The sequence below is a fragment of the Astatotilapia calliptera genome, chromosome 22, assembly GCF_964374335.1.
Source record: "Astatotilapia calliptera chromosome 22, fAstCal68.1, whole genome shotgun sequence".
In the NCBI taxonomy this organism is placed as follows: Eukaryota; Metazoa; Chordata; class Actinopteri; order Cichliformes; family Cichlidae; genus Astatotilapia; species Astatotilapia calliptera.
The window spans coordinates 24,320,151-24,828,858 of NC_137442.1; the positions used below are offsets into that span (position 1 = coordinate 24,320,151).

General features: G+C 41.7%; 18 protein-coding genes and 7 long non-coding RNA genes across 33 annotated transcripts; 11 read left to right on the forward strand and 14 right to left on the reverse strand.

Annotated features, from left to right (window-relative positions):
• Positions 1-71,323: 71,323 nt before the first annotated feature.
• Positions 71,324-74,574, reverse strand: LOC113020723 (uncharacterized). Its single transcript, XM_080296348.1, has 8 exons — positions 74,128-74,574; positions 73,824-73,942; positions 73,336-73,728; positions 73,037-73,256; positions 72,702-72,913; positions 72,442-72,589; positions 72,254-72,363; positions 71,324-71,923 (listed from the first exon to the last, which is right to left on the reverse strand). Exons 1-8 carry the CDS (start codon positions 74,165-74,167, stop codon positions 71,612-71,614), a joined length of 1,554 nt encoding a protein of 517 aa, XP_080152474.1. The 5' UTR covers positions 74,168-74,574; the 3' UTR covers positions 71,324-71,611.
• Positions 74,575-76,794: 2,220 nt separating this feature from the next.
• On the forward strand, positions 76,795-79,451 carry LOC113015261 (uncharacterized). Its single transcript, XR_013904708.1, has 2 exons — positions 76,795-77,211; positions 77,832-79,451. It is a non-coding gene; the product is annotated as an uncharacterized LOC113015261 (long non-coding RNA).
• Positions 79,452-103,469: 24,018 nt separating this feature from the next.
• LOC113018438 (uncharacterized) lies at positions 103,470-112,001 on the forward strand. 3 transcript variants are annotated; one of them, XM_080296351.1, is made up of 6 exons: positions 103,470-103,792; positions 104,466-104,538; positions 107,361-108,421; positions 108,504-108,659; positions 109,682-109,774; positions 110,783-112,001. In XM_080296351.1, exons 3-6 carry the CDS (start codon positions 107,390-107,392, stop codon positions 111,098-111,100), a joined length of 1,599 nt encoding a protein of 532 aa, XP_080152477.1. In that variant the 5' UTR covers positions 103,470-103,792; positions 104,466-104,538; positions 107,361-107,389; the 3' UTR covers positions 111,101-112,001. The 3 variants fall into 3 exon arrangements, with proteins under 3 accessions (XP_080152477.1, XP_080152480.1, XP_080152478.1); XM_080296354.1 differs by lacking the exon at positions 110,783-112,001 and having other exon boundaries at positions 109,682-110,561; XM_080296352.1 differs by lacking the exons at positions 103,470-103,792; positions 104,466-104,538 and adding an exon at positions 105,133-107,126.
• A 40,564-nt stretch (positions 112,002-152,565) lies between these two features.
• Positions 152,566-158,943, forward strand: LOC113014542 (gap junction beta-7 protein-like). Its single transcript, XM_026156143.2, has 3 exons — positions 152,566-152,630; positions 155,040-155,524; positions 156,273-158,943. The coding sequence occupies exons 2-3, from the start codon at positions 155,135-155,137 to the stop codon at positions 156,711-156,713; spliced, it is 831 nt and encodes a 276-aa protein (XP_026011928.2). The 5' UTR covers positions 152,566-152,630; positions 155,040-155,134; the 3' UTR covers positions 156,714-158,943.
• On the reverse strand, positions 157,139-159,955 carry LOC113014546 (uncharacterized). The gene is made up of 2 exons (XR_013904709.1): positions 159,346-159,955; positions 157,139-159,242 (listed from the first exon to the last, which is right to left on the reverse strand). It is a non-coding gene; the product is annotated as an uncharacterized LOC113014546 (long non-coding RNA).
• Positions 159,956-181,296: 21,341 nt separating this feature from the next.
• Positions 181,297-186,753, forward strand: LOC113014545 (gap junction beta-5 protein-like). The gene is made up of 4 exons (XM_026156145.2): positions 181,297-181,391; positions 182,406-182,536; positions 184,642-185,119; positions 185,869-186,753. The coding sequence occupies exons 3-4, from the start codon at positions 184,730-184,732 to the stop codon at positions 186,274-186,276; spliced, it is 798 nt and encodes a 265-aa protein (XP_026011930.1). The 5' UTR covers positions 181,297-181,391; positions 182,406-182,536; positions 184,642-184,729; the 3' UTR covers positions 186,277-186,753.
• Positions 186,754-186,959: 206 nt separating this feature from the next.
• Positions 186,960-195,601, forward strand: pef1 (penta-EF-hand domain containing 1). Of its 2 annotated transcripts, XM_080296355.1 has the most exons (6): positions 186,960-187,116; positions 188,925-189,171; positions 192,235-192,390; positions 193,060-193,203; positions 193,307-193,584; positions 195,356-195,601. In XM_080296355.1, the coding sequence occupies exons 1-5, from the start codon at positions 187,096-187,098 to the stop codon at positions 193,534-193,536; spliced, it is 798 nt and encodes a 265-aa protein (XP_080152481.1). In that variant the 5' UTR covers positions 186,960-187,095; the 3' UTR covers positions 193,537-193,584; positions 195,356-195,601. The 2 variants fall into 2 exon arrangements, with proteins under 2 accessions (XP_080152481.1, XP_026011929.1); XM_026156144.2 differs by lacking the exon at positions 195,356-195,601 and having other exon boundaries at positions 193,307-194,715.
• A 985-nt stretch (positions 195,602-196,586) lies between these two features.
• Positions 196,587-199,881, forward strand: smim12 (small integral membrane protein 12). Of its 2 annotated transcripts, none has more exons than XM_026157221.2 (2): positions 196,587-196,716; positions 198,226-199,881. In XM_026157221.2, exon 2 carries the CDS (start codon positions 198,255-198,257, stop codon positions 198,528-198,530), a length of 276 nt encoding a protein of 91 aa, XP_026013006.1. In that variant the 5' UTR covers positions 196,587-196,716; positions 198,226-198,254; the 3' UTR covers positions 198,531-199,881. The 2 variants fall into 2 exon arrangements, with proteins under 2 accessions (XP_026013006.1, XP_026013007.1); XM_026157222.2 differs by lacking the exon at positions 196,587-196,716 and adding an exon at positions 196,755-196,896.
• A 5,845-nt stretch (positions 199,882-205,726) lies between these two features.
• gja4 (gap junction protein alpha 4) lies at positions 205,727-209,553 on the reverse strand. 2 transcript variants are annotated; one of them, XM_026157216.2, is made up of 2 exons: positions 209,413-209,553; positions 205,727-207,726 (listed from the first exon to the last, which is right to left on the reverse strand). In XM_026157216.2, the coding sequence occupies exon 2, from the start codon at positions 207,721-207,723 to the stop codon at positions 206,596-206,598; it is 1,128 nt and encodes a 375-aa protein (XP_026013001.2). In that variant the 5' UTR covers positions 207,724-207,726; positions 209,413-209,553; the 3' UTR covers positions 205,727-206,595. The 2 variants fall into 2 exon arrangements, with proteins under 2 accessions (XP_026013001.2, XP_026013000.2); XM_026157215.2 differs by having other exon boundaries at positions 205,727-207,732; positions 209,413-209,550.
• A 15,910-nt stretch (positions 209,554-225,463) lies between these two features.
• dlgap3 (discs, large (Drosophila) homolog-associated protein 3) lies at positions 225,464-391,286 on the forward strand. The gene is made up of 13 exons (XM_026157071.2): positions 225,464-225,597; positions 315,875-315,949; positions 364,011-365,167; positions 373,004-373,218; positions 375,959-376,061; positions 376,965-377,181; positions 378,816-379,354; positions 381,111-381,205; positions 382,182-382,401; positions 383,473-383,767; positions 383,856-383,947; positions 384,123-384,269; positions 384,887-391,286. The coding sequence occupies exons 3-13, from the start codon at positions 364,085-364,087 to the stop codon at positions 385,202-385,204; spliced, it is 3,324 nt and encodes a 1,107-aa protein (XP_026012856.2). The 5' UTR covers positions 225,464-225,597; positions 315,875-315,949; positions 364,011-364,084; the 3' UTR covers positions 385,205-391,286.
• Positions 262,814-263,466, reverse strand: LOC145423517 (uncharacterized). The gene is made up of 2 exons (XR_013904573.1): positions 263,303-263,466; positions 262,814-263,199 (listed from the first exon to the last, which is right to left on the reverse strand). It is a non-coding gene; the product is annotated as an uncharacterized LOC145423517 (long non-coding RNA).
• LOC145423516 (uncharacterized) lies at positions 268,778-269,430 on the reverse strand. The gene is made up of 2 exons (XR_013904572.1): positions 269,267-269,430; positions 268,778-269,163 (listed from the first exon to the last, which is right to left on the reverse strand). It is a non-coding gene; the product is annotated as an uncharacterized LOC145423516 (long non-coding RNA).
• A 4,211-nt stretch (positions 391,287-395,497) lies between the features above and the next one.
• LOC113014604 (tissue alpha-L-fucosidase) lies at positions 395,498-399,746 on the reverse strand. The gene is made up of 8 exons (XM_026156261.2): positions 398,815-399,746; positions 398,533-398,667; positions 397,999-398,136; positions 397,799-397,904; positions 397,429-397,629; positions 396,952-397,142; positions 396,450-396,549; positions 395,498-396,363 (listed from the first exon to the last, which is right to left on the reverse strand). Exons 1-8 carry the CDS (start codon positions 399,153-399,155, stop codon positions 396,229-396,231), a joined length of 1,347 nt encoding a protein of 448 aa, XP_026012046.1. The 5' UTR covers positions 399,156-399,746; the 3' UTR covers positions 395,498-396,228.
• Positions 399,747-400,018: 272 nt separating this feature from the next.
• LOC145423648 (uncharacterized) lies at positions 400,019-401,060 on the reverse strand. The gene has a single exon (XM_080296356.1). The coding sequence runs from the start codon at positions 400,954-400,956 to the stop codon at positions 400,381-400,383; it is 576 nt and encodes a 191-aa protein (XP_080152482.1). The 5' UTR covers positions 400,957-401,060; the 3' UTR covers positions 400,019-400,380.
• Positions 401,061-402,380: 1,320 nt separating this feature from the next.
• On the reverse strand, positions 402,381-404,835 carry LOC113014605 (uncharacterized). Its single transcript, XM_026156262.2, has one exon. The coding sequence runs from the start codon at positions 404,687-404,689 to the stop codon at positions 404,012-404,014; it is 678 nt and encodes a 225-aa protein (XP_026012047.1). The 5' UTR covers positions 404,690-404,835; the 3' UTR covers positions 402,381-404,011.
• A 5,611-nt stretch (positions 404,836-410,446) lies between these two features.
• On the reverse strand, positions 410,447-422,607 carry zbtb8b (zinc finger and BTB domain containing 8B). Of its 2 annotated transcripts, none has more exons than XM_026156533.2 (6): positions 422,451-422,607; positions 421,762-421,954; positions 416,258-417,173; positions 415,955-416,133; positions 413,540-414,921; positions 410,447-412,418 (listed from the first exon to the last, which is right to left on the reverse strand). In XM_026156533.2, exons 2-5 carry the CDS (start codon positions 421,933-421,935, stop codon positions 414,607-414,609), a joined length of 1,584 nt encoding a protein of 527 aa, XP_026012318.2. In that variant the 5' UTR covers positions 421,936-421,954; positions 422,451-422,607; the 3' UTR covers positions 410,447-412,418; positions 413,540-414,606. The 2 variants fall into 2 exon arrangements, with proteins under 2 accessions (XP_026012318.2, XP_080152018.1); XM_080295892.1 differs by lacking the exon at positions 422,451-422,607 and adding an exon at positions 417,467-417,521 and having other exon boundaries at positions 421,762-421,865.
• On the forward strand, positions 421,847-438,698 carry heyl (hes related family bHLH transcription factor with YRPW motif like). Of its 2 annotated transcripts, none has more exons than XM_026156536.2 (5): positions 421,847-421,988; positions 436,994-437,060; positions 437,151-437,234; positions 437,353-437,434; positions 437,607-438,698. In XM_026156536.2, the coding sequence occupies exons 1-5, from the start codon at positions 421,963-421,965 to the stop codon at positions 438,287-438,289; spliced, it is 942 nt and encodes a 313-aa protein (XP_026012321.2). In that variant the 5' UTR covers positions 421,847-421,962; the 3' UTR covers positions 438,290-438,698. The 2 variants fall into 2 exon arrangements, with proteins under 2 accessions (XP_026012321.2, XP_026012319.2); XM_026156534.2 differs by lacking the exon at positions 421,847-421,988 and adding an exon at positions 434,250-434,882.
• Positions 438,699-442,532: 3,834 nt separating this feature from the next.
• Positions 442,533-446,377, reverse strand: LOC113014558 (coagulation factor XI-like). Its single transcript, XM_080295902.1, has 9 exons — positions 446,220-446,377; positions 445,889-446,045; positions 445,149-445,258; positions 444,883-445,042; positions 444,538-444,656; positions 444,222-444,354; positions 443,906-444,009; positions 442,898-443,057; positions 442,533-442,735 (listed from the first exon to the last, which is right to left on the reverse strand). Exons 1-9 carry the CDS (start codon positions 446,278-446,280, stop codon positions 442,633-442,635), a joined length of 1,107 nt encoding a protein of 368 aa, XP_080152028.1. The 5' UTR covers positions 446,281-446,377; the 3' UTR covers positions 442,533-442,632.
• A 253-nt stretch (positions 446,378-446,630) lies between these two features.
• Positions 446,631-448,086, reverse strand: LOC113014278 (uncharacterized). Its single transcript, XR_003270948.2, has 3 exons — positions 447,793-448,086; positions 447,139-447,255; positions 446,631-446,823 (listed from the first exon to the last, which is right to left on the reverse strand). It is a non-coding gene; the product is annotated as an uncharacterized LOC113014278 (long non-coding RNA).
• A 4,175-nt stretch (positions 448,087-452,261) lies between these two features.
• Positions 452,262-454,833, reverse strand: LOC113014797 (glutathione S-transferase A-like). Its single transcript, XM_026156530.2, has 6 exons — positions 454,484-454,833; positions 454,263-454,328; positions 453,991-454,096; positions 453,258-453,376; positions 452,664-452,749; positions 452,262-452,559 (listed from the first exon to the last, which is right to left on the reverse strand). Exons 1-6 carry the CDS (start codon positions 454,649-454,651, stop codon positions 452,430-452,432), a joined length of 675 nt encoding a protein of 224 aa, XP_026012315.1. The 5' UTR covers positions 454,652-454,833; the 3' UTR covers positions 452,262-452,429.
• Positions 454,834-458,111: 3,278 nt separating this feature from the next.
• Positions 458,112-462,731, forward strand: LOC145423438 (uncharacterized). 2 transcript variants are annotated; one of them, XR_013904475.1, is made up of 3 exons: positions 458,112-458,227; positions 460,422-460,533; positions 462,530-462,731. It is a non-coding gene; the product is annotated as an uncharacterized LOC145423438 (long non-coding RNA). The 2 variants fall into 2 exon arrangements; XR_013904476.1 differs by having other exon boundaries at positions 458,113-458,227; positions 460,419-460,533.
• A 7,353-nt stretch (positions 462,732-470,084) lies between these two features.
• On the reverse strand, positions 470,085-472,924 carry LOC113014798 (glutathione S-transferase A-like). Its single transcript, XM_026156531.2, has 6 exons — positions 472,599-472,924; positions 472,408-472,473; positions 472,129-472,234; positions 471,660-471,775; positions 470,440-470,525; positions 470,085-470,356 (listed from the first exon to the last, which is right to left on the reverse strand). Exons 1-6 carry the CDS (start codon positions 472,764-472,766, stop codon positions 470,227-470,229), a joined length of 672 nt encoding a protein of 223 aa, XP_026012316.1. The 5' UTR covers positions 472,767-472,924; the 3' UTR covers positions 470,085-470,226.
• Positions 472,925-474,577: 1,653 nt separating this feature from the next.
• Positions 474,578-478,207, forward strand: LOC113018196 (uncharacterized). The gene is made up of 2 exons (XM_080295893.1): positions 474,578-475,492; positions 475,523-478,207. The coding sequence occupies exons 1-2, from the start codon at positions 475,052-475,054 to the stop codon at positions 477,410-477,412; spliced, it is 2,331 nt and encodes a 776-aa protein (XP_080152019.1). The 5' UTR covers positions 474,578-475,051; the 3' UTR covers positions 477,413-478,207.
• A 2,075-nt stretch (positions 478,208-480,282) lies between these two features.
• Positions 480,283-482,403, reverse strand: LOC113014519 (glutathione S-transferase A-like). The gene is made up of 6 exons (XM_026156103.2): positions 482,127-482,403; positions 481,936-482,001; positions 481,646-481,751; positions 481,178-481,293; positions 480,638-480,723; positions 480,283-480,554 (listed from the first exon to the last, which is right to left on the reverse strand). The coding sequence occupies exons 1-6, from the start codon at positions 482,292-482,294 to the stop codon at positions 480,425-480,427; spliced, it is 672 nt and encodes a 223-aa protein (XP_026011888.2). The 5' UTR covers positions 482,295-482,403; the 3' UTR covers positions 480,283-480,424.
• Positions 482,404-493,106: 10,703 nt separating this feature from the next.
• LOC113019108 (uncharacterized) lies at positions 493,107-494,171 on the forward strand. The gene is made up of 3 exons (XR_013904663.1): positions 493,107-493,246; positions 493,325-493,400; positions 493,806-494,171. It is a non-coding gene; the product is annotated as an uncharacterized LOC113019108 (long non-coding RNA).
• Positions 494,172-508,708: the final 14,537 nt, after the last annotated feature.

Below are 508,708 nucleotides of genomic sequence, written 5' to 3' on the forward strand. Positions count from 1 at the left end.
AATCACACACACACACACACACACACACACACACACACACACACACACACACACACACACACACACGTGCAGACACCCACATGCTAATGCAATTTTGTTAAATGAGCTACAACTAGCTTCAAGTGGTATCTCTCAGCATTGCATGGTTACTCCATATTAAGGTTAGATTTGGATGTCACCAAATGTTTAAAGTTTCACATTTGCAGTAATAAAAATAAATATGTCTACTGCCCAATTTTATTTTATATTTTTTGTCTTTTGATTAGCAAGACAGTTAAAGTTGAAAAATAATTCCCACTATGAATGGAGGTCAGAGAAACAAGCGTCTACACGTCTGTTTCTAAATTACTTGTAAATCATTTAAACCATATGGAAACTGCTAGAGACAGTACAAAAGCAAATTAATAAGATGTGCTCTATTTAAATATGATGCCCATAATTATGAAGACAGTGAGGACCACTGAACTTGTAGATTTCATCATTTACAGTGTCATTTAAAAAAAAGGAGAGAAAATCTCTGGGAGAGACAGAACAGACAACAAGGCCGAAAGGCTATTTGAACGTTCATTATAGTCCAGATGGCATTATTGCATCAAATTTTGTGGCTGCATTTACAAACAATACATTAAACTCTAATCCCATGTAAAGTGAAGAATAAATTTAAATAAATAAACACGCAGATGTTCAAAAAACAACACCAACTAGGCTCACTTAGGATTATCATTTGATCAAATGATACCTTACCTGTCTCCCTTTAAACACTGAATATTTGGTATTTAGCACAAAACACAAACAGCATTCAGAACCAAAAGAAGTGATGGAGGGAAAACTAAAGGGGTCACCCAAGTCCTGGGTTTAATAATTAGCCATATGAGACTGACATAAGCGACAGATCACCTAGTTCACCTAAATGTCATCTCTGCAGGAATGTCACTAATTTGGCTACTAATCTGCACGCAGGTTGCCATAGGGATTAGACATATTTTAACTTGCAAAGATCAATTAGTTTGACAGAGCCTGGTGAAATCTGCACGCCATCAGAGTACCTCTGAACCAACATTTTTACATTCATGTAGTCATCAAAACACATCTATCCTATCATTTATAGAATCACGTGGTCAGAATAGATGTTGCCAGCATTGCTGAGTCAACCAGCCTACTCTTTCACTTCTTCTTTTTCTTGGCACATGGATGTGCTTTACAACTATTTTGGATACCTAGCCCACATAGGTATGTTGTGTATCTGTGTATTTGTATGCGAGCATGGAATCACATTAGAGAGTAGCTGATAGCTTAAACCCTCCAAATACTTTTTTTGACACCACATGAAAAATCATCCAAACCACTTACACAGATGGAAGACAAAAATTAGGCAAGTGTGACAAATACCAAAGCAAACCAAACACTTGTGCTAAGAATAATATGAACTCAATCTTAATGATGCTCAAAGCAAGTAAAACTAGAAGGAAGAGGTGAATTAACAAAGTTCATTTTTTAAGCCAAAACAGTGGCTCACTGATAGTATCTGAGAAAGATAATCGCATTCCTGTTAAAGTTATCTTCATGCCAAAATAAACCATGCATTCTAATTCTGTCTTGAAACATGGTCACGCTATCCTCTAAAATAGAATCTCATGTGAAATGTTTTGTAATTTTATAATGACTGTGAAGAGCTGACTCAGCTCCAACTGGCCTTTTTCTACAATTTTAGGGCACAGAAAGCAATTTGGTAGGTTAACAGGTTTAAAATAACGGGCTCTGCTTAATAGTCTGCTTAATCAGTCACTGATGGTTTGAACCACCATCAACACACAGCTTGCCTGCATCATTTTAAACCTGGGAAATACAGTATAAATAGCCACGGTAAAAAGTACATTTTTCAATTTTATGGTGTTATGTATCAGTAGATTATAAAAGAAATCCACCTGATTCTCATCAGGGTCATAGAACATATTGTAACATAGTGTGATATATTGCACCATGTTATTATTTAATTAATAAAAATTTAATGCAAATGCAGGAGCAGTGTCAGGAGCTGTTATTTCAGTGATTTTAAGGCCTGATAAGACCCAGATGATTTTTGTCTGTCCCAATCAAGTTTGGGTAATCATATTATGTCATTGACGTTACAAAGATTCTTCAGTTATCTGCATGCCTGGTGGATAGAGAACAGCTGCCCTGGGGCGCCTCTGTCAGTGCGCCCCAGGGCAGCTGTGGCTACAATGTAGCTTGCTATCGCCAGTGTGTGAATGTGTGTGTGGATGGGTGGATGACTGAATGTACTGTAAAGCGCTTTGGGGTCCTATGGACTAGAAAAGCGCTATACAAATGCAGGCCATTTACCAAAACACACCAAACAAGCTTTTTCCTTGCTATGCACTCAAACTACAGTCAGCTGGTTTCTTTTCCTGTGTGGGTGTTTACAGGGGAGATATGGACATCATGTCACGATCCGGCTGTGTGCAGGTAGGAGAGGACCCATATGTAGACTCACAGAGACGAGACTTAAACTTAAAACACAGCTTTATTTGCTGAACAAATAAAAAATACAAAACGAGGGACGAGGGATGAGGGAACAGGAAACGCATGGGGAACACAACTGAGGCAAATTACACATAACCAGACACAGGATGCAAAGCTAAACATAACATGTGAGACGAGGTCCCTTCAAAGTAAGAGAAGCAAAGCGAAACATGGTGCACACAGACAGGAGACTACCAAAGTAAAACAGGACGTAAAGGGAACACACAAAAGGAGGCGCAGACAGACACAGAGATATGACTGACTAGGGCAGGGGTCGGCAACCTGCATGCGGCTCTTTAGTCCTTATAGTGCGGCTCCGCGTGGTTTGGGAAAATAAATTAGAAGTATTTAGCTGAAGCGTATTTTATTTATGTTAGTTTATCTGTGAAGGTTCTCAAAAAAAATGTGAACATTGGCATCCTCGAAAGAGTGTCCTTTATCCTTAAGATGCAGATGGACTGCTGCACATTTTGGACAGAGAGGACAGATGGTTTGAAAGAGGAGTGAAAGAAGCCATCTATGTCCACTGTGAGCGACCATCTTTGAACAGAGGCGGTGGTTTACGACACCAACTCTCTGCCATCTATAATCCAGTTTTGAGATCCCTTCCCAGACGCCTTAACTTCCTCTCACATCCTGGGCCATCTGATCCCAGGAATTCGCATGATAAGGTGGGGCCAGGTTTCACAATGAACTCACCCGAAACTCTGGCTGATTGGGACCCACACCCAGTTTCACACCTTGGCTCAGGCGATTAGAGGATCATCAGGGGGTCCGTTTGTCCCTCTGTGGGGGGTTACTCCCACTAGGTTTATATCTGGGACTCTCCACCATTTGACCTTAGAACTGAAGAAGCTTCTCGGATGAGAGGTGAAACGTCTTCAAGTAACTTAAAGAAGTCCAGACGCTTTTCTTTGCAAGCTCCTTTGACATTTATGTTAGTTCTTTTTTAACTTGTAGTCCAAAATTCGAAGATTATTTTGATATTGAAATATAAAAATAAAATTATATTCTATCATTTTTTCATCGCTCAAAATAAGTGTCACACTCGCGGAAGCCGGTGTACCCGCCAAAAGGCAGTGCATTTATTGAGACTTTCAACCCCAGGTAGGCCAATTATGGATCTTCGGATCAAGCAGCTACTCTCCACCGTGAACTATGTTAAAATCAAACACCGCTCACGCCTCACAGATGACAGCTTACAGTCCTGCTTAAAGATGAAAGTGACTTCGTACAGCCCCGATTTGCAGACGCTGTGCACAGAGGTTCAGGAGCAGAAGTCCCATTTTAAAGATATCACGGCAGACCCGACGATTTTTCCATGATGATGTTTCTTTATAGGCCACTTTTCACACACGGTTGCTGTACGCATACAGCCGGCTGTAGCTTTTCAACTCACAGCCCGACACATACCAACACAACAGCAGAGATGGCACAGATACAGATGCGTGATTGCGGGCGACGCGTGATTGCGGGCGACGCGTGATTGCGGGTGCCGCTCAGGTGCGTTCGCCTCCCCTGCACCGGTGCTGCAGACCCGCCACACACATTAACCAGCTAAAATACATATTTAGGCAGAATTTTGCAAATATATATTTTTCTTTCTTTTAGCGGCATAGTTCTTTTTTTCCCAGTTATTTTTTAAAAGTCACGTCAAGGCTCCAAAAGCACAAAGGCGATATGAGGGTGGCGGCTCACAACAGTTTTTGTTTGCTACATTTAGTTCAGCTGGGTGTCTTTCCTTTTGTTATATTTCTTTAAGAGTTCAAAATGTGTTAATTATATAAATAAAAAGTAATTTTCTTTGTAGCACTTCATGGATTTCATAAGCGACACACCTTAGTTGTTCACACAAGGCATAAAAATAAAAAACAATATATTCAGTGTTATCTTCATTTTAGATGTCAAAAAGTATTTGCGGCTCTCAGTGTTTTCTTTTGCGTGGAAACCGGGTCCAAATGGCTCTTTGGGTGTTAAAGGTTGCTGACCCCTGGACTAGGGAAACATGGATAAACGTGACATGCAGGGGGGAACAGAATGAAACACAAGGAGGAAAGCAGGACACAGCAACTCATGACAAATATAAACACAGACACACAGAAAGAGACAGAGGGTGAAGACACAAGAGGTAATCTAATAATCAAAAGTTAAACAGAACAACTTTGGCACTATAGAATAAACTCCAAACTAACCAAATGGACTTAAACATAAACCATAATACAAAATGACAAAAACACAAGAAAACTCAAACGCTGTGTCATGGTCCTGGGCCATGTGGGCCCAGTATTCTTAGTTTTCATGTATTTTTGTATTTTGTTCTTTATTTAGGCCATGCTTCCTGGGTTGATCTGTTACGTTGTTCCTTATGTGTTTTCCCTTCGTGACTCTTACCCCCTGTGTGCCCCTCTGTGTATTTATGAGCCCTCGTCTCTCTTTGTGTTTTATTCTATGTTTTCCCCAGCCCGTTATGTCTGCGTTCTCCCCGTGCTCTCTCTCCTCCTGTTTGAACCTCTGTGTACTTCCTGTTTTACTTTGCCCATCTCCCATCAGTGTTACGTTCACTCCTGCCGTGTCTTGTTATGATTATCAGTGTCACCTGTGTTCCCCGTGTGCATCCACTTCCCCTGATCATCCCTCATGTGTATTTAGTCTCTGTGTTTCATACAGTCTGTGTCGCGTCGTCTGTGTTCCCACCCCCTGTGTTCCGTATTTCCAGCCATAGCCTTTCCTTAGTTTGTCCATTTTAGGTTTCTGTTGAGCTACTACTCATATGCTGCCTTCACTCTGTTTTGTTCCTTTCATCAGCCATAATAAAAGGCTCGCTTTTGTTTAAATCCACTCCTGCATCCTCGCTTGTGTTCGCACCTGGGTCCACCATACACATTCCCGCACAGTCTGCCTCCGCAGACCGTGACAGTACGACGCGACCATGCCGGACCCAGCGACACACGAGAGGAAGATCATCCAGACGGTGGAGGCGCTTTGTACTAAATGGCTGCAGTGTTCCGGAGTGGAGGAACGGGAGGAGTTGGCCCGCCAAGTGGGAGTATGCGTGTCTGTATTTCCCTGGTTATGGGAGGCACTACACCCACTGATCGTTGACTTTCTCGTCACCACTCTCCAACTCCGTCCGCAGCCGCAGCGGCCCGGTGTGCGTGCGCCTTCGCCAGAGCCATGCTGTTGCGATGTTACCCCGCGGCCTTATGAGCCGGTAGCGGTCAGAGTCGGAACAGTGAGGCTCACCACCGACACACCATTGGCTCACACTTCATCAGCTTCCGCATCTTCGCCACCGCCTGCCTGCACGGAGATGCCCGAGGCTGTTGACTTCGGTGAGGAGGAGCGACAGCAGGTGTTGCGGGCGTATCGGGAGGACGAGCTACGCTGGAAGCCCTGGCTTATCTCCGAGGAGGAGCTTCCGCCAGCCGCCCCGCCTCGGACCGGCCGCCCATCCTCGCCGCCTCGATCGGACTACTCTTCTCCCGCTTCTTATCTGGCGCGGATGTGGTCGGAAGACGAGGAGCCGGTCGCCACAGAAATCCAAGTTACGTCCGCGTCCACTTCAAGACGGAAGCGGCGTTCTCGTCGCCGTCGCTCATCGCTACGGCATGTCTCGCCCTCCACTGAGCGACACGAGGAGGCTGTGGAGGTGATGAATTTCGACCTCGAGGAGCGGCAGTGCGCCGCATGCGCGCAACTGGAGGAGGAGCTACGGGGGAAGCCAGGGCTCGCTCCTCACTACGGTGAGATTTTCCGCGGGACACGCCTGGCCTTTGGGGGACCCTGGAGTTGCCAGGAGCTCCCGCCTGATGCTCCGCCAACCATGTTTGTTGGCGGCAACCACGCCAACTCCTCAGCCTCTGCGACGCCGCAAGAGGCACCACTTTCCACGTTAACGGGGCTCACGGCCAAGAGGAAACGGCGCTCGCGTCGCCACCGCATCGCGCGACGACCGGAGGTGAGTGAGTGCAACCTGTCATCACCAGCCTCCATTGAAGCCGTAGAAGATGAATTAGACTCAGAATTACAGAGCCACGGGTCAAAGTTAACACAGACACATAGTGTGGAAATGGCTGACTCTGGTACTGTGAATGGTGTGGTCTGTTCGTCTGGCTTCCACGAACAGGGAGTAAGACCCACTCAGACTGTGAGTTCCAACACTGGGGAGTCACAGCCGGTGTTCTTGTCACCGCCACCCGAACAGGTGTTTAACTGTCCAGCCTCTAAGCTGACCGGGGAATCCCCTATTTCTGTGTTTCTGTTTGTGAAAATAAAATCACTGTTTTGGAATTAGCCAGTGCTAACTTCAGGCTGAGTAATGCTCTGCTAACCAAGTCACAGCCAAGTGAATTTGTTTCAGAGAGGATCTTGGACAGGCCTAGTGATCTTGTAGGGGCCCCTGACACTACACTTGGATTGAAAGAGAGTTCCACAGGCCATGATGTTGCTTGTGTGGGGGGTGGGGTGGAAGTGTTTTCTTCTGTGTCATCTAATGTGCCTGGGGTTCCATCTAAGACTGAGTTACCTGTTGCTAATGCCTCCCTTCCCGAGCCCGCTCCGCTCACCAACGAGCTACTTAAAGTAGGCCCCTGTGCTTCCTTAGCACATAAGGATTGTTTAAAGGAGGGTCATGACGTAAAGTGTAAGAGTACTGAGTGTGAGATGATGTGTAATCCTGTTTTGCATGCTGCTCATATTCCCAATGAACTGAAAACTGAGAACGCTGATCATGAACTCACGTTGGAACTTAAAGATGACGACAGAGTCAAATCAGGGTAACATGAGCTGTGTAACATCACCCGTCTCAGCTAGGAATGCTAGCACAGCATTAGCCGTACCCATTTCACCATACACACTACATAACACCCTTGAGTTACAGTCCACCTCGCGCATGGTTCCTAGTCGCTATAACACTTACCGCCATCATGCTAGTCAGTTCTCATCGCCCAGATTCATTCCTGAACATTTCATGTTTGCCCAGGAGTTTATCCGCGAAGGCTTAAGTCGTGTTTTTCTGGGGAATGTTGTAGTCCTTGTTTTCCCTGTGGCTGACCCGGCTTATCTGGGCCGTCAAGCTCTGTCATTGCTCGAGACTGAAGGGAGGAATATTGAAGCAGGACTTTCTGTTTTAGAGCCTGTTATGTCAGCCTACATAAGTCTTGAAGTGAATGAGCTGGTCTTTGCCTCAGGACATCTGACATCTGTTTGCTTCTGGACTGTTAACTGTAAGATGTCAGGTGAACGCGTCCTGCCTCATGTCTCGTCCGCTGGAGGGTCCGAGGGGCCCGTTCAGCCTCATGTCTCGTCCGCTGGAGGGTCCGAGGGGCCCGTTCAGCCTCCTGTCTCGTCCGCTGGAGGGTCCGAGGGGCCCGTTCAGCCTCCTGTCTCCGCTGGAGGGCCCAAGGAGCCCATCCGGCCTCATGCCACGTCTGCTGGGGGGCCCGAGCCGCCCGTCCAGCACCATGCCACGTCTGCTGGGGGGCCCGAGCCGCCCATCCAGCCACCTTCTGCTTCTGCTCCTCCTGGTCCAGCTCCAGCCTGTGCTTCACCTGGTCCAGCTTCATCCGAGTCTTTATCCTCGCCTGGTCCAGCCTCAGCCTCTGCAGCGACGCCTGGTCCGGCCCCCGCATCGCCATCGTCTGGTCCTGCCTCGTCTGGTCCTGCCTCGACTGGTCCTGTGCCCACCAGGCCATGGCCAGCACGCCTGAGACTGGAGAGCCGCCGCTGCCTTCCGCGCGGTCGGCCCCCTGAACTGCTCCGTCGTCTCCTTCGCCACCGCCGCTGCCTTCCGCGCGGTCGGCCCCCTGAACTGCTCCGTCGTCTCCTTCGCCGCCGCCGCTGCCTTCCGCACGGCCGGCCTCCGGACCAGCTCTGTCACCTGTGCCACCCGCCTGGTCGGCCCCCCGACCGTGTGACCCGTGAACTCTTGTGCCTAAGGGCTCTGGGTCGGCCCCCTGAACCTTATTTGGACTATAGTCATGTGCTCCTGTGTTTTCTGTTGTTTGTTTTTGTTTCCCGTTCTGGTCCCTCCGTCCTGGTCCCCCGCCTCCCGCCCTGGGTGGGTTGTTTTCTGTTTTTGTTTTGTTTCTCGGGTTTGGGCTGTCGGGAGCCAGCCCTTTAGGGGGGGGGTGATGTCATGGTCCTGGGCCATGTGGGCCCAGTATTCTTAGTTTTCATGTATTTTTGTGTTTTGTTCTTTATTTAGGCCATGCTTCCTGGGTTGATCTGTTACGTTGTTCCTTATGTGTTTTCCCTTCGTGACTCTTACCCCCTGTGTGCCCCTCTGTGTATTTATGAGCCCTCGTCTCTCTTTGTGTTTTATTCTATGTTTTCCCCAGCCCGTTATGTCTGCGTTCTCCCCGTGCTCTCTCTCCTCCTGTTTGAACCTCTGTGTACTTCCTGTTTTACTTTGCCCATCTCCCATCAGTGTTAAGTTCACTCCTGCCGTGTCTTGTTATGATTATCAGTGTCACCTGTGTTCCCCGTGTGCATCCACTTCCCCTGATCATCCCTCATGTGTATTTAGTCTCTGTGTTTCATACAGTCTGTGTCGCGTCGTCTGTGTTCCCACCCCCTGTGTTCCGTATTTCCAGCCATAGCCTTTCCTTAGTTTGTCCATTTTAGGTTTCTGTTGAGCTACTACTCATATGCTGCCTTCACTCTGTTTTGTTCCTTTCATCAGCCATAATAAAAGGCTCGCTTTTGTTTAAATCCACTCCTGCATCCTCGCTTGTGTTCGCACCTGGGCCCACCATACACATTCCCGCACGGTCTGCCTCCGCAGACCGTGACACGCTGGGTCAAATGACCCAGGGCCATGACACATCAATTTTATTTTTATTGCACAAAATAACAAAAACGTGATGGTAAAGTGCAAACTGCATCCAGGTTAGAAACAACCCCATTACACTGCTAACACACTGCTAACACAACTGCAAGGATGTGCAAAGGCAGCATGCTAACACAAAGCTAGCCAAGAACCCAGAGTGATGATAAAGCTGAGTGTGTGCTGACCCCAGCCCAGCAGCCAGACCCTGAACATCAACAGGTAACAAAGTTATTTATGAGCAGCCTTCATGTCTGCTTATTCATGTTTCAGTAGAATCACTGTGGCCATTGCTTTATAGTCTCTATAGGTTGGTTTTCATCTTTGATCTTTGTGTTGTATGCTTTCTATCTATATACAAGAAAATTCCTGTGTATCCTCATTTGGATAGGGATTTTTGTTGGTGTGTTAAATACAAGACAAAGTGATAATTATCTTTCAGGTCAATTTACAGAGTAAAAAGAATCACTTTCTTAGACGAGTAATTAAGTAACATACTGCATTACCCTTAACAACATTAATGAATTTGAGTAACGAGCCCATCACTGGTCCTGACACATAAATGCTGTGTTTTTTTTTATTTGACTGTACAAAAAGTCTATGCTGAAACAATTCACCCATCAAGCACATATGGATAAGTAAAATATACCATTATTGATCCATTTGGTCATCGTCTCCTTTCATATTCATTGTCTGTAGTCAAAACAGGGGTTAACAGATCCCAAACTGTACCCCGGAAGATCAGAATGGCAATAAACTGTACAAAAGTACCCCTTCTGCTGCTTCGTCTCACACTCATTCTTTCACCCTGACGTAGTGCAATAAAGTTCAGATTACAGAGCATGTTATGATTTCATTACAGTGAAATCAGCGCAAGCCAGTGGAGGATGGTGTTTGAAGGGTTCTGTGAATACATCCCAGTCCTTTCCATTCTTGTGTGTCAGGATTTTTTTGTACTTCCAAGAATGGTGTATTTTCCATTTCATTTGTTCGACTGTTGATCTGTAAAGGCTGGTTAATGTGTCATGCAAGAACACTGGCCAGTGCGCTCATGATCAAAATTGAAAATTGTGGCTGTAATGCCTCCATCCAGGCTTAAATGAGCAAAAGGGGAGTGTTGGCTGGTTAATTCTGCAGGGGCTCTGTGACAGTTTTGGACCATTTGTTGCAGCCAGTTGATATTTTAAAGAGGCCAATTAAATTAGCCCTGAAATCAAAAGAGCTGTAATTTTAACCCTGGTAATTCTTGGGAAACATTGAAGAGGGCCAATTGGGAAAGGTCTTGAAAAAAATATAAACAAAGTTTATCTGTTTACACCTGAAGCACCGATACACCATCAGCATAGAATTATATTACAGTAGCCCAAGTCCTAGATGACATTTAGTTAGCGATTAGAGTGTAACATTTAGCTTATTAGAAGTACAGATCACACCAGCCCCTATAGCTATGAATATTAATTACATATTAACACAAAGTTTCATTGTTAGATCTTTGTTTTCTGCCTCTGTTGTCAATGTGTTGCTATATAAAAGAGGCAGTTTCAAGGAGCAGATTTTGACATGTGACAGTAGGAAAAGTCTGGATGCAACAACTAGAAGACAGAAATTCCCAATGCTTTAAGAAAATTGTTGCATGAACTTACTTTTGCGATTCATATGGGTAAGTTGCAGTCTAATGATTTAATTTGTCACCATAAATACAAAGAGTCCCAAGTTCTGCAATATTTGTACTAAATTTGATTTAATTTGTGTCTATTGATAATGACTGAATTATGATTTTTCTTATCTCTGGTTTTGTTTTCACTGCTGTTTTTGTTTTATTTCCTACTACTTCCTGGCTCAGGAAGTAGAGTGGGTCATGTACTGATCAGAAGGTTGGTGGGTAGATTCCCCAGCTACTGCATGTCAAAGTATCCTTGGAGGAGATACTGAACCCTGAGTTGCCCCTGATCCGTGTGAATGTGGGAGTGAATGTTAGAAAAGCACTTAAAAGAAGTGCTTATGAATGTCGACATGTATGTGAATGAGTAAAAAGGTCTCTGAGTGCTCAGTTAGAGTAGAGCGCTACACAAGTATATTTCAGTGACCTTGAGGTCGAGGTGTGAATTTCAAAATCCCACATCTCCTCATTCTGAAGTTCTCACATTCAAAAACTTGGGTGTCCACGCCATCCACCCTCCCTGTGGGACGACGACAATATCTCATCACCATTAAAATTATGTCTACAGTTTTTTTGTTATTTAAAGTGATTCATATTAAAGTTGAAGTTAAATCAAATTAAAAAATTTGTATATTGTAGGATTTTTTTTTTTATGGTAAATGGCCTGTATTTATATAGCGCTTTACTAGTCCCTAAGGACCCCAAAGCGCTTTACATATCCAGTCATCCACCCATTCACACACTGGTGATGGTAAGCTACATTGTAGCCACAGCCACCCTGGGGCACACTGACAGAGGCGAGGCTGCTGGACACTGGTGCCACCGGGCCCTCTGACCACCACCAGTAGGCAACGGATGTCTTGCCCAAGGACACAACGACCGAGACTGTCCAAGCCGGGGCTCGAATCGGCAACCTTCCGATTACAAGGCAAACTCCCAACTCTTGAGCCACGATCGCCCGATTTATGGTGGATAGCGGATCTATTCTATCATGTCCACTGTTTTTCTTTGCTTACATTTTGGAATTGTGCTGGGTATAAGTTAAAAAAAGAAAAAAATTGCTTACTTCAACACGTGTGTGTGTGTGTGTGTGTGTGTGTTACAAGTGAATTTCTTCATTAGAGCTGAAGGTGAATGTGACGCTCTGTGTAGTTTCTGTGTGCCTCCTTTGTTGTGACCTCACAGCATTTCACTAGAAGGGCACCAGTTACACACATTTACTACCCCTCCCCTCCTCATCGTACCACTGTTATTCCTAGTACGATGAGGTAGTATAGTATAATAAAATATTATAGTATAATAAAAATAACTACTCACCTCTGTAGCTGTACGTGTACAGATACTGCAAGAAGGCAGGAATGCTCTCAGGAATGCCACATACAGTATGGTATGTCTGATTCTGAAATTCCCATGGAAGGCCCATATTTACAAATATTTATCCTGTTTGCCAAGATTCAAGTTCACATGTACTGGTCAACAAGGCTACAATGACAAAGGACCTAGATCATAATGTATTTATTATGTGTTACTCTTCTGGTAAAAAAGCTGGAACGAATTTGTTTCTTTTGTTTGTCATTTCTTCTTTGCTCCACACTAACAAATTATTTGTGGGTACACCTTTCTCTACAAATAAGCCACAAAATAAAGCGTGAAGACCTCAGTGCCTCGAGGCATTGCTTGTGTTTTATTTGAAAACTTTTCCACTTGTAAGCAGCAAGTAATTGATTCACAGCTACAGGATGGCTGTGCAGGACACCATTCTTACACAGGATTCTAAAATACAGTGGTTCCGAAGGGCTCGTATTTTACATTGTGTTTGTTTAAACATTAACCCAATGCCCCATTCTTATCTTTGCCTTTTGGTACAGTCAAATACACACTCTTTTATTCTTGAACTCATTCTTCGGTCTGAAACAAGATATTTTAACTCATTTTTCCAGTCAATCGACTTTATTCTGATTGGTTGGGTCTCTCAAATCAGCCATATTAACACTATCTGCTCTGAGTTATATCAAACAGAGGCATAGCACAATAGGTCCACTTTCAAATTATCTGCTCTGAATTTCCCCTGAATTCATTGTGTGTTTAATCGCATGGAACTCTTTTGAAAACAAACAATCAACCAAAAAAACTAAAGAAAGATTTCTTTTTGTTTTATCACTTTGTTGCCTTTGTGAGACATAGTTAGCACCTTGAGGTAGAGCTTTGGTGCAGAGCTCATTTTGGCAGCTTTAAATTTGACATAAAGTGTAGAGGAAACGATGAACAAAGCGGAGGCACAATCAATGTGAACATTTTCCATTACCTTCATGCAGGGCTGAAAGTAACCAGCTTCGTGACTCCCCCGAAAATTCATGCAGTACTTTTAGTGAGGGCAAAGTCTGTACTGGCAAGGCTCCAGCATAAGTAAATCCCACACTTCTTGGCAACAAGAATCTCTGCATAGCTGAAATCTTGCCCACTCTGTAGATTTTTGTACCCTTGTTTTGTTATATCCTAGATTACTGGTTGTAAAATCCAGGCAGCCCCCATTTTTAGTAACCGAAGGAAAAATGCACAAAAAAAGAGCAACTTTGTTCTTCATAACCCTCATTAGTTGAACTGTTAGAGTGTAGCACAGGGGGGCTGATTGCCTGAACGATACTGTTTGTTAATCTGATCATGTTTGTGTTTGGAACCCAGCAAACAAGCTGCCATGAGCAAGCTGAAACAGTGAGCCAGACCGAGCTCTTGCTCCCCCTGCAACAAACCACACACACACACACACACACACACACACACACACACACACACACACACACACAGTGAGCGTCAGCCTCTTCTCCCAGGCTAAATAATGACGATCGGAGGCACATAGCTTAGGTGATTAATTATCCATGTCACCAGATGGGACGATGAGGAAAAAAAAGTCTGATTTTCTTTTTTCCCCCTAAATGCATTTCAGAGTGTGGATTCGATTGGGGTAATGACAGCCATATGTTGATAGATGACCAGAGGCTAGTATTAATCAGAAATACAGATATGGGATGTTACCAGGACAGACGACTGTATGTGTATATGTGTGTCTGTGTGTGTTTGCAACTCAGTAGTAGAGTATTTAGGTCTACAAACAATCAAAGAAAACAGATTTGGCTGTATATAGAACTGTATGTTTTTCCTTTGCAAATATATATTCAGATTTGTATAGTCTGGACTCTTTACTGAGATATTTTCAGTCTACCTACTAAAGTAATAGCCAATTTATCACATGCAGTAAACACTGTTGGAAATTATTCATGAAGGAACCAATAAAATTCACCCTTTTTAACATTTGAACACTTTCTTTTCCACCAAGGCTCGACTTATCAAACACACACCGTAACTCCATCTTTTTCTTAACCAATTCAGAGATAGCCTAAAGTGAAAAAATAATAATAATAGTAATAATAATAAATAAAATTCGGTGGAGAAAAAATAAAGCACTTAGGTAAGAAGGTGTGTCAGTTTTAATTAATTAATTGGCTCTTGTTGTCTCTCTGTTGTTGCAGTTGAAAAGAGTGAAATCAAAAGGACAGGATCTTGCCTGAGGGATCCTGGCTACGCATTGGGGATCACTTATGTAGTCCGGTCAAGCGGAGAGACTGGTTAGCGTCATTTTATCCCTCATTACATGGGTATACAAATATTTCCACCCTAGAGCCAAATCATTTTTCTTTCACAGCTTTTTCAGAAAATTCAGTCAAAATCTGAAAAACCTTCCCTGTAAGAATAAATGGGAGTAAAGGCAAAGTTAATGGAGACTGGAGTAGTATAAGCTTCCATTTCATTAGTAAAGGGCAAGTTTACTTTTTTGAAAATTATATGTTATAGTAGGAATTTAGCAGGAACAGACATTCTTGACAATTGTATCACAAGAGAGCTTAATATATTATAATATAATGCAATCATGAGCAGCGGCATCATTTACAATAATAATATAAAAGTAATAGTATAATAATCATCATGATTAATAGTAATAGTATGCATCCTGCAACTCTGCGGCAATATATTGGATGAAAAATTAGGGGAAATGGATAAAATCCCCACTTTTAAAAGAATTAGGCATAAAACATACACTACATACATACATCATTTCAAAACAAACCACTGCTTTAACCTGCATGGACTGAGGAAGGCCATTAGGAGCTACATGGTTAAAACTAGAGTGGGGAAGACTTAAAACACCCTCGTCAGATGAGCAGAGGCCAGCTGCTGGAATAAGGTCTCAGCAGTTCTGTTATATAAGCAGAGGCGAGGCGAGGGCTTTGTGTGTGATTAATAAATTCCTAAAACAAATTCTAAATGTCACTGGAAACCCATGAAGGGAGGCAAGAATAGGGCTTGCAAACAATTTTATGCTAGTAACTGTGTTTTGAACCAAATGCAGGGCTGGGGAGGGATGAGTGACGCAAGTGAAAAGTTGCAGTATATAATTTAACTAGCTAGGAAAACCTCATGTTATTGGCTGATAGTATAGATTTGATTTCTCTTTTTTTTCTTTCTGTTAGTTGAAAAAAAAACCCCAAACAAAACAGGAATGAATCAAAATTCAGTTTCTGGAAAAAAACGTAATATCAAGATTCATGTTTGATGATATTACGAGTTTATAAGTACTAATTTGCAGGAAAACTTTTAAATATTTTAATGAATCGTTTTAGATTAACCATGTGTGAGTGTTTGTAGTTATTCACAGATTTTTCAGAGATCAAGCAAAGGATTTCAAGTCTTTCTCCACAGGGCTGAGCTCATAAATCACAAGGTAGTTTGGCTGGTAAGTTCACAGTTTTCACTGGTTGCAGATTTTACTGATCCAGCCACAGGTAAGTTCTTATAGTATCTCATAAGTGAGGATAAGTGAGGTAGGAATTTATTGTTTCTCCACAGCTTTGTGTGCAAATCAAGCATCCTCAGCTTTCACAGGTTTTTATTCATGTGTGGGAGTGGGTTGAGCGGGTTTGGCCACAGGAAAGCTGGGCTGGCACACTAAGACAAAATCTGCGACAGATGAGGACAAATAACTATGTAACATTACTCAGCAACAAGAAAACAAGCTTTAATTTCTAAAAAGGCTTTAATCTCACTGCTACTCAACAATCTGACACTGGAAAGGAGGCCTGAGGTTATATCCTGCAGCTAAGCGCCAAGTAGTGGAAACTAGTCTGCTTATACCTTTCCATATCTGGGAAGAAGCAAGCACAGTTAACCCACATGTAAAACAGAAAGATGGCAAACAGGGGAGAGAAGGTGGTTTAGGATCTGAGAAGACCGTTGGAACCATGACAGATATGATGTTGAGGCCAACAAGTCAATGTGTAACGAACCTTCTCAGTGAAACTGTTGGTGCCTGGCACATGGAGCTTAGTTTTGATAGGGCTAAGATGGTGGAAAACCAGTTAGTAATGGTACTAAAGCTTTCACTGAGGTCGGTAAGGCACATGTGAGCCTTGTGAACATAGAAACAGTCCTGTATCCCCATGGATACAGTGCAATTAACTGTTGCCCTCAACACAAATACTGTTACACTCAAGGTTGCTACAAGGTTACTTCATAGCAGGAACACGTGGCAGATGCCCTTGCCTGCATTGTTGATATTAAGTGCTATATTTCAAAACACATGTCATGCAATTTAGGTTTGGTGAAGGCAGCGATGCCAAGCTTGGCAATCAGTGTTCAAAAGTAGACAAAAAAACCAAAAAAACAACAAGAATAACAACAGCAAAACATTAATTTAAATGGTTTTGAATATGAATGGCTTTAATCCTCGGACAAAAAGATCGTTATTCCATCCTTGCAGCTCAGAACCCTTTGTTCTCTTTAAACTGCCTGCTTTAAAGCTACAAGGCAATGAAGATTTTAATTCAATGTGTTTTGAAAGAAGCTCGTGTCAGTGGTTGTCTTACAGAAAACTGGTCGTTCATCTAAAAACTTGAAATAAAGTTTTGATCAGCAGTAGAGGCTTTGCTTTTAATGACACGGAGTGGCTAACGTGATATTTAAAACTGCAGCAATATTGGTTCACTGTATGCTAATGGAGGCTTAATGTTTGTGGCTGAAAATCAGTTGGGGTCTGAATGCAAAAAAGAAGAGGTTTTATGTATATGAGGCAGAAAATGAAATTCATTTGGGTGGCAGGAAGAGTGACCTCGTCACCTATTGATTCCAGTCTGTCTGAATGGCAGATCATCAGAATGTGAGAAGCACAGTAATTATGAAAAAGTATTAAGCCACCTTCTTTTGACAAACTTTTGACATACCCCGAACTTCCTGGGGCTTCAGATTATAGAGAGCAATATAAAGATTGTTTATCTTATTCGTATTTACTGCCAGGGGTATTCCAGGTATGTCTTTTAAATAGGGTGATACAGGAGGGACCAGGAACCAAACAGGGGATAGGGGGTTGATGTGAGATCAGAAAAAAAAAAAAAAGGGGGGGGGGAGTGCTAAAACAGGCTTAGAAAACATTAGACGTGATTTTGAGGCTTTTTGTGCAGTGTTTGTATTGAGTTGAATAACCCACGAGTATGTTTATGCTAACTGGCTCTGCTGAGCAAATCTGATTCATCATTAGATGAAAGCAAGACACTGAAAGTATCAAGGTTAATGCGGTCTTTCAAAATCGTAGCAGGCACTGGTAAAACGATTAAAACGCATTCTCAGGAATAGCTCGACATTTTCTAGAAAAAGAGAGCAGTAAAACCTCCTCTAACTCTCTCCAAGATAAAGTGAGCAATGCACAGCTTGTTAAAAAAATGGCAGGAAAAACAAACAAACATGTAATAGAGAAAAACAAAACAAAAAGAAATGTTTCCCAAACAACATGTGCCAAAAGGCAAGCTTTTGAAATCCTAAAAATTACAGCATTTTTACCAGTCATCATGTCTTCTGCTGTGGGGTTGAGATGTCATTATTTAGTTTGTTGTAAGTCCGTTCTGACAGCAATTTCATACACACACACACGCACACACACACGCACTCACACCTGAGATATTTATTACTTACTTTTAAGTGAGCCACTTGCCAGTGTAGAGTTCAGATTAAGGACGATTCCCACAGCACAAATCTGGTAACTTGGAAAGACAGTGACTAGACATCTCAACCAAGGCAGTGTAGGAGGGCGACTATAGATTTTTATTTTTAAACTTGCAATGGCTGCTAATTAATTCTTTATGTGCTGCACTGAGAGCCGTCATACTAATGGTGTTTATTTGGGTTTCAGTCAAGCAGCTGAAGGAATAGATAAATGTCTGAAAGAGGGATGGGTTTGCTGTCCCGAATTTCTGTCTGACAGCCACAACAATAACAGCTTTTGCTTGTTCCCCTGTCACTTACTGTAGCTGACAAGTTGTTCTGAAATCCAGCTCTAACAACGCAAGACTGCTGCTCACATTCAGCTCCTTTCACTTCAAGGCTTTTTCACATTCTTGACATCAAAATAACACAAACAAGTACACGTTTACTTGCTGTTTCATTAAAAGGCTGTACAGACAACTTGCGAGGAGAATAATCGCATTCAAACCTAACTAATAATATACATGTTCTGCTTTGAATATTCTTTTTTTTCTCTCTAGAGTGGGACAACACTGAGCCCTTTTACTCCAACACCAAATAGTAGTTTGAAAATAATAAAAGTCTTTAGTCATTCTATCAGCTTTGTGAGATTGCAGTTCAAAATAGAGCAACATGCAGCAAGCAGTGAGGTAAAAATTAATGTTATGGTACTAATAAGCTCTGAATGAAATGGTTAACACCTCAGTGCACTGATGTATAATCTATGATGAGTATGCTCATTTCTTGTTAATCCCATGGCCCAAATGGCTAAAATCTTTCTGCTGCGCTTTTCAACAAAAATGTGTAGCTTTTATTTTAGTTTTACAGTAAAGTAGTGTAATGTTTGCCACTGTTGCATCCCAGCAAGAAGCTCCTGGGCTTGAATTCACCTGTTGGATGTATGCATGTTGGATTCATTTATGATTCAAAAGTGGCTTTAGGTTTTAATCTGAATGTGAATGGTTGTCTGGTGACCTATCCAGGATGTACCCTGCTATTCACCTTGTGACAGCTGTGATAGGTTAAAGCACCTCTGTGACCCTGAATAGGATAAACTGAAGATTATATTTTAGGATATATCTGTAAAGGTTTGCAGGTTGCAGACTCAAATGGGAGCTTCAGAGACCAACAACTTCAGGAGCAAATAAACCTTTATTGGGGCAATGCAAGTGATCCAGGTGGTAGCAAAATAATATAACCTCACAAAGAGCACACGCTAGCAGAGCAATAAGGACACTGTATGCATCAACAAAGAACAGATGAAAACTGAGGCTTTAAATAGAATCAGAAAGATGTAGAGGAGATCTCCAACAGAGATGAACTCTTGACAAGAAGAATGAAGAAGACATAAGCAAGGCTACAGTCAACTAAAATACAAGAAATGTAATATATTGTACTCTAGACACTAAGGAAAACCAGATAACAAACATAGCAAGAACTAAAGACTAAACACAAACTAGCAAATAAGCACAACCATAAAATCCTTAATATAATTACAAAATTAAAAACTCATAGAAAACTCTAAAAAACCCAACATAACCAAAACATCGTGATGATATTAGAAGTGAAGGAATAAAATTGGCTGTCCTTTTTATTTTTCTTACACTTTCTGATGAAATGATATCATTCTGATAATGTATGCCGATTGGTTGTACAAGGATTTTGGACAGGGCGCTCGCCCTTAATGACACTGATTTCCAGATAATAACAACAGATGTTAGGAGGATAATTAAATCATAACCAAAACCTACATGTATTTAAAAAATTCAAAAGACCACGAATATTCAAACTGGGTATGGTGCTCAAAGCATGCCGCTTCATGGAGGCTTGTAGAAAAACTCTGCGGAAGCTTGTTTGATATGAGAATTACTAACATAAAGTGGCTTCATCAATGTGTATAGAAAGCCATTTTACAGCAATTAAATCCGTTTTAAAAAATCCCAAAATGGAGCTCCATGTCTCATCCACTTCAAACAAATGCCATAATTGCCAGTAAATATACTTTTTTAACCCAGTGAGCATTTGTTTTGATATAGCTACCTCAGGTTGTTTTCATTCTGGACTAATACATGAGCGCTCCCCATGAAAGAGTAAATTCCGAGAATAGAAGTTTACTTCATTTTAAATTTAATTTAAAAAAGAAAAAATATTAGCATAAAAGAGCTCCCATTTAACAAAAGAGACCTCCAGCAGAACCAGGGAGGGGTAGCCATCTGGCACAACCGGGTTGAGGGGAAAGAGATGACAAAAAGAATAGGCTTGAAAGACAACAAACAACAAAGGAGGCACTTTGATGTGAGTATTGTTCAAATTAAAATTTACAGAGTTTAGGGATCGCCAAAGTGATTGCATTTCATTGTCAGGGGGAAATCTTCAAATTGTCAATTAAAGGTCCTGAGATATGACATCCTGCTAGGACACAGTATATAACACCAGAGGCAGTGTCATTCTACAACAGAAATGTCATTGCCCCTCCATCTGTTGTTTCAGATCAAAGCAATGAAAAAAAAAAAATTCAGACAGTCCAACATCATCATTCCTACAGCCGTGCTGCTGCCACGGCTATAACATTTCTTCCATGTACATGTCAACAAGTGCATCCAGGATGTGATTCATACACCTGCATGAAACGTCTAATGCATCTCTGTGCCTCAGTCTGATTAGGTCTGAAGATGAACTGTATAGTTTCTTATGATCAGAGTGATATAGGGACTTGTGAAACCAAAAAGACTGCTCTGAGATGTGTAGAAGGGTAGGTGGGGAACACTGAAACAGAGAGAGACAGAGAAGAAAGAACAATTAAGAAGTCTGTGCGATGGCTGGAGGAGCAGTAAAAACACACTTTGTTCTATTTATATTGTTTCTGTTTTCTTCATTTGGATTCTAAGCAGATTTTTATTTGTCTTTAGCTCAACAGTCTCAAAATCCCAAACTAACCTCAAGAAATATCCTTTTCTTTTTTTTACTTTGCATAATTTTACTTTTATTTATTAGTTGTAGGTATTGTGCTGAACTTATCCATAGGCTGTGTTACTCAGTAAAATAATTTAATATGCATTAGCCTTTTCAGTTTTTACAAAAAGTAATACATCACTCCCCATAAACAAATCATTTTCTAAACTGTTGCAAGTGTTGCATTGCTTTTATGTTATTCTGTGTAGTTGCTGGCTACTGCTATATGTCCATTATCTGATATATTAAAATACCAAATGTCAGCTATTGTTTAGTAGCCTGTTTAAGCTGAGAGCAAGGTCAGTGAAAAACAGCCTCTAGAGCATTTCCCAGAAAAATGGTTGGCAGTGATTCCACTGTAGGAATGAGTACAGGCAAATGACCATACATAACATTCATTCCTGCATTTGTTATCTGTTGAAAATGGAGCTTTGGTGCTTGTTCATCATGCTTGGTCTGGGATTCTTTACTGCTATGATTTCATTATAGACTGTTGAGCACATGGTAGATAACTAAGTACTGTTTGCTCTTGGCACATTCTTTTCTCTCCTTTACACACAAAAAGACACCATCTACTCTTCATGAAAGTAATTAAAGACCATAAATAGAAAAAGTAGTTGTTATATTAGAAACTGCACTGTGATTGATGAAAGTAGTAAAATAATGTGTTATAGTCCTGCATTACATCTAACCTAGTCACGCACCGTTGGTTGACAATAAGTAACGGTAACACAAGACTTACCCCTCACAGTCTAAGCACCTGTGAGGGTACTTAGACTTCAGCTATATAGCATAGGTATGTGTTTTTGCCTATGTGTTTTAAGGTTATTATAGTATAGATGTCTAATGTTCTGGTGCCAATGCACAAAACTGTGGTTTATCTGTCAAGAAATCTGGAATCCAGCCCAGCAGAGAGTTTCCTTACCAGCTGCTGGTGGGAGATTGTATTAAAGGCTGAAATGAAATCGATGAATAGCATTCTGCGGTATGTGTGAATGCAGAGTGTAGAAGTTGGTGCTGTCAATGACGTGGTTGGGGGCCATATGCAAACTTTAGGGGGTCTAGTATGGTGATGACGGAGGAGAAACTATGTCTGACCAGTCGCTCAGTGTATTTCATACTCATTATCGAAGTCAGTGCTGCAGGGCATTAATCCAGTTCACCATTTACTTCTTTGGAACCAGGCTTGATGGTTAGATTTCTGAAATTCATGGAGACCATAGCCTGGCCCAGGGAGATGTTGTCAGGGAGGCAATTTGCTAGCTGGTCTGCACAGACTGAATACTCTCCCTGCTGTCTGTACTGCAGCTTTGCATGAGTCGAGTCTGGATAGAGTTCCTTAGTGTCACAGAAGTTGTTGTGCCCTCTCTATGCATATTGGTGTTTTGTTTTCCTGATGACCTGATCTAAGAAGCCCTTCATCTCCCAACTGGAAGACACAGGCCATGTAGTGTAGATGTCAGCAAGGCTTCTGGTTGGCATTTGTGGTTACAGCCTTTACTGCAGTTATGTCCCTGATGCACTATGAACCCAGTCACCGAGTCTGTGTAGTCCCCCATGCAGATGTGCTGGTCATAGGTGGCTTCTTCCCTGAAAACATTCCAGTCTGATCTCTCAAAGCAGTCTTGTAGGCCTGTGGTAAATCTTTTCAGCCCAACCCTGATCCTACTTTGTACTGGCTTGGAGCGTTTGAGCAGTGGTCTGTATGCTAAGAGAAGAAGGACACAAAGGTGCACTGACTAACCCAGCTGTGGGAGAGGGATGGCTTTGTGTGAGTCACCATTATCGGTGTAAAATAGGTCAAGCGTGTTTTCAACCCTTGTGGCAAGTTCACATGTTGGTAAAACTTTGGAGTCACTGTTTTCAGGCTGGCATGGTTGAAATCCACAGGCACAGTGAAACAGCAATCAAGATGGGCCATCATTAACAGTAGCACAGAGGGACATGCACCACAGTAGTTTCCTTAGTATACAAAATGGGCAGAATCTATCATTTAAAGAGTCAAACTGTGCTGAGCAAAGATTAACTCATGTTGGCACATCAACACAGCAATCTTTGTTAATAAAAAAAAAACAACCCCACAAAGTCTGTGAGTGTGGTGCTTACCTGGTGTTGCAGTGCCTCTATTGTAACTGTGCAGATTGGTGTTAGCCCCTGTAGCTGGAAGGCTGTATCAGAGATATTATTGTGCAGCCACTTTTCAGTGAAGATAAACACACAGCAGTTCTTTATTTCAGACTCTTTGGTCAGATGCATAAATCAGTACAAGAAAGCCTAAATATGTTTTCTGAAATTGATGCAGGTACAACCAGAAAAGTTCAGCATTCTGCTAAACACGTGCTTCAACACTGTCTCCCATCACCCCGATCACTTCCCCCAGTTGATATATGGCCGTGGGGAAAGAGAGTGGGCTTCCTACATCCATACAGACAGACAGACAAAAAAAAAAAAAAAAACACAGCAGAGGTGGTATGAGTAATGGGGGTACCTGAATGGGGTCAATCTGGTGTTGTCACACTGAACATAGCTACCATCAGCCAGTGCCACAGGGTCCTTTATAGCCCCCCGCACACTATTACCCACCTGCAGACCCACTAGGCTGAGAAAATGGAAAGTACTTTTTTCTGCAAAGCCTGTTATACTTACCTTTGCTGTTTTTTAATCTTTTCTCTTTCTTTTTTCTGGCAACTCAGATACAAAACATCACACACTCTTAGTACAAAACCCCATTGTTTTCTTGTCAGTGCTTTTTGACTATATTCCGATATAATATTACAACTTCCCCAATGTTGAACAAATGTTGAACTACAGTTTCCCTGTAGAGATTAATAAAGATTTTTTCCCCCCAATATCTGATTCTGATTTAACCCAAAGGAATTCCTCTGACTGTGTGTGAAGGCACAGTGCATGCTTGCGTGCTCATTCAGTACATCCATAAATATTCCGAGCCAGATAAATGAGACACTTTGCTAGTTTGGGCACATGTGCAAGTGCATGTGTGGTTATGTTTCCGTGTCAGTAGAGGAGTACTCTTGCTTGGAATGTGTTCATACATGCAGTCACGTGAATGAAGCTGAGATGTTGGAGTTGAACTGTGAAAGTGGCAGCTGTCAGCACTGTGGTGTGTGTGATGTATGAGTTCATCCGTCACTGCGAGACCCCTTTCCGAGGAGGGGGTGGAATAGCAATCCAAGATCATTTCCAATTCCTCCCTCGGCCAATTCTTGTCTTAAAATATGTTTGTTTGTTTTTTATTGTTTCTTGTGGAGTTTAATTTGCATTTCTTTCTCTTTTTTTTCCTTTTTGTTTATATGTTTGCAGAGATGAGTGAGACTGGGTAAATATTGGTAGTTTCTTCTCCGGCTTTCTCCATGTTTGGGTGTATTATGATGCAAATGTTTGTAGATGGGCTACACAAGTGAGAAAGTGGGCATGCAATCCCAAGATTAAACTGGAAAACGCATTATTTCAGATCCATTTTTAAAGCCATATGAATCATTGATGATGTTGCAGATGTGAGCAATAAATACATTTAAATATAAATATATACAGACTCACTGAGAGAGTCTCACTGATCTAAGTATGTTAAATGCAAAAAGCACTCGGTGTTTTAACATTTATGAATACATATTCAGATGCATACATTCCTTTACTCCTGTGTAGCTTCCTGGGACTGAATATCAGGGGATCCAGTGGTGCTGAGAGGCTGCTGGCTGGCCTCACTGGGGTCAAAGACCACAGAAGAAGAGAAAAGCTGCAGAGCTGCACTATGATACATATACGTAAAATGTAAGAATTTGTGGGAAAGAGAAGGAAAGTGGATGCAATATTGTTTGTTCAAAAGACTAAGATAAAGCTCATGAGACAGAATAAAATAAAAGAATGCTGACAAAAAGAGATCTCCAAAAAACCTCAACATAACAAAGTGTATTCCTTGCAGGGCAAAGTTGCTGATGCTCAGTGTACTATACTTTCTTCCGATCCATACCCTTATGTCTCGATTAATAGACAGTTAAAGGAGATTTGCATAACGGATGCTTAAACAAAAAAGTTTTTCACATGAGTCGCTACATTTGCTGACAACACTCTCCAAAGCCTCCCTTCTTCTCTGCGCAGGAAATATGGACAGCCTTGTGTACTGTATGTCTTTGAGATAAAGTGCAGCAACTGAAGGAGATATGTTACCTCATGTCCCTTTACTTACTCCCCACTGAGTAGTCATCACTAGGATCCCTTTACGGCTGTCCATTCTGTCCTCATGAATTACATCTCACATAATTTCCACCTTTGTTCATGTACGGTGGTGCCAAGAGCCCTATGTCTGACACATGCATAAATCAAAGAGCAATTCATCGTTTGGATTAAGCTTGTTGAATGCAAGCTATCTCTGGAGTCACGCTGTAAAGTATGGACCTGAGCCTTCTATACACACCATGCCAAGAGCCCATGCAGAGCCAATCACAATGCTTGACAAGTGCATATAAGCATGTTTTATATTGCTAGTTTTAGACATCACCGTGTTTACATCAGTCATGTTAGCAGAAGGGCAGATGCCCTTCAAAAACAATGCATCATGCACGCTGAGATAAAGACGTTGCACATTCCAGTTTTTCCTCATCTTAATACCCAAAGTGTTTTCTGGTTGAGTTCTCTTTTTATCATTTCTATTCCAGGGCATTACTTACTGCCATGTTGTTGGATGAAGCTAGCATTGCAGAGATAGTTACAAGGTGTCCTTTGGCAGATGCAACAATATTGGATGCCATCAGATAATAGCCCTGTTTTAAAAAGCAATAAAGTCCACATTAGGAAACTGAGGATTAACTCAGCATTCATGTGGTGAAAAAAAATTCAGAACAGAAAATCAGAAAATACAATTTTTTTTTTTTTGTGTCCCGTTTGGATCTTTAGCCATCAGAATTGTTGTCTTAAGGCCAAGAAAGATGCCAAGCGGATTTATTTTACCAAGTGGATCATCATGGCCTTGCCATATTGGTCCGTTTGATTGACCTTTATTATAATTATGAATTTATTTTATTTTCAGTTGCTACAAACGGGACAGACATGACTGGGGGATAGGACAGGGAGAAAGAATGAAAGAAAGAGAGGGAGAGAAAGAAAACCAAAGGGGAGAAGAGAAGGTGAGAAGGGGGGGAAGAAAGAAAACAAAACAAAACAAAAAAACAAAACACCTGGGTCACCTGTATAGAGAAAAAACAACAGAAGAGAAAGCAAACAACAAAGAGCAACATAATAAAAAAAAACGGCACCATCACAATAAACTAGCTAGCAGTAGATATCAGTACATACTAAGTAATAAACGATATTGTGCAGCACGCAAGATAGACAGCGCACAATGTGCTTTGAGGCAGCAGCCAAGAAAGCTGTAGTCCGTGTCTGTGAATACCCGTGTGTACACCTGTGTGCATACCTGTGTGGATCAGCATGCTTGCATTCCAAAGGTTTCTCCATGTAATGATCTGCTAGGGAGTGTGGGGAGCCATAGCCCCGTCCTCCAGGGTATGAAGCAGGTATGGAGGAGATCAAAACTCCAGACATCCAGAGGCCCCCAGAACACAAGAGACCAAGGAAGACCAACAGAGGGGCAGCTGCGCCACTGTCCCAGTAAGAGCTGAGGAGAGTCCCAGATGAGGGCTCACTCAGCAGCCGCGGAGCAGAAGCCAGGGGGAGTTGCAGTGACGCGCCCGTGAGCTCCGCCGGCAGCCAGCTGTGCCTGAGTGACCGAGCCCCAGGCCGAGAGGCCGGGGGCACCCCACCTCCGAAGTGGCCCTAGCGAGCCCCAGGCTTCAGGCCCCGATAAGCGGCCGCCAAGGAGTGAGCCGGTGTGTACCCGGACGCCCACCCCCAGACACAAAGAACCACCAACGCACCGACACCTGAGGGAGTCCGCCACTGACAGGGGAAGTGGTGGTAGGGGGAGATAGGCCTCCCAACCTTGGAGGGCCTGAGATGTCCCCAGAGAGGTGGCGCCTGACACCCAACCTGACATATAGACACAGACATACAGGCACACACAGACACAAACATCCATTCCCACCCTCATGCTCTCATATGCACTTACTCCACACTCAACCAACGTGGAGACAGACATAAAGAGACGCTGTACACACGATCACACTCCCCAAGCGTACTCTACGAACCGGGTCTAGGTACCCATGCCCCTGGAGGGGGGAACTGCACCCAGACCCAGGTGGTGTTACCCTTTTCCCTGCGGTGGGGAGAGGCAGACCGCCCCTACTCCGCAGCAGCAGGGAGGCCCCACACTCCAGACCGCAGTTGGACGGCCAACTCCTCCTCCTAGCCCCCCCGCTCCAGCAGGCCGCAGAGAATGGGGGTGAGAGAAGACTCCAAACCTCCCTCCACCCGCTCATTGTAGTGTTGATGCATGTGTGTTCTAAGGTGCAATTAAAACCCAGGAGGGCATGGAGCTACCTGCCAGAGAGCAGCAGGTAAGCGCATAGTCCCTCCTGCTAGCCCTCAATGTCTACGTGTATTCAAAATTGAGAGGTGGGCAACGACGCCAGGGGTGAGGTGTACACCCTGATGGTAATTTGGACTCCGTGTATCGTGCCCACCCCCAAGATCCTATATGTATGTGTAATGAGAGGGTGAGTAATGTGAATGTCTAAGTTGTGGGATAAAATTGAGGCAGAGGCAGCCAGAAGGGGACAGAGGGGGGGGGGGGGGGGGGGGTAGCCTCCTCTGCACCCTGGTGACATACCCCTACTCCAAGGCCCTACATGTGTGGGTGGTTGTGGTGGAGCGGGAAGAGGGAGGCAGCTGGAGATGGGGAGGGAAGGAAGGGAGGGGCAGGCGACCCCTCCCTGGGGCCAGCTCCCCCGCTGAGCCCAGTAGGCACTCCCATACTCCGCGACCCGCCAGGGAAAGGGGGCCCAGGCCCATCCAGACCGGGGCCCAGCGCAGCAGCGCCCCCCGGCCCCACAGAGCCCGGGACAGTCCACCCAACCCCACCACAGAGAAAACTGCACCCACCCCACCATCCACTCATCTTCCAGACTACATGAGACAATAGACGCCCAGGCAGAAAATACAACTTTTTTAAGCTGAGTTGGGGTGAGTTAGTCAGATGAAGGTTAATATTTGGTCAACTGTAAGAGAAGTTTGAGTAGATTAACACATTGCAAATACATTTTTTTAAACATTTTAAAGCAAGGATTTCCATTACTAGATTAGGCCTCAGTCACACAAGCTTTGAGACCTTGTGGGTGATCATCTGGTGACCAACAGATATGGGTGAAAAATATTTATTCCAATGTCACACAGGCTCAGAAATGGTCAGGAAAAATGTCCATTCTGCGACCAGTTGGAGAGTGGTTGCTGGAGATTGCTGGCAGTCTCAGAAACAGAATCAGCAACTAATCCCTAAGGAAATTATGTGGGTTGCAGTTGCTCCAATACAGTGACAGTAACAGACTAAACTATTTAAATAATACAATATGTTACAGATTTACAAATTCAAGAAATAGCACTAATATATACAAGTCACTCAATAATAAACATCAAGGCGCAATATTGGTGAACTGTGAAAAGTGTCACACGGACCAGAAATGGAGAGCATTAGCCTTTAAAGTAAATTTGACTTCAGCTCAGGGGCAACTTTTATTTTGAAGGCTAATTTTCTCTGTTACTCTGTTTGCGTTGCAGTTTCTCAAGTTTTATGGGGTAATGGTTAGTGTTTGCAGACAAGTCAGTGGCTTCCGTGTCAACAGCAGATGACCAAAGCAATCACAAGGTTTTTGGTGCAGCAAACACTTTATGACCGATTTCACCTGGCAACAGCCCGCAACCGACCGTTACAATTTTCTTCCTGGCAACTGGGCGTTGCCAAGCTGTAACCAACCAATCTCTATGCCTTTGTGACTGAAGCCTTAGTTAGAAAAGATTTTTTATCAGCAGTAATTATAATACCAATTCAAGAAAGGTAATTATTTGTTGAAAACACGAAGTTAACAAAGTCACTGGAATGATTAGCTGACTCAGGAAATCTGACCAGGAGGGCAGAACATGAATGCAGGGTAAGTTTGCCAGTCATAAGTGTACAGTATGTGTCTCATTTGGGAGATCTGTGTTTTGCCCGTTGTCAGCTAGTTTCATTTTCACCTCTTGCTGATTTGATTTAGACATGACTAACTTCTTAGTTTAAAGGAAAAGGCTATGACCTGGTTTAACAGTCCCTATTCATATTAGCTCAACACACTCAAAATTGACACTCAACAAGAATATTTAAAATGTTGAGTGTTGGGAGTTGTAATTATGTTATTATGTGTTATTATGTCCATAAACAAGGTCACAGAAGGACAGCTGGTGTGCCTATTCCAAGAACAGCAGTATTTGACGTATTTGAATGAGAATGGGTCCACTGTTATTCGCAGCAGCACAAATCCAGGCGTAAGAAATGACTAACAGAGGCAAATAAATCATCTATATTCAGTCTCTTCGCTTGTTGTCCAAAGCACTTCCATGGCACTAAATGACAAAGTTCTTTGTTTTGGCTACATTTGGAGAATGTGACTCGTGCAGCAAACACGTGTTTGCATATTTCAGAATAATTGCATGACATCTATCTCCAGTGTGGGGGGAAGAAGAAGATGAGCAAAAAAAGAAAACAATAAATTGCAGGACTCAACAGAGTTTCACATCGTGAAATGATATTAACAGCACTATCCAAATCACTTTGTGGCAATCAAGCTTACTGTGCACAACAACCAAGCCCCCCCCCCCCCCCCACCACCACCACCACCACCACCACACACCCCCACCCCCCAACACTTATTCTCGCCAAGAAAGAAATGGTAACCAAAGGCCAATATCTGTGGATGAGGCATAGAAGCCTGTGGGATTTGCACAATGTTGCAAGGCTGCCCCCTAATTAACTGTATTCCTCTGACAAATGCTGTTTGTTTGTGAAAGTTCTGCTTTCATTTCTTGAACTAGCTTTCTGCACATTATGGTCTTTGCTTCCGACCAGATTAATGGCCAGTAGAAGTGCGGTCGCTGTGATCCTACCTGACCTGTCTCTTCATCACCAACGTTTAATAGGATGTTGCCATTAGCAACACAAACAACCCTTTTGCATTCCAGGCAAAAGGAGGAGGAGAAAAGAAAATGCAAGTTATGGGCTAGCAAAATGGGAAGCGGCAGAGAGCGGAATGGAGGATGTGTTAAACCACTGAGCTCTTTGCCGCTGCTATCAAGTGTCCACAATTTTCTCTTGTCTTAAGCAACACATCTTGTTGAAGACAAAATCATAAAAATACTTTGATCCCAAAGGCCAAAAAAAAGTATATTACTGTCGTTCTCGGTTGGCTGAATTCATAATTTTTTTTGGTCCTCCAGGCTTCTTGGTGTCTCTATCACTCTGTCTTGTGTTTGTCTAATGGTTTCTGAGTGAGCAAAATTCAGTGTTAATGCATCACTACTGCTTGTCAGGTCTGCTGAAATGGACTTTGAAGAGCATGTGATAGGACACAAAGCTAGAGGAAATGAACAACCCAAAACCCACACCATGACTTTATTGACAGACTGTAAAAACTCTTGACAAAACACAAAAATGTTTTTCTCATTCTGCTAACTGTGAAAATATGTTGACTACTTTTAATGTAAAATCATTGTGTCACAGTATCATTATTCATTCTACACAAACGAGTACTGCAATTCAATCCAGATAAAGCGAAAAAGGTTGGAATTATTAACACACGCTGCTTTCTTTAGTCAGTTATGACATTCGGTTTTACCTGACACAACACAACACGACATCCTGCATGTTCACAGACCTCATATGCATGTGATCACATTCACATACACATCCAGACTTTAGATACAAGAGGATAGCAACTAATTTCATAACAAACCATTATAATATGACCTTTTGAAAATCATTAAGGCTAACAATTTGATTTGTTATGGATATATTATTGTCAATAGAGGACATTATGTCAGAAATTCATTTTAAAGACATTTCCCAACTGAGAAGACCACTATGTGCAAACGTCTTCTTCTGTGATCAAAATTTCCATTCCATTCTTTCTTTAGGTGTTCTTGTCTTCTTTTACTTGGCATGTTGTTATCTCGCCCTCTTTTCTTCCCACCTTTCACTGTTTTAATCCAGCACCATCCTCTCCTCATCTCTTTTTTCTGCAACAGCTTTGCTCTTCTATTCCTTTTCCATTTCACTTCTCACTGCATGCACTGTTCTTGAACTTCATTTCCACTTCCATTAAATCTATATACATTCATCTCCCTGTTTCTGCCCGTCCTTCGCTGTCCGTCCCATGTACCTCTTTGCTGTTTCTATTTCCATTTCTTGTCATCTTTCTGTCTTGCTATTGTTTACGCTGTGTGACTATGTGTAGCTCTGCTGGTACTGTGCAACTCTTTGTGGTCTGATGCCACCAGACAGATGTTTAAAATTTTGTGAGATGCATTCTAATATCAATATAGCCTGAAAAAGGGCTATATAAAGGACTGAAACTTTTTTTCAGATGTATTCCAACTTTCAGAAACAAAACGGAAACTTGTGAATGTATATCCTTAGTTTCCAGTTGAAATTAAACCTAATTGTAGCTTAATTTTGTATTCACCTCACCACTGCCCAGCCAAATGTGGCTGCTTCAATTCTGTTCACAAGAACACAAATCCACGATTTTTTCCTTTTTTCCTCTCTGTCCTGGAAATATCTAAACAGATTGTAACCAAATGTAAAATATAAAAAACCTGCTTAAGATAAAACTGTCATTTATTAGCACCTACATTTTGCTAGACAATGTCTGTAATTTTAGCCTAAAAGTATTAATATGTAGCTGCCTGTTGTAATTACTTAACATTACAGCACAGAGTTTTTGAACCTTTATTTATACAAGTAGTCCCAATGAGACTTCATACCTCATTTACAAACTAGACAAACATATGAAAATTACAATAAAAATTAATAAAAGAAACACTGAAATAGTTTACACAATCATATCATAAACAAGAATAAGTTCCCAGTAATAATTTCACAAAATCATTTATACATATTTTAAAGTCTCCAAATGAGAAGGCTGTAATTTTTACAGTAATTATCCATCCATTTATTTTTCTAACCAGTTGTTCAGTTCAGGGTTACAGAGGTGCTGGAGCCTGTCCTAGCTGTCACAGGGTGACAGAGAAGATACACCAATTTACGACCAGTGATAAACCTCTCGTGCATGTCTTTGCTGGAGGAAGCTAGAGTTCCCAGAGAGAATCCATGCTGTGCTTGCATGGGTTCTCTCTGGGCAGTGGCTCTGTTTTCTTTTTAACAGAATAAAAACATTCACAGCTGGCTGGGGCAGTGAGGGTGTAAATACAAAATTAAGTTACCATTCATTTCAATCTCAACTGGAAACTAATTACATATAACACAACCATGTTTCAAAAAGTTGGCATACATCTGAAACAAAGTTTCAGTCCTTTATTTGGCAAGCTACACGGATATAAAAAAAAAAACATGCTGGCAAAAAAATAAAAAAGCATTCCTGTCTGGTAGCATCAGACCACAAACCATGAAAACGCCACAAAAAGGGCCCAAGCTGGCTGGTTGTTTTGAACCCAGAACTTTCTTGCTGTGTGCTAACAACTGCACCACTGTGCTGCTCTTACCTGGAACTATTATTCGTTCATCACACTAATAACCATGCAGCAATGTCCAGTGTTTCAGTGAAGTGTTCCATTTTTGGTTACTGCTTAAAATCTCTGTTATAACCTCCAATAAATTTACATAGGTAAGATTTTCTCTTAAAAATCTAATGTTCTGTTTTGTTTGTTCCCATTCTTCTCCATATGTTTTTAATAAACTAGGCATACTAAAGGTATTATAGGGGCAGGGATAGCTCAGTAGGTAAAGTGGTCGCCCCATGATCGGAAGGTCGGCGGTTCGAATCCACTTAACGGCTACCCTGAGGTACCCCTGAGCAAGGTACCGTCCCTACACACTGCTCCCCGGGCACCTGCTTAGTGGGCTGCCCACTGCTTCACTGAGTGAATGGGTCAAATGCAGAGAAAAACAAGTAATTTCCCCATGGGGATCAATAAAGTATCCATTATTATTATAAAATAATGTGTTTAGTACCTAGTTTCACATTTCACTTAGTCATTTATAATTCTGGTTACTTTTTTGCTTGGTGAATCACGAACAACAATATGATTAATTTTTCAAAATGTCAAAGATTACATTAATGCCAGAAAAAATATTCTAATTAATTACAAAGTTAAATACCAGCTTGCCAGAAGAATTTTGTGCAAGTGCTTCAAGCAAAATCATCTCATGCATGATGTATTAGAATGTCATATGCCTCTTTGATTATAAGGGAAGTACCCATTTTCTTGTCACTTGTAAAAAAAAAAAAAAAATACTGATGGACAATAGTAAATGTTTAGTAAGCTTTTCCCTGGACAGAAAACTTTTCATAAATGCTTAAACTGTAGTCTTATCGGACAAGGGAGAAGACAGTAGTGTGATATATGAAAATGTTTTATTATTTCTTTACTATGAGAGCTTCATTTTACATTAGTGACACTTGATCATCAGTGCAAAAACTGAAGTACTTGAGTCAGCTCAGCTTTGGTGATAGAAGTCACCATCATTTACTGTAGCGTACCTACAACATCAAACAGCAGCTGTGTTTTGTTAGCATGTTGGGGGAAAAAAACAAAAGTATGGCTTTATGGCCTTTTTATATATGTGTGTTGCTATTGGTAGTTGCAAGCATGTGTGTGTGATGTGTATTGCAAAGATACAATCGTCCCTCTGTAAAACTCTCATTGCTGCTACAGTATCTGTGTGGTGGCACAGGGCATCAGTAAAATGCTAATTAGATGCTGCAGTGGAGCATGGGACAGAGCAAGTGGACAATCACCACAGTGAGAGATAATTTCACACTCTGTGCCCTGACAACTGTCTAACGGCTGCTCAAAGCACAACTGGCAAAGAGGGCCTGCTCAGCAGCCTCACTTCAAGCTTAACCACAGCAAAAACACATACTATACAAGCAGCACTGCTGGCAAGCATCCATTCCATCAGCAGTATAACAATCTAACAAAAGCTACTTTAACTCTTTGTTTTTACATTTGCAACACTAATATTCATAATATATTATGAATAATTTAAAAGTCTATATAAAAGTCTTCCCTTATTCTGAATCTAGGTTGAAAAGTAACATATCTTGACCTCATGTACCTGAATTTACTTTCCTATCTTTATACAGTAGTAAGATGTATAGCAACAGGGGTTCTTATATCTATCAAGACTATCTAATACAATATGCTGATGATACAATTTACTTTATTACAAAATAATACAAAGAAAATGCATTTAGGGAATATTCCAGAATATATACAGAATACACAATAAGTCATTAATATTTCTTAAATAAAAGCAACCCACAGCAATGCACTGTCATGGTTCAAGGTTTTGTTTGGGGTTTTTTGTTGTATTTTTTTGTGTTTTTATTATATTTGTTAGATTTGTTGCATTCCTAGCTTCTCCTGACTTCAGTATTCCCAAATACAATATAAAGATAGACCTAGCTACCAGGTCTGAAATGTGAAGCCAGTACAGAAGTCCTTTGAACTTTTTAATGGCCAACAGAGCAGACTGAGGCCTATCTACGGGAAAACAGCCCTTGCTTCTCTTTTTCTGCGACTTCAGTTAAACAACTTCCAGAGGATGTTAAGGACTCAATAACTGGTTTCAGATCAAACAGTAAACAACAAGATGTTTATTTTATAAACAATGATAATTATTATACAGAAAGGAGGATTATTCAGTATATGCTGTTGTTTTTAATTTTACTCTCAGCAAGTTTTAGTTCTTGCTTTTGTTCCTTTAACTCTCCTTTATGACAGAAGTCAATTCTGCTCATCTGAATGTTGCATTTTCAGTGAGAAAAAGTGTTTCATCAAGCGACTTCTTTGGTTGCCCACTGAAAACCAGTGATGGGAATAACAGCATTACAAGTAACGGCGTTACTTTTTTCAGTAACGAGTAATCTAACTAATTACTATTCCTATAGTTACAACGCTGTTACCGTTAGTAACAAGAAAATGTGGTGCAGTCGCGTTACTATTTTTCAACAAACAGACGGCTGAAGCTGTGTTCAGCTTACCGCACCTTATATCAGTTGCACGGAAGTAGCTGTCTACATAAGTACTCTGGGCGCTGCAGCTTTAGGCAGCTGCACGCACTCTTTCTGGCAAACAATCACTTTTTGGCACAACACCTGGAGCTAAGCGGGCAAAACAATGGCATGAGTGCTGCTGTTTGACTGAGGAATAACAAAGTAGTCCTGGTAAGCCTATCACACGACCACTTTAAGATGACAAAGCAACAAGGTGATTTATACCAATTTTTAAATTGTATTGATAGGCCACGTAAAACCAGAGTCATGATAAACAATATATACGCGTGTTTCTTCCTGAATAATTTCGTCACGTTTGCTGTCTAAGGACAGCGCTAGCAAGCACTCTCTGCTTATCACCAAAAAATACAAAAAAACAAAACAAAAAAAACAGCCCTTTTGTTTTGGTGGAAAAATGTAACATGTCGAACAATCAAAAAATGATTTGGCAACATGACATTTGGTTTGCTTAGGCTGCTGCCCCCGCGACCCGGCCCCGGACAAAGCGGATGAAGATGGATGGATGGACATTTGGTTATTTAGGAAAGGGGGGAAGTTTTAGGAGTGACGGCAAGAGCGAGAGAGAAAGAAAGACAGCAAAAAAGAGAGAGAGCGAGTTTAGAGATGTGAGAGATTTGTGACGTTTAGCGTGTTTGAAGTGTAGTTAATGTGTTGTCTTGTGTAGTTAGTGTGTAGTGTTGGGTGTCAGAACAATGAGGCCACTGTTGTCTCCAGGTAAAAAACAGGAGTGATACACCTGCTGCTGTCAGACCTGCCGGTATCAGACTGTGATGTTCTCCTTTATAGGGGACAGAAATTTTTGGAGTGGCACAAATAATTTGTGTGGCATCTTGTTGAAAGCAGAACAGCTGATTGTTCTGTAAATAGTTTGAAATGGTTATTTAAAAAAGGGTAAAAGGTAAATGGCTGCAAATAACTTTGTTGTTTGCAAAACTTGTGCATATGATTTTAAAATTGACAATTTACAGTATATTTGCATTAAAAGTTATGAAATATGATTCATTAAACATGTTTGTGGTTGTTACAGTAAAAAATACAACTTTTTCTACTCGGATTTTATGGTTTTTTTTTTGTCTGATTTTAGATCAATTGTGTTTAGGGATGGGTATCGGTTCCCACTGTTTCAGTTCCTTGGAATTGTTTGCCATTTTTGCAAACGATTCCCTTATCGGTTCCAGGCTCCCCCCAAATGACGTCACCATGTTGCGGAGCGTCATTTACCTGGCAGAAAACATGGCGGCTCAAACGCTCAAAAGTTTGATTATACTTTAGGAGAACGGATGACAACAGGGCAACTTGCAATACTTGCAAAGTAGATATTTCATTTAAGGGAGGAAACACTACGAATATGCAAAAGCATTTGCTCACAAAATATGCGATGACCTTAAATGAATGTCGTGTTTTTAATTCCTCGTGAATCTCAACCCAGCAGCAGCGGTAACGTTTGCATGTCCTCTCCCCTTAATGCGGCAGGTCAATAATCAATTAACAGTGCATATTATGTTAGTGCGATCTGCCTTATTACAAAACCTGCCATTACTGTGCATTTAGGTGACCATGATGAGAGAGTCTGGTAAGTGACAGAAGTGACGGGTAAGGTAAGCGACCCATGTTATAGGTGACATCAGACGCCGGAGATTTGGCGGAAAAAAAAAAAGCGAATGGTAGCATAGAATTTAACAAAGTTTTTTCAAGCTTCAGTATTACCAAATATACTAATCAATTGTCATATAACTAACAACATCTGTCCTATCATCTCTAACACCCTGGAGGACAACGGGGAGAGTTTAGACGCTCTCCAAGATTACATCGACCGCTGTTTTCAAGATTTAATAATGAAGAAGGCCCAGAGTGCATCTTCCAAAATTGAGACGCCGTCATCGACGAGATGTCGCCCGGCAGACTCCCCCGGCACAACATCGCCTGCCGGCAAAGACATCGTAGACATCCTGGAGTCAATCGACAAGCGATTGTCCAGTTTCGATGCGAGGCTGTCCCTGGTGGAGATTTTACACCGGGAATTTAAATCTCTGAGAGAATCCCTGGAGTTCAGCCAGCAGCAGGTGGAAACGCTTGCCGCTGAAAATGCCACGCTACGGGAGTCGGTCAAATCTCTCACCGATAACGTGACCCAGCTAAACATTGAAAATAAAAAAATAAAAGAGTCCGTTATCGATCTACAAGCCCGTAGCATGAGAGATAATCTTGTGTTTTCTGGTATTCCAGAATCTGCCGGAGAGGACGCAGAGGCAACGGTGAAAAGCTTCATTAAAATCCACCTGAAGCTGCCGGAGGACACCGTAAAGAACATCGACTTCGATAGAGTGCATCGCTTGGGGGGCGTGAGGTCGCAGACCGGGAGACCTCCTGGAAATTCGTCATCGCCGTGGACCGGCTCTACGTGGACGGACAGCTCTACCGCGACCCCGGCACCACACCGTGGTTATATATTGACTGCACTCCAGATAAGAACCCGCAACACTCTATTCTTATTCATTCACACTTTCTCCTTTAACATGGGTTTAACCTAGTAATATCAATATGATGTCATAGCAGATATAACACCGTCACCCTCCGTCATTGCTTTAATTGGAATGTTTCCGTTTCTTTTCTTTTTTTTGTTGTCGCTCACAGTTCATGTGGTTTCTTTCTTTCTCTTGTCTTTCACTGCTGTGATCACCTACTTCCCCACTCACCTACAAACAACACCCTCTATTTCTCCATATTTTCACATCACGATCACGCAAACACATCCGCTCCACGGCAGCATATTCACAACAGCCTCACAGCACGCACAGACTTGCAGGACACATACGCAAGCCACGCTTGTTCATATTAGTGAATATTCACACACATAGTCAGACTTATGGAGCCTCTCACCACACTTCTTTTTCTCTTTCTATTTACAAACAAGTGATGTTTCCACACACTCTCCACCTGTCTAAACGAAACACCCAGCGTACATCATTAGACATACACACACAATTATGGGCATGCTGAGGTTTGTCACATGGAATGTAAATGGAGCTGGCACCAGTGGAAAGATGTTAAAGATATTTAACCAGCTTAAAAAACTACAGGCAGATGTTGTTTTATTACAAGAAACTCACAGACTTGTCACAGGTTTAAACGAACTTAAAACACCTGAGTTTCCTAACGTGTTTGCAGCCTGTTATAATTCTAGACAAAGGGGAGTAGCAATTTTAATACATAAAAATATTAATTTTACAGTACTCGATACAGTTATAGATCCAGAGGGTAGATTTCTAATTATTAAACTATCAATATTGAACAAAAAACTATGTATTGTAAGTATATATGGTCCAAATGTTGATGAACCCTCATTCTTCCACTGATTTTTTAGTGCACTCTCTGAACACCTCGATTGCACACTCATTCTTGGCGGCGACCTCAACCTTGGACTAAATGAAGAAATGGATAGGCTCAACACAACAGGAACTCAGCGCAACTGGCAATCCACAAATATAATCAAACAGTATATGAGCGACTATGGCCTTTGCGATGCATGGCGCTCCCTTCACCCCAACAGTAAGGAATATACTCTTTTCTCACATGTTCATCACTCTTACTCTCGTCTGGATTATTTTCTGGTCAGCAGCTCTCTGCTGAGTGACATTTCAGACACTGAGATTCATCCTATAGCTGTCAGCGATCATGCTCCTGTATCTTTAACACTAATGCACAAGAATAATACTACGCCAAGTAAAAACTGGAGATTAAATACATCACTGCTTAAAGATGAAGACTTTATTAAATATTTTAAAAAGGAATGGACTTCATATTTAGACTTTAATGACACTCCCAGAATATCTGCTTCTGTTCTATGGGAAGCAGGGAAAGCTGTGATGAGAGGTAAAATAATTTCTTTCTCATCACACAAAAAGAAAGAAGAAAACAAAAATATTCAGGAATTAGAAAAAACCATCAAATCACTAGAAGAAGCCTACGCGTGCGACCAAGATCAGGAAACATTGAACAAAATACGCAAAACAAAACTAGAATTAAATGAAATCATTAATAAAAAAACACAATTCCTTGTACAAAGACTTCGCTTGCAAAATTTGGAAAACAGTAACAAATCAGGTCGATTTCTAGCAAACCAGTTAAAAATAAATAAAGAAAAAACAACTATATGTGCTGCTAAAGATTTATCGGGGAACACAATATATGACCCTGGAAGAATAAACAACATTTTTAGGGATTTCTATAAAACTTTATATTCACCACAAATAAACCCATCTAAAAATGAAATTGATTTGTTTCTTGACAACGTAACTCTTCCAAAATTACTAGACAGTCAAGCAATGGCACTGGATTCGCCACTGACGCCAGGTGAACTCCAGGAAGCCCTGATAAGTATGCCCAATAATAAGGCTCCAGGTCCAGACGGCTTCCCTGCAGAATTCTACAAAGAATTCTGGACAATTTTGGCACCAGTATACCACGGAATGTTGCAGGAAATCGAGGAAAATGGCAGACTACCACCAAATATGAATTCTGCCAACATTAGTCTCCTGCTAAAACCAGGCAAAGACCCTTTATTTCCCTCACGCTATCGTCCAATTTCTCTTTTAAATGTAGACCTTAAAATAATCTGCAAAGCTCTCTCAAAGAGATTAGAGAAAATAACCCCCCTCTTAATTCATCCTGACCAAACTGGTTTCATAAAATGTCGGCACTCCTCAACAAACACTCGTAGATTACTTAATTTAATAGACTACTCATACAATAAAAACATCGAAACCATAATATTATCTCTAGATGCAGAAAAAGCATTTGACAGAGTTAACTGGAAAGTTTTATTCGCAACTTTACACAAATTTGGTTTTGGAAACTCTTTCATAAACTGGATAAGAATATTATACAATTCCCTAACAGCTCGTATTAGAACAAATGACCAGACATCCTCCAGCTTCTGTCTCCTGAGGGGCACCAGACAGGGATGCCCACTCTCACCTTCACTTTTTGCAATTTTTATCGAACCTCTAGCAGCAGCATTTAGACAGGCTACAACAATTAAGGGCATAAAATGTAAGAACATAGAACATAAAATCAGTCTCTATGCGGATGATGTGTTGCTTTTTCTGCAAAACACACAAACCAACCTCTCTGAGGTAATTACTCTAATAAACTGGTTTTCAAGAGTTTCAGATTATTCAATTAACTGGCCAAAATCTACAGTTCTTCCCATTAACTGCTCCTTCCATAATTCTTCCTCTGCCCCACTACAATCTGGAAATATTAAATATTTAGGTATTAATGTTTCTCCTAAGCTTTCAGACTAAATTAAACCAAATCCCACTTCTAAAGAAAGTAGAAGGCGATCTGACTAGATGGAAATCTTTACCCATATCACTCATGGGAAGGGTCGCCACTATAAAAATGATGATCTTGCCAAAAATAAATTACTTATTTTTCATGATCCCTGACAAACCATCACAAGATTGGTTCAGATCTCTGGATTCATATATTTCTAAATTCCTTTGGAAAGATAAACCCCCGCGTATCAGCTTAAAAATGCTACAAAGAACCAAGGATAGAGGAGGATTAGATCTGCCTAATTTTCACCAATACTTCTTAGCCAACAGGCTTCAGTTCATCTCAGAATGGTTAAAACATACCTTCTTAGATGAGCCCTGGCTAGATGTTGAACAGGCACTATGCAAGGATCTAGAGATTTCAGACCTACCATTTATTAGCTCAAACATCAAAAGAAATGAATGCTTTAAAAGCATCAACATCAGCTTTTCCCTGACAGCATGGTGGGAGTTTCTAAAAATAGCGGAGTCTTCATTAATCCCATGCAAACGTACACCTATCTGAAATAACCCTGACATATTACAAAACAATAATATGATTAATTTCCCAGAATGGAGTTGTAAAGGAATTAAATACTTAGAACATATATTAGAGGGAACAGAATTTATTCCATTTGACAGACTAGTTGCACAATATGGGATCAACAAGAAAAGATTTTTAGAATATCAACAAATTAAATCCATAGAAAAAAGACATTTAACCTCAGTCAAGTTCAATTACAAACACCACCAAGTAAATTTTCTTACTCTCAAATCCCCCAAATTATTATCTAAAATATACAGAACACTTTCTCAATTAGATGAATCAATATCCCTTCCTATTGCAAAGTGGGAAGCAGATTTATCAGTCAGCTTAGACCAAAACTTCTGGTCTCAGGTATGCTTAAAAACCTTTAAATTGATTAAAAATCCCAGTCTGCAATTTATACAATACGAAATACTACATAGAGTGCACTACACAGGTCATCGGATGTTCAAGATGGGCTTTACATCTTCCAACAACTGCTCACACTGTCAAGGCAATACACCAGACAATTACATCCACACTCTTTGGTTCTGTCCACCAGTGCAGAAGTTTTGGCACGAGATATGTGAAGACTTATCAAAGTGTCTGAAATGTAACATTCCAGCCTCCCCTTTAGTATGCTTGTTGGGAAAATTGGATGAGGTCACTGCAGAAACTAATACAGTCCACATGGTTTTTACTGCCCTATGCATCGCCAAGAAAACGGTCCTCATGAGCTGGAAAAATAAAAATAATCTTAATTCTAGCCAATATAGAAACCATCTAATAGATCACATTAGTCTCGATATAGCCTCTGCCAACACATTAGATCAATCCCTCTGAGCTCCTTTGATCGGCTCCATCACCTAGCGGGGGTAGGGGGTCGTGGTTTGGTCCCGCCTTAGCTACTGTGGTTGATGTGGAGTTGGGACGGGCTTAGGGCACCTGGAGGACCCCTAGAGACGTTATCCCTGAAGGGCTTAACCCGGGGGTTGTGTTCATAACCTGGTTAGTGGCTCTGGTTGCTCTTAGAGGTTGTTCTCCTCATGGCTGCGTGCAGCGGGGCTAGAGGATGGTCTGTACTGGTGGACGTAGGTTACTGGCCTGGTGGCCTGGCTGCCCCTGAGTGGATCTGGGGCAGGCGCGGGGGTTTGGGGTGCTAACACCTGCTGCTCTCTGGCAGCAGCACCATGCTCTCCCTTGTTTTAAATGCACTTTAGAACAACATGCAGCAACACTACACATGAGCGGGAGGAGGGAGGTATGGGGTCTTCACACACCCCCGTTCTCTGCTATCCACCGGGGCGTGGGGGCTGGGAGGAGATGTTGGCTGTCCGATTGGCCTCCCTGCTGCTGCGGAGCCTGGGACGGTCTGCTGCCTCCACCCCGGGGGGAAGGGTAACATCTCTTGGGTCTGGGTTCTGTTTCCCCCTCTGGGGGTAAGGGTACCTGGACCCGGGGTATAGAGTATGTTTAGGGAGAGTGATTGTGTGTACATGTCCATTTATGTCAATCCTTACGTTGGGTGAGTGCTGAGTGTTTGTATATGTGTGCATGAGGGTGGGAATACATGTTTGTGTCTGTGTGTGCCTGTTTGTCTGTGTCTATATTTCAGGTCGGGTCTTACGCTCCACCTCTCTCGGAACTCCCAGGCCCTCCAAGGCCTATCTCCCCTCACCACACTCCCTGCCAGTGACTGTTGCCCTCAGGGGTCGGTGCATTGGTGGTTCTTGGTGTCCGGGGCTGGGTGCTCAGGTATGTACCAGATCACTCCCAGTGGCTACCTGGCGGGGCCTGGCACCTGTTGCTCGGTCAGGCCTCCTCCGGGGTGCGGGGGGCCCTCGGGCCTCCGGCCTCTGGGCCTGTGGCTCGGTTTACGCTGGCACAGCTGGCTGCCGGCAGAGCCGGCGGGCACGCCGGTGCAGCCCCCTCTAGCTTCTGCTCGGTGGCTACTGGGTAACGCCTCGTCTGGGGATCCTCAGCTCTTCCCATGAAGGTGGCACGGATGCCCCTCCGGTGGTCCTCTTTGGGCTCTCGTGCTCTGGGAGCCTCTGGATGTCTGGGGCCTGGATCTCCTCCATGCCTGCTTCATGCCCTGGGGGACGGGGCTATGGCTCGCTACATCCTCTTGCAGACCATTACATGTGGAAACCATTTGAATACAAGCGCGCTGATCCACACAGGTGTGCACACGGGTGTTCACTGTTCGTAGACCTTTCTTGGCTGCTACTTCAAAGCACATTGTGCGCTGTCTGTCCTGCGTGCTGCACAACAACATTGAATATTTAGTACTTACTGCTGTTTACACTTAGCTAGATTAATGCGATGGTGTTGTGTTTAGTATGTTGCTTTGGTTTTGTTGCTTGTTTTCTATTCTTTTTCTCTCAACAGGTGATCCAGGAGATTCCCCCCCCCCCCCCCTTTCTCACTGTCCCTCTCCCCTTCTGTTTTTCTTTTCCTTCTTCTTTCTTTCTCCCTTTCCTATCCCTCACTCATGTCTGTCCCGTCTGTAACAACTGAAAATAAAATAAAATAAATAATAAAAACAAAGGTCAATCAAATGGACCAATACGGCAATGCCACGATGATCCATTTGGCAAAATAAATCCATTGGGTATGTCACGGATTGCCGGGGCAAGCCGTGTGGAGGTGGAGAAAGGACCCAAAAGGCGGCAGCTCTGGTGCAGGTGAGTGTTTATTTACAGCAGTGGGTACAAACAGCAACGGGGTGTGAACATGAAACCGAAAACCTAAACTGGGTAAACTAACAACACAAACCAGGAATGACGGTGCAGGGAGATCCGGGGAAATACACATGAAGAGACGGAGGGAGACTGAGGGGAAACAACACAGACGAACCAGCAACTACCATGACAGAAGACACAACTTAAATACACTCAGAGAACACAGGGAGACTACACACAGGTGGGGAACACAGTTGGGAGTGATTACGTGACGAGAGTAGGGAGACAAACTGAAAACACTCACATAAGACGCAGACCTTCACAATAAAACAGGAACACATACACACAATGACATAACACACCAACGTAACACAGACTGGGGGACACAGAACATATGAACATGAACCATGAAACAGAAGAGTATAAACACCCAAGGTGACCAAAACCACAGAATACTAATAAACTAAACATAAACACGGAGTCGCAGACTCCGGATCATGACAGGGTATCCTTGTTGGTCTTCAGACAACAATTCTGACGGCTAAAGAACCAAATGGGACAGGCAAAAAAAAAAAAAAAAAGATGAGAGAGTCTGGCTGGCTCAGATGCTGGCAGTTCTCGCTGCAGTCTACCGGTAGCGTCTCCTTTCAGGCCAGGATAGACGAATGTCACCAAGCAGTGACTAAGTTTGTGGTAAAAGGTTTGCACCCATTTGCCACAGCAGATGCCCCCGATTTTCCGTAAATGAATGTCTTTAATTGTAGGCAGGGACATTACTGGATATTCTTGTGTAATTGCTACAGAATAATTTATGTTATACTTTGTTATTGCTACAGAAGAATATTTATTTTATTATTTTACATTTACAATTTTTTTCCCCGGGGACCCTGTGACACCCCATTAAAGAGCCGTAGGCTGGATCTCTTAAGATCTCACTGTTGGGTTTGTAAGGCCATGTTACTCCTAAATTTCTATCTTGTTCAAAGAGAAGATATAAAACAAAGTTCTAAGCTATTCGACCATAGTGTTCTCCTTTTTTAAAAAGAATCTATAAGAGAATCGATAAAGAATCGAATCGTTAAACAGAATCGAAAATGGAATCGGAATCGTGAAAATCTTATCAATACCCATCCCTAATTGTGTTAATACAATATGTCAAAATGAAAACATAACTGTAATTTCAGACACGTGAGGCTGTGCTGAAAAGGATGATACCAAACAAGGCAAAGTAAATAGTTTTTAAAGGTGAAATGTAGAGGTAACATCAAAAGTAGTTAAAAATGGCCAATTATACCCTGGACCCCAGAGGGTTAAACACTTTTTTTTTAAGTAACGCAATAGTTACTTTTCAAGTAATTAATTACTTTTAGAATCTTGTAACTCAGTTACTAACTCAGTTACTTTTTTGAAGTAGTAACTAGTAACTATAATTAATTACTTTTTCAAAGTAACTTGCCCAACACTGCTGAAAACACAACGTCCACATGAACAGAACCAACTTTCTGGAGTTTCCTTACATGGATGATTGAGCATGCATTAAGATTTTCACCTGTGCTTTTTCCCCACCTCTTTTTTTTGTTTTGTGACTACTCCTTTCTTTTTGAGGTCTTGTATTTCTTTTGTACTTTGTTAGATCATCTGTTTGTGTCCAGTCTCCTACCATATACATAAATGGCAGTTGGGTGGAATGCAATGTCCATCTTGGCCACAGTATTCATGATGGCAGAGCAACATGGTGGCTTCCACAAACTGGTGTTCATATATTTTTAATGGTTTAACTGGACTTTTATGAGAACACGTGAATTTGTTTGATGATGCAATTGCCTGCGAATGAAATGAGTCATATTTATGAGTACAAAATTCTTTTGTCTGTTACATAAATTCTAAAAAAAAAAAAAAAAAACCTTTTGTATTAAAAATGATTCAAAACTACAAAAATAGTCCAGATTTACTTTTGCTTGGCTGTTTCTCTTCAGTATTCATCAGCACAGGCAGTGACATGGTGCAGCAGGGACAGAGCAGAAAGTAATAGACAGTAAAAGAGATGACTGAGAAAGGAAAATATATTTTGGGTTCCATTGTACAGTCCTGTAATGGAGGCTTGCCTTGTTTGACTGATAGGCACTTGTTGGTTGTTTGGCCCTTTGGCAATTTACCAAATTACACCTACTGCTGCTTCACTTGCCTTGGCCCTCAATAGTCTTGCTAAAAATAACCCTTTGGTAGCAGTGTTCATGCACCCACACACACATAAAGCTCTGCTAAATGGTCTCCTACTTTTCTCCCAAGTGGCAGTACACTGCAGATGTTAGTGATTAGCTTTGTGATGATGATAACCTAAGTCTATTTTTCTGCTTTTCTTTTGCTCACTCTCCGCCTCCCTGTTTCCGTGTCGCTTCCCGTCATACACACAGTCACACATTAGGCAGGTCTAACCACACTGGTGTTGTTGCAATAGGTCACGTTATGTGTTAGAGTCCCTCTGGCCATGGTGTTCAGCTCACATTAGCTCTTCTCTACCAGAGGATGGGCTATTTACACATGTCGCCAGGCAATTAAGAGACTGTCTGACATTAGGGTTTCTGGAGAGAGCTGACAGCATTATCACATGTCAGGCAAGGGAAATGTGAAAGCACAAATTGTTGCAGTTGGACAAAGAAAAAAATGAGATATATTCAACATTGTCTTTGGAGGTTGATGACACATATTAGCAGTTTGGCTTTTGTCCAGTTGCAAAGTGAACAGATGAAGCATGTTCTGGTGGCCTGCAACATAGAGAAAAGGCATTTGCTAAACCTATCCGACAGCATACCTATTCACCAACTCATTCTTATTACTGTAAAAAAAAATAAAAATATATATATATATATATAGTACTGTGCTATTTAGTATTCGAACTTCAGAGTATAATACTATACTTAATTACTTCTGTAAATCTTTATCTATAAAAACACAGTTTCTTTTGCTGAACAGAGTCTGAATCTCCTAGTACATGCACCATTAATTTAGATCTTCTTGAACGACTGTGTGAAATCTTTTGACCCAATTCCTCTACTCCTTGCACTGCATAGTTGCAGCAATGCTGCTAGCCATTCTGAAGAGTGGCTGGCACATTTGACCAATAATGTCTTTTAACTTGACAAAGCTAAAGCCCATTAAGTCTCTTTAGCAATTATGATTGACTTAAGCTGGCAGCTACTTTTTGCCAGCATAAAAAGGGTTTGTTTGACAGCACCCATTGGACTGACCAATACTCAGAACAATGGGAAAGTCCAAGGTACACACAGTGAAGGTCTAAAAAGAAGAAATAATTCTTTACCTTTAAAAGTTTCTTGGAGCCATTTCTAAACAACGTTTGATTCCAAGAGCTCCATCAGTTTAAATTATTATATGTAAATACAAGTTATTTAGATGTGTCACCACTTTGCCACTTTACCATCACTTTATACTTTTGCGCTCACTGCCCAAATGAACTCATACTCACATCTATTATGATTCTTCTGAAACTAACCTGCTGCAGTTAGCTCAACAGTTTCTACCTCTGTGATGGGCTTGTTATTTGATAAATGACTTCTACAAATTCTCTGCTAGTGTTTTACTAACTTAATTTGAACCAAAAACCAAGTCACTCTGTTAACTGTTGGAACAGTCACCCATGCCCAATACTGGTTTAACTGTATGCCATAACTCAGTAACAGAAGAGTTCTCCTTTGTTCCTGGACTTCTAAAAGGACAAGTTTCAGATTTAAAAAAATGAGCCATTCGTTCAGCCCATAATTGTGGTTATGGTTCCTGTAGTATTGAGCAGGCTGTTCAAAGCTGGCAGAGATATCTGAGCTTAATGTAGTTAAAATCAATAGCAAGTTCAACTTATGAATGAGACAGCTAGGAACTACTTTAGGGGTGGAAACTGTCATTACAGTAAGCAATTATCGTTAGAAGGATTTGTTGCTGCCGCTATTTTGAAAGCCCGTGATTTACAACAGCCTGTTCATGGTTTAGATGACTGTAATTCTGGAATAAACAAGGACTTCAACATTAAAGCCCGTGTATCTGGAAAGAATTCATTCAATGGCAAAAAACACAATTTGATAGATCCCAGCAGAAATTTGAATAAATGTTTGCTAGCTTTGTATATTTTTTCTCCCTGATAGATTTGCCTTGCACAGCAAGTCTCAGGAGTAGTGTCGTGGATGAGAGAAGGAGGACCCAAACGCTGGACTCACAGGCAGGTAGGTGAAGGTGGATGTTTATTGCCGATGGAGTGAACAAACAGTACAGAGGTAGGAAATGGCTGGCTGGCTGGCTGAATGAATGAATGAATGAATGAATGAATGAATGAATGAACAAAGGACTGGCTGGCTGGCTGGCGAACTGAACATACAGACGACATTAACATCAATGACACGACAGTGAACGAGTAGAAACAGAGGGCTTAAATACACAGACTGATGAGGATGATAATGAGAGACTGGTGAGTACACAGCTGAACATAATCTGGCTAATGACACAAGACGAGCTGACACAGGAAAAGCAGTGAGCACATGGAAGTGGCAAAATAAACTGAACATGAACAAAACTGAAAACACTGGGTCACCGACCCAGGAACCCTGACAGTACCCCCCCCCCCCTCCAATGGCTGGCACCCGACGGCCAAAAGAGAAAAAAAAACAGAACAGGGCGGGCGGAGGGACGGAGTCCACACCGAGACAGCATCGGTGGGCGGCCACGTGGTCCGCGGCCGAGGCGAGACAGTTCAGGTGGGCGGCCACGTGGTCCGTGGCCGAGACGAGACACTTCAGGTGGGCGGCCACGTGGAAGGCGGCGGCGACCACTGAGCCGGTCCGGTGGGCGGCCGCGGCGGTCGAGATGAGACGGTTCCGGTGGGCGGCCGCGAGGAAGGCGGAGGCGGCGGCCACTGAGCAGGTCCGGTGGGCGGCCGCGAGGAAGACACCAGCAATGATGTCCAGAACATGGCTGGCGCGACGACACGGCAGCCGCAGGACCAGGCAAAGCAGAAGCAGAGGCCGAGGCCTGACCAGTGGGCCTCATTACACCTTGTTCATATACACAATTGCCCTCTTGTCATGTGTTTAACAAGTAATCCAATTTTTCCAGAAAAACCAACCGTTTGTCTTGGCTACTCAACAGTTACCAGCATTACATGGCTGTCATGTGTCTTTGAGAGAGTGTGAGTGTGTGTGTGAGAGAGGGAGAGAGAGAGAAAGAGAGTCATAGAAAGAAAGCATGAAAGAGAAAACGCCACAGTACAAATTTGACGTTTCATTTGCTTTCAGTACCATTTTGATTACCCTGTCCCTCTCTTCTTCTTCTACACGCACACTTTCTTTTGCGCGCAAAAATACACACTCGCATGTCACCACGCATGACTGGCAGACCCCATGCCTGCTCCCCCGGGCACCGTGGTCCTTTTATTAGAAATGTATTCTATCAGTCCTTTTAATGTAAAAACGCAATAAAGTCATTTCACGCCATGTTGAGCAACTTTGCCACATTATTGTTAGGTCTCTGTGGCTTTCCATGGTGGGACACAAAGACCCACATCTTCGCACACACACACACACACATGCACAAATACACTGATCAACCTCATGCACCACCTCTGTGACAGTTGGAGCAATAGAAATGAACAGATGAATAGCTTGGAAAATCACTGTGTACACGAATGCAGCAGTGGCACCAGCAGTTAGGGAATAGGCTAAGCATCGTTGAGCCTCTGAAAGGTCTGTAGCATATGGATTTAGCTGGAATGTCACAACATACAGTGTGATGATAACGCACTGATTGGGTTCATAGTCAAACTGAGTATCGGTTTGCCTCTGCTGCCTACACTAAACAATGAAATCATCAAACAATCTTACTGGTGGGAAATACTCCTGCTGGAAAATAACTGCTTCGTTTAGCTTGCATGTCGTATGCTGTATCTGTTCTTTATCCAACCTTCCGCCCATTCAGCTGTGATCAAATATTGCTTCATCACTCTGTCATCCAATAAACCCCTTGCTGCTACTCTTGTCAAGACACATTCAGACATGACAGATGATAATCGGCAAACTCTATTTTTCTCTCTCAGACCTCCAGGATTGAGGCAACAGCCCACAAAACAACCAAACTTCTACTTCTATAAACTTTGCGCAGCGAGTACTCCAGGGAGAGGGCTAAAAAGACAGTGGTGAAAAGCTGATAAGTTATGCAATCAAACCAGTCAGGGGAATGCTCATTATTGTGTGTAGTTTTTTTATGCTTGTTTGTTTAGTTTTTCCCATTCTTTCTCTCCTGTTTATCCCTCAATGGCAAACTGCGTTGGCTCATCTGAGGACTGCATCTCTGGATAATATTGCACTCTTCTCCATTTGATATGCATCCCCATCTTGCTGGTTGAAAATTTTGCTTTTACAGTGTGCCAGGACTGACACGGCAACTTTTAAATGAGGGTTCAAATCACTGAGGCTTTATCCTTTCTTCCATTCATGTGGCTGCTTTGTCAAAAGCCAATTTTGTAGTGAGAAAGATTCGGTGGCAGGAATGAAAGGCAGTTTTGGATAGAGGTCTGGAAAATGCATAAAAAGAAACGTGAAGCTTATAACATAATTTGTTTACAGAGAACGATCAATTAGTGTCTTGAGAACTGATGGTTAATTTTTTTTCTGCATGGCGCTATTTGGCTGACAAACCCATTACTGTTAATCAGCAGGAGCTCTTTGACCACTTTGGTACTAATTTGGGATAATAGCAGCCTCTTTGTTCTGTAAACAAACCTCTCTGCCTCCCTCAGAGGCAAGGTACTCCTCTGAATGATCTGCAGATCTTACTGTGTCTGCCCATGATTCTGCTGTCTCTAGAATCTAATTTTTTGATTATATGATTACCAGCACAACCGCGACGCAACAAGACGAGTTTTTTTATGGAACATCATGCAGATCAAGGAATGCAAATTAACATTTTTTTATTAGTATTATTGCTTAGAGAGCTTAAGTACATCTGCAACAATTTGCAAATCCTTCTGGCTTTTTACTGATGAGCATTTCAAACCTTTACTCATTTTTCAAGCAGAAATGCTGAATATTTCCACATTTTCAAGGGCTTTGAAACCAGGATTTGGTTTTATTTTGTATCATTGAATATTTCAGTTAATTAAAAATTATTTTGGTTGCATTGTTGCCATTCTTTATTTTCTTGTATTTTAAAGACAGATATAACCAACAGCATTAGTGTAAGTAATTACTGTAGCCTTGAATCAAACATTGCCTATGCCACTAAGTCGCAACATTCAAATGACAAGCAAATAAAATGAACTACATAAATGATCCTATTATAATGTAATGGATAACTTATGGGACTGTTGCAGGGGGAAAAATCACAGTATATGCTCAGCTGATTTTGTGTTATTCTTTTTTTATTCCTTTTTCACACATCTCCACTGACACTCTTTGTTGTACAGACTCTGCTCTCACAGTAAATCGACTGGCTTGGCAGTGAGACAACTGCTATAATTTTATTCAGGCACATTTTTTACAGCTTTCTAATTATTTAACAATTTGTCAAGAAAACATCCAAATAATTGTTCTCCTTTCAAGTGAAAGGAAAAGCTTGAGTGCACTAATTTTAGAGACTAAAAAATTGTCTTTAACTTCCTGGTGAGGCCACAATTTGTACCTAAATTATAGGAAAAGCCATCATGTCTCCTTGAAAGCCAACAATACTTTTTGATGTCTATATACTTGACTGAGAGAAGCATCATGCAAGTACCCCAAAGAGACCCATTACAATTTGATCAAGGATTTTTGAAAAAACAAACAAACAAACCCAAAAACCTCTGTTTATCTTGCTGCAGTGACCATATTTGTAACACTGGAAACTCAAAAAAAACAAACACACGCACAGAAATCTGTAGAGCAATTTCTTGGGTCGATCACCTTTTTTAAATCAGGTGGATAGGAGTTGTGGCTTGGACTTTATAAGCTGTTTTGTCTGGGTGGTTATAGTCAGTAACACAGATTGCCATCACCTCAGTAAATTTACCTGCTGCTTCACTGTCAAAAAAGTAAGCAACTGACAGGTGACAAGCTAATTCATTTCAATATTATTATCTGATTTGTTGATTTAAAGCTGTGTGTGTGTGTGTGTGTGTGTGTGCGTGCGTGCGTGCGTGCGTGCGTGCGTGCGTGCGTGCGTGATTGCCTCTTACTTGTCATGTTTGTTCAGACCGCATTCTCTCTCCCACATAAATGGTTGAATCTGATTATGGTGCCCTGCCTGAAATGGACTCACAAACATTTCAACCTTAAAGGTTTTCAACCATCTGTCTGTCAGTGTCTCTGACTATCTGTGATTTTGAGTGTGATCATACACATACATTTTCAAGTAAATGATCTCAATCCAGCCCAGGTTGTACTGCAGTGAAGGCTTATCGCACAGGTGCCATTCACAATTTAAAGCTGCTCTTGTTTCCAACTTTTTACCCACCCGTACTTATGGAGAGCAGACAGCAGCCCCAGACCCTGACTGTGACTAGCAGGAGAGACCAGGCATGAAAAAAAGCTAGCTGTTACACATACAGTTACAGTTATTTGGTTGCAGACGGCTTTGTGTAATTTTTGAAATAAAATCCCTGGGATAGGAACTGAATGAGATACTAAAAATCTGTTTTTTTTAAATAAATAAAAGCCTCTAATTACTGTTTGTTATCAAGATGCCTTTGTTAGTTTTCAAAAATAACGCAGAAACATAACTTATTTTCAAAATAAAACCTTCCAGTTAGGTATTGAAATCTACGTGCATTCATCAATATGTCAGGCTTTCAAAATAAAAATAATCTTTTTAGCAGTATTCCTTTGTATTCTTTCAGAGCTCTTAATGTGACATATTAAAATATTTTTACAACATTTTGTGCAACTGTTTCATGCTGGCTGAAAATCAGACTCTCACATAATAGGCATACAAACAGAAGTTCAGAAAACATGTTGTTAAATTATTATTGTTCCGATATAGGATAAAATCAAACCATCTAGAAGTGAAAATTGAAATTATATATTTTTTCTAATTCTTCTCCATTTTCTTTATTCTAACATAGGCTCGTGTTGTTGTTGTGTGTGACAGGAGCGCTCATCACAGTTTTATTTACAGCTTGTCAAAAGTGTTTTTAATGCTTTAATGCTTATTTTTTTAAAGTAGTACTGTTCTTTGGGTGACCCTAATCCGCAATTTTGGGCTAAATCAATGTCTTAATATAGTTCATACAAACAAAAATCATTAATGAGTCACTTAAATATTGCTAAAACTGCTCTATTGACTTTGATAAAGCAATCAAGATCGTAGCCTATGAATTTTCATGTTCCCTACAGTAGTCATTGAAAGAATACACTGAAAAAAAGGGATTGGCCATCTCTTGGATTTATGTAAGCATTGCGTGTGTATTTAACACAAATGCTTTCAAGTTAAGTCTAACTATAGAAACTACAAATCTCAAACTCGCGGCACTGCACTTTGGATCGTGGTTTGAGGAAGGCATCCATCTCAGTCAAGTTGAGCAGCCACCTCTACTTTTTTTGGTATACTGAAAAAAGTAAATTGGGTGGTTGTTACATTACAAAAGTCTTCCTTGTAATTTGAACACAAAAATTTCATGTTTCTATCTTGAATGTAATTGAATCATGTATGATCTGTATGAAATTCAACAACTTAATTTTTTCTTGGTGAGATGACATGATACAATCCAGAGTCCTGCAGCCAGGATAAAGATAGGAGGATGGTAGTTGTTAGAAAATATATATTCCACCTCAACCAGCTGTTTTGGTCCATGTGTATGAACAACAGAAGACATTTGCTTGAGTACACCCCTACTGACCTTGTAATGTTTTAAGCTGGTCGTTAGAATTGAGCTGTTTCTGTCTCTTCTAAAGGACTCAATCATGGGCTTAAAAGAAGTGGACAGGACAAATTGCTATGCACATCAAAGGCATTTTACCCTTTTTTCTGTGCATTTATACATTTGCGAATGCGTGTGGGCAGTACACAAACATGCTCACTTAAATGAGTGTGATTACTGTTGCCTGTGAGGATGCACTTCACCTCCGTGTGAGTTGTGTGGTGCTGCAGTGCTGTGATCGTCCTGACCTAGAAAAGCACCGAGACAGAGAGCTGAGACTCTCTGCATGGTGACAGAAGGAGGGGGAATCCAAGAGCTGGTGCTCAGCTTCACTGAGCCAGGCAGCAGTCTCACTCTGTCAGTAGCTCCCCCAACCACTAACCGAAGTGGTGCCGTGGAATGCTGCCGCTCCAAGATGAGGACAGGCATCAATCAAAAGTTCACCCTAACCCTCTGAGAAACAATTTTTGAATAATTTGACTGCTCGTATCACACTTGTCTGCTGCATCAAAGATGCTAGCTGTTCCTCAGCAGCAAATCAAGCATGATCATAGTCATCTTTCAGCTCGCCATGTTTCAACTTGCAATAACATGATATGCTTTGACAAGCAATATCTTCCAAGCATGTTTATGAAATCTTAATATCAATCATTATTACGCAACACACAGTTCTGACTCCACATGCTGTCAAATTCCACTGATGGATTATTATTTCTTACACTGCTACAGAGGACATTACTTAAGACCATTACCCTCTATCAGATTTGTGTAGCTTTGCGTATTTTTAGATGTCGTTATATTTTTGGGTAATTAAGCCTGTCACTTGCTAAAATGCTGTCAGGAGATAAGAGAGTTGAGGCAAAAAATAAAGCACATCTGTGGTGTTACATGGCAACTGAGGCAGGTGGGGAAGAGGAATGTCCTCGGAAGGCCATTCCCAGCTGCACGATAGATTAGTCACACACCCTGACAAAATACACGCTGGCACACATTATTCTACAACATCAATCAGTCTAGAAGCATATTGTCTTTCCGATTAAAAGATCCTGTGCTCCATACGAAGAGTCAAATTAATTTTCTTTAATTACAGCCCAGGCTTCCCACTGTGCACCACAAAGACATGTGGCTTGTCCCACAAGCATCCCCTGCTCGCATTATTCACTGGCTGATAATGACCCTGACTTATATTCAGTAGAAGTAATGTGATGCACAGGGCTCAGGTGGATATCCTGTATGAAGGAGCATCCAATCAGTCATGGCAATCAAAGCTAACAACATCTAACTGCAACAACCCCTCACTGACTCACTCACTTGTGGTAATGTCAAGTGTTTCACGTGGTTGGACCTTGTTTTGAGCTACAGAGTGTTCGAATGAGGTGAGATTCACCAAAGAAGTGGAAAAAGTCATTTGCAGTCATACGTCCAGAAAAGCAGCTCATAACGTGCCATTTGTAATTTTGAGTTTGCAATAGTGGAAAATAAGTGCAGATCTGTTTTTATAGATACAGTATTTAAATTGTGCTGGTTTGATTCAAGCTGGAGGCACAAATCTCTTTGGGGTTACGACAGAAAGGGCATCTGGAATAAAATTATGCTGAATAAAATCACATGGAGCTACTCAGTGCAGTGACTGGTTGTGGTAAGCAGCCCAACATAGCCTTTGTAGGGGCAGGGATAGCTCACCCCCATGATTGGAAGGACACTGCTCCCCGGTTGCTGGATTGGTAGCTACAAACTGCTTCACTGGGTGAATGGGTTAAATAAAAAGGACAAAGCAATTTCCTATGGGATTAATATAGTAGACATTACGTTATTATTAGCAGCTTTTTTCCCCTTTCTTTGAAGAAGTGCCTTGAAATTTTGTTGGCACTGTTACAACTCAGTAATAATGTAATTATAGTGGGGTAAGATGTTGGAAACAACTTTATAATAATATGAATATTTCAAGTTATGACCACTTAATCACCAAAGTAATATCCAAGTATATATCTCGTATCAACAGTGGTAACAAGCTGAGTTATGTTACATTGAAATTTATGTTATTGGGTAACAAAACATGGGTAATAATGTGAAAACAAATTTATGCCTGTTTATTAAAAATTTTATAATGATCTACTGGTAACAACATGATACTCTGTTAGTAATAAAGTTCTAATAACATTACATTAGAATTTTTATAGACAGACTTCTGGTAGCAATGAAGGGAAACATAAAAAATAAACTAAATAAAAACCTTATTTTATCGTCACAGTTCAGCTTACTTATCTTTACCTGGCATTTATTTAAAGCTTAATAGCAAATTTAACAGCAAATAAAAATAATAATAATAATAATAAGAATAATAATTTAAAAAATCATGAAAAATATAATTATAATAATAAAAATAATAAGTTACCTTTAGTTAAGGGATATTTGACTTAACATGAAATAATGAAACAAATACAATTAATGTTACAAAAAAATAATCAGGGCCTAATCACACGTGAACGTGTTTGGAGTGTTAAAATTAAGTAGAAAGGAACTATATAAGTACCGCTTGCCATTTTCCATTTAAGTGTGGGTTTAACTTGGATTAAAGGATGGGTTTAAGGATGTTTAAACTTCTTCTTTCTATAACACACTTTAACAACTGTGTCTTCCTTCTATCCTTAAAGAATAACTCACCCACAGAATGCTAACTATGTTAGGCATAGCACATAGGCACAGACATGTGCTGGCATATTTACAAGCTTACAGTCCCAGTTAAAAACTGAAAATTTATATTTATTTAATAATGTCATTAAGTATTGTTCACAATGTGAAAAAAATAATAACCAACCATGGGCCCAGATTAGCCATGTGCTAATAAGACAAAAAAATACTTAACTTTTCCTTGGTTTACAACTATGACATTTAACCTTTCAAAATAAAGGCACTGGCTTTCACAACAAACTAATAGGATAAGAATTACTCGATATGATAAAAGAGAATATACATGATCTTTCTTACCTGCTACCATGCTTGAAAAGTTTGTCATTTGTTTGTTTGAATGATTCCTTTTTGTTTGAAGTCTGATGACTTTATTTTGAAAGAGGAAAGTGGAAGTCTGTCTGTGAAGTAATCCAGTGGAAGTCAAAGTGGAAGCATAAGTGGAAGTCAAAAATCATCAAACAGTATTACTTTATAATTTTGAGATCACCACCAAAAGTACAAATATATACAAATATTACCATTTTATTGCTAGCAGGTTATTATATTGTTACCAATATGTGACTATTCTATTACTGCTTTTGTATCATAAATTGTTTTTCACATTATTATCCCACCATTACCACATTATTACTGGCTGTTACAGGAAGTGCTACTGATAGTCTTTTAGTCTTTACAATATTTTAAACACATAGTGAAAAACAGATCAGTAACGTGATGGGGTTCTCTTTGTGGTTGAAGTGTATAGTGTCTTCATGACAAGATCTAAGGACCTCTGGGCATCCGTTAGCATAAAAGGTCTGCATGACAGACTGGCAAGGGATTTACAAGACTTTTGTAAATAAATAATTTAACTGTAAGGCCAATAATCTACAAGTGGGGCAAAAGACCAGGACCGAATGCCCCAGCAAATTCAACCTGACAGCAAAGTGCTGGATGCCAAAAAGAAAAGCCAGGTTGCTATGAGTATGTCGCTGGTAGAAGGCCTTTTTGGAGTAACGTGCTTTGGGTTGAAGAATGAAAGTTATTTTGGTTGCAGCAGTAAGAAACTTTTCAGGAGAGGAACCTTACCCATCAGCACGGTGGGCAAAATGCTAAGGTTTGGAGTTTGCTTAGGGACTAGACAGCTGGCAGTTATTGAGACAGTCTATAGAATATTTGAATCTATCTTAAATCTCTAGTTGAACAAGACATAGACGTTTGAACATAATTACACCTAAAGCCAAATAATCAAGTAGAGGTTCATGGAATGGACTTGTTACAGTCAAGATTTTAGTTCCAGCTGCAAAACTAAAACACGCAGTACTAAAAATAATAAATAGCTTCTGAGACAAAGGTATTATTACTATTTCTACATGAGACTATAATATGTGATTTTCATAAGCTATAAACTGTAATCCTCAAAGGTAAAACAAAAAAATTGAAATATTATTGATTTAAAAAACTGAATATATGAAAGCTCACAGTAGTTTGGACGTTTCTTGGACGGTATTCCAATTTTCTCAGATGTACTAATATCATATATTGTGGAAAAATAAATTAGCATAAAAACAAAATATCCTTCTGATGTCGAATATACCACCTTTATTCATAGACACTGTTTCAGAGAAGATCAAATAATTGTTTTTTGTTTTAAAAAAGCCACATTGGGACTGTTATTTTTAACTTGACTGTGTATGAAATGGAAAAATGTATTATTCTAGCTGATATAAACCAGCCTAGCTTTAACTTCTTTGGTCCCTCCAGGCATTTAAAACTCCGTTCTTTGGAGATCAAACAGCTGGCCTAACTGCAGTTCTGTCCAACCAATTAACATACTCTATGTCCACAAAGGGATGAAAGTTGGCATCCTGGTTATACTTGGTTTTGGGGTAAGATTGTTGTTCTATTGAACCACTTATGCACCCTTTGGCAAAGCTACCAGCCATGAACCAAAGCACAACGAATAAACCAAAGGGAACAAAAGAAACTGAGATGTGATAGCAGTTGATTTGTCAGAGGGATCACTGCTCCCTCCTTACACAGTCATGCACACACAGACATAAACACATAAGTGCGCCATATATATATATATATATATATATATATATATATCTCATCACGCTTTTTAATTCAGAAAGCGTGATGACCCTAATTAATCCTTTCTTTTTGACAGCGCTCAACAAGTTTACCTTTCATCAAATAACTAAGCACGCACAAGCTGGTTTCCTTATTTCTCTGGAAGGAGGATATTCTGAGTTTGAAGGTCTAAAATGGGAATATGTCATAGATGCACATTAAATATCCTCACTACACTAAGTACTGAAGGTCAGCCTTTGCACTGTACTTATATTGCATGCCAGTAGGTCACTTCTTAACTGAAATAACTTTAAAATACTTCTCCTAACAAGTAAATGTGTTTCAAGCAAATAGATTTCCTCTCTTGGAACAGAAGAATTACATTCATACAGAATATTTGTGGAAAACAGCATCCTGGATTTTACTGCTATCTGGCATCATGTTGTATAACATATATTTTTCTAACGGTGTTAACTCTGTGAGGTTGGGTCAATTATAAAATCTTACCCTTTCATGACTGAGAAACAAATCAGACTTGCACATTGCTCTCCAGGTAATCATGCTTCATCGCGGTGAGTGTGATGTTGTCTGAATGGAAAGGCTATCAGGAGTTTTTCAGGAAAAGCTACACCGATGATTTCACTTCTCTTTTGATTCGTGGTATTTAGTTATACACAGATTAGCAGATTAGCGGTTTTTGTCACTGCTACCACTTTAGGAAGAAACTTTAAAAGCATCTCCAAGGCAAACTTGTTAAAAAAATAACTTTTAATAAGGCTGAGTATGACAAAAAAAACTGCTGATAGGAAAACAAACCATAGATTCAAAATCTTCCACAGAACACGGAAGGTTAACAGACTCCGGTACTGAAAAATGGAAACAACACTTTGGACATATAATCGGGGAACGATAACAAGCCACAGCTGAAACTAATAAGGAAAATATAAAACGAAACAAGACACATGACAAAAGTAGCTCACAAGACATTAAGTAACTCAGTGGGGAAACACTGAACACAGAAATGAAGACTTAACCACATTATAGAAGATGGCACTGAGGAAGCTGAAACCAAAAGATCACAAGTAAACTGCACTAAACACGAACAAAAAACCGATTATGAAAATAAAAAGAATCAAACATAGTGATAACTTAACGTATTTGTGGTTTTGGCACCTCTAAACCTTTCAGATTGCCATATATCATATTTTCTTAATCTGTACAAAAAAAGCTCAAAAGCAAAAACAAACAAACAAGTGGGTCGATCTCCAGTTCCCTTAGTTTGCATACTGAAGTACCTTTGGGTAAGATATCAAACCCCAAGTTGCCCCCTGTGCATCCATCATTGTGGGTTTGTGTGTCTGTGTGTAGTAAGAAAGTGCTGCTCAAATTAAGCAGAAAAGTGCAATGTAAGTAGAGTCCATTTAAATAACTAACTCTGCTTTTTCCCCAGAGTGAAGTGCTGAACTCCTCCTTAAACATGCCTGACGTCCCCTGGTTTTCAAAATGCTGACTTTACACATGTCAAACTATTGACACAAAAGTCAAAAAACAGTGGCTTGGCCAAGCAATCTCTTCAATAAAAAGTATCAGTAAATGATATAAACACATTATCAGTCATGACTACAAGCAGCAGTCTAAGCTGTAGAAAATATACCTCAGTAGTTTAGATGTAATTATGACAGGAAAAATAATAAACCAGCCTAGTATTGATATATATTGCCTCAAGTTTTTAATGCATAAAATTGAAACAGCACAACCACAGCCTGAAATATGTGATAAAACTCTACGTGAATACCTATGCTACGTGCAACACAATCTCCTGGTGAGTTCCTGTGAAGTTAGTATCACAAGGAAATATGAATGAGCTCTAAATAAAAGCTGTTTTAACAACCTAAAGCCAGAGTTTCTATTAAGTTAACCACCCCTTCAAACAACAACAAAGATCTACTAAACGTGACTTGGAAATATGTAGTCATTAAGACTCACACATGAATATTCATACTGCACTTTTACATAAATTACAGACATAAAAAGAATTATCCATGTACCAACCAAAACCAAAGCAAAGTTCACAGGCGGCACCAGTAACATCACAACAGAAGTTAGTAGCTAGCAGACATCATTACGTGACAAAAATACCTGTGAACAGTTCTAGCAGCCTTGCGGGACATCACCAAACAGGAACTCCAAGTAAACACATTATGACATGACGGTAAGGGGCACACTGAAACAATAACCGAGGCCATGAATTTGACTCTTTCATGGGCCGCTCTGTTCAAACAAGGCAACGGGCACTTAAATCTGTTGGCTATGTCTAGGCACTGAAGTTACAATATTGCATTTCTGAGACTTCAAATGCACTGCAGCTTAAGAAAACACCAGCAAATAGGAAAACACTGCAAAAGCACATAAAACACAATGCTGAAAAAGAACGAAATGAAAATAAAAATAGAATACACGCAGTAAAATAGGAAAGAAAAAAAACACGTAAAAAAATGGAACTGTTTTTGGGGACACAATAATATGACCGAACACCTGCAGAATTGACAATCTAACAATAAACAGCTGATAGCAAATGTGTATTTATAGTTATTAAAACACATATTAACTTGCATATTTTTCTTCCTCACAACACTGATGGACCCTTTGCTTCCTGTAAGCATGTTTCAGTGCACTATTTCACATGTTTTGGTTACTTACGTTGTGTTTTATCCAACTTCTATTGTGTTTTGTGTGCTTTTGCAGCATTTTTCTATTTGCTGGCAATTTCTTAAGTTGCAATCCATTTTGACCTCTTGGGGCCACCGTACCCAAATCTCCATTTTGACTAAAGTTCACGAATGTTAGGCAACATTTATGGAATTACATGTGTGTCAGAAGGGCAGCGCAAGATAAAACATAATCACAAGCAAATCATTTCACATACTACTACTACCATACTACTGCTGTAGCTAACATGCTAAGTTAGTATTCAACATAATATTAGCTAATGTTACTTAGGGGTATTGTGGAGGTAAGCATCAACGACACAGAGCTCTCAGTTCACACTCCTTCTTTATTCATCTCCAACATCAACTGCGCATATTGCGCCACAAAGCACAGGAACACACTTCCTATACACTGGGTGTGAGTGGAGCCCTCTAGTGGTCCACCACACATGCGTTGATTTTGGGTCGCTCCTGGGGGAAAAAAGAGAATCCATCAGCCTGGTGGCAGGTGGGCGGCTGCGGCGAGGGGCCTGGGCCGGGACCACCTGATCCTCTTGCATAACATGTGCAGGCTTAAGGCTTAAGTCTGTCAACAGAGACAACCTCCTGCCGACCGCCAAAGTCCAAAATGAAATGTTTGTTGCCTGGTTTAAGAACCCTGTATGGCCCGTCATATGGTGGACGCAGCGGAGTCCTATGGGCATCGTGCCTGACGAAAACGAAACGAGCAGAGTCCAACAAACTCGGAACAAAAGTGTCAGGCAGACAGTGGTGCACAGGACCAGGAACAGGAAGTGAGTTACTTGGGAGGCGAAAAGGCAACAAAGAGGTATCGAAACATGGGGGAGGGCTCTCAGGTAAGAATTCCCCGGGGACCCGGAGAGGCTGGCCGAGGACCAGTTCAGCCGGGGAAACCCCAGCAATCCCAGCAAAACCCACGGAAGACGGTCGACCCAGTCGCCACTTGTTAAGGAAGCCCGGAGCACGGCCTTAAGTGACCGGTGAAACCGTTCGCACATCCCGTTAGCTTGCGGGTGGTATGCTGTGGTGCAGTGGACCTTGGCCCCCAGGCCGTCAGCCATAGCAGACCAAAGCTCAGAAACAAACTGGGGGCCCCTGTCCGAGGTAATGTCAGCAGGGGGACCGCAACGTGAAACCCACGTTGACAAAAATGCCCTGGCCACCATCACCGCTGTTGTGGACGCCAGGGGTACCGCCTCCGGCCACCTGGTCGTGCGGTCCACCACAGTCAAAAGGTGCGTGAAACCCTTTGACTGCGGCAAGGGACCAACCAGGTCCACATGAACGTGATCGAAACGCCTACCCGGGACACGGAAAGGTTCGAGGGGTGCCTGTGTGTGCCGGTGGATTTTCGAGCGTTGGCATGGGATACAAACCGCCACCCATTCTTTCACCGCCTTGCGAAGGCCCGGCCAAACAAACCTGGCGCTGACCAGCTTGACCGAGACCCGGACACCGGGATGAGAGAGGGCATGCACCGAGTCAAAAACACAACGACGCCACGAAAGGGGAACCACCGGGCGGGGGCGGCCGGTGGAAATGTCCCAAAGAAGGCGCGGACCGCCGTGCCACACCGAGGTGTCCTCCAGCACGAGGCCCGTTTTTGTAGACTGAAGGGCAAGGACGTCCGGGTCAGCACGTTGCTCGGCGGCCATGGCAGCGTAGTCGACGCCGACATACACCGGAGAAACCAACACACGTGAGAGACAGTCAGCATGTGGACTTACCAGCCACATGCTGAATGTCTGTGGTAAACTCTGAAATGGCTGCCAACTGGCGCTGCTGGCGTGCGCTCCATGGGTCAGAGACCTTGGACATCGCAAACGTCAAAGGTTTGTGGTCAACGTACGCAGTAAAGTTGCGACCCTCGAGGAAAAAACGAAAATGTCGTGTCGCAAGGTGCAGGGCCAGCAACTCCCTGTCGAAAACACTGTACTTGCATTCAGCATCCCGGAGCGTACGACTGAAAAAGGCGAGCGGTTGCCAGAGACCTGAAACCTGCTGTTCCAATGCCCCACCCACTGCCACGTCGGACGCGTCGGTGGTCAATGCGATCTCCGCTGATGGAAGCGGGTGGGCCAGCAGGGCGGCATCAGCCAGCGCAGACTTGGCTGCGGAAAACGCATGGACGCGTTCTGGCAGCCAGTCAACCGGATCTTTGGCTGTTTTACCTTTTAAGGCAGCATAGAGTGGCTGTAGCAGGTGGGCAGCTCTGGGGAGAAAGCGGTTGTAAAAATTTATCATCCCCAAGAACTCCTGCAACGCTTTAACCGACGTGGGACGCAGAAAAGCCGAAACGGCCTGGACTCTGTCGGGCAACGGAACCACACCTTCAGCGGAAATGCGGTGCCCGAGGAAATCCAGAACAGGCAACCCAAACTGGCACTTGGAAGGGTTGATGATCAGGCCATGCGCTGCCAAACGCTGGAAAACCTGGCGCAGATGGGACTCGTGCTGGCTCGCTGAGCAGCTGGCCACCAATATATCGTCCAGATAAGCAAAAACGAACGACAGCCCACGCAAAACGGAGTCCATCAGCCGCTGAAAGGTCTGGGCGGCACCTTTCAGGCCAAACGGCATGCGCAAAAACTCGAACAAGCCGAAGGGGGTAATGACAGCGGTTTTAGGAACGTCTTCGGCGTGCACGGGAACTTGGTGATACCCCCGCACCAAGTAAATTTTAGAAAAAAATCGACGTTCCGGCGAGATTGGCAGAAAAATCCTGAATGTGGGGGATGGGGTAACGGTCATTCTCCGTGGCATTATTTAAACGGCGGAAATCTCCGCATGGCCGCCACCGACTGTCCGATTTGGACACCATGTGAAGCGGAGAGGCCCATGCACTGTTCGAACGCTGCACAATGCCAAGGCGCTCCATGGCTGCAAACTCTTCCTGAGCGACGGACAGTTTCGCGGGGTCGAGGCGGTGCGCGCGCGCGAACACCGGGGGCCTGACCATGGGAATATAATGCTCAACCCCATGCTTCGTTACCGTGCTAGAGAAATTAGGGACAGACAGCGACGGAAACTCTAAAAGCAAACGCTGAAAAGCATCCCCGGAGGTCACTACATTAGCCGAATCAGTAATCAGTATTTTATTAGAATTAGAATGATTTTTATTAGAATGAAAATGGCAAATGCCAAAGTATCTTTCCTGATAAGGCTTAGTTATCCAAACACATCATCAAATTTAATGTGTACCACCTGTGATCATGGGCAAAGTAATGTCTTTGAGAACATTATTTTTGAAATAGCTCTTTTTCTTAAAGGATCTGTTTATTTTGACATACTGGTATTTTTCACCAAGCTTTTCTTTATATGAGAAAGAAATATAGGAATCAGGAAGCATCATAGTCAGTGAGGCCACCTGCCTCCACGCCCGGAAAAATTTATGACTAGTCAAACCTGAGCAATGGGGGGGCACTTAAAGGTAAAGTGTGAGCACAGGCTAACAGCTGCACACATATTTATCCAGCAGCAGCAATTTACGAGGAAGAAGGCCTGTCGCCAGATGTGACTTGATGGGTTGTGGTTTCAGGTGGGGAAGGGGCAGGGGGAGGATAAATGGTAGCAGAAATAGCAGCGGTCAGACTACGGCTGTATATGAACGCGAATAAGAAGTGGATTATGCATGAAGTGTTAAGAAAGAACTGCCCTTTTTTTTCCACAGTCTTTATCTTTTTGTCTTTCTCTGACTTGCCAAGGCTTACACACAGTACTGAAATGCACATGGGCCGTTTCACTGAAGGGTCAGACTGAGAGGAAGACAAAAGAAGGGAGGGGATGGTGGTGGGGTGGGCAAGCAGTAAAAAATCGTGATAATGAATCCATGCAACAGAATGATAAATGATCGCAATGAAATCAGAACTGGTTTTAATGACAGCATAATGAAGACGGGTGAAATTGAGGGTGCGAGGAAAGAACATGAAAGTCAAAGCAGAGAAGAAAGTGCCAAATGTAATGAAAGTGGCAGAAGGGAAAATCTATACAAGACAGAGCAAGGGAGAGATGGAATGTTAGTCCTCTCTGCTGCAATAAGCCTCCAGCAGCGAGGGTAAGAGGCAGAGAGGCCGGGATTCCTGACAGAGCCTTATCTCATCTTCAGCCTGGAATAAAACCCATTTTCCAGCCCTGAGACAATAAAGCACAAGGTTACCAAACCTCACACCCATGACACCCCTATTTAGAGAGAGGCCTCGGCTCAACATAAAAATGCATAACGCCACCACGGCACTGAGAGATAGTGGATGGCACAAGGGGCCAGTTTCGTTTTGTCTGTGTATGCATATGTGCTTTACGATTATACAACCAATGGTTGTTAAACTTTAATGGGTAGTGCACCTGAACTATTGGAGCATAGATGCTTCCTGCAACCTTTTCTTTTTGATTGGGGTTAATATAATTGCAATTTTAATAACCTTGAAGAATAGGATTGAAATAGTGTGAACTCTAGGGTTGTATGAGTGTTCCTGCATGCATTTAAACAATGGAATGGATTGACACAACTGCCTCGCGCATGTTTGTCTGTTTTCTTTGGGATTCCTCTCCCCTACACTTTCATATGGATGCGACAAGTTGCCCCGCATCATCTCTAAGTGGATTGAGTTGTGTGATAGGCATATCAGGCAAAAATGCCAGACAAATTGTATCATGCGATTCTCGTCTGTCGTAATGGAGGACAAGTGTTTACTGTCTGTCCACCTACCATCTATCCATCTGTCCATCCATCCACCCATCTGAGAGCACTGCCTGTCTCCCTAAGCGTCACCTGAGGAGAAATAGAAACAAAGATGATAAGAAGATGGAGAGAGAGCAAGGACAAGCATGAGAAGGATGAGGGGAAAAGACAAGAAGCCTTGGTGGATTGCTTGGAGCTAGGAAATGCCCACGTCTTCAAGTTTCTTGTCTCATTTGCTCACAAAAGGAAGGCAGAAAAGTGAAATGTCTGCTGTGACAGAGAAATACACTCTGGCAAAGGGAGATGCAAACACAGGGTGGCTTAGGCTAACATTTGCCCAAAGCTAACGCCCGCTTGACTTAACTATTTTTAATATCTCTTTGTCTTTGTTTGCACAGACACACACGCGCATGCATAAAAAAGGCTTTACCCCAACACTTATGAATAATATAAAAACAAACCACCATGTAGAACAAAATAAGCATGTTTTATATGCTAATTAGGCAAATTAATCCAATGCACGTTTGGCATCACGGGGCAGTTGGGGTAGTTCACAAAGCATTAACAGCAATGTCAAGCTAATTGCAAGCGTGTAGCAAATTTATGCTCATTTGGCTCAGATATGACCACAGCTACCTCCCCTGCATGGCCTTACCTTTTTCATCAGAGGGAGACATGCAAAACTGGCCCAGGACCAGCCACTATCCATTTGAGGGAAAGTCTTCTCTGCCTTGCTCATTTAAATGAAATAGCTGTACCGTGCCAGGCGTTGGCATTCACCAACTCTTTTAATTGCCTGAAACACTATAAAGCAGGAAAAAAGAGCTATTTGTCTGGAAAGTACACTTATCTAATCTCTCTTGAACTATTTCGCTTAGAAATACAGCTCTGGGGAAGTCAAGACAATTAGCACCTTTTAGAACATATTAGGATAGATCTTGGGCAAATTTCCAAAGGCATTTGGGGATGATGTGATCATTTGAGGATTTTAGGTTGGAACTTGGCACTACTGTTAAATTTAGTGAAATCTTTCACTACTATCCTTTCATTCAAGGTCCTTAAATTTTGTTCCAGTCTGAATATCATTACATAGATATTGTAAAGGCCATGTAGTGGCTATTAAAGCTAAATTCATTCAAAGTAATGGACAAACCAATATGCACACATACTGGACTTATACAGTTAGCCAATAGCAATATACTTTTACGGTAATACTGACTGTTAGGTGGCCAGGCAATGTTTTGCCTGGCCATGTTTCTGTTACTAGCATTTTGCATATGTATATTTAAAATATATATAACCACTATAATGTGGTTAAGTACAGAAGTTATCCAGATGCAATGTTTAGCTCTTACAATATCACAAACAATATCACATACTTGCTATGCAAGATTTGTAAGGTTGGGTCATATGGTTAAGCATGCAAGGTGGTTAGCATTCCATTACTTTGGAGTAATTTCTACAAAATGGGACGAAAACCATATGAAACCACACAGAAAAATTATTGCGAAAGTGTTTCGGAATTTGCTAAATTTTAGATGAGGTAATATTGCAAATTTAGTGAAAATTTTCTTATCGCATCCCATCTTTACTTTTTGCCCCTATCCCAACTTTTTGAGATGTGTTGCTGCCATCAAATTCAAAATGAGATATTTTGCATTCATGATCAGGAGGTGACTCCTCCAGTCTGCATGTCAATGTATCCTTGGGCAAGATATTGATCGTCGAGTGTGACAGTAAAGTGCTATATGAATATTATGTGTGATCGGGTGAGTGATCTGCTTTTAGTAAAAAGCGCTTGTGTTCAATTAGAGTAGTAAAGTCATATAAGAACCAGTCCTGGTGCAACAATTTCAAGCCAAATTCTGTCTTAAAAGAACATGTCTGCAATTAAAAAAAATAGTTGCTTAAACGGCCTGTCACCGAAAAACACAGCACATTATGAAACTGTGGAGTATAAATGAGGTCCTAAACTATTTAGCAGCTGAAAAACATTTTACTTTTAAAACAAAATCAAGCTTGTGGACACTGAGCAGCTTCAGTGTTTGAGATTTTTATCTTTATTCATATTATATTTCATTTGTAAGTTGTAAATCAGTATAGTCATTTTGCCCTGACTTTTTTGGAAATGGGGACACAGAGCTGTCGACACTTTTGTTCATTTGATGTGAATACAAATTAAATGTTTTTGTTTATAATTGCATAAAAGCCATCAACAAAATCTTATAATCCACCTTTCTTTCACAGTCGACAAGAAAACAGCGTCACAGGCCAATCTCCACAATATTACAACTTCCATTAAGATTGTCTGCTATTATTGCAGAAGGCATTTTCTTGTAATTGCCGACAAAACAGCACTTGAATGCATGATAGACTTCCGTTCCCATCATCTGTATTCTGAAGTAGGAGATTACAAAGCGTACTTGAAGGCAACACCACCACAAGGCAATTTGCAGTGTGAAAAATAGCTATACTCAGCTAGCATTATTTGACAATGATGAAATGTGAGCTCTACATTTTCCTTCAGGTGCTTGAGACAGAAAACTGTAAAAGTGTGATGGAGGCTTAACTCCTTGGCCAGCATTAGGGAGTAAGCTCAGCGACTTGGTGTTTTTCTTTGGTAGTGCACATGAGTAAGTGTGTGTGTTTGTGTGTGTATGTGTGTGTGTGCACAGAAGCCCTTTATCAGATGCTGGCAGAGTGCACCACAGGAGGATCGATAGAGCTTTGGCCTGAAACAGGGAGACAGTACCTGGATCTCGGCCGGCCTCCACCTTTCCTCTCATTGATCTTCATTACCGCAACAGACTGGAGCTCGAGCAAGAAGGAGATGGACGCAGTGCCCAGTACACACAGCAGCATATACCATATACATTCTCAGAAATGTATGCATACACTCGTGCCTATACAGACATTAACCTTACAGGGGCAGTAACTTTCCCATAACTTTCCCATGCAAGTTAAAACTAAATAACATAATAAATGAAAGTAAACTAGGCAACATCCAACATCAAAACTCCAAATATTGTATATCTATATTTTAAGTGTTTAGATTGTGTTATGTAATCATGTTTTTTATCAATTGTGGCTAAAAATAGACAAATAATAAAATAAACAGATCTTCAGCTGATTTTTCAAACTTTATGGTTTGCATAGAAATATAAATAAACCACAAAAAGGGAGAAATAGCAACAGACTAAGAAGAAGACTAGGGCAAACTCTGTCTGAAGTGTGATAGTAAGTTCCCCTTGAGTTATGTTTGCTGAAAATAGTTAATCAAGGTCAACTTTGAAAGCTGGGTGATTCTGAAGGCTTGTTCTTCAGAATGGGGTGCTTCTATTGTCTACTTTAGATCAAGTCACTTTTATTTTTATAGCCCATTATCAGCTACAGAGGGCTTCACAAACACAGGGACACACACTCTTTATTTTCATCACTATTTACATTGTAGATTCTCACTGAAGGCATCAAAACTATGAATGAACACATATGGAATTATCCAGTAAACAAAAAAGGGTGAAATAACTCAAAACATGTTATATATTTTAGATTATTCAAAATAGCCATTCTTTGCTTTGATTACTGCTTTGCTCACTCTTGGCATTCTCTCAATGACCTTCATGAGGTCTTCACCTGAAATGGTTTTCCAACAGTCTTGAAGGAGTTCCCAGAGATGCTGAGCAGTTATTGGCTCTTTTGCCTTCACTCTGAGGTCCATTTCATCCCAAACCATCTCCACTGGGTTTAGCTCAGGTGACTGTGGAGGCCAGGCCATCTGGCGCAGCACCCCATCACTCTCCTTCTTGGTCAAATAGCCCCAACACAGCCTGGAGGTGTGTTTGGGGTCATTGTCCCGTTAAAAAATAAATGATGGTTCAACTGAATGCAAACCAGATGGAATGACTTGTCGCTGCAGGATGCTGTGGTAGCCATGCTGGTTCAGTGTGCCTTCAGTTTTGAATAAATCCCCAACAGCGTCCCAGCAAAGCACCTCTGCACCATCACACCTCCTGCACCATGCTTCACGGTGGGAACCATGCATGTAGAGACCACAATCAGAATCAGAATACTTTATTAATCCCAAAGGAAATTATAGGTTACAGCAGGCAGCTGTGGCGCATGCGCACTTACAAAGGAACCTTCTGACCAAACTTTACACAAACATCACATTGAGAAGACATGTCAGTGTCATGATCCGGCTGTGTGGTAGGCAGGAGTTGGACCCAAACGCAAACTCACGGGGACAGAACTTGAACTCAAAAGCACAGCTTTATTGCTGGAAAACAGGTCACAAACAATACAAAACTAAACTGTGAAAAGCTAATTATAATGTATACCAGGAGACACGGGGAGAATCACACACAGCATGAGTGAGATCGCGACACTGACACAGAGAAACACAGGGCTTTAAATACACTGGGAAATAACAAGGGGAATGAGACATAGAAGGGGAGCACAGCTGGGAGAAATCGGACATAACGAGACCCAAGGGAAGCGAAACTCAATACATTCACGTAGGACACAGACCTTCAAAGTAAAACATGTAACATAGACTTGACTAGGGGAGACAGAGCAACTAAGAAACACAGAGAACAATAACAGGGAGACACAGAGGGCGGCTAACTAAATACTCAGAAAACTAAAGAGAATACAAGAAAGCCAAACTAAGACACTAGACTAAAAAATAAACTGGGGCAACAAAGAGAACTAAGATCGTAATACAAAAACTCAGAGATACAAGAAACTCAAAACACTGGGTCACCGACCCAGGACCGTGACAGTCAGAGAGGTAGGCTGATAGGAAAAAACAACAAAAATACATAACATGAGGTGAGAGGAGGAGAAAAAACTCCACTCACACTGCAAAAACCCACCTCCTTAATACTAGAAAAATACACTTATTTTTGGTGAAGATTTGCTTAAAACAAGTGAAATTATCTGCCCATGGGGTAAGTGTTTTTTTCTTAATAAGATTTCTTGAAATAAGAACAATATCTAGATTTAAATAAGGCTAAAAATAAGTATTTTACACTCATTCCAGGGAACAAATCAGAACATTGAAAGTTAAAATAAGCTTTAACCACTTATTGTAGGCCACAAATAAGATAATAAAGCTAAAAATAAGTCTTTTACACTTATTACAGGCAACAAATTAGAACAATTGAAACTTAAAATAAGCTTTAACCACTGATTGTAGGCCACAAATAAAGATAATAAAGCTAAAAATAAGTCTTTTACACTTATTCCAGGCAACCAATCATGGCTTGAAACCTAAAATAAGCTTTAACCACTTGTTCTAAGTAAAATGTTGAAGAAATTAAATCTGAAAATAGGCATAAAACACTTATTCTAACAAACAAATCAAGGCAAATAATCTAAAAACTAGTACATTAAATCATTTTTAAGAAATTTCTTCTTTTTAAATTTAGCTAAACACTACTTTAAGATTATATTGCTGATTAAGGACAAAACAAAACTGAAACAGAGTAAAAGTGTCCATCTTTATTTGTCCACTTTAACAATAACCTGCAGATAATAAAGATCCAATTGAACAGTACAGGTCCAACATTATGAGTTTGTTTAAGTGGTTTCAACATTTCAACAGCCTTAGAGGTTTCGCCATTGCCCCATTAAAATTGACGAGTGACATAGGAAGACCACAAAGATTCAAATTTCTTCCGAATGACACCAAATACCACAAAACTTGTCTGGGTGAGTAAATGAACATTTTCCATTTTAGAAATAAGACCCAGATTGAAAAAACAAACAAAAACAAAACAGAAGTGCCCTCTCCTAATCTTATCTGAAATTTACACACTACTTTCCAATAAATGCATGCCATTCTGCCAGGGCTTTTCTGTAAGATGATGTAGTGTCATGCTCATGAATGGCATCCTGGAGAACTTCTGTCTGAATGACAGACAGCAGGGTTGCCACGCATTTGGGGTAAGTCAGATGGAGTGCATAAAAGTATGCCATCACATATATCATAGCCTCACCAATTTTTTCTTTGTCAAATGTTGTAACTGGTAAATTACCAACAGCAATGACACACTTGCAGCCATCGAACATCACTACTGGACATGACAAGCTTCGTTTCTGGAGGACAGCATCTGGATCTTCTGTAGGCTGCAAGACACAAAAGACATGACAGTCAACATCTTATGTTAATTGTATGTTTTTTTGCTGGGAATTGGTCATAACGTTGGAGATGTCATTATCTTGTTCTTTGTTGGTTACACACATTTTATAGTAGTTTTGACTTATGGTTTATCAAGCGACTCCTTATGTGACCACACTCGTGTACATTAAATACGTTATAAATTAATGAAAACAATAAATTATAGATTTAAGTCTTTCGGCTGAAACTGAAAAAGCATTTTTGAGTCATGTTTGACCGAAATATTTTGTTTGCCAAATTTTCTGTAGATCTTTATAAGCAAATTTTATAAAACTTACCTTCAGGACATGTAGAAATGCTTCAGAAGCATTCCCCATCTTTTTTGGTGGATGGGCAGGTGTGGGAAAGAGGGTTGGAAGAGCCTTCATCAGTGCAAGGTGGGCTTCAGCTGGACAAAGCAGAAACAAACCTTCATAAACATAAATTTTAAAGGATGAGAACTTTGTATTCAAATGGTAAAACTTACTTTTGTCCATGGTCATTGGTGGATTCATTGCCTTCTTTGACACACCGTAGAACTCTACCCTGGAGCAGAATTCTTCCCATCTCAGTTTTACTTGACTGATGAACTTGTTGTTGTGGGGATCCAAAATTCTGCGAAGCTCACCCAACGCCTACAATAGGTTTAAAAAAATAAGTAGACAAATAAAATCAAAATAACTTTACTACCACACCAAATATATTTGAAATTAAAGTGATTATTTATTAACTCTTCCAAAAACTTACATGATGCAATTCTTTAAAGCATGGATATGCATCCAAGATGAGGCAAGCTCTGTTCTCCTCTTTCATGGTGTCTGAGTCAATGAAGGATCTTCTGGCTTCAAACTCGAGGTCTAATAGCTGGGACACATCTTCTTGGTTTGGTTTTGCCTTCTTACACATTTCTTGTAATGTTTTGTAATGTCTTGCTTGTATTTGCCGACTATCCTTGTCAGCTAAGATAGAGAGAAGTACAAGAGCATTTTGGTTTTTCATTGTTACTGAAGTAGACTTCCACAAAACATTAGCTACTACTGGCTGTGTGTTGATAACCATTTTACAAAATTACTAGTACTCACATGAAGTGGAGGCATTGTCAGAATTTCTGACAGGTGATAACAGAGTAGATGCACCACTGGAAGAACTGCGATCAGCATCTTCATCATCAGCTTCTTCATCCCTTGGGTAGAGGTCAGTGAGCCTTCTCTTGGGCCGTCCCCTCTCCGGTGTTGGTCCTTGCCTTTTTACTGGGGTTTTCATATTTTGCAGCCTTTTTTGTAACTTGGCATTAATGCTCTCCTGGTGAAAATACATATATATCATGCCCCCTGAACAAAACAAAATGATTTATATATGAGACACAAATACAAGAACTTACGTGTTTTACGCTTGCATCATTATCCTGCAGCATAGGATAATATTCCACAACTTTTTTAGCCATTGCAGTGATTTCGGTCTTAGAGGGGTATCGCTCCATTTGGCCTTGGCTTGCTCTCAAAAGGGACACCATACTTGTGATTGTATTTCTCACCAATCTGCATCTCAGTTCTTTTGACATGACGCATGCCTGTTCCCTGCCGGAGCAGGCCAACTCCAGGTAACTCTTTCGGCATTGCTCCAACTTACTGTCGGTGTACAGAACATATTCCGGAGGACTGGGGAGCTGCAAGGTTTTCAGCTGGCTTACATTAGCATCAGCAGTTGGAGGGCCTGTTGCAACTACCCTGGGTGAAGAAGTTGTTTCAGGTTTCTGTGGTAGCGGATGGTCTTCCTGGTTTAGGGTGAGAAAATAAAAATGTCAAGTACTGCTAAAATAAAAGCATACTTTCTGGAGATTAGTTGAACTAAATATTTTTTACATAATACCTCAGGATGAATTATTGACCACACATGTTTTCTTCTGAGAAAGTGCTCAGGCCCAGAAAAAAGGTCCCTCAGATCATCACGGGTCAATGTTAAAAGCATGCGCTCGTCAATGCTTGCAGCTAACAAAAAGACAAACACCAGTTAAACTGTGCAAGCACATAACTGCACAAACATAACTGTTTTTTTAATATATATATATATATATATATATATATATATATATATATATATATATATATATATATATATATATACATATATACACACACACACACACACACACAAATATATTATCAAATATAACCTTTAAGGACAGATACTGTTACATCATCCAGCTTCTCCATTGCTCAGTCACCTGCAAGACAAATGTTTACAATTAGTGTTATGTTAAAAACATTTGAAAAGTTGAATCTTAATTGAGTCCCATGAGAATCAAATTGATTCACGTCAAAGAATCGTTTTGATTGTTCAACATTTTTACCCTTTTTAAAGCTATTATAGAAAAGAAATGTCCAGACAGCCCGGCTGAGGTCTGAAAGGGTTATACAATATTGCCCGGTGAACTTTTACTCACCCAGATTTGTGTCATTGAATTTCATCAATAAGATTATGCTGACTAGGGCTGCCAGATCATGCATCCATTGGACGTAAAATGTACAGCTTATTGCACCAGCAGTATCTGCTCTTACATAACGATCATTAGCTTATAGCTTTAAGTGTTTAAGGTATGTGCTAACTAAAAATAAAGGCAAGATGATAGTTTATTACATTTTAAAGAAATTTACAGATTGCTCATTGCTATCTAAAATATAAAAGGACACCGGAGTATATTCTCCAGCATCTCACACTTCTGATAATCAGTTGTCTGCTTGACGTTTATTCAGCTGTGTAAAAACTATAACTTTAATCTCAGCCAAACCGATTTACTCAGGAACAAATAAAATACTGAAAAAAGCCAAACAATAACATTTTTAAGTTATTTAAGTGACTTATATATCATGTTCACCTGAGTAGTGAAAGACGGCGGTGGTTTTGAAAATGGCTATCGAGCTAGTGGGTAACAGACGTCTCCGAAAACGTCGGAGCGCTTTTGAAAATATGTGGTGTCTTGATAAACTGTCCAGATATTTGAAGTTTACACGGCTACATTCTCGCCTGAAAATATGTTAAACGTTTATTTTGTGACCTAGAAAGAGTAATAAGAGAAATTTTAAAACTAACTAGCTGCCGCCATTTTTGGAAACTGAGCTAGGCCGCGCTATGAATTCTGGGATACAGCTTCTTCTTCTTCTTCGGGGTTTAACGGCAGCTGGCATCCTTGCACATACAGTGCTGCCATCTTCTGTTTCAATTTTGAATCGATACACAGCGCTACTTGTTTTACCAACCAGCCTGATTCCTGAATAACACTGTTTTGAGCCCACTTTAATAAATCCAATTAATATCAAAATATTAATTTAAACCCACACCTTGTGAGGGAATTCAAGCAGCTAGTAAATCAGTCAAAGACAATTGGAAAACCCTGAATGTGGTTAATTAGCTCTCTTGCTAATTGAAAGAAATTCTCAGTGTGCCTATTAACTTAAGTTAATACAAACGGCTAATACTGCCCCTTATAAATAGCATAGCTAGGAATTCTCACAACATTACAGTAGATACTTCACTAAATAATGTTCTCTGAACCACATGCGAGGGCTGCTAAGCTAACGCTAGCATCCGTTAGCATGCTACATTACTCCTTCCCGCGCTCAAATTAAATTTATTATTCTGTCCGCTTGACTTTAAAACAGTGATTAGACTACACACTACTTACATTCGAAAAATTAAAATTGCTTACCTCTCTTTCTTGACGAAGTTTTCTCTCACAGTTTTTCTTTCAATGCTCAGGTGCAGAAGATTCCTGTGACTCCAAATTCAAATGGAGTTGGGTAACAACTAACATGGAACACGAAGGGGGGTGCACATCTCAATTTTTGCTTCTATATACAATTTAGTGGTTTGTACGTTCATAAAACACAGTCAGTATGATAGGTAAATTTCTTCTTCATTGATTTAAAATAAACTCTTATAGGTGTTATTTCATTTTACCTTATTTGTGACCATTTTTTGTTTTTACAGCTCCAGTTTGTAATACCCCCCTCCCCCCATGAACTTGGTATTTCCCAAACTAGCGCGGCAACAGCTCCACACTGCAACATATTTTTTGCTTGACTTTAGTCTAATACAATGGCCTGTTGGAGGTGTGTGATTTGCTTCGTCTTTGTGGCGTTAACATTGAAGTCTCTCTTAAGTCACATTAATACTGCACACAGTCGCAGTCCAGATTTCCGTGTCATTTGTGGAGTCGATGGATGCGCCGAGGATTACCGTGTTTTCAACTCGTTTTACCACCATCTCAGACGCACACATCCACAATACATCTCCACTGGGAACCCGCCTACAGGATGGCTGACAGCTTCATCCGATGCAAATGTATTAGGAGGCGAAAATTTTGGTACAGCCATTTTTGCCGACTATACTGCCGAACCCAGACAAACTGTTAGCAATGGCAATGGCACTGAAGTAGAGCCACCACCACTAGACCCCCCAGTAACATCGGAGGTGTTGGAGGAGGAGCGACAGGAAAGTCAGAACGTGATGGAGCAAGACGCGGCTGAGCTTCAAACACCTCGTCAGAATCAGGTAATGTACTTTGTGTTTCTGTGTGTACGCGCGCGAATTTTTAATTGTATGTGTGTTGTTTAACCTTAACCAAGCACAGTTACCCCAATTCAGCTTTAGTAAAACCGTAGTAAAGCCTAACTAGAGAAAATGTACTCAGTTCAAGTGAAAATTATAGTTTTAAAGTTATGTGTTTTCTAAGATAAACTACTTGATTAGAATATTTTAATAGGTATGAAGGCCAGTGCTGAATTTCAAATGCATGAATCCGCTGAAATTCAGGCTTGTACAACAATGTAGGCTTAGTTACCATACTTAAACATAATAAATAAACTTATTTACCAGTGTTGTGTACCTGCCTTGGTTGTTGTTAGATGCTCCATGAACCAAGCAGCTTTCAAATTTTTCTTTCAGTTAACTTCAGAGTAGATTCCATAAAGATTGGTTAAGTTTCATTAAATAACTCTTAAATTGTTCATAACATTTGCAGCTTCATTAGCTATCCATTGTAGTATGAATCTTTTAATAGCAAAAATGTACAACAGTTTGGAATATTTCTTTGTTTTGTTTTGCATCTGGTGGAATTTGAAACACATTCTGAGTGAGTCATTTTTCTTACACAATTGTTTTTCTTTTTGTCCTGTAGGGTAAAAGAGAAACTGTTGATCTTGCCAGATGTGCAGCTGCATTTGCTATTGGTGTGCGGGAGCAATGCCACCTATCACAGGTACTGCTTCATCTGATATTATGGGCGTGTCATTGTTAACTTGTTAATAAGTCTGGTTCAATGTAAGGCTGCAACTAATGATTTTTTTTTCATAATCTGTCCACTATCTTTGCAATTAATTGATTGTTTTTCATCGCTGGTTTTATTCAGCTATTACTTTCACCTATATAAGTTATTAAGAACAAATGTACATTACGAAGAAGTTAAGCACAAGAGTTGTGCAGTTCACTGCAATGTATGTAACTCTGGGCACACTCAACAGTTTAAAATAGGCTTTACAGTGTAAAATGTGTTCACTTTTAGGCATAAAAGACAAATGAAGTAGAATTACATAAAAAAAATAAATGAGGTAATCATTTGTTCACTTTTTCTGTTGTAACCTTTCATGCTCCTCCATCTTGCTCGGTGCAATGTGTTTGTGCCACGTGAGTCATGCATGTGGCATGTCATGCAAAACAATGCCAATTATTGGCTGATTTCTTCTTCTACTGCTCCACTGGTAAATTACAACATTCAGTGGCTCATTAATTTGAGCTAAAGAAATAGAGTTGCATTTTGCTTCTGTTATATTTTCTATTTACGCTTTCATGTCTCTGATGTGTTTTTTTTTCCCCCATCAGAGGAGTGTCAACAACATTGTCCTTGGTGTCCAACAGTATCAAACAGCTCTTCTGACGTCCTTGAGGGGAAAAATAAAGACCATCCTTGAAAGGCAACCTGACAGCAATGGACCTTTACAACAAGAAGTTCTTTCAACACTGGACAACTTTCAGGATCCCTTTCCCATATGTGCAGCTTCAAACCTACAGGACCGTGTAACACAGATGCATTTCAACCCTGTCACACCTGAGGAGATCATCATTTCCAATTATGCCTGTAGAGTTAAAAAGGGAGAATCGAGAGTTCTTGCAATCAAAAACAAGTCTTTCTACTACATTCCTTTGATTGAAAGTTTGAAACAGCTATTATCCAATTCAAGACTATTTGACATGCTCAGTGCTGGACCTCAGAGTTGCCCCAACGCCAGTTTTTTGTATGACATTAATGATGGAATTATTTTCAAAACCCACCCACTGTTTTCAAAGAAGAACTCAGCTTTACAACTGATACTCTATTCTGATGAGATAGAAATGTGTAACCCCCTAGGGTCACGTGCGAGTGTAAATAAACTACTAATGTTTTATTACACCTTAGGCAACATAGACCCTAAGTTTAGATCAAAGTTGGCTTCCATCAGACTTCTCGCAATCGCAAAGTCTAGGGACATAGATGAGTGGGGGGTAGATATAATACTGCGGAGAATCAATGAGGACTTGAAGTTACTGTACGATGGTGTTATGATTAACACTGTCAATGGGGAATTTTATTTAAACGGAGCAGTTGTTGCTGTGTGTGGAGACACTCTTGCCCAGCATGAGCTTGCAGGATTTAAGGAAGGAGTTGGTTTTGCGTATAGCAAATGTCGTCATTGTGAGTGTACTTTTGATGAAATGCAAGAAAATTTCAATGAACATAGTTTCACCAGACGGACATTGGACGGACACATTAGGCAGTGCATTGAAATAGAAAGGGCAACTACCGAATTTTTGAAATCCTCGCTCAAAACGACTTTTGGCATAAATAGACAAAGCAAATTAGTTGATTTCCCAGGTTTTAATCTCATAGAGCAGATGCCACAGGATATTATGCATGTAATTCTTGAAGGAGTGGCACCAATGGAAATTAAGTGTGTGTTGAAATACCTTGTTTTATCTGGAAATTTGGATTTGGACTTGTTTAATTCTGCCATGCAGAACTTTCCTTTTTCATCAGTGGACATACGTGACAAGCCTTCACCAATTAGTATTGCTACTTTAGCTTCAAGTGACAACAGACTCAAACAATCCTCTGGACAAATGCTTATATTGATCAAGATTTTGCCATTCTTATTGTACAGTGTTGTAGAGAAAAATCCCTTTATCCAGTTTATTTTGGATTTAATTGAAATTGTTAAAATACTTTTTGCCCCAGTTGTGTCTTTACAAACTGTGTCCAAACTAAAAAAAATGATAGAAGATCATCTTAAACAATTCAGGCAACTATTCCCAGAAAAAAATGTAATACCAAAGCAACATTACATGCTGCATCTTCCCTCTCAAATTATTGCCCTGGGACCTGTAATACGTCATATGTGCATGAGATTCGAGTCTAAACACAGTTTTTTTAAACAATGGTCATCCAAATTAAACTTTAAGAATGTGTGCAAGTCTCTTGTAAACCACAATCAGCTGCTGGAGTGTTGCCAAAGTGAAGCAGGAACTGAGCATCCGATATTTGTAAATGAGAAAGAACTAGGTCCTGTATCAGAGGTTGCTAATATGGACCATTTGCAATCAAAGGTTGTAGAGTTTTTGGGGATTGAAGATGCTATACATCATGCCGTTAGAGTAAAGTGGCTTATTTTACATGGAAACAAATACATCTGTGACAGGTCTCTTATACTCATTTCAGCAAATGGTTTAAACCAGTGGTTCTTAACCTTGTTGGAGGTACCGAACCCCACCAGTTTCATATGCGCATTCACCGAACCCCTCTTTAGTGAATTTTTTTTTTTTTTCAAATTCAAGACATAGATATGTTTTTTTACTGGTGCACAAAATGAGCCGTACATGAACATCACCTTGTTCAAAGAACAAAACCAACACAATGCATGAACTTACAACAAATTACATACCTGCAAATCAGTGTGACTTCTGCTGTTGCCTTTGAGAGACCAGTTCAGATATGCGTGGCTTCACCTTGGCAAGTGCCAGTCTCATGTCATTTTCACAGAAAAGTCTGTTCCTTTTCTTCGTTTTTATGTCCAGCATCGTCGAAAAGGATTGCTCGCAAAGATATGTTGTAACAAATGGTATAAAAAAATCCAGGGCTTTCTTAGCAATAATTGGATACTTGTCCATTTGTCGACACCAAAACGTTGAGAGTGTTGTTGTTCTGAAGAGTTGCTGTTGAACCTGGCTCTGCTGAATTTCAATGATTTCGTCAAGGTATTCATCATTGACATCTGCTGTCTCAACAGCAAACGTGAACGGCTGTCTCACCCATGCTGGATATGACTCTCTTGTAGGGAAATATCTGTCGAGAGACTTTGCAAGCTCATCTAAGTGCGTTGCAATTGTTTGCTTCAGTTCCGTGGATACAGAAACATCTCCGATTCCAGACACATCTTTGACCTTACTTACACAGTTGTCCAGAAGGGGGAAGTTTGCAAAGTTGTTGTTCTCTGTTCGTCGTTTCCATAACGTTAGCTTTTTTTGAAAAGCCTTCAGGTGTTCTTCCGCTTCTATGATATTGACTCCACCACCCTGCATCTGCTGATTGAGATGATTGAGAGCTGCGAATATATCAGCCATGTATGCTAAAATGAGAATGAACTCAGGATTTTTGAAGCAATCTGCATGACAGTGTTGGTGCTCTTGCAAAAACAGGGCTAATTCCATACGCATGGCAAAAACACGATTCAGCACCTGTCCCCGGGATAACCACTGAACATTAGAATGGTACAGAAGTACCTCGAATTCAGAGCCCATTTCTTTACACAGCTCACTGAAGATGCGGTGCCTCAGAGCACTATTTCGCACATAGTTCACACATTCCACCACGGTTTTTAATACTTCTGCCATTTTTGGAGGCAAGGTTTTTGTTGCCAATGCATGCCTGTGCAAAATACAATGAGTCACAATGATGTGTGGTGCATCGGCTTTTACTAGCGCACCAAAACCAGAGTTCCTTCCCAGCATGACGGGAGCTCCGTCTGTACAAACTGCAGAAACCATGTCCCATGAAAGATTGTTGTCTCCGAAGAAGTCATCCACAAGCTTCTTCACATCGGCTGCCTTAGTTGTTGTTGTAAGAGGCTTACAAAATAAAAAATCTTCTTTTATCATGTCATCTTTCACGTAGCGCACAAAAACAGTAAGCTGGCTTAGATTAGCAACGTCTGTGCTCTCATCGAGCTGAAGGCTGAATTTTGCCGGGCTTGAAATCAGATCGGCGACTACTTGAGCCAAGATGTCTTTACTCATGTCTTCTATTCTGTCGCTGACGGTGTCATTTGAAAGAGGAATTTGTGATAATTTACCTTCGGCCGCTGTTCCGAGTATCAGATTTGCCATCTTTAACGCGGCTGGTTTCACGAGTGTTTCACCAATGGTGTGTGGCTTGCCCTGCTTTGCGATCAGGTAAGCAACTTCGTACGATGCTGTGAGGATCGGTTTGTTAACGGGTACAAATCCAAGAGCAGGCAGAGTGGGCCTTTCATCGAATCTGGCTCTCTTCACCTTGAATTCAGCAAGTGTTGTGTTCTTGTATTCCCCGTCTCCATGCAGCTTCAAGAAGCGTTCCTTTAGTTTTGCCGGTGCGAGACTAGAGTTGCTCAACTTGGCGTTGCAAATCATGCAGATAGGACGCTCACTCCCATCACGTTCCGTGATACATGTAAATCCATATTGTACATATTCGTCCAACCACTTTCTTTTTTTGCCCGACATAGTTAGTATGGATTAAAATGTTAAAAAAAAAATCACGCGAAGTACTACCACGACATTCACATGTTGACTACTGCGCGCGCTACATTCCCCGCAGCCCTGATTGGGAGCTCAATCTGCAGATTGAGCTCCTAATTGGAGAACAGAAAAAACACCCCAGCACAAAAAGCACATGACTGTCAAGACACCATAGAAACACAAGACAGGCAACAGGGGTGGGTAAGGGTAAGAGAGAGCCGGTGTAGACAGCGCATCCAGTCCTGCAGCATGTCTGCGCTGATCCAGTCGACCCGCCATCTGCCCCGGGAGGGAACAAGCATCAAAGGCGTTTGGAAAGGGAGGGGGGATGAGTGTGTATCAGTGTATGTGTATGCGTGTGTGTGTCCTGAGTTAGCTGATAGAGTGTCCTTCACCCTGCCAGGCTAAGTAAACAGTCTTCCAGCCGACCCAGGTGGCCTTGTGTAGTGGAGGAACAGTCTAAACACAGTCTGTTATCAGGGTGAATTTGTTTTGTTCATATTCAGCCTTGAGACCACAGCTGGCGCCCAAATGGTAGCCGCATGAAATGATGGTGGTTTTTTCTTTAGTCCGAACAACTCATGTGAATTTCAAAGCTGTTCTAGCAGTCCGACACTGGTCTCTCAGTCTTCCGTTGGAGAGCTGTGAGTTTCTCCGAGATGTTATCAATCTTGCGCTCAAAGAGCAAATTCTGAGAACTTACGACCACCGTGAGCTTTTCCAAGATGTTATCCAATTTTCGCTCAGAGGTCTTAGTCTGAGTGTTCACGGCAGCCTCAAGGTTCTCCAAGATCTTATCCATGCTGCGTTCAATGAGCCCATTTTGAGAAGTCACAACCTGTCCCATCGCTTCAATCACAGCGGGCAGCCTTGTGGGGTTTTGAACAGCCTATTCCGCTTTCTTTAATCTTCGATAAGCCAGGGCCAAGCCAGCTCCGATCAGCAAGAACCCTGTTATCATGGTTCCGAAAAGGTAGATATCTTCAATGTCCTCAATCGACAGTCTCGCCAGTTATGCCTCCAGTTATGCCACCCGTTCATGGTGTATCCGGCAGGGAACGTCCCTCCAGGACACTCAGGCTCCCCCGAGCCCAGGCTTCTCGTTGAGAAGAGGGTGTCAATTGCATTCAGGGACCAGTTGATCAAATCCATAATTCCTCTTTTAGGTTTTAGAGAACAGACTGTGAGAGAGTGTTCCAGGGCAAGAGTAGAAAATAGACGAGACTAGACAAGGACACAAGAAGCTAAGCAGGGAAGATAAGGAAAAGGGAGATGAGAGAAGTGCGACTGCCTTCGTCAAGAGCCAAAATTACTCCGGGTGGAACCAAAGAACTCAGATTTGAGCTCATCAGACCAAAGCACAGTTTTCCACTGGTCTAATGTCCATTCCTTGTTTTTTCTTAGCCCAAAAAATCTCTTCTGCTTGTTGCTTTTCCTTACTTGTTGTCTCTGATTCACACATGCTCCTCTGAACAGTTGATGTAGAGATGTGTCTGCTACTAGAGCTCTGTGTGGCATTTATCTGCACTCTAATCCAAGGCGCTGTTAACTTTTGATTTCTGAGCCTGGTGACTCGGATGAATTTATCCTCAGCAGTAGAGGTGACTCTTGGTCTTCCTTTCCTCATGTGAGCCAGTTTTTGTGACTGCACTTGTGGGCGATTCAAAGTTATAGCAATTTTCCAGACAGACTGACCTTCACTTCTTAAATTAATGGTGGACTGTCATTTCTCTTTACTTAGCTGATTGGTTCTTGCCGTAATATGAAGTCTAGCAGTTGTCAAATAGGGATGTCAGCTGTATACCAACCTCACTTCTGCACAAAACAACTGATGGTCCCAACCCCATTAAGAAGGCAAGAAATTCCACAAATGAACCCTGACAAGGCACATCTGTGAAGTGAAAACCATTTCAGGTGACTACATCATGAAGCTCATTGAGAGAAGGCCAAGGGTTTGCAGCGCAGCCAACAAAGCAAAGAGTGGCTACTTTCAGGACTCTAAACTATGAGACATGTCAAAGTTATTTATCATTTTTTTCTTTGCTACACAATTCCATATATCATGCTTCATATATCTGATGTCTTCAGTATGTCTCTAAAATGTAGAAAGTAGTAAAATAAAGAAATACCATTAAATAAGAAGGTGTGTCCAAACCTTTGACTGGTAGTATATAACTGACAAGCAAAAAAATAATAATAATTTGATACGTGTAAAAAACATACCCCTTGTGTCAGGTTTATATCATTGGATTGTCATTTATGCTTAGAAATATTTACTCATATATGCTTAGAGTTTTATAATCAATTGCATATTGATAGAGGTGTGATCCTTAGTAGTCTGCAAAGACTTTGTGTGCATTCCAGAGTGTTCTGGCATACACACTCAGATCCTAGGGTCATGGGAAGAGGTCGTATCTTTTCTTGCTGATATACGGTATAGCAAACACATATATCTGTCTTAGTCTAAGTGCCTTTGTTTAGATGAACTGCTGGACTTCCAGACCAGCAGGTTTAGGGAAGTCGTTTATGGGGTCACATCTTGACCCCCCCCCCCCCCCCACACACACACACACACACACACACACACACACACGGTACTCTTTGTTCACATGTGTACCTATGTTAATGAACCTATGCATATTCATGTAACCTCAATACAAGAGCAGTGTTACGAGGGAGCAGACGAGAGTGACTGGGGTCAGGCGAAGGAACGGCGCTTGTCATAGTTCTCTCCCTCGTGCACGAGATCAAAGAGCTCTGCTTGGTGTTCAATGCTTTTGCTTTGTAGTTAAATTGTCTCGTTCCAGCAGTGGGCCTGTGCTAGACAGACCCATCACCTTGTATTTAACATGTGGGTAACATGACTGGGAGAGAGTGTGTGTGTGTGTGTGTCTGTGTGTGTGTGAGAGAGAGAGAGAGAGAGAGAGAGAGAGAGAGGCAGGGAGATATGAACAAACAAAACTTGGGAATCATCAGAAACCCAATATGATAGTGATGAAGAAAACGCACATCTGCCCTGTATCTGCGTATATATAAATAATTCTGCTGAATCTACCAGCTAGTACATGCATTTACAACAGTACAACAGTTAAATGCAAGCTAAAAGAAGTGTGACTTTAATAGTATATATATACACTAGGGGTGCAACGATACACAAAATTCACGGTTCGGTTCGGTTCGATACTTTGGTGTCACGGTTCGATATTTTTTCGATACAAAAAAAATGTTCATGCCTTTTTAATTTGTCATTTATTAAAATTATAAATATATATTTTAACTCAAAAGTACAGTTTTTAAATTTAACCCTAACCCTTGTGCGTGTTTTTTATTTTGACAGCGAATGCGCACCTGCGGACCACTTATGTGCAGCCCTGGTTATTTAGCTCGTCATATTGCAGCCACAGAAATTATTTTGTCCATGAAACCATAAAGCTGCACTTTCTTTTTGCCTTATAGTCTGATTTGTCATAACTTCTCCGTTTTGTGGTAAGCTTTTCTTTGGCTGTCACTTCTTCACCCTGACCTGTCTTATTTGGCTCAGCAGAACTAAAATATATATCTGTCTGTGAAGGTTCTCAGTCATCCAGGTCATCGTAGTCAAATATAAATCCTGCTGCTTTTACACACGGACTCACATAAGCTCAGCGATTCTCTGCGCGATCAACCTCTCACATGTTTAAGCTGCGGGAGATTTCACTTGTCATGTTTGCATAGTAAGCTAACGATTAATAAGACGATGTCAGAGGAATTGGTGCACAAATTATCATCACTCACAGATCAGTGCTGTCGCTCTCTATACACAGTTCGCACGATTGGAAAGTGAAAGCAAAAAAACAAGCGCAAATTCAAACGCGATTTCAATATGTCACATATTGACAGTGGCTCACCGATGCCAATGACATAATTACCCAGCTACATTTCTGAAAGAATGCAAAAGCATTGACATATATTTTTCCTTCTTACAATAGCCCGACGGGCAGGGAAGAGATAGATTTTGGTAGCCCGACTGAAAAAAATCGCTAGCCCCAGGACGTCAGGCTAGCGATATTGCAAGCCCTGTATCTGATTGAGGAATCACTCATCTTTGGAAAAGAGAGTTTATTACAGAGAAATGGCTCTTTCCAAAATAAAAGCTATACTATCCGCTTCTTCTGGGTTATATTCTCAGCAGCATAAGGAGAATCATGTGCTAACAGCTGTCTAAATGACTCGGCTAAAGTTAGTAGCATGCTTGTTGTTTTTGTCTTTGCACTAGGATCATGTCGGCGTAAATGTGCAGTCATATTCGTTGTGTTCCCACTAGTGCTTTCAGGTTAATCTCGTTGAAATGACCTTAACACCACAACATGGCAAATCTCCGTTAACGAGCTACCGCCGATCGCCCCGTGCATGGGGCTAGACGGCCAACACGTTAACGAGCTAACTGCGCTAACACACTAGTTCCCACCCATGTAATTGAGCATTGCATGGCACATCCAACATACTGTTTTACTTTAGTCCATGACTCGCTTACCTTCAGGGTCATACGTCACATGAAAACCAAAATAATTCCAAACGCCAGATCTGAATGAGGGTGGGGGAGGTGCCCTGCGCTCTTCCTTCTGACTATGCTGTCTGTGTTGAGCGCTCAGTGGATCTGCGCTCGACAGTGCAACCTAGGCGGAGTAGTCGAACGCAGATTCACTGAGCGCTCCACACAGACAGCATCGTCAGAAGGAAAGTTGATAAAATAAATTACAAATGTTGTATTGTTCGATACATACGCGTACCGAACCGAAAGCACTGTATCGAACGGTTCAATATCGATACGAATATCGTTGCACCCCTAATATACACAACTAGTATCACGGCAAATTGCTCCACCCTGTTCATCTGCATGAAATAGACATGCATGGAGAAATTGCAGTAAGCAGAGGGATTTTTAAAAAACAAAATTCAATCCAACATGAAAATAATCACAGGAATCTGTTAAACCGACAACTGCAATTTCTGCTTGCAGTAGTGTAACTAGTTTAGAACTCTTCTTAGATTTCTAACTACCTAATTTCACGTAGTCTTACAAATAAACTTGCAGCAATAAACTCTGTGTCTAGTCAAGATGAAGGCATGAACAAGTTTTTCATAGCTGTGGAGGATAGGTTGTATTAAGACCATATTTCTAAGATGAAAGAGGGCTGCATGTCTTTTAAATTAGTGTGGGATTTGAAGCTTAGTTCAAAGTCTAAAAGACTGAACTTCTGGTTTTATCCTGTCAGTTAACTTACGTAAATAGGAAAAATTTCCATTTTGTCTTCATTAATGTCTAAAAAATGCACTCATCCATTTGTTAAAGTCTGTTAAACACAAAGCCAGGGGAGCTCAGTACATCTTTGTCAAAAATCTGATCCAGGAATGCACTTCCCATAATGCAGCTCCTCACCTACACTCTATGTCACTGCCTTAGAAACTGGCTGAGAAATTTCTCTAGACGAGTAATATTTAGTATTTAGTATTTATTTATTTATTGTCATTGTCAAGAACAATGAAATTGCGTTTGGGGCTTCCATACAACCCAAAAAAAAGAAGAAAATAATAAATACCCCTTAAAACCCAAGTGTACATATTTAACCCAGTGTGACTCCAATGCAATAAGACAATCCTTAGCAATAATGTTCGTAGAAATTCAGACAAAGACCTGAGAAACATGACAAAATACAACAATGCAACCCATTCAATATTATTGTACTGTGAGATATGATATCAGATATGATAGTTATCTATTTAAGAAAGAGGGGGGGGGGGGGGGGGGGCAGGAGGGGGAAGAGAATAAAGATATGATGCACCAATGCAGACCAGTTCATTGCTATTAAGAAGTTGGATATGGTTATTGTCCGTGAGAGGGGGGCAGAGAGTTCAGGAGCCTCACAGCCTGTGGATACAGGCTGTTGGCCAGTCTGGATGTTCTGGCCTGTATAGACCTGTACCTTCTCCCTGAGGGCAGCAGATGGAAAAGGTGGCGCGCAGGGTGATGTTGGTCCCGCAGGATACTGTGCACCCTCCTCAGACAGCGAGTGGGGAAGATATTACTGATCTCTGGCAGACTTGTTCCAATAATTCTGCCAGCTTCTTTCACCACCCGCTGGAGTGCTTGCTGATCGGCCTTGGTGCAGCTGGGGAACCACACTAGAAATCCATACGTCAGAACGCTGCTGATGGCACAGTTGTAGAAGTTCAACATCAGAGATCTGGGAATGTGTGCGCTCCGCAGTCTCCTCAGGTAGTAGAGGCGCTGTTGGGCCTTCCGTGCAACTGAGGTGATATGGTTGCCCCAGGACAGGTCCTCGGTCACAGTTACCCCCAAGAATTTAAAACTGCTCACCCTCTCCACCGCCTCACTGCCAATGAAGAGAGGCAGATGGTTGTTATGACCCCTCTTCCGGAAATCTACAATGATCTCCTTGGTCTTTTTGGTGTTTAAGACCAAGTTATTGTCGTGGCACCATGACTCTAGTTGTTGCACCTCTGTCCTATAGTTTGTCTCATCATTGTTGGATATAAGTCCGAGCACTGTGGTGTCATCTGCAAACTTAACAATGAGATTGGACGCGCAGGAGGAAATACAGTCATGGGTGAAGAGAGTGTATAGCAGAGGGCTCAGAACACACCCCTGAGGGGCACCGGTGTTGACCACAAGGGTGGAAGAGGTGTTCTTACCCACTCTGACACTCTGTCTACGGTTAGTGAGGAAGTCCACAATCCAGTTGCACAGAGAGGAGTTAAGTCCCAGTTGGTGGAGTTTGGGACGGAGTTTGTATGGCCGGATGGTATTAAAAGCCGAGCTGTAGTCTACAAAGAGGAGCCGTGCATAGGTGTTCCTGTGTTCCAAGTGCTTCAGTAATGTGTGCAACACTGTGGCGATCGCATCCTCGGTTGACCGGTTCTCCCTGTATGCAAACTGGTGCGAGTCCAGGGATGGTGGAAAAGCAGCTCTGATGTGTTTAATGACCAGTCTCTCCAGGCATTTGGCGGGAATGGGGGTGAGTGCCACAGGTCTGAAATCGTTCAGACATGTGACATTTGACTGTTTTGGGATGGGAACGATGGTTGCTGCTTTGAAACAGGATGGTACCAGTGAACAGGACAGCGAGGTGTTATATATAGAGGTGAAGACGTCCGCCAGGTCCGCAGCACAGTCTTTTAGCACCCGGCCCAGCACTCCATCCGGCCCGGCCGCCTTCCTGGTGTTAATGCTCCGGAACACACGCCTCAGCTCATGAGTGCTCAGGACCGGAGCAGGGTCGGTTGAGGGGAGAGGGGACAGGACAGGGTCGGTGTTCTCCCTATCAAAACGGGCATAAAAGAGATTTAGATCTTCAGCCAGAGTAGAACTGTCGGCTGAGGGTGATGGTGTTCTTCTTTTGTAGTCCGTGATAGCCCTGATGCCCTCCCAGACCTGCCTTGGGTTTGTGTTGTTCTCAAACCTGGCCTCGATACGCCTCCTGTGCTGCTGCTTGGCAGTCTTGATGCCTCTTCTCAGGTTGGCCCTGGCAGCACTGTATGCCTCCTGGTCCCCGGATTTGAAAGCGTTGTTCCTTGTTCGAATAAGTTGTTGAACTCCGTGTGTCATCCAGGGTGGATTATTAGGGAACACACGGAATCGTTTCCAAGTTGTTACATTGTCCACACAGAAACAGATGTAGTCCAAGACAGTGGAGGTGTAACTGTCCAATGCGACACGATTGTCAGTGTCCTGCACCTTGAATACATCCCAGTCTGTGCAGTGGAAACAGTCCTGAAGCATCGGAATAGCATCCTGCGGCCATGTTCTCACGGTTTTGGTTGTAATCCCAGTGCTCTTGATCTTTTGTGTGTATATTGGGTGTAGCAGAAGGGAGAGATGGTCTGACAGACCCAGGTGGGGATAAGCCTGGGCTCTGTACGCATTCGCCATGTTGGTGTACACCTGGTCCAACGTTCTATCTCCTCTGGTAGCACACTTCACATTACGGTGGAAATTGTGAAGTACAGATTTCAGGTCCGCGTGGTTAAAATCCCCAGCCGCAATAAAGACACTGTCCGGGTGTGCTACCAGGCTGTTATTGATGCTGCTGCTCAATTGTGCTAACGCTAGCTTAGCATTAGCATCTGGTGGAATGTAAACAGCGCAGATGTAAACGGCAGAAAATTCCCGAGGAAGATAGAATGGACGGCACTTTAACACCAACAGTTCTACCTCTGTACTGCACAGTCTTTCCGTTACCGTGACGTTCGTGCACCAAAGGTTGTTAATATAGATGCACAGCCCCCCGCCAGTCTTCTTACCCGAGTCCGCAGACCTGTCGGCTCGATAGGCGGTGCGGCCTGCTAGATCGATAGCCGCATCGGGAATGGCGCTGTCCAGCCAGGTTTCAGTGAAAATCATGCACGAACAGTTATTAAAAGTCCGTCGAGTGGCGATCTGCAGTCGTATTTCATCCAGTTTGTAACGGATTGAACGGGCATTGGAGAGGAATATGATCGGGAGTGGTGGTTTAAACGGACTAGTCTTTAGCCGTGCCCACAGGCCTCCCCGCTTGCCTCTCTTCTGCCTCCGATCGCAACGTCTCCTCCTGCGGCTTGCTGTTGCTTAACGATCTCCGGGGGGATGAGATACTCGGATGTTAGTTGAAGATCTCCACGGCTTAGTTGTAGTAGATCATCTCTGTTGTATTGAAGTAACCCCAGACTGTGTGAAATAATACACAGTACCACCAAAAGTGCAAAAGTGTAGGAGCTCCGGGCCGCTGCGTCTGTGCGCGCCGCCATCTTAAGTTTTGCTGTGATAACATAATAGGGCAGGTTACCTGGAGCCACAGATGCAGAAATATTGAACGGAATAAGGAGTAATCATTTATTTTTCAAATCTGAACCCACCAGTTAGAAATGTCAATGTCATATTTACAAGAACATGTGGACTCAATAGCAAGACCCAAAGAGAGCAATGCAAGCTTAACTCTTTTATTTACACAAGCAGTGTTGCAGACGGGATTCAGGTAAGTAATCTCTGATAAGTATTTTGCAGTACAACGGATGGAACAGTGGAGTGCCAGAGGACTTCCAGAAAAGAAAGAACAGGTTAAAGGTGTTCCCAGTGAATCAGAGGAATGAACTGTGCTCAGAGTATTTTTGGACTCAGTTCTTACGTGGTTCTCTTTTTTGAGTTGCAGGTGAGGAAAGCAGGTGGAGAGTGGGCAGGCAGGTGAGTACTGACAAGGACTTACATCTCTTGGTTTGCAGGCAAATCCAACTCAAGGCAGGGAGACTACGGGGGACTACCGCTACAAGGGTGAGGACAATCTGGGAAAAAAGAGCAAAGGTTTCAGCTGGGCTTTTATTCCAGAGGAGTGATGAAAAAAATGAGAAGCAGGGATGTGCATCTGGATGAGAAAGTTGGGCAGCCCCGCCCAATATTGGAACAGGAAGACAGAGCAGTGCCCACACTCCACCTGAGTGCAGGGGAGAAAAAGAAATGAAAAGCTACTTAATACACACAAACTTAAGCTAATGTTTTTACAGGCAACATGGATTCGCAACAGTAAATATAGCTGTGCAATCACTATCATGTTTACCAAACTGTTTACAGTCAAGTGATTATAGTTCTCAGCATGGTTAATTAGGAAATGTGTTGTGTGCACTCTACTCTTTATTTATTATCTTCACAAGGAGCTCTAGTTTGTAGAAATAATTTCTAGATTTTCTTACATTCAGCTCCACCAATGTGGACTCACTGCATCGAGAGCTTTCTGAACATCTCAACAGGATATAAAGTAAATATTAAACAAGATGAGAATTATTAAAACATCTCAAAGATGATGTGTTTCTGGCGGATTGACTATCCACATAGTGTAACTGTATTTATTTACAGTATATCCCAAGTGGGTGCCTTTTCTGCTTTAATATTTCTACAACAACGACAACAGGAAAACTGGCTGTAAACACATTTTAGTCAAGCTCCAACTTTCAATTAAGCCGCTAAAGGTTCCTCGTAGCACAGAGTAGTATAATTACTTCATTTAGTTTAGTTATTGGACAGAATGTCCCCGACAATAGCAATAACAAACAAGCAAGCCAAAGCTGCTTTTTGGGGAAGGGAATTACTTGAAATACCCATGTAATCCTTTAAAGATTTTTAAGCACCCACAAGTCAAGACAATATGAGGTCAACAAAAGCAAATGCGCAAAATCAGCTGGTTATGAAGGCAAGTCTGGCACGTGGATTAGAGGCATTGTTTTCTCGCTGCTGTTGTGTCTCTTTCTTTACCTTGTCTTCAAGAAGCCAGGCATTTAATATGCGGACACCGGGGAGAGGGAGTTAAAAAAGAAAGAGGAAAAGCAAGAGAACAGAGCAAGTGAATGAAAGGCAGTTTATTGAATAACCAAAGCTCTCAGGTGCCATTCTCCCCTTGTGACTTAAGTTAATTCAATTCTCCCCCGTCCCATCAAGCCTCGTCTGGAAGTAGACGGCATCAAAGCTGAGCCGGAAAACACTAAATGATTGTAACTCAATTGTTGCCGGGCCATCATTGATTGTTTGCCCGGAAAGAAGTTGGAAGGGAGACAAGAGACTTATTTTCTCCACCTCTCTCACCCTCAGTAATCACGTTTGGGGTGGATGTGTGTGTATATGTGCATGTCTGCACCTGTTAGAAGGAAGAGGCTTCCGTGTACTCAGCTGTAATGCCTGCTTGCAATGTATATGCAGCACAAATTACGCAATTACGTAATTAGGGCGATAGAATTGCACTCTTTGGTCACACATGTAAGCAGATGGGCCTTTAATTTAAGTGCTTACAGCTCAGGTCATCTCGACTCTTCTTGCACAGTCCAACACCTTTACTGACACTGACAGGAAGGCGCATAAAAGTCAGAATCCTCAATTCACAACGGTTACGTTTTTCCTTCGATCAAGGGTTTTGTGTTATAGTCTTCAAAAAACACTTCTAATCAAGTCCAGCTGCATTACACTCAGTAAACAAGGGGAGCTCTGCTGATTTTATAGACATAAAGATAGACAAAAAGTTTAGTGTACCGACTAAAGGCAGGGATATTCAGACAGTATGATGTCCTCTAAAGTTGAAAAAAACCCCAACTGTTTATATTACAGCTGACGTCTTGGCAACTAGCCATTTTCTTCAGAAAGTCAGAGTTGCCCTTACTTGGTACAGAGGGTCTAAGAAAATATGCATTATGTGTAATGCAGGATCCAATATCTGGAGGACTGACCCTTTGGATGGATAGTTACATGCTGTGAACAGTAATAAATCACTCCAATTTCAGTGCATCCAAAATGTATGCACTGAAAGTCCTCCAGATTGTAATATAAGATGAAACCATCCCAACCAAATAAGATAAATTTTACAGGCAACGGGGGTTTGAAAACAAAACATTTTTATCTTTCTCAAGTTGGCTTGAGACCTGCCCAGCAGGACGGCAAGGAGGCAAATGCTATAAAAGGCATGACCTGAAATGATTTTTTTAAATGAAGGTAAAAAAAAAAAAAAGTAGCATTACAGAAGACAAAAGAGATGTCAGAGCCATGGGAGGGAGGCAGAGTAGTTCTTGGGTGTCATCCATAGATGGACAAATAGCAGCAGTTATTGACTAGACATCTTAGATTGGCATCATGCATGAAGGGAGTTTCTGAGACTGCAGCTCCATCAACCGCAGAGAGGAAGAGAATGAATGCCAACATACAGGGGACATAACGTAACACGAGCGTAATGTAACCTAATATAATGCCAAAAGTCTTGTTAAAACTAAATGTCTGCTCAACGCCTCGGCAAGCTGCAGCGTGGGGGCTACTGGTCCTTCGTGATTAAAGAAGCAAGATGAGATAATCAGGAGCACTCACCTGACTGACATACAGGGAAAGTGAAAGTTCTGCTGCTCTGCAAATGCTTTTTGATTTGAATGGTGTAAATCGTTTCAATATAGCAACGGCACAGCAGCAACAGCGGGAGCAGTGCCACCTTTCTTTGTAGCTAATAACAAAGCGTAAATGGCAGTGTAGTTGTTTCCTACCCTTTCTGTTGTTCTTCGCTCATTGAACTAAGGACAACAAAGGGTGTTAATGGTTTAAGGACAAAATAAAGGCTCTCCGCTTACAATTATAATTATAATTCCCAATTTGTATTATTATTATTATTATTATTATTAGAGTCATGCACTGGTTTTAAATAAGACCACAGCCGCGTTGGAAAAACATCAAGTACAAGTCAATAACTCCTTTAAAACATGCTCGACCTCAATCAGTCTTTATTGTAACTATGTTGACGATCAATATTCATTGTGTTGACAATGGTGTTTGAGGTGGAGAACCATCATTTTGGCACAGATGTGAATGAACACATGGTTAATGAACAAAACTGGCACTATCCATAGGACTAGACAGGGGTGACCTTGTTTTTCCTGGTGGGGTAAATCCCTGAGGAGTTGCTTTAATGAGCGCAGTTCTGTGTGCAAAGTAAATAAAAACAGAAAGCAGTGCATTGCAATTTCAATGCACTGCTGCATTGAATTTACAATGTTTAATGTTTAATTTTAAAAAGTCTAAAAACAGTATATGTTTTTAGACTACACTCCCAATCAGCTCTATCACACCACTCCTTCTCTTTATATGAAATCTTGAAGCTCAGAAGGTTTATTGTCTTTTTTTTTAAATAAAATATAGTAAAGAAAATTTAAAAACACGTTTGCAAACTGAGGAGCCCATTTGCTCCTTGATACGTGTCATCAAAGTTGGAAGAAAGTCTTCTAGATGTTGATTCATGTTATTCTCTATATTATTAGTGCTCATATTTTTAAATTCCAATTACTTTGGAGGTCACAACAACAAGTTTATTTTTAAGTAGTCTTCAAATCAAGGATTTCCTCTCAGTTCACTGTTTAAATCTGAAATTCTGAGCGCAATGATTAACTTGTAAGGTCATCACTTTGTATGATTCATTAATCAATTTAATAAGAAAGAAAATTGTCAATATGTGTCTTGAGGTAAATATTTTTTGAGATTAAACATTAAAAAAAAATTAAACAGTTTAAAAGAAAGCAAAGTGTTAAACCCTGTTACATTGAAGCAACAACAGCTCTTCAAGTGCTTTTCTAGCAGACACTGGTGGAAGTGGTCCAAGAGGGTGTGACAGACAACATATAAACATAAATTCTTAGCCCCCTTTGGCAAGTGTTTAGGCATATTTTACCATAACTAAAGCTAGTTTACGGTTCTTGGTTATCAGAAACTTCTGTTCATGCTGGGTTTATTTGTTCTCCTGACTATATTTCCTTCATGCGGCTTCGTTCCATGTGAAGCATCTTGCTGAGTCATTAGAGTCAAACAAAATAATGGCTAAAAGCTCATTACAAAAAAGACTGGGAACAAAGACAAGCTGCCAAAAGTTGTAAGCAGAGTGGCAGTGTTCATTAGCAGCAAAGTTTTAAAAGTCATAGCAAAGTTTAAGTAGCAAAGAAAAAAAGAAAAATGTCTTACTAGCTAAATTTATTCCAACTCCTTCCTGGCCAAAATTCACTTAAATTAAAGCTTAAAGCTTTTTCATTGTGTCATCTCAAATCTTGGGTAATAAGAGTACTGTATGAAGCCAAAACATTTAGGAATGTATCACAGTCCAAGTTCTGTTAACTGCTCACCAATCAGTTTAACTTTCACACCGCAGACCAGGGTGACGCTCACTCACAAGCCATTCGCACTACAATCTTTTGTAGAGGGTATAATCACCTAACTCCACCGAGCATGTCATTCCAATTGCTATGGTAATTAGAAGGCCTTGCTCTGACTGACAGGACCTGACTAACTGTAGTTTGCAGGCATGTCTGCATGCACACAGCACCCAAAGCTAGAACAAAGAAGGGTGGCAAAGTTTCTCCGTGTTATGTGCTGGTTTTAAAGATTATAAAAAAGAGTTCAAATTAAAGGCACATTATTTTTTAAGCTATATTTCTCCCTTTTTTTCCTTTTTAAGAGCTTTCAGCATTAGCAAAATCATCAAACTGCTTTTAGTGTGGTTGATTAAAAAAATAGCCTGGCATATTTTGACCAGTGAGCAGGAGTCTGCTGAGATAGAAACCTGGCTTTTGCCTCAGTGCATTATGGAATAATAATAAAAAATAACCACCCTTTGAGATTAAAGCCACAAACAAATGTTTAGACCATTTCCCACAACTGTCTCATGTAAATTTACCTGACATTTATTGAAAAGGATGACACTGGTGTAAAACAACTTGGGACTTTTTTCATGGATATGACAGAACCCATACGAGGCTGCATGATAATATGCATTCAAATGAAAAGTGTATTTTTGCTTAAAATATAAATAATAGAAAGAGCATTAGCATCAAACGTTGGCATTAACAAGACCAACAATTACACTGTGAGCATTCATAGCCCTTCAATTATTAACAGATAATACACATCACAGACTACTCACTGCTTAATCACCAAAGAGCGACATTTTCTGCTCTAGCAGACAACAAAACAACTTAGTGTAGTTTTAAATGCAGCTCACTGTTCACTCAAACACCACAATCACTGCCAGACTCAAATACGAAAAGTATCGGTCGCTCTCTGGAATTGCAAATGTTGACCTACGCAAAGTAGTGAATAAGACAATAAGCGACACCCACCTACCCTGCCTAACATAATAATTAAATTGCATTTCTAAAAGCAGATTTGTTTGGGGGGTTTTTTCAATAAAAGATAGCGCCACTTCACAACTGCAGCAGAGCTACCACTTGAAATTTTCAATGATTTATAAAGCAGTAGACCTTAGATTTTAAGCAGAAGTAAACAAAACCGGTTTGTCGAGTCTAGTCGACAGCTGCTTGAAAGCCGTTCACTGGGAAATTTTAGTGCTAAGCTCAAATTTGCATGTCCCGTGGCTCTTTCATTTAAAGGGTTTTACTGAGAATCTGTAAAATTTTAATGTGATAGACATGAATAACTAGATCCTTGATTATCCTTTTCAAAAGTATCCCTTAGATTCGCTGACATTTTGACAAACTTTTCTCTCTGCAGACCAGCATCCCGTGGAGTCAATCTTACGGACGGAGAAAGACAAAGCAAAAGAAAAAAAGATTGTGACCTCCTTCAGGGGGCATCCTGACATCATCCGCAGTGGCGGTGGAGACATGGTGCTGTCACAACACACTGCGTGTGAGGGCTGGCTCGGTGTCACAAGCTTTGACACATTGGGGAATGACCCAAGCTGGAGCAATGACTGTGACAGTAATGGAACAGGTCTCTGGCAAGAGGGTGTGGAGTTGGGCTGATGGCAGGATAAAAACAGGAGAAGCTCGAGGGTTGCACTGTGGGAGGGTGGTTTGTTGAGATGATCTGAGAGCTAAGGCATACGACTAGACAGGATCACTGAGGATAGCTACAGCGTTATTTAAAGCAAAGCACAGTTGAAACCCGACAGGTGACGAGCTCTGTGCAGCATTTGTAAACATCATAATATCACTGTCAAATTAATAGTGACAGTTTTGTTGAAAGGAATAATAAACTGACAGCTTTCACCCTGGAGAGTTCCGATTGAGTCCCATTTTTGGACTTGAGTTCTATTTGTTTTTTGTTTTGGCCCATTGTGATGAGTTGGGAGTGAGAATCCTCTCATTATTCCCATAAATCTAGGTTGTCACAGCATTGATGTGTCATATCTGTGTCGTGGAGCTTACCTGTGAGATGACAGCAGCTTTAGCAAATCAGCAACATTTGATGCCCTGGAAATGACAGGCGGGAGCTGTTGACGTCACAGAGTCACAAACAAGGCAAATGAAAATGTAATGGTAAAAAAAGCAAATCTTTTAGTTTAGTGCAAATTCACACACTGCATAATTCTTCTGCTAACATTTCATTTGTCATTTGTTATGTCGTAATCAATAATATTATTTAAATTATTAGAATAGGTATTTAACAAAGCTGTGTAAGTTCAATAAGGAAGATCCATTTTTTTACATCACTTCCAATTTTTCTCCAACGTCAAACTCAGTACTGAAATCATTAGTCCAATCATTTCCTTGCCCGCCTTCCATGAGCCAGACAGCATCTGTTGTGTACACTTTAAATTTCCGCACTTGTTATTCTGACTTTCACACACAATTTTTTGCATCTTGCTTTCTTTCCATCTCTGTCTCATAATGGTCTCTCAGAATCCAGTCCAAGCCTCCATCTTTGTCTTTACCACCACCAGTATTTAGACTTGTCAATAAATCCTGCCGTTGCTGGTTCACCATTTCACACTGAATTCTAATCATCCAATAGCTTGAATAAATCATGCTCATTTTTCTAAATGATGTATTTTTATTTGATCCTGATAACAAGTAAATTACAGAAAAAATTCTATCAAATATTTTTTGTGCAAGATATGGGTTAAGAGTATGGGCCTAAAACAAAATGCAATTTGATTGATGACTTGTTCGGGGTCATCTTCTCATGCACCTCCGGACTGATTTCACTCAGCGCCTTTACACTTGTGCAACTGAATGTCCTCCATTAAAAAGGATGATTGTTTACAACTTGATTTTAGTGTCTGTCAAATGGACAAAGTACCAAGGAGGCAAATCTGGCAAGCAGGGCAGATGCTGATATCGCAACCAACATACTCCCACATCTTCATGTTTCCTCTTCATGTTCTCACTCTATAAATCCATAGAGCAGGATAGCCTTAAAACAGGACTTGAGTGGTATTAGTGTAACTATAAGGTATTTGACTAAGGAGCTTGAAAAGAAAAGCATCTGGACCTCTTTACATTTCTCCCATCTGAGAAGTTTCTTCAGTTCTAAGAGTAATTGGTGGAGAGTCCCAGGTCTTAAAAATCTGGGACTTTCCACCAAGTGCTGGCAGGTATAAAATGTCCCTTAGAGGTGTTAACACAACTTAGGGTAAGAGGTTTTCTTCAGCTAATTGTGTCCTTAAGAAGCTACATGTTGTTTTTAATAAAATTCAACATATTTACTTTGTAGCATTCATGCTGTTTTTGTATTCCAACTTAAAATCCCAATTATGAAAAAGGTGGGACACTTTATTCTATTCACAACAGACTGTAAAAAATATGTCAAATGTTTTCGCTGAGAAAATGTTCCACTTTAAAACAAATGTTAGCTCATTTTGAATTTGATAGCGGAAACACCACTCAAATAAAGTTGGGACAGGCCCATGTTTATCAGTGTGTAGCATCCCCTCTTCTTTTAGCAATGGGCCTTAAACCTCTGCAAACTGAGTAGGCCAGTCGAAGGACTTTTGGGGAAGGAATGTTGTCCCTATTCCAATGTTTTTTCATGCATTCCTTAATGGGGCTTTGGCACTTATTTAGCAGCTCTGTCATTTTGAAAATATGCTTTCATATTCTCAGCCAGTTACTCATAATCTTTCAGTGCAGGGACATTAAGACTTTTCCATGCATCTATTGCTAGATGGTGTACAGACTATCCAGGGTGTAAGGATGTAAACTAACATTTCAGGATATACATATACACTGAAAAAAAGGACATGTTGGATTTACTTGATTCAATAGTGGACATTGGTTGCTCATAAATGTTTTGCTTTGGCAGAAACTTAAACAACTGAGTTAAATCAACACAACTTTTTCATATTCAATAAACCTGTGCATTTTGTGTTCATAAAACGCGATTGAAACATATTTAGATGAAGTAAGTTGTTTGTTTTTTTTGGTTTTGTTTGCCTGTCCCGTTTGGTTCTTTTGCCATCAGAATTATTGTCTAAAGGCAAAGAAAGATGCCCAACGGATTTACTTTACCAAATTGACCATCCCAGCCTTGCTGTAATGGTCTATTTGATTCACCTTTTATTGTTTATTTTATTTATTTATTTATTTTTCACTTGCTAGATACGGGACTTGAATGAGGAAAAGAAAAGGGAGAAAGGAAGAGGGGGAAAAACAGCGGAGAAGAGGGACGGGGATAAAGGGCAAAAAAACAAAAACCAACTAAATAAGCAGACAAAAAAATACATATATCAATCACCTGGATCACCTGTTGAGAAAGAAAAAAGAAAACAAGCAGAAGAAAATGAGAGCAATACAATAAACAACATCACGATGATATATGGGAATATAACAGTAAATACTAAATATTATCTTATATATATATATATTATATATATTATATATTATATATTATATATCGACAGCACACAGTGTGCTTTGAGGTAGGAGCCAAAAAGGGTGTAGTTTGTGGGTGTGATCACCTGTGTGTACACCTGTGAGCATGAGCGCGCTTGTTTTTAAAAGGTTCCTTCATGTAATGATCTGCTAGAGGGTGTGGGGGAGCCACAGCCCCGTCCTCCAGGGCATGAAGCTGGTACGGAGGAGATCAAAACTCCAGACATCCAGAGGCCCCCAGAACACAAGAGACCAAGGAAGACCAACAGAGGGGCAGCCGCGCCACTGTCCCAGAAAGAGCTGAGGAGAGTCCCAGATGAGGGCTCACTCAGCAGCCGCGGAGCAGAAGCCAGGGGGGGTTGCAGTGACGTGCCCGTGAGCTCCGCAGCAGCCAGCTATGCCAGAGTGACCGAGCCCCAGGCCGAGAGGCCGAGGGCACCCCACCCCCAAAGTGGCCCGAGCGAGCCCCAGGCTCCAGGCCCCAATAAGCAGCCACCAAGGAGTGAGCCGGTGTGTACCTGGACGCCCATCCCCGAACACAAAGAACCACCAAACGCACCGATGTCTGAGGACGTCTGCCACCAGCAGGGGAAGTGGTGGGGGGAGATAGGCCTCCAAACCTTGGAAGGCCTGAGATGTCCCCAGAGAGGTGGCGCCTGACACCCAACCTGACATATAGACACAGACATACAGGCACACACAGATACAAACATCCATTCCCACCCTCATGCTCTCATATGCAATTACTCAACACTCAACCAATGTGGAGACAGACATAGAGAGACACTGTACACTCGATCACACTCCCCAAGCGTACTCTAAGCCCCGGATCTAGGCCCCTGGAGGGGGAAACTGCACCCAGGTGGTGTTACCCTTTTCCCTGCGGTGGGGAGAAGCAGACCGCTCCGACTCCGCTGCAGCAGGGAGGCCCCACACTCCAGACCCCAGTCGGACGGCCAACTCCTCCTTCCTGTCCCCCCACTCCAGCAGGTCGCAGAGAACGGGGTGAGAGAAGACTCCAAACCTCCCTCCGCCCGCTCATATGTAGTGTTGATGCATGTGTGTTCTAAGGTGCATTTAAAACCCAGGAGGGCATGGAGCTACCTGCCAGAGATGAAGAGAGAGAGAGATGAAGTAAGTTGAGCTCTTGGAATAATTTAATCCTTCACAATTTTGGCATTTTATTTCAACACTATTCAATAACTTTTACCCCAATACTACTTGGTCACTCAAATACTACATGTTGTCTTGATATTACATAACGTTCAACAAAGTCTAGATCCTGGTTACCATAAAAATCGAATGGGTCTACAACAACTACCATCCTCCTATCTTTATCCTGGTTGCAGGGGGGCTGGGAAATAACCCGGAAGTGATAGGTTACGAGGCAGGGTACACCCTGGACAGCTCACCAGTCTATCACATAGAAGCAAACAACTAGGGATGGGTACAGGTATCCGGTGCCATGATGGCACCGGTTCTAGCATAAACGGTAGTAACCAGACCGAAAAGCAGCGCACATTTTGGTGCTTTATTTCGGTGCTTTTTTCCCCCTGAGCTGTGATACACTTTAGATTCTAGCCTATCATTTTACGTTTCCGAGGATAGTAGGCGGGTCCAGGTACGTACGTTCTTTTAGAACAGAGCTACAGATTAAAAATGCCCAAGGCGAAGCGGTCAAAAGTCTGGCTGTACTTCACAGCAAAATATGCAAACTCAGCAGCCTGCCACAAGTGCTTTAAGGTGATACTGTGCAAAGGAGGTAACTCCTCAAATCCGATGAAACACCTGGCGACGCATAGTGGGGTTTTTTTAAAGCCGAGAAATGCGCCGTATGTGATAGCTTGCTGCGAGACCTCACACCGAGCACATCTACTGCGGGTGTAGCTGTAGCCCTGCTAGTGTAGCAGAAATGATGAGGATGATGATGGCAGCAGCAGCCGTTCTTCTCTGCGTGAGTAGCTTAATGTTGTTCGTGTGTAATTTACGTTGAGTAGGCTAACCACGTTATTACATTAATGCACGTAAGGTGAACTAGCAAACATCATCATAGCTACATGCGGCTGTCTTCTTGTTTGATGGCAGATACTCCCTTCACCCTGGCCAAAAAGGCTAAAATGACCAAAGAAAATGTGGAAAACAGCTAAACATGAGAGGTTTTTGGACAACGTTTGTGTTTTTTCCATTGTTTAAGCACTGCTTCCAGCCAAGAGTGATACCATATATGCCCTATAGCTGCAGAAAAGGCTAACATTGTTATCTTTTTACAAAAAACAGCTGAACATGAGAGGTTTTTGGACAAAGTTTGTGTTCTCCATTCTTTAAGCACCGGTTCGAGCACCGGTTCGAGCACCGTTTAAGCACCGGCACCGTTTCAAAAGTACCGGTTTGGCACCAGTTAAAACCTAAACGATACCCATCCCTACCATTTGCACTTACATTGACAGGTAATTTAATTAGTTAACCCTAACTCTAATAACTGCACAGCTTTTAACTGTGGGAGGAAACCAGAATACCCAGAGAGAAACCACCTCAAACTAGCCAGAATGTGAATTTGAACCCAGGATCTTCTTATCGTGAAGCAACAGCACTAACCACCATGCCAACAATCTAGGAAATAGAGGAAAGCTATGATTTCCTGTATTTGATGCAGAATTTTTTTGTTTTTGTCCTTGACAGGTTAATCCACAATAAATAGTAATAGCATGCATGTGGTGTGTGTGTGGTTGTCTGCCTCTTATAACTCCAGTGATTTTCCTGCATTTTGAAATCTTGTGTGATCTTGTGAATTTCACGAGTTGAGCAACTAACCACTCTTACTAGATTGTATCATGTCATCTCAACAAGAACAAATTAAGTTGTTGAATTTCGTACAGATCCTTCATGATTTAATTACGTTCATAGAAACACGAAATTATTGTGTTCAAATTATAAGTTAGACTTTTTTAATGTAACAACCACCCAATTTACAGTTTTTTTACCAAAAAAAGTACAGGTGGCTGCTCGACTTGACTGAGATAGATGCCTTCCCGAAACCACGATCCAAAGAGCGCGAGGCTGAAACCTGTGCAGTGTTGCGGGATTTAACATTGCTATATTATTGACTTACTTCACTTGAACATGATATGAACAATTTAATCTAGCCTCTCTGCATATCATGTAGTTTCTACACTATATAGTTACATTAGACCTCAGTGCAGCATTCGATACTGTCAACCATAATATCCTATTAGAGCGATTAGAACATGCTGTAGGTGTTACAGGTACTGCACTGCAGTGGTTTGTATCATATCTATCTAATAGAATCTAATTTGTACATGTAAATGGAGAGTCCTCTTCACCCACTGAGGTCAATTATGGTGTTCCACAGGGTTCGGTGCTGGGGCATATTCTGTTTACATTATACATGCTTCCTCTAGGCAGCATCATTAGAAGAAATAGCATAAATTTTCACTGCTATGCAGATGACACTCAGCTCTATCTATCTATGAAGCCAGATAACACACACCAATTAGTTAAACTGCAGGAATGTCTTAAAGACATAAAGACCTGGATGGCCGCTACACTCAAAAAAATGAACTCAGCCTATCTCTGCTTTTACTAAAGTAGATTTTGTTGTTTGTTCTTAATAAACTCGATTTTGCAAAAATCCTTAAAGTGTTTGTGCAAATTTAATGAAATGTTGTTACTTTTTGTTGTTACACAAAGTCATTGAACTGTGTCAACGTAACATTGTTGAGTAAATTCACAGGTTTGTCCCTCTGCACATACTGCTGCGTGCAGAGCCCGCCTAAATAAGGGCCAATGCGCATGCGCACCACCCTCTTTCTCAAGCTTGCTATTTCTTCGCCATGTGGACTGGTTCAGCCGCATTTTTGTCCAAAAATCAGGTAAGAAGTCATTTTTCTTGTAAAGCCCGTCTACATATATATGTTCACACGTCAGTTAATGTCGCAAGTGCTACTAAGAAAAGAGTACAGGCAGGGTTTTGCCCGGTAAAGGTTTGCTAACGTGGACTTGCTGCACGTGAGTTTCCAAATGATTTTGGAGGGGACTCCATTGCAATAGCAAAGCTCTGTTTTCAGCCCAAATGTAGTGTAGCGCTAGCGTCGGTATGAGTCGGTACGCGTCGGTACAGGCAGCGCATTCGGTCCGGCACGCACTTTCGCGCCAAGTTTATACTCGGACGCCTGACTGCGTTGCACTTTAGCCAACAACAGTGGAGAAGCGCTCCTCGCTAGCAGACAGGTTAGGGTGTATTTTCTGTCTAATATTTCAGCTTACGTTTTGATGTAGCTTGCAGAAAGCATTTAGTAAGCTGGTGTAAGATGAACTGCATTAATGTTGTACAATGTCCATGGGATTTCTCACTCGACTTTTAATGTCAGATTACACACACATTTACACAATATGCAGTGGTGATGATGTAGATCAATAAATTCATTGTTGTAGCATACAATATTAAAAATAAAACTGATTAATATGAAACATTAACAATGTGCAAATTATTTAGTTTTTTTCAGGGACAGTGGAATGAAAATGTCTTTTGTGCTTCTCCCCCAGATACGTTGATGTGGCAGTGCAAATTGTGCAAAAAAGTGGTGTCATCACGAGCTCTGTTATTAAAACACTACAGGTTAGTTCATAGTAGACAGCAGTATCCATGTGCCTATTCTGATTGTGTCTGTGTTTTCAAAACATGGAATGCTCTACATAGCCACTTAAGCAGATCACATACCCAAAGAACTCTAGACAAGTCTGTGAGTTTGGCAACATTTAACTGCCATTTGTGTTCCTGCTGCAACATAGCTTCGGAGCAGGAGTATTTTTCTCACATTAACAACCATCTAAAATGTAACGAGACTGTGCATTGCATGTTTGAGGGTTGTTCTTTCAAAACAAATATCTATGGTACATTCAAGTCTCATCGAAATAGGAAACACAATCCTTATACCTTAAAAGACTTTAAAATCGGTATTGCTAACACTATTGTAGGCCAAACATCAGCTGATGACAGTACAGACACTATTGTAGAAGAGGACATAAGTGCAAATATTGATCACGATACAACTACAAGTGAGACTGAAGATTTGGCAAATGTAATAGAACTTAATTTTGCATCTCTTTTACTTAAGTTGGAAAACTATTTTCATGTTCCCAGCATAGCAATTGACGAGTTGCTTTCAGAAATACACTACCTGATAAGCTGTGCATCAGTGCCTTTGACAAATCAAGTAATTGTAGACATACTCAAGAATCATAACCTTTGTCTAGACCAGCCTGTTATTGAAGAACTGACAAAGGCAGTTTCTTTTAACCCTTTGTTAAAAGCCATAGAAAAGGACGGCACACTTGCCACTGCCTTCAAACGCAGACAGTATTACAGAAAACATTTTGAAGTAATTGATCCAATTGAATACATTCTCGACTCCCAAAGCAAGAGGACCTTTCAGTATATTCCTATTCTAAAATCATTACAGCAGATATTTAAACAAGAAAACATACTGAACAAATTTGTCACTAGCCACAATCAGAATCCTTTTGTAAATAAGGAAAAGTATACATCATATAAAGATGGTCTACATTTTCAAAATAATGAGTTTTTCTCAGGCGGTGAACTAAGAATCTCTATTTGTCTTTATGTTGATGATTTCGAAATTTGCAATCCATTGGGGACATCACGGAAAAAGCATAAACTTTGCTCAGTTTACTGGATTTTAGGTAACTTGCCACCAGGTAGTCATTCATCCCTCTCTTCTATTTATTTGGCTCTCTTGTGCAAAAGTGAGGACCTTAGGACCTTTGGCTATTCAAAAATATTTGAGCCACTTTTGCAAGACCTTGTCATTTTAGAGCAGCAGGGAGTGTTCATTGACAATTTAGGGGTCAACTTTAAAGGCACTGTCCAATATGTAGTGGCAGACAGCCTCGGAGCTCATGGATTGGCCGGTTTTGTGGAAAGTTTTTCTGGAGATTACTTTTGCAGGTTTTGTACTGCTACACGCTCAGAAATTGAATCAAAAGCTACAAATAGTGACTTTTCTCTGAGAACTGAGGAGCTCCATCGTGTACACATAGCAACTGCACGTGAGACAGGGGTAGCTTGTTGTGGTGTGAAAAGCTCGTGTGTCTTAGCAGACAGTCTGTCTTTCTTCAAGGTCACTACAGGATTCCCCCCTGATCTTGCACATGACCTTTTTGAAGGTATTGTGCCTTTTGAGATAGCTGAGTGCCTTCGAATACTAATAGGCAAGAAGTACATCACTTTTGAAAATCTAAATAGACTTGTTCAGTCATTTCCCTACAAAGGAGGGGATCAGACTAATCGCCCTCAGAAATTGCCTCACAATTTTCTTAGTAAAAAAACTGTTGGTGGCAATGCACATGAAAATTGGTGTTTACTAAGACTTCTGCCACTTATTATTGGACAACACATACCTGAAAACGAACCAGCTTGGGAACTTCTACTAGATTTGAAGGATATTGTTGAGCTTGTTGTGTGTCCTGTTCATAACAGTGACTCAGTTGCATACCTGGAGAGTAAGATTTTAGACCACCATCAAAGGTACAAAGAAGTATGCCCAGATAGAAGACCATTGCCAAAACATCACTTTCTGGCTCATTATCCCTCAATAATTCGCCATTTTGGTCCACTTGCCTTAGTATGGACAATCAGATTCGAGGCAAAGCACACATTTTTTAAAAAAGTTGCTAGACACACAAACTGCTTCAAAAACATAACCCTGTCTTTGTCAACCAAACACCAGCTCATGATTGGCCATTACATGCATTCATCAGGCTGTAGCAAAGCCACTTTTGAGGTTTCACGAGTCTCGGCAGTCCCAGTAGAACTTCTCAAACGTGAAATTGCACATTGTCTTGCTGAAAAGTACCCTGACACAGCTGTAGTTAGCCTTGCCCAGAGTGTGTCTGTTGCAGGCATCTACTACAGGAAGGGCATGTTAATAGTACATGGATCACTGGGGGGTCTGCCAGAGTTTGCTGAAATCCTGCAGATGTGTATTTTGGCAGATTCGTTGGTGTTTATAGTAAAAAAACTGAGCTCGTGGTACACTGAACACTATGGATCCTTCAAAATTGACCCATCTCCAAAGGAAATTTCTCTTGTTGCACATGAGGATCTGGTGGATTGTTATCCACTTTGTGACTACCAAGTCGGAGCTTCTCGCATGGTTACATTAAAGAGATACATACACTGTTCAGGTAATTTTAATGTCCATGTTGCCGATTTAATTTTTGTGCTGTATAGCAGTTCTTCTCAAAGTTTGGTTCTTAAAAATAGTTGGACCAGAACTTAAATCTACTCGGATATGTTTCAAGCCTTGTAAAAATACTAGAAAAAAAATTGTGCTGCAAAATTCTGAATACCACTAAAAAAATGTAACATGTACTGAAGTTTGGGAACCACCTGCTCATGTTCTTGCACTTATTTTTTAGAGTAACAGTTGGAGATTGGGACATCAGAAATGACAGCCCCAACAAAGCTTCTGATAATCCTGGGGGAGAACAACGCACTCAAGTTAACCCTTCCTTTGGGGATACCAAAGAATGTTAACGAGCTCAAAGCGGAGATTGAAAATCAGTGCGGAGTTTCTGAACAGTTCAGATTGCAGTACATGGACACAGATTTTAATCAGTTCCTTAACATGACATCCACATTTGATCTAAAAGACATGGACAAAATAAAAGTGATTAAAACAGGTGTTCCAGAAACATCCACTGGTAGTAATGAAAGCAGTGTGTCCTCATTTAACTTGGGTAGCCCCTGCTCTGGCCACAACCCTGATTATGACACAGATATACTGTCATCGCCAGAATCCAGGTCATCAAGCTCCTCGAGCTCAGCAAACTCCACGCTGCGATCAGAAGCCTGGCCACTGGACTTTCGCATACCTGAGTTTAGCTTCGATGTAGAGCTGCAATTGACAAAAGGCAACCAGGAATTCCAAGCCAATGGAACACTTTTAACCCTAAAACCAAAGCTCAAGTCTGACATTTTAGAGAGCTTGTCTTCAGAAATTATGAAGTACAAAGCTTACCCTTCAGACAGCAATCTTAGTGATGTTTGCCAAGCTTTGGTTGTAAAGCATCCATGCTTGAAAGAGAAGGGTTCAGAAACTGGATTTTCTGCATGGAAGATCAGTTTGAAGTATAAAATGTCAAACTATCGTGGAAAACTGAAGAACTTAGGGTGTAGTGAGTTGGTCATCAATTCTCTCAAAAGAAGAGGGAACAGTAATGTGCATCCCAACCAAGTCAAGAAACCCAGGAGAGCAGAGGTGAATTTCTGCCCTGATTATCCAGCTGGAGAAACCCGAGAGAGTCAGGAAGAAGAAAGGTTGGTGCTGCTTTCAGAGTTCAAGAAGAAGAACAACAATGAAACCATCAAAGCAAAAATGGCCCAAACCTTTCCTCACCGGAGGCAAGAAATTCTTCAGGACATGCCCTTCGTAGCTGACTTTAAAAGCCGATGGCCAGCTCTTTTTTCTCCACGTGAGGTAACTGAATCAGTTGATCTGCAAATGCACTCCACATGCAATATTTTAAACCCATCACGCTAAACATTTGTTTATTTTACAGATAAATGCTGAATTCCAGCGCATCACTACGATCCCGCTAACATCCACATTTATGGCACAGCTGGACAACAACACAACCAAACTGACCAAAGTCTTCAGAAACAAGGGAGGAACATCTGGACGCAAGATCACAGAAATCATGGCTGCAATTGATGAGGTTTGGAATTAATTTTTTTCAATGCTTCATTCCCTCTTTTAATACATATGATTTTGTTGTCTCCTTCTATTGTAAGGTAAAGTTTAATGTTGGTATTATGGGATTGTTTATTCTTTGTCCTTTTCATGATAGTGTTGTCACAGTAATAAAGTTTTAAGTTGATTTGGATACTTTATAAAAAAAAATTGCCAGAATTAAAAGCTGTTTTTACAGGACAGTAGCGTTTCCAAAACGGGATTTGCCGCGGCTCCCTGGGGAGAATTTTGGCATTTACAGTAGAAAAGCTGAAGCTAGAATAAACTGCCATCAGGCACCTTTCAAACCAAGACGGGATAAAGGGAGGTCTCTGAGCTTAGTACTACAACTGTTTTTTCATTTGTCCTTGCAAAACCTCCTGTTCAAGTCCTCCAAACACACCCACGTCACCCCGCTTCTCTTCCAGCGTCACTGGCTGCTGGTCAACTTCAAGGTTCATTTCAAGATCCTGGTTCTGGTCCTTAGGGCCTTACATGGACAAGCACCATCATACAATGGAGATCTTCTCAGTCCCAACACCCCCAGCAGGTCCCTGAGGTCCAGTGATCAAAGCCTGGTAGTGCACAACAGTCTAAAGACCAAAAGTGACAGATCATTGCTGCTGTGGCCCCCAAACTCTGGAACTCTCCTCCTAAGCCTTAGATCAGTGGACTCAGTGGTTTACTTTTAAAAAAAAATCCTCTGTTCAGGCTGGCTTTGGTGTGACCTCTTGTTCATCCTCTTCCTCACTGGATTCTTCATGCTGCTGTTTTTGGTCGGGTTTCTGTTTTTTTTGGGATCCTGTGGTTACCTTTTTTTGCTCGTCACATTTTTTCAAATGATAATGTTCCTTCTTTCCTTAATTTTTTTTATTTTAAATTTTGTTGTTCTTCTGTAGTGTGTCATGGACTTTTTTTCTCAAAGCATTATATACATTTATTTTGCTGAAGTTAACTGAAAATGTCTTTAAAGTTTAGCTAAGTAAAATTTGCTTTTATGTTTTACAGAACGACACAGTTGCAATGAGAAGAGTGTGTACGCTGAAAGGACTTGCAGTCTACCTCAATGAAGATCCGAACAGCTTGATCAAAGAATATCAGGCAAGTAATCAAATAGAAACAATTTCCAGTAATAAAAATTTAACTGACGGTAATTTTTCCTCACACACATTCATTAGATTATAACAAAAAGTTAAAATTAGAACATTATTGGAGATATAAAAGCACAAGCTTATGCGGGAGTGACCCTTGCCATTACAGTTGGGGTGTAATGTGGGCTGAGTGTACTGTCTTTCTGCTTTGTTGTTCTGCCGTGTAATCTAGATGATGGACCAACACCTCTCATCTCGCTCTGAGCTGTCTACTGTTTTGCAGCTTAAAGGGATATTCCACCCCAAAGTGAAAATTGGTCTATTACCATATTACCCAGAGTAAGATAAGTGAGAAAAAATAATTTTGTAACCAGTGCAATAATTCTCCTGATCCGGCAGCAGTCTATTTGCTTTTGCCTAGCATTTAAAAAATGGAGTGAATGGGAACTATAAGCATTTTGGTTGCAAATGACTCTTTAATGGTACGAATTATTCCTGGTGAGCTCAATAATCATGTCGACTTTAAATGAAAAGTAATAAGTAACTTGAAGGATTTGGAGGAGTAGATTTAGACTTGGGAATACATTATGGTTACCACATACAACACTGTAAGCCGCCGCTGCATGGTGCATGGATATTCGAATATGTGTTTATTTATGGAAACCAGAGGCTTTTTCAACCACTGTTGTTGTATCCAAGTGCTATGCCATGGCGGGTTACAGGGTGCTTTGGCGTAACCGTAATGTAGGCCCAAGTCTAAATCGCCTCCTCCTGCAAATCCGTCGTGTTACTTTTTACTTTTCATTTGCAGTCGACATGATTATTGAGCTCACCAGGAACAATGGGTATAAGATCAGAAATGTACTTTGCTGGTTACAAAATGCTTTTTTCTCACTTATCTAACTCTTGGCAATTTATGGTAATAGACAAATTTCCACTTTGGGTGGAATATCCCTTTAATTGATATGAAACCCTGCAACTTGTATTATTATGTTTATTTACTTATTAATTTTTTTAGGATGTGGACTTCCATGAGGCCGAAAGTGAAATGGAGAAGACGCTCATTGGCATCTACGTCATCAAACCAGAAGGAGAGCGTGACCTTGACCCGGCAGAAGACATTGGTATCATAATTGAGGGTGTCGCTGTGCTCAGAGATCTTCCTGATGTTGCCACTGCTGTTGTGTTGTTGTTCGGCCTGATCTACACTTTAAACATGAGCTACCCATCCAACCTCAGGTACACTTTTGAGTTTTTTCAGAAAGTACTGATGGGACTTGATGCTAAGAAGCTATCAAACAAAGTTCAAGTGCTCAGAAACAAACTCCTTGAATAAAGAGGAGGAAGCGGGAGGCCCTTATTGCTTAACTTAGTTTGAATGCTTTACGTTCAGGTATAGTTAAGTTGTTCATAAACACTTTTTTTCATTGTCAGTACTGTTTCTTGGGAACATTCACCAGTTTTAGAGAACAATAATGTTCATTTGCATTTTAGCAAAATACTGTTACTTAAAAAATTGGTGTTGCACTTCTTCTACTGCTACTTGACAACATACAGAAAATGACAGACATTTTAAAAAGTTCTAGCGGTTAGGCCGCTGTGATTTGATATTTCAAAGAATGTGACATTTGGCAGCTGTCTGCAACTTGGGATGTAACCATAACTTGAAAAACTGAGTAGCACTGTTTTACAGTACAGTTTTTGAACAAAACAGCCAATTTTCACTGTTTTAAATGAGTTTAGTTTGCTCTTTCATGCTTATCAGTGTTTGAAAATAATTCCTGAAACGTCCTGTAAAATGTAGGATTTTTTTTTGATAATTTGGATGCTTTCTGGACCAGTTGAAAGACAAGTTGGTTAGCACTTCACTGATCTTTGAAGTAAAATATTGTTTTATGCACAAAGTATTTAGTTAAAGTTGTAACAAGTTGTCTGCATTGATTGCACTTTGTGTTAAGCTACGGCTCTACAGTCTTTTCGGTCTGTCAACAAGTATTTAATATGCACTGAATGTGCTTAGTAAAGACAGGACTTTGTTGGATCATTTTTTTTAATCATTTTAGTTTGACGACAAGTTGGTTAGCACTTTATACTGATCTACATTTTCTGCACAAAATATTCACTTGGAATTTGTAACAAGTTGCATTGATTGCACTTTGTGTTAAGCTGTTGTGCTTGGAAAAAAGTATTTTATATGCACTGAATGTGCTTATTAAAGGCAGGATTGTGTTTGATAATTTGGGTGCTGTCTTCATTTCTTCCTAAAAGATCTCCCTAAGATTTACTTAAAAATGTTATGTCAAGTGGTTCCACATAACTGCTTTAAGTAACTTTTAAGAAACTTTGCTATTTTGTATGGAAGTAACCAGTGTAAATGATTTATTTGTAATTGTATTGAATAGAAATTACTTAACAATTTTATATAATTCAAAAGTAACAAAGTTATGTAGCAGCTACATAACAGTTTTACAAAGATACTACCTAACCAGGTTATGTCCTTCTAAAGCAGAAAAGTTATGTACCAGCTAAGTAACAGTATTACAAAGATATTGCCTAAACAAGTTATGTAGGCTTAAAGCAACAAAGATAAGTATCAGCTAAGCATTGCAATTAAGTTACATTTAGCCAATACACTTACGTAAATCTAACTTAACAGTATTGAGTTCAAACTAAGTAACAACATTTCTTAAAAGTTACTTAAAGCAGTTGTGTGGAACCACTTGACATAACTTTTTTAAGTAAATCTAATGTTTTATTTTTTTGAGTGTAACTTTCTGCTTCTTAATTCAGATAAAACTGAGGTTATTGTACTCGGCCCTGAAAATCTTAGAATTATGGTATCTAACCAGACTCTTACTCTGGATGGCATTACCTTGGCCTCCAGTAACACTGTGAGGAACCTTGGAGTCATTTTTGACCAGGATATGTCCTTCAACGCACATATTAAACAAATATGTAAGACTGCGTTCTTCCATTTGCGCAACATCTCTAAAATTAGAAATATCCTGTCTCAGAGTGACGCTGAAAAACTAGTTCATGCATTTATTACTTCCAGGCTGGACTACTGCAATTCATTATTATCAGGATGTCCAAAAAACTCGCTGAAAAGCCTTCAGCTAATCCAAAATGCTGCAGCAAGAGTCCTGACAGGGACTAGAAAGAGAGAGCATATTTCTCTTGTTTTGGCTTCCCTTCATTGGCTTCCTGTTAAATCCAGAATTAAATTCAAAATCCTGCTCATCACATACAAGGTTTTAAATAATCAGGCCCCATCTTATCTTAATGACTTTTAAGATTAGGCTTAAAATTTTCCTTTTTGCTAAAGCATATAGTTAGGGCTGGACCAGGTGACCCTGAATCCTCCCTTAGTTATGCTGCAATAGACGTAGGCTGCCGGGGATTCCCATGATGCATTGAGTTTTTCCTTTCCAGTCACCTTTCTCACTCACTATGTGTTAATAGACCTCTCTGCATTGAATCATATCTGTTATTAACCTCTGTCTCTCTTCCACAGCATGTCTTTTATCCTGTCTTCCTTCTCTCACCCCAACCGGTCGCAGCAGATGGCCCCGCCCCTTCCTGAGCCTGGTTCTGCCGGAGGTTTCTTCCTGTTAAAAGGGAGTTTTTCCTTCCCAGTGTCGCCAAAGTGCTTGCTCATAGGGGGTCATATGATTGTTGGGTTTTTCTCTGTATCTATGAAGCGCCTTGATGCGACTTTTGTTGTGATTTGGCGCTATATAAATAAAATTGAATTGAATTGAATTAAAGTATGAGGCACTTGTGTTAAATACACGCAAGATGCTTACGTAAATCCAAGAGCTGGCCAATCCCTTTTTTTTTCAGTGTAAATGTTGCTTTCCACTAACAGCAGTGTTCATCCAGTGATTTGCTCATTTGGCTCAACTGTCCCATTTCTACAAGACTTTCTGCAATTTTGTGTAAGGAGTTTGGAAACAGGTTTCTTTTTAGCAATCCTCACCTAAAATGTGTTCTGCCAGGTGTTCAGAAAGAAAACATCCAGTGATATATTCTACCGCAGAATGCATTTTCATTCTTGATACTCTTAAAACACTTGTGAGCCTGCATTTTTAGAAAAGCCTTTCTGAAATTTATGTCTTAAAGTCCGTCCTGCTGAATCACAGGATGAAGCAGTTTTTCCAGATTTATGATAATAATAATAAATAAAAAAAAGATTTCTGTCAGGTAAAATTTTAACTCCCTCTCCTAAACATTGAGAGTTGAGGAAATAGTTATTTACGCATCTCTATTCATACAAAACTGTTTTTAGAGGGTTTTTTATAGTGTTAAAATGAGCATAAAAGGTCCCCTTTACTTTTTACCTGGACGTCAGCAAGACACAGAAAATGGCTCTTTATGCTTTCCTTTCTTTTTTAAATACAGTAATAGCTCATCATAGTTTCCTTGGTGACAGGTAACATGGTCTTTGTTTACTTGGATGAGTACTTGGTAGTATTATGAGTAGTTGTGCATGGGCAGCATTAACATGCTCGTGTGCCATTAAAGAAGAAAACTGTCTTAAAGTTCAAGGGAATTAGCTAAAATGGCATGTTTCAGACATCGGAGGAAGTGAGGGATTGCACAAATGACTAGTGTAAGATAGAAAGGATCAAGCAAAGCTACTTTATTAGAGTCCACAAATACAGAATATAGAACTATAAATAAGCACCAAACCCACTTTAACTGAAAGTGGATGCCTGAAACTAACTAAACTTAAGTATTTACAGTTAAGGCTGACTTTGTAACACAAAATTAATTTAGGCCAATAATGTAAGATAAGATAATAAGATGAGATTTTGTAAACTTGACAGCCCACTGAGCACCCACCAAGTGCCCGAGTTCAACCTGAGCAAGATGTTTTGCAGGGAGCATTTCCTCCCAGATTTTCAGGATACTGTGTAATCACAGTGCAATCCCTACACCTGCTGACAAAAAAAAAATTAACATGCACATTAAATATCATTAGTTGCACAACTGCACTGTCACAGAAACTAAATTTAAAGCACACGTAAGAGGTAAATAAGGAGAGAGTTACGTTTCTAGCCCAATGTGACATGATGGTCAGTTTGTCTGTGAAAGCAGTAGACTTCTTTTGTGGCAAGCAACCAGCATCATTTCGAGGCAACAGCGGCAACCACCTGCACTGTGGTGATGAAAAATTTACACAAACATACCACAACAGCAGTGAAGGCAGGCCAGCAGGGTTGTAGAAACATGGAGCAAGTCAACTCATGTTCAGAAAAAAAAAGAAATACAATATTAAAAAAAATGTAACAGTGACCTTAGAGTGCTGTGACATTGCTCCAGGCAGCCATAAGTCAGCCAGCACTCATAGACTCACCTGCCAACATTTCCACATGTAATATTTATTCCAAGTTACATGATTAGACTGAGGAGACAAAGGGGTAGCTTCCACCTCATTTTGTGCAGAGTTAAATAGGCTAACCAAAATGCAGTTTGACCAAAATGTGGACTTGTATTTTAAATGTTAAAATCTATAAGTCGGTACAATTACATCCCATAATAGCTTGTTTTTATGTGATAATATCACTACTGACAACCACTTCTGTGGCTTCTTAAGTGCCGGCTGTAGATGATGTGGCTGCTAGGTTTTAATAAGAGAGATGAGAGTCTCTGTTCTCTGTCTACTTAACATTTCTTGCCTCTCTCTCTCATCCCCCACCCCACCCCCTTCCTCTTGCTTAACCAAAAAAAAAAAAGTGTAATAAAATGGTGGAGCATCAGCATTCTCTAGAGGCCAACAGAGGGCATAACATATTCTTTTTAGAAAGGCATTCATCTTTCTCTCTGTCTGATCTTCCTCTTGTCTGCGTCCTCGGTGCGAGATAGTATGTTTATTGCAGAATTCAGCCTTTTTGCAGACTGTACTATTTTTGACTGAGGTGTGATCTCTCATTTTCAAAGAAGGCTGGCTGGTTTTGTGTAAAAAAAAAAAAACAGAAACCAGGTGAAGGAAAACCTGCTTTGTGGCTTTTAAGGAAGTCTCATAAGCTCGTCTAATATTACTCTGGCACACCTTAACTGAACTTCATGATTGCACTGTTGCAACTCATTTCCATTGTACCTTTCACTTTTTTCCAAAAGAACGACAACATTGCAGGATAAAAACTAACTAACCAATGTTATTATGTTAGTTTCATGCTGCACGTAAAAACAGAAGCATTACAGCATCTGGCTTGTGCAGCTTTGTTGCCTCATTTACTCCAGTTTGTTACCTCGGTGGCTTTGTGGGTGTGTCTGCAAATCCCTTGGAAACTAAAGCAAAACAAAAGAACTAGCCAACTAACAATTAAACACAACAGTGAGTGAGAGAAATCTCTCCCTCCTGTGGAATGTGTGGGATTGTTTGCCATGAAGACATATGCATGATTTCCCATGGGGATTAACTGCCATGTGACAGTTCCTTTAGTTTCTGCAGTGTGAAAAGAATGAAAGGTGACTTGAAACTGTCACTCTGTTTGTTTTAATTATGATGTCAAGATGGGGGGGTACTTTTTCCATACATTGGTACGTCTATAAGTTTGTCCAGCAGCTTTGGTTTCCCCACTGCTTTTTAACTTCAAACTACTGTAACAGAGTTTCCTTTTGAGTGGGCGAAGAAAGTGCAGACTGGAATCCTCATTTGTTTTCTATTTACGCTGTAAAATCATCACTGTGCACAGCGGTAGGGCAGTGAATGCAAGTAACTAAGTGGGATTTAAAGGTTAAATGCCTGAAAACAGAGACCGGGTCCTTGCCCTGTCTCGCAGATCAGACACTCTGTATTGTAATGTGCTGATTTGCATCCGTTCTGCATCACATCCATTTCTCTGACATTGTCTCTCTGTCACTATCCTTTTTTTTCTTCAAAATGCCCTGGGGCAGTTTTTTTTTCATGCCCAACATGCAAACTGAAATCATTAGGTAAGAGAATGTAACTTTTTTTAAGCAATGCTCGGCCTATCCTCCTCTTGTTCCTTGTGTTTACCAGCAAGGCCACACCTCAAAGCTGGCCCCCCTCAAAAGGTCCAGGTGTAACCAAGGCTATGTCTACGCTAGCCCGGATAGATTTGAAAACGGCGTTTTCGTCTGAAAACGCTTCGTGACCACACTAGTGTTTTCAGTCGTTTTCACAGAGTTGTGCGTCTACATTAAAACGGCCGAAAACGCTTACGTTCATGTACTTCACATGTGTGAAATGCAAGACGATTTGACCTGCCTCATTTCTGTCTGCCATTTATTTACTTTCCGGCTCTTTGAAACATTGCGGCAGAATGTTGAGGAAGTTTTTTAAATGGACTAACAATGGACTAACGTGGAGTTGTTGCTGCGAGTAACACAAAGGTAGTTGCAAGTTGCAAAAGCGAGTGGGAGTTAAAGAATTTGAAGAAAAGCATGTACAGACTGATATCAATCTTTAATAGGGCTGTCAAAATTCAGAGCAAACAAAACGCACTCCACTATCTTAGTTTAACTGGTCACTTGACTGCATCATATGACTAACATGCGTCATTATTTTAGAAAGTCTACATTTTCACTGGTCACACTGCAACGTAAAAGCACTGTTTTCAAATGTATGCGTTTTCAAGAGTGTCGGTGTGGACGGTAGGCCAAAACAGAGAGAAAACGATGCATTTTCAAATGAAAACTTTAACAAATAAAGATGATGCCAGAAGATTTCCTTTAAGAATCATCCTGATGGCAGCTGAACGTCTGAGTCTTAGAAGCACCGGCTGAGGCGCACTGTGAGGTTAATGTTGCTCGTTGTATTGTCCGTTAGAAGGCGAGGTAAAGGGTAGAAAACTTCGGCAGCGATTGAATGTGTCTGGCCTTCAGTAGCCCATGTTGTGATTCTGAAGGCATTCATTGAATCAAGTCTTTTTATGCTGTGTAATTTAATAGTCAGGAATGCTGGATAAGAGAGAAAATAGCAACTGATTTGACAGCTCAATATGTCTATAGCCATGCTGAGGGAAAGTGTTTCTGAATTCAAATAGTCGGGATTAGACGTGACAGAACTGAAATGGAACAGTGGACAGCGAAGCTGTTATCCAACATGTTCCCTGTCAGGCTGTGTGCATTTACCAGAATGAGATGTAAATGTAAAAGAGAAGCTTTTGTTTCTTGTTGTTGAAACCTATTTGTAGCACAGCAGAACTTCTGTTGTCTATGCTTGCTTTAAAATCAAAACTTTCAAAATCCCAAACTGTGTAAGTTTCCCATAACAAATATAACTTTAAAGTCTGCACATGTCCATGTTTTACTAAAAAATTATGGGATAACAAGGATGTCAAAGAGTTTATAATGTTGCAGGTGTGGGCTGTTTTTTCCATCCGAAGTTCAGAACAGCTTTCTTTTTTGTGATTGTATGTGTTAATTCCGGGAAACAATAGTTTGTGTGAAAACAATACAACAGTGACTTCTGAGGCATTATGTCAGCTTGAACTAAGAGACTACTAAACTTAATACATCTATTGTTCTCGGCCTCAAAAATCTTTGAAATATGTGACTCTAACTAAAAGTAGATGCTTACTTTGGATGGCATTACCATGGCCTCCAGTAACACTGTGAGGAATCTTGGAGCCGTTTTCGAGAAGTCTTTCAATGCACATATTAAATAAATATGTAGTACTGTTTTCTTGCTTTTGCATAATATTTCCAAATTTAGAAACATCCAATGTCAAAGTGATGCTGAAAAACTAGTTCATGGATAAATTATGTCTAGGCTGGACTATTGTTATTCATTATTATCAGGCTGTCCTAAAAACTCCCTGAAAATTGCTGCAGCAAGATTACTGACAGGGACTGGAAAGAGAAAATATATTTCTCCCATACTTGCTTTGTTCCCTGGCTCCCTGTTAAATCCAGAAATAAATTTAAAATCCTGTTCCCCACATACAAGGTCTTGAATAATCAGGCCACATTTTATCTTAAAGATCTCATAGTACCATATCATGTCAAAAGAGGACTTCGCTCTCGGACTGCAGTGTTACTTGTGGTTTATCTGGTATTTAAAAGTAGAATGGGAGGGAGAGCCTTCAGTTTTCAGGCCCCTCTTCTGTGGAGCCAGCTCCCAAACTTGGGAGACATTTGCAATATCTATTGTTAAGATTAGGGTTAAGACTTTGTTTTTGATAAAACGTATGCCAAGGGCTACATCAGGTTTCCCATGATGCACTGACTGTTTCTTCTTCAATCACCTTTTTCACTCTCTATGTGTTTATACATCTGCATTTAGTCATTAGTCATTTTTACTCTCTGGCTCTCTTCCACAGCTTGTCTTTATCATGTCTTCCTCCCATTACCCCAACCAGTAATGGCAGATGGCTGCCCCTCTGGTTCTGCTGGAGGTTTCGTCCTGTTAAAACTGAGTTATTCCTTCTCCCTGTTGCCAAAGCAGTTGTTCAAACGGGTCATATGGTTGTTGGAGTTTGCTCTGTATTATTGTAGGGTTTTTACCTTTACTAGGCAACTGTTGTTGTGATCTGGCACAAGATAAACAAAACTGAATTTAACTGAATATCATAGCGATTCCTCTCCATGAATCGCTACTTTATCGTGGTGGAGGGGTTTGTGTGTCCCAGGGATCCCAGGGACTATGTTGTCCGGGGGCTTTTGCCCCCTGGTAGGGTCTCCCATGGCAAATTAGTCCTGGGTGAGGGACCAGACAAAGAGCGATTCAGAAGACCCTTATGAGGAAAACATCGAGGGAACAGTTTACCCTGCCTGGGATAGGGTTACCGGGGCCCCAACTTGGAGCCAGGCCCCAGGTGGGCGCCCGACGGCGAGTGTCTGGTGCCCGGGCCTTAGTCCATTGGGCCCAACCGGGCCCAGAACGAAAAGGGGACATAGGCCCATCCTCCCGCAGGCCCACCACCCGCAGGAGGCACCGTAGGGGTCGGGTGCATTGTGTGCCGGGCGGCGGCCAGGAGCGGAGGCCCTGGCGGACTGATCCCCAGCTACCAAGATTGGCAATTGGGACATGGAATGTCACCTCTCTGGTGGGGAAGGAGCCTGAGTTAGTGCGTGAGGTTGAGAGGTACCGGCTAGATATAGTCGGGCTCATCTCTACGCATGGCTTGGGCTCTGGAACCAGTCTCCTGTAGAGGGGCTGGACTCACGTGGGTAACGACAGCGAGACCTTGAGGGGCGTGATTGGGAGGATGATCTGAACCTGAGCGGTGCTTTGTTATTGGACTTCTGTGCTAATCACAGTTTGGCCATAACGAACACCCTGTTCGAACATAAGAGTGTCCATAAGTGCACGTTGCACCAGGACGCTCTAGGCCGTAGGTCGATGATCGATTTTGTAATCGTATCACCAGACCTGCGACCATATGTTCTGGACACTCGGGTAAAGAGAGGGGCTAAGCTGTCAACTGATCACCACCTGGTGGTGAGTTGGATCAGGTGGCGGGGGAGGACGCTGGACAGACCTGGTGCACCTAAACGCGTAGTGAGGGTGTGCTGGGAATGTCTAGCAGAGGCCCCAGTCCGCGAGATCTTCAACGAACACCTCCGACAGAGCTTCAACAGCATTCCGAGGGAGACTGGGGACATTGAGTCCGAATGGACCATGTTCAGCGTCTCCATTGCCGAAGCTGCTGCATTGAGCTGCGGCCGCAAGGTGGTTGGTGCCTGCCGTGGTGGTAATCCCCGAACCAAATGGTGGACACCAGAGATGAAGGGAGCCACCAGGCTGAAGAAGGAGTCCTATCGGGCTTGGTTAGCCTGTGGGACTCCGGACGCAGCCGACAGGTATCGACAGGCCAAGCGGAATGCGACTCCAGGAAGCTCTGATAAGTATGCCCAATAATAAGGCTCCAGGTCCAGACGGCTTTCCTGCAGAATTCTACAAAGAATTCTGGTCGATTCTAGCACCAGTTTTCTACAGAACGTTGTTGGAAATTAAAGAAAAGGGCAGACTTCCATCAAATATGAATTCTGCAAACATTAATCTCCTGCTAAAACCAGGCAAAGACCCTGTATATCCCTCAAGCTATCGTCCAATATCCCTTATAAACGTAGACCTTAAAATAATCTGCAAAGCTCTCTCAAAGAGACTGGAGAAAATAACCCCCCTCTTAATTCATCCTGACCAAACTGGTTTCATAAAAGGTAGGCACTCATCAACAAATACACGTAGATTACTTAATTTGATAGACTACTCATACAGTAAAAACCTAGAAACTACAATATTCTCTTTAGATGCAGAAAAAGCATTTGACAGAGTTAACTGGAAATTTCTATTTGCAACTTTACACAAATTTGGTTTTGGATCCTCTTTCATAAACTGGTTAAAAATATTATATAATTCCCCAACAGCTTGTGTTAGAACAAATGACCAGACATCCTCCAGCTTCTGTCTCTTGAGGGGCACCAGGCAGGGATGCCCACTCTCCCCTTCACTGTTTGCAATTTTTATTGAACCACTAGCAGCAGCAATTAGACAGAATTCAGTAATTAAGGGCATAAAATGCAAGAACGTGGAACATAAAATCAGCCTTTATGCGGATGATGTGTTACTCTTTCTCCAAAATTCACAAACCAATATCTCTGGGGTGATTGAATTGATAAACTCTTTTGCAAGAATATCAGATTACTCAATTAACTGGTCAAAATCTACAGTTCTACCGATTAATTGCTCCCTCCATAATTCCTCTTCTACACCACTGCAATCGGGAAATATAAAATATTTAGGTATTAATGTTTCTCCCAAGCTTGCAGATCTAACTAAATTAAACCATATCCCACTTTTAAAGAAGGTAGAAGATGATCTGGCTAGATGGAAATGTCTACCCATATCACTCATGGGAAGGGTTGCCGCTATAAAAATGATGGTCTTACCAAAAATAAATTATTTATTCTCAATGATCCCAACTAAACCGCCACAAGATTGGTTCAGATCTCTAGATTCATGTATGTCCAAATTCCTTTGGAAAAATAAACCCCCACGTATAAGCTTAAAAACATTACAAAAGACCAAGGATAAAGGAGGACTAGAACTGCCTAACTTTCAGCACTACTTCTTAGCCAACAGACTAGTTACACAATATGGGATCAACAAGAAAAGATTTTTAGAATATCAACAAATTAAATCCATAGTAAAAAAGAAATTTAAACCGGGTCAAGCTGAACTACAAACACCACCAAGTGTGGTTCAATTTCTTACTCTTAAAACCCCCAAATTACTATCCAAAATATACAGAATGCTTTCTAAAACAGATGAATCAATATCACTTCCTATTGCAAAATGGGAAGCGGATTTATCAGTTAACTTAGACCTAAACTTCTGGTCTCAGATTTGCTTAAAAACCTTTCATCTAATTAGAAATCCCAGTCTTCAATTAATTCAATACAAAATATTACATAGAGTGCACTATACAGGTCATCGGATGTTCAAGATGGGCTTTACGTCTACCAACAACTGCTCACACTGCCAAACCAATTCACCGGACAATTATATCCACGCTCTTTGGTTCTGTCCACCAGTTCAGAAGTTTTGGCGCGAGATATGTGAAGACTTATCAAAGTGTCTGAAATGTAACATTCCAACTTCCCCCTTAGTGTGTTTGTTGGGCAGCTTAGATAATGTCACTTCAGAAAAGAATATCGCCCATATGGTTTTCACTGCCCTATGCATAGCCAAGAAAACAGTCCTCATGAACTGGAAAAATAAAAATAATCTTAATTCTAACCAATATAGAAATTATCTATTAGATTACATTAGTCTTGATACAGCCTCTGCCACCACATCAGATCAATTGCTCTGGGCTCCTTTGATCAGCTCCATTACCTAGTGGGGGTGGGGGGTCATAGTTCGGTCCCGCCTTCACTGTTGTGATTGGTGTGGGGGTAGGGACAGGCTTAGGGCGTCGGGGGGTTCCCCGGAGGCATTTTCCTTGGGGGGCTCAACCCGGGGTAGCGGTCATGTCCGGTTAGGGGCTCTGTTGGCTCTCAGGTGACTGTTTCCTCGCGGCTGCGTGCAGCGGGACTAGGGGAGGGTCTGTGCTGACGGACGTGGGTTACTGACCTGGTAGCCTGGCTGCCCCTGGGTAGGTCCGGGATGGGCGTGAGGTTCTGGGGGCGCTCCGTCTCTGGGCTGGGGCCCGGGCCGGGCCTCGGGGGCTTGGGTCCTGGTTGGTGTGTTGCCGGGGTTGTGGGCGGGTGGGTGCATGGGGGCCCAGCCCTGGAGCAGGGTGCCGCCGGTTTATCGAGCCACCTGGGGGGCTCTTCAACTGGTGGGGAAGATTGTCACATCTTGCAGGAGCTTTCCTCTCCTCAGGGGCTCTCTCTACAGGAGGGGGAGATACAGGAGAGGTGGAGGAAGATCTCAGCCTGGGTGTTTATTGTCTTATGTATTCTGGAAGAAGAGTGGATGGTGGGGTGGGTGCAGTTTTCTCTGTGGTGGGGTTGGGTAGACTGTCCTGGGCTCTGTGGGGCCGGGAGGCGCTGCTGCGCTGGGCCCCGGTCTGGATGGGCCTGGGCCCCCTTTCCCTGGTGGGTCGCGGAGTATGGGGGTACCTACTGGGGTCAGCGGGGGAGCTGGCCCCAGGGAGGGGTCACTTGCCCCTCCCTTCCTTCCCTCCCCATCTCCAGCTGCCTCCCTCTTCCCGCTCCATCACAACCACCCACACATGCAGGACCTTGGAGTAGGGGTATGTCACCAGGGTGCAGAGGAGGCCACCCCCCTGTCCCCTTCTGGCTGCCTCTGCCTCAATTTTATCCCACAACTTAGACATTCACATTACTCACACTCTCATTACACATACATATAGGATCTTGGGGGTGGGCACGATACACGGAATCCAAAGTACCATCAGGGTGTACACCCCACCCCTGGCGTCGTTGCCCACCTCTCAATGTTAAATACACGTAGACATTGAGGGCCAGCAGGAGGGACCATGCGCTTACCTGCTGCTCTCTGGCAGGTAGCTCCATGCCCTCCTGGGTTTTAAATGCACCTTAGAACACACATGCATCAACACTACAATGAGCGGGTGGAGGGAGGTTTGGAGTCTTCTCTCACCCCCATTCTCTGCGACCTGCTGGAGCGGGGGCGCTAGGAGGAGGAGTTGGCCGTCCGACTGCGGTCTGGAGTGTGGGGCCTCCTTGCTGCTGCGGAGTCGGGGCGGTCTGCCTCCCCCCACCGCAGGGAAAAGGGTAACACCACCTGGGTCTGGGTGCAGTTCCCCCCCCTCCAGGGGCAAGGGTACCTAGACCCGGTTTGTAGAGTACGCTTGGGGAGTGTGATCGTGTGTACAGCCCTCAGACATCGGTGCGTTGGTGGTTCTTTGTGTCCGGGGATGGGCGTCCAGGTACACACCGGCTCACTCCTTGGCGGCCGCTTATCGGGGCCTGGAGCCTGGGGCTCGCTCGGGCCACTTCGGAGGTGGGGTGCCCCCGGCCTCTCGGCCTGGGGCTCGGTCACTCAGGCATAGCTGGCTGCCGGCGGAGCTCACGGGCGCGTCACTGCAACTCCCCCTGGCTTCTGCTCCGCGGCTGCTGAGTGAGCCCTCATCTGGGACTCTCCTCAGCTCTTTCTGGGACAGTGGCGCGGCTGCCCCTCTGTTGGTCTTCCTTGGTCTCTTGTGTTCTGGGGGCCTCTGGATGTCTGGAGTTTTGATCTCCTCCATACCTGCTTCATGCCCTGGAGGACGGGGCTGTGGCCCCCCACACCCTCTAGCAGATCATTACATGAAGGAACCTTTTAAAAACAAGCGCGTCCATGCTCACAGGTGTACACACGGGTGATCACACCCACAAACTACACCCTTTTTGGCTCCTACCTCAAAGCACACTGTGTTCTGTTGATCTTATGTGCTGCACAATAATGTTTAATATTTAGTATTTACTGTCATATTCCCATATATCATTGTGATGCTGGTTATTCTATTACTCTTGTTCTCTTCTGCTTGTTTTCTTTTTTCTTTCTCAGCAGGTGATCCAGGTGATTGATATATGCATTTTTTATTTCTTTTTTTTCTTTTTTTCTGCTCATTCTGTTTGTTTTTGTTTTTTGCCCTTCTCCCCCATCCCCCTTCTCAGCTGTTTCTCTTTCCCTCTTTCTTTCTCCCCTTCTTTCCCCCAGTCAAGTCTGTCCCGTATTCAGTAAGTGAAAATAAAATAAACAATAAAAGGTGAATCAAATGGACCATTACGGCAAGGCTGGGATGGTCAATTTGGTAAAGTAAATCCGTTGGGCATCTTTCTTTGCCTTTAGACAACAATTCTGATGGCAAAAGAGCCAAACGGGACAGGCCAAAAAAAAAAAAAAACAAAAAAAAAAAAGGAATGCGGCTCCGGCAGTGGCTGAAGCAAAAACTCGGGTGTGGGAGGAGTTCGGAGAGGCCATGGAAAAAGACTTTCGGAGTGCCTCGAAGAGATTCTGGCAAACCGTCAGGCGTCTCAGGAGGGGAAAGCGGTGCTCTACCTGCACTCTGTACATTCGATAATCTTTAATCCTACAACTGTTTACAACTTGCATAGTTCCCATTTCTGTATAGCTGTATATCTCAGATTCTGTAAAGTTTTTATTTCATATTCTGTATAGTTTTTCATATTTATATCCTGTTCATATCCTGTACATAGCTTGTACTCACTACAGCCTGTACATACTTATAGTTATAGAATATTCACAACATACTTCATACCGTGTACATTATAACATTCCATAATAGACCCATTTCTGTAATATACTCACATATCTATATTATTGCTAATATATATTGTAATATATCTATATCACTAAAGCACTTCTGGATGGATGCAAACTGCATTTCGTTGCCCTGTACCTGTGCATGTGCAATGAGAATAAAGTTGAATTCTATTCTATTCTATTCTATTCTACTGTGTATAGTGCTGGTGGAGCACTACTGACGACGACTGAGAAAATTGTCAGGCGGTGGAAGGAATACTTTGAGGACCTCCTTAATCCCATTGACACGTCTTCCGAGGAGGAAGCAGAGTCTGGGGATGAGGGGAATGACCCGCCAATTTCCGGGGGCGAGGTCACTGAGGCAGTTAAACAACTCCTTGGTGGCAGAGCCCCTGGTGTTGATGAGGTCCGCCCCGAGTTCCTGAAGGCTCTGGACGTTGTAGGGCTGTCCTGGTTGACACGCCTCTGCAATGTTGCGTGGAGATCAGGGGCAGTACCTGTGGACTGGCAGACCGGGGTGGTGGTCCCCATCTTTAAGAAGGGGGACCGGAGGGTGTGTTCCAACTACAAGGGGATCACACTCCTCAGCCTCCCTGGGAAAGTCTATGCCAGGGTGCTGGAAAGGAGAGTTTGTCCGCTAGTCGAACCTCGGATACAGGAGGAACAATGCGGTTTTCGTCCTGGTCGCGGAACACTGGACCAGCTCTTTATCCTCTCGAGGATACTTGAGGGTGCATGGGAGTTTGCCCAACCAGTCTACATGTGTTTTGTGGACTTGGAGAAGGCATTCGACCGTGTCCCTCGGGGTGTCCTGTGGGAGGTGTTGCGGGAGTATGGGGTGTCTGGCCCATTGCTACGGGCCATTCGATCCCTATACAACCGTTGCAAGAGCTTGGTTCGCATTGCCGGCAATAAGTCGGACTCGTTCCCGGTGGGTGATGGGCTCCGCCAGGGCTGCCCTTTGTCTCCGGTTCTGTTCATAATTTCAGGATTTCTAGGTGCAGCCAAGTGGCGGAGGGCTTTCGCTTTGGTGGCCTTAGAATCTCATCTCTGATTTTTGCGGATGATGTGGTTCTGTTGGCTTCATCGGGTGAGGGCCTCCAGCTCGCACTGGAACAGTTCACAGCCAAGTGTGAAGCAGCGGGAATGAGGATCAGCACCTCCAAATCTGAGGCCATGGTTCTCAGCCGGAAAAGAGTGGAGTGCCCACTGTGGGTCGGGGATGAGTTCCTGCCCCAAGTGGAGGAGTTCAAGTATCTCGGGGTCTTGTTCGCAAGTGATGGGAGAAGGGAGCCGGAGATCGACAGACGGATTGGGGCTGCAGCTGCAGTAATGCAGACGCTGCACCGGTCCGTCGTGGTGAAGAGGGAGCTGAGTGTAAAAGTGAAGCTCTCAATTTACCGGTCGATCTACGTCCCTACCCTCACCTATGGCCACGAGCTGTGGGTAGTGACCGAAAGAACGAGATCGCGGATACAAGCGGCAGAAATGAGCTTCCTCCGAAGGGTGGCTGGCCTCTCCCTTAGAGATAGGGTGAGAAGTTCGGCCATCCGGGAGGGGCTTAGAGTAGAGCAGCTGCTGCTCCACATCGAAAGGAGCCAGCTGAGGTGGTTCGGGCATCTGACAAGGATGCCCCCTGGGCGCCTCCTGGGTGAGGTGTTCCAGGCATGTCCCACCGGGAGGAGGCCCGGGGCAGACCCAGGACACGCTGGAGAGATTATATCTCTCGGCTGGCCTGGGAACGCCTTGGTTTTCCCCCGGATAAGCTGGAGGAGGCGGCTGGGGAGAGGGAGGTCTGGGCCTCTTTGCTTAGGCTGCTGCCCCCGCAACCCAGCCTTGGATAAAGCAGATGAAGATGGATGGATGGGATTAGTTATGGGTTTTATAATAAAATTGAACCCAATCTGGTTGATTTCAGGATGTCGCCTTTTCAATTATATCCTTTTAGTATAAATAGCTTTATTTATTTTTTATTTTTTTATACCAGAACCCTTTATTTCATTTTTAAATGAAAATCACAGAAAACGTATTTATAAACCACACCGTGATAATGTCACATGAAGATGCAAACACAAAAAGGTAGGTTTGTATACTAACGTTTGTTCCCATCATTACTGAAAAATAAAGAGGTTTTTTTTTCACAAACAAACAAACAAAAACCCCCCAAACCCCCCCCCCCCCCCCCCCCCCTCATCCCACATTACCACCTTCAACAAATCTCTCTCATTTCCTCCAGTTTTTATGAAATTGGTCCATTTTAAGGTTAAAAAAAAAGTAAGTTTCTATATATTTCCTCCATTATTCTATCCAATCTTTCTTTGTTGGGGGCTCTTTCTCCAGCCACCTCCTGGTAAGCGCTTTTTTGCCAGCTCCCAACAGGATGTTTATCAAGTATTTGTCCTTTAAGGAGGCTGCTGATGGAATATCGCCCAAGTACACAGTACAAAAATCCAAATTTAGTTTGAGACCGGTCACCAGGTAAATTGATTCGACCAATTCACTCCAGTATGACAGGATTATTGGGCATTTCCAAAACATATGGAAATGATCTGCCATGTTTTCCCCACAGTTTCTCCAGCAGTGTCCATCTGTCAGTTGACCTTTTTGTTTGTATTTTATTTTGGGTGTTATAAAAAACCTAATAAAATTTTTCCACGTGAATTCCCTCCAATAACCAGAACTAGTAGTTTCCATCTGTGTCCTGCATATATTTAACCAACTGTCCTCTGATATGTTGATTTTAGCCTCCATTTCCCATTTAATTTTGATATAATTGGTTGATTGATCCTTAAGTGATTGTAAGTTCTGATAAAGTTAAGCAATCAATTTGTTTTTAATCTGACCTTTATAAGCTTCTTTTATAACGGGGACTAGGCCTTCATTACGTTGTTCTTCTATAGTTTTTATATTACTATTGAAATAGGACCTAACTTGGAGATATCTGAAAAAATCTTGGTTTTCCAAACTATAGGTGTCTCCTAATTTTTCAAAACTTTGTAATCCTTCTTTTCCTAACAATGAGCAAAATGGTCCGATCCCCCAAGTTGTATAACATCTATCTATTTGTGCAGGGATAAATTCCTTATCATGTGTGACCCATCTGAGTTGTTTCAGACCAGCTCCTAATTTAAGACTTTCACATTCATCAAACCATATCTGTACAGCTGCTGTTATTGTGTATATATTTATTTATATTTCTTCATACATTCTTATATAGTTCTATATTGTGTATTTTGTTGTACAGTTATTTTATTTTCAACTTTAATTTATATATTTTATCTTATTCTTTCCCAGTTAAATTTACCCTTCATTCTAATTTGTGTTGTACAGTTATTTCATTTTTAACCTTAATTTATATTTTATTCCTTCCTAGTTAAATTTACCCTTTTTAATTTTTCATATTTATTTCCTATCTTATTCATAGCCTTTTCCTTTTTTGTTTTCTTTAGGTCACGAGCAGTTGTCCAAGCATTTCACTACATATCGTACTGTGTATGACTGTGTACGTGACAAATAAAATTAGAATTTGAATTTGAATTTGAATTTAAAGGAGTTTTAGTCCATTCATTTAGATTATTTTTCTGTTCCAAATATAATTTTTTATCTCCTAATATTGTCTGTAGTGGTAATTTTAATTGTGTCACATCTAAATATTTCCATTTTGCTTCATACGTTGGATCACACCAATGAATTAAATATCTTAATTGTGCTGCTTTAAAATAACTTTCTACGTTTGGGAGGGAAAGTCCACCTCTTTCCTTAGGTAGTTGCAATGTTATATATCTAACTCTTGGTTTGCGGCCTTTCCATATAAATCCCGAAATCATTCTGTTCCATAACGCAAATTGTTTGGGTGGTACGTGTACCGGTATAGATTGAAAAAGGAAAAGCAGTGGTGGAAGTATATTCATTTTGATCAGGTCAATCCTATTATACAGATCAAGTGGTAGTAGGTTCCACCTTTGAATGTTTTCTTTCAATTCCCTTGTAATTGGTGAATAGTTTATTTCATAGATTTCTGTCAGTGTTTTAGGAATCTTAATACCTAGATATTTAATTATTTTATTATTCCAATTAAATTTAGACATACTTTTGATCTTTGTTGTGGGTGCGTAATTGTATGTGATCACCTGTGTTTTTTGTATGTTTATTTTATATCCAGAAAGTTCTCCAAACATTTCCATCTTTAACCATAACTTAGGTAAGCTTCTTTCTGGGTCTGTGAGGGTCAGCAAAACATCATCTGCATATAATCCCATTTTGTATTCCGTATTCCGTATCCATATCCCTTTAATTAGTTCATCCTCTCTAATAGCTTGCGCCAGTGGTTCAATAAATAAAGCAAACAGGGCTGGGCTAAGCGGACATCCCTGCCGACATCTCCTCTGCAAGTCCACTACTCCAGTTAAGCTCCCATTTATTTTTATTCTTGCTGAAGGTAAATATAAATTTTTAATCAGTTGAATAAAAGGGTCTCCGAAACCAAACCGCTCCATAACCAAAAATAAATAATCCCACTGGACGGAGTCAAACGCCTTTTCTGCATCAAGGCTTAATGCAATTGATTCCGTTTGGGATTTATTCATATAATCCATTAAATGTAAGGCACGTCTTATACTGTCTTGTATCTGTCTGTTTTTGAGAAATCCTGTCTGATCTTCGTCAATAATTTCTGGTATAGTATTTTTAAGCCTTTCTGCTATTATTGAGGTGAATAATCTATAATCCATATTTGTGTGGATGCTTTAAGCATCCACACTATTGAGTTCCTGTTTCTCTTTATTCTTTATTATTATTATTCTTAGGACTTCCGTACACTTTTCGCCGTAGAACTACTTCCACAATTTTCAGCCGATTTTCACCGTTCAAACTTTAAACTATTCAGCTATTTTTGCTAATGCCGGCTATGACTTTTGCTATTTTTAACTATTATACTTTTTAAAATATTCCACTTTTTTCCTTTAATTTGTCCCATTGAAATGAATGGGAAACTTCAGCAATTCTGCTAAAATTTGCTTGTTTTTGAAACTTAACTACTTCCTCATATTTTCAGCTAGAACAACCATTCAAACTTTAAAATGTTCACAAATTATTGGGCTATTCAGGTATGATTCAGCTTTTTCAAATCTTTTACTGTTTTACTTTTATGCCTCTTAAAGTTTTGAGTTGCAAAATTGTGATTTTTCACAAAATACATGTGTTGTTATGGTTGCTATGCTCTTGGCTTCCAGTGTGCCACTGAAGGTTTTGCAATTTTCACTTCATGTCCGAACAACTTCCTGCTACTTGCTCAATTTTCACTCAACTTCCACAAATTATACATCAAAACGTAGGTATTTTTGCTGGCTTTCAGAAAATGTCACCATCATTGTTGTGGGATTTATAGAATTTTTGCAAATCTCCTCAGACTAACACAAGGTCAGAAAACTCTCCATATAAAGTGAATGGAGAGCTTGTTCAAAATCACCGCTGGATTTCTGTAATGAGAGGCATATTCGAATCGTCATATCTCCTTAACGAAGCAAAGTTAAGACATGAGGCTTGTCCCCGAATATCTCCAGACACCCCTGACGCTCACAATTCAAGAATTTCTTTCTCACCTATTACCGTTCTGAAATGAGTTGGACTTGTTTGAGGGTAGGAAATTCGTCCTTCGCTCAGATTTCTTCAGATTTCAAACTGTGGAAATGAACCACTTTTTTCTCTCGTCATAACTTTTTGTTGGATTTCCACAGAGACCTGAAAATTTCCATGATTGTTCACCAAAGCCTGCTGTCTCTTACGGTGAAAGAATGATATTGATACTCCAAATAGATTTCAAGTTACAAAGCGTTGTTTGAGGGCAAGTCAAGGCAGTTTTTGCTTCGCTCTACTCAGTTATGGTGCATTAGAAGTCAAATATCTTTAATAATTCATATTTTAATGATAGATTGTAAACACTGGAAGATTCCCCCATGTCTTCTGAACAAAACGGTGTAAGAATGACCGTTCTAGCCCCTACAGTTAGGAAATTATGGTCATTTGTTTGAGGGGAGTCGTCACTATGAGAAATAGACTGCAACTAGAAAAATTTGCATTTCCTGCGAAAATGCAGTGTGGATGCCTTAACGCTGAAGATGTCTGCTGAAAAAAGCTGAAAAAGTTGAAAAAAAAAAAAAAAAAAAGCTGCCCTGAGCAGGATTCGAACCTGGCCCTCCTGGTCAAAGGGCAGCTATTTAACTCACTGAGCCAAACACTTTCTCACAAAGAAAAGGTGGAGAGATTGACAATTGTGCTGAAATGAGCAGAAGCTGCTGAGAATTGTGCTGATAAGAGGTGGAAAGGCTGAAAATGTTTCAGAAGAGGTGAATAAGCAGAATTTGGGCAATAAAAGAGGTGAAAATTCTGCTGAAAAGAGTTCAATCAGCAGAATTTCTGCTGAAAAGAGGTGAATGAGCAGAATTCTGCTGAAAAGAGTTTTTTTCTGAAAACAGCAGAAAAAACTGAAAATTTTGCTGAAAAGAGTTGAATGAGCAGAATTCTGCTGAAAAGAGGTTTTTGCTGAAAAAGAGCTGAAAAAGTTTGGATTTGTGCTGAAAAGGGGTTAAAAAAACTGAAATTTTTGCTGAAAAGGGGTGAAAAAGATGAAATTTGTGTTGAAAAAAGTTTAAAAAAAGTTTAACTGTTAAGTGAAAGAAATGTTGCCATAAGCTGGATTTGAACCCAGGCCTCCCAGTCTGAGAACGGATGCTTATCTCACTGAGCTAAAACACAGCTCAGCCCATCATGCAAAATCAGTGACCACATTGATAATGTGTTCCATTCATTTCAATGGTCAAAAGTCATAACACACATCAGCAGAAATAGCAGAATTTTTTAAAGTTTAAACATAGTATTTCTGCTAAAACTTAGTATTTATACTAAATAATATTTTTTTCCTGCCAAATCATAGCATTTGTGCTGGAACACAGAAAGTTCTGCCAAATCATACAATTTGTACTAAAACATTATTTATGATTTAGCAGAAACACTGGGACTTGGTAGAAATACTATGATTTACATGAAATACTTTGACTTAGTAGAAGTACTACAATCTAGGAAAAAAGTACTACAGCATAGCAGAAATTCTATCATTGAGCAGAATTACTAGGATTTAGAAGAAATACTAAGATTTGGCACAAACACTGATGTGGCTCAAGAACCTTTATTGTGCAGTTATACTATGATTTGGAAGAAATACTATACTTTGGCACAAATACTATGATTTGGAAGAAATACTATGTTTTAGCACAAATACTATGATTTGGCTCAAATACTATAACTATCCTCGGTCAGAAGGAGAGGCTGACATCCAGGGATTAGATTACCACAGGTGGAGTTTATTGCGGTCAGATGGATGGTACAGGGAGGTATGGCATACAGTAGGAGGATGTGGAGAGGTGATATGGTGTGGTTTCTATGATTAAGAACAGGGTATGCATTACAACATGCATACAGATTAAAGATTAAGAAAACTGGCAACAAATTCCTCCACTACAAATCAGTCTGATGCCACTTTTTACAGGGTTCCCATTTACTAAGGCACTACCCAAAAGGCACCACAAGAGGGCACTCCAACACAAGAGATGACCTATTTGCACTGATGCACTTAGTAAACAGCCCCTACTTAGCCACTACATAATACAGTGATATTACAGTATACAAATTCACACAAATACTATGATTTGGCAGAAATACTATACCTTAGTAGTAATACTATAACATAAGAGATATACTATGGTTTTGTAGACATACTATGTTTTTGCACAAATACCATGATTTTGCACAAATGCTGTGATTTAGCAGAAATACTATGATTGGGTACAAATACTATGATTTGGCAATAATACTGCGTTTTAACAACTACTGAGATTTGATTGAAATACTATGATTTAGAAGAAATACTATGACTCCATACAATACGGTGCTTTGGCACAAATACTATGATTTGGCACAAATACTATGATTTAGTACAAATACTATGATGGTGCAGAAGTACTATGTTTCAGTACAAATACTATGATTTGGCAGGAATACTATGTTTTTACCAGTAATACTATGTTTTGGTACAAATACTATAATTGAGTACAAGTACTATAAGATTATAGAAATACTATGATTTAGCAGAAATGCAATGTTTTTGCAGAAACACTGTAATTTCGCTTAAATATTATGAAATAGCAGTAATTCTATGACTTGGCAGAGATACTACGTTTTAGCACAAATACTACAACAACGCAGAAATACTATGACTGAGTAGTAATACTATAACATAACAGTTCAATGTTCTTGCACAAATACCACAATATGGCAGAAATACTATGTTTTAGCACAAATACTGTGATTTGGTATAAATACTACGATTTGGCACACATACTATATTCCACAGATACACTATAACATAACAGATATTCTACGACTTAGTAGTAATACTATAACATAACAGAATTATTAATTGGGCACAAATACCACGATTTGGCAAAAATACCATGATTCAGCACAAATACGATGACATGGCAAAAATACTATGATTGGGTACAAATACTATGATTTGGCAATAAAACTGCATTTTAACACAACTACTGAGATTTGATTGAAATACTATGATTTAGAAGAAATACTATTACTCCATACAAATACGATGCTTTGGGACAAATACTATGTTTTGGTTCCAATACTATGATGTGCAACAAATACTATGATTTGGCACAAGTACTATGATTTAGTACAAATACTATGATTTGGCACAAGTACTAAGATGTAGTAGAAGTACTTTGCTTTAGCAGAAATACTATGATTGAGGAGTAATACTTAAACATAGCAGAAATACTGATACACAGACACACATACACAGACAGTAAAGGGAACAGGAGCTGTTGAGTCTGGGCTTGGTATATGTAGGTCAGTTAAATTAGCTGCACCTGCTGTAGTCAGCCCTTACACACACAGACACAGAGAGAGGTGTGAGTTTTCTTCAGTGTATTTCTGACATTCAGGATTCCCCTCGAACAAATGGCCATAATTTCCTAACCGTAGAGGCTAGAACGGTCATTCAGACATCGTTTTGTTCAGAAGAGATGGGGGAATCTTCAGGTCTTCTTAATTCAGAGATAAAATATAAATTATTAAAGATATATGACTTGTAATACACTGTAACTGTGTAGAGGCGAAGCAAAAACTGCCTTGACTTGCTCTCAAACAACCTTTGGTAACTCTAAATCTATATGGAGCATTAAAATCATTCTTTCACCGTAAGAAACAGCAGGCTTTGGTGAACAGTCATGGAAATTTTCAGGGCTCTGTGGAAATCCATCGAAAAGATATGATGAGAGAAAAAAGTGCCTCATTTCCAGAATTTGAAATCTGATGAAATCTGAGCGAGGGACAAATTTCCACCCCTCAATCAAGTCTAACTCATCTCAGAACGGTAATAGGTGAGAAAATAATTCTTGAATTGTGAGCATCAGGAGTGTCTGAAGATATACAGGGACAAGCCTTATGTCTTAACTTCGCTTCGTTAAGGAGATATGACAATTTGAAAATGCCTCTCATTACAGAAATCCAGCGGTGATTTTGAACAAACTCTCCATTGAGTTTATATGGAGAGTTTTCACACTTTGTGTTACTCTGAGGAGATTTGCAAAATATCTATGAGTCCCACAACAATGATAGGGGCATTTTCTGAAAGCCAGCAAAAATACCTACGTTTTGATGTATAATTTGTGGGGCTTGAGTGGAAATTGAGCGAGTAGCAAGAAGTTGTTTGGACATGAAGAGAAAATTCAAACAGTTTCACTGTCCCCTCTGAGTTAATTGCATAGCAACCATAGCAACGCATGTATTTTCTGAAAAATCACAATTTTGCCACTGAAGACTTAAAGAGAGATAAGATAAAAACGGTAGAAGATCTGAAAAAGCTGAATCACACAGGAATAGCCCAATAATTTGAGAACGTTTTAAAGTTTGAATGGAGTTTCTAGGTGAAAGTATGAGGCAGTAGTTAAGTTTCAAAGACAAGAAAGTTTTAGCAGAATTGTGGAAGTTTCCCATTCATTTCAATGGGACAAATTAAAGGAAAAAAGTGTAATATTTTAAAAAGTATAATAGTAATAAACACCAAAAGTCATAGCCGGCATTAGCAGAAAGAGCAGAACAGTTTAGAGTTTGAACGGTGAAAATAGCACAAAAATTGTGGAAGTAGATCCACGGCGAAAAGTGTACGGAAACACCCGGAATAATAAAGAATAAAGAGAAACAGGAACTCAATAGTGTGGATGCCTATTAAGGCATCCACACAATAATCCTGTGCCTCTCTCTGCTGCGTGTGTAAAAAGATGCACCTTTTTTGGCGGGAAAACGTAAACAGCCACTCTGATTGGTGGATTTAAATTCGGCAGCTCTCTCCCTCTGTGTCTGTCTGTGTGTGTGTGTGTGTGTGTGTGTGTGTGTGTGTGTGTGTGTGTGTGTGTGTGTGTGTGTTTAGTGGGAGAGAGAGGACCCTGCCCTTATTTGGCAGCATGTCATTGTAGGATTTAAATTGAATATAGTTAGACTGATTGACTGGATTAGAGCCTGTGTTTGTGTGTCCCTCTCTGCATTTCTGTTTCAATATGCCTCCATATTTGTAATTTTGTAAGTTATTGCTATTCTGCTAAATCATAGTATTTCTGGTACTTTTTGCTACTTGTGCTAAATACAGTATTTCTGCTAAATTATAGTATTTCTGCTTTATTATACTATTTGTGCTAAAACATAGTATTTCTACTAAATGTAGTATTTCTGCTTTTTATACTATTTGTGCTAAATTATAATATTTCTGCTTTTTATACTATTTGTGCTAAATTATAATATTTCTGCTTTTTATACTATTTGTGCTAAATTATAATATTTCTGCTTTTTATACTATTTGTGCTAAATTATAATATTTCTGCTTTTTATACTATTTGTGCTAAATTATAATATTTCTGCTTTTTATACTATTTGTGCTAAATTATAATATTTCTGCTTTTTATACTATTTGTGCTAAATTATAATATTTCTGCTTTTTATACTATTTGTGCTAAATTACAATATTTCTGCTTTTTATACTATTTGTGCTAAAACATAGTATTTCTACTAAATGTAGTATTTCTGCTTTTTATACTATTTGTGCTAAATTATAATATTTCTGCTTTTTATACTATTTGTGCTAAATTATAATATTTCTGCTTTTTATACTATTTGTGCTAAATTATAATATTTCTGCTTTTTATACTATTTGTGCTAAAACATAGTATTTCTACTAAATGTAGTATTTCTGCTTTTTATACTATTTGTGCTAAATTATAATATTTCTGGTTTTTATACTATTTGTGCTAAATTATAATATTTCTGGTTTTTATACTATTTGTGCTAAATTATAATATTTCTGCTTTTTATACTATTTGTGCTAAATTATAATATTTCTGCTTTTTATAGTATTTGTGCTAAAACATAGTATTTCTACTAAATGTAGTATTTATGCTTAATCATAGTATTTCTATATACTTCTGCCAGGTCCCCAGGCAGCCAATCCTCTGTGAGGACTGAGACATTCAAATTTTCAAATCAGGGCCTGCACAGTTTCCCAGCCAATCAAATAAGTGTCCTGAGGCATTCAAATTTGCATATTGGGGCCTTCGTGGCTTCTAAGCCAGCCAATCATATCTGAGGGCTGAGGAATTCAAATCCACAAATCAGGGCCTGCACGGCTTCCCAGGCAGCCAATCATATATGTGGCCTCAGGCATTCAAATTTGCATATTGGGGGAATTCGTGGCTTCTAAGTCAACAAGTCATCCATGTCGTATATCTCTAAAAATTCACATTTTAATGATAAATTGTTAACACTGGAAGATTCCCCCATCTCTTCTGAACAAAATGGTGTAAGAATGACCGCTCTAGCCCCTACGGTTTGGAAATTATGGTCATTTGTTTGAGGGGAGTCCTCACTATGAGAAATAGGCTGCAATAATCCTGTGCCTCTCTCTGCTGCGTGTGTAAAAAGATGCACCTGTTTTGGCGGGAAAAAGTACACAGGCTCTCTGATTGGTGGATTCAAATTCAGCAGCTCCCAGGCTGACCTAGAAACTTACTTCTCTCTCCCTGTGCATTTTTTTGCTGATTTTTTCATTTAACAAGTATATTTGAGGGACCCTCAGCATGTTCAGCATTTTTTCAGCTGTCCATTTTGCTTTTGCAATTTTTCTGTTTAACTTATTACTATTGTGCTAAATCATACTGTTTCTGCTATTTCATAAGATATTGTGCTTAATATAGTATTTCTGCTTTTAATAGGATTTGTGCTTAATATAGTATTTCTGCTTTTTATAGAATTTGTGCTTAATATAGTATTTCTGCTTTTTATAGAATTTGTGCTTAATATAGTATTTCTGCTTTTTATAGGATTTGTGCTTAATATAGTATTTCTGCTAAATTATAGTATTTCTGCTTTTTATAGTATTTGTGCTAAAACATAGTATTTCTACTAAATGTAGTATTTATGCTTAATCATAGTATTTCTATATATTTCTGCCAGGTCTCCAGGCAGCCAATCCTCTGTGAGGACTTAGACATTCAAATTTTCAAATCAGGTCCTGCACGGTTTCCCAGCCAATCATATATGTGTCCTGAGGCATTCAAATTTGCATATTGGGGACTTCATGGCTTCTAAGCCAGCCAATCATATCTGAGGGCTGAGGAATTCAAATCCACAAATCAGGGCCTGCACAGCTTCCCAGCCAGCCAATCATGTATGTGGGCTCCAGGCATTCAAATTTGCATATTGGGGAATTCGTGGCTTCTAAGTCAACAAGTCATCCGTGTCATATATCTCTAAAAATTCATATTTTAATGATAAATTGTCAACACTTGAAGATTCCCCCATCTCTTCTGAACAAAACGGTGTAAGAATGACCGTTCTAGCTCCTACGGTTAGGAAATTATGGTCATTTGTTTGAGGGGAGTCATCATTATGAGAAATAGACTGCAATGATCCTGTGCCTCTCTGTGCTGCGTGTGTAAAAAGGATGCACCTGTTTTGGAGGGAAAGAGTGCACAGGCTCTCTGATTGGTGGATTCAAATTCAGCAGCTCCCAGGCTGACCTAGAAACTCACTTTTCTCTCCCTGTGTGTGTGTGTGTGTGTGTGTGTGTGTGTGTGTGTGTGTGTGTGTGTGTGTGTGTGTGTGTGTGTGTGTGTGTGTGTGACAGAGAGAGAGAGAGAGAGAGAGAAAGGCTTTTAATGGGATGATCTCATTCTAAGATTTAAATTCAATATATTTAGACTGGTTGACTGAATTGGATCTTGTGTGTGTGTCTCTCTGTGCATGTGTGTTTTCTTATGTGTACATATTTGTGATTGTGTGGCTGTTATAGATTTTTTTGCTGATTTTTTTCATTTAACAAGTATAGTTGAGGGACGTTCAGCATGTTCATCATTTTTTCAGCTGTCCATTTTTGCTTTTCCAATTTTTCTGTTTAAGTTATTACTATTGTGCTAAATCATACCATTTCTGCTATTTTATAAGATTTGTGCCAAATACCGTATTTCTGCCAAATATAGTATTTCTGATTAATTATAGTTTTTTCTACCAAATCATAGTACAGTATTTCTGCTTTTTATAGGGTTTGTGCTTAATAAAGTATTTCTGCTAAATTATAGTATTTCTGCTTTTTATAGTATTTGTGCTAAATTATAGTATTTCTGCCAAATTATAATATTTGTGCTAAAACATAGTCTTAATTTAAAATGACAATATTCATAGTTCATCACAGTGTCTCTTGTCATGGTCCTGGGCCATGTTGGCACAGTGTTCTTAGTTTCCTTGTACGTTTGTATTTTGTTCCTTGCTTAGGCCATGTTTTCTGAGTTGCCCTGTTGTGTTGTTCCCTAAGTGTTTTCCCTTCATGGCTTTTACCCCCTGTGTGCCCCTCTGTGTATCTGTGAGCCCTCGTCTCTCCTTATGTTTTATCCCATGCTTCCCCTGCCCATTATGTCTAAGTTCTCCCCGTGCTCTCTCTTCCCCCTGTGTGCCCTCTATGTATTTATGAGCCCTCGTCTCCCTTTGTGGTTGTTTCATGTTTCCCCAGCCCGTTATGTCTGTGTTTTCCCCGTGCTCTCTCTCCTCCTGTCTGAACCTCTGTGCACTTCCTGTTTACCTTGTGACTCTCACGCCCGTACATGTCATGTTCAGTTCACCCCGCCCTGTCTCGTTATGATTATCAGTGTCACCTGTGTTCCCCGTGTGTTCCCACTTCCCTCGTTAACCCTCTGTGTATTTCTGTCTGCGTCTCCCTCTGTTCAGTGTGACGTCGTCCCTCATGCCGTGTGTGGATCTCCCTGTGTCTCTCTGTGAATTCTTAGTTTGTAGTTTTCCCAGTTTAGTTTTGTATTTCCTATGTTCTGCCTCTTCAGCAATAAAGCTGCCTTTTGAGTTTATTCCCTCGTGCCTGTGAGTCCTGCATTTTGGGTCCTACTCCTGCCTGCCGCACGGCGATTCATGACAGTCTCTGGTAAATCACAATATTTCTGCTCTGTTGTACTATTTTTCTAAATCATAGTGTTTCTGTAATGTTTAAGTATTTTTGGCTAAATATATTCTTTCTGTTATCTTATACTATTTCTCCTAAATTCTTGTATTTTTGAGAAGTTATCATGTTTCTGGTAAGTTACAATATTTCTGCTAAATTCTGCTATGCTATTGTATTTCTGCCAAGTATTATGTTTCCTCTAAGATATTGCAGTTCTACTAAGTTATTCCATTTTAGCAAACTTATTTTGCTTCTGCAAAGTTTTTACAATTTCTGCAACTTTTCAGCTTTTTCAGCTACTTTTTGCATACAGCTTCAGCTTTAAGCATCCACACTGCATTTTCGCAGGAAATGCAAATTTCTCTAGTCAGAATTGAAATTGGTCGATATGAACTGCATTCCCTTTTGTCCTTGCCCACCTTTGGAATTACTGAAATGATTGCCTGTCTCCAGGATGCTGGTGACTCCCCTCCCTCCAACACATAGTTAAAACATCTTAATAATAGTGGTGATAATAACTCTCTAAAGGTTTTATAATATTCTGATGTAAATCCGTCCATACCCGGCATCTTATTTGTTTTTGTTTTCGCAATGGCTTTATCCAGTTCTTGTTTAGTAATTTGTTGCATTAGTCTTTTGTTTTGTTCCCGTCCAATATTAGGTAAATCCAGAGAGTGCAAAAATTTCTGAATGTTTAGAGGGTCAGCCTTTTGTGTCTCTGAATATAAGTTTTTATAATAGTTTTCAAATGAGTTTTGTATTTCTTTAGCAGTGTAACACATTTTTTGTGTCTCATCATCTTTTATACTGTAAATTCCTCTTTCTTCTTGTTGTTTTTTAATTCTCCAGGCTAATAGTTTCTTTTCCCTAGGGCCGTAATCATAATACTTTTGCTTAACAAATCTGGCTTTTAGTTCTTCTTGTCTGTCATATATATCATTTAATTTACGTTTTGTTAAATTTATCTCTTCCAATGTTTGAGAGTCTTCAACAGTGGCGTGTTTAGTCTCTAAATTCTTTAATGTAAGTAGTAACTCATTAATTTGCCTTTGTTTCTCTTTCTTTTTGTACGAGGACCACATGATCAATTTTCCTCTCATTACCGCTTTGGATGCATCCCATGTAACACTTGGGGACACCTCTTGATTATCATTTTGTTCACAGTAGTTTTTATACTCATTTCTTACAAATTGTATACAATTGGTATCATTTAACAAACTCGTATTCAGCTTCCAGCTAGTCTGCTTTATTTCAGTCTCCAAATGTATAGACAAGTAAACACCTGCATGGTCTGATACATCTTTTACTCCTAGGTTACATCTAAGAATTCTATGTCTATCAGTGTTAAACATAAAAAAAATAATCCAACCTGGAGTGTACTTTATGGGGGTATGAGAAAAACGTATAGGCTCTTTCCTTGGGATGTAGCTCCCTCTATCATATTTCCTTCTACAATAAGCCTTTTAACTGTTTTGGTCTCCTGAGTCGTCCTTTTAGTTTTGTTGTTGGAATCTAAGTGGGGCTGTAGTTGTATATTCCAGTATAAATAGCTTTATAAAAGTAATATTGTTTTTCTTTTTTAATATTTTGACTGTGATATTTATGCAAAAAACAGGTGTTTGGTTCCCATCTAAAGAACACATTTGACACCTCTTTATTGATTGAAATTAAAACATTGAAGTAAATGCTTGAATACGCAAAATGTTTTAAAAATAAATCAGTAGAAAGACATGCACTGAAGAATCTCAACTTTTTGGCATTTCTAGTTATTCTATGACTGAATTTCTATTATATGTGATTTCTGTTTTAAGACTGTTGAAAAAACATTTTTTAAACTGCTGATCCTATACATTCTCATTCATGAAATATTGTTTTAAATTTTACGAAACACATTGTGCAACTGCTATTCACCCACGAACAGTTTCTTGTAAACTGGCAAATATAAAAATTCTGCATTATTTAACAATAAACAAACACTGTTAGATGTTAACCTCCCTTTTATTTGTGCCACATTGAGGAGACAGGTCAGAACAGGTAGCTTTGAAAAAAAAACAACAACAGTGAAATGTGCAACACAACAGGGGTGTGGAGGAAAAAAAAGAGAACTCTACTCAGACTGAGCTCCTAGTAGGGTATCATTATGAGGACAGAAAACAAAAACTCCTCAGCACACACATCAGATGAATCTTCACAGCTTAACACCATTGAAACACATGACAAGCAACAGGGGTGGATGGGGTGAGAGTAAGCTAGTGTAGAAGGCATCATCCAGTCCTGCAGCATGCTCTCCGGTGTCTGTGCGTGTCTGTGTACGTGTGTGCATGTGCATGTGTATGTGTATCCTGTATTCAACTGAGATAGTGTCCTTTCACTATCGAAAGTAAGTCCTCCAGCTGATGCAGGTGGCCTTGAAGGATGGGGGCAGAGAGTCAAAACACAGTCTCATTATCAGGGAGAAGAATTTGTTGTTCCAGAGCCGCATTAGTAAAGGAGATGGTTGTTTGGGTTAATGCGAACAACTGCTTTCCAATTTCGCAGTTGGTCTAATGTCCGTCACTGGTCACCACATCTATCAGAGCTGTGAGCTTCTGCAAGACTTTATCCATATTGCATTCAACAAACACAGTCTGAGTACTCACAGCCCTGCCTGTCGTCAATCATGTTGGCCAGTCTTGTAGGCACTAGCCGAGGGGTCGGCAACATGCGGCTCCAGAGCCGCATGCGACTCTGTAGTCCTTATAGTGCGGCTCTGCGTGGTTTGGGAAAATGAATTCGAAGTATTTAGCTGAAGTGTATTTTATTTATGTTAGTTATTTAGTTCTAAATTGGAAGATTATTGTGACAGTAAAGTACAGCCCCGATTTGCAGACGCTGTGCGCAGAGGTTCAGGAGCAGAAGTCCCATTGTAAACATATCAAGGCAGACCCGATGGTGTTTCTATGAATGTGCTTTTCAGCATCTCTTTTCAGCTCACAGCCCGACATATACTAACAACAGCATAGATAGCACAGACGTTAAGGCGGCGAGGCGTGATTGCGTGTGCCGCTCAGGTGCGTCCACCTCCCCTGCAGCCGTGCTGCAGACCGCACCCGGCCACACACATTAACCTGGTAAAATACATATTTAGGCAGTATTTTTCATTTTTTAGCAGGATAGTGCTTTTTTTTACAAGTTATTTTTTAAAAGTCAGGTCAAGGCTCCAAAAGCCCAAAGGCAATATAAGGGTGGCGTCTCACAACAGTTTTTGTTTGCTACATGGATCATTTTAGTTCAGCTGGGTGTCTTTCCTTTTGTTATATGGTTCAAAATGTGTTAATTACATAAATAAAATGTAATTTTCTCTTTAGCACTTCATGGATTTCATAAGCAACACACCTTAGTTGTTCACACAAAGCATAAAGGTAAAAAAAAAACCCAATACAGTATACAAACACTCAGCACTCACCCAACGTAAGGACTGACATAAATGGACATGTACACACAATCAGACTCCCCAAACATACTCTATACCCCGGGTCCAGGTCTCCCCTGCACCCTGGTGACGCACCCGCACCCCAAGGCCCTACCTGTGTGGGTGAGTGTGGTGGAGCGAGAAGAGGGAGGTAGCCGGGGATGGGGAGGAAAAAGAGGGAGGGGAGGATGCCCCTCCCTCGGGCCAGCTCCCCCGCTGACCCCAGTAGGCACCCCCGTCCTCTGGTACCCACCAAGGCAAGGGAGCCCAGGTCCATCCAGACCGGGGCCTACGGTAGCACTGCCAAGCCCCACAGGACCCGGGGCAGCCCACCCTACCCCACCGCAGAGGAAACTGTACCCACCCCAACATTCAATCATCTCCCAGACTACACAAGACAACAGACACCCAGGTTAAGTTTATTCTCCACCTCTCCTATGTCTCTCCCCCACCTGCAGAGTGGACTCCTGCAAGGATGTAACAACCTCCCCGCCAGTTGAAGAGCCCCCCAGTTAGGCCGATGCACAAGAGGCCCCCTGCGCCAGGGCTGAGCCCCCGTGCACCCACCCGCTCACAGCCTCGGTGACACTCCTCATAGTGTTAAAGTAAAGCACTATACAAATACGTGTGTTTGAAAGCTGGTGCTTAGAATAACAGTCCATCCCTTTTCAGTGCTCTGTGGCAGTGATTCTGTCATTTCTTCAGGCCCTGATTGATAAGGGCAAGGTGTATTTGGCAGCAATTTCAGCCTGCCATAGTGGTTTTGAGGGAGTTGTCTCCTTAACAGTTGTCTCTGGCAATCCAAGAGTCAGTATTTCTCCCATAGACTCAAGGTTATGTGTTCTCTGAGTAGCATGAGTGAGTATCTCACCAGACCACCCTCCTTGCTATGGAAGCGATGAAAAGATTTGCTTGTTTTGAATTATATCTGACGCTCAAATGCAATTATGCCAGCACTTACAGGCTGGCTAAGTGACGCCCATGTCAGGAGGGGCTAGTGCAGGGGTCAGCAACCTTTAAGACCCAAAGAGCCATAGACCCGGTTTCCACGCAAAAGAAAACACTGGGAGCCGCAAATACTTCTTGACTAAAATGAAGATAACACCGTATATACAGTGGGGCAAAAAAGTATTTAGTCAACCACCGATTGTGCAAGTTCCCCCACTTAAAATGATGACAGAGGTCAGTAATTTGCACCAGAGGTACACTTCAACTGTGAGAGACAGAATGTGAAAAAAAAATCCATGAATCCACATGGTAGGATTTGTAAAGAATTTATTTGTAAATTAGGGTGGAAAATAAGTATTTGGTCACCTCAAACAAGGAAAATCTCTGGCTCTCACAGACCTGTAACGTCTTCTGTAAGAAGCTTTTCTGTCCCCCACTCGTTACCTGTATGAATGGCACCTGTTTGAACTCATCATCTGTATAAAAGACACCTGTCCACAGCCTCAAACATTCAGACTCCAAACTCCGCCATGGCCAAGACCAAAGAGCTTTCGAAGGACACCAGGAAAAGTATTGTAGACCTGCACCAGACTGGGAAGAGTGAATCTACAATAGGCAAGCAGCTTGGTGTGAAAAAATCAACTGTGGGAGCAATCATCAGAAAATGGAAGACATACAAGACCACTGATAATCTCCCTCGATCTGGGGCTCCACGCAAGATCTCATCCCGTGGGGTCAAAATGATCATGAGAACGGTGAGCAAAGATCCCAGAACCACACGGGGGGACCTGGTGAATGACCTGCAGAGAGCTGGGACCAAAGTAACAAAGGTCACCATCAGTAACACACTACAACGGCAGGGAATCAAATCCCGCAGTGCCAGACGTGTTCCGCTGCTGAAGCCAGTGCATGTCCAGGCCCGTCTGAAGTTTGCCAGAGAGCACATGGATGATACAGCAGAGGATTGGGAGAATGTCATGTGGTCAGATGAAACCAAAGTAGAACTTTTTGGTATAAACTCAACTCGTCGTGTTTGGAGGAAGAAGAATACTGAGTTGCATCCCAAGAACACCATACCTACTGTGAAGCATGGGGGTGGAAACATCATGCTATGGGGCTGTTTTTCTGCCAAGGGGACAGGACGACTGATCCGTGTTAAGGACAGAATGAATGGGGCCATGTATCGTGAGATATTGAGCCAAAACCTCCTTCCATCAGTGAGAACTTTGAAGATGAAACGAGGCTGGGTCTTCCAACATGACAATGATCCAAAACACACCGCCCGGGCAACAAAGGAGTGGCTCCGTAAGAAGCATTTGAAAGTCCTGGAGTGGCCTAGCCAGTCTCCAGACCTCAACCCCATAGAAAATCTGTGGCGGGAGTTGAAAGTCCGTGTTGCTCGGCGACAGCCCCAAAACATCACTGCTCTCGAGAAGATCTGCATGGAGGAATGGGCCAAAATACCAGCTACTGTGTGTGCAAACCTGGTAAAGACCTATAGTAAACGTTTGACCTCTGTTATTGCCAACAAAGGTTATGTTACAAAGTATTGAGTTGTATTTTTGTTATTGACCAAATACTTATTTTCCACCCTGATTTACGAATAAATTCTTTACAAATCCTACCATGTGGATTCATGGATTTTTTTTTCACATTCTGTCTCTCACAGTTGAAGTGTACCTCTGGTGCAAATTACTGACCTCTGTCATCATTTTAGGTAGGGGAACTTGCACAATCGGTGGCTGACTAAATACTTTTTTGCCCCACTGTATGTGTGCATGAGGGTGGGAATGCATGTTTGTGTCTGTGTGTGCCTGTTTGTCTGTGTCTATATGTCAGGTCGGGTCTTAGACTCCACCTCTCTGGGAACTCCCAGGCCCTCCAAGGCCTATCTCCCCTCACCACACTCCCTGCTGGTGACTGATGCCCTCAGGGGTCGGTGCATTGGTGGTTCTTGGTGTCCGGGGCTGGGCGCTCAGGTATGTACCAGCTCACTCCCGGTGGCTACCTGGCGGGGCCTGGCGCCTGTTGCTCGGTCAGGCCTCCTCTGGGGTGCGGGGGGCCCTCGGGCCTCCAGCCTCTGGGCCTGCGGCTCGGTTCACTCTGGCACAGCTGGCTGCCGGCAGAGCCGGCGGGCACGCCGGTGCAGCCCCCTCTAGCTTCTGCTCGGTGGCTACTGGGTGACGCCTCGTCTGGGGATCCTCAGCCCTTCCCATGAGGGTGGCACGGATGCCCCTCCGGTGGTCCTCCTTGGGCTCTCACTCTGGGGCCTCTGGATGTCTGGGGCCTGGATCTCCTCCATGCCTGCTTCATGCCCTGGGGGACGGGGCTATGGCTCTCTACATCCTCTTGCAGACCATTACATGTGGAAACCATTTGAATACAAGCGCGCTGATCCACACAGGTGTGCACACGGGTGTTCACTGTTCATAAACTTAAATTATACCTTTCTTGGCTGCTACTTCAAAGCACATTGTGCGCTGTCTGTCCTGCGTGCTGCACAACAACATTGAATATTTAGTATTTACTGCTGTTTACACTTAGCTAGATTAATGCGATGGTGTTGTGTTTAGTATGTTGCTTTGGTTTTTTTGCTTGTTTTCTATTCTTTTTCTCTCAACAGGTGATCCAGAAGATTCCCCCCCCCCCCCTTTCTCACTGTCCCTCTCCCGTTCTGTTTTTCTTTTCCTTCTTCTTTCTTTCTCCCTTTCCTATCCCTCACTCATGTCTGTCCCGTCTGTAACAACTGAAAATAAAATAAAATAAATAATAAAAACAAAGGTCAATCAAATGGACCAATACGGCAATGCCACGATGATCCATTTGGCAAAATAAATCCATTGGGTATCCTTGTTGGTCTTCGGACAACAATTCTGATGGCTAAAGAACCAAATGGGACAGGCAAAAAAAAAAAAACCACTATGAGGGAGCCCCACTGTGTTCAGGTTAAACCACTCATGGGCCAAGCCTATAGAGCTAGTCTCTCTGGGTGGGGGTGGAATATTTCCCCCCGTGCCTGAGACAGGAGGTCTCTGCATAGTGGTAACGGCCAAAGTGGCTAAAAAATCTCTGCCAGCCAGTGCTTCCCTGGCCAGTGTGGGGCTATCAGGATCATAGAGTGACCTCTTTCTCTCACTCTGGCCAGAGTTGGAGAAATGAGGGCCACTGGGGGGAAAAGTATAGAGTAGGGTTATTGGCCACTCGTGAGCTAGAGCATCCACCCCCAGTGGAGCTTCCGGATTGTGCAGGGAGTAAAACAGGGGACAGTGAGCAGTCTCCCCAGATGCATAAATGTCCACGGTCGCCTGACTGAATCGCAGCCAGATCTTCTTCACCACCTCTGGGTAAAGCTTCCAGTCTCTGTACAGTGGGTTGCCCCTGGAGAGAAGATTCCCAGCATGTGAGTTGCTCTCACTGACAGCTGGTGAACACTGCTCCACACTATCAGTCTGTGTGCCAGTGTATGTAACTTGGGGGACCCCAGAACCCCCTGTCTGATGATGTAGGCCACAACCATGGAATTGTCCTCACTAAAACATGATGGCCCCCTCAGCCAAGGGAGAAACTGTTTTAGCGACCGGTGAACTGCCATGAGTTTCAGACAGTTTATGTGGGTAGAGCACATGTGAGGGCCCCATCCCCTGTTTACTGCTTTGCTTTTGTGGGCGGCCCCCCAGCACAAAAGAGAGGCATCTGTGGAGATCACCTTCTTGGCTGAAACTGCCCCTGAGACAGGAAACCTGGTTTCTTCTACTTGTGGAGAGCGTGTGACATGTATTTCCTTAAATGCTGGTTCAGGACACGGAATCCAATGTCCTCAACACCCATGCTGACTAAGTACAGGTAGCCCAGCTCTTTATTCGGAGAGACAGAAGGCTCACTGGCCACTTCACCGATGATAGCGTGTTGGCATCCCCTTGTGGTTGCCGCGCGAAATATACGCCATCCCAGTTTCCCATCACCTCCCTTACCTGTGACAGAGGTGATGGGCTCGTCTGCATTATCATAACCGTGGAAACCCGAGTTTCCATATGCTGTGTTATTGCAGACAGCATTGCTCTGTTTTTCAGCATGTTTGATTTTTTTCATGTGTTTACATCACTTGACAGCGCCCTTGGCAAACTGCCTGGATATGCGTGTCGGGAACTTTTTAATACAGAATGCATGAGAGAAACGCTTGTGAAACAACACTGCAAACTTTGGCTCTGTTTCCCTCTTGCGGGTCCAGTGACAGGAACGCTGGCCTGAGTTATGCACTCTGTGTCGAACATGTCTTGAACTTGCTCTGAAACAGAGCTGTGTGGAGGCAAAGCAGCCTGTGAAGGGGGGAAAGCTGGGCTAGCTCTCCCCTAGAGGAGAGGCCGTCAGGCAGGCCACTTCTTCTTCCTACTGGTCGCAACAGCATGAGGAGGAGGAGGGGCCACTTGAGGTCTGGCCTGGGGAGACTGCTTCCTAGTCCAAGGATTCTGTGATATCCTGAAACTAAGGAACCACAGAGACCATGTTGACCTCACAGTCACTTCTTTATTTATCAAACTGGGGCATGCGCAACAAATAAACTGGCACTGCTCTCCAACAACTGTTGCCCCGTGGAGGACAAATCCCTGCTACATCATAACATTCCTCCCACCTTAAACTGAAACTACCCTGTAGCTTTAATTACTACACAAAATACCCATTTAGAAAAACTTAACCTTTATTAAAATGTAACACAACCTCCTTCCCAGCCTTTACTTAAATTTCACTCACTAAATAATTAACCAATCCAACAGTCTTAGGTTATTCCTATAGTCTAATAGTCTATAACAGTTTAACATTACCACGTAGGAAACAGGCTCCATCATTTCCTGTCCTGGTATCCATTTGGGTCCCCCGCCATAGTTTCTGGTATATACTGTGTCTCCAATAACAAACATGCACTCCTTGGCATGTCTATGATGACACAGTCTTTGGCTATCCTGTTTTGTTGTCACTTTCTGTTTCAAGTCGAGGTGTTTGAGATCAAGTGTACACCTCAACTTCCTGCCCATCATCAACTCAGCGGGAGACTTCCCTGTTTTGGACGTTGGTGTGATTCAGTAACTATACAGAGCCCTGTTTAACTTGATTGCCACTGTGTCTCCAGTACTCTTTTTCATAAGTTCTTTGAAAGTTTGTGCCGCCCTTTCTGCTAACCCATTGAATGCTGGGTGATATGGAGCAGAGGTGACATGTGTGATGCCGTTCTTTGCCATGAACTCTTTAGTTTGTGCACTTACGAAACACTGGGCATTGTCTGAGACCATTATTTCAGGAAGGCCATGTCGTGTGTACTGAAACAGTTTTTCAAGCAGTCAATGGTTGCAGCTAATACAGCTGATGCCACTGAATACACATCTAACCATTTGGAGTGGGCATCCACTATTATTAAGAACATCTTACCCAAAAAAAGAGCCAGCATAATTTATATTTATTCTCCTCCATGGCTTCTCCGGCCACTCCCAGGGGTGTAGCGGTGCCTCTTGAGGGCTGTGTCTATGTTCTTGACGTACCGCAGGATTTCACCTTGTCTTCAAGTCAGTCTCCATCTGTGGCGACCATATGTAGCTTCTGACCAAGCCATTCATGTGGCTCATTCCCAGGTGTGGATGATGTAGCTGTTCCAACAGGGGGCATCGACCTCATTGTGGTATCACCACCCTAGCCCCCCACACCACACACCCATCCTACACACTCAGCTACTGTTGTCTCTGTCTGTAGGGCTTAAAATTAGGATGCTGTGTTATGGGCCATTCTCTCAGAACATTCTCATGCACTCGGGAGAGTATGGGATCTTTGGTTGTCCACCTTTGTAGCTGCTCAGATGTCATCACCACCCTGCTGCCAGCTCTTTAGGGGAGTTCTCTGGATGAGGAAGACTACTCAGTCCATCACGGCCGGGTAGGAGTGGCTGTGAAATTGAACAGCCTTCTAGCCGTCGTTCAAGTCCGCCCTTCTGCGTTTTTCTGGTCGCTGGCGCCACAGCACGAAAACTTTAAAATGGACACAGAAATGTTCCCCTGTTTTTTTGTACGTTTTTAATTTTCGAGAAGCTAGAAAAACTTTATCATTGTCGCTGGCACGTCTTGTACCTTAGGCTCATCAGACACGATCATACCCAGGTAAAATTATTTCCCTTCATCTACACACATTTAGGAATTACTTAGCTAGTTTCAATTATTACCAGTCATTCGTGCACATATATTGTATTATAAAAAATATATAAAGTAAATCTCTTTGAAACTTATGGAATTAATCTTTTGTTTTCTTTTTTTTACATGGCACTTTATCAAACTTTTGTCTGCTACAGAGTTACAAGTAATATAGTAGTAGTAATATAGCATATAGGAGAGAGGGAATTAGGACAGGAGGCCTAATAGATAGCCTCTGTCCTATCACCTCATCCATGGGGGCAAACCAGGGCCAAGTTGCAATCCCAATCACTCCCTCTCCTGACCCTGGATACTTGCAATCCTAAAGGCAGAGGAAATAAAAAAAAATACAGTAGGCAAATAAAAACAACACAAAAACTCTTAGTAATTGCACATTTATTAACTTGTGTTCTTAAGAATAATCTTCGTGATAACACACATACATACTTTGTATATTTTTTTAAGCTATCTCATTTCTTTCCGGCCTACAAGGGGGTCACTTTCTCCTGCAGGGCCACCTTCTCCAGAATTGTCCTGATCACATAACAAATAAGAGAAGAGAGTGAACCATGGCAACTTATTTTAATCCCTAAACATAGTTGTGGGCTCTTACAGTCAGAGCCGCTGCCTTGTAACACTTATCCGTAAGGCTAGAATGGAAGCGGTCTGCCTTGGAGGGGAGAGACGTCTTTGGGTGAAGATGGCTCGCTACAGCTCCACTTGTGGCATCTGGTGGAGGCCGATAAACTCCATCCCCTCAATCCGACAGCAGGGAGCTCCCTGCGATGCGGTGTTTCTCGCTGTAAGGTTTTGCTTTCCACGTCACTGCTATCTCATTGAGTAGCTCCGGGAAAACAGGCAAAATCTTACGAGATTTTACAACCTCGATTTGTACAGCGGGCCATGGGATGTTGAGCCTAGAAGCTGTGCGCTTGCACATGACCTGCATGTCGAGATCCAAGAGAGACTTCCTCCTCGTAGTCATACACCAGGAGCTCTGAGTCAGCCGACTCCTCATCTCCATCCTCGTTATCTTCTCCTCCCCAGGTGACTCCAGCATGGGGGAAAAGCTCACATTCTCCGATGGGCTGAGGGTCTGCTCCTGCCCAGCCTGGGCCTGGGGTTGCAGCCAAATCATCAGGCATCTCAATTTCTCCTTGCGCCGCAGCAGCCTCAAAAAACCGAAGGGTCGCCACGCAACAGGTTAGCCTGTCAGAGTAGTTTGCGTGAGAAAGCCACGCAGTGGATACAGTCTTGTGTGGATGTCAAGGCAGCCTGAGTGCCTTTGTCCATGTTACTTTATTTCCATACATTGGTATGTCCATAAGTTTGTCCAGCAGCTTTGGTTTCCCTGATACTTTTTAACTTCAAACTACTGTAACAGAGTTTCCTTTTGAGTGGGCGAAGAAAGTGCAGCCTGGAATCCACATTTTTTTTTCTATTTAGGCTATATAATCATCACTGTGCACAGTGGTGGGGCAGTCAATGCAAGTAACTAAAAAGTATTTTAAAGGTAAATGCCTGAAATCAGAGACCAGGTCCTCGCTCTTTCTCATAAATCAGACACTCTGTATTGTAATGTGCTTATTTGCATCCATTTTTGCATCACATGTCGGCATCAGACCTATGCAGATCGGTCTGGTTATCCACCTACATTTTCTGCTGAATATATTTGCTATCATTATGTATCATCAACCAACTTTTTGCATCATTTCTCTCTTTGCTGTGCTGCTATCTTTCTGCATCACGGTTTCCCTTCCATTTCCCTTCCATTTCTCTGACATTGTCTCTCTGTCACTTCTCGTTTTTCCTCAAAATACCCTGGGGCAGTTTTCTTCATGCCCAACATGCAAACTAAAACCGTCAGGTGAGAGAATGTAACTTTTTCTAAGCGACGCTCCGCCTATCTCCCTCTGGTTCCTTGTGTTTACCAGCAAGGCCACACCTCAAAGCCAGCCCCCTCTAAAGGTCTAGATGTAACCAAGTCAGTGAGCATTGAGGCAACAGCAGCTGACACATCACATTCATACATTTATGGTGCTCCCTGTGTCCAGGGTAAGGTGCTTTATATGTCTATATTTGTGCAAATTAATGGATCAAGGAAACAGGTGTTTCGTAGCCCATTTGCTGAGTTCTGTTTTAAATTCAGACTAATACAAGAAAGGATGAGGACAAAAATATAGTAGTAGGAAAGCAGTGGCCTTGCGAAATAAAAAGGGCACAAGTCTCACTCATTCGGTTCTTGTTGTATCATGTGCCAAGAGAACCACGTTATAATAAAATCAATTGGAAAAGAGAAATTAAAAAAGAATATTAACAGAAAAATGGATTAAATAAATGTTTTCAACCGCTTTCTAAAGGAGTCCACAGAGTGAGCGAAACAGAGTTAGAGTGGTAAAGTGGCAACTTGCTCAACCTGTAGAGCAAGTTGTATTCAAACATCTGTGGCAGTGCCAGAATAGTCTGAATTATATTGGTTCATGTGTCACACTGCAGCCATAGTGTAATCTTTGTTATGTTTATGGATGTTAATTTATCCTAGTCTCTTTAAGACATTTAATTAAGATAGGGACAACCTGAGAAAGCTGTCTGCATTGTCACGATGAAGTGAAAGAGAAACATATGCAAAAAGATAGATAGATAAGAGAGAGGGCAACATTGCATCTAAAGCAAACGGAAAAACAAGTTGTGGTCACCTCCCTTTAGGCAAGATATGCTCTTCTCTCTGAGGTTTTGTTTATTCACTGAGAATCACTGCAGTCTGTGTTTGTATTTTGTATGAACAAAAATCACATGCCTTTTACATTTGTGAATAGCAATGAATAGCAACTGCACGATGGTAGTAGGCTGTGTGTTTATAAATCCTTTAAGCATCTGTAGCTGTTTTTTTAAGATGATGCCAGAAGATTTCCTTTAAGAATCATAGACAGACAGAGACAGAGATTAAAAAAGAAAAGCAAAAGAATAATGAGCAATAACCATGACATATTTGACATAACAGCTGACATATTTGCAGTCGCAATGGCTTAATTCGTGAGACTTCATATTTAACTCATCAGTAATTAAGAATAGCTTACATGTTTGTAATTGTTAGTTTTGGGGAACATTACTAGAAAAAAACTGCAGTGGCTTCGTAGTTGCTGTTGTAGAAATACTCCAAGAAACGCACTCATACACAGTTTGGCACACACATGACAAACATCAGCCACTAAATGTACAGGATGAGTGCTGTGAGTTGACAAGATAAAAAAATTAAAATACTGAAATCTTTAAAGGCACACTCCATGTCAAGTTTTTTGTTTGCTATGACTTCTGAGCCATTATGTCAGCTTGAACTCACTACTAAGCTTAATACATCTATTATATTCATCCCAAAACATCTTTGAAATATGTATCTAACTAGATATAACCAGATACACTGGATGGCATTGCATTGGCCTCCAGAGACCCTGTCTCAGAGTGAAACTGAAAGTTCATGCTGGACTACTGCAAATCGTTATTATCAGGATGTTCAAAGAATTCCATGAAGAGTCATCAGTTGATTCAAAATGCTACAACAAGAACACTGACAGGGACTAAATGATAGCATATTTCTCTAACTTCGGCTTCTATTCATTGGCTCCCTGTTAAATCCAGAATTAAATTTAAGATCCTTCTCTTCACATACTAGGTCTTGAAAAATCAGGCCACGTCTTATCTGAAAGATCTCATACTACCATATCACCTCAATAGAATAGAGAAGTTCACTCTCAGACTGCAGGCTTACTTCTGGTTCCTTGGGTATTTAAAAGTAAAATGGGAAGTAGAGCCTTTAGCTATCAGGGCTCTTCTTCCCCTCTTCTGTGGAACCAGCTCCAAAACTCACAGACACTGCTGAAGAACTTCCCATGATGCTCTGAATTTTACTTCTTCACTCATCTACTTCACTCACCATGTGTTTATACACCTCTCTGCATTTAATCATTAGTTATTATTAATCACTGGCTCCCTTCCACATTGAGCATTTTATTTCTGGAGGGTTCGTCCTCTCCACTGTCGCCTAAGCAGTTGTTCAAATAGGTCATATGATTGTAGGGGTTTCCTCTGTATTATTGTAGGGTCTTTACCTTACTGTGCACCTGTTGTTGTTATTTAGCACTAAATGAATAAAACAGAATTGTGTGTGTGTGTGTGTGTGTGTGTGTGTGTGTGTGTGTGTGTGTGTGTGTGTGTGTGTGTGTGTGTGTGTGTGTGTGTGTCATGCATATGATCTCATTGTATATAGCTAAACACTACAGTCTCAGTCAGTACTTGAAGTTAATATTTTCTTTCTATCTTTATTTAGGACATTAACTTAAATTAGAGGCTTTTATTATATTTAACTTTTTGGACCAGGACTTTACAAACCACTGACTGGCATCATACTGCTTCAAGTATTTTAACTACAAAGATTCTTCTAACATATTTTCTTGTTTCATTGCTCAGGTTTGGATCAGGAACTTCATTCCACCTGATCTCTTCAGGAGGTCAAACATACTCCTCAAATTTCTGTCCCCTTGTCCCCCTCCAAGACAGCACTCATGAATTGGAATTGGCTGGAGGACCTCATCAGTGGGGTCAACAATTACTCCACAGTGTTTGGTCGGGTCTGGCTCTCAGTGGTCTTCATCTTCCGGGTGATGGTGTTTGTGGTGGCGGCTCAGCGAGTGTGGGGTGAAGAGAGCAAAGATTTTGAATGCAACACTAAACAGCCAGGCTGCACCAACGTGTGCTACGACCACTTCTTCCCCATCTCCCACATCCGCCTGTGGGCCCTGCAGCTCATCTTCGTCACATGCCCGTCGCTGATGGTTGTTGCCCATGTCAAATATCGAGAGATGAAGGACTTAAAGTACACCACCACCCATGAGGGTAAACACGTGTATGCCCGCCCTGGGAAGAAACGTGGAGGGCTGTGGTGGACATACCTGGTAAGAATGAAGGGTGCTAATGTTTAATTCCACTGTTATTGTGTATGCCACACATGGAAGGAGATTTGCAATTATAATGTATAAGCAACAAGCTCCACCAAACTGATGTGAAGTTGTGTGACTTTGCAAGAGTGGTCTACGATAATGCAAATTTTGGTATCTATCAATATCAAGTATTGCAAAGACATTCAGATATTTTTCACAGTGTATGTCTGATGTATTTTTTTATTTCTAAATATATATATACTGAACTTAGAGGATAGAAACAAAGTACAGATCATATCACCCTAGTATCGATCTGATACTGAAAGAAACTCTATTTTAAGTGGTTCTATGCTTTCAAGGCTTCCTTTAAACAGCCATATAATATATCCCTACAGTGGAATGTGGGACTATTATGTCTGTAACATGGTGTCTTTTTTCTTGTCTTTAATTTCACTTTCATTTGCTGTTTAGAAACGTCTCTACCAAGTGTTCACTTTTGTTTTGACTGATTTTGGTAAATATCAGGAATTTTCATTATATAGTTTATAGAAGGTTGAAGAATCCTCATTTATGTTCCAATTTTTTCATAGGGTCATTTATTTATTTATTTTTTTAAACTAATTAATCGTCATAACAAGAGCTTAGACAAATGGTTGGGATAAGTTACAGCAATTAGTGAACATTTAAAATTAATTCTGTCAAACACAGTCATTAGCAATCCATGAGATTTTTCCTACTTTAACACTCATTTGTCTTCTTATAGGTGAGCCTGATCTTAAAGGCAAGCTTTGATGCTGGTTTCCTGTACATCCTTTACCACATCTACGAAGGGTTCGACTTACCACGTTTGTTAAAGTGTTCAATGGATCCTTGCCCGAACATAGTGGACTGTTACGTATCCCGCCCCACAGAGAAGAAGATCTTCACTCTCTTCATGGTGGTGTCCTCTGCTGTCTGTATCTTGATGTGCATCTGTGAGATGTTTTACTTCATCTGCAAGAAAGTCAAGAAACAAATCAAGAGGAAAATAGATGCAGACAGGCAGGCGTCCGCAGAGACACACGAGCTGAAGCCACTGTCAGCAGCTTTTCCAAGGCACAAGTCTAGATCATCTTTGAGAGTGGATCCAACAGTGTCTAACCACACTCTAGAAATTGTGACTAGAGGTTACTTAAAAAAGTTATGGCAACAAAGTGACACTTGAAATAATTAAGTAGATTTTAATTTCAAAAGATTTATGTAAAATGTAGAGAAAATGTTAATTAAATTCAAATAGAAAACAAAAGTAGATATTAATAGAATTAAACTGTAAATATGTGTTGGATTTAGGGTCAAAATCTCAAACTGAAGGTTGAAATTGCCCAACTTTACCAAAAAAAATAATTGATATGAAATAAGTCTCTGAGAAAAATTACTTTGAATTTACTAACTATCTGGCAAAGGTTTAGTAAAAACTTCCTAAAATATCCATTACAAAGAAATGAAATCTTCTTGTTTTTTCAGTAAAACTCAAATTGGATTCAATAATTATCCAAATAAACCTTAAAAATAATGACTGAATAATAAGAGAAAATGAAATGAATTTTACTTATTTTCTGAGTAAAATGAATCGATTTCACAAAGAAAACATCAAAACAGTAATTTGTTTTATTGTGGAAAATAAAACACAGTAATTTATAATATAACATTTTTCTGCTCGTATACACTGAATTCTCATCAACAATCTCCTGATCTCCTAAATACATTCCTCTGCTGTAAATTTGTTTTAGTGTCATAAACAGTTTATCACACAGCTTTGTGTACAGAGCAACAGCAACATAAACTGCATGAATGTAAACCAGTTTTGTAAAAAAGAAATTAATCTTTAGACTGTAATATCAACATGAACCTGAAATTTGAATATCCTTTACCGTTTCCTTTATCTCTGTTACTTATTTATGATTGACTAACAAAAACTTTAGTTAGTCAATCTTTTGTTAAATTGAATCACTCAATATAACTGTAGAACAAAGGTTTTTCACTCATGTACATGGAATATCAATAATGTAAATCAACCTTTTATCCCAATTTGGATGTTTAACCTGAGAAAATCTAAGACACATGTAAGAGGAAGTAACATTTCTACAGCTACAGGACTGCACTTCTGTTAAATTTTAAAGTTGTTTTAAACTAATATTTTATTGTAACATACACTATAAACAAAGAAAAGCTTCACTAGTGATTCCTCCAATTTGCTGCCTTTCAAACAGAATATTCCTAAGAAACTTGTAGGTAATAAAAAACAAACATTAAAATGAAGAGCACAAATACAGCCTGACACATTGCAGGTCATTTGGGTAAGATATGAATAAGATGAAATTAACTTGAAAACTGAAAAGATAGCTGCATCTAACAAAGACAAAGGTTTTCAGTGAGCTTACTTCCCTTTCATTCTTTCAGAGTCCTCGTTTAAGCCAATAACTTGTTCTTGAGGCTGTTCACTTTTGGTGAGAGCTTAGCACAATCCAGTTCAAGGAAAAGTTTCTGGAATACTTCCAAGGTGTATTTTAGCTCTTTGGGATAGGCAAGATCGACTGCATATGTCAATCCAACCAGCATTGCGCATGCTCTTGGAAAATTGCCCAGAGCAGGCATAACTCTCACACCCTCCAGCACAATGCCAATGTCATCCTCCTCAGATCCAACAGCCTTGATTTTGTAGATTTTCATCCTCTGTTCAGAAAGATCTTGTGACACACCATCCTCATCAGCATCCTGAAACAACAAACACATGGGTTTTCTGACTGTAGTTGCACACATCCTGTAGCTGAATGACAAATAAAACATGATAATGCCTGAAATTATTTGAAACTTGACAAACACATATGAATAACAAAAACAGAATAATGTTTCTACTTCAACACTTACACTGTACTCTTTGATCAGTTGATCAATGGACTCCCCAAGGTACACCATCAAGCACTGAATAACCAGATTTCTGGTTATGTTATTGCTAGGATTGCTTGGTGACTGAAAATGAGCAAGAATTCCAAAAATTACCATCAGATAAGTGACCATTTATTAAGACAAAACTGTGAGAATTGGCAGTATTAAAAAAAAAAGTTAAATATCAAATTATCATCACATGGAGCATTATGTGCGATAATTAGCTGATGTTAATGCACATGCCTGGGTGCTGACAGTCAACACAAAGGTATTGTCAACATGCTTGTAAGCTTCAATCTTTAAATGTGTCGTTTTAGTAAATTACATTAATTTAGTCATTTAGTTTTTTATCTAATTTAGTTTATGTTTGTCAGAAAGGGTTTTTCCTTCTTGGGACAAAACAAAAACCCAGCAATATCTGTACTTGTGTTTTTTTGTTTGTTTTTTGTTTGTTTTTTTACTAAGAATAGACATGTATTTAAAATACAATTAAAACATGAAACCCATAATTGTGTTGTTAATTATATCAGTGACGTCCTGGCGTCCTCTTGCACTGACAAAAACATGCAAACAAATTAGTGGAGCTGTGCACCATGCAAATGAAATTTGACAAAAAAATTCTTTAAATAAAATTCCAAGCTGAAATGTCTGTGGAAAATACCTTGGCTATGATAGCCTGCAACTTCAATCCCATGGCTCCCCCCTTGGAATGGAAAAGGGCCAACAGTTTGGGAGTGTACTCATCCAGCATGGACATGAATTTGGGTTCAAGGTGTACCAGGGTGATCCTGTAGAACTCATCCTGCAGCTGAACGACAAAAAAAACCATGATGCAGCCTCAAATTATTTGAAGTTTGAAAGATTACATTAAAAAAAACCAAAAGCCTACCCAAAATGAATTTGGAACTCACATGAGATGCCTCAAACAATGCTGGCCATCTGGCTTTGATGTCTTCAATGCTGGGGGACAGGTTGACAATTTCATGTCGTCTATGTGCAAATGTTTTAGCCATTTTTTCTTTTATCACTTTGTTGTTGTCTCTTTTCTTGACTTCAGTAAGCAACTGAATTCTCTCTTCTTCTTGACTGTCCTCATCTTCACCTGCTGGATATGGCAGAAGGTAATTTACCTCTGCTTTCCGAGGCTTTTTCACTTTATTTGCAGACTTCTGGTCACCTGGACTCTTGTGTTTCATGGCATTGCATGTCAACTCAGGAACACCAAACCCTCTAAGTTTTGTACGATAATTGGCCATCTTGTATTTGATGCTTTGTTGCCAACCATAATAACCTGAGAAAGAGCCAGGTTCCTTGAGACAAGGGTATTTTGTCACAAGTGCCTCAGCAACATAACTAACCTGTGCACTTGAAGGATAGGCCGTAAATGTAAATATAGTTTCAGCCAACTTCTCAAGAATATCAGTCTTTACTTTGGAGGTGGGCAGAAGATTTCCATTCTTTTTATACTCCTCAGTGGCTCTTTCCAGGTACATCTCAGTTTCATATGCAAACTGTGGAATGGGAAACTGTTTTGGCCAGGGCTCACAACGTTCTGTGGTCTTCTGCCTTTTGAGAATAATGGTGTCCTGAGAAGAAGTAGTTGCAGCAGAGTCTGCATTGGATACAACTGACTCAGCATATGAGGAGTCATAGTCAGACAGTTGGCCAGAGGGGCCGCCAAAACTGTCAGCAACCGGAGTCAAGCTTATCATGACCGGGGTGATGCCAACAACCTTCACAGTGTCTTTGTCTTTTATCTGGTCAGCTCTGTGAAGAGTGAAGTAGTCCTGGAATTCTGGGTCAAAATACTGAAGACTGAAGTCATTTGAAATCCCAAAAGTATCCTTCACAACACTCTGCAGCTCCTCCAATGTTGGTGGGATCCCTGATGGAAGAACCAACTTCTCGATTTGGTCATCAATAATTACACGAAGCTTTGCCTCCATCTTGTTCAACCTAGAATAAAATGTAAATGGGCAGAGTTAAATTTCCCTTCAATTAAATAAAATTAGTTATTACTTTTCATTTATACAATAGTTGAGATATAAAACTATAAAACAAAAAGCACACTTCAACACACCAAATGTTGCAAATAACAAATACTTGGGAGATGTACATGTTATCAAGTTTTTGTTGTTGTCGTTTTGTTTTTTTTACCTATTATTCACAGCAGATGTAACGTTTCAGGGTTACCAAGCGTTTTCTTCCCACATTGTAAGAAGCCAAGGGCCACATGTCACCAAGTTTCTGCTGCTCCAAAAGACTGATCTTGCCAGTGTCCTCCAGTTGAAAAGATCTCAGATGCTCTACATACCATGCAGCAAGTAACTTCACAATGAAATATACACAATTGTCCAAAACGACTATCTGTATTATCTCAGCAAAGTCTGGTAGTCCACATGTTGAACCATTAGACAGGATCATCCCAGCAGTGTATCTTGTTCCACTGTAGGTGACAGTGGTGGCAAGCTGCACACAAGTCAGAGATGGTGATCTTGCTCTTAAATCTGCCTGTATGTCTGGATGCAGCACATCTACAGGCATTCTGGATATTTTTGTGACAAGCAGGGCAGGTTTCACCTCTTTTGATTGCATGTGGTATGCCATCATCATTTGATGCCTTGTAGAAAGGGTCAGCAACACATTTTTGAAATTGTTAGTGTGTCTCACAACTTGCTTGAAAAATCTGTGTTTCGCCTCAAAGCGCATTGTCCATACTCCAACCAATGGCCCATATTTTTCTATTACAGCAGGGTAGTGCTCCAAAAAATGGTGTTTTGGTGTGAGCCTTTGATCAGGAAAAACTTCCAAATATCTGACACGATGTTCAGATGTTTTAAATTCAAGGTAGGCAATACTTTGTGTTGTGTGAACAGGGGCAACCACTAACTCAACAATGTCCTTCAAAGTCAGAAGAAGTTGCCAAACAGGATCATCTTCAGGTACACGTAAACCAACAAGGAGAGGCAACAAACGTATTAGGGCCCAGTTTTCATGAGCATTTCCTCCTACAGTTTTGCGACCAGCAAAATTTGAAGGGATTGCTTGTGGACTGTTCAATTTGTCTGAGCCCTTATATGGAAAACATGTGATTATATTATTCAGTTCAGTCAAACTGAAGTAGTGCTTCTTCAAAAAAACTTGAAAACACAATGCTAACTCTCTTGGCACTATTCCCTCAAAAAGGTCATGAAGGACATCTGGTGGGTATCCAGACACAAAGTGAAAATTATTAAGTTGATCAGTTAATGGACATGACCGCTTTAAGCCAAAATGAGGCACTAAATTTGGATTTTCTTTGACAGCTTGTACGTGTAAATCATAGTCATCCTTTTTTCGAAGTGGGAAGACCCCAGACCGTACTTCATATGTCTGGTACTCTGAAGAATGTCCAAGGCAAAATCTACAAACATATGGCCCGTTAAAACTTTCAACAAGTCCACTAATTGCATGAGCACCAAGGTTATCAGCTACAACACAGTGTAGGGCGCCTTTAATATTTCTCCCTAAACATGAAATAAAAACCCCCTCCTGTTCAAGAGTGACAAGATCTTTCAAAAGTGGATCCAATACTACTTTGTATTCAAACTGTTTCACATCAACAGATTTGCAAAGTAAAGCTAGTTGTATTGATGTTAAGGCAGACTGTAATCTCAATGGCAAATTGGCCAAAACCTAATAAACTGCAGTTATTTTATGTTTTTTTCGAGAGGTTCCTAATGGGTTACACACCTCAAATTCATCAACATAAATTATTATAGAGAGTCTTGTTTCTTCTACAGCATAAAAGTCATTGTCCTTAAAACACGTACCATCAAAAATGGACTCAAAATGCCCAGTGCTACTTGAGCACCTCGAAAAGGCTTCCACTGCAATATCTTTGTTCTTCAGTACTTCTTGCAAAGTCTTTAGAACTGGTACATATTGAAAGCTCTTTTTTTGTTCAGCATCAAGAATATATTCAATAGGATCCACAAACTGGAAATGCTCCTTAAAATACTTATTTCTCTTAAAAGCTGAACCAAGTGGCCCGCCTGCTCCAAGAGCTCTGCTAATGGGATGAGAGCTGCACAACTGTTCAGCCAAGTCCTTTATGATAGTGTGGTCAACTGTGCATTTGTTAGATTTCAGTGCTGAATCAATTATATTTTTAACCGCCTCCACAGATGCTGAAGAAGAAATATAGAAGAGATCTTCAACCAAAGCATTAATGCACCTCACTGAAACATTGTAAGTGCTTTCTAACTTGAGTAGAAGTAAGCCAAGTCCTTGAAGAACAGTACAAGATGCACTTTCTGGCTCAACATCACTAGAGCATTCATCACTGTTGAGTTCAGGGACATCAGAATGGTCAGTGTTCTGACTAGGATGACTTTCCAAGACTTCTTTCTTAAAATCAGTTAAGGAACAACATGTATGTCTCCTGCCTTTGTGCTTTAGAAATGTATTGTATATGTTTGTGCGAAAGTCACATCCATTAAAAACGCAAAATACAGTTTCGTGTCTCTTCAAGTGATTTCCTATATGCTGAAAATAGTCCTTCTGAGTAGAGCAAAAAGCAGTGCAAGCCAAACACTTAAATGCAGTGATCACTCCAGGCCTTGGACTCTCTTCAGTGGTATGGTATCTGGACAAATGTGTGCGAAGGGCTCCTTGTGTTTTAAATGTGCAAGGACAACTGCCATACAGACATGGCTGGTGCTGTCCACGACCAAATGTTGCGTGTTGCAATCTGTAATGACGTAGAAGATTCCCCTTTGTAGTAGAAAAAGATTTGCATATCTTACACTGCCATCCCATTTGCCAGGTCCTAAAGTGATGGAAAAATATATATCTAAGAATCTAAATAGTTTTTCATGACAAATGTAAGAGCATGGGTATCTATACACATTTGATGTTGAGATTATAGAGAAGAAGAAAAAAATCCTACAAATAATAAGCAATTATTTTCTACTTATTGTTTTTACAAAAACAAATAAGTTAGATTAAGTGGGGTCAACTTGGTAATTTCATGCCGCTTCAATTTCAAAACCATTAGTTTAATTTAATATAACATGTTATCACAACTTACTTTATAATGCACAGTCTACCTGCTGATCAGGTGAATTTAAGTTGAGGGATCTTCCATTACCTGAAAGGAAAGCAACATTATCATTAATCTCAGCCAAACCGATTTACTCACGAACAAATAAAACACTGAAAAAAACCAAATGTGAGAGATACACATATCGACGGGGCCGGGTTATGTTAAAAAGTATAAATGGTGATACTTTGTTCATTGGTTCAAAGGTACCCCACACTTCTTTTTTGTTTGCTTGTTTGTTCTGGTACTCATATTTACAAGATGGCATTGAACGCCCCATTGGTGTGTTAGGAAAACTCTTTTATACATATGTTCCTTGAAGGGGTTTTGGAGTGGTTCTTTTTCCACCGCAGCAAAGGGCTAGGAGTCGGAGAGGAGCTGCTGTATGTTTTTGTTATGATCGGATTGTGAAATAAAGAATATGCAGTGAGAAAGCAACTCCAGGAGTCATCCCTGCCTTAAAGCTGCAACATATCATGGCGAGCCAGCCAGGAGGAAGGTTTGAAGAACTTCCCGCACGAGAGTGAAGCAGAAGCCTGGTTAGCGCCATTAGCGGCTAACGTTAGCGCTACCGCACGGCTGAAGAAAAACCTTTCTCCAAGCACCGGACCTGAAATCTGACGGACTAAAGACAAGCTTGTGAGTACCCACAATGGAGATAGAAGCCCTACGAGATAAGATCACCGCCACACTCTGCCAGCTAAGTCGTGATCAGCTCATAGAAGTGGGTTATAAGGTGAAAGGCTTTGCTACACCGCTAGATGAGCCTACAAAAGACACTTCCAGACGCCAACTGATGAAAGTTATAGAACATAAACTGGACGAGGTGGAAAACAGTTATACACCAGACGATGCTGTACAGTTTGTGAAAGAACTTTTATCGTTTTTGGGCGAATATAAAGCTAAAGACAATACGGCCGAGAGTGATTTTTCCCGCCCTTCAGACGCAAGAGACAAGTATGACGAGCTGCAGGAAGAAATTAGAGCGATAGGGCAGAAACTCAAGAGGGCGGACGCTGCCCCGAACCTGCTGTCTTCTAAAGTACCAGAGGTGACAATTCGCAGGGAGTTTCGCATCTGTGGCCAAATAGGTGAGGGAGGGCAGCGCGATCGGCTGTCCTATACCAACCTGCTGCATCAGATGGAAAATGGACTCCGCAAAGGCCACAGTGAGTCAGAAGTTATTGAAGCAGTGATAAGAGCCATCAATCCAGGTCTCAAACTGCGTGATATGCTTGAAATAAAGACTGATTTGACACTCACACAGTTAAAGACAATATTAAAAGGACATTACCGAGAAGATGACACTTCTGATTTGTACCAAAAACTGATAAATATTTCCCAAGATCCAAAAGAGTCAGCTCAAGACTTTTTATTCAGAGCCATTGAGCTTAAAGATCGCCTCCTGTACGCATCCAAGGACAAAGAAGCAGAACACTACAGTCGGGACCTGGTAAAAAGGAAGTTTTTGAGATCAGTGGGTACTGGGCTGCAAAATGACAACATAAAGTTCCAGATTAAAGCCCTTCTTGACAACCCAGATGTGACTGATGAAATGCTGATTGAGAAACTAAATGAAGCTGCCAATCTCGAGACAGAAAGACTGAACAAGTTAAAGAGGAACAATACAAAACCACCAAGAATCAATGAGCTACATACTAGGGATGAACCACGCAGTAGCTCACAGATCCCCGCCACCAAGGAAGACAAGAAAAATCATCCTCCACCCGAAATGCACGACCTGGTGAAAGAGCTGAGGAACGAGGTTGCAGAGGTGAGGCAGATGGTTCTTGCTTCCCTGAACGCTGGCAAGTCGCAGACTACAAAGAGGACATCAGATGCTGCCGCGGGTACCTGGAGGAAGAAAGGCTGCAGGACCTGCCAGAGCAACGGAGAGGGAGACAACTGCACCCACTGCTTTAAGTGTGGCCAGCCTGGCCACATCTCCAGAGGATGCCGAGCTCCACTTCAGCTGCAGGGAAACGCCAGAGGGCCACTGCCACGGGACCAGCAGTGACCCCACCGCCACATCAGGAGTCCCGCCGCTGTGGTTGCTGCCACCAGAGAGAGTCGGTCAGCACCCCACTCCAGAGGTGTGCAGGCTGCTCATCTGTCAGTTACTGTTCTAAAGCCTGTCAGGGACAACACTGGCACCATCACAAACATGTATGTAAAGCGGTGAGGCTAGTTGAACAACATTTGAGGGAAAGAGAGAAAAAGGGGTGGTTGTCATACATGGGATATTCTGACCTTCTATCAGATAAGCAAGGACAAAAATTAGTGAAGCTGATTGGTAGACGAAAAATGGTGAGATGCACCTTTGACAATGTACCAGTCACCGCATTGTGGGACACGGGTGCACAGGCTACCGTAATAAATGAGAACTGGAGAGTCGAGCACTTACCTCACACCACTATCAGGGGGATAGATGAACTCTTAGGTTCAGAACCATTAAATGGGCTCGCAGCTAATCAGACAGAGATACCATTTATGGGGTGGGTCCCTGTAGAGTTTAGACTGACGGGGGTGGAGACGACCAGCTCGAGTCTCCTAGTGCCCGTATTGGTCTCTAGTGACCCAAATGTAGCTCAGGATCCCATTATTGGATACAATGTTATAGAAGAAATCATCAACGAGCAACTTAAACAACAGGGTGTTAAAAACAGTGACTGTGCTGCAAATATTGTGAGTAGTGCTTTTGGTATTGACGTCGGATCTGCTAAGACTTTTATCCAGTTGATAGAGACACATCGAACAGCTGCGGAAGAGATCCAAGTCAAGACAGGGCGGAGTAAATTTGTTTTAGGCCCTAGTGAAGCTACTACCATTCGCTGTCGCACACGCATACAGGCTGACGAGGACACTGTAATGTTATTTTGTCCTGTTCTGAACCCCAGCCTGCCTGAGGGGCTTCATTTGCAGGAAGTATTGTTTAAAGTAAAAAGGGGCAACTCAGCCATGGTCCCAGTATCTGTCACAAATACCACATGCCATAATATTACTGTAGATCCGCGTGTGGTCCTGGGGCACATTGAGGGCGTAAAAGCAATATACCCAGCTGCCCTAAAACCTGTAGAAACTCCAACAACTAAAACAGCAGATGATGCAGGTGTCGAAGTCCCATTAGCCCCCACAGGTGAGACAAGTGGTGTTTGGGATCCCCCTGTAGTTCTAGACCATCTAACGAGTGGCCAACAGTCGGCGGTGAGGATGATGCTTAGGGAGGAATGCAAAGCTTTTGCAAAAGACGAAAATGATGTAGGCTGCATTCCTAGCCTTCGGATGCACATCACCCTCAACGACCAAACACCAGTTCAAAAGACTTACAATAGTGTGCCTAAACCTCTGCATCAGGAAGTAAAAGCTTACCTGCAAGACTTGATCAATAGGGGGTGGGTTACAAAATCCAAGTCGCCTTATTCGTCACCGATAGTCTGTGTTAGGAAAAAGTCCGGTGACCTCAGACTTTGTGTGGATTATCGAGAACTTAATCGCAAATCGGTGCCTGACAGACATCCTATTCCCAGGATACAGGACATGTTGGACAGCCTTACTGGTAGCTCCTGGTTTACAGTACTAGACCAGGGAAAGGCTTATCATCAAGGATTCCTAGACGAAGACAGTCAGCCACTCACTGCATTCATCACCCCCTGGGGTTTATACCAGTGGGTTAGAATCCCATTTGGACTCAGCTCCGCCCCAGCAGAGTTCCAGAGGAGCATGGAGGAGTGTCTTTGGGGTCTGCGTGATGATATCTGTCTACCGTACCTTGATGACAATTTGGTCCACAGTAAATCTTTTGAGGACCATGTTGAGCATGTAAGAGCCGTGCTACAAAGGTATCAGAGACATGGGGTCAAACTTACTGCTAAGAAATGTGAACTGTTCAAGCCTAAGGTCAGGTTTTTGGGTAGAGTGGTGTCAAAAGATGGCCATAGTATGGATCCAGCAGAAGTCGCCTCCGTGATGTCACTTAAAGAGAAACACCCTAGTACAGTGGGGGAAGTGAGACAGATTTTGGGCTTCCTATCTTATTATAGAGCCTATATACAGGACTTTTCACGTATCGCCAAACCTTTGTATGAACTGCTAGCAGCCCAAACAAATGCTAAAAGTAGCCCACAGGACTTAAAAACACAGAACAAGAGAAGGAAGGAGAAAAACAAACAGGCTAAAGGACAGTTGCCTTCATCAGCCCCTGTGAAATGGACAGAGTCACACCATCAGGTTTTGTCTTACTTAGTCAATAAACTGGCCAGTCCTCCGATCCTAGGCTACCCTGATCTAGACCAACCATTTGTGCTTCATACTGATGCTTCTCAAGCAGGGTTAGGAGCAGTGCTCTACCAGCGCAGTAATGGCAAGTTAAGAGTCATAGCTTATGGATCTAGAACGTTAACGCCGCCAGAAAAAAATTACCATATGCATGCTGGCAAACTGGAGTTTTTAGCTCTCAAATGGGCTGTCTGTGAGCGCTTCAGAGATTATTTGCTGCATGCGCCATCGTTTGTGGTTTATACAGATAATAATCCACTCACCTATGTGTTAACGACAGCAAAGTTGAATGCATCAGGTCAGCGTTGGGTGGCTGAGCTCGCAGATTTCAACTTTACGATAAAATACAGGCCAGGAAAAACAAATGCAGATGCAGATTTTTTATCCAGGATGCCCCTCGATTTTGAGGACTATATGAACTGCTGTACACAGACGGTTAGCCAGGACGTGGTTGTAGCCTCACAGCAGGGCATATTAGTGCAGCAAACAGAAGCTCTAATGTTTAACGCTGTCTCCTTCCACACCCTTCAGCATCAAACACAAGCAGAGGAACTGCTGGACATGATTCAGCCAATACCGAGAGAGGAAATCTGTGCAGCACAGCGGCAAGACCCCGTGATAGGTAAAATGTACGAGTCTGTAGTGCAAAACAAAAGGCCCACCACACAGGACATTAAGACTGAGAGCACTGAGTTTAAAGCATTGGCTAGAGAGTGGAGCAAACTGAAAATCAGAGAGGATGGAACTATGTTCAGAGAGACTCGACACAAAAAACAACTAGTTCTCCCCTCAGTTTACCACCCACTAGTGCTCAAAGAACTACACCAACAGATGGGCCACTTGGGATCAGAAAGGACCCTAAATTTAAGTAGGGATCGTTTCTTCTGGCCTAAGATGCAAAGAGACATTGAACACTTTGTCAGTAATGTTTGTGAGTGTCTCAAACAGAGGAAGCCAAACAGACAGGCACGGGCACCTATGTTGAGCATAGAGACCACTCATCCATTTCAGTTGGTTTCAGTTGACTTTTTGCACCTGGAGCAATGCAAGGGGGGGTGTGAATACATACTTGTAGTTATGGACCACTACACCCGCTTCGCTCAGGCCTACGCAACTACAAATAAGACAGCTAAGACTGTAGCAGAAAAACTATTCAATGATTATTGTCTCAGGTTTGGTTTTCCAGAAAAACTACACCACGATTTGGGGCGAGAGTTTGAGAATAGACTATTGCACCATTTAAAAGAACTGGCTGGTGTTAAAGGGTCACACACTACTCCTTATCACCCACAAGGAAATGGGCAGACCGAAAGATTCAACAGGACCTTGCTCTCGATGTTAAGAACACTAACAGAGGAACAGAAAAGAGACTGGAAAAGCCACCTCCATAAAGTTGTACATGCCTACAATTGTACTGTTAATGAGGCCACTGGCTACCCTCCTTTTCTCCTAATGTTTGGTAGGTCACCACGGTTACCAGTTGACCTTCTCTTTGGCATTGAGCAGGAGGACAGTTCAGGCTCCTACCAGGACTATGTGGACAGATGGAGAAGGAGAATGGCTGAAGCTTACACTGTCGCCTCCAAAAATGCAGCTAAGTCAGCTGACCGAGGTAAAAGGCAGTACAACAAAAGTGTGCATGGTCCACCACTTCAAATAGGGAGTCGTGTCCTTGTTAGAAATGTTGTGGAGAGGGGTGGGCCAGGGAAAATCCGCTCCTATTGGGAAGACAACATCTACATCATTAAAAGACAAAAGGGAGAGGACAGTCCTGTGTTTGAGTTAGAGCCAGAGAATGGTAAAGGCAGGACAAGGATTTTGCACAGGAATATGTTGTTGCCTTGCGATTTTCTTCCGCTCCCAGCAGATAAGGAGGCAACTGTAACTAGTACTAAAACAAGGAAAAGACATTATAACAAACGGAAACAAACATGCATGACTCCGACACAAGTGGGGAGTGAGGAGGAGGACGACACAGATGAGTTTTCTGATGCGGTTTTCACCTGGCCTTATCCTGAGCCTCAGTGTTCACCTACATTGGACCCCACAGCGGCAGAGTTTATGCCACTAAGGGACGGGGGTGAGCCAGATGAGCTTCCTCACATGTCAGGAGATGGCCAGGGGGACCCCAGCCAAGCTGATGAGGAGAAAATGGACAATAGGGAACCAGAGGATGTGGCTATTGTGGGGGCAGGGGAGGTGGACAGCAGCTCTGATGTCGAAGAGGCTTTGGAAACAGACCAGCCAAGTCCATACCCAAAGAGAGAAAGGAGGAGACCACAGACTTTGACCTATAGTAAACTTGGACAACCAAGTCTTGAAGAAAGAATAGTGGCCACCAAATGTGTGAGTATTCAAGGTTACTGGCGACCTTGGTAAAAGGGGAAGATATAATGTTTACACTTGGTACCCCTATTTCAGATTGTAACAAATGTACCTATGTTGATTGAAATATTGTGACACATGGATTGCAGGCCGAACATGTGTATGAGTAAAGGGAAGATGCTTAGTGTTCAGATGAGATGTGGACAAAGTTAATGCCTTTACAGGAGAGTACAAATAGCATGGTAATTTGATAGATTGAATTGTGGACAAAAAAAAAAAAAAGCTGAACTGATTATATCAGGAGCATACACAACTACAGTGCACGGTAGTTTGGGTAACTTAAAAAAAAAAAAAAAAAGGGTGTAATGTAACCTGGTACATAGTCCATGCCATTCTATTGTTCTCTGTGGATTGTCGATTATAAGGTACATTTATGTCGGGACGACATTTCTCGAGTGGGGGAGAGTGTGAGAGATACACATATCGACGGGGCCGGGTTATGTTAAAAAGTATAAATGGTGATACTTTGTTCATTGGTTCAAAGGTACCCCACACTTCTTTTTTGTTTGCTTGTTTGTTCTGGTACTCATATTTACAAGATGGCATTGAACGCCCCATTGGTGTGTTAGGAAAACTCTTTTATACATATGTTCCTTGAAGGGGTTTTGGAGTGGTTCTTTTTCCACCGCAGCAAAGGGCTAGGAGTCGGAGAGGAGCTGCTGTATGTTTTTGTTATGATCGGATTGTGAAATAAAGAATATGCAGTGAGAAAGCAACTCCAGGAGTCATCCCTGCCTTAAAGCTGCAACACAAACAATGACATTTTTAGGTTGTCTAAGTGACTTATACATTACGTTTAAACTGAGTAGCGAAACCCCGCGGTGATCTGAAAATGATGTGCCGGGAGTTGTGCCGTTCTCAGCGGCTTCAGTGACCCTCGAGCTCCCGGCTTGCTCGAGCTGGTGGGTAGCAGATGCTCCGAAAACGTCGAAGCACTTTTGCAAACATGCGATATCTTGATAAACCGAGCAGATATTTGATGTTTACACAGCTACTTTCTCGCCTGAAAATATGTTAAAAGTTTATTTTGTGACCCCGAAAGATTACTAAGAGTAATTTTAAAACTTAGTAGCGGCCGCCATTATTGGAAACTGGAGTTCGAAAAACTGACTGTGGCTGACAAAATCACTCACAACTGACCGCAAAACCTTTTCATGAACTTTTAAACGTGGATGAAAGACGTTAAAACTCATCGGAATATACCGTTGATATTTTTTAATACGGTAAAACATGTGGTTAGTTAAAGCTGTTCAGTAACACAGTCGTGAAGGCTTGGAAAGTGACCTTGTGCTAGCAGTCCACTAACTGCCATTTATGTAAAAATACGATACTATCATTACAGTGATGATTATTAATAAAATTTCGTATCATACTGTTTAAAACCTTTACTCAAAACCGATATACGTTATTGTTTAAACCATGTCTTATATTTGAACAAATTAAGAAGTCTTACCTCTGACAAAATGGAGATGTCCACTCATGAAGCGCGTGTGTCCTGCACGTGGCACAAAGGATTATGGGCGGAAGTGTACAATGATTAAAATGAAAATGCTTTCATCAGTTAAATCTATTAGATTTCTTAAATTTTTTTAGTACTCAAACATTTTTTTTAAATCTACTCAACAAACCATTGCTGAATTTACCCCAAACAAAACTGTGTAAATTTAAATAACTGAACATCTCAAAATTGTTGAATTTTGCTTAGATTTGATTAAAACTACTCATACACGTTTTTACTGAGTAATAATTACTATTACTCTCCTATTAGATTCTAATTAACCCCAATCACAGTTTTTACAGTGCAGAACCTGAATAACATCAAGACAGAGGAGACACCAACTATGAAATAAGAATCATCTTGCTCGGGCTACTCTGAAAAACTAAATGAATAACTCTAGGTGCTACTGGAAGCAAATGCATCCTTCCGACGGCTTGCAGAACTGTTACTCAACGGCAAAGAAATACCCAGTGATTTGTAAATAAAACTTTGTTATATGATATTCTGCATGGAAATCGACAGCAAAATTGCAGATGAAAAGGAAGCTATTTTTGAGTAATGATGCTTTATATGTGTATGATGTGTGTGTCTGTATTCATGTTTTTATGTAACCTTTTATGGTTACTGCCTGTCAGTTAGGAAAAGCACATGCTGTAAGTAAACCCTTTATTCACCAAAGCATTACACACTGAGTCACTCACAAGTACTTTACAGTAGAGATACCCATATGATCCCGCCATATTTGTTCTGGCGTCATCCGTTTTTTCACGCTACCGTCCAATCAGAAGCAGAGGACACGGGTGCGGTTTTGATAGATAGGACAATGCACCAATGGTGAGCGGAAACCGGACGTCGTCATTTTTGCCCTTACGGACGCTGTCAAAAAGTAACGGCTTTCAACTACGGACAAGTATTGAATTCCCACATTTTATATTTTGTTTTTGTCTTCATAATAACATAGTAATGTTGTTTATTGAGTTTCTCTTTTATTGACCAATGTGACGTAACTAACAGCACCACAACTAGTTTCGGTTATTCATTTGTCTGCTGTGGTTAGCTAAGTGTTACACTGTAAACTGTTGCTATTCTTTAGCAACATTTCGGTTGGAAATAGCGAGTTAGTCAGTGTTTATTATTTTAATGTGGTCTTGCGGCTCAGGAATCAGAGGTGGGACCAAGTCGCTGTTTTGCAAGTCTCAAGTAAGTCTCAAGTCTTTATCCTCAAGTCACAAGTCAAGTCTCAAGTAATGTCAGGCAAGTCAGAGTCGAGTCTCAAGTCACTGGTGTAAAAGTCCGAGTAAAGTCACAAGTCTGAAATTTTGAATTTCAAGTCCTTTCGAGTCTTAAAAAAAAAACGAAAAAAGAATGTTGCAGTTATATGCTAAACTGTAAATATTAGACCATGTAATTTTAAAATCTGTGTTTTTCTCAACACATGACGAAATAGTGAACTTAGAAAATATACACAAATTGTGAAATTGCACCTCTATAAAATGCAGCTCAATTAAACTTAGTTCCAAGAATAATTTTCACCGACAGTTCTGAGATAAGCTGAATGTTATTATTGGATGCGCTTGTAGGGCCGGCTTTAAAATCGCATGACAAAAATATCATACACATTTAAAAAAAACCTGTATCACCAACGGAGCATGGACAAGATTTGCTAGTTAGATGAAGTCAGCTATCTCATCATAGCAAAAGAGAAGCACCACCTACCGTTCTTTATGCAACTTCAACTGTCGGAGAAAGTTGAAGTTGTTCCATCTCTGTCTGTGATTCTCTTCTTGCATGTTTTGCATATTGCATTTCAGTTTTTTGTTGACTACTTCATAGTTTATGTACCTGAAAAAAATAACTCCTTGCAGTATTTTTGAGCGTTTTTTTTTTTTTTTTAATCTGGTTAATTTGATTGGCAGTGCTACAGCTCACGCACACATAGTACGGAGTGTGGTTTGAATAAATGAATCAATGAATTGAATTAATGGTGCACACTTTCTATATAATATGTATGTTAAATTTTATATTTGGGGTGAAATATCAATTCTTTTCAAGTAAACCGGTTCAAGTCCAATTCAAGTCTCAGGTCATTGGTGTAAAAGTCCAAGTCAAGTCACAATCTTAGAACATTTTTTCAAATCAAGTCTAAAGTCATTAAATTAATGACTCGAGTCCAAGTCATGTGACTCGAGTCCACACCTCTGTCAGGAATACGTAAATAGTATAGTTCACCTCGTTTGAAGTGATAGCAGTCATAGTGAGTTTCATCTGAAAGTAGAGGCAACTCATCACTGTTGCTAAAACACATAATTACAGCGTAAGTAAATTTTAACCTTAATTACCTACCATATAAAAGAAGTTGAGCTGTTTTATGTCAACAAACGAGGCAACACATTGTGTTGATCAACACATTGGAATACAATCTGGCTTATTTTGCTTGAATTGTGGCATTGTGAAGCTGCTGTACGTCCAGTTTTTACTTAATTCATGAATCTTTTTTCTTGTATTAATTGATTACATCATCAAAAGGCTGGAATAAGCCATTAAACAGCCGGGTGAGGCAGAGAGTTGGGGGGGGGGGGGGGATCCCACATGTTTGTGAACTCTCAGCTGTGTATCGTCTTTTGTTCTGTGGAAGGTATTTAAACCCAGGGCTGTGCCAGACTTGGGAGAGGCTCTGCTGGTCATTTGCCCTGTGATGGCTGTTCTCACCAAGCTTGGTTTTGTTCTGTTCTTTATTAAAGGATGGTGGCTACCGCTCGCCATTTAGGATTTATTAAATGAAAACTTCCACAAGAGCTGGCAAAATCTTAATTTGCATACTTGAATTAAGATTAATTAAGATTAATTAACAAATTTCACACAATTTGTGTCTGGGCCAACACCTAAAGACCACACTCTAGACTTTGTCTTGGGTTATGGACTGAATGTATCAATGACTGAAACTTGTGTTTTATCTATTTTAGACCATTTAGGAATTGTATTTGATATTTTAATTCCTAAATCTCCAGCAAAACTGGGAAATTTGGGCACATTACCCCATTACTGAAATCTCTTCACTGGTTGCCTTGTGAAGTTTGAGCAGGTTATAAGGTCTTGTTGCTCATCTACAAGGCTTTAAATGGTTTGGCACCTTTGTATCTCTCTGACCTTTGGCACCTCTGTTCCATCCCAAGCTCTCTGATCTCAGGACACTGGCCTTCTAAAAGTTCCTAAAGCCAGAAAATAGACTATTTGGGAGCATGCTTTTTCTTTTCGTGCCCCATTTTGTGGAAGAACCTTGCTCAAGATATTAGGTAGGCAGTATGCTCTGTGAAGGTTTTTAAAGTCAAATTAAAGACTCACTTGTTTACTCTATCTTATGTGTCTTAATTCTATGCCTATCAGTTTTTAAATGTTATCAGTTTTTAAGTTGTATTGTTTTTTCTGCACTACTTTTATTTATGTATTTGTCTTTTTATCTTCAAAAAACTGTTCAGCACTTTGTTTGAAAGTGCTTTATAAATAAAGTTGTTATTATTATTACTATTATTAAGAGCCCAGTTGAGGGACTTTTGGGGAAGGAATGTTGTTCCTATTCCAATGTTTTATTTCATGCATTCCCTAATGGGGCTTTGGCACTCAATTAGTAGCTTTGTCATTTTGAAAATATGCTTTCACATTCTCAGCCAATTACGCATAATCTTTCAGTGCAGGGACATTAAGACTTTTCCATGCATCTATTGCTAGATGGTATGCAGACTATCCAAGCTGTGAGGATGTAAACTAACATTTCAGGATATACATATAAATGGTGCTTTCCAGCAGTGTTTATCCAGTGATTTGCTCATTTGGTTCAACTGTCCCATTTCTACAAGACTTTTTGCACTTTCTTGTGAGGAGTTAGGAAACAGGTTTCTCTTTAGCCTAAAATGTGTTCTGCCAGGTGTTCAGGAAGAAAAACATGAAGTGATATATTCATCTACTGTCTCAGTGAGATACATTTTCATTCTTGATACTCTTCTGGGTGTTCACCTGAATAATAAACTAGACTGGAGCCACAACACTGATGAACTTTACAGGAAGGGTCAGAGCAGACTCGACCTGCTGAGGCGGCTGAGGTCATTTGGAGTCCAGGGAGCGCTTTTAAAGACCTATGACTCTGTGGTGGCATCCGTCATTTTTTACAGTGTGGTATGTTGGAGCAGCAGTTTATCGGCAGCTGAGAGGAAGAGGTTGGATAAACTCATCAGGAAGGTCAGCTCTGTTCTGGGATGCACCCTGGACCCAGTGCAGGTGGTGGGGGACAGAAGGACTCTGGCCAAAATAACATCTCTGATGGACAGTCTCCTACCCCATGCATGTAAATGTTGCTTAACTGCAGAGCTCCTTCAGTGACAGACTGCTGCATCCTCGATGCATGAAGGAGCGTTTCCGCAGGTCCTTCCTCCCTGCAGCTGTCAGACTATACAATCAAAACCGCTCCCAACAAACATAGATGTTTACATCTGTGCTGTAACTGCAATAATTTAATCAACCGATTTGCACTACAACCTGGTTTGCCTCTTATCTGTAGTTATTTTTATTTAATTTAATAACTGTACAGTACTCTGTTTATAGTAAACATTGTCCATATGTAAATATGTAAGAAAAATTGTGTATGTTTCTGTTCTGTGTCCTGTGTACTGTTTGTTTGTATATGTGTCTTTCTGGCTACTGTTACAACCAAATTTCCCCTTGTGGGACAATTACAGGATTATTCTATTCTATTCTAAAACACCTGCATTTTTAGCAAAACCTCTCTGAAATTGATGTTCACCCTGCTAAAATTTAATCTCCCTCTCCTAAACATTGAGAGTTTAGAAAACAGTTCTTTATGCATCTCTAATCATACAAAACTGTTTTTAGAGGTTTTTTCATAGTGTTTAAATGAGCATAAAATGTCCTCTTTACTTTTTACCAGGACGTCAGCAAGACAGAAAATGACTCTTTATGCTTTCCTTCTTCTTCTTTTTATACAGTAATAGCTCGTCATAGTTTCCTTGGTGACAAGTAACATGGTAACCTTGTATATTAGAATGAGTACTTGGTATTATGAGTAGTTGTGCATGGGCAGCATTAACATGCTCGTGTGCCATTAAAGGAGAAAACTGTCTTCAAATGTAAGGGAATTAGCTAAAATGGCACGTTTCAGACAGTGGAGGAAGTGAGGGATGCACAATTGACCAGTGTAAGAGAGAAAGGATCAAGGAAAGCTACTTTATTGGAGTCCACAAATACAGAATATAGAACTATAAATAAGCACACCAGACCCGCACTGAAATTGGATGCCTGAAACTATCTAAATTTAAGTATTTACAGTTAATGCTTATTTTGTAAAACAAAATTCATTTAGGCCAAGAATGTATTAGTCAAATGTCTTATGTAAAGAAATGGTGTATTTCCTCATACTGCATGGGTAGTTTATTTAATCCAAATCCAGGACCAGTTTTCCTAAAGGGTTTTGTAAACGACAACCCACCGAGCACCCACCAAGAGTCCCAAGTGTCCAAGTTCAACGTTTTGCGGGAAGCATTTCTTTCTGGATTTTCAGAATTGCGTGTAATCACAGTGCAGAGTTAAACAGGCAAACTCTGATTGGCTGAGCACCCGCAACGTTGAACTGGGCGGCTCAGCAGAAAACCCAGCAGGGAAGAACTGCAAGTGACCACAGAGCTTTAATTGCAGTTTGACCAAAATGTGCACTTGTATTTTAAATGTTAAAATCTATAAGTCAGTACAATTACATCCCATAATAGCTTGTTTTTATGCGGTAATATCACTACTGACAACCACTTCTGTGGCCTCTTAACCTAGCAAAACCTAGCAACCACATCATCTACAGCCGGCACGGCTGTAGATGATGTGGTTGCTAGGTTTTAATAAGAGAGATAAGAGTCTCTGTTCTCTGTCTACTTAACATTTCTTGCCTCTCTCTCATCCCCCACACCCCCACCCCTTCCTCTTGTTTAACTAAAAAAAGAAAGGAAAAAGTTTAATAAAATGGTGGAGCATCAGCATTCTCTAGGTTTACTTTATGTCCACACACTGGTATGTCCATAGGTTTGTCCAACAGCTTTGGTTTCCCTGGTGCTTTTTAACTTCAAAATACTGTAACAGAGTTTCTCTTTGAGTGGATGAAGAAAGTGCAGCCTGGACATTTGTTTTCTATTTACACTGTGCAATCATCACTGTGCACAGCAGTAGGGCAGTAAATGCAATTAAGTGGGATTTAAAGGTTAAACGCCTAAAAACAGAGACTGGGTCCTTGCGCTGTCGCAGATCAGACGCTCTGTATTATAATGTGCTGATTTGCATCCATTCTACATCACATGCAACATCATGTGGATCGGTCTGGTTATCCACCATCATTATAACTTTTCGCATTATTTCTTATTTTAGGGCTGCCACGATTAGTCAACTAGTAACAATTACTTCGACGACTAATTTAATCGTCGATGCCTTGTTTGAAGCTTTGTAAGGTCCTGAAAGACGCAGGAATAAGTAGTAGGATTTAGAGTGGGATGCAAAAGTTTGGGCAACCGTGTCAATAGTCATTATTTTCCTGTTTAAATCGTTGGTTGTTACAATAAAAAAAATGTCAGTTAAATATATCATATAGGAGACACACACAGTGATATTTGAGAAAGGAAATGAAGTTTATTAGATTTGCCAAAAGTGTGCAATAATTGTTTAAACAAAATCAAGAAGGTGCATAAAGTTGGGCATTGTTGTCATTTTATTGATTTCAAAACCTTTAGAACTAATTATTGGAACTCAAATTGGCTTGGTAAGCTCAGTGACCCCTGCCCCTACATACACAGGTGAATCCAATAATGAGAAAGAGTATTTAAGGGGGTCAGCAACATGGGGGTCTCAAAACAACTCTCAAATGACCTGAAGACAAAGATTGTTCACCATCATGGTTTAGGGGAAGGATACAGAAAGCTGTCTCAAAGAAAATGGAAGACCACTGGTTCAGTTCAAGTTAAGGCTCGAAGTGGCAGACCAAGAAAAATCTCGGATAGACAGAAGCAACGAATTGTGAGAACAGGCAGAGTTAACCCACAGACCAGCACCAAAGACCTACAACATCATCTTGCAGCAGATGGAGTCACTGTGCATCGTTCAACCATTCGGTGCACTTTACACAAGGAGATGCTGCATGCGAGAATGATGCAGAGGAAGCCTTTTCTCTGCCCACAGCACAAACAGAGCCGCTTGAGATACGCTAAAGCACATTTGGACAAGCCAGCTTCATTCTGGAATAAGGTGCTGTGGACTGATAAAACTAAAATTGAGTTATTTGGGCATAACAAGGGGCGTTATGCATGGAGGAAAAAGAACACAGCATTCCAAGAAAAACACCTGCTACCTACAATAAAATATGGTACTGGTTCCATCATGCTGTGGGGCTGTGTGGCCAGTGCAGGGACTGGGAATCTCGTCAAAGTTGAGGGACACATGGATTCCACTCAGTATCAGCAGATTCTGGAGACCAATGTCCAGGAATCAGTGACAAAGCTGAAGCTGCACCAGGGCTGGATCTTTCAACAAGACAATGACCCCAAACACTGCTGTCGCGGTTCGAATTTTGAGGAAGAGACATACGACTGAAAGTCCGTAGTGGGTCAACACAAATGATTTTATTAAAACACATATATGTGGTGAAGATGGGCTCTGCAAAACATCAGGCTCCATCTCCCGCCTGACAATAGGTGGGTGTGATATTTATACTTATGATGACCAGTAACTCCAGCGAGTACATATTCTAAAAAGGAACCGCTACTTCCTCTGTTCCTCCAGATGCTTCCTGTTATTCTACTTGTCTAGACTTAAACAACACTTGCAATTAGTTTACCCAGACAGGCTATGTGTCTGTGTCATTAATCTAAGTGCATGACCCCCCTCTACGTCATCTGTTACCAGGCAAACTCCAGTGCAGCCTGCTGAATGCACACAGGCAATATGTAGTAAATTATACTGTAAACATGTAGGCAACCTTTCAATAGCTGAACTTTGCTCCATTGATCGGCCAGACATCGCGCTGCCCGTAGCTTCAAACCATTAATTAACTTGACCGAGCTTCAACCCTTTAATTATGTAATATGTGTATAACATGATTACAGTTGCACCTGCAATGAAAGATTATGTGCTTATGCTAACACCTGAAATACAGACTTTAATATAACATCACCAGTTTCAATAAATGTGTCAATGAAATGACAACAATGATAAATCATAAATGATGCAACAGTAATAATAAGGATCATGAATAGTAACATAGATTATGAATGTAAAATAATATTTCATCTCGACACTGCTCAAATTCCACTAAGGCATTCATGCAGAGGAACAAGTACAACGTTCTGGAACGGCCATCTCAGTCCCCAGACCTGAATATTATTGAAAATCTGTGGTGTGAGTTAAAGAGAGCTGTCCATGCTCGGAAGCCATCAAACCTGAATGAACTAGAGAGGTTTTGTAAAGAGGAATGGTCCAAAATACCTTCAACCACAATCCAGACTCCCACCACCCCGTGGTCTTTTGCTACTCAGTCTAAATATGATATATAAGTCACTTAGATAACTTAAAAATGTTATTGTTTGGCTTTTTCAGTGTTTTATTTGTTCCTGAATAAATCCTCAGTTTAGCTGACATTAAAGTTATAGTTTTCACACAGCAGAATATGCGTCAAACAGAAAACTAATTAAACAGAAGTGTGAAATGGTCGAGAATTTACTCCAATGTCCTGTTATATTTTTGATAGACGGTTGCGTTTATTACATTCCACCGAGACAATCTGCAAATTTCATTAAAAGTTTAATAAACTATTATCTTGCCTTTATTTTTAGTTAGCACATACCTTAAACCTTTCAAGCTGTAAGCTATTGATAGTTATATAAGAGCAGATGTATGCTGGTGCAATAAGCTGTCCGTTTTACGTCCTTTACTTTACTTTACTTTACTTTATTGATTTATATAGCACTTTTCACAGGATAAAAACCACAAAGTGCTTCACAATAATATAAAACAGATAAACATAAAACAGCACAATCAAACATACAGCACAAATCTAGTTAAAAGCTAGTCTAAACAAATAAGACTTATTTAAAAAGACTCATTTAAAAGAATAAATAGAATCCAGGCAATTCAAAGATGGAGGGAAAGAATTCCACAACCTGGGGGCCAACGCTCTAAAAGAGCTATTACCTCTGGTTTAAAAACGCGTTTGGGGGAATACCTACAGCCTCTGATTAGACGACCCCAGGCTGCAAGAGGGAATATGAGGTTCTAAAAGATCAGAAATATAAAGACAATCTTTATATACATTCAATGGGGCATGATCTGAAAATAATCGGTGACTAGGCGAATATCAGAATAATCGTCTGTGGCAGCCCTATCTGACTTTGTGCTGCTATCTGGTTTCGCTTCCATTTCTCTGAAATTGTCTCTCTGTTATTTCCCTGGAGCAGAGTTTTTTTTTTTTCCATGCCTAACACGCATACTATCTACATCATTCATGTGAGCGATGCTCCACCTATCTTTCTCTTGCTCTTCATGTTTACCAGCAAGGCCACACCTTAAAGCCAGCCCCCTTTAAAAGATCAGGTGGGACAGAATCAGTGAGCATCGAGTCAAGAGCAGCTGATACATCACATTCACTCAGCACTCATGTAATGATGCTCCCTGCACCCAGGGTAAGGTGCTTTATACTTGTCTATATTTGCACAAATTAATTAATCAAGGAAAAAGGTGTGATTTAGACGAATTGCTGAGTTCTGTTTTAAGTTCAGACTAATACAGGAAAGGAAGAGGACAAAAGATAACTGTAAGGGGGCTGGCAATAAAAAAAGGGCACGGATGTCACTCAGTCTGTTCCTGTTGTATCATGTGCAAAGGGAAGAGCTCAGCCCTGATGCGTGCAAAAGAATACGATTTGTAAAGAGAGATAACTGGAAGCAGTGCAAAAAAAACTACACTAGGATTACTTGTGCTTTATTCCTCCAAATGATTCGTGCTATCTTGAAAAATGGAAGAAAGTCATGCTGAAAGTGGGTTTTTTTAAAGGCAAGATTTGTGAATTTCACGAAAACTAAGAAAGAGCTATGGTGGAATGAAAAGTGGAAAAGAAAAGACAAAAGCCACACAATGTAACCTCCACCTCACCTTGTTAGCTAGGAGCTTTGACTCATACAGACAATGTATTATTGATGTACTGAAACGTAATATAAGTATGTTTATTTATATAGCTCCTTTATCAGAGACATAAAAGGGCTGTATGACAATTAAAACACAATTAATATCAGTAGAACACCACGTTATAATAAAATCAATTGAAAAAGAGAAATTAAAAAAGAATATTAACAGAAAAATGGATTAAATAAATGTTTTTAACTGCTTTCTGAAGGAGTCCACAGAGTGAGCGCAGCAGAGTTAGAGTGGTAAGGTGGCAACTTGCTCAACCTGTAGAGCAAGTTGTATTCAAACTTCTGTGGCAGTGCCAGAATAGAGTCTGAATTATATTGGTTCATGCATCAAACTGCAGCCATAGTGTAATCTTTGTTATGTTTATGGATGTTAATTTACCCTAGTCTCTTTAAGACATTTAGTTACGACAGGGGCAAATTGAGAAAGCTGTCTGCATTGTCGCGATGAAGTGACAACGCTGTGTGTTTAAAAATCCTTTAAGCATCTGTAGCTCTTTTTTTAAGATGATGCCAGAAGATTTCCTTTAAGAATCATCCTGATGGCGGCCGAACATCTGCGTCTCGAGGCCCCGGCTGAGGCACACTGTGAGATTAATGTTGCTGGTTGTATTGTCCATCAGAAGGCGAGGTAAAAGGTAGGCAACTTTTGCAGTAATTGAATGTGTCTTGCCTTCAGTAGCCCATGTTGTGATTCTGAAGGCATTCATTGAGTCAAGTCTTTTTATGCTGTGTAATTTAATAGTCAGGAATGCTGGATAATAGAGAAAATAGCAACTGATTTGACAGCTCAATATCTCTATAGTGATGCTGAGATGAGAGAAAGTGTTTCTGAATTCAAATAGTCGGGATTAGATGTGACAGAACTGAAATAGAAAAGTGGACAGTGAAGCTATTATCCAACATGTTCCCTGTCAGGCTGTGTGCATTTACCAGAATGAGATGTAAATGTGAAAGAGAAGCTTTTGTTTCTTGTTTTTGAAACCTGTTTGTAGCACAGCAGAACTTCTTTATGTCTTGTATTAAAATGTTTCAAAACTTTCAAAAATCCTAAACTGTGTATGTTTCTCAGAATACATACAATTTTAAAGTTTGGACAGTTAAATGCACATGTTAATATTTTAACCAAAATTATGGGATAACAAAGATGTCCTTTCAAACAGCTCACTCATAATATTGCAGGTGTGGGTTTGGTTCTTTCCGCAAAGAGGAGCTTTGATGGTGACTCACTCACTGATGGCAGGTGGATTATAAACCAAAAGCAAAAGCAAAAGAATAACAAGGAATAACAAAATCGTATTTGTGGTCACAACAGCTTGATTCCTCAAACTTCATTTTTTGGCTTATCAGTTGTTCAGAACAGTTTTCTTGTTTGTGATTGTATGCGTTACTTTTGGGAAACAATACCAGAGAAAAATTGCAGTGGCTTCATAGTTACTGTTGTTGAATTACTCAGACAAACGCATTCATACACAGTGGCGCACCCACTGAAAGCATCGCAAAATTGACCTGAGGATTTAAATCAGCTTGAACTCAGAGACTAACCTTAATATGTCTATTGTATCAGCCCTAAAAACCTTTGAAATACATATCCAACTGGATACTTACCCTGGAAGGCATTACCTTGATTTCCAGTAACACTGTGAGAAATCTTGGAGACGTTTTTGATAAGATCTTCAGTGCGCATGTTAATTAATTATGTAGGACTGGTTTCTTGCTTTTGAGCAATATCTCTAAATTTAGAAACATCCAATGTCTCAGAGTGAAACTGAAAGTTCATGCATTTATTACTTCTAGGCTGGACTACTGTAATTCATTATTATGTTTATGATGTTTGAAAAACTCCATGAAAAGTCTTCAGTTGATTCAAAATGCAACAAGAATACTGACAGGGACTGAAAAGACTAGCATATTTCTCCCATATTGGCTTTTGTTCATTTGCTCATTAATAAATTCAAAAATAAATTTAAAATCCTTCTCTTAACACACAAGGTCTTGAATAATCAGGCTACATCTTATCTTAAAGATCCCATAGTACCACATCACCTCAATAGATCACTTTGCTCTCAGACTGAAGGGTTACTTGTGGTTCCCAGAGTATTTGAAAGTAGAATGGGAATTAGAGCCTTTAGCTTTCAGGCCCCTCTTCTATGGAACCGGGACCAAAACTCAGGAGACAGACACTGCTGGAGGAATTGCCATGATGCACTTACTGTTTTTTTCTTCACTCACCTTTTTCACTCTCCATATGTTTATACACCTCTTTACATTTAATCATTAGGTATTATTAATCTCTGGCTTCCACAGCTGGTGTTTATCATGTCTTCCTCCTATCACGCCCAACCAGTCATGGCAGATGGCTGCCCTTTCTAAGCCTGGTTCTGCTGGAGGTTTCTGCCTGTCAAAAGCAAGTTTTTCCTTCCCACTATCGCCAAACCAGTCTCTCAAACAGGTCATACGATTGTTGGGGGTTTTCTCTGTCTTATTGTAGAGAATTGACCTTGCTGTTCAATTATTGTTGTGATTTGGCAGTAAATAAATAAAACAGAATGTAATTGAATATCATAGAATGATATATTCTGGCTATTTGGAGCTTGAAAAAATTTGAGTATTTGAAGTAGCCTTTAAATGACTCCTAGCAAGTGTGTGTGTTTGTGTGTGTGTTACAAATCCCTGACTGAAACTGTTTCAATGTTTTAACCACAAAGATTCTTCTAATATATTTTCTTGTTTGACTGGTCAGGTTTGGATCAAGAACTTCATTCCACCTGATCTCTTGAGGAGATCAATCATACTCCTCAGATTTCACTTCCCCTTCTAGGGCATCTGTCATGAACTGGAACTGGCTGCAGGCCCTTATCAGTGGGGTCAGCAATTACTCCACAGTGTTCGGTCGGGTCTGGCTCTCAGTGGTCTTCATCTTCCGGGTGATGGTGTTTGTGGTGGCGGCTCAGCGGGTGTGGGCTGATGAAAGGAAAGACTTTGAATGCAACACTAGACAGCCAGGCTGCACCAACGTGTGCTATGACCACTTCTTCCCCATCTCCCACATCAGTCTGTGGGCCCTGCAGCTCATTTTCGTCACATGCCCGTCACTGATGGTTGTTGCCCATGTCAAATATCGACAGATGAAGGACTTAAAGTACACCACCACCCATGAGGGTAAACACATGTATGCCCGCCCTGGGAAGAAACGTGGAGGGCTGTGGTGGACATACCTGGTAAGAATGAAGGGTGCTAATGTTTAATTCCAGTTATGTTGTGTATGCCACACATGGAAGGAGATTAGCAATTATACTGCATGAGCAACAAGCTTCACCACACCTCCAAACTGATGTGAAGTTGTATGTGTGATGACTTTGCAAGAGTGGTGGTATTTTGGTATCTATCCAATATCAAGTATTGCAGATGCAGATACCAAGATACTAATATTACCTACCTAAACTAGACTATAGAAAAATAGATGTAACAGTCAGCACAAAAATGCTTCCAAACATTTCTACATATATACATATACTGAAATTAGAGGACAGAAAAAAAGTACAGATCATATCATCCTAGTATCAATCTGATACTGAGACTAGCCTTAATTATCGATATTTGGAGAGAGCCCATCTCTATTTGCAGTCATTCGATTCTTTCTTCCTTTAAACAGCCATATAATACCAAATGTTCAGTTTGTTTTAACTGATTTTGGTTATTTTGGTATTTGGTAATATCACGAATCTTCCTTTTCTAGATAATCAGGATGAAGAGTCCTCACTTAGGTTACAAATTTTACATAGGGTCACTTATCTTTTTTTTTTTTTTTGTAACTGGCTAAACATCATAATAAGAGCTTGAACAAGTGGCTGAGATAAGTTACAGTAATTACTGAACCTTTAAAATTTATCCTGCCAAACACAGCCATTATCAACTGAGAAATCACTTGGACTTTACTTTACTTTAACACTCATTTGTTTTCTCATAGGTTAGCCTGATTTTAAAGGCAAGTTTTGACGGTGCTTTCCTCTACATCCTGTATTACATCCACGAAGGGTTCGACTTACCCCGTTTGTTAAAGTGTTCAATGGATCCTTGCCCGAACATAGTGGACTGTTACGTATCCCGCCCCACAGAGAAGAAAATCTTCACTCTCTTCATGGTGGTGTCCTCTGCTGTCTGCATCTTGATGTGTATCTTTGAGATGTTTTACTTCATCTGCAAGAAAGTCAAGAAACGAATCATTGACAAAATAGATGAAGAGACTCGTGAGTTGAAGTCATCGTCAACACCTCATTCAAGGCACAAGTCTAGATCATCTTTGAGAGTGGATCCAACAGTGTCTAACCAGAACCTGAATAACATCAAGACTGAGGAGACACCAACCACGCAATAAGAACCATGTTGCTCGGGCTACTCTGAAAAGCTAATTGAATAACTCCAGGTGCCACTGGAAGCAAATGAATCCCTCCTACTGCTTGCAAAACTGTTGCTCATGGAAAACAAAAGAAGTACGCCGTGATTTGTAAATATTACCATGTTAAACGAAATTCAGCATGCATCGACAGCAAAATTGTGGGTCAAAGAGGAAGCTATTTTTTGTGCATGTATTCTGTGTCTGTATGAGTGTGTCTCTGTATTCATGCTTTTATGTAGCCTGTGCATCATTAGCCAATAGTAAATTGTGACTGGCCAAGCACAGCACGTTCTTGAACACAGTAAGTGGAGATGAAGAGATTTGAAGGAAATCTCTTTTATTCTTGCACAAGAACCATTGTCAACCATAATGAAGTAAGACTACAGCTATTATAGTTTGTTTTAAATGATGAGGGGGTGGGGTTGTTGCAATATATAAAGTTTTTTCACTGTTAAATGTTTGTGTATGTGTCTGTTTTCATGCATTTCACAATTATCAAGCGGTTACCAGGTCAGTTGGGAAGACTACATGCTGTAAGTGAACCTTATATTCACTTTAGGATTACACGCTGAGTCACTCACAAATTACTTCACAATCGGCTTCACACAAAGCTTTACATATGACCCCGCCTTACTTGTTCTGGCGTCATCCGAGTTTCCACACTACCGTCCAATCAGAAGCAGAGGACACGGGTGCGGTTTTGATAGATAGGACAATGCACCAATGGTAAGCGGAAACTGGACGTCGCCGTATCTGCCCTTACGGATGCTTCGTTGTAGGAAGTAAAGGCTGTCAAATATGAGTTTCCACTACGGACAGGTATTGAATTCCCGTATTTTATATTTTGTTTTTGTCTTCATAATAACATACTAATGTTGTTTATTGAGTTTCTCTTTTATTGACCAATGTGACGTAACTAACAGCACCGCAAGTAGTTTCGGTTATTCATTTGTCTGCTGTGGTTAGCTAAGTGTTACACGTAAACTGTTGCTATTCTTTAGCAACATTTCGGTTGGAAATAGCGGGTTACTCAGTGTTTATCTTTTAAATTTGGTCTTGTGGTTCAGCAAAACGTAACTACTCTAGTTTTCCTCGTTTGAATTGATAACAGTCATGGTGGGTTTCATCTGAAAGTAGAGGTAACTCATCGTTTTTGCTCAAACACATAATTATGGTGTAAGTAAGTTTTAACCTTAATTACCTACCATATAAAAGAAGTTGAGCCGTTTTATGTCAACAAACGAATCATTGATCAGCACAGTGGGATCCAATCTAGTTTATTTTGCTTGAATTATGGCATCGTTAAGCTTCTGTACGTCTAGTTTTTAGTTAATTCGTGAATCTTTTTTTCTTGTATTAATTGATTACATTATCGAAAGGCTAGAATAAGACTTTGTTTCACATGTTTAATGATCTTTGCCTGAAAAGTATTTAAAACCACTAATACACTACCAAAATACAGCTGTATTTTTTGTTGTTTTGTTTTAACCTATCACAAAAAATTACCCACCTCTGTGTCCTATAGGTAACTTCACATGAGCAGTCTCATAATTATAAACCAATTACATGTTTTGCTGGCAAAATCTTAATTTACAAGCTGATTGTAACTTTCAAATAAGTATGCAACATTTAACTTAATTAAACAAAAAATATTTTCCTCATATTGTGCAGCTCTCATTGGTGCCAAATAAACTGCTGTCTGTGGCATGGCCATGGGAACTCTAGGGTTGTAGGCTCTATGAGTTCTGAGTCCAGATCAAACCTTTATACTAAACCCACTTAAACATTGCTACAGACAACACAATCCTGCTTATGCCTTAACCTCCTAGGACCTGGCGTCCACATACGTGGACATCACATTTTGGGTTAATTAGACTAAAATACTCAATTTTGCTCTACATGGGCTTGATATCCACTTACGAGGGCATTATACTGCTACTGTTCTATCAAAATCCTTATATGTGGCTCTTATTTTTCTTAAAAACAAAAATAAGGTTGAAAAAAAATCTGGTAATTCTTTGTTTTACATTCATTGGGCCCCAATATGCCCAAATATCAAAGAGAAATTAAAAATGCATGTCGTGGAAGAGTTCGGGTCTTAGGAGGTTAAGGTATTACCAGTTAGTTGCATTCAACCCTAGAGGTGCAATGTACACTGCAAAAACTGCTGAATGAGAGGTACAAGAAAGAGTCCCCCAAATCAGTCTAGTTGATCATCCACTGGATGCTCCCAGGAACGATCACAATCTGTGGAGGCCGCAGCGGACAATCTACAGGACTCCAAGAATCCACTAGAGATCCTGTTTCCATGCCTCACTATGTCAGAGCTGTTTTGCAGGCACAGAGGGGGGCTATACAATATTGAGCAGCTGATTTTAGTATTGTGGCTAATGATTACATATTTTCCCCTGAAATGTTAAACAATTGGAGTACAAAGTAGCAGGATCCAAGGCAACGGAAAATACATGACCTTAAAACTAAACTTAAGTACAGAATTTGAGAAGATAGTCGAATAGCCATACCTGAAGTATCTTGTGTCTCTGTTGTCCTCAGACTCTTTTACTGCAGAAGCAGTAAGCCTGTTTATTATAGGGTTTAGTGACCCTTGCTTTTTTGTCCCTCTGCAGGGCTATCCAGTTGGAGTCAACCCGCCACAGGGTGCGCCATACGGTGCAGGCAGAGGTTCCTATGGGCCTCCACCATCAGCTCCTTACGGAGGTCCTGGAGGTCAACCAGGAGGCCCCTATGGTGGTTATGGAGTTCCAGGTCATGGAGGGCAATATGGGCCAGGGCCAGGTGGTGCCCCTGGTGGGCCTTATGGGGGTTATGGTGGACAACCATATGGGGGACCTAATGCAAACTATGGTCCTGCAGGTAATTATGAGACGAGAGCATATCTTTGTAAGCATCTGTGGTAGCTCTGCCTGTAGGATTTAAGCAGGCATACACTGAACACAAGGAGACTGCAGATAGACTCTGATTCTGCTTCCACATTGCTTCCCCCCTCACTCTCCGCTGGGATGATGGATAGAAAATGACTTGCGTTCCCAGACAGTCTTGTAGAGACAGGGTTCAGTTTGTGCCCCTCAGCAGGATTACACGGCTGGAGTGATGACTCCGGTAATACTGAGTGAGGGCTAAACAGAGTAAGAGACAGATGGGCAAAGAGTGTGTTTGTGTGATTACACTGTTTCCAGTAGTGGCTAAGCCTAAGTCAGAACCTGATAGCCTATGTTACGATCAGTCCCCACAGGGACAAAATCCATCAAGGGTCTGCCCTCAAGTGTCACCTGTCCCTCTCTCCCCATTCATTTTTCTGACAATCAGTCCCCCCTCTACTGCTTCCTTCAACTCACACCATATTTTTCTAACACCTCCTTTTTCCAGATAATGGCCTCTTCTCGAGACGGCTTTTTGTCAACCTTTGACCCTATCTGCACCTTCATTTTCACAGCCGCTATTTATGAAACCTGAACCTGTATAACTAAGGTTGGACATGTAGCCTTTAGAAGAATACAAACTGCCTTACTAACTGCAGGAAGGTTATTTGGATCCCTTCTTTGTTTTTTCCATATTGTAAAACAAATATGTATTTAAAGGGGCCCCGTCTAACTGTCAGATGAAATGCAATTCCTGTTCTGTTGCTCACATTTGCATGCAGCTTGTGGAAGCAGAACATCAGGCAAAATGGCAATGAGACTTACATGAGCTGTGTACGAGACTGTGTTGCAGTATCATACGTATGCTGCATTCACAGATGTACAACAGCTGAAATACCAGGGTACATACTCAGTATCAGTTTAATTGACTCATTATAGTTGACTCTGGTTATCAATGCCAGATATATGTTGCATAGCTAATTTATACCTACTCATCTATCGGCCCCTATTATTGGTAATGACTACATTTATATAAAATATTTTTACATTTTTATTTATTTTAAAATAAATATAAATTCTCAACACAAAGCCTGTTTAAACTGAAATGTTTTTGTTTGCTGCTTTTTAAAAGAATGAACAAGGTCAACTAAAATCAGTTGTGGTAGTAAACTGCTCCACAGGCGTAGTGGCACAGACTGAAAGGTTCTGTCCTTCCTATTCTGTTCCTGTTCCTTCCTATTAATCAGCCATGTAAATCACCCTCACCTAGCTGAACATGGACGCTTTAAAAAAGCTAAAGCTATCCAAACCTTAGAGCCAACCACAAGCTAGCAGCCTCGGTATGAGCAAAAGATCGAATCAGTTATGAAGAAAATTATGGAGATGAGTGAAAAAGAGAAAAGGATTGATGTCCTGTTATCTAGTTAATTTATAAACATACTGGAAAATGATCCAAGTAACTGAACTTTATTTTGTTAAATAAATCTGTAGCACCAGTTTTTTTGTTGTTGTTACTGTTTTTTGGGGGGTTTTTTTTAGTAAAGAAAATGTATTAGGTAAAGGTGGGTGTACAGTACCTCATTTTTAGTTAATTATTTGCACCTCTTTCCAGTACCAGAGCACTTCATTTTCAACTGTTTAAGTCAGAGAAGATCTTGTAACTTACTGCAGTGTAGTTATTTATTTTATTATGAAAATAATATTTTGCAAAGGTTGAAAGAAAAAGTTGTTTTATTGATTGCATATGCTTTTAATTAAACTTCTGTGGAAAAAAAACAAAAAAATCCAAATCAAATTGCCAAATATTGGTATTGGCAGGTTACACTTTAAAACAACAACAACTGGAATCAGCCAAGAAAATTCAATTTGGTGAATCTCTTGTTCTTTGGTGAAAATACATGAATTACAGTTTCATACAATTTAACAGCTGACAGCTCAATACATTAGTTTTTCTACTTCAGAAAGTACGTCCACTACCTGAGTGTTAATAAGGACACTACTGTTAGTTAATATTAACCAGATAACCGTTCAGGTTTCAGCACAGACTTGATCCCAAAAACCAGGTGACCAGCAAACCAAATTTCTGTTTGGCCGGGCGGACTCCAGTGGGCTCCCCTTCTAAGCTACCAAAAGCTTTTGTTGCTCGCTGTTGATACTGGCAGTGGAAGATGGATATTTATTTAAGGCACTCAGGAGTGAGCATGTGTGTCACATAGTTGAAGATGTGTACAGAGAATTTACTGAATAGTTCACATAGAAATCAGTCCACAGGCTATTAGAGCAAACAGAGAGTCACAAAAGGCCTCATATTTTAAAAATGTCACACTACTATCCATTCAGACATTAGCAATAAAAAGCTAGAGAAACAAATGTTGCACACTACATGTTTAATAAGTATAAATAATATCAGGCATAACAGTCATCACTAAGAGGTGTTATAGTTGGTATGCTCTCTTACCCACACAGCAAATAACATTTCAAAACTCAAAGTGCATATAGAATGTAATTAGCTGTAGGAGTTGTTTGGTGTGTCACTTGCATATGAAGTCGATTTTTTCTAACTAGTCATTTTATACACTGCTCTTTTCTAAATTGGTGCTTCTAAACACCAAAAGACTGAGCCAAGCATAGATGTATTATTTTTTATGATCAATTTTCTTCTTGACAGACTCAGCACAGTTTCAACTGTCAGACAGCCGAAGAGCGTTTCTTTATCTCCTGATAAATAAATGATTATTTGGCATTGGAGTGCGGTAGTCGCTTCATTTCCAAGAATATTTCTTCTTCTTTTCCTTTTTTTCCCCCACACTTGTTCACTACTCCTGAAAATCCTGAGAGGTTTAGTGAAATAATAACTGGTAGAAAATATGAGGAGGGGAAATAATAAAGAGAATAAATCATACTAGGTGGTTGAGACGGATTGGTGAAAAAGAGATGAACGGCAGTGGAAACAGCTTGGAAAACAAATTTGAAGCCATGGGAATCTTTAAAGTCAGTCAGAACGCATTTCTTTCCTTCTCTGTCTCATTACCGCACTTATTTTTTTGTCTTTGTGTAGGTAACATCCCTCCTGGTGTTAACCCAGAGGCGTACCAGTGGTTCCAGAGTGTTGACACTGATCGCAGTGGCTTCATCAACCTAAAGGAGCTCAAGCAGGCACTTGTCAACTCTAACTGGTCTTCCTTTAATGACGAGACTTGCCTCATGATGATCAGTAAGTCATCCAGCAGCAGCTAAATAAAATGCTCAACAGGCCGTGAGGTAGTGCTGTGTTGATGAATTGGTTGTGAATGCTCTTATAGTGTTGCTGAAGGCAGAATGACACACTATTTAACAATGTAAAATACTCTCAGTGACCTGAATGGCTACAGCAGAAGGAGGCAAAAGTTTATTTAGACAAACAAATGCATAGAGAAGTAGTGGGAAAAAGGAAGTAGGCTGGATTTATATAGGAGTACTCTACTCCCCACTCACTATACTTAGATTGTTGCCCTCTGGGACCCAGACCCAGATAAGTGGTAGAAAATAAATGGATGGATGGAAGTACCTCCCTAAATCTATCAAGCTTGTAAACAGAAATGTCTTGAGTTTCTAAAACAGGGAGAAATTTATGCCGCCAGGAGTCAGCCTAAATAATGACTGAGTCATGTTTGTCGCTGTTCCCATTGTTGTTGCACAACTATCCCTACATTCCAGTTGTGCTTACAGGCGGTGACTAATGTTTTCTATTACCATAATGAGAAGTGTGTGACTGCTTTGAAGTAGCACAAGGAGAAGATCCATGATGATGAAGGATGAGCTTAGTGGTTCTGCTTTACAAAAAAAAAAAAAAAAGCCTCTTTGTCTTGCTTGGCTGAGCCCGTGTGTTTGTGTTTTCTGTTAGACATGTTTGACAAGACGCGGTCTGGTCGAATGGACCTGTTTGGCTTCTCAGCACTGTGGGACTTTATGCAGCGGTGGAGAGCGATGTTTCAGCAGTATGACAGAGATCGCTCAGGATGTATCAGTGGCATGGAACTACAACAAGGTATCAGTGTTTGCACATTTGACAACATGTTGAGAAAAGTCTATGACTTAAATCATTTCATCCAATCATATAAATATGCACATATGTCACTTTCTCTTCTCAGCCCTCGCTCAGATGGGTTACAACCTCAGCCCCCAGTTTTCAGAGACGCTGGTCCAGCGCTTCACCGTGCGAGGTGCCCGACCCGGCATACAGCTGGACCGCTTCATCCACGTGTGCACGCAACTTCAGAGCATGACTCAAGTGTTTCGGGAGAGAGACACGAGCATGACGGGCAACATCCGCCTCAGCTATGAGGACTTTCTGTCCAGTGCTGTCACCAGGCTCATGTGAGCCCCGTTCCACCGACTGCCCCTCTGCACAGCCTCACTCCATGTTCAGGTCACAGTCGCTCCCTTTTTCGCCATAAGTGCCCCCACATGCTGCTATGTATACATCATGCCAGTCCATGTTGTTGCGTGGCTTATTGCTGTAAATAGACAAAGCTCAGCAACATATACCTGAATAAAGTCCACTGGCTCTTTTAAATGGAGCTAAAGGTTTCACAGGTTAGCTTATAGGATGGCGCTTCATCATATTTATACTGTTAAAATGTTGAAATATTGGATGTTCATATTAAAAATGGCCAAAGCTTAAAAAAAAAAAAAAAAAAAAAAAAAATAGGGTAACATATATGCAAGGAGACTCTGAGCCAAAGCCTCTGGCTTCAAAATGCTCTAATAACTTCATTTCAATCATTTCTTTAACATTTACCTGTGTGATGTCAATCAAAGTGAACACCCCTAACTAATATGGTCATCTCATGCACACAGAATGGTCACACACTTTGCCAATCAGAAGGAAGGTAGGAGTGAAGGGAGGTGAAGCAGCTTGTTTCAGCCAACGTATGAAGCAAGTTTCATTATAAAATAAATAAAGATTGGGTTACTTTGGAGTGACTGTGCATGAATCACACTTTAAAACAGAATCCAAGAATTAAAAAGTAGTACTGCAATGAGGATAATATCGCCCCTTTAAATTTTACTGGGAAGTCAGCAGGATGCCAAAACAGTTTACCTTGGTTGCCTTGGTGACATGTGAAAAGTATTTACTTGTACTTTTCCCTGTGAATTTGCACACAAGCAGCATTAATGTGTTCTTGTGCCATAAAACTGTTCAAATGCCTTTTAAATTTATGCACATCAAGGGTATTTCCAGAAGGTACTTACTTTCAGTAAATGTACATGATATTGCATATTACTTCAATATAAAGTCTGTTAGGAAATCTGTATAAGAACTTCTACTGAAAGTAAAATAGTTCAAATCTGTCACTATTTTTAACAGCTCGCAGTAAGATAAGATGGATAGAATTGTGCCTCACTGTATCCTTTGGTTTCTTCTTGTTTTTTTACTTCAGTACATTTATCTTTGATATATGAATAATACACTCCACTGAGGTATATATTCTTAGCTCATTAAACATGTCATGATGGTTTGTAATGCCAAAAGCAAATAAATTTTCATATGTATGAATGAGTTCGCCACCAGTTTTGAATGCATATTGCATGCATATTAATAGAATAATTAAGCACAGAGTGAATTCATTAATATTACAGTGAAATGCAGTCAATCAAGTACAGGTTGAGTTTGTAATATTTCTGTTAGTGAGCCCTGAATGTTTCGAGGTTGGATTTTCTTTAAAAGCACTTCTGATTAGCTGAAATTCAAACCCGACTCAGAGAAGTCTCTGTCTTTCCTTTCCACATTTGGCACTTCGTTTTACTCACCATCTGTTCCTCTGACAGCCTGTGCCACGAGTCCCCCAGCTTCATCCCAAATCAGAGGCAATCTATCAAATTCTCTTGTGCATCTTTTTTGGTCATATTCTACACCCATCTCCTGCTTAGCAGTCTCCCTGCATGTTAATCCAGGGCTAAATGTAGCTGTCACTGATCCCTTAGGGCACTTTGTGTCATATGTGTCACATCCCTGCCACCACCCCCTGCATTTGTTGACATATGTTTAGCATCTGGACTGTTTTCAAACCACTGAGTTCGGCAGATTTGGAGCCGTGGCCAAAAATGCACCGTGCTTGAGGAGCTGTGCCACACGCTTTTTCAGGCTTCCCTGATTCAGCAGTGATTTAACCAAAGTCTTGTCTGTCAATTTTCAGGTAATGAGAAAAATTTCCCACCGCTGACCATGCCTGACATCTGTAATTAACTTGGGGAGAGCAGGTCTACAGGGCTTCAGTCAGCCACTCTGTCAGTCTCCCTTTGTGATTTGGATTGATAAGGTGGTTGTATTTTTACATTGAAATTTTGGCTAGTGCAACTCTAAATCTCATTTGCTAATAAACAGGAACTGATGAAATAATCCTGTCACTGCCAAGTTTGCTATTAAAGCAGAACTGGCACTAGTGATGTTGTTTTCCTTCAGGCGATGAGCACATTTCACTTTATTTGACAGGACTGATCAAATTCCAATTCTGGCAACTACAAGATGGACAGCACAGAGGGAGGAACTGCTTAAGAGAATAATTTTGAAGCATGAAGCGTAATCACCCACACAGTTCTAAGCAGCATTGCAAGTAATGATAACAAATTTTGATTTAGCTTTATAATCCCCTCTCTTTGCCTCTGCACAAACAGCCATGGAGTCAGAGATGGTCATTCCTTTATGACAGGCTGCATTCCAACTGCTATGGATCAGCTTTGTGCCCAGCATTGGTAAAGCTGGCCCAGGAGCTGAAATATCAGTATCATCAATCATATACCCTTTTACTACCCAGAAACAACAGTAGCATAGAGGAATATTTTTGCCTCGTGTAGCCAAGTCTGAACTGTATGGTTTCCTACTCTGTGACTAAAATGTATTATTTTCTCTGCATTCCTCACAGGCAGCCAAAAAAACCCTAAACTTTAAATTGCGATTTTATGCAACGCACTAAGCTTTTGAAAGTGCTTTTAAACTAAAAGAAAACTATCTTGTCACTTGATGGTTTTGTCATACAAGAGGGGGTAGCTCACGCCTTGTCAGTGTAGCACAATGCTGGTGACAGATCTGTCAGCCTTTTGTGAGGATTTCTTGAGAGTATTTGTGGGGAAAAATACCACCGAATTTTTAAACACAGAAAGAGGTGGCTGCTTTTTGTTTTTTGTTTTTTTAACTAGTGCTAAGAACTGGACAAATGTCTCGTGTATTTTAGGCTAGGTATGTTGATTAGATTATGAATTAATGGTGGTTTTTCATTATTTGCTTGTTTTTTTCTATTTTTATTTATTTCTTATATTATTATGTAATTTATGGGATGTCAGCAGTAAATGGTACTGATCATTCACAATGCACTTTCTCTACTCGGTACAAATGTCAAAGTAGTGTAGCGTATTATTTTTACCGCTAAGAGGCGCTAAAACACCGTGAGATATTGTTACGTCTACGCGAAGTTCGCCTGCCAATGACGATAAACCAGGAAGGATACAGACTTTGACACGGAAATTGCGTCACTACAGTACCAACGTGCTAGCGGTAAAGGTGAGTACTTACGACATTTGGGGCTTTTCCCCCTAAATATTTGAGTGTTTGTAGGCAGGCACAAAAGCTCGGTGAATGTATGTTGTGCTCTGAATTATCATTCCTCGAGCTGTCTTTTTGAAGTAAACAGAAAGCACACTAGCCGGTAGCAGCTCTGTTTTCTTACATGACTTTCGCACGGTAGGTTTGGTAACACTACGTTAGCGTTAATTCTTTTCATTGTTATCGTTTTAGACTTCTACGTTGTGCTAGATTTGGTCGAATCAAGTTCAGTCATTCATATCATATAGCGTGTAATGACTGGACTTATAATTTATACTGGCGTACTCCGTAGCGAATTTTATCATATAACTTTAAAGAGTCATGCAAAGCTGGGAAACGCAATATGTTTGAATGTAAACTGGTGAATTGTTGAGAATACCTCTTGAGTTCGGCTCTCATGAAACACCCAAACGAGTAAAAATTACCGGGATATTTCAACTTGTATTAAAGGTTAATCAGGCACGAAAGATCAGTAGCTAGCATGAATTGATGCTAGAAGTCGAAGGCTGTTACTGCTACTTGTGTTGCTGGTCGGGCTTAAGAGAAAGAGGGCATTGGAAGGACACAGACGTACTCATTATACTGTCTGGTGTTTGACGACGTCCTCATGTGCACTTTGGCCTCAGTTATTTCGCACATTAAGAAAGTATTTCAGAAATGGGTAGACACATTAAGTCATGTTAATTTTATCCAAAATAATTTCTCTTCAGTAAGCTCTATGCTGTGTTTTTAAATAGCACATAGCAGTCTGCGAGTGAGTCATTGATTTATCTAAGCAAAAAAACAGGGTTTTTATGCTGATCTGGGTTTGTTGGTAATTAGTTAGATCAGGGCTGCCCAATCCCAGTCCTCGAGAGCTACTATCCTGCAGCTTTTAGATGCATCCCTACTCCAACACAGCTGAATCAAATGGTTTGATTACCTCTCCAGCATGCCATCATGTTTGGCAAAGGCCTGATAACAAGCCATTCATTTGATTTGGGTGTGTGGGAACAAGGATGCATCTAAAAGCTGCAGGACGGTAGCTCTCGAGGACCGGGATTGGGCACCCCTGAGTTAGATGAATCCTATAAGTTACAAGATTTCTCCACTAATCAGAATTGAATTAAAGCCACAAGGGGTCAGTAGCTTAAACAAAAAGGGCAGCAATTTTGAAGTAGTAAAATCAGACCTAATAAGCTATAAATGTTCACGGCAAGTTACTAAAAGTGACCTATTATGTTTCTGTGCTATGAGCACAGACGCTCCATCCACTGCTGCTCAAATCAATCTAGGTATTTGCTTGTTTCTGACACTGAATGAAGTGAAGAGCTACACTAATAACACATATAGTGAATAAAAGTTACTTTGAGCTCAGAATTATGCAAACTTGTTCTAGTACACAGCAGGAAAATGCAGAGTTGGACGTGAGCAAATTAAGCGACAGACAACCAATAACATACCTTTTTTTCTCCTCCTCTCTTGAAGCACCTGGGATCCCAGAGCTGCATGCAGTCATGTGGCCTGTAGTGTGGACAGCGTTGCGGACCTATGCTCCGTATGTCACCTTCCCTGTGGCTTTTGTGGTCGGAGCAGTGGGCTATCACCTGGAATGGTTCATCAGGGGCACCCCCAAATCCAGAGAGGAAGAGAAAGGCATCCAGGAACTGAGGGAAGAAAGAAAGCTGCAGGAGCAAGTGGGCATGGACAGCACAAAGGTGCTGAGCCTCAAAGAGAAACTGGAGTTCACACCTAAAGCGGCTCTGAACAGGAACCGACCTGAAAAGAGCTAATCCCCTGTTTCTGTGATAGACTTGCGTTTGACCTTTTTTTTTCAGCTGGAGGACTGTGCACTGAGAGCAGAAGAGAGGGTGATCATTGAATCATACATTCTTCCTTATTCAGCTCAGCTCCACTCTCATGGAAATCCACAGCAAAAACTTGCCTGGGTGAACACTGGGAAACTTTTAGTAGCTTGAATATAATTATTTCTTCTACATAATCAAAGGCTGTACCAAATTCTCCAATCATCTACTTGATGGTGCATGTGCATGCTTTTTATCAATAACTTAAGCCATCCACTGTCATTAGAACACCTTATTGTAGAACCTTTGAGTGTTCAGTCTTTAATCTGACAAAGTTTTATGTGATTTGAAAACAGACTTGGATGGATTACATACATCTGGTTGTGCCAGTATGGTAAATGTATATAATTGCGACTTTGTTATTAAGTCACTCAAATGTCATTTGTCATTCCACGACCAGTTTTCATGTTACAGACCTGTCTGGGTTTTTGGGGGTTTTTACTCCTTTTGATCATTTCTGTTTATAGAGACAGGAAGTCCGGCTGTCATAAAAGAAGAGAAGAACGACAGGACTTTGCTGGAACCTTTGATGATATGTGACAGAACATAAGCCAGCATTGTGGGCGGTCTCCCAGGATGTTTAAGCTGCTTAGTTGTATTGTCTGGAACCATGTGCTCAATACTTTCATTTTAGAAAGTCTGGATTTGCACACTTTAAAAAAACAAAACAAAACAGTAATAATAATAGTCCTGCTGAAAAAATGTGATAAAGAAGTTTGTGTGCTCCAGGTGTTTCCTTGAGTGATGTTTCAGTAAATTTTTACAGCTTCTATTTGGGAATTATCAAAAAGGAGCTTTCATGAAGTTAGTTAATTCTTACTTTAAAAAAGAAGAAGAAAGAAAACACTTGAACTCTGTCTGTGTCAGGGCTGTTTCACGTTCAGTTCTGAGCAACTGTGTCGAACCTCTTTTTGTGAAACAATGCTTCTGCCAGTGGCGGAAAGTAACTTAAAAGTCAAAGGAAGGAAGTAATGACTCCACTCGTTCAGCTTCAAGGGGGAAATTATTATGCTGGGAAACCATTAACTGATTCACCTTTGGAATTTAGCCCTTGTGCTATTTGGCCATCTTAAATCGATTAAAGGAAAGAGCGATCCACTTGAAACAAGACTTTTTATTCTCTGGTTTAAAAACGTAAACTTTAACAAGTATTATGTTTCTAATACTGTAAATATATAAACAGCGTTTAGCAACTTTCTAGAGATAATTGCATGTAAAAATGTCAACTTCCCATTCATCAATTTTCTTCCACTTACCTGAATAAAGGTTGTGAAGGACATGGAGCCTATCCTGACTGTCACACGCCGAGAGGTTGGGTACACCCTGGAAAAATCACCACTTTGTCACATTTAATTGAACGCCAGTATTTTCTTTGCCATCTGAAGTTTTATGTATTTTCTAGCTTAATTTTTCTTTTTGCTCACAAATGTTTATTTTTGAGTCTTTTTATTTTCTCTAAGTGTGAAATTTGTGTGCAGCACACCAAAAATCACAATAATCCAAAAGAACCCGCAAATTGTTCCCTGGTTCCCTGTTGAGATGCTACCCAACACACCCAGCTCATTTAAATGTTTTCAGCCAGTCCTATGTGAGCTAATCATTGTTTCACTCCAGTCAAGCTCTTTATTTCAAAATAGGAGCACATCATTTTTCAAAAACCACATAAACAGCCGGACCTATATTTGTGCTCCACCAGATGGGATTAATAGGGTCCTTAAAGCCTTATAACAGTCGTCTGTGATAAAGCTGCCATTAATAGTGTGCCAGCTGATAATGCAGCAGTAACTGAGGAGGTGTACACATAGGTTTTACTTGCGGGTTTAGATCATGATGGCAGGTTAGTGGCATGCTGTTATCTCTGACATGTATCTGTGTAATGGCTACTGATATTTATGTGTAAACACTCCTCATGAGATATGCATCACTAAACAAACATAAGGCAAAAATGGCCTTTAAAGAGCATTTTTATTTCACATGTATTATGACTGTAAACATGTGACCAGGGGCTTGACCTCCCCTTTGTTGACTTGTTTACTCGGGTCCCTCAGCCATGAAACAGAGGAGCTTTCCTAATGGACGATAACCTTTTCAGTGCGCCAAGATAAGTTCCGCTATGTTGCCCTGCCAGCTAGTTAAATGGGAAAGATTATGGAGTCCAGATTTACATTGGCACCAGAGTGGTAAATACTGCTGTATCAGCAGCCATCTTTGAGCCCTGTACTCCCCTCTTAAGTTTGCCATCAGTGGAATGACCCGCTCCACTCCAGTGACACCGGTTGTGCGTGTTTAGAGTCGCAATTACTTCAAGCTGGTGGAAGTTTCCATTTGAAGCTAATGAAGATAGAGAGGTGGAGGTGAGGCTTGCAACTAAATGCACCAGAGTTAACAGAGAATTGTGTGTGTGTGTATCCTCATGGGAACAATCAGAGGACAGGTCGGCCTGCTAACAATGGCCCGGCTCCTCAGAACTCGATAGTACTGTGGGAACCAAGTGCTTGAGGCTCCTGGGAAAGGAGGAGGTTGTGGGGAGGTGTTCCATTGTTCTTGCTGGAAGATGGGGATAATGGGTGTGGGTGATGCTGGCTGGGCTTTTTTTTTTTTTTAAGGAGGTCCAAACCAACATCCTGAGTGGACAGGCTGGAGACATGCTCCCTCTGCTGCAGGAACAATAGAGCTGTCTGTCTGCTGGAAGGGCACTGCATCCCCCTATTAAACAACCACCACCTAGACACACACACACATTTGTGCAGAGAATACAAATCCAGCAGCACAGGTAGCTGTGTACCTAATGCAGTGTATACACTCGCAAAAGGCTAACCACAAACATACCAAGGGTCTCGTATTTGTGAAATCAGTGGAACATCTTGGCTCCCCTAAACACACTGCTTTCATTTTAGTGCAATGTGTTCAGGGAAATTAATCGCATTTCCCTTCATGGTATTTTTTTTGACATTTTGAGCACAGCAGGACAAACTTATCACACTGATTTATTATCACCTTAAAAACCTGTTATGAAAATCACATTAGGGAACACAAACAAACATTAATGTGCTCCAATTATTTTTGCTCACGCATCTGACAGACAGTAGTCAGTGCCAAGGCTTTTGCTGCGCAGTGTCCACCTTGTATGTATTTGCATTGGAGATTATTTATCTGAATTTCAGGAGCAGAACCACACTTCATGCACTACCTTCTGTTTCTCTTCCATTAACTACTAGAAATGCTGTCAAACCTAAAGGAGGCTCTGCCCCCAGCGAGCGAAATCTCTTTGCTAAACAGAACAATGTGCAGATTTTAATATGACACAATTAGAGAAGGAGTTTTTCTGTCATGATCAGTAGTGTTTATTGTCCCAGACATGATAATCACATTTTGAATGTTTGCATTCAGAATAATGAAAATAAGTAACTGCTCACTTTTTAAAACTGTGGGTATGGTAAAGAAAAACGAAAACAAAACCTCAGTGGAAAACGTGAGGTCAAGGAAAAGTGTGAAGGAGAATGTTTAAGGAAAGAGAAGCGTGATACACAGCAAGCGCACTTACACTGAACTCCTTAATAATGTTGCAGCTGAGGGCAGTGTAGCTCCCCGGGTTGAGGAGGTGACTCATATTTCTATATTCAAAGGACAATTCCCTGCATCCATCACTTATCTGAGACTGGCGCCAGGTAAAAATTAATTCACAAAATTAATTCAAAATGATCTTAAAGGTTGGTTATTCAGTAATGGACATTACTAAAGCAAACTTAATTCAAGTGAACTTTAAACTCATTAACACCGGTTAATATAGCTCATAAGAAGTAATGCTGTTGTAAATTTCAAAACAAAACGTTGTTGATTATTGAAATGGGAATGGAAAACACACTTATAATTAACATTTACACCATCGGAGTCACTTTGTCAGGTTTTTTGATTCTTTTCATGAAAGCAATCAAATCATGGATTCAGGGTTAATCATGGATGGTGCACCGCTCTAAATCATGTGGTGGAGTTTCCCCCTTTCCTTTCATAAAGGAAGTATGTATGCTTAAAGTGGTATTAAAGGAAGCATCCGGAGTGTTACTAATCAATATGACTATTTGACAGCCCCTTGTCTGTTTTGGTGTTCACCACACTGTACACCCGCCATCTACCCACAAACATAGCCCCAGGTTTGATTGATACTAAGGAGATTGTTTTAACAATATATATATATATATATATATATATATATATATATATATATATATATATATATGTTCATCACTACAAACAACCCATGTCACATAAGTTCACTTGGTCTTTTGAGGAAATGAAACATTGATCAGTGCAGATTTAAACACTGATGTGTAGCACAGCACGGCGTACACATATACACAGCTCTCTGTAAGATGTTTGTGAGGTATTGGCTCTCTTAATTGACTCCAGCCACACACACAGCAGGCGCTTTGCCCACTTTCCTCATCACCCTTTTATGGGGCAGCAGTGGCATAAGGTCAGCAAACACAGGGGAGTCCATTTAAAACAATGTAACAATGCCCACAGCGACTCCATTGTCAGGGTGAACAATCTTCAGCAACAAGTCCCCGGGGAGAAACAACACTGGAACGGGAAACAGATACAGGACCACTTCCTGTCGACAGTTTAAATTTAGGAACTGCTCAAAGTGTTTCTGTTGCATATTGTTGAGTAGCACAAATGCCCAAATTAAAGACGTGGTGCATGAACCGTGTGCATTGTTATGGATGCTGAGCGATTCGTGTGTCGGTATTGTTTGCATAGATTTCAAGAGAAACAAAGGGGGTTGGCACATGTAAGCTTTGCCTTTTCCACATTTAGATGAACCCCAGTATTGCTACTAAAATACTGCAGGAAACATTATTTCTAAACACATCCAGTTAAAGAAACATTGCACAGTTTTGGTGACCTCACCTAGCCTGTAGCTGCTGTTTTAAGGCCTGCTGTCTGAAAGCGTTTTGTGAAGTGAGGTAATGCTGGCCTTCTTAAGAGCGTGTTTGTGCATCTGAGTGCCTTGTTTGCCTTGTTCGGGGTCCTTTCCTTATAAACATGCAGGGCTTTCAGCAGTACAGCTGGCAGGAAGTATGACACTGGATCAGGCTGTTTTTGTCTAGCCTGGCACTCATTGCAGGTGAATCCTTTAAAGTCCTTCCAAAGGTTGGTGCTGGGCATGAGAGGTGGGCGGCACAACGGCTGACCTTTTATAATACCTGCTAGAGCTCGGCGGATATCTAAAGACCCTTCAAACTCCTTTATACTCCAAATGCTTCAGCATAGCTCTTTGCCCACGAGTATCCACGTACTGTATGCTCATTCACCAAACTAAAAGACTGTCTTTCTTTGTGTGATTAGCACCAGCACTGTGTGTGGCTTCACCAGCAGACTGAGGAAACGCATCAGCAGAGAATTCAACAATGTCAGGAAACACAGTAAGAATGGCATCTGATCCCAGGAGCTGCCTTTCTAACTACAAGTATAAGCCTCTCTCACTAATACAGCTCTTCCCATCTTATGGACTCCCTTCATGTTAGTTTCAGAGAGCAAGTATATTTAAACAAATGCAAATTCTATCAGATTATCTGGAAAGTGACTGGTTCCTTAGATCATTGGAAATAATCTAGACATGAATAATCTGTAATCAGACTAATAATAAATGTGAGAGTGTTTTATAAATGTTCAATTGCCCCATTAGAGAAACATGCGCTCGGATCACTTTCATTGTCGTCTAGGGAACTGAATTTCTCTGAAAAAAAAAATGGCTAAAGCAAAATAACCTACACTGTCTGTTGTTTTCATCCTCCTAGGTTTACATTTGCCTCGCTGAACAGGAGGTGAGAGTTGAGTCTGCAGATAGAGTAGAGCAGGACGTCGAGTCTCTGCACCTTGATGGGCTATTGAGGAAGACGGACGCAAAAGCTACTTCAGCTATTCGGTGTCTGGCTCCAGCAGGCGAGCGAGGGCTGATACGGGTCGCCCTGCGCAATCTGTTCCTTGGCCTTTTGGCTTTTTTGTGGAAACACAGACACAAACAATTACACGGACACATACACGCGAATGCAGACTGAGATTTAAAAAGAAACAGAATAAAAAAGGGCTTCACGGGAATGCCAGATGCTAGCCAAGTTCTCGTGAGCAGGCTTTAAAGTGGGCAGCTTCAGCAGGCTGTTTGGATTGTTTTCTCAACAGTATCTGCCAATATATCCTTGACATGCTCCTGCAATAAAAACACATTCCACTTTAAGCACACAGAAACAGGCTTCCTATTATTATTATTACACACTATAACATTTCTTTTTTTTTTGACAAACTGCTGTAAACTGAAAGTAAATGTCAGATTCTTCAGCTGCTTGTTGCAGATTTGACCTCTCAAACACACACACGCACACACGCACCTCACTTGAATTTCCCACCGACCACCTTTCCTGCCATAGATAACTGCTTATCATCATATCGACAGTCCAGTAAATTGCTGGAAATGAATGCTGTATTGCTGCAGAGCTACAAATCTAAAAAAGACGTATGAGTACATTCTTTCAGAGGCTGGGCGAGCACCTTTTGTCGAAGGTGCTGAGTTCTGTATTTTATCAATTGCTTTCATCAAAAAGAAAAAGAAAAAAAAAAAGCGTTGGCCATCAGTGCAGTGCACTCCAGGGGAAATTAAATAGAGCCTGAATAAAGTGCGATTCTTCCTCGTATGAACTTTTACTGGCATTTTGAGTGATGGCCTTGTTGCCTGTGCAGCCACAGTTACATATTTGAAAACAGCCATTAAGTCAAAAGTGTTTTCCCTCCATTTTCCCCCCGTTTTCTCCCCTCAGTTGGTTGTGCTCATAATAGCGTGTAAAACCCATCCTCTCCTCCACACCTCTCTCTTTCTATTATTTATTCTATTATCTTCCTCTTGAATGATTAATTTCCTGTAGCGGAGACAGTATTTGGATAGCAGCAAGTGAGCAGTCGCTTAAGAGAGATTTTCCCCCGTAGAAATCTCATCCCTGTGTTTGGGAAAGAAAGGGAATAAAACCATGATGAACACAAAGCAGGCTGAAAGGTTCTGAAAGTATATCTGTGATGCAGTTATTGATTTTTTTTCATATGTTCATTATACTTTAAACTTTATTTCTTCAAAAAAATAATAAATATTATCACTTTGCAATATCTCAAAAATAAACATTAAATACAGTTTTCACAGAACAACTCGTTTCCTTTCTTTGAATTTGTACATTTCTGTACCGCTTTCAGCCCCGGTCGCGGCGCAAGATCAACCTCTAACCGACTAAAGGTTTAGTTTTCATTCATTCAAATGGATGCCTGTCTGTGTGTTGTGCTTTCCTTCTCTCTGTTTTCTTTGTAGATATTATGCTGCGGTTATTGGCGATAATAAGTCCCATAGTTTGGTTTCCCCTTTCCCTCTGCTCCTGCTCTCCAAGCCCGCATCCTCAACTTGAGCGGCAAAATTATATTGTGTGTGTGCATGCATGCGTGCGTGCCTGCATCCACGCAGTCATTATCCTCCCGGGACCTGAGCGTGATCCAGAGACCAGTACATTCCACAGGGTGGACAGAGCCTTTGGGAGAGAACTGGCTTCAAAAAGAAGTTACAGTGCAAATCTCCAGGGAGTATATTTAAATTTAACTCTCCAGTAAACTCTCACACAACACCCTATCCAAAGCCCACTTTCACATTCAGCACTAAAAACCCATTAAATGTAACGTTAAGGCATCTTATGACTTTAATCTTCTCTCACTGTGGAGTCTCATTTTCTTTGCCTTGGGGAGTGCTCTTTAAATTTTTCATTTTGAATAGGTCCATTTATCTGATAAATCTCTGTTTGAGTGTCTGTCAGCCTCTGAGGCATTACGTTCACAGTACAGTAGCTGTTCTTCTGTATCTTACTGTGCACTCCTGATAGTCAAGTGTGCAGGAAAATATTTATAAAAAAAAATCTGAAGCCCAAAAAACACTCCCATAGAAACATCAGTCTGACTGACTACATCATACATAATGCTTTTGTTTTGAGTGTCCCTTATGAGCACCCTTAGTAGTTTTTCCCGTGTGGTGTGCATGTTTCTTATAATGGACTCTAGGGGAATGTGTCTTTCTCATAGCACCCATACAGTTCACATAACTGGGAAGCGCGTCGCTCCCAGCATCTCCAGTTCCCCAGTTCACCTCTATGGGCATGTCCCCGTAGCGCTCACAGGGGTTTGGACAGCGTGGAGCCTCACTCTGCACGGCGAGCTCAATATGGCTCCCTGCTTTATAAGCCTGTGATGCCTCCGTTTGGAGTTCTGGAGTCTTTTGTCGCACCGGTTCCCGCTCGGGCCGAGGTAGGTAGTCCTGTTGCTGGCGTTTTTCCAGGCGGTAGGCGATGGCAAGCTGGAGCAGATGGAGGAGCTCGAGGAGGTTTAGTAACAGGGAGATGGCAGCAATCACCTGAGTATAGATGGTGAAAATAGTCTTTTCTGTGGGTCGAGACACAAAGCAGTCCACCGTGTGGGGACAAGGGTACTTTTTACACTCAAACTTTGGTGCAATGAAGAAGCCATCGTAAAGGAACCAAAGCCCAACAATAAAGCCGACCTCTAAGAGGACTTTCAATAAGATGCTGAATGCGTATGCTCCCAGCAGCCTGCCTTTCAGTTTGGGCACCTCGGGAGACTTCTCTAGCCTTCTGCCTTTCATGCCACTCTTTTCTTTCTCTGTCTCTTCATTTTTTGTGATATTGCCTCTTTCTGTGTGAACTAGCCCATTTTTTCTTCCACCAGCACCTCCTTCTTCAGCTTGCTTCTCATCATCTTTTCTCCTGTCCTTCCCAGCCCTTATAGCCACATATCCAAAGTAAAAGATGGTCGGCGTGGAGACGAAGATGACCTGGAGGACAAAGTAGCGGAAGTGGGATATAGGGAAGGCTTTATCGTAGCAAACAGCAGTGCAGCCAGGCTGGATGGTATTGCAAACAAAGTCTGCTTGCTCGTCATCCCAGGCAGACTCAGCAGCAGTTCCCAGTACCAGCATGCGAAACAGAAAGAGTACGGTAAGCCAGACCCGGCCAATAGCTGTTGAATACTCCTGGCCCTCCTCCAGCAGGTGCTCCAGGAAGGACCAGTCAGCTCTGGACATCCTCTGCTCCTAACATGGAGACAACAGGTCATTAAAGTTACCCACAAAAGGTGCATAAGTTTTGGTAGGATTTTGTAGCATATATAAGTAATAACCTATCACAATCTACACCTTTTTCACCTCAAACTCTAATCTCAAGTGAAAGCTGTTCAGTCAGGTAGCATGGACCCATTAAACTTGTCTACAGGTCTAGTTTTTAATATGGGTCATATGGCCTCGTTTTCTTGACTGCTCAGTCGCTAAACAGGCTGAACCATTGTTACACTTAATCACGTACCTGGCACATTGTTATTACCATTACAAAATTGTAAGTGCTTTTCAAAACTCATAGCCAGAGCATAAACATTTAATCACACCTATAAGCAGCAAATGAGCTAAGTTTCTCCAACCTTTTCAGCATAATGGTGTCTCTATTTGCTGAGGAACGTATATCTGGCTGAAGCCCCCCTATTAGTTCTTCCATGAGCTCACACTCTTGTTAAGGTGGGGCCCCAACTCCTCATCATGGAGACGTGAAAAAGTGAGCCCCCCACTAAAATGAACTAAAACAAAAACATATGCTGCCAAAGTTAGCTTTTAGAATGAATGGGAAGGGGTGTACACTTTGTCTGTTCGCAGCAAACCGGGGTGAACAAGTCCAAATGAAGCAACGTTTACATAATGCAGGCACAAAGAATATATTCTATTCTGGGCTGGATGAATCAGTTCATTTATGCACACTTTAATTATACAGTTTAATTGATTTCATTTTAAAAAATAAAATGTGGTCAGTAATGGAAATGGAAGCCGTGGAAATCGTTAACGAGAAATGACACAGTCGGTGGCTTGTCGGGAAACTCAGCGCGCGCGCGCGCGCACACACACACAACTGAATAAACATCCTGTGTGAGTGAGTTCAGGCTCTGCTGTGACACTTGTCTATTTGTTTATTCTATTAATATTTGTCTGTTATTTTCTCCCCCGTGAGAAGGAAAAACGTCTCAGACAGGGAAACTAAAAACTCTTCTGACAGCACGAAGAGTTTCAATGAACTGTCAGGGATACTGGCCCCAGCTGAACAGGCACAGAAATCGCTAACTTGACTGATCCTCTTTCGGGGGTATTGTCTCGAGGATGGCTGTTATCTCTACAAAACATACCACAGAATATCAGCAGACTAGTTGGAGGTCACTGTCGGAGATGGGAAAAGCATAGCATTGAGTTGATAAAGCAGACCATCCATATTAAGTATCAAAGCAACAACACAAAAGAAAAAAATAATCAACAAGTCAAATTAAGGTGAAGCAGGTCTCCCTTTTAAAGTAGTTTTAAAGCCGCCCGGCTTATTACTGTCCGACTTTATCAACACAGAAGGAAAAGAATAAGAAGCAGACTCGTTGTAAGATCTACCAAAGTTCAAGAACAACTTTAACAAGCCATCAAAAAGAATAAATTCTCCATTGAAAATAGATTTTATTCTAGGACTAGCCTATCATCCATCTCTGAAAAGATGGTTTTAAGGTTTCAGCCCAAGTGTAAATCGCTTTAAAAATATTACTAAGTTAATATTAATTACAAAAAAAAGGAATCCAATAAATAAAAATATGTCAAACAACGTAGAGTATAATTCGGTCACTGACAACTAATCAGAACTGTATAGAGTGTATATGCCCGCCTTTTTTTTTTTTTTTTCACGGAAAACCTTCTCACCTTTCTCTCTCTAGAAGCCGGGTTTGTCTCCTTACAGCCTCACGGGTCCCAGCAAACAGTGCGTCTTTAATGTCACCTCCGCTCTATCCAGTAGTGGACTGCACTGCTGCTCCGGTCGGGTTATGTTTTGCCTTCTTTAAAAAGAATCGATGTAATCGGAAAAAGTGGGGAGAACTTTCCCATGCTTGCTCAAACCGGCCCTCCCTCAGGAACTTGGTCCAGGAAATGGGATGGATGAACTCACAGCGGTTCTGGTTAACTGCGCTCTGGTCTTAGCTTTGTTTAAAGACCGCAGATTTGCATTAATTGCATGGGAATGTCGCCTGCCTTCGGCAATTTAAAGGTTAGAGGTGCAAGAGTTTGGGGGGAAAAGTAATAGTATGGCCTTTGTAGAGAAGGGAGTGACAAAAAATGTTTTAACGCGTTGCTGTGGAGTACAAATGAACATAAATAAACGTATTTTGTAAGTCGATCACTTTGTGCACATTATTGGGGCAGACTGAGTTATAATTGTTTTTCTAGCGTATAAAAACGAATAACCATCAATTAATAAGCATTTTAAATACCAGTGACGTTTATCTGATTTCGCTCCTAAGAGTGCAGGATAAACCATCTATATCTGTCCATATCTGTGCAGCCTTATGAACCTTATATTCTCGCCTACTGTGATTGTTGATAGTAGACTCCTGTAATTTTACATCATGCCACATAATGGCGCCAGTCCCCTTATTTCCAAGAAGCAAATCTCTTCAATAAAGGCCCGTAATTGGCTGTAATGTGAATATTGTTTAACTTACGTAAATCGGTTTTTGACTGAATTCCATCTTTATTTATAACTTCCTGTTTTTTTTTAATTTGTTTGAATCCCTAAGGGCTTGTATTTTGTTATCATCATTCTATAATTTAATTTTTTAAAAGAATTTACTTTGTATTGTGTATAGCTGTGTGTGTACACGTGACTTATTAAGGTACCATCTAATCTAGAATAAGTCGCATTGCTGTACTGCTTTGCTGCACAGCACATGAGGACAAACTCTTGCTGCAAAAGAGTTTGTCTTGTTGTTGTGCTTCTTGGAAGTCTGCAGTCAGACCATGTATGCTTTTACTTCTTTTTTTTCATTCAAGGCCCAGACAATAGGCTAGTTGAGCACAGGTTTGGTTGCAGATGTTTGGCTATAGTCAATGTATATGATATAAATCACATATTCTATCCCTATTTAAGATCGGAATAATACAAAACCTTGAGGTCATAGACTGAATTAAGAAAAAAACCCTTTCTTTTTTTAGACTACGAATACAGACTGCAAAAGAAGATGCTGAATGTTTAATTGAATATGTTAAACCACTTCTGTGAGAATTAAACCCTTCTCAAGTCACCAAGAATTTAAAATAGTGATTCCTTTTAAGTGAAAATTTTACTCACAATTACACAAAAAACAGCCTTGTTAGTCACAACGCTGTACAACACCAGATTGCGTGTCACAACATAGTCTGTCCCAGTTGAGCCACTTATCACCAGTGCACTTATAACTGTCTGATGGCACACTCGGGCCAATTAAAGCTTTTCCTGAAAAATCATCTCCTCTCAACCGCTCAAAATCATCACTGTGCTATTATAAAGTGTCAGTATGTAGATTTTGAGAAGAATTAGGAGGCCGGGTTCATCACACCGGCTGCTGCACAAAGCGGACCAGGATAGAAAGCCCAGTAAATTGACAGTGAATCACTCTGACAGATCATCGTCTTGCTCTTTTCTTTGGTCATTACATCTGCAGATGAATGGCGAGGAGAGAAGTGAGGACACCCGACAGAGAGTAATAGAACTGTTTCCATTCAGGAGATGCACTATGTCTTCCTGTGTTCGGTGTGTTCTTCCCTACCTGTACAGTTATCAATGAAACTAATTGCCTGCCTCAACTTCAATCAATTCCTCACTGCTGGATACATTTTATCATTCGCTATTGTATTTTATGAGTGATCCGGTCCTGAGTGTGCATCGGCTAGCTCAATAATGCAGATATGAATATAGAGTGGGAGAAGTAATTCAAAGAACATCCCATTATGAGTTTTGGTGGGGGACGAGAGAGAAGGATTTTGAGGTTCTCTTTGTTGGCTTGCATCTGGTAAAACTACAAGGCTTAAACGATACAGACAGGTGTATTCCCGCAGGTTAAAATGAAGCAACAATGCCCTCATCCATTCACTTGACAGCTTCAGTCCCCTTAGAAAAAAAAGAAAGTAGTGACAGCAAACAAATCATGGCTATGTTTGTGTGCTTTTCTTCTTTAACATTAATAAATAAAGGACGGGGTGCTAAATCACCCTCACCTTGCTTTGCTAAATGATTAACTGCAAACACTGCCTGCAGTAAAACAAGCCACAACACCTCATATCCGATTGCTCTTTACCTTCTGACACAGTTCGCTGAGGTAAAAAACTATTTTTTACAAAAACTAAAGACATGCTGATCTTTCCAGCGTTTTCATCTACACTGAAAAAGTCCTAACAGTTATGTTGTGACATTACTGTGCAGATAATCCTTTTCTCTAATGGATATGAGACTTTGGTGGTCCCCGACTGTTTCTGCAATCAGCGGCAGGTCAGAATTTTCACTTATCCAGTAAAATATCTCGAAAGCAACCCTGAAACTTGCTGACATGCCAATTTTTAAGTTCACAGATAAAATATATCTGACATTTTGTCTGGTTCCATCATTATGTCAGAATTTCCATTTCTCCAATATACCCACCCCCACCCAACCCCGACTCCCGATATGTGTGGTAAGAGCAATACTATGAGTTCTGGACTGCAGTTTCTCGATTGGTTGCTTGAGGCTGGTGAGTGAATGAATTGATCTCTACGAGTAATGAGATGCATTTAACAGATTTGTAGCCTGGTGCAAAAACCTCTGTGCATAGTTTCTCCCTTTTGAAATAACTTTGTAATTTTGGATTCTTTGGGTTTTGTTAAGGTTTGACAAGGCTTTTGATACAGGCAGGGGTAACTGACAACCATCTGGTGAATCTCACAGTGTTTGCTCTGCAGGTGCCTTTTAAATAAATTACATGACAAACAGCATGACCTGCTGTGTGGTATGGCCTGTCTAAGCTTTTGCTCTGGTATTTGTGAATGAAATTCTAATATTTTATTGGTCTGCCTTTTGCACCAGTAAGCAGGTAGCTGTATCTATGCATTGCACCCATAAGGCTTATGGGCCAGTTTGCTGACCACCCGCTTGTCTAAATTTGGTCACATCTGGCTCCACAACTCAAGGCTATAGGAGTATAAGGCCATGTCCATCATCTATATACAGTTTATAGTTAGTCCTAACTAGCATATGAAAAACTGCTAAAAACTCTAAACTAACACAATGAGCATTTTACTTTATGTTATTGTAGCTGTGATGTTTTTTTGATGCCAGTATTATCTCATTACGTTCTCACGAAGATGCTAGGACAGCTGCTGAAAGCTTATTCTTGTTCATTATGTTGTTTTATCAGCACTATTTTTGCTCATGTGCCCACCTGCTTTCATCTTTTTTCAACACTGATTAATACATTTATGTGGGCCTTCATTTGCGGTGATTTACACTCTTGGATTTCTTGTTTTTGTTTTAACACTTTAAAGCCTGAACTGTGAAAAAATTGCTAAAATAATTCTCTTTTAAAAAAACTGGAGTGTTTATTGAACCATCTTACAATTAAAAAAAGAAATTAACTAACAATTTGTGCAATTTTTGCTACATTTGGCATTTTTGTGCAATTTTAATGTTTATTGTATACAAAGCAAACACTCAGAGATTGCACCTTCCCCTTGAAGGGCAAGGGCAATTCAAAAGATATTGATATTTTATGGTGTTTTTATTAAATAATAATAATAATAATGGATTGCATTTATATAGCGCTTTTCAAGACCCTCAAAGTGCTTTACGATTCCACAATTCATTCACTCTCACATTCACACACTGGTGGAGGCAAGCTACAGTTGTAGCCACAGCTGCCCTGGGGCAGACTGACAGAAGCGAGGCTGCCATATCGATCCATCGGCCCCTCTGGCCATCACCAGTAGGCGGTAGGTGAAGTGTCTTGCTCAAGGACACAACGACCGAGACTGTCCAAGCCAGGGCTCGAACCGGCAACCTTGCGATCACAAGATGAACTGACAACTCTTGAGCCACGATTGCCTCTAAAATGTGCTGATGTCAGCATTGTTAATGTGGAAATCTGGTGTAGTATAATCATTTTTATTTGTAACTTTGATGCCATATAATTTTGTACAAACAAAGAAAGTGCTTATGTCCCCCACTGACTAATACATTGCTTTAAAGTTAGGAAATACACCAATAGAAATTAAAGCTTTTTCCTGATTCATGTGACCTTGACCTTTGCCCTATGACCTTGAAGTATTACCTACTGAAATGGTGTATTTTATTATCTTTAAACATAGCTCTCTACATGACCTTTCATATGATATATTGTTTGATACAGTTTCTCAAAAATTTTCTTCATGGTCAGTTTTGACCTTAGGCACTAACAGGGAAGTTGATGGTGCCAGCACTTAGCCTGCTCATGACTGCCAAGGCATGCTATAAAGTTGTGATGTTTGAAGATGATCTATAGAAAATTGTGGGTAATATTCGTTTTTAACTGATTTTCACATGTGCATGAGCTTGACCCAATTAGTCACCAAAATGAAATTAGCTCAAGCTGTTACTGATATCTGTTATCACACAAAACTTTAACATGATATCTTGAAACCTGAGGATGCTAGGCTGCTAACAAACAGACAGACACACACACAAATGGAACATACTCCCTCCCTTCATATAAGGGGACATATAAGGGGGTTAGGGTTAAAAATAACACTGATGATGTATAGGTCCCCGAAACTCACGTATCAAATATGACATGTATGATGTTACAATGTTATGATCGAAAACGGATGCAGCTGCATTTCCCTAACATCACTGTGTCACAGCCGTCACACTCAGAGAGAAATGCAAAGACCTTTTGCCATGTTTTATTGTGCAAAAATTAAGTTTCAAGTCTTAATGTGAAAATCTTATTTCTTCCACTGGATGTGTTTTTCCAGGGGATAGCACAAGATTGACTCTATCAGTTGTGTTAACAGTAAATTTCCCGCACAGCAGGCACTGTGTGTCTATCACTGCTGTCTGGTTAGTAAAGATGTCAACACTACATCAGCTATGGATTCTGGGTTGCACAGCTTTGCGTATTTTTTTGATGAAATATGCATGACACAGGCAGAGCTGTAGTTCTTCTGAAGCGATAAAGATATACATAGATACACCGGCTGCGGGGAGAAGGGTTGTGACAGGGATTTCAACAGTGATAGCTGAAACTAAATACAGCTATATCCTGTATCTGGTTCTTTACGATTTATATTGTTCGATTATATCTTAAGAATTCAGAGTTCTCCTCTTTACTCTTACTCCCTCGTATGTCTCCCATGTGTCCCTGATGAAGTCAGGCCGCCTACCCATAGTGGTGTCTAGATCTCAGTGTGGTCCTCTTACAGTACACTGTGTCACCCAGTCTTGTTACACCTATGGACAGACACTATTGATTGGAGCCAGCTTGGAGCATTGCCATGAAAGTGCACATTGGCAGCTGCTGACATCTTTATTAGAAAAGCCGGACAAGGAGGATCAGCAAGTTTCCCCTTATCAAAAGCCCGAAGGGCATGAACCAGCTACAGCGCACATCACATTTGTTTGGGGATCAATTGACTGGCCGGACTTTTGTAGGGGATCAATTAGTTCTGTCCACTGGGCATAATACACTCTGGCGAAAAAAAAATCAAAGTCAAAGTTAAAGACATGACTGGGGGATAGGACAGGGAGAAAGAATGAAAGAAAGAGAGGGAGAGAAAGAAAACCAAAGGGGAGAAGAGACGGTGAGAAGGGGGGAAGAAAGAAAAAAACAAACAAACAAACAAAAACAAATCACCTGGGTCACCTGTATGGAAAAAAACAGAAGAGAAAGCAAACAACAAAGAGCAACATAATAAAAAAAACAGCACCATCACAATAAACTAGCTAGCAGTAGATATCAGTAGATACTAAATAATAAACGATATTGTGCAGCACGCAAGATAGACAGCGCACAATGTGCTTTGAGGCAGCAGCCAAGAAAGGTGTAGTCCGCGTCTGTGAATACCCGTGTGTACACCTGTGTGCATACCTGTGTGGATCAGCATGCTTGCATTCCAAAGGTTTCTCCATGTAACGATCTGCTAGGGAGTGTGGGGAGCCACAGCCCCGTCCTCCAGGGTATGAAGCAGGTATGGAGGAGATCAAAACTCCAGACATCCAGAGACAAGCCCTCTTACGAGTGATTATCTGATGCTTGGCATGAATTCAAAATGTCATGGTCCGTGGTCCTGTGTCTGTGGAATGCGTGATGCTCGGGTAGCCACACCCCCGGGCTGGGCCATCACCAGCACACCTGCTCTCCATCACGGTGATTACACGGAGATCCACTTAATCCGGCGCTGACGGATGCTCCACGCCAGTCCGTTAGTCATCCCCACAGTGGTAACCAGACTTCCACGAAAAGTGTGCATTCTCTTCTGCTTGGAACTTTGTTTAACCTGCCTACTTCTGTCCAGGTTTCTACTCGGCGTCTGCTACCTGCCTGTCCTCCGGCTCAACTGGATCTCGCGGTGCTCACCTGGCCCACGCGCCATTCCCACGGACTTCCTGCCCCCACGGACTGCCACACTTCCCTCCCGAGCACCCACGGTCCTGTTCTATCGTAAGCCCCTACTCTAACTCAGTCCTGATATGTTTTCCCCGCTTCCTGGCTCCCTAGTAATCATCTCCCCTTTCTATTGCAGCCCCCCGCCGTCTCGATCCCGGCTTCCTCGTGTCATTGTTTCTGTTTTGCTCTCTAATTTCCCCGGGTCGCCTTTCGTTGTTTCAATAAAGTGTCTTTCTGTTAGCTCGGAGTCTGCGCCTGGATCCTTTCGTGCCCGCGCACCACGGCCCATGACACAAAAACTGTTCTCACTGACTTAAATGTTCACTATAGTAGTTTTACACATGCACTGCAGACCTGAACTTTTCTAGTTAGTATCTGATGGATGCATGTAAAACTGTAAGTATCTGACTAGGTCTAAATGGACATTAAACAGTATTTATATTGCCAGCTTGTCTCGCAGATGTCCACATCGACACAGCTTCAGCTGGTCAGCATCCTCACCTATACCAAATATTACCAAGTATTACCAGCAGTAGAACTAACTCCTGCCCACTACATTATGTCTTAAAAGACTACAGCTGACTGTGTCCCGACCTGACTGAGGGAAAACAGTTTATGTAACTTGTACGCTGGGGTCTCTCAGTAAAATTATAATATAAGACTGAAGCTGCATTAACACTGTAAGCAATTCTCTCATCGCATGTTGCCTTAAAACCGGTGGTTGGTCATTTGCGAGATTATATGCTCCGGTTACTTAGGTAACGCTCTAATGTATTTTCTGTCAGGTCATATTGTCAATCAACTGTATCCTGCACTCTTATTGGTACTCCCTTCAATCGCTTGCGTCAAAGCTGACAGAAGGGATTGTTTTCACCCATTTTACTTGAAGTCCCCAAATGTCATTGACTTTGTGTGGTCTCTGGTCTCCACATCAAAGGAAAATTCATCCATACTGGGCACACCTTAAGTCTGGTAGTTCATCATTATTGCAGATAAAATATATACAATATGGCTCAACCAGTAATTGCGCTTTTAGATGAGGTACTGTACTCAAGTTTTATTCATATTGTTTCCTCATAACTTTAGCTAATGTTAGATTAGCTGTTAACTTACCAGTAGTTAGTTTATTTAGACTATCTACATAACAGCTGTAGCTAATGTTAGGTGTCAAATTCAGTAGTAGATGAGTACCATTATTCATCATTAAAACAACCATACATTCTTCTTCTTTTTCTTATATAGTTCAGGATTGGAGTCATCGGGCAACAGGCTGGGTAACAGAGGGCAGGGCTAACACAGACAGACAACCATTCACAGACTTTCACACCTTTGGACAATTTAGAATCACCAATAGACCTAACCTCACTAACTGCATGTCTTAACTCCGCCAAGGACCGTCCTAAGCCCGACTGCAAAAGGAGGAAGGTGGTCACCCTGCCGAAGTGACCAGAACCGGGAGACCGGGGAAAACAGGTACGAATCCGATGGACAGCTCTGAATTAAATTCTTCGTTTAATGCTACCGCATCCGGGGCAGCCGATGCACCAGTATTGGGGAACCAGGATGCTGGTGAGAAATGGGCTACTGGCCGAAGAAACCGAAAGATCATCACACTGAAAGTGGAAATACAAATCGCCGTGTGGAATGTTCGAACTGGTCACCACATCGGCCAAAAAGAAATAATTGCCAAGGAACTCCTGAGCTGCAAAATCGACATTCCAGCTTTATCCGCACGCAAAGCTACTGGTCCGGACGGGATTCCCGGCCGCGTCCTCAAGTCATGCGCGGCTCAGCTGGCTGGAGTGTTCACGCACATCTTCAACCTTTCCCTTTCTCTGTCTGTAGTCCCAGCCTGCTTCAAAATGGCCAACATCGTCCCTGTACCCAAATCCTCCACCATCTCCTCATTGAACGACTGGCGACCTGTAGCCCTGACCCCCATCGTAAGCAAATGCTTCGAGAAGCTGGTCAGGGACTTCATCTACTCTGCACTACCCGACTCACTGGACCCTCTACAGTTCACATACCGCCACAGCAGGTCCACTGATGATGCCATAGCCCTGACACTACACACTGCCCTGTCACACCTGGAGAAGAGAGATACGTATGTGAGGATGCTGTTTGTAGATTACAGCTCAGCATTCAATACCATCGTTCCCTCGAAGCTGGACAGGAAACTGCAGGATCTAGGACTGAGCAGCTCCCTCTGCAGCTGGATCCTTAGCTTCCTGTCTGACAGACGCCAAGTGGTCAGACTGGGCAGCATCACCTCATCCCCCATCACACTGAACACTGGTGCTCCACAGGGGTGTGTACTGAGCCCTCTCCTGTACTCACTCTACACCTACGACTGCACAGCCACTAACAACTCCAACATCATTGTGAAGTTTGCGGACGACACTACAGTGGTGGGTCTTATCACCAACGGTGATGAGACAGCTTACAGGGAGGAGGTCAGCGCCCTGACCCACTGGTGTCAAGACAACCATCTCACCCTCAACGTCGCAAAGACAAAGGAGTTGATAGTGGACTTCCGGAGGTGCAGAGAAGTACACACCCCCATCACCATCAACGGTGCTGCTGTGGAGAGAGTGAGCAGCTTCCGGTTCCTTGGTGTACATCTGGCTGAGGATCTTACGTGGTCAGTACACACAAACAAAACAGTGAAGAAGGCGCAGCAGCGCCTCTTCTTTCTCAGGAGACTGAAAAGATTCGGCATGAGCCCCCGCATCCTCAGGACCTTCTATCACTGTGCCATTGAGAGCATCCTCACTGGATGCATCACCACCTGGTATGGCAACAGCACCACCTACAACTGCAAAGCTCTCCAGCGAGTAGTTCGGTGCTCTGAACGGATAATTGGAGGTGAGCTTCCCTCCCTCCAAGACATCTACAGGAAGCGGTGCCTGAGGAAAGCGGGGAGGATCATCAAGGACTCCAGTCACCCCAGCCATAAACTGTTCAGACTGCTTCCCTCAGGAAGGAGGTTCTGCAGCATCCGGTCCCGTACCAGCAGACTGAGAGACAGCTTTTTCCATCAGGCCATCAGACTGCTGAACACTTCATAGACACCTCAGCTTCACTACTGGAACTTTAACATTATGCACTCCATACTGTACAGTAATGCCACTGTTTTGCACATGTCTCACTCTGTATATTTTATTTTATATATTTTATTTATTGTTTACTCTATTTAATTTGTAAAATATGTGTACACACACACACACACACACACACACACACACACACACACACACACACACACGTAGAAAAATATTTAGTATACACATCCAGAAATGCATATACTATTATATATTGTACATATATTTATTAGTTTCAGATGTAGCCATTCTTGTATTTTGCTTGTTTACATTATTGTATTTTGCACAACTCTGTTGCTTGTGAAGCTCGCACACAACAATTTCACTCACATGTGCTGTACCAATGTACCTGCACATGTGATGTGACAATAAAAGTGATTTGATTTGATTTGATTTGATTTGATCCGAACTATGACTCACAGCATCGGGAAAGATGGTCGTCGAACCACCGCTCACCGACAACCAGATGGCACTCTACTATTGGGGTGGAGAAAAACGAAAGGCAGGAGTCGGCTTCATAGTTGCCCGTCGTGCAACCAAGAGTGTCGTTGCATTCCAGCCGATCTCCGATTGCCTTGCAGTGCTCACCATCAGCGGTACCATCAAAACACACCTCGACACCATCTACGCACCAACTGAGACAAGTCCAGACCCAGCCAAGGATGATTTCTATAACCAACTACAACACATGTTGGATTCAGTCTCGCAGACCGAATTGATCATACTGGCTGGAGACTTCAACGCCCACACAGGCACCGATCGGACTGGGTGGGAAAGCACGATGAGCCGTTTTGGACATGGTGTAATGAATAACAATGGTTTGCGCCTTTTGTCCTTCACCAACACCTACAACTTCATCATCGGAAACACCCAATTTCAACATCCAAAGAAACATCAACTCACATGACGAAATCCAATGGGCGACGACTCGCCGATGTTGGACTACATCCTGATCAACTCCCGTTTCTGATCATCACTTAAGGATGTTTGTTCGATGTGCAGCCCAGATTGTGGATCAGACCACTATCTTGTGCGTGCAGTGATAAAACTTCAACTACAAAGAGCCAAACGCAAATAGCGCCCATCTGCAAAGCTCGACTGGAAATGCCTGTTAGATCCCACTCGCAAGGCGGAATTTCAAAAAGCATTATCCAACCGTTTTGCAACACTGGTGCCATCTCAAGGCGTCAACGTTGAAGAGCAACAAGTTTCGGACGCCATCATGGAAAGCGCCAAAGAACTGTGCCCTCCCATACGCCGCCAAACACAGCCATGGATATCCGATGAATGCCTCGATATGATAGATGAACAAAAATGTGTGAAGCTGGTCGACTTTGAGCGATATTGTTAGCTCAGCAATGACGTCCGATGCAGAATGAAGGAAGAACGTGAGGCTTACTGGAACCAAGTAGCGGCTGACTTGGAAGATGCAGCCTCAAAGCACGAATACCACACAATTTATCGAACGCTCCGACACCTGAGTGGAAAAACCAAATCAACAAACGACAACATCCGAAAGGCCAATGGCACCTTCGTACGATCATTGACTGAGCAGCTACAGCGTCGGAAGTAGTTCTTCGAGACACTGTACAATCACGCCCCGCCACAAGGACCACCAGCAGAACCGCCACCCATCGAGGCACCAGAGACCCCGATGTCCGATGATGAACTGACCCTGGCAGAGGTGAAGATGGCCATCCAGACTTTGAAGACTGGTAAAGCACCTGGTGTGGATGCAATCACTGCAGAATCAATTAAGGCTGGCGGTGATGTTCTTCTCCAATGAGTGCACCTTCTTCTGCAAAATATCTGGCGCACGGGGACGATTCCGAGACAACGGAAGAAAGCCATCATTATCCCAATCTTCAAAAAAGGTGACAACCGAGAATGCCAAAACTATTGTGGCATCGGTCTGCTCTCGATCGTTGGAAAAGTCTTCATGAAAGTAATACAATCACGCCTGCAGAAACATCATGAACAAATGAGCCGTGAGGAGCAAGCTGGCTTCAGATCTCACCGTGGATGCTGTGACCAGATATTCAGCATTCTCCAGGTGATGGAGGAGCAAATTCTATGTGGGAAATGGATGGTCATCATCTTTATTGACTTTCAATCCACATTGGACTGCATCGATTGGCCAGCACTTTGGATAGCGCTGGAGACCGAGCACATCCCACCAAAAGTCATTAAACTCCTGCAGGAAAATTTCAACGGATCATGCAGCCAAATACGCATCCGTAATGAGCTGTCGACTAAATTCACTAAATTCACCATCTGGAGTCTGCCAGGGAGACATCGCCTCACTGCTGCTCTTCAACATCGTAGTCAACACCATCATGAGGAAAGTCTTCAGGGGCAGACGCGGAGTCCAGTTTGATGAAAATGCCACCGTGACAGATCTTATGTTTGCAAATGACAGCAGTGTGTTGGCCGAGGATGACGCCTAAGCCACGGACGTTCAATATAAGATCGCAGGTGCTGCCGGGTCATATGGCTTGAAGATAAACACTGACAAGACGAAGGTGTTGACAACAGATGGGTTGCCTGCCAACGTCTACCTCAACGGTATCCAAATAGAGCAAGTCCAGCAGTTCAAATACCTGGGCTCACTGATCGAGCAAAGGAAGGTCGCGTCCACGGCAGAGAGCCACAGTAGAATAGGTCAAGCAACTGCAGCATTCACTTCTCTAAAGTGGTGCTTGTGGAAGTGAACCAATATTTCCATCTTGACCAAAATCCGCCTTTTCCGGACGCTGATCCTCCCGATACTACTCTATGGATCCGAAACGTGGACAGTGCTCAAAGTGGACCTCAACAAACTCGGAGTTTTCCAGATGCACTGCCTTTGACAGATATTACAAGTATCACTTCGAGACTGCCTTCGAAACGAGGACATCCGACGGAGATGCGACAACCAACTGCCAATCGATGGGCAAATTAAAAAACGCAGATACGCAGATTGCGATGGTTTGGTCATGTGTGTCGAATGGATGTGAGCAGACTACCACATCAACTCCTCTGGCGTAAACAACCCACCCAGTTGATAATCCACTGAACGGCACAGAAGAAAACATGGCTAAAACAGGTCAAAGATGACATCAAGGGCAGAATAAATCTCGACGAGGCCAGGACAATCGGCAACGATCGCCATGCATGGCAACGAGTTGTGAAGGAAATTCGACAACCATTGGCACCCACAGCAGTCGATCCAGACCCAACGCCAGCTAGGGAGAGAGAAGAGCTGCATGTCTTTGGACTGTGGGAGGAAGCCAGAGTACCCAGAGAGAACCCATGTAGACATGGGGAGAACATGTGAACTCCACACAGAAAGGCTGGATAGTGGATTTGAACCCAAGACCTTCTTGCTTTGAGGGAATTGCGCTAACCATCGCACCCCTGACATAAAAGCACTAAAGATAACTTTTATGTTCAATTTTACCTTTAAATATTCACATTTCATTTTGCCTTCAAGCTTGGCTACTAGGGAAAAAATAATCACATATTTTTCCATCTTGGTTCCAGTTTTCCAACAAATGCGTAAAACCTCCTCTTGTTTACTCCCACAATGGAAAATGCTTGATGCCTGCTATTCTCTGTGATGCATAGACGTACACTCAAATGTTGCTGGGATACATGGGAATGGTTGTACAAAGCTAATTTTAATCTGATATTTTGATCCTTAGAGAAGAAAGATTAGTATCTGCTTTTGCCGCTGACTTCGAATTTCTTTTCTGCAGATGGCAGAAATGAAGAATACCTGCATCGTCTACTCTCAGGCCCTTGGAAATACCTAAAGAGGGGCTTGGGTTTTTCCAAATAACAATCCAGCTGATGTTTCTGTTGCAGAAAATCACATTTCCAATTTCTTCTGTAATCATGCAATCCAGGGTTTCAATCACAAGAACTTCTTAAAGCAGCTGGTTTGCAAGAGAAAAATAAAGAATTCTTTTACAACGCCAACATGGAACCAGTTTGTTGTGAGCCAAGGTCAAGGTCTTCTGTCATCGGGCTTTAGCATAGTTCAGACAAGTGCTAATGAAGACACAAACAGATCTGCTGGGGGGCTGTGAAGCAGGTGGCGCAAGGCTGTACTCTAAACGATTCCGCCCTGATGATGAATGCCCGCAACATACATGAGTGGAAGAGGCGCATGTTGTGCCATGTTGAAAATGTAGATATTACTCCTTGACCCAATGAACCAATAAATATTCATTAGGCTGTCTTACATTGAGACAGCAAGGCTACTGACTCTTCACTGATATTGCTGTGCAGGAAAAACTGAAGCGCCATGACTGAGAATGCAACCGGCACGAGAAGAAGCGGAGGTCGCAAATATGTAAACACACTGAAGGGTGGATTTCTATACATTTTACATGAATGTTAAGGCATGCTTGTAGCAGAGCTTGGAGGCAAGTGCTGCGTGTTGAGTATTTGAGAATTTTTGCAACAGCTAGGCCCTTCTGTTGAAGCTGGTGTGTGTGGGAGCATATGTATGTATATTTAGAGAGTAATCAAAGGCAGATGTGAGCACATGTTTGGAGATTTAACATGGTTTAACACCAAGCAGAATAACCATCTCCGATCTTTACCCATCCTGACGCTTTCATCCTGACAGCCAGCACGTTTTCTGTTAAAAGTGCTCACATGCACATGCAGACAGTCTCACACAGTGGCCTGTGTCAGCGTCACTGACCATGGTGCTGAAACCAAAGGGCTTTCGGATGGAGCCGAGCTGCTCCACAAATGTCACTGCTATGGAGAACAAAAAGGGGGGTGTTACACGTCACACACACTTGTTACAAGTGCAGTTCTTCTGAAACTGTGTTTCCCCTGCTTGCTCCAGACGCTTAATTGTTGCTGAAAGTGCAGCAGCAGTAAAGCGCAACGTGGATATGGAACGCGTTGCTGATGCCTGTAGGTGAAAAGCAGCAGCAAGCTATGCAGTGAAACAGTTGACCTCAGTTCTTACTGTGTGCATCATAAATATTCATCAGGTAATAAAGAGAGAAAACTTTCTTATTCAAAAGAATGATGATGAGTAAAGAAGTTTGTCAACATAAAACGGTAGTGAGTGTGCTGCCGGAAATGTAATGGACACTGTCACATGTGTTTAAACTGTATTAAATGATGGCTGTAGAAGGGGGGGGGGGACAACTCACTGCTGTTAATGAACCCTGCAGGCGAGTTCTGATGAGCTTCTGCTCTCTCTTCATGTATGCAGGAGGAAGACTCTCCGACTTCTCTTTCCTAAACACACTGACAGTGCGTACACAGCCATTTCCAGCAGCTTAATTAATATAACAGCGCTTTACGTGGATGAGATTTAACATGAAATATTTCATCCCGTCACGCCACGTGTCTGATGAGGGCCCGATCCAGTGAAAACAATACGAGAAAGATACATTTAGGTCATTAAGTTTTCAGTCGTGCAATAAAACACTCGTGCAATCATGAAATGGCCCCGAGGCCTTTTTGAAAGTGAGTCTTTATTTCCACTGTTTTGCTCTCTCTCTCTCTCTCTCTCTCTCTCTCTCTCTCTCTCTCTCTCTCTCTCTCTGGCTCTGACCCATTTACAGTAGCTGCCGTCTAAGTTAAGTGTTCGGCGTGATGGCGTATCCAGAGTGGGTTTTTACACGCTGCTGGAAACGTCACAGGTTTCCAGCACACCTCTCTCACAGGTGTGATCTTGGCCACAGATTAAAACAAAGAGTGTTCTTAAGCAATATTTCTTACACAAGCTGTGTGAGCATGGGTGGCCCATTTTTAACTACTGCCCTTGTTGACATAACACTGTGTCTAATCGAAGAGATACAGCACTGTAAAGCCCCGCTATGCTTTTCAAATTACACCAAATGCAACGAAAGAAGTTGCCTGGAAAAAAGTCGCATATATGTAGTCTGAGTATATATATATATATATATATATATATATATATATATATATATATATATATATATATATATATATATATATATATATATGAGGAAAGAAGAAAGAGATCGGTGAACGGTTTGAGAGATTGATCAATCTGCAGTATTTTAGCCTAGTAGGATAGGCCGACAGTGGCTTTATTTGGCCCCTCCTAGAGCAGAGGAGAGGGGCCGCCAAGGAACCCTTGGACCAATCGGTTGCCGGTAACATTTCAGAGGGGAGAGAGAGGGACAGTGAGAGAAAGTGAGTGAGTGAGTGAGTGAGAGAGAGAGAGACAGACAGAGAGAGAGAGCTCTCGTCCTCCCTGCTGATTCTCCATCCTCACTCTCTCCTCCACACAGCGATCGGCGAGCTGTGGAATAGGCGTGCATTTGTGTTACTCAAACGCAGAAAACATTCAGTGAAAACGTCCACAGAAAACCCGCTTTAAGGTAAGGAGACTCCTGAAGCTGTTAGATGGGTTTTTTAAAAAAGACCTCAGATGGAGCAGGCGGTCCATTTTTATGTACTTTGAACGCTCACTATTGGTACACGCAGTGCAAGTAGGCTTTCATGTGGTTCTTGTGGTTGGACTGTATGATAGGGATAGCGGCTAAATGTTGGTTCCTACTGGCGCAGTCTTCCCTCAAACATCGACCACTGGCCTGTTTGCTGTCAGCGGGGCGCCCAGCTGTGTCAACTTGACAGGAAAAATGAGAAGTTGCGCCATTTACGATCGCAGGACGAACCCCCACCCCCACCCCACTCTCTCTCTCTCAAGCACACACACACGCGCACCAGTACACAAAAGCATTTAATTGTCTTTGGCTGGAAATGCAAAAACACATATGGAAAACACTCGGTGATGTTGGCTATCACCGAGTTTCATCCGTGCGTAAATGTTCGCTGACCGTGAAAGCGCGCCTCGTTTCTACATCGTGTGTATGTGTGTGTGTGTGTGTGTGTGTCCCGGAGAGGAATTCGCGCTTGGTGCAGAAGTGTTGCGTTTACACAGCAGAGCATAGATGCACAACGGACTAATTAATCAAACGGGAGTCGCGTACAACGAATGTGGCTCTTGGGACAGCGAGGAGAGGATTCCTCAGGACCACCCCGGTCCAGGAATCCCTCTGGGGGGGGGGTCGGGGGGTCGGGGGGGGTCTGATGGCGAGGTGGGGTCGCTTAGGATGCTGTGCTGCACATTTATTATTCTACCTAAGTGCATTTGAATGATTAAAAGAGGAGATCTTTTACAGCGAAGGCTGGTCGCTGTGATACACATTTGGCTCTGATTTGAAAGATGGTGTTTCTAGTTTTCACATGAATACAGTTACCGCCCCTTTTACCGCTGCAATACAGTCTCTCACTTTTGGGTTTGCTTCGCTAAATAGTGTAGTTAATTGGGCTGGATAACTGTCAAAAGATCAGTTAGATGAGGCACAGACTGTGGGTTGCTTGTTACTCCTTCTTGAGGCATGTGATTTGAATTTAGATGCCCATATAAGCAAGCGCTTTATAAAAGGAGTCCATATGAAGCTGTTTATTTATTTTTTTCTTCTAGTTACTGGGTTCAGGCCTTTGGTGTTTCTGTATGACTGTGTGCTGGTCCTTTGCTGTTTGCTGGGTTTATGGGGACTCAGTGTACATTGTAAATTTCTCTGCATCCAAAAAAGATCAATCCAGAATCTGATTACATGAAAGAAAATTTCTTTGGCTAACAAAGTGAAGCATTGACTCACTGACCCGACACTATGGATTTAATGTCAGTGTGATCAATTATTTAAGCTACAGCAGGGTATCAGACTCCCAGACTTTTTTTTTGATATGGCATACCATTTCATTCAGTTTTACAACAAAAGGTGCTGGTTTCCAGTGGCGGGTAAACCCTCGAGTCTATTGCACTTCTCTGCCTGGGATCTTTAAGATGTGAAAATGGTGTGTTAAAGCTTGTTGAGGTTTACAGCAAACTGTGTTCTCTGTAAATGGCAAAAGAGCCAGAGGTCACTTTGACAGTGCAGTGGGTAATTGCACAAAAAACAAACTTGATTCCTTTGCAGTGGAAGTTAAGGATATGTTTCTAGTTTGTTGCAAAATTAGTCACATAATAAAGCAGAAAGAAATTGCAGTATTCATTTCACATTACCACACTTGTGAAACTCTGAACAGCAAACAAAACAAAGGCACATTTTTAGAATCTGATTTTGGAACAATCCCAATTCTGCTCTGCCTAATCACAGTGTCTCCTTCATTCAGCAGAATAGACAGCCATTAAGAAAGCGAGATGCAATTAAAAAGACGGTTATCGTGTCTTGTTTAGCCTCAAAATTAATTTTCTTTTCTCGACATATACACACACACACACTTACACAACCCACACACAAAAGACTGGTGGGATAAGTGTTTCTTGCTGTTAGAAGGGTTGAATTTAACACAATTCATTTTGGGGCATCAGCACACATTGCACAAAAATCCTATTCTTTTTTTTTTCACCGGCACAGAAGAGGCTCCATCTTGATGGACGCGCGAGGATTAACTGTTCATTGTGGCGTCTGTTTGAGGTTCTTGTGTACTCTTTTCTCAGGGGGAACAAGTGATCTCGGTAAAGTGGGAATAGCAACACAGCCACCAAGAGGGATCAGCTCGTTAGCTCGCTGATAGCTTCAGAAACAAACTATTTCTGGCACAAAGTTGTGCAGCGTGACAGGATGTTATGGTTTACCAGTGTCAAACACCTTCCCAGGGCATGCTCAGCACTGACCAGTATGTGCTCCTTTAAGCCTTAATAACAAGCTAAGGCTTTGTTGTAACTTTGATGAGCTAACATGATTAAGTTAATATTTCAAATACATCCATCCATTCGCTTCCACTTATCCTTTTCAGGGTCGAGGGGGGTGCTATCCCATCTGTCATAGGGCGAGAGACAGGGTACACCCTGGACAGGTCGCCAGGCTGTCGCAGGGCCAACACACAGGGACAGAAAACCACTCACATTCACACCTATGGGCAATTTAGATTTTTCAATTCAATTAATCCCCACATGTCTTTGGACTGTGGGAGGAAGCCGGAGCACTCGGGGAGAACCCACACAAACACGGGGAGAACATGCAAACTCCACACAGAAAGACCCCAGCCTGATGGTGGAATTGAACTGAGAACCTTCTTGCTGTGAGGCAACAGTGCTAACCACTGTGGTGCCCTTATTTCAAATACATGTCAGTTAAAATGTCACATTACCTGTTCCTTTAGTTGTGATAAGAACAAAAAAAAACATCTGCATTTACTGCAGTTTTATCATATATATGTTAAAGTTAGCTTGTGAGTTCATGAAGAGGATAGCCCTCACACTGTAGAAGTAGAAGTAGAAGTAATGCATTATCTTGTGCCTGCTTTCTATCAGCTGTTTTGCTGACTTCACATGTTGAACATTACAAGCTAAGCTCAGCATTAACATTACTGGTGAGGCCCTGCTGAAGAGAAGAGTGATGCTGGTGCTACAGCTCCAACACCTCAACAATTAGCCTTTATCAGTGATATTAATGCAAGGGAGATTAACAAAAATGGTTGCTGTTTATGTGGTGGACGAGGGTGCTACCAATATCAACTTGCCATGCAAGGAGATAAAGTCAGTTCACTCAAAGGTCAATGTGCAGTAGGCTACACAACCTCTGGACAATGTAGCCAGCAAGCTAATTGCAAAGAAGTTTTCTTTTTTTGTTTGTTTTGATAATGTGAAAGTAGGCTATGGTAAGAAATTTGTTTTTCCAATGGCAAACGCTTTAATGTAAAAAGTTCCTTTTTATTGTTAGTTATCAGGTAATGCAACAGGATACTTTTATAAGTTACATTAACCAACGCTAGTGCTGGGCAGTATGTTGGAAGAACCATTCCAGCATTTTAAATATGTTTTTATTTTTTTGCTATTGTTATCAGAATTTGTAATGGCTGATGAATGAAAATGAAAAAAAGAAGACCCAGGAAAGACACCCTTCAACAAAGCTTTTAGTATTTATGTCCACTAGAGGGCACTCTGCAACTTCACGGCTGTTCAGAATGCAACAGAGTGGAAACAAGTAAATAAATAAATAAGCATAATAAATATTTATGGTTATTTGGCAGATGTTTTAACAAATCTGTTTATGTTTCAAGTGTCTGACAGACTTCAATATCAAATTTTGACTTCAATCAGTATTGGTCTTAAAAATCCTATATCCATCAGGCTTATGTTACTAGGTGTTACATTCAAGAACAGTAAAGACAGATGGAGGATGAAAGAGAGAGCTATGTCTACTGTTTGGAATTGTTTTTTTTTTCTAAGTAACTCATTTTGCTTTCTTCCAGCTTGCACTGTGTTGGACAATGATTACAGGCAGGGCTCAGGAAGCCCCTAATGGACTCAAATAATTTGGACCACAAAGTTTGAAAGAATAGGCTCAAACAGAGTTTGTTTCAAGCTTCACTTCACAGCTCCACTGTGGAAATATTAATGCTAACGAACCATATGTCAGCTTTGTTTAAAAAACAGCTTTAACAAGAAGGTGATTTACATCAAAACCATGACAGGCAGTCTGGTGAGAACTGACTATAGGCGTTTGCCTTGTCAACAGAGCCTAAATCTATATCCTTACAAATTATATATATTATGTGTAGTAGATGACCTCAAAGCATTGAGCATTACATGTACGTTACGTGTACATACATGTCCGTTGTGACATTACGTGTACGTTATGTGCATGCTGTTGTTTCTAAATTAATTTGGCTTAAAAGGCTTTTAGTGCAGTGGCAATTGGATTGTGTTATTATGCATATCTGTAAATAATTGTTCATCAGTCAGTGATGCTAACAATGCCTGTAATTTATTACTTTGTCTTACACAATGATTAGTTCACTTGCAAAGAAGAGGAAGAAGAAGTATATGTTTATGTATATGTGTGTCTACATACGTGTTAATATAAAGCAAGTGTGTATTTTTAGACCTATTACAATTACTGTCATAGCAACCAAGTCAACATTTTGGAATCAACAATAAGCACAAAATACAGATGAGGATGTGGATAGTTGTGGATATAGAGGAGGATGCACCTACATCATCAACTCCTGCACTAATTTGATATTTTAACTTGACTGTTGTGCAAGATGAAATACTGGAAATGTTAATTCATCTCAAGAGGAGTTTGAACATGCGTTGAAAATGTCACGACAGTCCATCCAGCAGCTGTCGAGGTGTTCCACTCAAAGCTACTAATATTAATCAACTAGAGACTGTGACTATGGAGTGGAGCTGACAGGCTTTTCTAGTTTTACTGGCTACTTAAAGTGCTGAGACTACAACACACATGTAACCATAGCATTAACCGCCTTTCATTCTATGCACTAAAAGTACTTTATTACATCAATGACCAATTTAGAATCATCTCACCTATCATCCATGTCTTTTCACTGTATATCTGAACCCAATTTTGTGCCAATCCATTCAGAATATTACTATAATGATCCTAGCATATGTATGTATACATGTCTGTATGTACTCTCTCCTTAGCAGGTGAGCCGATTCTCATCATCGCCTCTGCAAACACCAAAACGTTTGTTTCACATGTCACGTTCAGTGTACATCACTTATTTCTAACTTTACTGAATGAAAAATCGCTTCAGGCTAAAATTACTAATACAAAGAGAAGTCAGTGGTCCTTCATATTCATTAGGGTGCCTTTTTGGAAACGGTCACGGTCAAAGCAATTCATCCATTTGTTGTCCAATGGTGGTCCTACAACAAAAGCCAATTGATCACCAAGCCCAAGGATTTTTCACTGCATGGATTATGAATGCTCAACATTTCATTGCAAGCTATCTAATATTAATTGACACTTTATTCTGGACCAAAGATTTGAATGACTATTCCTAAAGCTGTGTGGCTACCGGTTCAGTGAGATATTTTTGGAAAATGGCCACCACTTCTAAACAAAAGGGAATCTGGGAAATAAATGAATACGTTTTTCTAATATCCCCTATAATACGTTTAAATAATTTCAGAATTTAATGGGATAACTTAATTTGTACTTGATACAAGGTTATCGCCTGTTAAATATGCTTAACATTAGTGAGTAATGTAATGGTTTGTGGACCTAGCGTAAAATATTAATCAATTGTACATATAATATTTCCTTGGCAGTAATAGCTGCTTAGAAATCAGACCTCCTCAGCTCCCCGTTACTCCATTTCCACAATATAAACTGGGACAAAAATATCACCGTTATCCACTCTACAGTATATCAAAGCTCAGAGCTTCAGTAGCTATAGTGGTCTGCGTCACCATGACTGAGTGCAGAGTGTTTTCAAATTGTTTGAGATGCCTTAAAAAGCTGAACCCTGCAATGAAAACTCAGATGATGTTATTTGAATGAAAAGATGGGTCTTGATATAGTGCATTCATTTAGAAGATACTTTAATGGATGCTGTCATCATAACATTTTTACCTCTCTGCTTCTCTTAGTTTGCATTTACTGGTCATCTCTTTTCCACCCCTCCCGGATGCTTACAGCCTTTGCTGAAGCCACTTTTGCATATTGCATATCAATATAAAGAATTCATCTCTAAAGCTGGAATTTTTTTACTGGGCTTCCATGGACACAATGGGCAGATTGGCAGGCGCGCGTGCACAGTATAAGCACATCAGGTGGGATTATCTGTGTTTTACCTCCTCAGTAATTTTTACAACTACAGCACTGGTTATTTTGAACTTATCAAACCCCTAATGTTAACTGGTACTAAGTAATAACTGTGACATGGGGGGTAAAGTGTTTACAGTTAGATCAGAAGTGAAGGGTAGTGACAAGAAGCACTGATGTGGGTCTTAAAGAATGCGGATACAAGATGCTGTCTTACTCTAGTGTAAGACAGTATCATTTTGTGAAGAGGCTGCCATCACTGATACATGGTCAAATTTACCCCCGTGGTAATTAACAGAATAACATTTACCTTTGAATTAATCAAAGGATGTAGTATTTGTCATTTAAAATGTCGCCCATCCCGCAGCTGCTTCTCACTCACAAAACCAAACAGAAGGAATACGGGAGATTACTGTGGCTGTGAAGTGCAGGCAGGCAGAGGTGAGGCAATTAGATGTTGAAGATATTGCTGATGCTAAAATAATCATGAACACTCATGGCTTCTCTCAAACACCGTGAAAAACAGATTGGATAAAACGCTGTTGCACTGGATGAAAAATCTGTCATCCTCGTAGAAAAACATTAGTCATGAATAGAGCCTATGTTTTGACAGAGGCAACTGGACTGCTTAGGTTATACTGGGTGAATAATGTGTCAGTTATGTCAGATTGAACTGAGTAACCCTCTTCTTAGTGGTGCTGTGATCTTCTTGGTTCCACTTTGGTTAGAAGAGAAAAGCTGAAAAAGGATATTTAAGATATTAATTTGGTTGACAAAGTGCAAATTGAAAAGGAAATCCACCAATGGTGCTCTTATTTTGTAACCTGGGTGCTTGGCAAGCTTTCTCATAGACTCTCTATGAAACAAGTTCTTTAGGCTTGAAGATTTCATACATTTAAAAGGGGGGAAAGCAGGTAAAGCCTAACAAAAATATGCTTTAGATTCTGAGAAGTAAATTGCTCATTTAAAAAAAAACGAGTATTTTGACTGATAAAATCAATACCACATAGCTGGTGAAGAAATGAACAACACTGAGCTTTGCTGAAAATCTAAATGGACTTTATCTGGATAGATTATTATATTTCTTCAGTGGAGAGCTGGGTCCTGTCAATCAGACATTAGAAGAACATCTGAAGAGGATCACAACCTAAACTCAACAAACAAGAAGAATGACTCACAGAAGTGTAGCAATATTTCATTGGTTAGCGCACAAAATGAAAAAGCCAGCTGTAATACTGTAGAAATTATTTATGTTATTTTCCCTTTGAAATACACTTTTATATTTTATGTTGCTTCTGTTTTTTTGTTGCTCTTCAACACAGTATTCCCCGAGGAGATTATGCTGTGGTCGCAGTTTTGTATTGTTTAAACATTGTTTCAGAAAAAATATATGCCTCCTGCTGTGGCTTTGTGAACCAGATAGTTGTATTGTAAGTATTTGGATCTTTTGCATTGTTGATGAGTTGAGTGGTTATGAAGAGCAAAAACCTGGGATAGGCTTTACTCACTCCAGCTGATATCCTGTTTTAAAAGGCAGTTAAGAAAATGACTGACTGGCAGGATCCTCTTACTTTTAGCAGCTTCTGTCTCTTTAGCAAAATAGCTAACCTTTCAGATTCATCGGCCTTGTTAATATATCAGTAAAGCTGTAATGCGGATGGACCAAAGACTTGTCAACCCCAAGATTAGCAGTCAGAGCCACCCTTTTATCTGTACTTCCTGTTTTAAAACACCAAGATGTCTGCGGCTTCAAGAAGAGGCTTCACTAACCAATGAATGACATCACTATGGCTATATTTATATTTCATTCTGTCTATGGGAAAACCACTCATAGTTTGAGAGTTAAATGTTACCACATTAGTCAGTGTAGCTAGCTAAGTTCATGTTTAAAAAGTGTTAGCTATCTTTGTAAGAAAAGCTATAGCTATATAGCTATATAGCGCGATCGTGGCTCAAGAGTTGGCAGTTCGTCTTGTAACTGGAAGGTTGCTGGGTCGAGCCCTGGCTCGGACAGTCTCAGTCGTTGTGTCCTTGGGCAAGACACTTCACCTACCCTACCACCTACTGGTGTTGGCCAGAGGGTAAATGGTAATGGCCTGTATTTATATAGCGCTTTTCTAGTCCCTAAGGACCCCAAAGCGCTTTACATATCCAGTCATCCACCCATTCACACACACATTCACACACTGGGTGATGGCAAGCTACGTTGTAGCCACAGCCACCCTGGGGCGCACTGACAGAGGCGAGGCTGCCGGACACTGGCGCCACCGGGCCCTCTGACCACCACCAGTAGGCAACGGGTGAAGTGTCTTGCCCAAGGACACACGACTGAGACTGTCCAAGCCGGGGCTCGAACCGGCAACCTTCCGATTACAAGGCGAACTCCCAACTCTTGAGCCATGATCGCCCCATGGGGCGATGGCACGATATGGCAGCCTCGCTTCTGTCAGTCTGCCCCAGGGCAGCTGTGGCTACAACTGTAGCTTGCCTCCATGAGTGTGTGAATGTGAGAGTGAATGAATAGTGGAATTGTAAAGCGCTATATAAATGCATTATTATTATCCATTATTATCACTATAAAAGCTAGCTATCACTTGCTTATTTAAACAACTTAGAGCAATGAACCATAGAAAGTAAAGAGTCCAGAAGAAGATGAACTAGCTGTAGTCTGAAGAGCTTTGAGATTTAACAAGCTATCAGTGCTAAGTAATTTCTAGTTTTATTAACAGTGTTAGATATCTTTGTAAGAAAAGATACAGCTATAAAAGCTAGCTATCACTTGCCAAGTTAAACCACTCAGAGCAATGAACCATATGAAGTAAAGAGTCCAGAAGAAAATGAACTAGCCGCAGTCTGAAGAGCTTTGAGCGTTAAAAAGTAATCAGGGTAGCTAGCTACGTGTACATGTTTTCAGAAGCTTGAAGACTGGCAAGATGCAGACTGTGGTTTTGCATCTTAAATCTCAGACTAACCAAATTTGCACCTTCACCAAGTTAATTTGCCCCCTTGATAACAGCTTCTTGATATAATTTCCTAAATAACAAAAATTACGTAACAACATACATTTTATGAACGGTTACATGCTGCTCACGCATAGCACATTATGAGAGATAAAACACCAAAAGCACAGAGGCCTGAGAATAATTGCTCTGAGCCCCAGGCAGTTGATTGAGTTGGAAATGACAATGGGAGCACAAAAGCACAAACACACCATATAAAGAGCATAATAATGAAATATAGCCCGCCTAATTTAAATGTTCCTAAGCTTTATTACCTCTAAAACTAAAGCATGGCCTTAATAGAAACATTGCCTTTTAGTGATACTTGTGTAATCTACATACATAAGTGATTAAGAAATACAATTAATGGTAGTTTGGTCAATATACTGTAATATTCTTAAACTCATCGCACTGAGGTTAAAACAGTTCCAGCTGTGTTTAATACCACTGTGACATTTTCTAAATGTGTTATAGTCATTTCAATGCAAATCTATACTCCTGTGTCAAAGGGGCTTTCTCCTCCTGTTATTGGCAGGCTCTCAGTGTTGGCGATGGAGCAAACTGTGATAAAATAACAAAGCAGGTTACTATTAATCTAGATTTTGTTGGGGAAGAGGCATACACACATGGATGCTATCTCATATCCTTCAGTCTTTCCTTTCAATAGTAACTCAACCCCCACACTGTGCCTACTGTTACTGGAGTGTTAGCACCTTGTTTTGACACATTTCTCCCCAGATGATGAGCATTTAATGACACCCGCTGTTTGTTATTACGGATCTACGGGGTCAAGCCAAACTCAGCGTTTTATCGTACAACACGTACTCGCAGCAGATCTAGAGACCGCTCATTATGATGTAACGCAGAGAAACATACCAACCCCTCCACTCAAACCCTGCGTTTGAATCGTGTCGGGGATGGGACCGAGCAAAAGACCTCGCAGGCGAGCGGCAAGGTTAAAGAGGCGAGGGTAATTGCTGTAACCTATCTGGGTGGAAAAATGTTTGCTCGTGTTCACAGTGTACTCTTGACTGATGCATTTGGGCATGAAATTGTTCCCCTTTCCACCCTAGCAAGCCCCAAGCCCAAGTCCATTGCCCATTCGTAGCCAGGCCAGTTGGCCTTTCTGCGTCTGTGTATCTTTGCACGCCAGGGTTTTCTGTTTGCCTTCAGTTGCCTGTTTACTTGAGTGTTTACTTGAGTGTTTGTTGATGAGTGTGTTTGTGGGGGGTGGGTGTGTGGAGTGGAGGGTGGGTGGGTGAATACTGGGTGTCAGCTGGCCCTCTCCGTTCCTTGCAGACTGACAGAATAAGCGAGCGGTGCAGTGATTATGGGCTGCTCTGAGAACTGTAGCATTTCACGCCAAAATCAAAGAGTATGGGAGAAGCTGATTTGAGGACCGTGGTTCAAGTGCATCTGGAGAGGCAAGATATTAGAATATGTTCACTTACATATGAATAGAGAAATGTGTGCTTCCGCGTGTGTTTTCTCTCATGACCTCTTTTATGTAATTGAATTTCATGACAGATGGCCACGATTTACAGCCCTTAATTATACGCTAAACATGAGTGTTATACAGGTTATAGTTAAAAACACAAACAAACATGTATGTGTCGTGGCTTTTGGTTATGTTTGTGAAAATACCTACCTTATGTTTTTTAACCCTCTCTTTAATGTGTTGCTTGTCTGTGAGATCTTCTCATTTCTCTGTTTTGTGCCACCTTGTCTTCTACCTCCTCTGTCCTCCTGTTCATAACCCTGAAAATCAGTCTCAGTGCACCGTGCTGTCCCAATTCCTCCAATTGATCTTACTGAGAGATGAGGTTTTCCAGAGCAGCTATGAACAGGAATTCCCAAGTGTATAAAAGCAAAACACCAGTGGAATATACAAACCATGATAAGGGCAGGATGACAAGTGAAAAGGCAGCTGGTCTGGATGACATGCGTGTGGAGCTTTCAAGATGGGTAAGAAAGAGGGAGGTGGGCTTTTTAACCAGACTGTTTAACATAATCTTGGAGAGCGAGAGAATGCCTGAGAAATGGAGAAAAAGTGTGCTGGTACAGATTTTCAAGAATAAGTGTGATGCTCAGAAGGATACAGTTGAGTAATTGTTAAGCTATGGGAAGGAGTTGCTGAAGCTAGGTTAAGAAGAAAGGTGATGATCAGTGAGCAGCAGTATGGCTTCGTGCTGTGAAAGAGCAAAACAGATCAATGTTTGTTTTGAGTGATTTGATGGAGGAGTGTAGAGAAGGTCAAAAAGAGCTGCACTGTGTCTTTGTGGATGCGGACAAAGCATATGATGGGGTGCCAGGAGAGGAACTGTGATTCTGCATGAGGAAGTCAGGACTGTCAGAGAAGTATGTGAGGGTGGTGCTGGACATTTATGAGGACAGTGAGATAGTGATGAGAGTGGTAGGAGTGATAGATGGGTTCAAGGTATGGGTGGGATTACATCAGGGATCGACTGTGAGCCCCTTCTTTTTTGCAGTGGAGATGGTGAGGTTGACGGATTAGGTTAGGCAGAAGTCTCTGTGGACTACGATGTTTGCAGATAAGATTATGACCGGCTGAGAGAGTAGAGAGCAGGTGGAAGAGAGCTCGGTGAGGTTGAGGTATGCTATGGAGAGAAGAGGAATGAAAGTTAGTAGGCACAAGACAGAGTACGTGTGTGTGAATGAGAGCAGCCAGGTGGAAAGTTAAAGCTTCAAGGAGTAGAGGTAGTAAAGTTGGATGACTTTAAATACCTGGGGTGAAGCATCCAAAGCAACGGACAGAGCACAAGAAAGGGGAAGAAGAGAGTGCAGGCAGGGTGGGTGAAGACAAGTGGTGATTTGTGTCAGAAGGATACCAGCAAGAGTGAAAGGGGAGATTCACAAGATGGTAGTCAGACCTGGTATCATATAAGGTTTGGGGGATGGTGTTGTTAAAAAAAGGGCCGGAGGGAGAGGTGGAGGTGGCAGAGCTAAGGATGTTAAGATTTTCATTGGAGGGACAGGATTAAAAATGAGAACATCAGAGGGATGGCTCATGTTGAGTGGTTCGGAGACAAAGTAGAGAAGCAAGGCTGAGATGGCTTGGACATGTGCAGGGGAGGGATAGTGGATATATTGGACAAAGGATATTGAATATGGAGCTGTCAGGCGGGAGGAAAAGAGGAAGACCACAGAGAAGATTGATGGATGTAGAAAATTAGGTCATGCAGAGGGCTGGTGTGACAGGGGAGGGTACTTAACGTGAGATGGAGGAAGATAATCTGCTGTGGTGACCACTAAAGGGAGAAGCTGAAAGAAGAAGAAGCGAGAAATGACAATTCCCTTTCTGCCGTTCACAGTTTGTATAATAATAGTGAAGGTAATTAAAAGTAAAGATATAAGTTGTCATTAACTCATTTGGAAGAGATTGTAAAATGCAGCAGTGGGCTATAATAAAAGAATGAACAGATGATGCATTTATGCCAAATGTCTTTTTTTTTTTTAAACTTGGCACTGCATTTAAATAACACGTCTAAATCGAGGGTGTGTGCTTTTATTAAACGCTCACTCCCTCGACTCCTCTCACATCCACCTTCCCTGATATCTCAGATTGATTCCTCACCTTGCCTCCTTTCCTTGCAATCTTATTCCCTTCCACCAGAGATGTGAGCTAAGGAGGTGAGGAGAGACACGAGGAGAGAAGAGACGAGGCGTTTAACAGCACAAGACATCGTCATTTCAGAGCCTCATTTTATAGCAGTATCAATAAAATATGACGTTTGGCGCAGCTGCACCATTTGTCAATTGTTTTGTTAAGCTCTACTGTGTTTTATGATCTCAGATGTCAGTTAAGCTTATCAGTGATCATAACAGCTTTTTTATTTTGAGCTACTTTTAATTAAATTCACTGCTTTTCACAATGTGACAACGTGTCATGCCTTTTTTTGTAATCACACACACTCACAAACCTTGAAGGACAGAAAATAACTAACTTTTTATGAGCACTCGTCTGTAGAGTCTTCTTTAAGGGTAAAAATACCTCTGGAAATGAGACACATGTCCTTGTTCTCACACTACAGGGACAAAAGTACCGGGCCACCTACGCATCACATGTACAGGAGCATAGAAACCCATCATGGGAAGCTCCCGGTGCACAGCTTTCTGTGCTGATGTTAATGTGAGAGGAGGTCTGGAACTTTGCAGTTACTGAGTGCACTATGCACCTCAGCACTCAGCGGCCTCACTCAGTAACTTCACATGGCCTTAACACCTTCACTTTGCAATAATATCACTTACAGCTGATCATGGAATATTCAGGTGGCAAGAAATTTTACAAATTGACTTCACTGTACCACCCTCAAATTCACTGAGCGCCTTAGACCAACCTATTCAATGAGACTAAGAACACCTGATTTCAAAGATTAACAGGTGCGACCCATTATTTTTTTGTGTATGCAGTGCACCTCCTCTGTCCTTGCTCACTCATTACAATACATTTCAGGAAGTGAAACATCCTTCAAGATATTTTAAAACTGAATTTCAGGCCACAACCACAATTCCCCTTCGGTTTTCTCCTCTCGGATTACATCTCAGATGGGATGGTCTAAGATGTAACGGCAGATAAGTGATAAACGAGAACCAATAAAGTTCTCCTCCATTATTCTGAGTCCTGCATTTGGTTTGCTTATCTGAGAATATGTGTTTAAAGTGCTGAACAACAAAAGAAACATAACGAAAATAATCCGACATGCCCCCAACTAAGTTATTTGTTTTCACTGCAATCCCCCCCTCCCCCCCCGTTATTATTCAGTAATTGTCAAGGGGGGGAAAGAAACATTCTGTACGGTGCTTCCCGTGACAGTCGTGTGCCAGAGAAATAATAGAGGCAGTTGGCACCAAGTTGTGAAAAACAAACTCTTTTTCTGCATGATTGCATTGATGGGGAGCATTGTTTCCATGAAAGTGCTACAAAATGGCTCTTATTCATCAGGACAGAAATTACACATCTTTATTGAGTTTGTGCCATTGATTAGCACAAAAAACAGTTGTTATTAAAATAAGCAAAATCAATCCCACGAGGACATCCAAATATCTTCTTTCTGTATTAAACTGATAGATCAATGCACCATTAGCTGCACACTGCACAATTCTGCCCGACGTCTATGTGATGTGCGCGTTTGTGGCTGAGACCAGCATCCGCAACAGTTCAAGACACACAAGACACACAGAAACACAGCAGCCCTATCGGGATATTGTACAAAAGAAGTACTGATTAAATGGGTAATCATCGACAGAAGAATTTGGGAATGGCTCTCATAAAGTGGGCATTAAAGTGAAAGTGTAGAATGTCCGTTGCTATCTTTAATGCCACCGAGTAACATAAGATACCAGGTTGTTGTGCACCAGAAAGCTCGTGTACTAACATTGGGAGCTTACTTTACTGCAGGTAAACACACTTTATTAATCAGTTCCCTTCAATTTGCTGTTTTATCCCCTCTATTGGGAAAGCTCAAAAGCAAGGAAATTGGAACTGATGTCATAAAAAATAAAAGAATAAGACAGATCACTCACTCCGGAGCATGTAGCTTGGTTCATGGAAAATCCTTGAAACAAGTTGATTGATTGGATGTGAAATTATCTCTCCCCAGTGGCAAGGAAATGGAAATGACACTAGAAGACTTGACGCTAGATTAAATGACTTGTTCCACTGGATGTTTTCTGTGGTGCAGGCCTGGCTTTGCCCTTAAGATGATCCCACGATGGAGAAGGGGATGGTGGGCGGAGAGATAGGTTGATAGCCTAATGGAGTGGATGAGCAATGGCGCAGATGACGCAGGATGAAGGGGTAGCAGTCATTTGATGAATAGGTGAGAGAGGAAGGGGTGCGGGGTGAAATGATAGAGAGGAGTAGTCTTTAAATGCTACATCATGGTGGATATTCATTTCATATAGCCCCTGTTCTCTTTCCAAGGTTCACATTTATTATTTGTCTTGTGCCCCCCCCCCCCCCCACCCCACCACCACCACCACCACCAGTTTATTCATCCCTTTCTTCGTCTCCCCTCTTTCTTCTTTTTTTCTGCTTTCAGCATCACCCTCCACATTTCCTGTCTTCTTTGGACTTTTAATTTTCACTTTCCGATTTCATGCCCCATCCTTCCTTCCTCATTCCTTCTCATTCTCTCCTCTCACAGCCCCATTTCTTCCACTCCTACCCCGTCTCATCTTCTGCCTATTTCCCTAATGCCTTCTTAATATCGTTTCTTACCCTGCCTTCATTTTCTCGACTTTGTCTCCTATTTTTATTTCATACATTTGTCTAATCTCCCCGGTTACCAGCTGTCATGCTTAATTTCTCCTCCTCTCCTTGTGACCTCTATCTCTACCTCTTGCCTGCCCATCACCCCACCCTCACAACAATGTTTGCACCACCCCATTACTTTCCCTCCTGTTTGTTTTCCTACCTCTTTTACATGGAGCAGTCCCTTGCCTCCTCTCCACAGCCCTCGCTGTGTCTTGTAAGCGGGACAGGTGGCAGTGCAACTACATGCTTTCAGTGGGACATGCCTGTGCTCAGATTTAAATAGATAATGGCAGAGCCTTAGTGCTTGTTGGGCCCTCTGAATAATGCAGGAGATCCTGAAGGCATTGTTGCCAGGCATCGCTCATGGTGACATGCATACGCCAGCCCACAGGCTTGCAATATTGATACCACGAGAGAGGAAGGGCAGTTATTTTATTTTTTTCCTCCTATAAGTCAGCTTTGCACCAAAGTTCACTCAGATACTTAAGCTGAAAGGAGTGTACTCAGAAGAAAAAAACAGCAAATGGTCAATAATGTCACATCCTGGTCACAAGGACCTTTGGCGGCAGTGGAAAATATGATTTCTGGAGAAAAGGAGAAAGCAGCATGTTGCTGTTAAAAGAGCCACAAAGCCAAGAAAAGCAAGAAGCTGAGATTGTGTGACAATTTCACGAAACAATAGACAACAGCTCATTTTCCTGTTTGTGCCATTTTGCTTTTTATAAGCAGGCATTTTTTATTTTGAACCCAGATAACTTGAATAGTGAGTGGCTGCTAACCTTATAAAGTAAACTGTAGGCTAACCCAGTTTTTAAACATTTTGTATTTCTTTTGAGATTTCTGATTCAAGTTACTCCAACTGGCCATTTTGATGACCCTGCTCTCTTCAGCAGATTCAGTAAGCTCAACATAAAAGATTAATTTCACAGTAAAGCTCATTAATATTGTATGATTACAGTTGTGGAGGCAACTTTGAATAATTACTTTAATACATCTGATGCCTTAATTTGTTCAGTATTGACAACTATCAAACTCTTTTTCTTTGAATTCCTGAACACAGTGCAGTTTTAAGGATATAACACTGATATTAAAACAGGTTTTCTCTATTAATCACAGGAGATGAGTCTTTCATTTTGGCAGGTTTTTACTCTGTAGCATGCACGGGGTGGACGTGCACTTTACTTACCTACCTATTAAATGACGGTGTCATTTGATCTCATGTCATGCTCTTATAAAACATAATTAGAGGGATGGCTGTTGAGCTGTGTCTCTTTCTCACAAGCCAGCACACTGATGGCTGGGAGTGTTATTCGTTCCGTCATGATCGTTAATTTTCTGGACTGTGACGCAGCTCATCTCATCTGAGCTTGGCTGGTCTATCAGAGCATTCACAGATGATTTGCAACGCCTCTTGTCAGTCAAGGAAATGAAAGGAACTCGACTTTAAAGGAAACAGAGGCTTTCCTCTGTTAAAGGGTAGAGTTATGATCTCATTAGCTGCCAGTTTTGAACAAAATGGGACTTTTGGGGAGTTTTTTGGCTGTTCAAGGTTTTAAGGTGGAGGGGGGAAAACAGGCAGGAACTGACAAGGTGAGGCAAATAATGAAGAGAGAAACAAGTGCAGCTGTCAAAATAAAAAAAAGGAGGGAAAAATATGCCCCATTGTCTCTTGGTATCCTTGCTGCCAGCTATGCACTGGTGCTTGAGGAAAGAAGGGGAAAAGAAGAGTGAGAGTGTTTGTGATCCTATCTTGTTATTTTCTCTCTGGCTTGTTATTCGCTATTTTTTGCTATAAAGCCTTCTCCTGGAGGCGCTTCTTGCTTTTCAAGAATTACAGGGCTGGTCCCCCGGGAGTTGGGGGTTGTGGGGGCATTTTAGGGAGCTATTTGTTTGCGGCTGCCTCCGACTGTCTGTTAAAGAGAAAAAGAGGAGGAAGAGGAGGTGCGAGGGAAAGGGAGATGGAAATGGAGGAGAGGAAGGACTAGTCAGTGTTTGATCAGTGGGGTGCTGAGTCACACTGGGATGTGACCGAGAGATTAGGTGTTTTGTGGCAGGGGAGAGAAAACACAAAGAAAGACAAAGAGACTCTCTAAATGAGAGTTTTGAGAAGTAAAGTCTCAGTGGATGCCTTCTGCCTTCGAGGTGTCTTTCACCTTTGCAGACACGTACGCTCCAAATATTGAATCTTTTTGCTGTTCCCATCTCCTCTGTCTCTCCTCTCTCCGTGGGGGGCTCTGTCTTTGAGTCTGTGTGTAATCTGTGAGGTAGATGAAGAAAAAAACATCCAGGGATATATTTTGCCATCCATCAGAGGTGTGATACAGTTATTGCAACAGTGTCGGCTGTCAGCGGTGTTCTCGGCGGGAGCTGGCAAATGAGAGCCTTAAAAGCTTCACTTTTACACCTCTGACAAAGATGAGCCTCCTCTAGGATGACGCTGGGTAGGTATTGTAATGGGATTCATTACTATGTCGCAAGTACTTGCTGTGCATGTGACTAGAAATACATCACGTTTATGTTCCTCGTCTTGAAGTTGCCCCAAGTGGTTTTGTCGTATAGTGGTATCAGAGTAAATGTTAAGGAAGTAAAGGAGTCTGCCTAGGAATGTGCTAACTCTAAAATTCTAGACCTAAACCCATGTTTGAAAATCTTCGGCCAATGGCTGGTTTCTGGTTTCAGAAATAAACAAATTTTTTAACATTTTGCATTTCACCAATGCCCACCAGCATTGGTGAAATGCATTTTATTTGCTCATTGCAATAGTCCAAAAAAGTAATTTCTTTGGCTATATTTGGCTAGCAAAATGGGAGAAATGGTGCAGCAATTTAAAAAAAAAAAAGAAAGAAATCAGGTACAAGGAGTGGATTGATAATGACTGGGGAAAGCAACCAATGTCCAGAGAAAGAGAACTATTGACCAAGAGCACTTTAAAGATGACAGAAAATCTTGGGAGGAAATGAGGAAGTGATGTGGGGTGGCTCAAAACTTTTGCACAGTACTGATGTAAGTCAGCAAAACCAATACTTACCAAATGCAGCTCCCGAAAAAAATGTAACATGAATTTTAGGAGAAGTATTATCACCTAAACAACAGGGTACCTTTGACATTTTACGCCACATGTTACCAAAGACAGTCTCACGCTTTATTCGACGCCATAGGCAAACATGGCCTTAGCTTACACTACATCACAACAGTCAATTAATTGCACTTAATTCATTTACCCACCATTATTCGATTTAGTTTCCAACTGTGAGAATCTATTTACCTTTCAATTAGAATTTGAAGGATAATTTGACAGTTGAATGGAGACAGTTTTTTTATAAACCCAGGAAAAATTGCATTTTTTTTTTTACTTATAACTGCCCAAAAGTAAAAACTTCATGTCATTACCCTAACCGCACTCGTGATTTCCACTAGGGGCCAGTTGGGGTTACATAGATCTCTTCTAGCTGAGGGACAGAGAGAGAAGCCAGAGCCAACAGGAAAGCAAGAAGGCAGTCACACAGCCCTGACCTGTCTGCATAAAAGGGATCAAAAGGTCCAGTGACCTGACATGATGCTGGAGGATCCCTGGCCTCTGTCTTGAATGTGAAGGGCACAGCTAATGAGGCAACACACTGCTTATAAATTCAGTGAGAAGGGATTAGAATTGAACACAGAAATTTTTTTATTACTGGATGATTTAAGCATCAGCAGTGGCAATAGCATCACTTTTTACCAGCAATAAACATCCACATTGTGGTTATTCAATATAGAACAAAAGTTGAGTGCCCCAAGTTTCGAGACTGTAGATGTGACTAGTTGCTGTGCAAACATTGATGGTAAAGGCAGGGAAACCAGCAGGCGCATAAATAGATAAGAGACTAGCTCCATGGGGGTGGGGGTGCACACTAGTGCACACACACACACACATACACACTCAACTAGAATGGCTGGATCACCGTAGGGTTGCGGGACTGAGCCCATTATAGAGACTGAGCATCAGCCAGAGTTCTGGTACCTACTATACCCACTAATGGAATACATTTCCCCATCCCTGTAAGTGTGTGTCTGCACATTTTAGTGTCTATGTTGAGCTACAGGAGAGCAAAACATTCAGAGTATGTTTGTTTATATGAATGTGCAGTAAATTAACCCAGTACTTTTAACAGCATGAATACGCATCGTCTCCTCTTCCTGTCAAGCTGCTTGCCTCAAGCTCATCCGGTGGCTGCTTATCTAACTCACCGATTTACTCTTTTTACTGTCTTTCAGTGTTCAATGTAGGAATGTTCACTCGACCTTCGGCGTTTTGCATACATAGACTTCTACTTGGCCGTGGTGGTTTTATGTCTAAGAGAAATGCAGATATATTAATGCAGTTAATGCAGCAGCTGACAAAAGCCTCACTCTTTTAATGAAAGTTTGCTGTAGGCGTTATATAAAAAATAAATGTAGCCACTGTGATTTTACCTATTGGTCTGTTATGTACATTCTGTTAGGAAAACTCAAGCTGGATGATGTTATTAAACCAGACATGATAAGATAGAGCTGGACAAGAGGTGGACAGTCTGAAATTTATGAAACAACCTTTAAATTGTATTCAGTAAGATTTCAGGATAGTGACTGAACCTTAAGACCTATGAAGAAAGTGTTCACTGGGGTCACAGACACAGGAGCTGAATGGCCCTTATCTTATAGACTGGAAGTCAACTGGAAGTCTTTTCGTAACCTGAGAAGTCACGCCCTTGCCAAAAGTATTCAGACATTCATCAGAAATTCATTGAATCAGGTGTTCCAATCACTGCCATGCCCACAGGTGTATAAAATCAATCACCCAGGATCACCTTCATGGAGACGTGTTCTCTGAGGCTCTTACCCTTCTCTGTCTCGCAATCCGATGAAGGAGTTTGGGTTCAGTATTCTGCCAAATGTAAAGTTTGGGGATTATGGTGTGGGGTTGTTTTGCAGGAGTTGGGCTTAGTTCCAGTGAAAGAAACACTTAATGCTTCAGCATACCAAGACATTTTGGACAATTTCATGCTGTTTCAACTTTGTGGAAACAGTTTGGGGATATCCCCTTCCTGTTCCAACATGACTGCACACCAGTGCACAAAGCAAGGACCATAAAGACATGGATGTGTGAATTTGGTATGGAAAATTTACTAGCCAGTCCAAAGTGAGGTCACCAATGCTGAAGAGCAGAACAAGAACTACCTAGCTTGACATTTTATGGATGATGTAATCAATCACTAGTGTTTGAATAAATGGATTATGCAAGAAAGTCCATCCTGTGCTGATAAGAAATTCTTTTGATCCAATTTTCAGAGTATCTGGTTGCTGGAACACTGATTGTGCTTTGGGTGACACGCTGAGAACACTTCATTATTTCATATCTGTAGACAGATATGATTTATGCACAAGAAACATCAAGGAAAACCTTTAATCACTAAGTTCAGTTTCAAAAAGCAATTAAAAGACCAGTCTTCGAATTGTCAGGTGTACAGAGGTTAAATGGTGTTTACTGTGCTGTATGTTGGATTTAGTTTTGAGCGAAAGCAACCGAGGAATTAATAGAAAGATTGGACTGAGGTTTGCTTTGTATGTGTGTGTATATGTGTGTGCATCTGAATTCACTGTGCTGCAACCTGGGCATCTAAGTGTGACCGTGGTATTTGACAGTTTTTGTGGAACAGTGTTCATGTTTGTGGGTGTGGGTGTATATCAGGAAGTGTTTAGATCCATTGAGCTAAAAATTGTTTGGTTTTATTCCCCTCATACACTTAGTTACCTATAACCCTCTCAGGCTCAAATTAAGTTTTTGTTGCTAATGCACAAAATAATACCTGCAGTGGTACTTCTGAGTAAAAAAACCCCTCATAAAATATGTATGTGGGGTAATCAGGTTGTTAGCTTTTACTTGTTGCAAATCTGCAACGCCTGCCTTGAGAGGGTAAATAAGAAATCGGAAACACAAATAACATTTTTTTGTAAGGTTAATAAAAAGGAAAAAAAAATATCAGATTGATTGCAGCCTTTACGCTTTCAGATTTGGGGATTTTCTGCCATCTCTTCAAATCCTCGAAAGCGCTGTCAGATTGGATGGGGACCACCCGTGGACAGCCATTCTGGCTTCTCCAGGGATACTCAATTGGATTCAAGTCATGACTCTGGCGGGGCCTTTTAAGGAGACTGACAGAGTTTTCCCTAAGCTACTCTCACGTTGTCTTGCTTTGAATGTGTTCTTGGCAGGGATGCACACATAAAATTCTTGACTGATATCTTTACCAGTGTTTAAAATAATACTTAGACTATTAGTCAGTATAACTTTTTGTTTGTTTGCATCTTTTTGCATCTCTAGTGCTAAGGTTGATTGTCCCTTTGCAAGGCAAACCTTTAACCCAGCTTTACGTTACACTTGAACCATGACTTCTTTCCTTAGTGTTTAAATGATTGCTAAGTTTAGCTAAGTGGCTAGCTCCAGGAAGAGTCCTCCTTGTTCCAATCTTTCACAAAGCTAGAACTGTGCTGTTGGGAACATTTAATTCAGGAGATTTTTAGCCTCCTCCAGATCTGTGCCTTATCTCTAAGCTCTGCGGGCAGTTCTTTCGACCTCATGGGTTGGCCAAAAACACTGCCATGCAAAATCATAAATCAAAATCATATTGATTGGACACATAACTCTGAATCTGAAATCTAATCAAGGTGTAACATCATCTAAATCTACTGGGCATTTTCCCAAGGGCCTACATGAGGAACTGGGACTGTTGTGGAGGTCAAGAAACTGGGGAGGCCAGTACAAAACTGATGGAGTCCCATTGTTTGTTTTTTCATCCAGGTATGCTGTCACTGCATTGATAGTGTGTTCGGGATCATTGTCATGCTAAAAAATTAAGCTTTTGCTGATCAGATAATTTTCAAATAGTGGATTAAAATCTTATCTTGAAAAGATCACTGACCGACATGCATTCCAAGCCATGACAGAGCCTCCACCGTGTTTTACAAACGGCTGTAGACACTTACTATTGTAACTCTCTTCTGACCTCCCTCATACATTTTGATGATGATCTGAATCAAAAATCTGGAGTCATCATTTTGTCAGATTTGTTTACACTGATTTTCAGTTCTTGTGCAATTTGGCATACCTCAGGCTTTTCTCCCTGTTTCCCTTTTTTTAAGGATGGCTTCCTGACAGCCACTCTTCCTCTGAAACCATATCTGATGAGGCTTTAGCAAACATAAACATCTCTCATGTCCTATGTCAGTTTTTCCCCTCCTATTCCTTAAAGACATGACTTTTAGATACTGTTTATCTGCTGGAGATGGTTTTTTTTATTTATTGTTTTTTATCAGGCCTGCATCTTCTTCTTTTTACTCATTTTTTTAAAAATGAAAAACGCCATGTTTGTGGCCAGTAGGGAGTTTGGGGATCACCTAGTTGGAGGTGAGATAACTGCATTATCTTTGCCATTTTTGATTTGATTTTTGATTCGACAAAAGCAACAAAGTGTCTAAACATACGATTAAAAATGACTTTTTGGGGAATTTTCTTTATTATGTATCAGAATCAGAATCAGAATCAGAATGGGGTTTATTGCCAAATGTTGAGCAGGTTTACAACATTAGGAAATTGCTGCGGTGCTTCAGTGCAAACATAGTGTCATAAATAGCACTTAAATAGACATGGAAAAAAATAAAAGTAGGGATAAGAATTAAAAGTGCTACGTGGAAAGATATGTGCATGAGATATACATGAGATATATACATGAGAATAAGAATTAAGAGTGCTACGTTGAAAGATATATACATGAGTGCAGGTGGTGATCAGTGCCAAACATAGAATGATGCAGTGACACAGCGTAGGGTCATGTGTTAGTGGCGGGTACAGTCATATGGTTATTGTTCATGTGTCCAACAGCAGAGGGGAAGAAACTGTTCTTATGGCGAGAGGTTCTGGTGCGAATGGACCGGAGCCTCCTGCCTGAGGGGAGCAGGTCAAACAGACTGTGTCCAGGGTGAGAAGGGTCAGCTGAGATCCGAGCTGCACGCCCCAGTGTCCTGGAGGTGTACAGGTCCTGCAAAGATGGGAGTCTGCAGCCAATCACCTTCTCAGCAGAGCGCACAACACGCTGCAGTCTCTGTTTGTCCCTGATAGTGGCTCCAGCGTACCACACGGTGATGGAGGAGGTGAGGATGGACTCGATGATTGCAGTGTAGAACTGCATCATCGTCCGTGTTGGCAGGTTGAATTTCTTCAGCTGCCTCAGGAAGTACATCCTCTGCTGGGCTTTCTTGATGACGGAGGTGATGGTGGGCTCCCACTTCAGGTCCTGGGTGATGGTGGTACCCAGGAAGCGGAATGAGTCCACAGAGGTGATGGGAGTGTCAGTCAGGATGATGGGGGGGAGTGGGGCTGTGTGCTTCCTGAAGTCCACAATAATCTCCACTGTCTTCTGGGCATTCAGCACCAGGTTGTTGTGGCTGCACCAGGACACCAGACATTCAACCTCCCTCCTGTAGGCAGACTCGTCCCCGTCCGAGATGAGTCCAATAACGGTGGTGTCATCTGCAAACTTGATTAGCTTGACAGACTGGTGGGTGGAGGTGCAGCAGTTGGTGTACAGGGAGAAGAGCAGAGGAGAAAGAACACAGCCCTGAGGGGAGCCGGTGCTGATGGTATGGACTTGGCACTGGATCATCCCTTGAGTTATGCACCTTTTCTGTACTTTCTATTGTTAAGCGACTTAAAAAACAGAAAAACACACAGAAATATTGCTCATGATCAGTTTAGAAGAAAGTTATACGAAAGTCTGGCTCCTTCGAATCAAAATACAAAGTAATGAGGGGCCACTCAAGACTTTTCTACAGCCTTACACTAATGAGATATTTTTGATGTTAGTTTTTAAATATACTTAAAAGATCAAAGATTTTAATATCTTACATAAACAAAATAATTTAAAAATGACTATATTACAATTGAAAATGCTTAACTCTCTGAAGTCTAAGTGATGATCCCAACCATATTCTATGCAATCAGAATATGCAAAAAACTAAATTCAAACAAACAAACAAACAAACAAAACAAAACATATTTTCCTTTCTCCACGATGTATTGATTAGGATTACTAATAATGGAGACCTCAGACAGTTATTATTGGTTACATAGGTTATTTTAAGCCTTTGTATTTGAACATTGATAAATTGTTCATTTTTAAAATGTAGGTGCAAGCTGTATTATAAATAAACTTGGATACTTTAAAAATGTACTTTAAGGTTTTCATCGTATCGTAACATCTATCTCACCATTTCTCTTAATCATACCAAGCGAGGAGTTTTTTGTGCCAGCCCAAGTCTGTGTTTCCTTGAAAATAAATCCCTCTGCTCATATCTATAGGTAGCTATCCTTCCAAGTAATGTGATTTCCCTTGTCACTCATTCTTGACATTTTCGTGACTCCTCTTCTCTCTAGCCCCTCAGCTCCTCTTCCGTTTTCTCATTTTCAGCCTCTGGTGTCAGGGTCAGTCTTTCAGTCCATCAGTCTTGGAGGGTCTGGAGGTAGATGGACAAGGTGATGGTCAATGTTAAACCAATGGGAGTTTAAAAGACTGTGAGGAGAGATAGGTATAGGACCACCAGTGATTGAAAGCTTTGAAGGGATGGGGGACAGGGTCAGCAGAAACAGGGCTGGATGAAGGAAGACAGGGAAAAGAGAAAATTAAACTTTAATTTGAGATAGTACGCTGTAGATCTCCAGCGTTGTACATGATGGGATCGAGGCTCCGACCTCGCTGATCCCCACATATGACAACACTGAGCTTAATGCGGCACAGAGTGGTGATTCGAATACCTTCCCTGTCTAGAGGAGGACAGACACAGGAGGGTGATGGAATAGAGAAGTAGCTTTTGAATGCTATATAAACAGTAGTAACAGCAGCAATAACAACACTCTTTTCACATTTTACCTTCTTATAACAGGAAGATCGTGGGTCTAGGTGAAATGTCTGACATTGATCTAGTCTACAAAAAATACACTATATTGCCTAAAGTATTCACACACCCATCCAAATCACTGGATTCAGATGTTTCAAATACTTCACAGGTGTATAAATTCAAGCACCTAGACATGCACTTTTTCTAAAAGCATTTATGAAAGAAGGAGTTGCTCTCAGGAGCTCAGTAAATTCCAGCATAGTACCGTGATAGGATACCTCCTGTGCAACAAGTCTAATTATGAAATTTCCTCATTACTAAATAATCCACAGTCAGCTCTTAGGGGTCAGCGGATGGTGAAGGGTATAGTGCGCAGGCCTTCAGGTTAGCTCAAGAACACCAGCCTTACATCACCAAGCACCATGCAAAGCATTGGACGACCTGGCGTAAAGCACGCTGCCACTGCAGCCACTGCAGCCACTGCTGCCACTGGACTCTAGGGCAGTGGCGTGTCCTCTGGAGTGACATTTGGGGCTGGCCACTTCCTGTTCCAACATGACTGCACACCAGGGCACAAAGCAAGGTCCATAAAGACATGGATGAGCAAGTTAGTTGTGGAAGAACCTGACTGGACTGACCTCAACCTGACAGAACACCTTAGAATTAGAGCAGCGACTGCGAGCCGGGCCTTGTCGTCCAACATAAGTGTCTGACCTCACAAATGTGTTTCTGGAAGAATGGTAAAAAATTCCCACAAACACACTGCTAAACCTTGTGGAACGCCAACCCAGAACTGTTATAGCTGCAAAGGGTGGGCCAACGTCATATAAAATCTATGGATTAAGATAGCAATGCCACTTAAGTTCATATACGTGTGCAGGCGAGGGAATACTTTTTGCAGTGTAGTGTAGTTGCTAGTGTGGTAGTCCACAGTGGGTCCACTTTTTGCATTTGTCCACTGCATATTTATACTAAGCTTTGCCAGAGTGGGATTTATAAAATCGTATGCAAATTAAATATAACAGCTGCGCAAATGTCACTCTGCTTTTATAAATGTGAAATGAACTGACAAAATAACTATACACATGAGTTAAGAGCTCTGATGCAGAGTAGTAGTGTCCATAGATATTTTACTAGGTGCTTTTTGCATGCTAAACAGATATGTTTGCTAAAATCTAGCACACTTGATTTGCGTGTTGATTCTAGTCTAGAACCCTACAGTGCATAGCTGGTTTTCCTCCCAATTTTGTGCTGTTTCTTTGAGAGTGGCAAGAATTCTGCAGAGTTTGACTGTCAGACATAATCATTTAGTTGTTATGACGAAAGTTAGATACCACAGGGTTGATTTATTCCCATTCTCTGATCCGTTACTTTTTGAGGTTCAGGTCATTTGTCCTTGTTTCCACTCTGCCCTTCTCCCTCGCTCTCTGTATCTTCATCGCTCTCATTCCATATTCAGTGCAGCCATTCAGGTCAGTTCTAATTACTGGGTTCCAATTGGAACTGGCTTTTCAATTTTTGACGCTGCAGTGGTGGAAATTCCAAGGTGCCAGTTCTAGCTTTCCCTCCAGTCTGCTGCTCAGCACCCTCCTAGTATGACTTAATATGCCTGATACATTCACCTCACTGCGCCAACGCTTTGCAATGCAGTGTGACTGTGTCAGTGGGAGCGAGAGAAAGAACGATGACGCTATTACTATAAGTCACTACAAGGCCAAATAGCATGTGTAGTGCGTGTTTACACAGCAAGCATTTGAATACTTTTGTGTGTCTGTGTGTGTGTGTTTTAGGATACGTGTATAGGTGAGAGAGAGAGAGAGAGAGAGAGAGAGAGAGAGAGAGAGAGAGGTAGAGAAAGTGCATGTATACGAAGAGAGAGAGAAAGAGGAAGAGGCATCTCTGGGAAGGATGGGAGTGGCACAGAGAGCCCGGTCTACTCTCTTCTGTCTTTCTTTGGGTCCGCAGTGCAGGAGAAGAGAAGATTAAAGTGAAGACGCAGCTTTTGAAGTTGGGCACTGTAGAAGAAGCAGCTACAGACAAGCATAGACACACATGCTCACACAGAAACACACACTCAGAGCTCTCCTTCCTTAAAGTGAGGGAATATCAATGCTACTCAGCCTGCCTTTGATTTAAACTTGACGTTATGTGATCTCGCATGACGTTTTAACATTCTCTCGACTAAACACCACCAACAACAACTGGGGCCAAAATTAAATCCCATCAGCTATTTAAATGAGAACAAGGTGATAAAGAAGGAATCTCATTAAGTCCTGACTGTTGCTGTTGTGGCCTGAGTCCACTTAGATACGCCAGGAGTGCCTAAAGCCCGCTCATTATCAAAGACAGGGGCTGGAAATTACAGCTGTAAATGTTTGCAGTGATGGAAAATAACAGGATTAATCTGCCATTTTCAACACACAGACACCGGCACACATACTCACCGTGTCCAGAGAAACAGGCCTGAATATGAGCCTAATGCAGAAATGTCAAGAGGTAATTGTAGGAGTAATACTGAGACTGGTGAAATGTCAGACTAACCTTCCTATTAGTGTGCAAGCTCCGACCTGCACCCTAATGCCATTCATTAGAGGCATATGGATGCTACCTAAACCATTGGTAAACAATGATCATTGACCACTTCGTGCTAATGACTGTGTGCCTGCTTTAGCAAGCATTACACATCTCAGTGTGCCTCGCAAACAGACGGATGTTTGTTCAGCAATACCTATGCACATTTCTGTGTCTGTGTTTTCTTTTTTTGCTGCATCAATTTTCAGCTTTTAAATCAATCCACATTTATGGACATCGACATGTGCTAAGCAGTCATGAAGAGTGATTACACTTATACTGTCACTGAGATCGCAGTCAAGTGCCTGGAGTGACAAATTCCTAATAATATTACTGATAATAAAGAAGAGCTGCCTTTACAAAGTGATGTCTGTGTGCATGCATATGTATATTTGTGTGTGTGTGTGTCGTACAGGGAGGAACTTGGGAAACACACAAGTCTCATAAAGTCAATATATTGGATTTTAATGTACTTGTCAAGTCAAATGGTTTCCCATTTGAAATTCTCCTGAGGCTGCAAGCGCACTCTATAGCTACTTTTTACATGACCCCAAATTCCCTTTGGTTGCAGGGGGGGAAAGTACCGATAGCCTCTCTTCTCTGATGACTTCATCCTTTTGCGTCATCCACTTCTTTTTTTCTTCTGCTACTTAATCAGGGTGCCTAAATTTATTAAATCTGCCAACATTATTCACACATCGGTTTAATCTGCTAAGTGCTCTGATGCTATTTCATTGTTTCAATTCTTATTTCTATGTCCAATAGTTTAGGGACTACAGAGCCACTTAAAAAGTTGAGCTGGTTATACCAACTTTATAAGAATTTGCACCACTCCAATTTTTAAAGTAAGCAGTAAGATTCAGATTCAAAGATTCAGAAGAGTCATTTTTTGTTACCTCTTTTAAAAATGTTTAATCTGTATGGCCCATTTCTAACACTTTGCAGCTGCTTCTTAAAGTTTTATTTGAATTGATGTCATCCCAGTGTGAAGTCAGTGAACCGAGACACACATAAGTACATGTGTACTGTGTCGCATGATGCTAACGCAAAGCTAAAATCTAGAAAAATCTTCAGTCTGATTGTTAAACAAATTAAAGTCAAGTGAGTGGTTGCTCATTTAAGTCCAGTTTCCAGCTTTCCTTAATAAAACAGTGCTTTGTGGCCTGGTAGGTAATGTAAGCTCTTTGTAGCTAACTGAGAAAAAGCTAATGTTAGCTTAGCCTATTCAACCTATTCAAAGAAAGAATTAAACAGATTGGTTTGTCAAAATATTATCTCTTCATACTGAAAAACCTCAAGAAAAAGACACTCTTTTGGGTTTAAACATTGGGAAATTTTATATTGTTAAGGTTTTATGGGTTTGGGGTTGTTTTTTAGCTAGCTATAACCAGTGTTGGTCAAGTTACTTGAAAAAAGTAATCAGTAACTAATTACTGATTACTTCCCCAAAAAGTAATTCCATTACTTTACTGATTACTTATTTTCAAAAGTAATTAATTACTTAGTTACTTAGTTACTTTTTAAAAACACGATTTACAACCTGAAGAGGTGATAAAGCGATAGATCTTTCAGCCCAATTCTACTTTTTCTGCATACTCCATCATACAAAATGTAATCAAATGGAAAAGTCTCTTTTTTTAACTTGTTTTATCAGTTTTAATCTTTTAACTTTATGCATCAAGCAAAAATGTAATTATCTGCAACATTCTCTGACTTGAATAAATTAGTTTAACATTTAAACCTATTTTCTGCACATTCCAGCACATAAAATAAAATATTTTTTGTGTTTACACTCACTCTTTCAAATAGATGCAAGTAAAACACAGCAGGAAATAAATAAAGTCAAAGACTCAGCGGTCCTGTTGCTCTATTTTCACCTGTAAAGCAGGACTGAGGTAGGCGGAGGTTTACCCTGGTGCAGGTGTGCCGCGGTCAGTTGATGAATCCGCGAGTTTCTCTGTGAGTTTCCCATTACGTCGTTGTGCACTCGGTGCTTGCTTGGAAGTTTAGGGGGGGTTTTTTCACTGTAAAAAGTTTTCTTCCTACGCACAACGGACACTAATGTTTTTGTCACTTTTTATGGAATCAAACTCAAAGTAAGGTCAGTACTTCCACCAGTGGCGGCTGGCCCATAGGGGGCGCTCGGGCTCCGCCCCCCCAAATGTGGAGGAGTAAAAATATATATTTTTAAAAAATTCATCAATGATAGTTTTACTATGTGTGTGCCCATATACAGCCAGGCGTATTTTAACATTTTCACCAGCTGACTCATTAAAGTTCAACCAACAAACGGTGTTTTTCTTCTTCTGGGGCGCTCGTCAAAGCGCCCTTGATATGCAGCGAAATAGCCTATCATTAAATGGTTGCCAGGGGAAAATAATAAATATTTGACCTATCAGCGTCGCTGAATTAAATGGTTTGGGGGCGCTTAAAATTGCGCCCCTGCAGAAAACGCGCGAAGATTTGCTGTTCTAGAATTTTACCTCAGTCAGTAGCCTAAGTGAGCTATAAGGTCAGAGAGAGACCATGGCAGCGGTATTGTTAACGGTTGAGGCACAGCCTCCCCCAAATTCGGTTAGATCGCTTCTAACCTACCCTTTTGCCAGAAGGACAATGGCAGAAAAACTGCAAGTTAAAGAGTTGGGACCTGACAAGCCCGAAATTCAACTAACCCAGGCAACGAAGGAGAAGTCAAAAGCATACAACAGGACTTTTTGTCGGAGTTGGTTCCAGCGCAAGTCGTGGCTGACAGGCTGTGGAACAGCTAATGCACTTTTTTGTTTCCCGTGCATACTGTTCAAAAGTGACAAGTGTGATTTGACGTGGACACAATCTGGACAAACCGACTTAAAGCACCTCTCCGAACGAATCAAGAAACATGAAAGCTCACGAGTTCATATGGACAACAGTGTAAGTTTACAGTTTACAGTTGTTGTTTTCAATAGTTATTTTTCATTCATTCAAAAAAAAAAAAAAAAATCTGTTCATGTTCATTTTTACAAATCTATACAAATGGCCAGAATATGGTTGTTCATTTTAAATTTAAATTAAAATTGTGTTGTTTGATGTACTCATTAAATGGGTCATTTTAGTCGATATCATAAAAATTGCCCCCCCTGAGATTTTTTTCAGGAGCCGCCACTGACTTCCACGCTTTAAACGCTGCACGCTCATACTCTCTCCTGCACTCATATATGATCCATTGTTGACCTGCACACAGCTGTTGTCACTAACGGCGCACTCGCTTAGTCACTGTCATGAGACATTCTCGCAAAAAAAATCACGGTTTTAGTAACGCAGTAACGCAGCGTTCCTACGGGAAAGTAACGGTAATCTAATTACCGTTTTTGCAATAGTAATCCCTTACTTTACTCGTTACTTGAAAAAAGTAATCAGATTACAGTAACGCGTTACTTGTAACGCGTTACTGCCCATCTCTGGCTATAACCATTCATTGAAAAACTATTTGTAAGTATATGAAAGACAGAGTTATTCCAACTGCAGGAAGTAAAAGAAAAAAAGTTGTTTAGTTGACCTGTCAAGTTATTTTCAAAATGATAGGTCAAATTATTCACACTGATCACACACAGCAAATGCAAGCATATGACATGCAATCCATTTCTTCATGTTTAAATACTCTGAAATAAAAACCCATAAGCACACGCTTCCATCAGCAATGCTCCAAAGCTTGCTGTCTGTGGCTCTGGGGGGACTTCTGCTTCATACACTGTACACCAAGAGAAAGGCTGCTTGAATTATTGAAGGCCAAAGAAGCAGGATGAAGATGGAGAGTGAACAGGGAACTTGTGCATGAAGGAATGAAACACAAAGGGGATGAGTAGAAATAGACAGAGATAGGAAGTGAGAGGTAGAAGGGGGAAAGCATGAAGACTGATTGGGAAGGAGCAGACAGAACAAAGAAAAGCGTGTGGAGATGCCTGAAGAAGCAGAGAAGAGACAGAGGCAGGAGAGTGGTGGAGGTAAGTAGAATGTGTAGTTTTCCCTGTGGCTTGTTTGCCTGCTGATGTAAAGAGGAAATGGCTAGATCAGCGGGCGCTTTTACCTAGTTTAACTAGTTGCGGAAGCATGCGTGCCACACACATACTATATGGAAGCACATGCCCTTGGGGACAGAAGGAGATGAAGGAAAAGAAAAACAGACACTGTGCACTAATGACCTCTTCATGCTCAAGTTACACTGCTCAATAGAGCTGCAGAGGCTGTTGGGCTTTTTACGCTTTATTGCTCACATCAGTGTTTATGTGTGCAAACTTTGGAGTACATGTGTGCGTGTAGTCTGTGCGAGTAGAGGGTATGTGTGTGTGTGGTGTATGTGTATCTGTGTGCTATAAACTGGCAAATCTAGTGGGGCTCTGACTTCCCTTGGTGCTGGCTTTGTAGCACCCAGCTGAACATGGCTGCGGATCAATGTTGTGAACAATACACACACACACTTGCATTCACACATACACACTTGAGCTTGTTTACGGTTTAAACAGCAGGTGGCACAGATAGCAGCCACTTAATCTGTAACCATTTGGACAAATTAACACGACACTATCTATCGATCCATCTATCTCTCGGTCTTAATTTTTTGTACAATACTTTTTATACTTTTTATATTTTTTCATACTAAAATAGTCTAGTTTGACAAATATGCAAAGTTATCTTTTTAAATTATGATGTTTTATTAAAGGTCAAAAAAAGTCATCCAAACCTATTTGACCCTGGTGAAAAAGTAATTGCCCTCTAAGCCTGATGACTGGTTGTGCAACCCTTAGCAGCAGAAACCGCAATCAACCATTTGCAGTAACTGGCAATGAGTCTTTTTAATTTGGTGTCTTTTCTTTGCAGAATTGTTTTGATTTGGCCACACTGGAGTTTTTTTGAGCGCAAACAGCCTGTTTTTAGCCAATCAGAGGTGGACTTGCTGGTGTGTTTTGAATCATTGTCCTGCTTCATAATCAAAAGTTTGCTTGAGCGTGGCATGAACTGATGGTCAGATATTGTCCTCCTGGACTTTCTGGTAGAGAACAGATTTGTCAGCAGTGGTTTGTAACTCTCCCATGGATACCATTTTTGCCCAGTCTCTTCCTTATGGTTGAATCATCAACACTGACCTTAACTGAGGCAAGTGAGGCCTGCAGGTCTTTAGATACTGTTCTCCATTCTTTTGTGACCTCCTGGATGAGTCATCAGTGCTCTCTTGGAGTAATTTTGCTTGGCCGGCCACCTCATCACTGTCCTAAGTTTTCTCTATCTCTAGATAATGGCACTCACCATGGTTTGCTGCAGTCCCAAATAACATTGTAATCGTTTCCAGGCTGATAGATGTCTATTTTGCTTTTTGAGATCTTTTAGCCTACTTCACTTTCTCATACAGGTTTAATTTAAGTGATTTCTTGATTCGACAGGCCTGGCAGTAATCAGGTCAAGGTGTGGTGAACAAAACTGTATTCAGCCTCTAAAAAAGTCGGATTAATCAAAGCTTATTCGAAGTTTACAAGAAGGGGTAATTACTTTTTTGAAGACGGCCAGGCTAGGTTTGGATAAATGAAATTATCATAAACAGCATTGCGTTAGATTGTTTACTTGCATTATCTTCATTTGATGTTAAAAAACTTGATGATTTGAAACATTTAAGTGTGACAAACATGCAAAAAATTGTAAGAAAAGGGGGCAAGGAATGCGGGAAAAGACCTTTTTACGGCACTGTAGCTGAACTGCAGTTTTTGAACCAAAATTTTCTTTTGAGGCTAGACGGTACCATAAGGTGTGCCACATCAAGTGCTGTTTCAAGGTCTGTACCAATGCAGGTTTACTAACTATACTCTGTGAATGAATAGCACCTGTTTTGTGGCTGATATGGTTTAAACTCCATGCACTTATTATTGTAAAGTACCACATGGATATTTCTGGACTTGCTCAATAATAGTTAAAATGGAATGGCTTTTAAGAAACTTTACACATATTTTCAGAAGTGCTTCATGATCTATTAATTATGTTAATTATTGTTTATAACAGACATACGACAGGGTAGCAAACACATTAGAGGGTTACCTAGGCAACCGGCGCTGGAATGTCTGAAAGCGACCAACCGTCAGCTTCAAAGTATCATACATGAGTGAAGCGCTCCCTGTGTGGAGGCAGCTTTAGTAGCTACTGTTACCTGTGTTGAGATCTACCCATAAGTCCAGAAAATGATCAATTTAAGCTTTAATCTAAACAGATGAGAACAAAAACACTTGTTATCATAATAGAAATTTGCTATGGTTTGAGCATTTCAACATGGGGATCACAGGGTCTTACTCCCTTTTTTGAGACAAGCTGAAGTGGCCGTTTGAGGAACAGCAGGTTTGACAATTGGCTTCATTTTTTGGCCCCATGGGTTGCCGCTTGACTAAAAGACATGACAGTACCAATGCCACTGTTTGATTGACAAGTGCCAAAACACCACAACAACGGCTGCTACTTAAAAAAGAAAAGAAAAAGAAACTGCATTGTTGGATATACCACTAGAAGGGGGTACTTGATTATCTGGCTATTATTTACTGCTCAGTTCCTGAGCACACTGTAATCACCCTCACCTTACTGATTAAAGTTGAAGTGTGGGAAAGTTTTCTGGCAGGTAATTTCTCTATGACTGACAACGTTGCCCTCTCATTGTGAAGGCTGTCAGCGGGCAACGCATTTACTGCCGGCCAGCTGCGATGATGCACACACACAGAAAACACTGCCTGGGCTGCCTTTCAATCCATGCTGTGGCACCACTGGCCAACACAGCAGAATTACTTTCAAAGCAGGGTGTGTGTGTGTGTGTGTGTGTATGCGTGCATCTGTGTGTGTGCGTCGGTGTCACATGCAGGTGTGTGTGTGTGCATGCGCACGCATTGATAGATGTAAAGTGTTTACTGGCAAGGCGTTCTCCTCCCACATCTGCAGATCACTCATCCTCTGGGAGGCCTCCCCTGCTTTCATCAGGCCACATGGAAAAGTGGGAAATCATTAGGGGGGGGGGGGGGGACATTGTGAAGTGGAAAAGTATAGATGAGGTAGGAAGTACAGTGGCACATGAAAGAGGAGGAGAGTGAGGAGATGGTGAACGATCGAGCTTTAGCGAAAGTCAGGAAAGCGAGCGAGGCATGTGGCGGTGAGGGCTCTACCGGTCACCATAGCAACCCTTTAAAGGCCGATCCCCAATGCAATTAGAGAGGCTTTGAGGCAGCAAGTCTGAAAATAATAATAAAAATAATGGCAAGAAAGAACAGGCAGATTTAAGGAAAACAACCCAGCTGCATGAATGAAAACCAGCTATTATGTGTCCAAGTGCGTCAGTAATTGCGCGAGCTAAATGCGGGGAAGGTGTCCATTCTTCTTCGCTAGTTGTGGGAATTTAATAATGAGGATGGCAATGGCAAGGCAGGTGTATGGGTTTGATCGCGCAGGCATCTTTGATGGAGAGAAAGAACACAACGCTATGGGCTATTTTTTTCCCCCCAAAAGCCCAGGCCACAGACTCCAAAATCAAAAGTAAACTTATACATGTGGGCAACACCTCGATGAGAGAAGACAGAAGAAAGAGGGAGAGAGAGGCAGCTGAGGTTTAATTCACAGCAGGCACAGGCTTAGGCTCAGGCCACCAAGGTGATATTATCAATGAAATTAAATCTTCAGAACTTGGAAGTATTATTGCTGGCAATCCTCTCCAGTCCTGTCAAAGCCCATTAAGAACAAAAGAGCACAACATATCCGGGGCACAATGTGTATCTTTTTTTTTTCTTTTGTGAACACAAGCTCATTTATCATCCTTGCATAAGAACATTGTTGTTCATAAACCGTGCATATGCAGCTTTTCCTATGCATAAAATTTATCGATTTAGATTTGTTTTTGAAAACCGGTGTGCCTCTCCTGATCTGGCAAATTCCCAGATGTGAATTGGTTTGCATGGAGACAAGCTGTTTCCTACGTTTCAGCTAGAAAACCCCTACCGCTGCTGTTCACCATCCTGTTAACTGGAAGTCTGCATTTGTCTTTTTAGACTGAAAACAGTGCAGTCACTTTCTCTCAGAGCAAAGCGTATCAATGGCGTTATTTTATCTTGTTTCTCCGGTCCGGTATCACTTAGCTGATGTGCTGTAATATCCAGCATATCAACCAGTGGCACGTAGGGTAATACATCTTGATTAAAAGTGAACAATTTTGCTTAGTAATTTAAAGTATATATGAAAAAAGTAATGTAAAAGCAGTTTATGTCTGAATGACAGAATATTGTCAGTTTAACAGATTGGTGGTTATTGCTTATTTCAGTACTTAATGATTTCAGTTCTTTGGCAGTTATTACAGCTTTGAGTCTTCTTTGGATAAGTCTCTACAGGTTTTTTAAAACCAAGATTAGGGCACTTTATCCCATTCTTTCTGGCACATCCTTTTAAGCTCCACTGCATGTAAACCGCCAGCTTCAGGTCTCTCCACAGATGATGTATGAGGATTAAGCGCAACCTTTGGCTGAGTCACTCAAGGACTCACCTCATGCATTGTAGAGGCTGTATGCTTAATAGGTGAAAAGTCAGCTGATATCTTCAAGGTATTTGGCTGCATTTATCTGATCCCCGTCTCTGCTGCTGAGAAGCACCCCCATAACACAATGCCTCCACCACCAAACTTCACCACAGGGATAGCATTAGTCAGGTGATGAGCAGTGCTTGGTGTTCCCTAGAAATGGTGCTTGGAGTTCTTCCCAGAGAGTTATAGATTTGTTTAATTAACAAGAGCATCTGTTTCTTTCTGCTGATGACTTTTAAATGCCATTAGGCGAACCCTATGCATGCTCTGCTTTTTAATCAAGAGTCTTTTCCGTGCTTTAGAATGCAGGACGATCAATGAAATGCTGATGGGATGGTCAGCCAGGTGACCAGAACCTGAAGCTCTTTTAGAATGACTGTCATGTTCTTGGTCACCTTTGTTCAAGCTTCAGTTTAGCCACTCAGCCAGCTTTATTGTGGTTTTGAACTGTTTACATTTCACATTAATAGAAACCTCTGTATGCCTGGAGATACTCAACTTTATAGAAATGGTTTACACCCTTGATCTTATCTGTGGCGATCACAACCGTAGATGTGCATGTAACGGCCACCTAGTGGTCTCCTAGTAATGTAGCCGCTAAACTGGTGGAACTAAGTCTTCACCACCACGCCTATACAAGCAGAAAGGGGAGTGAGTGGGTCAGCGCTCAGAGCACAGAAACTTAGCTGGCTTCAAACACACCATTTATTTTCAGGATAAAACACAATCTGAACCCCAAATACAAGCTAAAATCCCCGTATACAATAAAAAATAGTGTTTACAACCCGCTAAAAACCCTGCCGGCAGGAATGATTAAACGCTAAAAATACAAAGCTAAATGAATGTTTTTCCCTATACTAAAAACTCCCCCCAGGGTCCTAATTCTCCCAGTCCAGCAACACACGGGCAAATTCTCCTGAGCTGAGAGAGACAGGAGAGGAACTCCTCTTCCGGGATGTGGACTCTCGACAGCAGAAGACCAGGGAGGAGGCTCCTATCTCCACCTGACTGTGCGCAATCGTGCAGTCCAGCTACTCTCCACCTCCTCGCACGGCCTCCCTCGTAGCTCCGCCCTGAAACAACAGACACGGGCCAGCAACGTTGTCAGCGCAGCCGCTGTTACCCTTCCCCGGCAAAGCTACTCCTAGCGCCCAACAGTGGGAAAGCGATACTCACAGATGCAGGCAGAGGCGTACCCCTGCCCTACTGTGGATTTCACGCGTCGCCTCCCACGGTCGCTATTCTGTCCGTCGGGACTGGATCGCCGGGTTATGCTGGCCGATCGCCGAATGTCTCGTGGCGCCCCACAGTCAGGCCGGAGGTCCTTCTGTTCATATGCTGGCTTGCACACGTTTTGTTTTCCAGCTCTCCACTTTTCGTGTGTCTCTCTCTTTTTTTGTCTCTGCGCTTACCATCTCCCTTAAGTCAGTTTGGTGGCTGATAGGCCACCTCGGGGAACGCCCCCACCTCACAGGTGTCTAAAATTGTCCGCTTAATCCACAGTGGAATAATAAAAAACATATTGTTCAATCAACACTAAACACACACTATAAATATGGAGATAAAATCATGCAATAGGAATATCAATAAACAAACATGCAATATCACTATTACAATAAAATCATGCAAATAAAATCGACACCCTGTACCAACACAGTCTGATCCAAAACAAAATATAAAAACACAATTTTCCACTGTGTGACATCCCCCCACATTTTACCTGTGACAGTCCCTGTCACCCTAATCAAGCGACCTGTAACGGGCGGGTGGCTGACCAAAATTAGGCCTCATCGAGCGCCGTACCTCTGACAACTCTCCCGGCTGCTGGGCTGGAGCGCTGGGCACAAAACCATAAAATGGAGGCTCAACTAGCACCTCTCCCTCAAGGCTGACTTCTTGCCCCTCTGAGTGGTAGTCTGCTGCAGGGGTAACGCACAACTTCAGTGCATTCCGATGGAGGACCTTCTCCCCCCCCCCTTTCTCCGGACGCACCCTATATACTACACCGGTATTGCCAACTTCTTCCACTACCACATACGGCTCTGAGCTCCAACCTGGGTGCAACTTGCCTTGTCCCTGCCTATTCCTGTCCCTTATCCAAACTCTCTCGCCTGGCACCAACGGCAGGGCCCGCGCACTTCGGTCATAAGCCCTCTTGTTTTGGGTGGCTGCTGCCCTCATCTTCTTCCTAGCCATCTCATAGGCAAAAGATAGTTTCTGGTGATGGTCCTTAACCCACCCTCCCAGGTTGTGGCATGGGGAATCCCGCTCAACACCTAGGTTCAAATCCACTGGCTGCCTCAAATGCCGCCCAAACATCAGGTACGACGGCGCATACCCTGTGGCACTATGGACAGTATTATTGTATGCTTGTAAGAGCTCTGGGAGGTATTCTGGCCACCTCTGTTGTCTCTCTGACTCTAAGGACCGAAGCATGTGCAGCAACGTCTGGTTCATCCTCTCAACCCCACCATTTCCAGCCGGATGGTATGGGGTGGTCTTGCTTTTTGTAATGCCATAGCACTTACACAGCTGGTACATCAGGGCAGACTCAAAACTACCACCTCTATCTGAGTGTAGCCTGGTCGGGCAACCGAAGGTCTGAATCACGTGAGCCCAAAGAGCATGCACCGCAGTCTGAGCAGTCTGGTCTTTGGTAGGAACTGCCCAGGCGTACCGTGTGAAAAGATCAGTCATAACCAGAATATTCTGGTACCTGTCTGTGGGCCTCCCCAATGTAAGAAAGTCCAGGGCCACAACCTCAAGGGGATAGGACACAATAACGGGATGCAAGGGGGCTCTAGGCCTATTTCTATCTCGTAGGCCACACGCAGCGCACCCTAGCTGGAATTCGCGCACCTCCTCTTCCATGCTGGGCCAATAAAAGAAGCGACGTATCCTGGACAGTGTCTTTTCCGCTCCCGCATGCGCCGCTGCCTCGTGATACTTCTCCCACACCTCCTTGTGTCTCTCTGCAGGACATAGGATCTGAAGGTACATTTCGTTAGTGTTAGGGTCCCTTACCTCTCTGCACAGCGTACCCTCGCAAACCTGCAGCCTTCTCCATTGCCGTAATAACTTCTGTACAGGGCTAGGCAGGGATCTCCTCGTTGGTGCATCAGGCGGGATTCCCTGTTCCACATGCTCCCTCAGGATGCGCAGATCCATGTCCTTTTCTTGAGCCTCCTTCCAGTCATTCATCTGTGGCACCAGCCCCTGTGGCTCCCGACGTGGAGCACTCGTGATGTTTATGTAAGCTGTGTGACAGTCTGTGGGAAATCTAGAGAGAGCATCAGCATTAGCATTCTCTTTTCCAGCCCTGTACTTAACCTCGAAGTCAAAGGATGCCAGCTGTGCCACCCAGCGTTGCTCTGTTGCCCCAAGTCTAGCATTCTGTAAGTGGGCCACAGGATTGTTGTCGGTATACACGACAAACTTGGCACCTGTCAAGTAATCCTTAAACTTCTCAGTAATGGCCCATTTTAGAGCTAAAAGTTCCAGTTTGAAGGAGCTATAGTTTTTGTCATTTCGTTCGGTGGGGTGTAAGCTCCTGCTGGCATATGCAATCACCCGTTCCTTGCCATCTTGCACCTGAGCTAACACAGCACCTAAGCCTTGATTGCTGGCATCAGTATAAAGTGCAAAGGGCTCCAGGAAATCTGCATAAGCCAGAATAGGGGGCTCGGTCAGAGCACATTTCAAGCTGTCAAAGGCTTCCTGACATTCAGCAGACCACTGGATCTGCATGCTTGACCTGCTAGAAGTTCCCACGAGCAGAGCATTTAAAGGTCGAGCCAACCTAGCAAACCCTGGGACAAATCGCCTGTAATAACCTGCCAGGCCAAGGAAGGCTCTGACCTGCCGGGTGGTAGAGGGAACAGGCCAGTTCTGGACAGCTTGGATTTTCTCAGGGTCCGGTCTTACCCCTTGTCGGTCGACAAGATGCCCCAGGAACTTCACCTGACGGTGGAACAGCTTACATTTGTCCAGCCTCAGCTTCAGACCATGTTGCCACAGCTTCTGCAGGACATTCTCCAATTGCTGTAAATGAGTAGAGAAGTCAGGTGAGTAGATTATTATATCATCCAGATATACCAAAACCGATTCAGAAAGGTGGCTACTTAGACACCGCTGCATCAGGCGCTGGAAGGTGGCAGGGGCATTACAGAGTCCAAAAGGCATGCGATCAAACTCAAACAAACCCAGAGGAGTGGTAAATGCAGTTTTCTCCCGATCCTTAGGATCCATTTCCACTTGCCAGTATCCACTGGCAAGATCCAGTGTGGAAAACCACTCAGCTCTGGTCAGACATGTTAAAGTCTCTTCAATTCGGGGGAGTGGGAACGCATCTTTATGAGTTACTGCGTTTAATTTTCTGTAGTCTACACAAAATCGCCAACTGCCATCCTTTTTCCTCACCAACACAATGGGGGCTGCCCAGGGACTGCTACTCTCCCGAATGACACCTTTTTTCAGCATATCTGCTAGAAGTATCTTAATCTCTTTGTACATCAGTGGTGGTAAAGGACGATATTTTTGTTTAATGGGTGGTGTATCACCTGTGTGGATCTGGTGTTGGACCAAATCAGTTCTTCCGTAATCCTCCTCATTTACAGCAAACACCTTTCGCCACCTCTGCAGCAGGGTCTGGAGCTCGACCTTCTGCTGGGGGGTCAAGTCTATGCCATTAAGCAGTTGACTCACCTCCTCTTCGGGGATCGCAGGCTCTTCGGGCCCAGCTGCTTCAACTACGCCCACTTCGATCACACCATCGGATCCCATTGTCAGGCTAAGATCACTGTCCATCTCCACGTCCGACTCCTCCACCTGATACAACTGGCCCATTTTCTGGTAGCGTCCTATAGTCACTTCGTATGGATTAGGGTTACAGACCCGGATCGGGAGCCTCCCTCCTTTGACTACTGACAGGGTTCGAGCTACCCCCCAGGGTCCAGCATCAGGTAAGGCTTCCACTAGTGCCAAGCGTTCTGTCCCACCCTTACCTTTACACGTCTGGCCCCAGACCACCATTTCACAGTTCGGGGGCACCGTGACTCCTCTGCGGCTAGCAGGTCGAACATAGCCTAGAAAGCCATCAGTCTTGGTGGTAGCAGTCTGTTGACAGACGGCAAACGCCTCTTTCCATGCTCTACGGGACTTCAGCTTTTGAGGATGAAAAGCAGACTTGCCCTTGGCAAAAACATCATTCCAGCATGCACTAATAACATTCATACCAATAATTAAAGGGTGCGTGGAACAGTCATTTCTCACAACCACAACCCCTTTTTCTGGTATCTCCACCCCTTCTACCTCAAAATCCATAACCGCATAGCCTGAGTATGGTATCTCAAGTCCATTGGCTGCCTTTAAGGCGAACAACAGGGGTGTGTCAGTTTTATTCACTTCAGGGAAATGGAGATCCATTACCTGCTGTTGCACTAGTGTAACCTGAGAGCCTGTGTCTAATAATCCCGTCATCTTAACCCCTCCCATACACACCTCAATGAGTGGACATTCTCCCACAAAAGCTGTACTGGCCCCCTGATTATTTGAATAGTCCCTTGTCCCCACCGCCTGGGCCTCGGCAGCGGGGTTTATTAGTTTAAAGGTGGTTGCTGGTCTAGTGTGCTCGGACAGAATCTGGCAATATGCCCAGCTTGTTTACAACGATGGCAAATGGGTTCTCCCTCTCGGGTCCAGTTATTAGCATACCCAGAACGCTTTGGCTTAAACCTTGATTTATTAAAAGCTGAGCCGGCTGGGCTTTGCTGTGGCAAGAGCGGTTTAATTTCATTAACAACATCTTTAACAAGATCTCGCATTTGACCCTTGACATCCTCCATAATTTCTTTTTTAAATGTCTCTTTCCAGTCCGGTTCATAAGGTGGCTTAACACACCTGGACTCACCCACTGCCAAGCACGTAGTTTGCAATCCCTGGTGTCCCAACTGTTCCTCCTCTAGGAGCAACGCCTCCCGATGGACTGTTGCAAAATCCTCTTCTGGATGGTGACGCACGTAGGCTCGCAGGGTTTGTGACAACGGGCCCTCCCGCAGGCCCAACAGCATCTGTTCCTGTAAACACTTTTCAGTAGGTGCTTGATTTGGATTGCGCTGTTGTAGCCTGCAGTGCAACTCCCTCAACCTTAAGGTAAAAGATTTTACCGACTCATTTTGTTTTTGTATACAGCTAAAAAACTGCGACCTCAAAACCGCTAGGGAGGTATTGTCACCATATAGAGAGTCTAGATATGCGAATATTTTCCTAATCTGGTCTCTATCTTTTTCTTCTAACACGCTTACTTGACGCTTTGCCTCACCGCTTAAAGCCCCAATTAAAATTTCTACTTTCCGGGCCTCGGCTATTTCTTGAGCATTCAATAAACCTTGTATTTGTTCTTTCCAGTCACCATATGAAACATCTGTTTCAGGACCCTTATATTTTGGTACCCAAGGGGCACCCGGATACACTGGCATCATCATCTCTATATCTGCACTCCAGGTGCTGAACACTGCTCCCCAAACTTGTATCCTGTCGACAAACGCCAAAATTATGTAGCCGCTAAACTGGTGGAACTAAGTCTTCACCACCACGCCTATACAAGCAGAAAGGGGAGTGAGTGGGTCAGCGCTCAGAGCACAGAAACTTAGCTGGCTTCAAACACACCATTTATTTTCAGGATAAAACACAATCTGAACCCCAAATACAAGCTAAAATCCCCGTATACAATAAAAAATAGTGTTTACAACCCGCTAAAAACCCTGCCGGCAGGAATGATTAAACGCTAAAAATACAAAGCTAAATGAATGTTTTTCCCTATACTAAAAACTCCCCCCAGGGTCCTAATTCTCCCAGTCCAGCAACACACGGGCAAATTCTCCTGAGCTGAGAGAGACAGGAGAGGAACTCCTCTTCCGGGATGTGGACTCTCGACAGCAGAAGACCAGGGAGGAGGCTCCTATCTCCACCTGACTGTGCGCAATCGTGCAGTCCAGCTACTCTCCACCTCCTCGCACGGCCTCCCTCGTAGCTCCGCCCTGAAACAACAGACACGGGCCAGCAACGTTGTCAGCGCAGCCGCTGTTACCCTTCCCCGGCAAAGCTACTCCTAGCGCCCAACAGTGGGAAAGCGATACTCACAGATGCAGGCAGAGGCGTACCCCTGCCCTACTGTGGATTTCACGCGTCGCCTCCCACGGTCGCTATTCTGTCCGTCGGGACTGGATCGCCGGGTTATGCTGGCCGATCGCCGAATGTCTCGTGGCGCCCCACAGTCAGGCCGGAGGTCCTTCTGTTCATATGCTGGCTTGCACACGTTTTGTTTTCCAGCTCTCCACTTTTCGTGTGTCTCTCTCTTTTTTTGTCTCTGCGCTTACCATCTCCCTTAAGTCAGTTTGGTGGCTGATAGGCCACCTCGGGGAACGCCCCCACCTCACAGGTGTCTAAAATTGTCCGCTTAATCCACAGTGGAATAATAAAAAACATATTGTTCAATCAACACTAAACACACACTATAAATATGGAGATAAAATCATGCAATAGGAATATCAATAAACAAACATGCAATATCACTATTACAATAAAATCATGCAAATAAAATCGACACCCTGTACCAACACAGTCTGATCCAAAACAAAATATAAAAACACAATTTTCCACTGTGTGACAGTAAAGACTTAAAAGCTATCTTAGACTTGTGAAATATTTGTACAGGCAGGTTTCTTGTCTTTCATGTCTTTCAGTTCAGATTGCCAAAGATAGACAAGTTTTGAACATAATTCAAGAGTGATGCCGGGACTAAATGTGAATGAAAATGAATTTTTGTCATGATGGGATACTGAGTGCATTTTTTAGGGGTAAAATGACAATTTCATCCTTTTAAGGTGAACCTTACATCAGCATAAAGAGCGAAGTGCTATCCCCTAATGTGTGATTCAGCTCCTCTGTTAAAGCAGTCTTTTCAGAGTAGTTCTGCCATCTGTTAGATGCAGTCAGATGACTCAAGCCTACCCTTATCTGTCTCTGCACTTGTACAACATGACATGAACCAGAACAACAACAAAAAAAAAAACCCACAACCACACCTTTTAGATGGATGAACCTTTCTGACGTAAAACTGGCTTTGTAGGCAATAATGGTAAAAATGTCTCAATATAAAAGGCACTGGAAATGTTCTGGATGAGAAGCAGGATCTGCTGCCTGTGCATGCGGTGACTCAACAGCAACTTTGTTCGTATTGGAAATACGTAGAGAAGCAGTGAAAGGATTTTTCATTGCCCATCCATGACAAATCGTGTTGGGGTCGTATCCTACTGAGTGTTTATATTGTAGCATTTGCATTTCTCTGGCCCGTTCCTGCAACCCTCAAAGAGAATCGATTTCTTGCGCTCGCTGCCCTTTCACGTCTGTCATTTTCACATTCTCTCCTATTCCATACTTATTTCTCCTGGTTTCTCCCATTTTGTGCTCTTTCTTCTCTTTGTAGTTTCTTAAAGCCAGGATCTTTATAATTCTGCCCTCTCTTTATTTATTTATTTATTTATTTATTTTTGTCTTTCATTTCCTTCACTCTTTCCCCCACCCTTTGCTCCCCATGGCTCTCTTGTCATGCCCGCTTGTTTTATTGCTTCTTGCAGTATCTCGAAGCCCATAGCAAGGCTTTTCTTCCCGGTTCCTTCCTGCACGATTTGGTGCCGGTTTCATCTTTGGCCACCTTTTTCTCCAACCCCTTTCCCTGTCTCGTGTGTTTACACCCTCCATCTGCCTGATGACTCGATCGTCTCCTTTCAGTCTCCGTGTTTGTCTTTCTCCACATCTTTTTTTTTTTTTAATTTCTTATTTCCTACCCCTTCTCTCTGTTTGCACCTCCACCGCCAAGTGTTATCCCTTCCTCCTCTTCTCCGTCTGTCTCTGTGTACTGGGTCCTGTCCTCAGCCCACAGCTTAGTTTACAAATGGATTTTCTCTCCAAAGAAACACATAACCATCTCCAGACGTCTTTATTTAACCAGCAACAGCAAATTTATAGCTGTCATTTTTGCAGATTATTACTGGCGGGGTGACACCACATTGCAAACATATAGTATATGCGCATGTTTTACTGCATTTTGTTGCATTACCATGTTTCTCATCAGCACTCATTCATATCCTAAGTAATCAATGTGGTTTAGGGACATTTGTACCATTTTTTTTATACACAAGAGCATCACTACCTGCAGGGACCCCTCTCTTGATCGTCCTCTAAATCCTCTGCCCAGATCCAAATATTTATGAAAGAGAACCCGGTTGAGCCTCTTTGTTATTAATGATACATTAGCTTTAATGTAGCATAAAATGAAAGTTTATTGTTCAGTGTGGGCTAGCACCTGACCCCCACCCCCATTCAATATTGGGTAGGTTAGCTCAAGTGGTTAAGACTTTTCAAAACTGCCCTTTTGCGATGAATTATTTAGCATTTTCACAGTGGAAGAGTTCAGTAAAGGTTCAGGTCTGTCACACCTCGCCCGTATTTCTACTAAAAAAAAAAAAAGAAAGTTGTATCACTGCCGTGAACTTTAATCACAACACAATTTGACCTGACATTTCTCACAAGCAACACGGGAAGGTACATTAAAAACCTTTTTCAAAGTAATGAAATTAGAGAAGTGATCTATTTTCTTTCTTTCTTTCTTTCTTTCTTTCTTTCTTTCTTTCTTTCTTTCTTTCTTTCTTTCTTTCTTTCTTTCTTTCTTTCTTTCTTTGATATTGATATAGAAATCAGATGCTCAGCAACATCTTCAACAACTAAAGAGTCTGTCCAGAATATCTGAATGAATTTTCAAAGATTTGGCCACCAAAAATTGTTCCAGCTTGCTTTTCTCTTCAGTGTGAGTGGCTCATTACACATCTGTTTAATGCTTTTCACGTGTGAAGAATATTCTGGTACCAATTTGTGGTTTGTTGCCAATTGTGAAGAGAAGATGGGCATGCTGTGGAGATAATTGAAATATCAAGTCTTTGGCATACTCTTCTGCATAATTACATGTGAAAAGGTGGTTATTTGAGTTACTTTTGCCTTCCTATCAGCTGGCTATTGTACTCTACTCTCTGACATCAACAATGCACAGCTGCTCACTGGATATTTTCTGTCTTTCTGTACAGTTGTAACCCTAGAGGTGGCTGTGTGGGAAAATCCCAGAAGATCAACAGTTTCTGAAACACTTCTGGGACCAGCAACCAAGCCATGTTCAAACTCACTTAAAACGCCTTTCTTCCTCATTCTGATGATCGGTTTGAACATAAGGAATTCTTCTTGACCATTTTTGCATTCCTGAATAAATTATTAATGTAAAAATATTAATGAGCAGTTGAACCTGTTGTACCTAATGAAGTGGCTGGAGAGTGAATATCTGCATGTCTCTGATACACAGTTGTAAGAGCTGCCCTGTAGGCTGTGACTGTCCCCTGCATTCTTCTGCTGTTGTGTCATCATAAGGAGCAGGCCACAAAGGCCACAAAGATTTTGAGGTTTGTGACACTTTCCACCCCGATACAGCTTCTCAATAGGATTCAAGAATGAGGCATACAGTGAATGAAACTCCATCAGCATTCTTGGAGTAGCCCCAAACCATTTAGCGATGACAATACTATAGTGGAAGCTGACATTTCCCAGACAATGATAAAACTCAGAAAACCTGTGTCAGTCACAGGGATAAGATTTTTGTAAAGGTTGTCCAGGGTTTAGATGTCCACCATGCTACCCTAGCATATTATGGTCAAATCTTCTGACTTGTGCCAGTTTGACATATATAAATAGAATAGAATAGAATAGAATAGAATAGAATTCAACTTTATTGTCATTGCACATGCACAGGTACAGGGCAACGAAATGCAGTTTGCATCCATCCAGAAGTGCTTAGTGATATAGATATATTACAATATATATTAGCAATAATATAGATATGTAAGTATATTACAGAAATGGGTCTATTATGGTATGTTATAATGTACACGGTATGAAGTATGTTGTGAATATTCTATAACTATAAGTATGTACAGGCTGTAGTGAGTACAAGCTATGTACAGGATATGGACAGGATATAAATATGAAAAACTATACAGAATATGAAATAAATAACTTTACAGGAATCTGGGATATACAGCTATACAGAAATGGGAACTATGCAAGTTGTAAACAGTTGTAGGATTAAAAATTATTGAATGTACAGAATGATTATTTACACAGAGCTATACAGTAGTGCAGTTAAGGTAAGTGAGGGTGTGGATAATTTCTACAGAGGCTATATAAAGTGCTAGTGGTTGTGAGTGGTGGTTCACTCCATGTTATTATTGTGTGTTTGAGGGTACAGTTGTCCATTGTATGTGTGTGTGTATGTTCAGTCCATGAGTTAATGTGGGTCAGATGTCAGGAGGCAGAGTTCAGGAGTCTGACAGCTGTGGGGAAGAAGCTGTTCCGGTACCTGGTGGTCTTAGTCCGGAGGCTCCTGTAGCGCCTCCCAGAGGGCAGGAGGGTGAAGAGTCCATGTGATGGGTGACTGGGGTCTCTGATGATTTTCCCAGCCCTTTTCAGACACCGCTTCCTGTAGATGTCTTTTATGGCAGGAAGTGGTGCTCCGGCGATGCGCTGGGCAGTTTTCACGACCCTCTGCAACGCCTTCCGGTCCGAGGCAGAGCAGTTCCCGTACCAGACTGTTATACAGTTGGTCAGGATGCTCTCGATGGTGCAGCGATAGAAGTTCACCAGGATGTCTGAGGACAGGTGGTTCTTCCTCAGAGTCCTCAAGAAGAAGAGGCGCTGGTGAGCCTTCTTGACCAGCTTGGAGCAGTTGGTCGTCCAGGTGAGATCCTCGGAGATGTGGACTCCCAGGAACTTGAAGCTGCTCACACGCTCCACAGCCGTCCCCTTAATGTGGATGGGTGGATGTGGGTCAGCATTCCTCCTGTAGTCCACGATGAGCTCCTTGGTCTTCATATAAATATGAAATAGTGTCGGTAGGAAGTGCATCAACAAAAAGCACATAAGATATACAATATAACGTTTGGGCTGTTCTACAACTACTGCAAATATATAGACTGTAGTAAAAGGAAAATATATTGCACTACCAATATATAGTTGATAATGTGTCTAGTGATAAGCGTACAAAAACAAGATCTTCCTTCACTCTGTCACATTTCCTTTCAAATGGTGCTTTGTAGGCTCGCTGCATTATCACCTTGTGACTTTTCAGCACTCACTCCAAACCGCAGTAAATCAATCTTAATTTTATAGTACTGTTTGTGATGATCGTGTTGCAGATATCTTGTTACTGCTGGAGCCTAAAGAATTCTCTTCTGCCACCACCGTTGTTGCGTATCCCTAAACAAAAATAACACAAAGACAATAAAGAGTTACAGCTGAATGATTACGTACATACCCGTTTTACCTGTGTGGATGATTGATAATGATGAAATGGCTTTGTCTTTGACTGTATCTGGAGACCACACTCTGCCAACATCAGGTCATGTTTGATTATATGGTCCACAAGTACAGAAATTGCCAATATATTTGGAAATGTGTGTGTGCGTGTGTGTGTGTGCAAATAAAGCTTGTGCAGATTGTGCAGATCGCCTTGCAGCCTCTAAATGAATAATCGGGTAACACATGCTGATAAATGATCAGGGTTCACAGCTTGTGAACTGTGGCGGTGAAAAATTAGCATCATTCAGCTAGCTTACATAGCATTAGCTAGGGGATCATATGGTAGCTCAGATATTTCCAGACATAGAGGTGAAGACTTACAAACTGATGCTTTGCTCTACGTTATGAAATTCCAGGTCTCTATGCCCCTGCATGTGCTAGTTATACATCCCAGGAGTCTTTGTCACAGTCTTCCACCCTTCACTGTGGTTCAACACCACAGAGGGAAAAGACATGAGCTTTTGGTGCTTTAGAAGTTAATCATTTATCCATTTGAATTCTCAAGGATGCAGATCACAACAACTGCAAAGTATGGCTCCTTGGAAGCAAAATACAGTTAAATGACGGGTGGCTGAAGATTTTTGCACCGCAATATATTTTGAAGAGTAAAATTACATGTAACTCCTGTATTCAGTCTCACTTGCTCCAAAAATATTGTTTAAATTAAACTGGAACGTTTCAGTCCTTACATTTAACATTTTTGCCAAATGTGTTGAGAGACTTTCAAGTAGTTAGTCAGCAGAGAGTAATCGAACCTATTTGATCACAGAGTTGTTTAAACTCCATACATCATGCCTTAGTCATTTTTTTCTATAGGTGTGTTAAAATATTTGAAAATTGTTACAAAACTGTCATTTTAGACCAGAGCAAAGCAGCTGAGAAAAACTGTGAATGTTGATGTAATGACTTAAAGGGTTTAAGGTTAGGATTAAATGGATGTTTGAAAAGTAGTGGTAAGGTCAAAGGTTACAGTGATGAAACCATGACTTTGTGTTTTTGCGTGCTTCTGCAGTTTATTTTGATTTCTCTCAAGGTTAACAACGCCAATAATCTCTCACCTTCTTACCTCTACGTTTTGCATGGCAGTGATTTAATGAGCTTCGCCGACAAAGTTCTATTTCAAGAATGTTGTTGTGGGTTATTTTAATGCATTTCCCCAAATGTGTCTTCCAAAATGCATGAGTTTGTTTTCCACTTGATATACTTGATATATTTGATTGTTGCTCCATCTCTAGTATGCGCACAGTGCAATGCATATTAATACAGAAAACCAAATGTATAATTCAAAAGGAATATTTTCAAAGCTCTGAGACCTGGGGCCATAAACTTGCACCATGGATTTTTGATGTCGGGGTTGGGTTATCCATTCTGAGTGTACAGTATCTGTGAAAGTGCAATGTATACAAATCGTAGAGGGCTGAATTCTTACGTGGTGCAGCATCCACAAGTCCATGCAATCTGCATATCATTATTATTATTACTAAACAACACCTGCGCGGCTCGTGATTATTACATACTGCATAGATCAGAGGATGGATGACACGCAGGAGATTTACAGCTGAGGAAGCAGAAACCGCACAGAACGGGAGGAAGATGGATGGGGAAGTGTACTGATGGGACCAGGGTGGAACAGAGGGGGGTGGGGTGGGGTGGGGATAAAGATGTTGCAATGTTTTTGAAGGTGTGGGTGGGATACAGTTTGACAGAACATATAGCAAAGGCTAAACACACACATGTGGCCCAGGCAGGTGCTGTGGTCACAGCCGTAGCCTGAGTGAGAGAAAGAGGCAGTGTGAAAAATTGATGTGCCCTACTTACAGCAGCTGAGCAGAGACAGGAGCAGGAGGCAGGGGAGGCTGAAATGATGTTAGATTTTAGCAAGTAAACCGTGTTTGGGTTGTGTTTTTTTCCCTTTTTTCTTTTTTTGTGCATTACATCATGCCAATTTGTTCTGGGCGTGGGTGTGCGCCTGTAACTCGTTTAGCTCCATGTTCTGCTAACATGCAGTGTAGCTTTGTTCTTCTGTTTTTGTGTTCTTGTTTTTCTTTGTTTTGTCTTTTTTAAAACATGAACATGAGTGTTATTGGTTTTCAAGCTGAATGCTACTCCCCTATTAATTTAACACCCTCAGCTTCAATCTGGAAGAGAAATACAGAGACTTTCCTCCTTTTGCACACACCGTCCGCTCTGGAGGCCTGGGCCGCGCAGCTCTCATTAGCCCATCTCACGCTCTTCGGCACTGTTTGACCAAGTGAAGCCCTTTATCTGCTGTCCTCCTATTTAAACGAGGTGGGGAGAGTATCTGGTCCCTAAAGGAGTCAGCAGAATGGAAACCGCTGCACGTTAATCAACACACCCGAGCGCCACACAGGAACAACTAAGAAGCTGTGCTGCTTTAGCCCGTTTACTCCAAGGAATAACTTAATGACCGAAAAGGATTTATGAGGGTTTACGCTGCTGGCCACATAGAGTGTTGAGTATTTGAATTTATGCTGCGCTCAGCAGCCTGCTTAATGCACTGTAGTGACCATGACTCACCTGAGGGCTGAGATAACTATTAAAGAGAGCTAGCTCACAGCACTCAACTCGGATCTTTTTACTTGTTAGACGGGAATAAACTGCTGGTGCAATTTCAGGTGCTTCAGGCAGACTGTAACACTGGATTTCACTCGCAGATTACCTGTAAATCAGGCTTTCTTGTTTACATCTCCCAACTTTTATGTTTTCCTGTCATCCACCACCATTCATGAGTGACAGCATTTGTATTGGATTGACAGGACATCCTGCATCTGTTACCGGTGTCCTAATCTCATAGAGACGGCAGCATTTTATCATTCTTTCTAAAAGTATATACATACAGTGGGGCAAAAAAGTATTTAGTCAGCCACCGATTGTGCAAGTTCCCCCACTTAAAATGATGACAGAGGTCAGTAATTTGCACCAGAGGTACACTTCAACTGTGAGAGACAGAATGTGAAAAAAAAATCCATGAATTCACATGGTAGGATTTGTAAAGAAATTATTCGTAAATCAGGGTGGAAAATAAGTATTTGGTCACCTCAAACAAGGAAAATCTCTGGCTCTCACAGACCTGTAACGTCTTCTGTAAGACGCTTTTCTGTCCCCCACTCGTTACCTGTATGAATGGCACCTGTTTGAACTCATCATCTGTATAAAAGACACCTGTCCACAGCCTCAAACAGTCAGACTCCAAACTCCGCCATGGCCAAGACCAAAGAGCTTTTGAAGGACACCAGGAAAAGTATTGTAGACCTGCACCAGACTGGGAAGAGTGAATCTACAATAGGCAAGCAGCTTGGTGTGAAAAAAATCAACTGTGGGAGCAATCATCAGAAAATGGAAGACATACAAGACCACTGATAATCTCCCTCGATCTGGGGCTCCACGCAAGATCTCATCCCGTGGGGTCAAAATGATCATGAGAACGGTGAGCAAAGATCCCAGAACCACACGGGGGGACCTGGTGAATGACCTGCAGAGAGCTGGGACCAAAGTAACAAAGGTCACCATCAGTAACACACTACAAAGGCAGGGAATCAAATCCCGCAGTGCCAGACGTGTTCCGCTGCTGAAGCCAGTGCATGTCCAGGCCCGTCTGAAGTTTGCCAGAGAGCACATGGATGATACAGCAGAGGATTGGGAGAATGTCATGTGGTCAGATGAAACCAAAGTAGAACTTTTTGGTATAAACTCAACTCGTCGTGTTTGGAGGAAGAAGAATACTGAGTTGCATCCCAAGAACACCATACCTACTGTGAAGCATGGGGGTGGAAACATCATGCTATGGGACTGTTTTTCTGCCAAGGGGACAGGACGACTGATCCGTGTTAAGGACAGAATGAATGGGGCCATGTATCGTGAGATTTTGAGCCAAAACCTCCTTCCATCAGTGAGAACTTTGAAGATGAAACGAGGCTGGGTCTTCCAACATGACAATGATCCAAAACACACTGCCCGAGCAACAAAGGAGTGGCTCCGTAAGAAGCATTTGAAAGTCCTGGAGTGGCCTAGCCAGTCTCCAGACCTCAACCCCATAGAAAATCTGTGGCGGGAGTTGAAAGTCCGTGTTGCTCGGCGACAGCCCCAAAACATCACTGCTCTCGAGAAGATCTGCATGGAGGAATGGGCCAAAATACCAGCTACTGTGTGTGCAAACCTGGTAAAGACCTATAGTAAACGTTTGACCTCTGTTATTGCCAACAAAGGTTATGTTACAAAGTATTGAGTTGTATTTTTGTTATTGACCAAATACTTATTTTCCACCCTGATTTACGAATAAATTCTTTACAAATCCTACCATGTGGATTCATGGATTTTTTTTTTCACATTCTGTCTCTCACAGTTGAAGTGTACCTCTGGTGCAAATTACTGACCTCTGTCATCATTTTAGATGGGAGAACTTGCACAATCGGTGGCTGACTAAATACTTTTTTGCCCCACTGTAACATCGCTGTGGAAGCGCTGTAGCACAGAGAGAGACACACAGACTCAAAAATGCAGTAAGTCTCAGGTGACAAACTGGCTCAACCGAAACCTGCCGTCATAGAGAGTGACACATAATGAAAACACAGTCTTGATATAATGGGTAAGCATAGCTGTTTTGATGGAACTATTGTTTGAAATGACACAATACTTTTAAGTAGGCTTCTGCTAAGAGAACATGTTTTGATTATTATTATTTTTCATGTATTCTTACCTCCAACAGGCTCACCCCATCCAAACAAACAGAATATTAATGATGAAAGTGAATCAAATCTAGAACATCCTACCTATGCCTCCTGCTCCCATCCTCCTGCTGTTCAAGATAGCAAAGGCCACATTTAAAGATTAGCCAGTTTAGCTAGTTTACCAGAGACTGCATGATACAGCTAACATCACTCGGACATCTGGTTTGGATTAACAAGGTCCCCATAAGTATGGAGGTCTTCATCATAAGTGCGGGTTAACGTAGAGCAGGAGACTGACAGATGGAAAATGCAGCATCAGCATTGATGTAGTTTCTGTACTTTCTTCTGTTGGGGTGACGAGAAAGCAGAGCCTGAAAGTGAAGCATTTGATTTACTGGTCAATGTACATCCCTACCCGTATCTATGGCCACAAGCTCTGTGTAGTGACCAGAACAAAGAGATCACGATTGCAAGGAGTGAAATTGAGCTTCCTCGAAGGGTGTTTGAGATACAGTGACATCCTTTGTAATTTTGGATGTATTGAGAATAGAGCCACTACTCATCCTTATCGAAAAATGCCAGTTGAGGGGGTTTGGGCATCTGACTGGGATGCCCCGTGATCAGCTCTTAGGTAAGGTGTTTTGGGCATGTCCTACCAGGAGGAGGCCCTGGGACATACCCAGGTCATGCTGGAGAGATTGCATTTCTCTGCTGGTTTGGGATCCCCTTAGAGCTGGAAGAGGTGACCCAGGAAGGAAAGGTCTGGACTTCTCTGCACAGTATATGTGTCTCTGTTTAGACTTCTGCCCTACAAACCAGACCCAGATACATGGCAGAAAATGGATGGATGAGCTTGTTAAAAACAGTGGCAAAATGCTGCTTGACCTTCTTCAGTACAGTACCTATGACATCACTGTTTCAAAGTTCGGTTTAACTATCTTATGATGGAATATTTTACTTGTCGTTCAGTGACACACCATGATGGTAAAAGATGGTTCAAGCCTGCTCCTGCTGAAATATGCACAGGCAAAATGCTGAATCCCTACTGGGATTGTGGCCAAAGATTTTGACAGTGGCTGCATGGCTAAAATTAAATGGCACTTATTTGCCAATAAAAGTATTTGAAACTAAGAAATACTTATTATTGGTCTTCATAAAAACATGCAAAAAAAATCATCTAAATAAAATCTAAATCTGCAAAGTTTATGAAACAAAACGCACGAGAGTAAACCAGAAAATGTCTGGTCGAGCAGTTTAAACATAGTCATATGAAAGTCCATCATTTGGAGCAACCTTACAGTTAATTTTAGTTGAAGATAGGATTTAGGAGTGATGTAAGTCAATTTAAACGTGTTGTGTTGAGTTCAGCTGTGATGAACATAACACAGATTTCACTTCTTGACCAACAGCTGACTTTACCCTACGAGCAAAGTGAGTCCAAAATAGACAATACTATTGGCTACTGTTATGATAAAGGAATTTTTCCTTGGGAGGGCATTTTTCCAGCTGGATGGTGAGTTAGCACTCAGTTCAGCAATTGTAATGGTTCAGTAACCATGTTTCCAAATTCCTAGTGCCACCTTTTCTGTGGTGATAAACAGAATGCCTTCTGTTGCTACAGGACCTTTATTCTCTGCCATATGGGAAAAGTTTGTATTGTATATTTTATTATAAGACATTTTAGGCTCATTACGTGAAATTTCTACCCAACAAATAAACAGTATTTTCAAAGTGTCATTTCTTAGCTCCACGTATATAATTCCAGCACCTGTCGTCCCCTCCTAAAGTCTTTATCGGGATATTATGTTTGTCCATCTGCCTCTCCTTTAAAGCGTCCGTTGAACAGGCCTCGTTTCTCTGAGGATGCAAGACGTGCAGGGTAATTGAAATGGGGCAAGTCAAGCAGATGGAGATGTGTGTATGTCTGTGTGTGTCTGTGTGTGTGGTGAAGGGACCAGTGTCTGGCAGGAGTTAAATGGCTGGATATGTTAACTCCCCAATGAAAGCCAAAAAGAACGCTTGCCAGATCCCACTCTCTCCTGCACACGCACTCACAAGCATGCGCACACCTTGCCACGTGCCTTTCATAATTCCCTTTCCATTTTTCCTGCCATTCATCTGCGTTGAATGCTGGAGGATTGGTGTTTAATTGTTTCGTTCCCCATTTATTCTCCTATCCCACTGGAGTTTCTTGTATGTTCTCTGCATACTACCTGTGATTCTCATTCTCTGTGGCATTCTCCTCTCTCTTTCCTATCTATTTAGTTAGGTATGAGACTTTTCCTCATGACTTCAGGGCTTTGCTTCTGTTCATGGTTCAGACAGGCACTCACCACAGTGCTTGCAAGCACAGATTGTCACATTTTAACATCACAGTCAGCATGAATTAAAAATTAATGTTCTTTTCATACAAAGAATTTTCTGTGTTCATGAGAGCTTCCAAAAAACATTCAGATTTATATCAAGCGGTTTAATTGCCTAAATGTAACCAAACAGCAAATGAAAAGCTCAACAGTAAAAATGAACTCGTCCATGTAGGACTGTGAAATGACTTACCATCCTTTGAGTCTTTGGAATAACATCATCTCATGTAGAGACATGAATCAACATGGTGATACAAAAAATAATAAAAACAGTTATGTCTGTGTAAACAAAACAGCAGAAGAGTATATTTGTTTCTACGAACATGAAGACCAGCAGAGGGGTTTATTATGAAGGATATGAGTTTCACAACGGTGTCTTTTTCTATTAAGCTGGGTTTTCTGCTTCAGGCTCTGTGTATGCTCACATAATGTCACTTTGACTCTCCTTCTGCACAAAACTATCCCTATGAGCGTCACCTACTCCAATCAGAGACGACGATAAAATAATGATTTAAAAAATGTATTCATAATATTATTATTAAAAAATATTTAACAGTGAAATGCAACACTGTTGCAAGTCAATGCTGTAGAAAATTGTCAGTATTGATAATTAGTACACAAAGTGGTAAAATAAAGATTTTAATTTGAATTTAATTGTGAATGCGCTTTCAGTGCAGTAAAAGTTACTGTCCCACTGTCTAATAAATGGCCAATGGACGACTAGTACTTTTGTGGCGCGTTTCTATTCAGTTTGAGCACTCAAAGCCTCATTCACCCATTGATGCAGTCATCCATACAAGTCAATGGCTAAGCACTTTTAACCTATAACATTCACACACTAACACTCCAGTGGATGCATCCTGGATTTAAGGTATCTTGCCCAAGGATAGGTGCCACAGAGTGATTATTTAACCATCATCTCAGTGACAATTTGATTTTTTGCACAGTAAATTTAACCTCAGAATCTTATTCTTGAGAATGAAATAAGTCTGATCAAATTCAATCAAATAAAATAGCTGTGACAAGAAGAACGAAGGGCAACCTTAGTGTAGTGAGCAGGCTGTTAAACTACTGAGCAGTTTAATATGTTCTTACTGTGCCCCCATTTAAGCACTGTTAACAGTAAGAATTAAGCCTAAAGGGGTCTTTTTTCGAAATCAGAACTTTAATATCTCCAGCAAAAATCTACCAAACTGTGAATTTTGTGTGCTGTTGCATTTCTATTCTCCATCTCTCTTCATCTTTTTGCTCTTTCAATTTTTCCATTGGCATTCTCAGTTAGTGGCAGCTACTGGGCCAGAGGGAGATGGAAAGATGTTGAGAGAGAGGAAGAAGCGAGAGGGAGAGTCTTGATGTTTTGTTGCTCTTGTGTTCTAAAGGAAGGTTCCTCCTTTATCAACAGTCTAACAGGCTGCTGTGCTCACTCATCTGGATTTTACCTCGACTGTTTACTGCTGGGTGTCAGGGCCCACACAGTTGATGGCGCACACGCACACTTTCATATACGCACATCTTTCTTTTGTGTTTCAGCACGTGCACAAACCAACACTTTTACTCGACAAAAAAGCGCTGTCACCCAAAACAAATATTGACAAATATACCCAGTGGATTTGTGCATTTTTAACAGCTGATTGATTCCACAAAGCATCTCTTTTTTGGAAAACTAGAGGCCAGTTTTGTTGCCTCAGCATTAATAGAAAATCTAGCTTGAGAACAATTCCAAGGAAACCACTTCAATTCTTTGTGAGCTGCTGTCCTCTCCTTGACTGTTCATTTAAGGATTTAAAGGAGCTTCTTCAAGACGCACAGAAAATAATCCAGCATTTCTATAATCCTGCGTGAATGTGCGCACTCGAGCGGTCATTCTCACACGTGCACACACGCGTGCTCACATCACTGTAGCTGCAGACACGCTCACAGACATACACCTGCTGCAGATGCTCGGTGTGTTTCTGATAACCTACCGGAATGGTTTGCCAGTGCGTGTCAATCATTCGCCGTCTTTATTTCTTTGTGTCTCCCCCGTTTGCCAGGATTTGTCACATGTGAACCGAATTTTTGATGGTGTCCGTATTTCTGAAATACTCCTGGATCTTCTGGCCTTTTCATCCCCCTTCTGCTGTTTTCATCTGAGATGAAAATGAATAGACCTGTCAATCAGCCTTAGCTAGCCACCTGGAAGTCATAGGATTTTGTTTGAAATACTTTGTACGCCTGTACTTTGTAGTGCAAAATAATGATTACCATCATGAGTGTGTGCCCCCTGAAGGACGGACGGCATGTAAGAGCTAAAAATATATCCTTACATGATAATGGGGTGTCTGTGGCTCAAGAAGTCGAGGAGGGCATCTACAAATCAGAATGTTGGCGGCCTGATCTGGATATTCCAGTCTGCGTGGCATTCTAGGCCTCTCTACTTGTTGATCGGCGTGTTGGGTGCTTGTTTGAACATATGTTGAATGAAAAATATTGTATAGAGCACTTTGAGAGCTTGGGCAGAATAAAAAATGCTAATGGCAGCCAGTGCCTCCTAATAAGGCACCCATGGTATAAATTTGAAAATCCTTAAGTTATCGCATGACCTTGACCTTGAGGTCGAGATCACTGAGATATAAACTCATCTGAGATTTTTACTAGATGCAGCTATGATATTAATTTGAAAATCCTACTTTGCCTTATTCTCAAGTTATCATTTCGACAAACTTTGGTGTCAACGCCCGCCCTTACAACTCAGAGGTGAAAGTACTTTGTAAGAATTTATCCTTTTACCAATGAATACTGTCTTAATAGTCTTACCCAGGTGTAATTAGCATTAGCTACTTACTTTAAATACATCTAATTCTGTCATTAAGATTATTTCCTTCTGCTGAAATTTGTACAGTCTGTGGTGAGGTGATTCTGTTCTGGGACCTCCCCATCCTTCCTCACGCATAGATGAAAAGCACAAGCCTGGAGGTTTGTTACAAAGCAGCTTCTGGAAGCTTCCATAATGTGCCCTATATCAGCTGAGCCATCGTGGTTTGCCTTCACTCAATCAAAATTTTCAGGAAAATTAAAACCCTGGGACAGTTTCATGAGTGCAACATGTCTACTTATTCTCTTCGATAGAACAACAAATTTAGTGCATTACTTCAAAAAGCACATTTGTGGCGTCGGACCCCAACACACGCACACACACACCATGGTTATGGTGACACACACTTCTTTTATTATAACTGTGGTTTCGGCTTAAACGCACGGGACACAGACACTCCCGCTAAGTAGTCGCTCCGCTCGCTTCCTCGACTGTCACTGAAACATAAGAAAAGTCACAATCAGTCATCCGTCCCAAACACCTGTTCAGCTCCGCCTCCGCGCCGCCCCGGGAGCTCACTGTGCCACCCCTCCTTTGCAGTTGACCAGAGACCACACCCGCACCACAGCATTACTTTAAATGCATGTACCATTATCCAATTAAAAAGAGAAAAATATAAAAGATTTGTAGCCAAAGTGTCCGAAAATCTTTTCCTCTTATGTGATTTTATTTTTCCTAACCGATTTCACTGACAACTTGGATTCATTCTCCTTACTTAGCTGAAGATGACTTTGCTTTTCTTTCCTCCAACTTGATTGTGAGTGAGGATGAGCCATTTGGAATCACAACAACTGCTTTTATTTTCTCTCTGTAGATTGGCTGAGCTTCATGGATGGAGCTTGGTGCGCGGATAGCAAAAAGCTCAATATGTTTTAAAGTGACTCCAGAGAACACTGAAGAAAAAACAGGGGCTATGAAAAACCCTATTTTAAGTCTCTCTTTTGCCACACTGCACAGAAATTAAGTGAGGGAAAGAAAAGTGTGCTGTCTTTTGCTGTCTCATACCTTTTAAGGAGTCTGCAGCTGTAGAGTCAAACAGGACTCCATCTACTGCCTGACAGAAATGCCAGGATGTTAAATCCTGTGTGCGTGACAAACGCTGAAAAATACCCTAGGTCCTCTTAAAAGCAGGTAGTTTGAGTGTCAGAGTTTGGAAGCTTAATTGGCCAATGTGTCAGTAGTGGAACAAGGCGCGGACATCTGCAGAGCGCAAGTGCATCACCCTCCAAGGCCTCTCTGATTTACAAGGTGTTAAAGCTAAATGTGCGCTCCATTCTGATAGTCCCTGTGGTCAATTCTGCATCAAAACCCAACTGTGAAAGGTGCGTGCTGTCCTCGTGTTCTTTTAATGTGTGCCCTGAGTCCTAACCCCTGTACTTTTAACTTGTACATTTCTAACTTTAGGATGTTACTGACGAATTAGAAATATGATTGTCTGTAAATGTGATGTGGAGTTGGGCAGAACACTGCTGTGGTGGTTTGCAGTGGTGAAACACAGTAAGAAGGGCCTGGGTTGGAATCCAGATTTGAATGTAAGGTTGAATGGTTGTCTGTCCTTCTGTGTTAGCCCTGCTGTAGATGCATACGTAGAAGAGAATGGCTGGATGGATTATTTGGAGTTGCAGCTAGGACTATACTCAATTTTTGTAGTTTTGTCTCTGTGGATTTTTAACCTTTTTGCATTAGCTGTTTAGGAATTACAGCCATTTTCATACACAGTTCCCCATTTTCAGAGGCTCAACATTAATTGGGCAAACTAAAATAATTTTAAATATAAGGATTAGTTTTAACACTTGGATGAAAATCCTTGGCAGTAAATGACTGCCTGGAGTCTAGAGCCCATGGACATCATCAAATACTGTTTCCTCCCTGCTAAGCCTTTACTGCAGCCATCTCTAGCTGCTCCTTATTTGTGTTTCTCTCTTTGCATTTCTGTCTTCAGTAACTGAAAAGCATAATCTGTTTGGTTGCCTTTTGAAACTCTTGGGTTGATTTTGCAGTATGCTTTGGATTATTATGCATTTCACATGTAAAGCACCGTTTGATCGGTTTTGCAGCATTTAGCTGAATATTAGCAGAGTATAGCATCGTGCATTTCAGAATTAATTTCTGCTGCTTCTGTCAGTAGTCACTTCATCAGGAAACACTACTGATGATAAATATTAAGCACTGCGAGGATCAGACCTTTGGTCTTTAGTGTCACCTGATGCTGGTGGCTGTGGAAGGGTATATCGTGAGCCATGTGCAGAGGAGCTCAAGTGCAGCAAGAGGTCAGCTATGCCATTAATCTTCCACTTGCTTTGCTAAGAGCTTTGGCCATCTCCTTCCATAATTGCATTGAGTATTAGTTACATTGATTCAGGTATCTTGGGTTGGTTGCATTCAAGGGTATGGCACGTTAACATGCAACTTCAGTAAATATCTATACAGCTTAAAACATGCCTGTCAAGTCTTCACATATTGTTGCCAGTTATTTTTTAAAATCTTTGAAACCATTTTTAAACTACTTTAACATCTGCTAACTTGGCCAGGTCTCTCTTCTAAAAAAGACTCTGATCTCAGTGGGATTTCCTGGTAAAATAAAGGTAACAGTAATTGCACCTTCTAGTTGTGCATATTGTGAAGCTGGATGGCAGCAGTGGAAATGTCCAAACTATATTATTATAAGCCTTTTGTGTGGATGTGCTGATGTTTATTTTGTGTGTGAGCATTTTTGCACAGGCACAAAAGGGTAGGAGAGTTCCCTGAAGGAAAGACCTCATTCCAAGGCCGTGGCTGTCGATATTACAGCTACAAATCAGACCTCCCACACCGCTGAGAGCAGCAAATAGTACACACTCCCATGCACAGGCACACTCTCGCAGACTCCATCGAGTACGAGAAAGTTTTATTACCAATCTCTGCCGATACAGCTCCCATGCTACAGTTTAGACTGTGCGAAAGTAGTTTCAGGTCTTTCGCCTTGTACATCTAGTTTGTGCATTATACGCTTATGCATGCATGTGTGTTGATGTTTTTGTTTATCCGGCTCAATGTGTGTGGACATTTCTGGGCACATGTGTGTTTTACATGCACTGATTTGGCCTGTTTGCTCAGTTGGGAAAACAGACTGTGCTCTATCTGGACAGAGATGAGCGATGTAGCAACGGTGGAAATTGCTTATGATTTGACATATTTTGTCTCTGTTGCCATTTGCAGAGCATTTACAGAGGATCGCAAAAACCCATGATGCATTTCTTATGCTTTGTGTGACCTTTTGCTTCAGATTCGAGTGGTTTGACATGCTCATTTCAGTATTACATCACGGATTATCGAGCATATGTGCAAAAAACAGTCACATATTCTGTTAAATGTTTAGCGTGGTATTTGAATTAAAAGAAAACTTCTGAAAAGATTTTCCCTGTTCGTTTACATTATGCTTAAAGGAAATTCAAGCAATGAGCTGTGACTAGTTGGTTAAGACTGATCTTAGTGACATCTCCATCCCACCAGTAGATCACACTGAATTAGCAAAATATCCTCTGACAAACCTATGTGGCATAGAAGCTAACCATCTGTAATCATTATCCATCTCATGAAGATTTGCCATATCTATGCTTATAGATAGAGTAAATAGAAAAATTAGGAAGTAAAAAAAAAGGGGGGGGTCATGGGTGGCTGAGGGAGAAAGACCACAGAGACATTTCCAACCTGTTAATGCCAGTAGATGGAGGAGGTGTGAGACAGACTCATATCACAGTTGTGTCCCTCACATGCACTTTCCTCAAAGTTGTGAAGTTGTGATCTTGGACTCACAACCTAACCTCAGACATTAGCTTTTCAATGTGAAAACACAAGCAGATGAAAACAAAAAAACTCCTGAATATGTTAATTATTATAGAGAAATAATATCAAAATATTTCATAATAACCTGAATCTTTTTTCTTTTAATAAAGTAATGCTCTAGAAAAATAGAAGTGTTACTTCTTACTTCTAGTAATGTAGTGTTAAACCCAATCCAGATTCCAATTCCACTGCTCCTGATTCTAAATCTAGATCAGGCTTTAGTTACTTGTATGTGTTGTTTATGTGCTAACATAGGTGTGTGTTAAGGTTCAAAATTGAGGAAGGAGAGTACAAACCACCCATGGTCCAGAAGGTCTTGGTCAAACAATGATTTTAATGACTACACATGTGTGGGAAGAACACTCTGTACGCCGACAGCAAGTGATCTCCAACTTAATCAAAGCATGAACAGATATTTTATAGCATCAGGGTTTGATTTACTGACGCCCCTTCATGCCTCACAGATACATTTTATACATAGATCAGATCAACACCACAATGGCTTTTAACCCAGAAGATCATCTTCTATTTTCATGGCTGGTACTTTCCGTTCTTGTCTTAAAGTGAATTGTTCCTCTTTCACCGAGACATGACTAATCTCTCCTCTAAATAAATCTAACTCATGTGTGTGTGTGTGTGTTGACCTCACATGCTCTTTCTCAATTCACCTGTTGCACTTCTGACCTTTCACCAGACCAGAGGCTCACTGAGACTATGTGTATGTCTTCTACTAAATAAATGTTTTAACCAAGAACCTCTACTTAAAAGCTTAATATAAAATGATCTGATATATAAGTGTTTTGTAAGCATGTACTGCAATTCCTTCTATGGCTCCAAGTCACTTGCACAATAGATTGTCCGGACATCGCACCGAACAAAGCTTCCAACCCCCAATTAATTGACCGAGCTCCAACTCTTTAATAAGCACAGATATGCATTGTGTATAAAATAGTCATAACTGCACCTGAAATACAAGGTCAACATAATAACTGTATGCATAACATCTTAAGGCCTTCTTAAAGCTATCTGTTACATTGTTAAAGCCTCGTCTTAGCCTGCTGCTCAAAATAACTTTCACTTCTGCAAAACTCTCCAAGCCTGTTTCCTGTCCTGTTACTTTTAGCCTTTCTGAAAGACACACTGTTTAAACCTCTAAACGCAATATAAACTCCAGATTATATTATTAATGCAATGGTAATGATGACAATTATTTAACAATAGCAGTAAAATAATTTCCCTGCTCCACATGTGCTACGTGATTTGGTACATGCCACTTATTAATTTATCTGAAGTGTCACTGAACACATCTTTAACAAATAAAGATATTTAGTATTGATGGGTATAATGAAGCTTATGCATCAGTTCAATAAGGAAGATCTGCAGTCACTCATCAGTCTGCTTCCCAGGTGCTGGCAGCTAATCTAAGCTTTACATCACTTCCACTTTCCCACACTGTCAAGCTGACTGTGACATCACAGGTGTAGTCCAATCAGCTTTCTGCTGGTCTTCTTCGGGAAAATCAGACTTCATTCTGCGTACTTTAAATCTTCCTGTGCATTTGTCATTCTTCCTTGCAGTTGCCTTCCTGCAGCCCACCTCCTCCCCATCACTGCATCTCATCACTAAGGCTCCATTTAAGCCTCCATCTTAATCTCCACCTCCAGTGTCTAGACTCCAGGGGGTCCTGCCCTAATCCCTATTACCACTCGGATTCTGTTCTGATGTGCTGGGCCATCAGGGTCTAACCGCCAAATACCTCAAATTGAATTCTGTACATCAATAAATAATGTTGTCAGTCTAACCAAACCTGATCTTTAATCATTCACAAACTATCACAAGCCTTTCATAATTTAACACTGTTTCAGTTTTTTTCAAATTATATTAGTGGCCGCTGTCTTGTTGCAACATTCAGAAAAAACAGAATTCTCAAAACTAAACCACGGCTCATCTTCGAGCAAGACATGAAACATTACTCTGAACAAGGCTTTGTTCACAACCTGTTCCACTTTGATTGGGAAAGAATTGATTGCATAGCTGATATGAGATCAGAGGTGCACAAATCCCTCATACCTTTAGATACTAGAAATTCAGCAGGCTCTGATGATTTGGAGTCTCTCTTTTTAAAACTACCAGATGATAGTACTGCTTCTCCAGTTACTTATCTTTTTAATCTTTCTCTCGATACCAATGAAATTACAACCATATGGAAATGTGTTTTTCCTCATCCTCTGTTAAAAGGCCCCCCTCCAAATTATCTACTCTTGTTAACATCATAGAAACCCTTGTTATTGAACAACCGAAAGAGCTCCCTGTTTGTATTTACGATTTTAATTGACTTTTTGTCAGGAAAAAATACAGAACAGCTACTTTTATCGATTCAGTAGACATCAAACAAAACTGTATTGCCATTCTTTTTACTCTAGCCAAGGAATTTGACATAGTGGATCATCAATTTTTAAAGCAAAGGCTTGTTAGTGCAGCAGGATGGTCCAAAAAACAGAAAAGGAGTCCCCCAGGGATTATTTCTAGGACCACTATAAAGTACTTTGTTTTTACATAAAACAATCTCGATCATAATACCATTACAGCAAACTTTCATTTTTATGCATATTTTATGGTGACATACTGCTCTGTACCTACACGTAACTCTGTTCTCTATCAGCTATAATCAGCTTTTAATACCATACAATGCCTGTGTAACTGAAGACTTGTTTTGAATACCGACAAAACTAAACCACTGGAGCTCTCAAAGGCATAATCAAAATCTGCTTAGGAACTAATATTTATTTATTTTACACCTCACATCTAGCAAGTCATGAGAAAACTTCAGTTGAGACTTTGTTTTTACTTTAGAATCAAGCCTTGTTTCCACCTTAATGTCTGTGCTGAATGATGATTATTTATATCCATGTGTCGTCTCAACTCTTTTATATACCAGATTCTGGCTTTGATGGAACACTGAGATTTATTATGAACCTTTAATCCCAAAAGGTTGATTCTGTTCATCAGGACGTAGCGTTTTCAGTCTGAGAAACACTTTGTCACTCATCCAAGTGACTTCTTCAGTCTCAGTCTCTCTTTATAAGAGTGAGCTGACTGCAGGTTTCCCCAGACTAAAGAAGTCACTTGGATGAGTGACAAAACGTTTATTCCACTGAAAACGCTACATCCAGATGAACAGAATCAACCTTTTGGGATTTACATACCTGGATTATTAAGCATGCATCAAGACACGAACATTAAAGCTCTTACCCACCACTGTACATGGCTTGCTCGAGTCTGTCATTGGATAGACATAACAATTAATATATTCTTATCTATAAAACTGCTCTTGATCTGCTGCTATCTGGGGAAAATGGTTCAGCGGTGATATCTCGAGGGTAGCCAAGGCAGCTTCTGACTGCCTGTCTACCTGCTGGGAGTGTTTGTTGCCTCATAGAGGCAACATTTGGTGCATCAGCCTTTCACTGAGTAACTCTGAGTAAGTCCAACTGACTACAGCTACATTGATTTTCTTCGTTTGTTAAATAGATTAATGACATTTACCTAGTTACAGCAAAGCATATCTCGATGTTTCACTCTAGTGAAAATTAGGCTCTTTTAAAGGTTATATACTATATCTGAAATTCTCACTGTTTTCATGTTTTACTCTTGGGTGTTAAATCATGTATCTGACTATTAGTTTGCATACTTCAAACATACACTTAAAAAAATGCAGCCAACAACTACCTCGCCTCTGTCAGTGCGCCCCAGGGTGGCTGTGGCTACAATGTAGCTTGCCATCACCAGTGTGTGAATGTGTGTGTGAATGGGTGGATGACTGGATGTGTAAAGCGCTTTGGGGTCCTTAGGGACTAGTAAAGCGCTATACAAATACAGGCCATTTACCATTTACCATAAAAAGATACTGTGACAATTACCTCCCACATTATGTATCAACATCATCATCTTGATCTTGAGGGTTTGCCATCTTTTTTTTCTGAAAAATTTTGCATTAAATGTACAATGACCAATGGCATCCGATCTGAAATAATTCTATTTAATGTACTTCATATTTGTCTAACATACAATACAATGGGGAGTGTGAGTAACTTCCTGTTGACGCTGGTGAATATTATGAAAAAAGGATTTCATCTGTACAGAGAATTGCTTTGTCTCATTGTTCACTGTTTATTTTTTCTGGTACAGGTAATTCTAACACAGAAACCAGGCATGCTGCTTTTGTTCGGCATCTCTATTTTAAAACTGATTGAATGTTTTGTACTGCAACCTTGGTGTAGTTGAAACGCGCATATTTGCGCTTCTGGGTCATGCAGTGGCATGAATTGAAGCATTGTTAGAGTACTGCAGTTTGTTTGCTGACAGAAGCCTGTGATACTGTTCCTACAGCACCATGCAATATTTTTTGATGAATATATTATTGCTGTTTATGTGTGTGAGTGAGAGTGAGTCACCCACACAGTAATATCCAAGCCTTAGATCTCTGAATTAATAAATTTACATTTAAAAAAATCAAAACAAAGTTCTCCAGGAATCAAAAGAAGACATACCCCGAATCGTCACATAGGGAGAAGTCTGGGTCCAGGCAGCTGCTCTGTCAGGCTCCTGCTCCACAATAAAGTGATCCATGGGGAGAGAGCTGGACTTTGGTGGAGCAGCAGTCTTTTTCGAATTGATTTGGCTAAGTGGCCATTTATTGTAATTAGCTAATGAATAGACTGGTTAAATGGGACAGACGCAGGGTTGTTTGACTTAATCCAGTTTGGAAAAGAGTTTACTGGAGAGCAGTTCCCCTGTTGCAATGAATCAAACAATGTGCTTCATTGGTTTTCTGTTATAGAGATACATAGTGCTCACTTTGTCTTAAAATCTGCATTCATAAATCTAGATTTGCAATAGCCTAGAAGCTACAGCTGTTTGCCCAAAGCAGCCAAAAGGTTTGATTATGAGAGATTTTTTCCCATTAACACGCCTATACTGCGGGCAACTAGCATTTACTGTAAAAAAAAAAAAAAGGCTAAGCCAACGTAAACAGATTTCATTATCTATTTACATTCATTACATTACATTATCTGGAATTACCCATCATAACTGCAGAGTACAAGCACTCTTTAAATGATCATATCTCAGTTACTGTTTGTTCTTGAGAAAAAGAAGTGGTTCAAGTGGTTTCGGAGAAGAATAGATGAGCTTTATGGGGATATCACAGTAGCACAAAGCATTCATATTCAACACATTCACATGGCACTGCCCTCCGAACGCACAGAGAAAAATTAGCTCTGCCTAGATTTGACCATATGCGTGTCTCTTTACTTTAACTCCTCTACCATTTTGGGCTAGACAGAAAATTAAAATGGTTTCTGAAGGATGAGAATTGTTTTACAGCCAAAGTAGCAGGTATGATGCTCGGGTGATAAAGGGTTAATGGAAAATGCAAAAGGCATGACAGTCTTCAGAGACCCAAATGTTACAATGGCCAATGACATATTTACAGCCTGACACAAAAATGGCTTATTTGGGCTCTATGTCAACACATTTTATATTGTTGGCCATGTAGACTCCACTTTGATCCTAAGTGGACCAATACACTTCATATTCAGTTTAATTTATATAGCAGTAAATCACAACTATCACCTCTAGAGCCAAACAGTGTAAGAACTGCAACATTAATACTGGCAATATTTTAATGTAATATATAAAAAAGATGGATAAAACAGGTACGTTGTGTCATTTTTTTAGTCTAAAATGTATGCGCTCCTGTTCCAAAGCCAAGCAGTGGAACGGGCTGATTCGGGCCCCCAAACCATATGTTTGTCTGCTATAGCTAATTTCTCTCTGTAAAATCTTTCAGAGCAGGAAGTGTGGGAATTTGTTTTTAATTGAGCTTTTTGGGTTTGGTTGCACATTAACGTTAACATGGCCGTTTTAATTCATAACTGTGCCAACATGAACAGCTATCTGCTGTTGACCTCTCAGCCATGTTTGGTTGGTTTTGGAGCATTTTCAGTGGAGTGACATGTGAAATGGCTAGCTGTGAAGTACAGCCCATCCAAGAAGTTGGTGCTCCAGTTTTGGTGAGTGAAATTCTGAATTTTTTATTAGCTTGTTACTGAACACTAATTAGCAGGTGTCTGTATCTGTGGGCTGTAGCAGTAAATAAGATTATAAATTATAATCTTATATTTGACTCAAAAAATAATAAATGGCAGCTGTGAAAATAGCTACAAGCCACTGGGTGACATCAAAGTGGCTACATCTATCTCATAGATGCATTTTAAGATAGCAGCTCTAAGCTGTCAGGTTTAGCACCAAACACCTTGACTGGGGGTTGAGGCTGTTGGTCTGGAAATATAACAGGAAGCTGTCATGTAGCAGAGGCTGCTTGAAAAAGGTTTAAAAACACAGCAGGTGTAAAACCCAGACAGGCCTCTGTTACTGTTAGCATGAGCATTTAGCTAGCTTTTCTCTTTAGGCTGACAGAAGGTATGTGACATCAGAAGCTGGCAACATCTTGCGTGATTTCTTTCAGAAACTGATATTCAGATAACTGAGATCATTTAACGCAAGCCAGACTTTTGAGTTCACCACTACTTGCTACTGTAAGCAAACAGCCAAGAAAACAAAGGTTTGGCAGGGTTTGGGATGAATGATAAAGGGACAACATTTATCCTGTGAAAAATCTCCTTCATTAAAACCAGCAGAGCTTCAAAGCTATTTATTAAATTGAAACGTAACACTCAGCTAACATATTTTAATTAGAGGAAATGTTAATATGGCTTAATTTTTCTGATGACAATGTTTGAATTTCCATTTGTATTCGTGGTTAAGACAAAGCACAATTAGGCATTAGTGTAGCAAAGGGCTTCATGAAAGGGAAAGGGAAAAGAAAGGTGAAAATACCAAAGAGAGAGAGAGACGGAGAAGCAAAAGTGGAGTGGAGATGCAGACTTAGCAGAGCAGATGGTTTCAGCGTTTTTTGCCCGGGGCGCTCCAAACTCCCAGAAATGACTACAAGGAAAAAGAGAGAGACAGGGAGCGATGATGAGCAGGGACACTAACTACACATCTGCCCTTCCCTTCCTCCAGTGCTTCAGAAGGGCAGAGGGAGTAGACAGAATACTGGAGGAGTTTTGACAAGCATCAACAACACTGTGCCGCAGTGTTCACGGCAATCACAGTGGACACATGGCATCCATCATCCCACGATACGTTTAACTAACGCTCTTTGCAGAAAGACGTGATCTGCAACTATCGGTCGCGCTTATGTGTGTTTTGTAGGTGAGGCTGAGTGCTTACAGGAGCATTTTAAATAGGAAATGCAGCAGAGTTTCAGCTTGAGGACCCGTTTGACAGCCAGTAAACTCGGTATCACTTCACCTAAGAAATACAGTGTGGACAAACACAGACACACCTATGCACTGGCTGGCTAAGTGAACGGTGAATGATAGATGAGAGTGGGGCTTTGCGGTGTTGCCATCTGTTCAGACAGGAGATAGAAAGAGTTGAGAGCTTGCAGTTCGTTGAGCTTTAAGCCCATCGCAGCATCCAGCTCATCTACTGTATACGCTCCACTGATACCTGGTGTGTGTGTCTGTGTGTGTCTGTGTGTGTGGACCGGAGCCTACTGTAGAGAAGACTGATTGCGTCTTGCTCTGTAGTACTCTTGCTTGATATGGTAATCATTTACAGTATGGTAATATCTGGCAGCATTAGTCCATCATCTCTATGCAGAAGTTGATCTAAAGTCAATTCACTCTGTTTCTTTCTCATTGAAAATCGCTCACCATCGTACTGCCGCACAATCAATTTTCTCAGACTCTCCCTGGCCTCCTCGTCTACATGTGCATCCTAACTCCCTCTCCGTCTCCATTACACGCCTGCCATTCTCTCTCTTTACACACCAATGGCCCCTTTTAGACGCAATTGCTATCAATCGATCGTCTCATTTCACCTCTGAGTGCAGCACAGGTGAGAGGGAATGGTGGGATTTCGGTCAGGTGTCTCTGTCTGAAAGGGACAGAATTAAAGAAGGGGGAGGGGGTTGCTTATAAGAGTGAAAAGTGTGATGAAAGTGCTTTGTGAAAAGCGAAGAGTACGATTTTTTTATTTGGCTCTGAATTGTCCGACGTGTCTGGATCCCCTCGCAGAGATGACTCACGCAATATGACATGATGACACAGTGTGAACAGCCACAGTAAGACCAGCCAGTGAACAATATGACACACAGGCGCAGATGCATAGAAAAACAGCCTCGCGAAGTCAAATACAGCAAAACGCAACGCTCCATTCACTGCTGCAGTGTTTGTGGGTGTGATGCAATCACTCCATTCGTCACTCCCCCCCCCCAACGCTGATGAATGGAAGGTTATCGGAGGCATGTAATACCCGAAAGCCAGCAGACAGCTTTGCCCTTTACAGCAGAGTATCGTAGCTAATTAGAGACTATGAGTATGTCACTGGACTTCAGTGCGTGTCTGTGGCCATCCAGCCGTGGCTGCATGAGCCTCTTAAACACAGGAGTGCTTTCGTTCCACTCACCCTTTCAGTGGGACCTTTGAGATCTGATCCTAGGTTTTACTGTGAGGCCAGGCTGCCACACAGGGCCTGAGAAATCAAAGCTTTATGTTTTGAAAGACGATATTTATTTGTGTGTGTATTTTCTAATCCTGCTATACCACTCTAACTGACACAAAGACATTTTTGCCCATTTACTTCAGAGTTTATATCAGCTGCATAGCTGTAAAGCTCAATCAAACTGCTTTTCAAGGAATCACTAGGAATTGGCAGATACTTGAATAGTTTTCTCAACAACCAACTGACTATTCAGCTTCTTATACTGTTGCAACCACCTGTCAAGCTTTCCCTTCGCAAATGGCTTGTAGCCAGTGTGAGTGTGTGATATCAGTCACACGTTGACAGCTGAAAATCTGCAGTCATCTTTGACACATTGAGACCTTAATTTTTAGCGGATGAGTCAGATTGCTAGTTAAACTTGCAGCTGTAACTAGCATATTTTATTGCATCATCTAGTTAAAAACTGGCATGAGTTAGTTTTCACAACCTGACTAATATTTTTAAAAGAAGAATCTTATAATATTCCTGCTCCTTTATTTACATGGGGTCACTATAACAGGTTACTCCGTATGTTAGGTTTACCAGAATTTTACACTAGATGCCCTTCCTGACACGACCCCAAAGGGATATGTGTCTCCTCCCATGATCATTCTGGCACTGGTTCATGTTTTTGCAGCTGTTGGATGTGTAAAACGCTGCATTATGGATTACTATACAATACTACAGAGAGAGCGAGGGACACAGGGAGACAGTACGACAACCTGGACACAAAAGGAAAAGACCAAATAATTAAGCAAGCAAAAGAAACTAGATAACTAGATAATTAAACTAGGAAGCACAGAAGGAAATAACACTAAACATCAAAGAACTAGGCATAGAAGAACAAAAGTATAATCACAAATAAATCCAGATATAAATAAAGATGCAATATAATATAGTCCAAAAAAACCCCAAACACTGGTAGCAGACCCAAGTCCCTAAATAATACAGAGAAACCCCAACAATCAGACAACCTCCCTGCGTAAGCGATTTGGTGATAGTGGGAAGGAAAAACTCCCTTTTAACAAGAAGAAACCTCTGGCAGAACCAGGATTAGTGAGGGGCAGCTACCAGTTGGGGGTCGTGGCAGATGCACGTTTAGTGAACTGGTGATTCGTAATTGACTGCGGGTGTGAAAGCAAAATAGACAAAACAACTAAAGGTCAAGTGCTTTATATGAGTGTGTATGAAACAGAGAGGTGTTGCTTTGAGTGATCAGTGAAACTATGAAAGCGGTATTTATCAGTGTCACCCCACCTATATAGTTTAGCGGGTTACAGTTCAGGCAGGCCACAAAGTCAAGTTTAGTTACAACCCTGGCAGGTTAGTTGAATGCCCACCCACATCAAACGGTGGGTTAAAAGTACACTTCTGTCCCTCTAATCTCATAAAAGACACACACAATTTCAGCTTGCCGTACATCCCTGCAACCCACCCTCATCACAACACCAACATTTCATTTTGAAGCAGACTTAATCAGTTGTCTCGTTAATTTATTTTGACTTTAAGTTCATCGACTGAAATATATGTTCAATTTTTCAAGCTGCAGGCTTTATCAACCATAAAACAGTCTCAGGTGGTGCCGGCTAGGCTGTAAAATCCACCAAATCCAGACATGCTACATTAGGCAAACGACTACAGCATGTGCTACTCATGAACACAACCTTTAACCTGAACAAATTAATGCTGCTAATGATGCATAAGCCTTTTAGTATTTGCTCTTTTTAATTTTTTTTTAAATATTTTTTTTGCTCTTGGAGTCAGAATGTGCGCACTTCTCTGTAATTCCATTTACATCACCTAACTTATATATTAATCGCTTGAAATCCCCGCTGTGTATTACGGGAGGCTGCATATTCGTTACCAAGCCTAATTCAAGGTTGAACAGATGAAAGTACACATGCACAGCACTTTAAACTTGAAAGTGCACCAATACAAAACCCCGTAACACATTCAAAGTGTTGGAATGTACTTTGTGCTGCGCCCAATTTCACTGGAAGTGCATTCTCTATTTCAGCTTCACCTTTATTGAGTGATATGAGAGCTTTTCCAGCTTTGAGAGTCTCTAGGCTCAAAACAAAAGAATCTCTTGCGGCTACATCATTGCATGCTGTTGTGCAGAGGTTCCAGCCAAACATCTTTTTGTCTTTTGACTGTGCTTCAATATGCTGTAAACACAGGAAACTTTTTGGAGAGATGAAGGCACTAGACTAAACACTAAATGATATAAACAGTTCAGAGTTGAATCATTTTGAGGTGAACTTCTTTTAAAGACTGGGCTTAATTGATCCCATTATGCCAGGATTGTATCTAGGCATACAGACATAACTTGAAGCGACAGCCAGAGGCACCTCAAGTCGAGAACCATGTCATTGGATTCCAGTTCATAGTGTCTGATAGCATTCGCAGTTTCCAGCAAATGCTTCCTGGCTAAATGGTAACAATTCCCCTGGAAACAGTGTGATACCACACCCCCAAGCGAGGACTTTGGATGGCATCGTCTCGTTACTTCTCGAGGTAAACAGACCGAGACTGCGGGATATGCTTACCGAAAGTGAGGCAGGTTCTCATCCTGTCGTCCTCCTGCTCTTTAAAGGCTACTGCTGGGAAATTTTGTGTGAAGCCATTTCATCAGGAGCAACTTTGTCTCAGCTTGAAACTTGCACTTGTGAAGTACAGTACAGGAAATCGCTGATGCCAAGCTAGGAAAAAAAATCAAGATAAAAGGCTGCAGACAAGGGCAAGGGAGGGGGGACGGAGTTCACAATCTGGTGAGTCCACAGCGAGCTCTGATCTCAGGCATCAGCTTTTATGGGTATAGATTTAAGAGATGGGACTAATTAGATGAATGGCGCTCACGCTTGCTGCACTTTAATTCTTCTAGTTCTTTTAGTTCTAATCTTCTAGTTTATTTCAAAAGTGATTTCATGAACCTGTTCTCTGTCTGCAAAATCATATATGCTCAGGCTGACTGCATGCCATAAGCATATTTAACGGATTAGATTTTTTAAGAGTCAAGTTTACACACTCTGTTGGCACTCTGCCCATAACCTCAGGCCAGCAGAGAAGAGAAAGAAGCAGAAAGTGAAGAGAAGGTTAGCCCAAAGTGTGCAAGACAGAAATGTGGAGAAGTTTCATTTCTTTTTCTTTCTTTTTTTTATACTACTGTCTGGGAAATTGTGTAAGGCGGTACATGCTGTTTTTCTAATCCTCTGCTAACAGCTCACTCTTTCCTCTTCACTAGCTGGTAATAATTTGTTCCTCCTTCATTTAACCTCCATCTTCTGATAAGTGATGAACATCAGAGGCGCGCTGAGTTTAGGCAGTTTCTCTCGCTCTCTTTAGCTCTCCAGCTCTCCTCTCGTGTTTTCCCCAAAAAATGAAAAAAAGAAATCAAAAATAACTGAGCTGCAGGCTTTGCTGTTGTGAAGGACAGCAGGGAAATGTAACTCTATTCTAAGTTACGCTCCTGCTGCTAGCGCACTGCATAGCAAATTATGCTTTGTGCAGCTTGTGGAGCTCGCCTCCGATTCAATGAATTAATAAAACTACAAGAACAAAAGGATGCTCTCTTTGCAGCAGGCCTGAAATTATGAGCTCATACTTTATAATCAGCGCTGCAGCTTCAGTGCGTGCATTCTGTATCTGTTTTGGCTGCATTCATGACTGTGCATATGGATATATGCTTGTGTCAAGGGTTCCCACCCATATCCTCGTGCAAAATATATGTCACTTAGTGTTGTGAGTAGACTAGAAGCGAGTGTGTGGGGACGGGTAGTTGTGCAAGGCGGCGTCTTGTGTGAAACTCTTTTATAGTAAACGATTGGGGGGAAAACACGGACATTTTGGAAGTGAACAGCTCTGTAGAAGTTTGACCAGCGCATAAGAAATGCATGAATTTAAAAGAAGCAGCGACATGCTCCCATGAACACTGCAGGGTCTGGATGGAGATCAGGTCTGACAGCTTTCTCTGGCCAAACATACATATTGCATTTGTTTATGTTTTTGGGGGTGAAATTCTAATTCGTGTCCCAAACAGATTTTAAGCGGAACTAAAAACAGACTTTCATGAGCAGTGACTCAAAAACGTAACTGCACAGATACACACAAATACACAAGTGGTGACATGTCAGGCCAACATGAATCGCTGTGAAAATATTGGCCTTCGGCATGTTTATACAGACTGTCAAGTATGAAAAATTGATTAGCAAAATGCCACGTGCTATCATATTGGAAATATGAGGCGTTTCAGCGTGTGATTGAAGATGAAATGAGTCCGAGGCGCGGGCGACACACGCGTGGCGAGGGAATGAGAAATGCTTTTTTGTGTATGTGTGGCGCAGCGTCTTCGAGTGTGAATGCTTCCCAGTGTGTCAGCACTTTGTTCCCGTGGAGCTGCTGACAGTGTGTGGATGTTCTTGCTCTGTTTAATGAGCAGATCTCGGGATTAACACGGGAAGATAACGAGAAACAGCATTGCGGGGAGAGAGTGAGAGTGCCAAAACAGTTGTTCGAATTTTCAGCGCCCTGCTAGTTTGGCTGTGCGTCACAGTGGCTTGTGTTTCCGTGGTCCAGAAATCAAGGTGAGCTGATAGATTTGAGTCCAACTAGCTCCCTATACGTGTCGCCCATTTCAGCTGCTTATGGGAAAATCAAACCAACAGAAAAACCACAATTACTACTCATGGTCCACAAACACATACAGAGAAAGCAACAGCAACACTTCTATGTTACTAAGTAACAGGGTAGGAGCCAGCATTGCCGGACAGAAAATGTGCCCTCAGTCAGCTTCTCCATGATAACAGCAGATTATTATAGCTACAGGAAATGAATCAATATGAAATCATCCCCCTCAGATGTTATGGATACAGCCAATTGTGTTTTCTTATCGAGTTGTCAGGCATCATGAAGGTAACAGGAACTTTTTCCACTAATCCATTCTCCAAAAACTGAGAGGGTTCTAATGCCACGTCCTCATAGCATGAAAACTGTAGCAACTGGAGGCTTTTTTTTGTGTGTGTTTTTTAACAAAACACCTCAATTCTTTTTTTCTTTTTTCTTTTTTTACCTCCAACTTGCAGAGCTTTCCCTCGGGTCTTAATGCATTGAGATGGATCCCTTTAGATCACAGCCACGTAGTACAGCGGGAGCCTCACAGAACAAATTCTACTCTAATCCCTGTATTGCTTAGGGGCTACAAGCCAAGCAGTAAGGATGGCATAGCACATTTCCATGGTCCACAGATGAATCTCAGTGGGAGAGAAAAATGAGTTATCTCTCTTTTTACTTTGCTTCTTTTATCTGGGATCTGCCTCTGTGTGAAGCCGTGGTAACTTTCTGTTTTTGCCTTTTTGTGTCTTCTAAACTTTACCGCTCGTATGAGTGGACACAGAGGCATTTAGCTAATGCGCACAGACACTGACATTTCTTCCTTTCATTATCGCTTGGGTGGCATTTTTCACATCCATCTACTTTTTGCAGTTTCACAACCCCTGTTGTGCATGTTCAAGCATGGGTATAATGTGCAGGCCTGCAAAGTTCAGAAAGAGCCAGGTCATTAAAGGTTGTCGTTATGGCTTTTTTTCTAAATCACCAATACACGAACAAATTGCATCCAGATTGGGTTTTTTTTTTTAAAAAGAAAACAAAAAAAAAAACCAAGAATGTCACCAAGTCTTTCATTTTGCTTCTGTGAAACCACACTGTATGTGATTGCTGGATTGTGGGCTAATGTTACAAACTACCCAGTGGCAACTGGTGACTGAAAAACATGATGATGATGATGAGAGGAAAACAAACATATTGCTCATGTTAGTTCAATAAGGAGAGTTTATGTGAACGAAATCAACATGATTTATTGAAAAACAGACTTTAGGAATAAGCTTTTAAAAAACAGACTCCGTTGAAGCTACATAGCAGAGGCCAACAATGGAAGTGGGACAGGACCCCTGGAGATTTGGTTGAGGATCTCTAACTGGCCAGGATAAGGTGGAAATGTGTTAAGGGACGGGTCACACACATGCAAAAGTCAGAATGACAGAAGAGCACAGGGATTTAAAGCGTAACAGACGCTGATTTGCTCGCAGAAGAAGGAGATTTTGAGAGTGAGTTTGACAGCGTGGGAAAGCAGAAGCGATGTAAAGAATAGACTAGTAGCCCAAAAACCCGGGAATGAAGGCAGGGAGCGGAATCGCTTTCCTGACCTCAGCAGAGAGAACAGTCTGTTGTTGGGATGGCTGAGGTCCTTCACGATCTTCCTGGCCTTGGTCCAGCACCGCCTGCTGTAGATTGAGTGCAGGTCAGGGAGCTCGGAGCGGATGGTGCGCTCAGCTGATCGCACAACCCTCTGTAGAGCTCGTCTGTCCTGCATGGTGCTGTTCCCGAACCAGGTTAAGATGTTTCCCGTCAGGATGCTCTCTATGGTGCACGAGTAAAAGTTCCTGAGCACCTTGGAGGGCAGTTGGAAGTCTCTCAAGCGTCTGAGGTGGTAGAGACGCTGACGGGCCTTTTTCACCACGGTGTTGATGTGACAGGACCATGACAGGTCCTACGTGATGTGAACTCCGAGGTATTTGAAGCTGTCCACTCTCTCCACTGGGCATTCTATAATTACAAGCCTCATAGCATTCACATCGTAGTCAGCTTTGGTAATTTGGATAAACTGGCCTTTTAAATAACCCAGAGGGAGATATATAAACACATATATTTCACTTCTATGAAGCTGGACATTCAACAAGAGTAACAATACCACGAATTATGAATTATCAGGCTGCCTGTTGCCATGTTTTCTTCGTTACAATGACACCATAGCTACAGCAAATACTGACTTTGTATTTATTGGAGAGAAAGGGAAAAGCCAAACCAAACAATCAGTAGTTTTGCCTTTAATAAACAGATTAGATTGTTCAAATAAAAATAACCCGACAGCTGTCTAACTCAGTCTGAAGTCTGCTGCTGTGTAACAGATGATTTAGCTGTAAAACTCTTACTGTGTGACAGCTCAGGTGTCTGAGGTGCTCCTGACTTATCCTGTCGGTGTCATAACTAACTGATCGTTATGAATAATAAATGAAATTGCTACTCTTGTACCACAGGTAAAGCTCATATAATCTGGATTTGTTAAAAATGAAGTGTCATGAAGTGTTATGAGTTCTTTGTTATGAAAGAGCGTTAGATTCACTTTATATGTTTAAAGATTATCTTCATAACGGCTGTAGGTCCTGATGAATCTGGTATTCTGAAACCATTTCAGAATTAAAGGCTGTCTGTCTTTTTTGGATACTGTAAATATAGAAAAACCCACTCAGTAAGCTGTCCGCTCAAATAAAGACATCCTCCATGCTGGTAGCAGCACATTGTCCACACCAGGATATGATGCTAGGTGAGTAAAGCCATGGGTTTAGTCATGACAACTGATGCAGTGAGGACCAAAGCTGTGCCAGTAGGGCAGAGCCCTCCACTTCCATTAGTTTAACTGTTAAACAGGCCTTCAGAAATCCTACATCAGGCTAACTGTTGCATTGGCCAGTAGCTAGATACTGCTTGGTTAAAAACACGAGACTTTAACTACAAAGAACTGTTTCTGTGTCTTTGAAAGAGCCCATTAAATTGACATTTGTAGCTATGAAAGTGCACTAAATTGATATCAGAGGTACATAACTACCATGATGTCACCCATTTGTGTGACAGATTTATTTTATAAGTTGTACAGACATTTGGTAATTATTTTCTCTTGTTTCAAAAAGTAGACGAAGACCAAGATACCAGACCAGATAGGATTAGCTGGCTAGCCTTAGCTTTCCTGCTAATAGCATATGCCATCTATACTATTTATAGTATATGCTATTTATAATCATATTGATTTGACCAAACAATAAATGATGTAACCTTACAAAGCAAATGAGTAAAGGTCTAAATAATGGTTGCCTTCATTAGTACTAGCTGACAGGGATACAAGGCAGGGTTGATTTAGCCTGCTGTGACTTAGCTCAGCATATTTCAAAGGGTTAGTAGCTTTGGTCACTTTTTAGCCTTGTTGTCATTACAGAAATGCTTCACTATCACAGCATACATGGCACAAAGTAAAAACAAGCTGTTTGTTAATAACAACAATTTTCTGGATGTTATCCAGCAAATCATTAACAAAAATCGCCATTCCATCTATTTCGATACTCCTGAGATGGATTGAAATGGATGTGGAAGAAACGGGTAAAGAAAATCTTGAAGACAAAGCGAAATCTCTTCGTGCATGTGCTCTGGTCACCCGTGTTGTCATCATCACAGGAAATAAGGTAATCACCTCCCTCTAATGATGCGGTTGCTCATCGCTGGGGGGGCAACCATGGCCCCATGGTGGTCTGATGTTGACAATCACCACACGCGCCTGCAGCAGACATACATCAAGACGCTCATGAGCATGACAGCCAATTAATGAGAGGGATGGGATGGAAGGATGAAGGGGAGAAAAGAACGAGAGTAAGATTCAAATCTGCAACATTCCTCATTGTCAGAACTCTTCGCGCCACTTTGCTCCCATCCGCTAATTAGTGTTTGGTTGTCCCTCACTTTCTCTCTCTCTCTCTGTGTATCTTTCTCTGTGTGTGTGTGTGTCTCTCTCTCTGTGTCTCTCTGCGGGGTTTAGGTCTTTTTGACATTTACATTGCGATTCTGCTGTTTCCAGCCTTTTTCTTGCTAACTGGCATAATCTGAATTTACATGATATACAAATTCATGTATGGTTTCTAATTGGGATTTGTTGTGGTTCTGTTTTACATCAGAGGAAAAACACATTTATCCAGAAGCAAGCACATTATGTTGTGTTTATTTTCAATATATACATATGTTTAAAAAATAAAACACAATCATTGTTTCCATGACTTTATGCTTGCTGCAATTAATGTCCACACAAGTTATGTGTGGACGTGGGCGTATATATGTATGAAGCAAATAGGTGCAGCAGTTACCTAGAGACTGACGAAGCTGCTGTGACAGTGCTGGCCTTTAGCTGAGCACCATGTGATGGAGTATTTTACATCCTCCCCGATACGCCGTATCCATCTCCAAAAGCAATGCATTAACCCAATATGACACCAGGATGTGCGTACCTGGATTCCCCCTTTTTTTCTAATTCCACCTCTGCTTAAAGGTCACCGGATCACTTGTTTTTGCAAATAAAACTCAGATACATAGTTACGGGCATCTTCCAAATGGCTGTCCCTGAGCAGGAGAGGCACGCATGCAGCCAGTTTTGATGCTCGTTATACTGTAATTAGACACACAAACCTGTGCGCACAGTACAAACAGAAATATGCAAATTGCAGCTGTGGCAGCCAGTGCATGACGAGTGTTACGCCCAGCGGTTCCGCTGAAGACAACAACAGGTTGATGACGATTTAAAGATAATCACTTCCTCTCTTCTTTATTTATCTTCCTGTTTTCTACTCTCTTATTTATTGCTCGTTTTAATGAAAGAGATTGAAATATCCAAAGAGGGCGAAAGAGGGAGAAATACACCCTTACTCTGTTTTAATGCCCTTCCTCTCCATCTTACTCCCGTCTCCCTCGTCTGTAATGGGGCTGTTTGATGCTACACTTTTTTTTCTTTTCTTTTTTTTTGGGTGGCGTGTCCTTTTACATGAACAAAATCCGTCCATAAGTGCCGCGTGCCTCATCTTTGAGCAGCTGCATTTTAAACTCAATTAGCGCCCGGCAGACACAAACACACACAGGCACGCACGAGCACAGCAACACCTAATTCGCTCTTGCCACAAATTAGAGTGCAATACACACATGCATGCGCATGCACCTGAGTGGTGAGGCTAATTTGCCCGAGCGGACCTGTGTGAAAGGAATAATGAGGCTTTGATGACTTCACTTGAAGAGCCTCGCTCCTCGCTGACATCATCCACGACCCTGGTGTGACCCCTCAGACTTTGCTCTGATTCATTCCCCACCTCACATCACTGCCACCCCCAGAGGAAATTGTCTGTCTCCTGATTGGCTGAAGTTTAGCTGTGCCAGATAGAGTGAAAGGTGGAAAACTACCAAAAGTTCTCAAAGGCTGTGAATCGGATATGATAGAGAAGAGGAAACACTTTTTTTTGTAGCTGCTATTTGGATCCATTGAGAAGAAATCTTAAGCCACTGATGTTTTTCTTTTGTTTTTTTTATGTGAAATAAAAAATCCAAAGTGTACTCGAAAATTGGCTTGCTCACTGAAAAGTGAGCAGAAGAAGAAAAAAAAGGAAATCTAAATAGAGGAAAGAAGGTTGAAATAAATCAAACGTGATTCTGTGCACATGTCCTTTTTATCCAAGTGTTACAAATGCAGCCAACATCAACATCCCGCTTGTTCTCATGCAACAAGAAACCATTAGCGAAACATGAAAAAGGTTTTTGAAAAAACAAAAAATTCTGAAGAGAGCATCTCTTATGCTGAGAATCGCAGCAGGAATCGAGCTGCAAAATCTTTCCATGTGAACGTTTGAATGGGAGTGCTGGTTTTTACTCTTGAGTCAAAGTGACTTCTGAGAGGCGAAAAAGGGCCGAAAGCAAATGAAATCAGTAAAAGCGCCATCATCGAACAAATTTCATCTTTTTAGCCTCGACTGTTGCTTATTGGTGTGAAAACAAGAGCAGTTTAACTGCAGTTTAACTGATTTTACTGATTGCTCAGACAGCAATCAGTAAAATCAATGATTTTAAGTCCCTGAGATTGTTTGAGTGTATAAAGCAAATAATTGAACTGTAAATGGTTAAAGCAGCTGATGCGCGGGTTTCAGCTGTGAGCCAAAAGTCACAAATTTGTCAGTAATTTCTCATCGCAGGGTGCAATTTAATCCTGTTTTGTCAGATGGAGCTGCATGCACAGTGACCTGTGGAGTTGATGCCTTGATGTACTGGAAATAACAGGTTGATGGGATGGCTAATTCAATCTTTACTCACTGGTGACGTTTAGGCATTACAAACTACGTGTTTAGGTTTATGAAAACTGTGTAGTTTTCATAAACTAAAACTCACCTTTCACAGCAGTAACCCCGCTCGTTGACATATGTCACGTTGGGAGGGCTAGATCCCCATCTCTATTGCCATAACCTTTAACGTAACGGGCACACACACCAAAGTACACCTTCTCAGTAATAGAGTCACGGCAGCTGGTCTGAGGAAACCGTGCTACTCGACACCCCGGGGACGAGAACTGACTTTGTTGAAGGCTCAGTCGATGAATGCAGTTAGGATTTCCTTTAAAGCTGAAGAGAAAACTGAAGAGAGAGCTCATATTTGTGCACTGTAAAGAGCTGCAATGCCTGCTTTATGAACTTGACTCAGTCACCTCTTGTTTTGTGTCATCATACTTTTCATTCATTTTCATTTCTAGCTCATTTTTATTTCCTTGCGTTATTTTTTTATTTTTATTTTTTTTGCCTGTCATTAGTCATCATTTTTATTCTTCCTGTTTTTCCTGTTTCAGGTCATTTCCTCATGTATGGTCTTGTTTTAGCCTGTCCTCTTTGGATTTTCAATTAGTTTAGCCTTTCGGTCTGGCCCTTGCTCATTCTGTCTCCCTCACTGACTCCCTTGAAGCGTTTGACCTAAAAATTATTTATTTATTTATTTATTTATTTATTTTTTTTTTGGGGGGGGGTCAACTATCTTTAAAAACCCTGTGACTGTACCTGTGCAAATACCAAGATTTTCTCTCAGCACGATGCAGTGACGCCCTCTTGCTGTAACCTGTGTATCATATTACCAGTACTCTGTCTGAGGCTAATGGACATGCTATGCTATGTCTTCAGACTTTTTGTCTCGAGGCAAGTAAATAAATTGACACTTGCACAATGGAGCAAAACGGCATCATGCATCATTCATTTCTGTAATCAGCACGCTGTCAGTATATTTGTCTAATGATCCATAACGCATTAGCAAGCTTGGAATTGGGTCTCGGGTGAAGGGACAATGACAAAAAAAAGCATTTACGAATCACACGTGTTTGTGCACATTTTAAAGGAGTTGCAGCAATCAAACGTACACAAACTCTTTTCCCGGTCTGACTGACAATAATGAATGTGATTCGGATTGTTTGGGTGCTCTGGGGCATCATTGCCACCGATATACTCTCTAGCAGCGTTGAAATGAATTAATCATAACTTTAGCCATTCCCCAAACTGCTCACTTATGACTGGCAACAACAACAACAAAACGGAGGCAATATGGGGCCACTGTACTCAAACGCAAATCTGTTTTCTGGTTGTTTTATTTATTTATTTATTTTAAGGATAGTTGTCTCGGTTTCCTCTGCTGTTACTCGTCTTCCTCTCCTCATGTCCTGTGAGAAACGAACAGTTTTACAGCGATAAATGAAGTGGCCAAGCTTTGGCGAGGAAAGAGGGAGAGAGGAGAGAGAGGTTTAAGATGTGCAAGTGGAAGGTAGTGAGAGGCTAAGAGGAAAGAATAGGAGAGGGTGAAAGATTGATTAAGGAAGTGTGAAGGAAGAAGAAACACTCACTGTATCCACCTGCTGCCAAGGAATCGCCTAATGAGAACTGAGGGATCCTTAAGAGCGAAGGGAGAGAGAAGGAGGCACAGAGAGAGAGAGAGCGGTACAAAGGGTATGAAAAATGGTGAGCTGTCAGGTGAGTACTGGAGGGAGAACCGAGCTTTAAGCGTTTTGCCCTGACCACAGAGAATAGGTTTGTGTGAGTGCACCCATAAAGATACAAGATTGTGAAGCATTGCACAGCTGCATCTGCAGCTGCACCACAAGCATATTCAAAAATATTTGCAGTCCATGCGATCCTTAACAGACATACAAAGATGTAACAGTGGTGCACGGTTCACTTGCTTGAAACCCTCTAGAGCAAGAAAAACAGACTTTTACCCCATCTTTTACTTCTGCTTCAGCATTTCATTTCCCACGTCTCCTTGCCCTCACCCCTCCTTTTACATTGTTTTCGGCCTTTCCTCGCCATTCTTTTCTCTTCCTCTTCTGCTCACCGACCTCTGATTCATACATACTTTCTTAAAAGCATCACTGATGCCTCTCTCTAATGTGCAGCATGTCCCCGGGCGTGCCTTGAACTGGCACATTCATTTGATTTGTGTATAGTCAGAATATAGTCTCAAATCCATTAAGACAAGAGATGAGGGTACTTTTTAGGATCCAGGTGTTAGTGCGTGCGCCTGCATATTAGAGGAAAATGCAGAAAGATCGCAGTCATGTTGATAAAGTAAGGTATTACACACAAACTGTGTGAAGGCTTTGTTATATATAGAAACGTTTGAGCTGCTCGGATTTTTACAGTATCCATCAGCTCTGTATAGAGTTCACTTTTTATTCCAATATGTGCCTTTCTAGTGTCACAGTCACCTAAGAAATACGTTGTAACACTAACAGGGGCTTAACACATTCTCAGATGTTCCATGAACCCTCTGAGGTCAAAGTCATTATCAGCCATGACCTTAACCTTATCCTAATACATTCTAACTCACATCATTTGAAAACTATAATTTGCCTTTCTCCGAACATTAAATTCATCACCAGTGACTCCTTAGACATCACTTATCAGTAATCACTCCCAATATGATTCAGACTCAATTCAGATTTTGGTCAATGCTAAGCAGGTACTCAGATTATAAAGGGGACTTACGTCTGTAATGTCATTGTACTAGACTTATGTGTATTTTGAAGTGCTTCCATAAAGGGAAGAATGACCTTTTGGGTTAAATGGGACAGAAAAAATAAATCACCTAGCCATAGTGTGTAAGACTGAATGGTTTTCTGTCTCTCTGTCCAGGGTGTACTTTGGCTCTCGCTAGTATGGGCTCCAGCACTGTAACCCTAAAATGAATAAGTGGTTAAGAGGATGGATGGATGAATAGATGAATGGATAATAGTCATAGAAGGTGATGAAAATAGGTAGCACTTGCAGCTTGTGTGCATAATAACCCTTTTGTGGATGATACATTTTCTGCACCCATGAGTATGCAAGTATCCAGTCCATGTGAGGGGAACTTCATTGTTACTGGATGATCACAGGGCATGTGTGTGACATCCTGTTTGTTCAAACTTGGTGGATTTGTCCTTGAGACACACACCAAATGTGTACTTTAAGTGGACTCGGAAATAGTATAAACTATTCTTATTTCTTGTATTTTCTACTGCACTTTGTCTAGCTCTCGGTCATCTCAATCACAGCCTGATAGAACAACTTTTAAACTGTGCATTAATGTATACCTGATTTCTGTTTGTGCAATCTCCATTTTGTGGTTATCACAAAACTTCACGGCGCTGTGGGATAAAGATGATGAATGGCATATACCATAGAAAATGGATAGAACTGTTCAACTTTTTTCCTTCTTTTAAGCCAACAGAAATCCTCTATAGGGTATGTTTTCAGCGCTGAAGCCAGTGTTCTGTTAATAGGATCTAATTGGAAATGGCTGGTGTTAAGGAAGTTGCTTGGGTTGTCTGAACTTAATCCTGTGGAAATCCCTAAGAAGTTATTAAAAATCTATGTGCAGTGTCCTAAATGTAGGACACTGATTCGCAAATGGAACTAAGCTTCGAGACTCTTTGGGTTTAGCAGTTGCCCCAAAGTTGAAAATACAGTAATGCAATGGTTTTGACAAAGGCTCCTATGTTAGGGGAAAAAATAGCTTAAATATTTTATAACAGCATATTTGTGTTCATCAGAGCCATAAAGCAGCTGTGACATTGCACTAAAGGGAAGTTTTTCCCTAATGTCATAATATTAGCTTTGCCCGTATTACTCTTTAGAAGGTGAAGATGCTGATTTCATTCTATAGTGAGACATGGGCCACGAGCCTCGGTCCTTATACATCATATCAAATATGAAGCCACCGGCTGTGTATTGAAGACCTGTTTTCTTAGCTGAAACATTAAACTCACCTGGTTTGCCAACCATTCAATTGAGCCAGTGTGAATTTTTTTTATCTAGCAGGTAGCACTACTCTAATATGTTATTTCAGTCACAAAATCTTGGGCTAGAAATTAGACAAATGAAGAACAAATGGTGTAAACAGTATAAAAATAGTTACATACCACTCTCATTACTGCAAGAAAGGGAAACTTGTCCAGCTTAGTGTCCTTAACCACGTGTGTGGTGGTTAATTCACTCAGCTTACAAAACGCTGTTAAGCTTAAACAAATGGAAAGCCTTATATCACCTATATAATGCTTTTACGCTCTTTACCTGCACCGTCTATAGAAGGTGGTTTATTAGAGCCATTAAAGCAAAGCAGGCCTGCTGTAGATTGTTCTGCAGCAACCGCTGTCTCTGCAGTCTCTCGTTGCAGTGGCCAGACCAGACCTGTCCTCTGCTGACCCACTATGAACTGGCCGTGCTGCTCAGCCCTGTGGGAAATCCTTGGTGCATGTCTGGCCCTAATTAATACCCCTGCTGCAGTCTCTTATTAGACGGAGAGATGGAGAGAGCGAGTGAGAGGGAGAAAGAGAAGGAGAGAGAGAGAGAGGGAGACAATTAAGTATTGATTATATTTGCATAAATAGCTCCAGTTGTTTAAAGCCTGGTATGACCCCACGTGTTAGCACAGCACTCTCTGGGCACGCATTGGGAGCAAAAATAAAGAGACGTAGAGTGAGGGTAAAAAAGAATTGACCGGAGTCGAGAGAATGCATGGATCTCCTGCAATGCGACACAGCCAAGGCGCTTTAATCGAGTCATCCCAAAGGCTATGCCACTACGTGTTAACTTCGCAATTTGAACCAATTATTGCCCCATTAGCGAGTCCACTGTATTAGGCTGGCAGAAGATAATAATGTTTTTCTGTTGAGTTGGTCATCAATATAATAGCTCGAATAAAACACCTGAGGAGGTGCGCTAGTCACTTTAGTGGTACTCTCTATATCAGCGGTGGCACCTAATAAATGTGGCCTTTGTAATTGAGGGGAAACAGAGTGGAGTGCATGGAGAAAAGAAGAGAAAATAATTGCTGTTCTCCTCGCCCACGTTGCCCTTCTTCCTCCCTGCTGCTCGCATCATGCACCCCCCACTCGCGACCCTCAGTGAGGTCACTCCTGGTGACTAATTATTTAGGTGGAAGGACTACAAAAAGTTGTTGTGCAAGTACAAGTGCAGAGTCTGAGAGTGCAAACAGTGCAAGTGTGGATGCGAGTGAGTATATTATATGCCTCTTAAAAGCGTGTATGAGGATGTTGACATCTATTATTAAATAAGCTGAAGCCCACTGTGCAGTTTTAGGGGTTATGTAGAGAACAGTTGTTACCAAGGAGAGCATGCTCCAAATGGCTTGTCCAGTTTATGCAGACAGATAAAAGGAAATTGCAAAGTTCACATTAATGTTAGGATTTTTATGCGTTTAGCTTCTTTTTTTTTTTTTTTTTTTGCAACTCATGACAGTAATAAGTTTTTTGTTTGGTTGTTTTTTTGGGTTTTTTATTTTTATTTTCAATCAATCACTGTAATTTCATGCAACTATCCAGATGTTTTAAAACATTAACTGGAAAGTGTAATAAATCAGAATATATCTGAGAAAGTAACAACTCAACGTCTTATAAGCATAGTAGTGGCAGATGTTGTTTAGCTCCCAACATGTCTGTAACAGTGCCATATGCCATTTTGGCATATGGTTCAATGTGAAATAAAGGAGAAGGTGTAACCGTTGGGTTCCTACAAACACTGAGCTTAATGTCCAGGAATAATCCAGAATGGGCATGATATGATTGTGTGTATGTATTAGGCAGCAAAATCAGTAGCTAAGTACGGTGATCAGCTACAACCATGATGCCACCTGTCTAAATGCATTGCGTGGTTTGTCTTGTTCTGTGAGGCAGCAGCCATTGGGGAGTGCCATGTGTACTGAAAATGAAGCCTTTGGTTGTATATCCACATATATCCCAGGACATTAGTGCTCCTAGCAGAGTGCCGCGTTGTAATGAAATAATCAATGTTATTCACATCACCATCCACTGCCTATAAAGTTGAGGGCCCTGTTGAGTCAGTTACTCAGAACCAGATGCTTGTTTCTGTCGTATCTCCAATCTGTTACATACTTTTATCATTGTTTTTAAAAACACTGAAATATCTTTATATGCTGTTATGTTAATAAAGATTATGTCAGCAGGCTTGTCTCTTGCTGTGTCTAATTTTAATTTGATGTTTGTGCACTTGTGGGACGCTATTATAACCTAGTACTATAAATAATTACTGCAGTTTGCGCATCACTGAGTATTAGATATAAGCATGATCTGACAAAAAACAATTTCTAGTGTAGAATTCATTTCAAAGCAAATGAATGAATTTGCATTGAATATGTCTGGCAATGTTTTCTTTTGCTGTGAGAGAGCTGACTTGAAGTTTCTCATTTGCGCTCTCCAGTGTATTTATGAATCGAGCAGTTTGTGTTACTGGAAAACGACAACACAAAGCAGTGTGTGTGTGTGTGTGTGTTTCTTTCAGCACTGCTAGGAATTTTACCTGCTACATGTGCCGCGTGCCATGGACGTGCTTGCGCACGAGAGAGGATATCAGTCTGCGTGTTTGTGCATGAGTTTAACTTCATATTTTGCGTATGACAGTGCCAGCAGGGCTGATCAGTGTCCATGCTGAGGGCTTTGTCACAGCTGACCTATATTAGATGAAAGCAGCTGGATCAGTGGCCTACAGGGACAGCAAAAGAGTTGTGTTCTAATTATCTCTGCAGCTAGCTAGCGACACATCACACCCGCGCACACACCCATGTACAAACACACACACACACACTTTTTGCGACAAAATCAATGGAGGCTCGTGAGAGCATCTGCCATGCTCTGCTTGACGAGTGACAGCAGCACATCCTCCATGTAGGATTGGCAAAAATACACCGCCTCCTGTCACACAATGCATGTTAAAACCATTTTGTGATGACTTGGGTCTCTGAATGCAACACTGCATGACACTGCCATTCCACTGAGTAAAATATCATTACCAGGTGATCACAGCGAAAATGATTTCATACTGTTGCCGTGTCCTTTAGGGATTGTTAAAACACATCCAGTGCCTTGTTGATGATTTCTCTTATGGATTTAACTGTGTAAATGTTGTGTGTATATTAGCTGCTGTTGCCATGGAGCACCAAAGTAACACATGCCGAGGGTGTGCATTAGCTATAATGAGGCACAGAATAACAGGAAGGGGGAAAGAAAGTCCCAGAGAGGTATTGCTAACAGCTAGCAGTACTCACTGTACTCATGCTAATGCTAATGGATGGGTAATAAAGCATGCACAACCCTGTGGCATCCTGTAATACCACCACAGTTAGCTTGCTAGCATTTTATGTCACACAGACAAAGCATCCTATTTTCCTGTTGGCGTGTTATCACACACACAGCTACACACACATGTTCTCCCATCAGGTGACACAGTGTTACTTTGTGTAAGCCTCGGTGTATTTCTTTTCTGAAGTTCAATGATTTCACAGTTTCTGCTGCTTTTAGGAGGTAATTGGATGCAGCACACACTCAATTAAGTTGTTAGCCTCTGAGTCATCCCCTCCTCTTTCTTTCTCTCGTTATTGTCCGTATCTCTTTTCCATCCCTTTATTTCCATGGCTAATTTCACTCTCTCTGCTGTTATCTCGTTCTCCTCTTGTCATATCCTCCTATCATCCAACCATTCGTGGCTCCGGGGCCTGGCATTCCTAACAGGGGAGCTGAAGTGTTAGTTAGGCAGTCAGGGGAGGCTTCTTGTTTTGGGACCGGCAGGCACATCTTCCACCACATTGCAGGCACTCATTTACAGGTCGGAGCTTATGGGGAGGGGTGCTTTTCCCATAACGGGGAGAAGGATGTACTGCAGAGAAATGGAACTAAATGCTTCCATCCACATGTGATAAGTCTGGCGCAAATCTGCACGTGAGATTTTTATTTGAGCTTCCCTGATGTTGTCTTTGTCTCTCCCCCTGTCTGCAGAGTGACTGGGACCGAGTTATTTTTCCATCCTTTTCTGCCTATACCTATGGAGCACCATTTCCTGATGAGACTGTGGTAAGTAGAAGGCACAATCACACATGAATGTAACTCCTGCAGCTACACGTCACCTGTACCCACATACGAATTCCACTTCTGTCTTCTGCGTCCTTGAAATCCATCCCTCGGGGATTAACCCACGTCAGTGAAACAGCTCAGAGAAAGTGGGATTCTGAAGCATGCCGCTCACTCTCCTGCATGGCCTGCCTTGTATTTGATCTCACATTTGAAGCAATATTGACTAAGTCGCGTCTCTGGAGATGTTTGCTGCTGTCGACCGTCATGGCTGAACACTACATACAACAGTTTAAACTGTCACTACCCTGCGTGGGTTGGTTGAGAAACATCGACATGACAAAGTTGCCATACTGTTGGCCTTGCATTTTGGAAAGAGGCTAATGGCGAGAGGAAAATAGAAACAGTAGATGGAAAGATGTCAAGACAAGTACAGACTGGCACAGTAGTAAAGTAAAAAATAGCTGGCATGACTGACCGATTGTGCTGGCCCGAGGATGTACTACTATTCTTAGCTTCAGTCTCCTCCTTTTTCTCCATCTCCCCTCACTTTCTCTTCCCTCCTTTCTCTTGATTCGCTCTTGTGATGTCAGCACTCTACAGGATATCTGGTGTTTGGAGGAACCCTGGATCTATCTACTCTTTTTCTGTAATTGGCTAAAACCATTCAACGGACTTCCATCTATCTACCTCCCAAACATTTGTCATTTTATTTATTTATCCTCTCTGTTCACTTGTTTAGCCTTCGTCACCTCAGCTAATACAGTTACACTCCTCTCTTTTTGTCCATTGTTGGATTTACCATGTTAATGAAATGCTGAAGCTTTCACCTAATTACAGCTACAGAGAGGGCCACTTAGAGGCTAAGTGCCCTGTGTTTGTGCATTTTATCTGATGTAATACAAGGCCAGGATGTGATGGGATGTTCTATAGAAGTAAAATTACAGATGCATCACATTGTTGCTGTCAGAACCGGAAACTCTCTGCAACATGCCTAAAATGGCCTATTTCTGTCGCCAAGTAGCGTTATCATTCCTGTCATTGTCATCAGGGTACATATATATTCTGACAGATTCTGAGTGCTCTGCATGAAATAACACACATTAGAAAATAATACACAAGTTGGACACCAAAAGTAGTCTTCTCTGCTATGTCTAAGAATACAGATAGACTTCTATGGTCACTGAATGATCATTGTCATGGCATAGCCTCTTACCATAGGGTCTAGAACAGGCTCTATTCAGGTAATTCAGGAAGTCCTAAGATGGTTAAGATGGTTAGTCAATTAATCATAATCAAGAACACCCATTATAATGATGACTCTCTTTTAATTCTTAGTCTCTGCACAGGCGTTTTTACTTACGTGGTTTAGATTTTAGGAAAGTTGACTCTACCTAAAAATTGATTTAGTCACCTTGACGTCCCCCTTTGGTTTGCTTTCAAATTTTAAAGTGCATTTGATGTCTTGGTTTTCAAAACAACAATGATGGATCTTCTTATTAAGATCCCAAGGACTTTGATTGATACACTAGTGACTTGTCAAATATATCCACACCTCAGATCATACCCTGTTTATCATCTATCTAGGTCTTTACTTTGTCTGTTACAGTGGGTTCATCATGTAGATTATGTGTGCGCCTGAATTAGTCAACACTTGCATTTTTTTAAGAAGGCTTGGGGTCCATGGAGTGGAAATGCTTTATTACTATACTGTATTGCTACATGGTTTGGCAACCTTTCTGTTAAGCTCAGATCCCAAGTTCAAAATTAAAAGGGCTGGAAAGATAGTTGACGTGCTCCTTTCATTTCCCCATTCAGAGTCAGTGATACAGCAGGGTCTGAAAGTTACTGAGGACAAAAATCACATCTTTAATAAGTATCAGTTGACACCATCAGGCAAAAGCTTTAGGGCACCAAACTGTAAGTTAAATAGGTATAAATTTTCTATTACCAATATCGGCTAATTATTCAATTGTAATTAGGGTAAAAATATAAATAAGTGTTTGTATGTGTGTTTTATGTTTCCCTCTGTTGTCCAGTTTAAATTTCTCAGAAGTGACCCAATAAAGGCTAATCGAATCAAATCGAATCGAATCTATTTCAGTCTAAAAGAGACCAAATAAAGGAACTTTAGGAGTCACCCCCCTGCTGGTCATTCAAAGGAATGCAGGTTTGCAGCCCTCGGCACTGACTACACTTTTCAGTATGAGAGGATCCTTCCACCTTATAAATTCTGTTCCTTTCTGTGGCTTTACTAACACATCCATAACTGTCCTTGGAGTTTTCTTTCAACTTTTGCTGGATTCTCATTCAGGTGCCAACTGACAAAGTGGGGCTGGAATACATTAATAAAGCACAGCATCTGTGCTTTTCCTGCTGGTATAAGTCAAAATATCTACTGCAGAGAAAAGTCTAATTCACACAGTCAAAGTTAAATCGGAGACCATAAAGTACATTTAATAACACCAATTCCATGAATAGATAAGAGCACATTCGCAAAGTAGCATTTGAACACACTGATAGAGTTTGTGGCCATGTGTAAAATGAATTTTGTGGTGTGAATGAAAAACTTTTTCAAAGTTCTCTTTTTGGCCCAAGGCACTTTTTAGTGGCTGCCTGATGGGAGTAGCTGTAAGGAGTGGTGAAGGAGGTCTACAGGGCCCTTAGTAATGGAAGCTGTGAGGGTCTAAGAGTTGGGTTTAAGTGGTGCTGGTGATTTTGGTTGCATGCTTGATTATTCCTGTGAGCTTTTTCTTGATTTTCACTGTGAAGAAGTTGCAGCAGGATGCTGTTTCTTGTGCTGTACCCTAGGGACTAGGCTGGCTTTCAAGAACAGCTGGAAAAGCTGTTCCACCCCTACAGTTTATATAAAAGATGGATGTAGCCACTGTGATGTCAGCGATTGGTTAGTGAAGTCCCATTATGAGTCCCCGACATGAGTGTTTTTGCTTCCACATGTTGGTTTTGGGAAATGGGGAGTGACGAGTAAAGGCTGGACTTGGCTTTGGCAGAAATAAAAAATGCATGCTCATTGGCTACTAACTTGGGGTTGACAATTCATTAACCTTCAGTAGTGGTCAGAAATGGGAGGTTTGGGCATTTCTCTGTGTCAGCTGATGCAAACTCAAAACCTCTTGCATCTTTACTTCTTATCTTTTAAATTTATGTGCATTTCAGCAGCAGTAATTCTATCAGAGTCACGTCGGGCTTTCCTCCCTTAGTAATGATATGTTTTTGTAATTTGAATGCTATAACTAAGGACTTCCTCTTGACTTTTCACATTAAAAGTCTTGCTGCCTTTCATTTATGGGCATATTTAATGGGCGAAAGTGTTGAGTTTAGCTGGTTATGCCTTGACATCAATTACAATACAGCTTGTGACTACGTGTTTCACTGACAAGTCCACATGAAGCTTTTAACTGATGACTTGTGAGGAGTATTTTGCAGAGATGAGTCACTTTCCTCCATTTTTCTCCCTCACTCACGTCTCACTTCTGAATGGTTATAGGTGTGTGTGGCTACACAGGCTTTACTGCGTGCATGCGTGTGCCTGTGCGGCTCGTGGATCTGTGCCCAGTCTTCCCGCTGTGAGCATATGGTTTCTGGGAGAGTAACTTCAAACAGCAGCTCTTTGTAGCACTGAAGGACAGCATCTCATTAGGACGTGTGCAGTTTGGTGTGTGTAGCTGCAGACAGAAGCGAGCCTGCATTAGAGCAGGTTATCAATTTAGTTTTTTGATTATCTGCAGTGGAGCTTATCGGAAGGAGATAAGAGAATTAGGGCGAAAATCATTTTCCCTGAGCACTCCTTCATCCCAACGTTGTTCCCAGCAACAACATGCGAGAATAAAATCGTCCCATTTTATGTTCTAATTTCTATATTTCTCTCACAGGTGCATTTTTTCCTTTTATGTTCAAATAGGACTCTTTCTGCAGTTTTTGGATTATAAAAGTTTTTTATTATCGCTCTTCTTTATCCAACGTGCACAAGAAGGGACGTTCCTCAAAGGCAAAATTTTCTGTTTAATGTTATTCAAGGAAAATAAAATATACAGAACAAAAATAGAGTCTAGTGCAGAGCAATACTGCAAATCTTGGTATCGATCTGATGCCATGTAAATATTGCAGATACCCATACCAGAGTTTTTAACCTATAAAGGCAGTTTATGTACGAGAGAGCAGCGTGTTATGATTTATGAGCCGAATCATCATTAATTTGCAAATCTTGAACACATTTGAATAACTGCTAAATCACACCCTTCAGCTTTTCTTTTATTTTGAAACTGGGTGTTTTTGGAGACTGTAATGTAAATGTGCCTGTCTCTAAACATGCTGGGTCAGCTTCTGTCATTTAAATGTACTAAAGACTATAAATAAAATAGGCACATTTCATTTCCAAAACAATTATTAATCTAACACAGGTCAGTGGGATACATATTAAACTATAAGAATAAAAATAAAGCATCGATCGAAAGAATACCAATTCCAGCTTTGGTTTTGATATTATTGATATTTGGATCCAGGTCGAGATAAAAGACAACCAGAACCAGTGGCTGTATTCAGTCCAGAAGTCAATGAAAATTATAAACTGAACTATTATTTTCCATGTCTCGATCTATCCATCTTTTTTGCCTCCTGGTCTCATTCCCACCCTCATCACTCTCTTTTTCTCCCGCCGGATGATTTATGGATATCTTTCATCAATGCTAAAAGCAGCGCTCATCTGTTCTGAACTACTGAAGACCTGTATCATAAGATGAAAGAAAAAAACAGAGAGACTAGAGTTAAGGGCTTGCAGCCTATGTAATGCGTTTGTCTGCGTGCAAGTGTGTCACAGAAGAAGAAAAAGAGCGATGGAGTCGAGAGACGAGAGGCAAAGGGAGGCAGAAACTGTCTCAGCCGTCACATGATTTAATCAAAGCCATCCATCACATCAGGATAATTAGACAGCAGCATGGATCGCACGGCCAGAGCCCATCAGTTAGAACGCACGTACACACAAACGCGTTCACACCCATCTGTACTTCTATCCAGAAAACAAGAGAGGAGGGACCCAGCACAGTCAGCACTGGATCCATTCAGGACTGTCACAGCAAAAACATGTTTGTACAAAATTTAGACATAATAACTCAGCGACAGACAATGGGGAACGGTGTGAGCGAGTCGGCCTAAGTTGGTGTCCGTCAGTGGGGCTTTCAGTTCTTGATGGCTAATTAATTGCGCAGAATAAATGCTGGCAGTCAGAGAACTCCGCATAAAGCCAGATAATGACCAGAGTTCACGGCCTGACTGCAGAAAATGTCAACAAAAAAAGTCAGAAAGTGTCATTTATGCCTTAAGACCTGTCTTGCAATAAGAGGAAAAAAACTGAACAAAACTCTTACTCCTAATCTAGCTTTCCATTGTGTTTTAGATTTTATGATAAAATCTGTACACAAAAAAGGTTTAAAGCCGTACTAGTGGGAATTATATGATAACGTGTAATGCAAAGGGACTTGTATTAACCTCTTTTTAACAAACCCTCACATATTAATCTCCTGAATCTGTTTCGGACCTATTGCCCTTAACATTATATGCCGTAGTCGAGCCTCTGCACTTTAATCACATAATTTCGAGCAGCAGTAGGTAGCTGTTTTCACTAAATGGGTCTAAAAAATTAATCTACATTACCAAATATCAGGCAGACTAAACACAGAGGAGCCTTTGGCCTCTTAGAGATGGTGTTTTTTTTTTTGTGTGGGTTTTTTTTTTCAGATGGCAGTGAAGACTAAAAGGAAAATATGAACTGGGCCCCAAACAATGCTGAATTGCCCACATCAGCTTCATAAATCACATGGCCTCTAGCCAAAAAAATGCCTCGTGGCTTAAATAATTTCCTCTTTGCTGTGCTTTGAAATTTCCTTTTGTTAGTGACTTTTGGTTCGGTTTGATCCATGAAATACATTTCCTGAGCCTTGAAAATAGCCTTTGTGTTGCAAGGCAACATCTGCTGCTTAAATAGTGCGGGCCTCAAGGGTGTTTAAATTGTAGCAAGTATAAGTATTGTAGTTGAGAGAGAAAGATTAGTGCTGCTGTTGTTAACTATAACAGCTATTATTATCACTTCAAAAGACTTTTCTTTCATCCTCCAAACATTGCAGTTGAGCTTAAGGTGGATTTGGACTTTGGACTTTTTATTCAAACTCAAAAGAACAAAGCAGAACATGTTTGTCGTAGTATGGTCACACCAAAAAAACAACATACTTCAAAACTCTCCAGCTAAGCCTCAGCGGTCTTTACTTCCTGTTAAATGCTGCCACATTGATTTTGAACTGTGGACTTACCAAATGTGAATGTACACCTTACAGCCAGTTCACCTTTTTCATGTGACTTAACATCAGTATGGGAAAGGCAAAATGAGGCCTCACACAGTTATTTTTAGCAGTTTTGTTAAGCTAAAGGTCAGACAGTAGTCATATCGGATGGACTTGCGACTATCCAATCAGGTTTTCCCAACTGCTAGCAAAAAGTAGAGGAAAGCACTGCTTGAAAATAAACTCAAATAAAAAAATGGATCACCATTAAATGTGCTTATTAGTGCTTACCGTTGCTCTGGTGATGAATCCTTAATCTCCTCATGGCAGCGTTACTGACCCAGTCAAATCAAAACGCTTTCATTCTGGATTTTTGATGCAGTTCATCACCATGTGGAGCTCTGGTAGAAACATTAAGGCTTTCTGTATGTCTACTGCAAAATCCTAGAACTTGCATTAGAAATGTAATAAGGGAAGCAGAGTGATCCTAGCTTCTAGGTTGGCAAGCCTTGGTGTAGTCTATAATTTGCCACTGTTAATTTTGAAGCTTGATGTGCCTTCAGTGTAACGCCCCCCCCCCCCCCCCGCCAAAAAAAAAACAAAAACCTAAAATAAATGAAATCCTGATGGGCTGTTAGTCCTGTGATGGACTGGCGACCTGTACAGAGTGTACCCAGCCTTTCAACCTATGACAGCTGGGATAGGCTCCAGCTCCATCATGATCCTAATTGGATAAGCAGAAGAAAATGAATGGATGGATCTTGATGGCCAATTAAATCTGTTGTTTGATACAATCAGTGGAAATTTCCATGAAGTTTTGAGTGTCTGTGTAATATCTATACATTTATCTATATGGTAATCTGTAGATACAGTCAGTGCTATTGGAATCAACTTTCTAGTAATCCCCAAATGTGCATCAGACCAACAGATAAGACTTGGTGCTAATATGATTTCCCACTCACGTCCTTTGTTGCTGATGTGTTGCACCTTCACATCGCCTTTATTAAGCCTTGCTTCCTCCCTGCTTTCTGTCATGCCCTGATATTAAAATAATGAATAAGCGTTTCAATGAAAACTGTTGGAAACGCTTTCTGTCTTTACGCAGATTGTTTAATGATGCTCTTACTAAAGTGCTTTTTTTTGCATTTGTTAATTGTTGATTTTAATAAATCAAACATAAAGGAGCACCGATGCCTTAATCCTCCTGTCGAAAGAAAAAAAAATAATGATTTTGCCAATTACATGCAAGTCATGTGATAGGTATTGCAACTAGAGATTAGCACTAATCCCTTCAAGATGTATTTTTATTGTCTTAGCTCATAATCAACCAACAATGTGGCTTTAACGCTCTGAGTGATCCTGTTTTAATGGTAATTTTAGGTTTGCATTGATTTGTTGTGGGGGAGTGCAGTGGATTTATGGGCTCTCACAGGAATTTAAAAACAATATAGACTAATTAATGTGTGCTTACTCTAATAAATGCATGCCAGCGCCTGTAGAGTGGTGGCTTATCCTGCATGATGGCAGTAGGCTCTGCTCTTGCTGCGTGCACCGAGAGGTCGTGCCCTTTTTCTTTTTTCTTTCACATATTCTCATTGATCTCGTGACCAAGTTGCAAGAGTGCAGCACTCGGATTAGAGTTTTTCCTCTTGTTCTTTCTACCTCACCCCCCACCAAGCTGCGACAACCCTCATTTTCTCTCTCCCTTTTCTCTTCTCGAGCAAAAAGGCTGCGAAAAAATAAAAAGTATCACATCTTCATTTGCCATTATCACCCTATCTCTTCTTTGGATGCAGCCTTTCACGCTGCATTTCATTTTCGCTTGTGACCGAGTTGTCGGTGCAGGTAATAAGATGGTTTGAGCAGAAAACAGATTATTATTGTCACAGAAACCAGCTCGTAACAACAAATAGATGCAAGGGGAACTATTGGGGGATCTTGCTTTTTCACACAGCTTGTCGCATCTGTGTGTCCTCACATGCGCCTTGTGCAAGAGGGACATGAAGACAGGTCCAGCTTGTAGACGCTCACAGTGACCTGTCCTGTGAGTCACTGGTGAAGCAGCATACGCTTGCAATACACAGAGACACATGCAGAGCGTGAACGCTTCGTTGTGTGAGCATCAAGAGACTAAAGTGGGTGTTTTTATTTATCTATCTAAAAGAAGCTGAAGTCTGTTTCATTTCTGATTTCTTTTTTTTTTATCCTCACACGCATAAAACTCACTTGATCACCGGTTTACTCGAGTAAAAGAGTGGGTGGATTCTTGGATATCATTGGCATCGCAGCAGTGAGCAAGTGACTGGATCAACTTATGAGCAACACACACCTCGGCTTTTGAGGGCTTTCTTAAAGCTGAACATAACACTGTTTAATTTGGGTGTAACTCCTTGTCGCAACCTAGGTTTTAATATTTTCGTGTTTGCCACCACCACAAATGAAAGGCGGAGATGTGATATTGCAGCTGCACAGAAGAAACGTCCCAGAAGTTGCCAGGCAGAAAAAAATAAAGCTGAACAGCAAACTTATCATCTCTTTATCTCTTTTTGCCGACTCAAATAAGGAGCTAACACGACTCTAAAATAGCTCTCACAAATCCAGACTCTGACGAATGTCTGTCTCCTTGGACCATGTTTGCGTTTGAAATTTGAAACGTATGTTAAAATAACATACGTGCTCTATATCTGGAACAATACAGAGAGTGTGAATGATTGGCCGAGGTTAAAAATGGCACATTGCAGTTATGGTTACCATGGTGAAAGCAGCTTATAACTGACATAGATGAAACACACTGAGTTTGACGCACACACACATACACACTGAATGGTGGGTTTCAGCATTGTGCAGCATGTTGTATGTCACATTAACCCTCTCGAGGCAGGCGTTGCCAATTTGCAACAGTTAAAAACTAACAACCTGATTACCCCACATACATGTTTTATGAGTTTTTTTTACTCAGAAGTACCACTGCAGGACTTGGTTGTGCATTAGCAACAAAAAGTTTAATTTGAGCCTGAGAGGGTTAAACAGTTATGCAAATTTCAAAAGACAAGACCTGCGTTCAGGGATACTGTGTTAGCCAAAATGAAGTATCATACAGCCAGTCAGGTCCAGCCCACTGGATGGCTTTGAGTAGTGTGAAAATTGCTGAGAAGAGGAACATGATTTTTGGACTTTTCATTGAAGTGTAAAGAATGGATCACATCATGAGAGTGGTTATCTGAGCTGTTAATTTCAAGCAAAGGGGACCGTATCCATGTGCGTTTATGATTTCTTTGTTTGCAGTCTCACTGAATATTGGAAAACTAAGACATATTGCTTAAATTGCACTTATTTTTCTTGACATCGAATAAGCTGGTCATTATATAAGAATGTACTTTCAGTATGTGTTGTTTTACTTGTCTGGCCAACACGAGGTAATAATTTGATGTATAAAGCCCATTAACTATGCTGTAAACTATGAAAACAACAACCCACAGTCATAAAAAAACTAAGTACACCACCGCATTCAGTATCTTATAGAACCACATTTAGCAACAATAACTTCATTTTCTGTCTGACTGTATCAGTCTCTTATATTGTTTGGCAGGAATTTTGCACCAGTCTTCGGTACAATGTTGTTTTAGTTCACTGAAGTTTCTGGGCATTCGTTCATACACGGCTCCTGTAAAGTTCAATTTAGTTCAATTTTTCAATTCAGCTTTATTTATATAGCACCAAATCACAGAAAGAGTTGATTCAAGGCACTCATTTCAATGAGGTTGTGAAATATTTTGTAGTTTTCCTGTCATGCTTGGGATCATTGTCCTGTTGCATGACCCAATTCTGGCCAAGATTCAGCTGTCCAACAGCTACACATTTGACTCTAGATTCACAGTTGTCTTTAATGTTTTCCACTTGTGAATAATCTTTCTCACTGCAGAGATAACACTTATCTGGGATAACACTTCCCAGATTGATGGGCAGCAACTATTGCTTCTCTGATAATATTGCTGATTTTTTTCCTACGTAGCAATTAGTTAACACACACATGTTTACATGATCAAACGTATCTGCTCAGGTTCAAGTTGAGCATCAGAATTAAGAGGAAAGGTGATTTTAAAGACTTTGAATGTGACATGGTTTTTGGTTGCTAATGTGCTGGTTGCAATATTTCAAAAAATGCTGATCTGGTGGGATTTTTCCTCATAACCATCGCTAGGTTTTACAGAAAATAGTCCCAAAAAGAGAAAATTAACAGGGAGCAGCAGTTCTCTGGTTGAAAATGCCTTGTTGATGCCAGAGGTCAGAGTTGATAGAAAGTAAATAACCAGTCAATACAACCAAGGTATGCAGATGGGCATTTCTGAACCCACAACACATCCAACTGCAAAGCTGATGGGCCACTCCTGTCAGTTAACAACAAGAATCTGAAACCACAGTTCACAAAGGTTCCCCGAAATTGGACAATAGAAGATTGAAGAAACGTTGCCTTGTCTGATGAGTCTCGATTTCTTCTGCAGCATTCGGACGGTAGGGTCAGACTTTGCCATTAAAAAAATTAAAGCATGGATCCATCCTGCCTTGTATCTACAGTTGAGCTTGTTGTTGGTGTAATGGTGTGAGGGACATTTTATTACCACAACCTACCTAAGGGCTGTTTGCCAACTGTGTATTTAGAAAAAGATTGTTTCTGTCTTCTGATGCCTTCTTCCAGCAGGATAAAAACGCCACTGTAAGTTCACTGTATTCGAATGACTTCCAGTGTCACCAGATCTCAACCTAATCGAGCACCCTTGTGCAGCATCATGAATGTTGCGCTGACAAATCTGCAGCAAATGCATGATGCTGTCATGTCAGTATGGACCAAACTCTTTCAAGAGTTTTGAATCTATTCCATGAAGAACTAAGACAGTTGTGAGGGCAAAATGCAGCGCCTCTCAGGCCTAGCAAGGTGAAACTAATAAAGTATCGATTGGGTGTATATCAGGTGTGTATACGTCTCTGTATATATACTGAATTGTATTTTATACAGGCATTTAGTAGCTTCTAAGAGGTGGAACTGTATAACTCAGTCTTCAATTCCTTTCAATGAAGAAAAAAATGAAGAGAATATCAAAAAGAAGGGTTAGCATTTCTGTAAAGGCACGACACGTGACAGAGCACAGAGGGTAGGGTATGATACGTGAAATCCACAACTGAGCCACCTGCCAACCTGGCACTTGACTTTCACTTATTTTACATCCCATCACTTTCCACCACTGCCACATTTGTCCTCCCATATCCTCTTTTCTCTATCCTCATTTTTTTGTGTGCTCTTTGTTCCCTTGACTATGCTTTGACACTCCAAAGCTCTGCTCCCCTCATTAACTCTCTTTCATGAGGATGCAGATGACAATAATTGGTTTGAAAACAGGAGACAATGGGATACAAGGATTATCCCCGGCTCACACCCACCACCTCTAGCACCCCACGAGGACAGTGCAGCTCTGCATCCTCCCTTCGACTTTCTGTCCATGTCTCTCTCCTGCAGCTCTTTCCTTTTACACGTCTTTTGTTTCATCACTGTCCTAACTCCTTCCCCCTCATCCCTGCTTAACCCTTTTCAAACGTTTTTTCTTCACTCTCTGGATCTTTCCCACATCCTAATGTTGCCCTCTGAGAAGAAGCAAAACAAATATATTATGTATAGGAAAGTGTGTGACGCCTGAGTATTTGGATGTATGCTTGTATGTGAAGAAGTTCCTGCTTGTATTCCTCTGCGTCTGAATAGGGGCAGGAGGGGGTGGAAGAAAAGGAGGGAATGAAAGGTCAAAAAAAATCATACTGCTGTTATTACTATCGTCCTCGCCACCTCCATTACGTCCACTGCCCACGGCCACTGATAACGACGAAGGGACGGGGCTCCTGAACCACAAAGACGGCAGGGTTAGCTATTCTCAGTGACTGACATTTCAGTATTACTTGTCTTCATCTTATCTTGAAGATGAGTATAATTCCTGCGCTGTTAGGACTGTATTTCAGTTTAATCATATTATTCTGTCTGATTTTTCTCTTCAGGACTGTTTCCAAACCCTGAGACTGAGGTCAGTTTATTTGGGATTGACTTTGTTAGCATTTATTGGCTTTGTTAGGAGAGTGAAATACCTTTGCACACCAGCCTGTCCACCCCGGAAAGTTCCATCAGAGTCCCCTTGGTGGTGGAGGAAAGAGGGCAAATGCTGCATCACTGACTTTGGACACTGTATTGTAAAGGAGGTGGTGATGGAAAGGTGAACAACATGATTAAAAGAGAATTAAGAAGATTTGGGAGTGGGAATAGATGGGTTATTACTATTATTAATATTAAGACCATCACCACCTGCAGCACTCCCACTACAAAGTATCAGCAGCAGTGGTAGTTCAAACAAATAGCTGCATTAAAACAGATAATGAGTTGAGGAGTTATAATATTATAGTAAAATAATTACGCACCAGCAGTAATAAATATGAATAATAAATATGAGCGATATAAAGCCTGAATTAAATTAACATGGACTGGACTTGATTAATTTCAAAAGAAGCCTCCCTTTATTTTTCAAACTTCTTCTCCCCTCTTCCCTCTCTGTGTTTTCTCAGGGAAATAAATCATGCGTTCCTGCCAGAATTAGAAGTGACAATCACACAGCCATGCACACCGGCAAACAGAAAGAGTTCTGTGAAATGATAATGGCATCTGATTAAACGCTGTGACTAATGCGATGTCATCTTTCCAAGGAAGCCATGAACCTGTGACAAAGTGTTGGAGGGTGTGTGTGGGGGGCAGGGTGCGGAGGGTGGGGGTAAGGCAAAGAAAGTGAGAACGAGGGTGGTTGGGTTAAGAATACAATGGCTGGGGAAAGTAAAATATAAGAAAAAAGAAAGTAAAGGCACACCGTCATCCTCGACTCATGCAAAGTGGCAGAGAAATGTCAAGAGTGGTCGTCCCGCTCCTTCTCGACGCCCTCCATCACTGTCTTTTCCCCTGTAGTTCCGTCCCTGCGTCTCCTTCTCCCCATCTGTTCTCTCCTCATTTCTGCATCCTAAAGTCACTCTCACCGTAGCCGTGGTTTATCCCTCGCTCCATTTCTCCTCCCTGTATTCTCTCCATGCCTCCCTTCCGGTGAGGGCTCTCAGGTTTCAGCTGTAACTGCTTTAGTGCACGGGATAATGGTCTGTAATTCACTTCCAGCTCCTCTTTGCTGGTCAGAGGCCCACTCATGTACAAGCAGAGAGATGTAATCAGTAATCTGTGTGTGTGTGTTTATGTGTGTGAGAGAGTGTGCTTCTGGTTGTGTATATGAGGAGAGGGTCCTGTAGCGTTTGTATTACCTTTTCAGCCACACTGCTGTGAGTATGTGTGTGCTTCTTCTCCTCGATTGCATTGCATTCATACATGCACATTTATACATTTTCTGGATGAATGAAGCTGTGTGGGGATATGTTACGTAACCCCATGTAAAAATTAAATGCCCCTAGTGTGTAAATAATGAATGCACACACACACGCGCGCGCATGTGCGTTCTCACGGTTACGAAGAAGTACTAGGAAGCAACAGCCCCTCTGCCCCCCACATAACCCACTGTGGCACCACAGAGCGAGACTGCCCTGGACTATGAATAATAGAGGGATCCCATATGTAAAACTAGATCACCAACTGTGGGCCCAAGGAAGTTGGGTAGGCTCAGGGGTGCCCTAGGGCCTTTAGGGCCAGGGTTTAAGGCTAAGCAGGACCAGGCACAGTGTCCACTGTGTGTTGCTTGCCTTGGGGTGACACACAAAGTGGGGACTGAAAGAGCCTGGATGAACATGGCAGTAGCATCTACAACTACACTTTTATCTTTGCTTTAACTGCACTTTCTGACTCATGATTGCTGTTATACACTGGGACTACATGCGGGTTATATTGGGTGCATGTTCCTTGTATGTTGTTGCACACTTTCTGGAACTGAAAATAATTCAGTGAAGATTTGCCAACTTATTTTTATAGCTGCTATCAATAATATATTTGTATTAATGTGAAATATGACACTTGTAGAAATGAACCTGTAGAGACTAATTATGTAGTTTTTATGTCCCTCGCAGCTCTATGAGACTGCTAAATGCTTGAGACAGACTGTGACATCCCAACCACAAATTATGTATAGCCATACTTGCCAACCTTGAGACCTCAGTATTAGGGAGACATTCAAAAGGCCTGTTGGGGGGTCGTCATGTACATATACACAGAAAAAAAACCTGAATTCTACAGTGTTTATTTATCAGACAAAATAAGTTAAATTAGATAGCTGTCAAATCAAATTCTTTTTTCCAATCATTTTGAAACTTGCATGCATATTTCCTTCTCTTACTGGTTGTTGCCATTTCTCTTCTGCTTCCTCTTCCTTTGTTCTACTTCCCACGCTTGACTTCGAGGTGTCACCGTTATTATTGTCCCGCCGGAAATGGCAGCCCAGTTAAGGATGGTTTAGCAATTTTGTTGTCCAGGTGGAAATCGGGAGAAATTCGGGAGAATGGTGGCTCCGGGAGATTTTCGGGAGGGGCACTGAAATCCGGGATTCTCCCAGAAAAATCAGGAGGGTTGGCATGTATGTGTATAGCCCGAGTCACACAGGCCTAGAGACCGATCAGCAACACCCTGGCTAGCCGGTTACTGTGCATTCATTGACTGGTTGGTGAATAGTCGCAGGAAGTTGCAAAGCAAAATTGGTTGCAAATAGGGATACAGTGCTGCACAGAAGAACTCCTTGGGACTGCATTGCATGCTAGCAAACTGATTTAACAGATGGACAGAAGCACAACAATTCATATGAATATTAACATTATTTGGGTAGGTTTGTATACTAATATGTCATGTTCATGGTTGTGCTTTAGCTACCCTTAAGTGGCCAAAACATAAGACAAAAAACGGTAATAATACCATATGTAATGTTTTTTTATTTAAGACTTTTTCTACATAGTCTTGCTCTGTGGAGGTGCCAAGTAAAAGAAAAATGTCTAAAGGGACACATTTGTGCTACCATCGCTATTTCTATGCTGCACTCATTAAAATCAAACCGGCATATGTTCAAAACAGGCTGTCTGATAGCAAAAGTCCAGCGTCACTCAGTTTCATCTAAATGATTTCCACCGTACTGAAAAAGGTGCTGTCAGCCTGACAAAATTTAAATTCAGCTCATTTTTTTAAATGACTCTCACTCATGGCGGAAAAGGGCAAAAGTTCAACAATGAAGCCATGAAATGTTTCCATTCTAATTAACAGAAGCACCTTTATACAGGGAGTGCAGAATTATTAGGCAAGTTGTATTTTTGAGGAATAATGTTATTATTGAACAACAACCATGTTCTCAATGAACCCAAAAAACTCATTAATATCAAAGCTGAATGTTTTTGGAAGTAGTTTTTAGTTTGTTTTTAGTTTTAGCTATTTTAGGGGGATATCTGTGTGTGCAGGTGACTATTACTGTGCATAATTATTAGGCAACTTAACAAAAAACAAATATATACCCTGTAACGGTGGACCCAAGAAATACCAGCCGGAGCGACTTTTGACAGTGCAGAACTTTTTATTAAGCTCGGGTTGTAGTGGACACATATACTCCGCGCTCTCTTTCTCTGCTGTCACGTTCCTTCTCCGTCTGTCACTGCCAACACATAAAGAGACACAATCACTGTCAGATCCCAGCACACCTGTTCACCCCGCCCCTGCGCCGCCCCGGGAGCTCACTGCGTCACGCCTCCTCTGCAGCTGGCCAAGGACCACACCCACGCCACATACCCATTTCATTTATTTATTTTTACCAGTGAAACCAATATAACATCTCCACATTCACAAATATACATTTCTGACATTCAAAAACAAAACAAAAACAAATCAGCGACCAATATAGCCACCTTTCTTTGCAAGGACACTCAAAAGCCTGCCATCCATGGATTCTGTCAGTGTTTTGATCTGTTCACCATCAACATTGCGTGCAGCAGCAACCACAGCCTCCCAGACACTGTTCAGAGAGGTGTACTGTTTTCCCTCCTTGTAAATCTCACATTTGATGATGGACCACAGGTTCTCAATGGGGTTCAGATCAGGTGAACAAGGTGGCCATGTCATTAGTTTTTCTTCTTTTATACCCTTTCTTGCCAGCCACGCTGTGGAGTACTTGGACGCGTGTGATGGAGCATTGTCCTGCATGAAAATCATGTTTTTCTTGAAGGATGCAGACTTCTTCCTGTACCACTGCTTGAAGAAGGTGTCTTCCAGAAACTGGCAGTAGGACTGGGAGTTGAGTTTGACTCCATCCTCAACCCGAAAAGGCCCCACAAGCTCATCTTTGATGATACCAGCCCAAACCAGTACTCCACCTCCACCTTGCTGGCGTCTGAGTCGGACTGGAGCTCTCTGCCCTTTACCAATCCAGCCACGGGCCCATCCATCTGGCCCATCAAGACTCACTCTCATTTCATCAGTCCATAAAACCTTAGAAAAACCAGTCTTGAGATATTTCTTGGCCCAGTCTTGACGTTTCAGCTTGTGTGTCTTGTTCAGTGGTGGTCGTTTTTCAGCTTTTCTTACCTTGGCCGTGTCTCTGAGTATTGCACACCTTGTGCTTTTGGGCACTCCAGTGATGTTGCAGCTCTGAAATATGGCCAAACTGGTGGCAAGTGGCATCTTGGCAGCTGCACGCTTGACTTTTCTCAGTTCATGGGCAGTTATTTTGCGCCTTGGTTTTTCCACACGCTTCTTGCGACCCTGTTGACTATTTTGAATGAAACGCTTGATTGTTCGATGATCACGCTTCAGAAGCTTTGCAATTTTGAGACTGCTGCATCCCTCTGCAAGATATCTCACTATTTTTGACTTTTCTGAGCCTGTCAAGTCCTTCTTTTGACCCATTTTGCCAAAGGAAAGGAAGTTGCCTAATAATTATGCACACCTGATATAGGGTGTTGATGTCATTAGACCACACCCCTTCTCATTACAGAGATGCACATCACCTAATATGCTTAATTGGTAGTAGGCTTTCGAGCCTATACAGCTTGGAGTAAGACAACATGCATGAAGAGGATGATGTGGACAAAATACTCATTTGGCTAATAATTCTGCACTCCCTGTATAAAGGTATACAGGACTGATTTGTAGGCAAAATAAGTCAGAATGTCAAATTGTACTTTCAAGAAGATGACAAAATCATGTGGCCACATAAAATAATCCCGACTTTTCACATTTATGAATCTGAATTCATTGACATTTATCTACAAGCAGCAACAGAAACACCAGAAACTGTGTCAGAGGACAGAGCCATGACCATTCATACAGTGTGTCGATAGCTTCCACCCATCTGGTGCATTTAGTTGCTCCGGTGCCTTTTTTTTTTTTAATTTAAGCCTCCTTAGATTTGTTTTCTTTCCCACAGTTAGTAAACTTATCAGGTTTTGACATGGGAGTGTTGTCGCTGTCATGGCGCTGGTCCTTCCCTCCGTTGGCAGCAAGGTGTAGAGCTGCTTTGTTTGCCGAGATGTGCTCAGCAATTCAACTTCACAGCTCCGTCTCAGAGGAGAGCCGAAGAGCATAAGAGGAGAAGGGACAGTAATTGAAAGGCAGCAGAGCTCATCCTATGTCCCCTTCTTTGACATTTTCTTTCCTTTTTTGTGTAATTTTCTCTCATATGTATGCGCGTGCCATTGTTGGTCTGTTTTGGACAATTGACATCAAAATAAACTATCGTGAGCTGACTTGGTGTTCTCTCTTCCTTTGTCCGCGCTTTTATAGGCTACAGAAAGCTGGCCTGGATTTGTCCTAAGAATGTGTTTTGATCTCTGCCTCGCTTTGAATCAAAGCCCTTTACTTTAATCAATAATTAAATTACCTGCTCGACAGCAGAAATAATAATTTTGGCCACATAAAAGAGTTGAATTTCAATGAAAAGGTACATTGTTACATTTTAATCGAGTGTTTTTTCCCACTTCAGGTTAGATTTTAAAAACAGTTTTCTTGAAACTTTAAAAGAAGAGCGCCAAGATTGGAGTCTCCAGTATTTCAATAGCAATATTTTTTATTACTAATTTAATTGCTAATCTAAATTGTCTTACCATTTATGTGACTTTGTAAATATGCTCCAAAACCTCATTTTGAGTAGGAAATGCATGAAAATAATCCAAAAAACCAGATCCACTATGACAGACTTCATATTGAGTTTCTTGGATGTCTGGTCATCGGCGCTTTTTTCCCTCGTTGTGACTCTCGACTGCAAACAACAGGGTCTTTTACTCCATTGTAACTAGGTCTGAATGAATGTTTTGGCTGCGTTTTTGGCCAGAGAGGAAGAAACAGAGTCACGCTGCATAATTCACAGGGGGATGGGAGATTATGCGCCATCTGTGTCCATATCCCGGTGGCCCTGTCACAATTGATCCACAACCCTTGACCTTTTCGGAATATTTTCCACTCACCCTGTCATGCGCGCCATGTTGGTGTGTGTGTGTTTGTATTTTTGGCGTGTTTAGAGCGTGAGTCAGCCTGCTGCTCGATAACCTTTCCGCTGGATCGCAAAGTGCAGGTCAGATGCGCACCAAGAGTTTTTCTCTCTTTATTTTGTTGTCGCTGCAATCAAAGGTCAAGGAGTTGTTTTTGCTGTAAAGTACGATCAGGGAACAGACTGACGTTTTTTTTGGAAATATTCATCTTTTGCCAAGTTATAGTGAATGAAGACTGTGAGGATACCTGCAGGGCTGCAGGGCTGTCATTGTTTTCAATTTAGGCTGATTCATGAGCGCGGTGGTATTAGCTGCTCTCTACCCAGAAATCACCGTGAAATAATTTTTATGGTACTTGTTTTGCTTTTGTCTGAAACGGGTGTTGCAGACTACATGGTCCCTGTGTGAAGTTTGTTGTGTGAAGCTCAGCTTTTGGCTAAAACGGTGCCTCTCCTTTGCAGCGTGTTAGTAAACCTCATATCCATCGCAGTTTTATTTCAGGTCACAAAGTCATCAGCTGGTCTCTATGCCAGTCTACGTTAGCTGTTTTATCAGATGATACCTTCCTAAGAATACAAGTAGCAGCTCTCATATAGCCTATCCATAGCTGGTGCTGAACTTCAGGCGTCCTCCTTACAGTCCAACTCTTCCTTTCATGTGTGTGTCTGACAGAAAAGACCAAACAGTCTAATTTTGTGTGTTGAAGCTCCTGCAACAGAGAAGTGGTTCTCTTATGTAACAAATTTGTCCCTTTATAACTGTTTAGATCAAATGATGACTCCAGAATGAAGTCTGTGGCATTAAAATATATATATTATTGTAAATAAATATAAAAGTGCATCCACCTCTCTTCTTTGTCTTAACCAGTTTAGAGTTGTATCACGGCTAAAGCCTTTCCCAGCTGTTTTAGGGTACAAGGCAGGACCGCACCCCCGTGCTGTGATAAAATATTCTGTTTTTGTATATGTAATTCGTCCAATGACTCGAATAAGACACTAACCCCTTTTCAATACAATATTCTTGTAAGTAATGTAAGTTGGGACCCAGCTTGATGATGACATACGCCAGTGTTGCAGTCTGAAACCCTTAAACATAACTTGAGGACTGTGAACTGAAATCCCTTAGCTTAAAGATTCACTGAAAATCCCTTCACTCCTTTGTAGATATAAAGAATTTTTTTGTTGTGAATACCGGCAGCTATGGTGCACTCAGGGCACTGCAGAGGAGAATTAATAAACTGTAAAATTATATGATACCTAATACTTTCCATCTGCATGTTGATCTTGATCTTCTTTGTTGAAGTGGCCCTAGCCTTAACACGGCAAAGCGGGAATGCCTTTGAAGGAGCAAATCGGCTATGTGATGAGCTTGAACTAAATGACTATCTTACTGTAATTCTTGCCAGGGGTGGGATGCTCGAATACAAAGTATAACATGAAAGGGCCTAGAGTCTCGGCTCTCCCATGGAACACATCAAAGAGCAGACAGCCGAATGACATCAAGCTTCCCTCTGATCCTCAAGGAATCAAGAATGGGAACGAGTGGTTTACGGTGTTCCGTAAATCCAAACGCCGTCCTCGAGTGTCCCCACCCGAGCAGTTCTCTTGAATTTTCTCCAACGCTCACTCCCTCCTCTCCCTGATTCTTAGCTTCTGCAGTTGATTCACAACTCCTTTTCCCCCCACCCCTGTCACAGCTGGCTGGGAAGCTGAGGCCGTTAAGGGTTAGTATTGATTTGATGAACGAAATCGTTCCGCTTTCATGGCACCCTTGAAACTTAGTGAGGTCACACTCCAGATGCCTGCACACATACAAGTACAGTGGGAGGAAGAGAAAAAAAACTCTTGTGGCCAGCCAGACTGTTAGGTAAGGCCACCCTCTCTCTCTGTCTGTGTGTGTGTGTGTGTGTGTGAATTTGTGGGATGTCTAGGTAGCGCTAATATGTTGTAGATTCTTGTCTGATTGCGATTAATTAGATGATGAGAAGTGTGCGCTGACAAGCTGCTTATTCTGATTAGCGAGATCAGCTTCCTGTGAGATGCAGAACTAACGAGGCTCGTGAACCTCGACACCAAGCTTTCTTAGCGCATTTGCACCTTGTCTGCACTCCTCCTCCCACAGATTTACTTCAACCCTTTGGCTGCAGAACACTGTGGCTCTTTGCTATTCTACGTGCACGTCTGGTGCTGTACAACTAGTGTCCGGGCTATTTTGGAGGATCTTTTCTCTTGACGGGCATCACCACCTCTTGTTATCCCAACGTTGCAACTGTGCAGATTTGCATGGTAGATAAGGTAGAGACTTGCCAAACAGGCTTCATCTTGAAAACAGCTGGTATGCTCTACAACCCCAATAAATCCTGAAAGCAGCTAAACTGTCCCATAGACCTAAGGAGAACTATTGAGAACTAACTGACAGCAGTTCATTGGGCCGCGAGAGTTGAGGCTCGGATAGGAAATTCATGGTTTTCAGGGTTTTTATCATTTTTTAGTGTTATTTTTTTATATAATTTTCAGTTTCCCTGGGTCTATTCCTGTTTTTTATGAATAAATCTGCTTTTTTTGGGACCGGTGCTGGTTTTATTTTGGTGTATTTATCCGCAACACCTTAAAGGCTGGTCCGTGAAAATATTTTTGGACATAAACTGGTCCGTGGTGCAAAAAAGGTTGGGGACCACTGTTCTACCTTACAGATTGGACCCATCACAGCTGATATGATTATCGATTAGTGTGGTTACACAGTTACAGATTATTTTTTTTAAATTTAACTGAAATTTCACAACTTTACTGTGAGCCAAAGTTTCTCACCACTCCACCACCGTCTTGCCCTAGCATATGGCACTATTGAGTTTTGATTGTCCAGAAACACAGTTTATATGTAGATGGAGAAGTGATGTGTAGACAGATGTTGTGTCTTAATATTGCTGTACCTGGAGTCAGTGCACAAACAAATTGTCGCTTAAATGTCACATTAAAAAAAATCATTTCCTCATCATCAGTTTGGAAGTGAAATGTAAAGGCTTTTTCCCAAGTGAAAATAAGCTGAATTTCTTCGTGAATATATCTGCAGCAGATGGGTAAACTCCTTTGCAAATGTGTAAATTTGAGTTAAGGTGGATTTACCCATGACTACCTCGCTGAATATAGCTTTTCCCTCTGTGTAGAAGGCTTTCTCAGCTATAGCTGTGTAGCTCATCTGTTTTCCACAGATGGCTTGTCAGTCACGCAGTCTCCAACTCACAAGAGAGACAAAATTCCTCAAAGTTTTACTAACCATATCCCTCTAAGTCATCACAAAGCATTGTTGTTTCTCCCCGATTAAAGATATTCTCTGAGGGCTCATGGCCGTCTATTCCATTGTCTCCATTGATGAGTGATGGACAGATCAGTCTTGCTATCTCAGGGACACATGCAAACACACCAAAACACATTAATGTGCAGGTCTGTAAGGCCGTCCGGGATTAAAAGAGTGGAAAGCCACTTTGTTACATCTAACACAGTAAACAAAACAGTACGTATGTGCATTCACTCCCATATAGAATTCAATTTCACTGTTGGAAACACACAAATCACGGGCACATCGTCTTCCACTACTGCAAGTCAGACAGCTAATCAAGTGGTTGTTTCCATGAGTTCTTCCCTCATTAGCATTCATTAGTGTTTTCCTCTTCACTACTTCCATGATCCTGATTATCTGTGGATCTGCAGTTGGCTCTATAAGAACAGAGGCTTCCTCAAAAAGCAGGACAGATGCAACAGACCTCGTTAATCAAGAGCGCACGCAGCCAGATTTCATTATTAAACCTAGCCTACTTTTAGAGATAATTAGTTATCAATTAATGTTTGATTCTAGATGAGGTATCCTCTGAAATAAAATCTGTGACCCCCATGACCTTGAAATCTGATTTCATTCCAGTCGAGAGACTCTCGGGCACATTTAAAGGCGAGCTGCGAGTACAGTTTTATCACACTCGATTTTTTTGAAGACTGAGGGGGTTATCGCCTCTTGAGGCCTGTGATGTGAACTTCGACATGCAGTTTAAAAGTTTAAAAGTCACCACATGTAGGGGTTTAACAAAAAGATTGAGTTGCCCTATAAAGGCTTAAGATCAAGTCCTATTGTCAGCTGTATAATGCATAAAAGTACACCCCAACACCACCAGCACCAAAAAAAAAAAACCCCACACTCTGCTTTATGTGTGTTTGTGCAACTTTCCAAACTCTTCTTATTATAATTAGAAGACACTTAAATTCTTTAATGCATTCACTAACTTAACTTATAACTGAAAGCTAAGCTGTCTCATAAAGTACTGTGTTTAAAGTTATTTTTTTAAAATTCATTTTAAGTTTAATTTATTTGTAAAGTGCCAGTTTACACTAAGTTATCCGTCCTTGTATTGTCCTTACGAAGTCCTTACGAATTTAGAGAGAGAATCCCAATCTCTGATCAAGCCATCCTCTATGAGCAGCACTTGGTGACAGTGGGAAGAGAAGTGAATGGTGTGAAAAACCATACAGGAGTGTACAGAGAGACCAACAAGTGCCAAAAATAATAACAATAGGTGTGATCGTCATCATCAGATTGTTACGCCCCTCTGCAGCCCCTAACCTCTTTGCAAGAGTGCAGTGCAGAGTGTTCAACTATTGCTAATTGATCACACCTAGTGAGGTTTGGATAAAGGCATACCTGAGGCAGGCTTTCATGAAGGCTCACTAGTCTTTGTCTTAGAGGTACCAGCTTTTTTAGCCAACTTGTTATGTAAACAAAAATACAACCTCTTCTCTTTGAAATTCTGGTATTAGTCTCCATATTTATGTTGTTTTTGAGTCAGATCGTAACAGGATCATCTGATGTTTTTCAAAAACTTTATTTAAATCTGTGAGGGAAACACTGGCACAGCAGCTGTTTTTAAAGATGTGTGTGATTCCCAGAAGATGAAGTTTAATACATTTGGATCAGCTGTGTGTTTACTATAAGTTGGTGAGTGTTTATCTGACAAAGCTCTAAAATCTGAAGTCCTGACCTCTTCTAAGCATATTCTGGTTATAATAGTGATTTCCTAGATGTCCTGTAGTTTATGCTCATCATCTGTCCTACATCAGCATAGTTTTTTATTACAAAATACCTCTAATAACAGTAACAAGTTTGTTTCAATGTGCCACTTTCAGCTGAAATTCTATAAACCATTGATCAGATATCTGCAAACTAATTGGGTGGTTAAGCTGGACTTACATAATAACACAATTCTGGAATTATTATTGTTTCAGGCGTGATACTTATCGCTGGTGTTATATGTCAAAGTACGACAAACAGTGGAGCAACAGGCATTTGTAAAAGTGTGGTTTGTGTGTTTTTAGCTTATGTAATTCTATCCGGTCTAAAATAAATTACCAACCTTTTTAAGGTTACATAAACATTGACAGGAATCTTAGCATGCATAATTTAAGGGTAAGGTATTCCATGGAGGCCATAAATATATTTTTATATAACTACATGACTGCAGAAGAACATCTCAGACTCTCGCATCTTTTTTAGAAGCCCACCCAAAAACAAAATGAGCTTTCTTGCATTATTCATTCCAGATAAGCCGGCACAAACTCTACTGGTCTGTTTGATCTTTTCTTTGACAATTTTATTAGATCTGCAGACTCATTTTCATTTTATCTCACTAACATTTTATTGAACTGGCAGTTTTGATTGCTATAAAAAAAACAAAAAAAATCAAAGGCACAGTGAGCCACAAACAGCAGGGAGATCCTCTCGTTCCTTTCACCCCTGCACTGAGATCATCCCATTCTACTCTACTGAATTGATTGCAAATCTTCTATTTATAACACCTGTAAATTTAGACTTTTTTCTTTTGATTGCTTATGAGAGTTTTATAGATTATGTCAGTGCTACAGCAGGTGGAAAAGTTTCCACAATCAGGCGTTTCTTAAGGACATCTCAGCAGTTACATTTGTATTGGTTACAACAATGGCGTGATAAACGAAGGCTTGTATCAGCGCTGATTAATGAAGTCTTCATTATCTCCTGTTTTCCCTCTTCTCTTCGTTCTCGCTCTCGCCTGCTCTCATTGTTTTGCCCGGTTAGATTGCACTGATTTCCTGCTTCATAATGAGAGTGCGAACAATAGCAGGACTTTTTATTTTTTGTCTCTTCACTTCTCCTCCTTTGCAGTACTTCTCCCTTTGTCTGCGTCGTCAATGAATGACTTCTGAATGTCACTCTCTGTCTTTTTAAATCTCTCTGAATGTGAGCATTTTCATTGATTTTTAACCATGAATGGTGACTGTATGAATGAGGAACCATTTCTATTTATACTGCTGGTGACTTTTCACTGTGTGTTGTTTGGGGAGGATGGCTATAAACTGAAACAGCAGTTTATGAAATTCAAAAGCTGACATGACTAAATGTCAGATTTTTCAAGCGCTGGGTAACAATCTATCTTTTTCTTTGTATTCTTACATGGCAATGTGCGTATCCCATTAGATGGTATCTATTACAGAACTGAAATTACCCTCAGTTAATTTGATTTCGATAATATTCGGATAATAGAAATGCGTGCCTCTGTGATGAATATCAATTGAGCACACAGAATTATACGTTCATATGGCACACAGCTGCAACCTCTGGATGTTAGATGGACTGGATTTCAAGGATTTTTTTCTTCCCCCTTCATGTGCTTCCTATCTCTCGCTCTCTCTTTTCTTTCTCTGATGCACACTTGACACAAAAGAGTACCGTAATAACAAGAAGCAGCCACGTTTCAACAGGAACAAATTCATCTCTAAGTGAAACAGATTACGATTGTCTGGCAACGCTGCATGTAAGCAGCGGTGGAATTACATCGATCACTCATCTCTACCGGAAGCAAAAGTCTCTAATGCTGGAATATATTGGCACCTTTGTAAATGAGACCATTCTCAGGACCACTGTAATGTCCTAGAGGTGTTTTTATACCTGTGGATACCATTGTAGCTATTTTTTTCTCCACACCTGATGCAGGCTAATAAATGCTCACATGTGTTGCATGTAAAAACCAATCAGGACTGGGGGTTACCTGATCCAGCCCAAACTATAAGCCATATCAAAAAGAAAAGTTTTAAGCATAATCTTAAAAGTAGAGAGGGTGTCTGTCTCCCACGTTTGGGAGCTGGTTCCACAGAAGAGGGGCCTGAAAGCTGAAGGCTCTGCCTCCCATTCTACTTTTAAATACCCACAGTCTTAGAACAAAGTGCTATATTGGGATGATGATCTTGTCTTTAGGATACAATGGTGCCTGATTTTTCAAGACCTTGTATGTAGGGATGGGTATCGTTTAGGTTTTATCCAATACCGGTGCCAAACCGGTACTTTTGAAACGGTGCCGGTGCTTAAACGGTGCTCGAACCAGTGCTTAAAGAATGGAGAACACACACTTTGTCCAAAAACCTCTCATGTTTAGCTGTTTTTTTGTAAAAAGATAACAATGGTAGCCTTTTCTGCAGCTATAGGGCATATATGGTATCACTCTTGGCTGGAAGCAGTGCTTAAACAATGGAAAAAACACAAACTTTGTCAAAAAAACCTCTCATGTTTAGCTGTTTTCCACTTTTTCTTTGGTCCTTTTAGCCTTTTTGGCCAGGGTGAAGGGAGTATCTGCCATCAAACAAGAAGACAGCCGCATGTAACTATGACAGTGCTCACTAGTTCACCTTACATGAATTAATTTAATAACGTGGTTAGCCTACACAACGTAAATTACACACGAACAACATTAAGCTACTCACCCAGAGAAAAACGGCTGCTGCTGCCATCATCATCCGTCATCATTTCTGCTACACTGGCAGGGCTAGGGGCCAGGACTCTCCTCTTCGGGTTCTTGGGGGATGTTGCTAACTCTGGGTCCGACAACAGGCACCACACCCGCAGTAAATGTGCTCAGTGTGAGGTCTCGCAGCAAGCTATCAAATCCGGATACCGGTACTCATCCCTACTTGTATGTGAGGAGAAGTTTTTTAATTCAATTCTGAGAGCCAGTGAAGAGAAGCTAATATGGGAGAAACATGCTCTCTGTTTCTACTCCCTGTCAGCACACTATTAATGGTAACAGTGGTACTTTGTGTTTATTGCTAATGAGTAAATGACAGCATGCTCACTCGTGAATTAAGAAGCTCGACACATTTACCAAGACTATAAACATCAAATATGCAAACTAAATTTTACATGCTTGATTTGCAGACGCTCACAGACTTGTCCATCTGTAAGATGTTGTTAATGAGTCTCACGGATGAATTGTAACTGATCTGACAAAATATTAATGAGACCCAATGTTGGCTTGGTTGCTTCCAGCTGTTTGAGTTTATTAAGTTACTGCAGCTTCACGGGGTCCAGGGGTGCATCCCCAAAGTGGGATAGTTCATTTACCCTTATGGAACAGCATCATTAATCTCATTAGGTAATTCATTTAGTGACTAGTTATTACTGGCACATAAAGAGGAATAGTAAATCCTATTCTGCTTTTTTTTTTTTACGACAGAGGCATTTTGTATATTTTGTAAATATAACTCCATCCATCCATCTTCTTCTGCTTTATCCGGGGCCGGGGTGCGGGGGCAGCAGCCTAAGCAGAGAAGCCCAGACCTCCCTCTCCCCAGCCTCACCTCACCCAGGAGGCGCCCAGGAGGCATCCTTGTCAGATGCCTGAACCACCTCAGCTAGCTCCTTTCGATGTGGAGGAGCAGTGGCTCTACTCTGAGCCCCTCCCGGATGGCTGAACTTCTCATCTCTAAGGAAGAGGCCAGCCACCCTTCGGAGGAAGCTAATTTCTGTCGCTTGGATCCGCAATCTCGTTCTCGATCTCACACAGCTCGTGGTCATAGGTGAGGGTAGGGACGTAGTTCAACCGGTAAATTGAGAGCTTTGCTTTTACACTCAGCTCCCTCTTCACCACAACGGATTGGTGCAGTGTACGCATCACTGCAGCCGCAGCACCAATCCGTCTGTCTATCTCCAGCTCCCTTCTCCCATCACTCGCGAACAAGACCCCGAGATACTTGAACTCCTCCACTTGGGGCAGGAACTCATCCCTGACCCGGAGTGGGCACTCCACCCTTTTCCGGCTGAGAACCATGGCCTCAGATTTGCTGATCCTCATTCCTGCTGCTTCACACTCAGCTGTGAACCGTTCCAGTGCGGGCTGGAGGCCATCTCCCGATGAAGCCAACAGAACCACATCATCCGCGAAAAGCAGAGATGAGATTCTGAGGCCACCAAAGTGAGAGCCCTCCGCCACTTGGCTGCGCCTAGAAATCCTGTCCATAAAAATTGTGAACAGAAATGGTGACAAAGGGCAGCCCTGGCAGAGCCCATCACCCACCGGGAACGAGTCCGACTTATTCCCAGCAATGCGAACCAAGCTCTTGCAACGGTTGTATAGGGATCGAATGGCCTGTAGCAATGGGCCAGACACCCCATACTCCAACACCCAACCCAACACCTCCCACAGGACACCCCGAGGAACACGGTCGAATGCCTTCTCCAAGTACACAAAACACATGTAGACTGGTTGGGCAAACTCCCAAGTATCCTCGAGAGGATAAAGAGCTGGTCCAGTGTTCCGCGACCAGGACGAAAACCGCATTGTTCCTCCTGTATCTGAGGTTCGACTAGCGGACGAACTCTCCTTTCCAGCACCCTGGCATAGACTTTCCCAGGGAGGCTGAGGCTGATCCCCCTGTAGTTGGAACACACCCAACTACAGGGGGTTGGGTGTGTTCCAACTACAGGGGAACACACCCTGTAGTTGTGTGTTCTGGTGGACCTTCTTAAAGGTGGACCATCTTTAAGAAGGGGTGGTGGTCCCCTTCTTAAAGATGGGGACCACCACCCAGGTCTGCCAGTCCAGGGGTACTGCCCCTGATCTCCATGCAACATTGTAGAGGCGTGTCAACCAGGACAGCCCTACAACGTCCAGAACCTTCAGGAACTCGGGGCGGACCTGATCCACAGCAAGGAGTTGTTTAACTGCCTCAGTGACCTTGCCCCCGGAAATTGGCGGGTCATCCCCCTCATCCCCAGACTCAGTGGGATTAAGGAGGTCCTCGAAGTATTCCTTCCACCGCCCGACAATTTTCTCAGTCGAAGTCAGCAGCGCTTCGCCAGCACTATACACAGTGCAGGTAGAGCACCGCTTTCCCCTCCTGAGACGCCTGACGGTTTGCCAGAATCTCTTCGAGGCAGTCCGAAAGTCTTTTTCCATGGCCTCTCCAAACTCCTCCCACACCCAAGTTTTTGCTTCAGCCACTGCTCGAGCCGCATACCTATTGGTACCTGTCAGCTGCCTCCGAAGTCCCATAGGCTAATCAAGCCCGATAGGACTCCTTCTTCAGCCTAGTGGCTCCCTTCACCTCTGGTGTCCACCATTTGGTTTGGGGATTACCACCACGACAGGCACCAACCACCTTGCGGCCGCAACTCAATGCAGCAGCTTCGGCAATGGAGATGCTGAACATGGTCCATTCGGACTCAATGTCCCCAGTCTCCCTCGGAATGCTGTTGAAGCTCTGCCGGAGGTGTGCGTTGAAGATCTCATGGACTGGGGCCTCTGCTAGGCATTCCCAGCACACCCTCACTACGCGTTTAGGTGCACCAGGTCTGTCCAGCGTCCTCCCTCGCCACTTGACCCAACTCACCACCAGGTGGTGATCAGTTGACAGCTCAGCCCCTCTCTTGCTAGTAAAGGGTAGGACCTCCTTTTGCCTTCAGAACTGCTTTAGTTCTTTTTGGCAGAGATTCAATAAGGTGCTGGAAATGTTCCTCCGAGATTTTGGTCCACATTGACATGATAGTGTCAAAGAAATGCTACAGATTTGAGGAATACATATATATAATATGTATCTCAAATTCCACCACATCCCAAAAGTTGGACTGTGCAGGCCAGTTGAGTACAGCAAACTCAGTGACATATTTGTGAAACCAGTTTGAAATGATCTGAGCTTCGTGATGTGAAGCACTATCCTGCTAAAAGCAACCAGCAGAAGATCGGTACACTCTGATCATATAAGTGGACAGACATGCTTGGCAAAAATACTCAGGTAGGCGTTTAAGTGATGTTCATTTGGTACTAAGGAGACCTAGGTGTGCAAAGAAAATATCCACCACACTATTACAACACCATCAGCAGCCTGAACCATCGATAAAGGATACGTGGATCCATGCTTTCATGTTGGTTATGGCAAATTCTGACTCCACCATCTGCCCACCACAACACTTTCATGGGACCACAAAACTTTTTTCCAATCTTCTGTTGTCCAATTTTGTTGAACCCGTGTGAATAAAGCTTCAGTTTCGTGTTCTTAGCTCACAGGAGCTCTTCTGCTTCTGTATCCCATCTGCCTCAAGGAACCTGCTGCTTACCGGATATTTTCTCCTTTTTAGACCATTCTCTGTAAACCCGAGAGATCGACCCAGTTTATGAAATACTCACGGCAGACCGTCTGCTACCAGTAACTTTTACATGTTCAAGCTTGAAGTAAGTCTTTCCCTCCCCCATTCTGATGCTCAGTTTGAACTTAACCAGGTTGTCTTGACCAATCCTGACCAATCATAAAAAAACTGATAAACTATTATCCCCTTTCTTTTCTGGACTATTTAACGGGTCTTCTCATTGGTTTATTGCCCATGTCTAATCATTAAAGTGCTGAAAGAAGGGTTAGAAATGTTTGTATTACTGAGCATGCATGAAGACCAAAGAGCTCATTTAAAATTGGTCTTAATCCTGAGGAAAAGTTCTTTTTTTTGGTTTGGTTTTGATTTTTTGATTTTTTGTTTTTTTCCTTTTTCTTATTCTCTCTTTAGTCTAACTAGAAAGGCAAAGTAAGATATTCAGTCCTGTCTCCCAGTTGAAGCACCAGTGGTGTACACGTAGGTGTACATTTTTTAATTGTCAGTTTTCTTTGGTAAAACCTACTAATGTACTCACTACGGCATGATTGGAACTGCTCACATTGTATTTATATCCCACTTCTGAGTCATATCTGGGATGAGGATCATACAATGTTTATAATATGGCCCACAACCTCATATTTGTATGCCAAATGTCAATGCAGTTAAAAGCTAAATACCCCACATCCTTAAGCTAACAGCTTTGCTCTCGTCTCACATCAGGCATTTATTGTGTCAAGATATGAACTCAAAGCAGAGAAGTACAGCCTACCGCAGCACTTGTTTGGGTATTTTCTTTCAGTATTAGGATAAATGGCTAGATGTAAAACATGAGTGGGGCTTTTCAGTCATAAAAACCACTATAGTGTACACCCTGCAGAGCTCCACGTTCAGTCTTCCCTTTGTGTCATAACCATGTGTGTGTGTGTGTGTGTGTGTGTGTGTGTGTGTGTGTGTGTGTGTGTGTGTGTGTGTGTGTGTTGGTGGTATAGTGGCTTGATGGGGTACAACTAAAGCCATTAGTAGAAGGAAACAGACATGTACACACTATCTCTGCCTCAAAACACAATGCTTTCACTGCCTGCTATTTCTCACCTATTGCACAGCTGCGTCCCTATCGGCAGGAGTGACAGAACAATTCTCAACACAACACGGTTTTTATCTTTCTGTGTGTATCTGTACGTTGTGTGCTGTGTGCATGCGTGTGTGTGTGTTTTTTCCCAAATGTGTACGTGCACGTGTAAAAATCCATCTGACTACTGACACACGCAGCATGTGGCACAGCGGACACAGCCTGCCTTTTGACTAAATGATGTATACACATCCGATTTAGTGACCTCTAAACTATTTCTTTTGCACCTTAATGACATTAAGTGTTAATAAGCGTCCTCCGTATTTTCAATATTGGAACTCTTCAGACCGTGCACTACACTTTGAGCACTGATATTAGTTGGCTGTAATAAGGTAAGGGAGACTGGTGTGAAGGGAATGTGTGATGGGGATAATAAAGAATAAGAAAAAATGGAAGAGGGGAAGTAAAGGAGTGAAACAAATGAAAGGGAAGGAAAGCAGTGGAGTCAGCTCTGCCTCTGTATTAGCTTTACCCTCAAAGCTGCTGGATGAATGGATGGAATTTATTGAGCCCTCAAAAGAAAATTACTATGTTACAGCAGCAGCAGCATAAAGAATAGAAATAGCATAATGCACAAAATAAAAAATCTATTAATAGTAATAGTACCATATACAGAAAAAGTGATAAATAAATAAAATAATAAAAATTAAGTTGAAGAAAAATAGAAAGATAAGACTGAGATTTTTTTAGCATACAGTATTTTAAATGCCATTAATAAATAATATTTACACTATAAATAAATCAAGAAACAGCAAGAAAGTGTGATACAGAAATGTGTTATGTCCTGATAGGTGTGTTCATCTGTTACAAAAAGGAGGATTGTCGCAGAGTTTTACAGAGAACGATATGAACGATTTCCTGAAGGGTTCTATATGGTAGCAGGGTTGGATAAGTCAGAGGGAGAATGAGCTCTGCTGTGCCTGCAGTGTGGAACAGAGCGGGTACGATGGATGGTCCATGATGGAGAGTAGTTATCTCAGTGACTCAAACACCTCCACTCCCCCCAACCGACAGCAGCAAAGTAAATGGGATTTGCTACTACAGACTGGCAGAAGATGTCCAGTATCTTGCTAAAATGATTAACGGATCTGAGTCTCCTCAGAAAGTAGATTCTGCTCATATCCTTCTTGTACACAGCATCATTGTTGGTCCTCCAGTGTAGTCTGTCATTCAGGAGAGCACCCAAGTACCTGTGGCTGTCCAGTGTTTCAGTCTCTGGACTTAGTAGGTTTAAAATCAACCGCTCTCTCTTTGGTTTTGCTGACATTCAGGACTATGTGTATCTGCTCCACAAAGCTCTTCACCAGCACCAAAGCACTGCAGTGCCATCAGAGAACTTCTGCAGATAGCATGATTTACTGTTTTACTTAAAAATATGAGGTGCGTGAATAAACAGGATCATCCCCTGTGGTGCCCCAAATTGAGGCCTCTCTGGCACATAGTCAGTAATCCAGGAGACAGAGGAAGTGGTGATGCACTGAGCAGCTTCTCAGTCTGCAGAAGTGGTTGGATGGCATTAAAGGCACTGGAGAAAGAAAACATGCTTCTCACAATGCCACCTTTACTGTTCAGGGGAGAGTGAGCACATTGCACAATCCACACCAGCATGAGTTAGGTAAGCAAACTGAATAGGGTCGAGAACATATTTCACCTGCTAGCTAAACAACTAGTCTTTCTAGCACCTACATGATATGTGATATCTGAAGTTGTTAAGGCCAGAAGGGTCTTTTTTTCGATATATCCACTCTCCTCGTCCTGCACTTTCCTGCAGCAGACTAAGGCTGAAGAGATGCTGGGTAGCACAGAACTTCAAGACCCTTGGACTTATGCAGTCAGAGCCAGGAGCTTTGCTTTGGTGTAGTCTCTCCACCTGTCTCCTCAACTGACTAGCTGTCACAGTCATATGTACAGCCAGAGGAATCTGAGAACAGATAGGGTTGGGGGTTGGGGGCACAGGGGATGACTGGTGGAAGGTGGCATGGTCAGGTGGCTGAGGAGGTGGTAAGATTAGAACTGCGTGGAAAGGAGTGTTCAGTACTGAATCCACTGAAGAATGGCTTTAGCAGCAGGGCAACCCTGTCCAGGTTTCCCTGCTACTAATGGTCTCTTGAGTTCAGCTGGAGTTTGGTCTCCAGCTCCCACCAATTTTTACACTTAGACGGTCTTCTTTTCATTCATCTGGGTAATCCATGGCTTGTTATCAGGAAAATAGTTCACAGTCCTGGTTGGGATGGTGACATGTTTGCAAAACTGTATATAGTTTATATATTCTGTGATGTAGTCTATATAGTATGTTGATGTTGTCCTCAGTCTACAATGTTGAAGCAGGCCTTGCAGTTTTCCTGACGCTACAGCTGGAAGTGTTTGAACCACAGGGACAGGGATAGGTATTAACAGGACCAGGTTGTGGTCTTTTCTACCTAGTAGGATCAGAGCAGTGGTTTTGTATCTATCTCTGGTGTTTGGACAGAAGGTCCAGAGATTTACTGGCTCATGTTTTACAGTATACATCCTGCCTAAAAGTTGGCAGAGTGGAGTCCAGATTAACACGATTGCAATCACCAGGGATGGTGATTAAAGGCTCTGTGTGTGTTTATGCAGTAGGTCAGCAATAGTTGTGTATATGATGTCCCATGATGTAAACAAATCAAGATGGTGAAGTAGAATTACCATCATAACTAAAGCCTAAATTATGGTCCCACAAATCTGTCTGCAACAGCAAAGTTGCAAAGAACAGGACAAGTGCAAAAAATTAACCAGAACAGAGCAGGAAAAGTGCAGAGAGTAGCTGCAGTGGACACTCATCGTTATTTTTAACCTCGCAGTTTCTCTATTGTATGTTACAACTTTGCTCTTCTCTGTGGCTGACTGATAGATCAACAACAGCACCAGCAAGAATAGTCCACAGATCAGTTGTATCACATGTTTGTGATACTGCCTCTGTCTGACAACAAACACTCTGTAGGTAGACAGGCCGTCCGTGACTGTCCACAGACTGCCTTCGCACTGCACTGGCTCAAGCATAAAACATGAATAATATTAATGTACAGTATACTCACAGCTAAAAGTCTGGAGAGCAGACGTTCCTTCACTGCAACTAATGTGGCAGTCCTAGATCAAAGCACCAGCCTAAGCTGGCACACACATGCAGACATGCATGCATTATGCAAATACATCTAGACATTTTGCATGTATACTTCATTTGCATTTCAAACGTGCTGAAATTTGTACTTCAAATCAGTAAACGCACACATATTTGATTCCTGATCACAGATTTACACTTGGAAAATGAAGTAAGACTCATCAGCATTACTCTTCAAAGCATACTCTGCTCCACTGTTTCATGGTATACTGACAATTGTGTGACATTTATGCAAATTTATTCTACATGTAGTAGTCTAGTTCACCAAGTAACCTAGCAACACTAGAGTCAGCTGGTTAGAAGGCTGTTTGAATGTATGGATGTATGTGTGTGTTTGTATGTGTTCATCGCTCTTCTTGACCATCTTGGACATTGCTGCACTGAACATGCATGTGCAGAACATGGAGGATTTTAAAGTGTCTGGGAATCAAAACTACATTACTGTTAAAGTTGTAAATTGCCACCAGAGTGACTATGTGATGATTATTTGTGAGTTACTTCCTCTGATTTTGTCTTTACTCCTGTATGTCTTGCTGTGATTTTTTGCATCTCGGTGCTCAACTGTAGGAATGGGTACCGGTTCTGACATAAATGGTAGTAACCAGACTGAAAAGCAGCGCACATTTTGGTGCTTTATTTCGGTGCTTTTTTTCCTGAGACGTCATACACTTTGGATTCTAGCCAATCATTTTACCTTTCCGAGGATAGTAGGCGGGCCCAGGTATGTACGTTCTTTTAGAGCAGAGCTACAGAATAAAAAGGCTGGCTGTACTTCACAGCAAAATATGCAAACTCAGCAGCCTGCAACAAGTGCTTTAAGGTGATACTGTGATGCGGTCAAAGGATGTAACACCTCGAATCTGATGAAACACATGGCGGCGCATAGCGTTTTTTTAAAAGCCGAGAAATGCGCCATATTTGATAGCTTGCTGTGAGACCTCACACCGTGCACATCTACTGCGGGAGTGGTGCCTGTTATCGGACCCAGAGTTAGCAACATCTCCCAAGAACCCGAAGAGTACAGTCCTGGCCCCTAGCCCTGCCAGTGTAGCAGAAATGATGACGGATGATGATGGCAGCAGGCGTTCTTCTCTGGGCGAGTAGCTTAGTGTTGTTCGTGCTAACCACGTTATTACATTAATGCACGTAAGGTGAACTAGCAAACACCATCGTAGTTACATGTGGCTGTCTTCTTGTTTGATGGCAGATACTCCCTTCACCCTGGCCAAAAAGGCTAAAAGGACCAAAGAAAAAATGGAAAACAGTTAAACATGAGAGGTTTTTGGACAAACTTGGTGTTTTTTCCATTGATTAAGCACTGCTTCCAGCCAAGAGTGATACCATATATGCCCCATAGCTGCAGAAAAGGCTAAAATTGTTATCTTTTTACAAAAAAACAGCTAAACATGAGAGGTTTTTGGACAAAGTGTGTGTTCTCCATTCTTTAAGCACCGGTTCGAGCACCGTTTAAGCACTGGCACCGTTTCAAAAGTACCGGTACTGGTATCAGATAAAACCTAAACGATACCCATCCCTACTCACCTGTCAGTCAAATAAGCCCAGAACATCATAAGCAGTTGGATTTTTATTTGTATTTTTTCATATAATAACTTACATTTCTTTTTTTCTATCTCAGAAAATGTAGAACAAAGTGAGTGCAAGTTGCATGTAAAAGAATTTCTGGAGCATTTTGATCAGATCACGTAATCATCCAGAGCAGATGTTATTTTTGTCATTAGTCAGGGAAATGTAGATATTCAAAATTTGCATAAGAAGGACTTCTATGTGTCAGAAAACTGTGTTTATGTCTGTGCGTGTGAGATAAGGAGAGTGAGAAATGAAAGAGTTAATTTGTGTCAAAAAGCTGGGAAGAGCAAATTGTTCCTGCCAGTTTATAATGGCAGTTCAGAATTAAAGTTCATTCTTTACCTTGTTTCATAAGATGCTACAAAAGAGAGACATGGCACTCCACAAATCCCAAATTTAGGGGGGGAAAAACCCCCAAAATGAGTCAAACTTAAAATCTATTTTGGAGAAAAATCAGCAAACTTTTAAGAGGTTTTTTTTTATCAGATTTGACTGTTAGAATTTTATGATTGTTCATTGTATCCCAATAAACAATTAAGTTTAAGTTAGTTCTGGTATTATTATAAAAAGTGCCCAAATATGTATTCTGAGGCCGTTCACAAGGACTTGTGAAGATAGCTTCTTGAAGGACTTTTTGCTACGAAAGAAGTTAAATAACACACTCAAGATAAAAAAAAAACAAAAAAACAAACCGAAGATGTCTTTAAAAGGTTTAAAAAACAATTCAAAGGCTTTTGTTCTTTATGACACTGTGAAAACATAATAGCTGCCATTGGTGTGTGACTTAATTCATTTCTAAGCCTCGGTCTGTGCATCTACCTTTGATTTTTTGTCAAGAGAGTTTGTAAAACAACACAAGCGGCTCAAGGTACTCATGGGGGAAAAGAAAGAGAAGCAATCCATAGAGAGAGTGGCAGAAACAAAAAGTGAGGTGGAGGTAAAAAGAAAGAAAGATATTTGTAAAGTGACGAGGTAACAGCTGAGAAAAGGAGGTTAAAGACGCAGAGGAGAAATAAGGAGGAAACAAAAAAAGGAAAGGGGGGGAATGTAATAAGTAGGTGGGGGTGAAATATGAAATCCAATGTGGGAGCCCCTCATGTGGTCTCGTACCACACCCATCTTTCAACTTAAAAAAAATATTGATTTCAGGTACTCCCTTTTTATACCTTAAGGAAGGAGGGAGGGACACCTAAGCCTTGATTATACTCTGTTGTGGACAGATGGAGACACAATGACCGACTAGACATTCCTGTTATCTTCTTTGAAGACCACCTGAAGTCCGTCGCCTGGGGCTCATGCTCAGTTCTTGCACTATGATGTAAAGTCACAAAAATCTGGCAAGCACATGGATGTCCACACATTCTCTGTCTGATGACAAAATTTATGTCACTCTGACCCAGGCAGGCTGGCGGACATGGAAAGTATAATCATGGCCTTAGCCTCTAGCTACATCGCGTGCATGTCGGTATCGAAGGACTCACCATCAGAGGGTTAACCCCTGATGTCTGACGGCGGATTTTTGAACGAGCCTGTTACATTGTTCCTTCATCACCTGTGATCCCTGTTTATCCCCATCTAATACACCCATTCATGTCCTCACATGTTATCTGAGGCAGAGAGGGAAAATGAAGGCCAATTACAAGTGAGCAGCACTCTGCTAAGTGGTGTTGGTATTTTCCTTCTCATTAAGTCACAGTCAGAAGCTCTCTCGGGCTGTTTTCAGTGGCATAAACATACAGCTCAATGCTAAATGTGTGTTAGATGAGATGGTCAGAGGAGAGGAGTGCATTTTGACATTATCAATTTGATGTTTTTATATTTAAGGTTGAAAGGGTGGCGAGAAGAAAATGAAGAATAAGTTAGCTGGTGTTCAAATTCTCCAAAAGTCTTGACAGTCACAGAAAATTCAGGAAGTCCAACTGCATTAGGTTTTTAAAATAATTTGTACGTAAACAGGCAACCGATTGTCTTAAAGATGCATTAAATCATGAAGGATGTCCTCTCACACATACAGTTTTCATGAAGATTAAAGTGTTCATTAAAGAAAAAAATTACCATCAGTTAAATAAAAAACTAACTGTGTATTTATGAGAAGCACAGATGGAATTAGTGTGAAGTTATTTGTGTGCCCCTCAGTCTTTCAGCATACCAGGAGCTCTGACACTATGGGCCACTTTGGGTTACAGACTTCTGTCAACAGTCAACACTGGTCGGATGCAAGTGCTTATCAAAAGCATTGTATTGAGTTCTACATATTCTTCTTGCCTGCTCTAGATTCCATTGGTATTAATGTTAAAGTTTAAAAACATTTCTAAGCGTAGAAGATGCATTACAGCTAATAGTGGGATTTTCGTTACAGTGGATTTCAAGAGGCTGTTAAAGTAAGTGGGAAGTTCATTGCCTTATAATGGACAATTAAGGGCTAAGTGGGGCTAATTAGCATTGCATTGCAATCAAAAATAGCACAGATAGGAATGGAAGTTTTCCAGGTGATGCACTAACAATGTGCAAATGTAAGTACACAGACAGGCAGTTAAATTTACAAAAGACCGGCACGATCTGACCAAGAGCAAATTAGAGTGTCTAACTATGTAGATGGAATGAGGATATGAGTAACACAGTAATAGAGAAATAATACAGTATAAGTGTCTGTTTCATGCATGTGTCTCTCTCAGGAAATCTTCAGATCGTGAAGAGGAAGGGGAAGCAGAATCGATATGTTCTCATGGGGGTCTGCGATATAAGTCAATATAAATGATCTGTCAGATACTGAGACACTGAATTCCAAGATCTCAGCTGGAGAGCAGGATACATGCAAGAAAAGGGCTGCTAAACTACATAAAAACTCCAGAGTATAAACTTAAAATCTGTGTTTAACTGCTGAACTGTCAGTTGAGGAAAAGAACAGTGTTCACCGTCAGATCTGCACTGCTCTGCATACTCAAGTGCACAGTCTAAATTTTGTCTGCATTCTTTGTGATGCAGTGGGTGTTTAATATTAATAAGAAAAATCCAAACTCAACCTGCTTGCTAGCATGTTATGATGCAGTGTTTCCCATTTTTCTTAGGTTAAGAACCAATTTGAACATGATATGAATCTCCTGTTCCTCCAAATCCAAAAGGTGGTTTTTAAGATTAAGATCTGGTGATTGTTGAGGTCACCAGATCTGGGGACCTCAAGCCACAGCACTCCTCTGGATTGTAAAAGCTTAATCAATCTTAATCACCAGTTCAAGATGATTTCATGTTTTTGATACCAAAAGTTATCCTGCTGGAAGCAGACATCAGAGGATGGATATGTTGTGGTCAGAAAGGGATGAATATGGTCAATAACAATGCTCTGATGGTACTGAGGCACCTAAAGCATGCCAAGAAAATCTCCCCCACACCATCACACCGCCACTCTCAGCCTGTACCATTAATATAAGGCAGGATGGAGCCATGCTTTCATTTTGGTTACATCAAATGCTGCAGCAGAACTTGAGACTCATTAGACCAGGCTACATTTTTCTAAACTTCTATTTTCTAGTTTCGGTGAGCCTACACAAAGCCTGTTTCCTGCTGTTAGCTTACAGAGGTGCCACCTGGTGTGGTCTTCTGCTGCTGTAGCCCATATGCTTCAAGGCTCAATGTCCTGCACATTTACAGATGCTCTCCTGTATAATTTGGTTGTAATGAGTAGTTATGTGAGCCGCTATTGCCTTGGATATATTGATAAGGATACTTTCAACCTTCAATGAGAAGACCATTAAATATATAATAACTATTCAGCATGCTGTTCTTATATTTATTTGTAACCTTGCTTAGTCATGGACAGAGTATCTCCTTGTACCAAACTGTTTTGGTGCCTTGAATTGACAAAAGTGGACAGATTCATGCATGCAAAATAGCACAATCCTAATATGGGTCACTGGAGTGTGCAAAGGGCAATGAAAACTACCAATTGTGTCAGAACACTTGATGTTTTCATAGCACCATGTTGCATCCATGGAAAATTCAGATGATTGCATATCTCTTAGAATTGTCTTTGACTTCCAGAGATGTATATCTGTGATAATATATTCTAGACTTCCACCACAGAGACATCCCTCAGGTAGCTTTAAAAGAAAAATCGTGCTAACCCTGCACCTCCTTTAAACTAATGGTGTTGGTTTTGTTGAACATTTTCTGCCAACCTATTCTGAGAGACCGGAGTAGAAGAATAAAAGGAGAACACAGGTTTGTGCAAGGGAATATGGGAAAGACGAGAGATGGGAAAACAGGGCAAGAGGAGGAGGAGACGGAGAGAGCGCAATAGAGGAATTGCCCCCTAGGCACTCTTCAATTTTGCCCTTATGATGGGAGCATATTTCCCCTGTGTTGTGACCATCATCTCTCTGTCTTACGCACACACATCCACTGTCATATTCCCTCTGCCTCTCATTCTAGCATTACCCTTCTGTTTTTCTTGCTACATCTCTTCTCCCTTCTCACTCTTTATTGTCCCTCATAGGCATTTCCAGCACCACTCAATTGTCCGCTGCCTTCACCAACAACTATTTCAGCATCTAGAGTGTGTATGTGGGCACACATTCATGCGAATGTGCAACCTACCTTTATATATATTAGCTTCTGCCACTTCCCACTGAAAAGTCTACAGCGCCTTGCAAACTTGCAAATACAGCCATTATATACACATTTTTTTTCCTTATTTTTCTTAAAATTTCACACCCTTTTTACCCACCTGTGCTCTCCAGTCTGTATGCACAGAGATAATGAACTGCAGTAGCTCAACTTGGCTCTGTAGTTGTGTTTTTTTTATGGGTCCTCTTCTCCAGGTCATCCTTGAAATCTTCAATCTTTCCCATCATCCCTGATTCCTTCTGGATCATGATGGGTTAGCTACAGCAGTTACTCAGCTGCCAGAGAACAGTGTGTGTGTGTGTGTGTGAGCGAGTGTGTGGTGTGGTTGTGTGCATATCGGAGAAAGACAGTGGAAAAATGAAAATAGATCATTCATGGCTAAAAGCTGAGAAGAGCAAATCAGTCCTTCTGCCAGTTTCCCAGCATGCATGTCTCTGGCTTGAAAAAAAGGAAGTGCATGCCAACACATAGCTGAGCCAATCCTCTATTATTTCCTATTCCCATAGTCATACATTTCACTATTGTCTGTCCCACTTGCCATTATGGGCTTTCAGAGTGCCTGTGGTTAATAGTATCTTTGAAGTACCAGCACATATGGGCAGACACCAAACTAGCAAAAACTTTCCTATTGTTTGACTACAATTCTATAAGCATTCTATGCAAGTTCACCTCGTTTTCTTAAATGGGTCGACGTATCTGCCTCGGACCACGTTCTAGCTTGGTTCATTGTATCTGCATTCAAACAAAGCCAGTATTCAGGCACACAATACCCACTGCCTCACAGCGTTAGCCCATTTTAGTGAAAGCCAAGGTTGTGCCTGCCTTGTCCAAATGATTGTCTGCTATTGTCCCCCATTAAGCTACTGTCTGTAGAAAAACATATGGGGAGAAATATATAAAACTGTTAATTCATGATATATGCAGATGAGACTAAATGACTTTAAAATTTACATGTTTTTGCGTGTTGGGCAAGTTACTTTGAAAAAGTAATTAATTATAGTTACTAGTTACTTCTTCAAAACGTAACTGAGTTAGTAACTGAGTTACAAGACTCTAAAATTTATTAATTACTTGAAAAGTAACTATTGCATTACTTTAAAAAAAAGTGTTTAACCCTCTGGGGTCCAGGGTATAATTGGCAATTTTTAACTACTTTTGATGTTTCCTCTACATTTCACCTTTAAAAACTATTTACTTTGCCTTGTTTGGTATCATTCTTTTCAGCACAGCCTCACGTGTCTGAATTTACATTCATGTTTTCATTTTGACATACTGTATTAACACAATTGATCTAAATCTTCAATTTTAAAATCATATGCACGTGTTTTGCAAACAAAGTTATTTGCAGCCATTTACCTTTTACCCTTTGTTATAACCATTTCAAACTATTTACATAACAATCAGCTGTTCTGCATTAAATAAGATCCCACACAAATTATTTGTGTCACTCCAAACATTTCTGTCCACTATAAAGGAGAACATCACAGCCTGTGCACTCCTGTTCTCTACCTGGAGACAGCAGTCACCTCATTGCTCTGACACACAACACAAAACTATCCACAACACTACACACTAACTACAAAAGAAAACACATTAACTACACTCCAAACACGCTAAACGTCACAAATCTCTCACATCTCAAAACTCGCTCTCTCTCTCTCTTTTTCTGCTGTCTCTCTCTCTCTCGCCGCCACTCCTAAAACTCCCCCCTCTTCCTAAACAACCAAATGTCTTGTTGCCAACCTGCAAACAAGTAGCTGCACAATGGTAAAATGGCCCTGTCCCTTTTTTTTTTTTTAAATGCGTTGATGCCATTAAATTCAAAACTACTTTTTTTTTCCAAGCTTAACTATTTCATTTCTGAATAATATATTGGTTCATGGGATTTGCAGTTCATTGCATTTTGTCTTTATTTACATTTTACACAGCAGCCCAACTTTTTGGGGGATTTGTGATTGTATGTTGCTCTTAAGTGTTTTCTTCTTGTTCTCTCCCCCAGTTCCTCTGTTCCTCTGTACTTTGTGCATCCTGATTTCCTCTTTTTTCTTCTGTTTCCTCATGTGACACAGCCGTATTTTGCCATGATAACTCACATACAGACTCACAGTGGAAACAATTCCAGCCACGCTGTAGATGCTGATGACTGATTAGAAGTGGGCATATATCATGCAGCTATATTTTTTCCTGCCTACAACTGGTTTGCCATCTCAGTCTAAGGAAAGTCTTTTCTTTGAAACAAAATCTGTCTCCCCACTAATCTTGATGAAAATCTCTTATGATGTTTTTGAGCTACCTTGCCTTCAGACAAGCAATAAAAAATCATAGTTAAAAGAAAAAAAACATTTATCAATTAGACTTTTCCAGGTGTTAAATTTTACATTTCACTGATTTGAAACACCCTTTGACCTACTAGCTACGGACACAGTGGAGAGCGGGCAGACTCAGCTGTTAGCAAAGTGGGTCAGAGCAGCTGGCATGAGCGCATGAATATTTAAAATGAAACAGCTCCAGACTAAAGCCTCTGTAACAATCACTTCGATGCCAAGCAGTGTTAAACAATAGCAGCGTGTTGTACGGCTCCAACTGAGCAGTTACTGAATATTTCTGCCTACGCTGAAAGGAGGGGGAAGGTTACCAAACAGTAATAGAATTACTGAAGGAAAACACAAACTAGAAACCATCGCACCAGCTGCCCTGCCATCCGGTTCTACGATCCAATCCATCAGAGACTTAAAAAAAAAGAAAAGAAAACAGCTATAGGTCAAATTTAAAGTTACAAGTGTGAGACAAAAAGTTGGGAAAGGGTGCAATGGTCCCAGTGCCTGTCCCTATTTTCAAGTTCAACCTTTGTTTTCATCTGAAGTAGTCCCCTAAAAAGTTTTGGCGATCCTGCCCCAGTGACAAAAACAGTCCACAAACAGACAGAACAGCCGTCAAAAAAACCTTTATTTGCAGCCCTGGGTTGAGTCACTACCGTATTGACTTTGTTATTGTTTGCATTTCTGTGGTGTTGCTTTCAGTCCATCAGGAGTGAACCTGAGCTGATCATGTTCACTTTTACTTTTACTCAAAGACAGAAGATTTCATGTCAGACTGGAAACTATTCACTTGCTGTCAGGGATATAAAAACAAGAAACGTGGCAACTCTGACAGAATAGTAGCTATGGCATTGGCATTGTGGGCAATGTAGATGCAATTAGAGCCTTTTACAGTTTGTTTCAGCTAGGCGTTTTCCCTCTGCTAATCAATATACTGTGTTTACAAGGCATGCTTCTGTGAAGCAGATCAATCACAGCTGTTTAGCTCTGCGTGCTCGCAACATGTAGTTACATTTCAGGTAAAGTACACTCCAGGCTACACTGTAAGTTACAGCTATACTGTGGCTTAAACGTTGTGTCATCAAAACATACACGCATGCAAAAAAAGAAAATAAAAGCTATCATGATGTCTCAGCTGGTAAAGACGAACGGGGGGAAAAGGGGAAAGTGCATAGAATCACTTTAAATAGTGTTGAAAACACTTTGTAGAAATAATGGAGAACAAGGCTGCGATAGAACTAAAGAAGCACCTTGAAACTCTTTTGTATTTGTTGTGTAACATTTGTGTAAATAATGCTATAATACCTCAGTTATCTCAGAAGACATGCACAGAAGAGAACACTGATGGATGGCAGAGGCCATGAGATGAAGAATGGAAACAAACTTTGTAATTAACTCAACACATAGTGCTGGCATGCAGAGGGCCAGACATACTGACAAGTTTAAAAAATGAAGAAGAAAAAACAAGGAGCTGGGGAGGAGGAGACATGACTGGAGGATGGATGGAAGTAGGTCAGAAAGAGAGACTGAGAAGAGAGAGAGAAGAAGTGAAAGGGAAATGAAGAGAAAGTGACAGCCAAAGTTCAGATGTGTCTTTCATACCTTACTATCTTAGCGGTCTGTGTGTGCATATGTTTCCTTTTGGTGTGTGTGTGTGTGTGTGTGTGTGCACAGCCACATGTTCAGTGTGTGTGTGTGTCATTGTGATTGACAGCTCCCAGCCAGCAGCTTGCTCCAAAGCCAAAGACTTCATAATAAACAGAACAGGGTTTAATTTACTCCTTCAGGCAGAGTGGTGGTGCTCACTTTGCAGTCTGCTAGTACAACACACTGCATAAAATATCTTTCTCAATAAGTTATTTGATATTGAATTCAGATTCAACGTTGAATCGCTGTTAAAACATGAAATATCAACATTCATTTTTATATGTAAAACAGAATACACAAGAGATCCTTGATGTTATCTGACCTGTATACTTATGACAGAAGAAATTGATGTTTGTGTTCAAGCTCCAACAGCACTACCAATGCGTTTGCGTCTAAATGCTATGTTAGCCTCCATTTTATCACAGAGTGATGACATAGTAGATAATGATGGTGCTACCGTCATTCTCAAGGTTTTCACGATGGGATCGTTGATTGGTCTTTAGGCCTGTGTGACAGCTTAGCAATCGATTTCACAGCAGCTCTCAGCAATCACTCACAGTCGGTTAGGGAGACCAATGGTTGCTAACGAGTCTCCAAGCCTGTTTTACTGGGGCCTTACTAATACCCAATGCTAGCTGCTATATTATCCGAACATTGCTTCAATTGTTAATGTTCATTTAAACTTTTTGGTTTTCGGACCAGACCAAGAAGCTTAAGGTTAGTCTGCTTTCTGCATTTCAAACAAAAGGAGTATTGGCCAGTAGAGGCACCCAATTGTGTCCAGGTTTCAATCATCTAGCTGTTGACTTGAGGTGAGGTTGAAGAATTTGAAGAAGGAAGTCCTCTTTCTTCATTGTTCTTTCGTGCAATGTACAGGTACCACTGGCAGCTAAACAGCCCCAGCCCATGATCCTACTGCCGCCATGCTTGACTGTTGGTACAGTGTTCTTAGGTCTGAAAGCCTCCAAACATGCAAACAATCAGGGTAAACAGCTCCTGGGTTGTTCTTGAACATCCTAACCAATTTCCTCTCATTTGAGGGTGACAGTTTAGGTCTTCTTCCAGTCCTTGGCAGACTGGAGATATATCTGAATAACTTGTACCTACATAGAATTGCTTGTAATGATAATCCTGGAATCTGCAGTTGTTTTGAAATCACTCCAAGAGACCTTACAAGCTTATGTGAGTCTATCATTCTCCTTCTTAAATGTTCACTGAGATCCTTAGACCGTCCCATTGTTCAACCAAGATAGATACTATCTTGACTGTATGGTCGTATTAGTAGTTCTCCTTCTCGATTAATCTTTTTAACTGTGGTTATATAATGTTGAATAATCCAAACTATATCGGTTTGGACTGAAATGTTTGTGTTAATAATGGGATCCAAAACACCACTTTTTTTTATTACTAGTTTAGCTGAAAGACTAGAAATTAACATAACCAGAGTGCATTTTGTCAGCTCCATTACCTTGAGGTTAAATCTTGTGCTTCAGCATTACTACTGTGTTGTTATAGGGCAGTCCCATCTTCTAATTCATGTTTATGGAGACACAAGATCTACCCACTATCAAAATTTTCAAGTATTTTTAAGGGGTCACCATTTGCCACCTGATTTTTAAAAATCATCAAAACACACCTGCTGGAAGCAACACAAACACACAACCATGGAATGAGGGACAGAACGACAAAAGGAAGATGATAATAATTCATAATGTCACAGCTACTGACTTTACTGTCATTATTAGCTTCTGGGCTTTTGTTGTTTTCACTGCAACATGCAGAGTATTGCACAGTAATGGCAGCATTGTTACATTTCCCCGTAGGAATTGTGCACTGCTTATACCTTGTCAAAAAGGAAAATGCTTACAGGTTTTATTTTTTGGCAGTGAAATGATCATAAAGCCACAGAGTTAATGAGAGGTGGCTCGGTCCGCCCAGGTGGCACAACTGTCTAAAATCTGTCCATGGTTGGACGCTGACTTGGAGAGGCCCGTCGTCACGGCCACACCAATGACACGGCTAGATGTGGGTGAGCTTTCTGGGTGGCAGCTCTCATTCAGCCAATCAAGGCAAACAGGCCACGCTCTATTTAATGATTATCCCAGCATCTGTCCCCTATCTCTCATCTCAGCGTGAAAGCCAGCAAACACAAGTGCAAATACACTCGCAGGAGCTCAGTGAATCCCATCCAGCCGAGCAGCCCGATATTGGCTCGCATCGAGTAATTCAATCTCAATTTAATCAAATTTAGAAATGATGGCAAATGCTCGTGTGCATTATGAACAGGCTGTGTGCCCGTGATTCATTATATAGTTAGTGGAGAAGTGGTTAATAGAGGATGTGATTACACCAGCAGCAATTAATGCCAGTCCAATGAAATACATGATTACCACATTTGGAATGTAATCTCAGTTGTTATCCATGTCATGAGGAGAAAGGAAACCCAGAGATAGCCCTCATCCTGTTTACATTCTGTTTACTTTTACTTAGGTTTTACTGCTGCTTGACAAGGTACACTCGTTTCAGGTCCTGCATTAGCTTTGTGGAGAGGATCCCATCATCCACTACACTTTCATCCTCTCGAGGCAACAGTAGGGTTGGTTTTCACCTAGTCCCATTGATATCACGTTGCTGTTCATTTGGTAATCATCTGCCGAAATCCCTCTGCAGTATGCTTGGATGCTTGCAGCCACTCTCTAGCTCCTTTGCATTCGGATGCAGGTGATCAATATACAACCTGCTTTCCTCGGCTTTAAATCACAGGAATGCTCAAAGACTCCCTGCAGGCCTGGATGGAGAAAACGACAGATAACACGGAGCGCTGGGCAGATGAATAAAACGATAAATGTCAAAGAGGAGCAAAAGCTGTTAGATAGAGGGAGAAGAACAACTGAAGATACACACTGAGAGAGAAAGAAAGGCTAATATTCTTGATTTATCAGCCCTGCAGTCTTAGAGATGAATAAAAAGAGGAAAGCTGTCTCCGGCCGCTTATTGCAGCCGCGGGATGAATGTTCGCGTTTGCTCTGTTTTGTCTTTGGTTAGGTAAAAAATGAAGTGTAACATCAATAAAAATGTTAATCAGAAAAAAAACAATGCATTGTTTTCACTTTCAATTCACGCATTAAAAAGAAGAAAAGAAGAAAGAAAATAATCCTGACATCAATCATCAAAATCTACTTCCTACCACAAATGTCCTATCGCTGCACCTCCCATATGTGAGCCTCTAATCTTACCTTATACCTGTACTCAAAGTTTTATAAAAAAAACACCCCTTTGAGGTCTTAGTCCTTTCTGACAGGTATGAGAGGCCTAATTAGACAAAAAAAAATGACTCTCATCCAAACAGTCTACAACATTGCAATTGTTGTTCCTTTGCTACACTTAAATAAAATGTCTTCACATTATTTCTTGTTTTTCTCACCAGGTGAGTGAGGTGCAGCCCTGTCACGCCCACAGCGCCCCCTTTCGGCCCGGACGGCACACCATGCCCCGGCGCCTATGAAAGGGTACCATGTCAGCCGGAGCATGTCTCAGCATTCCTCGGGTGGTGGTGGAGGAGGTCCCTGCCACTGCACGCCTGATGACTGTGACGGTCCAGGCAGAGACTACTACCACGGTCACAGCGATGGCCACTTTTACCCTGGGGGAGGTCCCGTTGAGGCCCTGGCGCTGGAGAGGCACCACTCCCGCTCACACTCCCATAGTCACTCTGGAGGAGGCACCTTTCCCCGCTCCCACCCCAACCAGCACCCACCTCTCCAGTCATTTGACTCTTGTGAAGAGTGCCTATCCTCAGGCCACGGGGGGAAGATGCACCGCATGCCCTCAAACATGATGGACCAGTTTGAGAAGCAGGTGCCCTTCCATCATGATGGCTTCCACACACTGCAATACCAGCGCACTGCCAGTGGGGGTGCTGAGCAACGCAGTGAGAGCCCTTCGCGCATACGCCACTTGGTCAATTCGGTGCAGCGCCTCTTTGCCAAGTCCCATTCCCTGGAGGCGCCATCCAAACGGGAGTACAACGGTACGAGGGGAGGAGGGGACTACAGGAGCGAGAGAGGTGGGGGCCACAGGAGTGGAGGGGAGGAGGGCCACTACTCAGGCCACCAGTCTCGCTCCACCAGGAGGAACAAGTCTCGAGAACGTAGCAAGAGTGGAGACTCGCGGCATGAGTCAGGCAGACGCCACCGCAGCCGGACAGCGGGCTGGTGGAGCTCCGATGACAACCTCGACAGTGACAGCAGCTACTTGGTAGGTGGGGGTAGACCGGGGTATCCCAGAGGACATGAGAGCCTGGATGCTGCCATTCAGGAGCTCACCATGAAGAAGCCCAAGGAACGAGGCGGCGGACCGGGGTCTGGGGAGTGCATGGCCTGCACAACAATGGCTCTGGTGGGGAGTGAGGGAGGAGGAGGACAGCACGGGCATCACGGTCACTCCCTGAAGAGGAGCACCTGGTCAGCCATGACAGTGAGTCAGGCTAGAGAGGTGTATCCTTCTACCAGAGGAGGAGCCTATGACAAAGCCCTGGTGCCCATTGAGAGCAAGCTCAAGGAGAGGACCTTCCACTATCTCCAGGTGTGTCTGTCCCTACATATCAGCAAATGTGTAATCAAATATATATGTGGTTTGGTGTTAAGCAAAAAAAAACAAAACTTATTTTTAAGGAATGAAAAGATTGTCTTGAACTTTTGTTTTTCTGTTTCCACTGTCTCAGACCCTTGAAGATTAGGCTAATTAGTCCGCTGCCATAACGACAACTATCATTGTGTACGGGACTTTATAAAAACGTGTCGACCATCTCATATCTTCTGCCTCTGCTCTCAGTCTGTGTTGCATCTCCATGTGTATATTTGACAGCCAGTACAGACACACAGACGCAGGGCATCTAGACAAGATGAAGCCTGCTCTTCAGTTATAACACAAAATCTGTCAATGCAGTGCCTTCTCACAGGCTTGTGGGGAAGTATGGGCTTGTATAGCTGTGCTTTAGAACATAAGTGCTGTGAAACAATCAGAAAACAACAGATGTAGCACACACACATGTCAGTACTGGAAACACTTTGATTTCACTCGCTGTGAATTCATCAAAACTGCATAAACTACCTCCAGCTTTTCGTGTAAATTGTCTCAATTGGACTTCATACAGACTTTGTATTTGGAAGCTGGCAGGTTAAAGATGATTAGTGATCTGACAGCCTTGGACATTTACATTCTCCATGGATGGATTATCACGTCCACGAGATCAAGGCAACAATTTGCCACAGGCAAAGAATATACAGTACAAGTATACCCTGTATTCCTTTTGTTTTGTTTTTTTAATTGCTGCTTTATGCTTTATGCTTTATGCGTTATGTTCTAGACACCCCAATAGATATGATTTAAGGTATGAAACACATGCTTTAATATAAATAAATGGAAAACATGCTGCCATGATTGGCATCTCCCCATGGCATTCTTTGGAGTATTTGATGTCTTTAAAGTTAAAACTCAGTCTGCCAGAAGGTTCCAAGGTTCAGTGGTGATAAGTGACAAACGATTTCGTTTTCTCTGCATTTCTCTGGCGAACATCAAATAGCCTTAACTATAGGAAATTGTTAAATATAATACACACGTTTCTTCCACAAACAATGTCAGAGAGTGAAGCCAACTTCCAGATTTCCCAGGTCTAATAGTGTTAGCACTGCTACACCACAACCAAGATCTTCCCCAGGAGGCAGGACTGTAGGCTCTGTCAGATGCTGACAGTTTACACTTGCCGACATGCTAAGTTGACATTTCTCCTATAGGCTGCCTGTCTTCTGTCTTTCTCCTTATTGACCACCAGACTGAAATTTGACCTATAGGCTATCCAGTTATAGCTTATGCTTTAATGTACTAATTGGCTAAACGTTTAAAAAAAATAGGAAAAAGTGCAGACACTACCTCACCACCATGTGAGGAAGGTGCAGAGCTGAAAAAATATAACATAGAAATCTAGTAGTGAGTGCACAGTGTATGTGTGAAAGTAGTAACCAGCAATCTCTCTGGTACTCCTTAAAGTAAGATGTCTTTGTCATCTTTGTCTTTGTCAAAGACGACAAAGACAGACTGCTTTGTAGAGCTTTTCTGATTGCTCAAGTGGCCAATCAGAAAAGTTTAGGTCTACAAGCCCGTCCTTAAGTTTCTAAAGTTTTACCCACTGAGTGATGACTGCTGGGGAGGTAAAATACCCATTGATTTTAATTTAGGCTTTGTCCCTCCAAAGGTTAATTGTTTCAAGGAAAGAAAAGCAACCATTGTCCCTACAATTTTGGTTTAGACCCTGGTTTTTCCAGTTGAATACACAAGTAAAGGTATTCAGTTACTCAAAATGCCATCTTCCTGCTATAGAAACAAACCTTTAATAGCAACACAGCCAATTTTTGTTTCAAAAGCTCAAGAAAGCAAATTAGAAGAAGAAAATACAATCAAAGATGGGTAAGATCCTTGTGGTAAAGCCTTTGGATTAATGGGGAAATTAACAAGAATTTTTCAAAAGCATAAAAAACCCTTTTTCTTAAATAAAGGTTTCAAAAAAATCAAGTGAAAAGTATTTTTTCTTGGTTAAATGTCTGCCTAAGAGGCCAGATGGACTCTCCTGGCATTTTGCTGTGAGTCAGAAAACAATAATCATCTTCACCCACCGTGTTATTTACCTGTCCCTTACAACAGTCGCTTACCTGCCTCCTGTCAACACGCTGTAGCTTGAATCTGCCGCATGCAATTTTCAGAGAACCCGTTCACTCATTTTATCTCCTAAAATGGCAGAAAAGGTTAATTAAAGACTGTTATTGGCTGTTACAGTGGCATCTCAGAGAGCACACGCACGCACACAAACACACACACACAAGCACGAGCTCAGAAACCTCCAGCTGTGTTGAGGTAGAGCTGCCATGCAGGCTGTGTTTCTACGGAAACAGCAGGTAGCCACAGGAGTCCCTGGTGTTTTTCCAACTCTCATCCTTTAGACACAGCTGAGGTCTGCTGATAGAGGAGACAGCGAGAGCAGGGTCGTCTGTGTGTTCGTGCTTTTCTGAGGACAAACCCCACACAGTTTACCCTGTGCTTTAGGCTACCATCACATTCTCACCTTAGGACACGAAATGAACTTCCCCTGCTGCAGCTTTTCTCGTATCTCCAGGTGTCACCGGTGGTTTGGGGAGGCGCGGAGAGACAGTATGTTGAGTGAATTGTGCCCAGCTTAGATGTGCCAGGGCAGGCCAGATTGATCCACGGCTTCAGAGCAGACAGCTCACTGGAGCTGCAGATATAAAGCTGTTCAGGTCTGTTTCACCAGGATGAAATGTCAGGACTAACAGCAGCACAGGTGCAACAACTCCAAATTGAAACTGCCTGAGAAAGCAAGAGCAGATATCATACACCCAACAGCTGCCTTTAAACTCTATTACTTGTGTATTAAAGGTGGCACTTGTAATAAGAGACTGGCAAATAATTTATATTGTAAGGTAAAGACTCTGCAATATTAGTAAGAGAATAACAACCATCAGATGATCCCCTGTGAATGAGCACTTAGCCATGAAGAGAAGGAAGAACTGCTTTTTAACAGGAAGAGACCACCCACAGCTAAGGGAGGGCCAGCCATCTGCGTCCCCTCCCTGTGGGAGTGAGGGGGAAGAAGAGAGTAGACACAAAGTTATTGAAAATTCAGATGCAGGTGTTTCAGGATCAACCAATATAGTACCTTAAGTTTATCAAAATCAGAGAGTTTCAGGCCTAATCTTAAAAGTACCCAAAGTGGAAGCTGAATCAACAACAGAGGGGTCTGAGTCACCATATGCACAGAAGTGCTCTACTGAAGGAAGACATGCAGAGTGTTGGCATGAAGAAAGAGAGTGCAAGGGACAGGCCGAGATGGTGGGAGATGATCTGCTGTGGCGACATAAAAGAGAAGCCGAAAGAAGAAATCCCATTTCCACAGGTCTGGAAAACCAAGCACCCTGCCTTTACAAACATTTGTGAAAGAATCATTCATTCTAAAGTGCTAATTGAATTTGATTGTGGTGCTTCAACAGGATGCCAGCACTGTAATAAACCACTTTGTGAAATATCTTCCCTCCTAGGTATTCCACAATCAACTGTAATTAGTATATTTGTAGGTGAAAACATTTAGGAACCGCAGCAATTCAACCAAGTGAGTCAGACCAGAGCGCGGTCGACACAAAGTTTGCCAACGTTCTCCTGACTCACTAACTGCAGAGCTCCAGACTTCCTCTTACATGGACATCAGCACAAAAACAGTGTGTCGGGTGTTTCACAGCATGGGTTTCCATGGCTGAGCAGCTCTTATGGTGTGATATTTAGGTGGCACTGTACTTCTATCCATATAGTGTAGCTGATAGCTCAGCTGCACATTTCTACCCCTAAGCTTTAAAAGGCTGATGGGCTATTGTCGTCACCCTGCCGTGCAGGCAAGTGGCGTGGACACCCAATGTTGTGAATGCGATAACTCAAGAATGAGCTTTCGTAGGATTATGAAATTCGTACTATAGGTGCAACTACTAAAAATCTCTGACAAGTTCGATTCTCAATGACCTGATTTCTGAAAATCCCCCAGGAGGCTGAGGAGTAGTACTATTTCATATTTTGGAAACTCTAGGAACCACAAGTAAGCCTGAACTGTGACAGCAAAGTCCTCTATTGGGGTAATATTGTAATATGAGGTGTTTAAGATACGATGGGTGCTGATCTTTCAGAACTTTGGATGTGAAGAGAAGGATTTTAAATTCAGTTCTGCATTTAATTGCATTGAAATTGAGCAGCCGCAATGTGAAAAATATGATCTTTCTTTCTAGTCCAACTTGTTATTCTTTTGGTCACTACCTGTAGCTGTAGGTGAGGGTCAGGACCTAGGTCAGTCAATAAATCGACAGCCTCACTTTCATCCTCCTCTCTCCTCCACACAAGATTAAACTTTGAATTTCTCCATGTTACGACTGAGTATAAATTGGCTCTACATCTGCTGGATTTATGCAAACAGTCAAAAGTGAAGAGCTAAATGTAGTTTGGTTCACATTAAGAAAAACGCTCTACAAAGCGTTGACTAAGTAGTTTTTGTAGCACCTGGAAACATTTGATTTGATTTGATTTTATTGATTAGCATTCAAATATCTCAGTGAAGACAGAACAAAGATCTACCACAAAGCAAGAAAGCATGAGACAAGGCTAATCAAAAGGTATTAGCTGAAGCATTTGCTTATTACGCCAACCCTTTTAACAAAAGATCTTTTTGCATGCAGCTCCTGTACACAGGGCTCGAAGCAAATAATAAAACAAAGCAAAAACAAAACAAACAAACAAACAAACAAGAAAAAAAAACTTTCCACATGGTCAGTTTTAAAACATAAAACACATGGTCAGTTTTAAATCAGTTCAAGTATGCTACAGCAGTCCCTCTCTCGTTGCAGGGTCAGTCTACCTGCTGTATGTTATTTCCATGTGTAAAAAAAGGAAACATGTACATACAAGCTAATACTTACACAGGTTTCCTGCAAAGAGTCAGGACCGAGCAATAAATGCAAGTGAATCTTCGCAAGTCTACGGTCAGAGGCAAAGGGACATGTGCAAACTTTCCCCCATGGCGTCAATGCCAATCACAATGTGTGGCATCAGAACCTGATGCTCTCCGTTCCCTGAGCCTCTCACCTTCCCCTCAGCCTGTGTGTGATAGATATGAAATGATTAAAAAAGAAAAGAGGGCCGAGGGGAAAAAAAAGCTGAATATGGAGTAAAAGGAATGAAAAGAAGAGCAAAGCGGTGAGGTACAAAGAGTGTTAGAAAAGATGAATGCAGAGGGACCCAGAGACAGTAAAGCAAGCTCAGGGATAGAAAAGAGATAAAAGAGGTGATGGTAGCCAAGGGGCAAAGCAAGAAGAGGAGAGAAAGGGGCGTTTGAGGAAATGAGAGAGATAGTGGACGGCCACGGGGATCACGAGATTAGGCTGAATCATCTTTTAAGTGATGACCTTAAAAACACACACTCAGCTGGATGCCAAACCCCGGGGCCTTGGCTATGTGTGTGTGTGGGTGCAGGTGTTGGTCACATGCTCGTATATGAAGCTGCACCTGACAGCATTTACAAAAAAATGAAAACCAAAATGAAAGGCTGAGAGGTCCTTCGGCCAAAACAGCTGCTGTTAGTGTACGAGTGAACACACACATATATAAACACACATATCCAAGTGAGTGGTCCTCCACAATAGTAGCATGTTACATGCGAGGTTAATAGCTATACTCACGAGCTATGATGCTAATTAAAGCTGCGCTTGTCAACATAAGGGGTCACTCGTGGCGAGAAATACCCCTGTGACCTCATCACCTAATTCTGCATTTCTCATCAGCTCTACTGAGATTTTTCAGATCAGTTCTGGGTTTTGACTGTTACCGAACGCTGGTCCTACGCTGTCTACAGCACTGCGATCAGGAGTCCTGTAATTATATTTTTTATGTGTAAGGCAACATCAAGTTAGTCTTTAGACTTTCCTAACAAAGTAAATACATAATAGTCTATACATATAACGAGTTATTCATTAATTAGTATATTGAAGTATAATACTTGGACCATAAATATAAACTTTACTACATTGTGCTGTCTTTTATGGTCATGAAAATTTCTCCGAAGTGTTGAGCCGTTGTTGTTAGTTTCCTCCATCAACCTGTGCACAGCTCCTGACGGGCGCTAAAGGCTAAACAAAGATCAGCCCATTGTCACCAAAACTCTCTCTGTACTAGATATTTGGATATCCAAATGTCTGATTATCTGGCTATTTATTCACTTTATTTATATAGTGCCAAATCAAAACAGCAGTTGCCTCAAGAGGCTTTATATTGTAAGGTAAAGACGCTACAGTAATACGGAGAAAACAATCAGATGACTCACTGTGATCAAGAAAAAACTTGCTTGCAGAACCAGGCTTAGGCAGAAGCAGCCATTAGTGGCATTAGTGGGAGAGAGGAGGGAGATGGGACAAGAGAGGTACTGTGGAATAATGAATAATTTAATGTAGAGTGGTGTCTAAGCATATAGTGCCATTATTAGCCTCCTGTAGTTCTTTGTTTTAGGTTGTTGATCCAAAGACTGGCCAAATGCTACTTTAGCATTTAGCATTTGCCTCATTTCAGCACAACACACATTTAGAAATTAGCTGAGAAAATACCAGTCAAGACATCTTTCATGCTTTGTGTAATTTGAGACCAATAAAGCAGCTCCAGACTGAATCTCAATGCTAATCAGTTAGCTGAGGTTGTTTGATTAGAATTTTTTTAATGTGTTGTTTTATGTTGTCTTATTTCTTCAAAGTAAACAAAAGGTCATTTTCAAAGCGTTAAAGTAAAAAAAAAAAAACTCATGTGTTTCATGCTTGACTTCGCTTCCCAACTTTGGAGTAGTTCCACATGATACCCACTCACTGAAGGGTTGCCTGTAATTGCTGAATTTGCAAAACTTCACTGACACTGTGATCTCTTCCTGGGTGCGCTAACGCCTTCGTGTATTTTACATTAGGGCCACTGTGAGAACATGTCAGCGTAATTCTTGGGGTTAATTTCATTGATTCTCTATATTTCTCTTCGTGTTGTCTTTAGTTTCTTGTCTTGACTGCACTGCTGTGTTTGTTGTTTTCCCATCAGAATCATTTGCTCGTCTGTTAAATTGCGTCTTCTGTTTCGTGTTTTTGCCACCACGTTCATGTCTTTCTCCCACTCCGTGTCGCCACTCCTGTCTGCTGCCCTCTCTCTCTTGTCTACCTGTTTTTCTCTGTTTTTATTTATTTGCTCTCCGTCTGTCGGCTTTTGAGCTTACGTTGTTTTTCCTTCTCTGCGTCAGTGTTTTTCCAGCTGTCAGACTTTCTCTCTCTCTGTAAGTCCCTTCATCCTATTCTCTCTTTCTCTTGCATCATTACTCGTGTATGCATACATGTGCATGTGAGCGTGTGTGCACGAGTGCAGTTGACTTTTCGGTTGTGTCTGCCCTCCAACCCAACGCTGTGTGCACGTGGGCCAGAACTGTGCTGCTAAATAAACCTTTTACCATTCGAGGTGTGAAATATTTTTCGATTAATTAAGAAATATATTTCTGTTTTGAGAAGCCTTTGGATCTTGACATCAGATATTGAGAAGAAACTGCAAACAGTGCGGTGACAATATCTCGGTGTTGATTAATTCACATCATGACTAATTCCTTTTCCCTTAACAGTGGGTGTAGAAGAGGAATGCATACTTACTTTTAACGCATTTAACTGTTTGACCTACTAAAACCATGTTGGTCCCACATGGTTGTTACATTTTTACTCACTACCTGTTGCAATTTCAGATCAGTACAAGTTGGTCAGTTATGGTGACCGTGTGCATGTTTGGGTGGATGTGGATGTGCCTCAGGTCCCTTCAGAAGACTGGGGAGGTGGTTATGGTGGTGGCGGAGCAGCTGACAGCGGAGGGGAGATCCCTTGCCGTCGCATGCGGAGTGGCAGCTACATCAAAGCCATGGGCGATGATGACAGCGCCGACTCGGACACGAGTCCCAAAGCCTCGCCCAAGTCCACGCTGATTGCCCAGAGGGAAGCCTTCAGACGATCTATCAGCATGGATCAAAGGTCAGATGGCACAAATTCAGCTTTTATATTCATGCTGAAATACTTGTATTTACCCTCGACTCAACTCTCTGCTTTCAAAAACCGTAAAAAACACGTTTATTTGGTTTAGTTTGGTTGTCTTTTTTTTAAGCAGTGCAAAAGCAGCACAGGATATCAAATAGGAATTGCACAGATGTGACAGAAGTAAACAATAAAATACAGAAACAGACAGCAGTGGGATGACAAAGGGGAAAAAAACAACAACGTGGAACAAAATGCAGAAAAACAAAATAGCAAGTTAGTCCTAGTATGGACGGTTGCTGTTTATGCGAACATTTCCCCACAGGAGGATTTCTGCATTATGTTACTTTACAGCTTTTTTTGGTTTGCATTTAGAATTCATTCCTTTTCCATAACTTTATAAGAGGCTGCAGCTTAAATACACAACACTGTTTGATTGTGCCTTTAAGGCTCACTCTTTAAATGTGGACAACATTATTTTCCACAGTGTGGGTGAAAATACAAAACCATTGGATAATTTCTTCTCATAGCTTCATAATATCTTTTAGACAGTCTAAGTCTCCCTCCTTAGAAAAACCCTGCTCTCCAAAATCTTTATTTTCAGTTTGTAACATGATAAAAATCTGATGTTTACAAACACATTTTGGGATAACTATTAATTTCAGACTTTAAAAAGATCCTTTCAGACTCAGAAAATTCATGTCTGTTTAGTTAAAGTAAATAAAGGAGGTTTGATCCCTGTTCAATTTGTAAGTTTGTTCACGTACAAATAAACCAACAGTCTTTAATTTTATGGTGGTTTCATTTTAATGGAGAGAGACAGAATATCAGCCAAAAATCCAGAAAAAAACACGTTACATAAACTTTATGAACTGAAATGCATGTTATTGAGTCAAATAAATATTTGAAGTCTGTGTGTATGCTTGTGTCGAATAGATTACGATTAATCAATCATTACCGATATGCCTGTTCTCAGCTTGTTATATGTCTAAAACAAACCTCTCCGTAGAATCAATTTCTTAAATTCCAACTTCCCCACCACCATGGGGAAGACCAAGGAGCTGTCAAAGCACATCAGAGACAAGATTTTAGACCTGCTACGGGACCATCCACAATAAGCATGTCAGGATGGTGACAACTGCTGGTGCCATTATTTGGAAATGGAAGAAATCTAAAATGACCATCAATCAGATTCTGTCTGAAGCTCCATGTAAGAGCTTGCCTCATGGGGTGAGGATGATCATGAGAAAGGCTGTGGATCAGAACAAAACCACACAGGAGGAGCATGTTAATGGCGTGAAGGCAGCTGAGACCACAGTCACAAGGTGCCCCTGCTCGAGAAGGCAAAGGAACAGGCCCGTCTTAAATTTGCAAGTGAACATGACTCAGAGAAGACTTGGGAGAGAGTGCTGTGGTCAGCTGAAACCAAAATCAAACTCTTTGGCATCATCATCATTTGGCATCTGCTCATTGAGGGGGCAGTAGATTTATTTTTTTTACTTTATTTGGCCTTTATTTATACAGGTATTCCTATTGAGACTCAATGTATGGGGCCATGTACCATGAAATCTTGACAAGAACCTCCTTTCTTCAGCCAGAACACTAACGATAGGTCATGGATGGGTCTTCCAGCATGACAATGACCCAAAACAAAGGAGTGGCTAAAGAAGAAGCACATTAATGCCATGGAGTGGTCTCGCGACTCTTCAGACCTCAGTCGTATAGAAGATCTGCAGAGCTTTGATTTAGAGTTTCTTTAAAGACGAGTGAACCAAAATCCTGAGCTGTGTGCAAACCTGGTGACCAACTACAGCATCTCACTGCTGTGCTGGCCAACAAGCGTTTCTCCACCAAGTACTAAGTCATGTTTTGATTGGTGATCAAATACTTTTTGGTTGATGTTCTGTCTCTCTTCATTCAAATGAAGCAACCATAAAAATGAGAGACTGTTCATTTCTTTGTAAGTGAGCAGACTTACAAATTTAACAGGCGATCAAATCATTGTTTCCGCCCGTGTAAATACTCTGGAGATTATAGATAGAAACTCAGTGACCCAGCAATGCCCTAATAGCAAGCACTTAACAAGTGGGTGATTCAAAGAACACAGAGGAAAATAAACATCAGCTAGGACGAGGCACACTGTGTTCTGTACACATGATTTCACACTCTGTGTGAAACTGAGTGAGTAACCCTTTTAAGACATATATAAAGACGCATTTCAGTAACATTCAAGCACCATTTATTTAGACAAATTAAGATTTTAGACCATAAACTGAATTATTAAACTAAATTATTGCTTGGTGGTAAACATCAGTAAAAAGATAACACCAGCGGATTTCAGTTTATAGGGAAAGAAACTGAAAAAGGATGTTAATGTTCTTGCATTATGCAGTAAATACTTTCACATAGGCAGCCTTGGGAACCTTCTCACATTTAACTGTAGCTCTGCTTGAACATCATAATAGCTGCTGGAATGTCTGGATTTTATTTTTCATATAAAATGAACAAAAATGATGGTTCCCTAATTGGCATGGAAATGCACCGTCACAGCACGGAAAATGACTCCAGCTGGCTCAGTCATGACACATGATGCAGTGAATTGTTATTTGATGGTTCACCAAATGGTGAGCTGTTTGTGTTGCAAACATTTTTTTTGATAAAAATAGCAACGCGAATGGCGGACGTGTTTACAGCCACAACAAAGCATCAATACTAACATTTATGCTTGTGTTTATTCCAGGCACTCGTGTAAACAGTGTACAGATTCTTACCCTAACAGCAGAACCACACCCAAGACCCACACCCGCTCCCGTAGCTACACCCGCTCTTTGACCAGCACACAGGTAACAAACAGCAGGGTGAGGCTTTGAAGTGTGTAAACCGCTCCTAGAATTGCCTGTTTTTCTACATAGATATGACCTAGGAGATCTGTTTTGAGACCTTCCTGTCCTTCCGGGTGCAAACATGAAATACGTAAGCCAGCGAGGCTGCAGTGCAGAACAAAGCAGGCACAGATGACAATGGATTTGACGTTGATTACATCAGATACGGCATGAAAGGCATAGATGGGATGAAGGTGAATTGCAAGGCATCTTCAGATGTCTTCAACTGCGGGATGGCTGAAACAGTGCATATTTTATGAGATGTTAATGTTCAGAATGGCATCAGTGGAGGCATTAGCTGATGTGGGCTGGCATTGTGGATGCACCGAGCTAACGATAAGCTCGATTTGATCTGGTCATTCGTTTATTGAGGAAAACGATCCAATAGTGCATGTCTGTGAGGGCGTAAAGAGCATAATTTGAAGCTGAAATTAGATGAGGGATTTTCAGTCAATGATATGAAAATGGGATCAATCATGAATGGGACAAAGGTGATTTCTGAGAAGCTTTGCACATTAATGAATGCAGTCCACAATTCAAGACCACCGTTACCCTCCAAAGGAGAGGTCAACCTACAAGGTTAACTCGACTGTAAAGTATGTCACAGCAAAAATCTGACTTACATCAGGAAATTTATCATGAACGAAATTTCCTCAATGACTAGAATCTAAATTAAGTTTCTTTAGGACTTGTGTTAAGCTGCAATAACTTTATAGGTTATATTTGTGTAGAAAATGACAAAACTGGGTTCACAAGCTTTCAACAGACAGTTTCTTTGGGGATATAAATTGTGCATCTGACATGTGTAAGACAAGTACTGATGTAGGAACTCTCATCCCCTGCACCTTCCCGCTCATCCTCCAGCTCGGAGAGACGTTAAACCGTCAGTTCGAAGCCGTGTGTGGGACCATGTTCGGGGAGGTGGAGTCTCAAGCTGTCGAAGCCCTGGATCTTCCAGGAGTGTTCCGCACTCGCAGCCACAGCTACGTTCGCGCCATCCAGGCCGGATGTTCCCAGGATGACGACTGTCTCTCCGTCTTCTCCATGTCTGGCCCCCAGGGAAGCATCAAGGGCGGGGCCGGTGAGTGTGCGGTTTGAGTCCACCAGTATGCAAAAGTCTGGGGTGTCTCTGTGGAGCGTTTGGATGCGCGGCTGCCTTTTATGTGGCAGCAGCGCGGCAGGAGACACAGTGGGAGATGAAACTTTATGACAGGCTGTGTGCATTTACGTTGACAAAAGCAAATTCACGCACACACGTGCACACACACTCGTTGCACAGCTGCATCCATTTTTAATATACAGCCTTTTCTTGTCTTCGCTATTCTTTCAACCTCTAATGAGCTGTTTTTTACCCCTCTCCTCTGTGTTTGTGCCTACATATGCATGCTATAGGCTCAGCTGTGTGTGTGTGTGTGTGTGTGTGTGTGTGTGTATTACATTTGTGCATGCTCTTTGTTCTCTGCCATCTCTGCCTTGCCTTTGTATCTCATCTCTCTCCGATCACCCTCCCCTGTCTGATTGCAGGTTTCACAGGCTCAGAAATAGGTACAGGAACCCATGTGATTATGATGATAGCTCAGTGTCTCCAGCTTTTTGTCTCTGTCTTTTGGTTTCACTCTTGATGATGTTTGCTTTGACAAGTCTTCCCAATAATGCTTAAGCCTAATATTGGGCTGTTTTTATTTGCCACAAAATCCATCCAGTGTTTCCTAAAGCCTCTGTGAAGTGTTATCCACTTTCAGCACAGACCCCTCCCTGGTACACCAAGTCACACAGCAACACTGCGTATGCACACAGGGTGGGTTACAGCTTTGGAGTGAGCATCTCTGCACTCTGAAAATAAACTCTGTTCAAATATATATTTAAAGAAACTGTGAGTGATGTCTTTCTTAAATATTGCTCTCAGGAAAATGCTCTGTCTTCTTAACTCATTCACTGCAATTGACGTCTATAGACGTCAATTGAAAAACTTACGTTGACTGCCATTTACGTCTATAGACGTCAATTACGTTTTTCAATGGGAGGGGCTAGAATACAACCTCGGGCAGCTTGTCAGTGAACATCAGACTGCTTGAAATGTATTTTTCACAAAAAGCTCGTTTTCTCCCTTTTTGTGGTCAAAACAGGCATTTTTGGTGGAACCCACCTCTCTTCTACAGCTGATTACTAAAGAATGGAAAATGGTAGAAACAAGCTTTTTTTTTGGATGAAAGAAGAGAGTCTGTTCTTCATTTTGGTAGGTTCAGCGTTTATATGATCATAACACACAGTTTTCTGTGGCTCTTCAAAAATGAGTAAAAATGGCAGTGAATGAGTTAAGAGTTAAATTAGCTGCGGGGAAGAGGTTTTTGTTTCGCTATCATGTCTGTCTTTTCCAGCGCATCCCTCCCTGCCACTCACTGAAATTTATACTAAAAGCTGTTTATTAATGAAAAGAAGTTGGACTTTTGTGTGTTTCCTCTTCCATCTTACACTGGCTGTAATTCTTAATGGCTTTATCGTTGTTCTCTCCTCCTTTCCATGTTTGTTTGCCTCTTTATGTCAACCGCTTTCCTATTTTTTTCACTCCTTAACTTTCCTGTCACATTCTCCTTCCAGTCTGTCCCTTTTGTAAGTATCCACCTCCCCCGCTCCCTGTTGATATATTACCCATTTTGCTTTTAACAGCCCACTGTGCCTTTGTCTTCCTTTTCCCCTGCTCTTCTGACACTTCAGTCTTTCCTTATCGTAAAGGTGCTCCTCCTCCACTCCCACCCCGCATGTCAAAGTCTTCACTTTCGGTGCGAGCCCAGAGCAGCACAGAGTCCACCCAGGATGCCTACTTCCAGAGCAGCGGGCAGTTGGTCTCAAGCTCCGGTCCCGGACGCCCCAAGCAGCACAGCAACTCCGTGGACCTGGGTAACTCTGACGGGCCATCGGGCCGCACCTCCAGAGGAGGCTACTACACTGGCAGCGGACCCGGGCGTTCCCGACAGCACAGCAACTCCGCAGAGAGCCTGGACGGGGTTCGGGGCTCAAGAGAGCTGGTGCCCTATGGAGGGGGTCCTGGAGTCGGGGTGAGAGCCAAACACAGCAGCTCAGCTGACAGCCTTCTGGAGGGTCCGCCAAGGCCAGCAAGAGAGAGGGATGGCAGAGTGGGAGGCAGTCTGGGGAAATCAGCCTCTCTGCCTCAGAACAGCATCGTGCTGAGTAAAGCTGGAGGGCAGGACGAAGGGCGTGCTGTCAGAAAGTGGAGGCCATCCATAGCTGTGCAGGTGAGAGGAAAACAAAAAAATATGCCTTTTATTTTCATTTATTTAGATTAGGCTCTCTAAAAGATGATAGAAAATAATCAAAGGAGCTTGCAAAGAAAGCGTCTGGACTTCTTTAAGTTGCTTGAAGACGTTTCACCTCTCATCCGAGAAGCTTCTTCAGTTCTAAGGTCAAATGGTGGAGAGTACCAGATTTAAACCTAGTGGGAGTGACCCCCCACAGAGGGACAAAAGGACCCCCTGATGATCCTCTAATCGCCTGAGCCAAGGTGGGAAACTGGGCGTGGGTCCCAATCAGCCAGAGTTTCGGGTGTGTTCATTGTGAAACCTGGCTCCACCTTATCATGCGAATTCCTGAGGTCAGATGGCCCAGGATGTGAGTGGGCGTTAAGGCGTCTGGGAAGGGATCTCAAAACTGGATTATAGATGGCAGAGAGTTGGTGTCCTAAACCCCCGCCTCTGTTCAAAGATGGTCGCTCACAGTGGACATAGATGGATTCTTTGCAAGCTCCTTAGACTACGATGACCTGGATGACTGAGAACCTTCACAGACATATAGAAAAATAATGAAAACTGCAAGTCTTCAAATTGCTTGTTTTGGTTAAACTGTATCCTTTGTTCACAAATCCAAACTTGATTTGCAGTGATACGAACTTCAGAAAGCACCAAATCCTCACGTGTACCGAGCCCGAACAAGCAGATGCTTGGAATCTCTGATGAAGGCGCAGTAGTTTGCACAGTTAAAGGCTGTGAACTAATCACTGCACTCCAGCCCCCTCAGTTCTTCCCGAGGATGTTTGGTTTTTTGGCTTGGTGAATAACTTTACAGGCAAGCTTTACAGATGCTAATTTTCAACTCAGCTAAGCCAAGAGAAAAATGGTTTCAGCACCAATCGAAATACAGTCCATTTACACAAAGAACATGCATAATCCCTCAGCGTTAGTAGCTGCAAACCATTTTCTGCTCCATGTGAAGACTTTGTCGAGTTTTCCTGCGATCTAGGTGCAAAGCTTAGCTATTCAAAAGGCTATAGATCCATAATTAGCATACAAGCTTGGGAGTGGCATCAATATTCTGCTATAGAGCTATACTTTTATTAAATAGGGACATTCATCTCTGACATGTCTTCAGAGATGGTTAGTTATTTTTTAAGTCCCCTCTAAATGAATGAACAGAGCCTTAACACTAGTTGTCATACAGTAGTCACATGGACGTAAAAATGGCCTGAAAAGAATCACCAGTCAAACCTAATTAACCTCAAAAGTCAAATAGCTTAAGTACTATTTCTACTACACAGTAGTATCCCATTATTATGATGTCATTACTAGCTCAATCCAGGATTGTAACACGATCGGTGTGTCTGGTCATCCTGTCAGAGCTCTCAATAAATGCTCTTATAAACTCTCAGGCATGGAATTGTGTCCTCCTGAGAATCAGCCTATCTACCCTACTAAGTCATGATGTACTAAATAAAGGACATCCTGGACTTTCCATTGATATCTCATGTGTTTGGGTTGCCTCTTTTAACACCAAAGAGGAAGGAAATCACAAATAAAGTTCAATGGGAAGATTCTTTTTTCTTGGTTCTTAGGAGGATATGAATGCAGATGAAACGGTTTTGAACCTCTGCTGTTCACATGCATCCATGCAACACAATGACTGCATTATATAGTCCCTGTATGTTCAGCAGGGCAGGTGAGGTTTCCGATTTCATTCTCTCCACTCTGACTGTGGTGCTCGTGTCCTCCTCTGCTGCAGGTGGATAGCTCAGAGACCCTTTCAGATTCCGACACGGAGGGCAAAGCTCTGACCGAGGTCCACTCTGTAGGAGTCCAAGTGGAAGACGACAAAAGGTACCAGGAAAGTAAAAATCAAAGAAAAACTACTCATCTTTGAAATCCAGTCTAAACATGAGCTGTTTATTTTGCCTGACATTTAAGCTGCTTTCATTATAAAAAGAAACAAACTTGCAAAATAAGACGTGTTTGTTTATCTCGCTAATTTATCTTTGCTCCAAAATATGTAGCTTCATCAAGAACTTTTGGTCTTTGCACAGTAATTTATGTGAATAATTTTCATTTACAATTTGAAAAAAAAGCCTTCATCTCCTGAGCGCCCAACAGAGCAGCCACCTATGGTTGATTTCTAGGCTAGATCCTATTATTTCATTTAACATTTCATCAGAGATCACAGCTTGAACTCGGCAACACTTTCTTCCAAGAATGTCTTGTTTTTCAGCCATTAGTGAGTGTAACCATGACTACTGCAAATCATACACTCTACATGACTTTCGCACGTGACTCAACCCATCTCCTAATTATATCCAGCTTTGCCTGCAGGTCAGATTTGCACGCATGCATGCAAACACTCGTAGCATCGCATACTTCCAAACCCCCGAGCGGTTTGTGATCATGCATCCCTTAACAACGTCCCCCCCGTCCCCCCACGCCCGTCACACCTGCTCGTCGAGCGCGACAGCGTGACATCTCAGAAAACAGCAGACTGATAATGGAAATCTGAGTCACCCCTCATCAGACAGGAAAGAAGGGTGAGGAGGAGGTGGGGTATAAACTTGTAATAGAGTTAACGATCATCGCCCAGTCCACCGACGTGACATTTTGCCCACACTGGTGCGTCATATGCCAGAGGATTTAGCAGGTCTTATCATAACCAAGTGAGTAGTAGTGAGTGCAGTGACATGGCAGCCTTACTCAAAGAAGAACGTGCAGTTAACAGAAGCCAAAATAATAGCACAATAAGAAAGCATTTGCATATAGTTCTCTGTGTGACTCGATTTCTCTGGGACTGCATTGACTCCCTGTCCTGCAGGAGAGCTCGTTTCAAGCGCTCCAACAGCGTGACGGCGAGCGTGCAGGCCGACCTGGACCCCGAGGGCTTCCCGGGATTGAGCATCGCTGTGCCGATGCAGGACAAAAGTCTCCAGTTTGGCTGCTCCTTCCAAAGGCACTCGTCTGAGCCCGAGTCCGCCAGCCAGTATACAGAGTGCCATCGCACCGTCCACACACAGGGACAGTGGGCCTACAAAGAGGTAGCAGTGAGCAATTCTCCTGTAGGATCACAGGCAGCTGTTGAAGTTTTACAGAAACAATCAAATACAAAAACATTTTAGCTTCATTGATCTCTGAAGGAAAACTTTTGCCACTTTCACTTTAATGCTCCTCTGGGCTTCATTTAGACATAGTAAATGACAAAGTCCTTATATGTGCATGATTATTTTGATAGTGGCAACACTGACAGCAGAAGGTGGGGACACCCAACATGTTTGCATGTCCTCGGGTTAATGGATAGAAATTCATGGTGTAATCGGTGTTTAATTAACTTGCAATCTTACAATAAAAGACATTTTCTTCCTTATACAACATCTGAAAATCAACATTTTTTCTGAATATTTTGCAATCTGAACTACTCATTTGCTGGGAGACCTGACAGATCAGCCTTGGGGCTGAGAGTAATATAGACAGAAACAGCTGAAGACACCTGGAGGCAGGTTTTCTCTAGTCTTGTTAGATTTTATCTTGTCAAGGCTGAAATGTAATTTGCTCAAATACTGTATTTAGGTACAGCACTGAGGTATCAGTACTGCACTTTCATCATTTTTCCCCCTGTATAACACTTTATAGTTCCACTCATTTCTGAGGAAAGAGTTTGACAGCTTTAATTACTATGATTTATACATACAAAACATTAACATTAGTATATTAACATTAGCTGTCAGGTAACTTTCTTGGTTATTAGCTTGGCTAATGTTGCTGGAAGAGTACCCTGGGTCTTCTAGATTGCACTTGTCAGCTTCCCTGCCTTTAGGAGGATATCTTTTTCTCACTGGTACTGTCTGTAAAGTAAAAGCTTTAAATAGCAATGGAAGTGAAGCTGGCCGTGAGTGTGTCCTTGTGTATTTGCATGGCAGAAGGATTTGCTTAAAAACTAATTATTCAGTAGTGCTATTCATGATTAAATATAAAAATATCATTGGGTATATTTAAACTGGATCAAAAGTGGAGTCCACACTGCACATTTGTGGCATTAATACTAGTATAAATAGTGGCTGAGGTTCAGCAGTGGTTCGAAAACAGGCTTTTTTGTTCTTATGTTATCCCAGGACTTTATCCAGACTGGCTACACCACTGAGGCCTGTCAAGCTGACACACGGCCCCACCAGCAACCGCACCTGCCTCCACGTTCCCACTCTCCTCTCCCCATTACCTCTGAGCGAGCTTGGGCGGGGACACCGTCCCTAGAGGGTCCCCGGAGCCTGCCCGACTCGGGCCGAGCCTCTCCCTGCATGAGAGATGGAGAGTTCTTCTTACGCCTCCTGCAGACAGAGGTGGAGAGGATGGAGGGCTGGTGCCAGAACATGGAGAGAGAAGCAGAGGAGAACGAACTTCCGGAGGAGAGTGAGTGAGAGAGGACGACTCGAGATGAAGATTAACAATGAATAATTCTTGGGTTTCTCAAACTACGTGTGTGCTCTTTCCCACCTAGTTCTTGAACTGATTCGAAACACAGTTGGCAGTGCCCAGATGCTCATGTCTCAGAAAGTCCAGCAGTTCTTCCGCCTCTGCCAACAGAGTGTGGTGAGTATGTGTGATTGCATGCGAAATCATGACATTACATATGGCGCATGATTTTTGCCGTGATTCGCTAAAGGGCTAGATTTGCTCGGCTGCAAACACTTCACCGGTGAAATTAGTCTGTAAATCCCCATGTAATGCTTTACTTGTTAAGTCCTGTCTCCCCCCGCACACCCAGGACCCATCAGCCTACCCTCAGCCCACGTCTCAGGACCTGGCTGCCTTCTGGGACCTGCTCCAGCTCAATATAGAGGACGTCAGGGTCAAGTTTCAGGATCTCCAGAGGCTCAAGGACTCTGGTTGGAGGCTCCCGCCTGAAAAGAAGGTGAGAGACCCGGGGGTCCAAACCACCCTGGTTTCCCTTCAGCACTCCCCCAGAGCTAAGATGGCAGTGTGCAGGCGAGTAGCGCAGATGGTTGTGCCCTCCAAGCCTTTTCAGGCTGTGAAAATACAGAACAGCAAGAGGAACTGAGCTGAGCTGAGCTGCCCACAAGACTGTGAAATCCAAAATGTGCTAGACGTCTTTTGCATTTAATGCAGCGTATTACATTATTTTCTATATAGGTTTGGCTACTCACTGATCAACATTATTCAGTCAACAACAAACTAACAATTGTTTCTCTTTTCTTCTTTTTCTTTGTGCATTACCTCTGTTTACCTTCTCCCATTTCATTGCCTTTTACTTCACCCAATGCCAACGCATGCTGAGATGTTTTTTTGCTGATTTTATGTGCTTTGTCGTTATGTTTCGGTCCGTGATTCTTCCTCACTTGAATTTTTGCCCTTTATGTTGGATTTTCTTACCTTTTTGTTGGGTTTTCATCCTCCTATCTCCTCTTGTTTTTGCATGGGATTCCTTCTACACAACCATACAAAACCATATTTTTTCCCCCCTCTCGGTTAATCCACTGCCTGTTCACCTGATCACCACGACTGGGCTAGGAGGACAAGAAGCTTCCTCCACCCTTACCAAAGAAGCCAGCAGGTGGGGTGAGTGGCAGCCTCCGGGCTGATAGCGTTGGGGATGGGGTTGCTGGAGGTGGAGGAGGAGGTGGGTCAGGGGGCCTGGTGGTGCCTCGCGTCGGTGGGCACACCCTGCCCATCAGGGAGAAGTCAATGGACCTCGGGGACCGTCAGAGGACAGAAGCGAGGAGGCGGCTGCTGCAGACCCGGCGCACTGCCTCCTTCAGGCAGAACTCGGCAACAGAGAGCGCTGACAGTATCGAGATCTACATCCCCGAAGCCCAGACTCGACTCTGAACACCGAGCTGAGGTGTTTCCCTCCCACCTTCTCACCCACCCTCACCCCCTGCAAAGCTGGCCAATCTCAGTCTGTCTCCGAGCCCAGTTTTGGATCCGCACGCTGTTAATGCGCTACTCCCCTCTAGCATTTCCATCGAAATCAGTTATCATACTCATTAAACAAGCAATGACAGCCATCGTAGTGTCTTGAAATTTGGATATTTTACAGACACAGAGGCCTAAACGTGGAATGGTAGCTAGCTAGCAGACATTTTCAAGTCTTTTTTTTGTTTTGTTTTTGATTAATATTATGGCTGAAGACAAACAGCAGTCCACTTTTATAACCAACCGAGGTTCACGCAGTAGTAGCATGCCTGTGCGTGTTTACCGAGCACATCTCCATCACTGAAAAATCAAGGGCTTAACAGATACAAGAACTCATACAGAATCTCCCTGTATGGATGCCGTGTGCAGTAAAACCTCATCCTTCTTTGTGAGGTTTCTTAATCACATACAAGATGTGTCCATTCGCTTGACTGATGCTACCGGTGTGGATGAACAAACATGGATGAATTGAGCATCGGTTCTAATGCCCTTAAAGTCAGATGGCTGGCAAACCCCAAAGAACATCCCTCCCAGTCGTTGTCAGCCAACTACAGCTTGCACCTTTCACCCAGGTGCCATCTGTCCCCGGCAGCACTCAGCCAGAGAGTATGAAATCACTTTAAGTTTCTCTCTTTCGTTCCTCAAATCCCGTGTTTTCGTTTGACTACCCTCAGCATTCAGCAGTCAGGCTGTTTGAACGGGCAAGTGCTATTTGTACATAGAGTGCACAGTCATGTTTGCCAGAAGGAGCTTTTGCAGTGTAGCATCACAGCCTTGATGGCTAGAGAGCACTGCAAACATAAAATAAATAAAAAACTAGGGGAGAGAAGCTGTTTGCTTCTTATGTAGTCCTTCTGAAGTTTCAAGCGTTCAGGGGTGGGGTTTCTGTGAGCTTTTAGAGGAGAATATATTTTCCAAGGCTATACAGGACTCTGCTGAGAAAGCCCCCTTTTTCACTGTGAGACTATAGCACCACCAAGTGGTTAAATGAGGACCCAAACTAATAACAATGGTCTGTAGGAAGTTCTCGCCACTTCAGTCAGGAATTAACAGACACCCCAATGAAACAGCCATGACGGAAGATGGGGGGTTTTTGGGTGGGGTGGGGCTCTTTTTGTTGTTGTTTTTCGTGCTTTTTTGCACTTAATCAGTGCTTTCCCTGGCGCGCAGTGCATTTTCTCTTCTCTTAGAAATTGTTTCAGTGGATTTCCCCCTACTGCTTAATTAAGAGGGCAGCAGATCGCAAAATAAAAGAACCGTCAAAGTCTTCAGCAGAATCTGCTTGCCTAACTCGAAGTGCCGTCCTCTCAATCACACAGAGCCCTGATTACAAAGAAGGGATGATTTCTCTGAAGGGAAGTAAACAAAAAAGAGTGGTATTCAGTGAACAGCAGTGCCCTACGAAACCTCCCCAAAGAGACATCAAATACAGGAAACCGCCGAGCTGCCAGACAGAGTCTGGCAACTGTGGTGAAATTAGCTAATACTTGATTGAGTGGACGTGTGCGTGCTTTGTTTCTCGTTATTGACTTCCTGAAATTCTCTTCTCTGTGGTCTCCGCTCTGAAAAGTGTAGCACGATTTGAAGAGTTTTTGAAGGGGGCCTCATTTGCAAATCTACTTCATAACAGATATTTCTGATACAAGTGTTTTGTATGGATGTTGCACAGAAAAATGGCATGTGTGTGTGAATGCACTGGAATTAATGCTTACACAGGGCTGCGAGTCACAAGGGACATGTGACGAAGCCCGGCGAATACTAAAAAGTCCAAATCTGCCATTTTGACGATAGAAAAAAAAACAAACCCACACACACTTAAATTTGAAAAATCTTTTAGCATGACCTGTTTTTTCTTTTTTTCTAATATTTGGATGGAATGTGTTGGAAAAATGGGATATTTTATTGGGAGATGTATATTTTATAATATAATCCACATTTCTAGATTAGTAGAGATTATTGAGTACAGTATATGTACGAATTTAAAAAAAAGCATATATCAAATGTGAAATTCTACAGTATTATTATGATAGATTATAGCATTGTGTGATACTACAGTTGTGTGGCATATCCAGACTCAGTACATGTGAAAAAGAATCTCAAATGAATATTATTATCTTCAGTGTGTGAGTCAGGTTCACAGGGTATAACTGGCAAGAGTGTTAATTGCCAAGTGTGAGCCTCCTTAGGCCTACTGTATATCTTCTTCTGTGGTTCTAATGACATATACTGCTGTATCCCCTTCCTGTATTTCCTCTTTAGAGCCAACTACATGTGCCTAACCAGCTATATGTGGAGGTTTCCTTTGAACACAGTTTACAGTATATAAAGAAATGTAAATAGAAAAGTATAAAATATACAGAGAATATTGTTAAAGAAACTCTTTTTACTGTACTGACACACCATCTTTGATCTCCCCCACTTTCACTTGCAATACCCACACAAGACTGGCAAATTCTATTGATGTTAATACTGCATGCTTTATTACAGCTTCCTTTAGCAGAATCTAATGGGATTTGTTTTTTTGACCGATAAAAGGAAAGCACTTTTTGTAGCCTTTTTTTGTGATTTCAAACAAAAACAAATTGGTAGGATTTTACACTGTCTTTGTACAACGATCACATCCTCGGAGGACACTGATGTCGATGTCCTTGAAAACCGCAATCGATGTTTCGGTTCGACTCCGAGGCGATGCGCTTAACAGCCTCCATGTGAAACGGCCGATTTTATGTTTAATTCATTTGAAGGCGTGCGGTTCAGAGAGCGGCCTTTTTATCCCCATGATCCTCTCTCCCTGAAACTTGACAACATTTCAGCTGCGTTTTTGACCCAGCCCTCATGAAACAAAGCACAAAGACCTGCTTTATTACTGTAACTCCACTGTGAAGGACTCTTGACTCCACCCTCGCAATCCTCAAAGCTACATTCAGAGGGATGGCAAGGTCTTTCCATTATGAGTTGGCCTCGAGGGGCTCCAGGAATCTTTAAAGGCTTTGTTGGATATTTATCCACAGTAGCAACAACTACTCCTACTACTTTGTCTTCAGTTCTCGCTGACATTCTCCTCTATTGTTTATCATAATTTGAGGTGTTAGCCAGCCACCTTGCCTTGTGATAACAGGTCCACTGAAAACACACTTCTGGTGGTTGTGATTTCCACGGTTTGCGTTCTTTACTGTATCTATTCGTTGTTCGATATCTGCACAGTACACTGGAGTTGTACAAACATGACCTGACCACTCACCGACACAACAGACAGACTGCTATATGAACCTTTTCACCTCTTTCTGTAAGTGCAAAAACCCCACGTGGACAGCCAGATGGATAAGCCAACTCTCAGTACCTCAGTTTCTAGCAGCAGTGTCTCCAATCCCCAACCCAGGCCTCTGTCCTCAGGGGATTCTCAACCAACAGACCCTGAACATACAGCGTCAGACCAGCCCTGCAGGAATGTTGTTAATATTCTCTGAAAGTGTGGAAATCACACGTCATTTGAGCCCAGATTCTCTTTCAGCCATTCTCCGAGACTGGAAAGCGCAGCGCGGTAACGTGCAGGTGCTGGCGATGGAGGCGATCGTAGCCGATGTGCTACGTGTGTGCATTTGCTGTGTGCTGTGCATCTGCAACAGACTGAAGGTGTAGGGGTGTAGTAGCAGCAGATTTGAGTTTTAATTTTACATTTCTGTGAGACAGAGCTGCTCTGGAGGAAAAAGCTAAGTCACTGAATTAACCCTCATTACGAGAAGCAGAGGGGGCAATTTTCTAAAAACATTTCGTTTGTGTCATTATTCTCAGCAATATTTAAAGGTGATCAAATGTGTGAAAAAAAACTTTTTCAGACAATTATCAGCATTTGAATACTTTTAACCAACAGCAATAGGAAATATTTGCTTAGCATTAGCAGTGCTAGGATACAGGAGAGCGAATTGGAAACCATTGGAAAATAAGATCAGTGTGGAGAGATATGGAGGCTGTAACATTATTCAAACTCATACATCAAACTTAGCTTATTTAAAGAGGTGGGGGTTAATATATGTTTCCATGTTTTGGTCCTATATAAACTGTTACAGTGGTAAAAGGCTATACAAAACAAAAACTGGTTTCTGATGGTTTTTCTGTTCTTGGCTCCGTAGGATATAGAAGACATCAGGTATCAATATGGCCATCTCAGGTGCACAGCTCATGGCTGTGAGCACAGAAGCCCCACCCACCTTCAGTTCAACCCCTCTGTTTGCGAGAAAAGGCCAGTCAGAGGAAAGTTGGTTTATAGGAATTTGAAGCTGAAACAAATGAGCAGACAGGTTGTATCAAGACCCAATATATCATCAAAAGATCAAAGCTCTACTAGTAGAACTAAAATAAACACATTTATTACATACAGAATTGTTTTTCAAATGTATATGTGGATCCAGCCTACTGAGACTGCTAGCAGTTACATATAAGCGTGCTGGATTGCATCAATTCTTCTCACGTACTCGTGTTTAGCTGGAAATTTAAGTTCAGACTAAGGAATTAACAGAGGTGATTACAGTCTTAATACACTGAGTAACTATTCCTGAAAAGCTGAGTCCATATCTAATAAAAAAAAATGTTTGCACGCTTCCTTAAATGTTCTATGTTGCTTCCTTTCTGCCTCCAGAGCAGCTCAGCGCCAAGCAGATGTTTAACTGAAACTCCAATGTGCCTTTAGCACTGAGGTGTACTTCTGTATGTGTGCGTATTAGCACTGTAATGTCGCTTTACAGTAGACACGGTTAGCCATGCAGATCAGAGAAAACTGAGCAATTACTGTGTAATTAACAAAAATGATACCCTGCCACCGTCGTGTTTACAACAATGTAAATACCTGTTACCAACAGACGTTGCTCTTCTCAATATTGCACATATTGTTATTACGTCATGATTATTAGTATGATTGCTGTCATTAAAATGGTTAATAATTGCCATCCCTTCCATTATTACAAACGGTGTTGTTAGTCACAGCCATGGGGTAAACATTGTTCTATATTCAAGGATGAGTCTTGTGTACAATAACAAAACAAAAAGAAAAGGTTTAATATCTAACGAGAAAGTAAATAAATCGCTGCTACTAAGGAGATGGAGTAGAGGAAGAGGAAACTGAAAATAACTCTGGGAAGATATTTTTCTCTGGGATCACGGATGGACACTCCCATGCGGGGTGAGATCACTGAGAGAAAAGTAAGCACTGAACAGGTGGAGCGAATAGAAGACCCAGACCTAAGACCTTCTTTCTCCGTGTGCTTTTACTCCACTCTGAACTCTTAGTGCTGCCACAACAGAGACGAAACACAGACTTCAAACTGATAAGACGCTCCACTCTCTGTGTTCTACTCTATAATGTAGCAAAAAACACAATAGCCCCCTCTTCTCCTTCTCTTTCATGTCTCACCACGATTTCTAAATCAGACGGGTTTGACACATTAAGCTTTTCTGTCTTTAAGCTCAGCTTTATTGTCGTGCTTACTTGTTTTATACACGTTCGATTCAGTGCCAAGACAGTATATTGTACAGTTAAATCATTAAATGCTTTTGTTTTGCTTTATTTGGGGGTTTTGGGGGTTTTTTTCATCCTATAAAGAAAAAGAATTGACCGGAGCATATAGCAATAGAGATGCCATAAAATATGAACTTTCACATTGCCACCAGTGAGTACACAACGTGCATGAACACAGCGATCCGAAGACGTGCTGGACGGCGGTGGAGGACGATGCCCGGTGTACATCCTGATTCTGTTTCTTGTGTTGTGCTTCTCATTTTGTACATACAAATTGATTTTCTGGATTTCATAATGACTCATGGGTCTGGATGTGTCGAAAGGAGCACGCCTGACAGCGCTGAAAGCCCAGAGAGATGGCACACTGTGACGTGGTTTACCCCAACACAGAATGTAACACTGTCAACGTTGTCGAAACATTTTCTAATGGCTAATATTATTACTATTAATATGATTATTATAAAGCTATTTTAGCGAGGTAAATGAGTGGGTGCTGCGTCTTCTTTGTGTGTGTTGATTTTTCTGATTAATGACCAAATAAGTAGGTGAGAATATATAAAGTGCATGTCACCCTAATCATATTTCATCGGCCTCGGCCTCACCTGCTTCAAGCCAGCAATGAAAGACAGGAAACAGTCTTCTGACTTAAATGGATCTGCTAGGATTACAGGATAAGATTGATGCAACTCATCCAAAAAATCGAAATGTGAAAATGACATTGTGCCTTACGGGCAATTATGACATGGTCTTGACCTTCGCAGTTGCCATGCAACCAGGGGCGGATCTAGAGAAATTTTCTTATGGTGGCAAAGAAATCAAATGGGGTGGCAAAATCAAAGCCTTTTTTTTTTCAAACACATGTGCAGGTGGTTACATATGGTTAAAATAATTCAAATGCAGTAAGTATACACGTTTTTCATATAAATATAGTCTATAACTTAATTATTGTCTGTAGCCCACATAATTACACACTTTAGTTACATAAAACATGTGAGTTTTGATCTTATGTACTGTATAGCCTGTATAATAAATAAATATGTAGCCCAATAACTATAAAACCCAGAAAGCTACACAACATGGGGCGGTTCATTTACAAACACAAGTCTAACTTACATTTCACACAGTTTTTTGTTAGAAAACAATCACATTGTTACAGCTTAAATTACACAAAATGTCAGAAATCTGCACTGTTATGAACAAAAATTTAAATCTAATTTTTCACGATTTGTTGGATGAACCCTCTGAGGTCTGAAATACAACCGGCCATTTTTGACTCCTTTTGAGTTTACGTTTGTATTTCACCCTCAAATTGTTTCATTTTATTTTTTTCCCCTTGCCTCGTTTGGTATCTTTCTTTTCAGCTCAACTGAATTTAACTGTTTTTTTTCACTGACATACTGCATTAGTATTACTGATCTGAAATCACACAAAGAACTTAAAATCCTAGTAGTATTTCTTTACTGTAAAAAAAAACCACAGACATGTGGAGTAAATTTTTATAACTTGAAATGCAAATATAAATTGTACATTTTGTAAACATATACAACAATTTGCAGCCAATAGACCTGACGTTTTTTTTTTTCATTTTGTACAACCATTTAAAAATATTAACTAAAAAACTAAAATGAGAGAACAATCAGGTGTTGCAATAAGATGCCCCACAAATGATGTGTGCCAGTAAAAACAGGAGAACAGCACAGGGATAAACCTGCAGGCCTGACAACAGGAGGTGTATCACTCCGCTGGTTTTCTACTTAGTGACAGTGTTTACCTTGCAAATGTGCCTCTGTGACATTAATTAGTGCCCTCACTGACACACAAAACAAAACGACTACACAACAGAACAACTACACAACACAACACACTTATACACTCCACACTAAACGTCACAAATCTCCCACATCTAAAAACTCTCTCGTTCTCTCTGTCTCGCTCTGTCTCGCTGCGTGGCTGCAGCCTGTTTCTATGTCAGCTTACATCAGTCATGTGATTTGGAGGTGCAGCGTGTCCGTGGACCACAGAGGGTTAATAACACTCACCTTCCTTCCATTTCCAGACTGTAACATCCAACCACCCATGGTGTTGTTCAAAATGTGCTCTGGCACAATCATAAACATCACTTATGATGAAAAAAGCCGGTCCTGCTATGGGCTGAACCATTTGTTAATGATGGAGGGGGGAAACACTATGCAATATATTCAGTTTTAGCATTTATATTAACTGTTGATTGTAACTACGCTCAAACTGTTAATGCTATCTTATTTTAATAAACAAAACTGTCATATGGAAAACTGGGGTGGCACTTGGGGTGGCAAGGGATCATCTTAGGGTGGCACTTTCCACCCCATGCCACCCTTCTAGATCCGCCACTGCATGCAACCAGTGGAGACTCCAAGTCACAGGCTGGTTTTGACATAAATAGTCTTTGACTCTTGGGTTATTCTGAAAGTCAGATGTCAGGAAGAGATCTGAATTTTTTTACTGAATAAATTTGTGCATGGGTGGGGGTGTCTAACTTCTGAAAATGTGTGTCTTATATGGGAAAACTCCCAAAGAACTTTAGCAACAACTTTTAAAAGAATATGACATGAATACAAATGTGATAACAGGAGGATTAACCACCTAGGACCTGGCGTCCACATATGTGGACATCACATTTTGGGTTATTTAGACCAAAATACTCAATTTTGCTCTACAAGGGCCTGATATCCACTTACGAGGACAATATACTGCTACTGTTCTATCGAAATTTTTAACGAATATCCTCATATGTGGCTCTCGTTTTCTTAGAAACAAAAATCAGGTAAAAAAAAAAATCTGGTCATTCTTTGTTTTTACATTCATTGGGTCCCAATATGCCCAAATATCAAAGAGAAATCAAAAATGCATGACGTGGAAGAGTTCGGGTCTTAGGAGGATAAATTGCCACTAATATATTTATATTTATATATACTGTATGTAAAAGACAAACGAAGCCGAGTAGTTCTTGGATTTGATGCCCATCTTCGAAGCAACCACTGCAAGAGGAAGTTTACAAGTTCATTACCAGTGTTGGTCAAGTTACTTGAAAATAGTAATTAATTATTAGTTAGAAGTAATTACTGATTAATTATCCAAGAAAGTAATCTAGTTACTTTACTGATTACTTATTTTCAGAAGTAATTAGTTACTTTATTACTTAGTTACATGATAGACAACCTGAATACGTAATAAACAATAGACCTTTCAGCCCAATTCTATTTTTTCTGCATATTTGCAACTGCAACTTTATTCATCAAGCAAAAATTTAATTATATGCAACATTCTCTGACTTGAAGAAATTTGTTTAGCATTTAAACCTATTATCTGTATATTCCAGCATATAAAATAAAATGTTTTGTTTTTACATTCACTCTTTCAAATAGATGCAAGTAAAACACAGCAAAAAATAAATAAAATCAAAGATTCAGCGCCACTAAGTCCTATCGTTCTCAACAGGAGTGGGGCCCGGTGCCACAGCGGTCATGTCAGTGGGGGGATCCGGGGGTTTCTCTATGAATTTCACATTCCTGTGGTGGCTTGGTAGATGCTTGTTCAGATTTGAAGTTTAATTTTTTGCTCTAGAAAGAAGTGTACAGCGGACACTAATGTTTTTGTCACTTTTTATGGAATAAAACTCAAAGTAATGTCAGTACATCCACGCTCTAAACGCTGCATGGTCGTACTCTCTCTCCCACACTCCATATTATCCTTGTTGATCTGCACACGTCTGTTGCTGCCACAGGTGTCGCACGCTCTTACATCATTGTCATAAGAAACTCTCACAAACAAAATCACGGTTTAATAACGCAGTTACGCAGCGTGCTTATGGGAAAGTAACAGTAATCTAATTACTTTTTCGCAATATTAATCCCTTACTTTACTCGTTCCTTGAAAAAGTAATCTGATTACAGTAACACATTACTGCCCATCTCTGTTCATTACACACGGTCGCAATAGTCTCGGCAGTGATGTGATTTCCCTTTGTGGGATTAAGGTGAAGTGGAAATGGAATACATTCTGAGCTTTTTAGTAGTTTTAGATGTTTTAAAAAAACATTTTTTCATGATGAATATTTCAGATTAAACTCAAGAGTAAATCACTTTATAGATTCACATCTTTTTGCAGCATTGATGTATTAACCTCGACAGCACACAGCTAAAATGCAAAGTAGAGGTCAATGATAAGGATTCTCCAAACCGATTTTCCATTTTTCTCACGTCCGTCACAGCCTGAAAGCATTTATAATAGAAATTCTAAGTAGACCAGATAAACCTATTAAGAAAGCCTAAAGGAGAGGACAAAAACAATTTAACGCATTCTCTGTCAAATGCTCAGTCCCTGTGGCCATTCACTTCTCAGTTAAGTGCAAAGTCAGACTGACACATTCAGGGGACATTTTTGTCAATTCGGACAGCCTAGGAATTAAAAGCAGTCAGTGGTTACTTATATATGAATACGGACCTCCTGTGGCACTTCAGGGGTTAGAACATCAATGCAGTCATCCATTAGTACAGATGTCATAACATTATCATGCCCCGCAGGTTTGTTACTGTCAACTGAGGCACTGATGTATTAAAAAGATTGGAGGATAAAAGTACCATTTATGCTTTAGCAAATGCTAAAATACCTGCTTGCTGACTGACTGCATTGGAAGCTTAATAATAACAGAACAATTAGAAGATGAATCAAGTTGTCTTTTATTCCACCAATTTCAAAAGGAGGCAAGTAGAAAAAATAAGTGCTTTGTATATAATCTGCTCATTTTCAAAACAAACCGCAGGCATAATGAATCATTTCTGAAACGGCACTTAGCCGAGAAACTGCCAGAAAAGCTCCACAAGCTCAACAGCAGAATCCCGTTTTCATTCATAAACACTCTCTCATGACAAAACAAACACAACTGAGACAGTGACAGTAAATCTTTAAGCCTTCAGAGCGTCAAAGCGAAATCACACAAACTCATTACACCGGTATTTTCCCTTCAAGACAGACTGGAAGTTTCCCCATTAATCTAAAATCATTAAAACCTGAGTCGAGTCACTTGAAAATAATTCAACATTTTGGGCGTTTGTAGCTTACTGCAGCAGTCCAACCTTTTTTGCGCCACGGACCGGTTTATGCTCGACAATATTTTCACGGACTGGCCTTTAAGGTGTCACGGGAAAATACAACAAAATAAAACTAGTACCGGTACCGAAAAAAAGAAGATTTATTCATAACACACATGAAAAGACCCAGGAAAACAGAGTTAACCATAAAAACGATAACAAAATAACGCTGAAAACAGATAAAAACCCTGAAAACCATACATTTCACACCTGAGCCTCTACTCTCGCAGCCCGGTACCAAACGACTCACGGACCAGTACCGGTCTGAGGCCCGGTACTGGTCGGGGACCGCTGGCTTACTGCACTAAGTCCAGTTCAAGCGTCCATGCCTGAGCAGGAGTGTAAGGCAGCTCTGGCAAAAGGACAACAAGGCCACCACCGGGGTTGACTGGGGCCCAAGATAAAGGTGTGGGATTCCCCACCAAGAACACCTGGGCAAGAGATAAAAGCAGATCAATAAAAATTTGTTCATGTTTTTCAACTCTGAGTACAAACATGGACAGCATTGTTTCTTTACCTGTGTGATGGCTGAAGCTTTGGGTGCCAGCAGTTTCACTGTGCTCATCGGGGGTTTGGCTGTTAGGATGGCATAGACTGTCAACCCCTTAGATGTATACCTAGAACAGTGAAGAGCATTACAGTTTTTTTTCTGCATACAAAAATACCAGCACCAAACAAAGGAAAAATCACCAGGACCAAGCAAGGTAACACAGACTCATTGCCTAACTAGATCAATACAGGCGATCATAGCAAGCTTTATTATGCACTTTACTCTGAAAATTCTCAGCTTCCCCACATCGAAACAAACACCATGCTATTTAACATACGTGTTGCCAAGTACAACAGTACACATCCTGTCTGTATCTCCCCGTAACCTGCATTAATCCTCAGAGACGATTAGCTCTCCCACTGCACTAAAACTTTCATACAGTTGACAGATTGTCGATAGACTCATCTTGAGAGTCAAGAAAATACAGTGAAAGTGAAGTGATCTGAGTCACATCTCCCTTTTTTCTTACCAAACTGGTACAGTGGTGTTTTCTGACTGCACCCTCCAGGGTTTGGAAGAGTAAATGGCCTGCCCGTTGACCTCCAGCCAGTCTCCAAGACCTCTTAGCCTCTCCTCAAACAAAGGGGGGATCATCCCGTCAGGTGTGGGACCCACATTCAGAAGGTAGTTACCCCCAAAAGCCACAGTGCGGACCAGATCCTGCAACAAAGCAACAGCAGACACAAGAGGAAGCAGGCAATAAAACAGTGTTACATTCCAGATGAGCAAAAGATTACCATTATGGCCTAACCATCAGAAATAAACAGAACAAAAGGACAACACACTTGGCTTGGATTAATTGATTAAATACAGTCATTATGATTACAAAAGTATTTCCTGAAGGCTGCATGCACAAGCAAAGATTAAAGGTATTCTATAATAGCCATATACAAATAAAAACAACCTTAACTTTAAATGTAGAAGCTAATATCTGTGCTACTATCACCTCGATAATCGCAGCCAATGGCAAAAGTTCGTTCATCTTCATGTTTCGACGGTAACCCCAGGAAAGAGTATCCACAGATGTGCATTTCTCCCACTTGTGTGTGGGCAGCTGGCCCGGCGTGTACTTGTCCTCGCAGTTGTAGTAGCCGCCATGTTTACAGGCACAGCCAGCTCCCCATCGGTCATTAGTCACAACGGTATCCTAAGAAAAGGAAAGACAGGCAATCATGAGGACTACTTTTGCTACCTGCAGTTCAATACACCACAGCTAAAATCCAGGAAGCACAGGGGATGTCTGGTTTGCAGCATCTGAACTTTCAAAATAAAAGCAAGTGCACCATCTATGACTACCTTGTCATAAAGACACTCACTTTAACCGGGCTGTCGTTGTAGAGCCAGGCCAAGAATTCGGTAGAGTTCCAGTAGGTGTCAGGTGCTTCCCAGTCTCCGTCAGACCAGATGACTTCAGGTCGATACCTCCAAGGCAACAGTAGAGCAAAGGTTTAAATATACTGCTGGCATACATGTATAAAGTGCGACCAGCTGACGCAACATTTTAAGCACCACAGACCTTACAACCATGTTATAAAGCTCTGGAAGTAGTTTCTGCAGCACAAACTCCTGCGTTTTGAAGCCATTCTTCTTGTCAATGAGATAGAGAGGGTGGAACCACTCATACAAGGAATTGTAGAGTCCATAGTGCAGTGACCTAAAAGGGGAAATTACAGACATTTGTTTAAAAAGGCAATACGTGCAATTTAAATGACATTACTTGGGAACACATCTGATCTAACCAACTATTACAACTGATACACATGGCCGCAACATTATTAATGATTAATCTTGACCCAACAATCACCTGGTGGTAAAGAAGTTTATGACAAGCAAGTTCCACAAATATGAAGCTTTAAAGCTTTTCTGCATCGTTAATGACACTCGACTGACACGTGAAGAGCTCTGTACAGGCTGATCGATGTGAAAATACAGGAAGCTCTGTAGGAGGAAGGCAGTGGGTTAAAACTGACTGGCCTTTTCTGCATACCAGTGTCAGCCCATCTGTCAACAATAACCACCTTTTTTTAGCATCGTAACTTAAGTTTTTCACCTGTTGCGCACTGCCTCTGCCAGGTCTCCCACCAGGTCTCTGTGAGGACCAGTATCAACAGAATTCCAGTTCCATGAGTTTGGAGACTCCCAGTTAGTAAACCCTTCGTGGTGTTTGGCAGTCAGGACCACATACCTGCATTGACGAGGGTGTGCAAGTAACACAGGGTACATGTACTGTGCAATAATAATAATAATAATAATAATAATAATAATAATAATAAGTGTACTGAGAGAAGGTGAGGGTCAAAAAGACGATACAATGTTACAGAGAAACACTCACTTTGCACCAGAAGCTTTGAAAATATCCGCCCACTCATCCGGATTGAAGAACTGCGCGTGAAACTGACGAGCAAACTCTGGGTAGGTGAAGCCTGGTGGGTAGTTCTGGGACATGTAGTTCACATATTTCTGGTCCGGGGGCTGCTGGCCCTGCCAGTGCCACCAGAACCACTCGCTGCCAAAGCCGGGCACAGAAAACACGCCCCAGTGGATGAAAATTCCCAGTTTGGCTTCGTCGTACCATGAGGGCAACGGCCTGGCGTCCAGGCTCGTCCAGTCCGGGGTGTAGTGAGCCGCAGTTTGAGAAACAAGAGCAACGACAACAACAAACACGGTTAGCATGATGACAGACAGGTGAGCTTCCCCGCAAACTGCAGCTGCTCGAATGAGGATGTTGAAGGAGCGTCACATTTACAGTTCCCCTGACTGTGTCCAGAAACGGAACAACACAAAGTATCACTGCACAAAGTCCAAATGTCCCACAGGCAGCTCGGTAATACGACGACGTTTTATATCCTTTCCGTTAAACTGTGCCAGTTTCATTTCCGTCATATGACTCGGAGTCACTATCACGTGGTTGAGTTTTTCTTGGGTTTTTTTTGTTACAACTTTATTGAAACCGATGCCAGAACAAACAGACACCTGCACATGTAAGAATAAAGAAATACGTAATTATTATACCTTGTCTGCTTTATAATCAGATTACTGTTATTTTACTTGGGTATTTGTGCAGTATTTTTTCTTGGTAATATTAAATCTTTTTTTTTAAATTAAAGAAATCTAAGAATATCTTGATTTATTCTTAATCAGGAAATTACAGAAAGGCAATTCTTTTATTTTTGTGTTATTTTTCTTCAGTAATTTTAATTTAATGTAATGTGTGTATATGTATTCATGTATTAATTTATTTAATGTTTTCATAAAAGGTGCTTTAAAAATAACGTTCTGGGCGAAGAGTTTTCAGTGGTCACTCCTCCAAGTGACTTCAGTCTCTGTCTGCAGCAACAATAACGGCTCATAACCATCATTAATTATCTTCAAATTGTTTTTGACCAGTGTGTACTGAAACCAGCAAAATGAATCAGTCGTGATCCATCATTATTCCTGTGTTCTCGATATGAGTGGTGATATTGATGGCTCTAGTTTTGCAAAACACACACACACAAAAAAAAACAACAACAAATAAAAACAGGTCACGATCAAGATACCATTATAACCTGTATTTTATAGACAGAACACCTGACAGATGTTAAGGTAAGGGACAAATAAAAGTATCCAACATCTGGAGGCAGATTTCTTTCAATGGTTTTGAAGATGACTGAATTATCTGAGGAAGATGTTCTCTGCACATCTGATTACAAAGAAATAAAAATCCTGATCTGGCCCCAAAACAAAGTGTGTCGTTTTGCAAGTCATAAAAACTTAATAATAAACTCGAGGAAACATATTTCTAAGGCATATTTTCTTTAACTTTCTTTAATTAATAACGAACTGCTCTACAGTGGACAGTTTTCTTTTGGAATACTGGGATGTCGAATGGGAATATTCCAGTTCTTTACTACTACATTCATGTCTCCAAGTCATTCTCGTTACTGCGCGCAAGCTCCGTCGTGGAGGACTCGATCTTTGGCTCCTGTTGCACCTCACACTTCATGTCCGTCGAGGTGTCCGTGTGTTCTTGGCCGGATGTGTACTCGGCTAAAGCTTCCAGCCCTGCCGCGATGAGGACGTCCTTTCCCTGCGTCTTGCGGCTGTAACCCAGCCTCTTCAGGGTCCGCCGGGCAGTTGCGAGTGAGATGGGCTTCTCCACCCCGCTGCTGTTGTACATGGCATGGATCTCCTCAATCGTAGCCTCGCTGTTGGCTTCCACCAGCCTTTCCAGTCTCTTCTCTCCGTTGTCATCCACGAGCCGCTTCCTTCCACACGGTCCCCGCTGACTGAAGGTTTTCTGCCTCTGGCACCATTCCCTGTAAACTCGAGACACCGCAGTCTTTGAAAAACCCAACAGGTTCACTGTTTGCGAGATGCTGAGCCCGCCGTCTCGGGCTCCCACTATCATACCCCGCTGAAACTCACTTAAATCCCGAGACTTGCCCATCATGGTGCACAAACGGTGAGAAGCGCTGCAGATAGAAATACTCATTCTACTTCGGTGGTTTTCGGTACATTAGGCTGGAATGAAGGCTTATTGTCGCCCTCCTGAGTTGCATTGGTGATTTTTCGATTTTTGCTCTTAAAATATGCATAAAGTCCCCCGGAAAATCAGCTATGCAGCCATACTACCACCAGGCCCACCACTAAAACTAACTCATGTGTTCATACACACACACTTAAGCTAAATCAGCAGAACTTTAAAAAGCTCATCAGACTCGTCCTGAATTAATGAGAGACAGTGATCACAAATTAATCCACTAATTCACAGGATGATTTTGTGACAAATCATCTCTCCCATTCAACATTATCATCTTCGTCAGAAAGGTGATTTATACTAGCTGTGACCTAGAGGATTCTGCAAATCGTCATCATTTTATGTCTGTATGCATTACCCAGCAACTTTTGCTGTGTAAGAGTTGTCTTTAAAAGTTATCTATTATTTCAGTTGCAACTCTGTATTTTTGTAGTTGTTTTGAGAACAAACTACACGTGGATAGGTAAAAACAGATGGTAAATGGTAAATATTTGTATAGCGCTTTACTTAGTCCCTATGGACCCCAAAGTGCTTTACACTACATTCAGTCAGCGTGTGAATGGGTAAAAGTATTAAATAAAATCGTCATCCATACTTTTATTTTCCCTTCCAGTTTTTCCTAAATGAAGCCACGTAAAACACCCTGAAAACTTTCACATGCTTACTGGGTCTAATTCCCTGTTTATAGCCTGCACTCCTATACTGTCACAGGTCATACTGTCCCATTTCCAGCTTTCCATTTATCTCTGAGATTCTGGAGCATGCCTTGCAGCATCACAGGTCCAGGCTTACTTAATTAATAATAACTTTAAGAGCCATTCAGACACAGCAGGAAAATAGCTTTTGTTTCACCAGGGACCTCATCCTTGCATCACATGCATATCCTTGACCTCAGTTCTGCTTTCGATTCCATCTGTCATCTTCTGTTATTACGACTGGCCAGCACTGGAATCAAGGACACAGCACTAAAACGGTTTACATCATACATGGCTGACAGAAAGCAATTTGTTCAAGGCTAGACTCCCCACTAAATATCGAGTGGCCCCTTTATACCCAAAAAACTTTCAGTATGCAAATGTGCTTTTTTCTTCCTTTTGGACAAAGCAAAATGTTTAAGTAAACACTGTCTGTTCTCTGCAAGCTCAGGAATCCCACGCTGACAGTCATGTTTTTCTTATGTACAAAATACACAGAAAATCATTTTCCTTTATTTCAGCTGTGCAATTATAGAAAATTCAGGAAAGAAAAGGCTACAGTGATGATTTAAAGCAACCATTCCTAAAGTTAAGCGTGCTGTGGTCTAACTTAGAAAACAGAAGATCCCATGGGACCCACCTAATTTTAAATCTTCACTCTAATCAACATACAAGAGAAAGTGATGCATTTCCTTGAGAATTTTATTCCAAAAAGATAAACAACACAGGGGATTGGCTATAAATCTCTAATGCAACACAGTCATATGCAAACTTCAATACAACAGCTGTAAATTTAAGTCAAAGTAATGAATAATATCACAAACTAACAACCTCCTGTTTGAATTCATTTTTATATAAATAAATACATTTAGATAAAGATGTAACTGTACACACTTGTGTGTAATCACCCTGATGGGAACTGCAGCTGTAACACAAACAGATTTGTGACAGCATCTTGCATAAGGGTGACGAAACTGTTCACAGACAAACATGCAAACATACGCCAAAGTACAACCCCACGAGTGGATGACTCCAGATGGCAGGTTGGGGGGAAAAAGTGTTTAATGTTAAACTCCAGGTTGATTAACTTTTGTTTTCAGTTCCAGGGACAGTAATCAGAGTTAGCTCGATCAGCTGTGTGTAAGGACGGATTGAAGAGGTGCTGTGGTTGAGTTCTGTAAATTGTTATGAATGAAAAGCAAACAAACAAGAAAGACCACTTAAAATATTTTTATTATAGCAAACTTCCCTGATATGCTACCTCAGGGTGCTCACGTTACAGCTGCAGTGAACAAACTGGGTTGTGGATTACCTCAGTCCAAGTTTAATCTAAGTTAAGTAAGTTGAAATGCAATAAAGCACACGGCTCCTTCTGATTTATTAGACCTTTGAACGCTTTAAATAAATAGCACCACTTTAAATCATATTTGGCATTTGCAGAGACTTTTCCCATAAGCCACTGCTTACCGGTATATTAATTTTTACAGTTGACTGAAATGGTGTTTGCTCTAGTAATGACAGTGCAAACCCTGACAGCGATTGCCTTATTTCAAATGTGAAAATGTCCATGGTTCAGGAGAGTTAACGTGCTTGGTTGAGACTGCAATAACAATGATTGATTAGAGCGATTGTTATAGTCTTCAAATTGTTTGTTGACCAGTGGGTACTTAAACAAGCAGAGTGAGTCATTTGTGATCCTTCCCTCATCCTGTACTCTCAGTATGAGTTGTTACCGACAGCCAGGTAGTTTAGACTTTAACAGCAAGAATCAAAACTCCTTTGTTCCTCTGTGGAGACTTTTAAAGGTTAGCCTAAAATGAGCTGAGGCTACACGGCACCCTGAGCGATGCCTGCTGTTAATAAATGTGTCTGTACCTGCTGGTGCTGTGTTTATGGGTCTAGTTTTCTACAGTCCAGATCAAATTTCACCATGAGGAAAATAAAGGATCTATCTTTAATATATTAATGGTTATTTTGGCGTTTTGAATTTTAAATTTTTTATTATAACATCCACGTTTCTGTTCCGTATAGACAGAATATCTGACAGCTGTTAAGATAAGGGTCCAACATCTGGATGCATTTTTCTTGTTAATGGTTTTGAAAGTGACTAAATTGGCTGAGGAAGATGTTGTTTGCACATGATTACACTGAAATAAAACTCCTGATCTGGCGCGAAAAACAAAGGTGGATATTTTGTAAGACATCGGAATAAACTGGGGGGGGGGGGGGGGGGGGTTAAATAACAGCTCTACAGTGGGCAACTCTGGAAATATCGCGACATCAGAATGGTTTAATCCAGTTCTTTACTACTACATTCATGTCTCCAAGTCATTCTCGTTACTGCGCGCAAGCTCCGTCGTGGAGGACTCGATCTTTGGCTCCTGTTGCACCTCACACTTCATGTCCGTCGAGGTGTCCGTGTGTTCTTGGCCGGATGTGTACTCGGCTAAAGCTTCCAGCCCTGCCGCGATGAGGACGTCCTCTCCCTGCGTCTTGCGGCTGTAACCCAGCCTCTTCAGGGTCCGCTGGGCAGTCCTCAGTGAGATGGGTTTCTCCACCCCACTGCTGTTGTACAAGGCATGGATCTCCTCAATCGTAGCCTGGTTGTTAGCCTCCACGATCCTTTCCAGTCTCTTCTCTCCGTTCTCGTCGACGAGCCGCTTCCTCCCGCTAGCTCCGCGGTCGCTGGAGGTTTTCTGCTTCTGACACCATTCCCTGTGAACTCGGGACACCGCGGTCCTTGAACAGCCCAGCAGGTTCGCTGTCTGTGAGATGCTACACCCGGCGTTTCGGGCTCCCACTATCATACCCCGCTGAAACTCACTTAAATCGCGCGACTTGCCCATGAATCCCCGCTTCTTCACACTACCCAGGGGTAAATATGTGAAACCATGGATATTTCCGATGCTAAAAACCAAAACATCCTTCTTCTTTTGTCGTATATCCGGCAAACTAGATGCATTACAGTTGCATTGTTGCCCTCCAGAGGACATTTGAAGAATTGCAACGAAAAAACCCCTGAATCAAATGAAAGACTTGTTACCAGGCCTTTGCCAAACTTCATGGCATGCCAAAGAGATAATCAAACCATTTGATTCAGCTGTGTTGGAGTAGGGATGCATCTAAAAGCTGCAGGACAGTAGCTCTCGAGGACTGGGATTGGGCACCCCGTTGTACAGATTGGGTACTCAGAGGGACTGGGGAGCCGGATTTAAATGCAAGCGTGATAAATGGTAAATGGCCTGCATTTGTATAGCGCTTTACTCAGTCCCTAAGGACCCCAAAGCGCTTTACACTACAGTCAGTCATTCACCCATTCACACACACATTCACACACTGGTGATGGCAAGCTACATTGTAGCCACAGCTGCCCAGGGGCAGAGGCGAGGCTGCCGGACACTGGCGCCACCGGGCCCTCTGACCACCACCATAAAGCAAAGAAATACAAAATGAGCAACATTTGAGAACCATTTTTATTTTTAGGCGTTTTCCATTGTGGAGGACGAACGGTTTCAAACTTGTCCCGGCTATAAACCTCATGTGTCCTTCCTAGTACTAGCAAATGCATAAAAATACTGAAAAACACTGCATTTATGGTTCAGTATTGAATATTACATAAAATAAACTATATACAAACTGTCTTTGAATGGCAGAGATGCAGAAATGTGTGCATGTAGCACAGAGGCTCATGGCTCATTGTCTCAATGTCTAAATAAGTCTCACAGGCCTGAATGTATGCTTGAAGCCATTTATAATTCCTAAGTTGTTTGTCTTAAGTTGTCATCACAATGAAGCACAAGCAGAAATGTTGGATTTTTAGCTGCTTTTTACAGGTTTTCCTACTGATAAAAACCTTCCTTATGGCCATTCATACTACACAAAGTAACTAAACAATAAACAATTAACCCGTTGAACCCCAATGATCTCGGTGTCGGGGGCAAGAGGGAGAACATCTGATTTAATGGGATGTACCACCAGATCTGTTATTTAAATGCAGACGTGTGCTATCCACAGAAGTGTCAGAATCCTAGCTAAAAGCTCACAAAAAAAAATTCATCAACCAACAAACAGCTACAACAGCAAACGATCAAAGAGCAGGTAAAAAGATTCCACAAAAAGATATCTGCCTTATTCGCTTGCTTATTAAGCACCAGTCTGTGTGCAGTGTTGTCGGCTGCTGTTTTTTAATTAATTTTTTTTCCAAAATGACCTCTGACAAGAATGCCTCATTTGTGCAATTCAATGCTGAAGATTTTTAAGCTTTCGCAAATTATTCCAAATTGCAAACCGCTTAGCCGTGTCTCTAATAAAACCTCTGTAACGTTGTGAAAATAGGACAACTTTCTCTTTTTCACTTTCTAGTATAGTAATTTCTGGAGGGGGGGGGGGGGGGGGGGGGTTACAGTTAAGCGGGGGGGAAAACTGGAGATTTCTGTAAAAATGGAAGGGAAGTGGAGGTCAGCCAATGAGAAATCAAGACCAAGCGGTCTTCATCATGTCCACCATGGTGGATTCACAATCACAGAGAGCATGATAATTTTCTTTCAAAGTTTTGTTTAGTACATTAGCACTATGATTAATAAGGAAATCAACACAGACTGGGACTCATCATTCCCCAATGGGGACAGCAGCAAAAACCAGTGTGAACGACCATTTTAGCTAACGGTACTGATGTTAGCTAACTAGCAACCCAGCTTAAATAGCGGTAGAGTTGTCCCCTCCCTGTCTGCCACTGAGGGCTAAGAATGGGGTTCTCAAAATTGTGGTTTCTTTGCTTCTGTGTTTTAAGTAGGTTTCATTCTTTTCAAGTATCTTCTGACTAATACAATTTGGCATGTGGGGACATTGAGTCTACTTGCCAAATAGCATTATTGAATTCTGTTCATCAATAAATCATGTTTAGTCCCTTCTAAAGACCTCTCTGTAATAAAATATGCACCCTCTGTGCTCCCAGTTTCTGTTAAGTATATTATTAATAAATATATATTTCTCTTTAATCTGGGGAGTTGTAAATTTTTTATGTTTTTGCAAATTAAGTTTTAAGTTTTGCCTCTTTTCCTCGTTTCAGGAAAAGAGGCAACGATGAAAACCTCAGTTTACTGTGTACTTATATTTCTACTTTGCTTATCATGTGTGTTCCCATGACTTGCCAACTTTTTGTCTATCTTCCATGTTGAGTCCTTTTGTCTTGTTTTTTCTATATTTAGTTTTTCTTCCTCTCTCTGTTTTCCCCTTTTAAATCTGTTTCCACTCCCCCCATACCTTGTTGAGTATTTATTATCCTCCACCCTCTGTTCGTTGTCACTTCCTCCGTCACTGCTGTGTACTCAGCTGCTCCGTTTTAACAGAAGTTACTGTTAGTTTTCTGTGCTGTATGTCCCCTCGCCCTGTGCTTCCTGGGAGTTATTTTTACCCAGTCAGATTTTCAGTGGATTATTTAAAACGTGTCTCATCAGTCAGCACTAAAATTCCCAGCTAAACCTGTTTTGGTGATATTATTTTGGCAGTATTACACAGGAGTTAAAATGAATGGAATTGTAGTATCTGTAGATCTAATATCAACTACCGGTGTTACAATAAATACATGGGAGGGGGCCTACAATGGATCCCCTTTTATCTTTATTTTAATGTCAATTTAATTCAATGAGTGTGGAAAAACAGAGATAGTGCTGAAATTTAGCTTCTTCGTTTTAAGCCTGCTCACCTGTTTACAGAATGTACCACAATTTTAAAAAGCACCTGCCCAGGCAGAGGCAGTCCTCCTGTGTTATGGGAGTTGGGATAGTCGCCAGCACGGTTGGATCAATTTATAGACATTTAAAGATTTAAAGGTATGATCACAATTATTTTTGAAATATCTGGAACTTCTCTTGCTTTGTTTTTCTATTGGTGAAACTGGGCAGCGAAAGGTTTGCCTATTAAAATACAAAAGCACATCTTTACAAATTCTTGATTACATTATTCACATGTAATTGGATTTCTAATTGTTATTTATTTAACCCTGTACAACAAAACATTGCTCTTGGCAGTGGAAAGTTTTCTTGCATAGTTTATAGGAGTAGTACATTTGTATACCTCAGCCTTTTATGGCTTCTCAACTAAAAATCAACATAAATAAATATAATGTTTGTAAATGAAACACCCCATTTGTGTAGCTATCTAAATTTTATACTTATGGGGCTACATGCTTATTTATTACATTCCTTTACACTACATAAAATCAAAATTAAAATGTTTTATGAAACTGAAATGTTTAATTATGTTGGCCAAAGAAAATAAAGTTACAGACTATGTTTATATGAAATGCTTATGCTTACTGCTTTTTATATATGTTAACCATATATAATGATTATTACAGAATGCAACACCTGCATATGTGTAAGAGAGAAAAAAGGTTTTCATTTTGCCACCCCGTTTAATTTCCATGCCACCCTGAGAAAATTTCTCTAGATCCGCCCCTGGATCCACCTGAGGGCGACCTGCGTTGTACCAAGAACCATAGAAGAAGAATGATTACTAGCGGATATCCGCTGCTCTTCCCCATACACCTGTGTTAGTGTGAAGGAGGGGTGATTGATGGGCAAGTCGCGGGATTTCAGTGAGTTTGAGCGGGGTATGATAGTGGGAGCCCGAAACGCCGGGTGCAGCCTGTCGCAGACAGCGAACCTGCTGGGCTGTTCAAGGACCGCGGTGTCCCGAGTTCACAGGGAATGGTGTCATAAACAGAAAACCTCGAGCGACCGCGGAGCGAGCGGGAGGAAGCGGCTCGTCGATGAGAACGGAGAGAAGAGACTGGCAAGCATGTTGGAGGCTAACAGGGAGGCTACGGTCGAGGAGATCCATGCCTTGTACAACAGCAGTGGGGTGGAGAAGCCCATCTCACTGAGGACTGCCCGGCGGACCCTGAAGAGGCTGGGTTACAGCCGCAGCAATAGGACCACCGTGGCGGGGATGGAGGCTTTACTCGAAGAGACATCAAGGCCAGAACAGCTGGACACCTCGGGGTTACAGTCCGAGACGCAAAATGACTCAGAACAAAAGATCGAGTCCTCCACGACAGAGCTTGCGCGCAGTAACGAGAATAACCCGGAGACATGAATGTAGTTGTAAAGAACTGGATTATTCCAATTTGGCATCCCTGTATTCCCAAACATAGTTGTCTGTTGTAGAGGACACAAGCGTTTACATTTTTCTTTTCTTATTATTGTTATTCCAAATGGAGGCAGGTTTTCATTGAATGTAATCAGCTGTGCAGAGAATATCTTCCTAACTGAACTGAGTTGCCTTTAGTGTGGAAGGAGAGCTGCTGCTGTAATGCTTGCAGGGAAATTGTTCAACAGCCAGCTGAATAAGCACGACATAAACATTACAGTAAACATCGCACATTAAGCAGTGCAGTTTCAGGTGAATTCCTATGAGTTTTGAAGCAGTGTTGTCCCTTTGTTTTGCAAAATAAAGCTTTGATTTTTTTTCCCTCCCAAAAAGGGAAAAAGCACAGTTACGGCTTGTTAGTGCTGATAATATTGTAATCTGGAGACAAAGTCAGGCAAATTTCAGAGTTGTTGGACTTGTTTCGAGACACCGAATCCAAAAGTGGCCCATCATATGCTGCTCCTGGACTTGTATGCCAGTGCTGCAAGGGTCATCCTCTCTTTAACTTCTACCTCCCTGTCGAGTTTGCTCAGCATACATGAAGCGAGTTTATATGAGCCTTGGTCTGACTGCATGTATTCACATCTGCCAGGAGGGGGCACTAAAAGATCTGTATTTGCACTGCACACGATGAAGTTTCGAAGCCTTAAATGTTTACCGTGAGCGCTGAAGGTTTGTCTTCATGTGCATTAAACTCGAGGATGATGCTGTTCAAGTTACATTTGCAACAGTTTGATCACTTACTGTGAATAAAGCACAGGCTGTTTTGGATTTTTCTTAACGTTTAGTAAGACTCCTGTGTTCTTGCCCAACATGCACCTTCACTGTCTTTGCTAGATATTATTTTGACACGCCAAAATGTGATTCTGCAAGTGTGTTTTGACCTTTTTAAATCTCTCAGAAGTAGCTGATGTTGGGACTGCCTACTGCTACTTTAAATAGCTTGCAATGCAAAGGCAGGGAGTGCTTAATATCCATTTAAGTTCTAGCTGTTTTGACCTCGGCCTTTTATCACATATGATCTCAATAATGTAATGAGCCCCTGCTGAATTTGTGTATTTAGAAGTGCATGTCAGGTTACGTGGAAGGTTACAGTGTATGTCTCCAGTTACGATGTAGATTTCCCATAGAAGTATAAATCAGGCCTTACTATGCCAGGCTCATTAATCTGGTCGAAGGTTAAAAATCAAATGAACAGCAGTCTACCTTACTTGAAATACTCTTATATGCTTTTCTTTCCCCTTCCTAATTATCTAAGGAACTGGTTCTCAGTTCCTTTGTTTCACACAAAGAAATATTTCTGAAGTTATTACAGCGACACAGCAAACTGTCTTGCAATGGTATAGATGCTGTATCCAGAAGCTGGACTACCTGTGCAGCCTGATTGGGCTGTGGGTGTCTTTATGAGTAGTGACAAAGATACTAGCAACAAAAAATAGTCAGAAGGGATAAGAATAAGGCCATCACCCACAAAATGCTTCTTGATATTCTCCAAGTTTAACTATCTTTGTGTTATACTGTCACAGTCAAATGTTTCCTAATTCCTATGGGTATTTTTTTTCACCTTTATTCAAGAGTGGAGCATTGAAGACAGCACCTCAGTTATTGGAATATTTTATCTTGATTGAAAAAAATATAAGAATAGTTTAGTTGGAATTACAAAAGGTTAATCTACTAATTTCTGCTCTGTAAAAACACAATATGAGACAGGCATCAACTGGTATGGGAAAGTTAGGGACAAATAAAATAATACATCTAAACATTTTTTTAACAGTACTGCGCAAAAATCTAAAGGTAGAGGAGACAGACTTTCTTAAAATTTCCAAAGGAAAAGGGTTTTCCTTTGGAAATTGGCTGCTATATTTAACTTTTTTTTGGCTCAAATCATTGTCAGTACGTATGGAAGATATCAGGAGAGAGGTACAAAAGTAAGCATTTACAGCCATCTAACACAGAGCGGAGGCTCTGCCATGATTTGGGCAGCAGCAGTGGTATTGGGGATCTTTTCAAAATTGCTGGACCATCCAATTTTGGGCCACTATATATACACCATCTGGAAAGCATTTTCTCTATAATAATGATCCCAAATGCACTGCTAACATGGTAAGAGCTGTCTGGATGGAAAAAAACACACCTTCGAACACTATTAGTCACCGATTGGCCTCCCCAGATCTCGGACATCAACATTATTGAAGCAGTGCGGGATCATCTTGACAGAGAGAACAAAATGCAGCCAAGAGCCAAAGAAGAGCTTTAAATCTACCTCAAGAAGCCTAGAGAACTATTTCTGAAAACTACTGAAAGAAATAACAGGAAACCTTTCCTAATAGAGTTCAGGCTGCGTTGAAGAATAAAGGTAACAAATATTGACTTTCAAGCTTGTTAAAAATGTACAAACTCTGTTTTCACCTTACAATATTTCCATGCATGTGTGCACATTTCATTAAACTGATGCACTTATAGAGATGTTGTAAAAATGGGAAATAAGGTGAAAGAAAAATTAAAGATCATAAAGAATTACTCTACAATTGGCAAGTTCTAAATACAGGGGTGCGATATTGGAATAATCCAGTTTTTAATTACTACATTCATGTTTCCAGGTTAATCTTGTTACTGGATGCACGGTCCATCGTGGAAGGCTCAGTGTTTGGCTTGGAGTTGTTTAGCTTCTGTTATTGTAAGTCACTTGAAGTGTCCAGCTGTTCTAGGTCTGCCGCCATGAGGATATCTTGTCCATTCCCCTTGCACCTGCGGATCCTACCTCACCGGACACCCTGCATTCTTCTTCTGAACGACACGTGTCGCCACTGAGAGCGAAAAAGAACCCGCCAGTAAAGAATTTGCTTCAAACCTATTTTCAGAATTTTCTCCAGAAAGTCAGATTTTTGTCAAGCCGTCGCAGCACCCCCTTCTGTATAACCTGGGAATCTCTTGAGTTCCTCAGCTGATTACATCACCGAAATAGCGGTAAAGTCCAACCTGGCGGCAGCACGCGAGCAAACTGTTGTCATGTCACTTGTTGCTGGCTCCGCCCTCTGTGAGGGGGTCATCGACTGGCAGAAGGCACGTGTAACCCAGCCTCTTTAGGGTCCGTCGGGCAGTTCGGAGTGAGATGGGCTTCTCCACCCCGCTGCTGTTGTACATTGCATGTATCTCCTCAATCGTAACTTGGTTGTTAGCCTCCACCACACTCTCAATCCACTTCTCTCCGTTCTCGTCGACGAGCCGCTTCCTCCCGGTCGTCGCGCGGTCACTCGAGGTTTTCTTCTTCTCGCACCATTCATTGTAAACTCGAGACACCGCAGTCCTTGAGCAGCCCAGCAGGTTCGCTGTCTGTGAGATACTGCAACCGGCTCTTCGGGCTCCTACTATCATACCCCGCTCAAACTCACTTAAGTCCCGCGACTTGCCCATGTATCTCCACTTCGTCACACTTCTACGCGATACCTGTGGAAAACGTTGCGGATATATGGTTCTTCTTCTGTGGTGTTCGGTACCTCGGCCTCAACGACGTGTCGCCCTCTTCAGCGGCCTCGTTGATTTTTTTTTAATGTAATTATACATAACATCCTGAAAAAAACGAAATTAAAACAAAAATTATGAACATAAGATACACTGCAGAGCAATAGCAACAAACTCGGTGCATTGAGTGCTACAGTTTCAAATTAAAAGATGGGAAACGAAAGACTTATAAAAAGTTGTGTCATTCTCCAGTGAACCTTCATCGTGTAACATTACATGAGGGAGCCCTACTTTTGTCTTTATAGAAAACGACTTGAGTGCTTAGGTCCTATGGTTGGCCATAAAGTGTCTTGCTGTGCATATGATGTTTAGACATTCAAACCCTGTTGATAACTTCATTTACACCATTACTGAGCCCTGGATCTTAAACAGTGCGGCTTGTTAATCTTATTATGACAAATAGCGTTCTCCCTCAAGTTTCACTGAGTGGCCATTTGTAGGCGATATTTAAATAGTAGGCATAAAGTCACACATGACTGTGTATATTTGGTTAAGTAAAAGTGGATTTCATGATTATGATGAAGATATTATGAATTAAACCTATAAACTTGACTGTTTTGTAATTTGAAAAGGTTGCTTAAATGACAGACACTCCATTATTTTTATCAGTATACCTATCACAGGATTAAACATTAGCTACTAGGCTACTGTGAGAACCCATGTCCTCAATGATCCAGGTCCAAGAGCCTGGTAAGTGCCAGTTTGTAAAGTCTTCATGGTTTTTACATATTAAACCTGTATGGCATACCATAGTGTACAAGCATGTATGGAAGATGGCCAGGATTGGTTCTCAATTTATCTCGAATAATATAAATATGCATTCAAGTAGTCAGAACCTAAGTAAGACTACAGTTTACAACTGCATCCATATGAACTGAGTAACTACTAGTGTGCCACAGACTGATTTTAATTTGCAGAGCTGTACTGGAAGTCTGAGCTGTATCATGTGAACATTAACAAGGACAGCACACAACCCTGTGAAGCTTCTGTACTGCACATCATCAAACCAGACAAAATTCTGCCCAGTCTCTGATACTGTGGCCTGTCCAGTAGTTAATAATGCATGAGATATTAGTTATATTTTAGTGTCATTTCCTGTAGCTTCTCTCATTAACTTAAGTGTGTTAAATGCACTTGAGAAATAAAATATAAAATATAGTGATCCTCACCTGCAGGTACTATCCAGATCCAAGTAAGCTCACTGCAGAATGTTCTCTCTCTCTCTGTTACACACACACCTGTTTGCACTCCTCTGGATCACTAAATAAATGACTATTCTGCAAAGGACAAATGCAGCTGCTAATTTAATGCAGAAACGCGAGAAAACAGTTGCTGGCACGAATTTGTACTGAATAACCACTAGAGTGCGCCGCAGGCTAGTTTTGTATATGATCCAAAACTACATCAAGTACAAAGTTTACTTATACTTCAATAATAAAGAAGAAGTGACTCCGGGACTATTGAAAGAAAAAGATTAAAACAAAGAATGACAAAGCAATGACACAATGTCCACAGTTTGAGAACACATTTATTGCAGTGATAACTCCAGTGGCCCCTCTACATCAACAAGACTGTTTTTATACACAAAGTGTAATTTTCTGGACAAAGCAAAACATTTGAGAAGACGCTTTGCCTGTCCTCTGTATATTCAGAAATCCAGCTGGACGGGTGCATTCTTCTTACATACAAGACACACACACACACACACACACACACACACACACACACACACACACACACACACACACACACACACACACACACACACACACACACACACACACACACACACACACACACACACACACACACACACACACACACTTGGTTTTATCAGTTGTGCAAATATAGGAAAGGAAAGACTACAGTAATAATTAAAAGAAAGAAAAACACATACACACGCATACACAATCAATGAACCTAGTTCCAGTCAAGCAAGTCACTGGAGTAAAATATCTGAAAAACTTTAAATTTAAAATACAAATTAGTTAATAAATAAATCATCTTACAGTAAATAATACTAACTAGAGATCACCCTGATGGGAATCGCACCAGCCATGACACATAGCCTCTGACTAAAGATCTGTGACGCCATCCTGCACAAATGTGATGAAATCTGACAAACATACAGCCAAACTACAACCCCAACGTGTGCAGGACTACATTTTGGCATGACACACTAGCTCAGACAGCAAGTTCAGAGAAAGACTTTCTTCCTGGGTATAACTGACTGAATTCACAACGCGTGAACTACATCACTGCAGACAGCCAGCTGTCTTTCAAGCATCTGTTTCTCCACTAAGTCTTCCACTCTGCCGACCTCCACCTCGTCCACCTCATCTATAAAGCTGGACCAATCCGTACTGCCGTCTGCTCGTTCCACAGGCTCTGACTGGCTGGAAGGGTGAACAGGGGCTGTTTCATCATGAGTGGTGGTCACACAGTTGCAGCTATCACAGATGCCGAAGCGTCTGAGTCCGGGTGAAACGCTAGAACCAGTGAAGTTTCGTCTGCAGCTCTTGCATGACACTGGCCAGTAGTGTCTGTGGACCTGTGGATGATCAAGACATGGAGGATGTGAATTCATCTGTTTGGACAATACCAACTTTTCCATCAGTGTAGATGAGAATAACAGCACAATATTTTTTTTTTTTTTAAAGCCCAGCAGTGGATAGTGCTAAACCTCAGACTACTAACAGATGCACTTATGGTGCCAATTTGAAACTCTACTCCACTATGACGCTTCATTCTCAAGTTATCACATTCACAAACTTGGGTGTCCACTCCAGCCACCTGCCTGCCCGGCAGGGTAAGATCAGCTTTTTATGGCTGAGGGGTAAAAAATTTAAAAAAAATTAAAAAAAAAAATACTGCACTAATGAAACTTACGTCACACAACGGTGAACAGTGAATGCAATTTCAGTTTTCACTGAATTTCTTTAAGTCACTTAATGAAATTTACTTCAAAATGTCATACTTGCACCTAATATTAAAACAATGTTTAGCATCAAATGTCCTTAAAGTACCTAAAGAAAAAAAATACTCATTATGAATCTGATACATGAACATAATCTTTTACAGTATCACTTTAATGTCGCAGTTGGAGACTATTTTTAATATTCATGTGACTTTAAAATATTACATTGCACAATGTATTAGTGTGGAATGATGTTTTAAAGTGGAAAAGCTTTAAAATGAGTACTATGGAGCACAATGTAAAATATTTCCATCCATAATACGGTGCATTGTAAGTTGGAAGCAGCATGACACAGATACTTTAATGAAGTCTTAGCATACAGAAGCTGTATTCTAGTATTGTATCAGGTCTCTGTCATTGAGACTCCTGTAGTAATTACTGACACATGTTGCTGTAATTGTTCAGTGCAAGAGGCCACAGGAATGCAACAAAAACTGAGATGTGTCTCTTCTCAGATAATATAAATGTTGTGTACAGATACACTTAATAAAAGAAAATCTAACCTGTTCATGCTAATAGTTTGGGTTATTCGAAAATTTATGAACTAAAGTTGCATAAGGTTAACTCAGAATGAAGTCGACCTGCTTGCAGTGCATGAAATTCTTACACTAAGGGCGTGGCTGCGTAGGTGCTCCTGTCGTGTGAACCTCTTGCCACACATGGGGCAGGGGAATGGCCTCTCTCCTGTGTGGCAACGGATGTGCCTCTTCATGATCCCCTTCTGCTTGGCAGTGTATGGGCAGAAGGGGCACTTGTGGAGTTTTACTGGCACTACTAAGCCATCACCTGAAGGAGGAAAAACACAGCAACAATTCAAACCTACCCCTATCTATTCCGGTTGACAATTTACTAACATTGCTATATAGCTTTTTAATCGATTAAATGTCCTTGTATTTATTCTGCTAATTACCTGTGTCCTCTCCAAGCCAATCAGACTGGATCTCCATAATTGATGATCCTACAAATCCCAGACCTTCGTCCAGTCTGCTTCCTCCAGTGCTGCTACCCAGCCCTTGGGTGAAGCGCTGCCCTACTCTGTCCCCCAAAGAGTTGGGACCTTCACCTCTGGCCAGCGCCTCCATCAGCTGCCTAGCATTAAAGGATGAGCTGTATCCCAAGGGGGAGCGTTCGTTAGATGGAGAGGGACTTGGGGGAAGCAGCCTGCTATGATGAGTATTGTGCAGAGGAGGCCCAGGATAGGATGTGATGACTTTGGTGTCTGGTGACTCCATAAGCTCTTCATCAGGGTCATATTCTATCTTAGGGTTCACCAACTCTGGAGTCAGAGCAGAAGATGAGGATGATGAGAGATTAGTCTGATCCATATGTCCCTTCTGCCCTTCACTCCCAGGTGCAAACTCTTCCCGAGAGGGATAGGAGGTGTCCATATCCCTGGTAGCGCCTGGAGTGGTGGTGACAACAATGGACAAAGGTGTTCTACCTGATGTAACAGACTCCTGACCTAAACCTGACCCCCTATCTGCCTCTGAGACCTGTGAATGAGGCTCTGCAACCCCAGCACCACTGGAAATTGTTGCAGAAGGAGTGCCACTGTCTGCAGGACCCATTCCTCCATCCTCTGTCTGATTCTCTTTCTCCGTGTTTCTCTCCTTCTCCTTGCTGCAGATTTCCAAAGACGACCGGATGTACTCTTTGCAGAAGTTCACCAGATCCGTCATCTGCAGGTAGCTGGCTGCTGACATCACCTCGATGACATTGCTCCTGTTCAGAGCCAGGCGTCCAGAGTAGAGGAAGTCCAGAATAACAGAGAAGGCGTCAGCTGTCACAATGTCCAACGACGCTGTGCTGTAGCGCTGTCCGCTGTCCTGAAAAGAGATGTTTTCAAAAGATAGACAATGTTGAGCCAAATGTATCGGAAAACAAATGCTGGAACAGAAGATATTTAGAAAGTGGAACAGGGCTCCAGAGAAATACCGTTATATTTCAAATCATAGTTTTTACAAAACAGCTGAAGGTTTTCAAGATCTCCATTTTCCTGACTTCAAAAATGCTGTTACGCTACTTTCTAGGTCATAGAGCTACTCCCATATTACCCAACCAATGTCTCTTCACCGGCCCTCAGTAATGTTAAGTATCCAGTTAAAATTCTCATCCTTACCTATACAGCATTCACAGTCAGGCTCCCTTGTGGCCGACCTTCTTCATGTCATTCCCTTTAGTCAAAACAATTTAAAATTAATGTTTTTTGGGAGGTTTTCCCCCCACATCCACCGAAGGACACACTGTGACAGAGTACTTGAGGCTGTGACCTGACCTGTGTAACTCTGCCTGTATGCTGGGTGAGTTGTCATTTCTGTGGACTCTTAAAAATCTGTTTACGTGCGGATATTAGTAATATATTTATATCAGTTCTTCTTTTGTAAAATGCATAATTTGTCTTAATTTTTGTACTGCTTTTAACTAGGGCTGAACGATATATCGCATTTGCGATAATATCGCGACATGATCAAGTGCAATTTTCTAACCGCAAAGGCTGCGATTATACTCTGGACATGTCCAAATTCATGGGCTGCATCCTCCTGAGGCCGCATTTGTAGACCGATTACGTCACAGCGACGCGCCGAAGGCTGTCCAAATTACTACCATATCCCAGAATTCATAGCGCGGCCCAGCCAAACTCCAGTTTCCAGCAATGGCGGCCGCTACTAAGTTTTAAAATTACTCATACTAATCTTTCTGGGTCACAAAATAAACTTTTAACATATTTTCAGGCGAGAAAGTAGTTGTGTAAACATCAAATATCTGCTCGGTTTATCAAGATATCCCATATTTGCAAAAGTGCTTCGACGTTTTCAGAGGCGTCTGCTACCCACCAGCTCGACAGCTAGCCGGGAGCTCGAGGGTTACTGATGCGGCCGAGAACGGCACAACTCCCGGCACATCATTTTCAGATCACCGCGGAGTTTCGCTGCTCGGGTTAAACGTAATATATAAGTCACTTAGACAACCTAAAAATGTTATTGTTGGGCTTTTTTCAGTGTTTTGTTTGTTCGTGAGTAAATCGGTTTGGCTGAGATTAAAGTTATTAGATTAGATAAAATAAAACTTTATTAATCCCCCGGGTGGGTTCCTCCTTGGTTTTCACACAGCTGACTAAACGTCAAACAGAAAACTTATTAAACAGAAGTATGAGACAGTCGAGAATTTACGCCAGTGTCTGGTTATATTTTAGATAGCAAGAAGCAGACGGCCGAGTTTATTAAACTGCACCGAGACAGCAGTGACGCTAATCAGAACTAGCCTTCTGATTAGCTAATCAGAACTAGCCTTCTGATTAGCTAATCAGAAGGCTAGACCGTCCAATTTCACGCCTTTAAACTTTAAAGGCGTGTTTGTGTGTGTGTTTATACAATTGCTATTATGTTTGCACTTTATGTGTAATGTTACTGACTGCAGAGATCAGTAAGATGTGTGTATTTTTTATTTATTAGTTTTATTTATTTAATATTATTTTTTAATTGAATGACTGTCTAGTAGTTCACAGATGTCGAAAAACTGAGTGTGGTAAAGCCACTGATTTTTTTTATGTATATTTCTGCAATCTGCACATTGTACTGACTTTCATTTTAATGTTTACACCAGGGTTCCTTGTCACCACTTTATGCTCAGATGTTTGTAAGCTAAAAATAAACTATTGTGTATGTTCAAATATACTGTTGTGATTGAAGAAGTTAAATAAAAATGTCAGTCATCAATTCATGCATCACCTCATGTCATCATAACAGAGGTCTGTCTTCCAGGAAAGAACAGTTTAAAATTAATGTAATATAGTATTGGCCATACTATATGATGTATTGCTTGTCTTTGTTTAATAATACAGAAGACAAAGACCTTAAAAAACAATCGCATATCGCATCGCAATCGCAATATTGGGGCAAAAAAATCGCAATTAGATTATTTTCCATAATCGTTCAGCCCTACTTTTAACACAGATTTTTCTATTTGTAGCACTTAATGCATTATTTCTGTTGTTTAAATATGACCTCCCTTCATTTTGGAATTTTTACATTGCTTATGTTTGTTTTCTGTGAAGCACTCTCTGCCTCTTGTTTGAGAAAAGAACAATATAAAAAAATACTGCTTGTCTGCAGATTTTAGTTGTGACTTTGACAAAACACAGTGCTGTGGAAAAAGTATTTGCCCCCTTCCCAATTTCAAATCTCAATTAGATAAAAAGAGAGTAAATGCAAAATTGAGTTTTTTTTTAAATTATGATTTAATTTATATAAAAAGGAAACAAAAGTCTTCCAAACTTTTCTGCGGGAATTTTAGCCCCCAGAATTGTTTTAATTCAGCCACATTGGAAGGTTTTCAAACCTGAACCACCTGGTGAAGGTCATGCCCTAGTGCCTCAATTAGATCCAGACTTTGGCTAGGCCACTCCAAAACCTTAAGTTGTTCATTTATTTTATTTATTTATTTGTGAGCCAGTCAGGTTTGTTTTTGATCATTGTCCTGTGGCATAACTCAAAAGTGCTTGAGCTTTAGGCCATGAATTGATTGCTTCATGATTTTCTGATAGGGAGCAGGTGCCAGCTGACTGTTCCATAAACTGCAGCAAGTCATCCAAACATTCAAGCAGCAAAGTAGCAAAGCCCTAGACCATCAAAACACCAACATCTATGACTATTGGTATGATGATCTTTTCATGAAATATTGTGTTTTAGTTTTATGCTAGATTTAACACAATTCAAACATTCCAAAAAAGTTTATGTTTTTATCCCGTCCACAAACTATTTTCTTAAAAGTCATCACGATGTTTTTTTGGAAAATGTGAGACAAAACTGTGTTATTTTCGGTCAGCAATCTTTTTTTTCATTGGAACGCTCCCATGGATGGATAATGGCACTCACTGTGGTTCGTTGCGAGTCCCAAAGTCTTAGAAATGGCATCTGTTCTTGAGTTTCTCTAGATGATGTGTTGCTTTTTGAGAACTTTTAGCCTACTTCATTTTGTCAGACATCTTCTCTTTAAGTAATTTTTCAACTGAACAGGTCTGGCAGTAATCAGGCCTGGGTGTGAGCTTAATTTAACAAGTGGGGGCAATTACTTTTGTTTTTTTTAAAACACAGGGCCAGGTAGAATGGATATAAAAAGTGTAGACACCCCTGTTGAAATGCCAGGTTTTCTATGATGTTAAAAAGAATTACTACAATACATCATTTTAAAATGTTCCCACCTTTAATGTTACCTAAACCTGTACAATTTAATTGAAAAAACAAATCTGAAAAATATTAAAAGTTAAAAACACATAATAAGCTGGTTGTATAAGTGAGCACACCCTTAAATCACTACTTTGGTGAAGCAAATTTTGATTTAATCACAGCATTTAGTCTTCTACACACCTACTATCAATAAAAGAGACTCCTCTCCACTGCTGGAGGTTTCTTCCTGCTCATAGGGGATCATAAGATTGTTGGGGTTTTCTCTGTGTTGTTATTGTAGGGTCTACCTCACAATATAAAGCGCCTTGAGGTGACTGTTGTTGTGATTTGGCACTGTATAAATAAAACTGAATTGAACTGATTAAGCCCAAGTAAAGTTAAACTGTCCTAGTAGGAGTTTCCTGGTGGCATGGTGGTGGCAGTAACATGCTTTGGGGTTGCAGCTGGAACTGGGGCTTTAGTCAAGATGGAGGGCCCCAAATCTTCAGGCATCTACTAGAAAGCTGAAGATAAAGGGGAATTTCACCTTTCAACATGACAATGATCCCAAGCCAATTCAAATGAACAAAAGAATGACCTCACCTGAAGAAAATTAAAGTCTGTAATGGCCCAGCCAGACATAAATCCAATGGAAAAATCTGTGGTGTGATCTGAAGAGGGCTGTTCACAAGAGATACCCTAGCAATCTGACATATTTGAGTACTTTTAAAAAGAAAGGTGGGCAAATATTGCGAAGTCAAGATGTGCCATGCTAATAGTCTCCTACCCAAGGAGCCTGACTGCGTTCTTTAAAAAGTGCTTTGCCTAATTATTAGTGTAGGGGTGTGCCCACTTATGCAAAAAGCTTTTTGTACATTTTTTTAATCATTATTATTTATATTTTCCTCCAAGATTTTTTTTTTTGCTTTTCAGTTGAATTATGCAAGTTTAGGAAAAGGTTTAGGGAAAAGTGTAAGTCATTTATATCCACTGCAGGTTTGGAAAGCCTTTTCCCCCTTTCGACAAGCGGTATGTGAAAGAACACTCTGGGAAACAGCTGTCACAATAACACAACACACTAGACCTTGAAACTAAAGATGAAACTGACTGTAATATATGCCAGTCCAATAATAAATACATTATTCTTGACCAAATTGTTGAATTTACGTCCAAGAAGCCACCTTAGTTTAGTCAGCTCTCCTTAACAAACACTCAGAGAAAACAATGGAATCCGTGCTTATGTCCTTACCTGTAGATAGTGAACGAGAAGAGCTCGAAAATAACCGCTTCCTGCAAACAAGACATTCCGATGCGCCTTGAAGACACGGCCTTCAACAAGGATGCTGCAGTCACAGAAGAAGTCACGCTTCCGTTGCTCATTGAGCTCGAACAGTAGTTTGGACAGATAGCAAGGCACTTCCATGGCTGAACTCCTGGCGGCTCTGCCAGGATGAGGGAACAGACGGGTAAACGGAGGTAAACAAGCACTTGTGATCATTAACTGTTGGAGGTGTGTTATTTACAATCGTATTACCACTTAATAGTCAACTCCGACAGAGTTGTATTACAAGCTTGACTTATACATCGTTTAAAATCTCCAGGTAAACAAACGTTAATGATTATAGACTTTAGTCCTAACGGTGAACAGTTAACTCAGCTAACACACACTGGGTCTGACAAACTGTAACCACTGACGCTTGACACTTTAAAAACACAACAAGGATAACGGAGTTTAAACACGCAAACATTAACTCAGACACACCTGAACTAACAAAAGTGGAATCACTTTTCTCTGCTTGCTTGCTAGCTAGTGTGTGTTGCTAACGCTGGGTAGCTAGTTGGCAGTACTTTTCCTAAAATAGCCGACTGACGAGACCAGCTGCTTTTTACAAAACCTGTGAAAAAACTGAAATAAAAAGGCGTGAAATACCGACTCACTTGTTTAATTACGCTGACCGTAACAACTCTTTTACAGTAGCACCGCTAGAAGCGAGGCTCTTTTGTCCCATATCCACGTTAGCCAACAACTTCCGCTTTCGGCCAAAGAAAAAAAAAACAGTGACGTTTTTGTTTATCTGTCCAATCAGTGGCCAGTTCTGCGTCTGCTGTACTATTTTTACCTGGAGGAAGTTATGGTCAGATTGACAGATTTACATCTTGTTCTGTACATGTGCCTCTGACTTCTTTGTGTAAAGGAATAAAACAACATGACTTGCAAAAATACCAGGAATATGTTAAGTAGTGAGATCACCAACTATGGCAAGCTTGACCCCAAGAAAATGGATTTCTGTCTTCCATGTGCTCTTAATTCAGGATGCATATTTTACTTTATAGTAAATGATGATGCCATGCTTTTAACTATTAGAAAACGGATTTGTTAAGCTTCTGGACAAATACAGAAATAATCTAAAACGTTTTCGTAACACTGTCTGCACCAGAGATGGGCAGTAACGCGTTACTTGTAACGCGTTACTGTAATCTGATTACTTTTTTCAAGTAACGAGTAAAGTAAGGGATTACTATTGCAAAAACGGTAATTAGATTACCGTTACTTTCCCGTAGGAACGCTGCGTTACTGCGTTACTAAAACCGTGATTTTTTTTGCAAGAATGTCTCATGACAGTGACGTAAGCGAGTGCGCCGTTAGTGACAACAGCTGTGTGCAGGTCAACAATGGATCATATATGAGTGCAGGAGAGAGTATGAGCGTGCAGCGTTTAAAGCGTGGAAGTACTGACCTTACTTTGAGTTTGATTCCATAAAAAGTGACAAAAACATTAGTGTCCGTTGTGCGTAGGAAGAAAACTTTTTACAGTGAAAAAAACCCCCCTAAACTTCCAAGCAAGCACCGAGTGCACAACGACGTAATGGGAAACTCACAGAGAAACTCGCGGATTCATCAACTGACCGCGGCACACCTGCACCAGGGTAAACCTCCGCCTACCTCAGTCCTGCTTTACAGGTGAAAATAGAGCAACAGGACCGCTGAGTCTTTGACTTTATTTATTTCCTGCTGTGTTTTACTTGCATCTATTTGAAAGAGTGAGTGTAAACACAAAAAATATTTTATTTTATGTGCTGGAATGTGCAGAAAATAGGTTTAAATGTTAAACTAATTTATTCAAGTCAGAGAATGTTGCAGATAATTACATTTTTGCTTGATGCATAAAGTTAAAAGATTAAAACTGATAAAACAAGTTAAAAAAAGAGACTTTTCCATTTGATTACATTTTGTATGATGGAGTATGCAGAAAAAGTAGAATTGGGCTGAAAGATCTATCGCTTTATCACCTCTTCAGGTTGTAAATCGTGTTTTTAAAAAGTAACTAAGTAACTAAGTAATTAATTACTTTTGAAAATAAGTAATCAGTAAAGTAATGGAATTACTTTTTGAGGAAGTAATCAGTAATTAGTTACTGATTACTTTTTTCAAGTAACTTGACCAACACTGGTCTGCACTGAACTTTTTTTTCCTTACTATATGGCAGTATTCATTAAAAACCAAACCAGCTGATTAATGCTTACAATTCAATTCTAGATGTCTCCAGGAGAGACTGTATATCAAAGATGGATGTGACCATCATGAGCACACCGTTAGTGTCTGGATTCGGCATTTTGAAGTCTCAGTATATTTTGGCCACAGCTGGCTAAAATAGCTAAATAATCAGCTCACCATCAGGTTTGGCTAGAAAACTGCACTCACAGATGGGTGCAAGTAAGGTCCAGCTAAGTGATTTGAGTTAGAAGTCAGCTTTTGGCTACAGCTGCCTGCCAGTCAAAGTGGCCACACCCCTGACTTTAAGTTTTAACATAATCCATTGGAGAGCCGTTTAACAAATTCATCCAGCACACAGCTGTTACAAAGCAGGAAACTATCCATAAAGAGCAAAACCGTTTTTTGTGATGATGATGATGATGATGATGATGATGATGGTAATGATGTTTTGGAGGAAGAACCTCCAAGTGTCACCCTCCATCTCTTACCAAGTCCAGCATGCCGCTGTACAACCACAGGCGGCTCGCGCCTGCCCACATTGTCTGCTCAAGAATACTTGTTTATTTGCCTCCCATTTCGGAGAGAAAATAGATCCTTTTTTTATTTTATTTTCAGACATAGCAAGAGTAAACAAGTAGTTCCTTTAGCGCTGCACCACACCCTCTCAGCACAATCCACAGCTCTTAGAAGTGTTTTTTACACTGATGGGTGCCGACTGGGCAACTTATTTGTTTCAGATATTTTCCCATGGCAAACAGAGTGAATACAAAGGCTTCGTGGTGGCCTGTGGAAACCACAGGGTAGGCGTACATGAGCCTAAGCACTCACCCCTTTTCTTTTTTTTTGAAAATGAAATTTATAGCACCTCATAAAAACTCTATTCATGCTTATAAGCACTAAATATAAACCAGTATAAAGCAGAAGGCTTTCACTCAGCTCTTGTAAACTTGACCTGATGGAGCGTTGTGTCCGGCTGCAGGCAAGTCCAGCTGTCAGTTGACCCGACAGGCACAGCCCTAACACAAGTCCATCCCAAAACAAAGCTAAAATGGGCCGAACACTGATGTTGCTCTGCTTATTGACCTTCTTCTGGTTGTGACTCAGGGAAACACAAGGCCTTTGTTTTTGTCATTTGTTGACTTCAGGGCAGGAAACTCCCTCTCTGCAGATCGTAGCCAAGCAATCACACTGGACTTTCTACAATACTGCCCTATCTGTGTGGCAGTTTAGCGCCGGTTTACACCCAGCAACTTCTTAGGAACAAATAACATTCATGATTCATGATTGGGTTTCTTGCCTGTCCCTGTGATTACAACGTCGTATGATGATTTACTGATTGAAAACCCAGACAAAAAGTAAATAGATGAAGTGATGGCTGTTATGTAAGGTTACATCCAGACTTGGGACCTCACTCATTGTGTGTGTTAGCCACTCTGAGACCCACGGCTGGCACAGAGGGCTCCAGCAGCACCCCTCTGGGTCCCTGTGGTCTGCGCCTCAGCACATAACAGCCACTTAGGCCGGCATTTTCCCAGGCTGAGACAACACACCATGGTGGCAGCGTGAGCCACAGAGAGGGCCTGATTAAAGAGTAGGGACAATGGAGGGAGAAAGAGACAGGGACCGTGGTGGCATTTTCCATCTCTGCCGCTGTCTCCTGGGGGGACCAAGTATGTGCCGTGAAACGTTTGAATTATCCCAGAATCTCTGGAATTCAGACTGAGGCACCACGGAGAGGACCCTCGACCGGGGATCAAAGAGCTTTGAGAGGAGTGCGGTGGACTCGTGGTGAAGTCGAGTGCATAGCGGAGTATGAATGTGTGTGTGCACGCGTGCTTGTGTGTTTCAGGAAACTAACTTGAAAAAGATTAGGAAAATGTTTGAATTTGAATCCCATGTTCTTTTATGGCTTCATGTATAAAGAAAAAAAAACATGTTTGACTTCTGAGTGATCACTGAGCAATGAAATGCAGGCATGTGGTGTGTGTTTCAACCCTTATGAGATCAGATAATGCAATCATAGCCAATCATTCGAAGTCTAATAGAGTGGGCGCCCCTCTTAGTCTGTGGTGGCAGTAAAGGAGGAAGAGAAAAGCGAGAGGGGGAAACCTCGTCCCTTTCTTTCTATCTCTCTCTGTAATTATCACTTAATGTTCTTTGGTAATCTGGAGACGTCTGTCTCTTTGCTTTGTCCTTTCTTCCCTCGCTGGAGAGGAAATGTATAAGTCTGAAATAAATCTGCTAGCCTTTTTATTATTGTATATTTAGCACCAGAACAGAGTAGTAAATGGAGCCAGCCCAGACCACAAGCTTCCGGTATCGCAGGGCCGCAGCGCTGGCTGTCTTTGCCACAGCCAAGTCCAGAGATCAAAGCCTTCTGCACCATATACAGCTAGCAAGGCGCTCTCAAGCAATGACCTCAAGCAAGTTTTCATGTCTGAGATAGACAGTGTTTGTTTGTGCCCAAGATACACGTGGAGTGTGTAGAGTGAGTCTACTGTACAAGTATGCCTTTCAACATTTGTATGAGCATCTGTTACGGGCAGTTTTATGAATGTGTGCCTGTCCTTTGAATCCATATGTCTGTGTGGATGAGGAATTGTCTTGTGTTTGTTTGATTTCAAAGCAGGCAGCATTGCATTTACATACATATACACATTTACATATATTTACATATATATATTTACACACACAACACACACACACACATATACATATATATATATATATATATATATATATATATATATATATATATATATATATTTTATATATATATATATATATATATATATATATTTTATATATATATATATATATATATATATATATATTTTTTTTTTATATATATATATATATATATATATATTTTTTTTTAGGGGTGCAATGATACTTGTATCGATATTGAACCGTTCGATACAGTGCTTTCGGTTCGGTACGCATATGTATCGAACAATACAAAATTTTTAATTTATTTTATCAACTTTCCTTCTGACGATGCTGTCTGTGTTGAGCGCTCAGTGGATCTGCGCTCGACAGTGCAGCCTAGGCGGAGTAGTCGAACGCAGATCCACTGAGCGCAGCACAAGCTAGCAAGACAGAAGCTAAGCTCGTTGCAACATGGCAAATTGAACCTCCCCCACCCTCATTCAGATGATCTGGCGTTTGGAACTATTTTGGTCTTCATGTGAAGCATGACCCTGATGGTAAGCGCGTCATGGACAAAAGTAAAACAGTGTGGATGTGCCACGCAATGCTCAATTACATGGGTGGGAACTACTGCATTAGCGCAGTTAGCTCGTTAACGTGTTGGCCGTCCAGCCCCACGCACGGGGCGATCCGCGGTAGCTCGTTAACGGAGATTTGCCGTGTTGTGGCGTTAACGTCATTTCACCGAGATTAACGCTGACAGCACTAGTGGGAACAAAATGAATATGACTGCACATTTACTCCGACATCATCCTAGTGCAAAGACAAGTGGAAGCAGACAAAAACAACAAGCACGCATGCTACAAACTTTACCCGAGTCATTTAGACAGCCGTTAGCACATGATTCTCCTTATGGGGACCTGATATGTTTAATATGCTGCTGAGAATATAGCCCAGAAGAAGCGTATAGTATAGCTTTTATTTTGGAAAGAGCCATTTCTCTGTAATAAACTCTCTTTTCCAAAGATGAGTGATTTCTCAATCAGATAGATTTATTTTTTTTATTACTTTGTTGTTTCAGCAACGTTAAATTTAAAAACTGTACTTTTGAGTTAAAATATATATTTATAATTTTAATAAATGGCAAATTAAAAAGGCATGAACATTTTTTGTATCGAAAAAATATAGAACCGTGAATTTTGTGTATCGTTGCACCCCTAATATATATATCTATATATATAGATATACACACACACACACACACACACACACACACTGTGATTCTATTTTTAAGAGACACGTGAAAAATTTGTACAAAGGAGAAAAATGTGTTTAAAAAATGCCCGTTTGTAATAGATGAATTTGAAACATGTCTATAAGTGGTGCTTGAGCTGCCAGAAAGGTCAGGCGGTCACAACAGTTTTACTTGTGTTTATTTTTTAAAGTGAGATTATTTTTGTCTAATTTATTAGTTTTATGGAATGATGATTTGGCATCTGGAAAAAAAAGTGCTCAATCAAACCCACTTCAGTGTATCCTGTATTTCAGTTTTCTCAAAAAACAAAAAACAAAACACTACTGTACTGACACCAATAAAACCAACTCCCTCAAGGGGATGAGAATGATGGCTGTTATTGCCCACATCCTTCCTCCATCAGCGTCTTCTCTTCCTTTCGCGCACACTCACCATAATCCCCGTCTAAAAATGACCCAGCAGTGTGGTGGCGGTGAGTTCTTATGCTGGGTTTTCAGGGGTTTACGCTCGCTCTCCTGAGCTGCCATCGGAACAAGGTGTCGGCAGGTCGCCCCCCAGATAAGGCTGTAATCTGAGGTGTAAAGTTAAACGAGGGATTTGGGAAAGTGAGAGGCTGTCAAAGAGCAGCAGCACAGGGGTGTCTAACAGGGACGGGGAAAAGCGTGGCCTGGCTTTGTCTGAGAATCCAGTTTTATTTTCATCTCTGAGTGCAAAGCACAGCTTGGATTAATATACATATATGTAAATTCAATCAATCTCCTCCATAAATCTAAACGATGGGCAGCTTCCAAGTCAAAAGTCAGTAAAACTGAACTGAACTGAAGAAGCTTCTTGGATAAAAGTTTGAAACATCTCCAAGAAACTTAAAGAAGTCCAGTTGCTGTTCTTTCTAAGCTCCTTAGATTACCGTGACCTGGACATGACTGAGAACCTACGCAGATTTAGTCAAACTTGTTTTACAGTGGCTAATATTAGCTGAGTCCTAAACACCCCCCTCTCCACACATACACTCATCAAAATCAGGCACAGTCACATGCATGGCTGAGGGGCACTGCGGATTAGCCTCGAACTCTTTCATTTTTCACTCCCCCCCCACACTCCTTTTTTTCTCTCTTCTCCTCCTTTCTCTGTGGCTCGTTAAAGATTGTGTCCTGTGTGTGATGTGGCAGAGGAGAGCAGTCAGAGTGAACTGATTACGGACGAGGGCCAACGTGCCTTTGAGTCATGGCACCGAGCAGCATTCTTCACGTGCTTAAAAATAGTAACAGTCGAGCTTTTTCAGGTTTGTTTTTCCTCACTGGATGACTTTGGGGCATCCTCTGTCAGACTGTAATCATAGCCAGATTCTCTCAACCCCCCCAACCCCCCGCCTTCAATTTTCTTTCACGTCGTTATTGGTGAGCTTGTTTAATCTTATGAAGAAAATTGGCTTAGCGTGGGAAAGGCGAGATTGTTTTGGGGATAGGTTTTCTTGTTTTAGAGTTGTGCACATTTTTTCTTCTTCTTCTTTTTTTTCAGTGCAGGAGGAAGAAAAAGTGCCAGCTTGTGCCAAACCCTCACGAAGCACAGATAAAAAGGAGTTGAGTGAGAGGGAGGCCGCAACACCACGACAAAGATATGGGCTGTCTAAGCAAAGAGCTTTACAAATGACGATCTCCAGGGGGAAACAGAGTGGGTGGGGTGGGGACAACATAAGGGAGAAGAGGAGGCGAAGAGGAGAAACAAATGTGGATGAATTGGTGGGAGGGGAAGGAAGATGGGTATGGTTGGTGGGGGTAGGGGGTGGTGCAACACAGTGCAGTGTGGAGGGATGGGGGGGTGGGGGTGGAGGGTGGTAGATGAGAGGGGAAACATTCCCCTTGCCCACATTAAAGACATAAAAAAGAAAACAAACAGAAAAACATGTCTGACATAAAGAGGCTGGTTTCCGCGGCGACAGCACAATGGCTGCCTGTGGCTCTCGGGGCCCTCGCCGTCCCGTCTGGGGCCCGGCACCAGCGAAAGTCACCGCAGTCACAGGGCCCATCAGCGTGTGTGTGTGCCTGTGTGTGTGAAACATGGTGAATGTCATCACAGGCCCAGTGCTGTGGGAACCGTCATGAAAGGGACCCCACTCGGAAGCCACAAAAGCTCCTTTCTGCTTCTTCTCTTCGGCTTTTAGCCTCTTTATTTATCTTTGCAAAGGGGGAGCCAGATGAGGAGGGAGGACTCTCTCGCCCTCTCCCTGTTCTCTCTCTGTGTCTCTCGCTCTCCGATAGACGGCACGACCCGTAGCCGCAGCCATTTTGCCCTACTGACACCTTAAATCACGGCAGCTACTATTTCAGTCATTCGCTCTGGCTGCGTCTTGCTGCGTTCCTTTGGTAGTTTATTCACAGCTCATCTTAGCTCAATCAGATCATAAAAACACAATGGGTTTCTTTGGAGACACCCTGTGGGCACAAACCTGGCGTTCCCAGGAATGCCTCATATATTCAGGTTATTTGGAGTGAATTGTGAAGACAGCCAGACAGCAAGTGCATCAGGTCCCAGCATTCCTTATGTGTCTGAAAGGCAGATAAATCCCTCATGGGTCCGGCCCAGAGAGTGCCAAGCCAGTCTGATGCCAGTTCCCATGCCAATCCATTCCTGATCCCTGCGACAGAGCAGCCAGCCACAGTCGGACTATTATAAAGGCCTCATACCAATACGGAATCAACTGATTTTGAGGGCATGTGTCAATAGCGCTTGCATGCAGCAGGGCACCATGCAGGGCCCCTTTGACCACATTTGGCCTTTCACAGACTCACTACGGGGCTTCAAGACAGTGAATAAATATTTAACTTGCTTGATGGTTTGATGGTATATTAGCATTTTAAGGACCACCTTCAATTTAAATAACATATTTGGAAACATATTTGTTTTCTTGTTGTTTATTTTCTACTTTCTGTGAATAAGATGTTATATTATTATTATATTGTGAATGTGAAGGTGTCGTTTTTTTAGCTTGTTCTATTTGCAAGATTTACATTTTATTATTAATATTTTAACATAATAACACAGCACTCTTTTGATTTCCATACAGTTAATCAAATTTTCTAGAAAATCTGCATCGTTTCCAAATATTCACTTTTATTAGAAATTTAAAAAATGCGTTAAAAAGACCCTCCTTCAGATTTATGATACATAGGATTTTACTTTCATGTCTCTTTTTTCAGCAGGTTTAGGTCCCTTTTTTTGTTTTTAAACTGGTGCATGTACATTACATTTTGACAAAAACAATTTGTTGGTGTACTGTTAATGAAAGCAAACCATGCAGTGAGACGTATCAGTGATCAGTTATTTAGTTTCACTGAAAAATGCGGAGAAAAAAAGTCACAAACACAATACCCCGCTGAGCTTGTTCCATCTCACAGAGTTTCAAACAATAGCAGCAGTCATGCATCAGAAAGAATAATTGCAGCTGTTTGTGCCTTATAAATTGTGGGTATGTGCTGTCCACATTCGTGTCAGGGAGTTTCATGTGTGCGCTAGCTTGTATGAATCAGTGCGTGGCCTCCCGCGCGTGTGTGCGTGCGTGTCCTCATGTTCATATTTGAGTTGCGCATGTGTGCGTGTGTATGCAAATTGTAAAAGTATGAGCTTGTTAATTTCAATAAGGGACTTTGCCTTGTTGTGGTTTGGTGGGATGGGAGGGAGAGTACTTGAAGTGGCCGACCAAGATCGCCAGAAATCTCCCAGAATTCCATCCAACCACCCAGTGCCAGCTCTCGTCTCCCTCTTATGTTGGCTTTACCGTTCCTTCGCACACGCCCCCACCATGAAACCATTTTCATAATTAATATATCTATTTAATCATTTATCTCCTTAATTACTTTCCATTTCTTTTCCCTTTTTTTCTTTTCTTGTAACTTGCCTCATCTCGGAACAGCTGGGCGGTGTGGCCGGCAAACCAGAGCGATCTCTCTCTCTTGTTTTTAAAGAGACGTGCGATACAAATGGGAAAGTAAACCTTTGAAGAGAAGTAAAGAGTGGGTGATAAAAATAGCAATACGGAACACTGAAGGCTGACTTCATAGATGTCTTTTCATCTTTCTTTCCCCCCAGTTTTCTGATGCTGAAATGAAATCCAGATCTGAATTAGAGAATGATTAGTAATGAAAGGATATGTGAACTGGGTAGTGGGGGTTGTTTGCTGGGAGAGAAAAGGGATTTCTCCACTCTGTTAGTCCTGACTCATATCCACCACACTGCGAGCCCCCTGGTGATGGTCACACTGATTACTCACACTTGGCTATTGCAAACACACTCACTTGCACATGTTTTAAGTTATTCCACTACTTTACACATGCGACATGACAAAAATGATTGTAGGAAAGGCTCAATTGTCGTCACGCTGAGCAAGATGAAGCTGAAAAGAACATAAAGACTACTGGAAATCCATTTAAAAGACGACCAAATTAAAGTTTTAAAAACGACTTCACTTGCCCAACTAGTATACACAAAGACCTCGCACTCATTCATTGTCGCAGCCTATGTTTAAACTAACACACCCTTCCAGTCTGCCAGGCAGGAAGAGACACCCTCAGCTGGGCATTGTGTGCAAGAGGGCATGCCACTTGGCCTCTCTCAGTCTTTCACATACACATATGCGCACACTGCTGGGTCACTTAGGCATCGCTCCTAACAACCGGCGCCTGGGTCTCATGTTTCCATGGCAATCTGCACCAGCAATCTTCCCACGGTGGCAGAGGAAACAAGTGCCGCGAGTGAGCTCTGTGTGTGTGAGTGTATAGAGAGTGCTATCTTGTCCAGTGAAGAGCCCAGATGTTCAGACACTCAGTGGGGTGACTTCTCTCCTTGACCCTTCAGTACCTGCCCTCATCTCTGCACACACAGGCTGAATAAAAACGATTTGAATAAGCTGGGTTTATCTGTGCCTCACTTCTTATCTTGAAATACTTGAAGCTGTAATTTCAAAAAGATAGTGACAAATCTACATCTTGACATAGAATGCATATGAAAGATAGATGTATAATTAGTTGGATATTTAAATATATAAATGGTTACATATCCCAATATTTCTGGATAACTGTTTTAAAGCCTGTTTATGCTGTTCGACTGTTGCCAGAACCAATCATATTTAGATGAGAAAGTGGAATGCTGAGTCCTCAGATAGCGCTAGCAGCATCATTTGGCAAGATGGCATGTTTTTAGACCCACACATCTATATGTATAGTTTACATATACTGTATATAAATGATGGGCATAGCCTCTGGGTTCTGCAGTCTCTTTAATGGCCAGCAGGGGCAACTCTTTAAAAAGACTTCCAGTTACTCAATAATAGTTTCCTGGTAATTTTTGGGGTCCATTGCTAGTTTCAAGTCAGTGAAGGAAACATTATGTTTTTGGCATACATTACTGTCTTCATTAGAGTAAAAAAGGAAGATGGTACTCTGACCGTTGATTTCACAGTCGGATCCATCCAGTAACAGGATGGCAATACTAAAAAAACCTCAGCTAATGGGACACTAACTGATAGCTGATATCACAGTGGTTATGTCTATCTTTTTTATACAGTCTATGGTGGATTTCCACATTGAAAAAAAAAAAAATCACTCACTCACTCTCTGAAATTTACAGCTTGTTACCAAAACCCTTTCCCACCAGATCCTTTCTGTAGCCTACTATTGCCAATTTTTATCGTTTCATAGCAATTTTTCATAAACGTCAACTATGAGTGTTAACTGATAGCTGAGCTGTGTGGTCAGTTCTGGCTCCATAAAACAACCACAAAGCAATATGTCCATCTCTTCTACACAGTGATATGCTTTCTTTTAAAGTTTTCTAAAACTTTGTTGACATTATTTGTCACACTGGAGATTGATGCTTGATAAAAGTGTTATTTTCAAAGGTGAACATAAAATCTTTCTATACAAGTATAAAACTTTTCTATTTGTATCATTTATGGAGCTCAAAGGTCAGCGCTGGCTGCGTTTCATCTCTGCAGGCGTGTTTTCACTCTGTGCCGTTTCTCTCTCACAACACAAAATTGCTCAAGAACTCGAGTCAAAAGTGACTCGTGAGACTGTGCAAGTATCAGATGTTGTGCATCGCCTCTGTATGATGGAGTGCTTTCACAGTTCATAATTCCCACACTCCTCACCTCGCTCTCCCTCCTGTTGCCATTGTTCTATGGAACAGCATAATTAAAGGAGCAGAATGAGAAAGAAAGCAGGACAGAAGGAAGGAAGGAAGGAAAGCAGGATGAAATTGGAGGCTAATTGACAGAGGATGATTGAGCAAAGGGGTGGAAAGATGAGGCTGAGGGGGGTGCAGGAGAGAGGGAAGGAGGGTGAAAAGCCAGAGAAGGGCAGATTAAAGGGAGAGAGGAGGGACATGGAAAGGAGGCGGGGGAGCCAAAACTGGCAACCCTGCCCAAACTGCCAAAGTCCTGTTTTGTCATTGGGTGGCTGTGACAGAGCGAGCGAGCCAAGAGAGAAATAACAGTGAAAGAGAGAGAGAGACTATGATTGGATGCCAGTGATAGAGTACAAGACTAAAGCAGCTTGTGAATTTTCTTAGTTGTCATGGGCCCTTGGGGGTTGATCAAGTGGCACCACTGACTCACAGAGAGGGAGAGAAAAAAAGAAGACGCATGAAGAACCGACGACAGCGAAAACAACAAACACGAGTGACAAGAAGTAACTAAGGACAACAGAGCTCTTATAAGTAACCGTGCAAGAGAAGCAGAGAGTGACGGGCACGCAGGGTGAGTGCTTCATCCAGAGGGAGACTTCCTAAAGAGGCAGAGGCAGGAACCAACGAGATCATCCAGCCAGACCTGTCAGTCTCCTCGTCCTTCTGTCATCAGTCGTCATCGCTCCAGCCAGTGAGGAAGGGGCAGCGAAATGAAGAGACCTCACGATTACAGCTCTCCGGACTCGGACACCGACGAGTTCATTGACGTGGGCCAAGAAGATAGCTACTGGTGAGCCTCCTTCAGTCTCACCTGAGATTGTAACACGTTCCCTCCAGTCATGTTTGAAAAGAAAATTACATGGCGCGCGGCTGTATTTAGCAGACAAAGTTAAAGGCAAATTTGCCCCGAGCATGTTTTCCAGTCTGCTGCGCAGTAACGAGTTTAAAAGACTGTGGGAAAAGTTTGAGGTCCCACAAGGTTGTGTTTATAAAGCAATTACAGCAAAATAGAACTTCTTATTATTTAAAGATTCCTGCATTCAGGTACAAAGTTTTTTATTTTTATTTATTTTTTAAGTCTTGACACGGTTTAATTTGCATATTATAAATCTTTAAGCAAATTTAAAAACCACGTCAGTGATGTCAGTGTAAAAACTGACGTGTCAACGAAGTTTGAGGCTCAAATCAGCAAATTTCTCTTGTTCAGAAAAGCAGATTTATTATAGATTTATGTTAGATAGATAGGTAAGATATACAGTGTTCACTTTCTGTGTAAAACAGAAGCTTTACAGCGGTTGTTGCACATGTAAGTGTAGGGGTTAGTCGAAAAAGCTGCGTGCATGACCATCCATGTAAAACAAAAAAGGCCTGTCAACGCTGAAGTGTCAACACAGGAGATGAAAACATGAGCAGGAAGTCATTCACTCAGGAATATTAATTGTATATATGTATATTTATAAAAAATCTATTGATTTGAACCACAATGAGTGATTATAGTATTATGTCTTAAAATGAAATGTCTGCAGTTGATGTAGAAAATTTCTTCACATGAGAAACACAAGTGAAAGCTCATGAGTTGGTTTTAATAAACAACTCTAAAATAGTTTTAATATTTTACGTCACATTAAATATGAAAAAAGTGCATTTTCCCACATGAGTTTAGTGTTATTATTCCATGCAAACAGTGTGTTATTTAATTAGCAACTTTATGAAAGATCTCCTCGTCTATGTCAGACACACATTTTTGCTGCATTTCCAAGACTGCATTTTCAGGCATAGAAAAACTGCTTTTTCACAAACAAATGAGTTTTTCCATGCTTTTATTATAAAGTTATAATCCCAACACTGAAATCTTGCTTTTGCACTGGAAAACTCCGATAAAAAATGTGAACTACACAGTTAAAATGGCTGGTTAAACGCTAAAATACTTCTGGAAGAGGAAAAAAAAATCTTCTAACCTTTGAATGCAAACGCGGCCTGCAGTGCCAAGGTGATTAAGTGCAGTCCACTGCATGTAACTTGTTCCATTGTTGTGGAAAATGCCCGATAAACAGTAAAATTACTCTGAACGCTGCACACTCTATTTTAAAGTCATTAAAGCGTTTTGCTTCTTAGATAAATTTGTCAAATTCCTTGACTTAGCATTAAAAGACATTTTGATTCAAAGCGCCAGTCATTAAAGTGTATTTGTAACAGTATACAAAAACTCATTCCCAGCAGTGCTGCTTACATCACAGGCGCTGAGCGAGCCAGTAACGCTAAAGACGGTTTAGATAAATTAAATTGCCATGTGACATGCAAACAGAAGACAGCGCTGCTTTTTCAAGTCAACCCCATCAAAGATTAACCTAAACAAAAACACACAGCTAAACTGGCAGCCCTCATGTTAAAATCTAATAGAAATAAGTCTCTAGCGGGGCAGTTTGGAGGGAACTGTGAGGCTCGGAGTCTCTTTCAGGCCTGTAAGATGAGAGTTCACAAACAAACACAATCCATATTGGATGACTGTACTCGGAGGAGCTCATGCTCCCATTGCAGCGTGCTGGAGCCCCATGTGAGCGCAAGCATCGCCTCGAGGCTATATAATCATCTTTTCTAAAAGTGCTTTTGCTCAGACGGAAAGGAGAACAGCATGTCATTTCACTGAGACTAATGTCCAGAAATGCATTAAAGTGAAAACAATCTCATCTTCCCTCCTCTCCCGGGCACTGCTCTTCTTTTCTGTGCCCAAAAAACAAATTAGATTGAAGGGAGTTGGTGTGCCATCCTGCCTCTGTGTCATATTAAGGAGGGTAATAATAACAATATGCAGGAAAATCAAATGATTTTTTTTTCTTTCTCCCTCTGTGTCCCTTCTTACTCATCTTGCTCTCTTGCTTCAACACTATCTTCGCGGTACAGCCCAGTCACTGGGTCCATGTCTCCAGGCAGCGCCTCGCAGATTCTGGCTCGAAAGAAGAGAAGAGGGGTGAGTGGATTAGGTCATTGGATGTTAGTCGGTTCTGTCTCTTTTTCAGTTGAGTCTGCAACTCAGTTTGCTTTTTTTTTTCTTATGCAGATCATAGAGAAGAGGCGCAGAGACCGCATCAACCACAGCTTGTCAGAGCTCCGTAGACTGGTGCCCAGCGCTTTTGAAAAACAGGTAAGGAATGAATTTGAGATGATGATATTTTTTGTCATAGTTAGACAATAAAACTAAAAGACTAAGCAGCTTTCTGTCATCGTGCCACTGATCAGAATGTTGCTAATTTTCACTGCAGGGTTCATCAAAGTTAGAGAAAGCAGAGATTCTACAGATGACAGTGGACCACCTCAAACTGCTGCATGCCATGGGAGGAAAAGGTGACAATTTGGACTCTTGCTTGCTGCCCTATTCGGATTCTCCCAAACAGCCGTTCCACATAAAGCAGTGATTCATAATTATTTATTATCCTCCTCTTTAGAAAAGAGATTTTTACTGCCTCCCCCTGCATTTATTCAGCAAAGACTAAACTGAACTGTTTTTCCACCTCAGGATACTTTGATGCGAGGGCTCTGGCAGTCGACTACAGGACCCTGGGCTTCAGGGAATGCGTTGGAGAGGTGGTACGGTACCTCAGCTCACTTGAGGGGGACTCCCCAGACCCTATAGGAGCTCGTCTGGTCTCCCACCTCTCTCACTGCGCGAGTGAGCTAGACCCTCTTCTCCTGCAGTCACCCCCTGCTTCTGCCCTGCCCTTCGCTCCTTGGCCATGGGCATCCTTCCCTCAAATCTCCCCTAACTCCCCAGCCTCCTCCTCCCCTCCTTTCCCCAGTGGGCGAAGGGATCTGGCCCTGCTAGGGAGCTACCCATCGCCCGCCTCCCTACGCCTCACCCCCCTGGCCGGGTGCCAGCAGGGTGCACCACAGCTCCTTGCACCTACAGCTCTTGCCACCGTCCACAGGGTGCCCTCCCTCGCAGCGTCTCCAGTCCTAGCCCCCTCCAGACCGCCACAGCCGTCTCCTCACAGCTCCAGCAGGGCCTCACCTCTACCTCTCTCAACCCCTTCCTCTTCCTCTCCTTCAACCTCCTCCTCTTCCACTTCCTCATCCTCCGCCCCTCCACAAGTCTCTTTCAGGCCCTTTGCACCTATGGGGTCTCCCACAGTCCAGCGCAGGGGCTTGAGCGGATCAGCCAAGGCGGCCCAAGGATGGGGGACTGAGATCGGTGCTTTTTGAGGGTCAGCTCTTTATTTGAGCGGACATGGACCTCCCATGTGCTCTATGTAGCAAATATTGGTTCCTTTGGAGAAAGAAGTATTCAACCTTTGATGATTGTTTCTGCTTCTAAAAAGCCATATCCGGTGATGGGTAAAGTTTCAGACGATCACAATCATATGTTACGGAACAAAGAGGGAATGTGAATGAGTAGCTCTGAATAAAGTCGTATTGTTGATTTTGCTTGACAAATACACACAAAGAAGAGTGTCCACCAGAGCCATAATCACAGTAAAACACTCAACAGAGAGTGCGGTTGAGATTTTACTGATCCCAGAACTGTGATGTTTCTGTTTTTCCAAAACATTTATACTTTTGATCATGCTTTCTGAATGTTTGACAAAATTTCTATAAAGACCAAGTGCCTTTATCTCTTTGCTCAAGTTTTCTGTGTTTTTCTCCGATTATATCAGTAAACGCAAACATGTAACTGCAGATATGCCATCTGCTATCAATACAAATGGGAAAGGAATGGTTTAAAAAAAGAAAAGAAAAAAGACTGCATGTTAGGCGTTTATCCGTATATTAACTATGTCTGCAAACACTGCCTGCATGTTCCCCAGCCATAACCCACTTGGTATCTGAGCTGTTTCCAGTGATGGCTGATGGGAGCTGTGGTCTTGTGGCTGCAGAGGATAAACATGGTGGGAGATGGTGATGTTTTTGGGATGCCGCGGCGAGGCAAACAGGCCCATCACTTTGCCCTCTAATTGGCGGTCCCCTGTAATTAACTTTACCCTCGTATCAGTCGATGTATCTTCCTCTCCTCTGCTGTCTCTCTGCCATTCTTTCTCTCCAATCTTGCGGTACACCAGCGGATATCTTCTCTCCCTGTTTGTCTGCGCCACTGTCTCCTCAACAATGGAGAGACAGAAAAGACGAGGGCGAAAAGGGAGGGATGGAGAGAGAGGAGAGACAGACTGAGAGAGGGGAAAACAAAAGGAAAAGATCTGAAGGGCTGTGGTTGAGTGACTGATTTGGTGTAGACGTTCAATAACAGGGTGGGAGGGAGGCAGGAGACAGGGTTACGGGGACTGCGAGGGTTTAAAAGGACAGGAAAAGAAGCAGTGTGAATCACAGAGAGTGGGCCAGCGTGTACGGGGTGCACGAGAAGCACCCAAAAGCTGATGAATGACACTTGCAACAAGCTTGTTTCTCAAAAACATCAGCATAATTGTGCCATGCTTCACCAAAACTGCTCTGCGGGGATGAGAGGGCAGAGAAGAGCCTTGTGTGTGTTTACTGCTGGGGAACGCTTTGATCTACTTCAGGATGCAATGTCTGTGGTCTGTGGTCCAAAAATGTGTGTGTTCCGCAAAGTGCATATTGTTTATTTGAGTGAGTGTGCTTTTGTGGGCTCGAGCCAGTCTCTTGCGCTTTCTTCTTTGTGTGTGTGTGTGTGTGTTTTGTTGAGTGTTTTGTTTATGCAGTGTGCATGGTCGTGTGTGTGTATGTGTTTGTGTAATGTGAGTATTCAGGGCTGGCGTCAGGACTGAACCGCGGTGACGGCGTGGCTCTCGTGCGATGCCGGCCGGCGGTCGGACCGACGGACAGTGTGGTGGTGGAATGTTTGTGGAGGGTGTACGCACACACATACACATATACACACACAGATACGCACTCAGGCATACAGACAACACACAACACAGACACACATAGGCTGGCTGGCACTATTCTAGCCCCTGCGTGGAGGAGCCAGAGTCACCACCACAGCTTCCAGGAAGGACAACCACAGTCACACTGTGCTGGGTTTCCCACGGGGGAGGGGAGAGAGTGAGGGTGGAGGGATGTGCAAGGAAGGAGGGAAGGAAACTTTGGAGAAAGAAGGAGGGAAATGCTGTGTGTATGTGAGTGTGCATGTAGGGCAACAGGACACGGTGCAAACTCAGTGAAGAAAAGAGGAGGGTTCAGCAAGCAGGAAGGATGGCCGAAACAAATCGGAGAGAGAACAAAGTAAACTCAGCCACATCAATGCATCACAGCTGATTTTTTTTAATTACATGTCTATAGATATAATTTTCCGAGAATAGGAACATGGTTCATTTTTTGTTTGTCTGTGCCATAGACAGGGGAGTAAAAGCCAGTCTTTCTAATGGCCAGCCTGCAGATGACATGCATGCATCACTATTGATTTTTTAAATTTTTATATAATTTTATATATATATATAACTAAATATATGTGGCTAACATTAGCTTAGGCGACCCCAGCCCATTGTTACTTCTTAAGGATTTTGTGGGGCAGCTGTTGCACTCATTGAAATCAAATAAATCTGATTATCATGAACTCCAAGTGATAAATTCCTCCTGTCTCACCCCACATCTAATTTATCTGGGGTGAATAACTGCCTGTCAGCTAATGACGGACAAATACTATAAACAAAAGGCCCCAAAAACTCAACTTTAAATTTATCTAATGAACAGAAAATGAAAAAGCCATCAGTTCTTTATTTTTTGAAGGAAAATCAAACTGACAAGCGGACCGACTACAAACCAGCTGATAATGTAATAGCCATGTCCATCCTTACTATACAGTCTTTTTCCAGGCTAACCCTAACCCTCAAACCACTGCACCACCGTACTGTTCTCAGGCCCATGTTTTAAAGGTTTAAAGAAGCATTCGGATCCCCAGACGTTGTATAACACTTTTACCCAATAGGGTTTACTTATTAGATAATGGTAGTGCTAGCATATAAATCTAACGTTAAAAAGATCACTGAAAATTAAAGTGATTAGCACATCCACTGGCAAGTAAATGTCCAAAGTCTATACTGAACACAGTATGAGCACCAGTGGTTTATGCAGTTAATTTAGTGACCTCTGCTGTCAAAACTACAAAGGTGCAAAAGCAAAGGAAGAACATGTAGGGACAAAGATTCATTTCCTTCTATCAAAATGTAATAAAACAAATAAACTGCACAATGCAAAAATTGATCATTTATAAACATATAACAACAAACATTTGTAAACAGTTAAAATTCATTAAAACAATGTTCATCCAGAATTGCCACCTTGCACGTATATTCTCTGTTCACGTCACTGTTTGTTCAGGATAGTGGACATTATATTTGTTGCATGAACTTTAAAACCACAATTTTAGCTGATTTTATGTGAACATAGTGCTGTAGCCCCGACAGCAGTTTCCATTACACCTGTTACTGCAAAGTGGTTCAACTCCTGATGTTTAGAAGAAAGTCCTCCAAATTTAAAACAAGACGGGTACATTTACTAGAACACAGAGAAATGTGTGTATCTGGGAGTATTTGACTGTTAACGCTGTTAACGCTGAGTCCCGTCTGGACTACAAAGTTTCTCTTGAGATGTTAGGATGCCGATAAACATGTTCTTTCTTCGTCCATGGTGTAAAGTATTCACTTGAGGTTACAAACATCCGCCACAAGGTGGAAGCATTGCAAAGAGGAGTGGTTATTCTTTACAAATTTTGCCATCTTGGTCTATGGTTTGTGTCATGTTTATTTAAGCTGGAGGTGGGCTTGCTCTGCAATTTTCAGGCAATATTTTAAAGAGGCCGGTGTATATGTTTATGTAGCTGTTGGTGTTAGAGATCATGTGGCTAGAGACTGCCATGTCCTCACATGTGTAGAGATATCCCATTATGATTTGGTGGTCTGGGCTTGGCATTAATTTGCTTTGTTTCTCCTTTGTTTTCTCGTTTCTTTTGTAGCCAGAGCCACTGCCAAATGTCCTGTACATATTTTCCATAGTATGTTTTTGCTTTTTTCTCCTTTCTGAATGTTCTCTGTATGTCATTAAACTGCTGTAAGAACCCCTTTTATTGTGTCTTGTGTGGCAACTAATTACCCGGGCAGAAGTTTTGGGAGCTTGTTGGGGCTGGAGCATGTACATGTGTGTTAATACAAAACCATAATCCTCCCAGGAGCAGAGATTCCAGCAAATTCGCCCTAAACACAGAACGTGCAATCCTTTGAGAAAACCCAAACAAAACATAAAACCCAAGAGTTCATTTATAGATTGCAAAGGCCTCAGTTAACATTTTAAATGTTAAAGTTCATGTCAGCACAATCACAAAAAACTGAACAAGTGGCTAAAAAGAACATAGCAGCACATTTTAGGTTAGGTTAGCTGTGTTGCATCTAAACAAACAAAAATTTCTGGAACATTTTCCTTTTGGTCAGATGAGACTAAAGTGGACATATTTGTTTAATAAACATGTCAGACAGACAGCTCATGTTTGAAATGATTTATTTAGGTTCCACAAAAATCCCACTGAGAGCTGTGAAGTCTTCAAACTTAATTTCACACATGTTACAAGTAGATCCCTGAGTCTATGGGCAGTTTTTAAGGGAGAAACCCGACACAACATTGGTGACTTTGATGACTTTGGGAGGAGCAGGGATGGTGATGACACGCTTCAGGTAGCAGCGACGCCTACAGTACAAAACCCAACAGTTTAAATTAGAGACTGGAGATATAGTTGTCATCAGATTACAAAAAGTGTGAATACAACAGATTAATAAATGTGACGTGGTTTCTGGGTGCGACGTGAATTACTAGTTTAAAGTGTGCACAGAAGTATTCGTAATACTTCACCGATAACTGCGATCAAAGAAGGTTTCATCAGCGTAGGTGTAGAACTGGCAGTGAGGGTCCTCAGTGCATGTCTTCTGGCATGTGTCTGCATCATCCATCAACTCATAGCGAATGTCAGAACCATTGAAATCTACTCCTTCATAAGCCACTCTGGCCCAGTCTGTTAGCAGAAACACATGTCACTGTGCTGAAGGGATGGACACATAAAATATTCCTGTGCATAATTACAGTGTCTTTAACAATATTAGGCTACCTTTACAGAACAAAGCCCAAAAGATGATTGTCTCACATCCACATGTTGTATTAGAGGAAAATGACATAGATTTGGTTTGTCATCATGTCTGAAATACTAATTTTTACATTAACCCTCTCGAGGCAGGCGTTGCCGATTTGCAACAGTTAAAAACTAACAACCCGATTACCCCACATACATATTTCTGTTTTGTTTGAAGCTAAAGAAACACTTTCAAAACAAATCAGATTTCAGTGATGTCAGATCTATACTTGTATGACCTCAAAATCCTCCTTAGTAGTTTGTTTGGCCCCTAGACGTGCATGCCTAAGCCTGTTCTGAAGCGGCCTAACCACATCAGGGCATGCATGTCTAATCATACTTATGAGACAGTCGATGGTGTCCTGGGGTATCTCGTCCGGGATCTGGACCAGTGCAACCTGACAATGTGGGACTGAACCATAATGCCCTAGAGGTGGGGGAATCAATTACTTCATCCTCCAGGAACTGCCTGATTGAGTGTTTCTTAAGGTGTTCCAGGTTCCAATAAATTGAACATTTATGTAACAGTGATATAATTCAGTATTCACCCACATTTATTTGTCTACTTTTTAAATTTGTTTGATGATCTAAAACATGTAAGACTGTGAAATATTCAGAAAAATGAGAAATCAGGTAGGGGCCAAATACTTTTCACAACACTGTATGCTGTTCAGTAACTGTTCGCTCACAAACACGTTCATGCGGAGCATTACAGGTTGATTTGCGCTACTCACTGTCGTCAAGCTGACAGGAACGGTGTGGTAGCCCTGAAGTGCCTGTATCTGCCCTGGTGACTATTTCATGTGTGTTTTCCTTCAGGTAACAAACAAAGGTATTCCTAAAAAACAAACAAATAAAATCAAAAAGCCTTAAAATCAAAATGTGTAAGAGGGTCTAAATGTTTGCATATAATGTAGAGCTGTAGAGCTATAATTCTGCACTTAAGTACAGTTTTATTACACTGCCTGTTAGACATGAAAGAAAAAGAAAAACACATAAGATATTTGTTTCACTCTCAGATGAGACGTTGTCTGAAACACAAACAACTACCTGTTATAAGTGAAGTAGGTGCAGCGCGGATGAGTTGAGCACAGAGTCTGACAGTGTTCAGGAGAGGCAGCAGGCAGAGACTCAATGTCACTTCCTGGGATGTCAGTGTTTGGAAAAAGCTTTCTCTGACATACTGAATATAAAAGAGGAAAGACATTTGTTTTGTTTGATATGCTTTTATATTCCCATGTGAAGCACTTTGTAATAGATTCTAGTCTTAAAAGGCCCATATAAATACATTTTACTTACTTACATTAGGAAAACACACAGGCAACAAACAGGAAGTGGGCCGAAAGCTACAACTAGGTCTATGTACCTTTGTCAAAGTGCTGAGTTTGGTTTGTTTTTTGGGAGAATCCAGATGTTACACCAGCTTTTCTTTCAATAACAGGAGTCCTTGGTACAGTCCAACTGAATTTTAGGTAACACTTATACCTTAAACAGAACAAGAAATCATATTCTCCTTTGCTGTTAGAGTGCAAAATATCATGGACAAACATGGACATGCAGTTTAAAAAAACAAGATGTGACGCAATAAAATGCAATAAGATGAACTTTGGGAAATGCAGAGGTGTAGGACAAATCTTTTGTGGTTAAACAATAAATAAATATGGAAACATGTTTAAAATAAATACACTATCCTAACTCAAATTTACCTGACTTTACTTTATTTGAGAAATTCTGTTTTACAAAAGTGAAGAACTGACACGCAGGGTCCTGAGTGCACACTCGCTGGCACTCCTTGTGGTCACCTGTGAACAAGGACCTGTAGTCTCCCCCGATAAAGTCCATGTTTTGGTACAGCTCAGACAGGCAAGGTTCTGTTTCAAACAATAGAAACATGCATAGAGAAAGGTAAACTGGAGGTGAACATACTTCATGAATTGCTCAATTTTTAAAATGGTTTATTAATGGTTGTAAGCGTACGTGGGCCTGGGCTGCAGGATTTTAGAGAAAAACCAGAAGTGACACCCTGTACTGGAGTCTGAGCACTGGGCTCTCCTGAGGGAGTGGACTTTAGGTAGCAGTAGAAGTGCCTGCAGAGACCGACAAGTGGAAGGAGCCATAGTAAAACCAATATAACACATATATAACAGATCCTGAAATAACATGACATACTGTGCTTCCTATAGCTGGATATGGGTCTTTAGACTTTTGGCTGAACTCTGTGAAATCTTAAGTTGCCATCAGTGAGAGGCAGTAACCATGGGTGAGTATACTGGTATACAGTGTGGGACAGCTCTGTAACATCTCGTGGAAGTTGGGGAGAGTGCCTCTGGATTGGCAGACTGGAGGGATGGTGTGTTCAAACTTCAAGGGGATCAACCTCCTCACTCAAAAAAGTATATGCCATGGAACTGGAGAGCACAGTCTGTTGAATTTTGTGGTGAAAGAGAAACAAGCACAAAGGTGATTTTGATTTTTGTCAATCTAACTTCTCACTCTCACCCAGGACCAGGAGTAGATCACAGATACAAGAAGCAGAAATTAGTTCAGCTCAACTTTAGAGATACGGTGCAGAGAAAGGTCATTTGGAAGGAACTCGTCGCCTTGTTTGGGAACACTTTGGTGGTGTTGCTTAGACTGCTGCACCTTACAACCTGCCACTGCAAGATGGACCTGGATAAGTACGTGTATATATTGCAACTCATTTGTGCCAGTCATACCTGTCATCGTGGGTCCAATCAGCACGAATAAAGCTAAAGAAGAGGCAAGAGGGGTGCTGGGTGCACAGGAGCTGACAGTGGTTAACATCAGGGGAGTAGAGAAATGTTATGTCATTTCCCGGGAAATCCATGTTCAACAGAATATTTGGATTACATGCTGAAGAACAGAAAAGGGAAATATTTAAGGAAACATTTACATGTACAAAGACGTTGTTCATATATCACAAACATTTAACCACACAAAAGTGCCAAAAAAAGCATAATGGTACATGAACAGGTAGTTGCATACGTTTAGCCCTGTCATAACAATATATTGCATAGTGCATCATACCTTGACATAAAGAAGAGCTGAGGAGGGAGAGAAGACCAACGAAGATCAAATGTGTTATCATCTTTAACGTTTAACATCAGAGGAAATGAAACTCATCAAACACGACTACATTTAACGAAAAGGCTGTGCAAATAGAAAATGGTCCTTTGAGCCATCCAAAGGGCAATTTTGCAATCGGATCTATTTGCACAGCCAATCTCTGGCACAGTCAATAACCTGCCCTACAACTAGAGTTTAGATAATTTTATGTTGGCATTTACCAAAGTGAAAATTTATCATGTGCTTTGATTATTGTGTTTAGCTTTGGTTGTTGCCATATTCCATAAATGAAGCTGGCCTCCCATGTGTACAGGCTGATTTTGGGTTCATACTGAAAAGCGTGTATGAATGTTTAAGTAGCAAACTGCAGAATTTAGTTTATTGCTCTTTACTTTCAGACACTGACTTTTCCAAATGCAGAGAACAAACAACACACAAACTGAAATGCAATCACAGATACTAACAGGATCAGTGCCCGATGAATGAAGTGAATCCATCAGCAGAGGGCAGTGATGATGTACTCTTATCATTATATAATCCTGTTGAACGATACAAAGGACTCCAACTGTAGAAAGACAGACTGGTGTTATGTCTGGAGATTCCCACACAAAGAAATGTTAACATAGGTGGTTAATGTCATAGTCCTGCCCGCAAGAAACCTTGCATGTTTTGCTGTTATGTGTCTTGCACAGTTTAAGGTTTTTCTGCCTTTTCGTGTCAGAATTTAAACATCTTTATGTTTGATAACAGTTGATAACATTATCAGAAAGGAAACACTCAGGAAACAATGACATACAAGAGTATAACAGAATAACCAACAAAGCACTAAAATGAATTTAAAAGAGTTTTGACTCAGTAGCTTGGAGCACCACAGTCTCACCTCCTTTCCTATTTCTCAGTTTGCACACACTTGATTTGTCTCCTTGTCTTCTCTCCTTGGCTCTTAGTCCTTCCTACCTGGCATGTGAACGAAGGCCACTTGGGGAGCGTGGAACAGCTGCATCATAAATTGTTTCATTAAAGCCCAACTACTGCCGTGTAATGCTGTCAAATGTAACAGTGCTCCTCAGTTTTTCTTTGATATTCAGGGCTACATGTAATTACAATTGCAACATGGCTCATACAGTGATAAGATATTATTCCAATTTTGTTTTGTTTTGTTTTTTGATCCCCCACACACAGTGGGTCGAACATCTGGAATGAGTAAAACAGCTTGTGTACACAAAGGACTAGCTGCTTAGAAAAGCTAAAAAGAGAGGAAGGCTGCTTTGTGCAGAGGAATGCAGTGCACTAACTGAAACACAGCAAGTTATCAATGTGACCTCACAGCTAATCTGCAGCTGATTAGCTCTTCCTTTGATATTAATTTACCAACATTAATTTTTTTTGCATTATTTTTTTTTCCATCTGTATTCGACATCTTAGAATAGATTTTTGAACAGGTTTATGATTTAATCCTGTCACTGGTGGTTTTCTAGTGCGCCAGCTGGTAGTAGCCTTCCAGGTGTGGTCAGTGAAAGTTGCTCCCACTTACTTTACATGCGGATTTGATCCTTTGTTTGGTGTTTTGGTTTGTTGATGGTAATTGTTTGCCTCCTGTTGGTCCCATCTTTCTTTCTTGCCTTGGTTAGAATTTTGAAAACTCACATTTGCTTGCCACGGCTTTTTAGATAGAAATTGCCGCAGTGACATGTTAGAGGGAAACATTGGGATCATGTGTCCTTCCTTTATGTACAAATGATAACCCACTGGCGCCAGTGCCGACCTCTCAATGCATGTAGACATTAAGAGTTCTCGGGAGGGGCCATGCGGACACCTGCTGCTTTCTGGCAGGAAACACCATGCCCTCCCGTGTTTTAAATGCACTCTAGAACAACACGCGGCAAAACTACACATGAGCGGACGGAGGGAGGTATGGGGTCTTCCCACACCCCGTTCTCTGTTAGCCATCGGGGCAGAGGGGCTGGACGGAGGTGTTGGCCTCCAATTGGGATCTGGGATGCAGGGGGCGGCCTGCTTGTCTCCACCCCGGGGGAAAGGGTAGCATCTGGACCTGGACCTGAGGTAGAGAGTATGTTTGGGGAGCGTGATTGTGTGTACAATGTCCATTTGTGTCTGTCTTTACGTTGTGTGAGTGCTGAGTATTTGTATATGTGTGCATAAGGGTAGGAATGCACGTTTGTGTCTGCGTGTGCCTGTTTGTCTGTTTCTATATGTCAGGTCGGATCTCAGACTCCACCTCTCTGGCAACATCTCAGGACTATCTCCCCTCACCACACTCCCTGCTGGTGGCCAATGGCCTCAGGTGTCAGTGTGTTGGTGGCGCCCGTGGCTCGGTCGGGCCTCTTCGGGGATGTGGGGGGCCCTCAGGCCTTCGGCCTCTGGGCCTGTGGCTTTGGCACAGCTCGCTGCGGGCAGAGCCTGCGGGCACACCACTGCAGCCCCTTCTGGCTTCTGCTCAGTGGCTGCTGGGTGACCTCTCGTTTGGGACTCTCCTCAGCTCTTCCCAGGAGGGTGGCACAGTTGCCCCCCTGGTGGTCCTCCTTGGGCTCTCGCACTCTGGGGCCTCTGGATGTCTGGGGCCTAAGTCTCCTCCATACCTGCTTCATGCCCTGGGGGACGGGGCTATGGCTCCCCAGACCATCTAGCAGATCATTACGTGGAGAAACCTTTTGAATACAAGCACGCTGATACACACAGGTGTGCACACAGGTGTACACAGACACAAACGACACCTTTCTTGGCTGCTACCTCAAAGCACATTGTGCGCTGTCGGTCCTGCGTGCTGCATAACAACATTCAATATTTAGTATTTACTGTTATTTACTGTTAGCTAGATTAATGCGATAGTGCTGTGTTTATTATGTTGCTCCCTCTTTTTACTTGTTTTCTCTTTTTCTCTTTTCTTTCTCTCAACAGGTGATCTGTGAGATTTTTTTTCTTTTTAAGTGCCCTTTCTCACTGTCCCTCTTCCCCTCTGTGTTTTGTTCCTTCATCTTTCTTTCTCCCTTTCCTATCCCCCAGTCATGTCTGTCCCATCTGTGACAACTGAAAATAAAATAAAATAAAATAAAATAAATAATAACAGCAAAGGTCGATCAAATGGACCAAAACAGCAAGGCCGTGATGATCCACTTGGCAAAGTAAATCCATTAGGTATCTTTGTTGCCTTTCAGACATCAATTCTGACGGCTAAAAAACCATATGGGACAGGCAAAAAATAAATAAATAAATAAAATAAACGATAACCCATGCTGACCGTGTCTCAGTCATATATGTGCACACATATAGATACCTCCAAAAACAGTTTTTAACAGTGAAACTTGACAGAGCATTGGTGGCTTTGGTAACTTTAGGATGAGCAGGCAATATAACAACACAAAATTAACAACATTGCGAATTAGACACCGGAAGTACAGCTGTCATCAAATTACAAAAAGTGTGGCTTTAACAGATTAATAAACATAACATGTTTTCTGGATTTAACCTGAATTACTAGTTTTCTTTTAAAAATCAAAAATATATGTATTTAAACAATTGTGCATGTAAGCAACCACTTTTGAACATTATCTGTCCACACACTGCAAATTCTGAAATGTAATCCTTCACGAGCCACCGTAGCCTAGTCTGTTGTCAAACAGTTAAACTTACAGATCAGTTACACTATGCAGATTTTAAATGAAATTTCCAATGAAAATATGCTGAACTTTTCTTTACGAATTGTATACATTGTATCCAAATTATATCCATTTAAATGACAAAGTTTAAATGGAATGTAACTGAAAAAATGAAACCAATTATTTGGCTGAAACTAAACTTTATCAAACTTAAAATGTAACTCTAATAGTGTCACTTAAAATTACTTGTAATACTCAAATAATTTCCATGTGATGTTTCTCAACACAAAAAGGTGGAAGTGCACTTGATAAAAATTCTTCAAACGTTCTTTAGATTTAAAACGTATGTTTATGTCAGATCAACTGAATTTAATGTGACACTTATATGTTAGACAGAACAAGAAATTTATGTTATCAATCAGCTAATCACTCAATCAATCAGTCAATCTACCCAGACGATATACGAGATGATGATGAACACTGGAGGGAAACATAGGTATGGTGTTTAAAAAAATAGCCTCCACCACTCCATCAAAACTCCAAAGCTGAACTCTAGGAAGTCCAGAAAGTCCAGAAAGACGCAGTTTTGCCTGTTTATTCTTTCCTTTCCTTTCAAACCATTTGCATCAGTAATAGTGTAGAGCACTTTAAAAAGCACTGACTGACAAATCTAGACTTTTCTAATCAAAGTATAACTGCTTTTGTCTTTGAAACTCTCTTGTGTAAAATATAAAAACTAACATGCAATGTCCTTCTCTCAAAAGCACAGCCAGCTTTATGTACAGCTACCATGAACACAAACTTAGAGTTTAGATGATATTGTGTTGGTATTTTCTGAAGTAACTGGGGGGGAGGGGGGGGACGTAGAAGGCAACATACAAAACCAAGAGTATGAACTCAAGAACAGCATGCTCTAATTGAAGCATGGGCCACAACGTTTTCTTGATATACGAATCTATGGTTTGGGTGACAGTTGAAGCAAGCCACCACCTGCCCCTGTATCACTTTCAGACCTGCCCCTGTATCACTTTCAGTCACCATGGTCCTGGGACAATAGGAGAAACCAGATAGCTTTAACAGTGTCAAAAGCACGCTGACAAGATGACCACTCATATTTGATTTTAGCCTTCAGTTCTATGACAGCAACCAAACAGTGACAGCCAATGCAAACTGGGAGCTGGTTCCAGAGCAGGGCCCTGAAAGCTGAAGGTGCTGCCACCCGTTCTACTTTTGCATACTGTAGGAATGACAAGTAAACCAGGAGTCTGAAAAAAATGTTATGTTGGGATAGTATGAAACTATGAAATGATACGTGACTATCTAAGACCTTTTATGTAAGTTAAAGGATTTTAAAATTCATTCTCAATTTAACAGAAAACCAAGAGAAGCTGACGGAATAGATATATGTTCTCTTATTGTAGTCCCAGCTAATGTCTTCAAAACATTCTTGGAGTTTAACTAACTAACTGGACTGCATCATATGGCTTCATAGGTAAATAAAGCTGGTAAAATGTATATTATGCCATCTGACAATAGTGCCTAAATGAAGCCTGGATAATAGGAATAGAAATGGTCCTGGCATAGAACCCTGTGGAACCCCATAATCAGCCTCAGCGTGTGAAGAATACTCGCCATTATGGCAACACCCCAAAAAACACAGAAAGCTCATGAGCTCCTTCTTGTTTGGGGAAAACAAACATTGTTCAGGGGAAAAGGTTTTAAAACCGGTTCAACAGGTGAAACCACTCCAACCTCCCAGACAAACAGGGCAGTGGATAAGACATTTCACAGTTTTAGTGATCACATCCCTCTTTAACCAAGTCCAAAAGATGCACATCTGTAAATGGCTCTAAATGTTTTGGAACTCAAATGCCATAATTTGTGATGGGGGTCTCCTCTGTACCTGGTTTGAAACTTGCTGGCTCATAAGAGACACATTAAAAAGAGGAAAAGGAAACAACTCCCTTTTAGGTCAACCGAGTATTTATGGGCCCTGAATTTTCTGAACTACACCTTGATAGAATTGATAGTCTATAACCAAACCTGGAGAAAATACTCACTCTCCCAGTAAATAGTCTCTTTAGCAAAATCCCCATGGTGAACCCAATAAATCAAGTTGCTCTTAATTTGAGATCTTTGCTTGTTCTTTGCTTGAGTCCATTATGAAAAGAAATATTTACAATCTGAATAAAAATTGTTCAGAAACAATTATTTAGCTGAGTCTAGTGAGCTGTCTCTCTTTCTCTACAGAAGTTGCAGGAAGGATCATGTCAGTTTTCTTGAAAAGTGCATCCAAACATAAAATCTGCAGTGAAAGTTGTGAAAACCTAAAATAAACTCTAATAGGTCTTTTGTGGTCAATAATATGATATTAATAAAGCAGACAAAACTGAAACTTTTTTTATTGCTGTTTGTTCACATCACAATGAGAATCAGACAGTTTCAGAAACAAATGATGTTAAAAAATATGAAAGGATAGAGCAGTACAACAACTGGAAATACATGAAAAACACAACAGGAAACGTTAGCTGGTTAACCAAAGAGCATCTGAATCTCAGATGTCTTTAAGTATGTCCTGTCCTGGTGTCTCCTTCCAAGTAGGAGGCCAGGTGGCTTTGATGCTGGGTCTGTTCATCAGATTTTTATAGTATTCTGTCAGTTTTGGGTACCGCTCTTCAGAAAGCCTGCAGGAAAGAAAAAAGCTGGAGTGAGTTCATTGCTATTTTTATTACATCCAATCATCTAGCCAGGCTGCTAAGAGATGTTTCTGGTCATTTAGTCCACTTACCCAAAGCGGTAGAGATAAGCAATGGCTGGAAAAACAATCACATCGGCCAGGGAAAAGTTCTTTCCTGCCAGGAAACCGCCTGATGTCTAAAAAGAAAAGGAGAAGTAGTTATGTAAGAAAAAAATTGGAAAAAAAGCTAGAAAGCACACTAAGTAAAATAAAAATAGAAAAATAGCCATCACAGGGGGTTATAGCCTGGCTTAATAAATGTTCTGCATTGATTATGTTTCCTTAAAAACCAAGGCAAGATTGACTTTGATGAATAAGGCTTGCTTTATTCTACAGACATGAAGATTAGCACTGCAGACTGATTCAAACTACCAGCATGGCCTTGTTCAAGTAGAACTACATGGATGTCTAAAGATCAATAATTAACACATAGAATTTTGTGTAACACCCTTAAGGGCTAAAGTCTGAAGAGCTAAATTGTTCTTTTACAGCTTGCTGACCAGGTTAATGCTGTTAATGCACACCATTTCAAAACCTTTTGTTATTTTACCTCATTTTTAAAAATTGTTTTAGAAAAAACTGGTAGAAATATTCTGAGTTTTAGTTTAGCACGACAGACTGTAGGCATACACGTCATTCACATACCTTCTGCAGGTATCCCTCCCAAAGCTTGACCTCAGCGGTCAGAGCTTCTTTGTTTCTCTTAATGGCAGAGTCGTGTCTCTCTCCCTCTGGGACCTTCCAGTTGTAGTAGATAACATTTCCTAGAAAAATATAACACACAAAAAAAATAAACCAACAAAATTATTAAAGTGTATCTCTACAAAACCTAAATAAAATCTACCCACACACCAGCAGGGAATTTTACGAGTACCAAATCGCATGACAAACAAGTGACTTTACATGCAAAGCTAGTCTGAGCATGTGATCACTGGTGGGATTAACATGTCACCTGTTAACATCAGTGTCTGTTATGAGAGTTGCTCACCAGAGAAATGGACTAAGGGATTTCTTATGGCTTAATTATGTGAATGCACAGATCATTAGTGTCTGCAGTGTGTTTTGAACAACTAAAGGTCTCAAGGGGAAGCTGAGGAGGGTTGGTTGCTGAAGACAAGTGACAGTTGTTAGTGTGGTGTTGCCAAGTACAGCAGTTCAAAATCCCAGAGCACAGACCTCTGAATGGCAACATCAGCCAGGTCACACAGAAAGAGATTTAGCAGCCTTGATATATCCTTTACAGACTCACTAAATCCCTGTGGTTCTAATGTTGTTTGGGGTACACACACTGTGATGAAGGAAGTTCAGGTTTCAACAGTTATGTCACTGCACGGCAAAACAAAACTGAGACATATTCTGCATCTCCGAACTAACATACCCATTTTGTCTCCGAATGTGTTAACCTCAAACACACGCTGGAACATCAATGCTTGTTCCGCATCGCAGTCGGGGATCAGCTTGGTTCCCTGTGACTTGTACTTGGACTGTTGGGGGAAAAAAAACAGCAAGAAGCTCTCGTTCTTTACATCTGTGGTATAGTGTGTCTGTTTTTACAACGCACTGTTAAAAATATAATCACAAGCAGCTCTGCTACCTAGGAACTCCATGGCAACATAGCATTTCAAGTAGGGCCAGATTCAGAGTTCTCACCTCTAAGAAGAAGCATACACCGCAGGACTCATTGATGATTTTGTCCCCACATTTGAAGGCAGGAAGCTTTAAGAGACAGTGCAAGGAAAACCATAAACACTTTGTTTGGTTCAAGTCTTCTTATTTGTGAATGCCAAGTGAATACTCCATTTACTCCATTTCAGGAAGACAAATGCTGATTTCAGATATGAGAGTGTTTACATAGTGTGATATGAACCTACCTGACCCCTGGGGTTAATGTCCATGACTTCCTTTGACTTGTGCTCCCCCTTCTCAAAGGAGAGCAGTTTTTGGTTGTATCCTTGCAGGTTCTTCTCCTCCAGAGCGATCATTATCCTCCAGCAGGGAGGAGATCCGGAGCCCCACAGCAGAGTCATGTCCTTGGCCATGATTTCAGAGTGAAGCGCTTAACCTAACAGCTGAAGTTGAGGAAGGTTGAAGACTGGAGCTGCAGTCGATGAAAAGGCTGGCTTTATAGCTCCAGTCCTCTATGTCAGGTTTCCTGGAACAAAGCCCCATCCCATTTCTGTGCTCCAGCCAAAGAGCTGTCACACCAAGATAGCTAATGCCCGTAAATGTTAAACACGACATGACGTCAACCTGATCCTGATGAATATTTAAGATGTGTATTCAAAAAACAAGATAAAGTGAGATTTAGTAACCATTTCAGTGTCTTTAAAATAGAATGCAGCCACAAGTACTACAAAAGACGTGTGGAGGAGAGGTGACTTCTCTTGCTTTTTATAGAAACTCTTTGATCCGAAGGCGGCCAAAGAATGTGAGGGTACATGGGAAAGAGGAAACATGAAAAAACTCCAGCGAGTCAGGAAAACAAGGCTCTTAGGGCTCTTGCAGCTTTTTGCAGTTAAACATTTTATCGCTAATAACTGTTGCATATCAATAATTCAACGATTTCTGCAGTAGTTCGTTGTTTTGCTCCTGCTGTTGCTGGTGAACGACGCTCTGAGAAGTGAAACTCACGATGATACAGCACTTTGTATTCAAATCTGCACACAGTTCTGACATGACCGATAAATCACAATTACACTGAACGCATCTAATAGGACCGTGACAATGCAGATAAAATAAAGTAATAATATTTTATTGTTGGTGCATACTCGGCAGTTTGCTTCTCTGAATCTTTGACCTCTTTGCAGCGGGCACCTTAGCTGCTGTGAGTATCATTGTATCAGCAAGGCAATGACGCAAACTGTGTGTGCGCCTACATTACTGCAGTTGCTATGTCGGCATTTTAAGTCCGTTTCAAAGGGCAGTTTGTTCGTGCATGCAAAGAACAGTAGTGAATCCGGTTTGATAATAAATCGGTATTACAAAAATAACAAAGGCAGCATGTACAGAATGACAAATGCTTTCTCTCTCTCTCTCTCTCTCTCTCTCTCTCTCTTTTAAATGCTGTTGGTTTTGTCATGTTGAACCTGTTCCGCATGCATCAATCACCCTCGTGCATGTTTGTTCTCCCTTTCACTCCGAACATTCATTAATAACGGAACGTTATGTTTTTGTGTTTGGTGTTTAGAAAAGAAAAGTTTTTTTGAAGTATTTTGAAAAAAAAATCCCAATATTTTACTTTTATTTTTGGAATATCAAGCAAAACTACTCATAAGGTTATAAGAGAGTTCCTGTATTTAAGAATGTAAACTCAATGTATTCTAGTACACAGCTTAAACTAAATTCAGAACTTGTACATGACTGCGATACTCGCTCATGACTCCTCCCACTTTTGTTTTAGTGAGGCTTTTTCATGAAGTGACATTGCAACAATCATGTGGTCTGTGTTTGTATGAGAGAAATCTGTGCCATCAGAAAATGAATTTGAATAAGTTATATGAATTAGCCTAATTTGAAATTCAATTTATTGGTTTGAAAATGATCATCACTAAACTGAAATTGAATTTTATAGTTTGAAAATGAATTCATTTGCTTTGTAATTGTATTTTATCGTTTAAAAATTTAGCTCTCGAATAATTTCAGATTCACTTCTCACCATTCAGTTTCAGTTCTACAATTCAATTTCAGTTCCAAAATTCAGTTTTTTGGGGACTTACATCCGGTTCTGGTTCAAGAGTAATCGAGCGCAGATTAATAGAACTACGTTTTACTAGCGGACCGAAAGTGTTACTGACGGGAATCTACAGCGTCTTGAGCTGAATTAAGACTTCAGAAGTCATTCATCATGTCGATTGACCAGCGGATAAACTCTCAGGTTGGTAATAAATGTATTACATGTATAAGGGATGCTGTGTAAGACATAAATAAAGTTAAAATACAAAGGTTTGGACACCGTTTTGATGTTTCCCTACTGTAGGGGTCTCTGCAAGCATACAGGGCTCTGACAGGGTACAAGATGACAACTTTGGAATTCTACTAGAAACAGTCGATCATATTTGTTTGTCAAAGCTGAATTAAGGGCAAACTACGCTAAATTAGCGTTTTTAGCTAACAGCTACAATAAGCATAAAAGTTACTGTACGGCTATCATTTGTTAACATGACGCTTGTTAGGTATTTTAGTACCATGGTAGCATTTACTGGATATTGTTTTATAGTGACATTATGCAGGAAAACTCTGTCATTCAATAAGGCCCCTTTGTTTCAGTGTTTTTCTCTTTGACCCAAGAATTGATGTGTGAGAATCACAGGCTGGTACAAGGTTGAAATACCACAGAGATCACTCCCTCAGCTACATTAGTTTCTTAATCTTTTAGACGCCTGTTGAAGGCCAAATGGTTTGTTTCAGATTTCACTAATGTAAGAACTCTTCGTTTTGTGCCTTGAAAATATGTCGCTGAGATAATCACAATTGTAGCTGAACTAATAAACTACACAAAGGATGCTTCTTCACCCAAGGGCAGGAAGACGCTGCCTTATCTTGGTCTGTACTGGTTTAAACTGATAAATCTGCTGTCTCATGAATTTTACCCTCTATATAAACTGTTGTACTTGTGAATAAAGTTGAGTCACTTTGGGAAGACAATCTAAAGCAGTCTCTGTTTTCTTGTTCTCCCAAGCTGCTCCCGAGCTGCTCGTACTAACACGCTGAATGGCATGCTTGAATATTACTTGAGAATATATTTGACTGTGTTACAGACTAAGGGACATTCTCTGCTGATAGGTGAAGGTACATTCTCTGCTGATAGACGTCCACGCCTCGGAGGAAGCCGATCCACGGAGTAGGCCCTGGAAACAGTTTCCTTCAATTTTGGTGTCAGAAGTGGGATCCTGACGAAGGTAGGCACTTGTCTTTTTATTTTATAAGACTGTGTTATGCCTTTCTCAGTGATCCACATAGAAACGGGATACGCTGACGAGGCCTTCTTCAGTGGCCCACATAGTAACAAGTGGGATACGCTGAGGAGCCTTCTTTAGTGGCCCACATAGAAACACAGGAAGTTGCCTGTTGTTTTGTAAATAAAAGCAGAAAGGACACAGGAAGTTGCCTGCTGTCATAAACTAAGAAGTTGCTCACCAGCAGAAAGGACACAGGAAGTTGCCTGGGGTCATAAAACGAGAAGTTGCTCGTTAAAAAGTGAGAAGTTGCTCACTAAAAACATAAAATTGCTAGCAAAAAATCAAGTAACCTCAGGTGTGCCACAGCAAAAATAGATACTAACTTAAATCCTTCAAAGCGTCTAAACCCCTCTGGAAATCACTGACCATGGGTCAGAATAATTCAAAGACCTTAGACGGGTCCGATAAAAACTCAAAATTAACTGTAAAACCGAAAAAAATAAAATATAAAATCACAAATAGCGGCTCAGTACGACTCCCACTTCCGGTTACGTTTAACCCACGCTCGCGAATCAATGAAGACTTCCATGATTACGTATCCAGAACATGCGGAAGTGCTTACGTGACTGATTTCGTCTCGAACTTAAGAACTATAACTTTAATGCATCCTAATGTATTTCCGGAGCCCTATCCCGAACGATTATCGCCAGAAAACAGGTCAGTAGAAATGTTAAATACTATTTGTGATAAGAAAAGTAGGCTGATTAAAAAGTCCTGTAAAAAATATATGATAGAATGTCGTGATGTGACCAATCGCATGCTACCACTATGGAAAAAAGGACCCGAGCCAGACGTAAATGCTTTAAATCAAGCCAGTGTAGGCTCTAGTAAATCCACTGCAGAAAAAACTAGCCTTATATGCCCATCCGTTCAACCTACGGCTCCGCCGCCTTATGATGAAAAAACAGAATTAATAGCTGCTGCGGCGGCTGCACGTCATCAGCGCGTATATCCTGATTTAACAGCAGAATCCCAAAAGAGTGAGGAAGGCACTGAAATGACACCTAAATCAGAAGAAGATGACTGGTTTAACCTAGATCAAAGACAGGAACGAGAATACACTGAACGAGAAAGAGAGTTACAGGAACATAAAAAGCAAACAAAACAGTTAATGACAGAGTGTGAGGAAATCATGAAAGATCCTTTAACTGAACGTACGGAAGCCGAACTGCAGGAAGCCGTTTCCGTCATAGATAATCATGTTCAGCGCCACACTAGAGTAGCGAATGGTTTGACTGTGCCAAAAGCAATAACTAACACCAGAAATTTAATAAGGAACTACTTAAAGCAGAAAAAAGAGGAAAAAACTCAAGAGGGCCCCCACAAAAACACCCGTTATAAAGAAAAGCAGGGATCACAATTTAATGACGTCAGCCCCTCCCTCCCGTTCATGATAATAGGGGACATGTGTTGCATTCAACCCCCTAAAATTTCAGAGTTAGCAGCAACCATTAAAGAACTTCCCGATCCTCTAAAAAATCCTACAGCCTTTGTTTCTGCATTACAGAGAAGTACCAGATACCACCACTTGGGTGGGCCTGACTATAGATATATATTATGTCAACGAATCCCAGGTGTGACTGAATCTCAGCTTATTGAAGAAGTAGAGGAACTAGACCCTAAAAACGACCAAGCAGCCAACACCACCTCGTTTTTGTGGATAAACGATGACAAAATCACAGCCTTTTTTCAAAATCTAAAGAAATTTCTGCTCACAATGTCTAGAGATAAAATTGATTTAAATGCAGTAACCATGTGTAAGCAAAAGCCAGATGAATCTATTCTAGTTTTTATGAAACGTTTCACACACTGCTGGACTAATGAGGCATGCATGCCTGAAGGAGGAAATGATCAGATTTTCATAACAACATTCTTAAACAATATTCATCCAGAATGTTCACAACTATTGAAGCTGACTGCCACTGATAATCTCTATGACATGAAAATAAAGAACTTTATCACACTTGTCAAAACAAAAGCTGGTGCAGATCTTTTCCCCAACAGCACGAAGGCTAAAACTGTTAAGATGTTGTTGAACTTTGATGTTGAAGGCTCAGAGGAAAGTGAAAAAATGATGTATGCAGGGGCCCCGTCCCCTCAACAAGCGCAGCAGGGAGATTTCAGAAGGAGAGATAGGAGTGGAGACGTATGTTTTTATTGTGGAATAATAGGACACTGGAGGAGGGAATGCAAATCAGCAGCACGTAGGTCTCAACCACAAAACACAGGACCAGCTCCTGCCACTAGGCGTCAGCAGAGATCTTACAGACAAGGTAACTGGCAACGCAGACAGGAATCACATCAAAATAATGGCCCCTTTGCACTTAGGCAGCAACCTTATAATCCACATTTTAATCCCCACCCATATGATAACGAAAGACTGGACCGACAATAGGGAGGCCCAGGTGATGATGAGGGACAGTGTGAAGCACTACACACGATGCTGCATTTGCAATTGTCCCGTAACACAGAAAGCTTGCCCATGTTAGATATAGAGATAGGTGAAAAGACTTATTCCTTTTTAGTTGACAGTGGAGCCACTAAAAGTTCACTGTCTGGAAAATTCTATAGTGGGCCTGTTTCCTCTGTGTGCATCAACACCATGGGAATAAACGGAACTCTAGTGCAATGCCCCAAAACTCATTCTCTAAAAACACGCTGGGGCCCAAAACCAGATGAAATTACATATCATCCATTCATAATTATTCCAAACTCGCCTGTGAATCTATTAGGCAGAGATTTAATGGCAAAAATGAACTTGTGTATTTCATTTAACACAAAGGGTGAAATGTTTGCAGATACTGATAACAGCTATGTTTTCTCTGCCCTATGCACCGACACCATGGAGAAGGAACATCCTCTGTGTCAGCTGGACGCCTCAGCGGAGAATGAACTCAATATCCATCTGACTGGTATCCCACGTCACACTCTGTGTCAAAAACATGTGCAAACACCGTTACCAGGTAGCCCCATGCCTGGAAGCCACATATTTGTTTCTCTCACACTGTTCAACAACATGATAACTGCTCACACCAGTGAAGGCCACACAGTGATTTTGTCACATAACTCAGACATAGGCTATGACATCACTGCACCATGTCAACACATAGATCTAACCTACCCCATACACTGTACTATCTCTGCTGTCACATTGCCAGCTGAATATCAAAACATGACATTATGGTCAAAAGGTGAGAATGATGTAGGATTTATTGACTGTACACCTTATCATGCTCAGCTGAAAAACAACAAGCCGGTATATGTCAGGCAGTATCCCATTTCCGCTGAAAAAGCCGCAGCCTTAGACATCATCATAGGAGATTTATTGACAGCTGGAGTAATAAAGCCCACAGTATCTCCATATAACACTCCTGTCAATCCTGTGCCAAAGCCTAACAAACCTGGCGTATGGCGTTTCACACAAGACTTAAGGCAAGTTAATGCAGTCATCATGCCTCTGCCACCTCTGGTTCCAGATGTTCCCAGGATACTGACAGGTATTCCAGCAACAGCTACACATTTTACTGTGGTGGATTTGTGCTCCGCCTTTTTCTCAGTACCTGTGCATGAAGACACACAGCCGATATTTGCTTTTACACATAGAGATAAGCAGTACACATGGACTCGCTTACCCCAAGGCATGGTAGACAGCCCTGCGGCTTTCTCAATGGTAGTACGTGCTACCCTGGACGGCTTCACTCCTCCAGAGGGCTGTACTCTGATCCAGTATGTAGATGATCTCCTCCTCTGTGCTGAAAGTGAAAAACTATGTCAAACTGCCACACACATGCTACTCCAGCATCTCCAACAGACTGGCCACAAAGCATCAGCAAAGAAAATGCAGTACTGTCAGACTTCTGTTCAATATTTGGGATTTACACTGTCTCACGGACAACGTTCTATGACTACAGACAGGGTCAAAGCTGTGACCTCTGTCCCTAAGCCCACTACACAGAAGGAAATGCTGTCCTTCCTAGGCATGGTGAACTATTGCAGACAGTGGATACCAGACTGTTCTTTTCATGACCACATTCTGCGTGAATGCTGCAAAAAAGACAAGCCTCCTCGAATACTGTGGTCCACAGAAATGACTGCCTCTTTCAATGCATTACAGGGAGCGCTGACCTCCGCCCCTTGTTTGGGTCTGCCTGACTACCACTTACCGTTCCACCTGTACGTCACAGAGAACGGCACAACCTGCGCAGGTGTATTGGCCCAAGAGCATGGCTGTGGCTACCGTCCAGTAGCCTTCTACTCAAAGGTGCTGCCAGCAGTAGTTCAGGGGATGCCGGCCTGCCTGAGAGCAGTAGCAGCTTGCTCTATCATGATAAGGGACTGCGAGAAGCTCACACTCTCACATGACACTATTCTACACACCAATCACCAGGTCACGACCATTCTAGCAAACATAACTACACAACACATGACCGCACAACGTCGCTCAGGTTATGAAGCTACACTGACTTCAACAGCAAATCTCACTATAAAAGCAAGCAGCACACCCAATTCGCCAGCACACTTACTCATTCGTATGCTGTGTTCCTCTGACCGACAGGATGGTTCAGACGACCCTGACGATCATGATTGTATGACACGTATACAGGAATCCACAGCACCACGCCCAGACTTAGAGCAGACACCAATCCCAGACTCAGTCATTGTTTATGTGGACGGGTCCTGTTCAAAACCAAATGACAACTTATTTCTTTGTGGCTATTCGGTGGTGACATTGCCTGACATCATACTAGAGGCTCACTCATTACCATTTCACTCAGCACAAAAAGCAGAGCTCATGGCTTTAATACGCGCCTGTGAGTTACATGTGGATAAGCGGGTAACAATTTACACTGATAGCCGTTATGCATTCGGTGTGGTGCATGACTTTGGCACATTGTGGAGACAAAGAGGATTTAGATCTGCTGATGGAAAATCGATCGCTAATTCTGACCTTGTTCAAAGACTTTTGCAGGCTATACAGCTGCCATCGGCAATTGCAGTTGTTAAAACGAAGGGGCACAGCACGGCTGACACAGACGAAGCAGTGGGAAATGCTCTTGCAGACGTAACCGCGAAAGCAGCTGCTGCCTCACAGCAACCACCCAGAAGGGAAGTATTATCTTTGCCTTTACAGCTGCCACTTGTCACGCTCCCAGACTATTTAGAAACAAATGTTGACCTAAAATTCATACAAGAGCAAGCCTCTGCCTTAGATTACACTTACTGGGAAAGTAATGATTGTACCTTAGATAACAGAGACGGCTTATACAAAAACCTTGAGGGTTTGATTGCCCTCCCATCTTCACTACTGCCAATCCTTGTCCGCCATTTTCACGGTGTGAGTCATGTCGGACAAAGAGGGGTAATAGGAGCAATAAAATCAAGATTTGTAATCGAGAAAACATCACACGCAGTAAAACGCATATTAGCAACCTGTCTAACATGTGCACGAACTAATGTAGGAAAATCAAAAGCAAAACATCAGCATTTACCACAACCAGATTTTCCATTTCATACATTACAAATTGATTTTACACATATGCCAGCGCAAGGAAGCATCAAGTACTTACTGGTAATAGTGGATCAATTTAGTAAATGGGTAGAAGCTTACCCAACATCAAAAGAAACTGCAGAAGTAGTCTGTCAAAAGTTGTGCAATGAAATAATACCCAGATTTGGAATACCTCACCAAATTAACAGTGATAGAGGACCTTCATTCACATCAGAAGTAATTCAAAAGTGTGCTAAAACTCTAGCAATAGACTGGAAATATCATGTGCCATACCATCCTCAGAGTTCAGGAGTTGTAGAAAGAATGAATAGGACCATAAAAAACCGCCTGACTAAAGCAATGATAGAAACAGGAATGACCTGGATCAAATTACTTCCTCAAGTCCTCTGTGAGATTAGAATGACTCCATCCGCAGCAACCAAATTATCTCCATTTGAAATAATCATGGGAAGACCGTTTCCAACACCATGGTCAGCCTCCAGAGGGGCACCGCTATTGGAAGGGGACATAGACACTGCATTGTCTGACTATGTTCATAACCTGGTAGAAACACTGAATAATAACTATCAGAAAGTTTGTCTCTCTCAGCCTCTCCCTTCCATAGATCCAACCCATCCGTGGAAACCAGGAGATGCGGTATTGGTAAAGTCGCTAAAACCAAGGGCACTCGGGGAGGCCGCGTGTTCCAGCCCCCAGACTGTACTTGCAGTGACGAGAACCAGCATCCTAACAGACGGACAACCTCAGTGGATTCATGCCAGCAGGGTTAAGACCAGCCCCACCAAACCACCTAAGGCGTCGGATCAAGTAGATGACGTCTCCGGCGAGCCAGCGCCCGGATTCAATACACCTATAGATGACGACTCAGGCGAGCCAGCGCCCGGATCCAATCCACCTACACACACACAATCACTGATTAACACACAACGCCTGAAAGAGCCAAGACTCAGAAAGCCCTCTGATCCCCCGCCTGAACAACAACAAGGTACTCGAACATCCAGCAGGAACAGAAAGCCTAGAGTACCACACAATGTCTAACCTGATAAAGATAGACTCGTTTCATCCTGATAATGGAGAAAATGAAATGCCCATTGTCATCACACGACGCTTATACGATGTCTCTCGAACCTGGGACCAGGCCAGGAGACGACTAAAGAACTGTCTTTTTTATATATTTAGGTTATTAATCATATCTACTGCATTAACCTTAGGATTTTTATTTACTATTTCGTATTGTAAAGTGCAACCCTGTTCACATTTCTGCAAGCCACATTCTCAATGATAACCCGTATAGCTACTAGTACAGCTACTTCAATGTATTTGCAATTAGCACAAATTGATCCTGAGGATGTGCCAGATGTTACCAATGATGTTCCTGATGTGTATATTGAACATTAGGTTGTGAACTATTACATTTTATGATTTGCTTTTTATATTATGTTATTACATTTGTGATTTTTCCTTTCTATTTGAGTTATTATTTTTTTTAAAAATAATAATAAAAAAAGAGTGGAACTGTTAGGTATTTTAGTACCATGGTAGCATTTACTGGATATTGTTTTATAGTGACATTATGCAGGAAAACTCTGTCATTCAATAAGGCCCCTTTGTTTCAGTGTTTTTCTCTTTGACCCAAGAATTGATGTGTGAGAATCACAGGCTGGTACAAGGTTGAAATACCACAGAGATCACTCCCTCAGCTACATTAGTTTCTTAATCTTTTAGACGCCTGTTGAAGGCCAAATGGTTTGTTTCAGATTTCACTAATGTAAGAACTCTTCGTTTTGTGCCTTGAAAATATGTCGCTGAGATAATCACAATTGTAGCTGAACTAATAAACTACACAAAGGATGCTTCTTCACCCAAGGGCAGGAAGACGCTGCCTTATCTTGGTCTGTACTGGTTTAAACTGATAAATCTGCTGTCTCATGAATTTTACCCTCTATATAAACTGTTGTACTTGTGAATAAAGTTGAGTCACTTTGGGAAGACAATCTAAAGCAGTCTCTGTTTTCTTGTTCTCCCAAGCTGCTCCCGAGCTGCTCGTACTAACACGCTGAATGGCATGCTTGAATATTACTTGAGAATATATTTGACTGTGTTACAGACTAAGGGACATTCTCTGCTGATAGGTGAAGGTACATTCTCTGCTGATAGACGTCCACGCCTCGGAGGAAGCCGATCCACGGAGTAAGCCCTGGAAACAGTTTCCTTCAACGCTTGTTCTTATACATGCAATACATACATTCATTTTCAAACTATAAAATTCAATTTCAGTTCAGTGATGATCATTTTCAAACCAATAAATTGAATTTCAAATTAGGCTAATTCATATTCAGTTTTTAAAAGCATTTATTCAAGTTACAATTCACATTCAATCCGAGCAATTCAAATTCAAATTTAACTTATTCAAATTCAGTTGTTGATGGCACAGATTTCTTCCCATATGTTTGTGTCAGTATGCTGAGATGGCAGCAAAGTATTTAGAAGTTTTGTGTGTACTGATATTTATCTTTAGCCACAAGTTCACACATGTTTCAAGGCTTGTTCTAACCTGCAATGCAACTGTAGGCAGAGTAAAGTAGGACAAAGCACAGAGGTTAGCATGCCCAAGTAAACCACAGGCTGCTGGTTTAATTACTACGATCATAAATGTTTTAATTGCAGTTGCATTAAACCCCAAATAAACATAATGAGTAATACATTATCATCAGGTTGTTCTAAAAGTTTCCAGAACAGCCATCAGTTAATCCAAAGCTCTGTTGGGTTAGAGTGAGAGTGCTGACAGAGAACATGTAGATTTAACATTTAAAATTGTGTTTTAAATATAAAAAGTTACAAATATTTTACTAATTGTTGTAAAAAATGACTCGAAAAAAACATGTTTTTGTAAAGATTTGAGCTAAATGTGGAGAAATGTTGCCGTTAATTTCAGCGTGTTTCACTTTACAAACGGCACCACATAGTGAAAGGGACTGTGTTGTGAAAGGGCCGTCTGATTGTTGGGGTTGATTGTTTTCTCTGTGTTATTTCAGATCTTTACCTCACAGTATAAAGCCCCTTGAGGCAACTGTTGTGATTTGGTGCTATATAAATAAAGTTGAACTGAAGTGAATGTGCTTATGTCACTGAATAGCCACACCTGTAAGCTGCTATGTGACTCGACTATGTCTTTTTAAAAAAGCTTTTCTCCAACAGTGAAGTGGTTGAGCATAGTTTACATTTATAAACTGCTTGTATAACTGCACAGATAACCTTTCCTGTGCACTCTGCAGACACAGCTACTGGAAAATAATGGAAATGACTTTTTGTGATCCTTTTTTTCCCCATAGGACTTAAGCTGGCTCTCCCATTAAGAAAGAAAGAAAACACACACACAAACACACACGTAGAAGTTTGTTTGTGTCTGTAGACAGACTTCCTGATGTATTGTGAGTATGAATTGTGGGTGACAGGTTGATATTTCACATTAGAACATCAAAAGGGACATCTCAGCAGTAATCATAAAAACAAGAACATTTTCATTTAATGTCCCCTTCTGTCAAGACTGCACAGGTGCAGGATGAATGTAAGGTGGGTGTCTCAAATAACAAATGTGACAAAGTCACTGCAGAGCAGCGCAGACAGCAGGAAAAGTTAGCTCAGTCGAAGATGCCTTTAAAAGTCTCACTCCAACAGTGTCCTTCCTAGCAGGAGGCCAGCTGCTTGGGATGCTGGATCTGTATGTTTTTTGTACATAAATAAAGAGGAAATTTTAAATGAAATGAATTCAACTTCAAGGCTGGGCGTGTTGGGGAGTTCAAAGACGATCTTCTGCAAACCTTGGTTGTAACGTGTGGTTACATTAGTTGCTGTTCCTCTCAGATCAAATGTGTCAAGCTGTTCTTCTCTGAACTCTGGCCTCAATATGACTGTTCTGTCCTTGCAGTGAGTTTCCATTTTTTAAACTTGACAGATCACTTACACTATGAAGATTTTCAGTGGAAACAAGACTCACCTTGTCTTTACACCAACACACACGCACGCACACACACACACACACACACGCACACACACAGGTCACCGTGTTTTCTGTTTTCTCTCTAGGCTGAGTCCACATGGTGAAAAAAGAGAATCCAGCAGCAGAGGGCAGTGAGGTTTTATATTCAGCGGGAACAAATTGTTTTCCGTGTGTGCCACACTTCTTTTCAAAGATAAAACGATTTCGCAAAGGAAACAGCGTAGTATTCTCAATAATTTCTCCTCTGGCAATTCCCACATTTGTTTTAGGAATTAAAGCATCCTTAAAAATGGCATAGCCTTTCTGGATCACAGGCTGGAGGAAAGAGGACAGAAAAGTTGAGGAGGCACACATTAGAAAATAAATAAATAAAGCCTTGAGTAGATTTCTCCACAATACAGCAGGCGGAAATGCTGTAGTGACGTCAGAAACATGGCCTGTTCAGTTTCTTGCTCAGTTACCTGCTCAGGTTGCAGGTCATGCATTAGCTCAGCCATCAGTTCGGCTATTTACTCCACCACCTATTCAGCGATCACCTTCATCTGCTCCTCCTGTACAGCAAATTATGTCAATACAATCCGTAAAGGACTGTTTTGCAACCACTAATTCAAAGCAGAGAGACAAACCTGTTAAGACTATTTCGTTCCTCAAAAGGTGGCCTGCTTGGAGACAGTAACTCTCTCCAGGGCTTCCCCAGAGACTGAGTTTCAACCCTTAGCCGACTCTGGACCCCTGGAGGCTAAGAAGCCAGCTGAGGACTGCACCCTGCTGTCGTTGCCAGAGCAGAGTAAAAGCCCTGCGCAGCTCCAGCCTGCTTTGTGTTTGCCAGAGGTATCTCAGCCTGCTGGTTCCGTTCTGATCCTGCCGAAGGTCCCTTCACCTGCTGGTTCTGTCCTGTTCAGGAGGTCCCTTCACCTGCCAGTTTACGTTCCAGCTGGAAGGTCTGAGGGGCCTGTCCAGCCATCTGCCTCCACTGGAGGGTCCAAGGGGCCCTTCCAGTCGTCTGCCTTTGCTGGAGGGTCCGAGGGGCCCATTCAGCAGCCTATCTTCGCTGCTGAACGGTCCTGGTCCTGCCTCGTCTGGTCCTGCCTTGTCTGGTCCTGCGGCTGCCACGCCACCATCAGTTTCTGCTCAGTCTGCACGTCCATGTCCTTTGCCAGAACCTCGTCGGCACTGGCCACTTTCCAGGCCATCAGCTGGGCATCTTCGCCATCATGGGCGGCCTCCTGAACTGTTTTGCTGCCACCGCCTGCCGGGTAGGCCTGCTGATCTGCTCCGTAGCCTCCATTGACGTAGTGGTCAGTCTCCTGAACCGCTTCTATGCTGCCACTGCCTTTGGCACGGTTGGCTTCCAGAACTGTTCAGTGATGGACTGTTGTGCTGATTGGCCTCCGGGTTGCCCCTCTGAACTATGTTTTGGACTCTGTTTTTTCGAGCTCCACTGCCTTTGTGAACATTTTGTGTTTGGACTCCTGGGGGTTTCTGTTTTGTTTTGTGTCATTCGGCTGCTTTCCTGAGCAGCTGAATGAAATAAAGCCTTTGCTGGGCTTTTCTCACTGTTGCTGTGGTGTTGAGAGTCCAGCTCAGGTCTGATGCAACCTGCAGTCCCAGGAATCTGTGGCCGTTGGCCCTCTCCACCTCTGTCACTTTGACGATAAGAGGCTGCAGGGGAGGGGGGGTTCTTCCTGATGTCCAGTATTAATTCCTTGATCTTGTCCATATTGAAAATGAGGTCGTTTTCCTCACCATAGACAAGAAAGTTGTCCACAAGATGCTGCTCCTTTGAAGATGCTCCAGTCTGTGGTCTCTAAGCAGCCCTGCAGGCTGGCTTTTGCACTGTCAGTCCAGGTGTTAATAGTCCTGACTGTGACTGGGTTTGTCTTGAGCTTTTTGTTATAGGTGGGTTTTAGCCGGATTGCCAGGTGGTCAAACTTTCCGAAATTAGGTTTTGGTTGAGCTGAGAAGGCATTTCTGATATTGCTGTAGCAGTGATCCAGTATTTTATTTCCCCTGGTGGGGAAGGTAACAAACTGATGCAGTTTAGGCATAGTTTTCCTGAGATTACAATGAGTTTCCCATAAACAATTACAGCAGCGTTTGGGTGTTTATTTTCGTGCTCGTTGATCATGTCGTACATCTCCTTCAGTGCAGCCTCCTCCTTAGCAGAGGAGGGATATACACGACACTCACAATGATGCACTGCAGTTCTCTGGGCAAATAAAACGGCATTAGCCTTGGAGTCAGAAATTCCACATTTTCAGTAGTTTGAAATGATCTTACAGTCAGTACACCACGATTGCTTGACGAGGGCGTCCGTTCCTCCGCTGCGGATCTTGCCACTTTCCGTAGCGCTTCAGTCCGCTCTGAAGACCGTTTAGCCGTCTGGTGTTATTGTCACGCTCTTTGGTTCTGTCCATCAAAAGTTTTGGTGCCAGATATGTGAAGACTTATCAAAGTGTCTGAAATCTACAATTTTGGATAAACATAGTCCACATGGCTCTCGCCTCCTCATGCATTGCTAAGACTGTCAGTGTGAACTGCAAAAATAAAATCTGTCCGGGGCGACCTTATGGGCTGAGGTTTTGGTTGGCCTGTGGGACTTGGGTCCTGGCTGGTGTGCCACCGGGGTTGTGGGTTGGTGTATGCACTGAGGCCAGGCCCTTGCCCAGGAGCCTTTGGTGCATTGGGAGGTGTTCACACAAGTGTGCACACAGATACCCACAGACAAACCTTGTGCCACTGCCTTTCCCCAAGTTCACTTTCTTTCTTTCTTTTAATAAAAAAGGTAAAAGGTTCTGATAGCCCTTATGGTCTGAGAAGCTTTTTCATTTCCAAAACACAAAGATTTATAGCTGGGTGAAGTAACCTCTCTGCAAAGCTGATGGAAGGGTGTAACGCAGATTCTTAACTTGATATCCAAACATCAAACCTAAAGTTTGATTTTGGTTAACATTATATTAACAATAAATATCCCCACTGCAAAGAAACAAAACACAGATGAACTATAAAATATAAACTCAGTTTTTATTGCTTATTTTGGTCAAAGCACAGTAATAATCACACATTATTGTCACAAATTATATTTTAAAAAATGCATATGAATCACTAGTGCAGTGCAAGGAGTGGTAACAAATGAGCGCCTGAATCTCAGATGTCTTTCAGTGTTTCCTGTTTCGGTGCGTTCTTCCAAGTAGGAGGCCAGCTGGCTTTGATGCTGGGTCTGTTCATCAGACCTTTATAGTATTCTGCCAGTTTGGGGTAACGCTGTTCAGAAAGCCTACAGGAAAGAAGAAAGTCAGTGTGAATTCATTTCTACTATTATTCTATTCATTCATGTGTCTGGTCATTTAGTCCTCTTACCCGTAGTGGAAGAGATAGGCAACGGTTGGGTAAACAACCACGTCGGCCAAGGAAAAGTCCTTTCCTACAATGAAACCGCTCGAGGCCTAAAAATAAAAGAAGAAAAATGTTGTGGAGGGTAAAAACCTAGAAATCACATATAATATAGATCATTTAACTGTGATAGATGGTTAACATTTGACTTAATAAATATTCAATCTCAATTATATTCTTAAATTCAAAGGCAAGATTGATTTTGTGATATAAGCCTTATTGCTGTCATGCTACACTGCTAATCACCATGCAGCTGTTTTGCATCTACTTCTGCTGCTTTAATTATACCTCATATTTACATTTATGCTACTGTTTAAGGATTTTCTTAAAGGGAACTAAAATGAAGCCTCATCACTCCTATCCTGCAAAGATTAAATGTTTTTATTCAAAGAGAAAACACTACTTTTTCCAGAGCACCTATTTACTTTGTAATTCTGGAGCACATGTGTTATTTATTCCTCCAGATATAAGAATGAATCTTTTCTTATGGACTAAAACACGTTTTGCTGAAAAACTGAATATGGAACAAGCAAAGCTTAATACTAAACAATATATATATTAGCTGTATAATACCAGTAGGCCAGCTCTAATAGTAATTTGGTATGGCTTCGCGGGCCAAATGTAATTAGGCTGCGGGCCAAATTTGGCCCGCGGGCCAGAGTTTGACACCTATGCCTTAGGGCTATGCCTGTAACAATCTGCCTATTGCCATCATATAAAATCATTTTTATATTTTTGAACAATAATTTTTAAAAATATTTTGTCACGTCATTATGCGGGCTGCAAGTAGAAGTGACATGGGCCGCGAGATATAGACACAGGCATTTGAGCTTCTTAATGCGTTTTTTGTTTGGGTTTCCACTGGCGTGGAATTATCAAAAATAGAGAGGGCATAGCCTAACATATGAAACAGGAAAAGAAGGCCGTGTAATCCATTTATTTCAACAAAGTAACTGTATTCTGAATACTGCCTTTTTAATACAGTTACTCATAATTTGTATTTTAAATGTCATGTATTCCATTACTCCCCAACACTATGTGTGGCTAAAACAACAAAACCTAAAAAGAAATTTATGGACCAGCTTATTTCTGGCAAGGTTTAAAATCTACTCCTATGAATTTCCAACGTTTGTATTCTGGGTTTAGTTTAGTCGTTGAGATCGCGTGCACACAGGTCATTCACACACCTGCAGGTATCCCTCCCACAGCTTCAACTCAGCGGTCAGAGCCTCTTTGTTTCTCTTAACGGCAGAGTCGTGTCTCTCTCCCTCTGGGACCATCCAGTTGTAGTAGATAACGCTTGCTGGAAATGTGTAAAAAGCAAAAAACAGAATTTTATATTGTGCCAAGGTGCTAAAGTGCCAAATCTCATGACAAGTCAATTACTTTACATGCAAAAGCTTGGCTGAGCATGTGATCACTGGCAGGATTAACAAACATCAACATGGGTTTTTAGTGTTGCCAAGTTCCGCAGTTCAAAATCCCAGAGCACAGACCTCTGAATGACAACATCAACCAGGCCACACAGAAAGAGATTTAGCAGCCTTGATATATCCTTTACAGACTCACTAAATCCCTGTGGTTCTAACGTTGTTCGGGGTACACACACTGTGATGAAGAGAGTTCAGGATCAGAAGTGCGTCAGAACAAACTTACATGATTTCTCAACGAGCGCGTTAACCTCAAACACACGCTGCAATATCTGCGCTCTCCCAACCTCGCAGTCAGGGATCAGCTTGGTTCCCTGCGTCTTGTACTTGCACTGTTGGAGGAGACATTAATTATTCTTTTTAATTTCCTAGTTTTTTTACCTCTGTGGTGTTGGGTGTCTGTTTGTACAACGCATTGTTTAACATATAATCACAAGTAGTTCTCCAAACTAGAAACTCTGTGGAGACATAACATTCAGATTCAAGTCATCATTTGAGTTCTCACCTCCAGATGAAAGCATGCAGCACAGGACTCGTTGAGGGGTACATCCCCACATTTGAAGGCAGGAAGCTTTAAGAGACAGTGCAAACCATAAACACTTTGTGAATGCCAAGTGAATACTCCTTTTTCTCAATTTCAGGAAAACAAATGCAGATTTCAAATATGAGTGTTTACATAGTGTGATATGAACCTACCTGACCCCTGGGGTTGATCTCCATGACTTCCTTTGACTTGTGCTCCCCCTTCTCAAAGGAGAGCAGTTTTTGGTTGTATCCTTGCAGGTTCTTCTCCTCCAGAGCGATCATTATCCTCCAGCAGGGAGGAGATCCGGAGCCCCACAGCAGAGTCATGTCCTTGGCCATGATTTCAGAGTGAAGCGCTTGACAGGTAAAGTCGAGGAATGTTTAAGACTGAAGCTGGAGTGGGTGAAAGCCCTGGCTTTATAGCGCCAGTTGGCTTTGTCACGATTCCTGGAAACAAGCCAAAGATCTGTCAATCTTTGGCAGGCAAGATAAATGACAGTTTAAACTTGGTGTCATGTCAACCTTATGTGACACTTTTAAAAAAATCTGATTTATTAACCATTTCTGCGTGATTTGTCTTTAAATAGGACTCTAGTCCCAAATTTCACCAAAGGCATTTGGAGGAGAGGTGACTAGTCTTGCTTTTCTCAGAAAGTCTTTGATCTGAAGGCAGAAAAAAAATCTGAGGCTAGATGGGAAAAATGTGACTAAACATTAAACACTTAACTTTGTAGTGGGATATGAAAGTTTGAGTGTTACTGCCTTCTCCTGTGTGGTTAGGGATCGTGTCGCTATTTGGAGTTAATTCTCTGAACATTTTATTGCTAATAACTGTTGCATATCAGTAACGATTGATTAGAAAAAGGAAAAGAGTAAAAATGAATTGTGGTTATATTGAACTGATTCCTGCAGTAGTTCATTGTTTTGCTGCTGCTGCTGCTGGTGAACGACGCCCTGAGAAGTGAAACTCACTGTGATTCAGCACTTTTTATTCAAATCTGCACACAGTTCTGACATAACCGATAAATCACAATTACACTGAATGCATCTAATAGGACCGTGACAATGCAAATAAAATAAAGTAATAATATTTTATTGTTGGTGCATACTCGGCAGTTTGCTTCTCTGAATCTTTGACCTCTTTGCAGCGGGCACCTAAGCAGCTGTGAGTATCGTTGTATCAGTAAGGCAATGAGGCAAACTGTGTGTGCGCCTACATTACTGCAGTTGCTATGTCGGCATTTTGAGTCCGTTTCAAAGGGCAGTTTGCTCACACATGCAAAGAACGGCAGGTAATCTGGTTTGATAATAAATCAGTATTACACAAATCTAAAAGAGAGCAAGTACAGAATGACAATTTTTGTTTCTTTGTTTTTTTTTTAATTGCTGTTGGTTTTGTTGCGTTGTATTGCAACCTGCTCTGCATGCATCAATCTTCCTCGGGGAGGACATTCATTAATAACGGAGGGACTGCTCGGTGCACTGCTCAGTACAAACAGGGCTGGATTTATTGTATGCAGCCCATATATCTTGCAGCATTTTATGTTTTGTGTGTGCTTTTTAGAAGAGAAAAGTTAAGCCAAAGATAAGCTTAATCTTTACCTCACAGTATAAAGCACCTTGAAGCGACTGTTGTGATTTGGTGCTATATAAATAAACTTGAGCTGAAGTGAATGTGTTCATCCCATTGAATAGTCACATCTGTGAGCTGCTCTGTGACTCAATTTTTAAACTGCTTGTATAACTGCACCGAACTGAAAACACAGCTACTGGAAAGTAATGGAAATTACATTCTGTGATCCTTTTTTCCCCATAGGACTTAGCCTGGCTGTCCCATTAAGAAAGAACGAAAAGACACTGTTATGACCCAGTGATGTGTTTGTTGGTGTTGTGCCTCCCACCGGAGGATGGTGGCGGTATTTTCCCTTTTTTCTCTCCTAGGAGGTGGACACCTGGGCGTGGCTGCTAGGTATCTGGGTGGAGTCTCTACACACCTTCCGACTGGATAATTGATGGACCACCTCCAGTACTTAACGTCCGGATGACAGTCACCTGGGAGTGCTGTTTGGAACCCCGTTGACTCGGTCACAGAGTTGTGTGTTGTGTCATTGTAGTGCAGGCTGGAGTATTCACGTGTACCTCTAGCCTTGCCATGTAAATAATTGTAAATAAGTTAACCAGTGGCGGTCACTTTTTTGTTCCTTTGCTGTATAACTTTCACTGTCGCAGCCTAGTAGGCGTGAGAAGCCATTTTCTTTTGTTGAACAAGTTTTCTCCTGTTTTTCGTTAGATAGTTAGGTAAGTGACTTGTCTTTTGTTTTGGCTTCTTTTTATTTTGGTGTAGGGAAGACTAGGGATTGTTTTATAGGGAGTTTTGTTTATTGTTTTGGCATTGCTCACTGCTGATGAAAATAAATGGCTGCTTAAATACTTAAAAAAGGTGTCGTTGTTGGGGTTTGTGCGTGGGTGGGAAGTGAGTGGGGCAAACTATTTGTTACGTTTATTTACTTGCCGGGACCAGAACGTAACATATTGGGGGCTCGTCTCTTTTGTGTTCTTTTTGTGGCTTGTTTTCTTGGTTGGCGGTTTTTTCTTGTGTGGGGGGTGTGTGTGTGTGTGTTAGGATGGAGTTTAAGTTGGAGGACTTCACTCTGAGCCCGTCTGCGGAGAAGTTGGACAGGTGTAAAAAGGCTGACCTCTTGCTTGTTGCTGAATTCTTTGATGTGACTGTGCCGTTGACTGCGAAGAAGAAAGAGCTTAGGGAGCTCCTGTGTGTCCAGTTGACGGACAGGGGGTTGTTTGGTGAGCCGGGTCCTGCAGGGGGGGTTGAGCTGGGGGCTGTTGCTGGTGTTTCTGCCCCACTGAAAAATCTCCCTTTTCCACCTAGCCCTTCTGTGGAGGAGCTGCGGTTAACGCTGCGCATTAAGGAGGTGGAGCTAAAGAAACAGCAGTTGGAGGTGGACGCTATGCACTTGAGGATCAGGGCTCTGGAGGTAGAGAGGGGAGCCTCTGTGTCTGCCAGCCCTCCTGTACCTCGGTTAGCCCCGCAGTCACCATCCCCGCAGGTACCCTCCCCGGAGTCATCATCCCCGCAGGTACCCTCCCCGGAGTCATCATCCCCGCAGTCGCCATCTCCGCAGCCACCGGCCCCGATGCCAGGTGGTGGCTTTGATGTGAGTAAACACATCAAAATGGTGCCGGCGTTTCGGGAAACTGAGGTGGATTCGTATTTCACAGTGTTTGAACGTATCGCAGGTGCGCTGCACTGGCCAAAGGATGTGTGGTCTCTTTTACTCCAATGTAGATTGGTGGGGAAAGCTCAAGAGGTATGCACCGCTCTTTCTCTGGAGGACAGTTTTGACTATGATACGGTGAAGGCTGCTGTCCTGCGCGCTTACAAGCTTGTGCCAGAGGCTTACAGGCAGAGATTTAGGGATGGGAAAAAATCCGCCAACCAGACCTATGTGGAGTTTGCCAGAGAAAAGAAAACTCTGTTTGATAAGTGGTGTCATGCTACAGAAGTAAAAACCTTGGATGACCTGCGTGAGTTGGTGACGTTGGAAGAGTTCAAAAACCAACTACCAGACACTGTGGTAACCTACTTAAACGAACAGAAGGTTACGACTCTCACCGCTGCTGCTATACGGGCTGATGAGTTTGTGTTGACACACAAAGTGGTGTTTTCGGTTCCTGCTCACAGTTTTCCGTCTTCCAGTAGCCCGCCCAGATGGTCTCCAAGGGGCACCCGCCGTGCCATCCCCTCATCCATTGAGAACCGCGTGTGTTTTTTTTGCCATGAGCAGGGACACCTTATTGCGGTTTGCCCTGCTCTGAAGAGAAAAGAAATGACCAGGGAGGGTACATCTCCTTCCCCAATAAACCTTCTACAGACAAACTCTCCTACTTGGGGGGAGGTGATGGCACCCGAAAATGATAAAGTAGATAAGGAGTTTAAGCCGTTTGTGTCAAACGGCTTTGTTTCCTTGATAGGAGAAGATCGGCGGACTCCTGTCAGTATTTTGCGAGACACTGGTGCGAAACAGTCGCTCATTCGTGAGGGGGTCTTACCGTTTTCAGCTCAATCCTGTTGTGGGGCGGATGTGTTAGCCTGGGGAGTTAGGATGTGTGTAATACGGGTTCCTTTACACTTGGTGCAGCTTTCGTCTCAGTTTTTGTCTGGTGAGGTTAAGCTTGGGGTGCGACCCCAGTTACCGGTTGCAGGTATTGACATCATCTTGGGAAACGATCTAGCTGGCGGCACAGTTTTTCCGTCGCCAGAAGTAGTCGATATACCACTTATAGATAACAGTGGTTTCGATCGTGCCACATCAAAGGCTGTTCAAACCGTCAGTGTAAAGACATTTAGGCAGAGGAGAGGTGCGAGTGGATCCCAGCAACAGCAGCAGCAGAATAGGAGGCAGCCCAAGGGGACGAGAAGAACAAATATTCAAACCACAAGGGTCGCTGAAGCCACCATGCAATCAGACCCAAGTAGATTCACTTTTCAGGACAGTCAGCAGCAAAATGCTGAAACCAGGCCACCTGCTAGAAAAAGACAAGGACCTCGATGGCATAGGGACCGCAGAAGAGGCCAGCTGATGGTGGCTAATGCTCCATCTCCCACCCTTAAATTTGACACAGACTTTGATTTTGATTCCTCCAACGCGCAATTCATTAAGGAGGCGCTTGAGAAGAAGTTACAGGAGGGGCTGAATCTAAAAGATGGGAATTCTGAGGGAAGGGAAAAGGAGGGGTTGCAGCTGAGTTCAGGGGAGGATCATTTTGGTCCAAAGTGCTACTATGACAAAGCAAAGTTTTTCTTTGACAACATCTCATCTGATAATGGGCTCAGACTGACGTGGGCGGAGGAGCGAAAGCGCAATCTGGAGACTTTTGGTGTCCCTGGGCGGTTCCTGAGGGGCCAAGGATTCAGAGGTGGACGCCAGTGTTTTGGGGGCGGGTGCAGTGCTCGTGCAGGAGGATGAAAATGGCATTGACCACCCAGTCTGTTTCTTTTCTAGAACATTTCTAAAACAGCAACCAGCGCCTCATGCGTTGGTCCTTACTCCTACAGGATTTCAACATTGAGATCCGATATATAAGAGCTTAGAGAATGTTATGGCTGATGCCCTCTCTAGGTCGTAAATCAAACATCTTTGTGTGGGGTTGGATGTTTGATTTTTTTTGGGTGGGGGAAACTGTTATGACCCAGTGATGTGTTTGTTGGTGTTGTGCCTCCCACCGGAGGATGGTGGCGGTATTTTCCCTTTTTTCTCTCCTAGGAGGTGGACACCTGGGCGTGGCTGCTAGGTATCTGGGTGGAGTCTCTACACACCTTCCGACTGGATAATTGATGGACCACCTCCAGTACTTAACGTCCGGATGACAGTCACCTGGGAGTGCTGTTTGGAACCCCGTTGACTCGGTCACAGAGTTGTGTGTTGTGTCATTGTAGTGCAGGCTGGAGTATTCACGTGTACCTCTAGCCTTGCCATGTAAATAATTGTAAATAAGTTAACCAGTGGCGGTCACTTTTTTGTTCCTTTGCTGTATAACTTTCACTGTCGCAGCCTAGTAGGCGTGAGAAGCCGTTTTCTTTTGTTGAACAAGTTTTCTCCTGTTTTTCGTTAGATAGTTAGGTAAGTGACTTGTCTTTTGTTTTGGCTTCTTTTTATTTTGGTGTAGGGAAGACTAGGGATTGTTTTATAGGGAGTTTTGTTTATTGTTTTGGCATTGCTCACTGCTGATGAAAATAAATGGCTGCTTAAATACTTAAAAAAGGTGTCGTTGTTGGGGTTTGTGCGTGGGTGGGAAGTGAGTGGGGCAAACTATTTGTTACGTTTATTTACTTGCCGGGACCAGAACGTAACAACACACACACACACACACACACACACACACACACACACACACACACACACACACACACACACACAGAAGTTTATGTGTAGACAGACTTCTTAATGTATTTTGAGTATGAATTGCAGGTGGCAGGTTGACATTTCACATACAACATGTACCACATTATTATTATTATTTTTACCAAATCAAAAGACACGCCTTGATTACGTGATATTATGTTAAAATAAGTCTTATGTGAGATTTATGTATAAAACTTTAAAATCTACTGTTTTAGAGAACTGCGTTCTTTTCTGTTTGGGAGGGTGGATGACTATATCATAAGTGGCTTATAATAAAACATCTGTTGCTCATTTAGTTTCACTTTAAAATCTTTGCACTCAGTAATTGTAGTTACAGCCTCAACATGACTGTTCTGTCCTTGCAGTGAGTTTCCATCTTCAAAACTTGATAGATCACTTGCACTATGAAGATTTCCAATAAAAACAAGACTTATCTTTTTTTTTTTTTTGCAGACTGTAGGGCAAACAACAGTATTTGACATTATTGTATTCCCATTTGCTATAAAGTTGAAATGGAATGTAATAGAAAAGGCAAAACAAGTTATTTGGCTTAAACTAAAGGATCAAATTTTAAAAGTCTCCGTAAATGTTTAAAATACAGTCACTCAAAATACTGGCGAGCTGTCCAGAGTACCACAGCTGCTTGTCAATGAATTCAACCAAGACCACCAAGTCAGAGGATGTCTGGCCCCAAGTGTTTCCCCTTCCATTTACATCTATCTTCAGATGTCTCTCACACAACCGTGTGCACTGCAAAGCACTGAGTCTTTATAGTTTAGCCCGAGCTCAATCTTTCTCGCGAGTGTGTGACTTCCATCACTATGGTTGTTTCCTAAGTCTCACTACTGAGTTGAAAGTGCATGGACTGAAATGAAAAACGTTTGCAGGATCTCGCAAAAATGCATCTTCAATTATTTTCCCTCCAATTTCACTTAAGGGGCTCTGTAGAATCCTGTCACTACTTCTACTTTGCTGGGGAAGCATAAATGAAAAGGGTTCTTATATCTCCTATGTTATAGCAGCAGTGAGAACTTATATTGAAAAGAAATAAAAACAGTTTGATTAGTAATTATTCAGTTTCCCACACAGACACTTTTTAGCTTGGTCTCGTGACGTCTCCTGTCAAATCTGCAAAGCTGCAGGAAGGATGTAATGCAGATTCTTAAGCTGGGCAAACACTGTGCAATTTTTTCAGTCATGTTATTCAGCCCCTGCTCAAACTGTACAATTGAATCACAGGGGCTGAGTGCTCACACTGTGCGTCCATAACATGAAGTTTATAACACAAAACCTGTCTCTCGCTCTCCCTCTCTGTCTTTCACTCACACATACACGCACACCACCATCAACTTTCCTGAATTGCTAATGAAAAACATTGACCTGGCAGCTGCAATTGAGCAGCAATGTCCATCCAACTCTTTTCACGGTTGTTGTGGTCGTGATAATTTTGTGAGGCCATATTGAAAAGGCTCGGATGAATTTGTCAAAGTTCGACAAGGTGGGACTCCATCGCTTGTGTCCAGATCACACGCTGCACTGCCGTGCTGCTCCGTCTTTTTCACCGACATTTCTGTGTTTGCACATGTCTTTGCTCATGGCACTGCTTCAACAGTGCAATACCCTCACGAGGGGCGACCAGGATTTTAAACAGGTTTGATTTTCTTGCGACCGTACGATTGCTGATTGGGAGCAGGCTGTGAGGTGTTAATCGCTTCTCGTTACCCCATGTATACTACACGATGCACAACACACGATTAAGGCAAAACCCAGGCCAATCCCCAAAACGGTCGCACAACTGAAAAGTCGTCTCAAAATGGGGGAAAAAATCACACAGTTTTAGCCTGACATCCAAACATCAAATTTGCAGTGAGTGGTGTGGAAAACCGATGTTTGATTTTGGTTAACATTAAATGATATCAACTTAACAAAGTGAACAAAATTGAAACTCAGTTTTTATTGCTTATTTTGGTCACAGCACAGTAATAATCACACATTATTGTCACAAATTATATTTTAAAAAATGCATATGAATCACTAGTGCAGTGCAAGGAGTGGTAACAAATGAGCGCCTGAATCTCAGATGTCTTTCAGTGTTTCCTGTTTCGGTGCGTTCTTCCAAGTAGGAGGCCAGCTGGCTTTGATGCTGGGTCTGTTCATCAGACCTTTATAGTATTCTGCCAGTTTGGGGTAACGCTGTTCAGAAAGCCTACAGGAAAGAAGAAAGTCAGTGTGAATTCATTTCTACTATTATTCTATTCATTCATGTGTCTGGTCATTTAGTCCTCTTACCCGTAGTGGAAGAGATAGGCAACGTTTGGGTAAACAACCACGTCGGCCAAGGAAAAGTCCTTTCCTACGATGAAACCGCTCGAGGCCTAAAAATAAAAGATATATAAATTATATCCTTAAATTCAAAGGCAAGATTGATTTTGTGATATAAACCTTATTGCTGTGATGCTACACTGCTAACCACCATGCAGCTGTTTTGCATCTACTTCTGCTGCTTTAATTATACCTCATATTTACATTTATGCTACTGTTTAAGGATTTTCTTAAAGGGAACTAAAATGAAGCCTCATCACTCCTATCCTGCAAAGATTAAATGTTTTTATTCAAAGAGAAAACACTACTTTTTCCAGAGCACCTATTTACTTTGTAATTCTGGAGCACATACATATATGTGTGGCTAAAACAACAAAATCTAAAAAGCAATTTATGGACCAGCTTATTTCTGGCAAGGTTTACAATCTACTCCTGTGGCTTTCCAACGTTTGTATTCTGGGTTTAGTTTAGTCGTTGAGATCGCGTGCACACAGGTCATTCACACACCTGCAGGTATCCCTCCCACAGCTTCAACTCAGCGGTCAGAGCCTCTTTGTTTCTCTTAACGGCAGAGTCGTGTCTCTCTCCCTCTGGGACCCTCAAGTTGTAGTAGATAACGCTTGCTGGAAATGTGTAAAAAGCAAAAAACAGAATTTTATATTGTGCCAAGGTGCTAAAGTGCCAAATCTCAAGACAAACAAGTGACTTTGCATGCAAAACTAGTCTGAGCATGTGATCACTGGCGGGATTAACAAACATCAACATGGGTTTTTAGTGTTGCCAAGTTCAGCAGTTCAAAATCCCAGAGCACAGACCTCTGAATGGCAACATCAGCCAGGCCACACAGAAAGAGATTTAGCAGCCTTGATATATCCTTTACAGACTCACTAAATCCCTGTGGTTCTAACGTTGTTCGGGGTACACACACTGTGATGAAGAGAGTTCAGGATCAGAAGTGCGTCAGAACAAACTTACATGATTTCTCAACGAGCGCGTTAACCTCAAACACACGCTGCAATATCTGCGCTCTCCCAACCTCGCAGTCAGGGATCAGCTTGGTTCCCTGCGTCTTGTACTTGCACTGTTGGAGGAGACATGGAAATTTTTAACATGCAGTAAGAAGCACTGTTGTTGTTTTTACCTCTGTGGTGTGGGGTGTCTGTTTATGCAATGCATTGTTTAACATATAATCACAAGTAGTTCTCCAAACTAGAAACTCTGTGGAGACATAACATTCAGATTCAAGTCATCATTTGAGTTCTCACCTCCAGATGAAAGCATGCAGCACAGGACTCGTTGAGGGGTACATCCCCACATTTGAAGGCAGGAAGCTTTAAGAGACAGTGCAAACCATAAACACTTTGTGAATGCCAAGTGAATACTCCTTTTTCTCAATTTCAGGAAAACAAATGCAGATTTCAAATATGAGTGTTTACATAGTGTGATATGAACCTACCTGACCCCTGGGGTTGATCTCCATGACTTCCTTTGACTTGTGCTCCCCCTTCTCAAAGTAGAGTTGTTTTTGGTTGTATCCTTGCAGGTTCTTCTCCTCCAGAGCGAGCATTATCCTCCAGCAGGCATGCGATCCGGAAGCCCACAGCAGAGTCATGTCCTTGGCCATGATTTCAGAGTGAAGCGCTTAACCTGACAGGTGAAGTCGAGGAATGTTTAAGACTGAAGCTGGAGTGGGTGAAAGCCCTGGCTTTATAGCGCCAGTCGGCTTTGTCACGATTCCTGGAAATAAGCCTCATCCCATTTCTGTGCTCCTACCAAAGATCTGTCACACTAAGATAAATGACACTCGAGAACGTGATGTCATGTCAACCTGATGTACATTTTTAAAAAGAGGTGACTTGTCTTGATTTTTTTTAGAAACTCTTTGATCCAAAGGCAGACAAAGAATTTGAGGGTAGATGGGAAAAAAATCCGAGTCAAAGGGAAACATGAAAAAACTACAGCATGTCAGGACTAAACATTAGACACTGAATGTTAAATAGTGAAAAACTTTTCTAAAACATAATAAAAGACAATGAAGCCAGGGGGGAAACAGTGTATAAAGTAGCTAGAGTGGAAGTTAGAATGATAGTGCTGTGCTCCTGTGTGGTTAGGGATCTTGTCAGCTTTTGCAATTTGCATTTAGTCATACTTCAAACAAATGCTTATCGAGAAAGTGTGATTTATGCCTTTTTTCTTTTTCTTCTTCTCCTTTTTTTTTTTAATTATTATTTTACATCAAGGTATTTCCTGTGTCTGCATTACTTTCAGTATGCTGATTTTGCTTACGTTGCACGACATATCAAAAAAAGTTCATTCTGTTCATCTGGACGTAGCAGACACACTATTCGGTTTTCAGTGACTTCTTCAGACTCACTAGAAGTTTTGAATTTCCTTACCTGGATGATTCAGCATGCATCGAGACACTGCATACTATACTAATTTTCTGTTGAGAGATCATATATTAAAACAGAGCATGTGCTGAATGACAAATAGACAATGGTAGCTGGGGTTTTTGTACAGTTGTTCGTTATGTTGAATTAGAGCCTGCTCTGCATGCATTAATCCTCCTTTGCTGCCATTGTGGAGGTTTGTTCTGCCTTTCGCACTGGGCTTTCATTAATAAGGGAGCGACTGCTCAGTGCACCACCCTCTATAAACAAAGTCTGAATTAAAGGATGCCGGATTTTTGAAGAAGGTCTAAACCTTTCATATCGTTATATGTTTGGGTGTGGTGTTTTCAATGAAGCTTTGCATATGATGGACATGTTTTCTTTTACCTGGCTTTATTTTGAAATCTCATAAGCTGCTTCATGTCATAGTGATGACAGTGAACCTGTTAGACAGATTTGAGCAGTTTAATGATCGTTATTTTTTTACTTCTCTAATTAATATTACAGATGTTTCCCAAACTGGGCTGATGGGACAAAACATGAGAACCAACAAGTCCAAAATAAGCTTAGAAAAACTTCCAGAACATTCAGCAGATAGCACAGGTAAAAGGGCCAAGTCACAGGAAGTCACTTTCCACCAGTGCCTTAACTATGTCAGATAAGAAAATGTTCACAAAGCTCATTGTGGCCAAAATACAGTACACTCAGTGTTCCTTAAAGAGAGTGTGCATTTAATAAAGCAATGCAAATTCAGGCAAATGGCATAAAAAAAGATTCATTCAAAGTGCTTCATTTATGCAATGTCATGCTAACTCACGGCTTCTGAGTTACCTTTGTGTAGAGAAAAGTAGTTCCAGCACGCCCATTCAAATAAACTCTGAATACCTTTGTTAACACATAGATGAGGGTACATGAGATTGGACACCTGAAGCAAACATTGCTTTTCACATTTTCTGTAAGCTTCTGATGACACACTGCAGCACCTGTTCCAACTCCACTCTAAGCATTAGATTTTGTGCTTTCCTTCAGCACTAAAATGTCTGTTTTATTTGGTTAATGTTGACAACTGAGTTAAAATGCATTTAAACCTAATGCAAGTGCAACCTAGTAGGCAGTGGCCAGCTGGCTTTAACACTACGTGTCTCCTTCAGCAGATTGTAATACTCTCCTAGTTTAGGGTAAAGCTTTGCAGTAAGCCTACAGATCATACTGGAAAGTATTTATAAAGTGTTGTGCCTGTCGACACTTATTATACTGACAATACTGCAAGTAACGTCTCCATGTGCTCAACCAAACGTGAAAAGATAAACTGATGGATAACTGCTGAGAGAGCCAGTTCAGACAGGTGACAGTCTAAGACCTACAAAATGTACAGGCCAAAATCGAAGCAGGTTTAGTGAGTTTGAAGTTGTGTTTATGCTGTACATACATACATTTCTCTAAGTAAGCCTCCCAGAAAAACAAAACAATGACTTGAATAGTGTGTCTGATATACTCTGTGGACAAAATTTTAGGACCACACCTCTTAATCTTGGAATTCAGGCGTTTTCAGTCTCATTGCCACATGTGTATGAAATGAAGCATCTAGCCTTGCAGCCTGCCTTCACAAACATTTACAAAGGAACTCATTGTTCTATTTAGCTCATTTAATTCAGCTGTAGGTGGTATTATTGCAAACTGTACTTGGGCTAGAAGAAATACGGACAAAATGATCACATCTATTTTCCATTTTTCCTTCTGTGGCTATTTCACATAAGAACAGCTCTCAAATATGTAATCTACTTCATTTAAATAACTCAAATACGTTAACTCAGAATTGTGATGGTGTTGTTGTTTTTTTGTGTGGGGTTCTTTTTGTGTGTGTGTTTTTAGTGGGGAGGGCATGTTCAAGAAAATATTGTACATTTACCATGACGTGTAACTTTTCCATCCTTTAGTATAGTTTAGTTTTCAGGACTCTGCTTTATTTTGTTCATTTATCTTTTCTCTCCCTCTTTAAGTTATTCTTTCCTATATTATGTCTAAAATGCTTTGTTTTTACTCTACATATTTATGTGGTTACATTTTTACTTTTCTACATATCATGACCATGTAGTAACAAGTTTGGCAGGCCCTTAAACAAACAAACAGCTTTTTCTTCACTCCACAAGCAATTCCTCGAGCTACTGCAGCTAACTTATCCCACCCCACCTCAACAAAAAAACAAAAGAGAAAATAAGGACATCTGCTGAGACCTATGGCTTCTTCAACTAGTTACTAGCAGTGTAGGGACTAACGCGTTATTAAGTAACGCGTTACAGTAACGCGTTACAGTAACTACGTTATTATTGTGGTAACGAGCACGGTAATTAGTTATTATGCCAAAATCAGGAACGCGTTAATCATTACTGGGATTTAGGTAAGGTCATTATTCGTTACTTTGTGTGGTAGCTATCACGGAGCTTCCACAGATTCAGTAACATTAGCAAGTGGTGGAGGCCAGCAGGTGGATGAGGGAAAGGGGAGGCCGGAGGAGCAGAGACCTGAGGTGGCCGCCGGTACGAGTGTCAGGTGAACTGAACTTCAGGTAAGAAGTTATGACCTGCAGTCTATCTGGGTCAGATATGAACCAAGTTTAGGTGGAGTTTATTTTCGTTATGCTGACTTTTTTGTAATGGGTACTAGCTAGCATGACGGAGTTTCTATACAGCTGGGTGGGTGCTATGATGTTACTGATGTTGAATTTTATTTTGTTCATAAGGTTAATTATTAGAGTTGCCAACCGTCCCCTAAAAAACGGAATCGTCTCGTATTCAGAGAAAATATTACGCGTTTCGTATTGAGGTGAAAAGGAACGTAGTTTGTCCCGGACTTCAGCTACGATGAAAAAGACACAAAGCTGGAGTTATTCTGTGTCTTTGCTGCACAGCTGCCTCTTCTTCTCTCATTCTCTCACCCTCCCTCTCCTGTTTCTACTTCAATCATGAAACTGATCAATGGTCACTTGCCCCTCCCTTCCTTCCCTCCCCATCTCCAACTGCCTCCCTCTTCCCGCTCCACCACAATCACCCACACATGCAGGGCCTTGGGGTAAAGGTGTGTCACCCGGGTGCAGGGGAGGCATCCCCCCCTCTGTCCCCTTCTGGCTGCCTGTGCCTCAATTTTATCTCACAACTTAGACATTCACATTACTCACACTCTCATAACACATACATATAGGATCTTGGGGGTGGGCACAAAAGACCATCAGGGTGTATGCCTCACCCCTGGTGTCGTTGCCCACCTCTCAATTTTAAATACACGTAGACATTGAGGGCTATCAGGAGGGGCTATGCGCTTACCTGCTGCTCTCTGGCAGGTAGCTCCATGCCCTCCTGGGTTTTAAATGCATCTTAGAACACACATGCATCAACACTACATATGAGGGGGCGGAGGGAGGTTTGGAGTCTTCTCTCACCCCCGTTCTCTGTGGCCTGCTGGAGCGGGGGGCTAGGAGGAGGAGTTGGCCGTCCGACTGGGGTTTGGAATGTGGGGCCTCCCTGCTGCTGCGGAGTCGGAGCGGTCTGTTTCTCCCCACCGCAGGGAAAAGGGTAACACCACCTGGGTCTGGGTGCAGTTTCCCCCTCCAGGGGCAGGGGTACCTAGACCCGGGGCTTAGAGTACGCTTGGGGAGTGTGATTGTGTGTACAGTGTCTCTCTATGTCTGTCTCCACGTTGGGTGATGAGATGAGAGATGAGATAGCCTTTATTTGTCAGTTGCAGGTCTTTTGCCCACAACCGAGATGACAGACCTTGCCGACCGTACATACAATACACAAACATCACATTGGGGAGACAGGTCAGGCTAGGTAGCGAGGAAAAAAACATCGAAATGTGTAACACAAAAGGATAATACAGGAATGCACAGATATCAACACACCATAACACAATAAACACAGACAAGCAACATGGGAAAGAGTTCCAGTGTGTACATCTGATCTGGGACCGCTGCAATCTTCGACTGCGCCTCCAACTGACCCGATGTCCACATCAGAGGGGAGGTAAGCGTTGGAGGTGGCGTTGGATCCGGGGTAGGGAGGGTGATGCGTCAGTGAGTGCTTATCAGTATCAGTATATGTATGTGTGAGCGTGTCCAGAGTTCAGCTGAGACAGTGTCCTTCGCCCTGCCAGGCTAAGTAAACAGTCTTCCAGCCAACCCAGGTGGCCTTGCATGGAATGGGAAGGAACAGACTAAACACAGTTGTTATCAGGGTGTTTTGTTCAGCTCCGGCCTTGCAGCTGGCGCCGAAGGGGTATCCGCATAAGTGATGTTATTTTTTACTTTAGTGTGAACAGCTCATATGAATTTCAAAGCAGTTCTACAGTCCAACACTGGTCTCTCAATCTCCCGTTGGAGAGCCTCGAGCTTCGCCATACTTGTGTTCTGTGATGTTGTCATTTCTTGTGCTCAAGGAGCCAATTTCTGAGAACTCACGGCAGTGTGCCTCCCTGAGATGTCATCCAATTTTGCGCCCAGAGATGTTATTCCGGGCTAGCCCTTCCGAGATGTATCCAGTCTGCAGTCAGAGATCTTATTCTGAGTATTCACAGCAGCCGTAGCCTCTCCAAGATCTTATCCGTGCTGACTCAATGGGCCCATTTTGAGAAACTCACGCCTCTCCCATCGTTCCAATCCCAGCGGGCAGCCTTGTGGGGGTTTGAACAGCCGGTTCCGCTTTCTTAATTCTTCGATAAGTCAGGGCCAAGCCAGCTCCGATCAGCCAGAACCCTGTTACCATGGTTCTGAATAGATATCTTCAGCACTCAGGCCCAAACTTCTCGTTGAGAAAGGGGTGTCAATTGCATTTAGGGACCAGTTGATCCAATCCATAATTCCTCTTTTAGGTTATAGAGAACAGACTGTGAAAGAATTTTCCAGGGAAAATGCAAAAAAAACACGAGACTAGACAAGGACATAAGCAGGGAAGATAAGGGAGAAGCGAAAAAGTGCGTCCGCCTCCTCCGAGAGCCAAAGAAGCCAAGGGGGGGTTGCAGTGAGTTGCAGTGCTCTCATATGCAATTACTCAACAGTGAGTGTTGAGTAATTGCATATGAGAGCATGAGGGTGGGAATGGATGTCTGTATCTGTGTGTACCTGTATGTCTGTGTCCATATGTCAGGTCGGGTATCAGACGCCACCTCTCTAGGGACATCTCGGGCCCTCCAAGGTATGGAGGCCTATCTCCCCCCACCACTTCCCCTGCCAGTGGCGGACTCCCTCAGAGATCGGTGCGTTGGTGATTCTTTGTGTCCGGGGATGGGCGTCCAGGTACACACCGGCTCACTCCTTGGTGACTGCTTGTCGGGGCCTGGAGCCTGGGGCTCGCTTGGGCCACTTTGGGTGTGGGGTGCCCTCGGCCTCTCGGCCTGGGGCTCGGTCACTCTGGCACAGCTGGCTGCTGGCGGAGCTCACGGGCACGTCAATGCAACCCCCCCTGGCTTCTGCTCCGCGGCTGCTGAGTGAGCCCTCATCTGGGACTCTCCTCAGCTCTTTCTGCGATAGTGGCGCGCAGTGGCGGTCCCAGCCTGTTTGGCGCCCCGGGCGAACACCCCACCACCACCACCACACACACACACACAGAAGAATCAACAGTTGACAATGACTAATTAATATTAAAATCTGTAACATAATGTATTGTTTGGAGTTTAGTCTGTTACTGTTACTATTTTTACCATTTCTCTTTGGAGCAACTGTAACACACATTATTTCCTTGGGGATTAATAAAGTATTCTGATTCTGATTGTTTCAGGATACATGACCTGCCATTATCCAATGACACATCTGCTTACCTGTATCTTTTGCTCGTTTCTCCTCCTCTTCTTTTCTATTTTTTCTAAACTGAGCACCTGATGGCTTTGAACTTTTCTTGTCCATCTTCCATTGGTGTTCATTTTGCACTCCAGTATGAACACCCATCCCCCAACTCGAGGATCACCACAATATAACCTAATAGACCTACACCTTAGTTCACAGATTCACTTTGTCTAACGTGTATTTCTGGGATTTCACACAACCCAGGATTCAGATCAGGAATACATAATGGGCTTGGATTTACATCATTATGAATGAAATGCTCTCGCGCTCACTTTTCCCGTATGGAGACATAAAAGGTCACAATCTTCAACAATGCCCCGCGAGGGAAGCCGCATGTAGTTACTGTAAGAAAAAAAATGTTGCCAGGATGTGCAGAAACAAAAAACTGTGTGAAGTCAATGCTGCAACAGTTTCAGAGAACAGCGATACAGATGATGAGGTCACTTTCTTGGGTTCCCTCTCTGTGGACACCAAAGAGAGTCCATGGGTAACAGAGATACATGTGGACAAATGCAACACACTCTTTAAAATCGACACCGGAGCAGATGTCACAGCAGTCCCAGAGACTTTCTACACACAGCATCAGTTGAGGAGATTGGATAAGTCCAAAAGGGTTCTGCAGGGCCCAGGAGGAACACGTCTGAAGGTAAAAGGCATGTTCACAGCCACTCTCAGCAAGAACAACCTCAAAACCAAAGAAGACATTTATGTCGTACAGGGTTTATGCACAACGCTGCTGAGCGGGCATGCTGCAGTGGCACTACAGCTGGTTGCTAAAGTGAATCATATTAGCTTAGACTCTATTGACGCTGTCAAACAAGAATTCCCCAAGCTTTTCAGCGGCTTAGGCAAAATGGAGGGGGAGTACAATATTATTCTGAAACCAGAGGCACAGCCGTTTTCCCTCTCGACCCCTAGGCGAATCTCTCTTCCACTCTTACCAAAGGTTAAAGAAGAGCTGAACCGGATGGAGCAGCAGGGTGTCATTTCCAAGGTGGAGGAGCCCACTGATTGGTGCGCGCCTATGATGGTGGTTCCTAAGCGCACAGGCAAGGTGAGAATATGCAGCTATCTCACTGAACTAAACAAATATGTCATGAGAGAGAAACATCCACTCCCTTCAGTAGAACACACACTAGGACAGCTTGCAGGAGCAAAAGTGTTTTCAAAGCTGGATGCCAATGCAGGATTTCGACAGATTCCCTTATCCAGGGATTCTTCTTTGCTCACGACCTTTATTACACCTTTTGGTCAGTATTGTTATAATCGTCTGTGCTTTGGAATCTCATCAGCCCCAGAACACTCTTGAAACATTCTTGAGGGCTTAGAAGGAGTTCTCTGTCAGATGGATGATGTGCTCATCTGGGGGACGTCACAAGCAGAGCATGATGAGAGACTTCGAAAAGCACTGGTTCGACTACAGGAGGCTGGAGTAACATTGAACGACAAGTGTGAGTTCTCCAAGAACAGGATAAAGTTCCTGGGTCAGGTCATTGAGGCATCGGGGGTTAGCGCAGGTCCTGACAAGGTGCATGCCGTGAGTTCCATGGATGAGCCCAGCAACATAAGTGAGGACAGACAGTTCCTGGGCATGGTGAATCACCTAGGAAAGTTTCTTCCTCACCTGGCAGAAAAAACGCGCCCCCTAAGAGATCTGCTGAAGAAGTCCAACCTGTGGTCATGGGGGCCACAGCAGCAGCAGGTTTTCGACGGCATCAAAAAAGAACTGACAACACCCCCAGGGCTTGCTCTGTATGATCCAAGTGCTGAAATGTGTGTATCAGCTGACTCATCTTCGTATGGCTTGGGAGCAGTGCTTCTCCAGCGGCACGCTGATTTAGGGTGGAAACCAGTAGCATACGCTTCAAGAGCTCTCGGCGCGACAGAGCAGCGATATGCTCAAATTGAGAAAGAGGCTCGCTTCAACATGGGCCGGTGAGAGGTTTGCAGAGTTCCTAATTGGGAAAACATTCCACATTGAAACAGACCACAAACCTCTGGTTTCGTTGCTTGGCTCCAAGGGCCTGGACGAGCTTCCACCTCATATACAACGTCTACGCATGCGATTGATGAGGTTCTCTTATACCATATCTCATGTTCCTGGTAGAGACATTGCAACAGTAGATGTACTGTCCAGAGCTTCTGCATGTGACACAACTGAGGGTTTGCCGGAGGAAGAAATCAACTTGTATGTGGAGTCCGTCATAGCAAGTCTGCCAGCCACAGAGCCACGACTCAGAGAAATCCAGACACATCAGGACAATGACAGCAGTCTATGCCAACTGAAGAAGTTCTGTGTGGACGGATGGCCAGATAAGTACTCCATTGAAAGGGTTTTCCAGCTTTACCTGCCATTTTCAGGTGACCTCACAGTCCACAATGGTTTGCTTCTTTATGGGAGCAGAATAGTGATTCCCACATCGCTCAGAGCAGACATTCTGTCTAAACTACATGAGGGACACCTAGGAATAGCGAAATGCAGAGAGAGAGCTAAACAATCTGTTTGGTGGCCAGGCCTGAGCAGTGAGCTGATAAAAGTGATTGAGACCTGTGACACTTGCTGCCGTGAGCGGACTAACCACAAAGAAACCATGCTACCTACGGAGTTCCCACAAAGACCGTGGGCCATGGTTGGAACTGATCTGTTCCAGATAGAGAATAAACAGTACCTGGTCATTGTGGATTACTTTTCCAGATTCTTCGAAGTTGCCAAACTGACATCTACAACATCAGAGGCAGTGATCGAGCACTGTAAATCAATCTTTGCACGTCATGGCATACCAGAGCGGGTTCGCTCTGATAATGGACTTCAGTTTTCATCTGATTCCTTCAAAAGATTTGCACAAGAATGGGGTTTTAGCCATGAGACATCCAGTCCCCACTTCCCTCAGAGCAACGGGGAGGCCGAGAGGGCAGTCAGGACCATCAAAAGTCTTCTTAAAAAGTCTGGCGATCCCTATCTCGCCCTTATGGCATACCGGGTTACTCCATTGGCAAATGGCTACAGCCCGACTGAGCTTCTCATGGGTAGAAGGATAAGGACAACTATTCCTGTCATCCCATCACAGCTAAATCCAAGAGGTACGGACACAGACAAGCTTAAAGCTATAGAACAAACGTACAGACAAAAACAAAGACAAAACTTCAACCGCAGACACAGAGTACATGATATGCTACAGCTCAATCCTGGAGACAAAGTGTGGGTCTCAGACATGCATACTAGAGGGACAGTTGTGTCCATGGCAGGCTCACCAAGGTCCTACATTGTTGAGACCTGGGGCACCAGAGATTTCTGGCGATCCACCAGAGGCTTCACCTGAGAACTCTGTTCCAGTTGCACAGAGTGTGTCGTTTCCAGACACTATCTCACAGGAGGCCAGCCAGCAGACTCCTGAAGCTGGGAGCCAAATCCCACCCAGGTCTAGGAGGCCTCCAGCATATCTAAAAGACTATGTTTGCTCATAGGGCTAGGAACTGAGTGAGCAATGGGGCAGAATAATCCCCACACTCAGTTAGAGGGTTGGGTAGTCTACACCATCCCTCATAGAGACAATGAGAAATAAAGCAAATGGTTGCACTGTTTAAACATGTTGTTTGTAGCTGCACCAGATAGTTCAGAAATGTGCACTTATGCTTAGTGTTCAGAGTTGTATACTTTGAGAGTTTATTTTTGGACATTCTGAGTAGTCTGGGTTTAAACCAAACGAGTTCAGTAAACAAGCTGTTACCAGATAAAGCACAAGGAAATAGTATACTTTAACCCTTTAAGACCTACCATAGAACCAAGTCCGCCAGAGCTTATATTATATTTTTACATGCTGTGGAGCCATTTTTGGGAGCATTTCAAGTTGCTATACATCAATACAACCATTATAGCCCAGATTTTAATAATATGTATTCATTAAGTGCATAGTAATTACATAAATTGCAAAAAAGTGCAATAAACTACAAAAAAATTGAAAATCGTTTTTGATTTTTTAACATATATTTGTAGTTAGAGAAATTTAAGAGGCTTATCCCTCAAAACTGTAAATACAAAAAAGTTGCACAAAATAGTTTCCCACCACAGGAAATTTATTTTGAGTGTCTTCATAGTTTTATTTTTGAAATACACCAATTTTTATACACTGCAGGAAAAACGAAAATAAATATTATACTGCAAATTTGCAAAAAAGCAGCATATGTGTAACCCAGATCATTGTTTGAGTATGGGATTTCTGATTATTTGTGGTCACTGAACGCACCACTGTGCCGTGCGCATAGCCACTCTCTAGTCCAGCTACAGAGTTTTTCCTTCCGTTCGTCCGATGAGGCGCATGCTGCTCTCGTGCCCTCTACGAGCTGGAAATTCGGGTACAGTAGACATTTGAGTTGCTGTAAATAGTTTAAAAAACCTTTATATGTGAAGCTAATGATTTAATATGTTGTTAGGAAAAAGTCTTGTAGCAGTTACAAACGTGAAGCGGAGCTGAGTCCGACAGCATTCGCCATTACACGAACTCCTCTGGTGAGTTAGCGTGCAGCTCATGTTCGTATGAAATGTTTTGTGCCTTATTATATTGCAGCGAGGTATCAAATCTACCGCTGTCATGTTGTTAAGAAAGAGGCTAAATATTGTATAACGTGTGTTATTGGCTGACTGTTAGCAAGCTAGCCGTTAAGTGAGCCTAGCTAATGTCCTGAAATGGCGGCCGACACGAGGTCAGTTACAGTGTTATTATGTTATGCCTAAGAGAACAGCATTAATAAGCATTGTTAACAGCATTTATGTTCTGTTATATTTTTATTTTGACAAACCTGTATTATTATAATGGTAAGTCTGTTAAATAAGCCGTTAGTGACATGGACACTGAGTCAGTGGTACTGAGACTTATGAACATTTCAGTTAATTCTTCTGCACACTTGTGTGTAGGCTGGTTTGTTTGCCCTTTTGGTGCCCTGGATCCTACTGGATGAACTGCCTTGTGGAAGTCCTCATCTGATGACTCTGCCGAACCGTCCTGGCAAATAGATGGTCGTTGCTGCTTGCTGGATGCTATTATTGGATGCTACACCGTTCCAACAGAGCGGTAGGAACAATTCAAAGGGCCCCAACGATGCGCTTTATTTTTCCCTGAGCTCAGGTGATTTTCTTTTGGCCAAAGGACCTTAAAGGATACATATTTGTTTTTATTTATTTATTTTATTTTATTTTTCTTATGACACTGAGTGGAAAGACACTACAAAAAAAAGGGGGTTTATTATTTAAAATTGTGTCAAATAAATGTGTTTATGCTAAGTAAGTGTGGTGTCCATTGTGTGCTGGAAGCCTTATTGTTCCTGTGGTGGAGCAGCTACTACCAATCTCCTTTACGAAACTAGCTTCTGACAGGATATAGATATTTGGGATACATTTGATTTCTTGTAACCTATTTTTAGAGAAACTGTGATTCTGAGTTAAACATCGGGGTGAAATTGATGACACTGACACCTAGTGAACTGCCCAAGGTCAACAGTCCTGATTTCCACGCATTAAAGGTTTGGCGTAAGTACAGATTGCGTTACATATGCATCAAAATAAACTATTTCCAGCAGTGCAATATGAGTCCTAAGCATCCCAGAAACGACACAGAAAGTCATAAAGTCAAAGATAACTTTTAAAAAGAGCAGTATAGGCCCTGAGGCCCTGATCGCAAAAAAGACTACATTTCCGCGAAAATGACGTCACTTCCGGTTTCGGCCAGGTAATGGCGGAAATGCAAAAGTTCGTGCTGACGTCTATTCCAACGTAGGAAGTGTTTTGAACAGCTGATCGGACCGGCAAAGCGTGTTTCTGGAATATTATGTTTTTGTTCCTGCAAGCGCTTTTTATGCAGTTTTTGCAAAGCTTTATGTGGAAGGAAACCGTGACCTAGGACAAGCTGATGGCACAATATGTAAGTACAACTCCTCCGGTTTCATATGCAAAAAAAATTTTTGCGCTAGCTTACGTGGTTGCAGTGCTACCGGGATTTAAAAATAGTTACGCATAACAGAGCGTTCCCGCTCCGATCGGCTCTAAAGGGTTAAAGCGTGCGGGTCTAATCTGTTTTCTTGGTTATATCCCAGCATCACATCCTATTTAGTAGGGGGGATGTAGTATCAGGTAAATGTTAAGAGGTAGGAACGTTTCTGCTGGGCTGTTGTGTGGGGGGTGGATGAAAAATAATAAAGGACACTCATTGGAGTAATGGCGCATCTTGTGTGTCTGTGAGTTATGCCTCCAGTCAAATAACATCCATAACCTCAAATAATGGAACATAAACTACTAACTCTTTTATGCTACGTCCACACCTACACGGGTATTTTTGAAAATGCAGCTGTTTCGTTCACACGTAAACAGCATTTCAAATCACTGAAAACTGAGATTTTTTTTTAACTCCTTTTTTGCGTTTCCATGTGGATGAGGAATACAGAGTTCGTCACGCAACGTCAAAAAGAGAAGCTTATCCAAGATGGCGCCGAGTATGGCAGCCTCGTCGCGAGCTCCCCCAAGCAACAGCTTTTTTCTGTGTTTAATTTTACTTTTCCTTCATTTTTTCGCGAGTAGCACATGTCTCCTTGTGTACGACCGACAAACCTTACTGGACATAAAAGACGGTCTTTCTTATAACTTTCCGGAGTTCAAGTTTTGCAACACGGACGCTCCGTTTGCAGACCCCCCATTCATCTCACCTGAGACGCCTTTGTTCTCTGGCCCTGGAGGCCGCAAACGCCGACGCAGAGGGAGAAGATCTGGCGTTCTGGTTCGACTGAGACGGCGCACTAACAGACCACCATTACCCAGTTTATTACTGGCTAATGTGCAGTCTCTGGAGAAAAAGCTGTGCGAGCTTCGGGCACGGATCTCATTCCAGCGAGAGATGCGGGACTGCTGCGTGATCTGCCTCACAGAAACCTGGCTATCGGACAAGGTACCGGACTCCGCAATACAACTACCGGGGTTCTCCGTGCATCGCGCGGACAGGTCACAGGATCTTACTGGGAAAAGCAGAGGCGGTGGTGTATGTTTCATGATCAACAACAGCTGGTGTGATTATGCGAACGTGCACCCGGTCAAATCCTTCTGCTCACCGGACCTGGAGTACCTGATGATTAAGTGCCGGCCATTCTGGCTACCGAGGGAATTTACAGCAGTGATTATTACGGCTGTTTACATTCCCCCACAAGCCGACACTGACCGTGCACTCAGGGAACTGTACAGCGCGATCAGCAGCGAGGAAACCGCACACCCAGAGGCGGCGTTTATCACAGCCGGAGACTTTAATAAGTGAAACCTGAAGAAAGTCTCACCCAAACTCCACCAACACATCCATTTTAACACCCGTGGAGACCGGCTACTCGACCACTGCTACACCTCTTTCCGGGATGCGTACAAAGCCCTCCCCCGCGCCCCATTCGGCCAATCAGATCACCGCTCCATCCTGCTCCTGCCCGCCTACAGGCAGAAGCTGAAACAGGAAGCTCCAACCCGGAGGGCGGTGCACTGTTGGACGGACCAATCGGAGTCTGCGCTGCGGGACTGTTTTGATCACGCGGACTGGGAAATGTTTCACGTGGCTGCTAGGGACATTGACGAGTACACAGACTCAGTCTGCGGATTTATCAGGAAATGCGTGGAAGATGTCGTCCCATCCAGAACAGTTAAATCCTTCCCAAATCAAAAACCCTGGATTAACGGAGATGTTCGCGCGGCACTGGCGGCACGGAGCACCGCCTTTGCCTCCGCGAACACATCGGACTACAAACACGCACATTACCAACTCCGGAAGACGATCAAAGCAGCCAAACGTGAGTACAGGGACAGGGTGGAGCAACAGTTTGACAACCCTCGGAGTATGTGGCAGGGACTAAACACGATCGCAGACTTTAGAGGGAAAACCAGCACACCGCAGACCATGGCCTCTCTGTGTAAGGATCTAAACGTATTCTACGCTAGATTCGTCACAGCGAACACCATGAGACCGGACAGTGTGCGCACCGCGGATGACGTCAGTGCGCACACTGTGTCTGAGGAGGATGTGCGGAAGTGCTTCAGGAAGGTGAACGCACGCAAAGCTACTGGTCCGGACGGGATTCCCGGCCGCGTCCTCAAGTCATGCGCGGCTCAGCTGGCTGGAGTGTTCACACACATCTTCAAGGAGTTGATAGTGGACTTCCGGGGGTGCAGAGAAGTACACACCCCCATCACCATCAGCAGCGCTGCTGTGGAGAGAGTGAGCAGCTTCCGGTTCCTTGGCGTACACCTGGCTGAGGATCTTACGTGGTCAGTACACACAAACAAAACAGTGAAGAAGGCGCAGCAGCTTTCTCAAGAGACTGAAAAGATTTGGCATGAACCCTCGCATCCTCAGGACCTTCTATCACTGTGCCATTGAGAGCACCCTCACTGGATGCATCACCACCTGGTATGGCAACAGCACCGCCTACAACTGCAAAGCTCTCCAGCGAGTAGTGCGGTGCTCTGAACGGATAATTGGAGGTGAGCTTCCCTCCCTCCAAGACATCTACAGGAAGCGCTGCCTGAGGAAAGCGGGGAGGATTATCAAGGACTCCAGTCACCCCAGCCATAAACTGTTCAGACTACTTCCATCAGGAAGGAGGTTCTGCAGCATCCGGTCCCGTACCAGCAGACTGAGAGACAGCTTTTTCCATCAGGCCATCAGACTGCTGAACATGTCATAGACACCTCAGCTTCACTACTGGAACTTCAACATTATGCACTCCATACTGTACAGTAATGCCACTGTTCTGCACATGTCTCAACTCTGTATATTTTTATATATTTTATTTATTGTTTACTCTATTTAATTTGTAAAATATGTGTACACACACACACACACACACGTAGAAAAATATTTAGTATACACATCCAGAAATGCATATACTATTATATATTGTACATATATTTATTAGTTTCAGATGTAGCCATTCTTGTATTTTGCTTGTTTACATTATTGTATTTTGCACAACTCTGTTGCTTGTGAAGCTCGCACACAAGAATTTCACTCACATGTGCTGTACCAATGTACCTGCACATGTGATGTGACAATAAAAGTGATTTGATTTGATTTGATTTGAAATTTATGTGCCTTTTTTCACGTCACGCTGTGCGCCACGTTATTGTTTACATGAGATGAATTGCAGAATGGCAGATAGAGACAAAATACTGTTACTGTTAATCTGACTATCTTCAGGTTTTACACGCTTACATATATACACGCAGTCCATTTAGAAAGACAGAGGCGTCACAGTGTGATTACTTTAGGTGTAGTTGTGTTTTTTCCTGTGTAATAATATTCAACATTGCTGTCAATTCATTTTCCAAAAATGCCTCTCTGTGCAAAATGGGTTTAAAAACATAAACAACTGTGGGATACTGTTTGGCAGGATCAGCCTGACATTATTTGTATCCCACTGTAACTTTACTGTATAAAGAGCTAACATCTCCAAAATGTCAGGAGTAGTTAGTCATTATGAGAAGTGTTTGTGAACTAAAAATCAAGAATGTGGGATGCTGTTTGCCTGTGATTTGAAGAGCCCAGCGCATGCTCCCGATACAGGGAAAACTAATTCTGCAGGGAAGACCTACCTCGGCACTTGTGCAGGTGAAGCCAAAGGGCAGATATGCTTCACCATATTTTCTAGTCTTTGGCTTAGAATGAAGTTGGTTTGGAAACATATTCAGCTATGCTTCATCTCCTGCTTTGCGTTTGTGTGGGAGCCCCGTGCTAGCAGTGTCCAAGCGTTTTGTTTTTTTCCTCCCTTTTTATACCGCGCACCCCCTGCAATGGCTCTGCGCCACCCCCCCCCCCGGGGGCGGGCCCCACACTTTAGGAAGGTCTGTAAAATAAAATGGTAAATGGCCTGTATTTATATAGCGCTTTACTAGTCCCTAAGGACCCCAAAGCGCTTTACATATCCAGTCATCCACCCATTCACACACACATTCACACACTGGTGATGGCAAGCTACATTGTAGCCACAGCCACCCTGGGGCGCACTGACAGAGGCGAAGGCACTAGTAAGTGGTGAGGTAAGTGACGGAAGTGATGTTGTAGGTGACGTCAGACGCCGGAGATTTTGGCGGAGAAAAAGCAAATGGTAGCATAGAGTTTAACAAAGGTTTTCCAAGCTTCAGTATTACCAAATATACTAATCAATTGTCATATAACTAACAACATCTGTTTTATCATCTCTAACACCCTGGAGGACAACGGGGAGAGTTTAGACGCTCTCCAAGATTACATCGACCGCTGTTTTCAAGATTTAGTAATGCATAAGGCCCAGAGTGCATCTTCCCCGGCCAAAATCGAGACGCCGTCATCGAAGAGAAGTCGCCAGGCAGACTCCCCCGGTACAACATCGCCTGCCGGCAAAGACATCGCAGAAATCCTGGAGTCAATCGACAAGCGATTGTCCAGTTTCGATGCGAGGCTGTCCCTGGTGGAGATCTTACACCGGGAATTTAAATCTCTGAGAGAATCCCTGGAATTCAGCCAGCGGCAGGTGGAAACGCTTGCCGCTGAAAATGCCACGCTACGGGAGTCGGTTAAATCTCTCACCGATAACGTGACCCAGCTAAACATTGAAAATAAAAAAATAAAAGAGTCCGTTATCGATCTACAAGCCCGTAGCATGAGAGATAATCTTGTGTTTTCTGGTATTCCAGAAACTGCCGGAGAGGACGCAGAGGCAACGGTGAAAAGCTTCATTAAAATCCACCTGAAGCTGCCGGAGGACACCGTAAAGAACATCGACTTCGATAGAGTACATCGCTTGGGGGGCGCGCGGTCGCGGACCGGGAGACCACGGCCTATTGTGGCCAAATTCAGCCAATTCAAACAGAAGGAACAGGTGAAGAGTCGCGGCAGAGAGCTGAAAGGAACGGACTTCAGCGTGAACGACCAGTTCCCCAAAGAGATCCTGGAACGACGCAAGGTCCTGTTCCCAGTTCGACGTAGCTTTATCCAGAAAGGCTCCCGTGCTGTCATCGCTGTGGACCGGCTCTACGTGGACGGACAGCTGTACCGCGACCCCGGCACCACACCGTGGTTATACTGACAGCACTCCAGATAAGAACCCGCTACACTCTTTTCTTATTCATTCACACTTTCTCCTTTAAAATGTGTTTAACCTAGTAATATCAGTAGGATGTCATAGCAGATATAACACCGTCACCCTCCGTCATTGCTTTAATTGGAATGTTTCCGTTTCGTTTCTTTTTTTTTTTTTTTTGTTGTCGCTCACAGTTCATGTGGTTTCTTTCTTTCTCTTGTCTTTCACTGCTGTGGTCACCTACTTCCCCACTCACCTACAAACAACACCCTCTATTTCTCCATATTTTCACAACACGATCACGCAAACACATCAGCTCAACGGCAGCACATTCACAACAGCCTCACAGCACGCACAGACTTGCAGGACACATAAGCAAGCCACGCTTGTTCATATTAGTGAATATTCACACACATAGTCAGACTTATGGAGTCTCTCACCACACTTCTTTTTCTCTTTCTATTTACAAACAAGGGATGTTTCCATATTCTCTCCACCTGTCTAAACGAAACACCCAGCATACATCATTAAACATACACGCACAATTAAGGGCATGCTGAGGTTTGTCACATGGAATGTAAATGGAGCTGGCACCAGAGGAAAGAGGCTAAAAATATTTAACCAGCTTAAAAAACTACAGGCAGATGTTGTTTTATTACAAGAAACTCACAAACCTGTCACAGGTTTAAATGAACTTAAAACACCTGAGTTTCCTAACGTGTTTGCAGCCGGTTATAATTCTAGACAACGGGGAGTAGCAATTTTAATACATAAAAATGTTAATTTTACAGTACTCGATACAGTTATAGATCCAGAGGGTAGATTTCTAATTATTAAACTATCAATATTGAACAAAAAACTATGTATTGTTAGTATATATGGTCCAAATGTTGATGAACCCTCATTCTTCCACGGTTTTTTTAGTGCACTCTCTGAACACCTTGATTGCACACTCATTCTTGGCGGTGACCTCAACCTTGGACTAAATGAAGAAATGGATAGGCTCAACACAACAGGAACTCAGCGTAATTGGCAGTCCACAAATATAATCAAACAGTATATGAACGACTTTGGTCTTTGCGATGCATGGCGCTCTCTTCACCCCACCAGTAAGGAATATACTTTTTTCTCGCATGTTCATCACTCTTACTCTCGTCTGGATTATTTTTTGGTCAGCAGCTCACTGCTGTGTGACATTTCAGACACTGAGATTCATCCTATAGCTGTCAGCGATCATGCTCCTGTATCTTTAACACTAATGCACAAGAATAATACTACGCCAAGTAAAAACTGGAGATTTAATATATCACTACTTAAAGATGAAGACTTTATTAAATACTTTAAAAAGGAATGGACTTCATATTTAGACTTTAATGACACTCCCGGAATATCTGCTTCTGTTCTATGGGAAGCAGGGAAAGCTGTGATGAGAGGTAAAATAATTTCTTTCTCATCACACAAAAAGAAAGAAGAAAACAAAAATATTCAGGAATTAGAAAAAAACATCAAATCACTAGAAGAAGCCTACGCATCCCACCAAGATCAGGAAACATTGAACAAAATATGCAAAACAAAACTAGAATTAAATGAAACTATTAATAAAAAAACACAATTCCTTATACAAAGACTTCGCTTGCAGAATTTTGAACACAGTAACAAATCAGGTCGATTTCTAGCTAACCAGCTAAAAATAAATAAAGAAAAAACAACTATATGTGCTGCTAAAGATTTATCGGGGAACACAATATATGATCCTGGAAGAATAAACAACATTTTTAGGGATTTCTATGAAACTTTATACTCACCACAAATAAACCCATCTAAAAATGAAATTGATCTGTTTCTTGACAACGTAACTCTTCCAAAATTACTAGACAGTCAAGCAATGGAATTGGATTCGCCACTGACGCCAAGTGAACTCCAGGAAGCCCTGATAAGTATGCCCAATAATAAGGCTCCAGGTCCAGACGGCTTCCCTGCAGAATTCTACAAAGAATTCTGGACAATTTTGGCACCAGTATTCCACAGCATGTTGCAGGAAATCGAGGAAAAGGGCAGACTACCACCAAATATGAATTCTGCCAACATTAGTCTCCTGCTAAAACCAGGCAAAGACCCTTTATTTCCCTCAAGCTATCGTCCAATTTCTCTTTTAAATGTAGACCTTAAAATAATCTGCAAAGCTCTCTCAAAGAGATTAGAGAAAATGACCCCCCTCTTAATTCATCCTGACCAAACTGGTTTCATAAAAGGTCGGCACTCCTCAACAAACACTCGTAGATTACTTAATTTAATAGACTACTCATACGATAAAAACATCGAAGCTATAATATTATCTCTAGATGCAGAAAAAGCATTTGACAGAGTTAATTGGAAATTTTTATTCGCAACTTTACACAAATTTGGTTTTGGAAACTCTTTCATAAACTGGATAAGAATATTATACAATTCCCCAACGGCTCGTATCAGAACAAATGACCAGACATCCTCCAGCTTCTGTCTCCTGAGGGGCACCAGACAGGGATGCCCACTCTCCCCCTCACTTTTTGCAATTTTTATCGAACCTCTAGCAGCAGCATTTAGACAGGCTACAACAATTAAGGGCATAAAATGTAAGAACATAGAACATAAAATCAGTCTCTATGCGGATGATGTGTTGCTTTTTCTGCAAAACACACAAACCAACCTCTCTGAGGTAATTACTTTAATAAACTGGTTTTCAAGAGTTTCAGATTATTCAATTAACTGGCCAAAATCTACAGTTCTCCCCATTAACTGCTCCTTCCATAATTCTTCCTCTGCCCCACTGCAATCCGGAAATATTAAATATTTAGGTATTAATATCTCTCCTAAGCTTTCAGACTTAACTAAACTAAACCACATCCCACTTCTAAAGAAAGTAGAAGGCGATCTGACTAGATGGAAATCTTTACCCATATCACTCATGGGAAGGGTCGCCACTATAAAAATGATGATCTTGCCAAAAATAAATTACTTATTTTTGATGATCCCTAACAAACCATCACAAGATTGGTTCAGATCTCTGGATTCATATATTTCCAAATTCCTTTGGAAAGATAAACCCCCGCGTATTAGCTTAAAAACGCTACAAAGAACCAAGGATAGAGGAGGATTAGATCTGCCTAATTTTCACCAATACTTCTTAGCCAACAGGCTTCAGTTCATCTCAGAATGGTTAAAACATACCTTCTTAGTTGAGCCCTGGCTAGATGTTGAACAGGCACTATGCAAGGATCTAGAGATTTCAGACCTACCATTTATTAGCTCAAACATCAAAAGACATGAATGCTTTAAAAGTATCAACATCAGCTTTTCTCTAACAGCATGGTGGGAGTTTCTAAAAATAACGGAGTCTTCATTAATCCCATGCAAACGTACACCTATCTGGAATAACCCTGACATATTACAAAACAATAATATGATTAATTTCCCAGAATGGAGTTGTAAAGGAATTAAATACTTAGAACATATATTAGAGGGAACAGAATTTATTCCATTTGACAGACTAGTTGAACAATATGGGATCAACAAGACAAGGTTTTTAGAATATCAACAAATTAAATCCATAGTAAAAAAGAAATTTAACCTCAGTCAAGTTGAATTACAAACACCACCAAGTGCGGCACATTTTCTTACTCTTAAATCCCCCAAATTATTATCTAAAATATACAGAACACTTTCTAAATTAGATGAATCAATATCCCTTCCTACTGCAAAGTGGGAAGCAGATTTATCAGTCAACCTAGACCAAAACTTCTGGTCTCAGATTTGCTTAAAAACTTTTAAATTAATTAAAAATCCCAGTCTGCAATTAATACAATACAAAATACTTCATAGAGTGCACTATACAGGTCATCGGATGTTCAAGATGGGCTTTACATCTTCCAACAACTGCTCACACTGTCAAGGCAATACACCAGACAATTACATCCACGCTCTTTGGTTCTGTCCACCAGTGCAAAAGTTTTGGCGCGAGATATGTGAAGACTTATCAAAATGTCTGAAATGTAACATTCCAACCTCCCCCTTAGTGTGTTTGTTGGGCAGCTTAGATAATGTCACTTCAGAAAAGAATATAGCCCATATGATCTTCACTGCCCTATGCATAGCCAAGAAAACAGTCCTCATGAACTGGAAAAATAAAAATAATCTTAATTCTAACCAATATAGAAATTATCTATTAGATTACATTAGTCTTGACACAGCCTCTGCCACCACATTAGATCAATTGCTCTGGGCCCCTTTTATCAGCTCCATCACCTAGTGGGGGTGGGGGGTCATAGTTTGGTCCCGCCTTCACTGTTGTGATTGGTGAGGGGGTAGGGACAGGCTTAGGGCGTCGGGGGGTTCCCCGGAGGCATCTTCCTTGGGGGGCTCAACCCGGGGTAGCGGTCACGTCCGGTTGAGGGCTCTGTTGGCTCTCAGGTGACTGTTTCCTCGCGGCTGCGTGCAGCGGGGCTAGGGGAGGGTCTGTGCTGACGGACGCGGGTTACTGACCTGGCAACCTGGCTGCCCCTGGGTGGGTCCGGGATGGGCGTGAGGTTCTGGGGGCGCTCCGTCTCTGGGCTGGGGCCCGGGCCGGGCCTCGGGGGCTCGGGTCCTGGTTGGTGTGTTGCCGGGGTTGTGGGCGGGTGGGTGCATGGGGGCCCGGCCCTGGAGCAGGGTGCCGCCGGTGCATCGAGCCGCCTGGGGGGCTCTTCAACTGGTGGGGGGGATGGTCACATCTTGCAGGAGCTTTCTTCTCTCAGGAACTCTCTGCAGGAGGGGGAGATACAGGAGAGGTGGAGGAAGATCTCAGCCTGGGCGTTTACCGTCTTATGTAGTCTGGAAGATGTGTGGTTGGTGGGGTGGGTGCAGTTTTCTCTGTGGTGGGGTTGGGTGGACTGTCCAGGGCTCTGTGGAGCCGGGGGGCGCTACTGCACTGGGCCCCGGTCTGATGGGCCTGGGCCCCCCTTCCCTGGCGGGTCGCGGAGGGTGGGAGTGCCTACTGGGGTCAGCGGGGGAGCTGGCCCCAGGGAGGGGTTACCTGCCCCTCCCTTCCTTCCCTCCCCATCTCCAGCTGCCTCCCTCTTCCCGCTCCTCCACAACCACCCACACATGCAGGGCCTTGGAGTGGGGGTATGTCACCAGGGTGCAGAGGAGGCTACCCCCCCCCCCCCCCCTGTCCCCTTCTGGCTGCCTCTGCCTCAATTTTATCCCACAACTTAGACATTCACATTATTCATACTCTCATTACACATACATATAGGATCTTGGGGGTGGGCACAATCACGGAGTCCAAATCACCATCAGGGTGTATACCTCACCCCTGACGTCGTTGCCCACCTCTCAATTTTAAATACACTTAGTCATTGAGGGTTAGCAGGAGGGACTATGCGCTTACCTGCTGCTCCTTGGCAGGTAGCTCCATGCCCTCCTGGGTTTTAATTGCACCTTAGAACACATATGCATCAACACTACAATGAGCGGGTGGAGGGAGGTTTGGAGTCTTCTCCCACCCCCATTCTCTGCGGCCTGCTGGAGCGGGAGGGCTAGTAGGAGGAGTTGGCCGTCCGACTGCGGTCTGGGGTGTGGGGCCTCCCTGCTGCTGCGGAGTCGGGGTGGTCTGCCTCTCCCCACCGCAGGGAAAAGGGTAACACCACCTGGGTCTGGGTGCAATTCCCCCCTCCAGGGGCAAGGGTACCTAGACCCGGTTTGTAGAGTACGCTTGGGGAGTGTGATTGTGTGTACAGCGTCTCTTTATGTCTGTCTCTACGTTGGTTGAGTGTGGAGTGAGTGCATATGAGAGCATGAGGGTGGGAATGGATGTTTGTGTCTGTGTGTGCCTGTATGTCTGTGTCTATATGTCAGGTTGGGTATCAGACGCCACCTCTCTGGGGACACCTCAGGCCCTCCAAGGTTTGGAGGCCTATCTCCACCCACCACCACTTCCCCTGCCGGTGGCGGACTCCCTCAGGTGTCGGTGTGTTGGTGGTTCTTTGTGTCTGGGGGTGGGCGTCCGGGTACACACCGGCTCACTCCTTGGCGGCCGCTTGTCGGGGCCTGGGGCCTGGGGCTCGCTCGGGCCCCTTTGGAGGTGGGGTGCCCCCGGCCTCTCGGCCTAGGGCTCGGTCACTCAGGCGCAGCTGGGGGCCGGCGGAGCTCACGGGCGCGTCACTGCAACTCCCCCTGACTTCTGCTCCGCGGCTGCTGGGCGAGCCCTCATCTGGGACTCTCCTCAGCTCTTACTGGGACAGTGGCGCGGCTGCCCCTCTGTTGGTCTTCCATGGTCTCTTGTGTTCTGGGGGCCTCTGGATGTCTGGAGTTTTGATCTCCTCCATACCCGCTTCACACCCTGGAGGACGGGGCTGTGGCCCCCCCACACTCCCTAGCAGATCATTACATGGAGAAACCTTTGGAATGCAAGCATGCTGATCCACACAGGTATGCACACATGGGTATTCACAGACGCGGACTAAAGCTTTCTTGGCTGCTGCCTCAAAGCACACTGTGCGCTGTCTATCTTGCGTGCTGCACAATATCGTTTATTACTTAGTAAATACTGATATCTATGACTAGCTAGTTTATTGTGATGGTGCTTTGTTTTCTCTATTATTATGTTGCTCTTTGTTGTTTGCTGTCTCCTCTGTTTGTTTTTGTTTGTTTGTTTGTTTGTTTGTTTTTCTCCATACAGGTGACCCAGGAGTTTTTTTTTTTTTTTTGTCTCTCTTCCCCCCCCTTCTCACCGTCTCTTCTCCCCTTTGGTTTTCTTTCTTTCTCTCCCCCTCTCTCTCTCATTCATTCCCCCTGTCCTATTTATTAAAAAAAAAAAAAAAAAAAAAAAAATGACAAAGGATGAACTGAAGCTCTGCCATCACGTAATGTAAAAAAAAAAAAAAAAAAAAAAAAAAAAAAAATGACAGAGGCGAGGCTGCCTGACACTGGCGCCACCGGGCCCTCTGACCACCACCAGTAGGCAACGGGTGAAGTGTCTTGCCCAAGGACACAACGACCGAGACTGTCCAAGCCGGGGCTCGAACCAGTAACCTTCCGATTACAAGGCGACCTCCCAACTCTTGAGCCACGATCGCTGTACTAAGAGATCAATTCAGTGTCTCCATCATTGTGAGCAAATATGTCTGATTCCTCATAGAGAATTTGCTGTACCTTACTCTGGTCATGCTCAGGCAGGTGATCTAAATCAACATTTGGTTGCCATTTTTCTTCTGCGTTGTCAGCCCTGCAATTATTTCTTCCCATTACTGTGTCTATTACTGGTTGAACTTACTGGGGTAGCGCACAGAAGGGTATCATTGTGTGGTTCTGCGAGCCTCTGTGTAGTTGGATGGATGTTTACAAGTGTACTTTCAACAATTTCCCCAGTAAATGCTTTTGGAGGTTAAAAAAAACCAAAACATCATGCCTTGTGGAATTCTGGATTGGAATTTTCCTTATTTTAGAGCCAATACTCTCAATACTGGGAGTGACTCTTCCGGGGGTGGCTTTGAGTTGATCACACAGACAAAACCTTCAGCATCACTCTTCTGAATTATCAAAGCCTCTGAAAGAAGATACACTAAGTTGGTGTTATCTATTTGATCACAGTTCCCTGCATTTATCTCTTGTATTACACTGAAGCCTAGTAATGGGCTGCTCACACCTTGTTGACTTACTAGCTTGGGAACATAAAGAGCAACTGAGGCTTATTTGCTACTTGTGATCTCATTAAGAACTTCTATCCACCCATCAAGTGGAACAGCTATCCAATGAGTTACAGTAACTTTGAGTGGGTGGTCTGAGAGTACACTTTCAAGTGGCTTAATTGTCACATTTGGCAAGGCTTTCTGCACCCAAAAATTCTCCACTATGCTTGCCTGGGTCCCACTATCCAATAACATCTAAAGTTTGACCCCATCTAGATAACAATTTACCATGCGAGACATCCCCTGATCCTTGAGGCTCTTCAGTCATTTACTTCTCAGAAAGTCAAATATAAAATCAAAGAGCTCCATCTCAGTTACGTCATCACGGGGAAGATTTTCCACCTCTTCTTCTTGACATGATATTGCAAGTTTATGGAGCAATTCCGAGTTGGAGCCACTGGTCAGCTGATTAAGCTGTTGCTGGATCTCCCATTGTAGGTCGTGCCAAGTGGCCATGCCTGGATAGCTGAAGTCTGTCGCTCTGGATAGTAGTGCTGTTAAGCATAGGGACATGAATCCCACGGTTCTTAGTTGATCAGCACCTGACTACCACGGTACTAGTACCGGACAAGCGCCCAAATTTGTTTTCTCCCTAAGTTGGTGGTCAGAGGGGCAACTGGTTTCCTTTGCCAGCAACGTATAATGCTGTGATAAAGAGTAGAAACAGTACACAAGTTGAGCTTCATAACAGGAAGTTTTACTCTTCTTCTGTGCCCCAAAACACTACTCAATACCAACAGCGCACTATGCACCCTCTGGCGCCCGAAAGTTCAATAGCATTTTAATACCTAAAACTGCCATAATCCGACAATAATGTTTAAATGACAGGTTACCAAATACAAATGTAACAAAAAAAAACCTTTAGGCTTGACTCTCTTTCTCTTTTTATTTTCAATATTATATTTTAACAGATGGCTATTTTCAACTCTCTAAATTTATATTACTTCAGAAGTCAGATGTTGAAACTCTGGAGTGATGTCAGGTATATGCATTAGTGGGTTGCAGTAGGAAAGTTGGAAAAAGAAGGAAAAACAGG

Excerpts from the sequence above, each read along its gene's own strand:
- LOC113020723 (XM_080296348.1), bottom strand. The coding sequence starts at position 74,167 with ATGGAGAAGCTGGATGATGTAACAGTATCTGTCCTTAAAG. Across the intron at positions 73,943-74,127 it reads AACAGTATCTGTCCTTAAAG|CTGCAAGCATTGACGAGCGC; the intron begins GTTATATTTGAT and ends TCTTTTTGTTAG. Across the intron at positions 73,729-73,823 it reads GGTCAATAATTCATCCTGAG|GAAGACCATCCGCTACCACA; the intron begins GTATTATGTAAA and ends ACCCTAAACCAG.
- LOC113018438 (XM_080296351.1), top strand. The coding sequence starts at position 107,390 with ATGACAGCCCCAACAAAGCTTCTGATAATCCTGGGGGAGAACAACGCA. Across the intron at positions 108,660-109,681 it reads TCATGGCTGCAATTGATGAG|AACGACACAGTTGCAATGAG; the intron begins GTTTGGAATTAA and ends TATGTTTTACAG. Across the intron at positions 109,775-110,782 it reads GCTTGATCAAAGAATATCAG|GATGTGGACTTCCATGAGGC; the intron begins GCAAGTAATCAA and ends TAATTTTTTTAG.
- LOC113014542 (XM_026156143.2), top strand. The coding sequence starts at position 155,135 with ATGAATTGGAATTGGCTGGAGGACCTCATCAGTGGGGTCAACAATTAC. Across the intron at positions 155,525-156,272 it reads GGCTGTGGTGGACATACCTG|GTGAGCCTGATCTTAAAGGC; the intron begins GTAAGAATGAAG and ends GTCTTCTTATAG.
- LOC113014545 (XM_026156145.2), top strand. The coding sequence starts at position 184,730 with ATGAACTGGAACTGGCTGCAGGCCCTTATCAGTGGGGTCAGCAATTAC. Across the intron at positions 185,120-185,868 it reads GGCTGTGGTGGACATACCTG|GTTAGCCTGATTTTAAAGGC; the intron begins GTAAGAATGAAG and ends GTTTTCTCATAG.
- pef1 (XM_080296355.1), top strand. The coding sequence starts at position 187,096 with ATGAGTTTCCACTACGGACAG. Across the intron at positions 189,172-192,234 it reads TGCAAACTATGGTCCTGCAG|GTAACATCCCTCCTGGTGTT; the intron begins GTAATTATGAGA and ends GTCTTTGTGTAG. Across the intron at positions 193,204-193,306 it reads TGGCATGGAACTACAACAAG|CCCTCGCTCAGATGGGTTAC; the intron begins GTATCAGTGTTT and ends TTCTCTTCTCAG.
- smim12 (XM_026157221.2), top strand. The coding sequence starts at position 198,255 with ATGTGGCCTGTAGTGTGGACAGCGTTGCGGACCTATGCTCCGTATGTC.
- gja4 (XM_026157216.2), bottom strand. The coding sequence starts at position 207,723 with ATGTCCAGAGCTGACTGGTCCTTCCTGGAGCACCTGCTGGAGGAGGGC.
- dlgap3 (XM_026157071.2), top strand. The coding sequence starts at position 364,085 with ATGAAAGGGTACCATGTCAGCCGGAGCATGTCTCAGCATTCCTCGGGT. Across the intron at positions 382,402-383,472 it reads GACAGTGGGCCTACAAAGAG|GACTTTATCCAGACTGGCTA; the intron begins GTAGCAGTGAGC and ends ATGTTATCCCAG. Across the intron at positions 383,768-383,855 it reads GAACGAACTTCCGGAGGAGA|TTCTTGAACTGATTCGAAAC; the intron begins GTGAGTGAGAGA and ends TTTCCCACCTAG.
- LOC113014604 (XM_026156261.2), bottom strand. The coding sequence starts at position 399,155 with ATGCTAACCGTGTTTGTTGTTGTCGTTGCTCTTGTTTCTCAAACTGCG. Across the intron at positions 398,668-398,814 it reads TTCAAAGCTTCTGGTGCAAA|GTATGTGGTCCTGACTGCCA; the intron begins GTGAGTGTTTCT and ends TCGTCAATGCAG. Across the intron at positions 397,905-397,998 it reads CTTTATAACATGGTTGTAAG|GTATCGACCTGAAGTCATCT; the intron begins GTCTGTGGTGCT and ends GTTGCCTTGGAG.
- LOC145423648 (XM_080296356.1), bottom strand. The coding sequence starts at position 400,956 with ATGAGTATTTCTATCTGCAGCGCTTCTCACCGTTTGTGCACCATGATG.
- LOC113014605 (XM_026156262.2), bottom strand. The coding sequence starts at position 404,689 with ATGTCCTCTGGAGGGCAACAATGCAACTGTAATGCATCTAGTTTGCCG.
- zbtb8b (XM_026156533.2), bottom strand. The coding sequence starts at position 421,935 with ATGGAAGTGCCTTGCTATCTGTCCAAACTACTGTTCGAGCTCAATGAG. Across the intron at positions 417,174-421,761 it reads TTCTCGTTCACTATCTACAG|GACAGCGGACAGCGCTACAG; the intron begins GTAAGGACATAA and ends ATCTCTTTTCAG. Across the intron at positions 416,134-416,257 it reads TTGGCTTGGAGAGGACACAG|GTGATGGCTTAGTAGTGCCA; the intron begins GTAATTAGCAGA and ends TTCCTCCTTCAG.
- heyl (XM_026156534.2), top strand. The coding sequence starts at position 434,803 with ATGAAGAGACCTCACGATTACAGCTCTCCGGACTCGGACACCGACGAG. Across the intron at positions 434,883-436,993 it reads GGCCAAGAAGATAGCTACTG|CCCAGTCACTGGGTCCATGT; the intron begins GTGAGCCTCCTT and ends TTCGCGGTACAG. Across the intron at positions 437,435-437,606 it reads GCATGCCATGGGAGGAAAAG|GATACTTTGATGCGAGGGCT; the intron begins GTGACAATTTGG and ends TTTCCACCTCAG.
- LOC113014558 (XM_080295902.1), bottom strand. The coding sequence starts at position 446,280 with ATGATAACACATTTGATCTTCGTTGGTCTTCTCTCCCTCCTCAGCTCT. Across the intron at positions 443,058-443,905 it reads TTCCTGTCAGCTTGACGACA|ACTGGGCCAGAGTGGCTTAT; the intron begins GTGAGTAGCGCA and ends TTCTGCTAACAG. Across the intron at positions 442,736-442,897 it reads TTCTTTGATCGCAGTTATCG|GCGTCGCTGCTACCTGAAGC; the intron begins GTGAAGTATTAC and ends TTTGTACTGTAG.
- LOC113014797 (XM_026156530.2), bottom strand. The coding sequence starts at position 454,651 with ATGGCCAAGGACATGACTCTGCTGTGGGGCTCCGGATCTCCTCCCTGC. Across the intron at positions 454,097-454,262 it reads GTGTATGCTTCTTCTTAGAG|TCCAAGTACAAGTCACAGGG; the intron begins GTGAGAACTCTG and ends TTCCCCCAACAG. Across the intron at positions 452,750-453,257 it reads GGGAGGGATACCTGCAGAAG|ACATCAGGCGGTTTCCTGGC; the intron begins GTATGTGAATGA and ends TTTTCTTTTTAG.
- LOC113014798 (XM_026156531.2), bottom strand. The coding sequence starts at position 472,766 with ATGGCCAAGGACATGACTCTGCTGTGGGGCTCCGGATCTCCTCCCTGC. Across the intron at positions 472,235-472,407 it reads CTGCATGCTTTCATCTGGAG|TGCAAGTACAAGACGCAGGG; the intron begins GTGAGAACTCAA and ends CTCCTCCAACAG. Across the intron at positions 471,776-472,128 it reads CGCGCTCGTTGAGAAATCAT|CAAGCGTTATCTACTACAAC; the intron begins GTAAGTTTGTTC and ends ACACATTTCCAG.
- LOC113018196 (XM_080295893.1), top strand. The coding sequence starts at position 475,052 with ATGGAGTTTAAGTTGGAGGACTTCACTCTGAGCCCGTCTGCGGAGAAG. Across the intron at positions 475,493-475,522 it reads CGCAGTCACCATCCCCGCAG|GTACCCTCCCCGGAGTCATC; the intron begins GTACCCTCCCCG and ends TCATCCCCGCAG.
- LOC113014519 (XM_026156103.2), bottom strand. The coding sequence starts at position 482,294 with ATGGCCAAGGACATGACTCTGCTGTGGGCTTCCGGATCGCATGCCTGC. Across the intron at positions 481,294-481,645 it reads CGCGCTCGTTGAGAAATCAT|CAAGCGTTATCTACTACAAC; the intron begins GTAAGTTTGTTC and ends ACACATTTCCAG. Across the intron at positions 480,724-481,177 it reads TGTGGGAGGGATACCTGCAG|GCCTCGAGCGGTTTCATCGT; the intron begins GTGTGTGAATGA and ends TTTTATTTTTAG.